The sequence below is a fragment of the Aotus nancymaae genome, unplaced genomic scaffold (genome assembly GCF_030222135.1).
Source record: "Aotus nancymaae isolate 86718 unplaced genomic scaffold, 86718_ANA_hifiasm-v0.15.2.pri h1tg000002l, whole genome shotgun sequence".
Classification (NCBI taxonomy): domain Eukaryota; kingdom Metazoa; phylum Chordata; class Mammalia; order Primates; family Aotidae; genus Aotus; species Aotus nancymaae.
In genome coordinates, this window is record NW_026988413.1 from 49796748 (window position 1) to 50268310 (window position 471563).

General features: G+C 39.5%; 3 protein-coding genes and 2 non-coding genes across 42 annotated transcripts; 4 read left to right on the plus strand and 1 right to left on the minus strand.

Moving 5' to 3' along the window:
• Window positions 1-5973: 5973 nt before the first annotated feature.
• NRCAM (neuronal cell adhesion molecule) lies at window positions 5974-327835 on the plus strand. 36 transcript variants are annotated; one of them, XR_010341943.1, is made up of 34 exons: window positions 34241-34341; window positions 66081-66238; window positions 155561-155638; window positions 224264-224475; window positions 226651-226668; window positions 229756-229861; window positions 231879-232075; window positions 233241-233363; window positions 252844-253014; window positions 253519-253575; window positions 255362-255473; window positions 265476-265660; window positions 267715-267846; window positions 277387-277530; window positions 279616-279727; window positions 281089-281255; window positions 281350-281497; window positions 283693-283817; window positions 284261-284290; window positions 285767-285868; window positions 290970-291167; window positions 291273-291343; window positions 292689-292914; window positions 293632-293747; window positions 295100-295304; window positions 297642-297764; window positions 299069-299254; window positions 300241-300276; window positions 307516-307641; window positions 308840-308992; window positions 314982-315113; window positions 315950-316028; window positions 319050-319111; window positions 325326-325362. XR_010341943.1 is itself a non-coding variant. In XM_064374428.1 (34 exons), exons 5-34 carry the CDS (start codon window positions 224370-224372, stop codon window positions 325561-325563), a joined length of 3924 nt encoding a protein of 1307 aa, XP_064230498.1. In that variant the 5' UTR covers window positions 34242-34341; window positions 66081-66238; window positions 71737-71860; window positions 155561-155638; window positions 224264-224369; the 3' UTR covers window positions 325564-327835. The 36 variants fall into 36 exon arrangements, 35 of the variants coding, with proteins under 35 accessions (XP_012311167.2, XP_012311197.2, XP_012311225.2 ...); XM_064374428.1 differs by lacking the exon at window positions 319050-319111 and adding an exon at window positions 71737-71860 and having other exon boundaries at window positions 34242-34341; window positions 325326-327835; XM_012455766.3 differs by lacking the exon at window positions 319050-319111 and adding an exon at window positions 221224-221356 and having other exon boundaries at window positions 34242-34341; window positions 325326-327835.
• Window positions 191650-191711, minus strand: LOC135274380 (U7 small nuclear RNA). The gene has a single exon (XR_010342223.1). It is a non-coding gene; the product is annotated as a U7 small nuclear RNA (small nuclear RNA).
• Window positions 327836-341486: 13651 nt separating the features above from the next.
• LAMB4 (laminin subunit beta 4) lies at window positions 341487-457962 on the plus strand. 3 transcript variants are annotated; one of them, XM_064364296.1, is made up of 35 exons: window positions 341487-341602; window positions 346037-346136; window positions 353768-353839; window positions 360373-360530; window positions 364505-364640; window positions 367266-367339; window positions 368986-369174; window positions 370221-370284; window positions 370777-370991; window positions 372157-372277; window positions 373569-373757; window positions 378580-378759; window positions 381580-381689; window positions 384413-384492; window positions 385037-385187; window positions 396748-396933; window positions 398481-398596; window positions 399413-399533; window positions 409379-409556; window positions 411114-411257; window positions 412789-413020; window positions 413463-413620; window positions 415667-415891; window positions 416648-416868; window positions 421458-421554; window positions 423759-424134; window positions 428070-428230; window positions 430721-430926; window positions 432445-432648; window positions 437063-437207; window positions 442838-443045; window positions 446242-446380; window positions 450469-450642; window positions 452573-452726; window positions 457274-457962. In XM_064364296.1, exons 3-35 carry the CDS (start codon window positions 353806-353808, stop codon window positions 457411-457413), a joined length of 5286 nt encoding a protein of 1761 aa, XP_064220366.1. In that variant the 5' UTR covers window positions 341487-341602; window positions 346037-346136; window positions 353768-353805; the 3' UTR covers window positions 457414-457962. The 3 variants fall into 3 exon arrangements, with proteins under 3 accessions (XP_064220366.1, XP_064220350.1, XP_064220369.1); XM_064364280.1 differs by lacking the exon at window positions 341487-341602 and adding an exon at window positions 347790-347791 and having other exon boundaries at window positions 346088-346130; XM_064364299.1 differs by lacking the exons at window positions 341487-341602; window positions 346037-346136 and having other exon boundaries at window positions 353701-353839.
• Window positions 457963-459607: 1645 nt separating this feature from the next.
• LOC135274279 (U6 spliceosomal RNA) lies at window positions 459608-459712 on the plus strand. The gene has a single exon (XR_010342121.1). It is a non-coding gene; the product is annotated as a U6 spliceosomal RNA (small nuclear RNA).
• Window positions 459713-460131: 419 nt separating this feature from the next.
• LOC110568787 (protein CEBPZOS) lies at window positions 460132-460347 on the plus strand. Its single transcript, XM_021673263.2, has one exon. It carries the CDS (start codon window positions 460132-460134, stop codon window positions 460345-460347), a length of 216 nt encoding a protein of 71 aa, XP_021528938.2.
• The last annotated feature ends 11216 nt before the right edge of the window (window positions 460348-471563 follow it).

Below are 471563 nucleotides of genomic sequence, written 5' to 3' on the forward strand. Positions count from 1 at the left end.
CACTGAACTTGTCTAGTCTTAAATCCATGTAGCAGAACCTTTGTACATTCTTGTAGACAGAAACTGTAGGAACAGATGGAGAAGTTGGCTACAGGAACATAGTTATTATCACTGAAAATGTTCCTCCTCTTTCCAATTTGGTTCCCCAAGCATGGGGGTGGGTTGAGCCAAGCAGAAGATCTTAGTGACTCATAAGCTCCCAGAGAAGAAATCCACATATAGCAGCCACTAAGGTCACGTTTTCCTCCTATTGCTTGAGCATTACATCTTTTCAATAGGTGTAGGGATGCTGTGTTGCTAAGCATCAGGCAAGGAATGGGCTTCAAATTTCTGGTTTCTGTTTGACACGTGCCCAAATGGCACCAGAGTGGCAAATAGAATTCTGTGGCAGTGTGGCAGATGGTGATGAGGAGCATGGGAGAGCAACTGGTGTTTTGCATCTGTGGAAACTTTCCATTGCTTACTGGTCAGCTGATGTATGAAGCTGCACATCCTAATACTTATATATTATAAATTCATAACCACATATCCTATTACCCATAGTGGGTAATAATCACCTACTGTTAGGCTGCAAGAGGTATGGGCCAGCTGAGACTGTGGCTGGCATCCAAGAGGGAAAAGGACCAGCTCTGGGTAGGGCACAGTGAATGGTTAACCCAGGCCTAGCTATAGGAGCTCAGTGTGACTCTGGGGTATGGAGCTAAGAGCTGCTGAGGTTAACTTTGGTCAAGTCATACCGATGTCTTATTTGTCCTACAATTGCTTCTTTATCCAGTGCCATATCTGCTTTCGAGTTCATTCATATAGCTGTGGCAAGATTCAGATGCTTTTGGGCTGATGGACTGAGAGTCTCAGTTTCTCACATGCTGTTGGCCATGGGATCTCCTCAGTTTCTTGCCATGAGAGCCTTTCCTTTCCATATGGCAGCTTACAACATGGCAGCGGTCTTCCCTCCAAGCAAGCAAGCAAAAGAGCAAGACAGCAAGACAGAAACCAGTGATTTGAAACCCAATATAAGAAGTGACATCCCACTACATTTGCCATGTTCTGATAGTTAGAATGGAGTCACTAGGTCTAGTATCAACGGGAGGAGATTACCCACAAGGAAGAATACCAAGAGGAGAATGTCACTGAGAACCAGTTTAGAAAGTCTCCCATTATAATAACTATGCTTTCTGACAATATTGGGGTATAATACCCTTTCAAATAGAAGGGCTTTAAAAATTACTGCATTTGCCACATGCCTACCAGAAATTTAATGCATGTTGCCCAGCCATAGCCTATTATATTAAGATAATGATTACACTTGTATAAGCTCATCTTCTAGCAAACCTGTTATACTACTGTAGGATCTTTTATTTTATTTTATTGTTATTATTTTTTAGTGCTCCAATCATTCTTACTAGAATTCAGCCAGCTTTTATCTATCTGAGTTTTACTAGAGGAGCCAAAAAAATACTCCTGGTTACCACCAGAATCATAAAATGACATAGCTGAAAAAGAATTTCTGTGCTCACTGAGCCCAACTCTTTCATTTTACAGCAAGGCAGCAGGCTCATTACTAACATTGCTGGGTCCATGTTGGGTTTTGCTGAATTCAACGTTAGGTTTTAGGACAGGACCAGTGGTACTGCCACCCCTGGAAACCCTGCAGCATGGATGTGGATTAAGAAAATTGAGATGGAAAATAAGGCAAGGTGTTAAAAAAAATGTGGAAGAGGAAAAGAGGGGAGGGAGAACTCAGAAAAAGAGACAGGACTGCAGAAGTAGCCGAAAAGAGAAAGGCTAAAACGTATTCACTGCAGGTACCACTGGGGGGCTCCATGACTTTCTAATGTAGCTGTTTTAACAGTGACATTCTGATGTGTCCATCAAAATAATGAAACTTTTGGAGTGTTGTCATTGATAGGCAGCATGGCACAATGATTGGTTAAGACTTAAATTTGGAGTCTTAATGTGGAGCTCAATCCTGTCTCTGCAGATAGCGGTGAGACTCTGCAAGTTACCTGACTTTTCTCGCCTTATTTTCTAAATGGGGGATGATAACAGTGCCTACTGAGTGGGATTTTTGTCAGAATAAATGAGTTAATAAATGAAAAGTGTTTACAACAGTCGGGCGGCCAGTTAGCTCAGTTGGTGAGCGCTTGGTGCTCAACTGCCAAAGGCCGCAGGCTTGAAAAGTGTTTACAACAGTACTAAGCACATGGAAAATTCTATTATGATCATATGATGAGGGCACAGACCTTGTTCCCAGTCCTCAGCTGAGTTTGAAGATGGAATGAGGCTTGGTAATAGGGAGAGGATAAGGCTTAGGGATGGGAACGGGATAGCAGCAGTTAGGGTAAGCAGGTGAGTTGGGCGTACCACCAGCTATGTGCAGCCAAATCAAACTGCTTCATGCATCACCAAACAAACCAAAGAGACTGCATTAGAAAGTCTATTTGCCCACGCTGCCATCCTTCTAATCGTAAAGCATTTTTCTATCCCCACCTCCATGCTCCCTTCATTTCAGCTCCTCTTGCTGCCTCAGTTTGTTCTTCCTGTTGTTCATTCCCTCAGGAGACGAATCCCCAGCAATGTAGGGCTACAGTGCAGTTGAAGTAATAAGCTGGAAATTAGAACTACATACTAATTTTATATTATTGCAATTATTATGTAGTATCAAAATTACTTATTTTTTCGTTTTTTTTGTTTGTTTGTTTTTTGAGATGGAGTCGAACTCTGTATCCCAGGCTGGAGTGCAGTGGTGCGATCCCGGCTCACTGCAACTTATGCCTCCTGGGTTCAAGTGATGATTCTCCTGCCTCAGCCTCCCCAATAACTAGGATTACAGGCATGCACCACCATACCCAGCTAATTTTTATATTTTTAGTGGAGACGGGTTTCACCATGTTGGCCAGGCTGGTTTCAAACTCTGACCTCAGGTGATCCGCCCTACTCAGCCTCCCAAAGTGCTGAGATTACAGGCATGAGCTACCATGCCCGGCCCCAAGTTATTTAATTTTATTTTTTGTTTTGTACTATCACTGTGGTTCCTATCATCTCCAGAACTTTTTCTTTTCTGTCTTTGTATTTTTATTCAAGCATGTATTTACATGACAGACATCTTTTTTTTTTTTTGAGTCGGAGTTTCCCTCTTGTTACCCAGGCTGGAGTGCAATGGCGCGATATCGGCTCACTGCAACTTCCGCCTCCTGGGTTCAGGCAATTCTCCTGCCTCAGCCTCCTGAGTAGCTGGGATTACAGGCATGCGCCACCATGCCCAGCTAATTTTTTGTATTTTTAGTAGAGACAGGGTTTCACCATGTTGACCAAGATGGTCTCGATCTCTTGACCTCGTGATCCACCCGCCTCAGCCTCCCAAAGTGCTGGGATTACAGGCGTGAGCCACCGCGCCCGGCTATATGACAGACATCTTATCAATTACTGTTTAAACTAGAATTTGCTGAGCACCTATTATGTCCTAGATACTGTCCAGTGCTTTCTTAAAATAACTGTATGTATTAAGTATTGTTATTCTATCTGTAAAGATAAGGGAAACTATACCTAGAGAAATCATCACTTGCATGAAAAAAATGAGATTCTACTTATGTCCTTATTCTTTCAGCAACCCCCAATACCCTAAGTAGTCTCCCAGGCATCAGGACTAACGTGGACTTCACTAGGACCAAATATCGTCTGCTTCATCCTGGCTTCATGGACCACGACTAGAGCCTGAAGAGAAAGAATAATTCTAAGCAGAAGTTCAAGGAGTTGTTTAAGGAGGATCTTTATGAGATTGCAACACAGGCAGACACAAGCAATGCTACTTCAGTGCCCAAGGGACAAATTACTACCCAGAACCCAGGCAAGAACTGAAGAGAGTAGGTTGTCATTTTCCCACTTCACAGGTTTGCCCTGTGGGATTCATTGGAAATAATGTGGACCAGAAATCAATATTTCACGGTGGCCGGGGTGAAAGGGCAACCTTGGAAAACCAGAGTAGAAGGTAGAAGGACATGAGAAGCACAGGCAGGACGACCCCAGGATTGTCACAATTACTGCAGTGGGGAAGGAACGGAGGGGCCCCAAGTCCTTTATACAGGGGAAAATGATGGAGTAGTGAGAGTTGATTATGGTTATCTGTGGCTTCATTTGTATTAACGAGAAATATGGTTACACAAAAATAAATAAGACAAATTGTCCCCAAAGTGGTGAAATTTTGTGGAGTCAGACAGGTAAACAGATCATTAAAAGGTGACCAGCACTACTATAATAAAACAGGGACTCAGAAAAGAATTTACAGAGGAGGTAACAACCTAGTAAGGCTGTGAAGGATGAACGAGTTTGCCAAATGAAAAAGAGATGGACGAATATGCTAGCTAGGAGGAATCTCACATGCAGAGGCTTAGAGTTACGGAATATGGAGAGATAAGTTAGGAGCAGATTGTAACGAGGCACACCAGGAGATCTGGAATTTACTTTGTAGGCAATAGGGAACCAGCCCACCAGCCCAGATTTTCAAGTAGGGGGATCATGGAATCTTTTTTTAGGGGGAAGGTATTTTAGAGGAAAATTTGGACAATTAGTTGAGAGGTTCAAGGTACCCACCTGAATGGCAGTTGGGGAAGAACCAGAGTCAGAAGAGCCACTGAAGGGACTGAGGAAACAACGTGTGCAATAACCCAGCAGCCAGAGATAATAGTACTGGTTCAGGAACTGAGGGAGGCTCTGTGAGGCCAGAGCACATTTGGCTGGAGAAGGAGGAGGAGAGGATGGCAGTAGAAGGAGAAGGAAAAGAAGGCTGGTCACTTGCATTTGGATGCTGTGAGCTGAGGGGGCAAGGTCAAATTGAAGTTAGAGCATGGGGGTTGTCAGGACCTTGAAGTATGAACCTGTTTCTTTTTCATTCCTGAATCTTGCCCTAGCACCTTGGAGGCTGGGGGTGGAGGAGGTGGTGGGGTGGGGTGGGGTGGGGTAGTGAGGAGCTCAGAAAATGCTTTCCTGAATTAAAGAACTGAAGGAAGCAAGGCTCCGCTCAGCCCACCAAGAGCTGGAGCCTGCTGTAAATGGTCAAGTCGGATGATACCCAGCAGACAAGTAATTTGGTGTGCAGACCGGAGTAGATTATGGAGGACCTTACGGGTCACGCTAAGGATCTTGGACACCATCCAGGATAGAGTGGAGAGTGGGCTCCAGAGCCTGAACAATATAGCATGTAGTGGGTTTGCTCAAACACTACACAGTTAGAAAATCTTAATTCTCGATTTACATTGCCAAAAAAAAAAAAAAAAACTCCATCACATTACCACATCTGGAAATAAGCAAATCCTAACTAACCCTGTTCGCTGGGACCCGAAGATCTAATTTCTACCTTGGATAGATAGCATCTGCCTTATGCTGAAGGCTCTTTTTCTGGGGGATGTTTGAAAAGAACGGTTGCAAAAACAAAACAGAATAAAAAAACCAAAAAAACACCCAATCTCAATCACCCCGACTGATGAATTTCGAAGAAAGTGAATGCTTTTTAAAAAAGAAAAAAACTAGAAGACCACGGACCTCCCAGAGAAACCTAAACCCATGAGAGTGGCGTTTTAAAACTACCCATTTTCTAGAACATCTTTTGTAGCTAAATCCCAACCACCCTAGTCCCGGAACGCTCCCGGCCTCCGTCCCCGCACCCCCGCCCCCACCGCCACACGCGCTGGCAGGCTGAGGGAGGTTGACGGCGGCGCGGCCGCTCAGGTGAGGGGCCACCCAGTCCCTCGGGACGCCGGCGGCCGGAGCCCATTCACTGCCTTCTCAGCAGCAGGACGGGAGGGGGTTGGCAGGGAGGGGAAGAGGCGGGGGAGGGGGACGGGAGGACGCGAAGGAGAGCCGGGAGGGGCAGGAGCACCGCGCGGGGAGGGGCGCTGAGAGAGCGGAGAGGGCGAGAGCGGAGAGGGCGGGAGCGGAGAGGGCGGGAGCGGCGGGGGCGCGCGCCGGCGCGGGGCCAGCCTCGCTTTGCCAGGGTCGCTGGCGGACGCGCGCCGCAGTCCGAGCCTCAGACGCGCGGGCGCGGGGGACAGCGCAGGGGCCGCCTGGCTGGAGGAGCCAGAGGGGACAGCTTCGTCGAGAACCGGGGACCTCGGCGGTCCAGGGTCCTGGGCAGTCGCGCCAGAGCAGAGCGGTGGGCGCGGTGCGAGAACGTGAGTAGCTCCCAGCGCGTCTGGCGGCGACACTGGGTCCTGCTAGGGGGTGACGGCCGGAGCGGAGGAGGACGCGCGAGGCTGCTGCGTTGTCACTGGGACACCGGCGCGGGGTTCAGCCGAGCGCTCACCCGGCTGGCAGCGCTGCGGGAGGGGCGAAGCGGATCTCCAACTCCATTCTCCCCTGCAGGCCCCCGACACTGCCGCGGGCGCCTAGAGGGAGCAGAGGGACCGGCGCTCGGGTGAGGGCACAGCTGAAATCCAGCAGCGCCGGGACCCACCACCCCCTCCGGTCTGTGGCCAACTTCTGCTCCGCGCCCGCACCCCACGCTTTCCGGGAAGCCCTGCCCGGAGCTTTTGCTCGTGGGCAGTTGGGCATTGAAAGCCTGAGGGCCCGGCACGGCGGCTTCCCGGGTATGGACACGGAGGCGCGGGGCGCGCCACATGCCGGCGGGGCGAGGAGCGCGGGGGCCGGGCCGGGAGCGCACGGGCGTCTGCCTGTTCCGGCCCCCGCGGACACATCTGGGCGTGGGCTTTGTTCGGAAGCGGCTACACCTGCGCGGACCACCGAGTTCAGGGGGCGAGGCCGACTTCGCTTCTCTACTCTCGCTGCCTGGAGAGGGCTCCGGGAATCGAGGCGAAACGGGAGAGACACGGAGGACAGAGGGGTGGGGGCGCTTGCGGGGGCTTTGTCGGCTTTACAGGTGCTGGTCCCGGGCGTCCCCTTGCCCCGCCCTGCCTCCGAGGGCTGGGACTTGTCGGGGCTGGCGCGCTGGGCTCGGGCTGCCTGGAAAGATCGCCTTCTCTACCCAGGCTCTTTGCGGTGGGATCTGGCATCCGCTCCGCCCGGGATGCAGTGTTGAGCCAGGAGTGATTACTCGCCCTGGAGCATCCATCTCGCAGCGAGCGCCATCTGCGCCGTGCGCCGCCCCCGGCCCCTCCACGCTGCGCGGGTGGGCGCCGCCGCATCCTGGTCCCCGGCGGTTGGCCAGCTCAGCCACTCCCGGCCCGCATCTGCCAGAGTGCGGAGGGGGACGGGGTGTCGCGTTAGGGTGAGCCAGGGAGTCGTCATGCTCCCAGAGCTGTGTCCTCAGGGCAGCAAGCGCTGCCGGAGGGCTCCCCGATCTCGGGGGCTGGCGAACAGGCCGCTGCCTTCCCCACGATCTCTTCCCCTCCTGCCCGGCTCCCGGCCCGCAGCCACCTCTTCGTCCCCTGTACGCTGGAGGGCGGCCCCTGCGCCGCCGACACCGAGGGAGGGCACTGAGCGTTGGCGTTTCTTTCGCACCCCGCCTCTCTCCTGCCCTTTTCTTCGCACCAGGGGCTCCAGCCCTTGGCTACCGCCGGCGCAGAACTGTCCTGAGAGGGAAGCGTTCTTTTCCTTTCGGCGTCCCAGATGGTTAACGCTCAGAAGTGCGGGTCTAAGAGATTCAGCCCTTCCTTGCCCCAGGCTTTTGCAAGGGGAGATGAAGCCAAGTGTAATGGGGCAGGGGGCATTGGTTCTGCACCAGGAGCTCCCCCTGGGGTGGTCCTGGAAAGGAACACAGTAACCGCTAAATACAAACCTAGGAGGCTGGGCTGCTTTATGGAACTGCATTATGCTAACCATGCCCTGCTGTTAAAATAATGTAATAATGGCAGTACTTGCAGAAGTACTGAAATGGAATTAGGCAGCTGATGCTTTCTACTTTAGTGGTAATGATAGCCAACCTGTTTTGAAAGCTTAGATTTACTGGGCGCTTCACATGTTACGTGTATCACCTCATTTAATTCTCACAACAACCGCATTTTAAAAATTAGGAAATTAAGGCTTAGAGAAGCCAAATAACTTTCCCAAAGCCACACAGCTAGGAAGTAGGGGAGTGGGATTGCTTTTGTCCTTGTGCTTTACAATCCAAGACTGAGAATGTGGACTTTTGGCGGCTTATCAATTTAGGGGAAACCTAAACCGCTGCGTGTTCAAAACCAGGGAGCTACATTACAAACTCATTTAATTCTGAGCTCTGCAGAACTCACAGTAGCAGGCATTATTGTAATTCAGAGAATTGTATTGTGGAATAGCCTTTTATTTCCATATAACTCCTTTACATATTCCTTTATTTCTGTTAACTTTTAAGTATGTGGCTGTTAACCCACAATCCAACCCATTATAGTCACTGGACTGTTCTTAGTAACCAAGGTCCTGCCCTCTGTGATTACATAGATGTTTCTGGCATATCATAAAGTTTAATAAAACTTTTGTTTTTAAAGAAAAGCTCCCCAGCCCCTATTGTTCTTTGTACACTGTTTTGACTACAAATGAGTTACTCTTCAAATTAGATGTTGAGTTTGAATAGGACCCTAGTATCCAATCTTAGGAAAACATTTCTATTCCCTAAATATATAGAAGCTTATGGGGGTGTTTATGAAGATACTTCATGTTAACTAGTAGAAAGGGAGAATTTGAACCAAAGTGAAATCAGCTATTTCTGAAATAGCTTTTAGAATTATAATTAACTGATCAATTGGAAAAATTGATTTATTTTGCATTCATAATCCTACTGACTCATAGTCTTATGTCAACCTTCTTTTTATCTTATTACAGGGAAGTTGCTAAACATTTCACATAATCCAGGAATTTTAGAGCTATTAGAGGACTCAAGCAACATTGTATCTAACTAATGAGTTTCAAAACAACTACAGTAGGGCTCAGATTTGTAATGCAGGGTAGTGATGAGGTCTTTGGACTAAAGGCCATTGCCCTTACACCACATCATTTTTGTTAATGCTACAGTGACAGTGAATGGAAATCAAAGCGTCTTTGGAAATGATACTTCCTGTGAGTCCAGTACAACAATGATGGCAATAATCACTAGGTATAAGTGCTTCAGAAGTGTGAGAGGGCCCTGAGAATGTATACACCTGGACTGTAGAAAAGTTCAAGAATCATTTCAAATAATGCTTTCATGCAGGTGTAATTTTTCTTGTGTAACAGTTTGAATATAAATAGATCTACAGATTTATATGGTGTATGTACAAGGAAGCTATTGAATGGAACTCCACAGGAAGCTTTTCTGGTAAAAAGATTTTGTTCATTCATTCATTCATTCCTTAATAAATATTTACTGAGAGCATGGCTTACTGCATTAGGCAGTGGGGATACAGCGGTGAGCAAAACAGAATTTCTGTTCTTCGAAAGATTAATTCTAATTGTGTCATCTAGCTACATACTCTACACACAGATTTTTTTTTCACATTTCACAAATGCACGGCTGATGAACTTGCACAAACTGAACACACTTTACTTAACTAGCACTCAGATCAAGAAACAGTATAATGAATGTCTGACAAAGCCCCCTTGTGGCCCCTCCCAGTCATTACTCACCCCAAAGGATAACCACTGAGGGACTGAGGCTTTTACCTTATAGTCTCACCATAAATCAGCAACTATTGGAATCTCATCTTCATTTTCAAAGAGCACCTACCATCTGAGAAGCTCAGTAACCCATAGCAAATGTAACTGGAATGTACAGCTTCTAACATGTTCTCTAGGAAGTTTTGTGCATTTGAATCAAAAGAATGCTTTAGGTCAGTCTTCAACTGTTGTGATGATTAGTGAAAGTGATTTGAAAATTATTGAAAATTACTAAATACATTTAGATGTTCTTCTCCCTTAAAATGTTATGCTTCCCTGCCTGAAGGAGCCCTTTCAGGAACCTTCCTGGCAGGTGAGAACAGAGTAGAGACCTGGATGCTAAGGGCAAAAATCCAGTGACTTATTTTATGTAAACATTTGACTGAGGCTGGGTGCGGTGTCTTATGCCTGGACTCCCGGCACTTTGGGAGGCCGAGGCGGGCAGATCACGAGGTCAAGAGACTGAGACCATCCTGGCCAACATGGTGAAACCCCATCTCTTCTAAAAATACAAAGATTACCTGGGCGTGGTGGTGCGTGCCTGTAGTCCCAGCTATTCGGGAGGCTGAGGCAGGAGAATTGCTTGAAGCCAGGAGGCAGAGGTTCCAGTAAGCTGAGATCGCACCACTGCACTCCAGCCTGGCGACGGTGTGACATTCTGTTTCAAAACAAAACAAAACAAAACACAAAACAAAAAAACCAACCAAACAAAAAAAAAACATTCATTTGACTGCCTTGGCAAATGAAAAGCTCCTTCTCTAAAACAGCCTCTATTGGCATCAAAGGCTGAAGTTTCTTCCCCCCACACACAGCATTAATAAGATACAATTGACATATAAAAGTTGTATACGTTTAATATGTACAACATGATATCCTGATATATGTATGCATTGTGAAATGATTATCACAATCAAACTAATAAACACATCTATCACCTCACACAGTTACATTTGTATATGTGTGGTGAGAACATCTCATCTCTCCTAACCCCTAGCAATCACCATTCTACTCTCTGCTTCTTCCGTTTGACTGAAGTTTCTAAGAATAGGAAGATGTACCAAAATGAACTATGAGTTTTATTTTTCCTCTTAAAATGCGAAGAAGAAGGCTACATGTGGAAGGAAATAGGGGAATGGCTCTGCCTTCAGCTTCAGCAACTATAAATCCTTCATTATCAGGTTGTCTTTAAATGGGGCAGCAAATGCAATATGTTTATTTAAAATATGTTTTTGTGAAGTTACTTTTTTACTGTGGTAAAATATATATGACATAAGATATGCCATTAAACTATTTCCAAGTGTATACTTCAGTGGCATTAAATACTTCACATTGTGTGCAGCCATCACCACTATACCTCTCCAGAATGCGTTCTGCCTTCCCAAATTAAAACTCTGTATCCATTAAACAGTAGTTCATAACCTCTCAGCCCCCAGCCCCTGGCAACCAACATCCTACTTCCAGTCTATGATTTGACTACCCTAAGTACCTCACATGAGTGGAATCATGCAGTATTTATTTGTCTTTCTGTAACTGGTTTATTTCACTTACCATAGTGCTTTCAAGGTTGATCCATGTGTCAGAATTTCCTTCTTTTGTAATGCTAAATAGTATTTCATTGTATGTTCATCCATTCATATGTCGTATACATTTGGGTTACTTTCACCATTTGGCCATTGCAAATGATGCTGCTATAAACATGGATGTACAAATATCTGTTGAGTCACTGCTTTCAATTTATTTGGTGTATACCCAGAAATGAGACTGCTAGATCATATGGTAGGTCTTTTTTTTTTTTGAGAAATTGTCATACTCTTTCCATAGTAACTGTATCATTTTACATTTCTGTCAACAATGCACAAGGTTTCTAATTTCTCCACATTTTCTCCAACACTTGTTATTTTCTGTTTTCTTGATAATAGCCATCCTAATGGGTGTGAAGTTCTTTTTTTTTTTTTTTAATTTTTGAGATGGCGTCTCATTCTGTTGCCCGGGCTGAAGTGCAATGGTCTGATCTCGGCTCACTGCAGCCTCCTCCGCCTCCTGGGTTCCAAGTGATTCACCTGCCTCAGCCTCCCGAGTAGCTGGGATTACAGGCATCCACCACCACACCCAACTAATTTTTGTATTTTTAGTAGACACAGGGTTTCACTGTCGAACTCCTGACGTCAGGTGATCCACACGCCTTGGCCTCCCAAAGTGCCGGGATTATAGGCATGAGCTCCATGCCCGGCCACTGTTACCTTTTAAACCTATAAATTAATATCTGTATATTCTGAACAAGTCATTCACAGCATTTCTAATTTATTGGTTTAATATTTATTAGTATGGAGGTGTATGGTTTTCAACAAGTATTAATTGATTATATACTTTGTGCAAAGCATGAAATAGATGTTGTGGAGCATATGTGTTGTAGTCCAAGTGTAGGGTAAGCCAGCATTGGTGGCATACATTAGTAGTAGTATTCTAAAATGTTGAATCAGAGTACCTATGTCTGTAAAGAACGTGTGTGAAATGATTTTGCTATGAAGGTAAGTTAAATAAATATGCTTTTTTTTACTGCCAAAAAATGGCATTATTATTTTAATCTAGAACAAGAGCAAATTTGCCCCATGTCTGAAAACAGAAAGAAATATTCTTATGCTGAATGTTTAGGGATATACTGGCATTGTAAATTACAGTTCCACATTGGATATTTCTCCCCTCCATTGAATCTTCAAAGATGACAGCATAAACCTTCACCACCCAATTATAATTGCTTAGCTGAGCTAATAAAAAAGATGCGGTGTCAACTTAATTGACCTATTTTGCTGGCCTACAAGATTGGAATTTCAAATTAGAAAAAGGTAATTTTTAACAGTCTGATGGAGAGTTTCCCTCAAGTGACTAAGAAGCTAGTGAAGTTAAAAAAAAAAATGCCAGTGGTAAAGGGAACAAATTTACAGCCACTAATGCTCCTGTACTGCACATACTGTCCGAATGGCATATTCAGTTTGAACACAAGAATGACGAATCTTACTTGTATTATGTGCTCCCTGATTGTCTTCCATATTGTCCTGGACTAAAACATTGTTTAATTCACATGAGAATGAAAATGACAGGTACTGTCAGGCAAAAATGATCCTTTTGAAATTTTTCTCATTAAATAATAGTGGGAGGAGCTGGAAACTATTTGAATATATATACACACACACATATATGTTTACATTTTATTATGTGCATAGTGTGTTTGTTCGAAACTCACTGTAACCAGAAAAAAAAAAATCTATTCCTAGGGCAATCTGAGGGAATCCTGTAGGAGGTCTTCCACTGGGTAATATGCAATGAATTTGATTTATCTTTCTCAAGTGGGCTGAGAGCATTCAAAAAATTCAGTATGAGTATTCAGCATGTAGTGATCTTTTCTCCAAATTTCAGCTTTAAAGCTAATTTCATGCCACTGTTAGATGTCGTTGGCATTTGAATGGCATGATTTACAGCATGCATTTTTGACGAACATTTATGGACTCATATTCAATACCACTGACAGATTCTCTCTCTGGGTAAAGGGGAAGTACTAATCTTCCATTAATTACGCCTCAAGGTAAGAATGGCCTGTCCAAAGAGTTTCGTCCTGGAGTTTTTGGTTCTTTGAGGAGGGATGGCTTGCGAGCGAGTCCGCTGCTGCCTTCCAAAACCTGGTGCGCCTTTTCAGTCCCTTACCTCAATAGAGAGCTGAAAGGACAAAAGTGAACAAAGGAGGCCTGTTTTGCCTGCCCCACTTGCTGGGCTGTTGTCTTGGCCCTTTTCAGTGAAGGGGGGGGGGAGCTGGGTCAAAGTTGAAGAACACTGAAAAGGAATTCAAGCTTCATGTCGAAATTTGAATTATAGCTCCAGTTTGAGTGCCGAGTAGATTAGTTCGAATTGAAATTTTTGAATCTGTGGAAGCTTAAGTGACAGATGGTGTTGGAACAACCCACACAGAGCTGGATGGCACACCCGAAATGTTGAGTGCCCAAGTGAGGCACTCAGTAAACATCTAGTTAACTGACAAAACTTTTAAAACTGTAGGAAGTGAGTGCAGTTTGCTGCTGTACGCCACATTAAGACGTTGGGCTGTGTGAATTAAGGAGAGGCCCCTGTGTCTGGCGCTCACTCACATGCACTTGTCCCTCCTAATTGCATTGCAAATATTCTTCTGACTGTTCTGCGGCTTTCCCCTCTTTTATCTAGTTGAATAAATACAGAAATGCCCAACCAGCTTCCCTTGTAAAATTGCATCACAGTGTTTTGGTGTTGTCCACAGATTGTTTTGATGTGTGACAAGATACATCTGTCCTAAATATTGTCTAACCAGTGTTTTTTTTTCCCAGATAAGTATATTTATTAAGTGTGATTTTGGCTTTCTGCTCCCAGTGGGAGTCCATCACTGTTATATTTGCTGTTGAAGTTTTTAATATGGCACATGGTTTTCCATTCATTTTGGTAGACAGCGTCTGATTCAAAATGTTTCAGTAGAAAACGTTTTCTAGTGTGTGCATCTCTAGAATAATAAAAGCAGCTACTAGGAGGTAGAGGGTACTAGAATGTATTATAATAAGTGAAATAAAAGAAGGCAATTTTGGATAATTTGAAAATCTTCCTTGTATTCTGTAAAACTACAATTGGAAATAGAAAAATTATACTATTTGAAAACTGAAAAATGGAAAGTTGAAACATTACCAAATTTTGCTTTGGCACCTTTGACCATTTAAATGACTCGATGACGTAGTCTTCTCTTCTGATGTTAGTAGCATGATGTCTAAAAGCCATTTTTTAAATGTATTTGAGTACATTCAAATGAATATTTCTAGTTTTAGGGAAATAACATTGACATGGCAATATTTGAACAGTAACACGGAAATTCAGAAATAATAAATACTATAATGTAACCAATACTTAATTTACTTAAGAATGATTATATTGACTTACATGTCATGTTGTGCTTCTTCAGAATCGTGATATATACCTTGTGTATATGTCATGAATTTTAAGACGAATTGCATTTTAATAGATATGATGAGGCTTTAAAAACTCCGTGGCTATGTATATGTTTCTAGTAACTGTTACTGTGATGCAAAATTATAGTGGAAGGTAAATAGATATCAAGGGTTCATTGCTGTCCTAAAACCATGAGGGGGTTCATTAAACAGCAGAGAGGGAGTGAGTTCATGACCAGACTCATTTGCTGGAACTGGGAATGAAGAGTGGAGGTAAAGGAATGTGAAGGATTCACATGGAGAGAAGACTCAGATGGATGAGGAGAATTATAACATCCCTGAGAAATGTCCTGTGGCAGAAGGAGCCAGAGAAATTTTCAGTGATAAAAAAGTGAAGAACAAAATGCTGTAAAGGTAATAACTTAAAATTTGAAAAAAGAGAAAGAGAAAAGAATAAAAGTTTTTATGGCTATTGCCTGGCTAATGGAGAATAGTCTCCACTTCGTAGCACTCAATATGAAATATTTTAGAGATAGTTTATTGTAGTACTTTGGGTCATTGAAGTAACGTGGCATTATAAAATAGAAATAACTCATAAATTACCCTACAAAAATAAAATATGATAATACATTTACATTTAAAATAAATGTAATGAGAAAAATTTACTAAGAATTGAAAGCTAAAGTTATTTCTGTGTAACATGCTTAAATTCCTAGCCAAGTCAGCTCTATTTTCCAGCTGTTTTGTTTCTTTCTTTATAGGTGGCCCCCTCTTGAGACAGTTAGCGTGTGAAAATATGAACTTGGCAAATCCATATGGGGTGACTGTTCACATCAAACAGGGTTCTTCACTTTGCATAAGAATTATATGATGAGTGAGCTGCATCAAAGTTCAATTAATGAACAGTTTTTCAGAAATATCTAAATAGATAGTCTGTTGAAAGAGCAAATAGATACCAAGTGAAACCTAAGCAAATAAGGCTAAATAAAAATTAGTAAAGAGGGAGACAGGTGGGTCTGGTGTGGTGGTTTACGCCTATAATCCCAGCACTTTGGGAGGCGTAGGTGGGCAGATTACTTGAGGTCAGGAATTTGAGACCCGCCTGGCCAACATGGTAAAACCCTGTCTGTACTAAAAAAATACAAAAATTAGCCGGGTGTGGTGGTGGGTGCCTGTAGTGCCAGTTACTTGGGAGGCTGAGGCAGGAGAATCGCCTGAACCCAGGAGGCGAAGGTTGCAATGAGCTGTGATCATGTACTTGCACTACAGCCTGGGCAATAGAGCGAGACTCCATCTCAAAAAAAAAAAAAGAGACATAGACAGGTGATAAATGCAGAGAAAGTATACAATTGTTTAAAAATATTTGATATTTTCTCTAAATAACATCAAGAGGCCGAGTCTGCATGATAAAGGAAAGCAGATAACTAAATAGTCATACAGGCATTTTGGGCCCTTGCTTATCTTAGCTTTCCTCATGTTTCCTAATTTCAGAAACCATCCTTGCTCTGTTCTGTGAGGAACCTGAGCCGCTCTTCACATTATGCATGGTGGGATGTATCTTAGAGCCCCCACATTTGATAAATGAGTGAGTGCAAGAATGAATGACTGAAAACATGAATGTTGCAAAATGTCAGAATGTCAGGTGGATCTTTGTTGGAGAAAATTGGGGAGTTTTGTTCTCAGCCCTCGTTTGAAGACATAGATAAAGTCTAGACCATGGGAAACCAAACATTTATAATTTCATGCCTGGACTCTGTCGATTGTAATTTGCTTGCTGGTTCTAAATTAGACACTTGAGCAAGCAGGTGAAATCATTCAATCCAGAAGGGTACTATTTTAAAAATTGCTACTGTGGAGTGCAAAATGACATCCTTGTGACCCAAAAGAGTTGCTCTATAATTTTCTACCTTTGCTAATGGCAGATGAATCCGGATTTGCGCATGGCTTTCCTTTCTCTTCACTGTCTGAAGCTGGTGCTTGTCATTTTCCTCTGGAGGTCTCTGGGTGGCTGCATGCTGACTGAGCTAAGCACTTTCTGAGATTGCTTTCTATCCTTTCAATTTGAAGAAATCAAAAGTGAGGCAAACAGGACTGAAATGAAAAGTGAAAAGACTGGCATGTGAAACAGATCAGAAGTTCCGATGACTAGTGAATGGGCTATAGGGGTTGGGTTCAGGGCAGTGGTGCCATATTAGAGACACCTAGAATAAAAAGTTGTGTAAAATCTTTGATTAGTTAAAATTTGAGAAGTACTAGGCTACTCCACATAGATTAAGAAACCTCAGTACGCTGCATGGTTTTGGAAAAGTTACTTAAGTACTTCTTTTCTTTAGTTAGAAAATAGAGATAAAACAAAAACTTTCTCATCATCACCCAACCCTACCTCCCAAGGGTATGTGACTGTAATAAATGATGCTAAAACGGAAGTGCTAAGAGAGAAAGATGCCATCAATCTATGTCATTAGGTAGAATGCACTTGTCACTTTTGGCACCAAAAACTTGCTCCTGGGATGTATATGTATCATATATTCTTAGCATATGTTTGTATCATATATTCTTTTTTTTTTTTTTTTTTTTTTTTTTTTTTTGAGACGGAATTTCACTCTTGTTACCCAGGCTGGAGTGCAATGGCGCGATCTCGGCTCACCGCAACCTCCGCCTCCTGGGTTCAGGCAATTCTCCTGCCTCAGCCTCCTGAGTAGCTGGGATTACAGGCACGCGCCACCATGCCCAGCTAATTTTTTGTATTTTTAGTAGAGACAGGGTTTCACCATGTTGACCAAGATGATCTCGATCTCTTGACCTCATGATCCACCCGCCTCGGCCTCCCAAAGTGCTGTGTATCATATATTCTTAACAATGTAGGTGGCTAGTTGATTTTGAAGAAATGAAGTGATCTTACACTGCAGCCTGGGAGATTGATAACCCATTTTTATTGATGCTGCAGGATAGGACTGTTCTCAGAACACAAATTATAATCTTACTCTCCAAAAAATGATAATATATATGTTAAATTCATGTTGAGTCAATGTGATAAAATGAGGGTCAGCGAACGTGTTGGCAGTGTTCCTTCTGAGAAGGAACTTTTTTTTTTTGGTTGTGGCCAATGTCCATAAATCTAATTTTATCTTATTTCAAGCCGTAGTTCCATTCATATTTTTCAAGAGGACAGTCAATAATTTTTGTGTGTGTCAGCCATGACTAACTAGCAACCCATAAACCAATAAAGCATGAAACCATTTTAATATATTAAATTTAGTTTACAAATGGCATGTACTTAGAAGTTTGAAATAAAGAGATACATGCAATGTGGCTTGTGAGCAGGTTTGTATATACAGTTGAGGTATTTTGCATTTATTCTGTTCCTCTGCACCTCAATGAAGAGATAGAGATTAGAAATTGCAATCATTGTTGACCTGGACTCTGTTGACATAGAATTTTAGAAATGGGATTGTGTAATGCTTTGAAATATGTCCCTTAAAATTCATATGTTGAAGTCCCAACCCCCAGTGCCTGAGAATGTGACCATATTTGCAAATAGTGTCTTTACAGTTAAAGTGAGAGAATTAGGTTGGGCCCCAATCCAATATGATTAGTGTCCTTATAAAAAGAGGCAATTTGGAGATAGGCAGAGTAGAAGAAGGCCTGTGAGATGAAGGCAGAGATCTACAAGTCAAAAAAGGCCAAAGGCTGCTAGCAAACCACCAGAAGTCAGGAGAGAGGCATGGTACAGATTCTCACAGCCCTTGGAAGGGACCAACCCTGCTGACACCTCGATCTTGGACTTCCTGCCTCTGGAACTGTGAAACAATAAACTTCTGTTGTGTATGCCTTCCAGTTTGTGGTACTTTGTTACAGCAGACCCAGCAAACTAATACAGAATGCAATAATAGTTACTCTGTTTCTAAACCTATTCCTTACCAAAAAGAGAGTGGGCAGGGGAGGGGGCGGAGAGGGGCGGAATACAGCTTTCCCACAGCTCTGTGTCATATATCTATGTATAGAGTCATCCCTCAGTATTCAAGGGAGATTGGTTCTCAAACTACCCCCTAACCCCCAGGATACCAAAATCTGAGGCTGCTCAAGTCTCTGATATAAAATGGTGTAGTATTTGCATATAACCTATGTACATCCTTCCATATACTTAAAATCATCTCTAGATTACAATGTAAATGCTACGTAAATAGTTGTTATACTATTTTGTTTTTAAATTTATATTATTTTAAATTGTTGCATTGTTATTTATTTATTTAATAATATTTTCCATCAGTGATTGGTTGAATCTGCAGATGCAGAACCCATGAATACAGGCCAACTGTATCGCTTTCTCTCTCTATCTATCTCTATCTCATCATCTATATCTATATCTGAATCTATACCTACACCTGTATCTATGTACCTATCTGCCTATCTACCTACCTACCTATCTATATCTATATACTTTGGGTGCCAAAGGAATATATATATAGTAATTGGCTATTGAGAAAGTTATTCCTTGAATTAAGGCACCGAGATGCTGGGAGTGGTGAAGAGGGTGTTAATTTTATTACTTGGACAAATGTTTAAAGTTGGTAGTTTAATTAGTTGATTACCTTTTTTTCAATTATAATCACCTCCAACTTTGCTGCCTCCACCAAGTATAAATTTTCATCACCTGGTAAATTAAGGGTACATAATTTGTTTAAGTCTCTACAGATGCCCTTGCTGTGTCTTGGTAATCAGAAGGTTTCTTTCAACATGAAAAATGTGACAGCATGAGTATGTACTCATGCTGATGAATGAGCTAGTACTTAGACAACTTCAGCCTGAATGCTGTTTCAGTGGGACAGGGTAAAAATGGCATTGTGGAGAATTTGGCAGCTAGCTATAATCAGGCAGCACCACCGTCTATGTGGAGAAACAATAGTCAAGAGCTTTGATTCAACTTGAATATTAATTTGAATATACTGTGAACTCTAAAACCATTTCAGCTGGTCCTTTATGATGTCTGCCTGCTTGGTGTGAATGTCTGTTCCTCATTCCCACCAGTGACAGCCTTGTCTGGTGAGCTCCTCCAGGGAAATGACTTTGCCTATTAATGTCATGTGTATGGCGTTTAATGAACTGTGACACATAAAAAAAGGGTGTAATTATTTTAAATAATACCAACGAGATTATTTGGTAGGAAGATTCTTGGGATGAACACTGAGAACTTTACAATTCTGTTTGTGGCATTCACTGATCTCATTTTAATATGTAGACCATTGGCCATTTTGGGGTTTCCTCCTGGTGAATATGTTCTTTCCGTGCTACAGACATACGTTTATTTATGATCCTGACAGGAGCAACTAATGAGAATCTACCAGCATCCATCAGGAAATAATCTTGAATTATGGCTATTTTTATTATGCATCTTCTCACAGCTTCTTTTTAACACAGGGAAGTGAGGTGAAAATTGATTGACATGTTTAAAGCGCTAGACTGGAGCAGAGAGTACAGGCAATAGTTTGTATCTGAACATCACTGTCTCAGTATGAGCTCCTTAGATCTTTTAAATATTTGCCTTGAAAGTCAATGTTGTAAGGACAATTTGAAAGATTTATGGATAACACTGTCATATTTGGTGATTGACCAAAGTCTCTTTGCAGATGTACTAACATAGGACCAGCAATACCAGTTCTGTGGTAAATCATCAGCTTTAGATACATTTTATTACTTTGAATGGTTAGTCTGTATTTTCTTACATCAAACTCACATTTTAGAATTTTACGTACTAGACCACCCCAGCTTATTTCCTGTTCTGGATAACAGAATACATCTTGGGAAACCAGTTACTGCCTGGAAAATGGAAGTAGGCTGTGTTGTGGCTACCTGCACCTGCTCTGGTCATTGTCTAAGCATAATTCTAGTCCACCCCACTCCCTCTTTAGTCTCTTCTGCATACTTAGGAGTGGGGCCAATCAGGAATATGCATGTGTTATACACCTGTGACCAAGAGATCTCCATCATGGAATTGCAGAGTATCAATTACTTGGAATGGATGACTCGTGGCAGCTGTTGTCTGTGACCCACCGGGCTCTCTGCCCTGCACTGACAGCTGCATATCACATCCTGTGATCACACCACCTCAGCCACCTCTATGACCAATTCATCAAAAAACGGGGGCTGAGCCTACTGATCCCAAGGTATTACTCTATGGGCAGCCTGCTCCCAAAGTATTATATATGAAATTGTCTCTCTGAATTTTAGGGAATGAGATCACAGTGATTTTTATAACTTATTACTATTAATAAATAACAGCAATCCCTGCCATTTATTGGTTGCTTAACTACATGGAGCACCTTAAATGAATGATCTAATTTAATCTTCACAAAAACCCTTTGTCTCAGAAGCTAGCAAATTGCTTCTATAAAGGGTGAGATAGTATAAATCTTTTAGGCATTGTAGGCCATTTGATCTCTCCAAAAATTCTCATAGACAATATGTAAATGAACAGGCATGGCCATGTAAAACTTTCTTTACAAAATTGACGGCAGGCCAGATTTGGCCCATGGTTAAAGTTTTCTGACCTCTGTTTTATGCTGTTACACTCATTATACATGAGGAAACTGAGGCTTAGGGAGTTTAAGTAACTGATTAAAATAACATAGCTGCTAAGTTGCAAAGCTAGGATTCTAACCCAAGGAATTTGACCCTTATCCTTCGGTCGTAATTCCTGCAAGTTACTGTGTCATCCTACTATGATAAATAACAAGGAAGTGGACTTTTAGCTTCTGCATGTTGAGAATTATAGTTATGACCCAAACTTCTCAGGAGAAGGTTGTATAGAGAACTGTGTCGGCTCGAGTCCTAAAGATGCTATTTAGGCAAGTGTAGATAGTCTCATGTAATCTACAGTGTATTCAAGTGATGTAATTGCATCCTCAACTGACTGAAAAAGCTTCTAAAGTTCTTTCAGCAATCTGATATTCTGGCTGTTTTAGTCAATAGGATTGCAAAAAGCAAATGACCCTAATTAAAAATACATAAATTATTAGTTTCAAAATTTTGTTTATACATTGGGGGTCCAAGTGTTATATAGTTAGATAACTTTTGTATATTCCCAAGGAAAATTTTATTTTCACAAAAACAAATTATGCAGAAGGGTTTCTCCCATATTTAACATAAACTTCTTGACTGAGAATTCTAAAGGTTTTTATTTTCCAGGATGGACACCTCCTTTTGTGTTTTAATTCCATGGTAACAGTTGAGTTTGGGCTTGAGAACAACAAATCTACAAGATAACCATCCAGTCGACGTTATTGGGCATCCCCTTAGGGAATTTGCAGTGCTTCATGGTGTCCAGATAGCACCTGAAGTAGAATTACAGAGCCCTGTTGTGTTTTTTTGTACATCAAGCTCTTTAAAAGCTGAAGGTTCGCAGAGTAGGCTGAAATTAGAATATACTTAGTTTTAGATAGCAGTTCAGCACACACGAAATATCATGAGCAGCCAGACTTGAAAGGCATTCCTGGGACACAATAAAGAACTCCAGAACTCATAGTTTCTGTCCTTTGGGTGAATGAAATTTTAGGAAGTGTGCAGCTGGCAAAATGGGGGCTTCATGTGACTAAACATTGTTGCTCATACTTTGTTTGAGGGAAGCTCAAAATGGAGCCAGTTTCTAGCAGAGAAACCAGAGAGTGGAAACTCTTGTCTAAAGGTAACTCTACTCTCTTTGGAAATCCGAAATCTTTGAATATAAGTGAGGCTCCATTCGTTACTAAGAAAACTGACAGAGAAGTAAAACCCTACTAGTGGAAAAGTTGACGGCTTTGCTCTTGTGTATGAAGTGGTTACTGTAAATTAATTGGTGTAACAAATTAGAAAGGGTATGGTTGATGAATGTAGACAACTTTTTTCTGTTGAATCAGTTCCTTCAGTCCTTGGCTAAATTTGTTTAATGAAAAAAAAATGTAACCCTAATTTTAAAATGGAATTATGGTACTATAAACAACATGTTGTAGTAAAATATATTTTACAACTTTATTAAGGTATAGTTTACATATCGTAAAATGACCCACAGTAAGTACAGATGCTTCTCTACTTCAATGGGATTACATCCCAACAAGCCTATTGTAAAGTTAAAAAAATCGTAAGTTGAACCATTGCAAGTCACAAATCTTCTGTATACAGTTAGAGTTTTAATACATTATAAATTGCGCAACTATGGTAAGCAGAATTCCACGATGACCCCTAAGATTCTTACCCCTGATGTGCATGCCCAAGTGTGATACCTTCTCCTTGAGTGTGAGTGGGACCTGTAACTATGATGGCATGTCACTTTCATATCTAGGTAACATATGGCAAAACTGAAGGGATTTTGCAGATATAATTAAAGTCTCATGTCAGTTGATTATGAGTTAATGAAAAGGGAGCTATCTTGGTTGAGCCTGAATTAATCAGGTGTAAAATCTTAAAAAGGGACTGTTATGAGACCTAAGATAAATATTGTACAAGAAACTAAGAAAAGAAAAAAAAAAAAAGGACTGTTAGAAAGAGACACTCTCCTGCTGGCTTTGAAGAGGCTAACAACCATGTTATGAATTGCTTATGAAGAAGGGCAGCTGCAGGCCTTCATGAGGAACTAAATTCTGCCAACAACCTAAGTAAGTGGGAAAGAGGACTCTGAGCTCCAGATGAGAAAGCAGCCTAGGTGACAGGTTGATTGCAGACTTAGGAGAACCATCTTGTCCTGCCTGGGCTTCTGACCTAGGAGAAGATTTGAGATAATGAATATGTATTGCTTTACGTCTCTAGATTTATTGTACTTTGTTATGCAGCAGTAGAAAACAAACACAGCAACGATCACTGCAATCCAACTTTGAAAATTTTTCTCACCACCCCCCCAACCCTGCCAAAAATTTTCTTGAGTCTATTTGCAGTTAAATTATGCTCTCACCACACGGAAACCACTGATCTATTTTTCTCCTCTACAAATTCGCCTTTTCTGGATATTTCCTGTTAATGGAATCATATACTATAGAATCTTTTGTGTCTGACTTCTTTTAGGTAACATCATGTTTTTGAGGCTTCTCCGTGTTGTAACATGTATCACTGGTGTTTCCTGGTATGTAGATACCACATTGAGTTTATGTATTCACTAGTGGATGGACATATGGACGGTTCCCAATTTGAGACTTAATAATGCTGCTATGAATATTAGCATGCAAGTCTTTATGTGTTCCTACGTTTTAACTTCTCTTTGGTAGATAGTTAGCAGTGGAATTGCTGGTCTGTATGGTATATTTATATTTAATGACTTAAGACACTGCCAAACTGTTTTTTAAAGTGGCTGTATCATTTTACTTTCCCAACCCGGAATGCATAAGGGTTCCAGTTTCCTGTCATCCTTGCCAACCTTTGGTATTGCCTGTCTTTTCTTTTTTTTTTTTTTTTTGAGACAGAGTCTTGTACTGTCACCCGGGCTGGAGTGCAGTGGCGCAATCTTGGCTCACTGCAACCTCCACCTCCCGGGTTCCTGAGATTCTCCTGCCTCAGCCTCTCAAGTAGCTGGGATTACAGGGACACATCACCACACCTGGCTAATATTTTGTATTTTTAGTAGAGATGGCGTTTCACTATATTGGCCAGACTGGTCTCGAACTTCTGACCTCGTGATCCTCCCGCCTCAGCCTCCCAAAGTTCTGGGATTACAGGTGTGAGCCACTATGCCTGGCTGTTTTTTGTTTTGAGACAGAGTCTCGCCCTGTCGCCCGAGTTGTAGTGCAGTGGCGCAATCTCGGCACACCGCAACCTCTGCCTCCTGGGTTCAAGCAATTCTACCTCAGCCTTCTAAGTAGCTGGGATTGCAGGCATGCACCACCATGCCTGGCTAATTTTGTATTTTTAATAGAGGTGGGATTTCACCATGTTGGTCAGGCTGGTCTTGAACTCCTGACCTCAGGTAATACACCCATCTCAGCCTCCCAAAGTGTTGGGATTACAGGTGCAAGCCACCACGCCCTACTTGCTTTTTTTAATATGGCCATGCTAGTGGCGGCGGAGTGGTATTTCATGGTAATTTTACTTGCACTTCCCTAATGACTAATAACGTGGAGCATGTTCTCAGAGCTTTTGGTATATCTTCTTCAGTGAAATGTCTAAATGTTTTGCCAGTTTTTAGAACAGGTTATTTATCTTCTGATTATCGAGTTTGTTTTGTAAAAATATATTCTAGATACAAGTTCCTTATCAAATACATGGTTTACAAATGTTTTCTTCTATTTTGTGGGTTTTACTCCTATTTTTTGGGTTTTTACTTTCTTGATATCCCTTTGAAGCAAAAAAGTTTTTCATTTTGTTAAGTCCAATGTAATTGTTTTTTCTTTTGTTGCTTGTGCTTTTGGTGTTATATCTAAGAATTTATCTCCTCACTCAAGTTCACAAAAGTTACTCACATGTTTTCTCCTAAGAGTTTTCCATATATACTTTAAGATCAACTTGTTAATTTCATGAAAAAAAAAAAAGCTTAGATTTTGATAGGAAGTGCATTAAACCAATAGATCAGTTTGGGAAGAATTGCCTTCTTAATATCAAATCTTCCAATTCATAACATTTAATGTCTATTTAGATTTTCTTAGTTTTCTCTTAGCAATGCTTTGAATTTTTGATGTACAAATCTTGTAATTTTTTGTTAAATTTACTTTAAAGTATTTTTTTGTGGTGCTATCATGATGGAATTATTTCCTTCATGTCATTTTAGATGATTTGTTAGTGATGTGTAGAAAGAAAATTGATCTTACATCCTATATCTTGCTATACTTGTTTATCGATTCTAGTAGTTTTTAAGAATGGACTACTCAGGATTTCCTACATTGTATCATCTCTGAATAAAGGCAGTTTTGTCTCTTTCTTCCAATTTCAATGCCATTGATTTTTATGTTCCTTTTTGTACTAACTAGAAGCTCCAATACAGTGTTGAATAGAAGTGGTAAGAGTGGACATCCTTACCTTGTTCCCCATCTTAGGGGGAAAACTTTCAGTCTTTCATATTAGGTATGTTAGCTCTAGATTTTTAATAGAAGTCCTTTATTTAATTGAGAAGTAAATTAAATAATTTACTTCTCTTCTAGCTTGTTGAGAATTTTTATCCTGAATGGGATTTTATTAAATACATTTTCTGTGTCTGTTAAAACTATAATGTGAACTCAAAAGGGATTATAATGTGTTTTTGTCATTTATTCTATTAATATAGTATATTGTATTGATTTTTTGATATTAAAACAAGCTTCTGCAATACATACAACTTGGTCAGATTGTACAGTCCTCTTTATGTGCTGCTGAATTCAGATTGTTAGTATTTTAGGATATTTGCTTCTGTGTTCCTTAGGGATAATGATATGTAGTTTTCTGGTCTTGTAATGCCCTGATCTGATTTTGTTACCAGAGTAAAACTGGCCTTATAGACTGTGTTGGGAAGTGTTTTCTCTTCTATTTTTTGAAAAAGTTGGTGGAAGAATAGAATTTACCAGTGGAGCCATCTGGGCCTGAATTTTTCTTTTGGGAATATTTTAAATTCTTAATTTTTTTTTTTTTTTAATTCTTAGAGGCCTATTTAGATTTTCCATGTGTTCTTGAGTTGGTTTCAGTAATTTTTTTTTCCTTGAACTATTTTTGAATGGTTACTCTAGTCATTACAATATGCATCTTACTGTATTCTACTTCAGAATAATACTAACTTCTAATAAAATATACAAGCTTCAGTACATCTCCTTTTCCTCCCCTACTCTTTTATTCTGTTATTGTCATTTATATTACATTTACATATGTATGAATACTCTATTTAGTGATCTAAGTATTGCTTTATAAAATCTTTGTTTACATGGAAATGTGTGTGTGTTTTTTGTTTGTTTGTTTTTTTGCTTTGTTTTGGAAGGATAGCTGTGAGATGTAGTCTTGATTGACAGATTTTTTTTCTTTCTTTCAGAAGTTTGATTATTTTATTATACTGCCTTCAGGCCTCCATTGTTTTTTGTTTTGTTTTTAAATTTTAAACTTTTTATTTTTGTGGCTACATAGTACATGTGTATATTTATGAGTTACATGAGGTGTTTTGATACAGGTATGCAATGTGTAATAATCCTGTCATGGAAAATGGAACATCTATGCCCTCAAGCATTTATCCTTTGTGTTACAGTCTAATTATACTCTTTTAGTTATTTTAAGATATACAATTAAATTATTATTGAATATATTCATTCTTCTGTGCTATCAAATAAGTCTTATTCGTTCTTTCTGACTTTTTTTTTGTACTCATTAACTATCTCCACCTCCCTGCTACCCATTCCCCCCAACTCCCACCCTTCCCAGCCTCTGATAACCATCCTTCTACTTTCTATGTCCATAAGTTCAATTGTTTTGACTTTTTAAATCCCACATATAGTTGAGAACATGTGATGTTTGTCTTTCTGTGCCTGGCTTATTTCACTTAACATAATTGCCTTCAGTTCCACCCATGTTGTTGCAAATGACAGGATCTCATCCTTTTTCATGGCTGAATAGTACTCCATTGTGTATAAGTACAACATTTTCTTTATCCATTCATCTGTTGGTGGACACTTAGTTTGCCTCCAAGTCTTGGCTATTGTGAATAGTGCTACAGTAAATGTGACGGTGCAGGTATCTCTTCAGTATACTGATTTCCTTTCTTTTGGGTATATACCCAGCAGTGGGATTGGTAGATCTTATAGTAGCTCTCTTTTTAGCTTTGTGAGGAACCTCCAAACTGTTCTACATAGCAGATGTGTTAATTTGCATTCCCACCAACAGTGTAAGTAAGGGTTGCCTCCATTGTTTTTGATAAGAGGTCATTAATTACTTGGATTGTTGTTTCACTATTGGTGGTGTCATTTTTTTCTTGCTGCTTTTTAAAAAGTATTTGTAGTGTTTTATTTTTTAAGCATTTTGATGTGAATAGTGAGCTGAATATACTATTTTTACTAAAATTTTGTTATAAAAACTTTTAAAAATCTTCAAAAGCCACGAATGTTCATTACAGCACTGTTTACAATAGTAAAGACCTGGAACCAACCCAAATGTCCATCGATGATAGACTGGACAGGGAAAATGTGGCACATATACACCATGGAATATTATGCAGCCATAAAAAACGATGAGTTCATGTCCTTTGTAGGGACATGGATGAACCTGGAAAACATAATTCTCAGCAAACTGACACAAGAACAGAAAATCAAACACCGCATGTTCTCACTCATAGGTGGGTGTTGAACAATGAGAACACATGGACACAGGGAGGGGAGCATCACACACTGGGGTCTGTTGGGGGGAAATAGGGGAGGGACAGCAGGGGGTGGGGAGTTAGGGAGAGATAGCATGGGGGGAAATGCCAGATATAGGTGATGGAGAGGAAGGCAGCAAATCACACTGCCATGTGTGTACCTATGCAACAATCTTGCATGTCCTTCACATGTACCCCAAAACCTAAAGTGCAATTAAAAAAAATCTGCAAAAGCAGAGAGAATAGAAAATCAGCTCCCCTGTATTCATTACCCTGTTTCAATAAATGGAAACTGATAAAGAATCTAGATTCCATTCCCAAGGAATTAACCAGCAACCCATTCCTGAAGGCATATAACTTTATCTGTAAATATTTTAGTATCTCTTAAAGGCCACAGCTCTTTGGAACATATACACATTATTATCATAAAATTAAAAATAAATTATTCCTATATTAGAATATCTAATCAATATTAAAACTCTCTCATTTATGTCAAGTTTATATGTTTCTTGGTTTTACATTACATCTCATTCAGAATCTTTATAAAACTTACACTTTATAACTGGTTGGTCTGCTTCTGAAGAATCTTTTAAATCTCTTTAAGCCATCTGTTCTGTGATTGAAGATTGGGAGAGAGGAAGGGTGGTATAAGTGTGTGAGTAAATTATTTCTTAAAGAAATGGGGTTGTTTGCCTTGCAGAATTTACTACAGTTTAGATTTTAAGTATTGCAATCCTATGATATCACATGACATTTTAGTCCAGCATCCATTTTTCCAGGGGATTTATGGATGAAACTGAAGGTTTTATTATGTTCATGTTCTGTTTTTTTTTTTTTTTTTTTAACGAGATGAATTTACAGGTGATATGGCCACCATCAGCAGGCATATGGTGTCTTGGTTGAATCTTTTTTTAAGATTTACTTCTTTATTTTTGTTTTGGCGTCTAGCTCTGTTATTCTGGTTGTAGAGCAGTGGTCTGATCTCGGCTCACTGCAACCTCTGCCTCCCCAGTTCAAGCAATTCTCTCTGCCTCAGCCTCCTAAGTAGCTGGGACTACAGGTGCACACCACCATGCCTGGCTAATTTTTGTATTTTTAGTAGAGACGGAGTTTCACCATGTTGACCTGGCTGGTCTCGAATTCCTGACCTCAGGTGATTCGCCCGCCTTGGCCTCCCAAAGTGTTGGGATTACAGGCATGAGCCACCACACCCAGCCTTAAGTTTTATTTTTAATTGACACATAATATCTTGCTGCTTTCAAGATTGACTATGCCTTTTATTTGAACAGTTTGACTTTGATGTGCCTAGATGCAGATCTCTGTGTTTATCTTACTAGAGTTTTAGTTTAAGTCTGCAGTACATGTGCAGGTTTATTTTAGAGGTAAACTCGTGTCACAGGGGTTTATAGTACAGATTACTTCATCCCTCAGGAGTTAAGCTCTAGCCTATAGTGTGATCTCTATGGATCTCAGAAGACTGACTGCTTGGCTCAAGAGTTCTGATTAAATAAAAACATAAAAAATAAATAGAAAAAAAGACCAACTGCTGCAAGTATTTATACCCATAAGCTAGTACAAGTATGTACACCCATAAGCTGTATAGTACCCATTAGTTATTTTTTCTTTTCCTCTTTCTCCTCTCAGCCCCCACTCTCAGCCCAGACCCAGTGTCTATTGTTCCTGACTAGAGTTTGTGGGACTTCTTAGATCTGTATATTAGTATGCTTCATCAAGTTTGGGAGATTTTCAGCTATTATTTGTCAAATATTTTTCGACTCCCTTTGCTCCCTGTCTCTTCTGCTTTTGGAAATACCATTGTACTTATTTGGTGTGCTTGATGTCCCATGGGTTTCTGAGACTCTGCTTGTTTTTCTTAATCCTTTTTCCTCTGTGTTTTTCAAATTAGGTAATTTCTGTTGATCTATTTTCTAGTTCACTAATTTCTTCTTCTGCCTTCTCAAATTTGCTATGAATGCCTGTAGTGAAATTTTCATTTCAGGTATTGATGTTTTCAACTCCAAAATTTCTCATTCTTTTTTTTTAAATTGAGATTCTCTATTAATTAGAAATTGGCATCATATTTTCCTTTAATTTTTAAACATGGTTTTCTTTAGTTTCTGATATAATAGCTGATTAGAAGTCTTTGCTAAGGCTGTTTAGGAGTGCTTAGGGACATTTTCTACTGATAGTTTTTTTTTTTTTTTCCCTACCATGGATGAGTCACACTTCCTTTTGCTTTACTTGTCTGATAATTTTTATTATTGTTATTATTGAATACTGACATGTAGTAACAACTGTGGTTTCTGCCTTTCTTTACCCTGAGAAATTTGTAGCTGTTATTATTGTTTGTTTAGTAACTTGTTTGTAGTAAATCTGTGGCATGTCTCCCCTGTAATGTGCAACTGCTGATGTCTCCACTCAGTTTTTTCTTTAATTAAAATAAAATAGCCTGGTTTTTTAAGGTTTGCTCCTGTGTCTGCATAGTTTAGTAGTCAGTCAATTTGACCTGAAGTTGGGTTCAAATACCTACAGCCAATAAGGCTTCCTTCCACTCTCTACTGATGGATTTGTGTGTGGTTGAAGAATGTGTTCAAACTTTATGCCATTTTCAAGTCTTCTCCCAGCTCTTACATTCAGTTGTTCTTGTGTTGTGTGTGTGTGTGTGTGTGTGTGTGTGTGTATGTACATTCCATTGGCCACGGGTACGTAGGTGACTTAGGCCCCTGAGGTCTCTTCTACACATTTGTATAGCCCTGGTCAACTCAGTATATATGAAGCACTTTTTCTAGCTTTCTGTATTTGGTTTACCTACTGGAACTCCCTGATAAATCTCTGATTGATCCACTCGTTTTTTGTTTGCCCCAAACAGGACAACAGTCTCAGGCTATCCAAACTGCTGGTGTTCCTATTTGCTTTCCAGTAAAAACTTTAACTGTGAATGCTCTAATCAAGTGAACCTCCTTTGGCAGGTGCAGTGGAGCTGCTGTTTTTCACAGTCTGTCCTTCCTGGTTAAGTGAATTACCTAATGACAGAGCCAGACAGAGATGGGTGTTGTAGGATGGGAGCAGATCCAGGCAAAATTACTGCCACAGACTCACTGTTCTGACCCTGAGTTCAATAGTTGTCATAAATAAATGCTGTCCAGATTTTTGAATGTCTTTGGTCAATTTTCAGAGCACTCAAATGGTTATTTTTTTGACAGTTTTGTCCAGTTGGATGATGGCTTTCTAGGGAGAGTATTTGTCAACTTCCTCACTCCATTATGGCAGAAATCCTCTTCATAACACTGTATGTCTATGAAGGCTCATTTTTCCGAATGGATGGGCCTAGGAATAAATTTGAGACGCATACGTGATGTCTTAGTCCATTTTGTGTTGCTACAAAGGAATACCCTAGGCTGGGTAATTTATAAAGTAAAGAGATTTATTTGGCTCACGGTTCTGCAGGCTGTACAAGAAGCATGTTGCTGGCATGTACTCATTTTCAGTATTGGGGGCCAATAATCCCCCAATTTGGGGATCACATTTCAACAGGAGGTTCATGTCTAATAAACTCTCAGGTGATGACAGTGCTGCTGGTCTCCCAACCCACACTTTGGGTAGCAATTTTCTAATCCTTGATCCAGGTACTAGAGACCCTGGGATTCCCTGTCTTAGAGCCAGAGCCAATATCCAAGACCTGAATGGGTCTCAGAAGACTGACTGATACACGTATGTACACACATAGGCTGGAGGGGTAGCTAGGAGGTAGCTGGGTTGTTGCGGTGGGGTGCAGTCTTGAGGTATTGGGAGTTGGGGGATATGGAAGACAATACTTGGAAAGCTTGGACCTTCAGGCTGGGATTCTACACACAGAAGCACAAGGCTCCTAATGGTGCAGGACTGAGATGGGTGGGAACAAAGAGAGCCTCCATTTGCACTCTTGCTCCAAGTATGATTAGGCCTGCTTATGGGTACTTCAGGAAACATTTGGTTGAAATCATTTTATCTTTGGGCTGAAACACAAAATGGACAGACTCCATTTCTCTCTCTCTCTCTTTTCTTTTCTTTTTATTTTCTTGACAGAGTCTCACTCTGTCTTCTTTTTCTTTTCTTGACAGAGTCTCACTCTGTCACCCAGGCTGGAGTGCAGTGGTGTGATCTCAGCTCACTGCAACTTCTGCCTCTCAGGTTCAAGCCATCCTCCTGCCTCAGCCTCCCTAGTAGCTGGGACTACAGATGTGTGCCACTATACTTTGCTGATTTTTATATTTTTTGGTAGAGGTGGGGTTTCACATATTAGCCAGTTTGGTCTCGAACTCCTGACCCCAAGTGATCTGCCCTCCTCGGTCTCCTGTAGTGCTGGGATCACAGATGTGAGCCATTGTGCCCAGCTGAGACCAGTTTTTCTGCTTCTTTTTATCCCCCCATGTCTGTATTTCAGTGTGAGAGAACACTTCAATTTCCCCTTCAGTGTGCATACTAAATACTCAAAGTATGTAAATAAATTTTCAACACTTCCATTTACTGGGTTTTTGATAACTTTGAGAATCCTCCATTGTTCCAGCTAGCCACTTACTTTTGGAGCAGAGATGTGCCTTACCACTTGCTTACTGTTTCGTAGAAATCCATAGTCTTGTTATACCAATGCTTTGATTAAGAACATGCTATTTGGCATAATTTACAGGCTTCTAATTTTGTCTCTGAAGATTCAGTGGAAATAGCCAGTAATTGCCATTAGTTGCATTTTAAGTAATCCATATTAAAGGATCAATGACATTAACCTTTTATTTATTCCTTATTCTCTTTTAAAGCTTGTAGAATAGTTGACATAATGCATAGGATAAAGATTTAGTGGTTGGGACGGTAAACATTCTGTAAGTACAACTCATGCAAAACAGTGATCCAAACAAATCCAACTTCTGACACAAGTGTCTATCCACTAAAATCCTGAATACCTTTTTAGCAGTACTTCCTCTTGCCTGTGTTCTTCCCTCTGCTGCTAACCTTTGGAACTTGCACCCATCTGATAACTTGAAAACTTTGACAGGTTGAGAAAAGAAGTGACAGGTACTTAAAACAGCTTGACTCACAAAAGCCAAGTTACCCTTGCCTCTACCTTTTGGCTTGGCTAGCATATTTGACCCTGAACAAATCTTTTAAGACTAACTTTTGGAAATACTGCCTTGTCCCATTTTGGGTTATGCTTTTAAAAATATATAGCATGTGTATTTTTGTTTATTTGTTTGAGACAGGGTCTCGCTCTGTTTCTCAGGCTGGAGTGCAGGGGGATGATCCTAGCTCACCGCAGCCTGGACCTCCCAAGATCCAGTGATTTTCCCACATCAGCCACCTAAGTAGCTGGGACTACAGGCGCATGTCACTGTGCTTGGCTAACTGTTGTACTTTTTGTAGAGACGAGGTCTTACCATGTTGCCTAGGCTGGTCTTGAACTTCTGAGCTCAAGTTATCCTCCCACCTGAGCCTCCCAGAGTGCTAGGAGCCACCACACCCAGCCAAAACTGTGACTTTGATGCCTTTGTTGTGCTCTGCTTTTTGATAGGAATTATGAGTCATGATCAAAACTAAAGACAGTACTCGATTGTTGAGGAGTTGCTGCAGGCTTTGCCACAGTGCCACGCAAGGCCTAGATTTCCCAAACACAAGATGTATGTAATGGCAGGGAGGGTGCTGATGTTGGCAGCATGATCAGACCCTGTGGCAGTGGAAGTAGCACAGACTAGTGGAAAGAGCATTGGACAAAGAGATAGGAGGAGGCTTTGGCTGGAGTTCAGTCTGCCATGAAATAACATGACCTTGGGCAAGTCAAGCTCTCTGAGCTCCATTTTCCCTGTTGACATAAACAATGCTGCCCTTTCTTCTCAGGACTATTATGGAGATAAAATGAGGTGATAAGTCAGAATGCCCTGAAAAAGTGAAAGATGGTGGCAAATATTAGTATTGTTGCTTTATTCATTCAGCAAACATACATATGACAAGCATAAATTATCCTAATGAATACACTAGGAGACACCTCAATGATCCATGCACCTGGGCCTACGGATTTTCAGTTCAAATGCCTTACGGATTTGCAGGTTCTACGGAACCTGCAAGTAGAACCTTGCAGTGCAGTACAGGTTGGGTGCTGGAGTTTCAGCAGCTATAAAATGCTATTAAAGAACAGAGGTAGCCATTGCTACCTCTTCCTAGGAAAGTTGTTAAAATAATCACAGAGGAAGTGGTTTTTGACCTGGCTGTTGAAAAATAATTAGAAGTTTGCCAGACTGAAAGGGGGTAAAAGGGCATCTTAGGCAGAGAGATCAGAATATTCAAAGGCAAAGAGGTATGTGTGTGTGCGTAACTAATTATTTTGGATGATTGAGAAATTGTCTGTATTCACTTGTGTTCTAGCCACTAGATATATTTAAAGAAGTATTTTGTATTTAATGTTTTCCAAACTGATTTCCTGCTCTTCTTCCCAGCCTGGACTTGCTTCAGCTCAGTTTCTGGCAATCCAGAAACGTGTTGTCTTCTCACAAGCGGAAAGGTCACTTGTGCAAAGCCCTGGCTCTCTACTCCTTGAGGCAGCAGGTTGGTCTACTTGCTTTTCCTCTTCATTAGAATGTTAAAATATGTATCGTGGAGGAAAAAAGAGGGCAAAAATGCCAAAATCTATATACTTTCATTAATATATTTAGGCACAATTGATAGAGGATATTTAATTTTTTTCACCATGCTAGCTGTGTTTTTTTATTTTTCTTTTTTCAGCCAAAAATATACTGAAAGGCCACTTTTTCTTTTTTCAACAGTGTGTAGAAAAACTATGAATGGCTTTTGTATGTATAATATAATGAATAGCATGGTGTTATGACTAATGTCATTGAAGATACTTCTAGATTTTTATATCCTTTCTATTTCTATGAAGTTCTAAAATGCTTCTCCTTTTGCTTTATCTTGTCCTTTCTCTGGTTTTAGTCATCCATCACAAAGCCCATTTGTCATTAATGACCCATGACCCCTTTTTATTATACATACTTTGGAAGGTCATGGATCTTAGCTGTGGCAAAGGAGACATTTCATTTTCCTAATTGGCAGGTTATGAGGCCACAGGGGAGCCTTGAAATTTGATTGATGATTAATCACTCAAAATAAGATACAGCAGTAAAATAGTTAAGGACAACGAATCAAGAGCAAGATTGAAATAACTGTATTTGGTAGGGTTTCTTGGATTTGCTCTTTACTTTAAAAAAAAAAAATCACTTTCATTTGCCAGCCAATAATTTCTAGACAAAGAATTGGCAAGATTTTTCTATTAATGGTCATCTCTTCTTTTGAGTAAAGGATTTCAAGGTTCTGATCTCTTTTCTGAAGTACTTATATGTAAGCAGAGAATATGGTAGAATTTAGCTATTTTTAGTGAAGTATGGTAGAATGATAAATAAATTTCTTTTTTTTAAAGGTAAAATTGGTGGTACTTGTAATTGGTAATCTTCATAAAAGTATCTCTCCAACCAGTAGAATTGTACTGAAGAACAAATCTATGTCTCAGGAAACTTAAAGTTGAAATCTTGGGTGGAACAATAATTAAATTCAATAAATATTTATGAAACACCTGTAATGTGCCAGGCACATTTGTAAAGTAACGTACAAGTTGCTTTCATATATATTTGTTCCTTACTAATCTCATTTGATCCCACTAGATTCTGACAACAGTCTTAGGCAGTTTGGTAGACAGTATTGTTCTAACTTCACACATGAGAAAGTAAACTAAAACCATGACTTGCCAAGGCCAGGTAGTGGCTAGTAAGAGGACAAGCCCAGAAGCGAATTCTTCTGTCTTTCTGCCCTGTGCTTTTCCCAGTATATTATACTATATTCTTTTTCCTGCCACTTAGAGTCTTCTGCTCAAGTGAGTGAGTCATACTAGAAGTTCTTAAATGTGGCCCCAAAACCAGCACCATCTGTATCATCTGGAAACTTGGTAGTCTCGCAAATTCTTAGGCCCTATCCCAGACTTACTGAATCAAAAACTCTGGAGGTGGCACCCAGCAATCTGCTTTAAGCAAGCCCTCCAGGTGATTCTGATCCAAGCTCAAGTTTGAGAACCACTAAACTCAAGAATACATGTTTTTGGTCAGTAAAAACATGGGTGAGGCAATTTATCTATTATTTATTCAATTACAGCTGCCTTGTCAGAGGCACAGGGAGTGTTCGCTTTCTAGGAACTCACGCAGTTGAGGAGTGAGGACTAGCACACCGGAAACAATTATATCTGCCTGTGTTGTTCATTCATTAAGCCTTAGGTTTGGGAGAAGAGACTATGCGTTCCACGGGTCTTTGGGGAAGGGAGTAATCCCTGGAGGTGGCAAGGGTTGAGAAGCCTTCGTGGAAGAAAAAGAAATGGAGATGGGCCTTCAGGTGCCCTAGGATTTGGAGTGAGGAACCTGGAGAGAGGGAATTCTAGAGGAAAGACCTGTTTGGGGAACAGTAAGGAATACTGGCTTGAGTGGAGCAGAGCTTTGGTGCCGGAATATGGAGAAGTGGATTGGATGAGTAAAGTGGATCAAATTGTGACAAACCTCCTTAGTCAAAAGTGGGTACCCCACTGCACAATGGAGAACAATGACAGACTTTGATTAAATAACTAAGATGATGAAAGCATTGTTCGGGGAATAGTAAACTGCCAGCTGTAAGCAGGATGCATGTATCATCTGAACATCTCACACAGTGTTTTGCACGTTGTTGCGGACGCACTTCATTCGATATTTATGACCTTTGAAGTCTGGTTTTATAGATATTTTTAAAACTGCAAATAATACCAAAGTATTTATTTCGGATTGTGACAAAAATTACATGTTTTGCTTGTTTAATAAGATATGCTTGTATGCCCTTTGTTCAGACCAAATGACAGGTGGTCTTAATCTGTTGATGGGGAAAAGAAGTCAGGGCCTCCTCTGATCAATGTAGCTGGCTTTTCACCCCCATCTTAGACCTTCTTGTTTTATAAGGGGATGGGCTTCAGCCTTATCCTGAATGAGGTTTCTGCTCAGAGAAAGAAAAATGGTGCAGGCTTCATCTGGTCAGAGTAAAATGGATTTCCCTATGGGTATCATGCATTTGAATGCTTTATGAATTACGAAGGCATTTGTTTAGCAAGTTATTTTGGACAATTAAAGGGGAAGTATCAAGTGCTCAGTCTGTTTAAGCCTTGTGCCTAGAGCACAGTAGTGAAGAAGGTATGTTTTATTGTCTCCACATAACATCTAGAGTTTTGGAGGAGAGGGGTGCATATACATTTATAAGAAACACTAATACGTGAAAGAGTTGTATAGTTGCAGCTCATAAATGAACATAAAATTAGACACATAAGCACATTCTCCTTCACGTCTAGTTCTTATGACAGAGATGTAGCTATTTTCTTAGTCACACAGACATAATCAGTCCTGCTTCAGGCATGCCTGGAGTCATTCACTGTACTCTTTTGAAAATCTGAATTCATTTTGTAAAATAATTAATGCTTTAGTGTCATCTTTTTGTGATACACATTTAAAAAATTCCTTTTTCATAAATGAGACAGCAGTTTAGGCAAGTTGCTCTAGACTTGAAAGAAAGCCAGAAGCAATAGTAACAGTAACAGAATGCAGAGCCCTCTTGAGGGGAAGTCTCTGAGGCTTTCCTTAGTAATTGGACTTCTGTCTGATGTGTGAACCATGTACTCTCCAGCCATTTCTGTTCACGATGCACCTAGGCAATGTACAGTGTCAACAGTTAATCTGTCATGATAATATTAACAACACATGACTTATCAATATCGTCTGCAGAGCCAGACAGGTCAATGTGATAGTTTTAGGTGTTTTGGTGGCTGCCATTTTGTAATTTACTTTATAACCTTGAATTTGGATCTATTAGGTGGATGAGAGTATGTTTAAAATATGTGTAAGAACTATAAAGGCAGGAACAATTATTTGAGGCAGCAAAGTTGTTGGGATATATTTTTGTATCTTGATAAACTTATAATAGATTGTGAGGAAAATGGACACACTATAATTTTGAACCTGAAAGCCCTCCCAAATCACCACAAATAAAACCCACTGATTTAAAACACTGCACATGTATCACCTCCTCTGGGGCCAGATTCCCACTTTGCAGAGTCATAGGAGATAAATCTTTGGGATTTATTATTGTGCAGAGTCTCAATCTCCATGTATATAGGGAGAAAATCATAAAAATGAATTTGGAAATGTCTATGAAACAAAAGTTGGGAAGATAAAACTTTCTCTTTTAATGTTTCCCTTTGAGTTACTCTCTTCCATTACCATCATATTTTCTTATAATCTTTCTAATATTCTAGCAATGTGATTCTTCTAGTGTCATAATCTTTAAAAAAAATCCGATGAAAGCTATGACATCTCAGCCCAGAAAATTGCTCATGTGCACATGCTTGCAAAAAGTTTCCATGAAATTGAGGGGTTGGGGGAAGACTTTACTGAACTCTAATGTCCTAAGGCATTAATTGAATGTAATGAATTAACTTCTTATCTATGCACTAGCTATGTACTATTCTTGAGAGGATTGAGAAAATAATCATGCAAATAATTTTCCCAGAGCTTAATTCTCTCAGAGGTAAGTGGAATCCTGCTTGAGAAAGGCTGCAGATGAATCGAAACTAATACACTAATGTAATTCATATTTCACATATACTGTCTTCACTGGACTTATAAAGCTATAGTCATATTGCTACTCAAAAATAACATACAGATTTTGGATTTAATAATTCTGCATGTTTTAAAGATGCATTCTTGCCCTGCTGATATTTTCATGATGGGATACATCATGTTCAATTTCAATGAAATGACTATTCACTCAGACACCTTTGAGAAGCATTGCACTCTAGGTATAGATAGGACTAACCTACATTCAGTTTAAAAAATCAGGAACAATAGTGTAAATGCCACTGACAAAAACTGTTAGGTCTGAAAATGACATGTTTTAACATATTGTTTAAAGGGCCCCTTTCTGCTTCTACACATCTTTGCTTTCTTGCCTGAGGGGCAACACATCAGGCAAGATGTGTTTATTCAGATGATTAGTTGATGCACTGTAATTGTGAGTTTGAGACACCAGTCATACCTCTCTCTGACCGACTTCCCCCTCTCCAGGCTTCCAGGAAGCCACTGCACAAGCAGTTTTTCCAACACCTCATCTTTCTTAGTAAACAGAATGGCTACCCTCTCAGTTATTTCACCAGGAAGACCACCTGAGGCTGAAGGGCCAGTTTCCAGCTCACTCCCTTCTCACCAGCTCTCTTCGATGCCCCACTTCTGGTAGGAAACCTGATATGCCCTAACTGATTGGTCAACACTGGGCTACACTGGGGCCCTAAGATTTCTGGCTGTGAAGGGATAATGTTTCTTTTCTTTCATGTGAGTGCATAATCCACCATAGGTGGGCTTAAAGAGGTGAGTGTGATTATCATCAGAACAACTGCCCTGGGGCACATTTGGAATATGTGCTTTCCTTTTGGAAGAGAGAGAGAAGCACATGGAGAAGAGGGGATGACAGTGGTATTAACAGATTTAGATGTGGGATTTGTCCCCATGTTCAGTGGGGCCAAACTTTTAAGATAACTTCCAGAAAAAGGATTTCAACTCTCTGATGTCAGCATATGTCAATTATGTGGCTTCCCTGTAGCTAAGTGTTTCTAGCCTGGGGAACAGGGGCCCTAGCCCTCACACAGCAAACAATAGCCCCTGAGTGTATCACCCAGGTTCTTGGTGATGACACTGAGTGGAAGAGAACAGGTCAGATTCTGTTTAGGAAGGCCATGAAGTGTAATATATTTTAGCACGATTGCCACCCAAAATAATGTTCAGAGCTTAAACTATTAATACAAATCTCTGTTACCTGGAATATGGACTCATGCAACAACTGAGGTGCCTCTTGGTTTTCTATTTTGGAACTTTCCTCATCAGTCAAACTGTTTCTGTTCCCACTGCTGAAGTTCTCTTTTAACACAAGCTCAAAGCAATAGTCACATTTGAAGTAACCTTTTATTTTTATCCCATCATTCACTCAAAATTTTCTCATTTTATATGTCTCTTCCTTTCCTCTTTGAATCAGATGATTTCCATCCCCACCCCCACTTTTGTTAAAAGATCCTTGCTGGAGGCTGTGTTCTTTCCTCAGTCCTCCCTTCCTACCCAATCCATCTGACTTTTTCTCCTTCACTTTCCCTTCTTTCTTACTTTTCAACTTCCTTATGCTTTCATTTACTTCCTTTCCTGACTCACTATCCTTTCTCCCCTCAGCTGCCTCTGATCTTTGTGTTAGGTATATATGTCATTATTTCATATATGCAGAAAAATAAAGAGGGACATAATGAACATCACCATCCTCTTTACTTAGGTGAAGATGCAGAAAGTCACCAATAGCTCTCAAATCCCATCCTCAACTATATCCTTCTCCCTTCTCTCCAGAGGTAATCATTGTCTTTAGCCCCATTTCATATTCTTCCTAGGTTCCCCTGGCAGGAGGCAGGATGCTTTCCCCTGCCCTCAGCCTGTGCAATGGCCTCTTCTCTTGGCTGCTGGAGGCTAAGATGGGTGTCTGAAATGAGAGGCCCATCCTACTGCAGCCAGGGAGGGTGGGAGTCAGAGCAGGTGGGAAAAGGTAATGCTTTCACGACAGAACATGGCTGAATCGCCTCTCATTGGAGAAGTCATGTTTTTATTCAGATGATCTTCTCTGGCTTCTTTTATATATTTAGATAAGAAATATTGCTACATGTGAGGCTGGGTTCTGGGGTGCTGGGGACGCTCAGCTCTCCTACTAGGATGTGTTCTTCCAGGCCTTTGGTCCCTCACTCACCCAAGAATGGGAGGGAGGACCCTGTTGGGCATGGTGTGTTTGTTTTAAATAAATATCAGACCCCAAAGAGTTTTTCAGAAAGTGATTTATTTAGGGAGAGAGAGAAAAAAAGGAGAAAGAAATAGAGAGCAGCTTCCACAAGGTTGTGGAAGGGGATCCATAAATGGAGTCTGTACCGATGCAAGAGAAGGGGACTTTTAACCTAAGAGTAATTCCTGCCCATTCAAGTTTTCTGTCCTATGAAAGGAGTTCCTTGAAACTTCCACTGGAGTGATTGACCTTTTATTTTTTTACCATGTGCGCAACAGTCAAAGACCTTTAAGCTCCTGGATGGAGACAAGACTGGAGGGATGGCGCTGGGAAGTTCTTGCCTTTGAAACTACGCCCCCTTGCAGACCCAGGAAAAGAAAACATTCCCTCACATGTTCAGTGAACTTTTATTTTTTTATTATTATTATTTTTTACTTTTCTTTATTATACTTTAAGTTCTGGGGTACATGTACAAAATGTGCAGGTTTGTTACATAGGTATACACGTGCCATGGTGGTTTGCTGCATCCATTGCCCATCGTCTACATTAGGCATTTCTCCTAATGCTATCCCTCCCCCAGCGCCCCCACCTCCAACAGGCCCCGGTGTCTGATGTTCTCCTCCTGTGTCCATGTGTTTTCATTGTTCAACACTCACTTATGAGTGAGAACATGCAGTGTTTGGTTTCCTGTTCTTGTGTCAGTTTGCTGAAAATGATGGTTTCCAGCTTCATCCGTGTCCCTGCAAAGGACAGGAACTCTTCCTTTTTTATGGCTGCGTAGTATTCCATGGTGTATATGTGCCACATTTTCTTTATACAGTGTATCATTGATGGGCATTTGGGTTGGCTCGAAGTCTTTGCTATTGGGAACAGTGCTGCAATAAACATATGTGTGCATGTGTCTTTATGATAAATGATTTAGAATACTTTGGGTATATACCCAGTAATGGGATTGCTGGGTCAAATGGTATTTCTAATTCTAGATCCTTGAGGAATTGCCACACTGTCTTCCACAATTGTTGAACTAATTTACACTCTCACCAACAGCATAAAAGCATCCCTATTTCTCTCCAGCATCTGTTGTCTCCTGATTTTTTAATGATCGCCATTCTAACTGGCATCAGATGGTATCTCAATGTGGTTTTAATTTGCATTTCTCAAATGACCAGTGATGATCAGCTTTTTTTTCCATATGTTTGTTGGATGCATAAATGTCTTCTTTTGAGAGGTGTCTGTTCATATCCTTTGCCCACTTTTTGTTGGGGTTGTTTTTTTCTTGTAAATTTGCTTAAGTTCTTTGTAGATTCTGGATATTAGCTCTTTGTCAGATGGGCAGATTGCAAAAATTTTTCCCATTCTGTTGGTGGCCGGTTCTCAGTGAACGTTTATTAAGCACCTTCTCAATGCCTGGCATTGTGCTTAGTAGGACTTTCTTATGCAAGTGTAGATTCACTTCAGTCCTCATCTTCCATTGACATTTTCTTTTGGATTGAGAAACTCTATTATACTGTAAAATGTATCTTTAGGTAAAGGATGACCTGTATCTTTCAATTTAAGTGTACTTGTTAAAGCTGGGTGATGTGTTTTATATTATACTCTCTGCTTCTCAGTTTGTTTGAAAGATTTCATATATGCAAAAGAGCTTGGGCCAAAGGTATACAGTGAGTATTTAATAAGTGACTAAGCTGGGTGACCTTAAGCAAGTTTTTTAGTTTCTCTGACAGGTGATTTTTTAATGTGTAAAAATAGGGGTAATAACAGTCCCGCTTCCCAAAGCAGTTTATAAAATAAGATAATGCATATAAACTGTTTACTGCTCTACCTGGCATATAGCACTAAGTAAATGTTAGCTACTATAACATAGCATTTTAAGCTTAGAAGATTAAGTCATGATGGAATTTATTTGAAACATTTATTGTAGAATGAAACATAGAGCTTAAAGGCCGTGTGACTGGTATTGCAGTTTAGAAAAGAGAGACAGAAGGGAGACAGATACTCTAAGAACTTGTGAAGTGGCTCTTGGAGGAGGTGTTATCTATAAAATGTATATTGCTATGGAGGAGGTTGGAATCCCCACTTCCCATAGACCTGTTTTGACTGTTTTGACTACTGTCCCACTGTATGTGGCATACCATAAACATATCTTCGTTTTAATGGAAAAGGTTGCTGTCATTCTGCCAGTCAGATCTTTTGCCTGCTGTTAGACAAACGAAATTAAATATATCATTAATCTCCACAGGGCAGGTCAGGAGTCTCTTTAGACTCCTAAAATCCTGAACAAGAACCACAGAGTTCTTAAACTGTTCAGTTTGGTCAGAAATGCAAGATGGTTGAAGAGCAAAATGATTTACTCTGTTAGTGGTTACTACCCAATTGATTTTTCTTAAGTCGTAGATTGAGTAGCTTCAGTTCCCTATCTGGAATACAGGGAAAACAATACCTGCCTCTTTTATTTAATAAACAAACAAACAAACAATTGATTTTTCTTAAGTTGTAGATTGAATAGCTTTAGTTCTCTATCTGGAATACAGGGAAAACAATAACTGCCTCTTTTATTTAATAAACAAACAAACAGAATTGACATCATTTTGTATTTTAACTTTGTATTTTTTCCTCAAGTAATCTTATTACTAAGATGACAATAGTAACAATTATTATAACAACTGCTTCATGAATGATGCTTTTCCTTCTACAAAATGCTTTCACATTCTTTATCTCAGTCCATCTTCAGTAGGTTTACAGGTTTGAATTACATTTCTCATTGGGGATGACTTAGTTTTGAAATGGTCTAAATTATTGGATAATTATAAATATTTGAATATATGATCATGAGACATGTAAACATTGATAAATGGCATGTAATATTGTAGGCAATACTTTAGCATGAATAGACAAAGATGGGTTTTTGCAAATTAATCCAAAATGTATAATATCTAGCTCACACTAATTTCCTAATGCTTTCAGCCTATTCCACTCCATCTAACATAAGATTATTATTCTTTTATATTGTTTTACACATATTTTATACACACACATACATACATACAGTCTTTTTTCTCTAAGCACTTACCACAATGTTGAACTCATAGTAGAGGCATAATTAATCCTTCTTAACTAGCTGTGTAGAGTTGCTTTTCTGTGTATGCTATTTTGGGGTATATGGGGGAGTGAAGTTATGTCTTTGCCTTCCAACAGTTGTGGTTTTCATTAACCTTTAGTTATCAGGCAGTCTTTATTTTTCTACCAACATGCTCTTACTATATTAAAGAGATATTTGTCATGAATAGTTTGTTCCCATTCTACACTTCCTTCCCTGACTGTTTTCTCTCTCACACACACAAGATTTTGAAAGATGCTTCCTTGAAGAGCTCCAAGACAGTGTCATGCAATGAAAAGGATGTAAAACTAAGGGCATGAGACATCTGGGTTATCCATGCATTAATTGGGTTTTTACTTTAGCCTTTGGGAGGTTCAGTAAAACTTTAGAAAGGAAGCCAATGCGGACCAAAGGAAACCAGTAGGAACCACAGATGCCTAAAAATGCCAAGTCACAATGTAAATTCATATAGAATAAGTATAAAATGAGTAGTTGGGCGGTGGGTACTCCTGGAGATGGGAGATGTTTTGTGAATGGGGAAATTGTTACCCTATCTTCCCATCTAGCTGAGAAACTCCCCCTCTTGTAAAGGACTCCAGGATTTCCTTAAAATTTGTGGCTAGAAACAATGTGGATAAGAATCTATTTGCCTATTTTTTTACTTTAAAGATCAGCAATTCATATATTGGTAAGACTTTTCCATTCATTCAGAACACTCAGACTGTTTCTTATTTTTAGCAAAGTATTGCTCACTGTTTGGGGATAGAGATCTTCTCAGAAGTTGAAATGCATAAAAGAGACACTCATCAGATATCAAGTGTCTGCAAAAATTTGTGTGTGTCTGGAAAGCAGAATCTCTGTAGTAATATCCACTAAAGTAGGTATTTTTGATGATTGATCAAAATATTCATAGAGGTCAGACAAAGATAAGACCAACATGTTTCAGTCCACTTCTGTTCTCTTTCCCAGATTCCTCAACTGGGTACAGATGTTCTGAAAGGATATCCTTTTGTAGATTCAAATACTTGAAAATTAAAAATAAACATACACACAAATGATGGAACTAAAATATTTGTAAGTACTTAAATTTGTAAATTCTTGGCTTGCTACTGAATAACTAGAAGATGACAGTTGCACATAAAATGGAAAACCAAGTGAAGTGTATTCAGTGGCCTCAGTTTCTCCTTTGTACATATACTCATTTCTCTTCTCTGAGGTGCACCTGGAGAGACTTAAGGCCTACTGGACACCCTCACCCTGACATCAAAACCTGTTCTCAAGAAAGAATCTAACTTTAATCCACTAGTGAAAATTTAAATTATTTACCTTCTCTGCTTTAAACTATATCTCTAGTTTTGATGTTTAAAGTTTTTATCTTGGATAAAGGAATTTTGGGTGTGGACATGAAAGTGGAGACATGTAACTTTCTTGAGGGAAAAGAAGTGTCTTTGAAATGAGAGCACCTAGGTGAGCACCCACTCTTGTATGTCTTAAGCATGCCTGTTTGTGAGTACCGTATAATATATACCTCAAAATACCCTGCCAAACTCATCAAGAAAAAGACTGAATGCAAACTGAGCTCAGATGGGAAGAGCAACATTTGATGAAATGTGTGGCTTTATTTTATGGTAGATTTTGGACATGAAAATGCAAAATCTGTAGCAAGCAGGTAAACAGGAAAGGAGTGAGGTAAATGAAAAGCAATATAAATCATATTTCTTCCCTGAGATTTAAGAAATATGTTAGGAGGAGGATGTACAGGAGAACAGAAGAAGCTAATTGGAGATTATCTGAAAATAAAGTGTCTGTAGTACCCTCTGGGGAAATTAACTGCCAGATGAGAAGCATATTGTAGGAATACAATACTAACGTTATCTTCTAAGAACAGTTATGGAGATGAGAGCAGTCCTTTTACTTAAAGAAAAGATGAAGCAATGAATCAGACATCGATGAAAGGAAATACATGCGATAAGCCCTAACCAGAGCAGACATACGGTGATTTTTCTTTTTTTCAGTGAAACTACTTAAGTATGCATATATCCTATTAGTACCTTTCAATGTCAGAAGGACTAGGGGATATTTTTGGAAGTTATGGGTAGAGAAGAGTCACTCCTGAAAAACTTGATTTTTCAAATTTTGAGCAGATTTTTTTCCCCCACAATATTTGCTTGGCATGTTGTTATCAGACTTGTGCCATCTAATAACAAATATTTTTACTCAAAAGCCTATACACTGATGGTCAAATAAAGTTTTATGCTGGAAAGATAAGCCAGAAAAAAAATCTACACAGTTATATTAAAATGTTGAAATTAAACAGTTTTAATCCATCATGTTAAGTATTGGCCTACATTATAACTTGAAATGAGGATGATGGTTTATTTTCTAAGTGCTTAAGTGCTCAATAATTGTTCACACGAGTGAATATATATATACTTAGTGATAGCAACTTTCAGTGCTTGTGTGTGTATGTGTGTAATATGTATACCAGATAAAAAAACATGACCCCTCCCAGCCAGTGTGTGGTCAGGCCAATGCTGCTTTCACAGGCAGGCTGTGGTGCTGACCACTTCAAGACAGAATATCATCGCTTGTCCCATCTATTATTATGCTCTTCAAGAAAACATTTGTCCAAAGATCCTAGCCGTGATTGGTGTCCCTGCAGATGCTCTTCTGCATGTTATTCTGTGATTGAGTTTGTCTTTCTTAAAATATGCTTTGATAGTGTGTGCTTCATGAAAGCACATAAATCTTTTGTTTTGTGAGAGAATTTCTAACAATTTCTGGAGAGAATCTCCAGAAATACAAGTCAGCAAGTCCTTTTCCACTTGCCTTGAACTGTGGGGAAGACCAAAGAAATACAGATCTGTGGTAGTCATGACTCAAAGACTTGTGTGACCACACCTCTCCTGGTCACCAGGAAATCACTGCTTGGTCTGCGTGTCACAGGTATAGCTTCGGTGGGCATGATGTAAGAGCAGAGGGGCTTCCAGGTGCCTTTATTCCTCTGCTTAAGTCACGGTGCATCCCATTGGCCCAGTGTTAGTGATAGCAACTTTCAGTGCTAAAAGGCTAAAAGGTTGCAGTTTGGTGTGTGAGGTTGAAAATTGTTGCCCACTTTGTGTACACATTGTTAATTCACGGCAGCTTAAGCGTTGCCATAGTATCAGAAAGATGGGCAATGAGTGACCATCTGTGAGTGGTGTTTAACCAGGTATTAACACCAGTGTCACTTCTATAACTTGCAAAACAAAAATAAAGAAACAGAAAGAGAGGGAGAGAGAGTAAAAAAGAAAGAAGAGCCATCTGCCTACTGTCCAGAGATTTAGAAGTTCAGTTCTGGATATCGAAATTAAAAAGAAAAAAATATAGGCTATTATGATAGGAACTCCCAGTCAAATTGCTAGAATATTTACCTTTGTTACCAGAAAATTATGTTTTCTCTTGCTATGGTTAGGATGTTTGTCTCCTCCAAAATTCATGTTGCAATTTATTGCCTTTGTAACATATTAAGAGGTGGGACTGTTGAGAAATGATGAGGCCATGAGGGCTCCACCCTCAGGTAGGATTGTTGCTATTATAAAAGGATGAGTTTGGCCCCCTTCCCTGTCTCTTTCTTGCTCTCTCTTGTCCTTTTGCCTTTTGCCATGGGATGATGCAACTAGAAGGTCGTCACCAGATGCCGTCACCTTGATACTGGACTTCTCAGTCTCCAAAATTGTGAGCCAATACATTTTTGTTGATTATAGATTACCCAGTCTCAGGTTTTCTGCTACAACATAGAACAAACTAAGACATCTTCATAGCAATTATAATAGGCTACTGTTTACTGTTAGCTTAAAGAATCCTTAGAAGCACCAGTATTATTTGATCAAATTCGGGGAAGTGTGTTGTGTTACAAAAGCAGAGAATGATGAGACATTCAATCACTTAACTCTTTTCTTCTGAGACAGAATCTTGCTCTGTCGCCCAGGCTGGAGTGCAGTGGCACGATCTCGGCTTACTGCAGCCTCCACTTCCCATGTTCAAATGATTCTCCGCCTCAGCCTCCTGAGTACCTGGGATTACAGACATGTGCCACCACATCCGGGTCATTTTTTTGTATTTTTAGTAAAGACGGGGTTTCACCATATTGGCCAGGCTGGTCTCTAACTCCTGACCTTGTGACCCACTGGCCTTCCCTCCAAAAGCACTGGGATTACAGGCATGAGCCACAGCACCCGCCATCACTTACCCTTTACGGGAAGATGGAAGACATTGAAATAAATGGTGAGTGACAACAGTAGCAACATCTGAAAAGTGATGTTCCCAAACTAGGAATTTCTCTGGAGAATATGTGTTTGTAATGTTGTCAGTTAATTGTTCAGGGAAATGAACAGCATGGAGCTGAAATGGGAGGGACCTGTGATAAAGGACAACCTCTTCCAATGTTTTGCAAGAGTAGGTGCTGTTTGATAGCAGGGCTAGTAAGATCCAGGAGAAACCTCCCTTAATTATGATTGGCAATAGTAATTAACAGCGTGTGTGAACTGCTCTGCAGTGACTGAAATTTCATCCGAGTTTCCTTTCATTTTTACTGGTTTCATTCTGCCTTGTTGGAGAAGGTTCCATGCCTTCAACTACCCAGACGTAAAATTCAAATCTTGAAAAACATACTATAAATACCCAAGATTTTCCTTGGGGGTATGAATCTGTCTAGTTAAGGGAGACTTTATTATTATCATTTGTCTCTTTCCCAAAGTAGTAGGCAGTTCGACATCAAATGAAATTAAAAATCCCTACATGATTGTCTCCTGGCCAGAACGTGTTGCCTGCTGCCATAGAAACAGCTCTCTGATCTCAGCAGTGATGACAAAGCATAGGTCTGACAAAGCAGGTTCCTTTTCCACATGCCTGTGGTTTCAGCTTTTCCTCTTTTTCCCCTGTGAGGCAATTCTGTCTAGCATTGTCAACCCTGTCAATTTTGCTGGAATGTCTCAAAACATCTGTAATATACTGATTAAAATAGACACTATGGTACTATAAAAGAAATGTGCCGTTTTTCTGCTGTCTCTAGCCTACTCCTGGAATTGCATCTGCAGTTTTATTTAAAGCAAATGCAGCATTCAAATCTCCTGTAGTTATTCTTGCTCCATGAAGATGAATATCTTAGTCATGCTGGTTTGGAGGGATGGCTCACATCAGCAGCTGGCACTGTTCTATCATGGAAGAGTCATTCTTCTGGACTGGAAGAAGCAAGTGAAATGTTTCTCAAATGTTTGCAGCATCTCTCAGAGGAAAAGGGAATTTCATGACAGAAATACAGCCAGAGAAGGCCACTGCGAAAAACACTGGAGGGTAAAAAGAACTACATAAGAGCAGCCATGTGAAAGCCACAGAGCCCTCTCATCTCCTTTTTGTTTATTTGTTTGTTTCTGTTTTTTGAGACAGAGTTGTGCTCTTGTTGCCCAGGCTGGAGTGTGATGGTGTGATCTTGGCTCACTACAAATTACATCTCCTGGGTTCAAGCAATTATCCTGCCTCAGCCTCCCAAGTAGCTGGGATTACAGGCGCCTGCCACCATGCCCAGCTAATTTTTTGTAGTTTTAGTAGAGAAGGGATTTTGCCATGTTGGCCAGGCTGGTTTTGAACTCCTGTCCTCAGGAGATCTACCCACCTTGGCCTCCAAAAGTGCTGGGATTACAGGCATGAGCCACCACACCCAGCCTTCCTTCTCCTTTTTATGAGTGGAAATTAGGATGTAGGGCAACCTCTTAATCAAGATGCATTTATTATCTCTTTTTATCATGCTTCTTTCCTGCCTTGCCCATTTCTCATTGCATCAGATCTAAGCCCCCTTTTGATGTTTTAGGAAGTCATTAAATAATGTTCCTGTCTCCCTCCCCAGTGTGCGCCATTTGAGAAAGACAAATGCAAAAACCAAATTGAAGGAGAAGTGCCAACTTAATTACAGTTCAGGCTGACTGGGGAAGTGATTAGATGTGCGGCCACAAGGGCTTCCTGGTAACCTCCTTCTCCAGTAGACATTGTCACCCTCAGGGTCCCACCACAGGCTGTTGCTCACACAGGCAGGCCTGCTGAGGAAAGGCACCCTCGTTGCCAGATGGCAGATACAAAAGAGAGAGCTGAAGGCTCAAGGCCAAGACAACCTAGTTTCTTCTTCCAGACTCCTCGTGCTCATGGCTCACAGGTGTGATGAAGGGCGTGGGAGAAGCTGGGAATATTATACTGCAACCTCCTAAGAAATGGAGTGTTTCTTCTTTTTCATCTCTTCTGTGGTAAGATGAGGAGTAGCAAATCCCTTCCCCTCAAAACCCCTCTGTCGTGCTTCCACAGCTCTCTGCTATGAACACTGGACTCGCCCTGCTGCTCCCCAGCAAGCCCCTCTGCTCAGAGAAGCCCATTGTCCTTCTGCCTCTCCCTGCGTCTGCTTACCACACCCACTGTTGTGGCTGTGCTGGCTTCTCCAAGGTGACTTTTCTCCAGGGAACACACTCCCTGAAGTCTTCCCCACTTCTTTGTCTGCCCAGCCTTTCTTTAAGCCTCTCTTCCCTAGCAGTCTGCTCTGGTGAGATCTGATGGTTTTTCTCTTCTCTGTGAATACTTTTTGTATTTATTCTGGGCCCTGTACACAGAGTAGTATCAAGTGATTCCCATTTGCTAAACCTCTGCACAATTTGCCCTCTGATTACATTCATTCATTCCTTTGTCTTTTTCGCTTATTGTTACACGGGGAGAGTCTGGCCTCCCCAGTTAGATTGTGAGGTTGTTGTGGACAGGATTCATTTCTTTTATGCCTCTTTTGTACTCTTTCTCAGGGCTAGTCTAATGTAGAGTGGAGAGTTTATGTAGATAATTGTCTTAGCCTCAGTTCCCTAGAAAACAGAATCTGAGCTCACTTGAGAAGGCTTTATGAGGAGATGGAATTCCAGGACAAAAATAGTGAGGGAATGAGGGACGCCAGACCAGTATAATATGTGACAGTGCTTTACTAAGCTGTCCAAAGCTTCTCAAGGAAACACAGCTAGTTGCCCCATGACACACACTGTCTTGCAGACAGGTCTTTGGAATCGCTGTACCTTGCAATAATCTTTCTCAAGACGGAATGGCAAGAAATTGATCTTTTAGCTCCTTCTTGTCTCCTGTCTCTTATTGGTCAAGGTTACCCCATTAGGTTTTAAGTTCCTGTTTTTAGGTTTTGTTACCATGACCATCTGGTCAGTCTCTGGGGAAGCCAGATCCTATATCCCACAGCAGGTTGCTTCGTTGGAATCTAGAAGAGGTTCAAGAAGCCAGAGACTCTGTCATAGCAGTTACACAGGATGAAGGTGCAGGGCTATAGCTCATGCTGCAGTGTGGACATGACAGAGGCTGAGTCGAGCCATCAGCTACAGAGATGGTAAGACAGCTGATGGTGCTGGGAGAGAAGATGATGGCTATGGCAGGGACTTTGCACTGAGCAAGCAGCCAGAGGAACAATGCAGACAGGGGCAGGCAAACCTGGGAAAGCAGAAAAATTGAACTCAATACAGCACCAAATAAATTAATATTGGCTGGATAACTAAATATAATAAATGCTTAATAAATATTTATTGATGTCTGTGGGTTAATTGTCCCCTATATTCCTGTCTTACTGGTATTAGTGGAGATACAAAGGGAAATCTAAAAGCCAGTTTAGACTAAATACATATGTGTTGAAGGATCAGAGTAAAGGAAGAATAAAAATGTATGAAATCAAGGTAATTAATCAAGGCTTCCTGGACAAGGTGGGTTTTGAGTTGTCTGAGTTATGTTTCAAAGGCTATAGTGATAAGAATTTATAAAAAGGAAAGGATTATTTGGAATGGGAGAAAATATTGGCAAACCATACATTTGATAAATGGTTAATATCCAAAATATATAAGGAACTGAAACAACTCAATAACAATAAAACAGCCCAAGTAAAAAAATGGGCAAAGCACCTGAATAGGCATTTTTCAGAAGAACACATAGAAATGGCCAATAGATACATGAAAAAGTGCTCAACGTATTAATCATCAGGGAAATGTAAATTAAAACCACAGTGAGATGTCACCTCACACCTTTTGGAATGACTATTACCATAAAGATTAAAGGTATGAAGTATTGGCAAGGATGTGGAGAAAAGAGAACACTTGTACACTGTTGTTGAGAATGTAAACTAGTACAGCTATTATGGAAAGTAGTTTTGTGGCTCCTCAGAAAATTAAAAATAGAACGACCATATAATCCAACAATCCAACTGGGCATATATCCAAAAGAAATGAAATCAGTATGTTGAGATATCTGAACTCCTGTGTTCATAGCAGCACTATTCACAATAGCCAAGATATGGAATCAACCTAAGTGTCCATCTATGGATGAATGGATAAAGAAAATGCAGTCTGTGTATGCAATGGAATACGATACAGCCATAAAAAGAATAAGATCCTGTCATTCACAACAATATGGATGAACTTGGAGGACATTATGTTTAGTGAAATAAGCCAGGCACAGATAGACAAATACCATATGATCTTACTTACATGTAGAATCTTTAAAAAGTTGATTTCATAGAAGTGGAGAGTAGAATGGTGGTTACCAGGGGCTGGGGTGGTGGGAAGGGAGTGGGTTGGGGGATATTGGTCAAAGGATACAAAACAAGTTAGGAGGAATAAGTTCAAGAGATCTATTAGAAAACATGATGACTATGATTATTAACAACATACTGTATTCTTGAAAAATGCTAAGAGAATGGGTTTTAAGCGTTCTTACCATAAAAATGATAAACATGTGAGGTAATACATATGTTTATTAGCTTGATTTAGCCATGCCACGATGCATATATATTTCAAAACATAATGTTGTACATTATAAATATATAAAGTTTTATATGTCAATAAAAATACATTAAAAACAATAAAAAGTACATATGAGGGGGAAAAAGAGGAAGGAGTTACTGCAAAGGTCTCACAGAATCTTAGAATCTGAGCAAAATGTCAGGCTTGGGTGTAACTTTCAGACATCTGTTGTGATAGTTTAGCTTCATCATTTTTTTTTTGATAACATTTAATAACAATCTAGAGAGTTGTTTATGCTTTGGCTTATACTCCTAATCTTTGGCAAGACTCAGTTGTTTCTTTTGCCTTTGAGATTATAAAAATGAAAATTGATGGTATGTAGTGTCGGCAGCAAGGCGGAGAAACAGTTTTCTTATGGATTTATGAATGTATAAATCATGATACCCTTTTTGGAGGCCAGTTGATTTTTTGTAATCAAAATTTAAAATGTAAATTTAAAATGTAAATGGAATCCCTCAAAAATTCCATTTTGAGGGATCTGTGTATACATAAACATATTTACAAGATTGTTCATTGTAGTTTTGTTTCCTTAAAGATAATGGGTCAACTTAAGTTTATCTGTCAACAATGGACTGTCAATGGAATGGTTACGAAACAGGTACAGCCATACTACGTGGCTGTTAAAAGATCTAGGCCCACATATACTGATATGGAACAATCTCAACACATGTTGTAACATTTAAAAAGTAAGTTGTAAAATAGCATATAATATCAACATCAACCCAGTTATAAAGAAACAACAAAAAGCAAAACTTCAAAAATCCCAACCTAATGATAGATACACTGAGTGATCTTTTCCTTTTTATTCTGTTGGCTTCTGCAAGTGTTTAAAATTGAGGGAAAAAAGCCCTCAAGGGTATCATCCTTTAAATTAGAGCCAATATTTATCTCCCAGAAAAGGTTAGAGGAAATTTTCATGTTAGTGCTTAAGAAAAAAAGAAAAGATAGTTGGAGAAAAAGCCACAGGTAGTTCTATATTAATAACATTTCACAGAACATTTGGGATGTGGAATTACTTTTATGAATTGAAGAAAAAATAAATGCCAACTGATTTAAAAAGGACTTTCACAGCCTGAAGTAGTGGAAAGTTGGAAAAAAGTATCAACAATTAGAATATAATCAATTCATTATAAAAGGAAAGTTTTTTAAAAAACAGAGTAATACTGAAAATGGAACAAAACTTTGTACTTGATTTTATGTGCAAATTAACAAGTTTTATGGGGATGATATGAAAGATGTTATAGAAACTATTTTATTTCAAGGATGACATAGAAAACAAGGGATTCTTCTTTGCTTGTTTTACCTTAAATACTTACCCAAAGTAAAACCAGTATAGAAAAAATCCGTTTCAGGGGTCTGAACCACCCAATGCTGGACCACTTCCTCCACTATCTCTGATAAGTGTTCAGGCATATAGACCGTCCTTGCATACTTGCTGTGGCAAAGGACTTGGTCCTCATGAGGTGACTTGTTCTGTCCTTGGACAGTTCTTCTTACAAAGTTCTTAGTACTCTATTGAAGTAAAATCTACCTTCAGGGAAGGTTTACCTCTAACACACATCAGATTGAGCTTTAAAAATTGATCAAGGCTTTGGATTGTCTTAGCTCTACAGGCTCTTTTTTGGTTCCATATGAAGTTTAAGGTGGCTTTTTCCAGTTCTGTGAAGAAGGTCAGTGGTAGCTTGATGGGGATAGCATTGAGTCTATAAATTACTTTGGACAGTATGGCCATTTTCACGATATTGATTCTTCACATGTATGCAAGAACTTAAAGTATAATAAAAAAATGTCTTTTAAGTTGATCAAGGCCCAGTCCCTATCCCAGACCAATTAAATCCCTGGGATTGGGGCCCAAGTATCAGAACTGTTTCTGAAAGTGCCCCAGGGAGTTTCATGTACAATGAGGACTGCCAACCCCTGTACTCCCAGAAACCCATCAAATTTACAGAGCACTCTCACATTTTGCCTTCATCTCTTCTCCAAGAAAATTATCCCCCAGTCTTTCTATGAAATGGCTTGTAATGTTTTAAAGGTTTGTGGGATAAGTATCAATTCATACTGCAACCACTATAACAAGGCTTTTCTCAATAAGAAATTGGGTGAAATACAGTCATAGTGACTAGAATTATAAGGAAACAGACTAACAATTAAGGGCTATTCAATATGGGCCTATATTTTTCTATCTGTACTTTAATAAGTTTTTTAACTTGAAAATTCAAGGTCTGCACAGTTGTGGCAGTTGTGCTAAAATACAACGAAGAATTTGGATTTGAGAGTCTCTTGAGTCAGGAACTATTTGCTGGATATGCCAATAGTTTTTAATAGCTCAGGGTTCTTCTTTTTGTAATGATTTAAAAACAAACCCAAGGCAGTGGCAGGAATAAGTCAAAGGTGAGACACATATTTGGCTTGATTTAGTGGGAAATCAGTCATTCAAATACAACCTTCTAAAAAGAAAGGTGTAATATGCAAAACGTAATTTTTGTTTAGAGTTTAGTAGTTAGAACTAGAAATTATGATGTAGATAGTGTTAGAATATAGGTATCCTCCAAAACTCTATGCATATTATTTTATCTAACAAGGTAAACATAACCTTTGTTCATAGTTTCTATGGGGTGTGAGGTTTTTTTGCCAGAGGAAATTTTGCTAAATTTTAATTTCTCACCACTGAAATAAGGATCTGTTACAAGTTACATACGTATAAGATGGTGTTGAAACCACTAGAACAATGCAGTGGGTGGGGGAACATCATGCTCCTCCTCCCCCCAAATGGGTTCTTGGACCCCTGAGCTGGGCATCAGGATGAAGAAGGAGGGAACTGTCCTCAGGCCTAGTGCCTGGAGACTGGGATGATGATGTGAGAGATGGCACCAGGGGTGAAGATGGAATTGAAGAGTGACCCAGGGAGAGATCTAAAGAGGCTCTGGAGAGAGGTCAACAGGGGATGTCAGAACAGATGGGGAAGTTTGGGAAGGAAGTGTCAGAAGCTTCACATTTTAGTATAAGTGTGGCTGTTGCAGGCTGTTCATAGGAGAAGGCAGTGCAATGCATTGAGCTGGTTATTGAAAGTTGCCAGATGGCCTTACTTTCTTTCCTATGCAGGATATGAAATATGTCATCTATTTCTATTTAGAAAAAAATATTCATTGTTGTTTTGTTTTAGCCGAGGCGGTGATAGTGGTTAGCAGTCTGGAAATCCTACTTTTTTACAATTTACATTTCTCTTTATACTCTGCACGCATTGATCCTAACCTTGAATTCCTGCCTGGCCTCCATCCTCTGACCAAAGCTAGTCTCACTCCACTGGGGCCGTGTGAGACTCCCCAACCACCTTCTCTTTCTAGGCAGGTGTTTTGCACCTTGCCTCACACAAGCATCCCTGAATATGTCACACCCCTCATTCCTCAGCCCACGTGCTCTATTCACCTAATTTCATTTTGCAGTGCCTTATGGAGGTAGGAGGAGACAAGGAATTGAGGATGGTGACAGTCCCAGTTCTCCTCCTACCCGCCCCACCTCCACAGTCATCCCAGTGAACTCAGGGAGGGCATTTCTTTCTGAATGGGGGTCAGCTCCATTTCTTTCCCTTCTAATCCCTTTCAGGGAGTGCTCAGCTTGGTGAGGAATGAAACCCAATGCTCCATGGCCCCTTTCCAGCTGGGTGCAGTTCCAAACTCCATTCAAAGCCAACACTAATTATGTTCAAGGTTTCTTATTAGTAACAGAGTAAAGACATATGTGAGCTAATATTGAATATTAATTTACCCTAATAAGAGGCCTTGGCTATTTTATTGTGGATATGAAGCTGTCATATCTGTATGTGAAGACACTGGCATAGAACCTCATATGTCAGGAGTGGGGGATGGTGCCCTCTGGCAGGAAGCTTCCAATTTTCCGGGACAGCTTTTCTCACATTCTTGCTAAAAAGCCTGTGCCCAGCTCAGCGGCTTGGGCAAATAGAGCAAAACCCCCTGGACTTGAATGGCACTCATAGAGAATCTGTGATCACCAAATAGGACCACAACAGGTTCATTTTTACATTTTCTGTGTTTAGTTTTTCCTAGACAAATCAATAGTTTATGGATTTCATCTAGTTTAAATTCATTTAAGAGAATGTTGGGCTCTTAAAAATGTCAATTCCATGTATACATATGATCTATGTGCTACCTAGCATAGTACCTAGTACGTAATAGGCTTTTAAAGGTTGGATTAATGAATTATTACAAATCATTAAAGGACGTTTCTAAATTTCTTTGATGGGTGGCAGGTTTTTTTGTTTTTGTTTTTGTTTTTAATAAAGAAAACAAATCTGTTATTATTTGTAGTTGAAAATGGTAAAATCACTTATTTAAAAATATTCCCTTATGAGTTTTATATCAATCACATCAATTTAAATTTGGAAAGATTCATTATATATTAGATCAGTAGTTCTTGGCCTCACATTAAAACCACCTGGGTGTCCTACCCAAAACCAATTAAATTGGAATCTCAATTGTGGGCTTTGGCCATCTGGAACTTTACTTTTTTAACAGCTTTATTGAGATATAATTAAATACAACAAACTGCACATATTTAAAATAGACAATTTGATAATTTGATAAATTTTAACATACACCTGTGAAACCGTCAACACAATCAAGATAGTAAACATATCACCTGTGGTTTTAAAACCTGCTCAGGTGATTCCTAAGCCCAGCAGAGCTGAGAACTACTGCAGTAGAACCTCAAAATCATGAGCTGGTTGAGCATATAACATACAGCTGTTCTTCCCTTCCAATCAGGCAGAATACTCACTGTCAAACTTAAGATCTACAGCAAATGGCGAGGGCAGGGCTGTGATGGGAAAAGGTGAGACCTACGTGGGCATTTGGGCTGGCTCTGCTGTGGGCAGGTACTTGGTCTGAAATCCTCTCATTCAGTTGGTCACAATCCCAGATGAGAAAAATGGAACTTCACAGTTGAATAATGCTCCACATATCAGATTCTGTATAACAATCTTACTGGTGGTTTTTCAGCCAGTGCTAGTAAAATAACGCACGTTTAAAAAATGATATAAAAAGTCAGCCAATTGGAATAATGTTAATATCCAATATTAGGGCAGTGATTAAATGGATATGATTTCTTTATATGGTGGAATATCATTCAGATACTAAAAATGATTTTATGGAATATTTAATAAGTTGGGGATATTGTGTCTGGTTAAGTACGAATAGCAGGTTGATAAACCAGTGTGTGCTGAATGATACCACTTATATTCTGAAAAAAGTGTATACAGACACACAAGAAAAATAAAAGACTTGGAAAACATACACCAGAGCATGAACAGCTGTTATTTCTGGTGGTAGGAGAAAATGTTTAAATTTCTTTAAAAAAATTTTTTTCTGTACTTTTTACATTTTGGAAAATGAAAATAGTTTTCTAATCAGAAAGAATAAATATTATTAAACATTAGCTTCAGATATTCCCCCACCTAAAAATGAAACCCTGTCTAAAATAATCCAGTAGAAATGAAAGAAGAATATAAAAATCATTAGCAGTCTAGCTTCATACCAGTATGCATTACCCAGTAGGCTCTCACTAAATGTTTCTTGAGCGATTTGAATAAATGACTGGAGCTAAGCAAAATAAACAAACCCCTGCTCAAGTTGGAACAATTTCAGTTGCTTTTCAGAGTCATCAAAGCAAATTGTTTTGTTTATTCTATTTAACTCAAGTTCGAGGTTGCATGGCATTTGTATTACTGTTGAAGTGTGCTGGCATTTCATTTCATTTTGACTGACTCCAACTGTTTTCCAGTAAGAAGACTGGGCAATATGCAAATAAGCAGGTTGCTGCGTATGGGCTGTTGTAATAGTTCTTGCCCATTTCAGAAAAGCTTCAGTCTGAGGAGTGTTCTCTCCAGCGTGGAAGGAGACATGAAATGAGGCTCTGTACCCCTTACCATGTTGACGTAGTTTAAAGTTTTATGTTATGCACAACGTGTGGCTGAAGTACAGCAGAAACTCCCTAATCCCTGTGTGTCCCTTATTCTTAACCCTCTACATGAGGCCTTGCCTCTGTTCACTCTTGCCAACTTGCAGCTTCACTGGCTCTCACTGTCTGTTCTTACTGCATCTTAGCCTACAGATGTGCTCAAATTTCCTCTGGCCTAAAATCACTTCTCATTCTGCTTTTCCCTAGAGTTATTCTATTTTTTCCCTTTCTTGACTGCCAGTGTCTTAATGAGGTTGTCATTATTTACTGCCTGATTCCAGCCAGAAGTACGTTCTGCTCTGGACCACCTAAGCCCTTTATCTGTCCTTCACAGTATTTACAGCAGTTATGTTCTTACCCCTGTGCTAGGCCAGGCATAGTCCTATCTTAGACATATTTCTCCCTCCACCTCTGAATTCCTGGGAACACAGCAGTGCCATGGGTTTATTAGACTTTAAAATGTCTCTTTTTAAATTTAAAAAAAAAATTTGTAGAGGCAAGTTCTCACTATGTTGCCCAGGCTGGTCTTGAACTCCTGGGCCCAAGCAATCCTCCCACCTCGGCCTTCCAGAGTGCTGGGATTGCAGGCGTGAGACACCACACCCGACCCAAGATACCTCTTAATTCAAAAATACAGAAAGGTTTGTAGAGGCTGCTGGCTTTTTCCTCAAACTCATTTCCACTAACTGTCCTGTGTTTTTTCCATGTATCAAACATATCTAAAGTTACTGCTTTTCTAACTTTAACTAAAATGTTATGTCATCTAGTGGCTTTCCTTCCTCTTTGCAAAGTTTTTATTTGGATGTTTGCTTGTTTAATTCTCTGAGCAGCAATGGAAGAGGCCGTGCCACAACAGGGTCAGAAAGCCCTGGGTTCAAATGCCATTTCTGACATAGACAAGCTCTCTGACTTTGGGGTCTGTCACTAGACTTCTCTGTGCCTTAATATGCCCACATATGAAATTGTTGTAATAACTTCCACCTTATGGGATTATTGTGAGGATTCAAAGAGGTGTCTGAAAGCCCTTAGTCCCAAGTATGGGCCACAAAAATTACTCACTGAATGCTGGAGCATTTCCTTTCTTCATGGCTCCTTCCTTTCTCATACCTGAAAACATGCTCAGAACAAGGAAGCTGCACTGAGGTGTGAATGCTCAGTAGCCAGTGAGTTTGTACAAGGCAAACTGGTATCCCAGCATATTGCTAAATCTCTATGCTTCATGAGCTTCCTGTGTATCCATTGTCAAATCACAAACCACAAATGTAAGGTCATGAATGCCAACAGTCTCTTCTCTCTGCTTCACTCAACCAGTGTGATCTGTCCAAAGAGCTTGAAATAACAGAAAATTTACATAGCAAGTATTAAAGCAGCAGATGGGATTCATATGCCTCAAGCTCTCTGTGCTGCTAAGTCACTCACACATCCATAGTTATCGCGGAGGGGACGGGGAAAATCACATTTCCTTCTTTTCTTGGAATTGCCATCTTTTTCTCATCTCTGATGCCAATGTCTTCTCACAAGATTTCCAAGAGAAGAAAAGTCTCACTGTTCTGGAAATGCCAGAAAACGTTCCAAAACTTGCTTAGTGTTCTTCCTAGCAACAAATCGAACAGCTTCCTCCACATCTATTCTGGGTGGCACGGCTCTCATTGTGTTTATCACTTTCTGCCCCCAACTAGCTGTACAACCTTGGGCCATTAGTCCTATTTCTGTGCCTCAGTTTTCTCATCTATTAGATGGGGATATTGAAATTGCCTACCTCATTAAGTTGTTGTGAGGATCAAATATATGCCAACCAGTTACAACAGTATTCAGAATGGAGTAAGCACTCAACATATTGCTGTGTAGTTATTTCACCTGCGTAAGTAATGGATGAACCTATGGGTCAGCGGATGTGGACTAAGAATTACAAAATATCTGGAGTCTTGCCTTTGCCACTTACTAGCTACAATGAGCCATTGAGAAGTTCCTTACTGAAACTTATTTTTTAAATCTGTAAAATGCTAGAAAAACACTTTTTCTGTATGAAATGAGATTACCTCTATGAAAAATAAATGTCAAAATACCATTGAACATAAAATGGTATTATCTCCTATCTCTGTTCTTGAGCAGGAGCTGCCAAGTCTTAGAGTCTTTGCATTTCTTGAGGCACCTAGTGGGTCTGCAATGCCAGTTGTTGAAGGAAAAGTTTACCCTTTCAGCACAGCTGAGAAGAAGGAAGCAAGCCAAAAAGGCCTCTGAATGGTCATCAGAGAGCGTGTGAAATTCACACATTCACTCATGTGCTTTTTTAATAGGCTGGTGCATCAGGCCCTCCCTCTGAAGCACTTCAGTTTTACCTTACCCAGAGTCAGCCTGGGGAGGACCAGGCATATCCAATTAGAGGAGTGAGACTGGGTTAAATTGCTCTGGGCAGGCATACTGACCACCTGAGAAGTGACAGCTTGACCACCTGACTGTAACGGTAGAGACAGAAAAACTAAGAAAAGCAGCCACGAGAATTTAAAAAGCCCTTTGGTGTGAGACTTTTTACCATAAGGAGAGATCCTGTGAGGCTGACTGAGAACTAAATTAGACAAAGCAGTTGAGATCTTCTTCAGAGAACAATTTCACTTTGGCAAGGGGATACCGATGACCTAAAATGACAGATTCTGCTAATTTCCATGATTGCCTCAGGGAAGGTTGAAGCTAACTTGGCTCTGTTTTTGCAATATGTTTCTCAAACATAACTTCTTGGTCGACTGCACAGGTAATTACTCCAGCTACAAAGTTCAAGTTGCCAATTATCTCAACTATGGCCTCATTTTCTCTAATGATGCTGAAACCTAATTCTTCTGGGTTTTGCAATCTGTAGCAAGTAAATGCTAAAACCTTTATCCAGCAAATGGATTGCTTGGTCATGTCACTTTATGTAGCTTATTATATTTTCAGGATAATTGTCAATCAACTTAGAGTATTGGTAATTACTAATTTTAAGTAATGACATACACTAAAATAAATTTATTTTTATTTACCGACAATTTGATTTTCACATTTTTGTACCACTATTTGCTCTTTAAAATTGTGTCCAATTTTGTATCGTTGTTGGTTTTTGAATTTTTTATCAGTGGCATGAATGTTATGCTGGACAATGTTCTTGTCTAACTCATGGATGATGGCATAACAAATATTTTGTAAGGACAGGATTGGAAAATCAAAAGTTTTTGGCAGGTTGGGATAATGGACCCAATCTAAGAAGGTGAAATATTGATGTCATGAAAATAAAGCCTTCACTTGTTACTAACAAAAAGACCTACAAAAAGATTAGGGAAATATTAACTATCAGTCCGAAATGTAGCTGTAAGAATGGCAGTAAATGGAGTGCTGTAATAAGAATTTGGGCACTTAGGACCATAGAAAACAGAGACTCAACTGTGTGCAGTGGCTCACGCCTGTAATCCCAGGACTTTGGGTGGCCAGGGCGGGTGGATCACATGAGGTCAGGAGTTCAAAACCAGCCTGACCAACATGGTGAAACCCATCTCTACTAAAAATGCAAAGTTATCCGGGCATGGTGGTGGGTACCTCTAATCCCAGCTACTTGGGATGCTGAGGCCGGAGAATTGCTCGAACCCGGGAACTGGAGGTTGCAGTGAGCCGAGATTGCGCCACTGCACTCCAGCCTGGGTGACAAGAGTGAAATTCTGTCAAGAAAGAAAGAAAGGAGGGGGTGAGGAGAGAGAGAAAGAGAGAGAAGAGGAGGGGAGGAGAGGAGAGGAGGAAGGAAGAAAAGAAAAGAAAAACAGAGATTCACTCAGGACACCCTCAGGAGGAGGGACTTACTGCACAGCTGCCCTGTTTGGATCTGTAAAGTAGAAAGTTAGGTTTGAGATGACCTCAAGGGACTCTCTCCTTTCTCGTGGTCTCTCGTATGGTCTTTCTGCTCTCTACATATTTAGTAGGTTCTCCTCTGACTCCTGACATCCAACTAAATCCCAGAGAGAGCTGGTTTGATCGACCTGTCTTACTATTATCTTTGTTCTAGCGTATCTCTGCACAAAGATGCCTCCTGAGTCATCCACCAGCCTCTGAGGTGCTCACCCCTGATCCAAGCAGCACATTTTTTTTTTTTTTTTGAAATGGAGTCTTGCTCTGTTGCTAGGCTGGAGTGTAGTGGTGCAATCTTGGCTCACTGCAACCTCCGCCTCCCAGGTTCAAGCGATTCTCCTTCCTCAGCCTCCCAATTAGCTGGGACTACAGGTGTGTGCCATCACGTCCAGCTAATTTTTGTATTTTTAGTAGAGATGGTGTTTCACCATGTTGACCAGGATGGTCTCAATCTCTTGACCTTGTGATCTGCCTGCCTAGGCCTCCCAAAGTGCTGGGATTACAGGTGTGAGCCACTGCACCTTGCCCCAAGCAGCACCTCTGGACAATAGCTTATCCTTGTTTTTCTGAACAGTGGGCTGTGGCTCGGGAAATTTACATTAGCATATGAACCTAGGTGTGGCTCCAAGGGCCAGAATTGTGAGCAATAAGCAAAAGCTACAGGAAGAGAGATCCAGTTCCATAGAGAAAAATGGAATGGGCTATAGGCAGATAGATGGTTGGATTTAGTGACCTTCCAGGCTCCTTCCATCTCCTAAAATTGTGTTTTTATTTTTATTACCACTCTTCTGTTTCTTCCTAGAGGTATCTAATGAGAACCATCTTTTCACATTATTATTAAAATGAGCCATGAAGATAATTCTGACACAGTATAATTAGGATATGCCTAAGGTATCAGAAACAGTAATGCCTTTGCATTAGCCTCTTAAATAAAATGTATTTCATATGCAACATATTTGTAAATTAGATTTTATTATAGTAAATAACAATGCTATACAAAGAAGGGAAATAATTTACATAATGTAAATGTAATGGGGCAGCAAACTGCAACATGAATACTTCTCTAGGAGGACTGAAGATGAATGTAAGAATGTTAGGTAAATTTTTTATACATGAATTATGAATGATGTTCCAGAGATTTCAGTTGGACATTGAAACTCAGATATCATGATGGACTGGGTCATGTAGGGCAGTTTTCAGTGATGACTCTTCTGATGGCTGCCTGAGCTGAAGTTCTCCAAAATAGTGTAATTAAATCTCAGCATCCAAACTCTACTAATTTGGAAGTGTGTGTGTAAGAAAATTCTCTCTCAAACAACAGAAATTTAGCTGTTTAGCCTGAGAAAATCTGAAAACACCATGGAGACTCCAGGAGACTTCTGTTTCCACTTTCCAATGTGAGAATGCATGAGACAAAAAAGACAAAGTAGATATCAGGGCAGAGAAGCCTTGCCTCCAGCCTGCAAGGGAACTGTATTTCTTGGAGGCAATGCATGGTCAGGAGAGAGAGTAGCTTTGTTAAAATTCTATAATTCGAGGTCCATCATTTTTGAGACAAGACTTATCTCTCCTGGCTTCAGTTTCCTCATGTATACATTGGCGTTGATAATAGTACCTAGATCAGAGAGTTCTCGTAAGGACGAAAGCACTTCTTGGCACAGTGTCTAGCTCATACAAGGTGCTCAATAGTTTAGCTACTAAGATTACTATTTTCTTTTCTGTTTTGTCATTTGTTTTTTTGAGACAAGGTCTTTCTCTGTTGCCCAGGCTAGAGTGCAGTGGCATGATCTTGGCTCATGGTAGCCTCAACCAGCTAATTTTTTTTCTTTCTGTATTTTTTTTTTTTTTTTTTTTTTAGAGAGACAGAGTTTCTTCATGCTGCCCAGACTAGTCTAGAACTCCTGGGATCAAATGATCCACCTGCCTCAGCCTCCTAAAGTGCTGGGATTACAGGTGTGAGCCACTGTGCCCGGCTAGTGTTCTTTTTTTTTGTTTTTTTGAGAGAGAATCTTGCTCTGTTGCCCAGGGAGTGCAGTGGTGCCATCTCAGCTTACTGCATTCTCTGCCTCCCAGGTTCAAGTGATTCTCCTGCCTCAGCCTCCCAAGTAGCTGGGATTACAGGCGTGTGCCACCACACCTGGCTAATTTTTTGTATTTTTAGTAGCTACGGGGTTTCCCCATGTTGGCCAGGCTGGTCTTGAACTCCTGACCTAAGGCGATCTGCCCACCTTGGCCTCCCAAAGTGTTGGGATTACAGGTGTGAGCCACTGGACCCAGCCTATTTTTCCTTAAACAGCAGAAACTCTGTGGTTATGCATCCCTGCCCAGAGGGCCATGACCCTCATCACTGCCTAGTCATCAGTGTGGCTCATGTCTTTGGATCATACCCAGCCCAGCCTGAAACAGAGCTGTGTCTGGCCCCAGCTCATGATCCATCTGGCTTTCTCCTCCCCAGAAGACCTGACCCTATCCTCATGCTGCTGCTTTGCTTGGACCTTGCATAAGTCACTATATCTCTTGACCCTGAGTTCTCGCCTTCTGAAAATGGGAACTAATTTATAGAGTTTTAAAGTTTTGGATGCTATCAATTTAAATTTTATCTATTTTAAAACAAATGAGTTGTCAGGTACCAGAAGTGTAGAGAAGACAATGTGAGAGCTAGAGGAGTCATCAAAGAATATCTTTCCTGACTTTTTTTTGCAAAATATTGACACTTGGGGGTCATTCCACATGAGATTCTGATTTAATTGGTCAGGGATTTATTTGGTCTGGATGTGGCCCAGCCATCGATACTTTTTAAAAGCTTATCCAGTTGAAAAGCACTTAGCAAGCCCAAGGTCATACTGAGTGGTAGAGGCAGGTCTAGAACTCAGGGTTTCTGCTATTCTTACTACAGACTGACCCCAAATTCTGGTTTTAAAAAAAGCTTTTTGAAGCATTCCTTTTGTGGTTTTACCCTTTCTCATAAAAGTGAGATATTTAATAAAATATTATTGAAGCATGCCGGTTAGTTGGCTTCTGTTTAATGAAGGTTTTATTCTGTTCCACCTTAACCTTAATGCTTTTTCTTTCTTACAGTGGTGTGTTCAGCAACCCCTTTATTCAGATGCCTTCTTTTCTTACCGCCTTCAAAGCCACCTCTAAAATGTAATTGCATTGCTGAGTTCCTCTGTAACATTGTCAACCTTGATCAAATACTTAGTTCTTCATTGTTTGTTCTCTTCAGTCTGTATTAGATTCTTCCCCGCCACGGCCTGCTGCTGATGTGATTGTAAAGCACGGTGTATTCCCATGAAGCGTTAGAGTAGAATCAGACCAAGTGCCTTTTTTTTCTTTTTGATTTGTGTGTGCAGTTGCTTCCTGCTATTTAGGGGTAATTCAGACTTCTGTCCTTCACTGCAATGTAATTGGAATTATGTTACCTTTTTTCATTACCTGTTCCCATTAAGGTGCTTAAAATTTTTTAGACATTGATGTAATTAAGTACAATCATACTTGGTTAAAATTAATCATGGAATTTGATATGTAATAAGTCTCCCTTGTCAATTTTTAGTACTAGAGTAGGATGAAATCTCAGCTTAATAGAATGAACTAACCCAAAACAATTTACATTGTCCTGTGGTTTTTGTTTTTTTTTCCAGGAATCTTTGTGACATTCTTCCTCAGCATTCGTTACCCTCTGTTTGCTGAAGACTTTGATAAAAGCTGGTCTTAGCTACTGGCATTCTCCTGAGAAAAGGATAGCTTCAGAAATCAGAAAAACATTTGGGAGGCGTCTAGCCCAGTGTACCTTCTGAAGGTGAGAGGAAATTAATTCTCTCTTTGTCTTTAGAAATCTGAATTAACTGGTTTGTCTTCTAAAATCTGCTTGGAAAATAGTGAAAAGAGGGAAACAGGTTATTGAAAAATTTTTATAAACAATTGAGAGTTTTTCTTTTTTGGGAAAACTTTTTAGTAATTATGGAAGAAACCAACTGGCTATTTTGACTGAACAAGAATTTATTTGAAGTTGGAACTCTGATCTTATGAAGATCTATCTGAACACACACACACATATCACACACACACCCCTTTTAAAAATCGATAATATTTATCTTTTTGGAGAAATTTCTTATGTCCAGATTGAGGGTCTCTATCAGCCTCAATATCTGCCTTACCCTACCTTCTTGGGTTGTTTTAAGGATCTAACAGTATAACTTATATGAAAACACTTTGTAAACCATGAGGTATTATTTGCATAAGAAAAAAAATTTCTACTATTCCTAAACCTTTATAATCCTCAAAAATACTCTCATACCTCCAATATGTTTTTCCCCCGTAGTTTCATTTATTTTCAGTTCAGTTCAGTAAACATTGCTAGGCTCTTAAGAAGCAAAGGTAGTAAGTCCTTGCCTTCAAGGAATATCTGCCAAATGCAAGAGACAGGCACATAAATAGATGTGTCCAACTTCTGTGTGATAAAAGTATATTGAGGGTGCATTAAGGAATGGAAAGGCATCTAATGCAGCCTGGGGCCAGAGGACTCTGTGTGTTAAAAGCAGGCTTCCTAGAGGAGGTGTCCCCTAAAATGGCTCTTGAAAGTGGAATAGGCATTAGGTAAAAAGCAGGGTGGGGTGGACAAGGGCATTGCAGATAGGAGCAGTGGGACAGGGGTGTGAAATCCATGTGGAGAAGTAGGAAGTTATGGCGTGTGTGTGAAAGAAGGGAGGGCAGGAAGCACTGAAGCACTGAGGAGTTTTCAGCTGGAAGGTCATTGGCATTTTATGTGTGTTACTCTGGAAGAAGTATAGAGAATGAACTAGAGCAATATTAAAGGAAGGAAATACGCATTTTGTATTTATATGGGGGAATGCTAAGAGGGCTAGAATTTGGCTAAAAGCAGCGTTAAATAGAGAGAGAGAGAGAGAGAGAAACTTAAAAGAGCTAGATTTGGTGAGTAGGCATGGGAAGTGAGAAAATGTCAGGACCTGGAATTCTTGGATTTCTGACGTGGGTGACTGAGAACATGATGATGCCAGAAGGGGAGTTTAGGAGAGAAGCAGATTTATTTTTGGGAAGGGGAAGACTTTGAAGTTTATAGGGGACATCTAGATAGAAATATCCATCAGACAACTGGAAGTCTAAGTGTGGAAGCAAGGGGAGCATTCAAAACTAGAAACATAAGCAATGGCTAAAATATTTTTTGAATCATAAATTTGATTTTGTACTTAAGCCTTCAATATTTTTTCGTTATTTACTTAAAACACAACTTACCACATTCTCAGTTTTCATTTTATTTTGACATCTGCTGTTTCATTTGTATCTGTAGTTTTTCTTCTTATTTTCTTGGCATAATAAATTATGAATTTTTTCCTAGAAACAAATATGGTGACCTTTCCAGTTTGATAAATGGAAATCCAAAGCAGTCTTTAACAAACAATGTAAACCCTAAAATTAAGGACAGTAACAAGCCAATGCTATTCTCCATTTTAATTCACAGTAGCTACAGCAATTGTTTAAGAAAGAAGTTTTGCTTTCTAAAATATCATTCTTTTTCAGTATTAATCATGATTTCTTGTCAAACTCTCACTTTCATTGCTCTGCTCAGTGTTTCAGCATTGCTTATGGGAGACTGAGAGGGTCTTTCTTGCATTCTTCAGTGGGGTGGTGTCAGGGCCCCTCCCTTTGGGTGTTCTCAGCATCCACCCAGGACATGGTTGAGGCCTTTTATAACAGAGCCTGCACTGTTTGAGAGCAAGTCCACCCAAGTTAGACTACTGAAATTCATTCTCACAGCTTTCTTTGAGGGAATGTCCGGAGTAAAAATTTCAAATTCAAATAATACTTACAATAGTACTATTTTGAGTGAATTTTGTTTGATTACTGTGATCTTAATTAGCTTACTGATTGTTTTCCTTAATACCTATTGGACAACTACAAAATGCTTCATTTTTACTCTCTATAGTTCACTGCCATCTTTCCAGGAACTTTAAAGATCCACAAATCTGTCACTTTTTCATACACAAGAAAAATAATTTGAGGCAAAATTAAGTAATTTACTTAACACTAACAGCTGGAACCAAAGTCCTGGTCTCCTGAATCTCACTCTGCCTTTTCCATCTCATCATTTTTTTTTCTCATTCTAAATACTTATTGAGCTGTGAAGTTATCTATGTGTCTTAAAATAGTGAATTGAATTAAGTAAATCAGTTCACACCGATGACATTTGCTTTGGTTAATCACTTTACGTTCAGCAATCGGATTCTCCTTTAATACTTAAGGCTCTGCTTAAGGCTTTATTATTTTTAAATTTTGTAGTTTTTAATTTTTAACATGGATTTTGTTTTTGGCAGCCTTTATTTCTCTAGACTGGTTTTACCAATGAAATGAAAGATCAGAACAGAATCAAACCACCTGTGTTTGAATTCTAGTTATTAAAGGTATCAGTGACTTTAAAACCAACACTTTTGAGCACAGAATCACAGAATATTCCCTTTCTTGTTAATTTTTAAATTTATACATAATGATTATACATATCTCATATACAAATTATTTATATTTAGGGGTGATATTTGATACATGCATACACTGTGTAATGAGTAAATCAGATTAATTAGATATATTCATCACCTGAAATATTTATCATTTCTTTGTGTTGGGAACATTAGAAACCTTTCTTCTAGCTATTTTGAAATATACAATAAATTGTGTTTGACTGCAGTCATTCTAAGCACAAGAGATTTCTTGATTTGGTCAATTACACTGCTGTGAATTTTATGTATAGAAGATGAATTTTTGGAAATGCTGAGTTGGTATAATTTAGAATGACGGCACATGCATGCAAGTTGTAGGTGGTCTTGAATACAATGAATTGTTCTCCGAAGTCCACAGAATGGTCAGTCTTTGCTGCAAAATCAGTGGGCTGTAAATTATCAGGGTGCATGTTCAAAATATGATTCATTCATCCCAAAAGCTGCCAGTAACAGAAGAAGTTTCTACTCATTTATGCACAGAGCACAAGGAATATTTCTTCCTGTTTCAGACTCTCTTTTTCCCTCTTTCTATTTTCTCTCTCTGTCTCTATGAATCTTTTTCTGTCTCACTCATATTCTCTGTGTGATATGATGTCTCCAAAACATGAGACCCTTGACAGTTTGTGGAACTGGCAGTGGAAATAGCATATTGTGGATGAGGGGTGAGTGCTGAGGGGAGACATTGGCATTTGCTAAATGTTTGCCCCCTGCATCGCTTGGCTACATTGGGCAGAAGAACAGTATGAGCAGGGATGAATAGATACAGAAACTATTGCAGACTGTGAACACAAGATGGTATGATGCCTATGAACAGGAGGTCAGCTCTCACCACTGTTACTTCGCTTGGTGGTGATCTTTTGAACTGTCTTACTATGGATGAAAGACAGAATGCAGCAGTATTGGGTGGCTGCTTTCTGCTTGGATTCCAAAGTGAGTGTTGTAAGTACCACTGTGCAAACAAAGCAATGCATGGAATTTATGTTAGTTTTGGAGTTGCAACTTCAAACTATTCAGAATTTGGAATAGCATTGAGCCTGTCTTCCTTGTACCCTGTGGTTAGAGCACAGCATTCTACAAGAGGAGGGTTGTATGGGAAAACTCCTCTTGGAAAGTGGAAGCCATGGGTGAGTTGCCGGGGTGACACTTTTGAATGGGCAGTATTCCAACAGGCTCACATCATATTTAACAGTAAAATGTGTTGCCGTATGCCCTTTTATAATGTGGGGTTTTAAAAAGAAAGAGGAAAGGAAATGCTGAGCCACTAACTTTGGGTACAAATTCAATCCCATCATAGCTGATAGACTTTACATCAGCAATTTGTGGGCCGTTTTGGTGGAGGACAATGAGAACAGATTTCTAATCAGATAATGTCCTGCTACATTTGAATTTTCACTCTCCACTGCCTTTTGTTGTCTGGGTACTTTTGAAATTATTCTTGATTCAGGTTTATTATTAACTTTTGAACCCCAGCGACTGCACTAATACCTTCCTATTCATGTTAAAATGAGAATGGTGACTAGAGAATTTGTTTTTGCCTTAGTTAATAGAATAGCATGACAGCATAATATGAATCAATGACTCTTCACATTTCCTCGTAATATAAGCTGGATTCGTTTTTCCCTTAGGGATCTATTTCAAATTCATGCCCTAATAAACCATTCTTGCCAGTTGTTGACTTTCTACCTTCTTAAAAGCATCTGCATAATGGATAAGTAGATAACAATAAATAATAAATAGTTTTGATCTTGAACTTTAAAAGCATGTTTATCATTCTCATTTTAAAATGGAAAAATAAAACAACTTCCTCTTCATGATCAATATAAAAGTATTTGTGCTGTTTGTTTTAGACAAGAACCATCCTGAGGCAATTATATCTTTTAATATATAAAACATAGGAGGAAAGATTGGGGACAAAAAAAAGATTGAAGATGCAGAACTACTAACAGGGTTCTGTTCACCCAATATAACATAAACATTCTTCATTTAGAGGACTTGTACATTATCGACAGAACCATTCAAAAATCACAATATCCACTTGGATAATAACTATCTGTTCCCAGTATTTCAAATTATTGTCTCTCCTTTGTTTCCTCTCCCTGCTGTCAGGGGTTTTGTGTTTTATTTAGTGTCATCATATTAGTATGTGTATATCACAGAGAATGTCAATGAGACAGAAAGACAGAGACAAAGAGAGACAGAAAGAGGCAAAGAGAGAGCGACTAAGAGAAGAAATATTCCTCTTGTCCTATGTGTAAACCAAAGTGGTATTTGAAGTTCTTTTCTCCCCTCAGTCTGATTTCTTTGACTTATTTGGCCTTAAAATGATATGATCTGTCACTTAAAATCCATAAACAGGTTCACAGGGCCACATCCTGAGTTGGGGATCAGAACACAGTCACTGTAGTAGAGCTGTGATGTGCCACTCAGAACCCCTGCTCTTTCCTGACTGAAGCACTCTTTCTCCAGCTTCTTGGAGTGTTGACAGCTGATGGCTTGCTTGGGTCCCTCCTTTTGGGGATTGTCCTCTGCTTTCAGCTAATCAGAGCTGCCTCACCCAAGATTCTACTGTTTGCCCCAGGCCCATGTGCCTTCAATGAGTGGTTGATTTGGGGACACAAAGGCTCTTCACTCAGTTCAGGACAATGTGTACGACCTGAAAGGTTGGTTGAGGCTTTTGTTGTGACAGCAGCACCATGGCCAACTTCTCCGACCCCCTTGTCCTGCTTTGCTTACTCCTTTTGGGGTTGTTTTCAGGAGCCCTCACTGGTAATATTCCTGCCTGCAGATCTTCATCCCAGAGCCTGGTTCCAGAGAAACCTGACCTGCAGCAATCACCATACGTGGGCCACACCATGCAGTGCATGTGTGTATGAGGATGGGATTATGCATCTTCATAGCACTGTGATAAGGTACTGGCTCTGGAATCACAATCGAGATCTGTGACAATCTAGCCTGGGTCCTTACTATAAAAAATTAGGATAAAAATACCTACCTTTTAGGGTTGTTGCCAGGATTTGACAGCAAAGTATTCAGTGCCTGGCACGTAGGAAACATTCATTACATCATAGCTATTATTATAATTACCAGTAATTACCTATAAGTAATCCACTGGTGTACCATAAATAGTACACCAGTTCTGACTTGGACAATAAAGAGTGCATTTTAATGTCATTTTTATTACAACATTTGCTTTAGTAGAATATAGAGGTTAATAAAAGATGCATCACTTGCAGTTTTAAATAATTCCATACTGTTAGTCCCCATTAATAAGGTATGTGGAGAAATTGGACAGAATTCCAAAGGGAAACTAAAATGATTAAAGAAATGAGGAGGGGCCAGACGCGGTGGCTCATGGCTGTAATCCCAGCACTTTGGGAGGCTGAGGTGGGCAGATCACGAGGTCAGGAGATCAAGACCATCCTGGCTAACATGGTGAAACCCTGTCTATACTAAAAAAAAAAAAAAGATTAGCCAGGCATGGTGACACGTGCCTGTAGTCCTAGCTACTTAGGAGGCTGAGGCAGGAGAATTGCTTGAACCCGGGAGGCAGAGGTTGCAGTGAGCCAAGATCATGCCACTGCACTCCAGCCTAAGTGGCAGAGTAAGACTTCCATCAAAAAAAAGAGGAGGAACTTCTTTGAGTAAAAGTAAAAAGAACTGAAATTGTTTGGGATTATTTAGGATAAGAAAATTGAGGCATAACTTACCATCTATCAAAAAAATGAAAATCCTTCTTGAGGAGGATATTGGACATTTTTTGCCCATGTTCAGAGAATTGAACAAGAGAAAGTGGACATACATTAAAGGAAGACAGATTTATACCAAGGGAACTCTTCTGCTTTCGACAATAAAATACTGGAAGAGGCTTATAAAATATAAACTTCTGAAAATCTTCAAAAAAAAGAAGAGAACATTCAGTCCTGAGTTACTGAGATGCTTGCCAGAGTATTTAAGAACTCTGAACTCTGTGATTTCAGAAATGATGCCTCCTGGAAATTCAAACATGTATTTTTTTTTTGCAAATGAAAGAAAATAATTACTATATCCACATTCATTTTCTCCATAATTTTTCATAGTATCTTTCTGTGCAAACACACCTTGTGTGCTTTTCTGAACATGTAACAGGTCTCCTTTTGTTGAATAGGTGTCTTTATGTATGTTTATAAATCTGCTGGTTACTATTATTATAGTTTTTAATCTTACTGTAGGCCATCTCTTTATTCTATATGAAAATAAATTAATGCCCGCTATTCTGGGCAACTTATTTGTGCCCAGTGTAATCTCTTTTTTGACTCAGGTCTTGTGATGAACTTGCTAAAATACTCACAAGTATTAGATCACTATGAAAGGCTTTGGAACAACAACAGGAAGTCTGCAACTTTGAAGAAGAAATTATTTTCCAATCAATTAATTGCTTTGAGATAAGATTAAAGAATGGATATGGGACTTGGTTTTTAGACTAAATGCTCTTTTAAGACCTCAGTTTTGGAAGATAAAAGGAAGTGCCTAAGAAGTTTTTAAATTACTAATAAGTGTATTAGATTTTGCATTTTCTCCTTGGCATGTATTGTCAAACAGTAATTGGCAGAGTTAGAAGGATGTAGATGAAGAGTACTGTAAGGTTTGTTCTTGCCGAATTTAAAAGGGAAGAAACTGAGGCCAGCACAAGAAGATCCAATGCAAAGGATTTATTCAGGCTCCCGGGTTAGGTTCTGTGGCCGGACAGGAGGGGCCGGAGAAGTCGCACAGACTCCTCTCAGACGTGGGGTTTTATAGGGAGTGGAGGCGTTTGATTGGTTGTGCCCAAGGTGAGTGGGGCCTTGATGGGACAAAATGGTAGGTGGGGAGTGGGGCCCGGATGGGACAAAGTGGTATTGGGTAGGTCCTGGCAGGACTTTTTTCCGGGCTCCCAGTCAGGGAAGGGGGTGTGTCCGAACTCCCGGCGAGGCGGTGGCGGGGGGGGGGGGGGGGGGGGGGGGGGCGGCGGTGTCTGAACTCCCGGCGAGTGGGGTGAGGTGTGTTCGTGCTCCTGGCAAGGCAACCGGCCTTACAAGTACTGGACTAGAAGCCAAAATGCCTGGCTCTGGAGCTGTCAGAGCCATCAATCTATTCTTCCTTCATAAAACACATCTGTATAGTTTTCCTTTGCATTTCTAGTTCCTGCATCCTTATATACTTACTACATTACAGTGACCTTCTTTCAAAAGAAACCAAGCAGGCCTGAGGGTTCCACTCCTGACAGCTCAGTGTAGGGGCCCCATCACACCCTGATCTAAAACAGCTCTGCTTACATGTTCTCTCTCTCAACATAGACAGACAGATGGATGTTTTATTTAAGATCTCACTTCATTATATGGGTCCACTGCTGTAAACATAATAAAGATATACTTACTTACTCTCATGCCTTTCATATTCTCCCCAATACATTCCATCCAAATACCCAATTTCATTCCTTCTGTTTCTGCCAAGTTAAAAATTCTTCAAATGGCCCTCCATCCCATGCAGAATAAAGTGTACAGTCCTTACCCTGTTATTCCAGGACTCCCTCCTTTCTAATTACTGAACTAGTCTACTGCATCAGTTGAGTTGGCCTCCATGTTCTAACATACAGGATTCTTTCTGGGTATTAAATATCCTTGACACTGTGTGCAGGACGACTAATTCATTGGAGACCCCACTGTGATTTTGCTCAGCATCAGCCTTGCCTTTCTTCTAAGCTACCTAAACCTTTCTCATTCAAGGACATCTCAAAACACACACTTTTCTTCCACAAAGCCTTCCTTGATTATTCTAGCCCACATTTTTGTGTCTTATCTCTGAAATTCTCTCATGTGGTTGGGTGTTTACACTGCTTTCTGTAACACCTACCTGGTTAACAGTGGTGTTATTACATTGTAGATGTATTGAGTGTTATGATCGCCTCCTGGAGTGCATCAGAGGGCAGTACAGCAGCAGTGATCTCTGCCCCTCTAAGGAAATACAAGGGTTTGAATCATCCCACTGTGTACATTTTCCATGTAATGTATGCTTTAAGGCAGGGAGGCAAATGTAAGATGGAAATAAATGTGGTCTGTTCCTCACAACGCCTTAAGTTGCAACACACTGGAGTACATAGCACTTGCTTAAGATCAGATGATACAGATTGTGAGCCTAGTTTTGCCTCTTACACTGGGTCCTTCAGAAAGTCATTTGTCCTTTATGATCTTCATGATGGTGATCATACTGCTATTCTTTGTTCTTCACACTTCATAAAGCACTTAGCATGTTGTTTAATTACAGCTTCACGATAACCCATGAGGTAACTAGGGCAAGCTAGTATCTGTCAAACATAAAAAATGGACTTAGGGGACAAGCTTCCAAATCCTAACGTGATGAACCAAGTAGGTGCTACAACTCAAATTTCTTTACATGTTACTAAAAGTGTGGTCTACAAGCCGGCAGTGTGAACATTACCCAGAGATGTTAGAAAAGCAAAGTTGTGGGTCTTACCTTAGACTTGCTGAATCAGAGCGTTTGTTTTACCAGGAGGCTTGAGATTCATATGTATTAATACTTCACAGTGAGAAAAGTGCTGTAATCCAAGGGCAGTCTAAGCACGGGACATAAAAACATGAAAAAGTTTTTTATTTTTACTCCTATCACTGCCTCCAAACCTCCTCCATCAAATCTCCTTTCTTTGAAGAGGACTCTAGCAGAACTGATGGATTTTTTAGTTACTTTCAGGTTTTTAAAAGTTCAAATACAAACTTCAAATTCATATGGATATAAGAGCTTTTCTTTCCCCCAACCCATCTTGTGCCCTTCAGCAATTCTTTTTTTTTTTTTTTTTTTTCCGCTGGTTCACCCCCAACCTGTTTTCTGTTTTTGGTTTGGTTTTTGTTTTTCTTTGGCTGGTTCTCTCCTTTTTATATTTTTTATTTTTTATTTTTTTTTAACTTTTATTTTAGATTTGGGGGCACATGTGAAGGTTTGTTACATAGGCAAACAAATGTCATGGGGGTTTGTTGTACATATTATTTCATCACCCGGGTATTAAGCCCAGTACCTTGTAGTTATTTTTTCTGCTTCTTCCTCCAACCCTCCCTCATCAAGTAGAGCCCCAGGGTCTATTGCTTCCTTCTTTGTGTTCATAAGTCCTTATCACTTAGCTCTCACTTACAAGAGCTGGAGGCTATTCAGGAACAGAACATCAAATACTGCATGTTCTCATCAACCTGTTCTTAAACCAAGTGCTCCACTTCAAAGCCCTGACTCTTACTGGTATGTTATCATGATGCTCATTTTTCAGAGTAGGACGTTCAGTTACCCATCTCAGACTCCTTTGAAATTCAGAAGAAAAAACCAAGCACAGCCCTCCAACATAAAACCATAAAGAAATTTCAGTTTTTATTTCTTAAACTTCCCCAGGTTCTTAGCTCAAGGAAGATGTATGATTGTCTTCAGCATAAACTGAAGTTAATGAAGTATGGGACTGTACTTCATTAAAAAGAAACATTTTAAAAGCTCTCGTTCTTAATTTTTATTCAAATTTCTCAGTCTTCTTTGGCTAGGAGGCCAAAAGTTAGATCTATTCACCGTGAGCCAAATGACTGCCCTTGGATGTTCAAGATGGAACTTGGTTGAAGTCTGCCGGGGTTGTGTTCATTAGCATTCCTAGGGGTTGTATATTACCAAGTCCTCGTCAAATATTATATCAAATTCCCTTATCCCTGAAATGGAAGTATCATTTTGGCTCTCCTGCTGCCTTCTCCGTATCTTATTTGTTTTCACTTTAATGTTACAAGAAAAGGCAGCTTTTGTCTTTGTTTCTGGTTGGCAATCTTCATGAATATTCATTAGCAGGTTCCCTTTCTAGCTACTACTTTGTAATTTGTTATTTTTATTTATTTATTTATTTTTTTTGAGACGGAGTTTCGCTCTTGATACCCAGGCTGGAGTGCAATGGCGCGATCTCGGCTCACCGCAACCTCCGCCTCCTGGGTTCAGGCAATTCTCCTGCCTCAGCCTCCTGAGTAGCTGGGATTACAGGCACGCGCCACCGTGCCCAGCTAATTTTTTGTATTAGTAGAGACGGGGTTTCACCATGTTGACCAGGATGGTCTCGATCTCTTGACCTCGTGATCCACCCGCCTCGGCCTCCCAAAGTGCTGGGATTACAGGCTTGAGCCACCGCGCCCGGCCTGTAATTTGTTATTTTTAAATGAAATCTGAAGTGAAAAATATCTACCAATTCCCACTTTAATATTTTGGATTCTTAGTCTTGATTTTGGAGGTCCTGAACCAGACAGGAGTGACTTTAGAAGGCCGTTTGCCTAGGCAACATCAAAGGGTGTGTGTGTGTGGCAGGGGAGGGGTGTGGCTCAGTGGCTGAATAGATGGGACTACAATGGAACACACTTCCAGAGCCTCTGCAGGATATTGTGATGGGCACTACGGCCACTGTCTCATTTTATCTTCACAACAGCATTGTGGGGCAAGTATAATTATATCCTTCTTACCAACTGAGAACCAAAGCTTAGGGAAAGTTAGTGATTTGCTCCAATTCACAAACTAGTCAGTAAAGGAAGGGGAGCAGGTGATGAGGGAGGTCATTGAAATGTGAGTGTTCCACAGTGCCTTTCTGTTGGTTGTCCTAGAAATTGATAGTGGGTAAGTTGGGAGTAATTACTTTGCAGAGTCAATATGGGGCTTTTTGGTATATTATGTTGTTAAGAAAAATGTTACTAAACTTGGGCTGCTCTGGGCGGAGCCTACTGTTCCTGCCCTTGCTTAATCTAGAGGCTCAGTGCTAGTACTTTGATGCCAGTGTATCTCTACAGATTGCCCTTTTAGTTTAGTGGGGTTTTTTTCTTTTTTAGAGATGGGGTCTTTTTCTATTGCCCAGGCTGAGTGCAGTGGTGCAATCATAGCTCACTGCAGCCTCCAACTCCTGGGCTTAAGCAATCCCTCTGTCTCAGCCAAGTAGCTGGGACTACAGGTGCATGCCACTGTACCTGGCTAATTAAAAAAAAAATTGTAGATATGGGGTCTCACTTTGTTGCTCAGGCTGGTCTCAAACTCCTGGCCTCAAGTGATCCTCCTGCCTTAGCCTCCCAAAGTGCTGGGATTAGAGGCATGAGCCACCGCGCCCAGCCTTGTTAGTGTTTCCTTTACTGGCTAATACTATCAAATTCTACCTTTACCTGTTTCTAAAGAGTTTTTTTCTACCTTCAGAAAAATCTCTGCTTCTCTGGAAAGCAGTATCTCCCTCCTCTGGAAAGCAAAACTGATGCAGATCTTCTGTGACTCTGTGGGTTTAGCACCCCACAATTTGAAGTTACCATGTACCCCTTCACAGCCTTAGATGCTATCCTGAATGTGAGCAGGAGGCTCACACTCCCATTTAAGGACTGTTTGTTTAAACTTGCTAGTCAGGCAACTAATTTCTGCACTGTGAAGTCTGTTCATTGATTGTTGCATAACATTCCCTCTGTGTCTCTCCTTATTTAATGGGGTGGCTACATAGACAGAGGAGCCCTGGGTACCTTTCTGCCTTAGACAGGATGAGATTGCCCTAAAGCCACATTAAAAAATGGTTAAGGCAGGCCAGGTGCAGTGGCTCACACCTGTAATCTCAGCACTTTCAGAGGCTGAGGCAGGCACATCACCTGAGGTCAGGAGTTTGAGACCAGCCTGGCCAACATGGTGAAACCTCATCTCTACTAAAAATACAAAAAAAAATTGGTCAGGCATGGTGGTGCATGCCTGTAATTCCAGCTACTTGGGAGCCTGAGGCAGGAGAATCGCTTGAACCTGGGAGGTCGAGGTTGCAGTGAGCCAAAATCGCACCATCGAAGTCCAGCCTGGGCAACAAGAGTGAAACTCTGTCTCAAAAAAAAAAAAAAAAAAAAAAAAAAAAAAAAAAATTGTCAAAGCCAATGTTATGACCAGTTCAAAGCAACTCTTTACTAGCCTTTAAAAATTTTTTGCTGAAATTTAAAACACAATTTGCCTTTGGATACACAGTGAAGGCCCTTTTTGGAACCAAGTAATGTTCAAAGTTGTCTTTTATCACCCAGGCAAAATGTAATTGGACTTTCTATGCCATTTACCATGTGATTTAGGATATGCAATTAAATTAAAAAGCTATGGGCAAGAGTATTTTAAAATAGTATTTTTTTCCCTTGAGTTTAAAAGTAATACATATTCACTGTAGACATTTGGGAAAACGAAAAAAAATTTGAAGAGAATAAAAGTAGCACAGGCAAATGATTATTAACCTTTTGATGTTATTTTTCATTACAATGACACATTTATAGCTATATATACATATATTTAATCTTTTTGCAAAATAGGTTTGATGGCATTAGTCCTTAGGGTATTAGTGCCAATCATTTTTCTCCTTTTCAGTTCTTTGTATTTTCTTTTATTTTTTAAAGATAGGGTCTCACTGTGTTGCCCAGGCTGGACTCAAACAGCTGAGCTCAAGTATACCTTCTGCCTTTGCCTCTTGAGAACTTGGGACTACATGCATGAGCCGCTGTGGCTGGCTTCTTTGTATCTATCAAATGGGATATTAAATACATAAAAAAGAGAGGGAGAGTAACCTAGTACGCAGGAGCATTTATTATTGAGATTGATGGCCTAGATTCTGGTCTTAGAATTACTGTTTGCTAGCCTGGAACTTTGGGCAAGTTGCTTAATCTTTCCGTGCTCAATTCCTCATATACAAAATTGGAATAAAATAGTATATCATTTATAGAGTTTGTTAGAAGTAAGTAGTAAAGAGTTATGATCATAACATAAATGTAAGGTTAAAAAGAATAAAAACAAGCACAAACAGACTCACTTCTTCATCCTGCCACTCTGTGAAGAAGGTCCCTTGCTTCTCTTTCACCTTCCACCATGATTGTAAGTTTCCTGAGGCCTTCCAAGCCATGCGGAACATATTTTTTGGCCTGAGGAAGTGTGTGCCTTATACCTACTGCTTATTCTTTGGAGATACGTCTTCTCCCATTTGAGTTATCACACACAGATGAGGAATTAAACTAGAAAGAGGGCATGGTGGCTCATGCTTATAATCTCAGCACTGCTGGGAAACCAAAGAGGGAGGATTGCTTGAAGGTGGGAGCTCAAGACTGGCCTGGGCAACAAGCTGAGACCCCCATCTCTGTAAAAAAAAATCTAAAAAATTAACCAGGAGTGGTGCATACCTGTAGTCCCAGCTATTCGGGAGGCTGAGGTGGGGGAATTGTTTGAGCTCTGGAGTTTGAGGCTGCAGTGAGCCATGATCATGCCGCTGCACTCCAGCCAGGATGATAGAGTGAGACCTTGTCTCTAGAAAATAAATAAATAAGCCAGGAAGAAAAAGTAGGAATGGCCTTCATCTTAAGCAGAAGAGATAGAAAAGACTGAAATAAATGAAACCTTTCAGCTGGATCCCAGCACTTTAGAAGGCCGAGGTGGGAGAATCACTTGAAGCCAGAAGTTTTGACAGCCTGGGCAAAAAATTGAGACCCTATTTTCACAGAAAAAAATTTTTTTTAAATAGCTAGGCATCGTGGCACACGCATGTATTTCTAGCTACTTGGGAGGCTGAGGCAAGAGGATCACTTGAGCTCAGGACTTCAAAGCTGAAGTGAGCTACTGTTGTGGTGCTGCCCTCCAGCCTGGGTTACAGAGCAAGATTTTGTCTCAAAAGAAAAAAAAAGCTAGTTTTCTTTTTCTGGTAATTGAGGGCTAGATTATTTGGATAACTGTCTTACTGAAAACAACTAAAAAAGCTAGATAATGAGGAATCGCCACACTGTCTTCCACAATGGTTGAACTAATTTACACTCCCACCAACAGTGTAAAAGTGTTCCTATTTCTCCACATCCTCTCCAGCATCTGTTGTCTCCAGATTTTTTAATGATCGCCATTCTAACTGACATGAGATGGTATCTGAATGTAGTTTTGATTTGCATTTCTCTAATGACCAGTGATGATGAGCATTTTTTCATATGTTTGTTGGCCTCATGTATGTCTTCTTTTGTAAAGTGTCTGTTCATATCCTTCGCCCACTTTTGAATGGGCTTGTTTGTTTTTTCCTTGTAAATCTGCTTTAGTTCGTGGTAAATTCTGGATATCAGCCATTTGTCAGATACGTAAACTGCAAAAATTTTTTCCCATTCTGTTGGTTGCTGATTCACTCTAATGACTGTTTCGTTTGCCGTGCAGAAGCTGTGGAGTTTGATTAGGTCCCATTTGTCTATTTTGGCTTTTGTTGTCAGTGCTTTTGGTGTTTTGGTCATGAAGTCCTTGCCTACTCCTATGTCCTGAATGGTTTTGCCTAGATTTTCTTCTAGGGTTTTTATGGTGTTAGGTCTTATGTCTAAGTCTTTAATCCATCTGGAGTTAATTTTAGTGTAAGGTGTCAGAAAGGGGTCCAGTTTCTGCTTTCTGCACATGGCTAGCCAGTTTTCCCAACACCACTTATTAAACAGGGAATCCTTTCCCCGTTGCTTGTTTTTGTCAGGTTTGTCAAAGATCGGATAGTTGTAGATATGTTGTGTTGCCTCTGAGGCCTCTGTTCTGTTCCATTGGTCTATATCTCTGTTTTGGTACCAGTACCATACTGTTTTGATTACTGTAGCCTTGTAGTATAGTTTGAAGTCCGGTAGTGTGATGCCTCCTGCTTTGTTCTTTTTGCTTAGAATTGACTTGGCTATGCAGGCTCTCTTTTGGTTCCGTATGAAGTTTAAGGTGGTTTTTTCGAGTTCTGTGAAGAAGGTCATTGGTAGCTTGATGGGGATAGTGTTGAATCTGTAAATTACTTTGGGGAGTATGGCCATTTTCACGATATTGATTCTTTTGCATAGTTTACAATAGCAAAGACCTGGAACCAACCTAAATGCCCATCGATGATAGACTGGACAGGGAAAATGTGGCACATATACACCATGGAATATTATGCAGCCATCAAAAACGATGAGTTCGTGTCCTTTGTAGGGACATGGATGAACCTGGAAATGATCATTCTCAGCAAACTGACACAAGAACAGAAAATCAAACACCACATGTTCTCACTCATAGGTGGGTGTTGAACAATGAGAACACATGGGCACAGGGAGGGGAGCACTACACACTGGGGTCTGTTGGGGGGAAATAGGGGAGGGGACAGCGGGGGGTGGGGAGTTGGGGAGAGCTATCATGGAGAGAAATGCCAGATATAGGTGAAGGGGAGGAAGGCAGCAAATCACACTGCCACGTGTGTGCCTATGCAGCAATCTTGCATATTCTTCACATGTACCCCAAAACCTAAAATACAATTAAAAAAAAAAGCTAGATAATATATTAAAATCAACATCTTAAAAGCATAAACGCCCTGACAAGACAGTAGGGAATTACTGGGCCAGAACTGAAGGGAAATATTTACTGGCGAGGTGAATAGAACAAAGAAACTTTTTCTCTGAGGGTTTCTGACAATCATCAATTTTTGAATTTTCATTTTGAATAATTCACAGAGCAAGTGTCATCATGATGGAAGGCAGAGACTGGAACTCCCACAAATATGAGATCTCAATAAGCTAGAGTCCTCAGTAAGCTAGGGCTCCAAAGTGCTACACCCTCAGGAAAAGGATGAACCGGATTTGGGGCAGTCCTCACATGGAATTACAACCCAAGTCTGATTCTCTGGGTTGTTCGCAGAACCTCAATCCTTGAACTGGGTTTAAGGCAATGCCTTAAACATTGTTGGTATCCCCAGGTACCTTACAGAGACAAACATATATCTTTGGAGAAAGATATGTGAAATTCTTCTTGCAAATAATTTTTAAATGCAGTGAGGAACCCATGGTTAAAGATGACCATGCATGGGCATGGTGGTGTGCATCTGTGGTGCTGGCTACTCAAGAGGCTCAGGCAGGAGGATCACCCGAGCCCAGAAAGTTGAGGCTGCAGTGAGCCATGACCATGTCACTGTACTCCAGCCTGGACAGCAGAGCAACATCCTGTCTCAATAAAAGATGACCAATCACACAAGGAAACTAGACCCCAAGAGCAAGAGCAAGAAGCAGTAGCTACATCAACAACAAAACCGGACTCTCAGAAAGTTCAGATGTTGGAATTAGCAGATACTGCAGATACTGACTGTAAAATAACTCTTAAGTGTGCTTACCTTTTTTAAATTAGTGAAAAATAAGCTTGATCAAAACTACAGAGAATAGGAAACCCAAAAAAGGGACATTTAAGACTTTAAAAAAAAACTAAATAAAACCTATAGAAATAGCAAAACAAGTGAGGTTTAAAACTCAATACTTCAGTAGTCACATGATGCAGCTAAAGGGCAAATAATGACCCGGAAATTAGGCCAAAATAATTTATCTATCATGCTGCACTAGGAGATAAAACAATAGAAAATAAAAAAGCGAAAGTGAGATATAGAGAAGATAGAAGATGTTCTAATACAGTCACTTCTCATTATTGACAAGGGTTATGTTCCATAAAGTCGCTGTGAATACTGGTTTAGTAAATACTGAACCATTGTTCCTAAGAGAAATAAAAAGTTCCTGTGAGCATCTCTTCACAATTTTTCATTAATTAATCAATATGTAATTTTACGTGTGTTTTTGTTTAAAGGCACCTCACTTAACACACCCATGACCAGGAGCACCATAACTCATGCCTGAATGAAGCTTATTTAACACACGGATTTTCACAGCCTTCTTGCACCAAGAAACACTAGACAGCACTTCAGCACAATGCTTGGGAGCCACTGTAAACAGAGAAATCACCAAGAAAAGGCACAAAAATGCAAAAACAAAATAAGAGCCCCAAATAGATAGCAAAAGGACGTTTGTTTACAGTATAAGAGCTGAAGCAAGAAGGCAGAGCATCACCTTGTTTAACCTCAGCTAGGAATATGTATATCAGGTGACTCAAATTTTTTGCCACTCTGAGCATGTCCATGAATGACCATGAAAATAAGATTAATTTGGAGGTTACAAATAGATTTTAGCAAGTAGGTGAAAATGCAAATATGCAGTCCACAAATAATGAGAATTGATTACACTTAGAGTTCCAGAGAGAAAAAGAGGAAAGAAAGATGGGGAAAAGGCAGCATTCAGGAAGATAATGACAGATTTTCTTAGAACGTATGAAGGACACCAATTGACAGATTAAAGAAACTCAAGGCAGAATAAATGAAAAGAAACTCACTTCTTGATGCATAACAGTGAAAGTACAGAAAGACAAAAGAGAAAATCTTAAAAGCAACCAGAAAAAAAGACAGAAAAATATCAAGTAACAGTAATAAGACTGACATCTAACTTCTCATCAGCACAGTGGAAGCCAGGAGAAAGTAAAATGTAGGCAAAAAAAAAATAACTGCCAAAAGTATTCACAACCCAGTGAAGGCCAGGGAAGGGTGAGGGTAAGATGGGCAAAAATAAAAATGAGTAAGGAAAAAAAAAAAACAGGGAAAAAAGCTTTCCAATAAATAAATAAATAAATAAAACCAAGCACAAACAACTTGGGAAATATGGATGATTATTTTGCTTCTGTTTCATTCCTTGATCACACCCCCTGCCTTCCTCTAATAGGTAAACTCCTTCTAAATTGTTACTTAACTTTAAATATTTTTAAGCCCCATATAATTAATTTCATACTGATTTTCACTTTGTTATGTTTGTGAGATTTACTCAATGTGATTGTTTCCAATGCCAACAGTATTCCAAATTATGCGTATATTATAGTTTTTTAATCCCTCTGGATTGTTTTTGAATTTTATGTGATTACAAGAGATACTACTGTAAACAATCTTATCTTTAGAGGTCTGTAGTTTTATCTTTTTTAATTTGTTTTTTTTTTTTCTGAGATGGAGTCTTTCTCTGTCACCCAGGCTGGAGGGTAGTGGCGCAATTTCAGCTTACTGCAACCTCCACCTTCTGGGTTCAAGTGATTCTCCTGCCTCAGCCTCCCAAGTAGCTGGGATTACAGGCACACACCACCATGCTCAGCTAAGTTTTGTACTTTTAGTAGAGATGGGGTTTAACCATGTTGGCCAGGATGGTCTCGATTTCCTGACCTTGTGATCTGCCCACCTTGGCCTTCTAAAGTGCTGGGATTACAGGCATGAGTCACCTCACCCGGCCTGTAGTTTTATCTTTATATGTCTACATGTATATTTCTTATTATACAACCTTGTTGATATATATTGTGGTTTCTGTATCTGTGAATTCAAGTCTTTCATCAATTATAGAAAAATTTCAGCCATTGCTTTTTTGAAAAGTATCTCTCCTCTATTTGAAACCCAAACTCGACTAATTTAGACCAGTACATTATATTTTTTATGACTTCTCTTTTATATTTTCCCTCTGCTTGTGCTGTAATATGGGTAACTTATTCAACTCAACTCTGCTTTCTAAAATAATACTATCTTTAGCTGTGTCTACTATGTTTATCTTATATATTGAGTTAAAATTTTATAAAGTAAAATGATTTCATTTTTCACTTTCAGAAGTTTCATTTATTATTTTACAAATCTGCCCGGTCACTTTTATGATATCTCATACTTTGTGATTTAAGAAAAAATAACTGTGATAAAATACACATTGGATAAAATGCACCATTTTAAAATCTGTTTAAGTTCACCCATCAGTTATGTCAAGTACATTCACATTGTCATGCAACCAATCTCCACAACTCTTCATTTGGCAGCGCTGAAATGCTAGACCCATTAAGCACATCCCCTCTCCTCCAGCTCCTGTCACCATTCCACTTTCTGCCTCTATAATTTTGACTACTCTAGGTACCTCACATGAGTGAAATCATGCAGTATTTGTCCTCTTGTGACTGACCTATTTCACTTAGCAAAGTCAAGGCTTATCCATGTTGTAGCATGCGCCAGAATTTACTTCCTTCTAAAGTCAAATAATATTTCATTGTACCTTCCTCTGTGTTTTTCACGACACTTCTTATTTTAACCATTTCAGAGATAGTAGTTTTACACTAATATATGATAATGATATTATCTGCGGCTCTTGGGCATCTTGATCCTTTGTTCTGATTTTCCTTTGTGGTGGCTAGTTCTTCTAGATGTTTGGAAATATAATTTATGTGGTTATAATAGATTGAACTTAATATTTGGGAATCCTGAGGCCTATCTTAAGGAGGATTTTATTTTGCTGTCAAGAGTCAGAGGCACTACCAGTCTGGAAACACATTAGCTTTTCGATCTTAATGTCAGGATTTCAGGTTCAGCTAGCTGTACTTCCAAAGCATCTTCAGGCTGTTAGTTGTATTTACGCCTAAGGAGAGTCTGGCTTTCCTGTTTGTTAAAGTATTTTTTTCCTTTCCTTTGCCCTTTTCCATTCTTTTCTATAATCCTCCTTTCATTTTCTATTCCTTCTTCCTACTTTATCCTTCCTTTTTTATCTTTTCTTCTCTTTATCCATCACACTGCTTTGTCTGGCTCTTTGAAATTTTCTCATTGCCTTTGGATTTATGAAATTTCACTGTAGTGTGTCTTGCAATTTGTTTATCAGGGGTGTGTGTGTGTGTGTGTGTGTGTGTGTGTGTGTGTGTGTGTTGAATCCTGCTTATTTGTTTTGCTTCCTGAGTCTGTGAATTTGTGTATTACATCTATTCTGAAAAATTCTTAGGCACTATTTCTTCATGTATCATTTCGTCCTCATCTTCCCAATTGTCTTGTTCTAGAAGTCGTATTATAAATGTTAGTCCTTTATTTGTATTGTTTATGCTTCTTAACCTTTTTAAATATATTTTTCTCTCTTTTTTGGTCTCTGTTGCACTCTGGTAGTTTCTTCGACTTTGGATTCTAGTCCTCTAATTCACTCCTTTTACACATGTCATATTAGCTTGTTTACTTGTCCAATACATTTTTTTTCATTTAAATCTTTTTTTTTCCAGGAAATTCTATTCGGTTCTTTTTCAAATCTGCTTCATTTTTCGTAGTCTCTTGCTCTTTATGTATTTAATTCCTTCTGTAATCTTTTAATAGTGCACTTAATTTTTTATTTAATTGTAATTTAAGTTCTGGGGTACATGTGCAGATCATTCAGGATTGTTGCATAGGTACATACATGGCAAGGTGGTTTGCTGCCTTTATCCCCCCCATCACCTATATCTGGTATTTCTCCCCTCATTGTCCCTCCCCACCCCTGCTGGCTCTCCTCTTGCCCCCCACTACTGACCGCAGTGTGTGATGCTCCCCTCCCTGTGTCCATGTGTTCTAATTGTTCAACTCCCACCTATGAATGGTGTTTGGTTTTCTGTTCTTGTGTCAGTTTGCTGAGAATGATGGTTTCCAGATTCATCCATGTCCCTATGAAGGACACGAACTCATCGTTTTTTATGGCTGTGGAGTATTCCATGGAATAGCACACTTAATTTATATTTTGAGTTTGGTATTTCAACATATGAAGTCTTGACAGGTCTGTGCAAGGTATTCTGCTGGCTCAGACTCATAATGTCTTACTTTTTCATGTAATTCAAATTTTTAAAAAATTGTGAAATTATATTTGTTGGGACTTTATCTGTATGAATTCTGTAAAGTCTGGTTTGAGGGTGCATATTGTTGTAGAAGATTTAAGTTTGTTTCTAAGGAAAACACAACTGCTATAAATTAATTTGTTGGCATTGGATTTTCTTTGCAAGGTTGGGGGTATGTTGTACAGAGAGTGTAACCTTTCTGGATTAGTGTTTTCACTTTACTGTTATCCTCTGATATTTCCCTTTTAGTTACTAATAGCTTAGCTATTCTTTTATAAGCATGTCTTTTATATTTTTCTAGAATATTTAGGTGATTAGTTGTATTTCAGAATACATAGTCTGTTACATTGCTGGGAGGGGAAATTCTGAGCATTTAAAGTGCTATCAATTCTCAGTGGTACTGGAAAAGTGTTACTGTAATGTTAGTGAGTAATGAGAGAGGATGGTGCTCTTGCTCTGGGTATTGAAGTGCATCAGTATTCTCATCCATCCAAGGTCCTTTCCAGCCTGTTGTATCTGTAGGAATGCCAGTAATGCCATAATAATATTGAGGAACTCCTCGGATTGCATTACTTTCTGAAATGTTGCCTCCATTTCTTAATTTGATCTCTTCCATTCTTAACTGGTATGATCTACTTTCAATAATTTCCCAAAGGAAATTTAACGTTCTTATTGAGGATATTTATAGCTAGGTTCGTTGACACTTGTCTCTAACATATTTTAATTATTCTTTTCATATGCTTTTCTATTCACAAGACTGCAAACCAGGTTCCCAAGTGTGAAAGTGCTACAGTTGTCTGGGATTCATTTTTGTCTGCTAAGTGACTTTTTTTGTTTTGTCTTGGCTATAAATTTCCTAATGCTCAAATTTTCTGATTTAAGAATACAATATACAGATATGTTTTCAGTCTGCATGTTCCATTTACTTTTGATTTTTTTTTTTTTTTTTTGGAGGCAGGGTCTCCCAGGCTGAGTTGCAGTAGTGTGATCATGGGTCACTGCAGCCTCAATCTCCCAGGCTCAATTGATCCTCCTGCCTCAGCCTCCTAAGTAGCTAGGACTACAGGTATACCACAACACCTGGCTAATTTTTGTATTTATTTGTAGAGATGGGGGTTTTGCCCTGTTGCCTAGGCTGGTCTTGAACTCCTGGGCTCAAGTAATCCACCTGCCTCAGCTTCCCAAAGTGCTGGCATTACAGGCATGAGCCACTGCACCTGGACCACTTTCTATTAATGTTATCCTATTCACTGTCTGTTTTCAATGTCATTGATCATGGTAGTAAACATTATTTGGAAAGAGTTGCTCATCAGTAGCTTTTATGTAACTATTGACTTTTGCTTGCATTTAAGGCAGATTACAGAAAGAAATTAGGATGGTGTTTTCCCCAGCTTCCCCATATTGACCTTGCCTAGCATTCATCTTTAACTAGGCCTTAGTTGGGAGAAAGATAGAAAAGGAAATTAGGAAAGGAGAATAAGGCAGGCATGCCTCAGTACGGTTTGCAGATGCTCATTGGTAGACTCAGGCTGCCAGGTTTTAAAGTTAAGTGAGAACAGGAACCTCTGCAATAACCCCTTACACTCACTCTTCTTGGGAGGGCAGCAAGTATCAGCCACACCTGCCCTGCACATAACCAAACCAGCTTAATTAACTTAAAGGAAAGGCAGTTTATTAGAAGGCCACTAGGAAAGCACAGAACTTACAAGATGACTGTGGGACCAGATTTGAACACGGTCAGAAACCAGGTTACTTCCAGAGAGCAGGGAGCAGGAACAACAGGTGTTTTCTTGCAGGAGGAACTAGCTGGTCAGGGTGATGGTGATGAATGGAGGAACCCCAGCCATTTCAGTCTCTTAGGCACTTTGCTCAGGATTTACATTCCAGGCAGGTATTTAATTGACCATGCTGGGAACACATGGCTGCCCTTTGGATGGAAGAAGTCAGAGAACTGGATTCAGGACCTCTCCAGATTAAATCCAAAGTTAAAGTAACTACCAGAAAGAAATTTGTGATATGTTTAGAAACCAGGCCTAAGTCTTAAGCAACCAAACACCAACAGATGTCCATCTCAGGTTAACTGTGGATCACTGGAGTTTGGGCAATGGCAATTTAATATCAAAATCAAACTAGTCCTCCATCATAGGACTGGCTGATACAGTCATATCAAAATGCCCCTGGGGTTTGTCACTAACTTAGATTCCTTCAGGTATGTTTTCTCTTCCTCTTATTTCTTTTGCCCTTTAGCTATTTCAGTTCACATTATTTCCTCTACAAGAGATTGGACAGATGACATTCTTTAGACTTCACATGTTTGTGCATATCAAATGCAATGAAAAAATTTGTTTGGAGGACAATGGGATAAAAATAGTGATATTCATGGGGTTAACTAATTTCCATATTCTTGCTTTGGCTGTATATAAGATTAAAGTAGGACCCAAGATACCTTATAATTTGCTTAGTTGTCTCCAAAAGATGTTTTCCAGCTGTTCCATTATTATCTCTCATGCCTTTTCTTTTTCTGTAGGAAGTGCTTATGTTAGAATAGAGAAAAGTGGTGACTTCATGAATATCTTCAAGACTATGATCCTTTTATTTCCAGGCTTTTCTTGAGTAGTCTTAAATTCTTAGAGCTCAAACAACAAGGAAATGTGCTAACATTGGCAGTGGACCTTTCACTTAGATCCATCACGTGGATGAATGTCGTGATTTCTAGAAGTGACAGATCCTTGAAGGACTGTAGAAGGCCTTGAAGGGCTTTAAAGATCAGTATTAATTATTTTGGGGGGAGAGAGTGGTGCTTTTGGTATAGAATTATTCATTGATTCATTCAGTATTCAAATACTGAGCACATTCTAAATGCTGTGCACTCTGTTCCATAATGGAGTTGTTGCCTTCAAGTAGCTCATGGACTGCAAGTAGGAAATAGGCACATATATAGCTATATGTTCTGCTAGCTAGGAGTTCCTCAGTCAGAATCAGAGGACTTGTTTTATCTCTACTGAAACTAATTAACCTTACTGAGACAGACAGTCTGGGCTGTGTGGCCAGCCTTCTAGCTTTCTGATGTTTTGTGTTCTCGATAATGTGTAATTCCTGACATCCATGCTACTCCGTGTACTGACTCTCAATGAATATTTTATATCTAAAGCTTCAGACTTTTCATTCTTGCTAATCAGTAAGGAACAAAACAAGAAGAAAGCATCTCTTGCCTACAAATACTGCTGAGCAAGAAAATTACTATTTTTACTCTCTTTGGAACCCATACTTTCTTTAAGCTCTCCTTAATTGACTATCATGAACCTACACATACCCATGCTATGTTCTGATTTCTGTTTCTATTATGGCACCTATCTCATCACATAGCATCTCTTTGCTTGTGGACTTACCTTGCATTTGGAGCAAGGGAAATGTTTCATCTATGTAACCACAGTATTTAGCAGAGCATTCTACTCATAGCTCAGTAAGTGTTTGTTGAACTGAAACCTCACTTCATATTTGAGTTCATCATCTTTCTACATATGCTGAATATCTTACTCTAATTTGAGAAAACTCAGAAATGAGCCTCATTAAGAGAGTACTCCATAATGAATTCAGGTGACCTGTTGTTCATTCTGGGAACAGGACATTAATTACGATATTCAGGTAGTGTCCTCCTCTTGCTCCAGGTATCACTACATTAAATCCTTAGGTGCTTTGCTTTGGATTTCATGAGATGATAATTTGGTCATTGAAATGATACACTATGCCAAGCTATTCGCACTACGTTCTGAATGTACAAACTAGATTTCATTCAGTTATCAGTTGCTCTTCATCAAGGGTTAATGATAACTTGTAGTGACTATGACTGAAGTCTCATTCAGGTTAGATTCTCCTCCATGTGTTCCACTGGAATGCTTTCTTCCAGCTTCAGAGCCCTAGTTACTAGTCATTAAACCTTCTTACTCTTATGTACTTTTCAGGAATAGCCTTTCAGTGCTAAGTATTGCGTTATGTCAGCAGGAGGCTTCCCTTTTCTCCAATATGATGGCCAAACACTGGCTCCCTGCTTTGCTTGCAGATGGCTCTATGAAGCAGTTCTGTCTCTCTGGTCTGGGTGTTTTGTTTTGTGGCTGTGTTTTTCTCTGCTGGCATCACTGTCCTTTTGCACTCTCTATTGATGGGAAGGACATTTAAAAACATTTTAAGAATTATTATCTTAAAATCTGAGCATAGCATGTATTCTCCACTTAGAGTAAGTGTGGTTGCCATGGCATTTCCCATGTAACATCATTAAACATTCCCTACCCCTTAGGAAGTTATCAATCACCTCAAGTCCAAATGCATGTTGCCTACCCACTTACACACCAGTGACAACCATTAGCCTTCATGCTATTATCTGGGGCAATACCTATGGATAAGGTGGATGTACACTCAGTGGCCCCTTTCCTGCCTAGTGCAGGATTTGCTAGTAGGGCACTAGTGTGCTGACAACCATAACTGAGTTTTGTTAGTTTCTACCTTATTGTCCCCTAAGCTTTAGTATTAACGCATTGTGGGGGGCGGGGGGCAGCTACTCATCACAGTAGATTTAGGTTTAAAATTGAAAGTAAGGTAGCTGTAGCTCCCCATACCCTCTGAAGTCCACAGCCCAGAGGAGATTCTTTTCATATCTATGTCCTTGTACCTTTTCTTGAAGCAGCCTTTTCACATTTTATACATATATATATATATGTATATGTATATATAATTATAGTAAGAACACCTAAGATTTTGCCCTCTTAACAAGTTTTTCAATGTATAATACAGTACTGTTGAATTTAGGGACAATGGTATACAACAGATCTCTAGAACTTCATCTTGCTTAATTAAAACTTCACGCCCAATGGTTAGTAACTTCCCATTTCCTTCTACTTCCACCCCCTGGCAACCACCATTCCACTCTTCAATTCTATGAATTTGACTATTTTAGATACCTCCTATAAGTGGAATCACGCAGTATTTATCTTTCTGTGACTAGCTTATTTCACTTAGCATAACATCCTCAAGGTTCATCCATGTAGTTCCATATTGCAGAATATCCTTTTTTAAAGGCTGTACAGTATTCCATGGTATGTACATATGTTTTCTTTATCCAATCATCTGTTGATGGGCATTTAGATCGTTTCTACATCTTGACTATTGTGATTAGTGCTGCAAGAAACATGGGAGTGCAGATATTGCTTCGAGATGTTGATTTCAATTATTCTGGACAAATACCCAGAAGAGGGAATGCTGGATCATATGGTAGTTCTATTTTTAATTTTTTGAGGAAACTCCTTACTGTTTTCATAGTGGCTTGAGCATTTTGCATATCCATGAAATGTGTAATGGTTCCAGTTTCTTCACATCCATGCCAACACTTGTCTTTTGTTTATTTTTGTAATGGCTATTCTAACAAGTATGAGGTGATATTTCATTGTAGTTTTGATTTGCATTTCTCTAATTACTAGTGATCTTGAGCACTTTTTTTTTTTTTTAAATGTATACCTATTGGCCATTTGTATGTCTTCTTTGAAGAAATGTCTGCTCAAGGCTGGGCACAGTAGCTCATGCCTATAATCTCAGCACTTTGGGAGGCTGATGTGGGCGGATGACAAGGTTAGGAGTTCAAGACCAACCTGGCCAACATAGTGACACCCCATCTCTCAAAAAAAAAAAATACAAAAATTAGCCGAGCGTAATGGTGGGCACCTGTAGTCTCAGCTACTTGGGAGGCTGAGGCAGGAGAATTGCTTGAACCCAGGAGGTGGAGGTTGCAGTGAGCTGAGATTCCGCCGCGGCACTCCAGCCTGGGAGACAGACTGAGACTCTGTCTCAAAAAAAAAGAAAAAAGAAAAAGAAAGAAAGAAATGTCTGCTTAAGTCCTTAGCCCATTTTAAAATCAGATATTTTTTTAAAAAAACTATTGAGTTATAGGAGTTCTTTATTTTGGATATTAACTCCTTATCGGGCATATGATTCGCAGAGTTTTTCTCCTATTCCACAGGTTGCCTTTCACTCTATTGATAATTTCTTTTGTTGTGCAGATGTTTTTTTGGTTTGATATAGTCTCACTTTTTTTTGTTTTGGTTGCATGTGCTTTGGTGTCACATTTATGAAATCATTGTCAAGACGAATGTCATGTAGCTTTTCCCCTATGTTTTTTTCTAGGTATGTTACAGTTTCAGGGCTTACCTTTAAGTCTTTAAGCTGTTTTGAGTGGGGTTTTGTGTGCATAAGATGTCAGAAACCAAGTTTATTCATTTGTGGATATCTAGATTTAGCAGCACCACTTGTTGAAGTTGAGATCCTTGTCCCATTGTGAATTCTTTGTACCTTTGTTGAAATCAGTTGAAATATGTGGATTTATTTCTGGGCTTCCTATTCTGTTCTGTTGGTCTATGTGTCTTTCTTTATGCCAGTACCATGCTGTCTTGCTTACTGTAGCTTTGTAATGTATTTTGAAATCAGGAAGTATAATACCTCCAGCTTTGTTCTTTCTCAAGGTTGATTTGGCTATTCATGGTCTTTTGTGGTTCTATGTGAATTATAGAATCATTTTTTCTATTTCTGTTAAAATGCCATTGACATTTTAATAAGAATTACATTGAATCTGTAGATCACTTTGGATAATATTAAAAAGTAAACATATTTTTACCGTACTATTATAGAAGCACTTTCTCTACACCATCTATATAGCTGTTATATTAATGAAACTTGGACTCCAGCTGAGTAATCATCTGGGATAAGGGGCAGCGTCTTAATCATCTGTATATCCACAGTGGCCATTCTAGTGCCTTACACCTAGAGATATTCAACACATCATTGTTAATAATTCAATTTGTAAAAATATGTTTCCTTATCCCAAACTTTTTAGAACACTTTTCTAGCATCAAGTTCTCTTCAACCTACGAAGAAAACATATCTTCTCCCTCAGTGCAGCCCTGAGACACTTGTGTACGTTAGCGTGCCCTCAGTGTGGTGAGAGAGTCAAAGACCTTTTGATCACTTCCACTTTATTCCCTCCCTGCTTACTGGATGTAGTGGCAGAGTAGAAGGCAGTGGGGGATGTTGCTGAGCAAGAACGAAAACAGCAAAGTGCCTGTTCCCATACTCCCCAAGAAATGTCCAAGAAAATAAAACTGTCACCCAACTTTTCCCTTTCTTCATGGCCCTCTTACTCTGTTACACAAAAGTGTTTTAATGACCAATAGGCTTAGCCTTTAATATCTGCTAGGTAAAACTAATTCTCATCTTAAAACTACTTATATTTGCTATGTTCTCAGAGTCCATGTAAAAAGAAAGAAATCTGAGTTATCCTTGGTTTAACTTTTGTTTTTCATCCAAAGAAACAAATTTTGTCTTATAGGAGGTAGCAGGTCATTTCTCTTATTCTATCTCATTGAAGTCTATTGTCTGCAACACATTTCTCAATGTTTTAAAGAGGAAATCCAATTCTGGTGGATAACGTCAGTACATTTAAAAAAAGTGAGCAAATTTTGGAGGCAGATGTAAGTAGAACCTGGTTGGAGAAATATTATTAATATGACTGCAAGTATATATGAATTCTGTAAGGTGTGAACAAGCAGTTATGAAAGATGCTATATTTTAAGCCTGGGAACGTGGGTGTGCTGCCATCTTGACTAGGCTTAAAATTAACCACAGTCTTGAAGCTTTAACTTGTATATATAATGTGGGAGATGTATTACAGAAATAGATATAGCAAATGTTTACCCAGTCTACTTTTGCTGCTACTTTGGAGCACATGAAAAAAGTTATTTATTATAATATGAAGGAAATTGGAGCCAATGAATTAAATATTTGGCTATCTGAAAAATGTTAAAATTTTATTAATGTTTACAGAAATAGCATGGTGATTGCTAATTTATTGTCCTAAAACGTTTTGACAAAATATTCTTCTTATATTTATTTAATCACTCTCCTTAAAATAATTTTTCTTAGCTACCCATGCTTATTATTTTTGGAAATGACCTTTTTACAGTGAGGCCAGTGTTTTGGTCATACATGAAAACATTCTCTGTTGCCTGACTCTCTGATTCTATTTCCAAGGGGTCTGAGAGAGTTGGCATAGAAAGTACAATGCAAAGAAAGCCCTCCAAGTGTACAAGAATGCACCCCAAGCCTAACTTGTCTAGAACAGCTTTAGCTTGGAACTTTCAAAAGCATTGGCTCACGGCTGGATTGTTCCCAAGATTATAATACTCTATTAAATTCCTTTCTAGTAATTATTCGCATCAGTTACATTATATCTCTGGGGCATTTTGAGATAACTTTATGATAGAAAAATAATGGTAAGTATAGAGAAATACAATTAAATTATTCATCAAGCGTAGAAAATAGGTCAGCAGTTTCACCAGAATGAATGATTCTATTTCTAAGTATTTTCAGACAGCTGGATTGACTCTTTTAACCTTGTTTGCTAAGAAATAATTTTTTAAAAAAGACTTAGTTTTCATTATCCTGAAATTCTCAAGTAAGATTTATTATTTTGTTTATTAGATAGTGTTTTCTCCAAGTGATGCTAAAGTTCACGTTTATACCCTCTTCAAAAATTTTATTTTCTGAGTACCTGAAGCATAATGTCTTCAAAGGGAAAATTTAGTATGAGTCTATATGTTAAAGCTAATCAGCAAACAGATACTTAATTGTAAGAAAATGGGTTAACTAATGTGGGAGAACTTAAAGATGGATAAGCCATTTTAGCAAACATTTAGGTAGGGCACAATAATGTTCTTGCTCTCAGAACTTCTTAGTGTACTAGGGGAAGGAACACCTGTCCTTAAATAAAACTGCCTGCAAGTCAGAAAACAAACCCTATAAATGTGATATGAGCAAATAACTAAAAAACTACTTGAGAACAAAATATATTTGAAGAGGATAAACACAATGAGCTAATAACATCTGATGGTTTCTCTTTAGGAATAGAATTTAATTAAATGAATTTAAAATTTTATTAAATGTTTTAAAGGAAAATACCTTCAAAGACTTTTCAGTGGCCTATACTTCATCAATTACTTTTTTTTGGTGCATCAAATTCATTTTAATGAAACAAGGTTGGTATTACTGGGAGTATGAAATTAAATTATTAATAATTTATATAATCTGATAAATGTAGAGTTGCTAATGTAAATAATTAAGAATTATATATTAGTATCATAAAATGTATGTGGGTAGATACATTGATGTTTTGTATTTATAATCCTGTAAATATAAAATTACTCAGATAATTGGAATTAATTGGAATAGGCTTGTAGTCTGAAAATTCTGAAACTTGCTAACATGAATTACATTATAATTAGATAAGTTAAAACTAAAATTGAATGCATCATCTGTATCACAATCTTCTGTTTTTATTGAAGAATCTTTAAGTTGGTTTTACAAAGAGAACATTATATGGAATACATTCAGTATTTTTAATATGGTTTATTTTCTTCTTGTTCCTTTTAAAATCTAGCCCAAGTCAGGTCTAAATTGTCCATTAAATCCCCCTTTGTTAGTGTCTTAATACAATTCGGTATTTGGTTTTACAGCATTTCCTGCACAGGTCATGTTCATTACACTGTTGAGAAGTTTATATAATTAGTTGCCCATGTAAGAATATACCCCTGAACAAAGCCACCTGTTTTATCAACATTAATGTGCCTTTCAGAGAGTGAGTCTTTCAGAAATATGTAGTTTCTCATGCTATTTGCTCTACTTCACACTTGTTTTTTTTTTCTGGTTTGAGGAATTTGTTCTACGGCATGTTTGTTAGATCAGCTGGCCCTTGTCACTACAATGAATACGAAGTCATGCAAACAGATGGAGAAATTTAATTTTCAAGTCAGGGAAGGATTCCATAGCAACATTTGAGTGAAATATATGTCTGGTCACATTTATTGGGCTGCTTTTGTTACAAACCAAACACACATGTAAGTGTTATCTTTAGAGGGACGTTTAAAATACATACTCTTCATCTATTCTCTTAAAATATTTCCTCTTTTTCAATGAAGAAGAGTTTTTACTGTATTTCAGAAGTGTGTATGTATGCATTTGTGTATATTTAACAAGTCAGATGGTTTCTGACAAGGTTTAATAAACTTCACTTGGTAAGTCAAAGCACATTAGGAAAATTTTCACCCATACTTCTGAGAGTGGAAATGAATCTTTTAGAAACTATGTTTCAGGGCTTAGATTATGTATTCAGCAGTAGTGAGGGGGGTGTGAAAGCATGATTCCACGTGGCCGAGGCTCCTGCAGGAAGAGCTAGTGCTAAATATACCACAGTGGGATCTAGGCAGAACATCAGAAACCTGGTGAGAATCAAGATAAAAATAACAATCATATTAGCCCCCTCTAACTGGAAGAGAGTCAACCTCAGAGCTCAAATAATGTGTGTTTTCATCCAGCTCTATATCATGATGGTAAAAAGGCATAATGGTGATACTGAGGCATTAAACGATCCCAAACTACTTCCCATGTGTTAGGGTGTGAGTCCTTTTTATGTAATTGTTCGACATTGATAGATAAGGCATGTGTGCTTTATATGTGCTTTATATGGTAACTTTTAGTAACAAAAATATTTGTTTTAACTGGATTTTCTGACTATTTTGGAGAAATTAGTATTTATATGGCACCTTGCATTTGTATAAGCACTTTTTCTTCTCAAAAAAAATTTCACTTACAATGTATGATTTTTCTTTCATATGATTCTCTGCTTGGTAAAGGTAAGACTCTCCTTTAGATACAGAAGGAAAAAAAGTTGGATTTACAGGTAAGAATGTTTTACAAAAATGTTAAATATGAAAAATTCCAGCAAATTATCAAAATCCAGCTTAACTCTGCTTACAAAATAGCTGCCCATAACTACTACAGAGTTCCAGTATAAATAATTCTATTACAGAGCAAACAATAAATTCATGAATAAAATATGTTAGTGATTACTTTAGGACCCTTAAAGGTAGAACCTCAGTTATTATGAATTAATCAGTCTTAAAAACTCAGATGTTTTACAAGATTCCACATAATAAATTAAATGCATTTTTCAAGCTTTAATCAGGTATACATTAAAAATGAAAATACTATGTATATATTTCATGTCTAATATGATTATTCAATTTTATATGTTAAAAGTATGAACCTAGAGTTTTAGCAGGATGATATTTCAAGGCAGTTGCTTTTTGAGTATAGTGGTCAAAATATCTGATTGAATCCAAGCAGGCCCCTTCTTTGTAGGTATCTCCAATATTATAGTCGGTGTGATTTAACATGCCCATAATTAGTTGAGAAAGCCACTTTCGCTTTCCCATTTTCTGTTCTAATAAAAGTAGCTCACTGCCACAGAATTGAGTAAATGCTATTTTAACATTTGGTATTTGGTATGTGACATCTCTCTTCAAAATCATTTTAGTAGTTTCTTCTCACTTATCCTTGGTACAGTTAATTGCTCTGGGGTACAAAAATAATATGGAAGATAACACACTTTAACCTAGAAAGGGAAAATCTTTAGCTTTTTGTCTCAGCTTTACTTAAGCATCTCCCAAGCTTAGTCCTAAGATAATAAATGATCATTATAATGAAATATGATGATAAAAATGATCATTATAATATAGTATGGTGTAGTCAAATGAGTTGGACTCAGACATATCTGGCATTGAATTCCAGCTGTACAACCTTGGACGATTAGCTTACGATTAGGTATTTGCACCAGTATTTGAGATTGTGGTGGATTTTCTTTTGGTTGACTTTTTGTAGGGCACTCACTGTGTGCCAGTTACTGTGATAAGTCTTTGCATACTTTTCTCTTTAATTTTCAGTAACAACTCCATGTCATAAAAGTTGTGATGTTCATTTTATAGGTGGGAAAAGCAAAACTTGGAGAATTAAGTAATTTGACCAATGAAGGAGAACTAATATTTAAATTCAGGTTATCTGACTGTTGAGCTAGTCTTTCATCTCTACCTTACGTTGGCAGACCTCTGTTTATGAAACATACATGTTCATATCTAACCTTTTTAAAATAAGCAGATATTCAGAAAATATCATTTCTCAAGATTTTTACATTCATGGTTCAATTGCAGGGTTACAAAATTTCTACATAAATGTCTTTAAAGATCTCTCTACCTATTCCTTTGTTAAACAGAGCATGGGACAAAATCATGAATCTGATATGTATTATGCGTATACTGGTCTTTTTGTGTTGCTGTAACAAAAAAACCCGAGACTAATAATTTATAAAGAACAGAAATTTATTTCTTACAGTTCTGGGGGTTGGGAAGTCTGAGAAAGGCATGGACAGAGTTAGTGTCTGGTGAAGGTTACTTTCTGCTTCCAAGATGGCATCTTGAACCCTGCGTCCTCACATGGCAGAAGAGATGGAAAGGAATAAGCCCACTCCTTCAAGCCCTTTTATGAGGTCCCCAGTCTCATCCATGAGAGCTCTGCCCTCATGATTAAATTACTCGTAAAGGCCTCCTCTCATATTTCTATCATATTGGTGCTAAAGTTTTAACATATGAATTTTGAGAGTTGCAGTCAGACCACAGCAATGCCTAAAACCTTTACATGTTACTTAAATATCCAATAATAAGAAGCACAGTTTGGGCCCAAAAAATCCCCACAAAGGCATATTTTTTACAAAATAAAATTAAGTCACCTCTGAATTGGAAAAGTCAAGTATTTAAATTTGAAGCAATTGTAAGCTTTTTAGCACCCTTTGTTCACAACCTCAGTATTCAGTTTTTTGTATCTGGAACCAAGAAGGACATGCTGTTTGTATGATTTAGCTGTATGGTTTTCATCCTGAATATGAATCTGTCTGAATACAAGAAGGAAGAATAAATTAATAATTAATATGTTGCAAACCTTTTTTATATTATTTTAGATTTTAAATGTTCTCACTGTAAAGAAATTATAAGCATGTGAGGTGCTGGAAATGTTGATTAGCCCTATCTTATCATTCTACAATATATACATGTATTGAAACATCACACTGTATCCTATAAATATTTACAACTATTACTTGTCAGTGAAAAATAAAATAAAAATTTTAAAGATAATTTTATGGAGTAAAGAGGACACTTTGATAAGAAATACAAGATTCGAGGGTTGAATAATAATGATTACAATACATTAAAATATAATGGTTTAGAGCTAGCTTTGGAATAAGTCAGCTTGGGTTTAAAACTGACTGTTTCACTTTTTTAGTCTTGAAAATGTAGATAATAACACCTAACTCTTGGCATAATAAATGCTAAATAAAATAATGTATGTTAAATGCTAAATTATCAGGTCAGTGTATGTAAGTCTCTTCAAAGATTATACTCCCCAACACCATGAGCTTCTACATACATAATTACTGCTTTTAGCTCATGGGGATACAGGAGTTGGCTGTCCTTGGCACTATATTATTTTCTAATAACAGCTATATTGAGATATAATTCACATGTGGTACATTTCACTTTTGAAAGTGCACAATTGAGTTATACAACCATCATCATTATCTGACCTCAAAACTCTTTCATCTTCCCCAAAGAAGCTATGTGCCCATGCGCAGTCACTCCTCATTCTCCCCTTCCTCAGCCCTCTGCAATCACTAAGCTATCTTATGTTTCTGTGGATTTGCCTCTTTTGGACATTTCGTATGAATGGAATGGCTTTTTTTAACTGGCTTTTTTTTTTTCTCTTAGCATAATGTTTTTAAGGTTCTTCCATGTTGTAACATGTGGTAGCCACATGTCCAGATAACATGTCATTGTATGGATCTATGGTTCTATACCGCTTTTTGTTTATTCATTGATCAGCAGCTGAATATTTGAGTTGATTTCACATTTTGGCTATGATAAATAATACTACTATGAACATGAATGGACAGGTTTTTGTGTGGATATATGTTTTCAGTTCTCTTGAGTCTATACATAGGAGTGGAATTGCTGGGTCATATAGTAACTCTATGTTTAACATTTTGAGGGGCTACCAAACTATTTTTCAAAGTGTCTGTACCATTTTACAATCCCACTAGCAATGTATGAGGGTTTCATTTTCTCCACATTCTCACCAACACTTGCTGTTGTCAGCTTTCCTATTATAGCTATCCTAATGGATGTGAAGTGGTATCTCATTGTGATTTTCATTTGCATTTTCTTAATGACTAATGATGTTGAGCATGTTTTCATGTTCTTGTTTCCATTTGTGTATCTTCTTTGAAGAAATGTCTATTCAAATCCTTTGCCCATCTTTTAAATTTTATTCCTTAGAACATCTAGAGATTTATAGAAAAATTACAAAGATAGTACAGAGATTTCCTGTAAATACTAAACTGTTTCGCCTATTATTAACTTCTTACATTTGGCTTGTATATTTGTTATAATTAATGAATCAATATGAATAAATTATTGTTAACTAAACTTTATGCTTATTCATATTTCCTTAGATTTTTACTAATTTTGTTGTTTTTCTTTTTTTTCTGTCCCAGGATCCTATTTAGGATACCATATTACATTTTAGTTGTTACACCTCCTTAGGATCCTCTTGGCTGTGACAGTTTTTCAGACTTTCCTTATTTTTGATGACCTTGACAGTTTTGAGGTGTATTGATCAGATATTTTTTGTAAGATATCCCTCTATTGTGATTTGCCAGATGTCTTTCTCATGATTAGACTAGGGCTACTATGGCCACAGAGGTAGAGTGCCATTTTCATCACATCATATCAAAAATATATACTATCAACATGACATCATTGTTGATGTTGGCCTTCATCACCTGGCTGAGGTAGTAATTACCAGGTTTCTGCACTTACAAGAGACTTTACCCAATCCTTCCATACTGTACTCTTTGGAAGGAAGTCATTATGAGCAATTCACACTTCAGGACTAGAAGAGGGTTGGGCTGGATGCAGTGGCTCACACCTATAATCCCAGGACTTAGGGAAACTGAAGCAGGCAAATGGTTTGAGACCAGCCTGGGCAAGATGGTCAAAAATTTGGCTTGGCATGATGTCACGTGCCTGTCATCCCAGCTACTTGGAGGCTGAGGTGGGAGGATCCCTTGAGCCTAGGAGGTAGAGGTTTCAATAAGCCAAAATCATACCATGGTCACATCACTGCATTCTAGCCTGGGGAATAGAGTGAGACCCTGTCTCAAAAAAAAAAAAAAAAAAAAAAAAAAAAGGAAATAGCAGGTTATGCTCTACCTCCTTGAGGGTAGATTATCTTCATAAATTATTTGAAATTCTTTTTTCACATCTCTCTTCATTTATTTAATCATTTATTTATATCAGTTTGCACCCATAGATATTTATTTTACACTTGGGATTATAATCCAATTTGACTTTATCTTATTTCTTAAATTTTTCTTGTTAGGCCACTGGGAGCTCTTTTAATTGGCTCCCACATCTCTGTGGCATACTCTCATCCTGACGTTTTGGAGTTTTGTTTATTAGTTTGTTTAGCAAGTTCTTAAGATGCTCCAGGCTCATCTTGCACATTTCCTGCCCCAGTCCTAGAATGAGTCATTTTTCCAAGGAACCCTGGTTTATTTTATTGATAGATGATGTTAGAAACCAAGATTTGGTTGCTAGGTGTGCTCATTGCTACTAGGTTTTTTTCAGCACACAGAAATAGGAAATACAGAAACGCATGATAACCTATGTAGATACACATACCTATAAATATTCCTGTATGTAACCATCTTTATCTATATTTGGCTAAAGATGAGTTTGTATCAAAGTTTCCAACTTAAATCTATTACCACAAGGATTCTTCTAGCCTCTTCCCCTTTCTTGTCTGTAAACTCCCATTCCAGCAGTGAGAAACTTGGCTCCTACCATCAGCCATCCAAGTGCTTAACTGTCCCATTTCAGTATATATGTATGGGAGTTTCTGAATTTTTAGCCCATATTTCTATACAGGATACAGCTTTGCCAACAAACTGTATGTTAAGATTCATCCTTGTCTTTTCAAGGCTTGATAGCTCATTTATTTTATCTCTGAATAATGTTCTATTATAGATGTACAACAATTTGGTTACCCATTCACCCATTCTTACCGTCTGAATGTTTATGTTCCTCAAAATTCATATGTTGAAATGTGAACCCTCAGTGTGATGGTATTAGGAGGTGGGGCCTTTGGGAGCTGATTAGGTCATGACACAGAGCCCTCATGATGGGATTAGTACTCTTATAAAAGAGACCCCAGAAAGATCCCTCACCCCTCTCTCCACTTGAGGTTACAGTGAAAGGACAACCCTCATCAGACACCAGATCTGCCAGGGCTTTGATCTGGGACTTTCCAACCTCCAGAACTGCGAGAAATATATTTCCATTGTTTATCAGCCACCCAGTTTGTGATATTTTGTTATAGCAGATTGGATGGACTAAGATGTAGGGTCCAGCCCTGCTGGGTCTAGAGGGTATTCTCTACAGGTGTGGAGACTAGAGACTGTAGAAATAAAGATGATACTTAATATACACTGAGATCAAGAGAAAAAGAGTTTGGGCCCAGGGTTCTACCACCAGTTCGTGGAGTTACTGGTAGTGGCCCCGAGTGGGTGAGTCTTCAAACAGGTCATGTGTTTAAGGTACAAGGGCCCAGTACTTCGCAACAGGTGTCAGCAAGATGTGTTAGCACTTTATGTTATACTTGCCAAGTAAGAGCAAAGGCTTCGAAAATTATGCTACTTCTTACTGTCTTCAAAAGAAGAACCAGGTGCAGAAGTAGGGAGTGAAAGCAGACACAGATTGCAACCAATATAGCACAGCACCACATAAAGACAATTAAGCCCCCTGGGTAGCTGCAGGATGGGCTGACTGATAGTTCTTCCACAAGAGCTTGGGGGAGTGGAGTGTTCTCGAACTCTCCCAAGGACAGGGAATGTTCCCTTCCAAGGTCTGCTGAGTAGTGAGTGCTTCCCCAAGTACTGGCGCTACCGCAGAGGTTTTAGATGCCCTCCAGCAACCCTTATGCAGGTGTGACAGAGGACTTGGTTTCAGCATTCAACAGGTTATCTCTGCATTCAGCCAGTCAATGTGGTTCAACAGGTATTAATGCTCTTGCCTCATGGCTACATCGGTCCCTGACCATGGCAACCTGAAGTTCCTAGATAATTACACATGAAGTACAAGAAGGCTCAAATCAAGGCTTAATATTCAATAAGACTAATATCTAATCACTCATGACACTTATTCCGAACTAGATTCTTCTTTCTATATTCTATTTATTAAACAGGAACTGGCTGAGGCTTCAGTCTCCTGCCTCAGCACTTATGAGACTTTCCACCCACACTAAAACATCTATTGAAAGACATCTAGTTTGCTTCCAGTTTGGGGCAATTATGAGTAAAGCTGGTATAAACATTTGTATGCAGGTTTTTATGTTGACATACATTTTCAACTCGATTGGATAAATACCTGGGAGAACAATTGCTGAATTACATGACTCTATTTGTTAGGACTCTACAGAGAAGTAAGGCCAATAGGAGCTATAAATATATATATGTATATAATATATATACATATGTACACATATGTAATACATACACATATATAATGGAAATACTTATGCATTTATACATACACATATATATACACACACACATATACATATATAATATATATACACATATAATAAAAAGGTTCAGCTGGCTCACCCAATTGTGGAGGCTGGCTCCCAGGATCTGTAGGATGAATTGGAAAGCTGGAGACCCAGGAGAGCTGATGATTTAGTTTCAGTCTGAGTCTAAAGGCTGGGAACCAGGAGAGCTGATGGTTTAATTTGGTTTGAAGGCTGACAAACTAGAGACCTAGGAAGTGCCAATGTTTCAGTTCAAGTCCAAAGGCAGGAAAATGTCAATGTCCCAATTCAAAAACTGTCAGGCAGGAAGAAGTCTAACTTGAGAGAGGGTCAGCCTCTTTGTTCAATTCAGGCCTTCAGTTGATTGATGAAGACTGCCATATTAGGGAGGGTGATCTGCTTTACTCAGTTGTACTGATTTAAATGTTAATCCCAAAACATCTGGAATAATGTTTGCCAAAATATCTGGGCACTCCGTGGCCCCATGGCCCAATCAAGCAGACATATAAAATTAACCATCACATATGGTAAGACTATGTTTAACTCTGTAAGGAACTGCCAAATCGTGTCATCTTTGCTAGCATTTGATATTATCAGTGTTTTGGATTTTAGCCATTCTAATAAATGTATGTTGCATCGTATTGTTTTAATTTTCAGTTATTTAAAAACAAATGATATTGAGCACCTTTTCATATGCTTATTTTCCATCTGTATATATTCTTTTATGTCTAGTCATATATTTTGCCCCATATATGATTTACAAATCTTTTCTCTCTTTCTCTGGGGCATCTTTTCACTCTCATGATGATGTCCTTTGAAGTGCCAAAGGTTTTACTTTTCAGGCAGCCCAATATGTCTGTTATTTTCTTTTGTCATTGTGCTTTTGATGTCATATGTAAGAGATGGTTTTCTAATCCATATTTTCTCCTAATAGTTTTATGTTTTTAGCTTTTACATTTAGGTCTGTGATCTGGTTTGAGTTAATTTTTGTATGTGGCTTGAGGTAGGGGTCCAACTTCATTCTTTTGCAATGCAGGTATCCACTTATCCCAGCACCATTTGTTGTAAAGACTGTTCTTTCTTCATTGAATTGTCCTGACACCCTTATCAACAATCAGTTGGCCATAAATGTAAGGGTTTATTTAGAGACTCTCAATTCTGTTTCATGGATTTACATGTCTGCTCATAGCAGTGTACACTGTCTTCTTTGCTGCAGCTTTGAAGTAAGTTTCCAAATCAGGAAGTATGAATTCTTCAACTTTGTTCTACTTTTTTAAACTTGTTTTGGCTATTCTGGGTCCCTTGTGTTTCATGTGAATTTTAGCCTTAGAAATATTTTAATATTTGAAATTTGTCTATTATTTCTGTTTTTCTCTTATACCCCTCAACCCCCAACCCCAGGTCATGTTCATTTGTATTTATTCCTGCCCCTTCATTTGAATGTACCTGCACCTCTTTTTCAGGGCCAATCAGCTAGCTGTTAATTAATCCTGCTGAAAGTATCAGCTGATTAAGCCTAGGCCTTGCAGAGATTTTAACTGGGGAGAGTAAGTTTATAGTGATCTTTTGTTTTTGCTCTTCTTACTTCCCCTTCTCTGTTTAATTGACTAGATTTGTAGCCCTCCACCTGCTCCACTATTATCTGAATCCAATCTCTTTGTAAATTTCTACAGCTAACCATTTCCCTGAAATATGCTGCTGGAATTACTTTTACATTTCCAAAAACTTCCATACATTAGAGCAGATTAATCATCCAAAGATTAGGTATGATGGTATTATTTTTCCTGCTTAAAACATTTGGAACATGGATGAAACTAAAAACCATGTTGAGCAAAAGCAGCTAGACACAAGAGCACATGTTATATGATAGCATTGTTATGATGTTCAAGAACAGGCAAAACTCATCTATAGGAATGAAATTGAGATCATTCGTTGCCACTGGAGAATGGGAGGCGAGCAGATTTGAATGAGACAGGAAGGAATTTTCTAGAGTGATAGACATGTTCTGTATCTTGATTGGAGCTATATAGTTATAGACATTTGTCACAGCTCATCAAACTGGACACTGAAGATCTGTGCACTTTTCTGTTTGGAATTATACCTCCATTTTTTAAAAGTCAAACCTAAAAAAAATCGTGGTTGCTAACCATTGCCTTCAGCTCAAAGTCCTTAACTTGTTCATTCGGGGTCTTTGAAAATCTGAGACCTAGATACCTTTCCAAGTTTCTCTTGTTATTTCACTTCTATACACTGTGTTCCAGAAAAATGAGGTTTTCTCTATTCTTCACACGTGTTCTATATTTTTCCACGTCTGTGTTTGCTTTCACTTTCCTTTATTAGGAATATCTTCCCATCTCCCATTGCCAGCCACCAGGTGTCAAAATGATCTTCCTTCAAGTTTCGTATTAGAGGTCACTCTCCTTCTCTTAAACACCTGTCCTGATATGATAGCATTTTGTGTTTCTTTTATGAGACTCTTGACTTGCCCCTAGTTTTATTGTAATTATATATGTTGCTATGTTTATAGTGTGCACAATATGCCAGGCACTGTTTATAAACATCTGATTCCCACTTCAGTTGCATTAAAGGCAAGACTTAGATCTGCTTCATTTCTGTCTCCCACATGACCTAGATAAGCATTGATTAAATAGATGGATGGATGAATGGATGAATATATTGATGAATTGAAAGGGGTGGGGCAATGGGGAGGGAATATTGGTGAAAGGCAGCCATCTCAATGTCTTTCAAAAACTCTAAAATATCCTACATTCTGTTTGTAAGGCCAGGATAAAAGGTGTAATAAGCTAGTCAAAATATGGTAGGAGGTGAGTACAACAAAGGTGATTGTCAGCCAGGTCCTGAGCTTATAAACATATCTATGCAAGTCTGAAAAGTGTGACAGCCCCCAGAATGATTTTTAAACAGTTTCACGCAATCTGTTAAGTAATTTCCCCTGCTACAGCCCTCTAACTGCTGGAAGTTTTGTGATGTCCTCATCTGGCAGTGCCTTCAGACTTTGGCCTCAGGCAGAATTCCCGACCAGACATCTGCCACATTCACATACCCAGAGGCAGTACTCAGTTGGTTTCACTAATAGGGTAAACAAACTACCCTTGACAGAAGGGAGTGACTTACAATATTCAGGGCATACACTGGGGCTGAGGCAGCAGAGCACCAGCAGTTATGCAGTTATTGTACATGAAAGCCTGGCTCAGGCTCCAGAGATGCAAGCTTACACGAGGAACCCTGTGCATTACCAGTCACGGGGATCTGTATGTGAATACTTTAGATATCACCTGACATTGCCAAAGCTTCTATATGAAACCTACCAATCTAACACCAACATCTCCCCACCTCTCTTTAAAACGAAAAAAAAATAGAGAGAGAGAGAGGAATACTGGGACAGTAGCAGGAAGATTTGGGTTTTTGTTTATGTTTTTGTTTTGAGACAAGGTCTTGCTCTGTCACCCAGGCTAGAGTGCAGTGGTGTAATCACAGCTCACTGCAGCCTGGACCTCTGTGACTCAAGCAGTCCTCCCACCTTGGCCTCTCGAGTAGCTGGGACTACAGGCATGCACTGTCATAATTATTTTTTTCATAGAAAGGGGTTTTTACCATGTTGCCCAGGTTGCTCTTGAACTCGTGGGCTCAAGTGATCCCCCCGCCTTTGCCTCCTATGGTACAGGAAATACAGATGTGAGCCACCAGCTGGCCAGCAGGAAGGTTTAAGCCCTTAAAAAAAAGTGTAGCTAAAGACCATTTGAGGGAAAAGGAAATATTTGTGGTTTTTAGCATTGGCTTATTAAGATTCCATTCACAAGATTCTTCCCTGAGATTTTACACTTTCAGGATAAGCCAGTACATAGGAATGGTAAGGCTTCCCCACCCTTCTCTACCACATGTAGTCTATCTAAGTGAGGTGGGAGGCCTCGATGGCCAAAAGAGTAATGTTTTAACTTTATTCTTTCCATTTCCAAGTAGACCACCTTAGCAGAAGGAGGAGAAAACCCAACTAGAGAAAACTTTTTGGTTAGAGTACTCAGGCCTAATTTAATCACCAAAGCAGGTGCATTTACTGAAAATAGGAAAGAGAAAACAATGAGCCTTCCCACCCTGCATCCCTATGACATGTCTGATATAAACAGAGATATCTAAGACCAGTAAAAGAAGAGTTTACTTTCATTAAAATGTTGGCCCCTCTTGGCCAGGCACAGTGGCTCATGCCTGTAATCCCAGCACTTTGGGAGGCCAAGACAGGTGGATCACCTGAAGTCAGGAGTTTGAGACCAGCCTGGCCAGTGTGGTGAAACCTCGTCTCTACTAAAAATGCAAAAATGAGCCAGGTGTGGTGGCAGGTGCCTGTAATCCCAGCTACTCAGGAGGCTGAGGCAGGGCAATCACTTGAACCCAGGAGGCAGAGGTTGCAGTGAACCAACATTGCACCATTGCACCCCAGCCTGGGCAACATTAGCAAGACTCCGTCTCAAAAAAAAAAAAAGTTTGCCCCAATTAACAAAAGAGTAGGTTTTAATCCTGTCCTGTTGTGAAATGATTTAGGAATGATGAAAATCTGAAAAGAGCTTTTAAAAAAAGGCAGTATCGATAAAGCTGGAAACTATCATTCTCAGCAAACTGACACAAGAACAGAAAACAAAACACCGAATATTCTCACTCATTAGTGGGTGTTGAACAATGAGAACACATGGACACAGGGAGGGGAACATCACACCAGGGTCTGTTGGAGGGTGGGAGGGCTAGAAGAGGGGGGATAGCAGGGGGTGGGGGTATAGAGGAGGGAAAGCATTAGGCGAAATACCTAATATAGATGATGGGGTGATAGATGTGATAGATGTAGCAAACCACCATGGCACATGAATACGTATGTAACAAACCTGCATGATCTGCACATGTACCCCAGAACTTAAAGTATAATAATAGTAATAGTAATAATAGTAATAATAAGACAATAAAACCAAAGCCCAGAAAGTACATACTTTATGCTTACAATGTTGTTTGCAAAGTAAAGCTCCCAATGGAGACTTTTGCCCTCTCCTTTTCCTGTATCATGTCTTAGTTCAGGCTACTATAACAGAACATCATAGACTGGAAGGCCAGGAAGTCCAAGATCAGGTGCCATCAGATTCTGTGTCTGGCGAGGGTCCCCTCCCTGGTTTGCAGATAGCAGCCTTTCAGTTGTATCCTCGCATGGCAGAGAATACAGAGAAAGGAAGCGCAATCCATTGCGTCTTTTCTTATAAGGGCACTGATTCCATCATGAAGGCGTCACTCTCATGACCTAAATACTTCCCAAAGGCCCCATCTTCAAACACCATCACATTGAGGATTAGGATTTTAACATATGAATTTTGGAGGTAACACAAAATATGATGCCTTCATTACAGTAGAGGGCTCTGTAGGAGCTCCAGGCTGTGCTAAAATTGTCTTCTGACTTGGGGACAGTCAGCCTCTATGGAGCGCTAATCCGTTGTATATGCTTTTTATAAACTAGCATAAGTCAAGCCATCCAGTTTCTCTTTGGTCTACATAGCTGTATTTTGGCAGGCTATAATAATTATTTTCTTAAAAAGCAGTCTTTTTATAGCTCCTTGTTAAACAAATTTTTAGGTTAGGCCACAGCCATGAACATCCTGCTATTGGGACATTTGTAAAAATGGTGTACAGAATCCCCACTTCTCTGTGGGGAATACATTCCAAGACCCCCAGTGGATAACTGAAACTGCAGATAGTACTGAACCCTATATATACTGTTTCATCCTATTCTTAAATACCTATGGTAAGGTTTAATTTATAAGTTAAGAACAGTCAGAGATTAGTAACAGTAATAAAATAGAACAATTATAACAATATACTGTAATAAAAATTATGTGCATGTGGTCTTTCTCTCTCTTAAAATAGCTTATTGTACTGTATTCACCCTTCCTGTGATGATGTGAGTTGATAAAATGCCTGTGTGATGTGATGAAGTGACATGAATGACATAGGCACCATGATGTAGCCATAGATTATCACTGACCTTTTGACCATACATCAGAAGGGGGATCATCTGCTTCGACTGATCTTGGGTCATGGAGTCATGATGATGGTTGGAAGTCAAGAACAGATCCTGTCAATGACTGATGGGCTGGTAGAGCCTACAGCACAGTACACTAGACAAAGGGACGACTCATTTCCCAGGTGGGATGGAGCAGGTCAGCACAGAGTTTCATCATGCTGCTCAGAATGACATGCATTTAAAACCTATGGATTATTTCTGGAACTGTCCATTTAATATTTTCAAACCATAGTTGAAGACATGGATAAGCAGGAGGCACTATTGTATATATCATTTTTCCTCTTTGCACTTGGGCTTCTAGCTGATATCTTTGCAAATCATACAGCTTCTTTCATCCCCTTGTACTTTGTATATTACTCAGATAATCTGTAAATGTGTTATTTAAAAAATGTAATTAATAATTATGTAGACAATAAATAAAAGTGCTTCACTTCTGTTGCCCACATCTTCTTTAAACTTATGCTTCTCACCAGGGATAATGAGTACTCTCAATTTTGCATCTGTTCTTGCAGACCTTTTCTTAATCTTTCCATCATATTTGCACAGAGATGCATGGTCCTTTTGCTCTTTAATATGTGTTTTAGAATCAATTTATCCAATTTCATGGAAAAATTACATGGGATTGTGTTTGGAACTGAACTGAATTTATAGATTAATTTGGAGATGACTGATATCTTTATGATATTAAGGCTTCACTTCCTGTCAATGAATAGAGCTCTCTAAAACCCTTCAATAAAGGTTTATAATCTTCTATACAATAGGTTTGCACATCTTTCATTTTATTTATTCCTAGATATTTTGTATGTTGTGTTATTTTATTTTACATTCATAACAGTTTGTTAGTGATAGATAGGAGTGAAATTGCTTTATTAATGTTGTTCTTATCCAACATAATTGCTAAATCTCTATGAATTCTGTCAGTATGTCTATAGATGCTCTTGAGTTTTCTTTGCAGCTAATCATAATGTCTGTGAATATTTCTGGTTTTGACTGACTTTTCATTTCATTATATTACCTTTAATTCCTTTTATTTTACCTGTCTTTAGCTGAGTAGAAGTGGTGATAATGGGCATCCTTGTCCTGTTCTTGATTCTAACATGTCACTCTAAACTGTGATGTTTACTATAAGTTTTTGATAAATTTCTTTTATTACGTAAGATAATGAGCAGTCAGCTTATCTCAAATGAATATTTAATGGATCAGCATGTAGTTGTTCCCTTTTAATTCTTTTGTATGGTGAACTGTTTTAGTTTATTTTCTTTCCTTTTTTTTTTTTTTTTTTTTTTTGAGACAGAGTCTTGCTGTGTTGCTCAGGCTGAAGTGCAGTGGCATTTTCTCGGCTCACTGCAACCTCCACCTTCCAGGTTAAAGCAAGTCTCATGCCTCAGCCTCCTGAGTAGCTGGGATTACAGGCGCCCACTACTATGCCCAGCTAATCTTTGTTAATTTTTTTTTTTTGAGACGGAGTTTCACTCTTGTTACCCAGGCTGGAGTGCAATGGCGTGATCTCTGCTCACCGCAACCTCCGCCTCCTGAGTTCAGGCAATTCTCCTGCCTCAGCCTCCTGAGTAGCTGGGATTACAGGCACGTGCTACCATGCCCAGCTAATTTTTTGTAATTTTTAAAAATGTTTAGTAGAGATGGGCTTTCACCATGTTGGCCAGGCTGGTCTTGAACTTGTGAACTCAGGTGATCCACCCACCTTGGCCTCCAAAAGTGCTGGGATTACAGGCATGTGCCACCGTGCCCGGTCTACTTTAGTATATTTTCTAATGTTAAACCATTTTATATATTTCTTGGAAATCCTATTTATACTTAAACCTGTATGCATTGCTGGATACTTCATTGTTGGATAATTCACATATAGTGGAATTGAGAGTTAGACTTAATGGCTGTCTAAAGTGACTGGTGGCTAGATGATTCTGTGATTTATTTTCAAGGATTCTCTGATTTATATAAGAAATTGAAAAGAACATATACATGATACTTTTTCCTCAGGAGAGAAAACTGAAACTTTAAAACATTATATGACCAGTTCAATATGACACATTGGAAATGGACTTATGTGGAGTGGTTGTCTTTACCACTTACTAGTGTGTGAACCCAGTGTTCCTCTGTGCAATAGAGATTATAATGGTCCCTATCTCATGTAGCTGCTGGACATCAAAAGCAACATTGCTTCTAAAGTGCTTTGCACAATGCCTAGCACATGGTTGAAAACTCATTCATGTATTCATTCATTCTTTCAACAAATAATTGTACACCTGCCATGTGTCCTAAGAACAGGGGACATAGCATAAAATAAGATACAAGAGGTCTTTGTTTTCATGAAGCCTTTATTCTAGATAATAAATCATACAGAAGAAAATGGAAGGCTAGGTGCAGTGGCTCATGCCTGTAATACATGCACTTTGGAAGGCTGAAGTGGGAAGATTGCTTGAACTCAGGAGTCCAAGACCACCTGGGAAACATAGTGAGAACCCGTTTCTACACAAGAAATTTAAAAGTTAGCTGGGTGTGGTGGCACATGCCTGTAGTTTGAGCTACTCAGGAGGCTAAAGTGGGAGGATCATAATCATACCACTGCACTCCAGCCTGGGTGACAGAGTGAGACCTTGTCTCAAAAAAAAAAAAATGTCACTTGTATAATTAAAAAAAAATACATGTGTGGAAAAATATCATGGCTTGGTCTAAGGTAGCATGCAGGCTTAGAGAGAAATGGATGAGTTTAGAATATATTTTGAGGCATAATCAAAGAGATTTACTGATGGATTAGATGTATGGGTGAGTGTTAGTGTTCTACACTCCAACACTATTTGTGGCTACTGTAGATAAATGGTTTGAGGAAAAGAGAACAATTCAGGACTCCTAGCTTTATGATTCAAACAACGAGGTCATGCTATTGACTGAAATCAGAATGTTTAGGGGAGGAACAGATTTTTTTTCCCCAAAAGGAAACAAAAGTTGATTTTCAGGAAAAATTAACCACCATTACTCTGTTGATATTTGGCAAGTAAAACATTGTCAGTAACAGTTTTACAAAATAAGTATAAAACCTTTCTGTATGTGGTTATTTTTTATATAAATTCCCAAGAATGTTATTTGAAAAAATATTTTTCCTCCATAGAAGCGTAAATGAATTAAAAAAAAAAAAACAACATATATCACAGGCAGAGCAAACTTTCCAACATCCAGGCACACCTGATACTCCATATTTACTTTCTTTAGTAGTTCTTCTGATATTGGCCAACCAAAGCTCACCTTTGAAGGAAAATCTTCTTTGACTTAAACACAGAACACTGTTCAGTAGCTCTTTGATTAGATTATGCATAAAATTTATATGTATGTCACTCACTGGAGATTAAGTAATTAAGATGCTCTTAATATTGCTGGGGAAACATTACAACTCTCATTATTTTAATGGACTTGTGGACTCCAGGGAGTTGCCAATAGGATGCATTATCTTGCCTTCCAAGTTAGCAAAATATACAATTTTCACTAGCAACCTAAATATGTAAGCTTTTGATGACCTGTATAGAAATAAGTCATCTCAAGTTAATTCTTAGAGGATAGAATATTCTTAAAATATGAATCATAATTTGTATAGTGGTGGTTTTGTTGTTAGTGCCACTCAGGCATTAAAGACTGTAGTCGGGGAGTGAGTGGTCTTTTAATCTCTGCTTTGAGAGGGATCCCCAAGGCCCTAAGGCACTCTCAGGGCAACAGCACAGATGTCTCTGCATTCTGTGAGATTGTCTGTTAGTAGCCTTACTGTGGATGACTAATGGGTCTGTACAAACGATGTAATTGCACTGCAGTGTTTGCACGGGAAATGCAAAAAGAAATATTTTCTTTTGTTAAACATATATTTCATCTTGTTTCAAAAATCTACATAGCTAGCTTAATAAAAAAACAGAAAAGTAGCCAGTGTGACCTACTCTACAATCCTGAATTGCAATTCCTGTTTCATCTTAATAAGTCTCTGGTTAATTATTTAAGCCTGTCATATTAGCAGTAAGTCCAGTATCTCCCTCCATGGGTTCAGCCCTCCTCCTCCTGAGTTGTCAAAAAGACAATGAAATAAATATGACATTTTAGGTTCTCTGATCCCAAAGTCTGTCTCAAATTTTATACTAAGTGAAGAGAGCCCTGATCCAATCAATCCAATAATGCTGTTGTTTCTTGCATCTACCAGTGTTGCCTCTTGGTCCTCCAGAGTTCAGTAATGAAGCTTGTCTATTCTGTAAGGGACCTCCATGATCCATTTCTCTGGGAAGTAAGTTCTGGCTATTGAAGGGAGGTGATATTATCCCCTTGTCTTAGACCATTTTGTGTTGCTATAATAGAATACCTGAGACTGGGTAATTTATAAAGAACAAAGATTTATATCTTACAGCTTTAGAGGATAGGAAGTCCAAGGTCAAGGGGCCTGCATCTGGTAAAGGCTTTCTTGCTGTGTTATCCCATGGCAGAAGGCAGAAGGGCAAGACAGAGGAAGGGGGCCAAACTCATCCCTTTATCAGGATCCCAGTCCCGAGTTAATATTACTAATCTATTCACCCAGTCACCTCTTTAAGGTCCCACCTGTCAACACTGTTGCATTGGGGATTAGGTTCCAACATATGAACTTTGGGGAACATTCAAATCATAGCACCCCTCAATTCCACATTTGATCAAATGTTTTTATAAAGCACCTATTCTGTGCTAGGCACTGTTCAGCATACCAGGGACATTCCTGAGAATTAAGAATGAAACAGACAAACTTCTGTATATAGCATATATGCTATTGGGGATCCCAGTCAACAAGTACCCAAATTTATGTAAGATCATGAAAAGAAAGATGCTACCAACTAAATTATGACAAGCTGTCTACTGGAAAGTGATTCAGATTTCAAAGATGCAATATCATTTAAAAAGATAGAAGGAAAGAAAGAAGAAAAGAAAAAGAAATAAGATAAGCTGCGTCATCCACAAAGCAAACTCTGAGATGAGCATTTGAGTGCAAGTAATTTTTTTTTTTTTTTTTTGTAGACAGCAACAGGGGAGTGGGCATGTGAGACAGAAAATAGAGAAAGCCAGTCAGGGTAAAAGAGTCACAGATACTTACAGAGAAGAAATTCGTTAGTGTGCCCAAAAGAATGAGTGCCAAGGGGATCCCAGAGGAACACTAATAATTTTTATCACCATGAGCATCTTAGGACTGTTGAACGGTGAGTTTAGATGATAATAAACACCAGAGTAAGGCTATGGAGGTGAGGTCAGTAAAGCCATTTCAGAGAGTATAGAGGAAAGTGAGTAAGGTAGCATTTGAGAAAGTGACATTTGAGCAGAAACCTGAGTGTTCAGAATTGAAGCATAGGTATTTAGAGGAAAGGTTCTCCAGTGGAAGGAATAGCTGGTGTAAAGGCCCTGAGACAGGAAAGAACTTGGTAGATTCAGGGAATTAAAGGAGCCATTTTGGGTGAAGCATGATCACTGATGAGAGAAATGATAGGGAATGCCTTTGGTCACATTGAAAAGAACCCAATCATGTGGAACTTCGTAGCCATGGCAAGGAATTTGGATTTTATTTTGGATATTATGAGATGCTGTTAGAGGGTTTTGAACAGTATGTATAATCTGTTTTTGTTTTTGTTTTTTTTAAGCATGTATTTCATTGCACTTTAGGTTCTGGGGTACATGTGAAGCACATGCAGGATCATTGCATAGGTACATATGTGGTGATGTGGTTTGCTGCCTCCATCCCCATCACCTATGTCTGGCATTTCTCCCCATGTTATCCTTCCCCAACTCCCTACCCTCCTCTGTCCCTCCCCTAGTCCCCCGCAACAGACCCCAGTGTGTGATGCTCCCCTCCTGGTGTCCATGTGTTTTCATTGTTCAACACATACATATGAGTGAGAACATACGGTGTTTGATTTTCTGTTATTGTGTCAGTTTACTGAGAACGATGGTTTCCAGGTTCATCCATGTCCCTACAAAGGACACAAACTAATCATTTTTTATGGCTGCATAGTATTCCATGGTGAAGATGTGCCACATTTTCCCTGTCCATTTTATCATTGATGGGCATTTTGGTTGGTTCCAGGTCTTTGCTATTGTAAACAGTGCTGCAATGAACATACGTGCGTGTGTCTTTATAATAGAACAATTTATAATCCTTTGGATATATACCCAGTAATGGGATTGCTGAGTCAAATGGAATTTCTATTTCTAGCTCCTTGAGGAATCGCCACACTGTCTTCTACAATGGTTGAACTAGTTTACACTCCAACCAACAGTGTAAAAATGTTCCTATTTCTCCACATCCTCTCCAGCATCTGTTGTCTCCAGATTTTTTAATGATTGCCATTCTAACTTGTGTGAGATGGTATCTCAATATGGTTTTGCTTTGCATTTCTCTAATGACCAGTGATGATGAGCATTTTTTCATATGTTTGTTGGCCTCATCTATGTCTTCTTTTGAAAAGTGTCTGTTCATATCCTTCGCCCACTTTTGAATGGGTTTTTTTTTTTCTTGTAAATGTGTTTTAGTTCTTTGTAGATTCTGGATATTAGCCCTTTGTCAGATGAGTAGATTGCAAAATTTTTTCCCATTCTGTTGGTTGCCAGTTCACTTTAATGATTGTTTCTTTGCTGTGCAGAAACTCTGAAGTTTAATTAGATCCCATTTGTCTATTTTGGCTTTTGTTGCCAATGCTTTTGGTGTTTTAGTCATGAAGTCCTTGCCTATGCCTATGTCCTGAATGGTTTTGCCTAAGTTTTCTTCTAAGGTTTTTATGGTGTTAGGTCTTATGTTTAAGTCTTTATTCCATCTGAAGTTAATTTTATTGTAAGATTCAGGAAGGGGTCCAGTTTCTGCTTTCTGCATATGGCTAGCCAGTTTTCCCAACACCATTTATTAAACAAGGAATACTTCCCATTGCTTGTTTTTGTGAAGTTTGTCAAAGATCAGATGGTTGCAGATGTGTGGCATTGCCTCTGAGGCCTCTGTTCTGTTCCATTGTTCTATATCTCTGTTTTGATACTAGTACTATGCTGTTTTGATTACTGTAGCCTTGTAGTATAGTTTGAAGTCAGGTAGCATGATGCCTCCATCTTTGTTCTTTTTGCTTAGGATTATGTTGGCTATGTGGGCTCTCTTTTGGTTCCATATGAAGTTTAAGGTGGTTTTTTCCAGTTCTGTGAAAAGGGTCATAGGTAGCTTGATGGGGATAGCATTGAATCTATAAATTATTTTGTGTGATATGGCCATTTTCACAATATTGATTCTTCCTAACTATGAGCATGGAATGTTTTTCCATCTGTTTGTGTCCTCTTTTATATCCTTAAGCAGTGGTTTGTAGTTCTCCTTGAAGCAGTCCTTTACTTCCTTTGTTAGTTGTGTTCCTAGGTATTTTATTCTCTTTGTAGCAATTGTGAATGGCAGTTCATTCTTGATTTGGCTTTCTTTAAGTCTGTTATTGGTGTATAAGAATGCTTGTGATTTCCACACATTGATTTTGTATCCTGAGACTTTGCTGAAGTTGCTTATCAGTTTCAGGAGATTTTGGGCTGAGACGATGGGGTCTTCTAAATATACAATCATGTCATCTGCAAATAGACACAATTTGACTTCTTCCTTTCCTAATTGAATACCCTTTATTTCTTTTTCTTGCCTGATTGCTCTGGCTAGAATTTCCAATACTATATGGAATAGGAATTGTGAGAGAGGGCATCCTTGTCTAGTGCCAGATTTCAAAGGGAATGCTTCCAGTTCTTGCCCATTCTGTATGATATTGGCTGTGGGTTTGTCATAAATAGCTTTTATTATTTTGAGATACGTTCTGTCGATGCCTAGTTTATTGAGAGTTTTTAGCATAAAGGGCTGTTGAATTTTGTCAAAGGCCTTCTCTGCATCTATTGAGATAATCATGTGGTTTTTGTCTTTAGTTCTGTTTATGTGGTGAATTACGTTTATAGACTTCCGTATGTTGAACCAGCTTTGCATCCCTGGAATGAAGCCTACTTGATCGTGATGGATAAGCTTTCTGATGTGCTGTTGCAGTTGGTTTGCCAGTATTTTATTGAAGATTTTTGCATCTATGTTCATCGTGGGTATAGGTCTGAAGTTTTCTTTTCTTGTTGAGTCTCTGCCAGATTTTGGTATTGGGGATGAAGTTGGTCTCATAAAATGATTTGGGAAGGATTCCCTCTTTTTGGATTGTTTGGAATAGTTTCAGAAGGAGTGGTTCCAGCTGCTCTTTGTATGTCTGGTAGAATTCGGCTGTCAACCCATCTGGACCTGGGCTTTTTATGGCTGGTATGCTATTAATTGCTGCCTCAACTTTGGCCTTTGTTATTGGTTTATTCAAGGTTTTGACTTCTTCCTTGGTTTAGGCTTGGGAGGGTGCAAGTGTCCATGAATTTATCCATTTCTTCCAGGTTTACTGGTTTATGTGCATAGAGGTGTTTGTAGTAATCTCTGATGGTAGTTTGTATTTCTGTGGAATTGGTGGTGATACCCCTTTATCATTTTTTTATTGCATCTATTTGATTCTTCTCTCTTTTCTTTTTTATTAATCTAGCTAGGAGTCTATTTTGTTGATTTTTTGAAAAAACCAGCTCCTGGATTTATTAATTTTTTGAAGGGTTTTTTGTGTCTCTATCTCCTTCAGTTCTGCTCTGATCTTAGTTATTTCTTGTCTTCTGCTTGCTTTTGAGTTTTTTTTGATCTTGCTCCTCTATCTCTTTCAATTTTGATGATAGGGTGTTGATTTTAGATCTGTACTTGCTTCTCATATGGGCATTTATTGCTATAAATTTTCCTCTAGACACTGCTTTAAACATGTCCCAGAGATTCTGGTACGTTGTGTCTTCATTCTCATTGGTTTCAAAGAACATCTTTATTTCTGCCTTCATTTCATTGTTTATACAGTCAACATTCAAGAGCCAATTGTTCAGGTTCCATGAAGTTGTGCAGTTCTGAGTTAGTTTCTTAATCCTGAGTACTAATTTGATTCCACTGTGGTCTGAGAGACTTTTTGTTATGATTACTATTCTTTTGCATTTGCTGAGGAGTGATTTACTTCCAATTATGTGGTCAATTTTAGAGTAGGTATGATGTGGTGCTGAGAAGAATGTATATTCTGTGGATTTTGGGTGAAAAGTTCTGTAAATGTCTATTAGGTTTGCTTGGCCCAGATCTGAGTTCAAGTCCTGGATATCCTTGTTAATTTTCTGTCTCATTGATCTGTCTAATATTGACAGTGGAGTGTTAAAGTCTCCTACTATTATTTTGCGGGAGTCTAAGTCTCTTTATAGGTCATTAAGAACTTGCTTTATGTACCTGGGTGCTCCTGTATTGGGTGAGTATATATTTAGGATCGTTAGCTCTTCTTGTTGCATTGATCCTTTTACCATTGTGTAATGCCCTTCTTTGTCCTTTTGATCTTTGTTGGTTTAAAGTCTATTTTATCAGAGACTAGGATTGCAACTCCTGCTTTTTTTGTGCTCTCTATTTGCTTGGTAAATGTTCCTCAGTCACTTTATTTTGAGCCTGTGTGTATCCTTGCATGTGAAATGGGTTTCCTGGATACAGCACACCGATGGGTTTTGACTTTTTATCCAATTTGCCAGTCTGTGTCTTTTGATTGGGGCATTTAGCCCATTTACATGTAAGGTTAATACTGTTATCTGTGAATGTGATCCTGCCATTTTGATGCTAGCTGGTTGTTTTGCCCGTTAGTTGACGCAGTTTCTTCATTGTGTCATTGCTTTTTACCATTTGGTATGTTTTTGGAGTAGCTGGTACTGCTTGTTCCTTTCTATGTTTAGTGCTTCTTTCAGGAGCTCTTGTAAAGCAGGCCTGGTGGTGGTGAAATCTCTGAGCAATTGCTTGTTCGTAAAGGATTTTATTTCTCCTTCACTTATGAAGCTTAGTTTGGCTGGATATGAAATTCTAGGTTGAAAGTTCTTTTCTTTAAGAATGTTGAATATTGGCCCCCACTCTCTTCTGGCCTGTAGGGTTTCTGCCGAGAGATCCGCTTTGAGTCTGATGGGCTTCCCTTTGTGGGTAACCCAACCTTTCTCTCTGGCTGCCTTTAGCATTTTTTCCTTCATTTCAACCCTGGTGAATCTGATGATTATGTGCCTTGAGGTTGCTCTTCTTGAGGAATATCTTTGCGGTGTTCTCTGTATTTCCTGGACTTGAATTTGGTCTGCCTTGCTAGATTGGGGAAGTTCTCCTGGATAATACCCTGAAGAGTGTTTTCCAGCTTGGATTCATTCTCTCCGTCACATTCAGGTACACCTATCAAATGTAGATTAGGTCTTTTCACATAATCCCATATTTCATGGAGGCTTTGTTCATTTCTTTTCACTCTCTTTTCTCTAATCTTGCCTTCTCATTTTATTTCATTGAGTTGCTCTTCAATCTCTGATATCCTTTCTTCTGCTTGCTCGATTCGGGTATTGAAACTTGTGTGTGCTTCATGAAGTTCTCGTCTTGTGTTTTTCCAGTCTATCAAGTCATTTATATTCTTCTCTAGGCTGTTTATTCTTGTTAGCATTTCATCAAACCTTTTTTTAAGGTTCTTAGTTTCTTTGCGTTGGGTTAGAACATGTTCTTTTAGCAAGTTTGTTGTTACCCACTTTCTGAAGCCTGTTCCTGTCAATTCATCAGACTCATTCTCTATCCAGCCTTGTTCCATTGCTGTTGAGGAATTGTGATCCCTAGGAGAGGCATTCTGGTTTTGGGTGTTTTCATCCTTTTTGTGCTGGTTTCTTCCCATCTTTGTGATTTATCTACCTGTGGTCTTTGTAGTTGGTGGCTTTTGGATGGGATCTCTGAGTGGCTGTCCTTTTTGTTGATGATGAAGTTATTTCTTTCCGTTTTTCAGTTCTCCTTCTGACAGGTCCCTCTGTTGTAGGACTGCTGGAGATCCACTCCAGATCCTGCTTGCTTGGGGATCACCTGCAGTGGCTGCAGAACAGTAAGGGTTCTTGCCAGTTTCTTCTTCTGTTATCTTTGTCCCAGAGGATACCTGCTAGATGTCAGCCTGAGCTCTCCTTTATGAAGTGTCTCTTTGGATATATGGAGGTCGGGGAGCTGCTTGAGGAGACAGTCTGTCCTTTATAGGAGCTCATGTGCTGAGCTGTGAGCTCCATTGTTCCATTCAGAGCTGCTGGGCAGGTACGTTTAAGTCTGCTGCAGTGTAACTCATAACTGCCTTTTTTTTCCCAGGTGCTTTCTCCTGGGAATGTGGGTTTTATTGATAAGTTCCTGATGTGCTGCTGCCTTTTTTCAGAGATGCCCTGCCCAACAAGGATGTAGCCTAGTAACAGTCTGCCAGCAGAGGTGTTGCTGAGCTGCTGTGGGCTGTGCCCAGCTGCTTTGTGAACTTCCTTGCAGTTTTGTTTATAGAGGTATAGGTAGAACTGCGTCAGTAATGGCGGTCTGCCTCTGTAATGGCAGACTGTCTCTGTAATGGCAGACTGCCTCGTAATGGCAGACTGCCTCAGAAGTGGTGGACTGCCTCGGTAATAGCAGATGCCATTCCGCTGAAAGAGCTGGGCTGTCCCAGGTCCAGCTGTACTTGCTGTGACTGTCTGAATCCAGAGCATTTCAGATTGCTTGTCTTTGTCGGGGTGGGACCCACCGAGCCAGATCACCTGGCTCTCTGTTTCAGCCCCCTTTTTTTCAGTTGAATGGGCGACTCTGTTTCCCAGGCATTCCAGGTGCCAGTTGAAATGGCCGCCCAGATTTGTGTGAGTTTTTGTGCGGAGACCTGCTGCACTGGCTGAAACAGCCATGCTGGAGGCACATGGTGCTTTTCCACCTGGGAATCTCCTGGTCTGTGGGCAGTAAGAGTTCGTTTGGAAATACAGTGATCACTTACCCTCTGCGTTCTCACTGGGAACTGCACTACAGAGCTGTTCATATTTGGCCATCTGGGATCCTATCCAATCTGTTTCTGTTTTAAATGATCGCTATGACCTCTCTATAGGGATAAGGGTGGAAACAGGGAGATGGGTCAGAGACTATCATGCTTTGGAGAAGGGAAATAGAAGTACCACAGTAAGAAATGTCATATGATGAGGGGGAGTGCTTCCTGTTTATGCAAAAGCGGTATGCAACCATTAATAATAAAAGATGAAATACACATAGTGAATAAGATCTGAAAATAGACTGGATCCTTGACTAAGAACAAGATTTAAGAGTTCATAACTAGACAAATTTAAAGAGCAGGAACAAGAATAGTGACTTCAATAAGTGATGTCAAAATTGCTGAGAGGCTCAGAGCAGTAATAAAAGTGCAAACAACCTAAAACTTGGCAAACCTGTGCTCTCTTTGGTCAGTTTCTAGATTGTAGAGTCACATTCAATTATTTATCAGCCCAATTGTGAAATCCCTGAAAAATAATATAGATTGTACTTAGGTTTTTGTACATAGAGATTTTACACAGCCCATCATATAGCAAAACTTCCCTAAATCCTATCTTGCCAATACATCCCTCCCATCTTGATAGTTCACACATTCCTTGGCTGCCCCTAAAGACTTTCCTTTCCAATTCTTTTTTTTTTTTTTTTTTTTTTTTGAGATACAGTCTTGCTTTGTCACCCAGGCGGCTAGAGTGCAGTGGTGTGATCTCAGCTTATTGTAACCTCTACCTCCTGGGTTCAAGTGATTTTCCTGCCTCAGCCTCCCCAGTAGCTGGGAATATAGGTGTGCACCACCATGCCCGGCTAATTTTTGTGTTTTTAATGGAGACAGGGTTTCACCATATTAGCCAGGCTAGTCTCGAACTCCTGACCACCAGTGATATGCCCACCTTGGCCTCCCAGTGTGCTGGGATTACAGGCGTGAGCCACTGCACTCAGCCCCAATTCTTACTTTCTGCAACTCTGCCTCAAAAATCAAGCCCAAGGAGCCTTTCCCCCTCATTTAATACCCCAGTAACTTTTTAAATGCTATTTTTTCCTTTGTTCCTCTCCCGCAGCACACTGTTCCCTAAAATACTTCTTTTATCTTGTCAGTCCTCTAAATAAGATCTTTCTGAAGCTCTTGTTCCCTGCCCAAGGATAACAGCCAATCTCCTTAGTTGCCAGATAAGGCTTATTTCTGACTCCTCCCTCACAACCCCCAACCTTAGCCTAACAGAACTTGTCAAGCTCTGAACATACCTTGTTGTTACCCACTCTGGGTCTTTGCCCTGGTTCTTCCCCTCCTCTGAAATTTTCCACTGTGCCTCCTACACATATATTCACTCCCTCACCTACACACACACACACACATGCATACACATCTCTACCCACAAGAAAAATCACATCTTAAATCTACCTTTTTCTCAAATTTCTTCCCTGCCAAGCAAAGGAGATACAGCACATCACAAAGTAGCACAGTTACTGGTATTGGGTAGACATTTATTCATTTATTGAGTGCCTACTTCTTATCTCCATATTTGGGGCACAAAGATGAATACAGAATGCTGTTCCTAGCCTCAAGGAGCTCCATCCAGTGGGAGAGATGAATGTATAAACATACCCTCCTAGAGCATGGTGAATGCGGTGATTGAGATATGCACAGAGTATGGGGGTAGGGAGGAGGTGGGTTTAGGCAGCGCAAATAAAGCAGGGCAGGGCTAAGGTGGAGGGGTTCAATTCACAGGCCAGGGGAACAGAGACTGAGCTCAACCAAAGACAGGTCTCAGGACCAAGGAGAGCGCTTTGTGTGGTCAGCCTAGAGGCATTCCTCACATTTTTTGGAAGCTGCTCAAAACTTTCTGCGAAGCTCTATCCTCATAAGCAAAAGATTCTCGCTTAAGAGAACCACTCATCAGGCATGTCTTAGATCCCCTTGAGTTAGGAAAATACTACTTCCACTCATGAATTTCAGGGTTTAAGGATTGAGTATTAGTTAAGGAATATATATATATATATATGTTCTTAGAAAGATGTTTTTGGGGATCAAATCCTCAGGGAATGGTTCTCATTCTGAATTTGAAATGGAATCCAGGACTTTATTTTATTGGGGTTTTCTTTCTCAGCTTTTGGGTGATTGCAGCCTAGGTAAATTCTGAGTAGCCTATACAGAGTTTATCTCCATAGCTTCTTTTACTTCTCGCCTGATAGCTATGATGTTATTTATGAGTGCCTTACTTCCTTGAAATGCATTGTAAATTTCTACAGTTGCACAGTCTAATAGAAATATAACATGAGCCACATATGTAATTTTAAATTTTCTAGTAGATATATTTTTAAACAGGAAGAAGAAATAGGTGAAATTAATTTTAATGTTTAATTATTGTTTAACCCAATAAATCTAAAGTGTTATCATTTAAACAAATGATGAATATTAAACAATGAAGTCACTCACATTCTGCTTTTTTCCTACTAAATCTTCAAAATCCAAATATTCGTGTACTCATGCAGTTTCAGTACAGACCAACCGCATTTCACGGGCTTAATTGCCACCTGTGGTTAGTGATTACTAGATTGGGCAGCATGCTCTAGATGTTAGAGAGCCTGTCTGTACCCCAGCTCCAGGTTTTCTCCCACTTAATCTTCCCAAAACTCATGCATATTGGCCAGAAAAATATCACTGTAAGAGGTGATATCAAACCCAGTACTTTTTGTCCTCTATTTACAATAGAATAGGAGGTAGAAGAAAAGAATGTTTAAGTCTCAAAATAAACCTGTGTATTTTTATTTTCTTAAATTCACCTAATGGAATTAACCAGCTATTTATCCATGTCGTGAGCAGAAATATGGAGTAATGTATAATGACAGAATAGTCTATATAGGTGTGTTTAATAATGAAGATGGCTAATACTGGATAATATGCTTCTTTCACATGCAAAAACATTTTAACATGTAAAAAAGCATACTGTGTTGGGAGGAAAAGGAGCCCTGGAAATGAGGAGACTCAGATAATTTTAGTCTTGCCAGTAGTTAAATTTAGATTCTTAAACAAGTAAATTAATCTGTCTAGCCCAAAGTTTCCTCATCCGTAAAATAAAGGATTGGATGTGATATCTCTGAATTCCTTCCACTGCTCCTAAATTGTGTTGACACTGCCCCTTAAGTAAATCCTACCATCATTGTCTCCTCTCCACCTCCACTGCCTGTCCTGAAGCCTGCATAATTTCTTACCTGAACTACCACAGCTAGTCTCCGTAGCAGCTTCTCAAATCTATCCCCGCCCAGCCATCAAAGAAACCTTTCTAAATGAAAATCGGATCATCTCATGCTTAATGCCCATCAGTGGCTTTCACAGCCCATAGCAGTTGTCATGGCCTGCTTTTATCTGCTCCCTGCCTTTGACTCTTGGGCTCTCCCGTATACATCCATTGTTCTAGGTCTGCTAGACTTGTGCAGTTTGCAGGGTATGACATAGTTTTTGGACTGCCTTAATTCACTCAGGCTGCTGTAACAAAGTACCATTGACTGGGTGAGTTAAGCAATAGAAACTTATTTCTCACAGTTTTGGAAGCTGGGGATCCAAGACCAAGGTGCTGGCCAGTGGGGTTCCTGGTGAGGGCCCTATTCCTGATTTGCAGATGGCCAGCTTGCTGTATCCTCAGATGGTGGAGAGACAGCTCATCTCTGTTATGTCTCTTCTTATACAGGTATTAATCCCATCATGAAGGCTCCACCCTCAAGACCTGGTTATGTCCCAAAGTCTGCACCTCTGAATACTATCACACTGAAGATTAGGGCTTCAGTATATGAATTTGGTGGGAGGACACAAACAGTTCATAGCAAGATTTTGAGAATATTTAGATCAATCTGAAGGTAGAAATTACTCTTATAAAAACTCAAACATGTCATCACTGTTTTGCAGCAGTATGCATGCCATTTTTGAACAGCTTTAATATTTAGATAGGTTTTCCTTATTTTCCAGACAAACCTCTTCCCATGGGATTTTGGGAACTTTGTGCCAGATTTGATATTTGTAATTACCTAGATGGTCATCTTACTGAATAATTGAGGAATGTTTCTGGGTTGAGTAACTTGCCAGCATTAAACAGTTCACTGAGATTCAAAGATGAACCTAGAACCCAGACTTTCTGTTCTCATTCCAGCCCTCTTTTATGTTCATATATAATATACACAGTGAAGCGATCAGTTTTCCTATTTGAATTCACTTCATCATTCTACTTTTTCTTTATAAAATATTGAATTTATCAGGGACTCACATTCTTCATCCCCTGTTCATCAGCTCCTGCTAATTTGTTTCATTAAAACTTCCATGGATTGAGTTGAATCCTATTCTCTAGATAGAGTCAGAAGCAAGCCTTCCTTCTTACTTCCTCCCTCCCCCTTGTCCTTGACTTCATGTAATGAAAGGAAGCAAGAATGATGCCCTAATTCCAAAATGTATTTTCGTTTGTAAGTAAGGTTAGGACATTATTGCCCAGAGTGGGCAATTATCTCTATATACTTTTTTTCTCAACTATGAAGTGCGAAATATAAGCTAAATAATTACTGTGGTTCCTCCCACTATAAAATTTCTATATACTCAGTAGCTCCTAAAATGTTACATTTCATGCAATAGTCATTTAATAAATACTTAGGGAATTGGTATTTAATGGGACAAAATGTCAGTATGGAGTATAAACAGTTCATTGAATTTTATTGTTAATTGCTCACTTTGGGAGAGTAGTATGTGCTATTACTTTTCATAGCAGCTAAAATGAATTATGGAAATATTAGATGTGTTAACTGAATTTTTGTTTTGTTTTGGTTTTTGGGTTGTTTTTTGACACAAAGTCTCACTTTGTTGCCCAGACTGGAGTGCAGTGGCACAGTCTTAGCTCACTGCAACCTCTGCCTCCCAGGTTCAAGTGATTCTTCTTTTTTTTTTTTTTTTTTGAGGCGGAGTTTCGCTCTTGTTACCCAGGCTGGCAACCTCCGCCTCCTGGGTTCAGGCAATTCTCCTGCCTCAGCCTCCTGAGTAGCTGGGATTACAGGCACGTGCCACCATGCCCAGCTAATTTTTTGTATCTTTAGTAGAGACGGGGTTTCACCATGTTGACCAGGATGGTCTCGATCTCTTGACCTCGTGATCCACCCGCCTCGGCCTCCCAAAGTGCTGGGATTACAGGCGTGAGCCACCGCGCCCGGCCTCAAGTGATTCTTCTACCTCACCTACCTGAGTACTGGGATTACAGGCATGAGTCTCCACATCTGGCTAATTTTTGTGTTTTTAGTAGGGATGGGGTTTAACCATGTTGGCCTCCCAAAGTGCTGGGATTATAGGCGTGAGCCACAGCACCCAGCTGTGTTAACCAGTTTTCCACTATAGTGCAACATATATATATATATATATATATATATTTACTATTATTTGCTCTTATCAATAACTTATTGGAAAAACTCTTCTTAAGAATTTTCTGTCTTATCTAGTTATCTTAATTTAAATTATCTTTTAATTCAAAAAAGAATCTGTTTAACTGTAGTTATTTACTTGTAATTATTTATTTGTCATTACTTAAGAGATGTGAAAGTTATTTTTTACCTAAAAATAATTTTTACATTCAGTTTTTTATGTGAATTTTACAATGTGTGTGGAAAATTTTTAAGGTATGTGAGGATGATGAGAGAACTTAGGTTTAGTAGGTCTCTATAGAATTATGTTGGGTTTCCTTACATAAAATATTTTAGAACATTTTTAAGTTCCTAGTGAAACCCAGAAGAATCTGGAAAACTATGTTCTTGGCTAGCACAATACTGAGGGTAGTGAAGGAAAATCAGGAGAACCTTTTAAACTTTTAACATACTCGTAATCAATATCTATGATTTAAAAAAATTCAACATATAATGTTGTTTGAAAGGCAACTAGGTTTAGCTCTTAATTCCTACAGATAATTTATAATCAGGTAATCTCTCTGGTTTTCGTTCTTTTAAAAAATTTCTGTGCTTTTTATTTTATTTTTGTGAACACTGCATCTATTCTTCTGGGTATGTACAAATGGATGCAAACATACCAAATAACAGAAGCTCCACCACAAAAAGCATCAAATTGGATTAGACAGCCTGGAAGGGGCTCTGGGCTGGTAGAAGAAGCTTAAGGTCCTGTCCTGGATTTGCCTGCCTCAGTTATGTAAATGAGTTGGATGGTATTAGACAACCTCTTAAATATGAGTAATTAACTATGGAAAATAAGGTCAGCAAAATCCTGAAATAGAAGAAAGGTTATTTGAATAAAGCAGGAGTCACGGACGACTAACAATTTATAAAGAACAGAATAAGTTGGGTCTCCAGGGTTGCATTTATGCGTAAGGTCATTTCAAATCAAATTAGGAGAGAGGCATTTTCAGAAGTAGTGTCTTGATGTAAAGATAGGTAATTGAAATATTCTTTTGTTTTTCATATTAATCCTCATCAACTGTAGTGCTTTCTATTGACTGTGAAAAATATAAATGGGGGGAAAGAATTAAGCAGCAGAGGGAAACAGTAGATAGTTTATCCTAGAGTGATGTTGAGTCATGGATCGGTCGTATGTGTGAGCCAGAATCTCTCCCAGGAATATAATGTGAGGTATGGGAGGACAGTGTGCAGTCAGTTTGCAGCAACAGTGAGATTTTTGTGGTTCAGCTGGAAGAAAATATATCTGAAAGCCAATAAAAATCATTTTTCACTTCAGTACCCTGGAATTAGCTCTAAGGACATATGTCTTTGGGGACTTCTGTGTGAGATTAGTGGGAAGGCATTTTCTGCATCTAAGGAATAGAAGAGAGATCAAAATAGTTGGATCTGAGATCTCCCAAGCATTCTCCAAATTACTCTCCTTTACTTGGCAGCCAGCCAGCCAGCCCCTTGTGTTTGCAGTGAAAAATGGTGGGGCGGGGAGAAAGAAGAAGCTGGTAGAACAGATTCACAGAACACGAACCAGCCAGGTGAGGAATTGGAAGGGAAGTTTCTACTCTCTTATCTTCTATTTATTTTTTATTTTATGAGGAAAAATATAGGGCATCTCTTAGGTGTTCTGTAAAGGAAAATACATGAATGGCAGAAGCATTTATTGCTTTAGTAAGCCTGTGATTATGACTTGCATGGTATGGTCAACGTCAGATTTAATACAAATTCTTATGTGACAGTATCTGTGGTTTGGAAGAGAGTACTCTAACACTAAGGGTACACTAACAAATTCCAGCTCCATAATTTTCTTGCTCTGTGACTTGAGGCAAGTTACTTCTCTGACCCTCAGTGTCCTCTTCTGTAAAATGGCAATAGTAGTTGGAAATATATCATAGTGTTATTATAAAGATTGTTAATTAATGGATGTAAATATGTCTAAAACAGTGATAGAAGTGTTTGATAAATGCTACCTTTTATTACATAACCCTGTCCTAATATAAACAGCAAAATCGTCAGAATTTCCTGTTTCCTAATTTGCCTATTTAGTTCTCATTTCTGATCTTATATAAAATATTAGATATATCAGAGTGTACCATTTTATTATTGCTTGACTACTGGATACTATTTTATTTCTATTTGTTAATAATCTGAAGAAATCAAGTGGGAAGGGTGATGTTTGGTAGCCTGTTCCCTCCTTAGTGTGTCTGAGTCTCTCACAGGCACATGCTATTGTGTGCGCCATGCCCCCATGTCGGGTTTCTCATTTCGGGCAGGACTGTGGTCTGGACATACTTGTCACCTCCCAGGCAGATAATGGACAACTAAGCCCAGTATTGGGCAGCTGTCTTTCCTGGGCAGGTCAGATTCCAGCCTTCCTCACCTTTACTCATCTTGTTCTTTCCATCCAGGATCATCACCCCTATTCTTTCCCGGAGATGGGCAAACATCTCTTTGTTTTTCTGTTTCTTCTATGGATACATTATTCCTTTAAAAAGCATGGCTTTGACAGTGGTGGGCTTAAGAAATGCCCACTAGAGTATACATTATATTTGGGGGGTATGGTTGTAAATAAAAGGAGTGAAGAAACTGTTTAAGCTTTTTAGGCATGAAGAAAAGAAGTGTGTGTGTGTGTGTGTGTGTGTGTGTGTGTGTTTAAAGACAGGGACACATTCTGAGAAACGTGTCATTAGGCAATTTTATAGTTGTGTGAATATCATAGAGTGTGTTTAAATAAACCTATATGGCATAGCCTACTCTATACCTAGGCTATATGGTATAGACTTTTGCTCCTAGGCTACAAACCTCTACAGCATATTACTGTACTGAATACTGTAGACAATTGTAACACAATGATAAATACTTGTATATCCAAACATAGCTAAACATTCATAGGAAAGGTACAGTAAAAATGCAGTGTCATCTTATGGGACTGCCATTGTATATGTGGTCCATCATTGATAGAAACGTCTTACGTGGTACACTACTGCATATGAAAAAGAAAGTATGCAGTTGCAATGAACTTGGAAAGAGAAGGGCAAATGGAAAGCCTTAGATAAAGGAGACACAGGTAAGCGAAATTGCTTCCAGTTTTATTTTTTCTACTCTGTTTCTACTCATAACACTATTTTTCTTTACTAATTAATTACATTTGTTTTGCATTTTATTTTTTAATTAATAATAAAGGAAGTAAAGGTAAGGTGGAGGGAATTTGTATGAAAATAGGATGATTGGAGGAAGTAACAACATTTTAAAATAAAGAATATATAAAATAGGCAGATTGAGATATAAGGTGACTATTGAAAGTTAACATTATTAAGAATTTACTAATAAATGAGATAATGCTTTTCATTCTAGTAACATTTTTTTCTTTGAGATATATTACTATGAGATATATTACTACTGTTATGGCCATTTACAAATGGATAAAATCAGTTTTGAAGATATATTTCTTTGAGATATATTTCTATGAGATTTATTACTAGTATTATGGCCATTTATAAATGGATAAAATTGGTTTTGAAGAGGCAAAACATCTAAGGTCACAAATTAGTAAGGGGACAGAGCTGGCATGTGAACCCAGGATTTCTAACCACTATAGGGTCAGATCCCCAGAACTCTTAACCATCATTCCCCCCTTTATGAATATATAGAAGAAATGAGCTAAGAAGGAAATATAAACATAATAATAACTGGGGAATAAAATAGTTGAGAAAAAGAAAAATAGTGACAGATGAATTGGTAGAAATGATAGAATGAATGAAAGACTATTAAAAGAAAGACAGGAGGCATAAAAAAGAAGTGGTAACATGGAGAGAAGGTCATATAGCCAAGAACTAATTATTCACACTCATCAGAATGTGAGGAGGTGAATTTAATGAATATGTTCCTTAAATTGTATGTAATTTTGTGTTAAAATTGTATGCAAGAAGGTATAGCTGTATATCACATCACACACTCACTGGTTGGCCTCACAGTTAATAGTTAACTAGTTTGTGCAAAGTGCAAGACTTGGCATTACAGTTACAGAAATACTTTATAGCTCAAGTTGGGAAGAAGAGAGAATTTCATTTTTTAAAGGCTAAACTATAAACAAGGTGGTAAATGTACAATAATAAGCACTAGGTGATAGGGTCTCAGAACAGAAGGGCAGCTCCCTGATGGCCATGTCCCTCAGCTAAATTGTCATGAGGCAAATGACTTGATCTTGGTGTTAAAGAAAGAGAGGAATCTGAACAGAGTGAGAGGAGTGAGGAACACATTCCAAGAACAGTGTCTGCAAACAGAGAAAACAGGTGGAATGGGCCTGGTGTGTTAAGGGTGGGTACATAGACCTGTTTAGCTGGAACAGCCTAAGACTATGGAAGATAAACTCAGAGTCTTAGGTAGGGGCTGGATTGTAAAGGATTTTGAATAATAGACCAAGGATTTTATTCTGTAGGCGATGAAAATCTAACACGTGATAATAGATGCCAGTTGGTGTTTGGGAAGGTTACCATGTTTTACATCTGTTGAACTGTTTGAAATATCTTAAGGTAATTTCCAGTTCTGCGGCATGTAAAGGCGATCACATGCACTTCTGGTTGTGCTATAAATAACAATGCAACCATTTAAAAAATGTGGAATGGCACATCCATAAACACGTTTCTACTTCTATTTTTTAAGGAAAGTCTTCAAAAAAATCTTGATGTTGTGATAAAAATTGTGGCACAGCATTTCAGTGGCATGTTGTATGTTAACTTGAAATTATTCTGAATATTATTAGCAACATGAAAAATATTTATGAAAGTGTTGACTTCAAAAATTAAAAATTTAAGATTGCAACTTCTTTGAAATTATGAGGACACACACACACACGAAGAGATACACACATTCAAACAAGAACTGTAAGGGAAGCCTGATAAAATAAAGATGTGGGTTTGTGAGGAATGTTATTATTTCCCATAGTGTTGTCTAAGATAAAGAAAGATGAGTGATGAATAGGATAAATTGTAGCAGAAGGAGTAAAGTGAGTTAAAAGAGTTGCATTGATCTTTTAGGAACTCTTAACCTGGGTTGTTGAACCTTCTATTGTATGAACAATAGGTGTTTAGGGGTTTCTGAATTTATTGAGTTATGGTTCCATATCTTTCAACAGATTCTAACCTAATGATCAGACAATTAAAAAATATATCAGACTGCCAGGTTTTTAATGTGTCCCCAAAACATCATTGTAACAACTGTAATAAAAGATAATTTGTTATTTTTTTTTCTAAGAACAGGTGGTAAACTTTACAGTTCAGAAAATATTTGAAAATATCTGATTAAAAAGATCTCTTCCAACTAGGGTGATTTTAGTGAGTTTTGTTAAAATAGAATTATGAAGCATTTTTCTATTTTAGTTCTACAAATGAATTGCTTCTGCATTATTCAAATATCGTGCTAGATGTCAGCTGTAAAGTTATTTTAAAAATAACTTATATGTAGTATATTCTTACATAGAGATATATTCTGGAGAGAATGATTCCAGAAAGGGTGTGTGTATGTGTGTTTAAATATATGATGAGAAAGAGGTAGGAAAAATTACCTCAGTACTTGAACACACTTCAGCAATGTGTGACTGTTTGGGAGATTATTACTATAGCAACAGAAACTTAGAGAAAATGGTAATAAGTCTTGTTTTACAAATAATGTTAGAAATGGAAATTATTTGTTCTGGGAACACTGGTTGTATTTCTGTTAAGTAATTGGATGTTACTGGAGCTGGGCAGTCCCAGGGAAGTAGTTAGGTTGAATCATATGAAATTGCTGATATTTGACTTTTTTTGACCTCCAAAACAGCAATTTCGTTTGATCCTTAATATGTTTTCTATTTCTTATAACCTTCTTTTTCTCTCTCCTTATTTCAATCTCTTGTTATATCCTTCCAAATTTCAGTTATGATTACATTATTTATTCTATTCTTTGAATTGTCTGATACATTTTCATGTATACCAAGGTAATTCTCACTAAGATGACTTTAGATGCAATGCTGCAATTAGACATATGTTTTGAATACGATTTGTGTTATATTGACACACCTCATGTCTACATTATCATGATACATATATTAGTAGCTATAAAGAAGCTCTATATAAAGTGTTGCAAATATATAGTACATGAGAAATTCTGGTTCGTTTCAGTTTTTTTTTTTAAAGGCATCCAACGTTTTGACTACTTTCATTCACAGGTATTCTTTTTTTAAGGAATCATTCTTAGTTAACACAAAACCACAGTTCTTTTGTAAAAGCAGTGGTTTGGAAAACCCGTGTATACTCTAAACAAGGTAGGACATGGTGGTAAGGAGATGGTGATTGAAAGAACAAGAAGGAGTGAGCTGAGAATTAATGAATGTGAGATGACTGTCTTCACAAAAAAAAGCAAATTTCAATCTTGGTGTTTTGATAGTGCCCAGATTCAGAAAGTAACTCAGTCTCTACTATGCTCTCGAAATATTGAAAAATGTACCAATTTGCATCAAAAACATTTGTTTCAGTCTTTCCCCTTAACTCAGCATTATGATGCCTTTCTAGAATTTTGGCATTTTGCCTATCAGTAAATTATGAAAAAGCAATAGGATGTCAGTCTGCTGTGCCATCAAATTATCTGTGGGGTTCCTGGGTCTCTGTACAGTATTTACAGAAACAGATGACTCCTGTGGCACTTTCCCCAAATGACATGACACTTAACTTCTCTCCACTATGCAGATCTGCAGTGTTGAGAAACATTCTTTAATGACTGTGAGCTTCTGGGTATAACATAGCATTTCAAGATAGAGGAAATAAATGTTTGGTTAATTCATTTTCCCCCCCTAGTTTATGGGCTACTTTAACAAAAACTTATCTCATGTTCAGCCAGCTAGCTGACATTCTTTTTACTTCCTGTAGAAGAATTTCAAAAGAAAAGCATCAGTCATTTCTGTGCTAGGGGAACTTATAAAGACATTGCAGAAAAAAAACTGGCAATGAATGTGGACTGGGACAATTATAACGGCCTGCTAAATAATGTCAAAAATAAGTATCATGAAGGTAAACTAGCTCAGAGTAGAACTCTTTCATTCTAGATGAAGTCCTGAAAGAATCATCTACTCATCTTTTCATTCATAGATGGTGTCTGTTTTATTTTTATTTATTTTAAAGAAATACATAGCATGTGCTATGTGCCAGGTACCGATATAAGTAATTTATGACTTTTAATTCATTTAATCCTCATAATAGCCTTCTGAAGAAGGTACTATATTATCCTGATTTTACAGATAAGGAAACTGAGGCACATGGGTGAATATACCACACATGCATTACGATGTTTAGAACTATAACATTTGCATAGAAAGTACTTTATTAAAAGCTGAACATTTCTGATTATATCTATTTTTTAAAATTTAGAGATGGGGTCTCACTCTGTTGCCCAGGATGGAGTACAGTGGTCCAGTCACAGTTCACTGCAGCCTTGACCTTTTGGGCTCAAGTGACCCTCCTACCTCAGCCTCCTGAGTAGCTGGTACTATTACAGGTGTGCACCATTACACCCAGCTAATTTTTTTTTTTTTTTTTTTTTTACGTAGAGCCAAAGTCTCACTGTGTTGCCCAGGCTGGTCTTGAACCACTGGGCTCAAGCAGTCTTTCTGGCTTGCCCTCCCAAGGTATTGGGATTACAGGTGTGAACTTCCATGCCCAGCCTATATCTACTTTAATCAAAAAAAAAAAAAAAAAAAAATATATATATATATATATATATATAGGTTTAAATGAAAAAAATATTTCTGTGAAAAAGCACATCTAATATGTTTTGTGTGCTTAAAATGGATACTAAGTTATATCATGTAGAAAATTAGTTACATTCCAGTAATAGATAGGTCTGGACAATCTGAGAGATTGAGGGAAGCAGAAAGCGGCGTGTACATTTTGGTGCCATGAGTCACCTCCCTGGGCCCCCAAAGTGGAACTACCTCTTTCAGAGTGTGTTAAACTGGATGACAAAAGATAATAACCTAATGAGCTTAAAAAGAGATACCTCAAATTCCTTTTTGGAAGACAGAGTTGGTTTTGTGGAAAGAGTAATCATTGTTAGGTCAAGATAAAGAATTAGTTCAAAGGACCTCCTTCTACATGGCAGTCCCAGGAGTCCTGTTTTGGTAGAATAGTATCCATTCTTGTCATAAGATGACAGATTCAGTGATAGATTATGAGGACCCTGTTAAACCCAGTACCTCTATTTACCAAAAATTGTTTTGAGTAGCCCAGTGAGTAACCACTGCCGCAAAGTAACAGGCACAGTGGGAGCCATAGCGGGACATGGGCCTGCAGAAGCATTGCGTGTTTAATGGGTCTGGGACCGTAGTGAAGCAGTGTGCTGAAATAATTCTGATTAGGCTCGGTCAGGCAAGCTGCATAATGAAGACTCGTCTCTCCTCCACTGAGCCCTTACTGTTCAGAGCACAATCACAGTTTAAAGCACCATTTTAAGTAGTCCTTCCACTGTTCTTTAAAATGCAACCTTCTTTCAGGTTGGTGTGTGAGCCTTTTTTATACCTGTGGGAATAGCTAACTGGGAAAAGAAAAGGTTATGTTAACATATTAATAGGAAAACATGGGCAAATTCTTCTTTCCAATGGAAATGCGTATTTAAATTTTATAAATGCACTTTAAAGAAATGATTGGAAAATACCAAAAGGGGTAATACTATAAATCATACTGTCTAGCCTGATTTCTGTTATCAGTAGTATGTGTTGTATCAGTGACTAGGCAGCTGATTATTTTCTGTTTCCTATCAGCTGGTACCACTAGTAACACATATACATAGCAGTAGATATATAATCAAGAGGAAATAAGTGTAAAGACTTCCCTCCCTACTTCTTTTATCTTTTGAAAGAATGAGAATAAATCAGAAAATGATTTCCATTTTTCAAGTTTTTATTAGCTAAATTGAAGCTCATTGGGACATATTAAGCAGAGAAATGGATGTGCAGAGATAGGAGCCAGTCGGGATTCTCTGATGTCTCTACTTGGTTGGGTTTCAGAGGTCATGTGATTACAGTCATTGTTGATCTCTCTGACAATATGCTTTGAAGGAGATTAGGTTACATGTTGATTGTGCTTTTGTGAAGAAGGGCTTTATTCTAAGCAGGTCTTTAAGAAATACTGAAAAGAGCTTCAAAGAAATATATTCACCCATTGTTCACACAACAGTCACTGTAATAAATGCAGAACAGATTTTCGCGTTTGTTCTTAGGAGGTGAATAAGTGTAATTGAAAATACAGTAAATGGACACTTTCAAAACTTGAATCATAGCTAGTGAATGACTTATAAACCTGCTTCTCTTGAAGTTTTTCCAGAGAACCTTAAAGCTTGAAAAGCAATCATTAGAAGTTTAAGTAAAATAAGTGGTTAAGGATTTGTGGCAGCTCCAACAATGAGGTCCTACTGGACATAATACATTTTAAAAATACCTTCTATTACTTTTTAAAGGTCTTATCATGAAATATAATCCTAATGTATTTAGCACTCTAATGAAAATACCAGCTCACTACTCATTATTTATCTGTGTACTTATGTGCCAATAGCATCTGGCTTAGAAGAAGAATAATAAGCAACATTTTAAAATTCTTACAGCTTGAACGGGTGAATACTCATGACAATGGGTACTAGAGAAGCCCAAGAGAGGAATGAAATTCAGAAATCAACAGATAGAGGGAAAAAAATGAAGAAAAATAGTTATATTTATTTTTACTGAGATCTTAAATTAACTGAATTAAATAGACTTTCTAGGCTACCATGAAAGAAAAGTCAGAAATGACAGTGTGAGTCATTGAACAGCAGGTTCTACCATCTATGTGATATAGGTTCTGAGGCTGAAATAAAGAAGCCAATCTCGGCAGTTATTGTGTCTTGTCAAAAGGAATAGAAACCCAGATAGGCATTCTAAAATGTTATTTTGAGTTAGTACAAGATTTAAAAAGAAAGAAGAAACTATGTAACACCCTTACAATTTTCCCCTCATAGGTGAAAATATGGCAGTTACTTTCTTGAAGCAAGATTACCAAATCATAACCTATTGTGTATTTTGCTAAATCATTTTGAGCAACCAAACAGATTTTTCTTGCTTCTAAATGGATACGAAGAAATGTTTAACCCCCATTGTATTGCCACAAAGCCAGGCTGATCACCCTGGGAGGCCTGGGAGGTCTGAGCAGCTTTGGATTGGCTGTCAGGAGCAGGACTTTAACATTTTACTGCACATGGGCCAGCCACAGCAGGGTTCAATTGCCAGTGCTTTTATCTGCAGAAATGTGCTGGGATGGGCACTTTGTTTAAAATTTCCCTTTGCTACTGGAAGGAAATGGAAAGCAGTAAGATAACTTCATTTGTAAGGTAATATCTGTGCTTGTTTATGTACTTTATGGAAAGTAATATTTGACAGTTCTGGGATCAGTTGATTTTTGTTCCTGCTCTCAGGTATCCTTTTAATGATTTGTTTAAAACTGAAGCCCAAATTAGAATTGTATTGTTATAATTGAATTGTAATGCTATAGGTGTATTCCACCTATAACAGCTTGTCTGAAGCTTGATATTCTCTGTTCATTGATTTGGTTTTATTTCATGTGCCATTGGTTAGTGGAGTTTGTTTCACATAGCTTGTTTAACACTTAAAAGAAGAACTTTGGCAGGGCATCTGACAGATATGGTCTGACTATTTTTAGTAGCAAAATGTGAACATTATGTAAAGAGAAATTAAGTGCTAGTATGTTTGTCATTAGGGTACATCTACAACCGTGTTAAGGTGTAATTTTAATGCTTTTGTCATTCTTTGTGTGGATATTTGCTTTTAATGGTCTCACAGACCATTTTCATAGTACCTTAAGGCAATTTTCTAGTAGGCCTTATTCTCCCTTGTTTTCTGTGTGCCTGATGTTTTTAACGATATTATAATGCTTTTTTGTGTGCAAAGTATAGCATAAACTTTACTCATGTGCCTTTTTTATTGAAAGCAGAACCTATTGTCATTCTCTCTGCACTATCTCGAGAGTTTTCCTTAGTTTTTTTGTATTGATTCTCCTGTATTCCAGAGAGTTCAGTGGTCAAGAGGATGAGAAAAGGTGGATTAAGGGCACATTTAAAAAAAAAAATCATAATTGGATGTGTTAGCTTTAGCTCTTGAAACATCTTCAAAGACCATCTGTAAGATTATATTCCATCCTTCTCAGTTCTTTGAACCTCATAAAATGAAACATGGTGTGGTTATACCTAGTGCAACCAAGCTAATATCTTGAAACCAAAGTTTTGCATCTTTAGAAACACCCCTTAAAATACTCGTTATCTGACAGCTGGACACGAAACTGTCTGTTTAATGTTTAAGTGCATTAAAGACACTCTGCTGTTTTCCTAGGGCAGATTTTCTATTTCTGTTCAGATTTTCCATGAGCAATAACAAAATCTGATGAAAGTCACCAGAAAAATAACTTACATTTGTATATAGTGCTTTATAGTTTGCACTATTCGGTTCAATCCTCTTAACCATCCTCTGCAAAGAGAGCAGGTCTTATTAGCCACATTTTAAAGACGAGATAAGTGATATTTAGAGAGACTAGCATGAGCAGCGTGCCTCAAGCTACCCGGCTAGAAATAGGCAGAGCTGAATTCCCACCCAGGCATTCGAACCAGTGTCCTTTCCAAAATGCTGTGTTGGCTCCATGTGCTGGATGTTTGCTTTAAAGATCAGACTGTTTGAACTAAGCCTCTTAATAGGAAGGCTCTGGCAACAGCTGGTGTTAGGTAGATTAAAAATAAAATCAAAGACTGGTTGGAAAGTAGAATAATCAAGAGAGTGAGGGAGAAGGGAGAAAGATACCAAAATAACCGAGTGTTGTTTAAAGAAGTGCAGGATAAGGGCAGCATGATACATGGGTTTTATGATTGCCTCTTTCCTTAAAAAGGGTTCCTATCCCTCAGGGCTGCTTTCCCTTGTTCCTGGTCTCTTTTGAGAAATTTGCTATGCATCATCACCACAGGCCACTGTGAATTATGAATAGGAATCTAGGGCATTTTCCCCAAACTTAATGTCTATATTTCATGTCCAGAAAATGAAGGATCAAATCTGTAAACCTTCCCTTTATAATATATATGGCCTAGGTCTCATGTTTATTTATACAGTATTGAGAATAATATTTATTTCTGCTATTGAGTTTCATTCACTTGCCATGTCTTCCTTCTTTTCATTCTAAATTGTCTTGCTCTTCAAATGACTATGCTTTTTAGTTTGATTCTGCTACTTTGTCAACCCAGTTCTCTGAATTTCCTGATTATACTCTGATTTTCATGGTTTCTTTCCATTTTTCTCAGGAAATCTTACTAGAGATACTGTATTGTGTAATACTTAGCCTTACCCTGAAGTTCAAGTGAAAACTGAAATGCTTTTTGAACCCTGGCCCCAGTTGAAATACTTACTGCCATGTCACTGATATAAATAAGGTTGTAAGAATACTCTCTTACTTGGTTCTTTCTTTAGTATTCAAAATGTCTTTATAACTGGGAAGTTCTTATTCAATTCAGTTGTCTTTGATAGCAATGTACCCCTCAAACCAGTTCTGTTCATCCTGTTATATATGATTTTTTGAAGCAAAAAATGAATTATATGTATCTTTTTATATTAACTTTGTATGTCTTATTGAATACAAAATATATGTAAGTTTAGATTTTTACACATACATTTGATTTTTTTTTTTTTTTTTTTTTTTTAATTGCATTTTAGGTTTTGGGGTACATGTGAAAAACATGCAAAGTTGTTGCATAGGTGCATTCATGGCAGTGTGATTTGCTGCCTCCCTCCCCCTCACCCATATCTGGCATTTCTCCCCATGCTATCCCTCCCCAACTCCCCACCCCCCCGCTGTCCCCCCTCCCCCCCAACAGACCCCTGTGTATAGTGCTCCCCTCCCTGTGTCCATGTGTTCTCCTTGTTCAACACCCTCCTATGAGTGAGAACATGTGGTGTTTGGTTTTGTGTTCTTGTGTCAGTTTGCTGAGAATGATGGTTTCCAGGTTCATCCATGTCCCTACAAAGGACGCGAACTCCTTATTTTTAATGGCTGCATAATATTCCATGGTGTATATGTGCCACATTTTTCCTGTCCAGTCTATCATCGATGGGCATTTGGGTTGGTTCCAGGTCTTTGCTATTGTAAACTGTGCTGCAATGAACATTCGTGTGCATGTGTCCTTATAGTAGAACGATTTATAATCCTTTGGATATATGCCCAGTAATGGGATTGCTGGGTCAAATGGAATTTCTATTTCTAGGTCCTTGAGGAATCGCCACACTGTTTTCCACAGTGGTTGAACTAATTTACACTCCCACCAACAGTGTAAAAGTGTTCCTATTTCTCCACATCCTCTCCAGCATTTGATTATTTTTAAATTAACATTTATTCATTTTTCTATTGAAGATTACAAAAAAATTTAATCAGATACTCAGCACTCAGATACATTATTCTGAGTGATGATAAAAATATTCTAAAGATTTAAAGATTGACTAGTACATAAAACTATAAAATTGTATGTAAATGTCTCCCCCTCAAATTATTTTCCCCAAGGTAAATACTCTTACTCATCTTTTGTATATCTTACCAGAGATACATTCTATGCATCTAGTTGCCAAAACTGATTTTTTCAAATATACAATTTCAAGTCACTATTATCTGATCACTTTGTGAAATTAATTCACTAATTCAACAAATATTTACTAATGCTCTGTGTTAGGCGTTGTTCCTAGGCACTGGGAATACAGCATGAACAAAACAGACAAAAATCCCTGCTTTCATGAATCCTCCATTCTGGCACATTAGATAAAAAAAAAAAAAATGAATCAATAAGACATGCAGTAGGTTAGGGAGTGGTTAAGTGTTAAGGAGAAAAATAAAGCAGAGAATGGAGGTAGGGCATCTGATGTAGGTTACCTTTTTTGACAAGGCAGCCAAAGAAGTCTCCAAAGGGCTGACATAAAATAAAAGCCCTGAAGATGAGGGGCAAGCAATGTAGATACTGGGAAGAATCGAAGCAACAGATTGGAACTCCAAGATCCAGGAAGAAAAAAAATCTTTTTTAAATGTCAAAAGGTAGGTTTTTTTAATGAGTTCCCAAGATGAAGGAAAGAGAGATAATTCATTCAGAGTAATAATCACTTAATAAGGATCATATGCCACTTCATTTATAGAATGATAGTTCTTATTCTTAATTATTCTGCAAATAAGGAAACCCAGATCAAGAGTGAGATTACTTTCACCTACCTAGAGAAGATACCATGGTAATCCAAGAACTTTCTGGTTACACATTTTTTGTCCTCCATTGGTTCTGAAGTTGCCAAACTTTTTTTTTCTAGATTAGTTGAAAAGACTAATGTGTTTTCTTTCTTTTCCCACAAGAGCCATTTCCAGAATCTTCCCTTTGAGTGTAGCCCTTGCCACCAGCTTTCTAGAGAACATGGAATTATGCTTGAATGAAGCCACCTCCTTTCTATTTGGTGAAGGGAGTGTCCATTCCTATTGTTTTTAAGTAATCAGGGCCTCAAGGTACATAGGTTTGCCTGGCACGTGGTGTCTGATTACACTGGACATAGCTAAAGCTGAAAAAAAAGAAAAAAAAAAGTACAGTATCAAATATTGCACAAACAGGAATTAAAAGTCAGTGAGCATTTCTTTGGCTACTGTGGAAATAAGAGCATATGGAAGCAGGTTGATAATTTGCTTCAAAAATGGTTTTGTGTACTGCTATTGGGACTTAATTAACTCAAAATACAAACAGATTTTGTAGACATTATTGAAAGTGGAAGCTGTTGAGCTCATCCCAGTCTTCTAAACCTCGTCCTGTTCCTCCTCACCACCCAGCCCCCAACTGGACAGGGAGGCTTCCACGTTGCCTTCATCCATTCTGTGATGCAGAGCCTGTTGAAGAAAAGCAGGTGTCTTTACTGAGAACTTCAACAGAATCTCGTCAAGTCATTTGTGGTTTTGAAGCCTAGTTTACTTGCTGATTTGACTACACCCAAATTTGGCATTGTAACACAGGGAGGGAAACATCACACACTGGAGCCTGTTGGGGGGTGGGAGTCTAGAGGAGGGATAGCAGGGGTTGGGGGAATAGGGGAGGGGTAGCATTAGGAGAGATACCTAAAGTAGATGACGGACAGGCTGATGGATGTGGCAAACCACCATGGCATGTGTATACCTCTGTGACAAACCTGCACACTCTGCACATGTACCCCAGTGCTTAAAGTATAATAATATTAATAATAAAACACATTAAAACATTATCCAATGTGAGGACAAGCATTATTATTGACAGAGAGGAATCAGGAAGGAAAGCCTTTAAAGGAAAAAAGTTTCCTTAGGGAATGAAGTAATTCGAGAAACCACAGTTAGATAGAGATGAAGGGTGTGTTTAATAATTGAAAGCATGAAACTCTACCCATGCACCCCACAGGATCATGCCACTAACCTCTGCTTTGGACTATTGTAAGAGCCTTTTATGTGATCTTCCTGTCTCAGTCTTCCTCCCCTTCAGCCTATTCTCAACACAGCCTGCTCCACCCTTCAAAACGGAAGTCAGGTCATGTCACTCCCCTGCTCAGGACTCCTCCAGGACTTCCCCTTTCACTCAGTGAAAGCCAGAGGTCTTGCCCTGGATCATGTGGTGCCCCATTCCATGTCTGACTTCATCTCCCACTGTTCTCCCACTTGTTGCTCATCTCAGCCACCTGGCCTCCTTGCCGTTCTAAGACAGGCAAAGAGATTCCTACCTTACGGGCTTTGGATTTGCCCAGAACTTTGACCCTACATGCAAAGCCCTTTCCCAGTGGCTCTCACACTCATGGCACTCAAGTCTCTACTCAAATTACAGCTTCCAACAAGGTTTCTTCCCTGACCATTGTACTTAAAATTGCAGCCCCTCTCCATCTTTGCACTCTGTTTTCTCACCATACTTGATTTTTTACAACCTAAAACACAGTATTTGTATACTTATTTTAATTACTATTTATCTTCATCCACTAGAATATAAACTATTGAGTACAGGGATTTCTGCCTGTATTATTTAATGCTATCTCCAGCACCTAAGACAGTGCCTGGTACATAGGACAGTGCCTGGTACATAATAGGTACTCAGAAACTATTTGCCAAATAAGGAATGGCTAGTGCAAATTTAAGTGGGAAAAAGAACTTGCTTTCTCTAAGAGTAATAAAAGTCTGGGCATTGCACAATAAAAATAAAATTCTTAAAATGAAAGAGATTTGGTGTACACACAGCTTATTACTTACAGGCATGTTTCCTGGGTGAGCTGGATACTTGATTCAAAAGGATAAGCCTTGGATACCTTCAATTTCATGCTTAAATGCAAGTGATGCTGGGGAATTGCAATGAAAATGATGAAAAAAAGTGGAAATTGAATGGTGGAAATAGAAATTGGTTGTTTTGCATCCAAAGTAACGATTTTCAAAGCAGAGGAATTGAATAACAAATACATTAACAAAAACAATGTCTCTGAAAATGCAAACTTCATTCACATTCTGATCAGTGCAGTTTTTCAAGCTCAGTGATCCAAGGTCAGAGGGCACTTGTATTAGCATAGACCTCGCTTTGTTAATTCACCTCTGACTAAAACCTCTGAATTCCAATGACAATAAAACCAAGCTCTCATAACACCGGTAACATTTATACAGCACTTAGGCAATTCCTAAATGAATTGTCCCCAGAGACCGTGAGAGATAGGTCAGGATTATTAACCCCATTTTGTACACAGAGAGGAAATAATTTGCTTAATGTCATCTGGTAAGCTATTTAATTCATAATTTGATTGCTTTATTTATAATAATGGCTTGTTTCATACAGGCCATGTTACATTAAAGATAGCCTCTTTAAATGGGCAGCTTTATATTTGAACTTAACTATAGTTAGCAATCTGCAACTGATAATATTCCAGATTTCTTTAAGATCAGTGTTTCATGATCTTAAAATGAGAGACCGATTTAGAGAATTGAGTGGTCAGAGACTCCCAAAGCCATTTTGATATTGAGCAACATTAGGCCACTCGCTTCAGATTTGACACTACTGAGATATCTATAATGGCAGGCTTAGGTGTGATTGGGAAGACTCCCAAACCATAATTTAAATCCTTTTAGAATTCCATTGCCTTTTTTATGCTCATAAAGTTCCATTTGGTTCAAAAAATCAGTGTAACAAACTGAAAATCAGTGTTTGCACAGACAACTAAGAACTAGAGACAAAGTCCTCATTAGGAGGTCCCAAGTCCCAACCAATAGAAAACGTGGGATAAACATCACTGAGGCTACATCAGAGTCGTATTTGGAACCCACTTAATTTTGTTTCTGCTGTGGTTCATTCCTTTTTCTTTCCAGAACAGTACTATGAAAAGACCTCAAATTCAGTTCAATGAGCTTGTCAAATATTCAGGAAGTTGTGAGGAAATATAAAAGTGAGGGGACTACTTGTAAGTTCATGCCTGTATCAAGGGAAGACTAGAAAACTAGAACATCTAAAAAGAATTTTGAACCAAAAATCACTTGCCAGCTTTGAAAAAAAAAAAAAAGGAAGAAATGTCTAGTCTTTATCCAACTGTTTGGAAGTTTCTCAAAACCTCGTCTCATTTCATCTTTATAATGAGATTTATTTACTGCCAACAGCAACAAAAAAAGATGCACAGCCAAATTATAATTTTAATTTTTTAAAAAAGTCTTTCTCTCCTTCCTTTTAAGGAAATGCATTTATTCTCCTTCACTGTTCCTGAATCTGATTTACGATATTTTTATGCCTGTCTTTACATCTGGTTTATTATTTTTAACACCTGCTAGGATATGAGCTACAGTTTTTATACCAATGGCCAATTTAATTGGGCATATAAAAATTTGTTTGAAAGAAGAATTTTGCACATGAAATTTTTAAAAGGTTTTGTATGCAGTTACGTTAAAATTGGTCAGACCAAAGTGTAAATGGATACAGCAATAAAATTACTAGGTCTTAAATCAAACCAGATTAAACTTTAAAGTTAAGATCTTTGTGAGCCTCAGTCTCAAAAACTGATGGTCGTAGAGGCCTCTTTGCAAGTAGGTCTTAGTTCCTAGGACGTATAAAAATAAGGGGACTTTGGTAGATGATATGGTTTGTATGTTTTGCCCGCCCTAAATCTCATGTTGAAGTGTGATCCCCAGTGTTGGAGGTAGGGCCTAATGGGAGATGTTTGGCTCATGGGGGTGGATCTGTCATAAATGGCTTGGTGCCTTCTTTTTGATAATGAATTACTGTAAGATCTGATTGTTTCAAAGCATCTGAGACCTACCCTAGTGTCTCTCACTCTCTTGCCAGGTGACACACTGGTTCCCCTTCTTGTGCCATGATTGTAAGCTTCCTGTACAGCCTGTAGAACCATGAGCCAAAAATAAATTTCTTTTCTTCATAAATTATCCAGTCTCAGGTATTCCTTTATAGCGACGGAAACAAACTAGGTTACACAGTAGGTTGTAATAAAATGTGGCTAAAGCATCCTTGGGAACATTTCTCTGGCTAAACACATTGCATTCTTAATGTAGTGCAAGCAGAAAAATGAGTTGACAGATTTTAATTGTATAAATGACAATTTGGTTAAAAGATGAATTATGCAAATTATATGAGCCAAACCTATACAACTTTTCTGAATTTGAATGATAGTCTAGAGTTGTACTGTGTTGTTTAGGGGTCACATTAGTTCACTGTGCAAGTGAAAGTTTGGTGTTTCCTGTCCTTGTTTTTATCCAGAATCTGAAATGCACAGCAATGTCTGTCATCTACTTATCAAGTATTTACATCTTTGTAAATGAACATAGTGAGCAACCTGATTGTATGCAAAGCATAGAATTATTCTTACTGCCTTATATATTTTCTCTTAGCACACAGTATTATGCTGGTCTGAATTATTTGTCCGACTCAACAGTATATATTACATTGATCATCATACTTTAAGGGAAGAAATGTTGTATAGGTGTTCGATTCTTTGTTCCAGTTCTTAGATATTAATCAAATTTGTACAACAATTAGTTGTTTCTCTTGTCATTTTATGTGTCAATGAGACATACCTAAGTAATCATATTTTATGAAGTTTAATATAATTTATTTAATCAAATAGTTTCACTGTTTTGTTTTTAAAATATTTCCTTTTTTCCTTTTTTTTGAGACAGAGTCTAGCTTTATCACCCAGGCTGTAGTGCAGTGACGTGATTTTGGCTCACTGCCACCTCTGCCTCCTAGTTCAAGTGATTCTTGTGCCTCAGACTCCCAATTAACTGTGATTATAGGTACCTGCCAGCACACCTGACTAATTTTTATATTTTTAGTAGAGACAGCGTTTTACCATGTTGTCCAGGCTGGTCTCAAATTCCTGACCTCAGGTGATCCACCCTGCTTGGCCTCCCAAAGTGCTGGGATTACAGGTGTGAGCCACCATGCCTGGCCTAAAATATTCACTTTTAAACAGTATTAATCAAGTGTGGGCAACTTAATTTACTAGGCTTGCAAACATCAAATTCAGATTCATTAGTAGATTATATAATAGGACCTTAAGATACCTTTTTTTTTTTTTTGGGACAGAGTCCAGCTCTATCCCCCAGGCTACAGTAAAGTAGCTCACTGCTGCCTCAACCTCCTCCTAGGCTCACGGAGTCCTTGCCTCAGCTTCTCAACTAGCTGGGACCAGAGGTGCATGCCACCATGCCCAGATAATTTATTTTTATTTTTCACAGAGACAGGGTCTTCCTGTATTGCCCAGGCTGATCTTGAACTCCTGGGCTCAGGCCATCCTCCTGCCTTAGCCTCCCATAGCGCTCAGATTACAAGCATGAGTCACTGTTCCTGGCCCAAGAGACTATGTTTGATCAACACCAAATAATTAAAAATTGGGGTGCTGTTAATAATTTTTTTATCTTATCATTAATCTTTGGTATATGAAACACTATCAAAAAGTGTTTTTTATAACTGTATAGGAATACACTTGTAGTTCCTCCCTTCATTTTCAGTTGGTAGTTTTTAAATTGTTAGAGCAGCAAAATAAGTATTATTTTTGATCAAATCATTCCTTTTCTACCCTCAGCCTTCTTAAAATACATCAATGGCTTCCCATTGCCCTCAGGATAAAGGCTGAAAGAACTATAGGGCTCCGAGTGGCCAGGCCTCTCCCTGCTTTGCCAACCTTATCAGACCTGTCTCTCTTGTCCCCTGGTTTGCCCCTTCTCTTTTTGGGCCCAATTAAATTGTACATTGGCATCAAAACTATCGCACATCATTCCTTCCCCAACCCTGTAAGACCTCAGCTCGGTCATCATTTCCTTAGAAAAGTCTGACTTTGACAAAGCCAGTTTCCATCACCACACATTCTAGGAGCACCACACACCCCTGCCTTAACAACTTTTCAAAATTGGTATTTTTAGATCCATTTCTGTGATTATTCATTCAATATCTATCTTCTGCCATTGACCATAAGCTTCATGAGGCCAAGAAGAGTCTGGTTTTCTAAGGCTTTCACTTCTTTTTCAACTTTGTATTTCTGATGCTCAGCATAGAACTTGGCAAATGATAGGTGGTTAATAAATGTATAGTATAATGAAGTAATAAATAAATGCTCTATGAGGGCAGGGATTTCTTCTATTCTGTTCATTACTGAATCCTTAGTGCCCAGAACAGTGCCTGAGCCATAGCAGTTGGTCACTAAATATTTGTTGAATAAATGAGTGCTTTCCTAACTTCTCAAGGACACAGAAAGTATTAATGGAGGAGTTTAGGGTGTAAGTTGAATTGTTTTCCTACAGATATCCTATCTATTAACTTACAGAGTTGGAAGGAAGTTTATAGCCGTTTTCCTTTTTTATTGTGGTAAAATATACCTAACACAAAATTTGAGATTTTGACAATTTTTAAGTGTATAGGTCAGTAGCATTAGGTACATTCATGTTGTTGTGTGACCATTACCATATCCATCTTAGAGAATTTTTCATCATCCCAGATTGAACCTCAATACCAATTAAACAGTGAATCTTCATGTAGTTGTAGACTTATAGAACATTTTTTTATTTGCCTTAGAATCTTTCTTCACACTTTATATAGAAGTCTGATTTGTAAAATACGTAAACATGAACTGCTTTTGCTTCCTAAATAGGGTTGTGTGCCTCGACTTCGTTTGTTTCATTCTATATCTTGGTAGGTGGCAACATCATCTGGAGGCTGTTCCAGGACTAGGATGCCTGGGGCAGACTGGAATTCCCAGGGCCACACCAAAGTACATCTGCTCACCCATGAGTGAAACCTTATTTTCTGTATTGAGAACCAGGGGTCATCTTTGTTTCCTCTTTCTCATCACCACCTTCTCTACACACACATGCACACACACACACACACACTCACAGTCACTCTCCCAAGACTCAGCTGCTCGAGGATTGGAATCATGAGTTACTTATCTATATTCCAAGTGCTCTTTTGTGTTTGTTGACAGTGTGTTTTCCACCCTGTGGATGAGAAACATTCCTGATGTTACTTTGAGAAAGGGAATTTGACAACCTCACAAAGTTGCATATTTCGTTGTTTAACCATCATAATCTCAGAGACATTATTTCACCATGTTGACTATTGTGTGGCCTGGGACCACATGCATCAGAGACCCCTGAGGCTGCCTATTAGAAAAGTCAATTTCCAGGTCCTTGCTAAATTTGCAGACTCAGATTCTCTCAAAAACTCTATTTTCAATCTTCCCCATTCCCTCCCTCCTTCCCTCCTTCTCTCTCCCTTCGTCTTTTCCTTCCTTCTTCCTTTCTTCCTTTCTCTTTCCTTCCTCCCTTCCTTCCTCCCCTCCTTCCCTCCCTCTTCTCTTTCTTTCTTTTTTCTTTCTTTCTTTCTTTTTCTTTCTTTCGCCTTCTTTCCTCCTTCCTTTCTTTCTTTTTTTCTTTTCTCTTTCTCTCTCCCTCCATCCCCCTCTTCCTTCCTTCCTTCCTTCCTTCCTTTCCCCTCCCCTCCCCTCCCCTCCCCTCCCCTCCCCTCAAGCTGGAGTGCAGTGTCACCATCTCGGCTCACTGCAACCTGGGTTCCAGTGATTCTCCTGCCTCAGCCTCCCTAGGAGCTGGGACTGCAGGTGCCTCCACACCCAACTAGTTTTTGTATTTTTAGTAGAGACAGGCTTTCACCGTGTTGCCATGCTGATCTCAAACTCCTGACCTCAAGTGATGCACCTGTCTCAGCCTCCCAAAGTGCTGAGATTACAGGCAGTCATGAACCACCGCACCTGGCCTCAGTCTTCCCCATTTTCTTAGATATGCTGTTACTTTTTAGCCATCACACAGGACCTTCTGTATTTGTTTTATATTCAGTGAACTAGAAAAATAGTTTCTCACTATCTGCCATATAAAATTTTTAGAACCTTCATATATTCATTGACAGTTTAACTAGACTCCTTTAAGCTTTTTCTTCCCTAGGTGAAGTCAACACTGTTACTTTAACTGTTTCTATTAAGGACTTATTTAAAACCCTTTAATCAGTTTTGCTCTACTGCTCTGAATACACTCATATTTAAAATTAAATCTTCCTCTTAGATTATAGACATAGAAAAACAACCAGTGAGGATAAAATTTCATTTAAGATTTCTGTTATGTTCACAATATACTGACTCTGTTAGATGGGGAAGAGCTAGCTGTTCTAACAAACCCCCAAACTGGAAATGTCACACAATTAGAGTTCCCTCTCAGCTCATGTAACAGTTCACTGTCAGTGATATAGACCATGAATGTGGAGGGAAGGCTCTCTACTCTTGACCCAAGCTGACAAAGGCCATGCCTTGCAACTTCTCAGGTTACACTGGCATTGACATACAGCCAGAAATGGAGAGATAGGAGGGGTAGGAAAGACACATTTTCTTCTTAAACATCTGAACAAAGAAGTGACACACATTAGCTCTCTTACACATTACAGTCATACCTAGACACAAGGCGAGCTGGAAATGTAGACCCTGGACAGGAGCTTCTTCCCCACTGCCACCTTATGTGACAGAAGGGGGCATCACTTTTTGTCAGACAGCTAGCCATTACTGAACACTGAACTTCTAGGTTTCTATTTATACTTTCATGAAACCGTGAGGTATACCAAGCACTAAAGTCTCAGTCTGTTTTGTGCAACAGAGTAGTATAGACTAGGTAATTCATAAAGAAAATAAATGCATTTGGCTCATGGTTTGGAGGCAGAGAAGTCCAAGGTCAAGGACCTGCATCTGGTGAGGGCCTTCTTGCTACATCATCCCATGGCAGAAGGCAGAGAGATGAGAGAGGGCAAGAGAGAGTGTACATGAAAGCAAGAGGAGGAGGAAAACAGAACTCACTTTTATAACAAATCCACTCTTGTAATAACAAACCTACTCCCACAATATTGACGTGAATCCATGCATGAGGGGAAAGCTCTCATATGAATTTTTTTTTTTTTTTTTCTGAGACAGAGTCTTGCTTTGTCGCCAGGCACCAGGCTGGAGTGCAGTGGCATGATCTTGGCTCACTGCAACCTCTGCCTCCCAGGTTCAAGCAATTCTCCTGCTTCAGCCTCCTGAGTAGCTGGGACTACAGGCGCATGCCACCACGCCCAGCTAATTTTTGTATTTTTAGTAGAGACAGGGTTTCAGCATGTTGACCAGGATGGTTTCAATCTCTTGACCTCGTGATCCACGGCCTCCCAAAGTGCTGGGATTACAGGTGTGAGCCACCACACCCGGCCCTCATATGAATTTTGTAAAGCACATTCAAACCATAGCAACTATGTGCCATGGAAGACTACAATCATGTATATGACAACATGGTTTCCAGCACACTGACAGTAAGGTGGTGTATATCCAACATGCCCTCTATCAGTGTAATTTCCTTACTATTTGATGTTTGCATCAGTCTACAAGATGGCAAATCATAGTGTCACTTGAGACAGTCAGATGCTTCTGTGAGTGATCAGTCTACAGTCTTCAAGGACCAATGTGTTAATTTCTCTGAAAGGTAAAGCATGGTCCACAAGCTGCTTGCTAGAATGGATCCCTTCTTGCTCCTCCCTGACTTCTACAAGGTGTATAACATGGGGTCAGTCTGAAATCCCAACAGGTGTAGTCTTGCAGGAGGAGGCTGAACTTGGTGCTAAATGTGGAGCCAGAAGCCAGGGCTGTGTGTTCCCAGGAGCCCAGCCAGCTAGGTTGCGGTCAAGAGAAGGCCCTCTGGGTGCCATCTGGCGGAGCTATAGTTGGAGAACCTGCTTTATCTCAGACCATGCTCTCTGCTTTTTGGAATGTATTTTGTTTCATAGGCTGCTGTAATGGGAGAACTGGGTTTCAAGATGATTTTGGCTTCCGGCCATGTCAAGCTGAATTAACTGTTGGATGACAGGCATATCCTAGAGAAACCAAAGATAAATGCCAGTTTTAACAAGGTGGTTTTTTAAATTCTTTTCTCTGCAGTTAAGTATGAATGGAATCCAAATTCAGTCCAAGGATCTTATCAAAGGCAGGAAATTAAGAAAAAAAAAGAGTTTGGGATTAGTATGATTTTACTACTAGGCAAATTCCTGTTAAGACCAAAGGTTAAATATAAATTTATAAATTACTGTCATTTTATAGTGATTAAAGTCAAAAAGGTTTTGCATGTTGCACAAATACATACTTGTGCAGATATATAAATATATTCTTGCATATAAAGTTTTCAGAATTGATGTTCTGAAAACTATTTCTCAGCTGTATTTATTTTGAAGAGTGTAAACAGGAAATAATTGTTATAATTGAAAACAATTGACTGGAGGTGGGGTCAAAAAGGCTTGATATTTTAATGTAATCCAACCTTTACTGTATTATTAAGGAGGCCAGTTTTGAGAAATCTGCCTCACAAGAACCAAAGAGTAGACATTTCTAACATCCTTACAGTTGTACCAGAAAGTATAAGCCAAATGAGATTTTGCAAGTTTTTGCTTACTGATACGTTTTACCTAATACTGCTTGTAGTAGCAGATTTTCAGTTGTATTCAATGTTATGGTTTCTCATTTTAAAACCAAACAACCCTCTCTCTGCCAAAAAAGTCCTGCAAAAAATGTATCCTAATCCATAGCAATTTACTTTGGAGCAGTTAAGAAGTTTATTATTTTATTTTTCTGTGAGTGGCTAAGGCAAGTGTTCACTTTTCAGAATTACTGACTTTTTAATGTTATATGCTATTGAATGACTATTATTGTAATTGGTTTGTTATGTGTACTGTGGCCTTTGGGTTTCTTACACTTTTCACATAGATGTTATTTGTCTTTTCTGAAGGCTACTTTAAAAATACATCAAATCTTATCTTGACCTTTTGACTTAGGACTGGTCTTATTTAATAGGATAAGTTGATTGCATTTTGGTTAAAAAATTAAATTGTTAGTTGGTTATTGGAAAAATAGTCCCTAGCAATGATGTATTACCCTATTCTCTTGACCTAAATGGGTTTTGGGATGATGAAAGCCCATTGACACATTTGTCAAAACAAGAATAATGAAGGTAACAAAAAGTCATTTCCTGGAAATGTTCGGCATAATTGCTGACATGGTAATACGATTAATACAGTCTTTTGGTGGTCTTTGCAAAGGCTTCAGGGTTTAAATCACCACAAAGAAGTTAAAAATGTAGCAATGCCCTATCAATAATACACATAAGCAAGGATGAAATAGTTTTTCCACATGATGCCATGGAACCATGTTGTGCAAAATTACGTATATGTGCTTTTTAGAGCATTTTGCCCTGAATTGGATTATGCTCAAAACTATTAAAACTTAGGAATCCATCAGCATGTGGACTGAGATTCCTCATGGTAGGAAGCGGGAAATATTTATCTTTTTTTTTTTTTTCTTGTTTAGATTTATCCAGTGAATTGACAGATACATATTAAGTGCTCAATATAAGTTTGCTGAATTGAGTTGTTATTGTAGTTATCTCTTCCAATTCTTATAGATGCTGTCCTACACAACTCTAGGGTTTTTTTTTTTTAAACTGAAAACTGAATATTATTATAAAGCTGGTTCCAATTCCAAGGAAAAAACACAAACCTCCACAATATTAATATTTTGTCCATATAAAATGTCATTGCTTCACAGGCAATGAAAATCTATTAAGGGTGGTTTTATATGTAATTAACAATGGTGTTTTTTTTTTTTTTTTTTTGCAACTTAATGCAGGAAATATTTTATAATGCATAAATAAGCAAAAACAGCTGAGATTATTAAGCATCTTTTTATTTTATTAACTGAATAATTTTGCAATTCATAGTTGTCCTAATATTTGAGTACAGTCCAGAGTTCCTGAATTGACACTTGTTTCTCTTCTCTGAAGAGTTTGTCAGGGGTTGATAGTATGACTTCTGTTTCCAGAAATCCAAAGTTCAAAAAGACACAAATCCTCCCTTATAAACCTTGGGTGTCACTGAATTGGTTGTTTAAAAAAAATGAAACTTAATGTGCTCAGCTGTGATTGTTCTACTCCCATCCCTCCTCTCTTTCTCTGGCTGATTCTCAGCTGGAGTATTTGCAAAGGAAGCACTGAGGCTGACTGGAGGCGAGTTGGAGATTGCAGAGATTGGGAGCTGTCCACCGCTGAGCCTTTGTCTCAGCCCAGGTGGAACTTGCCCCTCAGATCTTGGCTGTTCCTAGCTTCTCTTTATGACCCTCATTGAAAACTTGGGGCCTTTCAAACATAACCTAAAAAATTCCTATGCTACCAAATAAAAAATCTAAATAATAGTAAGCCCATAGCAAAGAAGTATTTTATCCACACTGTATAGATACAGTACAAAAACCACTTTCTTCCTGTAAACTGTAAAGAGGAATCAGACATGACTCTCGAGACTGGAATCCATTTAATGGGATGTCCACCAGAGTTCTGGTCACTTCTCTGCTGTCATTTCTGATCGAAGCCAGCAGAGATATGTTTTGGCAAATCGAGTCATAATTTGTCTTCCTTGCAGGGCTCTCTCTTTAATTGTGTTTCCCATCAGGGAGTCAGTGGGAGTTAATGTATTGACAGTCTGCTGTGATTGATGACAATCAATGTCTTGTTAACATTTCCCCCATGCTTTAACCCACAGAGCAATGCTAAGAAGACCTTTGGTTTGAAGAATTAAAAGGAAGAACAACTTCTTCAGATAAGAAGAGCTTCTTCAAAGGTAAGAGTTTGTCTTCTTAAAATATTTGAATTCATAGTCAAAGATGAAAATTGTAATATTAAATAATGTGATTGTGTAATATTATTGCCATATTTAATACTTTGCAAAACAGAGAGTATAATAAAAGACAGAGAGTAGAAACATAGATGCAAAAACATTAATCATACCAGTGTCAAAGAAGATAGATCAAATAAATAGGGAAGAAAACCAGCCCTCATGTCTTTTCATAGTAATAAGATTTTTGTTTTACTAAATTAGGAATCATAAAGCCCAGAAAATAGAGAGTGGAGGAAAAACACTCCTAGTGAAAATGTTTCTAAAGGAACTAAATATTAAAAATTAGAGGAAATCATTTACAAGAAAATAATTTTCTTTTTGATTCAGTTATATATCAAAAGTCTCCTGAGAGTTATACCATCCATTAATGATTTTTCTTGTCTCACAGTGGAGTCCAAAGAATAAAAATATCTCTTTTGAAAGTTTAAATGTGCTTTCTGCTTTGTATATTCCTTCCCCATTTCTTATTTCCTACTTTGCTGTCCACCCTATTCCTATTTAGCCATTCAGCTTTATCAGCTCTAGAAGGGACCCTGTTAGGTCTGTGGTGCCTTGTGAAAGGCCATCTATTGTAGTAGAAAACTTGATGAAAAATAATCTTACTTGAAGATCTGGAATACAGTTCAGAGAACTGTATCTCAACCAATAATAGCTTTTGTAAGGAATTATGAGAGCACGATTGTTCAGACATTTATTTCTTTACCTTGTTGATTTCATTTAACAAATAAACTCATGGATTTTAGTTAAGGAAAAAAGATTGTATACAAGATTTTGAGATAGTAAAACCCTTTGAGCCTGTTGTCCCTCGTTCTTGAGAATTTTTAGGTTGATCCATAGAGATATCCTTTTGTAATTGAGAGGAAATGATTCATGCCTCAGCTGAATTTGCTTCCATTGTGTTGTATTGAAACTGACTTCATATGACTAGTTCTTACAGTGTTTCAAAACACCATCAGAAATTCCCAAATTAGTAGCTTGGAAACTAAAAATGTGGCTTTGTAAATCAAATAGCACAAATTTTGTTTGGCTTGAACAGTCCCTGGAAAGTGAAAATTATAGTAAAGACTAGCAAAATCGGTGTTAGGTAATTATGACCAATACCAAAACAGCCTTAATTTTGTACAAGTGGCTCTTTTAAGAGAAAGAGCCAGTTGTTTGATTGCTCCCTTTGTTTGATGCAAAATGACCTGTTTTATAAAGTTTTTATATACTCCTCTCCTCTACAAGTGTCCTTATTTCATAAAGAACACCTGCAAGGTAAAGCAATGTGATAGTAAGTACTATCCATCTGACAGGGACATATACCCAATTACAGTTGTTAGAAACTAGGAGTTACTAGTAGTGGTGTTAAGTATGGTGGCTTACCAATGCAATACTAGTATCAGCAGTAAGGTATGGCAAATTCTTCCATAGGTAATATATCGAGTGATATCTATGTGGTAATAAGACACTGAGGGTGGGAGTTTGTTTGTAAAACTGGTGTTTTCTGGTGAGCAGGGAAAACAGTGGTCACCGTGAAGAAGTCCATATTGCCCTTTTAAGGTGGCAACGTTGGACTCAACAGCAGGTGCTTTCCCTCTTCCTAGCCCACTGTCAGGTAGTTCTAAGGGAGTTTTTTCTGGCTGGATCCACTATTTTCTCTTTCTTTCATTATGTGAAGGGTATTTGATTGAAAATCCCTGTCTTGTAGAACAACAAGTGAAAAGGCTCGATTCTTCTTTTCTCAATACACACTTCTTGTTGATCTTTCTGGCTAGCCTTTTGTTAATTGGCTAAGAGAGCTTTTAGTTGTCGGGTTCTGTGAGAGCCACTAAAATGCCTCATTTTATGGTTTTGTGAATGGTTTCATCTTGTCAAAACTAAATACTGAGAGTCTTCCCAATTTGTCTCCCTGAACTCACAATGACTGGCTGAAACTTTCCGAAATTCTAAAGCACACTTATACTCAGAATGTCCCAAGGCTATTCAAGTATTTGGCCTCTGAGATTAGAATAGCTAAGTTTTTTTTTCATAGCTACTTAGAGTTTTCAGTAGTTTTTCCCACATTCACTGGTGTGCTGTGGTATTCAACAAAATATGTGCAGCCACAATTGTGGACTGTGGTTTGCAAACTCTCAGGCCCATCCCACATCCTTCTCTTTGGGAAGTGCCTTCTATCTGCCCTTATCCAGTGTCACACATAAAAACTGCTCACATTTCCCATTAACCCTAATGTGTACATTCCCCCGCTGGGACATCTGACTTCTACCTGGGTTGAAAACCTTGAGCTAAAATAAAATGCAAGGCTGCTAGTGGTGGCATTTTGATAATCAACCAGAGTGAGGAGAAAGGATGCCTCTGAAATCACGTCATAAAATGAGTTTTCTGCTGGCCACATTTGTGTAAGTTTGGTCCTGGTAATAACCATGAGGAGTCTGAGGAAGGAGTATGCCCAGGTGGCACTGTAAAGCGTGTTCCCATTTGGCAAGCTGTGTGTGAAGAATAACCTGACAGGGCATTGGAGTTACCTGCTGACTGTTCTGGCTGATGACTTGAAAGTTGTTCTTTCCCTTGGACTTTACAATGCTGAGTTGTTAAAGTTATGTGTATATCTTAGGAGAAGGGTAGTTATATTCTGAATAGACAATAGTAAAACTGGTAAGAGTAAAAAGACTTTTATAATTCAGTTGATTTGTAAACGTAAACCTGTATTTTATTACAAAGTCCTGATAATTACACAATTTTAGTGCTATTTATTTATTTATATTTCTTTCTTTCTTGAGATAGAGTCTCACTTGTCACCCAGGTTGGAGTGCAGTGGCACGATCTTGGCTCACTGTAACCTCCGCCTCCTGGATTCAAGTGATTCTCCTGCCTCAGCCTCCTGAGTAGCTAGAATTACAGGTGCATCCCACCATGCCTGGCTATTTTTTGTATTTTTGATAGAGACAGGGTTTTGCCATGTTGGCCAGGCTGATCTTGAGCTTCTGGCCTCAAGTGGTCTGCCCACCTTGGACTCCCAAAATGCTGGGATTACAGGCATGAGCCATGCCTGGCCAATTTTTAATACAATGTAACAATAAAGGCACGCATCAAAATTTTGTCCTACAGGATCATTTTAAAGCTGAGAAGTTTTATCTCGTTACTTGATACCAGTCAAATCAAGAAGACACACAGCACCCTTAGAAAGAATACTTGCCCTGTGAAACTAAAGATAAAAATCTCATGAATAAAGCAGTTACCCTGGGAAGCCTAGAACTTACAAAAGCCAAGACAGGGATCTAACTCCAAGTAAACTCTTTATTGTTTTATACCAGTAAAGTTTGATTCGATATGTAGTTATCTGGAAAACTAGAACAATCTTTTCTTATACATATTAATTCCTCTCTCTTCACTGTGACGTAGCATGAAGGCAAGACACAGATTTCAACTAAATGGCATCTCTTGAAACGTTAGCATGTTTGGACAGTCTCTCTATTGTGATTGTGATGAACTTTTTCACAGAATGACTACTCACCACTGAAATGCAGCATTCCTGGAAGCTGAATGACAGTGCAGTGAAGAACATTCTGTTCTTTCAACCCAGGCGACTGCCCAGCTTTCCATTTCCATGTGGAGTCTGAGCAATGCCCTGTGTACTGGGGTCAGATAGAAGCATATTAAGTCCTATGTACAACATTCCTGTAGGGAGGGTGAATTATACATTTCCCGGTGTTTATCTCTGAGTCTTATTGGTATCCATGATTGAGATGCCTTTATTGATTAGGCATCTCATTTCTGCCCTTTGCATACTGTTCTCGTTATTCTTATGGGACACAGCCATTTTCCTCTGGACACCTCACCTTATCCTCCTTCTCACCATTCCCACCACTTTGGGCTGCTCAGTTTGATAGCTGTTTCTGAAGGCTCAGAAAGAGCACTTGAAATGTTTTTGAAAAAAGGCATCAGCATTTTCTCTTGGAAGATAGTTGGGTAAGGATAATGCAATGGTGAGACAGTGATGAAAACAGTGGCATTATGTTTTTGTGACAGTAATAATTGGTGCTACTAGTCAATAGAAGGAATCCTGCAACTTCTATGTGTTCCTCCCTCTCCTCCCACTGGAATCTACTGGGGAGAAATATCTGGTTTGAAATTGGAAAGAAGAAAACTGCCTGAGTTACTCCAGCACAGGAAATGTAGAGCACTTAGCATTTATACACCAAAGGGCTAATGGGGTGAGCTTGGCAAATAGCTTCTTGCATATAGTTACTGGATCTGATTTGTTTTCCTTGCTGTACTTTTGACTTGTAGTTCTTAACTGTTTTCTAGGATTATTAGAATCAAAGCTTGTGATGAGATGAAGCTAGATTCATGAGCCATAGACTTAATTTTGAGGTTCACTGAAATGACCAGAACAGTACCACCAAAAGGCAGGGGGCACTGCCTGTGGCTCTTGTTCCCAGCAAGTACAACCTCTATTAAAATAATTCTCCCCCTGAGAGGAAGCTTATTCTGAATGATAGTTATAAATGGCCTTCCTTATTCATTCAGAGTTAGAATCTTTATATTCAGCATTCTTATCACCAAAATCATCATTTATTAAACTTCAGTTCTGTACCATAACATACTGGGTGAGATATTCTGAGTATGAACGATTGGAAGTGAGACACAGCAGGAATACTGGAAGGCCTCATGTGTTGAGGTCCACATGGTATTCTGTACAAAGGTAGACATGTGTGCCTAGGTTCTGCGGGTATTTCATCATGTCTCTTGCTTCCAGCATCTGGACATTTCATCCCTGGCTGCTTTTGGAGGGAGTTGAATCCTGACAGGAGGGTTATCTAGGGAACTACCCAGGAGGAAAATGAAACCCAGTGTGGAGCAGGAGGCCAGGACCAGGCCCCTGCTGGTAATGCAGTATGTTGCTGTCACAACTGACTGCATACACAAATAGATGCTTGGATTTTTTTTTTTTTTTTTTTTTGCTTTGCTTTGTTTTCTTTTATTTTGCCTTTCATGACAGCATTCATTTTGTAAGGCAAAGAAAAAAACCTCTTGGATGGATTCAAGTTTTCATATCTGCAGACGGCATTTCTACAGCTATTGTCAAACTTAGCTGGTCTGTAAAGAGTCTTTGTTTCTGATTGACTGTTGCAGAAAGCAAGTTCATAAACTACCACGAATAACAGGAGAGAATGATTTCTATTGAAAGAGTAGAGTAGGATATGGTGCATGGAGCCAGTCGTGAAAAGGGTTTTGTTTCTTGCAGCATGGTGGAAATTCGCATTCAGATTGCTACTCTGTGTTCTTTAGCATGCTACAGTGAAACAATGGGCATGCCAGCCGTTGTAGCAGTGTTGATTAATGCATTCCTTGAATGTGTTGATTAATGTGTTCCTGGGATGCCTCCTTAAGCCGCCACTGCACCTGAGGTGTGTCGGATATGCCTTCTCCCTGGCTGCTGCTTCGCTCACATGAGCCCTTTTGCACGTGGGTCTTTTGTGTGAATATTTCACACCAGTGCCTTTATGAATAAAACTACAGATCCAGCAGACTTTCTACAGACATATCATCCTCTGATGAAAGTGTCTACATTATAATCTAGTTGGGACTCTATACACTATGATATTCATAGGAGGAATGCCCTTCTAATAAACACAAGTGGCATGGCTTAGTGGCATCTCATTGTCCTCTGCATAATCCCACCCAGGAATTCATTTTTGTTCTTCTCAAAAGTTTTGTAAAGAAATCAAGCTGAAATACTTATGGAGCGCAGCTTGCCCTTGAATAAGATGGGAAGAGCTGTGTAAATGGATTGCCCATTAGACACTTGGAGCACTTGGAGGCTCGGTTGGAAACCCACTCCTTTCAGGCCAGCCAGGGTAATTCTGTTTCCACTCTGCTTCATTCCAGGTTGTGACTTCTCCTGCTGTATTCTGAATTCTCATTAAACGACATGTTTTTTCATAGCATGTTTTCAGAAGGACATGCCTTGATGTGGTTCTACCTAACTAATGATTTGAAAAAGATGAGTGGGAGGTTTTTCGTTTAGTATGTTTTACTTGTAATTTGAGACATAAGAATTCAACTACTACTTTAAAAACTTTCTGACCTTTTATTTCTCAGCAAGAAGACAAAAAGGATTATAAAGCCATGTTCTAAAATGATATGAGAGGATCCAGGCATAGAAGAAATGGCCCAGTGCTGCTGGGGTGATGGCATTGCCTGCTGTGCCTTGAGGCTCACACTATAGTATTTTAACAGAGGAAACCATCCATGCTAGTCAGAAAAATCACATTTAACATTGGGCAAAGCAAACAAATTCATCTTCAATAAAAGGGAATTTTTATATAATAAAAAATTATTGTATGAAGCTGTTATATAAAGAAGTGGTAAAGTCTACAATATTTTTTTGCTGTTAAATCTTGGCATGAAATTAATGGTGAAGGATGGCATTCTGATATTTCTAAGAATAAGACGTCAAGTTGGATTCTTTATTCTTTTAACACATATCAGTGGCAAGACTATTCAAAGATCTGCTTCGAGATTCACAGAATATATAACTTATGTTATTCAAGTAATAATAATTAACCCCAAAATTTACTATTATTTTTAAATGGTTATTTATCTCTGTCTCACAGATAGTATTTGTGGAAAATGGAAAATATCGAATTATTTCTGTGGTATTTGCATACATAAATTTCTCTTTTGGAACTGGAGGTACACAGAATATGTTTAAATTATTTTAATACATGTTTGATTTGGAAGCTTATATTGGAAGCATTATAATGTTATTTGAATTGTATTAGTCTTCAGATAACTTTTAATTATATGATATACTTAAAAACAAAATGCACCAGAAAAGTATCTAAGAGGGAGTGTATAATTAGACGTGCATTTTCTTGGTTTGCCTTGAATTCTGCAAGAATTCAATGGGTAAACAAAGAGAAGCAGTGAGCACGATTAATCTGGTTTTCTGCAAAGCTTTTGATACTGTACTGAATAAAGCTGCTGATAGAAGCTGTTAAGTCTCGTGAAGGAAAGGCCATAGGAGGAACAGGTTATGAAAGGAGAGAATGGAAGGCAGAGGACAGTCCCATGTGGAGAAGCACAGGGGAAATGGCTTCTGCACTTTTCTGTTTATTTACTTTTGTCAAAAAGCACAGAGAAGATGCTGTAATGTAGTTTCTTAGATGGCTTTGTTCCTTGGGGCAAAAAACTGAGAAGCAACTTGACAAATATGACTAGACAAAAATAGCATATTTAAATGATTCAAATGACCTGGGAAATATATCTATGTTCCAAGTGTCCTGCAAAATATTTCTTTATTATGTAACATTTCCCTCTTATTGAGAATCCAACTATAGATATTCTTTAATGTAAAAACAGTCTTCAAATTGATTTGATTTACAAAATAATAAGTTACTTGACTGGGATATGGTTGGCTTTTTTGTTTTTTGTTTTTTGAGATGGAGTCTCACTCTGTTGCCAGGCTGGGAGTACAGTGGCACGATCTCGGTTCTCTGAAACCTCTGTCTCCTGGATTCAGGCGATTCCCCTGCCTCAGCCTCCTGACTCAGCCTCCTGACTAGCTTGGACTACAGGCGTGTGCCACCATGCCTGGCTATTTTTAATTTTATTTTAATAGAGGCGGGGTTTCACCATGCTGGCCAGGATGGTCTCAAACTCCTGACTTTGTGATCCACCTACCTCAGCCTCCCGAAGTACTGGGATTATAGGCATGAGCCACTGCGTCCGGCCTGACTGGGATATGTTTTTAAAGGTATTTGAAAAGCTTGCTTGCCATAGAGGAGTAGGAAAAATAAATATATTCTACCCAAACCAGAAGTCATCCCTAAGGAAAACATACCCTAATTTTCCCCTGGGTTTTCTCTTGTGCTACTGATGGTTGTTGATAACCCAGAACAGGTTTATGGTAGATTGATAGACATTTTTGTTTTCCTGAAAAAAAGACTTTAGATGTTAGCATTTTTCTTCTGTAGATTAATCTCCAAGTTCAGCAAGGAGGTAGATTTCAAATACGTACATTATAATAGATTTCTTGATTCTGTCCAAATTATTTTCTTTCTTGTAATGTAACTACCTTGATCCAGTAAGTAAGCCAATATTTAGGGCATAGAAAGACCTTTGTTAGAAAGAGTACACAATTGCAAGCCTTTCTTATCTAAAACAGATTTCCCTCAGTTATGACTCAAATGTGGTTCCTCATAAGAAGCATGTTCAGCTGGGCGTGGCGGCTCATGCCTGTAATCCCAGCTACTCGGGAGGCTAAGGCAGGAGAATTGCTTGAAACTGAGAAGCAGAGGATGCAGTGAGACAAGATTGCACCACTGCACTCCAGCCTGGGCGACAGAATGAGACTCCGTCTCAAAAAAATAGAAAAAACCATTTTCAGTCACCATTGAATGACTGGTGGGAACATTGTTTATACTTGAACCTAGAACCTCAAACTTTTTATTGATAATAAATCAGAGTTTATTCTGAAGTCATTTGGGTCTCATTGATACAAATAAAATACTAATTTATGGAACCTACATGGAATGCCTGTCTGGTGGCCATCTTCATTAATAATCATTATCTATAGCTTCTTATAAATAGGGAACTGTGAGAGGTGCTAAAAATACAAAAAGAGCCAAATACAGGTCTTGCTCTTCGGGGACTCACGCTCATTCCATTGTGTATGTATAAATTGACTCTTCATATACACACATATGTACATCAAAAAAGCATTGAGTAGCACTGATGGTTAAATATGTTGCAGAGGCTAAAAGTGTTCTAGGAGTTCAAAAGAGTGGTGACCACCAGGCAGTGGGAGACTAACCAAGGTTTATGACTGGTTTGGACTTTAACTGATCATTAAGGAAGAATGATTCTAAAAGTAGTTTAGAAAAATTTAAAAGAGTAGAAATTACAGTGGGGAAAATCACAACGTCTTGAGCAGGGAGGGAGATAAGCATGGTATCTGCATGGTAAAAGAGGAAATAAGTAAACCAGTTTAAAGCAGCAAGTAGACCTAAGGAATGATTGAAGTAATTTTGAAGAGGTGTTTGTTTCTTCCCCTCTTTCTTCATGAATGAATAATCATTTATACATTCATTCATAAGTGAGCTACTGTGCTTCAGACATTTCTAAAGAGTAGCAAGTAAGCTATACATGAAGTATATACAGCACAATAATTGTAATATGGTGTAATTAGTATAAAAATATGAATATAATATATACAAATATACATGTATATGTACACAATACATATACATGAAAGATAATAAGTTACTTGACTGGGATATGGTGTTTTGTTTTGTTTTTTTTGAGACAGTGTCTCGCTCTGTCGTCAGGCCGGGAGTCAGTGGTGCGATCTTGGCTCTCTGCAACTTCCGCCTCCTGAGTTCAAGCGATTCCCCTGCCTCAGCCTCCTGAATAGCTAGGACTACAGGCGTGTGCCACCGTGCCCAGCTAATTTTTCATTAATATGTTATATATTATATATATATAATGTATGTTATATGTTACGTACATATTATATATGTATATCTTACATGTATATGTATTAAGTACATGTAAAGGTATAATAGTAATATAAAGATAAATGTAGCAACTCTGCATGGTGGCATCAGGAAAATCCTTGAGAAAGAACATGAAACATGGGTGGATATCCCCCAGACAGACATGGAGAAGGATATTCCAGGCTCTGGGAGAGCAGAGGTCAAGTAGATCCTACATGAAGCCACGTAGTAGATATACTCCAAGTGCCTTGGTATATGATTGAAGGTGGAGAAGTTGGAGGTGCTGTGAAGATAGGTTGCAGGGATCATCTACGGCAAGGAATTTGGGATAGATTGTGGGATTCCACTTAAGGATTTTGAGTACAGGAGTCATGTAATCAGATCTGATTTCCGAACAGACAGCCCAGCAGCTATATGTAGCATAGATTGGAGTACTGGTGAAATCAGAAGCTGGAAACCAGTAGGAGGCTAGAGATAAGAAGCAGTAGAGCCTGGGCCACTGTCCTAGCAGACGAGCTGAAGAGAAGGAGACAGTTCATAGTATATTTGCCAATTGAGAGTGAAGAATAAGGAAGAGCAAGGCCTGATCGCTCCCAATAGAGACAGGACAGATAGATGGGGTGATACTGACTAGAACAGAAAATGTAGCAGAACAGCTAGCCACGGTGGCTCATGCCTGTAATCCCAGCACTTTGGGAGGCTGAGGCAGTCGCATCACTTGAGGTCAGGAGCTCGAGGCCATGCTGGCCAACATGGTGAAACCCATCTCTACTAAAAATACAAAAATTACCTGGGCGTAGTGGTGCGTATTTGTAATCCCAGCTACTTGGGAGGCTGAGGCGTGAGACTTGCTTGAATCCAGGAGGTGGAGGTTATAGAGAAGGCACCACTGCACTCCAGCCTGGGCTACAGAGTGATGCTTTGTCTCAAAAAAATAAAAAATAAAATGCAGCAGAAGGGCTGCTTTTGAGAGGAAGACAGAGAGGACCTTGATGAATCTGTTGTTTAAAATATGTCTAATTGTGAATATAATATACTGAGTTTAAATTATATTCAGTTATGAACTCATTAAGTTCTTGAGTGAGAAGTGATATATGCCCAACATTGTTTTGAGAAGCTTAATTTGGCATCCATATTTTAGGAAAATTTGGTGAAAGAACATAGAAGATAAGAAAAGCAGATAGGAAATTATTGCTTTGCTTGATATATTTGTATTGCATTCCTAAAACTAGAGGCGAGGCTGTGGGAAAGGTAGGCAGAGATGCTGGGAGCAAGCAAGTTGCCTCTTCAGGAGGACAGTAGCTCCTTGCCTTCTGTCATTTTGTTTAAATTTACCCAGAACTTTTGTCCCATTATTCTGTGAATACAATCCTAGTTGAGACATATTTGTTCTCAGTTGGACATCTTAATTGGAACTCAGAAAACAGGGTTGGCAAGTGGTGCTAACTGGTCATCTCAGTTTGTTCTGAGATTTAGTGTACTTTTTTGAAGAAGGGGAGTGGTTTCTCGGAGACCCCATGCAAGTTGAATTAATGCCATCAGTCATCTCCAAGAGAACTAGCTGTAGAAACCAAAAGGTCAAAAGCTCATATTAACTGAGGGACCTAGAATGTACACAATTCAAACTGAAATGATTTTCTCAAAGAAGGATCTGAATGAAGAAAATTTTACCACGGGCAAAAATGAAGGAAAACAGTACATAGCACTCCCAAGGGTCACTGGAAACATTTCTTGAAGCAATAACGTGGAACAATATGTCATTATTACTAAGCAGACAAATTTGAGTCAAATATATGGGGAAAGAGCTGCATTGTTTTGTTGTTGATATTATTGTGGGTTTTTTTTTTTTTGGTACTTTGGTCACTATTTAGAAAGGGTGATCAGTTAGAAATAGGCCAAATGTTTGAGGTGGTATTTCTGTGAAACATTTTCATCTTAATAATTATTTCATGTTGATTATGAGGAAAGGCATTTAACCTTAGAGCATATACAAACCTGAATAGCAAGTCTCAGAAATAGTGTTCTAAAGTGATGCATTGGACTCAGAGGGAATTCGTATGTACTTAATCACAAATTTGCCATAATTAATACACCAAATCATACTTTTAAATGACCAAATAATTTATATTCATAAATTTTTCATTTTTCATTTTGAGCCCCTAGATATTTTTAATCAAAACCCATATCACTATCCATTCATCTTCCAGTGAAACAAGTGGAAAAGAGCCATATTTTTTTCAAAAATAGGAAAATTGTCTCATTTCCCTTCTATGTCTCATGTCCATAGGATAAGCAAAAGAAAAAAAAATCTGAAATACTTTACTTGGCACTTTAAAAATTTATCCCAAAGGCTGGGCACAGTAGCTCACGCCTGTAATCCCAGCACTTTGGGAGGCTGAGGTGGGTGGATCACAAGGTCAGAAGTTTAAGACCAGCCTGGCCAAGATGGTGAAACCCAGTCTCTACTACACATACAAAAATTAGCTGGGCATGGTGGCAGGCACCTGTAATCCCAGCTCCTCAGGAGGTAGAGCTTATAGTGAGCCAAGATTGCACCACTACACTCCAGCCTGGGCAACAGAGTGAGACTCCATCTCAAAAAAAAAAAAAAATTATCCCAGAAACATGAGATGGGATGGTTGGAAGTCATGCAGTTGGTGTCACAGGGGCACCCTGCCTGTTTTCTTCTGTAGCTTATACCAGTCACACTTTGTTGCTGCTAATGACTTCCCAGGTGTCTGGTACCAATTCTTCTTTAGTTGCTGTTGCCTAGAAATAATTAGTGATCTGTGTAGATCATGGAAACCATTTTCTGGAAAACCATTTAATACTTGTTTTAATTTCTGTAAATGTTGTCTATGGGAAAAAAAAAACACCTTGTAGTTTCTTTTCCATACTTTGGTTGCCATTGTTCTGAATCTGGCTGGCATATAACACACTTTGGCATCTGTAATGAAATTACATTTATTATCTGTCCTTAACCATTTTCCTGGCAAAAGGATTGGGAAATCTTTGTTCAGATGTGCAGTAACACTATTTTAAAATTGTTCAAATTAGATAGAATTCTTTGCAGATTATGTTAGAGAGTTCATTATAATTTCAATTCATCTTATCAAAATTATTATTTCTTTTTTGGTGTTATATAAGTGGTGCCTTATATACGTCTTCCTTATAATGGAGTGTTTTACTTTTATTTACACAATATAAAGAATGTTGTGTAGTTTGCTGTTTTATTTTTTTAAAGAACTATTATTATTATTATTATTTTGAGACGAAGATTCGCTCTTGTTGCCCAGGCTGGAGTGCAATGGCGCCATCTCGGCTCACCACAACCTCCGGCCCCTGGGTCCAAGTGATTCTCCTACCTCAGCCTCTCCAGTAGCTGGGATTACAGGCATGTGCCACCACACCTGGCTAATTTTTCTACTTTTAGTAGAGACAGGGTTTCTCCATGTTAGTCAGGCTGGTCTCGAACTCCCGATCTTAGGTGATCTCCCCCCCTCGGCCTCCCAAAGTGTTGGGATTACAGGCATGAGCTACTGCACCCAGCTTACAGAATTATTTTTAACAAAAATTTGATTCAACGAAATGTAATTCTACTTCCTGAATAAAATGTAAAGCAAAACATATTTTTTTCCTTAAAAATAGCTTTCTGTTATTGAGTTGATAGTATTATATTTGAATCAAAAATTTAAATTTAAAAACAATCTTTTCTAAGATTGAGTTTCTCTTAACTCATAAAATATCTTAGTGCCCCAAAATCAGCACCATAATTTCAATGTAACAGTAAACTAGGCAAAAAAAGGAGTATTTCAGGTTGGAAAGCAAGATCTGATACAAATTTTGCCCATGCCTTTATTATTAACTTACATTTCCTCCTAGCCTGTGTGCCTCAACAGGATAGACATGTAACATTTTTCTTTGGAAATTTGACTTATTCTTTTCAGTGGTGTCCCTATTACCACAACATGGAGGCAAAATGTTTTCTGGAAGGATCTCTACTTACACAGGGATGCATTTCTCTTTTGCTTGTCTGTTTGTTGGCATATGCATGACATAATGACCTTCTCAGAAAATAGATGTTTATTATAAAAATAGCATCTGGTATCCTCTAACATTTTGTTGCATAAAGATAAATTAGTTTACTTTTATATAATATATTTTAATTTCTTCCCAATGATGATGGCCCTTCTTCAATATTTAATAAGGTAAAATTAGCATAGTATTATGATAACAATCGAGAATAATCATAATATGCCCTAAGCAGTATTTTTTCAATATCAGGGTTTTTTTCTCTCTTCTCCTTCTCTTTTGTTAAAAAAAAATGTCAACAGAAGTTTGGGGAAGCCGGGCGCAGTGGCTCAAGCCTGTAATCCCAGCACTTTGGGAGACCGAGGCGGGTGGATCACGAGGTCAAGAGATCGAGACCATCCTGGTCACCATGGTGAAACTCCGTCTCTACTAATACAAAAAATTAGCTGGGCATGGTGGCGCGTGCCTGTAATCCCAGCTACTCAGGAGGCTGAGGCAGGAGAATTGCCTGAACCCAGGAGGCGGAGGTTGCGGTGAGCCGAGATCGTGCCATTGCACTCCAGCCTGGGTAACAAGAGCGAAACTCCGTCTCAAAAAAAAAAAAAAAAAAGAAGTTTGGGGAAGGATTAAATTCGTATGTAGGCAGTAATATCTTACTAGTGGGATTAGATATTCCTAGTGATACCTGTTCTGAAAACCATGTGTTCTACTGTAATAATGGTAGTCACCATTTACTGAGGCTTACCATGTGCTAGACATGTCCTAAGTACTTCACATGTTTTATCTCATCCTCCCAGTAACTTGTGATTATCCTCATTTTATAGATGGAGAAATCGAGGTACAGTGTTAATTATATCGCTCAGGGACACAGAGCTCGTGAACGGTAGAGCAGGGCCTCAAACCAAGGCAGTCTAATTCCAGGGTGCATGTACTTTACCACCACATTGCTGCCTGGACACAAAATGTGCCCACCAGAATGCTTAATTATTTCAAAAGAGCAGCATTTAGCCTTGAGACTTCTGGTCAATGTGCTGTATACACATGACAAATAAGGTCTCACATAGAAGTCGAAGTTATTACCCTGCTGCCTGTTCACATCGAATAATAAATCTGAAGGCTGTCAGGGTTGTTCCACTGCACGTGTGGCTGTAAATGTCTATGTCATGTTTGTGTACATTGTGGGGAATAAATAGGTGCTATAGAAAGAGAAAAAAAAATCTAGAACAAACAAGATAATATGGTTAGGAATGCTTGCCTGCTATTACATTGGGTATTCTTCCTATCTCCTATGTGACTGATTCTATCTGAAAAAAATTTCTAGGAATTTAGTGTCATTGTGATTTGCTCACAGGTCTGACCTTTGTCCACAGTAATAGAAATAGTGGTAATGAAAGCTCACTTTTTATACCTTATCCCCACCCCATGCCAACTCTTTTTCCTAAAGCTCTCACCCAGAAACTTGAGCCCTGTTTTATTCACACAGGATTTCGATGGCAGCTCGCTAACTACTGCTTCACAGGAGAAATTTACTGATAGCTGCTTTAATGTGACCTTTTATACCTTTCCTTGGCCCCTTCACATCCTAACCCAGTGTTTGTGGGTTTTTTTTTTAACTTCTTTTTTTCTTTTTTTTGAGATGGAGTCTCGCTCTGTGGCCCAGGCTAGAGTGCAGTGGCATGATCTTGGCTCAATGCAACCTCTGCCTCCTGAGTTCAAGTGATTCTCCTGCATCAGCCTCCCAAGTAGCTGTGATTACAGACATGCACAACCAGGCCCAGCTAATTTTTTTATTTTTAGTAGAGACAGGGTTTCACTATGTTGGCCAGGCTAGTCTTGAACTCCTGACCTCAGGTGATCCAACCGCCTCAGCCTCCCAGTGTGCTGGGATTACAGGCATGAGCCACCACACCCGGCCCCGTGTTTGTGTTTTAATAAAAGAATCTGGAAGATAAATAGCCTTCAAGAGAGCCAAAGGAAGGAAAATTTAAATCCTACCATTAGATTCAAGCAGTAGAATTCCATGTGGTGGGTTTGGGGTGTTTGTTTTGTTTTGGATAGAAGAGTCCTGTCCTGTGAGCCCCTTACATCGTCACACAGTAAGACTATCTCCTCATATATCCCCTACCCGCTTAATATTATAATTTCAGTGATGCCTTCTAGACAATGATCATGATAAATGTGTGTTTGTTTCTTTAAATATGATTATTAGTAATAAAGCACAGCTCTGCAACATGGATTTTATTTAAATGTGTATTTAGTTTTATTAATGATTTCCAGATTATAAAGTGTTTTATTCTGGGTGTTTTACTGTTTCTTTGTCTTAATTAAGCTTTTACAAAGCCAGAGTCCTCTCCTGACTCTGCTCCAGGTAGACTGGCCTCCTTCACACCCCATGAGCAAGTCAGGACATTCCTACCACAGGGTCTTTCACTGAGGCTCCCTCTGTCTGGAGCACTCTTCCTGTATATGTCCCCGTAGCTTGCTGCTGCTTCTTTAGGTCTTTGCTCAGATATCATTTTCTGGTGAGTTATTTCCTGAACCTGTGGCAAGAAAGTATATTATGCATGTGCATATACACACATATATGTGTGTGTGCACACACACATGCACACTGACATGTTGGAACCCCTGTACCCTCTTCTTTGTTTTGTTTTTTCTCTGTAATACCCACCTAACAAACTAGATAATTTGCAGTTTATTTTGTTGTTTCCCTCTCCTTAGAGTGTAAGATTTGTTAGGACAGAAACTTTGGTCTACTGTGTTCGTTAATGTATCCCGGCACCAAGAACACTGCCTGACATGTAATACATACTTAATTTGCTCAATGAACAAATGGATAAATGAATGATGACTTATGAAACATTAAAGTTTCAGCCCTTTGTCAGATAATCTTGTTAGCTAAATAAATGCTGCCTTAGTTTTCTGTGACACCCTGACTTCTAAAGGTTTAGAAATAGCATTTTTTGGAACTCAGCTTACTCACAAATTCTGCTAGCAGGAGGAAAGAGTATTGTGGCTTTCCATTGTTAAAATGCAGAGGTGGAGTTGGAAAACAATCAAAAGAAATGTTCCTCTCATTTTTTGGAGCAAATGAACAAATCTAGCGTTTGTTTTTGAGAGAATAAATGCTCTTCAAAAAGAACAGAAACTGTTCCCAAAATCTTTGAAGTATGTCACTGATCCTTTAACCAGTAGTTGGAGAAGCGAGTATCCTAGTGACAAACACAGGCTTTGTGGGGTTGAAAGCTGATCATAAGTTTACAAAGACTCATTGGACCTTTGGCTTGTGACTAATGCCTGGCACTGACACAGAGGAGGCTCTTAACCCGCACAACCACATATATTTTAAGTAAAAATGCTTGTTCTCAAAGAAATTAATTTTTTTGCCTAGTGCCCTCTTTTGAGTTAAAAGAATGCATTACTCAGATGTAAATAACATTAGTAATTCTGCCAAAGTCACATTATTTTCTGTAATGGTATAGGGAAACAGATTATTTGGGGAAAGAGATTGTCATTATTTGTTTCTTAGAGATTTTTCTTTTAATAATTTATTTAATTTGCTAGTTGTAAAAGCACAGGAGATCATATTAATAAATTAGACCTTCCATTTACAGGGCCTGTGTTTTGTGGTGCTAACATTAAAGCCAGTGTGTTTCTTATTAATACAATAAAAATATCTGTTCTCAAGACCTGATCCAGACCGTGCATTCATATTATGATTTCAGGATTTGAAGACCCCCTACAGTCCTCCTCCCTCCAAAAAACTATCCTGACCTGCTGACTAATGCCTGAACTTTTCCTGCTAGGCTTGGTTTCCCTAATTCAATTCTATATTTATTGAGTTGCTACTGCTTCAGTCACATATCAGACATGGGATTAGCACTCTGAGTCACCTGTATATTCTTCCATGTGCCAGGGACTTTCTGTTTTGATCCCTGCTGAAATGAAACCTCTGAGGTCTCATCCATGTGTAATACTTCAGTGGCTCTACTTCATTTCTTTCCAGGCAAAGATACTAGGCTATTGAATAGCTGAAGAGTGGGAGAAAGGCTAGTACCTGTGTAAGAAAATGTGCACGATTGGAACAGACCACAGAGAAGCTTTCCCAGCTTTACCATTACAGAGGCCCCACTCTGTCCACTAGTTGTAGAGATAAGGGAGACCATTGCTTGAGCACCTGTGGTTCTCTGAGTAGTTGGCATGCTTTCTCCATCCTTCTTAAGACTGTGAAGTGTGTGAAAGTATCTGCCAGATACTTCAGGCAGAAGTGTCTGACTTCCATCTATAACCGAGTGAAACAAAGAATAACCTTTGCTTCTTCCAGACGCCCTCTGGGAACTCTGTGCTAGCTCAAGTGCACTCCTTCAGCAAGTGCAGTGAAGCCCTTTTCAAACGCAGTCATGTGCAGCACCCCCATATACAAAGCAGAGGGAAGTGGGGTTGCTCCAGAGCCTCTGTTCCTCACCACTCCTCTGTGATCTGCAGAGGCTCTGGCCCATGGTGTTGTGCCCTGGCTAAGGACACTGAACACAGAGGTACTTTGGTGGTTGTCACAAATGCTGTTCTCCATTCATGAAGATGGATTGTTAGCATTGTTTTTACATCTACGGACTCAAAAGTTAAACAACTTAATCAGACAACATGAGTCCTGGCTTTGCCAATAACAAGGAACATGAGTGCTATGAGGTGAATGTTTGTGTCCCCCCAAAATTCATACGTTGAAGCCTAATCCCCGATGTGATGGCATTAGGAGGTATTGCCTTTGAAAGTTGATTAAGTCATGAGGTTAAGCCCGATTGGATGGGATTAGTGCCTTTAGGAAGAGGCCCCAGGGAGCTGTCTTGCCCTATTCTACTGTGGGTGGACATAGCAAGAAATTATCTATGAACAAAAAGCAGGTCCTCATCAGACATGGAATCTGCCAGCACCTTGCCCTTGGATTTCCCAGCCTCCAGAATTGTAAGAAGTAAATTTCTGTTACTTTACCCTGTTTATGATCCTTTGTTATATATAACAGCCTGCATAGACTAAGAGAATAGAGAAGTAACTTAACTGCCATTGACCCTGCTTTACTCACCTGTAGAACATTTGGTTTTATAGAGGTGTAAAAAGTACCTAGTACAGAGCGAGCCCTCTGTAAAGAGTAGTTGTCATTTTAAACTTAAACAAAACTCAATCCCAAATGATTTAGAATTCTTCCATTTTAGGGGAAAAAATGTAAAATCAATAGATTTAATGAGGGCTGCAAAAATACTTGACAGTCTCTTAATCATTTAATCACTTTTTCACCCACTCTTAACCCCTGTTGTAATTAGTAGTTCTGTATCAAATCATATATGTCATTGCTGTGCCCCTTTTTCCTATAGACAAAAGGTTTTTCATGTGTGGTGATGCAAATGTGGACTTTAGTGATACTAATGTAGTAATGAGCCAGAAGTTAATGAACAGGAAACTGAACAAGAATGAGGCAGACAACTTGGCACCAGAGATGGCTGCAGGGCAGGAAGTATAAACTAAGCATGTCCAAAAAAGGGGAAGTGATTCGGAAGACCATAAGGGTGAGCTGGACGAGGGGCTGCTTCTGGACTACTGAGAACTGACTAGACTGCGTGCCAAAAGCAAAACATAAATGCAAGTCCCTCTCCTCACACCACACAAATAGTTTGTGATGAAGTGCCCATTTTCCTTCCCATTGCACAAGTAGTCTGGGCGCAATTTACATAAGCCTTTGAATATGTCTATTTTGTCTTGTTTATTCTTGGTTCAAATGCATTCATTCTATCACCTAGATAGATTACACACTCCTTCAAGGCAGGGACAATGTCATTTGCTTTATATCCCTTTTTATATCCTTGACTTGCATCTGTGTGCAAGGCAACATTCAGCAGGGAAATGGAAGCCACTTTTGGAATTTTGAACAAGGAAATACATTGGAAAAGCTGGAACTGCAACAGGGAGAAAGAGGGGTGTTGGAGGAACATAAAGGAAGGAGAGGTGATCCCTAGATCTGAGGCAGCTAGCCCTTCTGGCCTGGAGCCCATGAGCTTGTTCCTGCAGGTCCAAATGGTTTGGAGACATTTGTATTTGATTCTGAGTTCACTCAAGAGCTGCTGTCTCAAAAAGGAAAAAAAAACAACACACACACACACACAGTAAAGAAAGTCCTGGCCTTTCCTGGAATCCAGAATCATATCAACCTTACTGCTCCTATAGCAATTGCCATCAACTGCCTCATTTTAAGATTCAAAACCAAGCATCTTTTGTCTTTATCCTGCTTTCTTATTGCTCACCAGTGCCTCAAATTAGCAGAACCCAATGGAAAGATGACTAGTAAAAGAGTATGAGAAATTTAGGGTGCAAACTCTTGGCTCCAGTAGTATAAGGTATAGGGACAGGTGTGGGCTAAAAGACAACAGGTAAATTAATCAGCAAATGGGTAATAGTGGAAAGAGCTCTAAGTTTAAAATTAGAAGACCTGAAATCAAGCCCATATGTGATCTTGTACACAAGTTGCATAATCTCTCTCAGACTCAAATTTCTCATTTGTAAAAAGACAATAATAATAATAATAATATCTCACAGAGCTTTGGAGAAGACTAAATGGTATAATACTTATGAAAACCTTATGGAAATGATAAAAATGTCTGTGAATTTTAGTTATTTGACATAGTCCTATTGGCAGTTATGAAATTTACTGCTTAGGAGACAATCATAAGGGTTTTTAAATAATCTACAAAAGATTTCTGCCAGTATCACAATGGACTGTCTGCACTTACACTTCCTTTATGACATGGGAAAATATGACTAAATTAGGAGAGACGTGAGATTAGTGTTGCTTGTCAATTTAGCAGATTTAGAAGTGTTTTTTAGCAACTCTCTTCCGATGGGTCATATCCAAAGATAAGCAGCTGAGCCCTCTTAGCAGCAGGAAGGAAGGGCAGCTAGCCTTGGGTTACACAAATGAACTTATTAAGGCGATTTATAAAGCCATCTAGTTAATCAGAAAGGAGGGGAGTGAAAAGATCCTTTCTTAGCCAAGCCATGATCGCCCGCTGGACAATTAGAAGCACAGTTTTCATTATACTGGTGTAGTCCTCAGTTGGGGTCAAGCCTATGAGCTAGGATACAGCTGGTGGGTGGATGCAGTAAGGCTGTTAATTAATCACAAGGGGGTGGAAACCAAAGACGAGGCATTCACACCGTTTGATTTTACGTGGTCCCCGTTCCGCTGCATTGACCCCCGTTTTCTAGGTTGACCTCTGTTAGCTTTCTATGAGTTCCATGTTAGGTCCTCATTTACAAGTTACCAGTGGAGTAACTTGTAAATGGATTTTAGCAAACCATTGATTTGGGCCCTCATTAGATAAAGATTGGATTTAAAGTCTTTTAAATATTTTACAGTAAAATGTTAGCTCAACAGTGTAGGAGATTTGCTGGATTTAGCTATACATTTGTGCTTTTAACACTTCAGCTGTTTTATGCCAGTTAAAGTAACAACAGCTAATTTTTTCTAATGTTTTCTCTGTGTCAGCCACAGTTCTAAGCATTTTCCACTGATTCACTTAAATTTCATAATAACCCTATGAGGTAGGAGCCGTGATCTCCATTTTTACAGATGAGGAAATTGACCTTAAGTAACTTGTGTAAGGTCAGTTAGTTAAGTGAGGAACTGGACTCTGAACCAAGGTCAGACTGGTTTCAGTGGTATATTCTTGACCACTAGGAAGCATTGCCTCTCAAAAATGGAAACTGCTGTCTCTACTTGTTTGACGATTGTTCATTTAACTATATATGATGTATTTAACAACGCAAACTTTTGTGGATAAAACATACTTCTGAATTCGCAAGAAAGTCTCTAACACTTCAGTTGCATCAGTGTTTTGTGATTGTTCTGATTTTGATATTGTTTCAGTTTTCTAACATTGGGAATTAAAATATCTAAACCATTTTTTCACAAGTAAGGAAATGCATTACATAAAAGACCCAGAATAAGCATCTAGTGCCAACAGAAACTTGGACATATTATTTTACTGATTAGGAAACAGTCCCAAAGGGACCAGAGCTGCTTAGTAGCCGTGCAAGGTCTAAACAGCATCTGGCCTTCGATGTATTTCTTACACCTGGAGTCCTGGAGCCACACTGCACTTTTAAATTATTCTCTACCATTTTAAAAAACGGTTGATTTCATATAAAAATTTGAATTTCTGGCTAAAAGAAAAATGAGGTGATCTGCAAAACTGGGTGTGTATTTCATTGACCACAATCAGCTAAAGCTGGGTAGCAGCACCCTGCACTGTTTAAGGGGGGCCCAGTGCCCCTTCCTCCACTGCACAGCTGTATTCTTTAGCTTTAACTGTTTGGCCCCCTTAGGCATTTGAGTTTGAGACCACTAATTGGGAACAAAGACTTTCTGATTTCTGTCTTGTTGTCTTTGTGTAACACCACAGTGTTCTTTCAAAAAATTATGGCCATTTAGATTTCAGATTCTTTTTAAAAATGTTTTAGTTTAAGATTATAGTCCGGTTGTAACTCCTCTTCTAGAGTAATAAAATTGTGTCTCTTCCTCAATACTCTATTTTCTCTTCTCTGTCTCTCTCTCTCTTTTCCTCTACTATTCAAATTTAGAGAATTTGTGGTAACATATTAGTTTCAGGCAAGGTCAAAAGAAACATTGATCACTGTCTTCATTTAGATGCACTAAGTGTGTACATGCTTAACAAATATACTTACAAACCAGTGATAACTATCGCTAGCCAGTCCTATGACTCATGCTTAGTTGTCAAGAAAGACACATTTGAGAAAGAACAAACTATTTAAAATCAACTTGTCTTTTTCTATGTTGTCACGCCAATCATTACATTGCATTAATCTCTGGTTTTCTAATTATATATTATCAGGCGTATGTCCGCTAAGCATTTGCTTGTTCTCTGGCTATTTTTAATTCAAAAATAAATTGCATAATGAAACTAATTCTATTTCACATTGAGATAATGCATTTTTAATTACTCAGAAGGGAGTCAAGTTAAGTAGTATTTACCCAAAGTAAATGCAGGAGATAACAAAATATTTCCATGGCATTTTAATTCAGAACAGTCATGCTATATAAATTAATTTGGCTTTGGATTGGGGTATATGGAGGAAGGAGTTGCCCAAAAATGCAGCCCTTTTCTTTTGATCTTGTGTATTTTATCTGCTAACAATTGAGTGACTAAATTCTGGACTCGCTGGTTTCGAATTGGAAATGTGACTAATCCCAAGCGGTTTTGTTCATGCTCATGTACAGATTGCTCTCTGAAAGTGCCCAGATGTGAGCACTGTAACTCCAGCTTTGTAATGCTGTTTATCTGGCAGCAGAAACTCTATTTGCAGTAGTTAACTATCTTTTTTACATTTGCCATGGTCCAGCAGTGTTGCAGAGCTTTGTGGCTTCAGTAGCGAGTTGATGACAATCAGCAGATTCTAAAGCCTTTTCAGAACTCTCAAAGAATAGATAATTATAGTATACAATGCTGAAATGACAAAGGAAATAATGGATAGTCAAATGTTCGTGCTAAAAAAACGATTACAGTTCATTTTCTTTGATTATCTTTTTCAAGTTTTGACTTTAATTCTTTATTGTTTAAGTTCTGTAAAATGGCATTCAGAAAAACATTACCATGAAATCTATCAGAATGTTTTGACAGTTGTGATCACAAAGAGTAGAAATGCTTACTTTGTACTGTACTGTTGACCCGGCTCTGTCCTTCTCTGAGAGTTGCTGGTTCAACTTTTTAAGGATCTAAATGATTCCTTTTTAAATGTTTGAGGAAAATGGTTTTTAGTTTTTGTGTCAGATAGGACTGGGTTCCCATCTGAATGAGTTAAAGCAAGTATAGTAGTAGTATGTTTGCTTAGGACAAATAAGTCTGGTGGTCAGCGATGGAAAAATATGAGACCCAACAGATCATTTTAAGTGCACATAATCCTTTTGCTTTCTGCTTTTCCCTCCTTAGTTTATATTCCTAGTGCTTATTCTTTCAGTTTGACTACTGGTAATGCCCCCAACGTATGCAAGAAGTTTAGAAAGCGCAAAAGGATGCATGTCTCATGATTCTATTATTTTTCTAACTGACAAATTTATTGGATTTAGCTAACATTGAATGTTGACCTTTGTTGGCTTTGAGATGGAGCCTTTGAAATTTGATGAGATTAATGTATAAGCTTAGTTATTATTTAACCTACCAAGTTTATATTTAGTAACATCATAGGCTTGCTCCAAAAGTGGGGAATAAATCTCTTTCTCTTCATGGGCTTCTTTTTTGAATAGAAGGAGCCTCGTGGTACCATTTTTGTTAGATTACAGTTGTTCTGAAACTTTAGTGTGCATCAGAATCACCTGAAGGATTTATTGCAATACAGATTCTAGTCCCCAGCCCCAAAGCTTCTATTCAGTGGGTTTGGGGTAAGTCCAAAGAATTTGCCTTTTTAGCAAGTTTCCAGTTGATGCTGATGCTGGGGGTCTGGAGACCTCATGTTCAGAGCCCAGTGGGTTAGAAGAATTTTCTATTACAAGTCAAGATTCCTGCTAGTGAGGAATCTAGATAAGGCTCTAAATAAAGCCTGAATTTTTGTGACTTAGGCATTGATGACATTTAATTCAACAACCATTTCTTGAGTGCCTACTATGTACCCAGCACTGATGACACTACTAGTTTTGAAAAGAGAAACAAAGATGAATCAAAGACTCTGCCCCTAAAAAGCTTACAAACAGATGTTGGTCAAAGTTTACAAAATTTCAATTAGATGGTAGGAGTAAGTTCAAGAGCTCTGTTGTACAAGATGGTGACTATAATTAATAACAATATAGTTTTCTTGAAAAATACCAAGAGAATAGACTTTAAGTATTTTTACCACACAGTGACAGCTGTGTGAGATAATACATGTTAATTTGCTAGATTTAGCCATTCCACAATGAATATATATTTCAAAACATATTGTACATGATAAATACACACAATTTTATGTCAGTTAAAAAAAAGGCCTACAGACATACTTCAAGTACCTAAATGACGACACTGAAAGGGCAGAGAATTTATTTGTTTTCTATTTATACTGTTGGTAGTGTATAAAGGATTTTTAATGGAATACCAAATTTCTTTGATAATACTGTTTCAACTCCTCCAACGGTTATTTTGCATTTCTATTTGAAGCAGACAGTTGTATCCTATGATCACTCCAAGTCCTAGGTAACTTTTGTTTCAGGGACATTTCAGTCCCATTTACTTCATGTGCTATTCTAATCAGGCTGTTCTTCAAATCCCCTACCCCACCCCTCAGAAAAATAAAAATATAGAAAAGCCATTGCAAGTAATAAAAGAGACCCAAGGTCTAAATCATAACCATTGGCCAAAGAAATGAATAATATCTCCTTTAGAGATGGAAAATTATACCTGCTTAAAAAATAAAATCACAAGCAAATTCAGCAGTGATGGTCTATATGGGTAGTTACCTGTTTTGTTTTTGGTGGGAAAAACACTTTCCCTACTGTTACTGGAAAGACTAATGGAGAACTCTCCCTGGCTTCTGCTAATTGTTAATGTATTCTAGGAAGCATTTAAGGAGTGGAAATAGAAATGGGACAGGTTTTTATGTAATTTAAACTGTCTACCAACCTGAGAAAGGATTTGTGTCTCCAATAAAATATGCTGTTAAATAAAGATAGGGGGATGCAGTAATGTGGGAATTGATGAGAAGCGAGCTAAAAATAAGTTTCTTATTAAATCTAAATTAATTAGCATATAAAGATGCATGTACATTAGTTTATTTACAGTTCACAAAATACTACACTGATGTACATTTTCCATATACCTTTGTGTAGCCATTGTCAATATATGCAGTTGTTTAAAATTTTTTATTTTTATGGATTTAGGGGTACAAGTGCAGTTGTGTTACATGGGTATATTGCATAGTGGTAAAGTCTGGGCTTTTAATGTTACCCATCACCCCAGTAGTGAACATTGTACCCAATAGGTAATTTGTCATCCCTCACCCCGCTTCCTCTCTCCCACCTCTTGGAGGCTTCAGTATCTGTTATTCCACTTTGTATATTCCTGTGTATCCATTTTTCAGCTCCTACTTGAAAGTAAGAAGAGGCAGTGTTTGACTTTCTATTTTCTGAGTCATTTCACTAAGAATAATGGCCTCTAATCAAAAAATTATGTAGTAGTTCAATCCATTCTACTGCAAAAGGCATGATTTTATTCTTCTTTTTTATGGCTGAGTAGTATTCCATGGTATGTGTATATGTATGTGTGCATGTATATACACTACATTATTTTATTTTATTTTTTTGAGATGGAGTCTCACTCTGTTGCCCAGGCTGGAGTGCAGTGGCGCAGTCTGGGCTCACTGAACCTCCGCTTCCCAGGTTGAAGCAATTCTCCTGCCTCAGTCTTCTGAGTAGCTGGGATTACAGATGCGCACCACCACACCTGGTTATTATTATTATTATTATTATTTGTATTTTTAGTAGAGATGGAGTTTCACCATGTTGGCCAGGCTGGTCTCTAACTCCTAACCTCAGGTGATCCACCCACCTCGGCCTCCAACAGTGCTGGGATTACAGGCATGAGCCACTGTGCCTGGCCTACACTACATTTTTTTTAATCTAATACTTTGATGGACACATAGGTCCTCTTTCTTCTTTTCCTTCTACTCTTCCTTTTTATTTTTGTTTTGTTTATTCCAGTGAGTATTGTTCTACATAAAGGAATCATCTTACTGAATCTCTATCATCATTTTCATTTATTGAGAATGAATTTGATTTCTGAAATGATCATTCACAACCAATACCATGCTAGTGGATAAGACTTATAAATATTGCTCTAAACAGTGTATTGTAAACTGCTGCTGGCCACACCTGTCCCTCTGCCTGCTTTGAGCCATAAAATGTTGTTTATGTTTTTAAATGGTTGAAAAAGAAAAAAAATAATACTTCATGTTATAAAAATTACATGAAATTCAAACTTCTGTGACCATAAATAACGTTTTACTGGAACACAGCCGTATGCATTTGTTTAATCCTATGACTGTCTTCATGTGGTAATGATAAAGTAGTTTCAATAGAAACTGTAGGGCTTACAAAGCCTACCATAAGCCATACAATTAGTTTCAATAGAAACTGTAGGGCTTACAAAGCCTACCATAAGCCATACAGGGTGTTGTGTGACCCTTTCCAGAAACTGTTTGCTGACTACTGTTCTGAAGGCATGAAACATATGTACATTTTAATTTAGTTTTGAAGCTACCTCTGAAAAAGGAGTTTTGTGGTAAAAGCTGTAGTACAGGGGTAAAATGCATATTGAGCTTCCTAAATTGTTTATGTGGACAAGAGCTTTCAAAGAGATAGATGATAGAGTTTCTGATATAATTGTGTACACACAGAGACAAAAATCCATCCCTCTGCTCTTCTCATCATGCCATTAACTCCTGACAAACTATAGTGAATGATAACTTTGTCCAAAGGGGTTTTGTTACTAGCTTCCCAGTGCTTTTAGACAATTCTGTCTCTGAAGCAATCAAGACACTAGTCTGGAGAGACTGGTCCAGTAAGGTTTCACTGAAACAAGCCCCGTGAACAGTTTGGACCTGATCCTTCCCCTTCCCCTGGTTAGTCCGTTATCCTTGGGAAATCCATTGTCTCCTCCGAGCAAACTGGGAATTCTATTGTTTCTCTTTAGGACTAAGACTGACCAGATCAAATATCCATTTTGAAAACTATTATAAAGCTTTTTTTCAAAACTGATTGAAACCGATCACATATTCCCTGATAGTACCCCCAATAGAGCCAGTACCTGTTTTTGTGAATAAATGCATATTGTTCTTCAATTAAATACAAACAGCTATTCCTGTGAGTATAGTATTTTGCCCTAAAGGAATGGAACTGAATAAATAAGAAAGGGTGGAAGGTCTTCTTTTGTTCTTGCAGGCATGTGAAGACATGGCACAATCTGGTATTTGGTGACTGAGGCTGAGAGAGGAGCAGAGGAATAAAGCCATTGGGTGGGCTTAAAGCTCAGATGGTTGAGCTAGAGAAGCCAGTGGATTTAATAAGTTAAAGAACACTGTCCGTCAATTGCATTGGTGCTCCTGACTTTTTGTGATAGCATCTAATTCCTCTCCTTTCTCAAAGTCTCACCCATCTGTTGTTCCTGTTGCTGCTTCAGTCATTCAAGGAGTAGATGAATGAGCCCTTCTGCCCACAACTCTGATTAGTCATTCATTTGCTGGAGTGCTAATTATGTGCCAGGAGCTGTGCTAAGTGTATGCAGCATAAATCAGAACAAGAAGTGTGTCCTGCCCTTCCCAGTGAGGTGCTTACAGGCTCCCAGTGGAGACAGACTTGTAAACTAGTGTAGTGAAGTAGAGTGGGCTTCTAATGTATATCTGTGTGAGTTAAAATCATTTCCTGGGGACAGACAAGTAAACTAGCAGTTGCATTTCAGTATAAGCGATGAGTTGGGCACAGAGGAAGAACATCTGTCTCAGAGGAGGGTATCTCAAAAAGCTTCCAGGGAGAGGATAGAGACTTGAAGAATGAGAAGGGGAGGGATGTGAGCCAGGAAGGAGAAACAATAGGAAAGCCTATAAACCTGACAATAAATGGCATCCTCTAGGTACCATAGGGGTGGGTTGGGATAGCTAGAACTACAGGTGCAGGTGGGAGGGTATCACAGAGAAGTGAGCAAGTGTCAAATCACAAGTGACCTTATGTGCTAAGTAGGAAGTCTGAACATTAATTTGAGAACCGCAGGGACCTGAGCAGAGGAGTCATGTGATTAGGATTTTGTAAAGATGCTCTGGAAGCCATGTGGAGAATGGACTGGAGGGTATTGACCCTGGAGGCAAAAAACCTTGTTAGAGCTATTAGGGTATCCAAGTGTGGCCTGCACCACCTAAATAAAGAAAGTAAAAGTTGGAGGGTGAGAAGAGAGACTCACATGAACTGGATGACTTCTTAAGGTGGTGAGGGAGAAGGAGAGAGAAGAACGTGGATTACATAGGTTTTAGCTTGGAGTCTGAGCACCTGAGAGTAGCTCAAGCACCAGATGTTTATAGTAGGAACAACAAAGACAAGGTAGAATAGAATTTTCAGACAAGAGACGTTTAAGAAATGTGATAGAATTTGGAAATGAGGGTCTGGGCATGGCGGCTCTTGCCTGTAATCCCAGTACTTTGGGAGGCCAAGGCAGGTGGATCACCTGAGGTTAGGACTTTGAGACCAGCCTGGCCAACATAGTGAAACCCCATCTCTACTAACAATCGAAAATAGTAGCCAGGCATGGTGATGTGTGCCTGTAATCCTGGCTACTCGGGAGGCTGAGGCTGAGGCAGGAGAATCACTTGAACCCAGGAGGCAGAGGTTGCAGTGAGCCGAGATCACACCACTGCACTCCAGCTTGGGCCACAGAGCCAGACTCCATCTCAAAAAAAAAAAAAGAATTTGGAAATGAGGGACGTATATGGGATGAATGGAGTAAGAGGAGTATAAGGGGGCCTAGAAGAGGGACTTTGGAGAGCTAAAACATGAAGGAGGATTGTGGAACTGAAGAGAGAGGAACACCGAAAGGAAGGCAGCAAGGGGTCCACAGTGCCACACAGTGCAGAAAAGCCAAGTGAGACCACAGTAGATAATGTCATTCTCTGCTCCAGGAGCCTCAAACTTAGTCATTCAGGACCCTCCTGGAAGTGATCCAGCCTTTTCCAAACCTATCTCCTTTTACTCTTGGCATCTGTGGAATTGAGCTATTCTGTTTCCCATGTGTGCCCCTCATTCGCATCTCCTTTTCCTTTTCCTTTCCTGGAACAAGTGCTTCAAAGTCCATGTTAGATGCCATCACCTTCAATTGTGACTAATCTGGCATTCATCTCTCCCTTTCCTTGACAATCATAGCAATTTTTCTGTACATCTCTGTGACACAAATCACTTTCTACCTCATATTGTGATCACTCATGTAATTGTACTCTTTCTGCTTAGAAGCAAAAAGCACACAAATCATATTTGCAGAATGCTTTGAAATTCAACTATTAGGTCATACTAAAGACATGTATGTCTTTCACTAACAATCTAAAGAATTCTAAAACCAACTTCCCACCACCAAAATTTAGCTCTTAGAAATTTAATGATTTGTGATATGAAATCAGTATAGCTGACTTTCTCACAACATTCTTACATTGTTTGCTCATTTTCATAGACAATTTTAACTTTGATTACAAAGGCTCAGTACACTTAGAGAGTAGGGAACAGAGAAAGATTTTTAAACACTCGTTTTTGAAGTAGGCTGCACATTAGAATCATCTGGGGAGTTTTAGAAACCCTGGTGCCCAGGTCCCATCCCCCAGAACTTCTGATTAATTGATAGGGCCTGTGGCCTAGGCTTTTGGAGTCCTCAGATCTCCCCAGGTGGCTCTAGTGTGCAGTAGAGTTTGAGTACTGTTTTTCAAGCTCTCTTGTGTTCAAAGGTCACATCTTTTATTAGTGATGACTAATTGTTTCTACATTGAAATGTGTATGTGGTTATAAAGTAGAAAATTTGTTTTTAACTGTAGTATATTCTTTCTTTTTCTCTTTTTCTCCTTGTGCCCCCAATTCATGAGTGAACAATCCCCAGTGGATGACTGACAGAGCTCTTATCTCTGCCAGGAGAGAAATACCAATTTCTTTTATAAATGGGTTGCTTTGTCCAGTTGTCAGCAAACAACAAAACCTTGAATATATAAAACTGTCTAGTTTGATAGAAATACATTTGATTTTCAGGTACATTAGCATTGTTCAAAGTACCAAAAAACCCATATTAACTTTATTCTTAGCAAGTCCCAGGTAAGCAAAAATTTCTTTAAAAAAATTAGGCAGATGAGTGCTACTTTCCCAGTGCTATACATTTTTGGTAAACACGACTCTAGAAAAAAGAAAAGTATGTAAACATTTCTTTCTTTAAAGATAAATGAAAGAGAAAGAGATAAGCACTGAGGTATCCATCAGCTCATCCCAGACATTAGTAAAGTGCTCCAACTTGTATTTTACAGGAGAAATCTTAACCGTGGATTCCTGCTTACCTTCTCTGTTGGAAATCTTAATTTTGTTCCTTTTATTCGCAATGGTACAATGTCTTTTGTTCTTTATACTGTACTTTGTTATACTACTAAGTTTGTATACTCTTTATAGAAATGGATACATCCAAAAGTACTAAATAAATGATCATACATGGCTGCTTGTAATTTAAGCTGTTTCCATATTTATGTAACTGTTATGTCAAACAGGACTCACAGCGGGCAATGACATAGCAACTTTAATTTTTCCCATGGTTGCCCCTACACTTCCGCTCTGTGGGGCACTTCTGCTCCTGGGAGAAATCTCAAGACACTTAATTCACCCAATTGTGTTTAATCAAAAGTCTTCCAAACACTTGAATTCCTGAAACACTCCTAGTTTGGTTATTATTACATCCAATTTATTCATCAAAACTTCTGTGTTCACAGCCAAGGCTTTGCCCCTTCCCCAGCTCAGGCCGCCTGGCGTGGGCAGAGAAGCCCCAAGCTTGGCAGCCGTCTCATGCTGATAGCTCTGAGTTCCATGGAGACCCTCTATTCCCCACACTCCACACCCCACCTCCCAACTGCCACTGGGGCTCTACCCTGCATTTCTGGTGGGTCTAAATGTATAACCCCTCCCTTAGCCCCTGGGCAGCCAGCTAGACCCCTCTGCCGTCCTTTCAAATTTTTGCCAAGATCCAATTCACATATTTCCTATGCCATGAAAACTTTTTGATTCATCATCTCAAGACAGCTTCCTTTTATCTGAACTCCCATAGCACATCATGCCTTTCCTGTACCATTTATCCCCCGTTCCTTGTATTTCAGTAATTTATGGCACAGCCTCCTGTGTTATCTTCCCTCCTATACTCAGAACTTTTTGATAACACTCATCATACATTTTTTATTGCCCACAGTGTTGGGGTGAAAAAAGAATATATTAAAATAAAAGTAAAGACATTTATAAAATGTGTAGTTAGGTTATTATCATATTTAAAGTTACTGTGATATATGTAAACAAGTATATAACTGAAGACAAGAAATTACTCAGAAATTGCTCCTTGCATCAGGTTAAGAGGAAAAAGTAGATTTATACTTTTGTAATTTTGTATATATTTAAAAATGCAAAATGCAGTAATTCAAAAGCAATTTATCTAAAATAATTGAAGTTGTTATATGAAGTAATTACCATATTTATTGTGTTATGCTAAAAAGCAGGCAGCAGATTATTTCCTTTACAATAGGAACCCATATCTAAAAACTGTTGGGACTTCAGAACAGGTTTTTCATCATTTAATTTTTAAATATATTGAATACCTTCTGGTCTTTTTAGAGCTTTTAGCATAATAAGCCATTGCCTCCCTGTCTACCTTCTGTGTCTTCATGCAGAAAATAATTCATTATTTTTTTTACTTGATATTAATGAGCATACAGACCCAGACTAAAACTCAGCTTATTAAATATTTAAGAAATCATATTAAGGTGGCATTTGTGTCTTCTTCATAACAGCTGCACTGTGTTGCCAGATCCTTTATTTCATTATGTAAAACACAATGGCATTGTTATTTCCCTCAGTCCAGTTATAAGTAGGCAAGAGTCAGACTGTTTTCAGTAGCACCAAAGAAACTAAATGTGAGAGTTCTGGGTTAACCTCATCATGATTTTTGAGACAGTTCAATGAAAAACATTAACTTCAGCTATATTTAGGGTTTCAACTTTCATTGTTGTCCAGTGGGAGGTCTCTGTTCCAACTCTTAGTATTCTGTGAGTTCATTCTTTTCAAAGGTATTTGTAGCACAGTTGAATAGCATGGGCTGACTGCTAGATATGCTTAGGGTGGTAGTTCTTGGGCATCTCACTAATTCTTTACTCATCAAAACTGCCTTGGCAGTCCTCCTTGGCAGAGAGGGAGTAAGAGAGGCTTTTACCTCACAGATGAAACTCTGGCCTCTTCCTGTTTGTTGCAGATTGAGGTTTGTTCTGGTGAAAGGAGCCAGAATTGGTAGAGCTTCTAAACTCACTTGCCCACTGGAAAGAATAATTTTACTTTGAGCTACCAAACAAAATAACCGTGAACCTACTGATGTTGAGATCAGGTCAGCTCTTAACCTACAGTATTCTGTTGGTGTGTTTTCATTCTGGGCTTTCATTGTATTCACTATTAAATGGTTTGGATACAGAAATTACCTGGAGAGACCTAAGACTTGTTTTTGATGGCAAATGTTGGACCAGGCTGCTGAAGCTGAGTGTGCAGCTGAACCTGTGGGACACCAATGTCCATTATACGTTGATGCTCAGGCTCTACTTTAAAGCACACTGCCCATATTTATATAGTTGTTAAATTGCAAATAATATTCTCCTTTTTTAAGAAGCATAAAGATGGTGTTGCAGACTGGGTATGGTGGCTCACGCCTGTAATCTCAGCACTTTAGGAGGCTGAGATGGGAGGATCACTTGCTAAGGAGTTTGAAACTGGCTTGGGTAACATAGAAACTTATACTATATATATATATATATGTAAAATTGGCTGGGTGTGATGGCACATGGCTGTAGTGCCAGCTACCTGGGAGGCTGAGGCAAGAGGATTCTCTGAGCCCAGGGGTCAGGTCGGTGGGGAGGGCAAGGGGATATGGGGGAAGATGGGAGGTTGAGGCTGTAGTGAGCTATTATTGCACCACTGCACTTCAGCCTGGGTGACTGAGCGAGATCCTGTCTCAAAAACAAAACAAAACAAGAGACGGTGTTGCAGAAGTCACACTGTGGGTGAAGGAAGTTTGGAATCTCCCCAATTCCCAAACTTCCAGACAGAAAATATATATTTTTCTATATTTATGTATATATTTTGTACTGTAAGAATATGAGTGTTTAAAGGCAGATGAAACAAACTACAGAAATTATGAAACACAAAACAGGATTCTGTTAGATTTGTGGTAAAAATATCAAATATTTTCATAAATAGGAAATAAAAACAAAGGAAATAAAATTGATAAAACTATTATTAATCTCAGGGAAAAATCTGCCACTATCACATTCAAGTAATCAGTGTCTTTCCAACAATTTTAGTCATGCTATTCTTATACCTAGAAATGCACTCAGATTAACACCAAATAACTCATTTCTTACCATACAGTCTTTTTTAAAATTTTTTATTTATTTATTTTTAGATGGAGTATCGCTCTGTTGCCAGGCTGGAGTGCAGTGGCATGATCTCAGATCACTGCAACTTCCATCTCCTGGGTTCAAGCGATTCTCCTGCTTCAGCCTCCCGAGTAGCTGAGACTACAGGTGCATGTCACCATGCCCAGCTATTTTTTTGTATTTTTAGTAGAGATGAGATTTCACTGTGTTGACCAGGATGGTCTCGATTTCCTGACCTTGTGATCCACCTACTTCAGCAAAAGTACTGGGATTACAGGCATCAGCCACTGTGTCCAGCCACCATACAGTCTTTATCTGGGTATGTATTTCTCTATCGTCTGGTAAAATGCAAAGAATGCCTTCTAAGCCAACAACCTTCTTTCAGTGATTTGGCCTTTTACTTTCTATATGGGCCTTGGCAAGACACTGTCACTCTTTAAGCCTCGGCTTCTTTATCTGTAAAATGAGAGTCCAAGTTCATTATTCCTTTTCTGGAATCTTAGGACCAGAAGAGTTTTAGAATTCAGGATTATTTTTAGTATTTTGATTTCAGAAAGATAATATGATATATAAATACATATAATCAAAATGATATATAATATAATACATATATCTTTCTAAAATCAAAATTACCTTTCTAAAATCAAAATTCTAAAAATAGGGTTCTGTGTATATAAATATGTAAAAATATGTGCAAATACATATAAATGTTGTATAACAACCCCAGTAGGGTCTAGAACAGTACCCTATAATCAAACATATTAGTAACTCTTCAGTAAAACATGCAAACATTTACACTTAGTGGGATGAAGAAAGAATGTCAACTGGTCAGGTTTGTTACCAAAACTTGCATTTTTCAGAGCTTTTAGATGAGTGATGGTGAACCTGCCCTAACCCCAACTTTAGGAGTGTGTGTGTTCAGCAAAGAGTAGTTACTCCCGTCACTTTTACTTAAATTCATGGCAGATAATGTAGATCTCCTCTTTTATACAAATTGGAATGTGAATGAAGAAACTCTGCTCAATATACAACTGATTCCTACTGGATTTTATAGAAGACCGTGTGCTACTTTAAAAACAGTGGTTAAATTCACTCTTCAAGAAAATAGTATTCACAGGAGGGCATAAATGCCTCCTTGAATAATTTTAGATCTAGATATGTGACTCTGTTCTGAGATGATTGATAAGATCAGAATTATAGATTTAGAATAGGAAATGAGATTTCCATTACATACAGTTAAAATTAGTACCAAGACATTTTTAGCTTTTTCCCTTTTGCTCATAAGTCTTACTTGAGGGGATAAAATCAATCACTTCATTTGTTCAGCTAGTGTGGCTGAACTCTCTGAAGTGATTTATGTTTATGCTAAATTTTGCTTGCTAGTTTTTGCTCCATGTGACCTCAGCCCAACAGTTTTCAGCATGTGTTATGCCAGAATCAGAGTGAATTGTCTCCCAAGAAGTTTCACCAGTAATAAAGTACCAGAGTTTGTAAATTACTTAATCAGAAAGTAAATGGGTAAAAGCTTCAGGTTACCCTATGGTAATCTCACTGTCACTTTGTTAGGTTGTTTTTCTATTTGAGATGGAGTCTTGCTCTTGTCGCCCAGGCTGGAGTGCAGTGGCACCCAGGCTGGAGTGCAATGGCACAATCTTGGTTCACTGCAACCTCCACCTCCCAGGTTCAAGCAGTTCTCCTGCCTCAGCCTCCCAAGTAGCTGGGATCACAGGTACACGCCACCATGCCCGGCTAATTTTGTATTTTTAGTAGAGACAGGGTTTCACCATGTTGGCCAAGCTGGTCTCAAACTCCTGACCTCAGGTGATCCGCCCGTGTCAGCCTCCCAAAGTGCTGGGATTACAGGCGTGAGCCACCGCACCTGGCCACTTTGTTAGGTTCTAATATATCTTCCTAAATGGAAGAGAAAGGGTGGGCACAGTGCTGGAGTGTGTTTTGAATGAATGTCACGCATCGTGTCCTAGCAGAAGACTATTTTTTCCTTTAGAGAGCCTCATTTCTAGCATGTTTGCTTTAATGAAAGTATGGAGATATAAATCTCTAAGTATATGTTTTATGTTACATTTGGAAACAGTAATTTTTAGAAGTCCATTTCTTGCTGACAGCTGTTTGATCTTTTTTGTGATAAAATATACATAACATAAAATTTATCATTTTAACCATTTTTAAGTATAGTTCTCATTTTTATTTATTTTTAATTTTTCTTCATGTGGGGATTTTCTAATGAAAAGCAGAAAACCTGCTAGACAAATTCTAGAAGAGCGAGAACACTGAAGTGTATATTTCTGTAGCATTAAGTATATTCACATTGTGCCAGCATCACCACCATCTCTCTACAGAACTTTTCCTCTTCCCCAGCTGAAACTCTAGACCCATTTATAGTCACTCCAAACTCTCCATTCTTTCTCCCAGCCCCTGGCAAGCACCATTCTACTTTCTGTGTCTAGCATTTGACTATTCTAGGTAACTCATATCAATGGAATCATACAATACTTGTCCTTCTGTGACTGGCTTATTTCACTTGGCATAATGTCCTCAATGTAAGAATTTTCTTCCTTTTTAAGGCTGAGTAATTTTCCATTGTATGTGGAAAACATAAACCACAGTTTGCTTATCCATTCATCCTTTGATGGACACTTGGATTGTTTCTACCTTGTGGCTCTTGTGAATAATGCCATTGCTATGGACACAAGGGTAGACCATTTCCTGATCTTGAATTAGTATAGTTATCATTTGTGTGCTCAGAGGTGCTCATCTTAAAAAAAAAAATAAGTGTTAATATGTAAACCTGGCTATTTAAAATCTCAACAGAAGAAATTCAGCATAAATAGCCCTTTTAAATTTCAGATTTAACCATGAAACCCTCTGCCTATCTGTGAATTATTAAGGGAATTAATAATTATTAAGCCTCCACATGAAGGGAGCCTTGAAAGAGGGGTGCTTGGTCTTTTCCCTTGCTGAGGGACCATGCAAAGGCATTACCAGGTAGTTTTCTTATGGCACACGCTAAAGCCCTGTTCAAACTCAGAATCTAGGAAGTACCAGAAACAGTAATTTGTTTTCCTATTTAATTATTTTTGGGTCTCAAACTATTGCATTTATCATGTTGCCTTTTCCAATTAGATGGCCCTTTGAGTAACCACCAAATAACTGCTTATAAAACAGGAATAAGAATGATTTATGAAATAGGGAAAATCGTTATTTTCCAAGCTCATGATAGGTTGTGAAGATAATGGAAGCTATATCTGCTGAAGCATTTTGAACTGTAATGACCACAAAGGAAATAACCAATGTTTCTTTCCAATGTAAAATCAGATAAACCTGTAAGTACAGTATGGTTCCTGTCTAAGGAAACCTTGCTAAGATTTCCAGCACTTCCAAAACCTTTTATGTGACTAGAAAATTTCATTTACTCCTTGCTACTCCTAAAAGTGATAAAGGCTGGTCCCGTAGCTACAGGATGAAATAGTGTCTGTATCACATTTTTAGTTTTGATAGAAATTCTAACTTGCTTTGTACACAATTTCTTTTATGATTTGGGCATATAGGCATTTGATTATTTACCTTACTGATTAATGGAGTTTATTATTCAAGCATGTAACTAATTACAGTTTTATCTAGCTTTATATTCATTACCTTTTCAGTGTGTTTCTCCTATTGGATTGAATTGTGTCATATGCGAGTATGCAGCCTGTAGGGGCATGTCCCTACCCTCTTTTTTTTTAAATTGTACTTTAGATTCTGGGTTACATGAACAGATCATGCGAGATTGTTGCATAGGTACATTCATGGCAAGGTGGTTTGTTGCCACCATTTCCCCATCACCTATACCTGACATTTCCCCCCATGTTATCCCTCCCCTATCCTCCCCCTATCCTTCCCATAGCCCCCCCACAATGGACCCCAGTGTGTGATGCTCCTCTCTTTGTGTCCAAGTGTTCTCATTGTTCAACACCTGCCTATGAGTGAGAACATGTGGTGTATGATTTTCTGTTCTTGTATCAGTTTGCTGAGAATTATGGTTTCCAGGTTCATCCCTGTCCCTATAAAGGACACAAACTCAGTTTTTTTGTGGCTGCATAGTATTCCATGGTGTGTATGTGCCACATTTTCTTTGTCCAGTCTATCATTGATGGGCATTTAGGTTGGTTCCAAGTCTTTGCTATTGTAAACAGTGCTGCGATGAGCCTGTGTGTGCATGTGTCTTTATAATAGAATGATTTATAGTCCTTTGGGTATATACCCAGTAATGGGATTGCTGGGTCAAATGGAATTTCTATTTCTAGATCCTTGAGGAATCGCCACACTGTCTTCCACAATGGTTGAACTAGTTTACACTCCCACCAACAGTGTAAAAGTGATCCTATTTCTCCACATCCTCTCTAGCACCTGTCTCCAGATTTTTTAATGATTGCCATTCTAACTGGCATGAGATGGTATCTCAATGTGGTTTTGATTTGCTTTTCTCTAATGACTAGTGATGATGAGCATTTATTCATGTTTGTTGGCCAAATATATGTCTTCTTTTGTAAAGTGTCTGTTCATATCCTTCGCCCGCTTTTGAATGGGTTTGTTTGTTTTTTTCTTGTAAATCTGTTTTAGTTCTTTGTAGATTCAGGATATTAGCCCTTTGTCAGATGGGTAGATTGCAAAAATTCTTTCCCATTCTGTTGGTTGCCGGTTTACTCTAATTGTTTCTTTTGCTGTGCAGAAGCTCTGAAATTTAATTAGATCCCATTTGTCTATTTTGGCTTTTGTTGCCATTGCTTTTGGTGTTTTAATCATGAAGTCCTTGCCTATGTCTATGTCCTGAATGGTTTTGCCTAGGTTTTCTTCTTAGGTTTTTATGGTGTTAGGTCTTATATTTAAGTCCTTAATGCATCTGGAGTTAATTTTAGTGTAAGGTGTCAGGAAGGGTCCAGTTTCTGCTTTCTGTACATTGCTAGCCAATTTTCCCAACACTATTTATTAAACAGGGGATTCTTTCCCCATTGCTTGTTCGTGTCACGTTTGTCAAAGATCAGATGGTTGTAGATGTGTGGTGTTGCTTCAGAGGCCTCTGTTCTGTTCCATTGGTCTATTTCTCTGTTTTGATACCAGTACCATGCTGTTTTGATTACTGTAGACTTGTAGTATAGCTTGAAGTCCTGCAGCGTGATGCTGCCAGCTTTGTTCTTTTTGCTTAGGATTGCCTTGGCTATGCAGACTCTTTTTTGGTTCCATATGAAGTTTAAAGTGGTTTTTTCCAGTTCTGTGAAGAAGGTCATTTGTAGTTTGATGGGGATAGCATTAAATCTGTAAATTACTTTGGACAGTATGGCCATTTTCTCACAATATTGATTTTTCCTAACCATGAGCATGGAATGTTTTTCCATCTGTTTGTGTCTTTCCTTATTTCCTTGAGCAGTGGTTTATAGTTCTCCTTGAAGAGGTCCTTTACCTCCCTTGTTAGTTGTATTCCTAGGTATTTTATTCTTGTAGCAGTTGTGAATGGGAGTTCACTCTTGATTTGGCTCTCTATTTGTTATTGGTGTATAGGAATGCTTGTGATTTTTGCACATTGATTTTGTATCCTGAGACTTTGCTGAAGTTGCTTATCATCTTAAGGAGATTTTGGGCTGAGATGATGGGGTCTTCTAAATGTACAATCATGTCATCTGCAAATAGAAACAATTTGACTTCTTCCTTTCCTAATTGAATACCCTTTATTTCTTCTTCTTGCCTGATTGCTCTGGCTAGAATTTCCGATACTATATGGAATAGGAATGGTAAGAGAGGGCATCCTTTTCTAGTGCCAGATTTCAAAGGGAATGATTCCAGTTTTTGCCCATTCAGTATGGTATTGGCAGTAGGTTTGTCATAAATAGCTTTCATTATTTTGTGATAGGTTCCGTTGATACCTATTGAGAGTTTTTAGCATAAAGCACTGTTGAATTTTGTCAAATGCCTTCTCTGCATCTGTTGAGATAATCATGTGGTTTTTGTCTTTGGTTCTATTTATGTGGTGGATTACGTTTATGGACTTGTGTATGTTGAACCAGCCTTGCATCCCCAGGGTGAAGCCTACTTGATCATGATGGATAAGCTTTTTGATGTGCTGTTGCAATTGGTTTGCCAGTATTTTATTGAAGATTTTTGCATCTATGTTCATCATGGATATTGGCCTGAAGTTTTCTTTTCTTGTTGAGTCTCTGCCAGGTTTTGGTATCAGGATGATGTTGGTCTTATAAAATGAGTTGGGGAGGAGTCCCTCTTTTTGGATCGTTTGGAATAGTTTCAGAATAATTGGTACCAGCTCCTCTTTGTACGTCTGGTAGAATTCAGCTGTGAACTCGTCTGGACCTGGACTGTTTTTGATTGGTAGGCTACTAATTGCTGCCTCAACTTCAGCCCTTGTTAGTGGTCTATTCAGGGTTTCAACTTCTTCCTGGTTTAGTTTTGGTAGGGTACAAGTGTCCATGAATTTATCCATTTCTTCCAGATTTACTGATTTACGTGCATAGAGTTGTTTGTAGTAATCTCTGATGGTAGTTTGTATTTCTATGAGATCGGTGGTGATATCCCCTTTATGGTTTTTTATTGCATCTATTTGATTCTTCTCTCTTTTCTTTTTTATTAATCTGGCTATCAGTCTGTCTGTTTTGTTCATCTTTTCAAAAAAACAGCTCCTGGATTTACTGATTTTTTGAAGGGTTTTTTGTGTGTCTGTCTCCTTCAGTTCTGCTCTGATCTTAGTTATTTCTTGTCTTCTGCTAGCTTTTGAGATTTTTTGATCTTGCTCCTCTAGCTGTTTCAATTTTGATGATTGGGTGTCAATTTTAGATCTTTCCTCGTTTGTGATGTGGGCATTTATTACTATAAATTTCCCTCTAGAAATTGCTTTAAATGTGTCCCTGAGATTCTGGTATGTTGTGTCTTTGTTCTCATTGGTTTCAAAAAACATCTTTATTTCTGCCTTTATTTCATTGTTTATCCAGTCAACATTCAGGAGCCGGTTGTTCAATTTCCATGAAGTTGTGTGGTTTTGAGTTAGTTTCTTAATCCTCAGATCTAATTTGGTTGCACTGTGGTCTGAGAGACTGTTTGTTATGATTTCCATTTTTTTGCATTTGCTGAGGAGTGATTTACTTCCAATTATGTGGTCAATTTTAGAGTAAGTGCAGTGTGGTGCTGAGAAGAATATATATTCTGTGGCTGTGGGGTGTAGAGTTCTGTAAATATCTATTAGGTCCACTTGTTCCAGTTCTGTGTTCAAGTCCTGTAGATCCTTGTTGATTTTCTGTCTTGTTGATCTGTCTAATGTTGACAGTGGAGTGTTAAAGTCTCCCACTATTATTGTGCAGGAGTCTAAGTCTCTTTGTAGGTCATTAAGAACTTACTTTATATATCTGAGTGCTCCTGTATTGGGTGAGTAACCAGGAGATGATGGGGAATTGTTGTCACTGTCACCCACATCTTTTAGGCACTTTCAGACACATGGAATAATTTGTGGGTTGTGTTTCTCTTGCACAGAGGCTGTGCCAGCCATCTCTGCACAGTTGAGGTGTTCGTTATGTGCTTCCAAGGCAAGAATAGTCTTTAGATTCTGACCCCCACTTACTCATTTACTGATGAATGTCTGGTGTTGCCCTTTCATAGGACTGCACACGACTGAGCAGACCCAGCCATGGACAGGATCCCCAATCTTGTAGCATCTACTGCTTCTTTTCCTGTCTGTAGAGAAATTCACAGCTTTCTGTTAGCATCTATTTCTAGTGTGACTTTAAGTTTTGTTTGTGGTGATTCTACAAAATCGAATACACTTCCTTTTTATTCATGTAAAAGCACTTTTTTGAAGAGAATACAATCTTTATCTCTTATGGCAAGAATGTTGTATTTACACTTTACAAATGCAGAGTAAACAGAAAACATTTCTCTTTAAAAGTGAAGAAATGTGTAAATGAATTTTACTTATTCAAGATATTAATGTAGAAATGGCTAAACATAAGCTTCAGTGTTTAAAAACCCTGTTGTGCACTCATTTATTCCATAAGACAAGGCAGCTGTGTGAGATAGCAGGGATTTAATTATCTGTATAGTTTTCTAGTTAAACAGCTAATATTTCTGTTAAAGTAGATTCTATGTATGAATATAATAACTGCCCTAGGGAAAATAATGTTATACCACGGAAGAACTGAGCCTTATCTGAAAATGAATAAATGGGATTCTTGTCCTATTTTACCCTCAAGCTTTTAATTAACAATTTGTAGAAAGCGGGTCACTTGACTGGAATTAGTATTCTCTTTTGAGGAGTCCTTTTTATATTCTGTCTGGGATTATATGTAAATGTATCTTTCCTTTCTAAAGAACCTGAACCTGATAAAATTTAAATGCAGTGTTCCAATTCAAATAAAGCATAAGGAATAAAACCATTTCCCTTTAAAAAATGTGTGAAATTTTAAGTGGGCTTTTTTGGGGTTTTCGTTTTTTCCTAAGTTACTTTTTAAAGTGGAATACCTTTATATGAACACATGTAATCAAACATTATTACTTATATTTACATTCTCTTTGGAAACCATGGAATTCTCAGGGCCCATAGCCAAGAGCCCAGGAACCCTGACTGAAAGCTTGTGGTTGCCTATTGAAGTAGCAATTCCTATTTTATTTTTTTATTTATTTTTTATTTTTTTTTAATTGCATTTTAGGTTTTGGGGTACATGTGAAGAACATGCAAGATTGTTGCATAGGTGCATACGTGGCAGTGTGATTTGCTGCCTTCCTCCCCTTCACCTATATTTGGCATTCCTCCCCGTGCTATCTCTCCCCCAACTCCCCACCCACCACTGTCCCTCCCCTATTTCCCCCCAACAGACCCCAGTGTATAGTGCTTCCCTCCCTCTGTCCATGTGTTCTCATTGTTCAACACCCATCTATGAGTGAGAACATGCGATGTTTGATTTTCTGTTCTTCTGTCAGTTTGCTGAGAATGATGGTTTCCAGGTTCATCCATGTCCCTGCAAAGGACGAGAACTCATCATTTTTGATGGCTGCATAGTATTCCATGGTGTATATGTGCCACATTTTCCCTGTCCAGTCTATCATCGATGGGCATTTGGGTTGGTTCCAGGTCTTTGCTATTGTAAACTGTGCTGCAATAAACATTCGTGTGTGTGTGTCCTTATAGTAGAACACTTTATAATCTTTTGGCTATATACCCAGCAATTGCTATTTTACATAGCCACAGCATGCCTTTTTGCCACAGCTGGCAACAACAAAATCAAAGGATTCTTGGGAGAAAATTCTCTGTAGTCCTGTCACACATTTTGCAAGCAGAGGCACTGGTTGCCCTTTGTTACAGACCTGATTTTTAAAATAACATCTGTGTAATAAATAGCCTTAGGTAACAGAAAGCATTTCCTTCTAGAGCATGGAGGGATGCTTACTGCTTATTATAAAAGATTCTGGTTCCCTGAGCTTAGAGTTTTCTCTCATTTAATGTAGTGTGCTATATGTGGGGGTGTCATGCAGCCCTCTTTATAATACTCTGCTGGAATAACTGGAGTTTTAGGAACCAGTTTAAGAAATTACTGATACTCTGGCTACTTCTATTGCTATATGGAATAAAGTCTTTGTCTTTGACCCAGTAGTTTTCCATCCTCTGCTCTATAAAACTGTAATAGGCTAACTTGTTAGCTTGTAAGTGGGATAAAATCTTAGACTCTTTATACTCATTAACAGGAACATCCTTTAAAAGACACATAAAGATGATAGCCCTTTCTTTTTCCTTTGTCCGCAATCCTATGTGAATGTGGTGGGCTTAGGGATAACATAGCCTGAAGTGTGGCGTATGGATCACATGGCGGGAGACCCATTCATCTGTGGCCTGCATCAGATGGCAGGAGACTCAGTTCTAAATATAGAAGCTGGTGTGAATCATAGGGAATGATTGATATTTCTCAGAAGGTAAGAGGTTGTCTCTTTATGACAGTTTTGGTTATCTAGAGACAGAGAAGATACTGGATCTGATTTGAACTCTATCTCTTTGGGCTCAGATTCCCCACCAAAAAAAACATCATTTAAATTTACCTAGAAAACACACACCTGTAGTAACCTGTGTGCAGTGTCTGATTACCTTTGGAGACAGAGCAGATGACCATAAGCCTCATCTGGGTATGAATAGCTCAGTTTAGCCATCATACCCAGGCTTTACCAGCCCAGGACTCTAAAACCTACATTGTTCTAATTGGTATGATAGCAACATTTCCTCATATCTGCCTTCCTACTATGGATACAACTTTAGGAAATGGTCCTGCTGGACCAGACAGAAATTTGACTCAAAATGGTTGAGGCCATGCCAGCCTGAATAGAAGAGCCAGCACACGGCTTCTGTGTTGTTATCTCACTGCTTTGAGAAGCATAAAGCCTCATCGAAAACAACGATGTCTGGGAAAGCTTACAAAGAACGAGTGGAATGGCACTTTTCATATGTGAGAAAATATTCGAAAACACATACAATACATTAATACTATGAAAAAAAATTATGAAAAACGATGAAAATTAGTTCATATGTAGGGGGTAGGAATATTTCAAATGATTTAAACAGTTCAGAGCTGTTCAAACTGCTGAATATTTCTAGCACTTTCATGACCACTGGCTTTCTCATTCACCAGTTTTCTTCTTCAACTTTCATTTAGCTGAATATCAATGGTGTATTTTATTATAAAAGGTATGACAAATAAGAAAGACATGATTAAAAGAGAACTTCTCTCATCAGGGTACAAATGTGCTAGTTAATTCTTAAAGACACTCTGTGCAGTTTTTTATGAATTCTGGAAGCATTTGTGAAACTTTATATTAACAAGCCATTATATGTTAGTAATACCTAACTCAGAGAACTCTTGTAAAGATCAAGTAAGATAATGTTTGCAAATTTCTTGGCACAGACAGCCTGGCACACAGTAAGTGCTTAATATGTGTTGACTATTTTAATAGGGAGGAAGCAGTTAAAACATGAGTGTTCTGCAATTTGGGAGTTTCCAGAAGGAAGCCAGATTTTCCTGTGTAATTTGGAAAGTATAAGATAGAGGTCAGGTGTGAAACTGGTTCCTAGGAGGTGATGAGAAACGCATGGAGGACTCTACCCAGTTAAACTGGGTCAGATCAGGATAGACCCCAACAAAGCTGTGCTGTGAAATTATCTATGTCTCACGGAGAAACATTGGGATCCATCTACAGGATGAACCACCATCACCATGAAATCAAGGGTGAAGATACCAGTATAGCCTTCCCCCAGGGGCAAGGATATTCCATTAGTCTGTATCCCAAAGCTCCAGGGTTTGTGCAGGATCCAGGAGAACTGCAAAGCACCAGTGACCTACAAATGATAAAGGGAGGGACAGCTGGGAATGTGCCCTGGGTATTGTCACACAGCTTTACTTTCTAAATGTGGCTCTGTCTCCTGAAGCCCTGTATGAGCCCAGGCTGCTGTGCACTTAGCTCTGAACATCTTTCAGAAGGTGGAGCTCTGAGCTGTTGGAGGTTCCACAGGTGCAACCATTGCCCTGGGAGCACTTGATGGACCTCCACATCCAGATGTCTCAGCTCCTCTTACACAAATGTAAGGACAACATCCATTTCCTATCCAGTTGGAGACCCCTGTTATTCATATACTGTTGGAGGGAAGAAGAGGTGTTGAGATTGTTGTGTTTTCCTTATACCTTAAAAAGAGAATAACTTTTTCTTTCTCTCAAAACACATGGAATTAGAAACCTAGACACTCAATGAGGTCAATGAATAGGACAGGATACAGGCTCTGATTTCTGGTTAGCAGAGGACAACCCAGGGAAAGAGAGTTATTATGTGTTTGTTACAGAAACAGAGAAATTGTCTTTGTTTTTAGTCTTAACTACCAAGTGGCCCACAAGAAGCAATGTATTGCCATTAGGAGACTAATAAAGATAAGTATTGTATAAATGATTGATGTGAGTTAAGATAAATGTTATATCAATAGGTATGAAGCATGAAGATGTTTCTGAAATTCCAGTTTGTTGGACCATTTTTAGAGTGATCATTTTAAGGAAAGTTAGAAGAATAGTCTGTGTTGTCGGTGAGATTCAGTGACCTTAAGGCCCTTGCGATTTCCCCATAGTCCCAGTTGTGCAGTATCTTTTTTAATTAAGCCAAAAACACATGTAACTCAGCTTGTAAAGAATATAAGCATAATTAGAAATAAAGTAATGCAGCATTAAATGTCTTCCTATATAAATGAAAAGAGGGCTTTACACACGAAGTAGAAAAGAAGATGCAGGCCAGGCGCGGAGGCTCTTGCCTGTAGTCCCAGTGCTTTGGGAGGCCAAAGCAGGCAGATCATTTGAGGTCAGGAGTGCAAGACCAGCGTGGCCCACATGGTGAAACACCATCTCTGCTAAAACTACAAAAATTAGCTGGATGTGGTGGCTCCAAGTAGCCTGTAATCCCAGCTACTTGGGAGGCTGAGGCAGGAGAATTACTTGAACTTGGGAGACAGAGGTTGCAGTGAGCCAAGATCGCACCATTGCACTCCAGCCAGAGTGAGACTCTGTCTCAAAAAAAAGGAAACAAAGATGCTAAGCCATACTATATTTTCATATTCATAGTATTAAACATAGTAGTAATATTATGGTGTGTTTTAAAAACAGCAGGCAATGCAATATGGAAAGACTGAATCCAGGAAGACTTGAGTGTATAAGAGGGCAAATGAAGTTCAAGAACCCTTCAGATTGCTGGATTGGTATGAGGCCTGGCCCAGGTCACTTTCAGCTGTCTAACATGCGTTCCTTGCTGGTGGCACCCACCCAACACAAAAATGAGCTTTCTGATTAAGTCATCCCATAAGTCTGTGAGCCAAGCTCTGTGGAGTGGGTCAGATGAATGACTTCTAGTTTCCTAAGTGGTTTCCATGTGACAGTTGTGCTCGTGGTAGGGGTAAGGACTTCAGAGAAGCACCCCATGATTTGAGGCAATTATACAGCCTGGCTCACGTCTGGGCCACACCAGCACCTGCCAGATGGCGCTGGCAGGAAGCAGGCAGACCCTGTTTCAGCACCGCCTGATGCGGAAGCTTAGAGTTGGGGTAATACACTGCAATTGGCTCTTATGGCCCTTTGCACCTGTTAATGAAGAGACCAGACTATTTGTGTCATTCATACACAGAGGATTTCTTTCTTTCTAATCTTTGGAATTAGTGTTATTCTCATCCCACACTTGGAGATAAAGAACATCAGTTCTCATTTCTGCACAAAAAGAAAAAACAATAGGCAAAGAAAGCAATGAAATTCTTTTCTCTGAAGGTGTTTCATGAATGCAGTGAAATAAAGCAGACAGATAAGATAATGTAATTTGGTTATTCCTCCTGGAGTCTAGAGCCTGAGATGAAATTGGGGTTTGCTGCCGCAGGGCAGCCACATGGTTCCTTTGGGGGCCGTAGAGATGAGACACTCACTCTCACCAAGCACCTTGGAAAATGAGGGTTGTGTCAGTGGTCTCCATGGGTTTATGGCGTTCACCTTCCTTCCTATGCGTTCTCCAAAGTCAAGCTGGTAGCCAAGCTTGAAGAGACAGTAAAGATGTCTGGAAATGCTTCTCCATGTGGTAGCTTCTGCACTTCTGCCTAGAATGAATGAATTTTCACCAAGGGAGTCTGTAGTTATGCTTCCAATGAGGCAAAGGATAATAAAAAGATAAGCCAAGAGGCTTCCTGGTGAAAGTACATGACCCAGTGGAGGAAGAAAAGGGGAAAATCTAACCAACAAAGCAGAAGACTTTTCACACTGAGAGTCAAAATGAGCCAGGGAAAGCAGCTCAGCACCTTGTTTTCCCAAGGAGATGGAAGAGGACCAAATGCAGAGACCTAAGAAAAAATGACCCCGGAAAAGAGTGAAACTGCCCATCTATACATCATGCCTTGTGTAAAGTGTGTCCTATAGATCTTCAGGGAATGCATGTGGAAGAAAAAGGATGCTCAAGACTTTTAGTAATAAGAACTTATCTGCTGCTTCCATGCTATTGAAAGATCATGGACTTTGAATCCATAGGACTGGGTTCAGATTCCAGTTTGAATTATTGCTGTGTGGTCTTGGATGAGTTATCTGACCTCTCTAAATCTGTGTCCTCCTTGTATAAAGGAGACAAGTAAGAGAACCAAAACAAGGGTAGGCACAAAAGTTCTCAGGGGATGTCTGTTTCTCTCCTGTTTCCTATTTTAGCATTGGGAAAAAGAGACATGTCACACACGCGCACACACACACACACACACACACACACACACACCCCACATCACTGTAGTTGAGGAGTCCTTCTATAGGGGAGGTGGTGGGTGCATCAAGGGACCAATTATGGGTGATGCACTCTTGCAGCATGAATTTAGGGTATGAGATTTTGCAAACCCAATCTAAGACTGACAATCACTTCTTAGCCTAGAGTCCCCCAAAAGCTGAGCTAGAGACTACTTATGCACAAGCCTTGGTCTCTGGTTCAGCTTTTGGGGGCTTGAGCAAAAGTAGCTTGTTTGGAAATATGATCTTTGGGAGCTGAAATGCAGGATGGGGGAGTGGAAGAGAGTGAGGTGGGGGAGCCAACACAAGGCTGCATGGTCGTATTGGCTGTTTGATCCCAGTGGACTGGTGAAAGAGTTTATGAAGTGTTTCAGAACTGTCTGCCAGGGGATGAAATGGAATACTTTTAACCACAGACTCCAGATCTTCATTTTCTAGAGTGGCCTTCACAACACTCACTCCACTGCATTCTGGATATTGCTTGAGTGCAGAGTGGATTCCTAGGACTATTAACCAAAGATTAGAGATGCCTAGGGCAGGAAGCAAGAGATCCCTATGAGGGTCAAGGTGAAGCCACTGTCCAAGAGCATCTGTGCCAAGCTGCTCAAAGCCTCCAGGAAAACATGTCTCTAAAGCTGTGAATGAAATAAGAGGAGCGATCAAGAGGATTTTGAGGGGTCCAATACAACTCTAATGGGGATGCCCTGTCTTTCTACCTGTAAAGAAGGTGCTAAAACAAAGAATTCCTTGGAGTGTCTTTGGCTTTTCAAGTCTGTGAGTCATGGAGATAAAACCAAAATTTGCTAAAAATCTGTTGATTAATAAAATGTAAATAGATAAAGCAATAAGATTTGCTCATTTTATTTTCCAAAAGATACCTGTCAGCTGTAGACAATGTCTGGAGCGAAATAGAGCTATACTGTCTACTTACAGGACAACAGACCCAACTTAGGCAGTGGTGATATATGCTGAAAACCAAGAGAGCAGTGCTTGGGCTTGAGGCAAATCTAGTGGAAAGTCGAGTTTATTGATCCTTAGGATCACAGCCTTCACCTGGGTCTTAAGTGGGTTTTATAAAGATTTAGGAAATCTTATTAAAGAAGAAACTTTGGAAGGGATGCTGGGGTAGTTTTAGAAGAAAGGAGAAGACATAGGGAGTATTTCCAAGTCAGCCTGGACCCAGACAAAATTATAAAGTGGATTAAGTTTGTTTTCAGCCCTTTTCTGTCCACCAGTTCTCCTAATGTCCCCATATTCATTCCCCTCCATCACTGTCCTCGTTTAGGAACCTAGTACCAATAACCATACTGGACTGCTCAGATGCCTCTGTGCAATCAACCAGTTGATTTTTATTGATGCTTCCTGCGTACCTAGAACCTTGCCAGGAATTGAATATGACAGCACCACCCCACATCATAAATCTTCCCCAAATGGCCTATCCTCCAGTCTCAAGTCCTGCCTATGATGACTAGGTAATTTAAAAGGTTAATTTATATACATTGTGCCAGACACCTGTTTATGCACCACTCCAGAGCCTCGGCCTCCCCATCTCTTGTTCCAGCTCTGTGTGGGCCCCAGCCAATTTCACACCAGTACCCTTCTCATCTCCCACCCAAGGCTCCCATGTTGACATCACTGCAGACCCCACTGGTGCCCATGCTCTAGAATGCACAACCCAGAGGTGCAAGGGGGTGAATCTTAGACCAAGCACATCCTGGGAATAAGTTCTTCTCTTTCCCTACTCCATCTCAGGGCTGGTTCTGAGCTGCCATTTATCCACCTTCTTGGAAGTGTGGTCTGGGGATTGAGCAGTCAGTCACACCCGGCAGCTCAGTACTCCTCCATATCGGCTCTCCCTCCTTTCCAGCATCTCTCCCCTTGTACCTCATTCCTCCCTAAGATTATAGTCCCTGATAAAATAACAACCGATTCATTTTTTTCAAGAAATATTCATTAGGTATTTACTGTGGGCCAGGCACTGACTCTGGCACTGTGAGTACAGAGATGAACTTTTATGTTCAATCACTTATCTAATATTAGATGTTTTCTCAGAAGCCATATTGTTTAATGCCCTTTCTTGGACATCAAGAAATCCTGGCCACATGGTGGAGAGCTTGGCTTGCCTGAATGGGTTAAGGGTTAGAAATGGGTTGAAAAATGGAATAGGAAGCAAAAGTAGACAAAACCACTCAGGACCAGATTCTGAAAGCAAAGGTATCAGGCACTCTTTCCTCACGGGTCTGGGCTTCCAGACAATTAAAAGGTTTATTTTTCAAAAAGCTTTTTTAAAAATTCAAATTTTATGTTATTTTAAGTTCCTGGGTACATGTGCAGGATGTGCAGGTTTGTTATGTAGGTAAATGTGTGCCATGGTGGTTTGCTGCCCCTATCAATCTGTCACCTTAATATTAAGCCCCGCATGCAGTAGCTATTTATCCTGATGCTCTCCCTCCCTCCACCCCGCCAACAGACCCCAGTGTGTGCTATTCCCCTTCCCTGTGTCCATGTGTTCTCATTGTTCAGCTCCCATTTATAAGTGAGAACGTGTGGTGTTTGGTTTTCTGTTCCTGTATTAGTTGCTGAGAATATTGGCTTCTAGTTCCATTCAGGTTCCTGAAAAGGACATGACTTCATTCCTTTTTATGGCTGCATAGTATTACCTTGTATATATGTACCACATTTTCTTTATCTGATTTATCACTGATGGGCATTTGGGTTGATTCCATGTCCTTACTATTGTGAATAGTGCTGCAATGAACATACACATGCATGTGTCTTTATAATAGAATTATTTCTTTTCCTTCAGGTATATACCCAATAATGGGATGCTGGGTCAAATGGTATTTCTGGTTCTAGGTCTTCCACAATGGTTGAACTAATTTACATTTCCATCAATAGTGTCAAAGTGTTTCTATTTCTCCACAGCCTGGCCAGCATCTGTTGTTACTTGACTTTTATTTTTAGAAAGGCTTTTTAACCAATCATTCAACAGTTCATTTAGCAAATTCATACGGATTTAAGTGGCACTTCAAAAGGCTTACAATTTATTGAGTAAAAGAATCAACACTCAATATAGGAAGTGATAAGTATGCTTATAAACGTATGCATGAGATCTTTAGGAGAGGATTAACAAAGACATTTTCCTCTAGAGAAACTCTGTCCAATAGAACTTTCTGTGATGATGAAAATGTTCTGTTCTGTATTGTCCCAACACAGTAGCCACTAGACACCCCTATGTGGCTGTTGGGCACTCAAATTGTGGACAGTGTGACTGAGGAACTGGATTTGTAATTTTTGTTAATCTTAATTTGAATGTGAGTAGCCACATTTGACTAGTGGCTGCTGTTTTTGACACCGCAGTTCTAACGGTTGACATTTTAGTGGAGTGTCCAGGAATGAATAGGCATTATCCAGGCCACAAGGAGGATGGGAAAGCAAGTAGAAAGTAGAGAAAGCAGACTGGGTAGAGAGAACAGCAGTGAAGGTAAACATCAGAGTGCTTGTTTGCTAGGCTTGCGACAGTAAGCAACAAGAGAGAAGGCTAGAAATGTACGCAGAGGCTGTGTCATGATAGGCCTTGTGATTTTAATAGTCACCATTTACTAAGGATCCCCTAAGCTCCTGCCAGATTGCTATGCTCATCACATATTTATCTCAATAGCCCCGGGGCGGGGGGTAGGTAAATTAGCCCCACAAGTAAGGAAACTAAGGCACACAGAGTTTTTTGAACATAACCAATGCAACACAGCTTCTAAGTGGCAGCACCAGGATTTTAACTAGGCTCTGACTCAACAACCTATCCTCTTTTTACTTTATCACTTTCTCCCATGTGGTTCTGTCACATAGGAAATTTGGGCTTCATGTTTTTATAGGCAAAACTGTTCTGAATTGGGGTATTTCCCTAGACAAGAACTTATGGTGTAAAAACAAGGGGGGAAAAGGAGTTGAGAGGGCTGGTCAGAAAAATGAAGGATGGCCCATGGGACCTAAGCTGGAAAGAGAAGGAAGTGAAGAGTAGAATTTTTGGAGAGCAGGAATAATGTAAAGCTGAAGGACCAGGGGCAGGAGGAATACGAGGAGAAAGCACCACACACAAGGCTGTTGTGGTTGGAGGGAGTTATTGCCATTTTAGCGGGCTTTCAGCCAAAGGACATCCCAGAGCGTGTTTCAGCCCTGAAGCTGAGGGTGTTAATTGCTGAAGGAAATCGGCAGAATTCCCCTCACAGCACACAGACAACCACCTCCTCTAACAGGCGGAGACCCAGACTCCTTCTCTGTGTGAGGAAATGGACTTCTCAGAAACGGGGACTGAGCTTGATATGTTTTCTTTTTTAAATCTCTACTTGTGGGGGCTTATTTTTGCTTAGGAAGATAGAAATCAGTTGCATTGACTTAGAAAAGTGTTCATAATCCTCAGCACACCAGGCGAAGTGTGGCACGTGAAGAAGAGAAGGGTGTGAACGCTCTCATCTGAGACGCTTGGTGAAACTGATCCTCTCTGCCTGACTTATGTTTAATAGCTCACATGCCTTCGATGAGCTGGAAGTGAATGTGAAGTTAAAAGCAATTTTGATTTGAAATCAAGGTTATGTAGAAGTGAGTCTTAATAGATCATAAAAATCATTTCAAGAAATACTGAAAATTGTAATAAACTCTGATTAAGGAAATTGATTTGCAGATGGTGAGAGAAACAATTTTATCATGAAAATGACAAATGTAGCTTATTTTCATTGACATTATTTATTTTCATTAGAATAGGCTGCTGTCTATACTTCTCTTAAAACTACTCTTTCAATAATACGTTTAGATTCATATGCTAATATGTCTTCCATTTCTCTCAGTATTGCTTAATAGTCTATGTTTAGAAATAGGTATATTGAATTTATACTGGGACTAGAATATTACATTTGAAAGCACTTACTGGCGCAAAGGCTATGAGTGTATCTTCTGAAAGGTGTCTGGATTTGGAAAGCACAGGATATTCCAGTTAACTTTCTTATTTATAGTTTTATTGAAGTATAGTTTATATACCACAAAATCTACCCATCTTAAGTGTAGTTTGGTAAGTTTTAATGCATTTTTAACAGTTGTGCAAACTTCACCACAATCTAGCTATAGAACACAGCTGTTGACTGACAAAATTCTCTCCTACCTGTTTATAGTCAGTCTCATCTTCTACCCCAGGCCCAGCAGCCGCTAATCTGTTCTCTAATTCTACAGTTTTGCCTCCCTCCCCTCCCCTCCCCTCTTTTTTTTTTTTTTTTTTATTTGAAGTCTTGCTTTGTCACCCAGGTTGGAGTGCAGTGGCCTGATCTCAGCTACTGCAACCTCCACCTCCTGGGTTCAAGTGATTCTCGTGCCTCACCCACCAGAGTAACTGGATTACAGGTGTGCACCATGCCCAGCTGTAGTTTTAGTAGAAACTGGGTTTTGCCATGTTGGAGAGGCTAGTCTCAAACTCCTAATCTCAAGTGTTCCACCTACCTTGGACTCCCAAAGTGCTGAGATTACAGGCATGAACCACTGCGCCTGGCCTACAGTTCTGCGTTTCTAAAAATTTCAAGTAAGTAGAATCATAGATAGTCTTTTGTGTCTGGCTCCTTTTACTCAGCATAGTTTTGAGGTTTCATCCATGCCGCATATTGTTGCATATATTAGTAGTTCACTCTTCGTTATTGCTGAATACTTTTCCATTATATGAATATACTACCTTTTGCTTATTCTTTCACCAGTTCATGGGCATTGGGTTTATTTCCAATTTTTCATTAAATGCTGCTGTGTACATTTGCATTAGAGTCTTTGTGTGGTTATATGTTTTCATTGCTCTTAGGAAAAGGTGTGGACTTGCCAGATTGTATGGTAAGTGACTATTTAACTTTTAAGAAATTGCCAGGTTGGGCATGGTGGCTCTTGCTTTTAATCCAAGCACTTGGGAGGTCCAGGTGGGTAGATTACTTAAACTTAGGAATTCGAGACCAGTCTGGGTAATATAGTGAAACCTGGTCTCTCTAAGTAATAAAAGTATTAGCTGGGTCTGGTGGAGCACATGCCTGTGGTCCCAGCTACTTGGGAGGAGGTGGGAGGATGGCTGAGCCCAGGAGGTGGAGGTTGCAGTTAGCTGAGATCATGCTGTTGCACTCCAGCCTGGGAGACAAAGCTAGCCCCCGTCCCCCAAAAAAAAAAGCCGAATTTTTTTGTGTGTGGCTATATGTTTTTATGTTTCCATAGAAATATGTGAAGGTTCCAGTTTCTCCACAGCCTCACCAACACTGGATATCATCAGTCTTTATGAATGTAGCCATTCAAGTGGGTATGTGGTGGTAGTATCACATTGTGATTTTAATTTCCTTAATGATAAATAATATTGAGTATCTTTTCATGTGCTTGTTAAATATTTGTATATCTTCTTGGAGAGATCTCTAAGAAAATGTTTGCGCATCTTTTTGTTGAGTTGTTTTGTCTTAGTTTTGTGTTGTAAGAGTTTTTCTACATGTTGTAGATACAAGTCCTTTATTGGATACATGATTTGTAAAAAAGTCTGTGGCTTGTCTTTGCATTTTCTTATTGGTGTCTTTTGAAGAGCAGATGTATTTAATTTTGATGATGTTAAGTTTATCAGTTTTTTTCTTTTGGTGTCTTAGCTAAGAAATGTACCTAACCAAGGTCACAGAGATATTCTCTTATATTTTATGCCAAGGATGGACGAACTATTGACTTTTATTCTTTAGAACAATGACTAACAATTGCCTGGATGCCAGAGCCAGGGATTTGGCTGTCTCTGGTAGCTTTGTGGTTTCGTGGTTGGGGTAGTGATAGGAGCAGGAGGCTGAGTATATTGTTGTCATTGTAAATAATTGTAACTTGGCCCCAGCAGCCTTCTGTCATCCCTGCCACTGAGCACAGTACTCAGAAAAACTCCTTCCTGCTTATTTGCCATCAGTCCCCTCTCTGACCACTCCCAGCCTTAGGCATTCATCGATCTGTACATAATTGATTTTTAGGTGATTGAGTTAAATTTAATTGAATCATCTAAAATTCCCTGCACATTTCACTCTGTGCATGAGAAGATGGCACCCTTGATAGTCCGTTTAAAAGAAAAGTTATTTAACTCACTTATCCAGCTTAGCACTTTGAAACTCATCTGATATTAGAATAAAGACAAAACTCAGTAACAGCATTTATGTCCCCTTACAACGGGCACCAACTTTACATTTCTGCCTCATCACCCTCACCAAGTATCCTTTGTTCCCCTCTGGGTACTTGCCAGAAACACACCATACCCTTGGACTTTATTCACAGCTTACCTCTTCTCTTCCTGGAGTATTATTGTTACTCTTCCTGGGCAAGGTAGAGCTCACGTTTCACCTCCCAGAGTCTTTGCTCTTCCCTCGTTAGCACAAGCAGATGCATCTTACTCTGCTCCCACAGGGCCCAGATCCAGCTCCTGGTGGAGCACTTACCACATTGTTTTGCATTAATTATATTCTCATACAGCTCACTGCCCTCTCCCAAGCCCAGCTTTGAGCACTTCGGGGGTGTGAATTACGTTGAATTCGTATTTGAATCCCCCTTAGCATCTAAAACCTAATGGTTTTCCAATACATGTTTTTAATAAAATGTTTGAAACCAGTCCTGCAAAGAACTCTAAGTGCTCTTAGACACTGAGATAAAGCTGCAGCTTTAAAGCTTCTAAGTAAAAGTGACAACTCTTCCCTGTAAGTTGTGTCATTTTATAAATGACCTGGTCTGCAAGTCCACTCAGACATTGCTGCCTCTGCACAGTAGCCTGCACTTTCTTCTCAATTTTGTAGGCTTGCCATCGACTTAAAATTTTCAGCATCCAATGTAGAGATTATTATCACTTGCTTCCCCATCTTGGGCAAAATTTTCTTAGAATTGTATAGAGAACAACTCATCTCCATCCAAACCTTTGCTCACAGTTGAAACCAAAGTACATCTTTCAAATATGACCATTTTCCTGCTTCTTGCTTGTTAGCTTGTCTGATGGCTTAGTCCAATTTACAAAATCTGTACAGACAGCTAGGTGTCTTCACTTAGTTAAATGTACAGAGAAAACACTGGGATTTATCTGTCTCCTGTTCTTATAACCAACTTTGATAAAAATTGGAAGTTAAAACCAAACTCCTGCTGAGTATTAACAGATCTTCTAGAGCTATTTCTGGAAGGGTATTTTTTAACTTTTATTTTAGGTTTGGGGGTACCTGTGAATAGAAGGGTATTTAGATATTCCAAAAAAATAAAAACTTTTCTCTGCAAGGCTTGTGAGAGGAGTTGGAGATAAACAATTAGTGTTTTATACTCTAGCAAGGGCCTACAATATTCTTTTTTAAAATTCTTGAGGGAGACAGAAACCTAAATTTGGAAATCCTTCCTCAGACAGACTAACTGGACATTTTAAGAAGCTGCCCAGTGAGGAGTATCCAACTTTGGCAGGCAAGAATCCACCCAACTTTTCCTGCTTAATTCTCAGCCAGCTGACCATGCACGAGTAGGACCTTTAACCATTTCTTCTGCCCATTCCTGAATGACAGCCACACCCAACACCTGATAAAAATTACATGCAGTTGTTCTTTCCAGCTCTAAGGATGCCTGCAAGTTCTATCTTCCACGTTCTTGGTCTCAAATCTTGTTCTTAGTGGTCTCCTTGGTGCTCTTTCTGCTGCCACCTCCCTGAATTTCATTCTTTACCCAATCCCTTCATTTCTTAACTCTATTGGATGCTCTGCCAGCCTTTTTTTTTGGGGGGGGGGTTTTTTTTTTTTTTTGGAAACAGTCTCTCACTGTCACCCAGGCCGGCGTGTAGTGATGCCATCATAGCTCACTTCTGCCAGGCTTTTGAATCATCTTCTCCCCAAAATGCTGTCTCTCATGTTACCCAACTTGGCCCCACTGGACACAGGTGCAGTGACTGATGCCACTCAGAAACCACTGCTCAGCCTTAGCTGAGAGCCCCGAGCCCACTCCTCTTTGAGAGGAGACTGGGCACAGACTTGTGTGGCCTGCCCACCTCATTCTTCCCTTGGTTAAGACAGCACCATGTGGCTGGTACTCACTTCCCCATTCCTGCTTGTGCCTAGACCCAACAACCAGCAGCCTCAAAGGATCTAATATGTAGCTGTCTTCCAATTTCTGGTCTTGGTTTTCCCTCTGTGCGGGCATCTCAGTGGCCATCACTGTTGGTGACTGGTTTATTTGACTTCCCTTCTATTATAGCAGATTTGGCTCTCATAATTCAGTGTTAAGTGTAGGTAGGCAGACCTTAGAGGCCTTCAAAGCGTAAGCCCTTCCAAGGGATTTTCTAGTAAAGTTGTCTTGAAGTCTATGATTCGTTTAATATGTTTAAAGAATTTATTTTTGTCAGTATTTTTAGCCCAGTTTATTGGTGAATGTCCACAATTTCTGAATGAATAAAAAATGATAAGAATCACCACAACGTAACTTGGAAATGTATTACTTCCAAATCATTTCTTCTTTTCTTGCTTTTTCTTTGTCCTCCTTACCTCACTTTTTTCTTACTTCCCATATTTCTTTCCGGAGGGCACAAATATTTATCTTTAGAAAATAAATGCTCAGTTTACCTACACAAGGTTGTCCATGAAAATTAAACTGAAAAGACATACAGAGGCAGTAATTCTAGGTTATCGTTCTCATCAACCAACTTTGATAAAAACCAGAGGCTTTTCTGTTCTGAGTCCCTAGGAGGTTAGATATTTTGGCCAAAAACACATTCCTAAACTCTTTCAGTTTTTCATTTTTCAAAAACTTAAAAAAAAATTTAATTTTAATTTTTGTGAGTACATAGTAAGTGTTTTATGTGCTTTTTAGCCTCATATTTATGGGATATATGAGATGTTTTGATATAGAGGCATGCAATGCATAATAAGCATATCATGTAAATGGGTTATCCCTTCCTTCAAGCATTTATCCTTTGTGTTACAGACAATCCAGTTATACCCTTCTAGTTATTTTAAGAGGTACAATTAAATTGTTGACTATAGTCACCCTGTTGTGCTATCAAATACTAGGTCTTGTTCTTTCTAATTTTTTTGTACCGGTAACCATCCCCACTTTTACCCCAGCCACCCTCCCAGTACCCTTCCCAGTCTCGGGTGACCATTCTTCTGCTCTCTAGCTCCATGAGTTCAGTTGTTTTGATTTTTAGATCCCACAAATAAGTGAGAACATATGATGTTTGTCTTTCTGTGCCTGTCTTATTTTATTGTTATAAATGACAGGATCTCTTTTTTTTTTTTTTTTTTTTTTTTTGAGACAGGATCTGGCTCTGTCATCCAGACTGGAGTGCAGTGCAATATTGACTAACTGCAACCTCTGCCTCCCAGGCTCAAGCCATCTTCCCACCTCAGCCTCCTGAGTAGCTGGGACTATAGGCTCTTGCTATCATTCCCAGCTCATCATTTTTTGTATTCGTGTGTGTGTGTGGAGACAGAGTTTTGTGTTGTTACCCGGGCTGATCTTGAACTCCTGAGTGCAAGCAATCTTCCTGCCTCGGCCTTCCAAAGTGCTGGGATTAGAGGCATGAGCCATTGAGCCTGTCCTCACTCTTTTTATGACTAAATAGTATTCCATTATATGTAAGTAGTACATTTTCTTTATCCATTTATGTGTTGATGGACACTTATACATGGCTTCCAAATTTTGACTATTGTGAATAGTGCTGCAACAAACATGGGAGTGAAGATATCTCTTTAATATACTGATTTCTCTTCTTTTAGATATATACCGAGCAATGGGATTGCTGGGTTGTATGATCGCTTTATTTCTACCTTAACTACTCTTTGAATTCACATTTCTTTTGAATCATCACATTGGAATATATTCTTTCTATGGAGTCCATTAGAGTGGTGGTGAAAAGAGAGTGTGATGTTATAGAAAAAGTTGTTCCTGAGAAGTCACAGACAGCAGAATTTAGCACAGGGAGCAGAATATTCCAAAGCTCTTAAATTGTTGGGTTGATTAAATCTCACAGTACAGGGAACATTGTTTCTAACATTCATGGTTTTGTGTACTTACCTTTCACAGAGGACATGGTCTTCTGAGGAGTTAATATTTAACTTCCAGGAAGCTGAGTTATATTCTAAATGCTCAGGAGACGGATGTTCTTTGGAGTAAACCTGATAAATTTTCTTGCAAACAAATGGCCACTCGTTGATTTATTTATTTTTTATAAAGGCAGATATTCACATAGCCTGTATAAAGGAAATTAAATGCACCAGGAGTTAAATATTTCATGCATCACTCTGCTGTTTTGCTGGTAAGTCCTTTGTAATACAACTTGCATATCAGTAAGTGACTGAGATTTGTTCTTTATGTGAAACAGCCTCAGGCTGGAATGAAGAATTTTCGGCTATTTGGTTTGTGATAACGTACCTTCCCCTGCACTGATAGCAAGTGGAAAATACAATTCTTCATGTCATGTCCATCTCTATTTCTCATTTTCATGGTTCCGTTATGATTATGGAGAGCCTGGATACCTTGGCAAATATATTTTGAAATGTGACTGGGAAGATTATAGTAATCTGTGACATGTTGGGAGTGATGCCCTTTGGATTTGGTAAATCTGGGCATTTTGCCTCCAACCCACATGCCCAGGCCCTTCTTTGGGGGAAGCCCAAGTTATCAAAAAGAATGGTTCATAGATGCAGCTGGGAGGACGACAGAAGAGGTAGCTTCAACCAGCTATCACCCACACAACCTGTCAGCATCATCCTGCTGCCTGACAAATCACCAAGATGAAAAAATAAGATGGCCATCCTCTGGGATGTCACTTCTGAAACTCTTTCCAGAAAAGACACTTCAGATTGATTGTAAATAGGGCATGCTCCCCATGGCAGAAATACTAGTGCTTACTAAATATTCCACATGCACCCCAGCATTTCCCAGACTCTCTGCTGATTGGAGTCATTGACTACTTCTGGTCAATGTGTTGTGAGCAAAAGATGTGTGCAGCATTTCTGGTTGGAGGAAGGTAAGAGCAGGAGAGCATGGGGACTTTGAAAGACATTTGTTGAGATGGCAGCATCACACAATGGTGGCACCTCTGTCAGCCTGGAGCAGAGGTGCCTGCACACCCACACTGGACAATAGCATGGGCGAAGTATCAACCATATTATGTTAAGCACTGAGACTTCCAGGTTAATTTCTTACTGGAGTGTAGGTTAATTCTCTCTCCTGCTCGCTCTTCCCCTGCACTACCACCCTTCACACTCATTAGGAAAGGAGTAGAGATTGAGATTTTGACCTGTGCACTGCATCCCTACCCTGAGTGGTTCGTACCATTCAATAAGCGTATCAGGTTTATCTTTGAAATGTGACATGATAGTCATTTCAAAATGCTATTTTTTTTACTATTAAATGGCTACCATTTTGCCATGCATTGTTTTCTTGACACGTGGATAAGGTATAGCATGTTTAGAATATTAATATCCTGAAGGGCCTTTTTTTGCTTAAGTTTTTAATAAACTGTTTCTGATCCTTACATCTTCTCAGTGCTATTTGTAGAAATCTCAGTTTACAGGAAGATAAATAGAGCTAGTGCTTGTTTCAGTGACTCTACAAATGTTTCTGAATATGTTGCTCTGAAGACCCATATTCAGAACTAAATTTTCATTTCTCAGACCTCACTTTTAGAGCAGTTTCCTACTTTCCATTTTTGGTATTAAAGAGAACTTTGTTTCTATTTTGTAATCTGAAGGGAATCAGCTGAGAAGTGGACCTTGTGAGGAAGGAAGAGGCCTGTCTCTATGGTTTGGCCTTCCCCTCTCTCCTCCCTGCTTTCTCCAGATGACCTGTCTTGTGGGAGAGTGAGAAGAATAGAAGCTGGGGCCGTGATCAGCCAGAGTTCTAGTATAATTCACGGAGATGGGAAAGTAGGAGGGGTAGACTAACAATGTTGAACTCTCTCATCCTGTTCTCTGCCTTAATCTTTGCTATTCTGCTTTAGAAATAAATTAGTATAGTGCCTAAGACAATAAATTAGACATAATTTACAATTATGCTAAAATAATAATATTTTGGCATAAACAAATTTATGCTAAAATAATAGTGTTAACCACCTTTTATTTATTCTGACTATAAGTTTTGTGTGAGAAATATAAGTTAAGTGTGTGCCCTTGGCTGCACCAACATATTTATAGAGAAGAATCTAGAAAAACTGAAAATGTTAGATTAGTTTTGAAAAAAGTCTACATCACCACACTGTTTACTAATTTAGAATTCCTGTGGTTCTAGCTATGACTTTGTAAGGAGACCTGCATGTTTGGATCATCAATCCTCCTAAATGTGCGTGTTAGTATGTTTCTGGTTGCAAGAAACAGCCAATCTCAGTTTATCTTAACTCATTGCAGATATCTGTGGTATATAACAAACCATTCCCAAATTTTATGACTTAAAGCAACAACAGTTTATTATTTCTCATAATCCTGAGGGTTGACAGGATGGTTCTTCTGTTGCATGTAGTTTAACAAGTCACTGGCTCAGCTGTTTTAGCTGGGAGCCCAGCTGGGGCCAGAGAGTCCAGGATGGTCTCTCATCTCCCAGGGTGTCTTTCCACTGGCTTCTCATTATCAGTAGTATGGCTCATACTTCCCAGAGGGAACATTACAAGAGGATAAGCTGCAGTATGCAAATGGTCATTACATCTCTGTTCACATAATGCTTGCTAAACATCCCACTGGCCAAAGCACGTGACATGGCCAAGCCTATTGTGTGAGGAGACTATGCAAGGGCATGGATACTGGGAGGGGTGCTTCCTGGGGCCACCAGTGCAACAGACCACCTACCATATTAATGAAAGTTTGTTGTAGAATACACAAGACAGGAAGATGTCTCAACCTCAGTCACAAGTTTGGCAAACTTCTTAGAGAATTGGAACGTTCTTCGTGGTACCAAGAGATTTAGAGGCCTGGTGATTGCAATGCAAGAGTAGTAGGTGCTTGTTATCACTGATCCAGTGTTCTGCTGATGTCATGACCACTCAGTTCTTCTCTGTCTCTGTTTCTGTTGATCCTTTGCTGCCCACTGGCCTTTTTCTGCACTTGACGCCTCATATCTTTTGCTTACTCATGATTGCTCCTACTGCATTGCCTTGATTTGACCTTTGGCTTTTGTTTCTGCTCCAAACTGCTGACTCACTCTCTCTCTCTGTCTCACATTCACCCTCTCTATAAGAAAGGAATTTGTTGCCACTTAGTTGGTCACTCTTCAGTCCCTTTCAAGCAGCCAAGTCAACTCACAGGCTATACACGGCTCCCTGCCTTTGTTCAGACGGAGGCTGAACACCCACCCTGATTCTTTTTGCCTTGGTCAGAGTGATGAGGTCAATGCAGAAGAAAGACTGTGAGTGTGGCAGCCATTCAGAGTGCAGCAGTCCCCTCCCGACTCTGCTTAGTGAATTCTGATTGGATTGGAAGGTGGGTTGAAGAAGGAAATTCCCTTTCCTTTGCAAAGAACTAGTTCCTTCCTCTCTTTACCCAGCTGTCTTTCCTTTCCCAATCAGCTTTCTTATCCCTGAAGCCACTCCTGACAACTGTCATCAGGTAGCTGCCTGGACAAGCCTTGGAAGTGTGGAACAGGTGCCATCCGTGATTAGGGTTGCTATTTGTCTCATACACGTGAGCTTTTCATTAACCATGCTTCATCCATTGTCTTAAATCTCTTAGTTATATCATTGTCTCATATTGTTCTATTTTCTTTTTTCTTATTGCTGTGCTAAGTGAAAGAGATGTGAAAATCCTGTATTCAGATGATCATGTGTGTTGCAAATAACTCGATTTCATTGAAAGACCTTGGTAATTTTGGTGATCTAACGTCAGTGTCCCAAAAGCTTTTTAATAATTTTCTAAATCTAAAATGTCCTTAAACTATTGCTTAACATATTTGTATGTTTCTTTATGCCTGAACTCTCTCTAGAAGGATTCACAAAACTTGGTAATAATGCTGGCTTCCTAAGGGAGAAAGGGGGTTGCTGGTTGCTTGCTTTGCACTCTGTGGTCTTTTGTACTTCATGAATATTGTACCATGTGCACACACTGACTACTTTTAAAGTACATCTTGTCTACATTGTCTAAAATTGTTCTTCCTTTACTAGGCCAGGGCCCACGTGTAGTAGAAGTCCATGGGGTACTATTCACATGGAATCTGGTGTGAAGAATCTCCTAAAGTTGTGCCATGGGCAACACTGTGAAGATCTTCCATAGATATTCAGAAACCGTTAGAGGTTTTCTTTTTTTAACATCAGTAACTAAACTTGGTAATTCTGTTTGCTTATTGACTAATTACAAATTAAGAGGATATAGGAGGGAGGGAAATGCTAGCGATCTCTTGGGGTGTGGCAGTGTGAGGTGGCTAAAAGCTCCAGAACATTCCAGAAATGGAGCTCTAGATCAGGTACTTCACATATCATGTGTGTCCTTAAGCAAGTGACACCATCCTACACCTTGGATTCCTTATCAGTCAATTGAGAAATGTAATAGAAGTTACCTTCTGGGATTGCTGGGAAGGCAAGTTAATGCCTGGAGGAGACTCATCGCCATGTCTGGGACACGGAAAAGGCTCAGTGAATGGTGGCCAGTTGGATTTTTTCCTTGTCTGGTAAATGGCTAGAAATACTTGTTTTTCTGTTTTCTGGTGTTTTTATGAATATCACATAAGATAATTAGTTATAGTGCCCTAAGGTGTAGAAATTTTGAGCTATTATCAAGATGTTGTTCCATCATCTGTTATTTGGGTACAAACCACCTGTTCATTGTTCACCATTCCTTAGGGACTACTATTCCAGGTTCTAGTTCCTAAATTCTTGGTAGAGGCTCTACTATGGAAGATTCCTTTAAACAAGCAAGAAATTAGAAACATGGTCCTTAAAACTTCACACAGTTTGTCTTGTTTGATCATTATCATCTCTATAGTTGTGTTATCCCAGACTACTTTTTTCTGAGGTTCATTCATGATTGTGTAGTTGTGTAGATGTAACCGTGACTCTGTTGATGTGTTCATTATTAGTCATCATTGTCCATTTCTTTCTAACCTTTCCTCCACAGTCTCAGTCTCAAAATCTGTGATTGAAAAGCACAGCATGGGCTAGGGGTGTGCATCCATGTGCTTCTTCCCTATGGAAAATATTTAAAATATAAAAAGTGACCATCCCCAAGTTGACTGCTGAAAAATGCCTTTCACAGTCAACATGATGTCATACCCACTTAATTACCCAGTCACTGACGTGAGTCACTGATGAGGCATCAGAGCAATAATTAGTGTGTCAAAGGGCATCTAGTCACATAAGCATATTTGTTTATCTGCTTGGAGAGTACAGATCATGTTATGTGTTCAACCAGCGTAGAACCCACCCATTTCGGGATGCTGAAAAGCCCAAATAGAGCAGAATGAAATGGCAAGTAATGCATGGCCTTCGAATTCTGGTAGAGAGCTGATTTTTTAAATTAAAATAATTTCATCCTTCATTTGAGAGAAAAAGAAAGGTTTCATTTTCTTTCTAAAGACAAGACTTCTTAAGTAAGCAACAGGAGAACTGTTTCAGGTTTGATGTGAATCCTTCGTCAAAACTATAGGGTTTTCTTTTGAAATGCATAGTAAGTAATGCAGGGGAATATTTGCTCTGTGATTTAATATGAATTTGAGGCAAAAGAAATAAGGGAAACCTTGAATTGCATTTATTTTCTAATGATGAAAAGTTTGCCAAGGAAGGGATTCCCCCCCTTCTGTTTCACAGATTCTATAGGTGACATATGAAAAGTTGCTCTGAATGGAGTTATATGAAATGAGCTAAGAAAAGGCTTTGCTGTTTATCATTACTCTCAGTCCTTTTAGCAGTATATGTGATTTTAAATATCAAGGTGATCTATTTTTCAGAAGATGAACCTACTGTTTGTCTCATTCATGCTTTAAAATGTCTATGGCAAATATTTTTTGCACATTGTAAGCTATATTGCACTAACATACTCCTTAGCCGTGATTAAAAATCATGCTGCTATTTCAAATTTTTTGCACATTGTAAGCTATATTGCACTAACATACTCCTTAGCCGTGATTAAAAATCATGCTGCTATTTCAAATTGGGATTTTATTCATTGTAGTATAATTACATTAACAATTTAGTTTTAGTTCATGATTCTCATTTAATGAAGAATGACCATCATTTTCCAAGGTAAAGTACAAGACAGATGGGCTCCTACTGAGTCAAGGCATTGACGTCAATACCGAGAGTGCAAAGTGATGGTTTTTCTTTGTGCAGTGCGCAGAGTACATTACTCTCACTGAGAGAAAGCTCAATCTTCTGTAGCTCTATTTGATTTTCAGTTTGATTGAGTGCTGGGGACTTAATGCTGTTCTTAGGCATTTGGACTTTCACCCATAAGGGCATACGTCACAGGAGTGGGTGATTTTCCATGGGCAGGAGCCGGAGGATGGGCTGGATCATTGCTTTGTCCTCCTCTAACAGAACCTACCCTAGAGAAGATTTGTGGCTAATGGTGCAGTTTAACTTAAAACTTCTGAGGCGAGCTCTCATCTTCAGTTATCATAGTTCATGACCTCCCAGCAGTATGAGGATTTATTTACTCGTGTCTCTTTAAGTAAGTGCTTTCGATTTTTCTTAAAAATGTAATTTTTAAAAATAAAACACTGTGATTTGATGTGTAATAGTTTGCTCCATGTATACTCTGAAAAAGCATAGAGGTTGATTGATACTTTCTTTTATATGAATTTGTCTAAGGATTTTCTCTATATTGGAGGGTGAATAGTTAATGCATCCAGGCAAAATACATGAAGAACTTACAATGGAAATTGTATGTAGCTGTTTAAGATCTTACAGGTGTTACAATTTATTAGTACATCTATTGGGAAGTATATTAGTTCTCCAGCTCCTGTCCGGAGAACTTGGCACTTAGGTTCAATAATCTCCATTAGCGTGACACAGAAATCAGACAAATAAACTGTTTTCCTCTTCAGAGTTTGGCTCTTTTGTTTATCTCAATTTGTATAATATGTAAGATCCACGTGTTTTAGTGCCATTTGTGACATTTATTTTTACCTTCCCTAAAGCTTATGTGAATTCAAAATTAGGGTTTCAACCAAAAACTCATGAGAGACCTAATTAAATTTGACTAAATGATCTAGATGTGCTTTGCACATGCAGAAAGATAGTCTGATTTCTGATTTGTATTTGTTCAGAGATGGTTGAGTGAGCCTTTATACCTGTGTCTCAATGCTTAATGGACATGAATGTTTGGATATTATAATATGGAAAGACATTTCCTGGCTTTTAAAGGAAGGCATATAGTATGGATGTTTTATTCACAAAATAATATTTATGTAAGGATAATGTTTCTGTTTAACTCTTTTTTTTTTTTTTTTTTTTTTTTTTTTGAGACAGGGTCTTGCTCTGTCACTCAGGCTGGAGTACAGTGGTGTGATCTCACTAACTTCAGCCCCAACCTCCTGCGTTCAAGCAATTCTGCCACCTTAGACTCCCAAGTAGCTGGGATTACACACACCCGCCACCACACCCAGTTAATTATTGCATTTTTAGTAGAGACAGGATTTCACCATGTTGGCCAGGGTGATCTCAAACTCCTGACCTCAGGTGATCCACCCACCTCAGCCTCCCAAAGTGCTGGGATTACAGGCATGAGCCACCACGCCTGGCCTAGCATATTCTTTTTAAATTTGTTTTGCAAGAAGTGTGCTACTACAATTTTAATCATCAGATCAGAACTTGATTGCTAGCAAAATATGTCATTAGGATTATTTCATTTTCCTGTTGACATTTAAGCTCTATTCCCCACACAGACATGATCTTACAATGAATTTGATCATATTAACAAGAGATTGGTTTTTAAATCAAGTGGTATAAATATAAATACAGCCTTGGGTAGATGATCGCCAGACAATCCAAATGCGACCTCAGCTTCAAAGATTGTAAAGTCTCCTTTTTTTCCCCCTTTCCTCCTTTCATTTCTTGTTTTTTTTCCTCCAAATATTTCTTTACTACCTACCATGTGCCAGGCGCTGCAGTGGGCTATGAGGATGCAGTGGGGGATAGGACAGATGTCGTCCCTGCCCTGAGGAGACGTGCAGTTTATTGGGAAAGATGGACATTATAAAAATATAAAATTAGACAAATAAAAATTACATAAATAATTCAGTACTTAAACTTGTGGGAGCTACACCAATTTGTAATATTAACAACCCTCCCACCATCTTGAGAGAGCCATTGGTCGTCCCACCTCTCTTCATTAATGAGAGGACATGATTGAACCTATCACTTCAGGTAGGAGTTTGCTGTGGGATAGATCTCAGTGTTCTATGAATGTGTTTGTGCTCATGCTCTCCAGTATGCAGTGGACACTTCCAATATACAAGGCATGCTATATTAGGTGATGGGAGAGGGCTACAAAGATGAGAGAGACAAAATCCTTGCCTGGAGGAGTAGAGAGCATGTATACTTTATGTGTACACTCACAGCCTATTTATTAATATCTATCTATCTATGTATGTGATGTCTAAAACAAGGAATTTCAGGGATTCAGGGGTGTTGGTGAAATAACTTCTAGTTCTGGTGATCAGCTCATGTTTCCTGGAGGTGACCTTTTTACTGATCTTTAATGGACTTTGATAAGAAAATATGGTGGATAAAGGCATTCCAGGCAAATGAAATAGAATAAACAAAGACAAGCAGCCGGGAAAATTTGTGGCATATCGAAGGACTGACACAAGAAAGAAAAACAGAAATGAATCATCAAACCAAAACAATAATTTATATGGAAATAAAAGGAAGTTAGGTTTGTAGGAGAAATTAAGCCCAGACCACTGAGGTTTTTAAGTACTTGTTTGAAGATACATTGGACTTTATTTGAGAGATCACATATGGCTACTCCCATTATTTAACCAAAGAAGCCTAGTAGAAAAAATTAATTAGCACTGTGAAGGAGGGTGACTACAGTGAGGAAGGCCCGAACTCAGAGCCCAGCCAGGTTCATTGCTGTGATCTAGGTGGGAGATGGGGAAGACCTGAATGGTCAGTGTTCATCTCATAAGTCAGTGTTTTGGCTTTGAAGCAAATTTACAACAATTCCCCGAACTTTCCCAGAGATAATCTGTAGAATGGAGAAGCCATTAGGCCTCCCCTCTAAAGTCACAAGGTGATTGCTTTCTAACCAGCTTAAAAAGCCAAGTTTTCCTGATCTATTGGGAAAGACATGATAGCCTCTGAACGCTCGAAATACAAATACCATTTAAAATGGAAAAGTCATAAGGATGGCAGACAGATTTTGCTTCACATCACTAGTATCTCTGAACTGATTTTAGATGATTTATGAATAGATGATTATTCCAGTCTTGAGAGTTAAATATTTAAAAGTTAACTTTCTTTTAGAGTTCATGTATAATACAGGGCTGGTTCTCTGTGCTGCAGACTTCCACTCTTCATTTCCTTCTTTTTAATACATTATAATTATTATTCCTACTCTATCCTTTTTCAGTTTCCTGCATGAAAATTACTTAAACGTTGCACACAACGTTTCACAAAGTCTTTTGTGAAAGAAGAAAAGGAAATTCAGTTTGTGGGTCTCAGCAGGAGTTAAGCTAATGCAGCTTAAAATAATGCCGAAAAAGAAGCGCTTATCTGCGGGCAGAGTGCCCCTGATTCTCTTCCTGTGCCAGATGATTAGTGCACTGGAAGTACCTCTTGATCGTAAGTATTAACATTTTAAAGCTGTTAGGCCCGGGAGTCAAAGCCTCCCAGCATTTACCATCACTCTGAACTGCGTGAATAGAGAAGGTGTCTGTGTGATACTGAAAAGCTAATCAAAATTAATTTGGCTTTTACCTTCAGCACCTGGTGTTTTTAAAGAGTCACACTGTAGAAGTAGCCATTGAAATGGTCAGACTCACGATTCCCTCCCTCTGGGTGTCCTTCTTCCCGCTCAGGTACCTTTTGTCTGCCCTGCTGAGGATGGCCTGAGAAGGATTGAGTTGTGCTAGCTGCCTGATCATCCCAACAGGTGGCTCTTTAGAGAAGCAGTCCCGCAAAAAAACTATATAAGCCACTTTAAAATGATCATGGAGACCTTCCCACTCATCCCCTCATCACTTTACCCTTGCCTGTCCTATGCTGAGGATGTTTTGCAAAGATGAGGGGAGGCTCCTTCTGTCAACTCCATGCCCCTCAGAATCCCTAAACAACCCCATAATTCATTTCTCTTGATTTAGACAAGGCATGTCTCACTTTCCAATTCTGAATCTTAAATACGAGTCTAAAACTAGGAAAAGTATCTTATCTAGAGCCTAGCAAATAGTTTTGGTTTAAACACTGTGGCCAAATGCCAATACAACTGCTGAGAATACAAGTAATTTGCAAAAACACTAACATGGAGCAAACAACAGCTACTGTATTAGCCCACTACTTTCCTAGTAGTGAAATATACACTGTGATCTCCTGCTGTAGGTGGCCTGTCTGTGAAAAATAAAGATAATGCTAGGTTCCACCTCATCACTTTCACTGCAATGGAAAGCAGAATTTCAAATCTGGACACTTACTGTACTTCGGAATCGATTTCTCCTTTATCCCTCATCTGCATGACCTCTTTGAAGCCATTAGCTTTCTGAATAGAACATCTGTTTGGCAAGCTTTCCAAGGTGCAAAAAAAGCACTTTCCTGTGGGGCTATTCACTTATTGGGATGTCATTTTTATTTATTTATTTATTATTATTTTGGCCATAGAGGTTGCAAATGCCATGGGAAGACATTAAGAAGAGATGTGGTTTGTCCCACACTTTGTCTACTTTTGGCTGTGCTTCTATAAAGTACAATAAAATGCAATGTTTCTCTTAGTTTTTTTTTTTAATGCATCCAATGACCTTAATTTCAATTTTCAAAAACAATATACAACTGCTTAAGCCCATTGGAGTGGAAATGCCTAAGTAAGCATTTGCCCTGCCAGACACACGAGAGAGAAAGAAAAGCACTTGAGAGAAATGATTTTGCACTCTCTTATATTAAATATATTCCCCCTTAATCTCACTGTTCAGTCTATCAATCAGAGGGAAACAGTCACCTACAGCTAACTCAATTATCACTGCTAATGGAGAAGAGGCATAACCATGATGAAAAGAAAGTCACGGATAACCCAGGTGTTCCTATATTAACCTTTGCAAGGAGTAACGACAGGCAGCACTGTGGAATGATTTGAATTGCATGCTAATGTAATTTCTTCCCTGCCCCTATTTCTTACATTGTTTCTCTACTACATGAACACCTCCTTGATATAGGCACCAGTAACCCCTGGGTGATTGAGAAATTCTGAAGCAGAAATCTGCTAAGTCTAAAAAGTTCAATTAATGACTTTGGAGATTAACCATAGAAATATAAAAACCTAAAATTAGTGTTGGACCTGGCTTGCATGGAGCATTGTCATTGTAGCAATGTCCCATTGTTAGGTATGATTACCATATGCACAGTGATGTCTGGGATAATATGACCAGACACTACGCAGTATGTGACAACTCAAATTAATTGTAGATTTCAGCTATTTTTCAAATTGAACATAATTACTTGTCCAGCACAACATGTATAGAATGGAATTCACCATTCCTATTCCTGGAAGAACCCATTGTTGCCTACAGCATTGCTTTTTGTTCTTCCATATGTTTATGTGGGAAAGCCACTGCAAGATTAAAGGAAATCATTAATGCAGATTTCTTCCTCTTGCAGTTTCACAACTTCAGCCTTCACTATATGGGTTTTCTTAGATCAAATCAAAAGACAAGATGCCCGTTTATCTTCAGAGTTCTAACGTTCCTATTATTAACATCTGATTTTCTTTAATCCTCTTTGCCCACTTACCTGCTGATATTGATGGGGAAAAAGCAAAACTTCTTGAAGACTGTAAGTGTCTTTCTATAATTACTAGGCAGTGTGAAAATTTGACCATGTCTTTGTTTTATGAATTAATACTTTGATTTAAATACACAATTTCATGTTTTGTGAGCTTTGTCTTTCTACGTATGTGTATTTACTGTAGCTAAGCATTGTATTGAAATACCAAGAAGCATATATAATGTTATTATCTGCATGAATTCTGAAAACTTGGGTATTACTCTTTCTTTTACCAGTATGCTGCTCTACTAACTTTCAAGCTTTATTCACATCTGATGTAACTCAATGAGAAAATTCTCAAAATTTAGAGAGAATGATGATCTGTTGTAAAGGCTAATAAATACTTTCTGGAACAAAGATAGGTCTTTGGTGTGTTTTAGAAGGTGGGCGCAGGCAAAAGCTTTACAGAAGACAGCAGCTATATGCCCTCTTACACTTCTTTAGCCTTCACAACTGTGTAGACTAGTATTTCTAGGTGCTATCAGCAGACTGGCCCAGTGAATTTGAATATTATCTTGAAGTGGGCAAAAGATAAGCAGCTCCCACTCAAATGGTTTTTGAGTAGCTTGCTCTAAGCAAAACTCTCCACTGCCTTTGACGGTTAGGTGGCATTTATCACCTCGTTTAAAAATAGTCAATTTTCAAGCATTTGATAATTTCCTTTGATATCAGATTAACTGGGAAAATTATGTAAAATCACTTTTCTTTTCACTATTGCAAAGCATTTGTTAATTGCCAGGTGACCTATGCACTGTTTAAGGAGGTACATCCAGACAGTAAACTCCTGGTAGATAGGAGTGGCATCTAAGCCAGCTCAGCTGCAGACCTGTGAATAGAAGTTCTGCCTTTGAAGCCACCAAATTTGTACCTGTGTCACTCCCAGAAAAGCACAAGGAATTGAACCAAGTCGCTCCTAAGAATTCACTCCCCCACTGCCTATGGCCACTATTCCTTGGATGTAGAATTCCAGACTTCCTTCCATTATCCCAAACTCTATATTCCTAGAGGCTGAAGAATCATTTGAAGGTGAATCTGGTCTGAATAAAAATAATTATAATACTTTCAAGATAGCTGATGTTATTGAACCATTATAGCACTGGTATATACTAAGAATTTTATAGAAATTATTTTCTTAATCCTGCCAGCTACCCTAGGTAGTAGATACTACTTTTAAACTTTATTTTCCCTCTCAGGAAACTAGGGCTTACAGAAGTTAAGAAATTTGCTCAAAGGCTCAAAGCTTTAAGAAACCAACAGACTAGTGCTTAATAATGAGACCACACTGCTAGTCAGCGTTGGAAACTGACGAGGCTAGAAAAATGAGGGTTCCATATGCATGACAGAGGTGGGAAGGGCAGCTGGAAAAACAACGAGGGGGATGGGATATTCCAAAAGGAAGGGAAGCTGACACTGCCCAGTACCCTGCATGTAGCAATGCACAATAAATGATGACGGTAATGAGGCTAGCTTTTGATTTGTAGTTTAGCTGTTATTTGGATATTTAGTAAGACATGTCTGGTGGATGGCAATAAGACTAGAAGACAAGACAAGAGGACAGCACTGAGTTTGCAGATTTATAAGACTTAGGATGTGGATGTGATACATTTAGCTATAGCAACAATTAATCATAAGAGAGACAAGAACAGTGGACAGTTACTGAGCTTTGAGAAATGTTTGGTTGGCAAGTGGAAAAGGTTTCACAAAGGAAGGAGATTATGGACAGAGAGGAAAGGGAAGATCCGGAAGATGAAAAACTTAAATGAAGCAGAATGTCAAATGCTCCAGGAAAGGAAAGTACAGTGAGAATCCAAGAGAGGGCCTTGGGGGAAGTTCCAGGATGCAGAGGAAAGCAGGCTGTAGTATGGCCACTGCATTGCACAGCTCCAGGGGTGCCAAGCATGTTGCCGTCTGCCCCAGGACTTTTTAGCCTCAGCACTATGGACATTTGACACCAGATAAAGTCTTTGTTGTGAGGAATTGTTCTGTACGTTGTTAGATGTTTAGCAACATCCCTGGCCTCTATCTACAAGATGCTGCTATCACCACCACCCCAGTTGAGAACATTGAAATGGCCTCCAGATATGGCCAAATGTCCCTGGAAGGGCAGAGACAAACTGCCCCAGATTGAAAACCACTGGTCAGTGTAAACAGCTCTCCATGGAGTTGTGCAAGCGGTGACTTCCTACCCGGAGCTAGTTGAGAGAGTTTAGGTCCTCTCTGCATTGTGCCTTCCTAGTCAAGCCATTTTGCTGCCCTGAGTAAGAAAAGAAGAGGTTGTAATAAATTATTCTTTAGTCTCTTCCTGTCATAACACTAATTCTGATCTCACAAGAAGAAGGACATGGTGATCTTAGAATGCCCTGAAGAGCATTGGTGATCCAGATACAGCTTTCTTCAGACTAGATTGTTCTGGGTCAGAACAGTTTCCTCATATGATTTGATAATAAAAGATCAGATAACACTTTGAAGAGTGAAATGGAAACACTGTCTGCCAGGACAGAGAACTTTCTCAATTCCACTTATCTTCTAAGCAAGACTCTTTTATCTTTGTTCCTAATTCACTTACCTCCTGGCTCTGATAAGAGATGTCACATCTCTAATTTAACAGTCTTTTTAATATTAACTTCTCAAATGGAAATGTTCCCAACATATATTGATTTATATGGGCACACAATGAACTAAATCTGTTACTCTTTCCTAAGAAAGATGCAAATTTACCTCATAACTTAAATTTCCTTGAAAACCATCATTTGAACCAAAGGAATCAGAAGAATTTCTCATTGTTACATCAGAAAAAAAACTGTCTTAATATTAGGCTTGTATTGATAATTATTTTCCCAAACTTTTAGCGTGGGAAAATGGACTTTGCAAGTGCACATAGTTACCAAAAGAAAGTTATGCCTTGACTTCGCAGTTTTAGCAGACCTTTAGCAGAAAAATCTACTGAGGTATGTGCTGCTACACTAGAAATTACTAAAAATATTTGAAGCATATTTAGTCTAAGGTAAGTGATTTTGATACAGAAAAAAGTTGTCTACTATTACGATTTTAAATGACTTATTTTTTACATGTGTGGTTTTTTTTTCTACAATTAAGTGGTACAACCTCCAACCATCACCCAACAGTCTCCAAAAGATTACATTATTGACCCTCGGGAGAATATTGTAATCCAGTGTGAGGCCAAAGGGAAACCTCCCCCAAGGTAAGTGTGCGTTCTGCTTTGTTATAGTACTGAGAATAAATCAGGAAATTTCTCTGAATAGAGAAATAAGTTTGGGAATTTCCGTCGAACAAGGCAGGTTATGTAGAGCACTTCCTTTTTTAGTGGGCTATTTCTCACCTTGACTCACTACACTGCCCTTCGGTTCATCTATCCCAGCCCATTTCAGCCCTTCAAAGATATTGAAGGGTTGTGTATCCCTAAAGTCTTACCTGTAGGTTTATTGTCTCTCTGCATTATTAGAGCCCAATTTTTTTTCTTTAAAAACCCAGATTATTGCATTTCCATGCCCATACCTTTCTGCAAAATCCTCGTAAATCATGGGGAGTTATGGAAAGAGTCTTCTGATTCTGGTTTTGATACTAATGGCCATAAGGCACAGGCAAATCCCTTTTCTCTGGGCTTTAATTTCCTCATCTATGAAGAGGTTGAATTTGATGACTTCCAAGATCTCTGCTGTCTCTATAACAGTTTATAAGATAGTCTTAAATGGTTTTCCAAACTTGGCAGAGTTCAGTCCTGAGGATTCATGCCATGTGGATCTTGCATAGCATTTTAGATCACTGCATAGCATTTTACAGTTGGGAGAGAGGTAACCCAGTCCAACCAATACATTGCGTAGATGGGAAACTGATGCCTGCTAATGCAAAGTAACTTATTCAAGGCACCATCTGTAACTTTTCCAGTCATATATGCGAGTTTTGGAGAGTTGAATTATTATTATTAAAATGTAATATGGATTTTAAGTAATAAAGAAGTGAAAGTTTCTGGTTATTTCCAAGTTTGTCTGTTGCAGGCCTTGTTAAACTATCACAAACTGGCCCCCAAGAAAAAATGAACTGATACTGAATATGTACTATGTCAAAACTTCCAGCAAAGGTTTGCCTCAAAATAATATATTCAGCTATATTATCGGAAAGCCCCTCTCACAGAAGGCCTGATGTGGTATCCTTTGATGGGGTTTCTTTTCAGTTTCACAATTAATGCCTTCTGTAACTGACTATAAAGCAGGCTTTCTCCTATTTGGCACTATTGATTTATGGAGTGGGATAATATTTTGTTTGAGGGGTGGAAATGTCCTGTGCATTGTGGGATATTTAGCAGCATCCCTGACCTCTGCCCACAAGGTACCAGTAGCATCCACACCACCACGTCCTGCCCTGATTGTGACAATGACTGCTATAAACATAAGCAGTGAGAAGGGAAATCCAAGTGGGCCTGGAACACACTGTGACTTTTAGAGATTCGTGCCTTTGTATGAGCATGGCCATCATTGATTTGTGACTAATTGTAAAATATTTAATTACATGAGCACCATGGCTTTTATATAACTCAATCTTTTATAAAAATAAAATGGAAAAAGAGGAATCTCGGTTGACAGTTGGGCATACCTCCCAAGAGATTCACAAAATCATCTCTAGAATTAAAAATTCTCAAAATGTGTTTTATGTAGAGTTACTATTTTTAATAAGCAACATTTAAAACACTCTGGAACTTATATCTCTTAGCCTCCTCCTGACCTAAACTTCACAATTTAATAACTTGAAATTTGTCTGATGAATTTTCAACACATATAAATAGTACTTGTGGAGATCTTGTCACATTTCAGCCCTGAGCAAATTTTTATAGACAGGTTATCAACTCTGTGAACAATGGAGTTTACGGTAAAAATGCTAATAAAGCTCTAAGAGAGTGTACCTGAGAGACCTGCTCCCTCTATTTTCTGAGAAAAATGACAGGCAATTTGTGTGCATGATTTCTTTATTGAGTCAGATTTGGGCTAGTTCTAACGAAGACAGGTTCCTTAAAATGTATACCCTGCCCTTTGTTCCAGGTCATGAGTCAATGAAATATTTTAGATATGGGGACTTACTGCTCTTTTACTGAATATTAAAATCTAGTAATTATTTCTAGAAACCCATAAAACTACTAGGAATTCATTAAAGTAATCCTGTTTTTCTGGACCATTAATACACTTAACCCTTTGTGTGTTGGGCAGCTTTTCCTGGACCCGTAATGGGACTCATTTTGACATCGATAAAGACCCTTTAGTCACCATGAAGCCTGGCACAGGAACTCTCATAATTAATATCATGAGTGAAGGGAAAGCCGAGACCTATGAAGGAGTCTATCAGTGTACAGCAAGGAACGAACGCGGAGCTGCCATTTCTAATAACATTGTCGTCCGCCCATCCCGTAAGTGGAAACCATCATGACCCTTTTTAAAGTATTGCTCCAAACCTCAGCCTCTGTGACATCATCCAGATACTATTCAAGAAAGCAGTGGAATTGCTTCCAATATTCTGACTTTGTTTTGCATGAAAATTATTGCTCCTTTCTACCTTACCCTAACAAGCTTCTCAGCCTAATGCTTTACCAACCTAGTGTCTGTTTTATACAAGTCCTGTGTAAGACATCAGGCTTAAAAAAAAAAATGTTTCTTCCCTCAGTTCATCTAATTATTTATTTCTTATGTATTCCCTATAAAAGTGTAATTCCTGCAGTCAAATGGAAATAAATGCAGTATGATATGGTGATCAAGGTCTAAATGCTATTTTTAAAAATATTTTTGTTTCAAATTTTTACTGAAAATGGGGTGTCTTCACTACCTCAATATTATTATGGCTCTTTTTGCAATGGTTAGTACCAAAATCCTCTCAAAAACTTTAAGAGCATGTATTTAATCACATTTTCAGTTCTGCTCATTTCTTTAAAAAATCTGTATTACATGTGTAATACATGTTCATTGTAGAAAAACTAATTATAAATAAAAAAGAAATTTAAAAACCTGTTCATGAAAATCCTTCCATTCAAGAAAATAACTACTGCTCAAATATTCTTTCCATTTTTTCCTAGGCAGACATGTATGTATGTGTTTAAAACCAGCTCATTTTCTGGAATACTATCTTACAACTTTTTCTGACTTATTGGTATATCATGTATATTGCCATAGCCATCTTATAAATAAGTATATCCATATGATACTCTGTGGTAGTCAAAGGAGCAGATGTGTAATTCTTTATTTAACAAATCTTTTGACATTTAAGTGTTTTCCATTCTTTTGTGAAGAACATGCTTGTGTCAAAACTGCTTGTCTTCCTGACAGTGTATTTAGTACAAATTCTCAGCTGTGAATCACTGACAGAATGTATGCTATCAGTGGCAATGCATGAGAATTGTCATTTTTAAAATTTTTACTTTTTTCTTTTAACATTGTTTTTAAATTTATTTTCTCATTAATTTAGTATACATAAATTACAAATTGTTTCTCCAAAAGTTCAGTTTGCCTTTATCTGTAGTGCTTTCTTTTTGTACTTTTCAATGCAGAAATAACAGAAGTTTTTTTATATTTATTTAATAGGATCACCATTGTGGACCAAAGAAAAACTTGAACCAATCACACTTCAAAATGGTCAATCTTTAGTACTTCCCTGCAGACCCCCAATTGGATTACCACCACCTATAATATTTTGGATGGATAACTGTAAGTTTTGATAATACGAACTTTCTTTCTTTAAGTCTTAGGATTGTTTACTGTCATAATACATTATTACCTTTTGTGATTCGTAAAATGTTTCAGAGATGCTCAGGAAAATAGCTGCTCTTCAAAATAAATAACGTGTCATCTCATTCACTCAATTTTATTGAACATTTACTATGTGCCTCGCTTATATTCCTTGCAGTGGCAGTGGAGGGGAGTAGGGAAGGAGGCAGATGATAAATGCAATAAGTACATTTAGAAAACCAATGTTCATTGGCAATAAGTTATATTAAAAAAATAAAGCAGAGTTTTGAGCAGAGACCTAAGGAGATGAGAGAGAGCAAGCCATGCCACTAAATATCTGAGTAGAAGGAGAACACTGGTGCCAGCCCCTAAGGAAGGAGCATTCCTGGTGTGTGTAAAAATAAAAGCGAGGAGGCCAAAGTGTCCAGACTGAAGGGACTGAGAGTGAGGGTGATGGACAAGGTGAAAAAGATCACAGGGACTCAATGGGAAGGGCTTTGGCTTTAGCTTGAATGAAGCGGGGAAATGTTGAAGGAATGACTTTATCTGAAATAAAATAAGTAGTAACAGTATCTCTTCAGTTGATGTGTAGAGAACATAGTGGACAAAAGAGAGAGTAGAGATTGTTGGGGCCGCTGCTATAATCTAGCTAAAATTTGTTGGTGACTTGGACTTGAGTGGTAGCAGTAGAATGGGTAAGAAATGCTAAGATTCTGGGTATATTTTGAGGGTCAGGCCTCTGGGATTTACTGCGGCGGGGGTGGGAGCATGAGACAGAGGAATCAAGATAACTACCTTTGGAGATTGAACAACTCCAAAATGATAAAATGGAATTGCCATTTCCAGAGACCCATCACAGGAAGGAAATCAAGCTGTTGGGGATGTGTTATACTTCTGTTTGGGGTGTGTGTGTGTGTGTGTGTTTGTGTTTAATGTATGTTTCTTGTTTTTTGTTTTTTTTTCAAATATATTTTATTGCACTTTAGGTTCTGGGGTACATGTGCAGAACATGCAGGATTGTTGCATAGGTACATACATGGCAATGTGGTTTGCTGCCTCCATCCCTGTCACCTATATCTGGTGTATCTCCCCATGTTATCCCTCCCCAACTCCCTACCCCTCACTGTCCCTCCCCTAGTCCCTTCCAACAGACCCCAGTGTGTGATGCTTCCCTCCCTGTGTCCATGTGTTCTCATTGTTCAACACCTGCCTATGAGTGAGAATATGCAGTGTTCGATTTTCTGTTCTTGTGTCAGTTTGCTGAGAATGACAGTTTCCAGATTCATCCATATCCCTACAAAGGACACAAACTCATCATTTTTTATGGCTGCATAGTATTACATGGTGTATATGTGCCATGTTTTCCTTATCCAGTCTATCATCGATGGGCATTTGGGTTGGTTCCAGGTCTTTGCCATTGTAAACAGTGCTGCAATGAACATACGTGTGCATGTGTCTTTATAATAGAACGATTTATAATCCTTTGGATATATACCCAGTAATGGGATTCCTGAGTCAAATAGAATTTCTATTTCTAGGTCCTTGAGGAATTGCCACACGTCTTCCACAATGGTTGAACTAATTTACACTCCCACCAACAGTGTAAAAGTGTTCCTATTTCTCCACATCCTCTCCAGCATCTGTTGTCTCCAGATTTTTTAATGATCGCTGTTCTAACTGGCATGAGATGGTATCTCAATGTGGTTTTGGTTTGCATTTCACTAATGACCAGTGGTGATGAGCATTTTTTCATGTTTGTTGACTTCATATATGTCTTCTTTTGTAAAGTGTCTGTTCATATCCTTTGCCCACTTTTCAATGGGTTTGTTTTCTTCTTGTAAATCTGTTTTAGTTCTTTGTAGATTCTGGATATTAGCCCTCTGTCAGATGGGTAGATTGCAAAAATTTTTTCCCATCCTGTTGGTTGCCAGTTCACTCTAATGATTGTTTCTTTTCCTGCGCAGAAGCTCTGGAGTTTAATTAGATCCCATTTGTCTATTTTGGCTTTTCTTGCCAATGCTTTTGGTGTTTTAGTCATGAAGTCCTTGCCTATGCCTATATCTTGAATGATTTTGCCTAGATTTTCTTCCAGGGTTGTTATGGTGTTAGGTCTTATGTTTAAATCTTTAATCTGTCTGGAGTTAATTTTAGTGTAATGTGTTAGGAAGGAGTCCAGTTTCTGCTTTCTGCACATGGCTAGCCAGTTATCCCAACACCACTTATTAAACAGGGACTCCTTTCCCCATTGCTTGTTTTTGTGAGGTCTGTCACAGATCGTATAGTTGTAGATGTGTGGCGTTGCCTCCGAGGCCTCTGTTCTGTTCCATTGCTCTGTATCTCTGTTTGGGTATCAGTACCATGCTGTTTTGATTACTGTAGCCTTGTAGTATAGTTTGAAGTCAGGTAGCTTGATACCTCCAGCTTTGTTCTTTTTGCTTAGGATTATGTTGGCTATTCGGACCCTCTTTTGGTTCCATATGAAGTTTAAAGTGGGTTTTTCCAGTTCTCCAAAGAGGGTCATAGGTAGCTTGATGGGGATAGTGTTGAATCTATAAACTATTTTGGGCAGTATGGCCATTTTCACAATATTGATTCTTCCTAACCATGAGCATGGTATGTTTTTCCATCTGTTTATGCTCTCTCTTATTTCCTTGAGCAGTGATTTGTAGTTCTCCTTGAAGAGGTCCTTTATATCCTTTGTTAGTTGTATTCCTAGGTATTTTATTCTCTTTGTAGCAATTGTGAATGGCAGTTCATTCTTGATTTGGCTCTCTTTAAGTCTGTTGTTGCTGTATAGAAATGCTTGTGATTTCTGCACATTGATCTTGTATCCAGAGACTTTGCTGAAGTTGCTTATCAGTTTCAGGAGAGTTTGGCCTGAGACAATGGGGTCTTCTAAATATACAATCATGTCGTCTGCAAATAGAGACAATTTGACTTCCTCCTTTCCTAATTGAATACCCTTTATTTCTTTTTCTTGCCCGATTGCTCTGGCTAGAACTTCCAGTACTATATTGAATAGGAGTGGTGAGAGAGGGCATCCTTGTCTAGTGCCAGATTTCAAAGGGAATGCTTCCAGTTTTTGCCCATTCAGTATGATATTGGCTGTGACTTTGTCACAAATTGCCTTTATTATTTTGAGATACCGTCCATCGATACCGAGTTTATTCAGAGTTTTTAGCATAAAGAGCTGTTGAATTTTGTGAAAGACCTTCTCTGAATCTGTTGAGATAATCATGTGGTTTTTGTCTCTGGTTCTGTTCATGTGTTGAATTAACGTTTATAGACTTGCGTATGTTGAACCAGCCTTGCATCCCCAGGATGAAGCCTACTTGATTATGGTGGATAAGCTTTTTGATGTGCTGTCTCAATCAGTTTGCCAGGATTTTATTGAAGATTTTTGCATCTATGTTCATCATGGATATTGGCCTGAAGTTTTCTTTTCTTGTTGAGTCTCTGCCGGGATTTGGTATCAGGATGATGTTGGTCTCATAAAATGAGTTGGGGAGGATTCCCTCTTTTTGGATTGTTTGGAATAGTATCAGAAGGAGTGGTACCAGCTCCTCTTTGTATGTCTGGTAGAATTTGGCTATGAACCTGTCTGGACCTGGGCTTTTTTTGGTTGGTAGGCTATTAATTGCTGCCTGAACTTCAGCCCTTGTTATTGGTCTATTCAGGGTTTTGACTTCTTCCTGGTTTAGGCTTGGGAGGGTGCAAGTCTCCGTGAATTTATCCATTTCTTCCAGGTTTACTGGTTTATGTGCATAGAGTCGTTTGTAGTAATCTCTGATGGTAGTTTGTATTTCTGTGGAATTGGTGGTAATATCCCCTTTATGGTTTTTTATTGCATCTATTTGATTCTTCTCTCTTTTCTTTTTTATTAATCTGGCTAGCAGTCTGTCGATTTTGTTTATCTTTTCAAAAAACCAGCTCCTGGATTTATTGATTTTTTGAAGGGTTTTTTTGTGTCATGATCTCCTTCAGTTCTGCTCTGATCTTAGTTATTTCTGTCTTCTGCTAGCTTTTGAGTTTTTTTGCTCTTGCTCCTCTAGCTCTTTCCATTTTGATGATAGGGTGTTGATTTTAGATCTTTCCTTACTTCTCATGTGGGCATTTATTGCTGTAAATTTTCCCCTAGACACTACTTTAAATGTGTCCCAGAGATTCTGGTATGTTGTATCTTTGTTCTTCTTGGTTTCAAAGAACATCTTTATTTCTGCCTTCATTTCATTGTTTATTCAGTCAACATTCAATAGCCAGTTGTTCAGCTTCCATGAAGTTATGTGGTTCTGAGTTAGTTTCTTTTTATTTATTTATTTATTTTTTTATTGCATTTTTGGTTTTGGGGTACATGTGAAGAACATGCAAGATTGTTGCATAGGTGCATACGTGGCAGTGTGATTTGCTGCCTTCCTCCCCTTCACCTATATGTGGCATTTCTCCCCATGCTATCTCTCTCCAACTCCCCACCCCCGCCGCTGTCCCTCCCCTATTTCCCCCCAACAGACCCCAGTCTATAGTGCTCCCCTCCCTGTGTCCATGTGTTCTCGTTGTTCAACACCCATCTATGAGTGAGAACATGCGGTGTTTGATTTTGTGTTCTTGTGTCAGTTTGCTGAGAATGATGGTTTCCAGGTTCATCCGTGTCCCTACAAAGGACGCGAACTCGTCGTTTTTGATGGCTGCATAATATTCCATGGTGTATATGTGCCACATTTTCCCTGTCCAGTCTATCATTGATGGGCATTTGGGTTGGTTCCAGGTCTTTGCTATTGTAAACAGTGCTGCAATGAACATTTGTGTGCATGTGTCCTTATAGTAGAACGATTTATAATCCTTTGGATATATACCCAGTAATGGGATTGCTGGGTCAAATGGAATTTCTATTTCTAGGTCCTTGAGGAATTGCCACACTGTCTTCCACAATGATTGAACTAATTTACACTCCCACCAACAGTGTAAAAGTGTTCCTATTTCTCCACATCCTCTCCAGCATCTGTTGTCTCCAGATTTTTTAATGATCGCTGTTCTAACTGGCATGAGATGGTATCTCAATGTGGTTTTGATTTGCATTTCTCTAATGACCAGTGATGATGAGCATTTTTTCATATGTTTGTTGGCCTCATGTATGTCTTCTTTTGTAAAGTATCTGTTCATATCCTTCGCCCACTTTTGAATGGGCTTGTTTGTTTTTTTTCTTGTAAATCTGTTTTAGTTCATTGTAAATTCTGGATATCGTCCCTTTGTCAGATGGATAAACTGCAAAAATTTTTTCCCATTCTGTTGGTTGCCGATTCACTCTAATGACTGTTTCTTTTGCCGTGCAGAAGCTGTGGAGTTTGATTAGGTCCCATTTGTCTATTTTGGCTTTTGTTGCCAATGCTTTTGGTGTTTGGTCATGAAGTCCTTGCCTACGCCTATGTCCTGAATGGTTTTGCCTAGGCTTTCTTCTAGGGTTTTTATGGTGTTAGGTCTTATGTTTAAGTCTTTAATCCATCTGGAGTCAATTTTAGTGTAAGGTGTCAGGAAGGTGTCCAGTTTCTGCTTTCTGCATATGGCTAGTCAGTTTTCCCAACACCACTTATTAAACAGGGAATCCTTTCCCCATTGCTTGTTTTTGTCAGGTTTGTCAAAGATCGGATGGTTGTAGATATGTTGTGTTGCCTCCGAGGCCTCTGTTCTGTTCCATTGGTCTATTTCTCTGTTTTGGTACCAGTACCATGCTGTTTTGATTACTGTAGCCTTGTAGTATAGTTTGAAGTCTGGTAGTGTGATGCCTCCTGCTTTGTTCTTTTTGCTTAGAATTGACTTGGCTATGCGAGCTCTCTTTTGGTTCCATATGAAGTTTAAGGTGGTTTTTTCGAGTTCTGTGAAGAAGGTCATTGGTAGCTTAATGGGGATAGCATTGAATCTGTAAATTACTTTGGGCAGTATGGCCATTTTCACGATATTGATTCTTTTGCACAGTTTACAATAGAAAGGCCTGGAACCAACCTAAATGCCCATCAATGATCAATTCTCTTCGTCATCAATTCTCTTTGTCACATTCAGGTACACCTATCAAACATAGATTAGGTTTTTTCGCATAGTCCCATATTTCTTATTGACTTTGTTCATTCCTTTTTACCCTGTTTTCTCTAATCTTACGTTTTTGTTTTATTTCATTGAGTTGATCTTCGACCTCTGATATCCTTTCTTCTGCTTGGTCAATTCGGCTGTTGAAACTTGTGCATGCTTCGTGAAGTTCTCATGTTGTGTTTTTCATCTCTATCAATTCACTTATATTCCTCTCTAAGTTGTCCATTCTCATTAGCATTTCATCAAATCTTTTTTCAGGGTTCTTAGTTTCTTTGCATTGCGTTAGAACATGTTCTTTTAGCTCATGAAAGTTTCTTATTACCCACTTTCTGAAGGCTGATTGTGTCATTTCATCACACTCATTCTCCTTCCAGCCTTGTTCCCTTGCTGGTGAGGTGTTGTGATCCCTTGTAAGAGGAGAGGTGTTCTGGTTTCGGGTGTTTTCATTCTTTTTGCACTGGTTTCTTCCCATCTTGGTGGATTTATCCACCTGTCGACTTTGTAGTTGTTGACTTTCTGATTGGGTCTCTGAGTGGACGTCCTGTTTGTTGATGATGAAGTTATTTCTGTTTCTTAGTTTTCCTTTTAACTGTCTGGACTGTCTGCTGTAGGACTGCTGAGGTCCACTCCAGGCCCTGCTTGCCTGGGGATCACTTGCAGCAGCTGCCAAACAGTAAAGGTTGCTACCAGTTTCTTCTTCTGCTTTGTCCCAGAAGGATACCTGCCAAATATCAGTCTGAGCTCTCCTTTATGAGGTGACTCTTTGGATATATGGGGGTCAGGGAGCTGCTTGAGAAAACAGACTGTCCTTTATAGTAGCTCAAGTGCTGAGCTGTGAGCTCCGTTGTTCATTCAGAGCTGCTGGGCTGGTAAGTTTAAGTCTGCAGCAGCAGAACTCATAAACCCCTTTTTTCCCCCAGGTGTTCTGTCCCAGGGAGTTAGAAATTTATGAGTTTCCGCTGTGCTGCTGCCTTTTTTTTTTTCTTCAGGGCTGCCCTGCCCACAAGGAGGCAGCCTAGTCACTCTCAGCCTGCAGAGGCTTCGCTGAGCTGCTGTGGGCTCCGCCCAGCTGCCATGTGAGCTTCCCTGCAGTCCTGTTTATATGGGTGTAGTTAGAACTGCCTCAGCAATGGTGGCCTGCCTCTGTAGTGACGGACTCTCTCTGTAATGGCAGGTTGCCTCGGCAACGGCAGGCTGCCTTAGAAATGGCGGACTGCCTCCGTAGTGGTGGAGTGCCTTGGTAATGGTGGACACCCCTCCCCCACAGAGCTGGACCATCCCGGGTTCAGCTGTGCTTGCTGTGAAACTCTCAACCCAGAGCATTACCAATTGCTGTGTTTTTGTTTTTGTTTTTGTTTTTGTTTTTGTTTTTGTGGGGGTGGGACCAGCCGGGCCTGATCACCTGGCTCCCTGCCTCAGAGCCTTTTGTTTTTTAGTTGAACATTTGGCTCTCTCCCAGGTGTCTTGGTCGCCTGTTGAATAGGCGCTGGGATCTGTGTGATTTCCCGTGCGGCGACCCACTGCGCCGGCTGAAACCGCGGCTCTGAGACTCGTGGCACTTTTTTGCCCGGGAATCTCCTGGCCTGGCTCCCTGTTTCAGCTCCCCTTGCTGGCTAAGTGGGGACACGGTCCCGTTTACTCTGCACTGGGAACTGCTGCACCGGGTCACAGGCAAAACAGCCGCACTGGCCAAAACAGCCGCCCTGGCAACCCATGGGGCTCCTCCACCTGGGAATCTCCTGGTCTGTGGGCAATAAAAATCTGTCTGGAAATGCGACATCCACTCACCCTCTGCGCTTTCACTCAGAGCTGCAATCCTGAGCTGCTCCTATCCAGCCATCTTGGATCTTCCCCGAGTTAGTTTCTTAAACCTGATTTCTAATTTGATTGCACTGTGGTCTGAGAGACTGGTCATTATGATTTCCATTCTTTTGCATTTGCTGAGGAGTGATTTACTTCTAATTATTTGGTCAATTTTAGAGTAGGTGCAATGCAGTGCTGAGAAGAATGTATATTCTGTGGATTTCGGGTGGAGAGTTCTGTAGATGTCTATGAGGTTCGCTTGGTCCAGATCTGAGTTCAAGTCCTGGATATCCTTGTTAGTTTTCTGTCTCATCGATCTGTCTAATAGTGACAGTCAAGTGTTAAAGTCTCCCACTTTTTTGTGGGAGTCTAAGTCTCTTTGTAGGTCATTAAGAACTTGCTTTATGTATCTGGGTGCTCCTGTATTAGGTGCATATATATTTAGGATCATTAGCTCGTCTTGTTGCATTGATCCTTTTACCATTATGTAATGCCCTTCTTTGTCTCTTTTGGTCTTTGTTAGTTTAAAGTCTATTTTATCAGAGACTAGGACTGCACTCCTGCTTTTTTTTTTTTTTTTTTTTTTTGCTCTCCATATGCTTGGTAAATCTTCCACCATCCCTTTATTTTGAGCCTATGTGTGTTCTTGCATGTGAGATGGGTTTCCTGGATACAGCACACTGATGGGTTTTGACTTTTTGTCCAATTTGCCAGTGTGTCTTTTGATTGAGGCATTTAGCCCATTTACATTTAAGGTTAATATTGTTACGTGTGAATTTGATCCTCCCATTTTGATGCTGGTTGGTTGTTTTGTCCATTAGTTGACACAGTTTCTTCATTGTGTTGATGCTCTTTACCATTTGGTACATTTTTGGAATGGCTGGTACTGGTTGTTCTTTTCCCTGTTTAGTGCTTCTTTCAGGAGCTCTTGTAAGGCAGGCCTGGTGGTGATGAAATCTCTAAGCAATTGCTTGTTCATAAAGGATTTTATTTCTCCTTCACTTATGAAGCTTAGTTTGGCTGGATATGAAATTCTAGATTGAAAGTTCTTTTCTTTAAGGATGTTGAATATTGGTCCCCACTCTCTTCTGGCTTGCACGGTTTCTGCCAAGAGAGACGCCATGAGTCTGATGGGCTTCCCTTTGTGGGTAACCCAGACTTTCTCTCTGGCTGCCCTTAGCATTTGTTCCTTCATTTCAACCCTGGTGAATCTGATGATTATGTGCCTTGGGGTTGCTCTTCTTGAGGAATATCTTTGTGGTGTTCTCTGTATTTCCTGGACTTGAATATTGGCCTGCCTTACTAAGTTGGGGAAGTTCTTCTGGATAATATCCTGAAGAGTGTTTTCCAGCTTGGATTCATTCTCTCCGTCACATTCAGGTACACCTATCAAACGTAGATTAGGTCTTTTCACATAATCCCATATTTCTTGGAGGTTTTGTTGATTTCTTTACACTCTTTTTTCTCTAATATTGCCTTCTCATTTTATTTCATTGAATCTTCAGTCTCTGATATCCTTTCTTCTGCTTGGTCGATTTGGATATTAAACTTGTGTATGCTTCGCGAAGTTCTCGTGTTGTGTTTTTCAGCTCCATCAATTCATTTATATTCTACTCTAGGCTGTTTATTCTCGTTAGCATTGAGTCTAACCTTTTTTCAGCGTCCTTAATTTCTTTGCATTGGGTTAGAATATGTTCTTTTAGCTCAGAGAAGTTTGTTATTACCCACCTTCTGAAGCCTGTTTCTGTCAATTCATCAGACTCATTCTCCATCCAGCCTCGTTTCCTTGCTGGTATGGAGTCGTGATCCCTTGGAGGAGGACAGGCATTCTGGTTTTTGGTGTTTTCATCCTTTTTGTGCTGGTTTCTTCCCATCTTTGTGGGTTTATCTACCTGTGGTGTTTGTAGTTGGTGACTTTCGGATGGGGTCTCTGAATGGATGTCCTTTTTGTTGATGTTGAAGTTATTTCTTTCTGTTTTTTAATTTTCCTTCTAACAGGCCCGTCTGCTGTAGGACTGCAGGGGGTCCACTCCAGACCCTGCTTACCTGGGGATCACCTGCAGTGGCTGCAGAATAGTAAAGGTTGCTGCCAGTTTCTTCTATTATCTTTGTCCCAGAAGGATACCCACCAGATGTCAGCCTGAGCTCTCCTTTATGAGGTGTCTCTTTGGATATACAGGGGTCAGGGAGCTGCTTGAGGAGACAATCTGTCCCTTATAGGGGCTCAAGTGCTGAGCTATGAGCTCCATTGTTCCATTCAGAGCTGCTGGGCAGGTACATTTAAGTCTGCTACAGCGTAAGTCATAACCACCTTTTTTCCCCAGGTGCTCTGTCCTGGGAAGGTGGGCTTTATTTGTAAGTTCCTAACATGCTGCTGCCTTTTATCAGAGATGCCCTGCCCAGCAAAGAGGTAGCCTAGTCACAGTCTGCCAGCAGCGGTGTTCCTAGTCACAGTCTGCCAGCAAAGCCATGGGGCTCTGCCCAGCTGCTGTGTGAACTTCCTTGAAGTTTTGTTTATAGAGGTATAGTTAGAACTGCCTCAGTAATGGCGAACTGTGTCTGTAATGGCGGGCTACCTTGGTAATGGCGGATTGCCTCAGTAATGGTGGACTACCTCGGTAATGGTGGACTACCTCAGTAATGGCAGACTGCCTTGGTAGTGGTGGACTGCCTCAGTAATGGCAGATGTACTTCCCCCCACAGATCTGGACCAGCCTGGTCCAGCTGTGCTTGGTGTGAAAGTCTCCATCCAGAGCATTTCAGATTGCTGGTCTTTGTCGGGGTGGGACCTACTGAGCCAGATCACCTGGCTGTCTGTTTCAGCCCCCTTTTTTCAGTTGAATGGGTGACTCTGTCTCCTAGGTGTTCCAGATGCCAGTTGAAACAGCCATCTAGATTTGTGTGAGTTTTTGTGTGGAGACCTGCTGCACCAGCTGAAACAGCTGTGGTAGAGATTCATGGCGCTTTTCAGCCTGGGAATCTCCTGGTCTGTAGGCAGTAAAAACTCGTTTGGAAATGCGGTGATCACTCACCCTCTGCATTTTCACTGGGAACTGCACCCCAGAGCTGTTCCTGTTTGGCTATTTTGAATCTCCTGTTTGTTTTTTTAATCCCCAACAATAGCTAATAGTTATTGGGCCTTTACAAAGTGTCAGGCCCTTTACTAAGGACTTAACATGGGTTATCCCATTAATTTTCACAACCTGATGAGGCATGTCTAATTATTTTTTCCACTCTCTAGATGAGGAAACTGAGGCAAAGAGAATGAAGGCATTCATTAGGCAGTTTCAAACTTATCTACCCCTGGTTCTGTCCTCAAGGGAATGTTTGTTGCTCTACCTCTTCCACCCTCCAAAACTTCCTGTGCTAATAGGTCAGCATGTTACCTTAGAGGGAGCACATGGTTCTGCTTGGAGACTGAGAAACCAGAGTTTGGGATGTGAGAGGTGTAAGGCCGGTTGCCTCACCGGAAGCTCGGACGCACACCACCCCCCTTTTTTTTCCGAGAGGTCGGACACGTCCACCCCTTTGCACAGCCTAGCCTTCCCTTAAAAACCCCGCCAAGATGCAAACGAAGTCTTGTAACTCTAGCCAATAGCAATCAAGTCTTGCATGCAAATGAAGTCTTGTAACTCTAGCCAATAGCAGTCAAGTCTTGTATGCAAACGAAGTCTTGTAACTCTAGCCAATAGCAGTCGAGTCCTGTATGCAAACAAAGGCTTGTAACCCTACCCAATAGCAGTCCTGTCTTACCCACACCCTGCTCTCCCACAACCAATCAAACGCCTCCACTCCCTATAAAACCCCACATCTGAGAGGAGGCTGTGTGACTTCTCCGGCCCCTCCTGTTGGACCACAGAACCTCGCCCGGGAGCCTGAATAAATTCGCATTGGATCTTCTCATGCTGGCCTCAGTTTCTTCCTTTTAAAACTCTGTGAGAACTTAACAAACCTTACAAGAGGCCTGTAAGATATTTCATGGTGAGGTGCCAACTAGAGTCAGAGATACCTGAGTCAGAAGGAAGATTCTGGGCTATGATCAGCAGTGTTTGAATCATTAGTGCATAAGTGCTCCCCAGAGGCCTGGACTAGATGAGAGGATCTGGGGAGCAGGAGAGCAGAGCCTGGGAGACTGAGACCAGGAGCCCCCCAGAGGTGAAGAACTCATGGAGAAACCAGCAAAGCAGAGGAAAAGAGGCAATCACTGAAGGAAGAAAAGAATGAAGATAGTGGTGTCCCAGGGACAAGGTGAAGAATGTGTGTCAGAAAGACAGAATAACCCAGCAGGGTGGCTCATGCTGTAATCCCAGCTAATCGAGAGGCTGAGATGTGAGGATTGCTTCAGCTCAGGAGTTCAAGGCTGCAGTGAGCTACAGTCACATCACTGCAGTTCAGCCCCAGCAGCAGAGTGAGACACTATCTCTAAAAAAATAATGGTAATAATTTTAGAAAATATTTTTGAAAGACACGGTAGTCAGTTGTTTCAAATGCTGCTGATAGATCAGATAATATGAGAACTAAAAAATGACTGCTGAATTTGACAACTTGGAGGTTCCTGGTAATCCTGCTAAGAGTCTTTTAGGTGGAATGGTGGGAATGAGTTAAAAGAATCTGTAGGAAATACATTCTATTTTCAGTGACCTGATTGCCTCTGCACTCACAAGACATATATGTTACTAAAGAGAAAATTTGGCTGTAACATTTAACGTGCATTTTATATTTTTATTTTTTATTTTATTTTACTGGGATGCATTTTTGACTCCTTGCATGAAAGCAGTCAGAGAAAGTAAAGTAATGCAAAGAAATAAAAAACAAATATATAACTAAATGAATCTTTTACAGATTTTCCAAAAATAAGTAGTAAGGCAAATATAAAAAGTGATTTATGGTTTTAAGAGTAACACTCTCCAAATGCCACTGCCAAAATAAGTCTCAATATTTGGTCCTTGGTTCTTATTCAGAAATAATTACCTTTTTACTTAATAAAGAGACATATCACATGTAAAGTCTCAGAGTTATCTGCATACATCACTAATTTTTTCCCCATGTTATACAGCTAGTTATAGCACCCACATACATTTTAGGCTGTTGGTGAAGCATCTGACCTTTCAAATGGAATTGCACCTGCAATATGAGGAAAAAAATTAGATCCATATAGCATATTTCTTACAAGATGACATTAAGTTATTCCTATCTGCATACATTTTTTTCCAAATGTAATGCAAAATGCCACCACCCTCATGAAGTCCCATTGCCTAACATTTGGTCTGCCAACACCCTTCAGTTTATTATTTTATTACCACAGCAGGAAAAACAGGACAATAAAGGTTTTTTTGTCTTTAACTCTTTGTTAAACAAAATGTACTTAATTCTTCTGAGTCTTTTTTTTTTTTATGAGAGAAAGAAGGAAAGAGAAAGAAAAAGGGGGAGAGAGAACAGGATTCTTGCCCTATTGCCCGGGCTGGAATGCAATCTAAAAATATGTATTAAAAACCTCTTTTATGCCGATAATTGTGCTTAACAACGGAGACAGGAAGGAATAAGGGAAGAAAATAACGAACAAACAGCCAACCAAGATTTCTTTTTCTTTTTCTTTCTTTTTTTTTTTTTTTGAGACGGAGTTTTGCTCGTTACCCAGGTTGGAGTGCAATGGCACGATCTTGGCTCACCACAACCTCTGCCTCCTGGGTTCAGGCAATTCTCTTGCCTCAGCCTCCTGAGTAGCTGGGATTACAGGCACACGCCACCATGCCCAGCTAATTTTTCGTATTTTTAGTAGAGACGGGGTTTCACCATATTGACCAGGATGGTCTCGATCTCTTGACCTCGTGATCCACCCGCCTCGGCCTCCCAAAGTGCTGGGATTACAGGCGTGAGCCACTGCGCCCAGCCAATATTTCATTTAAGTCTGTGAAATGCTATGCAAATGCTGAATTTACTTCCAATTATGGAATTGGAAGTAAATATGGAAGTAATGTGATTTACTTCCAATTATGTAGTCACTTTCAAAATAGGTGTAATATGATACTGAGAAAAATGTATGTTCTGTGGACCTGGGGTGGAGAATTCGATAAATACTCACTAAGTTTACTTATTCCAGGTCTAAGTTCAAATCATAGATGTCCCTATTAATTTTGTATGTCGTCGATCCGTCAAATATTAACAATGTGGTGTCAAAATCTCCCACTATTATTGTGCGGGAATCCAGGTCTCTTTATAAGTCATTAAGAACTTGTCTTATGTATCTGGGTGCTCCTGTATTGGGTGCATATATATTTATAATCATTAACTCCTGTTGTTGCACTGATCCTTTTACCATTATGTAATGTCCGTCTTTGTTTCTTTTAGTCTTTGTTACTATTAAAGTCTATTTTGTGAGAGACGAAAGTTACAACGCCTGTTGTTTTTTTTTTTTTGCTCTCCATTTATTTGGTGAATCTTCCTCCATCCCTTTTTTTTTGAGTCTTTGTATGTCGTTGCTTGTGAAATAGATCTGGATACAGTGTACCGATGGGTTTTGACTTTTTATTCAATTTACCTGTCTGTGTCTTTGATTGGGGCATCTAATCCATTTAAATTTAGAATTAATATTAATATTTGTGAGTTCAATATTGTCATTTGATGCTAGCTGGCTATTTTACCCATTAGTTGATGTAGATTCTTCATTATAGAGATACTCTTTACATTTTGGTAAGTTTTTGGGATGACTGATACTGGTTGTTCCTTTCTGTTTGTAGTGCTTCTTTCAGAAGCTCTTGTAAAGCAGGCCTGGTGGTGATGAAATCTCTGAGTGCTTGCTTGTTCGTGAAAAATTTTATTTTTCCTTCACTTATGAAGTTTAGTTTGGTGGGATATGAGATTCTGGGTTGAAAATTGTTTTCTTTGAGGATATTGAATATTGACCCCCACTCTCTTCTAGTTTGTAGGGTTTCTGGTGAGAGGTCTACTGTGAGTCTGATAGGCTTCCCTTTATAAGTAACGTGACCTTTCTCTCTAGCTGCCCTTAGAATTTTCTCCTTTATTTCAACCCAAGTGAATCTAGCAATTATGTGTCTTGGAGTTGCTCTACTTGAGAAATATCTTTTAGGGTTCTCTGGCTTAGCTGGAGTTGAGTATTGTCCCGCCTTACTAGATTAGGAAAGTTTTCCTGAATAATATCCTGAAGAATATTTTCCAACTTGGATTCATTCTCTTCATGACATTCAGGTATACCTATCAATCATAAATTAGGTCTTTTCACATAGTCCCATATTTCTTGGATGCTTTGCTCATTCCTTTTTACTCTTTCTTCTCTAATCTTGTCTTCTCGTTTCATTTCATTAAGTTGGTCTTCGACCTCTGATATCCTTTCTTCTGCTTGATCAATTCAACTGTTAAAACCTGTGCATACTTCGTGAAGTTCTCGTTTTGTGTTCTTCAGTTCCATCAATTCACTTATATTCCTCTATAAGTTGTCTATTCTCGTTAGGATTTCGTCAAACCTTTTTTCAAGGTTCTTAGTATCTTTACATTGGGCTAGAACACGTTCTTTTAGCTCACTAAAGTTCCTCATTATCCACATTCTGAAGCCTAAATCTGTTAATGGAATGCGCTTGTTCTCCATCAGGCCTTGTTCTCTTGTTGATGAGGAACTGTGATCCCCTGTAGAAGGAGGAGCATTCTGATCTTGGGTATTCTGAGCCTTTTTACGCTGGTTTCTTCCCATCATTGTGAGTTCATCCACCTGTCGTCTTTTTAATTGACTACTTTCAAATTAGGTCTCTGAGTGGACATCCAACTTGTTGCTTCCCAGCGCCGAAATATGAGCAACCCACTCTGCCAGCCAAAACAGCGGCATTAAGATTCGTGGGGGAAAGGATTCCCTGTTCAATAAGTGGTGTTGGGAAAACTGGCTAGCCATATGCAGAAAGCAGAACTCGACCCCTTCCTGACACCTTACACTAAAATTGACTCCAGATGGATTAAAGACTTAAACATAAGACCTAACACCATAAAATCACTAGAAGGAAACCTAGGCAAAACCATTCAGGACATAGGCGTAGGCAAGGACTTCATGACCAAAACACCAAAAGCATTGGCAACAAAAGCCAAAATAGACAAATGGGACCTAATCAAACTCCACAGCTTCTGCACGGCAAAAGAAACAGTCATTAGAGTGAATCGGCAACCAACAGAATGGGAAAAAATTTTTGCAGCCTACCCATCTGACAAAGGGCTGATATCCAGAATTTACAACGAGCTAAAAAAGATTTACAAGAAAAAAACAAACAAGCCCATTCAAAAGTGGGCGAAGGATATGAACAGATACTTTACAAAAGAAGACATACATGAGGCCAACAAGCATATGAAAAAATGCTCATCATCACTGGCCATTAGAGAAATGCAAATCAAAACTACATTGAGATACCATCTCACACCAGTTAGAATGGCGATCATTAAAAAATCTGGAGACAACAGATGCTGGAGAGGATGTGGAGAAATAGGAACACTTTTACACTGTTGGTGGGAGTGTAAATTAGTTCAACCATTGTGGAAAACAGTGTGACGATTCCTCAAGGACCTAGAAATAGAAATTCCATTTGACCCAGCAATCCCATTACTGGGCATATATCCAGAGGATTATAAATCGTTCTACTATAAGGACACATGCACACAAATGTTCATAGCAGCACAGTTTACAATAGCAAAGACCTGGAACCAACCCAAATGCCCATCGATGATAGACTGGACAGGAAAAACGTGGCACATATACACCATGGAATATTATGCAGCCATTAAAAACGAGGAGTTCGCGTCCTTTGTAGGGACAGGGATGAACCTGGAAACCATCATTCTCAGCAAACTGACACAAGAACACAAAATCAAACACCACATGTTCTCACTTATAGGCGGGTGTTGAACAAGGAGAACACATGGACACAGGGAGGGGAGCACTATACACGGGGGTATGTTGTAGGGGAGTGGGGGGACAGCGGGGGGGTGGGGAGTTGGGGAGGGATAGCATGGGGAGAAATGCCAGATATGGGTGAAGGGGAGGAAGGCAGCAAATCACACTGCCACGTATGCACCTATGCAACAACCTTGCATGTTTTTCACATGTACCCCAAAACCTAAAATGCAATAAAAAAAAAAAAAAGAAAGAAAAAAAAAAAAAAAGTTCGTGGTGCTTTTCTGCCTGGGAATCTCCAGTCTGGCTTCCCTCTTGAGTCCCTTCTTCAATCAGTTGAATGGGTGACTCTGCCTTCCCAGAGCTCCAAACATTGACCAAAAGGGGACCCGGTCCTGTCTACTCTGCACCAAGAACTGCCGTGCTGGGGTGCCGGCAAAACTGCCACACTGGCCGCAGGAGTCGCCCTGGTGACCCCTGGGGCTCCTCCACTGGGAATCTTCCAGTCCATGGGTAACAAAAATTTGTCTAAAAGTGTGGTGTCCTCTCGTTCTGTGCACTTTCTCTGGGAGCTACAATCCTGAGCTGCTAGTGATCAGCCATCTTGGATCTCTCCCCTTTGTTTTTGTTTTTGCTTTTGACACAGAGTCTCACCCTATCACCTAGGCTGGAGTGCAGTGGTGCAATCTTAGCTCACTGCAACCTCCACCTCCCAGGTTCAGGTGATTCTCCTGCCTCAGCCTTCTGAGTAACTGGGATTACAGGTGCCCACCATCATGCTTGGCCAAGTTTTACATTTTTAATAGAGATGGAGTTTAACCATGTTGGCCAGACAGGTGTTGAACTCCTAATCTCAGGTGATCCGCCCACCTAGGCCTCCCAAAGTGCTGGGAGGATCACCTGAGATCAGGATCACAGACATATCATCCCCACAGGACCCAGCTCTCCGAGTATTTTGTTTCTGAACATTGTATGTAGATGCAACTCACATTAACATTTTTACAGCCTCTGCACCCGGCTTGAGTTATTGTTAAAACACTCCATTTCCTGGGAATTAATGGCTTAAAACCATAAATTTGCAACTGCCAACCAAACCCCCATCTTGACCAGTAATTTGGTTCATGATGAACTGGTGTTCTTTCTTTCAAGCTCTGCCTCCACATTTCCCTGACTTCTTCTGCCTAAGGGAGCTCCAGACTTTTAACCATAATTTTGCATTTTGTGAAATGTTAGGCCAAGCACCTGCTATAGGTGCTTGACTCACACTGGAAAAACCCTGCCAGGAGACATAGCACCTGCCTGAGACCACTGGGAGGTGTGACTTTTTTCAGTTCTGTCACCTCAGAGCTGAAGAAGTCTCACAGATAAAGCTCTGTAGACTAAGTCAGGAGCTTCAGGATGCCTATTAGCTGGCTAAGTGTGAACTCACACACAGATCAGTTGTTCCACCTCCCTGCATCCTTAATCCACTTAGAAAATCTTCCCTCCAAATAAGTTCTGATACTCTGTTGCACAGTAGGATGACTGTGGCTAACAGTAATGCATTGTATATTTTAAATAGCTAGAAGAGAGGATTTTGAATGTTCTCACAACAAAGAAATGGTAACTGTCTAAGGTGATGGATATGCTAATTACCATGATTTGATCATTACCAATGTACATGTGTATTGAAATGTCACATTGTACCCCACAAGTATGTATAGTTTTTTGTGTGTCCATAAAAAGAAAAAGAAAATCCTCTTGCCTAAGGCAAGATAGTTCCTTAACTGGACCTGAGGGGAAATATTAATAAATTACTATGCTTGACACTGGAAAGTCAGAGTGTTGATGGTTACTCACTTAATCCTTCAATGCACATTTAAAGGAACCCCGTGAAGGGCCAGGCACTGTTCTAGTGGAAAAAGCAGATGAAAGTGTCCGCTGTCCTGGAGCTTAAATTCTAATGCAGGAAACTGGCAATAAGTCATATGTATGATGAGTAAATATATAGCATGCCAGAAGGTGATAAGTAATTCAGAAAAGAAGAGTAGAGGAGGTGGAGGAACTGGGCTTGGGAGGCTTTGGAGGGGCAGGTTGCAGCATTGGATAAGTAGTGTCACGTCACACCCAATTATTGTCAGCTGCCCATTTGCTGCCTGATTCTTCAACTGAATGATGACCTCAGACAGGGCTGGGACTCTGGCATGCCCAGTGTCTTGCACAGGACCCAGCTCACCATTAGATGCTCTCCAGGTATTTAGTTTCTGAACTTTGTGTGTAGATGCAATCCACGTTAACATTTTTAGAAGCTTCCTTAATCATTTTCTAAGATGTGTGTGTGTGTGTGTGTGTGTGTGTGTGTGTGTGTGTGTGTTTAACAGTTAGGGATTCACTTAGATATTAGGAAAATCACACAAACTTTTTGGAAAATGTATTTTGTTTACATTTGCTTAATCAAACACTTCACTGTATAACTCTAATCTCACCTCTGCCCCCACCCCAGAGAAGGTAGGGTCAGGGAGGTAGAGTTAGAGTTTTAGTGTGTTGTGTATTTTTTTTACAGTTATTTGCTTTTACCCAAAGAGCTGTATAGAGAAAAAAAAATATTCAAATGAAGTTCACAGACCTATTAGTAGATACATTTATCTTGCTAATTTGGAGGTTAGCCACTTTATGATGGAATAATCTGGATATCTCTCTGCCTTTCTCCAGCCTTTCAAAGACTTCCACAAAGTGAGAGAGTTTCTCAAGGTCTGAATGGGGACCTTTATTTTTCCAATGTCCTCCCAGAGGATACCCGTGAAGACTATATCTGTTATGCCAGATTTAATCATACTCAAACCATACAGCAGAAGCAACCTATTTCTGTGAAGGTGATTTCTGGTAAGAGTTCAGCTTCCCGAATCTCTCCTTTAATGGCATTTACAAATATGTGTAAAATATAGAAACTATTATATACTACTGACTTTGAAGTAAACAGGTTCATTATCAGGAAACCACCCATGAATGCTCACTAAAGTGGCATATGTGTTACAAAGATTGTGCATACCCTAAATACTGGATTTTACATTTCTTGCTTTTATTGTCATGACTGGTTCCATGATAACCTTCTGAACCACCTGGTCTTCTGAGCATTTGTGTGGGCTTTATGCTCCACAGTGCCTCTTATTGGCAGTCCTGCAGCTTAAGTTAAATGTCCGCATATTCCTGGTTGGGGGTGGCTGAGTAAATTAAACAGTTAGTCATGTACAATGTAAAGCACTGTTTTTACTTGATAGGGACAGCATTCGGTCAGCATAGCTGCATACATTTGCTTTTATTGCCCAATACTTTTTGACCCTTCTCTGCTACTTTTGTGCCCTCTTCATAATATTCTGTTTATTTCAGTGGATGAATTGAATGACACTATAGCTGCTAATTTGAGTGACACTGAGTTTTATGGTGGTGAGTTATGGTGATTGTAACTGATATTCTCTCCTTCATTGTAGAATTTAGTTCACTAACTTCACCTCCATGGCTATTTAACCTTGTTTCTTTATGAAATTTCTAGTTACATGTTTAATACCACTAGTATAAATGTATGTTTCTTAAGAAATTTAGCTCTAAACTTTGAAGCATGACGCTAGAGCATTTTCCATGATGTGTGTATAATAATGAAACCTGTTCTAACTGTTTTCGTGTAAAGAACCATTTCACTGATTTGGAAAAAATCTTTCACGTATGTTCAGAATTATGTTTTCCACATTTTGTTCTGTTCATAACTTTTCTTGTGAACTAAGTAAGAGTCAGCAGGGTGCATTAACTTGCTAGAATATTGACTCATCAAAGCTTTTAGCAACTAACATTAAGTGGATTTTGTAGTAAATCATTACATTTCTCATCTGTTTTCATGTGACATTATCAATATAATTAGCAATACCATTTCTCTTAGTTTTGTTTAAAAGCAAGTCAGACCAAGTCACTGTCTTCAATGGAAGTAATCTTTTTAAAAGTAGAGCATTTAACTTCATTATTTTAGATAGAAATGAATTTGATTTCCTTATGGGAAATGTTCTCATGTAGAGTCTATGAATGAAAATAATGGGTTTTGGATATAGGGTCCTCTTAGTTATCCATAAGGCAGAATTTCTGCTGTTTTTTTTACCCTTGAGATTTGAGTAAAAGACATTAAGGTCTCATCAGTGACCAAGATAGACACTCCACAATTGTTACTTTATTTTATTTGAATATACTCCTGAAAAATATGGGCCCAAAGACCATTCCCAAAGTGATTTTAGAGGAGTAAGCTTACCCCCACAATCTCTAAATTCTTAGGAAAACTAATTTCTCTTAAGTAAAACCTCTTCTGGCATTGGATTTTTTTCTTAGAAATAAGAATAATTCATATCATATTACTTTTTCATTCCGTTTTTATAAGCATCAAGTAGATAATGCATTAAAGAGCTGAAAACCTTCAAAGGCTAGAAAAACCTTACGATGATGTAATTTCTGCTTCAAGTTTTCCTAAGAAGCCTTCAGAAGATAAGGCTACGTTTTGGAAAGGCTGCCATAAAAAAGAAGATGGCCTGTATAACTATCCCTAAGATCTTTGTCTTGGACCCTCTTTTTCATTGAGGAAAATGATTTCCATTTATTTAATGCCAACATTATTCTTAATTTGTGGCATAATATTTGCAAGACCTCTGTCAGTAACTCTCTACTTTTTGTTTTCCATAAACGTTGCAGTTTGGGGATCTTAGTATGATTAATCAGTGGTATTGGCTATAATGTTGTCCCCACTGTAAACCAGAATACCCCTTCTATAAGCATATCTTTATAAAATCCTGACATTTTCCAGAAGATAGTTAATTTTTGCTTTGACCTAAGCACTAATCCAAAGGGAAATATAGTTTGATAACATGATTTTCCTCTCCATGTCAACATTTTGAAAATTTTATAACCCACAGAAAATTTGTTAAAACCTAACCCAAATTAAAGAAATACACAAAAGAAAAACAGTCCTTATTATTAGTGCTTATGCAACCAAAATTGTTTCTGTTCCTGGGTAACTGAGTGAGTGATGACTACTTATAAGGCAGAGAGTATGTATGTGTAGCTTATCAAATTTCACAATTAATATTAAATAGCTTAAAAAGGGATTAGAATTTTAGACAGCTTTTTTGATAATGAACTGTGTTTATAGAAATGCATATTTATAAGTTGTAATGCATATTGATTTTCTTGTTTGCAGCTAAATCAAATAGAGAGAGGCCACCAACATTTTTAACTCCAGAAGGCAATGCAAGTAACAAAGAGGAATTAAGAGGAAATGTGCTTTTACTGGAGTGCATTGCAGAAGGACTGTGAGTTAACACTTTCTGTCCTGAAGTACATTTCTTATAAAAATATAGTAGGTTGATAGAGAGGTGTTAATATCATAGGAGGAGTCATTGTCTTCTACTAATTCTACTAAGCATCAATAAAAATTTAGTAATTATTTCCAAAGTAGACCATATGAATCTTACATTATTGTTAAAATATTGTGTTAATGTAATAGTAATCATATTGAAATAAGTATCAGTAATCACTTCATGATTGATGAAATATTATGTCTCATATTATTGTTAAAATATTTTGTTAATGTAGTGTTCATCTTGAAATAAGTATCAGTAATAGCTTTATGACTGCTATGATTATAATTAGAGTATATTATTTTGCTAGTTTGTAACCAACCACCTCAAATTTAGTGGCTTAAAAATAATAGCTGTTTAACCCAAATACCCATCAATGATAGACTGGATAAAGAAAACATGGCACATATACACCATGAGATACTATGCATCCATAAAAAAGCATGAGTTTATGTTCTTTGCAGGGGCATGGATGAAGCTGGAAACCATCATTTCTCAGCAAACTAACACAGGAACAGAAAACCAAACACCGCATGTTCTCACTCATAAGTGGGTGTTGAACAATGAGAACATATGGATACAAGGAGGAGAATATCACACACTGCGGACTGTCAGAGAGTTGGGGGCTAGGGGAGGGATAGCATTAGGAGAAATACGTAATATAGATGACGGGTTGATGGGTGCAGCAAACTACCATGGCATGTGTATACATATGTAACAAACCTGCACGTTCTGCACATGTATCCCAGAACTTAAAGTGTAATGAAAAATAATAATAATAGCTATTTATTACTGATTACTTGTCGAGAGATCTACAGAGCAGTTGTCCTCTAACCAGCTAGGTTCAGCTAATTTCAGTTAAGCATGCTCATGCATCTGCTAGGTGGCTCAGCAGTGGGTTCACTACTCTTGGGGTCTGCTGGTTGTTAGCTGGGGCCACGGAGTTGATGGCTATAAGTTGCTCACATCCCTCTTACAGTCTCATCCTGGCCTCCTAACAACAGACAATATGCACAGGGCCTGTCTCTTAAATCCTAGCCTCAGAACTAGCATGCTGTCCCTTCAACTACTTCCTATTGGCAGGTCACAAGACCAATTGTAGATTCTTTGAAATAACTTATCTGTGCACACTTCAAAATTAAAGGCACCCCAGAACTGACGTGCCTTTGACAGGAGTTGCAGGGAGGCCTCACCCAAATACAAAAGTGACTATGATGTTAGCTCTGTGTTACAAGGAATTTCTGTTAAGTCCCTGTCTTCTGCCTGACACAGAGCAGGTAGCCTCAGTACAGGCACATCTGCTGAAATCCTGGAATGGAGTCTCAGAAACGTGCTGCTCTCACACATGATCCCTGCTGTCCTTGACGGGCAACGCATTGGTCTCACATTCCTTCCTGAATCCAGGAAAACTTGACTTCAGGAGGCACGTGGAGGCCTCTACTGGTCAAGGCAGGAAATCACACTATGCATTACCCCGCTCCTCAGGCAACGGAAAGCTAGCAAAACCTTCTTTTAAAGGTATATTAAAAACCCGTCACTTCTACTAGAATTAAGAAGAAAAAGTCCTTCCAATTTTAATAATTATCATGTAAGAAGGTGGCATAATCTGCCAATCTCCAACCTTCGAGAGCTGAAGTTACCTAATCTCACAATTTAAAGACTTCTTTTCCCACAAATGACATATTTCATGAAAAACTAAAACATGGTTGGTATTTTAGAAATTTCACAATACTCCCAGAAGAATTTTTAAAACTTTGGAATGTCATAAAACCAAGATTGAGACTCTATCACTTACAAACTAGCCATCAGACTTATAGAATCAAAATATTTCTAAGTCCTGACAATGGCTCAGTATGGTAGTTAGCCTCCAAAACAATGCATGGCTTTTTCATAATTTTAAACTATGAAATTATGTTTCTGTCTCCATCTCTTTCTTACCTTCTTATCATCTGAGATGCAGATTAGTCTATCAGGAAATGTCAAAATGTTATCAGATTCTACATGTATATAGTTTTTAAAAATCTACTTAATTTTTATATTTATAGCAGTTTTAATTCTAGAAGCTATTTCATCAGATATATATACTCATTTTTTTTCACTCAACCAAACAAGGCAAACCAATTTTATAATCAATTTTTTCTTGAACCATAATTTATTATTTCTCATGGTTCCATGTGATGACTGGGCTAAGCTGTTCTTTTTTAAATTATTTTTTATTTTCCATAGGTTATTGGGGTATAGGTGGTGTTTGGTTGCATGAGTAAGTTCTTTAGTCGTGCTTTGTAAGATTTTGGTGCACCCATCACCCAAGCAGTATACACTGCACCCTATTTGTAGTCTTTTATCCCTCACCACCCCATCCTTCTCCCCAAGTCCCCAAAGTCCATTGTGTCATTCTTATGCCTTTGTGTACTCACAGCTTAGCTCCCACATTTCAGTAAAAACATATGGTGTTTGGTTTTCCATTCCTGAGTTACTTCACTTAGAATAATAGTCTCCGTTCTCATCCAGATCACTGCAAATGCCATTAATTCATTCCTTTTTATGACTGAGTAGTATTCCATTGTACACAGTTTCTTTATCTACTCATTGATTGATGGGCATTTGGGTTGGTTCCACAATTTGCAGTTGAAAACTGTGCTGCTGTAAACATGCATGTGCAAGTATCTTTTTTGTATAATGACTTCTTTTCCACTGGGTAAATACCCAGTAGTGGGATTGCTGGATCAAATGGCAGTTCTACTTTTGGTTCTTTAAGGAATCTCCACACTGTTTTCCCTAGTGGCTGTGCTAGTTTACATTCCCACAGTGTAGAAGTGGTCCCTGACACTGCATCCACATGAACATCTACTGTTTTTGTATTTTTTGGTTATGGCCATTCTTGCAGGAGTAAGGCAGTATTGCATTGTGGTTTTGATTTGCACTTGCCTGATTATCAGTGATGTTGAGCATTTTTTCATATGTTTGTTGGACATTTGCATATCTTCTTTTGAGAACTATCTATTCATGTTCTTAGCCTACTTTTTTATGAGATTGTTTTTTTCTTACTGATTTGTTTGAGTTTGTTGTAGATTCTGGATATTAGTCCTTTGTCAGATATATAGATTGTGAAGATTTTCTCCCACTCTGTGTGTTGTCTGTTTATTCTGCTGACTGTTCTTTCTGCTGTGCAAAAGCTCTTTAGTTAAATTAAGTTCCAGCTATTTATCTTTGTTTTTATAGCATTTGCTTTTGGGTCCTTGGTCATGAATTCCTTGCCTAAGCCAATGTCTAGAAGGGTTTTCCCAATGTTATCTTCTGGAATTTTTATAGTTTTAGGTCTTAGATTTAAGTCCTTAATCTCACTTGAGTTGATTTTTATATAAGGTGAGAGATGAGGATCCAGTTTCATTCTCCTACATGTGGCTAGCCAATTATCCTAGAACCAATTGTTGAAAAGGGTGTCCTTTCCCCACCTTATGTTTTTGTTTGCCCTGTCGAAGATCAGTTGGCTGTAAGTATTTAGGTTTATTTCTGGGTTCTCTATTCTGTTCCACTGGTCTATGTGCTTATGTTTATACCAGTACCATGCTGTTTTTGTGACTGTAGCCTTATAGTATAGTTTGAAACCAGGTAGTGTGATGCCTCCAGATTTGTTCTTCTTGCTTAGTCTTGCTTTGGCTATGTGGGCTTTTCTTTGGTTCCATATGAATTTCAGAAGTTTTTTTCTAATTCTGTAAAGAATGATGGTTGTATTTTGATGGGGATTGCATTGAATTTGTAGATTGTTTTTGACAGTATGATCATTTTCACAATATTGATTATACTTGTCCATGAGCATGGGATGTGTTTCCATTTGTTTGTGTCGTCTCTGATTTCTTTCAGCTGTGGTTTATAGTTTTCCTTGGAGAGGTCTTTCACCTCCTTGGTTAGGTATATTCCTAAGTATTTTTTTCTTTTGGCAGCTATGGTAAAGGTGGTTCAGTTCTTGATTTGACTCTCCACTTGGTCACTGTTGGTGTATAGAAGAGTTACTGATTTGTGTACGTTAATCTTGTATCTGGAAACTTTGCTGAATGCTTTTATCAGTTCTAGGGGCTTTCTAGAGGAGTCTCGAGAGTTTTCAAGGTAAATGATCATATCATCAGCAAACAGTGACAGTTTGACTTCCTCTTTACTGATTTGGATTCTTTCTCTTGTCTGATTGCTCCGACTAGGACTTCCAGTACTGTGCTGAAGAGGAGTGGTGAGAGTGGACATTCTTGTCTTGTTCCAGTTCTCAAAGGAAATGCTTTCAGCTTTTCCCCATTCAGTATTATGTTAACTGTGGGTTTGTCATAGATGGCTTTTATTACATTGAGATATGTCCCTTATATGCCGATTTTGCTGAGAGTTTTAATCATACAGGGATGCTGGATTTTGTCGAATGCTTTTTCTACATCTATTGAGATGATAATGTGATTTTGTTTTTAATTCTGTTTATGTGGTGTATTACATTTATTGACTTGCATATGTTAACCATCCCTGCATCCCTAGTATGCAACTCACTTGATCATGGTGGATTATCTTTTTGCTATGTTGTTGGATTTGGTTAGCTAGCATTTTGTTAAGGATGTTAGCATTTATATTCATGAGGCATATCAGTCTGTAGTTTTCTTTTTTGGTTGTATTCTTTCCTGGTTTTGGCATTAGGGTGATGCTGGCTTCATAAATTGAATTAGGGAGAGTTCCCTTTTTCTCTATCTTGTGGAAAAGTCTCGAAAGAAGTTGGTAGAATTCTGCTGTGACTCAGTCTTGTCTGGACTTTTTTTGGTTGGTAATTTTTTAATTACTGTTTCAATCTTGCTGCTTATTATTGGTCTGTTCAAGGTATCTAGTTCTTCCTGATTTAAAGGGTTGTATTTTTCCAGGAATTTATTCATCATGTCTAGGTTTTCTAGTTTGTGTGTGTAAAGATGTTCTTAGCAGCCTTGAATGATCTTTTGTATTTCAGTGGTGTCAGTTGTAATATCTCCCGTTTCATTTCTTAATGAGGTTATTTGGATTTTCTGTCTTCTTTCTTGGTTAATCTTGCTAATGATCTATCAATCTTATTTATCTTTTCAAAGAACCGGCTTTTTGTTTCATTTATCTTTTGTATTTTCTGTTGGTTTGTTTCAATTTCATTTAGTTCTGCTCCAGTCTTAGCTCATTTCTTCTGCTGGGTTTGGGTTTGGTTTGTTCTTGTTTCTCTAGTTCCTTAAGGTTTACCCTACAATGTCAGTTTGTGCTCTTTCAGTCTTTTTGATGTTGACGAGTAGGGTTATGAACTTTCCTCTTAGCACTGCCTTTGCTGTATCCCAGAGGTTTTGATAGCTTGTGTCACTATTGTCATTCAGTTCAAAGAATTTTTTAATTTCCATCTTGATTGCGTTTTTGACCCAACAATCATTCCGGAGCAGGTTATTTAATTTCCATGTTTTTGCATGGCTTTGAAGGTGCCTTTTGGAGTTGATTTCCAGTTTTATTCCACTGTGGTCTGAGAGAGTGCTTGATATAATTTCAATTTCCTTAAATTTATTGAGGATCATTTTGTGGCCTATCATATGGTCCATCTTCAAGAAAGTTTCATGTGCTGTTAAATAGAATGTGTATTTTGCAGTCGTTGACTGAAATGGTCTGTATAGATCTGTTAAGTCCATTTGTTCCAAGGTATAGTTTAAATCCATTGTTTCTTCGTTGACTTTCTGTTTTGATGACCTACCTGTCTAGTGCTGTCAGTGGAGTGTTGAAGTCCACCCTATTATTGTGCTGCTGTCTATCTAATTTCTTAGGTCTATTAGTAATTGTTTTATAAATTTAGGAGCTCCAGTGTTAGGTGCATGTATGTTTAGGATTGTGATATTTTCCTGTTGGACAAGGCCTTTTACCTTTATATAATGTCCCTCTTTGTCTCTTTTCACTGCTGTTGCTTTAAAATTTGTTTTGTCTGACACAAGAATAGCTATCTCTGCTCACTTTTGGTGTCCATTTGCATGAAATTCCTTTTTCCATTCCTTTACTTTGTGTTTATGTGAGTCCTTATGTGTTAGTTCAGTCTCCTGAAGGCCACAGAGACTTGGTGGTGAGTTCTTATCCATTCTGCAGTTCTGTATCTTTTAAGTGGAACACTTAGGCTGTTTATGTTCAATGTTAGTATTGAGATATGTGGTACCCTTGTATTCATTGTACTATTTGTTGCCTGTGTACCTTGGTCTTTTCATTTTTTGTTTTTACTTTTTTTTTTTTTTGAAATGGAGTCTCGCACTGTTGCCCAAGCTGTAGTGCAGTGGTGCAATCTCAGCTCACTGCAATCTCTGCCTCCTGGGTTCAAGCAATTCTCCTACCTCAGCCTCCCAAGTAGCTGGGACTACAGGTGTGTGCTACCATACCCAGCTAATTTTTTGTAGTTTTAGTAGAGACGGGATTTCATCATGTTGGCCAGGATGGTCTTGATCTCCTGACCTCGTGATCTACCCGCCTCGGCCTCCCAAAGTGCTGGGATTGCAGGCGTGAGCCAGCACACCCTACCTGTTTTTGCTTTTTAAGTTATGTATTTGTTTTATAGGTCCCGTGTAATGTATGCTTTAAAGAGGTTCTGTTTTGATGTGTTTCCAGGATTTGTTTCAAGATTTAGCTGCTTTTAGCAGTTCCTGTAGTGGTGGTTTGGCAGTGGTGAATTCTCTCAGCATTTGTCTGAAAAAGACTGTGTCTTTCCTTCCTATCTGATGCTTAGTTTCCCTGGATACAAAATTCTTGACTGATAATTGTTTTGTTTGAGGAGGCTGAAGATGGGGCCCCAATCCCTTCTAACTTGTAGGGTTTCTGCTGAAAAATCTGCTGTTAATCTGATATGTTTTCCTTTATAGGTTACCTCATGCCTTTGTCTCACAGCTCTTAAGATTTTTTCCTTCATCTTAAATTTGGGTAACCTGACGACAGTGTGCCTAGCTGAAGATCGTTTTGTGATGAATTTCCCAAGTGTTCTTTGTGCTTCCTGTATTTGAATATCTAGATCTCAAGAGAAGTTTTCCTCAATTATTCCCCCAAATACATTTTCCAAACTTTTAGATGTCTCTTCTTCTTCAGTACACTGATTATTCTTAGGTTTGTTCATTTAACGTAATACCAGACTTCTTAGAGGCTTTGTTCATCTTTTCTTATTCTTTTCTCTTTATCTTTGTTGGATTGGGTTAATTCAAAGACCTTGTCTTCAAGCTCTTAATTTCTTTTTTCTACTTGTTCAATTCTATTGCTGAGACTTTCCACTGAATTTTGCATTTCTGTCAGTGTGTCCAATGTTTCCTGAAGTTTTGATTGTTTTTTCTTTATGGTATATTTCCTTGACTGTTTCTCGCTTTGCTTCTTGTATTGTTTTTTGGATTTCCTTACATTGGGCTTCACCTTTCTCTGGTGCCTCTCTGATTAGCTTAATAACTAACTTCCTGAATTCTTTTTCAGGTAAATCAGGGATTTCTTGGTTTGGACCTATGGCTGGTGAGCTAGTGTGATTCTTTAGGAGGTGTTAAAGCGCCTTGTTTTGTCATATTACCAGAGCTGGTTTTCTGGTTCCTTCTCATTTGGGTAGGCTCTGTCAGAGGGAAGGTCTAGGACTGAAGGCTGTTGTTCAGATTCTTTTGTCCCATGGTGTGTTCCCTTGACGTAATACTCTCCCACTTTTCCTATAGATGTGACTTCCTGTGAGCCAACCTGCAGTGATTGTTATATCCCTTCTGGGTCTAGTCACCCAGCAAGTCTACCGGGCTCTGGGCTGGTACTGGGATTTGTTTGCATGGGGTCCTGTAATGTGAACCATGGGTCACTCCACCATGGGTACCAGCACATGTTCTGGTGGAGGTGGCAGGGGGTTGAAATGGACTCTGTGAGGGCTCTTAGCTTTGGTGGTTTAATGTTCTATTTTTGTGCTGGTTGGCCTCCTGCTGTGAGGTAGTGCTTTCCAGAGAGCATCAGTTGTGGTACTATGAAGAGGAACTGGTAGTGGGTGGGGCTCTAGAACTCCCAAGATTATATGCCCTTTGTCTTCAGCTAGCAGGGCAGGTAGGGAAGGCCCATCAGTTGGGGACAGGGCTAGGCGTATCTGAGCTCAGACTCTTCTTGGGTGGGTCTTGCTGCAGCTGCTGTCAGGGATGGAGTGAGGTTTCCAGGTCAATGGAGTTGTGTACATAGGAGGATTATGGCTGCCTCTGCTGAGTCATGGAGGTTGTTGGGGAAACAAGGGAAATCCAGAGGTCACAAGCCTTACCCAGCTCCCATGCAAACCAAAAGACCAGTCTCACTCCCACAGTGCGTCTCCTAACAGCCCCAAGTTTGTTTCCAGGCAGTGGGTGAGCAGGGCTTGAGAACTTGCCCCAGGCTACCTGCCTCCAAGCTGTGAAAGAAAAGGGCTTGGTTCTTCCCCACCTGTGGAGTCTACGTGCCAGATTCGTGCCATCCCTTGAGTTCTGTCCAGGAAGCTTCCAGCACAGTTGAAATTGTTACAAAGTTCAGCTGGAGACTTACTTCCCCCTGTGGCATTTTTCCCTATGCCTCTGGCTGCCCTCCTGATGAATCCCTGTGGTGGCAGGCAGGAATGGGCTGCTTGAGGACGCAGCAAGCTCCCAGGGCCTTTCTTGCTGCTTCCTCTACCCCTGTATTTCGCTCAGCTTTCTAAATTGACTCAGCTCCAGGTAAGGTCAGAAACTTCTCCTGCAAACTAGACCTTCAGTTTCCCACTTCAGCAGTTTGGGCACTCACAGTATTTGGGATGTCTCCTGGGTCCTGCAGGAGCCGTCTGATTTCTTCAGGGTTTGTGAGTCCTCTCAGCAGGTTTGTTCTTGCAGTCATTCTGGAGCTAAAATTCTTGATGTGAGCCTCCACGTGCTGCTCTGTCCATCCAATTCAGAGCTGTAATCTAGTTTTGCCTCCCATCTGCCATGATGATCCCTTCTGGGCTGAGCCGCTCTTATTCAGAGTCACTTACATTGCTATTGACAAAAACTTTTATCTTCCTGAGGCTCTGGGGACCATAGTTTCTTCATCATCTTCCCAACACACAACTCAATGCTTGGTGTATAGTTCAATGCTTAGGAAATTTTTGTGTTGAATGGATTTTTATTTTACCTTCATGAAAACTTTCTAAAGTCATTAGTTCAAGTCAAGCATTATTATCCCTATTAAGGCAACTAAGGAAAATAAAGGCTCAAAAAGATCAGAAATCTAGAAATACAATTCAGGGTTGGAATTGTAAAGACCTTCTAACTTTAAGCCTGTATTCTGACTTTTCATCTGTCTCCATATTTCATGATGATAAAAAACAAAATTGGGTGACAAATGATATGAGTGATACCTAAATTTGATCTATTCTAATCAATTAGTATAATAATATTTTTAAATGTCGCTAATAATGAAACTAAGGAAAGAATGCTGTTTCCCTAAGCACTTAGTTCACATCATCAGACAGACTGCTGTAAAATAGAAAAGCTCTTCCATTTGATATGGAAATGAATGCAAAGGTTTATGGTCATAGATATGTTTATGAGTTTTTCTATGTACATTTTTAATTCTAGCTGAGGAAAAATTATAATTCAGTATCATTAAATAATAGTAATTATTTTGATTAACATAGTAGCTTCATGTAAACATTTCTGAGAGTTCCTTATTAGTCAGAACGTGGAAGAAAATAATTAGGCCCCATCAGTAAAGCAGCTCATGCTGGCATTCACGCTGCATCATTGACAGCAAAGTTTATGGTGTGCTGTAAGTTAGTACAGTACTGATTATGTGAAAATGTAAAACGGTGAGCATTATTTATAAAAGTGTGGTGCTAATTAAAATATCTATATATTTCTTGTGATTTTTATATAAAGATTTGTTACAAACTTGCATGAAAATTCACCCTCAAAAGTAGTCATAGGTGGATTTCTTTTTTATAACATCATTATTTATTTATCCTATCAGGCCTACCCCACTTATTTACTGGGCAAAAGAAGATGGAATTTTACCCACCAACAGGACATCTTATAAGAACTTTAAGAAAACCTTGCAGATCACTCATGTTTCAGAAGCAGACTCTGGAAATTACCAATGTATAGCAAAGAATGCATTAGGAGCCATCCACCATACCATTTCTGTTAGAGTTAAAGGTATATTGTTTAAAATGTATCTTCTTGCCTTCATGAGAGACCCTGGAACTTTAATGTGCTTTCGATTATATTTTTTAATAATGATAAATGTAAATTTATGTCAACATTCATGGTACCTTGACTCTCTTCTCATTGCTATTTGTAGTTCATCTAAATCAGGTTAAAAATTTACTGTTCAAATCTTCCTCACAGAAGAATCCCAGTTAATAAACATAGGAAGAATGAGGGAAATAGAAGAGTCAACATTAGAATCCCACAGTAATAACTGCAGTGGGCAAGATCAAGCAATGAATGCTAAAATTAGTGGGTGAAACATTAAGGAGAAATAGGATATTTGCATAGCTTCAAAGTGTTTCTCTCCTCTAGAAATTAATTACTGGGAAGTTTTTTTTTTTTTTTTTTTTTTGAGACAAAGTCTTGCTCTGTCACCAGGCTGGAGTACAGTGGTGCGATCTCGGCTCACTGCGACCTCTGCTTCCCGGTTCAAATGATTCCCCTGCCACAGCCTCCCGAGTAGCTGGGACTGCAGGCATGCACCACTATGCCTGGCTAATTTTTTGTATTTTTTAGTAGAGACGGGGTTTCACCATTTTGGCCAGGATGGTCTTTATGTCCAGACCTTGTGATCCACCCGCCTCAGCCTCCCAGAGTGCTGGGAATACAGGTGTGAACCTGGCCTGGGGAAGTTTTAACATGTCCACAAATTCTTTATTACTCCTTTCTCTAGAAGATGGAGCTTACTTCCCCTCTTCTTGAGTGGGTGCTGGACATTAATGAACAGCATATGGAATCCAGGGAAATATTTTGGAGCAGAAAAACCTGGCAGACACTGTCTAAACCAAGTGATGAATGTTAACATCAATAATAATGTCAGATTGATATCATATATTCCATCATGTGGTACAATTAGAAGGGTTCATTGCCTTTGGGATATTTTCAAAAGCCCAAAACCTCAGGGTAATCATGAGAAAACATCAGACAAGCCTAAGCTGTAAGGCAGTCTTCGAAATAACTGACCAGTACTCTTCAAAAGTGTCAAAGCCACAAAAGACAAGGAAAGACCAAGAAATTGTCAGATTGGAGACTATGACAAGTAGATGTAAAAGATGTTACAAGTAAATGTGGTATCTAGGATAGGATCCTGGGACAGAAACAAGACATTAATGCAAAAACTGGGGAAATCCTAACAGAATGTATCGTTTAGTTAAATACCAGTGTTAACTTTTCATTAGGTAACTGGAGAATGGTGATGTAAGATGTTAACGTGAGAGGAAGCTGTGTGAAGGATGTATGGAAACGCTATAATACCTTTGCAACTTTTCAAAAATGATGTTTTTATGTTGCTTCCTAATTATATAATTATATATATCCTACAGGACTCAGAATTAATTTAATTTAATTTATTTATTTTTAAGATGGAGTTTCACTCTGTTGCTCAGGCTGGAGTGCAGCGGCACAATCTTGGCTCATGCAACCTCCGCCTCCTGGGTTCAAGCAGTTCTCCTGCCTCAGCCTCCCAAGTAGCTGGGATTACAGGCGCCCGCTACCAAACCTGGCTAATATTTTTGTATTTTTAATAGAGACAGGGTTTCACCATGTTGGCCAGGCTGGTTTTGAACTCCTGACCTCAAGTGATCCAGCCACCTTGGCCTCCCAAAGTGCCGAGATTACAGGCATGAGTCACCGTGCCTGGCTCTGAATTTAAATTTGTTTCTTAGCCCTACCTGTACCTGTAATTTGCTCTGTATGCTTAGATAAATCTGTCATCTCTTTGATGTCTGATTGATTTTAATGTAAAATGAGAAAATGATATTTGTATCAAACAGGTCTAGAAATAATACATATATGTCAATGAGTCTCTTTAAACATTCTTTTGAAAATCTTAACTGTTCTTTGAAGCATCGTTTATAAATCTATTCACTCAAAAAAAAAAAACTGAAACTAATCAGTTTGGTGTGAAGTACTATCTTATATTATTAGAATAGTCAATATGTTCTTTTGCTAAAATGCTTATTTGATTCAGATTTTTGGTCTTTTTACTTCCTCCTATAAAGCGGCTCCATACTGGATCATGGCCCCTCAAAATCTTGTGCTGTCCCCAGGAGAGGATGGGACCTTGATCTGCAGAGCTAATGGCAACCCCAAACCCAGAATTAGCTGGTTAACAAATGGAGTCCCAATAGAAAGTAAGTTGCGTTGATTGGTTCTGGTTGCAGTATATTTTCTGAGCATATATACATCCCAACAGTGAACAAATGGTGATAAAAAATAATTCAGGTTAAGGAAGGAAGCCACGTGTGTGTTAAACAGAGGCACCAAATTACCTTTAGAGTTTTACTACCATTAGATATTCATTATGAATGTGAGTAGTTTATGTTGTTAACATAATGGTATGTGTTAACTAGGACTTGGCAATATTTCCTCTGTTTTTTACATGGATATTGTGAAGAAAAACAGGATCAGAAATAAATATCACTGAAAAGTTTAGATGATCTTTGTGCAAAACATCAGGTGATTTGTGGAAATGTCATAGGCACTGGAGGAGTTAGGTGGGGAGACTCGGTATAGAGCCAGTCGATACGTCAAGCCTAGGAAACCTAGCTGTCTTTAATTTAAAGAGTTTTCAGTCGTAAGTATAACCCAGGTGTTCCCACATTCTCCAGTCTCCCAAGTTCACTGTCCCATTTGATACCCAAAGAAGAACACATCCTTTGACCCTGATCAGATCCAGGATGCTTTACCTCTGAGTAGTGTTCCCTCCCTTAGAGCTGCTGGTGTCATCCTTGAGTAGCACCTGGGCAGCCTGGTTGTACCTGTCACCCCATTCAGCAGCCTCCGTGCTCTGCCGCTCTGCTTTCTCTTCATTAGCCAGTTTCTCCAAGCTGCCACTATGCTGCCCAACACGTGGCTTCAGGCCGTCCCATTAATCTACTAAATCATAGCAAAGGGGCTAGCTTTACAAAACTTGGCTAAAGGCTTAGGGAGAGTCGAGGGAATCATAACAAAGAAAAAACTTTAAATGGATATTGCACCTCACTGCTCCTGAATTCCTAAGCCATGGCCATGAACAGAGTGGTCCCACTGGACTCTCTCTTCTTTCACCCCACACACTGCCAGCTACTGCCAAGAGGAGCATCTTAACATTTTCCCCTTCTTGGATTTCAGACCTCCTCTTAGAAACTGAGATAGAGAAAGTTAAACCCAGCCTTAGGTTCATCCTCCCAGTCAATAACATGATTACCTGCAAGCTATTCTTTACTCACAAAGAAGACAGCCCTCAAGCTTATGATACAGGGCAGATTGGCTTTGACTGCCTCCAAGTCAGAATCCAGTATTGATTCTACATTTACATAAGCAAAAGGTCTGCTGAATTGACTTTCCTGAAGTAACACACACACTTCCCCTAAGTTGGTTCCAAAAAACTGCTGGTAGATTTAAAGTGGCACAAGTTCCTGTTTCTCACTATCAAGGTCTGACAACTGCAGGGTGACTGAGTCATTGCAGCCTGCCCGATGTTTTTATTGGAAGAGTGTTTATTGGACGTTCACTTGTGTCTCATAGCACAGTAGCTGTCAGATACTTTGAAACAGGCAGCCTGTGTTCACTGTAAAAGGAAGTGTATTCCTGGGAGAAAACAGATGCTAGAGGCCAGCAAATGGGGTTTGGGTATTTCCACTTCCAATTTTAACCAGAATCAGGATCAGGAGAAATGGCAGAAAATGCTTTGTGGTTGTGTTTTAGGAAGCTGTTGCTACTCTCAGGGGAGTATGAGTAAAAACAGAGGAAAAAGTAGAAGAAAGCCCAGAAGTAAAGAAATTTTATGGTGGCCCAGGTGCAGTGGCTCACACCTGTAATCCCAGCATTTCAGCGGCTAAGTCCGGCAGATTACTTGAGTACAGGAGTTAGAGACCAGCCTGGGCAACATGGCAAAATCCTGTTTCCACAAAACAAAAAATTAGCTGGTACAATGTATGATTTTCTCAGGAATGCATACACAATGGCTATACATGATGATACATGCTCGATACTTTTATACCATGTTTTGCAGCTCAGAGTTTTTGTGTCCATTTATGGAAAGTTAAAAGTGCCCCTGAGAGCTAGACTCAGTGAAACTGACAATGGAAGGGACCATCCATCTAGCCCTTCAGCAGGGAAAACGGGGGAGCCAGGGGATAAAGCTTGGCAGCCAGAGCGCAGTCCTATGCAAGGAAAATTGAGATGCGGGTGGATGACATAAGCAAGGGGGGATTCATTAATAAGGCTGATTTTTCATCTTGATTTGCTCAGCTTGTTGTCCTTCTAAACCAGCTGTCTTAGTCCATTCCTGCTGCTATAACAAAATGCCTTAGACTGGGTAATTTATAAACAAGAGAAATTTATTGCTCACAGTTCTGGAGGCTGGAAAGTCCAAGAACAAAGCACTAGCAGATTTGGTGTCTGGTGATGGGCTGTTCCTCACAGATGCTGCCATGCGTCCTTACGTGGTAGAGGGGGGCATATGGGCTCCCTCAAGACCTTTAGAATAGCACCAGTCCCATTCGTGAGGGGGAAACTCATTTCCTAATCACCTCCCAAAGACCCCACCTCTTAACCTTGGAGTTAAGTTTCAACATGAATTTTGGAGGGACACAAATATTCGGACCATAGTACCAGAGTATGCAGTGCCTCTGAGGGAACCTTGCAAGTCCAGTCATCTTAAAGGCCTTGAAAATATACTCATGGCCAGGTGCGGTGGCTCACGTCTGTAATCCCAGCACTTTGGGAGGCCAAGGCAGGCAGAGTTTGAGACCAGCCTGACTAACATAGTGAAACCCCATCTCTACTAAAAATACAAAAATTAGCTGGGTGTGGTGGCGTGCACCTGTAATCCCACCTACTCAGGAGTCTGAGGTAGGAGAATCACTTGAACCCAGGAGGTGAAGGCTGTGGTAAGCCGAGATCATGCCACTGCACTCCAGCCTGGGCGACAGAGTGAGAGAGAAAGAAAGAAAGAAAGAGAGAGCGAGAGGGAGGGAGGGAAAGGAAAAGAAGAGAGAGAAGAAGAAGGAAGAGGGAAGGGAGAGAGGAAGGAAGGAAGGAGAAAGAAAATACACTCATAATATGATAATACTCCCCTTTTAAGTCACATTTTTGTGGGGAGGAAAAGGCCTGCTTTGGGGGTAGAGAGCAGTAATACCAGGGAGACAAGTTAGGTCGTCTTGCAACCTTAAGTTGTCTGATTAGGTAGAGAAGAAAGAGTTAGGACTAAATATCTCAAATCAGATCAGCTCATTTCTTCCATCCCAAAAGTCTTCTTTAAGCCCCATGAGATAGAAGAAAGGAGGCTGAGCCGGCATGGCTGGAATTCCACAGCTCCTTAGATACAATGTCACTCAACCTCTAGTGTGCCTCAGAGCTGTCACTGTGGTCGACATGCAGGGACAGGAATACCACATGGTGCGGCAGCAAAGCAGGGAGCCTGGCACCACCAGGCTGCTCCATGGTGCTGGGAGCAGGTGCTGCATGTTTATACCAAGGTGGTGGGAAGCTTCCCTGGAAGGGGTCTTTCTAGACATCTCGTGGCCAAGCTGAAAGTGGATTACTATTTGGACATCTCATAACTAAAAGGCAGTGAGCCAGCAGGGCCCCTGCCCAGCTTTCTGCTCTATGACACTGCAAAGGTACGGCTGTTCCCTGCCTCACCCTTCTGCAGCTGACCCATCTGCAGCTTCTGCTAAGCGGCCTCTTGGATGGATGCTAAGTCTTAAGCAGCTATGTACAATGTGAACCCTGCATGCTCCCACCGTGTGTTGATCTCCCCTGATCCAAAATAATGAGAAAATGAGGGGGGTGCAGAAACTATCCAAAAAATTGATAGATGTTTAAGGAGCCTTGTGCTGCCATCCCTTTCATCCCCTGCTTGGTACTTGCTCTGTGAATTTAGAGGCCCCTAAAGGGAATTGCCTTTGAGGGTTGGGGACTATCCTGGAAAGGGGGCATCAGTGCTTGTTTCCCATCTGCAGTTTTCTGACTTGTCCACCCCACAGATACATCTAGCAGCACTGGGACACAGGGAAAGGTTGGCAGGGAGATGCCAAGAGGTGAGGCTAGGAACTGAGTGCACAGTCTGCTACAGTGTGTAACAGTGCTGAATTAGCACATTGAGGACTCCTCGCCTTCATCATAGCATAGGCCCCAGAAGTTAGCTGGGAGCAAGAGCTGGCTTGCTGACCATACTTTCTACCCAAGGAACTATAGACATTGCAGGTGGACCAGCTGCTGAGGGTTAGGAGCAAGAAACAGCTGTGCCTCTGAAGTTATGTCCTGCAGGGGCTGTGCAGTGTCCCTTCCAGGTGCCTGAAGTTTGTCTCCTGTGCCACACAGTAGAGACACAGTCAGGGGACCATACTGCCAGATACACAGCCACCCCACTCCTGACTTGTGGGCAAACACCTAAGGACACTGACTGCCTCCTCCCGCCTCTGCAGGCTCTGGCTGCCAAGTGCACACAAATACTGTAAAAGGAGAAGCCGATTTAGGGAGGGGAGTGGTAAGATGGGTTCTGTTAGCAAAATGTGATGTTATTGATCTGGGACTGTGCATTTCAGACCTGAAAGCTACTGTTTTAGAAGACTGGAAAAATTAACTCCAAAAGTATCTGGGCTTTTATCTCAGTGTCTTCTAAAGCTTTGCCCTTCCCCACTCTCCAGGACTGGCCAGATTACTTAAAGCTTTCTTGAAGCACAAATCACAGGCTCTATTAAATAAATGTGGAATTTTCCCAAAACCACCTAAAATAGTTTTAAAACAATCTACAGAAGTCAGGAAAAAGAACACAGCTGAAGAGAACTTGTACCGAAAGAGAACTTTGATTTTATTGTGTGATAGGAGGGTGTGAAAATAGAACCCAGGACCAGAAAGAAAATGAACTTGCTATTGGCAGGATGGGGCCAAGCATTTCCCTGCTGTCCCCCAGGAGGTTGCCTTTCAGGACTTCACAGTCACTCTTGGGTGGGTGTCTTTGAGTTCCTTTTTCCTCCTCTTGGTCTTCCCCATTGGAGAACCTGTGCCATCCGGGTGGTGATGCCCAAGGCCATGGCCACTGTGACTCCTATCTGTACAGGAGAGTCTAACATTTGCAGATCCTTCGCAGTTTCCAACATGCATTGTATTGGGTCTTTCAGACTCTTCTGCATGAAACATGTATAAGATCACACCATTATTGTATTAAAAGGCCCCTGTCCTCTCAGGGATGAGGAGGGAAAAGAACTAAGAGAATGAGAGTGGGCAGAAGACCTTCTCCTGGCACAATGACATGTTTTGCTTACAATGAAAGATGTTGAAAGCCAGCAACATAAGATAAGCACCAGTAGAATGGAGGACTAGCTGAGGATATTCCTGGGATTTCATCAAGACATCCTCCCTTCTTCCTTTTCACAAAACTAAGGGGCTCAGTGGCATCCCCTTGTAGGACTGGAATAAGAAAATGAAGAGGAAAATTTAACTCTTCACCTGGAAATTTGTTCTACATTATGCCCAAATGTTCACATTCCAGGAAATGTTTACAAAGTCTCCTGAGAAAACCTGAGCAGTAACCTCATTTAAACAACCCAGTGCGTGCTCCCATTTGCAGTTCCTCTTCTCCAAAATGCGTAAAATACCATCTGATTAATCTGTTTCACAAAGTTCTTTTTAAAATAAAATTATGCAGTAAATGTAAAAAATTTTAAAGATTGATTGTACTCTGTTCATGTAAGGTGGCATTATTATTATTATTTTCACTATCTAAATATTGAACATTTATAGTTTTACCCACCAATGTCAGGATAGCTGGTTTAAAAGAAAGTATTTTTTGAAGGCCGTCACCCCAGTTCTGGACCTTACCTTTGGGGCTCCAAGTTATTTGTGGTGATTCTGTGCTTTTAAATTCCTTTCTCCAGTGTTCATTGACAGCAAATGAAGTTGCTTATTCCCAGAATTAATGATTATTCCGCTGGATAATTCGGATTTGCATGCTAGAGAGTTACTCTACCCGCTAGCCAGCGCATCCAGAGGCTTCAAATGTCTCTACATTAGTTATTTCACACTGTGTCCAGCTACCAACCAAGTCTCCATATGTCACCGTGACAGTTCCTGGGGTTGTTTTCATTTTTTAAACAAGTACTTAAGGAAAATGTAGCCCAAACTCCCATGGAGAGAGGCCTGCTTACTCATTATTCTTACCTAAAGGGTTTATTTTGTTCCTAAATACCTTGCCAAAAATAAATATTTAAAGACTGCTCTATTTAACATATATAAGGCAAATACAGTCAGATGCCTTTCAGGTAAAAAACATCTTCCCAAAGAGTTGCTAACAAATAAAACTGCAACTGAGAGCTACAGAAAAGCTTTCTGACATGATTTGTTTGTGACTGATGAGTCTCCACTTGGGGAAAATTGTCCTGCGGACATTGTTGAGCTTTGTCTTCCGTGTTCATGGTCATGTAACATTATTATTATTATTGTGGTAAAAACACATAACATAAAATTTACCATCCTAACCATTTTAAGTTCACAGTTCAGTCGTGTTAAATATATTCACATTCTTGGGCAACAGATCTTTGGAACTAGAACCCTTTATTCATTAAACGTCACATGTTGATGTAACTTTTAAAATCTCAATATACCTAAGGAATTTGAAGAACACTTCTTAATATAGTCTGCCACCCATCCAGAAAGATTCAGCCCAGAGCTCTGCCTGGGCCTCATCACAGTCTACAGTACACAGCCACTCCACTCCACTGCCTGGAATATCCACAGAGATGCGGTCAGGGTGGGCATGTGGTGGGCACTGAGAGTGCCCTGAAGAGTCCCAGCACTGAGAGCCCAAGTGCTGGGTCCAGAAGTGCTAAGAATCTTTTTTTTTTTTTTTTTTTTAGTGACCTTAAACATTCAGTTTGTTTCTCCACTTTATTTTTGTATTATTTTTTATTTCCATAGATTTTTGGGGAACAGGTGACATTTGGTTACATGAATAAGTTCTGAGATTTTGGTGCACCCATCACCCGAGCAGTGTATATGCTGTACCCAATTTATAGTCTTTTATCCCTTGCTGCCCCCCACACTTTTCTTTGAGTCCCCAGAGTTCAGTATCTCATTCTTACACCTTTGCGTCCTCATAGCTTAGCTCCCACTTATGAGTGGGAACATATAATATTTGTTTTTCCATTCCTGAGTTACATCACTTAGAATACTGATCTCCAATTCCATCTAGGTTGCTGTGAATGCCATTATTTTATTATATATATATATATATATATATATGATGAAATTTTATATATATATGATGAAAATATATATATATATCTGACAAATTCTTTATCCACTCATTGATTGATGGGCATTTGGGCTGGTTCCATATTTTTGCAGTTGCAAATTGTGCTGCTATAAACATGCATGTGCAAGTATCTTTTTTGTATAACGACCAGAAGTTCTAAGAATCACTGACAGAGAACAAGTCTCCAGAAATGCTGCTTTGTGTTCCAGAACCCCTTGTTGAGGCAGTGGGTGAGCATCACTGAGATTGTGTGAGTCAGAAACGCCCCAGTGATACAAGACTTGGGATCTGGGACCCAAGGGCCGCCCTAAGGTACACTGCGTTTTCAGGGTTCATGACTGCCTGCCACAGGTGCAGTTCACTTTCTAGGCCAGTGTGACATATCTATCCTCTGCTGTCTTTTATCAATGAATCTGTATACCCTGTTGGAGGAATTATGATTTGTATTTGTCTTCAGTTTGGAAGAACATGTTCCATAAGGCAATTTTGAAATTATTAGAGTCATAAACAGGAGATGTAAGCTAAGAAGCCAATTCAAAGTATCTCGACACCCCCACATCACTGGTTGAACAACCTGGAGTATCTAAGATGATTTCATAAATGAGTTACTGATGGTGAGCGGAGTGTTGAACAACTACTTCTTTTTACATTCCTACTTGGAAATGAAGACATTAATCAGTCCATGAGGAGTAACTCATAAGTTGGAGTTTTAATAATCCTTGGATGCTAAAAACTTGTTTTGAACTTAAACGTATGGTGAATTTTTAAAATATTCTAGTCTAAAACATCTAAAAGACTTTTAGACTATAAATGTGATTCAGTATGTGGTAGACAGAATAATCCCCCTGCCACGATATTTACATCCCAATCCCTGGAACCCATGAATATGTCCCCTTACGTGGCAAAAGGGAATTTGCACATGTGATTAAGGTTAAGGGCCTTGAGGTGGGGAGGTTATCCTAGACTGTCTAATTTGGGCCCAATTTAATTATATGAGCCCCCAAAAGAAGTGTACTTTTTCTGGCTCTGGTTGGAAAGAAAAGTGACTATGGAAGAACGATCAGAGAGATGCAATATCGACAGCTTTGAAAAAGGAGGAAGAGGATCATAGGCCACGGAATGTGGACAGCCTCCAGACGTTGGAAAAGGCAAGGACGTGGATTCTCCCCTAGAACCTTCAGAAAGCTACACAGCCCTGCGCATGCATTGGTTTTAGCTCAGTGCGACTCATGTCAGACTTCTAACCTACAGAACTCTATGATAGTAAATTTGTGTTGTTTTAAGCCACTACATGTGTGGTAATTTGTTACAGCAACTGTGGAAAACTATTGCAGAATGAGGGCGCAAAATGCTTTGAGTATATATCATAAAACAAGGATGTGCTGTGGTTTAGTTGATTTTTGTTACAATGGGTTAATAAAACACAGATGAAACAAATTTATTTTAAAAGTGATAAGTCTAAGTGCAGTGATAAGTATGTCTTACACGCATATTTTTTTCCTGTCATCAAAGAAAAAGAAATAGTGTTTAGAAAGAACATAAATGCTTCTTAATTGGTTCAAGTTGCAGGAGCAGTTTAAGAGAAAAGGTGCTGTTATTTAGTTTTGATTCTGATCATTGTGTTGAGACAGAGACTAAATCCCTCTTAGTGTACTTCTAAAGCAATATAAGCTCAGAGCCTGAAGTGTATCATTCACAGAAAGGAATTCATCTCTAATCTCACAGAAATTCCAAATTGCTGGGCATACCTGGGACTAAATCCTTACATATTATGTTACCCAGCCAGTTCTATTCCACTTCAGTAAGGATCAAATCCTGGTACTAACATTTAAGTACTTGAGAGATTTAGCTGAAAACATTGTCTTCAAGAAGAATGTACACAATTTATTTCTACTTTAGCTTCAAGAATATCCAAAGCAGAAAAATAAATATTTTCACATTTGATTATTAGCCCCGTATTTATGTGTTTATGTATTTGTTGATTTATTTATGTCAAGAAGAGGCTTCAAAAAGGAACAGATTTGAACCAGCTGGAGTGTTTCTTTATTTTTTACTAGCTTTTGCTATTTCCTCTTGATCATTAACTATTTTTTCTCATAAATAACCAAAATCTCTTGAAGAAGGAATGTTTTCCTGAATTTGTAATGCAATTTTCACCTAAACTTACGGGAGTTTTTTTCTGCATCTCTCAAAATAGTGCTTAGTGTTACAGAATCAGCCTACTTCAGACTATATGAATATTGAGCACATACCCTTGCCAATATATTAAATTCTGAGAAGAAAAATTTTACGGTTTCTGCCTAAATTCTGGTCTTATTCTTACTGCATATACTTAGATCCGCCTTTATTTATGTCCTACTGACTTTACAAGCTTAATATACATCTTTTAAGCAAACAGGAATAAATACTTTCTATTTTTACATCCAAACAGTTGCCCCTGATGACCCCAGCAGAAAAATTGATGGCGATACCATTATTTTTTCAAATGTTCAAGAAAGATCAAGTGCAGTATATCAGTGCAATGCCTCTAACGAATATGGATATTTACTGGCAAACGCATTTGTAAATGTGCTGGGTAAGCTCTCCTTTTATTAAAGACATGGCAAATTAAATTAATGACTGTTGTTATTTTCTGCTCAGTCAGCAAAAATACATTGTGCATCTACTATGTGCATTGTACAGTACTTGGAATTATAAGAGATGGATCAGATAAACCTTGCCCTAGAGAATATTGCAGTTTTAATGTCCTTTAATAACACAGTTTTTATACTGGCAAATTCTTCATTCTAGAACTAGTCAAATAGGCTGTTCGACTTACAGATGGTTAGACTAAGTGTCAACCCCTCAAAAGGAAAATAGCATTTGTCTGCTATTAGTAACTGAATATTATTGCTCTTCCATCGCAAGAAACTGACAAGTTAAATAACAATTTAATGATTCTGATTTTTAAAAACTAAACCATTAATCATAAAACTTGGCCTTCATCCAAGTCACAGATGTACATTTATTTGTAAAAATATATTTTAAAAAGTCTGATATACTGAAACATATTCTCAAATAATTGGTTTATGTGAATGTTGTATTTCCTATATTGGACAACACTACCAAAATACCACATTTGTTAAAAATTTTTGTGAGAATTGTTTTCATGGTGCCAGAAAATTGTACTTCAACCCTTTGAAATTAATATACTTCCTTTTCAAGCAAAATTACCATCAGAAAGCCAACCAGTACTTGGTATTTTTCTTTCATGCTTGACGTGAAGGTCACTGATCCATTGAAGAGCTAAGCAGTGAAGATATTGTTGGATGTTGAGAAAGCACGTTTGGCTGCTGGTTCCTTTTTCATCTCTACTTTTATGAGTTCAACAACATTTTTAGATTTTACATATAAGGGAGATCATGCCATGTTTGTCTTTCTGTATCTGGCCTGTTTCATTTAACATAATGTCCTACAGGTTCATTCATGTTGTCAAGACATGAATGACATGAAGGAAATGACAGAATTTTCTTCTTTTTTAAGGCTGGATAGTATTCCATTGTGTGTATCTACCACAGTTTCTTTATTCCATTCATTCATTGATGGGCACTTAGGTTGATTCCACATCTTGACTATTGTGAATAATACTGCAATGAATGAAAGGGTTCAAATATCTTGACATACTGATTTTATTTCCTTTTGATATATACCCAGTAATGGGATTGTTGGATCATATGGTAGTTTCATTTTTAATGTTTTGAGTATAAACAGTATACACAATCTTTATAATATTTTCCATAATGGCTATGCTAACTTATATTCCCTCCCACAGTATTAAATGTTCCCTTTTCTCCACATACTTGCCAACACTTAGATCTCCTCTTTTTGATAGTAGCCATTCTAATAGGTGTGACATAATATCTCATTGTGGTTTTAATTTACATTTATCTGACGATTGGTGATGCTGGGCATTTTCCCATAATACCTGTCAGCTGTTTGTATATCTTCTTTTGATAAATGTCTAGTCCAGACCTTTACCCATTTTTTGTCAGATTATTCATTTTCTTAATATTGAATTATTTGAGTTCTTTATATATTTTGGTATTAACCCCTTACCAGTAGATGGTTTGCAAATGTTTTCTCCCCTTCTATAGAGGCTGTCTCTTCACTCTGTTGACTATCTCTCTGACTGCAAGCTTTTTAGTTTGGTGTAATCCCATTTGTCTATTTTTGTTTCTGTTGCTGTAGTTCCATTTTTTTAGTCATCATGCTCACCACTCTGGTTTTTTCTGCCAGCTTATGTGTTCCCCCACCATTCCCATCCACTAGGGTTATGATGAGTCAGTCATTCAACAAAAATATACTTGACTGTTATTTTTGTGCCAGACACTGTGCTGGGGATAAAACAATTAAAAGTCTCATTCCAAGACTGCAGTGGACTCACAGTAAATCAACAACTAAAATAATGCCTGAGCAAGAAGTAGGGCAGGAGGTAGAGAGAGAAAAAATGTATTTTTCTGCCTTGAGTGACTGGCAGTATTACGCCTGATACAAAACGTAAGGAGAGAGATTGGTTGTGCTTTACCATAAACTTTAATGACTTTGAAACAAAATACAATAAATACACTGTAGTCCTAAAATGTATTGTAATAGTTACTTTACCTTTTAAAAATATTTACAGCTGAGCCACCACGAATCCTCACACCTGCAAACACTCTCTACCAGGTCATTGCAAACAGACCTGCTTTACTAGACTGTGCCTTCTTTGGGTCTCCTCTCCCAACCATTGAGTGGTAAGTAGCAGCTCTGTGTGTTTTTCATTACTTAAAGTGTTTGCTAAAGCCTTCATATTCTAAATATGTTGGGTTTTATTTTTTAAAAAAAAACAAGCACAGAAAAGCAGTGCACAATTCATTACACTGTTAATTTTTTTTTTTTTCTCTTGAGACAGAGTCTCACTTCATTACCCAGGCTGGAGTGCGGTGGCGCAATCACAGCTCACTGCAGCCTCCGCCTCCTGGGTTCAAGTGATTCTTCTGACTCAGCCTCTAGAGTGTCTGGGATTGCAGGCACTCACCACCGTGCCCAGCTAATTTTTGTATTTTTCATAGAGACGTGGTTTCACCGTGTTGGCTAGGCTGATCTCCAACTTGTAACCTCAGGTGATCCACCCACCTTGGCCTCCCAAAGTGCTGAGATTATAGGTGTGAGCCACAGTGCCTGGCCTACACTGTTAATTATTAAATTCATTCATTCACTGTTAATTATTAAATTCATTCAAATATTTATTAACTACTGGCTCTGTGTTAAATAGTTTCACGTGTACAATCTGTTTAGCAGAGCACTCTGTCAAGCACAGATCTACATGTAAATGATTTTTTTCCAATTTAAGGCTGCTGTATTTTATAGTGTTATGGACATCCCCTGGGATTTTGTGAGTAGTGGCAGGACGGATTAGTTAGGGGATATTCCTTGATAATAAAATATCATGTGGGGTAGTGGAGGGTTCTGTAAGCTCCAAAGCAGAATTTGTTATTACCATTGTTTCTTTTTAGTACTTCTTGCACCGGATCTTCCTGACTTGGATCCAGCCAAGCTCTCCCATGTTCTTTTACTCCCCACTTAAGATCATCCCCTTTTATATGCCACCTGAGGTTTAAGTCCTCTAGCTCCTCCTAGCTTTACTTTAGCTGAAAGAGACAAGGCAGAGGATGGATATGCAATGACTTAGAAAGAATGAATGAACGAAAACTGGAACATTCTTTACTGATCATCTGTCAGGTCCCAGATGCTGTGCTAAGCTCCAGCTACTGAGGTCAGAATAAAGGCAGGGTTAAGATTAAAGGAAAATCTCCCCAGGCCCCCACCTCCACCCCAGAGAAGAAAAATGGATGCTTATGCAGATGATTTTCCTAGTGAAGGTAACAGATTCACACTTAGTTTGCTTCATCCGTTTCACTTCTCCTATCTGACATACATGCCTTTTTTTCCTCCCCTGAATATTTTCCCATTTTTGCTTTCAAAAGTACAATCCTTATAGCCTTACAACTTTAACATACATCATGGTTGTGTTGACCTTGAACATGACATTTTAAGTCTGACTTCAAAATATGCTGTGTTTTTATTCTCATCCTGATAATTTCTGTAATGAAAGGTTTAAAGGAGCTAAAGGAAGTGCTCTTCATGAAGATATTTATGTTTTACATGAAAATGGAACTTTGGAAATTCCTGTGGCCCAAAAGGACAGTACGGGAACTTACACGTGTGTTGCAAGGAATAAATTAGGGATGGCAAAGAATGACGTCCACTTAGAAATCAAAGGTAAGGCAGAGGTAATGTGTTTTTTTAAGTTTTAAATGACTTTGAACAGATTTTCCAGCTTTGCCAAATGGATAACGATAACTTTACATTTCAGATCCTACATGGATTATTAAACAGCCCGAATATGCAGTTGTGCAAAGAGGGGGCATGGTGTCGTTTGAATGCAAAGTGAAACATGATCACACCTTAGTCCTCACTGTCCTGTGGCTGAAGGACAATGAGGAACTGCCCAATGATGAAAGGTATTTGAAGACGATTTCTTTACTTTCTCTTCATTCTTTCTTTAAGCTATTATTGAACTAAAGGTCTATTATGTAGTCAGTTATGGTGATGTTTTTAGTTTCTGAAGTCTGCTGTCTCCAAAACAGAGAGGGATGCATTTTCTCCCTACTGTAAAGTATATGTACCTAAGAAGGTACCAGGTGATTGAAATAGGACCCCGAGAATGTTTGTCTATCTTTGCATGCTAGTCTCTTGTGTAATTCGGGATGGGAAAAAACCCTCAGGCCTTGGACAACATCCATTGTTTTATACCTTGAACAGCAAAATCTCAACAGATGTTTTCATTACCATTCTACAAATAAGTAGAAATATGACCTCTTTAATCACCAAAGACTGCTCAAATCCTTGTCAGTATTTTAAAAGACACTCGTTTTTATTTGGATAAGGAGTTTTTCTTTTGATTTTACATAAAGCCAGTGGAAGGGGAAGGAAAAACAAAAACAGGTAAAGCTTTAAAGAGCCCAAGCATGCTGCAGATTTAGTTAAGAATGGAATAAAGGTCATGGGATTTTCCAGATGAGACCCTCGATTTGATGTAGCAGTACAGACTGGAGTGTGTGAATTTTAGCAAAGTGGCTGTAGGCCTCGCTGTCTATTAGAAGGAATGCTGTATTCTGGTCGAAATCATTTCTGTGGTTCACCTGCAGCTGACCTGAAGTTGTGGTGCCTAAAGCTTGCCCTATTACTTGTTAATGGCCCCAGAAGAATTCTATGGCCTTCTCTTTTATGTGCCTAGAGTCTCCATCTAGTTTTATGCTTGAACTAGTCAATTTTATTTGTTGAGTTGATAAAGATGAAAAGGATAACCAGGTGTGGTGGTCTCATACCTGTGGTCCCAGCTACCTGGGAGGCTGAGGTGGGAGAATTACCTGAGCCCAGAAGGCTGAGATTGCAGTGAGCTGTGACTGCACCACTGCACTCCAGCCTGGGTGACAGAGTGAGACCTTGTCTTTAAAAAAAAAAAGAAAAAAAAAGGATGAAAAAGAAACATAAAGGAATGACCATCAGGTTAAGTTGGCTGAAACTTTTACTTGGAAATTAACTGAGAAGACATTTTATGATTTATGCAGCTTCATTAAAATAATACCTGAATCCTCTATACATTAATTTTTTGATCTACTGAGCAATTTTTCATGCTCACAAGTAACCTCTAGAAAACTCTCAGTAGAGATTGTTCATCTAAATCTTCCTGTTTCTAGTGATAAAGCAAATTATTATCTTTGCATTTAATTTCTCCTGTAAGAGTTTATACATGTAAGAAAATGACATGAAATTTCTGCAGTAAATAATAAAGTATTTAAAATATATAGTTTGATAGAAATTGAACTGAAGGAGTGGTTTTCCAGTGTTTCATGGCAGCAAAAGCCTTAGTAAAGCCCTTTAGTAAGGATAATGCTGGAACTAGCCTTTACTTCATTCCCCTGGGAACTTAAGGAAGTTTCTACCACTCCCTCTAGAGCAGCGGTCCCCAGCCTTTTTGGTACCAGGGACTGGTTTCATGGAAGACAATTTTTCCACAGACGGGGTGGGGGCACAGTGGTTTCAGAATGATTCAAGTGCATTACATTTATTGTGTACTTTATTTCTATTATTATTACATTGTAATATGCATATACATGTATAAATTATTACATGTAATATGCACAGTGACAGATCCTCAGGCATTAGATGATCATAAGGAGTGCACAATCTCAATCCCTCACTTGCACAGTTCACAATAGGGTTCACCTTCCTGTGAGAATCCAATGCTGCTGCTTTTGTGACAGGAGGTGGAGCTCAGCTTCACTTGCCCATTCCCCTGGGGACTTAAGGAAAACACCTACCATACCCTCTAGAGCAGCAGTCCCCTCTGCAGCCCAGTTCCTAACAGGACAGTACCAGTCCGTGGCCCAGGGTTTGGGGACCTGTGCTCTGGAGGGCTGGTTGAAAAATACTATACCAGAGGACTTATCCCTTCTAACCCGAGATTCTAGTTCATTCTCACTGCTTTCCAACTTTAATCATTCTTAAAGTGATAAGTGTTTTGCTCTAATTTTTGAAAATTTGTACCATCTTTCTCTTTTATCAAATGTATAGTTTCTTTCCTGCCAGTGAAGCAATTATAGGGTGTGGCTGAATGTCCATTTTTGCTGCTCTGAATGCATTCTGTCCACAGGTTCACTGTTGACAAGGATCATCTGGTGGTAGCTGATGTCCGTGACGATGACAGTGGGACCTACACGTGTGTGGCCAACACCACTCTGGACAGCGTCTCCGCCAGCGCTGTGCTTAGCGTTGTTGGTAAGAAAGAGAACAAAAATAGCACAACCAGCTTCGCTGCATTTGGCTGAAAAGGAAAAATAAGATAAAAATTGTAAATACCAAATGTCTGCTTGTTAATATGCATGGGTGAGTTCATACCCATGTTTTTCTTCTTTGAAAGATGCCTTGAAGGCAACAATTTAAGTATAAATATACTACGTAGCAGCACTGGGTGAAATGGTAGATATGCACATTAGTAACATTTTTGTAATAAAATTAAGAGAAATAATCTATTTGTATCTAAAATTGAAGTTTTTTTCCCTCAATTGTTACTGCATGTTTGACAATGCTGTGTCTCACGGCTAAGCATAGGGCTTAGTTTTATAATCTTGAATAATGTACAGTCTTTGTCATCTTGTGCTATCTTGTATCTTTCCATTACTAATTTTGATTAAAATCCTTTATATTAATGTCCTTTCTAGCTCCTACTCCAACTCCAGTTCCCGTTTACGGTAAACTAATATGAATCTTCTTTCTCTGTTTTCTGTCAAACAATTTCACATCTGCAGAAAATATTGATAACTTTCTTTCCTATGTCACATAATTGTGTCTCTTAAGGAAAGATGCTCTGTCAGTTGTTATGTGATGTCACCCATTTACTGACAATGAATCATTTCTTCATCATAACCCTAGATTTTTCACCAAGTTCATGGCCAGTTGTTTCAAATAGTTCATGTGCTATCATAAAATCACTTCGTTTGATGAAAGTCCCTCTTTGATGCAATTTCCTTGTCAAGTAGCATAGTGCTTTTTCAAAAGCCATCATCCACATTTTACAGAATGAAAAGGCTATTTCTAATATTCTACAAATTAAGTTTTCGCCTCAACTTGTTAAAAATTGTTTTGGAAAAATAAATCTTGTTTTGGGATTCCATTTTCAAGAAATGTATATAGGAGAAAAATTGATGTTTAGAACAACATTTAGCTTTTATATCAGAGAAAACTGACTCACCATGTGTTGACAAAAGACAAATCACTTAAGAAAGACCAAAAAGAGGGGCACATTCATGTTGTGTGGCTTTTTAGTATCTGGAAAATAAGTCAGAAATCATTTCCAGAAATCTTTTTATTTAGAGAACCTTCATCTTTATTCAGCACATCAGTACAAAAACCAATTTTTTGACATAATCTCAGCTGATTTTGCACAATAATATTGTATTTAGTTATCCAATATAAAACCTGTGCTTTGTAGACTTTTACTGCTTTATCACTGATAAGAAAAAAGGCGCATATATTTATGTGGTCTCTGGTCCTCTGAGTGCCAGACTTATTCCTAAGAGCAAGGTCAAAGGTCTGGGGGGAACGGCACTGTTAGAAGAGGCAGACACGCTTCCAGGACTCTTTTGTCCCAACATGTGTCTGTCTATACACGGCTGTCCTCTGGGAGTAAACACACTTACGCATGCTGAGGGCTACCCCCATAGCATCTATTTCAGAATTCTTTCGCAAATATAATTATTTTTTCAGAGCCCCCAAATCTGTTATTTAGCATGTTTCAGAAAGAACATTTGAATTTTCTTTAAGCAGTACCTTTTATTTGCCTATATTTGTTTTTCAGCAGTGGCTATTCTGTTTCCCATGTATTAGAAATTAAGCTTATTATTTTTCATGTTTGTGCCCCTTCATGTCTATGAGAAGACACACTGAGAGTGCTGATGAACCACATGTGTCTGCTTCACTGGATTTGGTTACAAATGTTTTCATTTCCTTTGATAAACAAGTGAGCAGAACTCATTGATGGGTTATCTTGGGTGTGCTCCTGTGTTCTCAGCAACCTCAGCTGTTCGCATTTCCTTTCAGTCGCATGCTCATTGACTATCAACTGTTATGTGTCTTTAAGATGTCCCCTCTGTGAATAGTATCATGAGTAAAGGAGAACCTCTTAAAGATGGATAGGTGACCATGACGTGTGTATGTTTGGTCTACAGATGTTCCAAATCCTCCCTTTGACTTAGAACTGACAGATCAACTTGACAAAAGTGTTCAGCTGTCATGGACCCCAGGCGACGACAACAATAGCCCTATTACAAGTATGTGGTATTATTTGCTCTATTACCGATCAACTAAATGACCATGTTTGAAGCACTTTGTAACAGTCAACTGAATTTCCTCACAAAGATATTTACTGGGATTCTCTGCTTCATCACTGATAGAACAAAAATATTTATTTATGTCCTTCCTCTCTTCAGAGCTGAAGTTATTCCTGGTTACACCTTCTAGAATAGGACACCACTTAATTGCTGAAGATGATTAATCAAATACAATGCTATTTTTGTTTAAGATCAATCAAAATCACTTTAAATACCTACCACAGTAGGAAGGTGCACCTTTAAGTTAGTCGTTTATTTTGCCCATTTCTTCTGGGAGAAAAGGTTAGAAGGAGCGAGTGCTGAATGGCCCTGTCTTCATATTAGGAAATTGAGGCTTGTTGAGTAAAGTAATTTTCAACCCACGGTTGGTAACAGAACTGGGCGTAGATAATAGGTTCTACCTTAACTTCCAACCTAGATCTCTTTTTTTCCATTAGTCCCTGCTACAAAGTTGCCCATTCAACAATGTGAGCGTCTCACCTTGGTGACGTAAGCCGAGGGCCTAGGGAATAAGATAATGAAGTATAGTGTCATAAGGATACTAGAAGAGCGTAATAAAATTAGACTGTAGGTAAGCTTAGAAGTTTAAATGTAAAGCCAAAGATATACTTAAGAGGTAGACACAATCAGGTCACATGCCTGAAATACATGATTACCTTCAAGCACATACTACAGGAAGACTGAATTCCTTTCTGATGACGACCTAAGATGATTCTGAAATCGTAGGTGTGTTGATTTATTGTACTTCCTGGTAAAGTAGAATATTTCCACTAAAATTTAACCAAAACATTCCCTCTGTCTTGTGTTGTTTAATGGTGCTTTTTTCTCTACTGAGTTTTCGGTGTCCTTGATCAGAACACACAGTCATCCAGCCCAGTCTTCTAGCTCATTGGGTGCATTAGCCAGAGTTAGCTGGTTAGTTGGCTTGGATACTCTTTTTCCCTATATTAAAATAATACCATTAGATTTTGAGGCACTTCTACTCTTTCATTCATTTACTCATTCATTCAACAGATATTTTTGAGTGCCTACTATGTGCCAGACGTTGTTCTAAAACAAAATAGCCAAAAATCTCTGTCGTTATGGAGCTTATATTTTAGATGAGGCCATACATAAGATAAAATTAATAATATGTTATTAAGTATAATGTCATTATATCTGCATGTAAACATTATATATATATATGCACACACACACAGAAGACTCATATCTACTTTCAAGAGAGAACCTGCTGTAAAGTGTGTTAACTGACAGCCTCCATCTGCTTCTCCTTCTGTAAGCCTCCACTGCAGGGTTCACGTGAGGCCACACTCCTTGGGGTGCTCCAGTTGCTGGGCACAGCAGAGGTCCCAGAGGTCACACATGCCTAATGCAAAACTCTTCTCATGGGCAGACTGTACTCTGGCCTCCTGGTTGACCTGGCTGAGTCTATCCCAGAGCTATACTGTACTGTAGTCTGAGGTTTTTCCTACTCACTCCTCTTTCCCTCCTCCTCTTTCTGTTACAGATGTCAGACCAGCATTGTGGTCTGAAGGAACTTTCCCCCTTCAGGCTTCCCTGCTTCCTTTCCCTTTTTTCTTCCATGGGCATTTTCCCAAGTAGGCCTCTCCATTTCTAATTCTGTCTTAGTGTTTGTTTCCTAGAGGACTCAAACTTATATATATCTATTAATACTTATGGCTGTGTGTGTATATGTGTTTAGGACATGCAAAAAACAAATCAGCAGAAAGAGATGGGGAGCTAGGGGTGTAATTGTGAATAGTATGAACAGGAAAGGACACACTAAGAAAAGAACATTTGAATATGTCAATCAAGATGGAAGGGAGGTCAGTGAGCATACTATGCGGTTGTCTAGGGGAAGAACTTTCCAGCAAGAGCAAAGGAAAAGAGCAAAGGCCCTAAGACAGGGACATGTCTGCGAGGAGGCCAGTGAGGCTGCAGTGAAATGAACAAGGGAAAGTAAAGGAGGACAGAAGGTCAAAGGTGTGAAGAGTTAGGCGGTGGGTGTCTGGGGTAGGAATTGTGCAAGGGCCTGTAGGTCACTGTGAGGATGGGGAAGCCCTTGGAGAGTTTTAACAGAGGAGGGGTGAATGAATAACTCTGGCTTGTCTATTAAAAATAGTCTATAGAAGAACAGGAAGAGAAGCAGAGAGACTGGGAAAGACCATGGTTCCCAGACTGTGCACTGAAATGCCCAGTGGTACCTCAGCGAATTCACAGGGTGCCTCCCTTGGGATACTTTTAAAGCTTTACCTTTAAATTTTGATATTAAAAAACACAGTGATATTTGTCAGACATCACATGAAATTAGCTTGAGGCAGATGACAGGTTCAACTATATATCTCATGTCATTTTGTGATAATGTTATATCTCTGCAAAGCATTTGCTGTGATAAAAAGCAAGTGCCACATGGAAATCACTGGGGAACAGGAAATGTGGAAGGTGGTGTCCAATCTGTTTACAAGTTTGAGAAGTTGTATAAGAGGAGCTTTAAATTGTTAAGATATAAACAGTTTTAAAATTGTTTAAAATTTAAGTTGTTTATATTTATTTAAGGTATAACATACAGCATATCAAGTTGTATGAACCTAGCTACTTAATACATGAAAACATTAGGTCATTCTTTTGGCCTAAGGGAGCCATGAAAAATAAATTATGGAGACACTAAGTACATCATGAACCGAGAAAGTTTGGGAACTACTGAGTTAGGAAGTTATGTGATCATTCTCATAAGAGAGGAGGGTGGCCTGGAATAGGCTGAGAAATGGACAGATTCGGGATATACTTTAATGGTACACAGGCCATTGTACTACCGAAAGTGTGGAAGACGTGGGGAAACAAGGATTCCAGGTTTTGACCAGGGTTGTCACTGTCAACTGGAGAGGAAGATTGGGATTAGTTTTGGTCCTATCCAGTCTGAGATGCTGTCATGGACAACCAAGTGGAATTGTCGAGCAGACAGTTGGACGTTCTGAGTCTGCAGTTCAGGGAAGAGGTCCGGACTACAGATATAAATGTGAAAGTTATCCATTTATAGGACTGGAGATCACCTAAAGATGAATGTGGATTGAAAGGGGAACTCCAAGGACTTAGTTTTGAACCACTGCAACACATGTAATATTTTTAGTTCCCACTGCAACACATACAATATTTTTAGTTTATCTTTGTGTTTGTAGTTCATTCATGGCTCCTAGCACATAGTAGGCAATCAATGAATATCCAAATACCTATTATTTTACAAGGGCAAAATGTGTACAGACCACAGAATTTTAGTAGATGCAGAGGGTGTGCACTGAAAAGTATGTCTTCCTCCCATTCCTGACTCCCAGGTCTTCTGGCCACACCAGTGTTAGTGCATATTCTCTGAGAGGTAGTGCATGTACATGCAAGTGAATATGTCTTTGTTATAGTAATTTTTTAAAATTTACGCAAGCATAGTACGCAGCACACATGATTCTATACCCTGCTTAGTTTCACTTAACAAAACATTTTAGAAATCTTTCATTTCAGCACAAATGGAACAGCCCTATTCATTTTTTTTTCTCTTTTTTTGAGACAGGGTCTCACCCTGTTGCCCAGACTGGAGTGCAGTGGCTTGATCATGGTTCACTGCAGCCTCGACTTCCTGGGCTCAGGTGATCCTCCCTCCTCAGCCTCCCTAATACCTGGGACTATAGGTGCACACTACCACACCCAGCTAATTTTTTGAAAAGAAGGGGTTTTACTAGGTTGCCCAGCCTGGTATCAGACTCCTGGACTCCACCCGCCTGGGTCTCCCAAAGTCCTGAGATTACAGGTGTGAGCCCCCGCACCTGGCCAACAGTCATTTTTAACAGCTGCAGAGTATTCCATTGTGTGGACATAATATAATTTGTTTAGTCAGTGTCCTATTGATGGATGTTTAGGTTGTTTCAATTGCAAATAATACTGCAATGTAGATTCTTTCTCATGTGTGTTTGAGCCATTTGTGTGAGCACATTTATTCAAAATAAATTACTAGAACTAAAATTTCTCAAAGAGTATGTGCCTTAAATATTGACATATTTTCTAAGTTGTCTTATACAGAAGTTGTTCCAACTTATACCCTTCCTACAAAGTCAGAATGATTGCTTCTTTGTGTCATAGTCAACAAAGTGTGCTAAACCTTTGATATTGCCAACATGCTGAGTGGAAAATGGCATCTCATATTTAATTTAATTTCTCCTCTTATGAAAAAATGTGATTATCTTTCCATATATTTAAACTTTTTAGGTATATATGGATTAATTCTAAACAGTTTTAAGTAGCTAAACTCAGCATGCTGGAGAAAGAATACCAGATTAGGTAAAATCTAAAATTGTTTAGAATTAATCTATATATCCCTAAAATGTTTAAATATATGAAAAGATGGTCAATTTTTTTTCATAATAGGAGAAATTAAATTAAATACAGTGAGATGCCATTTTCCACTAAAGTGTTACCAGGTATGCTTAAGTGTTGAGGATAATGATAGAACTCTGAAATCAAACTATTTTAATGGCATTTTTCTTGAAAGTAAAATAATTCATGTTTGGTTGCTCATGTTGGAGCTATCTAAAATAGGTTTTGAATTATGAATAAATGTATGTTAATTTTCCAAATCCAGAAAACACAGATGTGCTTTCCCCACTAAAGAAGTTAACTGCTGGGAATAGCTTGGTGCATATCTTCTAGGTGGTTCTTTTTTTTGAGATAGAGTCTTACTCTGTTGCCCAGGCTGGGGTGCAGTGGTGCGATCTCTGCTCACTGCAGCCTCTGCCTCCTGGGTTCAAGCAATTCTTCTGCCTTAGCCTCCTGAGTAGCTGGGACTACAGGTGTGCACCACTACACCTGGCTAATGGTTAATGGAAAATGGTTAATAGCTTGTGCTTTAGTATTTCAATGATCACTTTCTGTAGGTCTAGGAATTGAATTTGCTGTTCCTATAAGTTGAATTTGCCGTGCCCTAGTTATCACTAGCAGCTACCCCTGGGGTAACTGAATTCACTTTCTTGGGTTTGGTGTGTGTGTGTGTCATGGCCAGAATTCATCATTGAATATGAAGATGCGATGCATGAACCAGGGCTGTGGCACCACCAAACCGAAGTTTCTGGAACACAGACCACAGCCCAGCTGAAGCTGTCTCCTTATGTGAACTACTCCTTCCGCGTGACAGCCGTGAACAGCATCGGGCAGAGCTTGCCCAGTGAGGCATCTGAGCAGTATTTGACAAAGGCCTCAGGTAAAGCAGGAAAGCTGGACTTCTGGGGTACAAAATGAAATTAAAAAGTTTTCCACTCTTTGCAAAAGAGCAAAGCTTAAGCATATGTGGCTGCTTAACTTCTAGAACCAGATAAAAACCCCACGGCTGTGGAAGGACTGGGATCAGAGCCTGATAATTTGGTGATTACATGGAAGGTGAGCTATGATGCCTTTAAATTTATTTGCTATTTTTTAGAGTGAAAAATTGTTTGAAAATAATGTCTACATTAAAATCCCATTTCACCCATTTCTGGGGGAAAAATATGTGTGTGTGTGTGTGTGTGTGTGTGTGTGTATACATATATATATATATGTATGTATGTTTATTAAGAGGTAGTATTGTGTAGTTGTTAAAAGCTTGAGCTCTGGAGCCAGAATGATTGGGTATAAATCCCAGCTCTGCCACTAACTCTGTGACCTTAGGACAGTTGTTTAACATCTCTGTCAGGTATCTGTATGTTGGAAATGGTAATAGAACCGATTTCATAGTATTAAAGGGGCTAATATATATAAAGCACCTAGAACAGTGCCTAGCATATACCATATGCTCAAAAAAATGCTAGCTAGTTTTATCTTAAAGAACCACCTGAGGCCAGGTGCAGTGGCTCACACCTATAATCCCAGCACTTTGGGAGGCCAAGGTGGGCGGATCACAAGGTCAGGAGTTCAGAACCAGCCTGACCAACATGGTAAAACCCTGTCTCTACTAAAAATATGAAAATTAGCCAGGTGTAGTGTCACGCCCCTGTAATCCCAGCTACTCTGGAGGCTGAGGCAGGAGAATAGCTTGAACCCGGGAACTGAAGGTTGCAGTGAGTGAGCTGAGATTGTGCCACTGTACTTTAGCCTGTGTGACAGAGCCAGACTCTGTTTCAAAAAAAAGCCACTGAAAGACAATCACCAAGCTATTCCCAGCAGTCAACTTCTTTAGTGAGGAAACTTATATGTGTTTTGTAATTTGGAAAATTAGCATATATTTACTCATAATTCAAAACCTATTTTAGATAGATCCATACATGCATACTTATATGTATACATATATGTACATACTTATATTCATACAAACATGTAGGAACAACAGAATGGCAGGGTAGCCTTTTTTTTTAATAAAGAGGTAAACAGTCCATAGGTTTCCATCTGAAAGTAAAATGGATAATGATGTACTGTTGCACAAACAGGAATATATAAAGGATTTCATGTGACTAAAATGTCTTAAGAATCACCTACCCTTGACTGTAGAGCCAGAGTTCGAAAGGCTTATATGGTATTTATTGCTTCAAGATAGTAATCTACAACCTTTGAAATGTTGATCCCAAACAAGCTTTGAATCTCATTGCAAATGCACAATTGATAAAAGGTCCCTGGAGAAAATGGTTAATAGCTTGTGTTTTAGTATTTCAGTGATCACTTTCTTAGATCCGGGAATTGAATTTGCTGTTCCTGTAAAAGACTGTGCAGTCAATCTGTGTTATAAGCTCTGGTTATTTGGCTTTTCTTATAGCCCTTGAATGGTTTCGAATCTAATGGGCCAGGCCTTCAGTATAAAGTTAGCTGGCGCCAGAAAGATGGTGATGATGAATGGACATCTGTGGTTGTGGCAAATGTATCCAAATATATTGTCTCAGGCACGCCAACCTTTGTTCCATACCTGATCAAAGTTCAGGCCCTGAATGACGTGGGGTTTGCCCCCGAGCCAGCTGTAGTCATGGGACATTCTGGAGAAGACCGTAAGTGATGCCGTTTCCTTTCTACTTTTCCCAGCAAAACAGACTTAACTAAGGTGCAAGCCAAGGCCATTTCCAGAGGTGCTCAGTTTGCAAGGGAGGGAGGTCGCGATTAGTCTGCATGACTTCTCTGAGTTTAAACAGCCTGCTGTGTAAGAAAGAGACGTTCACAGCATTCACGGTGATTGCAGTATAGTTGTCCCTTGGTATCCACAGGGAATTGGTTACAGAACGCTCCCCCTCAGATACCCAAATCTGCAAATACTCAAGTCCCACAGATGTCCCTATGGAACCCGCCTATACGAAAAGTCAGCCCTCCATATCCATGGGGTTTGCACCTGGGAATACTGTGTTTTCCATCTTCTTTGGCTGTAGATGCAGAACCTGCAGATGTAGAGGGCTGACTGTATTTGTGGGGGAAAAAAATCCATGTGTAAGTGGACCTATGCAGTTCAAACCCATGTTGTTCAAGGGTTAATTGTACTTTTAAAAAAATCTTGTTTTCCTACTCAGGATGCTGAGGTGGGAAGATCCTTTGAACCAAGGAATTTAAGTCTAGCCTGGGCAACATAGCAAAACCCCATCTTTTTAAAAATCTCTCACAAAGTCATTTACCCCAAAATCTGTATTCAAGCCTTAATAATCCATGGAATAGTGATATTTATGGTTGAAATTCAAAATAACATTGATACTTCTACCACTTCCCTGTCCTTTTCCTAGTTCCAATGGTGGCTCCCGGGAATGTGCGGGTGAATGTGGTGAACAGTACCTTAGCCGAAGTGCACTGGGACCCAGTACCTCTGAAAAGCATCCGAGGACACCTACAAGGCTATCGGGCAAGTGGAGGGGGACCTTTCATGGCTTTCTTTAGTAAGCGCAGCAGTAAATGCCACTTGTCATGCACACCACATGAGGAAGGACATACTTGTTTCATTGCTTTATGAACTTGTGGACTGGAGAGTTCATTTGGCTTATTGCCTCAGGCAGGGCCATGGCCAGAGTTGACTTGAAATCTCACTGAATCCAAAATAAGAAAAAAAAGTTTTCTCCATTTTTCCCACTGATGATCTAACATTCTGCCAAGTAAGTATGTATACAAAATGGAGGAACTAATTTTTTAAAGACCTAGACTATTACTAACTGTAGCTAGCTTTAAGGCAATATGGACCACATGGGTTGAACATACAAAATTATCCTGATAATAATGTAGGCATTTTTTAAATAATTCAGAATATACTTTAAGATCATATGTTCTCATCGAGGTCATCCTTATAAATATCCATTATCTTTGTTCTTGAGAAGCACTGATTCGTAGAGATTTTTAACTGATAGGCAGCCAAGCATACACAGTCATTACTTTGATTTGTTAAGCCTGACCCCTAGAGGTCACTTTTTGTACTACATCACATTCAACTTTTTTTTTTCCCTCCCCTAGTATTGCCAGATTTCATATAAATATTGACTTCTCTTGAAAATGCCTTTAAATTCCTAAGAATTTAAGAGGACTTAATACACAATTCTGGATTTGTGACTAAAATTAATCAGTACTTTTTTATCCATCTCTTCAAAACCTGTGCCTGCAATTGAATACCAAAAAAAAAAAAAGTATTTTAAACTAGTTTGATTCAGTGGAAAAATTCTAGACTTTCAGTGGAGGATCCCCTGTAGCTTTTGATATCTCTGTGGCTATGAAAGTCACTTAATAGCCACATGCTCATCTGCACCATATGAGTAACAGTAATAAAAGCCCCACTGTAAAGTTTAGGATTAAACTAAATGATTGATTGTACATGAATGTGTATTAATTCTGGAAAAGTATGTAAACATTGGGCAGTGATTTTTATTTTTAGAATATTTTATACAAGTAAAAGACTTAAATCCTCTTGTCCTCCATTTGTCTCATGTTCTAGAGAAAACCATATGGGTCTCATGCTGCTTCATTTTGCTTAGACTCCCACGACAAAATAGCGTAGCCCAGCTTTGCCATGTGGCTGTAATTTAATTTCCCTCGTCATCTATGGGCTTCTATTCCTCTTGCCTCAGAATCAATATCCATCAGTTTTGCTAGTAAATTCTTCTAAAATGTACCAAGGGAATTTTCTGGAAAAACAACAATTTCAATTTGGTGAGCATAAGGAATCTTGTTTGCTCCTTTGTGCATTCCTGACTTTCATTCTTGCCATTTCAGATTTACTACTGGAAGACACAGAATTCACCTAAAAGAAACAGACGTCACATTGAGAAAAAGATCCTCACCTTCCAAGGCAGCAAGACGCATGGCATGTTGCCGGGGCTGGAGCCCTTTAGCCACTACACACTGAATGTCCGAGTGGTCAATGGGAAGGGGGAGGGCCCAGCCAGCCCTGACAGAGTCTTTAATACTCCAGAAGGAGGTATGGAATGGACGCATCTCTAAGATCCCAGGAACATATGGCATGGCCTGAGAGGTTTGGCCTGACAGAAGGGCTACTGATCAAAATATATTCTGGAAGCCAAATGTGATTGAAATTTCCATCGATGAGTACAGCATACACAAAGCTGCCAGAATGTCAGATCATATGTGGCCTAAGTGTACGTAGAAGGCTTCGGAACCCAAAATGCTGCTCTGAAACACCTTCTCCCTTGACTTAAAATTTTTCTCCACACACACTGTCTGAAACCTTGCTACTCTGACATTTATTTGGATCATTAACTTTCTGACCTGAAAGAGGTTCTTTAACTTCTCTGAGTGTCAGTAGCCTCATCTGAAAAGCACGAGAACCAAATTAGATAACCTAACAAAAACGCCTTGAAAGGAAACTGTTTCTATAAGTTATAGTTTACTTCTATAGCTTCTTTCTTAGTGCACTTTTATAATTTATTAGAAAGTGGAACTGAGTTAGAAGGTTGCAGGTCTTGACCAAGTGGATTGGGAAGAGAAGGGAAAAGTCATTGCAGATATGGGCAACTGCAAGGGAGGGAATGAGGGAGGATCACATATATATTAGTCCTGGAGTTGAGGGAGAAGGAATTTGGACACAGGGATGAGGGAGGCTTGTGGATGAGGGAGAGAGGGGGCCAGGTAGTAAAAATGATGAGGATTTGAAAAGGCACTAAAATGGGCTTTACCTATTTTAAATTTTGCAACAATGCTGCTGTGACAGTGGCTAGATAGCTTCTGTAGATTGCTTAGCTCTTTCTGATAGAAGAAGGTCACAGAAGATGCACCCCACCCTGGCTCCTGGTTGAAAGATTCATGATGTGGGCAGCTGTGAATCTGAGAACCACCCTGTGTCCCAGCTCCCGTCCCATTATAAGTTTTTGTCCTCAATCTCACTGTCCCTTAGAGTCAGGGCTCTTCCTACTCAAGGCTTTCACAAGTAAGGCCTCACAATGTTTCTTTAGATGGTTCAGGGAAAAGTGTCGTAGAGGAGATGATCAGAGTGTTGAAGGATAAAGAAGAGAGGGAGAAGTATGTCTGAAGACACAGAGGTGGGAAATAGCCTGGCTCCTTCAGAAAAGTTGTGTGGCCAGAACTGGTGAGAAAAGGGACGAAGGTCAGCTAGGGAAGGCTCATATCATGGATGATCTTGGGTGCTGTTGACCAACCTGCAGGCCGCAGGCTGTTAACCTGGGGACTGTAGCCCCTTAGGGAGTCAATGAATGGGCTCAACAAGCTCCATGAAACTCCTAAAATTGTATGCAAGATATGTGTATATTTTTCCAGAGAGTGTTTATGGCTATCATCAGATTCTCAAAAGGGTCTGTGACTTACTGGGTTGGGGAAGCTTAGAAGCCTGGAACTATGTGCCAGGCATGGTTTTAGGTCAGACAAAGACATCTGAGGGCCTAAAGCAGGGAGGTGGCAAAGAAGATGGGGAGAAGACATGGACATGGTTTAATGAAGCGAGTGGAGTGGACAGGATTTAGCATCTGAGGAGATGTTGGAAATGAGGCAGATGGGAGAGTCCAGGTTGACTCTCTGGGTTTTGGCTAGAGTGACAACAGGGAGAGTGTCCCATTAGTTAGTTTCCAGGAACAGTGGTAGGGGAGGTAACCATTGTGAAAGAGAGCTGCCCCCAGCCATTACACTCATGAGGAAGTGAATAAAAGACGACCAGACATGCTTCCTCTGGTGATTTGCCAGCCTCTGCCACAGATAACCTGACACTCCTCAGCCCTTCCCCAGGGCCAGGGGTGAGCCAGGATTGGGCTTTTGTCCACTGGCCACCAGATCCTCGGCAGCTGTCAGCTCTCAGGATAACAACGTCTCTGCACCTGGGCACGCTGGCCCAAAGCCCATCAGGCAGGAAATTGTGACTGTTTGGAGACACCTGGTTTGCTGGAGAAAACAGTCCTTAATGGTCCAGAACACAGCTGCTTCCACTCACAGATCCGGTTAGAATAGTTTTACTTGGTAGCTAGTTTGCTTCTATTTATACACCAGTCATGCATCAAATAAGTATTGCCTCCTTTTAAAAGATTAGGTTTGAGTCCATCTGAAGGCAAAGTCATTGCGTGTTTTGAGAGGATGCTTTTAATGAATATAAATGTAAATGACAAGAGAGAAGGAGGAAGAGAATAACTAAATGAGTACCTGTCACAGGTTTGTACTCATGTATTTTCAGCTGAATCAGGAATGAGTTACTGAAACCCAAAGTTTTGAACTGTGTGAGCATGGTGACATATTATTTTAATACATGTTGAAACATTCAGAAACCTTTGTGTTGACTCTAAGTTCTCATTGTAAGTCCCCAGTGCTCCCTCGTCTTTGAAGATTGTGAATCCAACACTGGACTCTCTCACTTTGGAATGGGATCCACCGAGTCACCCAAATGGCATTTTGACAGAGTACACCTTAAAGTATCAGCCAAGTAAGCTGTTGGGAGGAGGAGAAAGGAAATGTGTCTGTTTTTTTCCATTTTATTTAATATTTTAATTGACAAATAATTGTACCTCTTCATGGGGTAACTAGTAATATTTTGATACATATAGTGATCAGACCAGGGGAATTCGCATATTCATCATCTCAAATATTTATCATTTCTTTGTGTTGGAAACACTTTATATCCTCCTTGTAGCTGTGTATGGAACACTAGAACTTAGTCTTTATATCTAGCCATCATTTTGTATCCTTTAACCAATCTCTTCCTATCTTGCCTTCCCCTTGTCCTTCCTGGCCTTTGGGATCCTCTGTTCTATTTTTTACTTCTGTGACATGAACTTTCTTGCTTCCACCTATGAATTAAAACATGTGTTTAACTTTTTGTTAGAAATACAGTTTTAGGCCAGGCACAGTGGCTTATGCCTGTAATCCCAGCACTTTGGGAGGCCAAGGTGGGTGGATTACCTGAGGTCAGGAGTTTGAGATCAGCCTGACCAACATGGAGAAACCCCGTCTCTACTAAAAATACAAAATTAGCTGAGCGCGGTGGCATGTGCCTGTAATCCCAGCTACTCAGGTGGCTGAGGCACGAGAATTGCTTGAACCTGGGAGGCAGAGGTTGCGGTGACCTGAGATCGTGCCATTGTGCTCCAGCCTGGGAAACAAGAGCGAAACTCATCTCAGAAAAAAGAAATACAGTTTTAAAAATACTTAACTGTTATCAGAAAATACAAGCTAGTTTTTCTTTATATCTGTAGGATATATACATGTACCTTCAAGTGTTGTTCCAAAAAGAACTTCAGATCTTACTTTTTAAAGAAAAACTTGTATTTTATTAAATATTAAGTGATCTGTAGAATAATACAGACCTTTCGGGGTGGGGTTTAGGTGAGTGCTGTCATTAAATTAGATATGCATTTTCTGTAAATAGAAAATAGTTCCTTTGGCACAGGCTTCTGAAGAAAAATGTTTGGGGTTATTTAACAATATGACTCCACCTGTGAGAATACAGGGGAAAAGGTTCTATTGTGATTCAGCCACAAAATTCTTCTAGTTTATTAGCCAATAAAGAACATATTCCCCCTTGTGATATGATGTGATGATATGATATGATATAACATAGTATAGAAACTGTTCAAAGGTTATCACTTAGTTATGCTGGGCAAAGAGTGAATAGTATTATAAAAGTCAATATAAGCCTGGTTTAACATTTTTAGTTGGTACATTTATTTATAATAGTGTTCCTACAGCAATTAATGGAGAATGCACTTGTTCTTTTTTTCTTATTGACAGTTAACAGCACACATGAATTAGGCCCTCTGGTAGATTTGAAAATTCCTGCCAATAAGACGCGGTGGACTTTAAAAAATTTAAATTTCAGCACTCGATATAAGTTTTATTTCTATGCACAAACATCAGCAGGATCAGGAAGTCAGATTACAGAGGAAGCAGTAACAACTGTGGATGAAGGTAAGATGGGTATGTATAAAATCCATATAATTATCAGCATCATGAAATAAAAAGCTTTAAGTTCATGCTTTTTCCTTCCTGCTATGGAGTATCTATCTTACCCAATTAACACAAACACTTATTTGTAATTTCTCATTCTGATACATAATCAGCTATTTGGCTCATATTGGACTAACTTTGATATTTTTCAACTCTGAAACTTTTTTAAACTTATACTAAAATCTTAGGGTGGGTGTGAATAAGCATAATATTTGCTATGCTTGAATTTGAAGTTCAAGGCAATGTGTTTCCTATTTACAACTTTACATATCATATATATACATGCACATACATATGTACACATACATATAATACATATGTGCATACACAGACATACACAAATATATGTAATTCTAGTTCTGGTCCTGATTTACTAGAAATAATTTTCTATTTCACATATCGATTCAGGTTTTCTAGCAAAGAAATCAAAACAGTTAAATAGTGCATTTATTTTGTGTTTGAGCAAAAGGTTTTATATTTTAGTATGTACAAAGAAAGCAAAATAACCCATCACAGTATTTAGAAAAAGAAATTAACACTTCATACTTTAGAAAGTTATTCTGAAATCTTTAGATTTGATGAAAATTATCAAAAATATTGTAAAAGATTTTCTGGTTTTGCATGTCTCTAAATTGTAGAGTTGCTTAAGGATTATTCATTTGACTATCTTTGATAGCCTAAGAAATCGACAATTTCTATCCCAAAATTGGCTTGAAATATCCCAAGCCTTCTTACATAAACAAGTATGAATAATGCACCTTAAGTAATGTGTGGATTTGAATACTGAGTAAGTTTGGGGACACCAACATATCTTTGTCCCCTATACCTGGTGTGGTACATTTCATTCTTCTTGCATGCTTTAGCATTTTAATATGTGTTTTTATATCGCTATACATGCTCATGGGTGTGTTACATCTAACTATATAGTGTCCTATTTCTGTTTCCCTTCATTAAAGCTGGTATTCTTCCACCTGATGTAGGTGCAGGCAAAGGTAAAATAATTCATCTGCATGACTTTATACATGTGTGAAATTTGCAATGTGAAACATGGGGAAGTGCAGCATGGGTAAAACAGAAAATAAAATATGCTTTGAACCACCAAAAGAAGAGAATATCTCATCCAATCTTGGCTTTGAAATTAATTTCTAGTCCTTTCTTTATGAGTAGAAAGCCACGTATTGAATTCTCCCAAAATTTTTTCTTGAAACTTATCCCTGGTACAAATCCTAACCTTAGCATTTAATACTATGATTTTGGCTGGATCAGACAGGACCAAAACTGTGGATTTGTCACAGATCCTCTATGTGGCCATACCACATTTTTAGGAGTTCAGAAATGTTAGCCCTGTGATGAAAGCAGCCTGTTAGAAATTAGATCAACCAAGCTTCCTGTTCTATTCTGATTTAGCTGCTCTCTTTGTAGATACAGGGTACACTCAGCTTCCACTGCACAAAACCATCCATTTGGAATTGCAGCGTAGCAATGCCCTCCAACTGGTTTGGGACTAAGTCTCCCCAAGCTTAGGGTTCCCTACAAGTGAGTCTTCCAGGTGCTCTTCTTAAATGTGTTATCCCATCCTGTCTTCACACAGCTGCCTAAGTCTCTTCCTCCTGAGTAATACCAACAATCCACAATGGATTGCTTTTGTTCTCCTTTATTTCTAACAGCTCTCTGGGTCAAAAAGATTTGTTGGGAGAATGGTACTTGAATAAGTTGTAATATGTCTTCCATCTGTGGCAATGCCAAAGATGCCCCAGTCTTTGACCCCTGGCTGCTGGTTGACCAGTCAGCTTTTTAGAGAGCAGTGGAGCACCTGCCACTGGGCACTGTTTTCACATGGTGTGCCCATGGTCAGGGGTTTTCCTGGGCTTTCACAGATCAGGTGAGTACAAACAGGAATGAAGAAAAGGAAGACCAAGAGAAAAAAGTGCTTTGCCCTGTATTATTCAGATCTTGTGAGCTTAGACTTGATAGATTTATTCTATCTGCTTAGAAATTTGCTTATATTCAGAGTCTTGGTAAATTACAAAATACTGATCAGATAGATTTTGGAGTTATTGAATAAGAACTATGGCCATTTTCAGTAATCTTAAGAGTGTTACATTTGTGTTTTTAGACTTGAAAGGATGAAGTAAAAATTCAAAATTTCTATAATATCATAGAAAAATGTAAGCTGGCCAGGCACAGTGGCTCACACCTGTAATCCCAGTACTTTGGGAGGCCAAGGCAGACAGATCAAAAGGTCAGGAGTTCGAGACCAGCCTGGTCAACATGGTGAAACTCTGTCTCAACTAAACATACAAAAAATTAGCTGGGCATGGTAGCACATGCCTGTAATCCCAGCTAATTGAGAGACTGAGGCAGGAGAATCACTTGAACCAGGGAGGTGGAGGTTGCACTGAGCTGAGATTTTGCCACTGTACTCCAGTCTTCCAGTCTGGGTAACAGAGCGAGACCCTGACGCAAAAAAAAAAAAAAAAGAAAAAAGAAAGATGTAAGCTATTTATTTGTATACTTCCTTCCTGTGATAATTAGATATTAATTAAAATCGTTAGTTGGTTTACAATAATATACTGCTTCATAACTTCAATTGGAGCATTTCACTGAAAGCCTGGCATTTTTCCTATGCAGTGGACATGTCATTATGGCTATGCCTAGAGTTGATAGTAGAGAAACTGCCTCAGTTAGACTGTCTGTGAAGCAAGTCTGAATTTTCAATGGACTTGTCATGTTAGAAGTAGATATCTACTCCACTGAAAAAGAAATCGCCCCTCTGTTTTTAATAAATTAAAACTAAAGGAAATCCTTATTTAAAGAGTTTTGGTTTTACCATTTTATGTTACTAATTTGAATTGTGAGTTACTTATGAATAAAGAGACAAGCAAAAATGGAGTATTTGAAAGTTCATTAAGCCCCCAGTATTAAAATCTGACAGATCTCAGATAAGAAAAGGAATAATATTTAAATAAGCAGGAAAAAAGCTAAATCTGACCTTAATTTTAATAGTATAGCAGTAGTTAAGTATGGCTTACATAAGATGATATTTTACCATGGTGAGACTTTAAACCTTTCAAGTATAATTTGTGATCCTGGGTTTTCCTTCCTTAAAAATATTTATTTTATCAATCTGAAAATGAATTCTATCCTATTCTCTATTTTCCGTCTCTATGTGGAGTTTAGTTTCTCTGTGACAGGAGAAAAATTAAAGTTCTCCAGGATCCTTCCAAATTTTAATTTTTAAATGTATCTTTTAAATTTTTATTTAAATCAGGAGAAAAGGAATAAATAAGAGATGAATAAAAAGAAAACATGTGATATCCTTAGCTGTAGAAGCGTCAACATGGCCAGGCATGGTGGCTCATGCCTGTAATCCCAACACTTTGGGAGACCGAGGTAGGCAGATCACCTGAAGTCAGGAGTTCAAGAATAGCCTGGCCAACATCCTGAAACCCTATCTCTACTAAAAATACAGTAATTAGCCGGGCATGGTGGCGGGCGCCTGTAATCCCAATTGCTCAGGAGACTGAGGCAGGAGAATCACTTGAACTCGGGAGGCGGAGGTTGCAGTGAGCCAAGATCGCACCATTGCACTACAGCCTGGGCGACAAAAGGGAAACTCTGTCTCAAAAAAAAAAAAGAATCATCAACATCTAATATGACTTTATTATGAATTATGATTTCATGAAAAGTGGCTTTAATTTGTTTCTGGTCAAAGAGGGGAAAAGAAATGCATCTGAATTTAATTTTTAAATTTTCTTACAGATTTTAAGAGATGTTAATGAAACCTAAGTTTTTAAATATATAATTACAAAATGATTATAAACCTGAAAAAACTCAGGATAATTCAATTAACTATTTGATGCCATACTAACCCTTCTTCTTAGGATTCTCCTTAATATAATTAAGTAATCAAGATCTTTGAGTCATTTATTTTTATCCTTTTCCTTGTTGGGTTAAAGCTCTCATTATTTGTGTAGGAATTATAGTTGATGGGCATATTTGTTCAATTTCTATGTCTCTTTAAATGAGGCTGAGTGTGGTGGCTCATGCCTGTAATCCCAGCATTTTGGGAGGCCGAGGCAGGCAGATCACTTGAGGTCAGGAGTTCAAGACCAGCCTGGCTAACGTGGCAAAACCTTGTCTCTACTAAAAATACCAAAATTAGCCGGGCATGGTGGCGTACACCTGTAGTCCTAGCTACTCGGGAGGCAGAGGCAGGAGAATTGTTTGAACCCAGGTTGTGGAGGCTGCAGTGAGCCGAAATTATGCCACTGCACCCCAGCCTGGGTGACAGAACAAGACTCTATCTCATAAATAAATAAATAAATGATTTCAGGGTCTGGAATTCTAGGAAGTAGTGCTGTGAAGGCATGTATAGAAATGAACCAAAAATGTGCAAACTCAAAAAGATTTGAGTTATGTTGGTATTGCTGATGATCCGCAGTGCCTTATTCATTGCATTTAATCTAGCACTCTGGAGACCAAACATCAAAATAGCATTATAGAGTGACTAGTTGGAATACAGAAACAGGGAGAAACTAACTGGCAAGGCAGGAATCTGCATTCTTGGGCTAATTTGCAGCCTACTGTGGTCAATGAGTTAGGAATTAGCAGAGAAGAGCATTGAGGATCAGCTAGTGGTGAATCCCTTCTGTGATCTGACTCTTACTATATTATTTTGCCAGAATAAAGAATCAGTAAATAAAAAAATAAAATTCCTATTTTGGCCTAAGTGAAAACAAAACAAGATATCCCTCGAAGCATAGAGGATTCAGTCAGTTCAACAGTGAATGTCTCTTTGGCACATAAAATGCACCTGCCTTTGTTTAAGAAGCTGTGTGTAAAGACATTCTTGACCTAACTTGCAGCCTACTATGGTCAAATCCTGCCCTTGACATGCTTAAAATCTGGCAGGTAAGACCAACACATATAAAGAGTAATAAATGGATCCTAAACTAGAAGTTGGAGCACAATATCATCTAAACATAGAGGCATGAACCATTTATTTTGCCAAGCAGGATCAGGAAAAGCTTCACAAAGAAAATAATATTGAACTGGGCCTTGAAGCCCAGTTTTTGTTTTGTTCAGTTTTTGGCAGATGAATCAGGGAGTTGTAGTGTGTAAAGTCTTGGTAGGGGCTATAAGCAAAGGCATGGGATTTGAAAACACACCAGATGTGTGGGTTATACCAAGCAGTCCACTTAGGCTGAAATGTAGAGAGTGTGTGGAAAAGAGAAGGCCCTGAGATGACACTGGATTGCTGGATAGAGCCAGATGGTAACAGCTCTGAATAGCCATGAATGCCTTGCTAAGGAATTTACCTATAGGCAGAGTTTTAAACAGAGAGGTGGCTAGATTAGAGGTGTAGTTTCAGTAGCTAAAATGTAGGTTAACTACACTAGTGGTATCTACAGAGGAAGACCTACAGTTGGGAGAGGCACACCAGAAGCAGCCCATTGGGAAAGCCCAGAAAGAGGTGACACTAGAGCTCCCTTGGATGGGTACAACATAGGAACTTTGTGAGTGAGAAAGTGGATGAGTGGGGATTAAAGGAAGGAGAGTTAAAATTCTCTGTGATAAAATTGGCCAAACAGCATAGCTTAGGAAATTGTGGTATCTTTTCTGGGTACCCTTAAGAATAAGCTAAATGCAGATTTCCAGTGTATCATACTTTATTATTAACTGTAATTAATAATATGATGCTGTACATTAGATCTCTAGAACTTGTTCATCTTATAACTGAAAGTTTGTACCCTTTGACCAACATCTCCCCATTTCCCCATCCCACACCCCACCCCTAGCCCCTGGCAACCACTATTCTACACTCTGTTTCTCTAACTTTTTTAGATTCCACATATGAACCCCAAAAATCTGAGACAGGTTTCAGTTAATTTAGAAAGTTTGTTTTGCCAAGATTGAGGACACGTGCCTGTGACGTAGCCAGTGACATTTTAGACACATAGAAGATGTGTGCCCAAGGTGCCCAGAGCACAGTTTGGTTTCATACACGTTAGGGAGATAGGAGACATCAATCAACATATGTAAGATGAACATTGGTTTGGTCTGGAAAGGTGGGGCAACTGGAAGCAGGGAGTTTCCAGGTCATAGGTAGGTGAGAGACAAACGGTTGCCTTCTTTTTGAGTTTCTGATTGGCCTCTCCAAAGGAGGCAATCAGATATGCATTTATCTCAGTGAGCAGAGGGATGACTTTGAAAAGAATGGGAGGCAGGTTTGTCCTAAGCAGTTCCCAGCTTGACTTTTCCCTTTAGCTTAGTGATTTTGGGGCCCAAAGATTTATTTTCCTTTCACACACATTTAAGTGAGATCACGCAATATTTGTCTTTCTGTGTCTGGATTATTTTACTTAGCATAGTGTCCTCTGGGCTCATCTATGTTGTTGCAAATGGCAGGATTTCCTTCTCTTTAAAGTCTGAATAATATCCCATTGTGTATATATATGGTAATTTCTTTATCCATTCATCTGTCAATGGATATTTAGGTTGTTTTCATATCTTGACTACTGTGAATAATCCTGCAATGAACACAGGAGAGTAGATACCTCGTAGAGATACTGATTTCATTTCAATAAGACTGGAAACAAGATAATAATAAAAACAGTTTGGAGAAGAAACTCTGAGAAGGGAGCACCCATAGAAACTAAAGTAAAAAATATTAAGCTAAATGCTCTTCTGTTAGAAGTATTTTGCTCTTCTGTTAGTAAATGCTCTGTTAGAAGTATTACAGTTCTGCCTTGAACATCTTCCATAATTACTCCAAGATTAAATTCCTCAGTTTCAGTATTCCAAAATCTTTTAAGAAAATTGATGTTCTTCCATAATGATTGCCATCGATGTTTTACACACATATGCATATTTAGTGTCACTGATTGATCATATTCCTATTATTTTTTCCTGTAAGAAGAAAATCTCAGAAAACTAAAATTAATTAGGTCCACAGAAGGACTCTGCATAATTCAGTAATCAGTTTTGCCCTCTGCTGTTTCCCCATGCTTAGCACAAACAGATACAAAATTTGTATGTGTCGTTGAATTATATTTCAGAAGTCAAGAGCATTATTTAACCGCTTTAATATCTTTCTTTTCTCAATTCTAAGATATGTAATTTTATTACATTTATTTGAACAAAGGTCTTGAGCATCTGAATTTTATAAACATACCTTAGAATAAAATTTTAATGTCTTTGTAAACCCATTGATGCTGTCTGATTTACTATCCTAGTCAATTTTATGTGGATAATAAATTGATCTTATTTTTTAACTACCCAAGTTAACACATCTGTAAATATTTCATTTTAGTTTAAGCTATTGAGGTAGGACTGACAGAATTGCCAGCCTTAGGTATTCAAATAACATTTTTTAATGACTTTAGATGTTGTCTTTACCCAGTAGCAAGCATATAGCATCATCTGGTCTCCATAATTTGGATTTTTAAGAAGCTATTTAGGTTACACTATGATATTCCAGAAAATGCTTTGTAACAAACAGTTAACAGGTAAGATTGTCTTGCTCTCTGGGATATGTAACATGAAATAGTTTTTACTTCTTTTATTTATTTTTTCTTAACTTCCGATAGAACATATCTGGCAATTCCTTTTGCAGCTTCCCTTCCAACATCATTCTCTAAAGCAGGGTTCTTTACCTGGGGTCCCTGAGTTCCCCAGAGTTTGATACTCAAAGAAGTCTGCTTTTTAAAACAGATCAAAAGCCGCTGTTCAAAGGGGCATTCTCTGTCACACCAACACAGATTTTTCAAAGACCTGCATGGAGATGACACATAGAATTGAAAAGTAGCCACATAGTATTGGGTTTTACCTTGGCGTCTCTGATAGTCCATGATGACTTCTGTCCCTGGGATTGTTCAGCAATCCCCCTATCCATCACACATTAGTAAATGAAGACAGCGACATTTCCCAGGACTGTATCTAATGGACAACAGTTTACTTTGTTCAGAACCCATATAATAGAACTCATAAATTTTAACATTATGCATCATTATTTCTGATTATTAATTTATTTCTTAATGCTGTCATTAAGAAACAAAAAATCCTTCTGTGTAATGAAAGTGAAGCATGAGTGAATCCTAAGTTTTAACAGTAAATTCTTATTTAATTCTATTTGCACAATTTCGGAGTATTTAAACTTATTTTATATTTGCGTGTATGGTGCTGCAATATGATTGTTTGTCTGTTTTATTTTTCTATTGTATATTTAGTTCAAGCAGTAAATCCCAGGATCAGCAATCTTACTGCCGCAGCTGCTGAGACCTATGCCAATATCAGTTGGGAATATGAGGGACCAGAGCATGTCAACTTTTATGTTGAATATGGTATAGCAGGCAGTAAGAAACAATTTCATTACCCGATTTTTAATTTGGGGGATGCATTTTAAAAGATTAAGAACTTTCTTAAGAATTTACTATGGATCATCTTGAAAAATAATTTGATCCAATTAGATGAATGATTTATCTTAAAAAATTATAGTGAACCATCAGCATACCACGTATTTTATGTATAACCAGGAATCACTTTTTATGTTATTAATAACAGAGGGCATATGTCCCATTACGTATGTTATTTTCATATCATAGTACTTAAAACTGGCTGTATGCCCACAACACATAAACAAGAGTAATAAGGAATAATTATATTTGCAAGTACTAGTAGGAAAGAAGAACAGGTTTGCTTCAAATCGGACTTTGAAGTAGCAGAAATCAAACTGAATTGGAAGTATTCATTTTGCCCTAACTAGCCAAACAGAATTTTACAAAAAACTGCAGAAAATTAATACTTTGGGAGAGCATTCAGTATGTTTTAATGTTTGATATATTCTCAAGTCACGCACTCTTCTTAGATCTGGTCACATCTGCTAGGAAATGGGGCAGCTTTTACTTTCAGCGGTTAATGAAAACCCAATGCCCCCGTCCTAAATGCAGTGTGCTCTACATAGAATAAATGAGGTAGCCAATAAATGTTTGTGATAAAATGTTGAACAGAGTCCAGCTTTCTGTTTAAGCCTTTATCATGCAAATAAATATTTTTAGAAATAATGATCCCTTTAGAAAAACCAATACTTGGGAAAGGTTGAATTGATGAATTGGATACATTGGAAGGCATTTAAATTTACGGAAAGATTCATCTTGTGAATCTTAAAAAATAATTCTTCCCATAGTTCACTTAAGCTATTTAATGTGTAACAGTTCTTTTGATAAACATCTTTAGAGAAACTCAACAGTTTCATAAGGCAAGGTGCAGATAAAGAACCTTCCTTTGTGTTAAAGAGGATAATTAATACAATGGGAATATATGAAATTAATAAGCAATCTAGATATCCAATCTATTTTTCTTTGAGGATATTTTCCTATAGGTCATTTTAATTGATTTATTGGACATGACTACATTTATAATAATCTAAAATGGTAAACCTAAGCATCCTACATTTTGTCTTGAGCTTATAAAGAATTTTTCTTTCTTGAAGCGTTAAGTGACTTCTGGTCCGTTAAAATATTCAAATTTGTTGTTTTTGCAAAATTTCCATAGGCAAAGAAGAATGGAGAAAAGAAATTGTAAATGGTTCTCGGAGCTTCTTTGGGTTAAAGGGTCTAATGCCAGGAACAGCATACAAAGTTCGAGTTGGTGCAGTGGGGGACTCTGGTTTTGTGAGTTCAGAGGCTGTGTTTGAGACGGGCCCAGGTGAGGCGCACACCACACCTGTTCAGGCTCCCGCTCAGAGGTGGAGGCCGCCAGGTGCTCCAGCTGGAGGTGGGAGCTGGTGGAGCTGTGTTATGGGTAGGGCATGAATGTCTTTCTATGGGGCCCTGTTGGGTTGGGAGTTTTGGTTTTTGTCTTTGGTTCTTTATATCAAATGAATTACGGAATTTAGCAAATCATCTTCTAGCCACATTATTACCAAGAAACATCACAAAAATAGACTTAAATATGATTTTAATTTATATTATTTAAAGAATTCAATTGTTAATCTCACATGTATAAACTTTCCCTCAGAGTTAAACTGAAATTTTTAAAATGCTTTTGAAGATGAAACAACTTATAAGAAAGTCACAATTCTGGCCGGGTATGGTGGCTCACGCCTGTAATCCCAGTACTTAGGGAGGCCAAGGCAGGCGGATCACCTCAGGACAGGAGTTCAAGACCAGCCTGGCCAACATGGTGAAACCCCCGTCTCTACTAAAAAATACAAAAATTAGCCGGGTGTGGTGGTGGGCACCTGTAATCCTAGCTACACAGGAGGCTGAGGCAGGAGAATCACTTGAACCCAGGAGGCAAAGGTTGTGGTGAGCCGAGATTGCACGATTGCACTCCAGCCTGGGCAGCAGAGTAAGACTCTGTCTCAAAAAAGAAAAAAAAAGTCACAATTCTTTGTTTCAAAATGGCCTACAACCCAGCAGAACCCTGCAGTCTGCTTAGACAACTGATACAGATATTATTACATTTGTGTGAAACGAGAACTTGTACAATTCATATGCTACATTTTTTATCACAGCAAATTTTACTGCCTGTATGTATTTACTTAAGTGAATATTATCAAAATACACAAGTAAAAAATAAAGTTTCCAGAATAAAGAAAAATGTTCACGTGAAATGCGAGAACATTCGTATTTGCTCACTAGATGGAGAACAATCCCTGCTACTTACATTTAAACAAGGGTTGTTTGTGGTACATGTTCACTCTGTGGTTCATACCACCATGTTATTTTCAGTCACTCCATGCATTCTTAAAGAAATGTGCATATCCTGTATAATACATTACACAATGTATTTTTGTGGCTTTCATTAATGAAGCATTATGATTTTTAAAGTCAGTTTTTACAATTTAGAAAAACATACGATCATTAAGTGGTTTTAAAAAAGAAACCAACAATAATGTATTAAACTACATTTTAAAGATATTCATTTGCTAAAATCATAATGTTTTAAGAAAACAACACATTTTCTGTTATTCCGTTCTTTGTGTTTCATATCCATTTATGTACATAGTACTAGGAAACCAGTGTGTTAAACTTAGAAGGGGACTATCTAATCAATTCATAGCTAGTTTACAAGGTTCTGGTTTGTTGTTATTGATAACTTTTATTTTCAAAATACTAAAAGCTCAAGTAGATATTCTCTTCATATACAGCTGGAAGGCTACTAATAGTAATGGGACTAACATTTAGTCAGCTCTCCTATACAGCAGGCTTTCTCATAAGTGAAAGTTGTAAGTTCTCATAAGTCTCAATAAGTGTTTTTCTCATTCAGTCCTTACAACAATCCTGTGACGTAGGCACCATTATTACTCCATTTACCTCTCAAGTCAGAGAGGTGGAGTACCTTCCAGGTTGCTCAGTAGGAATGTGATATAGCTGGGATTAGAAGCTTGTCCTTCTATCTGCAGAAGAAAGGTCCTTGCTATACCCATTGTACAAGGTCACAAACGTTCACAGGCCAAGGAAAGGGCAGGCTGTCTCAGAAAGAGCAGCTTCAGTCAACACTTGGTAAATCCAGTCAGTGATTCTGGATCCCCGGGGGCTGCACATGGTTACTGGTTCTGGACTATTTATGAAGAATCTACTACGTTGAAAGTGACCTGTTAAAATTGTTAGAAATGTTTAGGAAAGGAAAAATGATTTAAGCCGAAGTTAGATTCACCCTTAAAATCAAGTGGTAGCATTTTTTGTCCTTTTACAGGACAAAAGGCAACCCCTTTAGAAAATTATTTTTCACTCAGCAGTGTAATGCCTACAATTCCAGCAGCAACTGCTAGATAGTTCGAGGCGGGGAATTGTGATAGGTGGGCCTTCTTGTGTGCCAGTGATGGAGAGACAGGACAAGGTCCCAACAAGTTCTTGTCACTTTTTATATCTAAATGTATTAAAAAGAACAAATATTGATTAAACTCATGACCTTAGTTAACACATCACCTGTAAGAGCAAATGCTGCCAGCATACTAGAATGCCTCAGTTTACCATTATGCTGCATCCTTTTCCCATTTCACAATGCTCTGTACTTTGGGGCTGCTGAGTTAACTCTGGTGTGAAAGCCCTGCCTTCCACTGCTCCTGCCCCTACTCTCTTCCTGCTGGGTTCCGTGGTGTAAGGATGTCAGTATTTGGCATGAAAGCATATCATTGGCTACTTTTTGAACTCTGCATTCATGAGCTGCTTCTCTCTTTCTCTGAGTTCTTCTGATTTTATGACCTTAGACTCAACTTTCATCTACAGTTGTTTCATGAATCTTCCTACCATTATACCATCTCTCCCTTTTAGAGTCTAGATTTTTAAGGTATATTTCTTTTTTTTTTTTCCTATGGCACAAACTGAACAACAAACAAGATAGGTAGTGTCCCGATGCTGTGCTTCTTCCCCGTACTACTGGTCTGACCTTTCATTACCACCACCCCACCTGGTATGACCTCTCATTAGCCCCACTCCCCACCCCCATTTGACCTCTCATTAATGCCACCCCATCTGGTATGACCAGGTATGACCTCTCATTAACGCCATCCACCTCCTCTCCTTCCTCTTTTACCTCTGTCCCTCAATTACCCAGTCTCTCTTGCCATCACAAAGGATTTAAAACATTTGTTTTCACTGGACACAACAGTTTTTTTGTCAATTGTCTCCAAATGTTGGTTAAGGTCACAGTTTGCTCTTCCTAAACATTTCTAAGCATTTGAACAGGACATTTTCATCCATAGTGCATTCTTCATAAATGGTATAGAACAAATAACCATTTCCCTCACCCTGCCTCTTCCACATTGATTCTGCGGTTCTGAGGACTCAAGAGTGTTTTCCTCAGAGACCTCCTACCACAGAGCAGGGATTATCCATGACAGCAAGAAACGCCAGAGCAGAAGACTGTTGTAAAGCCGACTTCCAGAAAACAAAGCAAATCTCATTCTTCTGCCTTATTTTCTATTTTCATGTTCTTTATATGGGTTTAATTTATCATTTTGTGGATTACTCAAATAATACATGAATATAATTTTATTGTTAAAAAAATTCAGATAATGAAGATTCTCTTTTACTCTACTACCCAGCCCTACCCAGCCCTTCTATGGGTGATACCCAGCCATTGAAACTGATTCTAGAAGGAAAAGCCCCATAGGTTTAATTATCTCTCTCTCTCTCTCTCTCTGTGTGTGTGTGTGTGTGTGTGTGTGTATGTTATGCATGATGGTGGTTATGGCTTGGATTTGTATGTCCCAGATGATTTTAGATTGTCCCGAGAAAGCTTGAAGCCTCTTTTAATCATTCTGCAATTTAAATCTTTTCCTTTATTGATGGAAAGTCGATAGAAATTGTTATTTACATTTACACAATTTCTGTTTTATGTCAATTTCTGGTGCACTTGTGTGTGTCTGAATGTGACTGTGTGTGTGTACACATGTACCTATTACCATATTGTGCCTGCCTATTTTAAATAATAGGGCAGTGAAATATTCAATACTTTTTTTCTTTAGACATAGAGGCAGAAATTCAAAGTCAGTTTGGGTGTTTGTTTACCATCCGTCAAACATCCATCCATGTTTCATGGTTGCATAGCAACAAGCTGCCAGTCAGTTTTGGCAGTCACCATCTTTGTAGAGCAATATCTGCACTGGTACCTGAGTATCTTATTTTTTCCCTTTTTAGTTGCATTTAATTAGATGAAAAATGTAAATGCTGAATCTTTTTATGACAAGGCTGTAAATCAGCACACTAAAAACAAGAACTCTAACTTTAGTCAAATGCTTAAGAGACTTAATGCCATTTGGTATTTGGTTCAGTTTTGGAGAAAAAGCACAGAAAAACCAGGCATTAATTGAAAGAAACATATTGCCAAAGAGGATGTAATGATGGAGTTTTAATACCTTTTTGCCTGTCTCAGAATAGGAAGTTTCTATGGCATTTTATTCTTTATCTTAAGACTTGTGCAGCTTTGATGTCTGGATTGTTCTTAGGAATGCATGACAGCAGTATAATATAATGGCCAGTAGCATATTCTCTGGAGTCGGTCAGACACAGGTTGTTCCAACTCTTGGGCAAGTTCTTTATCTTCCTTGGGCATGGATTTATTCCTGATGCCTACCTCAGAGAATTGTTGTAAAGATTAAATGAGCTATACCTTCAGCACAGTGCCTAGCCTATGGTAAGGGTCCACAAATGTTAGCTGTCAGTGTTATTACCATTGTCTTCATCTTCATCATCACGACTATGGTATGTGTATGGAAAGGGGAAACTACCTAACCTGGGGCTTTACTTGTGTGTGGCTTTGATACAGCTCAAAACTTCTCTAACTAATGAGGCACAAGGGCCTATTGGGAAAAGGCTACCAGCTTTTGACTTGTTTTTCAAATAATGTATTTTTGCTTCTCATTCTATTTATTCTACATATGTCCATATTTTTTTTTACCTTCCTCTTCACACTTGATTTTTAGCATTTCCTTTTTTCTCCCTAAATTTCATATGGAGAAAAAAAGGCAATGAGATGCTATTTTTGCAACAGTAGCAGAACCTGGGATATGCGTAGTCATGCTTATTTCTGCATCCAGAGATCACACACACCTAACTCAACCATGTAAAATATATTCAGAAGAAATTCAGCCAAATTAAAAGCATGATATAAACCTGCTTATGGAGTCAAAAGAAGAAAATGTTTTATATTGATTATGGTCAAAAGAGAGAAAATAAAGGTCTTCTTAAAAAAGAATTTATACCAGTTAATTTAAGCAAATCCGCATGGGCATGTCTGAATAGCCATTGATGCTGCACTTTTTCCCATAAAATTGATACTTTAAAATAATACCCAAAATGCTAGTTATTCTGTGGTTTTCTTAGAAGTTTTGCATATTATGACTGATGGAATAAGGGGCATCACATTTATTTACTCAAACAGAATAGATGCAAACTGAAAGGATATGTATACACATAAGTGAGTACTTTCTTTTCAAACTGGTCACTTAGGCAAATAATGACTTCACTGACAGAGAGATACTCCAGTCTTTTGAATGAATCCTTAGCCATAACAAATATTGTTTCTTTGAGGGTGAATTTGGTTTTTCAGAAATTTCCACTCAGAACCAACTCTTGTGAATGAGATGAATAACAAATCTAAGTAATATTTTGGGTGCCAATTGAGATGTTATATAAAACAATACAGTTGTTTTCCTGATCTGGAAAGGTTTCTTGTATGGACCATTTTCTTTTTTAACAGATTTTTTTTAAATATTGAAAATGGCAACAGCCTTGTAATGACAGTTTAACCTCTAAAAGCAGTGCCTTCGAAGAGAAAATACTCAATTAGATGTATACATTCTGTTCTGTTTAAAACTCAGTTTTATATTTTTCTCAATGTACTTAATGTAAAATGTATCCTGTAAATAGTGAATACTTTAATCAGTTTAGGAATATGTTTTTATTGAGAATATTTAGTGAGAATAACTGAACACAATGTTCACCAGAGTTTGTTAGCATTTAATATTATTATTCAGCTTTTTCTATTTGAATTTTTTAATGAATGAAGATTTTTCAAAGTTAAGTATTTATATAATTCCCAATTAATAATTGGCAGATCCTACTTTGGGGCCACATGTAAAATACATGAAAGCTCACGTAATGTGACAATTTTTACTCTAAGAGACTGCAGCAGTTCCCATCTCCCCTTAACCTATTGCCACCAACACCATCGATTTGTTTTCCAGCGATGGCAAGCCGGCAGGTGGATATTGCAACTCAGGGCTGGTTCATTGGTCTAATGTGTGCTGTCGCTCTCCTTATCTTAATTTTGCTGATTGTTTGCTTCATCAGAAGAAACAAGGGTGGTAAATATCCAGGTAAGAAAGAAACATTAAAATTGCTTTGTAATGCTACGTAATAATCCATTAAACTAAAAAGAAATCATGGGGGTAATCATGTAGATTGTAATATCATGTCTTCCCAGAGCCATGAGTTTGGACTTTCTCTTCAAATGACTTTTGATCCCATTTTATATAATGGCAGTTTAACATTGTCAACGATCATAAGGCATTTGGAGGAGTAAATCAATCTGTTCTCTGAAAACATTTAGTGAGTCTACTCTTAGCCTGCACATAAGTTATGGATGCCTAAGTAACACCTAAAACCATATGTCAAGAGGAGAGTTGGGGGGAAGGTGCGTAGAGAGTTTTTCAGAGGAAGTAATACATGAACTAAGTCTTGATAGTCTTGATATTGTGATGTGTAACATTGCTTTCCCTATAAGGTTAATGGTTTACTCAATTTAGTGGGTCCATTAAATTTATATTTTCTTTACCTGACCATTTTCCCTTCAGTGACAAGAAAAAAAAATCTGTGAAAGAATAGACTTACAAAAACAATTTGCAACCATTAATATAGCTACTAAATAGATAGGTAAAGTAGGGGAAAATCTTAGAAACTTAAATATTATTTCTTTATCAAGTGAGAGACTAGTCAACTTTATGTATTAACAAATGTAGTACATTCTATTGGGCTGTCTCAAAAATAACTAAAACACCAGAATATATACATGGCCATTATATATGATTTTACAACATCTACTTGTGTATAGAATTATTTTTCACTGCTGTATATATCTCAAAGAATACGCTCATGGACTTTGAATAAGAAAAAACAAGATCAATAGATAATAATATCTTTTTGAAATTTTTAGTTAAAGAAAAGGAAGATGCCCATGCTGACCCTGAAATCCAGCCTATGAAGGAAGACGATGGGACGTTTGGAGAATACAGGTGAGCCCCTGCTTCTCTGCTCTTTATCTTCCCTGCCCACACCAACACAGTCCCAAGAATGGAACTTGGCCAGGACATGCTCTGCCTGGCATCTCATATTTTCCTCAAATATAAGTTTAGGGATACTTCCATGTCTCAGTGTTTACATGTCCCTCATGGTCAAACATTTTCATTTTTCATTAAAAAATTAATTTTGATTTTAGTCATGATTTTGGAGATGGAATGTCTCCCACTTTGCCACATTTTCCATAGGCCCATGCTGTACTGATCAATCTAGCAAAGCCAGTGTGATACTATGAGCATTAAAACAACAGAGAAGACCCTCCAAAGCCTGCATCGTAAAGAAAACTGTACTTGTCATTTTCTAAACACACTGTAATAAAACCAGTGCGAACAGACTTTCTCATCTAGAATTTGAAGCTAGTTTTCCTAAACAATACCTATACCCTTGCCCATTAATCATGAAATGGTGACTAGATTGTTTTAGAAGCTGTTAATTATTAAGAAATATCATAGCCCTCTAGGCAATGTGTTACTCACAGAACTTTGATAATACGTTCTGGCTTGACTCCATCATTAAGGGAAAATGTTAATATAACCTATGTTCTAAATATTTTTTAAAAAATTTCTTTAAACAAAGATATATCTTTTCAATTGAAAGAAAAGATTATTTTAGATTTGTTTAAAAACAGAAACAAAATATGTATTTATTAGAATAAAATGTGGGGATTCTGTTATTTTGAAAGTATGCCTTTTAAAAATACCTTTTGTACCTTGTTTTTTTCTTTTTAGAAGCCTCTTGCTTATATAAAATCTCTTATATTATGCATTAAGCCCATTTTGAGACATTGTTTGCAAGATGAAGAGGCTTGTAGGTGAAATAAAATACTTCACTATTGTGATTACAAGGCAACATTTGTAGAGAAGATATTTATATTAAGTTTTACTTGTCTCTAGAGCTCATTTTTGGTTTTTCCATGTCACTATCATGTCGGTATCATAGAATATCATACTTTCACGTGACACAATGCTAAGGATGAAAAATAGAGAACTGATTGAGAAAAAGACATATATTTCCAATAAAATTGTTTTCATATAAATTTCCATGCAGATACCTGTGTTTTTCCTTTATTATCTCAGCCCCTAAGTTTTTATATTTTGATCTCTTAAAGAGAGATAACTATGGTTTCAAAAAGTCCTCAGAATTTCTGTATCTCATGGTACAGAAAAATGCCTAGCGAGGGTTGTCTTGATGTCAGAAGTTGGTTATGGAGCTGAAAGTGTATAAAAACCTCATGCAGCATCCACACTCATTCACCCAAGAGGTTTTTGTAGCACATTAGAGCAGCCTACAGAAGCCCATAGCCTAGGGCATCTGGATGAGTAGAGCTTTGCTGAAATAATTCACCCTTATACATGTTTCTCCTGTAAAGCAGGTAAGCTGACAATTACTAAATAACTTCTTATTTTTAGAGTTCTTGTGCCTATAATTCTCTACAGGATATGCAAATCACTCCTTTATTTATTGTGATGAAGCAAAATCTTTAACACGGGCTGAAAAAAACATGTATTTTGCATGAATTGGAAATAAACCATTGTCCTTCATACATTCTCCATGGTGATGGGTTCCTATTCTACATTATCATGCGTCAATGAATCTGGCAATGTACTGCTCACCACGTGGGGCTCAAACACCAACTTGCTATTATAGCGATGTGAAACCATGATCTGAGGTCATGTGACTTTCCCAGAAAACCGCTGCCTACTCCATTAAAACTTGATTAAAATCAAGGTCGATATTTGGGTGATGGTATACTAGAAGCCCAAATGCCACCACTACACAATGTATCCACATAACAAACTTGCACATGAACCCCCATGGAACTATAAGAAAAAAATGGAGGTTGAGTTTTATGAACTAGCTTGGAATTAAAAGATTGTTAGTTTTACTTTCAACTCAGCCATTGCCTGTGATTCATAGTTCTATGATTTGTATTTTCTTCTACAAGCCATCTACTAACAACTTTAATATAATTTTCTGTCTGGAGCAGTACATAGCAAGTATTTGGTTACTGGCCTCATAATCACTGTGTTTACATCTATTTGGTCATATTTCTTTGTCTTAGTGTTAATTTATATGTACTGTTTTGGTGAAGTGTTTTCAAATAGCTGTCTTTAGCTTAGGCCTTAGTTTCTCAGGAAAGAAAGACTTTTTGTTTGGGCTTATTGAGTGCAAACCCAATTGACAGGAAGACAGAAACACTTGTACACTTGTCATACATGTAATGATGTAAATTTGGGAGGTGCCAAGGGAAATAAGGTTCTGATGGGTGTCTTCAACTCGAAACATAACTCAATCATGTAATTTTTTAAATGAAACTAAAAGTTCATAAGGATAATCCCACAAGCAAAATCACTTCCCCAAAATTCCAACCAGTTTTTTTACTTTGATTTACAAAGATAGGGCTTTGTCCTTTGATTTCCTGACACTACCTCAGAATGTTTTCCCTTTGGTTTATTTTTTATTTAAAGAAATCCAAAAATGTTTATTATCATAGAGGCTGTGATTAATGAAAACAGTTCCAACTGTTTATTAACAGAATCTTTTATTTTTAATAATACATTTAAGTGTCATTCACTTCCTGAAATCACCAGGGTCCTGTCTCTACTTTGCACCTTCTATAAGTTTTGAGCTCTGTATTAGTTATTGATTCTTACTGTCTTTCATTCCAAAATCAAATTATTATGTCGCTCAGACATACCCAAAATTAGGACTATTGCCTAAGTAAATTAATTCCCATTTCTGATTTGCTGATTCTCTAGACTGAGGATGAAACCTTTTCTACACGGCTGGCTCTGAGCCAGATGATATTTTATAGTGCAAAGAGGGATAGAACCTCACTGGTGGCCAAATGTGATTATATGCTATAACCCTGTGCCCTTACTCTGACACCCACCCCCAAGCAGTTACCCTCTGGTGGAAGCCTGCAGCTTTCTTTGTTTGTTTCTTTAATTATACAGACAGTAGGATCTGCATCCTTACTAGCATATAGAAAAATCAGAGAAACAATGCAACCAACAGTGTAAGTATTTTTTTATTCTTTAGATCCATTTTCCTTAAGACCAGAATAAACCTAGGTCATAAACCATATGCCCATGTTACTTGAACTCATAACTTACTACATAATAGGTGGCTCTTGCCACATGAATCTTATCGTTCGTGTGAACATGGGCTTGTGGCAAGCATGCTAACCCATGCTTATAAGGCTTGAATGATACCAAGATGTGGCACATTTGTTATATACATTAGAGTTATTTTGCTCACAAAACATGAACTGGTTTGTGAGCAGAATAATAATGGACTTTCAGGGAGTGGGTAGGAAAGGGTATTTGGGTCATGAATGTCACTAGAGGCGCGATGTGGTTTGGCCATGGGAGGGTGGTAACAACAGGAAAATCAGACAAAATTATCAGAGATTTACTTGCTGTTGTCAAATTTTACTCAGTAGGATTTAATGGATGTGCACACTTCTGAACAAATTGCTGTTGAAAAAGAATTTGAACTCCCTAAAAATTTATTCTTAGGGTAAGAGAAAGGAAAGGATATATTCCAGTGCTTTGTCTGCCATCATGAAACTAAGAGGGAATGAAATTTATGTTCAAATTTCTCTTAAATTTCTAAAATGCCCACTGTCTCATCTATTATTTTACAGTGAACTCATTCTGCCAGTATTTATTGAGTGCCTACTGTATGCCAGGCTTTGGGAATATTCAAACCAATAGGATTTGGTTCCACACTGGGTGTTTATAGCCTAGTGATGGGTGCAGGGAAGTAAAAAAACAATGACCAGAGTGTGAAAAGTGTTATGGAAGAGATATAACTAAGGTACGAAGAGAACAGGAGCAGGAAGCTGAAGCCAGGTGGGCAGCATAGAAGGAGGGTGGCACAGGGAGTCTTCCCAGGGGAAGTCATGCAGTGTTAGCATTGTGATAGGAACATTTCTTTCCACTGCACAATGATCTTGATTCATGAATGTAAGTATCAAGAATATACTGGATATTATACCAATACTTATATACTGGATATGTTGTAGCTATATATATATCTTATTTTGAAATCCATTCAACCTTTGATATCCAGGACTAATAATTGATATCTGATACACACCATCCTTAAACATTCTCATTAAAATGTGAATGAATGTTTACTTGTTTTGTAAAGCTTTGACTACTACACTGCTAAATATGAGAGAGAGAGAGAGAGAAAGAGAGAGAGAGTCCTATATATCTATATGACTTTTAAATCATCTTCTGTGACTTCTTGATTCATCTCATTTGGGAAACTCCCCTTTCATATTTAAACTTGACATGGCAATTTCACTGAATACAATGTCAAAAGCAGAATATTATTTACTATTTCATTTTAAAATTCATCTTGGAGTTGAAAAAGGCAAGCCGTGTGTCACACAGAGTCGTAACCACTTAACACATCTGGAAAGTTCTGTGTGTGTTACACAAGGTATTTCTTAGAAAAAACATCTCTCTGAAGTAGGGGCTTGGAGTAGAGAGAAGAGGTTGATGGAGATGGACACTTAAACTTCAACTGAACACAAACCATGTGCCAGCACTGTGCCTATGACTTACATAATTTTTTCTCATTTAACCAGATTCTAATTATTACAGTAAGATATTATATCACAACACTTAATAAAGACTGGACTTAAAAAGATCTCGCTGCCTTTGAATGGCTTTTTCTGGAAAGACTGTTAGAGGAGAGAGCATCCCAGTTTCTTCTCTTCTTTCAAGCACAGCCTGTGTTGCTGTTGATTCTCTCCTCTGCCACAACCGTTAAGCTGGAATGAATGGATGCTTCGGGGGAGCCCTTCTTCGCTGGTCATTAACCATAACTGATATGATTTTGTATGTAAAAACCCAAATGAATCAAAAAGCAAATATTATAATAAGAGTTTAGTAATGTTGCTTGACACAAAATTAACATAAAAGTCTATTATATTTCTAGGTACCAACCAGCAAGCAATTGGAAAATAAGATTTTAAAAATTATTCTTGTTACGGTAGCATAAAAATATGATGTAGGAATAAAGCCAACAAAAAGATCTTCCACCAGTTTCAAGACCCTGTATTCCATTCCACTGGTCAATCTGTCTATCTCTGCACCAAAACTATATTGTCTTAATGATACAGGTTTTAATAAGTCTAGATACGTGCTAGGTTCAGTTCTCTAACTTTACTTGTCTTCTTCAAGAGCCTTTTAAATATTCTTAGCCCTTTTCTTTTATTTGTACATCTTAGAATCAGCCTGCCAAGATCCACATAAAAACCTGCTGAGCTTTTACGAGAAATAAATTACAGCTAAAGGGCAATATGGGGAAGGTTAACATATTTACTGTATTTGAGTCTCCCATCCATGGATGTGGAATGTTCCTCCATTCATTCAGATCTTTAATAACTCTGAATAAAACTTTTATTTTCTTTGGAAGTCTTACACATATGTTTGTTGGATTTGTCTTTATATGCTTCATATTTATGGTATTAGAAATAGAATAATATTTTAAATTTTATTTCCTAATTGTTTGCAAGAGCATAAGTAAAATTGACTCTTATGCTAATCTTGTATTGAGCAACATTACTAAACTCTCTTTTTATTCTGACATTTACCTATAGATTCTTCTGGCTTTTCTACTACACAGTCTTATCAGTTATGAATAATGATAGCTTCCTTTCATCTATTTCTTTTTCTTATCAAATTGCTTAGGACTTTTAATGCGGTTTTGATTAGAAGTGGTGACAGCAGCCATCATTATTACTATTTCTGATTTTAAACAAAGTTTTCAATGTTCACCATTAAGGATGATGTTTACTTTAGGTTTCTTATAGCCACCCTTAATCAGGTTAATGAAGGATTCTATTCCTTCATGTTAAAAATAAATATGTTCCTAATGTTAGGAATAAAAATACATTCTATTCCTAATGTTTTTATCATGAATAGGTGTTGAATTTTTTCACATACCTCTTTCTAAATTTGTTGAGATTATCATAGATATTTTTATTTTCTTCTGCTAAAATGATGAATTATATGAATTGATGTTTTAATGCTAAAATAAACCTGCATTCCTGGAATAAACCCAACCTGGATATAAATATTATCTTTTTAGTAGATTGCTAAATTTGATTGGTCATAGTTTGGGGTTTTTTCTTATATGTTCATGAATGAGATTAGCCTGTAATTTTACTTTGTTAAAGTGTTCTTGTTGGTTTTAGATATCAGTGTTATACTAGCCTCATAAAATGATTAAAGGAGTAGTTCTCATGATATATTTAAACCTTAATATGCCCAAAACTGAACCATTGATTTTCCCCTCTTAACATGCTTCACTCCATAGTAACAGTACTTCCAAGCTTCCTGTTGCTCAAACCAAAAATCCTGGCGCCGTCTTTTTCTCTGTTATTCCATATCTGATCCATCAGAAAATCCTGTTGGGTCTACCTTCAAAATATGTTCATAATCTAAGCATTTTATACTATCTCCAGTGTTCCACTCTGGTCCAAATCACAGTCATCTTACTCCTGGATTGTTGTAATATTCTCCCCTGACTCTCTAGAGCAGAGGTTGGCCAACTAAATATTTTAGACTTCACAGGCCACATAGTCTCTGCGGCAACTCTGCAATTCCGCTATTGTAGTGCAAAAGCAGCCATAGACATTATGTAATAAATGGGCGTGGCCTAATTTTTCTACAGTTTACTAACCCCAGCCCTCTAAGGTAGGCTATTCTCGACACTGATAACATAGTAGTACTTTTAAATGTAAGTCAGAGCATGTCACTTATTCTTTGAAAACCCTCCCAGGGCTTCCTATCTCAGAGATGAAGGCAGCATTGTTACAATGTCCCACAGGCCCTGGTGTAGCCCTGCCACCCGCTTACCTTAACTCCTACTTCTCTCTCTGTCTCTCTCTCTGTCTCTCTCTCTCTCTGTCTCTCTGTCTCTCTGTCTCGCTCTCTCTCTCTCTCTCTCTCTCTCTCTCTCTCTCTCTCTCTCTGTCTGTCTCGATTCAGCCACACCAAGCTCCTTAGTGTTCCTGGAACATGCCAGGCTTGCCCTCACCTCAAGGCATTTATACTGCTTGTTACTCCTGCAGGAACTGCTCTCCCTCCAGCTATCCACCCTGCTAAATCCACTCTTTTAAGGTTGTTGATCAAAAATCACTGCTTGATGAGGCCTTCCTGGACATCCCATTTAAATGCCAGCTTTTCATCCCTTCTCCAACACCTTCTGTCATCTTTACTCAGCTCTCTACTTTGCATGGTGCTAATCATCTCCTGACATAAAATATACATAATTTGTATTATGTTGATTGTTAATTGTATTTTCCTCCCTAAAAATAAGGTCAGGGTTTTAGTCTATTTTGTTTGCTGCTATATTCCCAGTGCCTAGAACAGTCTGTCTTAGAGTAGGCACTCAATAAGCACTTATTGGATGAGGGGATGGGTGGATAGATGGCTAGACCAAAGAAATGCCACAGATGGCAACTTCCAGTAGTGTATTCCTTGGGATGCTAGTTGTACAAAGCAGAATACGACTAACCATTGGAATCCAGGTGACTCAATTCTGCCTATTACTGAACTCTTCAGCCGAATTAACAGTCATACCAGAACAGGAGCTATATTTCACAGGAAGTATTTAATAATTAAACCCCAGAGATGCTGTGTAAGCTATTTTCATAACAGATTAGGCACTCAATGCTTTGTCCTCTGAAATTCCCCCAAACACAGCCCACCCCAGGATGATACCTTTCCAGTTGTTTATTAGCAGTGGTGATATTATAGCTAATTCAGTTTGCAGTAAGTAATCGTGTATTACTGAAACAGGTTGTTTTCAATGGCATACGCCACTGTTATATTATGCTAGCATTTTTTTCTCAGTCTCGAGATTTTCTTCTTGGAGAAAAATTGAAATCCCTAGTAAAAGTTATTGTCAAAAGAGCCAGTATACTTATAGATCTTGAAATATTTGTATCTTGGCTAGAAAAAAAAAAGTCACTGTCTGAAACAGAGGGAGCAGTCAAGACTTAGCACAAATTGCTGGATTAAATACCGCAGCCAATGATACCTTTTGTATATTAAGGCTTTTCCATTTTTACTAATACTGTATATATTTCCTATTTTGTCTTGCATTTTCGTTTTTTGAAAGAAAACAAAATGTTGGATCCTGTCATTGACTTTTTCTATTTTTTCCCCCAAATGTTACCTATTAACGAATAGGTCAATGTGCACAATTAGTTATTTGACCATATGGGTGAACAGTCTAAAACATAATGATTACTCTTTGACTTCAGAAATTGTGCTTAGGGGTTCAACAGAGAAATAAGGAAAAAAGAATAATAATGGAATCTTATAAAGTCATATTAAGGTACACTCCTCAGATTCCTATCCAACATGGTCAGGCTGCATAACACACATGGGAAAGGGAGCTGGGGGGTTAACATGAGCATAGGAAGGGTTTGCTATTACATGTTTGGAATCATTCACATTCTTTAGAATATATTGGCATGCCATTCATAGTACAAATATAGTGCTTTTAAGTTAAAGTGTGTCTCTTTCCAGATTAATAAATATTTACTCATTAACTAAAATTCTTACCAAAAAAATACTGCGTACTATCAGTATAAGGATTTTGCTTTTCTTCTTAGGCTATTTTCATTTGTTTCTTCTGCATCCTTTTAATGGGATTTGTAGGTCTCTTGAAAGGTAAGGTTGAAGTTTACCAGTCTGGCCTGCATTGATAACAAAATTATTTGAAATGCAGGATTTTGCTTCTCCTTCTGTCTCAGAAAAAAAAAAAATCCATATTTCACACTTAACCAAAATCATGCTCCATTCACATCCAAGGAATCAGAGATAGTTTGCAGTTTAACATACTAACTTCTTTATTTGCCATAAGTTTTTGCCTTTTTGAATTCAAAATAGTGATGATTTTTCTACTTTTCTCAATTCTTTCTTATTTAATGCTTGTGATTATTTCTGGATTGCTTTCAACTCAGGAATCAGAATTGTCATTGAAATTAACATGCACATTTGGGAGCCATCCACTCTACTGAGGACTTCATGATTCAACCATTTCTGCTCCTGATTTCCATTCCAACTCACCCTCGTCATTGGAGTCAAGAGAAGCCCAGGACTCCAAACGCTTTCTCATAATTTGCATGCATGATCTTTAAAAACAGAAAACGTTACCTAAATGCCAATCTTGACAAAAATGTTTTCTCTTTCTTCCAGTGACGCAGAAGACCACAAGCCTTTGAAAAAAGGAAGTCGAACTCCTTCAGACAGGACTGTGAAAAAAGAAGACAGTGATGACAGCCTAGTTGACTATGGAGAAGGGGTGAACGGCCAGTTCAATGAGGATGGCTCCTTTATTGGACAATACAGTGGTAAGAAAGAGAAAGAACCGGCTGAAGGAAACGAAAGCTCAGAGGCACCTTCTCCTGTCAACGCCATGAATTCCTTTGTTTAATTTTTAAGCTCTTTGCCAATATTCCGTTTCTCTAGAATGTTTATCCTAAGCACTTGTTCGTCAGCCCTCTCATACTATGAACATATGGGTAGAGAGTGTATTTTCTGCTGTATGTTAATATTATGAGAATAGTTAGAGCAAAAACATAACTCAGTCAAATGATATGTTAATGTGAACTGGAATGCAAAGTGCATACTTTTTCATTCAAAATGGGTATTCTTGATTTCCTCAGAACTGAGAAAAAATAATGCAACATCACCAACAGATCCTGTTATTTCCTCTTCAGGATATAGTTCAATATGATGCATGAAAAATGCTCCACATTTAAAGGACATACCCGTGTGTGTTATGAAAACATGGTTTGATACTTTGTTTATACTATCCTCAGCTGAACCCCTAAATATGAATTCCGTTTTCATTGTCAAGAGTGTTACTGTAGTATTCTCTAGGACTTCAATGTCTTTGTGGACATTGTTGTGAAATTGGTGACTCTATGTCTAGCTGTCGTTAGTCTTTTTGGGAGACTGTTAGGTACAGTATGTACAGTATATACTTGCTAAATGAGTTCATTATGACAGTCGCATTGCTGATGCTTACTGAGAACTATTACCTGCTCTTGGCTCCTGTTACTCCGTAGGCTTCTTAATCGTCCAGGCATTACAGCAGCACAGTGTTCTACTTTGTACATCATTTCTATGTTCCGTTGTTTTTAGGCATAAACAATGTGTATTGCAATGCATTTCGGCATTTGTGCCATACTGAAAGAATCAAAAACAAGTCATTCAAATTAAATTTCAAACATTACTCCAGAGAACACAGGGCAAGACACATATAGTGCCTTCAGACATTAAGCATTCCATAACATACTGCATTCTGTATTAGCTACTCCAGGCCATTCTGAGTCCTAGATTACTGTCATTGTCTAAAAGTAACTTTAAAAAAGCAGAGTTCATGAAAACTGTAATGCTGGGAAAAGAAGGAAACATGAAAATAAAAATAATGAGACAGTTTATTTGAAATAGCATTTCCTCAGAAGCATAAAAAGAAAAGCTTTGTCACCAACTGAAGCACGTGATGATTTTGTGGTCCTTTATGGCTTCTGCTACATTCAGTAAGAAAGATGTCTACATGCTAGAAAATTAATTTTAAAAATTAAGTTATTCCAACACCAAAAGCATACAATAGCATGCCAACAGTAATATATTATTCTCCAAGACTTTACCTATGTGAGTTCAAAACTCTGCAGCATTAAGCAATGTGTATGCAAATTGCTACAGACATATTTCAGAATCTAAGAAATCTGACAAGTGCTTAAAAGGCCAATGGTCCAAGGGATTACATCTGCAGTTTAAAAAGTAAATGTATCTTCTATCATATTCATAAACAATATCTATCAAATGGGTTGCCTCCAAATATGAAAATCTATAACAACCTATGGTTGAAGGAATGCTCAGTTTCATTTGCCAATAAATTGGTTTCTCATAACTTGCATCAAGTTTAATTTTAAGTAAAGCTTTTTATATGTAGATATTTTGTTGAATTTGTAAATACACTTAAAGTGTAGATGCTATCTGCTTATAGGTGTTACATACAAATAAATCTGCAATGATTATGTTGTACTGTATAAGAAGTAAGCTAATTAATGCAGTGAATGGGATTGGAAAGCATCTACTTAAATACCTGTTGGGTTCCCCTCTCTCCCTGCCTTTTTTGCTGTGAAACTGAAATAGTGAACTTTTCTACATATCGACAGCAGATTTCTAGATGAAATCGTCAGAGCTTTTGCCTATGGGGCATAGTAGGCCTAGTCACCGGGCGTCTTTGATATATGTAGGTAAAGCATAGTTTAAAGAAGTGATCCCAGGTAAAGATGGCCCTAAATACTTTCATGTCTCTATATTCACTTTTCACAGTTCAACTTGTCTACTGAAAATACAGAAAGACAAAACAGGTTTGCCTTGGCATCAGAGAGCACAAAGATTAAAAGTTACTTTAAATTTGCCAATATTTTGGGAAAACAATAAAAATACAGTTTTTCCTCTTCCAGACTGGTAGACACTAAATTCATCTGTGCATGAAAGGGTCACTTCTGCAATAGTGCAACAGATTTTGTATTAAAAATTAAATGTGGTTTTAAAAGTTCCTCTCTCTTTTGTAATTTATCATGTTCCCAGTGGAGTGTGAATGTCCAAGTAATGGTGTATGTACGGTACAGGCAAATGTGACTGGATTTCCCTCAAAAAAAATAACTATTAAACAGTCTTGATCTCTTTGTGATTTTTAACTTTTTCAAACATATATTGTCTAAGGTTTTAAAATGGTGAACATTTTGATTTTTACTTTCAGAAGGCTGTTCTATGCAGAGAAAATTAAATATAAAACAGACCTAATAAAATAGGACGTAACAAAAACATTTGAATGAAAAACAGGACTAGATATTCCCAGCCTTTTGAGAAAGGTTCAAGAAATCAGGCGCCGCCTCCTTTCCCAAAGCCTGGTTCCTGGTGCCTGCGACTTGGATTTCTTAACTCTCCCGTCTGAAGAGACAATTTGGACACTACAGGTATTGGATGTATGTCATCCTCTCCATCCTTCTCTGCACCCTCATTCTTTTAATCTTCTCAAACTCGTTGGGCTCTGCAAACAGCCAAGGCCCCGCATGTTCTCGTGTTCCACCACCTGCCCGTTATTCTCCAGCCCCCTGGTCCCAGCCTCACACCTAGGAGACCTCCTGCTGGTTCAGAGCTGCCCTCCTCCATGGTGATTAGGATCACATGTTATATAAGTGAACTGTAAAGTGCTATATAGAACTTGGTGTTTCCACCCGGAGGGCAGGCATGTCTGTCACTCACTTCAGAACAACACATCAGGGCCTCTCCTCCCCTCTACAACGTGCGCCAAATTCACAGTCCATAGCTTTGTTCACATCAGGGCCTCTCCTCCCCTCTACAACGTGCGCCAAATTCACAGTCCATAGCTTTGTTCACATCAGGGCCTCTCCTCCCCTCTACAACGTGCGCCAAATTCACAGTCCATAGCTTTGTTCACATCATGAGTCCTGGGGATTTTTTTAGCAAAAGCATGGCTGAAGAAATGCAATCTTGACCCCAGAAAGCATCGGTCCATTGATGGTGTGAACCTTCTTGTTCAGATGGCTTACAACAGGCATGGCTTACCTCTAATGGCTGATTTTGTTTCCTTTGTTTCGTTTTGAGACAGAGTCTCACTCTGTCACCCAGGCTGGAATGCAGAGGCACTCACTGCAGCCTTTGCCTTCCAGGTTGGTTCAAGCGATTCTCGTGCCTCAGCCTTCCAAGTATCTGGGATTACAGGCATACACTACCACACGCAACTAATTTTTGTATTTTTAGTAGAGACGGGGGTTTTGCCATATTGGCCATGCTGTTCTCGAACTCCTGACCTTGAGTGATCCACCTGCCTTGGCCTCCCAAAATTCTGGGATTACAGGCATGAGCCACTGTGCCAGGACCTAATCGTTGATTTTGGAAAAGGCTTGTGGAGGCAAGGGAAAAGAATAGGAAGAATTCTCACCCAAATTAAGCATATCCCTCCTGCTCAGGAGATTTTCCTACAGATTACCACCAGAGGGCTCCCCTGCTCTATTCAGTGGAAGAGAAACCTGCTTGGAGGAAAAAGCAGCCTCTGGACACAGTGCAAACTAGTTTTATAATCAGCTTGTGATCTGATCATGCAAAAATAATTGTCTGCTGCAACAGGGGGAAATGGGATTTGCAGCTTTCTCTGACGAGTCCACAGCTTCCAGAGAGCAAGCACGTGTCCCTGTGAGCCTTGTTAATCTTCCTCTTAATGCTTGTGGCTGGGGAGGTTCTGTAAGGGCAGAGGAAAGAGGAGTGTGCCTCCTAGGTCCTACTAAGCCTCTCTATCACTGCTGCAAGTCGGTAGGGATGAGGAGAGGCACATCCTTAAATCGGCATCTCCCTCTTCTCTAGAATGTGTTATTTTATCTGCCAATGGCTTGATGTTTTGTGATGGTATAGCAACCCCCCAAAAAAGCACAGTTTAAGCATAGACACCTCTTATTTTTCACTAAAAAAAAAAGGAGAGAATACTACTAGAGTATCTATACTAAATAAATAAATAGTTCCTAGGTGGAGGTGGAAAATTCACTGCACCAGAAAGAGATGGGGATTTGTCACGGCAACATAACCCCAATTACTTCAGAATCCTCAAAACCTGTGAAATTAACCTGTGCTCGAAACTGTGCTTGCTTACAGAGAGGAAGGCCGGATGCCAGTAACCACGAACCAGCTCAGCAGTGCTGCCCTGACCTGAATTCTTGCTTCATTACCATGCTAAAACCGCCGCCTAGAGGGCAGAAATGTACCTTGTTAGGCACAAAAAGTGCTGAGTACAAAAGACAAGGCTGTGCACACTCCAGTGCATCCTGGAAGAACCCATCTTTTTTAGGACTCCTGCCCCAGTGTTCACCTTCCTGCCCTAAGAGCCTTTCACATCCCCCTTTACTTGCTGTCCTGCCATCCTGCCCTCTAGAATATGCTTTGAGGACGAGCTTCCCTTCTGCATTTCTTTATTAACAAAGTTTCTGCTCTGCTTTACTAAGCTTGGTTTTGTTCTATTGGCAAAAGCGGCACCAGGCATGAAAATAACCCATTAGACTCAACCAACCTCTCTGGAGGGTGGGTAGCAGATTCACATTCCAGCTCTGCCATCAGCTAGCTGTGTGATGGTGTATAAATGAACTGCCTAATCTCCCACCTCGCCTAGGCTCTGCTTTTTCAACTACAAAATGACAGATAGCAGATGTTTTCTAAGGTACCTTTCTGCTTAGATCTTATGGTTCTTAATAACCCACACACACAAAAAAAATCTGAGTACCTTCTAATGCCAGGTATTTTGCTAATTGGGGAAGATACAAGATGAGCAAAACCAGATGTGGTTCCTGTTCTTGTGGAGGTTGGAGGCTGGTGTGAGCAGACAGCTCACTTAGGTGATTGTCAAATAATCACCTAAGTCAATGTGCAATTCCAAACTGAGGTAAGAGCTATAGAGGGAAGGCATGCCATTCCAAGAGAGCAAATGATGGCAGAACCCAGCCTGGTCAAGGTGGTCAGGAAGGCGTCCCTGAAGAAGCGTGAGCTGAGAGCTGGGACAAGTTGGAACCGAGGAGGAGGCGGCAGGACTGAGCTGCTGCACAGAAAGGCCAGTGTGCCTGGAGCGGATGCAGGGCCAGACCATGCCTGGGCTTGAGGACAAGCTTTCCTATTTATTCAAGGAGCAGCAGCAACTGGGAAGTCATTGCAAGGAGCTTAAGTCAAGGGCTGTATGATCCAATTTGTGTTTGTTGAAGGTGGGGGGTTATGAGATTTTGTGTGGGGAAGGGACTGGAAGGTAGTCAGGGAGGAAGCTAAGAGGCCTTTGGGAAGCTGAGCAGTAGTTTAGACAAGAGATGATAGAGAGTGGATCTGGTCCTAGCTCTGGAGGTGGAGAGAAGTGAGTGAATTCTAAGGATATTTAAGCAAAACTGATGGGAACAGTGGATTGGATGTGGGCAGTTGATGGAAAGAGAGGTTATCAAGGATGGTGTTTAGATTTCCGACTTGCCTAACCAGACATGAGGTTCACTCAGGTGGGAATGTCAGGAAAGAATTCGATTTGGGGGCACATTATAAATTCAGATTAATAAATGAGGAGTTTGAAAACTTGAGACATCCAAGTGGAAGTAACTAGTAGGAATTGGATATTTGAGCTTACAGCTCCAGAGAAACTTCTAAGATGATGAGGAACAATTGAAGCCATGAGACATGGATGAGATTGCCTAGGGAGAGAGTATAGACAAGAAGGCTGAGGACAACACCTTACTCAGAAGCTTCCAAATACAATGGACAGGAAGAGAAACACAGACCTCTCAAGGAGACCAGCAAACAGGAGCCTGAAGTCAGGAAGAAATAGACAATGTGTTGTCCTGGAAGCTAGTGAAAGAGACCGTTTCAAGACCAGAGAATGGTTTACAGTGTCACATTATACTGAAAAATCAAGCAAAATGAAGACTGAAAACTATGTCTTGGATTTGAAAACATGAAGGTCATCTGAGCCCTTAGAAAAGTAACCACCTGGAGTGTGGTTCAGACTGGAATGAGCTGAAGCGTGAGTAGGTGAGGAAATGGAGACAAGTTCTGCCATTACTCACATGGGGAACCCATCAGTGCCTAGGTACAGTTCCTTGACAGCTCTCCCTCCACAACTGTGTAGTCTACACATCTCACCCTGCCCACAGCCTCTCCACCGCCCCTCTGATTTCCATCGACCCTTCAGCTTACCCCTTTTCTCCATCCCTACTCCCGAATGTATAGTCCATACGTGAATCACTCCTGCTTTATATTCAAGTCCTTTGGTCTTCTGTCTTTTCTAAATACCTGCAGAGAAATTATGTGACTCAGGAGCAAATCTACTGCGTGCTTTCTCCTGCCTGCCCCTAGGGGCTGAGAGAGAGCGTGAGAAGATCAGTGTCACTACAGTTTCATAAGTATCTTCAAATGGTTCAACTCTCAACACTGCCTAGTGGACCTGCTATTTTTCTCTCACACTCAACAATGACTATGTCAAATCTTCTTCACTCTCCTCAAGGATTCAGCCCTGCCCCCTCACCCTACTTACCCTCAAAAATCACTTTCTTTCTTTCTTTTTTTTTTTTTTTTTTTGTGAGACATTTTCTCACTCTGTTGCCCAGGCTGGAGTGCAGTGGCATGATCTCAGATCTCAGTTCGCTGCAATTTCTCCCTCCTGGGTTCTAGTGATTCTCCTGCCTTATTCTCCTGAGTAACTGGGACTACAAGCATGTGCCACCACACCTGGCTAATTTTTGTATTTTTAGTAGAGATGGGGTTTCCCCATGTTGGCCTGACTGGTCTTGAACTCCTGACCCCAAGTGATCCACCCGCCTAGGCCTCCCAAAGTGCTTGGATTACAGGCATGAGCCACACCACTCACCCTCACAAATCACTTTCTACAAAATGACCTTACATCATAATTCACCGAAAAGGGGGTTGGGAAGCATAGATGGGAATTCCCTCATCTTTCTGCTGGCAAACCAAGATGTTTGCCTCAATATTTTCTCATTCTCTACCTCTACCTCCTGTTAAGTCCATTGGTCAATTCTAGAAGTCTATTTCCTAAATATATGTTGAGCACACTGCATTCTTCCTCTCCGGTCTCCCACCTGTATGCCTGCTTCTCCTGCCCTCCTGTAAGCCGTACTTCACACCACACAACAGGGTTGGCAGTCTTTTCTTTAAAAAACCATAAAAAATGTTTGCCTCAATATTTTCTCATTCTCTATCTCTACCTCCTGTTGAGACAGAAGAGCCATCCTTCCTCCTAATGAGGGCCAGTCTCTCTACCTGAGCTGGCATCTCTCCCCTTTTTTGTGGGTTCTTACCCATCAGTTATTTCTTCTCCTGTTTAACTGGAGTGTCTATTGACATTCATGCGGTTCAAGTCTCTCCCATCTAAAACAAATGGACCATTGAAACCTTTGATTCCCCACCCCGTTTATCCGCTTCAGTTACCATCCTCTCTCCTCCACTTCATGGTTGAAATAATACTGGAAAATGTATATGAAGATAGTCACAAAAGCTACTGTTTGCCAGACAGTACATCCTTTGTTCCTTCTGTAGCCACAAAACTTCTCCAGTCTCACTCAGCATGTCCTATAGACACTGTCTGTCTTCAGCTGTAACTATTTAGCTCATTATCTTGGTGAATGACTTGACAAACTTTTTTTTTTACATAAGAGCTTCTCAGCCTGCACACTGAAATCAACTGGGGAGTTTTAAAACCCTAATACCTGCCCAGCCACCCTCGCAGCATCTTTACTGTAATTGTTTGAGATGTGGCTTGGACATCACGACTTGCTAAGCTCCCTAGAGGCTTCTAATGTGCAGCCAAGATTGAAACCAGTGTAAAGAAACAACTTGTTCCCGCCCTATTGTGTGAAAGTTTTTAATGAACAGTATTTTGAATACGTTTCTTCCCACAGCCCATGTTTGATCTCAAATCCTCTCATATTCCTCTCGGTAAAAACATATCTAGAGTAAATAGGCCCCTCACACATTGCTGGTAGGAATATAACCGTTTGATGACTTCTTAAAATGTTAAATGTAGGTTTACCATGTGACCTAGCAAGCAATTCCACTCCTAGGTATATGACTGAGAAAAATGAAAGCACATGTCCACACATAGGTTTGTACAGGAATGTTCAGAGGAGCATTAATCAGAATTGCTCAAAAAAAACCAAACGCCCATCAAGAGATGAATGGATAAACAAAATGTAGCCTATCCTCACAATTAAATGGCATATCTGTACAAATAAATAGAATACTATTCAGCAATTTTTTGAAAAGCACTAACACATGCCAAAATGTGAAGGACCATCAAAAACATTATGCTAAGCTAAAGACACACAAAATCCATGTACCGCATGATTCCATTTGCTTGAAATGTTCAGAAAATGCAAAGTTCTAAAGACAGCGGAGATTAGCGATTGTCTGGAACTGGGAATGGGAACAAGGATTAACTGTAAATTGGCATGGAGACATCTTACTGGAGTGATGGAGATGCTCTAAAACTGGATTGTGTTGATAACCGCACAGGCTGTAAATTTACTAAAAACCATTACATTTTATGTATGACAGAAATTTATAATGACAGAAAGCAGATCAGTCATTGCCAGGGGCTGGAGGAGGAGAGGGATTTACTACAAAAAGGCAGAGGGAACGTTTAGAGATGACGGAAGTGATCTATATCTTGATTATGGTGGTGGTTGCAGGGGTTATTCATTTGTTAGGGCTCTTAAACATATATACTTAAAATGGGTGTGCTGTATTGTATGTAAGAAAAGCTCAATAAGGTTGATTCTGAGAGGGAAAACATAGAAACTGGGCATAAATGACTCCTTTCCTTCTTGGTTCTCTCTTTGGTCGGCTTGCCAGCAGAGCAGGATCATTGGAAGGAGCAGGAGCATTCAGCTCTGCCCTGTCCCCCTGTGGCAAATGCAAAGGGTCAGGACCCAGGCCTGCCTTCTAGAGCAAGGTCTGTGGGAAGCCATCTCTCTCCCACCCACGCAGTAGTGGAGTTGACAACTGTCTGTCAGGCATCTGAGGCACACAGCCAGACCAAACCAAATGGGTAGCCCCAAACTCTAGAAGTGCGGGAAACCTAATTATGGCTGCCCATCAAATCCAGTCTCCCGGCCCATTTTAGAAGCTATCACTTAGAAGTAATATTTGATCTCCATCTGTCAGATTTCTACATTTCTCTTCTGAAACTGCCTCCAAACTCAGAGGCCTCTAAACTCTGACACCCTTGGCTGGAGCTATGTCTATTCCATCTCTTCATCAGCAGGGATGATGAGAAGCAGAGAAAGCTGGTCCAGCACAGGGAGACAGTCCTCCCTAAGTTATGTCTCTGCTCACTGACCTGTGACAAGGCCACCTTGAGGCTTTTCTGAAGCCCTAGCTGTTTGGTGCCACCCGCTTGGCATCGTGTGCCATCCTGTTCCTCTTTGTTATTTTTCCCTCCTGAGTTTTTACTACCTGTCTTACTCCTTCCTGGTACCTCTCTCATTTTTGCTCTCCAGGTCTTAAACAGCATTCTGTATTCTAGCTTTCAAGGGGCAAGGGCATTCTCTGAGGTCCCTTTTATGAGGAGACCAATACCAATTCATGAGGGCTCATGACCTAATCATCTCCCAAAGGCCCTACCTCCCAATACCATCACACTGGGGGTTAGGATTTAATATATGAATTTGGAAGAACATAAATATTCAGTCTATAGCAGTGCCCAGTCTCAATAAATGGCACCACTTTGGCTCAAGGCAAAACACCCAGGGGTCATCCTTTAAGCTCTCCCACCCTACCCCCCAAACTAGTCCATTGGTCAATTCCGGAAGTCTAGTTCCTAAATATATGTTGCACACACCACATTCTTCATCTCCAGTCTCCCAGCTGTATGCCTTCTTCTCTTGCCCTTCTGTAAGCCGTACTTCACACAACACAACAGGGTCGGCAGTCTTTTTCTTTAAAAAAAACCAGATAGGCTGGGCACAATAGCTCACATCTTTAATCCTCAGGCCGAGGCAGGCAGATTGCTTGAGCCCAGGAGTTTCAGACCAGGCTGGGCAACAAAAGGAGACCTCCATCTCTACAAAAAAATTAAAAATTAGCCAGGTGTGATGGCTGAAACCTGTGGTCCCAGCTACTTTGCAGGATCACTTGAGCCGAGGAGATCAAGGCTGCAGTGATCGCTATTCATGTCACAGCACTCCAGCCTAGGTGACAGAGTGAGACCCTGACTCAAATAACAATAATAATAATAAATTAGATAGTAAATAACTTAGGCTTTGCAGGCCATTCGTTCTGTGTTGCAACTGCTAGCTCTGCCATCGTACAGCAAAAGCAGCCCTGGATAGTACGTAAATGAATGGGTGTAACTATGACTAGCCGGATTCACACGTGGGCCATAGTTTGCTAATCTCTGCAATAGAGAGATTATGTAACTTTCTGCCTAAGATACTTCAAAGACCTCCTACTCCACTTAGAAGAAAATCCAAATTTCTGACCAGGGACCCTTGCTCCCTTCCTCCTTCCCACTCTGCTGTAGCCACGCTGGCTCCCTTTCTTTCCTTCACACAAAAACTGTGGCCTTTCCCACCCAGAGGCTTTGCATTTGCTGTTCCATCTACCTGGAGATTCCTCCTCCAGGTCTCTGCATGGTTCACTCCTCATTCTCCAGGCTGCAGTAGAATAAGGCCTCCCTTCACATCCTGTCTACAAAGAGCCCCTCCCTCTGTTACTCTCTATCACAAACACGTCGTGCTTTCTTTTCCTTATGGCAGTTATCATGATCTGATATTTGCTTTTGTATTTATTTATTCACTCATTGTGTGTCTGCATTCCAGACACGCTCTAGGAAGGCAGGGGCCTGACTTGTGTCCACTATCGTCTCCCTCCTTCCTAGAATCAAATCCCTAAAACTTGTGTATTTTCTTCTTCATTTGAGGATACTTGCTGAGTGCCTCATATGTACTGGACACTCTCTAGGCTCACAGTTGATAATCAATAAATATTGCTGGAGTGAATTAAGGAGAGAATACAACCATTCCCAGATACTTTTTATATTAAATAAGTCTCACTGGGGTATGCGTGCAACGTTTTTCTGCAAACTTCAGCATTTTTAAAGCAATTTCTTCGACAACAAACTTTCCCAGACCACCAAGGCAAATGAGATGCCTTTCCCTTATTACCTGCTTTTGTCACCCCTGTTCGTGGTTTCCCCTTCAAACCTCTTCTTTTCTATTTTCTCTGGCAAAAACAAAACAAAACAAAAACAAACAAACAAAAACCACAAAAAAAGAAACAATGTTCTCAGTCCCTTAAAAAGAAAAGACATAGTTTTATATAATACCGTTGGGTACTATGAATAAAAATACAGGCATGTAGCAGCTTTGCCCAAAAACACTGTGGCCAAATGCTTTTTCAGAGTAAGGCATTGCTTCATTGAGTGGAGATACAGAGATACCAGAATAAGCAATGAAAATAAATGCAGAAGCAACTGGCATCTTGACTCATTCAGTGAACAACTGATTAAGGAGGAGAAACAGGGAAGGCATGATGTGTGGAGAGACCACATTGTCTTTGGAGGGGAGGGGACTCTAAAAAGGGCCATTCTGGTAACTGAGGTAGCATGGGAAGCCAGTTTCATCGGCAGTGAACCAGGGGAACTCTCACTGGGCAGATGTGTCACGGGACCTGCGAGAAGACCCCACTCATCTTTAGTAGGGAAAGAAGCATTCTTCTAAATCTTAATGCAATTTAAAATGCCCAAGGTAAAATGTAAAATGAAAGAAAGTCCCAAGTGTAAACATGACCTTGAAATCTGTATGAAGTGGATATTTGTGTCGCCCTCCACCCCAAATTCATATGTTGAAGCCCCCAACTCCCAGTGTGACTGTGTTTGCAGATGGGGCCTTTATGGAGGTAACTAAGGCTAAATGTAATTATGAGAGTGAGGTCCTGCTCTGATGGGAGTAGTGTCTTTATAAGAGACAACACAGAGCTTCTTCTCTCCCTCTCTCTCTCTCTGTCTCTCTCTCTCTCTGTCTCTCTCTCTCTGTCTCTGTCTCTGTGTCTCTCTGTCTCTGCCATGTGAGGACAGAGAGAAGGTTCTCAGCTGCAAACCAAAAAGGGTGCCCTCACCAGGATCTGAGTTGGCTGGCACCCTGCTCTGGGATATGTAGCCTCCAGAACTGTAAGACAATAAACTTCTGCTGTAGAAGCCGCCCAGTCTGTGTATTGTTATGACAGTCCAAGCAGACTAAGACATAATCTTTTGCAAATTATTTTACATTCTTTCACATCCTGTCACCCAAAAACAAACAATCCTTGTGTTTTCCTACTTTATATGTATTTCCAGCATTTCATCCTCCTCATTTAGCAAGGAATTTCTGGATTAAAATGAGGAGAAAAAAGAAGATAATGCAACTTCACTGCCCATTAAATGCCAAGTATTATACAAGGCCATGTGTATATCATTCCCATCTAATATTCTCACCAATCCTGTGAGGTGGCTTCACTTTTCTTTCCAAAGATTACACAGCTGTAGAAAAGATCTAGTCTGTGAACTCAAGGGTGTCTGACTCCAAAATACAAGCTCTCTCTCTCTTTAAATTATTTCTCCTTAAATCTAAACTAAGTAAAAGTCTGATATCCAAAATGAGAGGAGAGTAGGCCTATAAGTCTGTCCAGTTGTGAAAAACCAATATTTAAAAATGAAAAATTAGATATTGTTTTTAAAGGCCAGGAGCCCCTTGGTCCAAAAGTTATGGAAAGGAAAGGCATGGCTGTCTCTGAATATGCAGGTTTGGAGCTGACTACATAGGTTTGGACCCACTTTTGTAGAAGAGCCGAGATTCACATCTTTCTCTTTTTAGATTTTAGCATATAGAGCATGGCATGAGGGCAGCCAGCTTTCAAGAATCATCCAAGCTCTGATGGTTGTGAGGCTGCTGGATGCTTCAGAAGGCAGAGCCAAGGTTTCCTTGACTTTTCCTCTTCATATGAGTTGCTTCATAAAGTCCCCTCAACCTTGTTGGGACTGGTTAGAGGTTGTCAGGGTTGTGTCATGATAATTATTTTCCATAGAGATGGGAAGGACACAATAAGAATATGAAAGTCATGCCTAACTGCTTAACCAGCTGTAATTGGGAGAGCTTGCTCATGGGTAGACAATGGCTTGGGATCTGAGCTCTCTACTCTGCTCAGGCAAGCTCAGTCTTACTTCCATCGCATGTAGCCAAGGAAGAAGAGAGGGCCAATCTAGAGGGCCAGATTTACCCCTCTGCATCTAGTTAGTCCAAAAAAAAAAAGTGAATCCTTCCATCAAGCAATTTTATACATCTTTGGGCCCATAGCTCATGTCCTGGATTTCAAGAGAGCTGGAAGAATAAAAACTGATCTCTGCCCTTCAGGCACCTTCCCTTCAGAGTGTTTGCAGAACTAGGTAAATTTATGCCCAACAATTAGAGAGCTAGGACCAAGCCCTGTGGTGGTGTATAGACTGTAATTACAAAGACAGATGCCACTGTGGGCTGAAGTCGAGGGATACTAGACGAGGACTCTGGAAAATGAATGGAATTTGGAAAGGAAATAGTTGGAAAGAGGGTATAGCAGAGAGAATAATGCCCCCCACCAAGATGCGCATAGCCTAATTAATCCCTGGAGCCTGTGACTATATGACATGGCAATAATGACTTTGCAAATGTGATTAAGAATATAGAGACAGGGAGATCCTGGATAATCCTAGAGGGCACAATAAAGTCACAGCAGTCCCTGTAAGAGAAAGGCAGAAGGATTCACCCTAGTAACAAGAGACATGACAGTGGAAGCAAGAGGTTTCAGTGATACCAGGAAGGATCCACAGAAGTTTCTGGAAGCTGAAAAAGGCAAGAGAATGGATTCTCCTCTCAGAGCCTCCAGAAGGCACTGGACCTGCCCACCCTTGATTTAGCTTAATGAGACTGATTCCAAAATTCTGACCTTCTTAACTTCTTCTTAACTGTAAGGTAAGAAATTTGTGTTGTTTTCAGCCACCAAGTTTGTGGCAATGTTGTTACAGCAGCAAGAGGGAACTAATACAAGGGAAACATTCAGTTTGGAAAGGGAAAAAGTTCAACAAAGTCAAATGGCAATGGCTTCTAAGTGATAACAAACCCACAATCCCAGTATTGGGGTTAGGAAGAAGAAAGATGGAAATGTGACGCTATGCTGTGTTAGCTGGCAAGGTACTTCCATAAGAAAATACTACAAACTGAGTGGTTTAAACAATAGAATTTTGCTGGGCATGGTGGCTCACGCCTGTAATCCCAGCACTTTGGGAGGCTGAGGCAGGCAGATCCAGAGTTCAAGACCCGCATGACCAATGTGGCAAATCCCTATCTCTACTAAAAATACAAAAAAAAAAAAAAAAAAATTATCCAGGCATAGTGGCACGTGCCTGTGGTCCCAGCTACTCAGGAGGCTGAGGCCGCCACTCAGTTGAATCCGGGTGGCAGAGGTTGCAGCGAGTTAAGATCGTGCCACTGCACTCCAGTCTGGGCAACAGAGCAAGACTCCCACTCAATTTTTTTAAAAAATAGAATTTTATCTTCTCACAGTTCTGGAGGCTAGAAATCCAAGATCAAGGTGCCAGCAGGGCCATGCTTCCTCTGAAGGTGCTGGGAAAGGAGCTGTTCCAGGCCTCTCTCCTAGCTTCTGGTTCCTTGGCTTGTGGCAGCAGAACTCCAGTCTTCACGTGGTATTTTCCTTATGTGCATATCTCTGTATTTCCAAATTCCCCTTTTTGTATGTGAAAGGGGACACCAGTCATATTGGATTAGGGGCCCACCCTACTTTAGTGTGACCTCATCTTAACTTCAATTACATCTGCTATGACCCCATTCTTTTTTTTTTAGACAGGGTATTACTCTGTTGCCAGGCTGGAGTGCAGTGGCACAATCTTAGCTCACTGCAACCTCTGACTCCCTGGTTCAAGCAATTCTCCTGCCTCAGCCTTCTGAGTAGCTGGGACTACAGGTACATGCCACCACGCCCAGCTAATTTTTGTGTTTTAGTAGGGATGGGGTTTCACCATGTTGGCCAGGATGGTCTCCATCTCTTGACCTCATGATCCACCTGCCTCAACTTCCCAAAGTGCTGGGATTGACCTCATTCTTAAATAAGTTCACATTCTGAGGTACTAGGAATTAGGACTTCCTTATATGAATTCAGGGGGAGAGATACAGTGCACAATTCAACCCATCACACATGGGAAATGGCAATGTGATCTTATGAATGCCAATGCCTCCTGTAACTTCTGTAATATACCAGATGTGGGAGGGCTGCAACGCGAACAGAAGGAAGGTCACTGCCTTCGAGGAACTGACCTTTGTGCTTAGGCCTATGGTAGGCAGAGGAGGTATAAGACACCACATGCTTTCAGGTCTGAGACCAGAGGATTCCCAGGTCATCCAAGTGATGACAAATCCTGTAGCAGGACAAGGCGGGGAAACACACCTGAAGACTGACATTCAGAAAAGCACTGATGCCAGTTGGGGGAGCACTTGTAATCGTACATCGTACGATGCTTAGTTCTGTAAGAGTGCTTAGAGTTTTCCAAAAATCTTGTTCCTAACCATATTTTCATTCTCTCGGCTATTTTAATCACCTAAATCCTGTATTTATTACTGAACGTGACATGACCCCTTGACTTTCCTCACCAATGATGCCTCTGGAAGTGAAAATTTGGAGCAGCACAAAGAGCTGCCTGCGAAAGCAGAACCGGACTCCGGAGCAGTGTTTGGGTCAAACACATGGAGTGATACAGGAAGCCACAAGAGTGAGGTGAAAGTTTCTTGAAGAGACAAAAAGGGCAAAGCAGAAAAACCACAGAATGAATGGAGATGGAAAGACAAGCAGAAGGGACGTTGAAACCCATTGATAAGTAGGTAAGTGGAAAACAGTGAGAAAGCTACTCCCAGAGGCTTTCTCCCTGCCCAAGCCAGACACTGGTTAGAACTGGGCAGTCTCCTTATGATGTTTGAAACCTGTGCTCTCATCCAGGCACACTCCGCCTTCTCAGAGCACAGCGACTCTTGCCAAGCCCCAGCAAGCTGGTCTTCACTGCCTCTACTCCCACTGCTTCCTTGCTGTATCATTTCATTTCTGGGGATTGAGATAAATATCGATTTCTGTCATTTTATCTTAAAAATAAGGTTGATAACTAGCCAGTTGTTAAATATCTGTTCAGAATACCACGGTATGCAAATGCCCTCATTATCCAGTACAGGAGAAGCAGCATTCATTCAACAAATTTTGAGTGCAAATTAGGTGCCATTCACTGTCTTAGGCACTGGGGATGGAAGGGTGAATAAGACACAACCCATGTCCTCAAGGGCTTTACAGGCCAGGTATGGAGGTATAAGGAGAAAGGCAGCGACACAGCAGGAATGGCAACTGCTGGAGCCGACATACACACAGGGCATTCTATGCATCAGGAAGGGGAATCCCAGCCCAGAATGGAGGGATAGGGAAAATTCCCCGGAGGTGATGCTGAGACTCTTAGCAGTGTTAACTAGATCATTGCTTAACCAGCTTTTTCTGTAAAGGATCAACTAGTAGATGTTTTTGGCTTTGTAGGTGGTGTGGTCTCTCACAACTACCCAACTCTGCCACTGTAGGATAAACAAGGCAGCTGTGGACAATATGTAGAAAATCCACTGGACCTTTCTAACTAATCTTTATTTGTGAATGCAAAAAATGTGTATTTCATATCATTGTTACATGCCACAAAATACTAATTTTAAAAGTTTTCTTACTATTAAAAAATGTAAAAGCCATTCTTAGTTTGCAGGTCCTATAAAAGTAGGCAGTGGCCAGCCAGGGCCTGTGGGTTGTAGAGTGCTGACCCTTGATGTGGATTAAGTGGGAAAACATTACTGCAGGAGGAACCGCATACGACACCCAGGCACACGCAGGAATGCCAAGCAGATGGTAAAGGTTAATATTTCTTAAAGGCAAAATCATGGCTCTTATACAAACATAAAGCAAACATATACCCTTGCTGGGTCTCACACTCTAAGACTGGGTTAATTTTTGCATAGAAATGGCACAGCTTGGGCCAGGCACAGTGGCTTACGCCTGTAATGCCAGCACTTTGGGAGGGCAAGGCAGGTGGATTACCTGAGGTCAGGAGTTCGAGACCAACCTGACTAACATAGTGAAACCCCGCCTCTACTAAAAATACAAAAATTAGCCAGCATGGTGGCGCATGCCTGTAACCCCAGCTACTTGGGAGGCTGAGGCAGGAGAATCACTTGAACCCAGGAGGCAGAGGTTGTGGTGAGCCAAGATCGCATTGCACTCCAGCCTGGACACCCAGAATGAAACTCCATCTCAAAAAAAAAAAAAAAAAAGGAAAGAAATGACACAGCTTTTACATATTTATCAACAACTTTAAAATGTGGTACATTTTAGCACTTTCCTAGAAATACTGAAATGCAGTTTTAGATTCCTATAGGGATTATAAGAACAATCAATGCACCTGAGTCCCCTCCTCTCCTAAAGGCCCTGCGAGCTCCATCCACCTCAGTCTCTGTAATTAGAGAACGCCAAGGCAGGTTCTGAGGTGAAAGATGCCAGGATCACCTCAGGCCCAGGCTGGATGGGTCTTCCTGTTACGGGAAGAACTGGGAGAGTTGGTTATAAGCCAAATGGTAAGTCCACTGAGGTTCTCTCCAGGTGCCCATGAGCTCTCTGTCTGGGGTCGCTCTGAGGTAATACAAAGGGGGCGGACGTGGGTCTGTCAGGGAGGGTTTTGCCACTGCCCCTGCCTGAGGGCGTCGTAGGCAGCCCACACCCTCCTGTCCTTTCAGAGCTTCGGCAGCTGCCTTAAGCACTAGAATCTTCGCTTCATTCAGGTTCACCGAATCTAATTAAAGGCTGATTAGCTGTTTCAGGTCTGTGACTGAGTCATCCTCCACGCTTCCTGTCAGGACTCGCAAGTCTCTCTGTGCCCAGTGAAGACTCCTTAGCCCTCATGGAATCCTGACTGTGGCAAGTCTCTTTAGGAGCAGCCTCCTCAGCGCTGCCGTTAGGTGGGCCACCGCGGGGGAAAGACGGGCCAGGCCACAGCCCGAGACGGCCCACCAAGCAGTTCTGGTGGAGACAGGCGGCCCAAGGAATGTCTTCCCAGGCCGCCTTCTGAGGAAATACCTTGTCCTAAGGAAGAGAGGAAATAGTCACCGCTCTCACGCTTCGGTTCAACTGAAGGCATTAATATGTATACTTACAACAAGTGAATTCTGATAGGTCAGTTATATTTAACAGAATCTATTGGTTTTTAAGGTTCTGTGAATAAAGAAATAGAGCCAGGATCCCACACTGCTGAGTGTGGGTACTTGGTCCTGCTCTTCAGCCCATCCTTCTCTGTTTCTTAGAACAAGCCAGAACCAGAGAATGAGGAGGAGGGATTGGGAAAGATAGTTACCAAAAAACTGTAAGCTTTCAAGTGATTTTTACTTTATTTTTCCTTTGAATTTTTATATTGTCTGATTTGGGGGTAAATGAGCATACATTTTCAGGAAAAGCAATAAAGCTATTTTTCTTTTGGAAAAAAAGATATCAAGACTTTAAGAAGAGCTACATCAAGAGACTTTCTGATTAACTGATCTTTAAGTTGCATAGGAAAATTATTATTTTTTTTCTTTTTCTGTTTTTTTTTTTTAAAGAGGAGCTCACAGGTCAAGGAAAATTATTTTTCTTGAAAACATCTCCTGTCTAACAGCTTCCAGCTCTAAACCTAATCCTAAGAGGTAAATAGTTAAGTCATTCTGAGATGAAAGCAGATATCCCAAGACAGGGCATCAGTTTACAGGAAAACAGCCTAAGATAACATATTCATGATTATTTAAAGGGAAATTTTTGAAATTTGAACCACATAACTTTGATTCTCATAATAAAACTGAAGATACATATATTGGGGGAAAACCCTCAAGGTAGAATCAAATCACTCAAGAATGCAACAGGCTTTTAAAATTTACATATCTCAGAAGGCAAAAAAGACAATATGAAATTCCAATGTTTGAAATAAGTTTAAAATATATATAAATATTTAACGCCTAGAGTTTATGCTTTCCACTATAATTTTAGAGTCTAAAGGGAAAATAGTATTGATCTTATAAAACAGATCACGAACCCATCAATTGAACAAACTGAAAAGCCCCTTAATTTCACTCAAATTCTTTGCTGAAGTATTTATATAAAAACCAAATACTGCTCTTTGGTCTCCTGCCACCTGGTACTTTGTGGAAGCTGTTGGCTTGTAAAAATAAATAAAACAAGTTAGTTTAGCAAATACTGACTACAAGCTACTTCTATATTTCATCCTAAAATGGAAAAGACATGTTCCTGCGGTCTTGGAGTTTGCTTTCTGGTACATCAGAAGTGAGCAGATGAACCTGACCTACAGGGAACAAAATTAAAAACAACAGTGGCATCGATTGAAAACACAGCAGTAAATTAAAACACAAATAACAGGTAAGAACCATTGCAAAATACCCTTGAAAAAGCTTAAAGGCCAGTAAGAGTGGTATTTGGTGAATGTTGAATCTATTTCTGATTTGTAAATGTTGTGAAAAATGAGCATTTCATTTTGGCTCAGTTCACAATCATTCTCCCATGAGGGTATGTTCCATGAGCTTCTAGAAATCCTAAATGTTTTTTCAAGTAACCAATAAACTACCATTGAAATTGCACAGATTTGAAATGGAGATATTAATATACTGACAGGTGAACAAAATTTAAGACTGCTGTAAGTTCATTTCTATCCTATAAACCTTCCTCGTAGGAGAATGAAATTTCAAACCACATTCCCAAACTACTTAAACCTGCTGTTCCCACAATGGTTAGTTGTACTTGCCGAATCACAGGGTAAACAGAAATCTGCGAGCCATTTAAGATTATCTTGAGCGAGTTAGGACTGGTCAGAGCCTTGAGAAACCAGCTGAAGCTATTCCACCTGGTCCCCGTGGAGGTAGATTGCGGTGGGGTCAGGGGTTTCGTGTTTCTAAGAAACAGTCCCGTCTATTTCTGCACATTTTATAGCTGGTAAGTCTCAACCTGTCTGAAAATGACCACTAAAACCTGAACCAGAAAAAAATAAATAAAACAGGGAACAAAATATCTGTGCATTATCCCTGGCAATTAAAACTGGTTTTGGAGAAAACAAGAAAAATATTCGCTGTAAAATTGAGCTCTATTTCCCTGTGTGTGTGTGTGTGTGTGTGTGTGTGTGTGTGTGTGAAAACTTAAGGTAAATTACTTCAAAAATCACATTTTTGACAGGTGTTAGAATACCTCTAATCTTTTTTTCCTACCTTTAGGTGCCTCGGGGAGAACGTTTTCTGCATAAACTGGCTCTAACTTCTAGGTGTGTCTTCACATGCCCCATTTGCTGCCTGTGCCTCTTCACAAAGAGTGGAGGTAAGTCTTTCCTGCTCTCTTACTGGCAAATTGGCATTTTTATGGATTAAATGAAAGTATCAGAATTTGGGGGGTAAATGGAGTTGGCATAAAGTAAGAGATGGAGTATAAAAACGCATAGATTACTATTATTTTTACAGAATGATAATCCAATGACACTTATACATAAGGTTATTGTAACAAAACACTACCCAATGGGAAAACTGATGTTAGTGTGTTGTGAGATAAAGCCAACAACTTGAGCCTTACTGTACCTTGAAGGAAGCTTTAAATTATGTAGTGTTGAAATGCACCATTTTATTAGTTGTGTTTTCAGCGAACGTTTGTTTTTGTTATGATCATAAAACTTACGACAGTTTATAAAATGTTTAAATGCATTATGACTTTCAAAATATTTTGTTACTATTCTGGATACGTGTAAATATTGTTTTAAGAAAAGCATGTCTGCTATAACTAAATGAAAAGTAAACTTGGCCGGGTATGGTGGCTCATGCCTGTAGTCGCAGCACTCTGGGAGGCCGAGGCAGGCAGATTGCTTGAGCTCAGGAGTTCCAGACCAGCCTAAGCAACATGGCAAAACCCCATCTCTACAAAAATTTTCCAGCCATGGTGGCACATGCCTGTAATCCCAGCTACTCAGGAGGCTGAGGTGGGAGGACTGCTTAAGCATAGGAGGCTGAGGTTGCAGTGAACCAAGATTGCACCACTGACAGTATTCCAGCCTTGGCAACACAGCGAGAATCTGTCTCTAAAAAAAAAAAAAAAAGTAAACTTTACAGTTCTGTATTCTGCATTCCTTACTATGATGAAATGCAGGCAAAATGGTTGAAATATCTAATGAGTCCTGACATAACATTTTTTCTATGATATAACATGGAAAAAAAATTAGACAAGGGGAAGTTAAATATCAGATTTCTGAGAACTGTCACTTTAAATGCATAAAATTATTTGTGTGCCAGAAAAAGTCTTAAGGACTAATATAAATGTATTTATAATTATCTTCTGTGTTATAAAGTACTGTACAGTTTGCAGAAGAAAGGCGCTGTAGTAGAAACAGGAGTGGAATCCATATCTTTCCTGCAGAGAGGCTCTTATTAAACACAATCCACCTGTGGGTCTAGGAGCTGGGCAACTGGGCACCACATACCCCTTTTCTTTTCATCTGTCTCATCCAAATTGTTTTGACAAAAAAGAGTGAACTCTTTGACAAGATGTTGGACAGGATGCAGCCTTCAAGTGAGAACGGATGATATGTGAGTGGTCGGTAAATTAAATCAATTAGCAATGCCAGAAAGTTGTCAGTCTAATGGATTTCACTGTTGATTGCAACACGTAACACATTTGAAGCCCAGTGTCATCTAGCAGCATTCATTAAATAGTTACTAAAGTGCATCCAGTGCCTTTGGAAATATATTTATATACATCTCATCCAAAGAAGGGATAATATTTTATTAGTCTCAATGACTTTTACATATATTACTAAAACTCACTGATAAATTTAACAAGAAAAAAGTGCCATGTAGCCCCTGAGAGGCTTCACAATATCAGCCTTGGTAAACCAACCAGGAAAGCAGTGCCCATTAAACTTACAGTTTGATGAAGGAAGGTATGGATGGGGTTACCACATTTTCTGAAATTGTGCTATATGTGCAGCTGTGGGTTTTATAATGACTGGGTAGGTGATTTCAGATAACAGAACTTCTAGAAGTTGCCAGATTCATTATAATACTTATCTAGTTTGGAACTTAGCTCACCTAAAATAAGAAATGGAAAATGGGGAGGAAGACTAGAGGTGAGCGATTTTGGGAAATAAAGGCTGAGATAATCAGGACGGTGGTCAAGGGCACTGAAGCCACTTAGAAAGTGTCTCAAGCTCAGCGCTATTGATATTTTAGGATGATTCATTCTTTGTTGTGGGGACCAGGACTGTCCCGTGCATTGTAGAATATTTAGCAGCATGCCTGGCCTCTCACACTCAATGCCAGTAGCATCTGTTGTGCCAGAATCCTGTTGACTTCAGTAGGGACAGCACCATGTTTGAGAAGCCGAAGAAGGGACCTGGAGCCAGTGAACAAGACAGAGGGTTTATTGAGGGAATTCACATACAGGGCAGACCAGTGTCTGTATGTAAGGCTGGACTGGAGAGCCACTCCCGCTTGTAAAATAACATGCAGTTCATATAGCATTTTCACTGAGCACCCTCCCTCTAACAACCTCCACCTGGCAACCTTCATTTAAACCAAAACAAAGGGCCTCAACCCCCTGGATGGCCTGTGTCCCATGGAATGGGCCAGGGGTTCAGATGTTCCTGAGAGATAAGGAATGAATCTTCAGGTTGGCTATTCCCGGATTCCTTAGCTTGGAACTCCAAACACATTCCTTTTAGACCACAGGTCATTCTCAGGGTCTGCTTAAGTTATTGCTGTCAGGTGTGTCTGCCTTGCAGCATCTTCCTCTCTTATTATGACAGCCAAAAGTGTCTGCACACATTACCAGATGTCCTGTACTCACCCCAACACCACAGACCTCATGGACCATGCAGGCAGGAATGCACCCACTGCAGAGCACGTTCTCATTAAATGTTAGCTGTCATCCCTAGTAGTAGCAGCAACTCCAATCTTTATAGTGCAAACACTTGGGAGTTGCTTAGGACTGTGGTTCTCAAATTTGAGCATTCATCAGACTCACCTGGAGGGCACATAGCAGCATGCTGAGCCCCATCCCAGAGTCTATGAATCAGTAGGTCCCTGGCTAGGCCCTGATCATTGGCATTTCCATGTGATGTTGGTGCTGCTCATCTGGTAGGGTGACCAACCATGTAGCTTTGCCTGGGACTGAGGGAGATTCCAGAACCTGGGGATTTGCAATAAGAAAATCAGAAAAGTCCCAGGCAAACCAGGATGAATTGGTAACCTTATTAAGTCCATGGACCACATTTGGAGAACCACGGTGTAAGGAGATAAGAGCAAATGAGCTTGATGAGAGTTTAGATTTGAAGGGTGAGAAAAGGAGGAATCAAAGGTATCCCTCAAGTTTCTAGTCTGAGACAGTTGATCCATGGTTATGCCGTGGGTCTCAAATTTTGCTGCCCATTGGAATCACCTGAAATCCTCAAAAATACTGATGCCAGGACCTTATCCCAGATATTGTGGCTTAACTGGTATGGAGTGTGACCCAGGAAGCAGGATTAAAAAAAAAAAAAAAAAAAAACAAACCCGGTGATTTAAATGTGCAGTAGTTTGGAAACACTGAGTTATGCCCTGCTCTTAGAAGGGAATCCAGGAGCAGAGCCAGTGTGAGGGACAAATTAATGAGTTTGAGGTGTTTGCAAGCCATCAGTGGTTCTCAACACTGGCTACATCTCAGAATTCCCTAGGGAGCATCTTACACACAGAGACACCTGGGTCCCACCCCCGAGATCCTGACTTAATTAGCCCCAGTTGGGCCTGAGCATTCATTGGTGGTTTAAAATCTCTCAGGTACATACAATGGCATATTATTCAGCCTTAAAAGGGAAAGAAATTCTGACACATTCTACAACATGGATGAACCTTTAGGACATTATCCTAAGTGAAATAGGCCAGTCACGAAAAAGACAAATATTGTATGAGTCTACATATATTACATACTTAGATGATTCTACATATATTACGTACTTAGAGTAGTCAAATCCATACAGACAGAAAGTAGAATGGAAGCTGCCAGGGGATTCAGGGAGACAGGAAGACTTCTTGTTTCATGGATACAGAGTTTCAGTTTTGCAAGATGAAAAATGTTCTGGAGCTTGGTTACACACAACGTAAATGTAATTAACACTAAAGAACTGTACAGGTAAAAATGATTAAGATGGTCAATTTTCTGTTAGGTGTATTTCTGCCACAATGAAAACTAAATATTTCAAAAAGGAAGTCATTAAAAATATCTTCTCAAATGTTTGTCAGTTGCATCCAGGGCTGTGGCTTGCAGATCTCATGGAATTATTGGCAAGCTGTGTGATTCTATCAGTTATCTCTTCACAAAGCAACTGTCATAATCCTTAACCAGTTATCAGTGAGGGAATGGTATCTCTTCTAGTTCAATTTAGGATCTGCTTCTGACTCCTCCTCCTGCTCCTTTGGGGCAGGTCATTTTTTTTTTTTTTTTTTTTTTTGAGACAGAGTTTCTCTCTTGTTACCCAGGCTGGAGTGCAATGGTGCGATCTCGGCTCACCACAACCTCCGCCTCCTGGGTTCAGGCAATTCTCTGGGGCAGGTCATTTTTAAACCTGGCTGATATATACTGGGAAGTCTATTTCTTGTACCATGCCCTTTGTTGTTCCTTGAAGAGAATTCCCATATGGACTGAGGAAATTTTCAGCAATTCATTTTTATCATAGAAATGTGGTGAACTGTGATACTAAGGAAGATTTGTTCCCCGAATGCTCTGCAAAAGGCATTCCACTTGTTCTTTACTCCTGCACTCAGCATTATAGTTCCACTCCCTTTCTTTATTTCTTTTTTTTTTTTTGAGACAGAGTTTCACTCTTGTTGCCCAGGCTGGAGTGCAATGGCACGATATCAGCTCATCGCAACTTCTGTCTTCCAAGTTCAAGCAATTCTCCTGCCTCAGCCTCCTGAGTAGCTGAGATTACAGGCATGCACCACCATGCCCGGCTAATTTTGTATTTTTAGTAGAGATGGAGTTTCACCATGTTGCCCAGGCTGGTCTGGAACTCCTGACCTCAGGTGATCCGCCTGCCTCGGCCTCCCAAAGTGTTGGAATTACAGGAGTGAGCCACTGCGCCCAGCCCACCTCCTTTCTTTCTAAATCTGAGTCCAGTGAATTCTGCACTCTGCTTCCCTCCCACCTGTCCAGTGTGGGAAGAGATTAGCCCATGATTTGTAGCTGGAAACAATCTTTTGCTTTGGACTCTGCGCTGTGAACGGGTTCTCCAATGGAAAGAAGTAGGAATGCTATAATATTTCCTATGTAGCACTTCACCCCAGCAACTCAGAGCCTAGATTATTATAAGCCCTGAATCGTAGGCTATCCACCGAGATCATCATCTCACTGAATTTAGTTTCTTTGGTTATAGAGAACCATATTTTCAAACTTTGCTAATACTGCCCTTTCTTATTAAATAAATGACCATATTGCCAATCATTCTGCATTTCCAGACAGAATGAAGCACATGGGCAGGAGTTCTAAATCCAGGACAGCATCAGGATTAGAGATTTCGTTTATCAAAAGTGTAGCTGGGTGGCTGACCAGAAGCCAAGCTCCTGGCTTGCCTGTGAGAAAAAAGCAATAATAAAGTACCACCTAGAAAAAGTGCCTATAGGTTCAGATTGCCTATACAGAATGCACTTTCCTACAGCTGCAACCTGGATTCTCCTATAGGTCTTCACAATTTTTAATAAGGCCATTAGCCCAAGATTGCAGATTTTTCTAACGGGTAGAGCTCATTCTGATGGAGATACTGTGGGAGGATTTTCTCAGTGAGTCATTTGCTGGTATTGGACTGCCAAAGTGAACCCTAGGCTTCATAAAGAGCCTGAATCACAGAATGGAATATTTGCCTAAAATCAGGCATTGCAAAACACCCCAAAAAGAATTCATAGGGGCTGAGCATGGTGGCTCATGCCTGTATCCCAGCACTTTGGGAAGCCGAGGCAGGCAGATCACCTGAGGTCAGGAGTTCCAGACCCGCCTGACCAACATGGAGAAACCCTGTCTCTACTAAAAATACATAATTAGCTAGGTGTGGTGGCTCTTGACTATAATCCCAGCTACTCAGGAGGCTGAGGCAGGAGAATTGCTTGAACCTGGGAGGCAGAGGTTGTGGTGAGCCAAGATTGCGACATTGCACTCTAGCCTGGGCAACACGAGCAAAACTCCATCTCAAAAAAAAAAAGACTTCATAGGGTGGCTGACATTTGGGCTTAGGAGGCTGGCATTCAAGGCAAAGGAAACAGCTTGAGAAGAAGGTTCAGAAAACAAAGTGGAGTGCTAAGGTTGGAGAGCAGGGAGTGTGAGCATGGTGGGATTGGGGATATGGGAGTAGGAGGATAAACAAGGGATTCACCAGGAAAAGCCTTGAAGGATAGAATGTGAAAAATAGTCTCACTTGAAAATATATGGAATAAATTTTTATACTTCCTACTATTTAAATAAAATTATAATGAGGCTTTTTTTTGTGTTTTAAACTGACAAATATTTAAAAATAATACTCCATGTTGGTAAGGGCTCACGTTAGCAGTTCTTGCAGGCTGTTGTAAGAGTGTAAACTGGGACAAACTTTCTGCATGGTAGTTTGACAGTGACCTCAAAAGCTTTATACACCCATATATATGTAGTATATATATTTGTATATATGCATGTGTATGTGCATGCATATCATCTTTGTATATACATATGGTTATATACACACGGACACATACACTCTTTGGCCCGTTATGTCTACTATTTACTATATCGTAGTGAATAATTAAGGTTATAAGAAAGCATTTAGCAGAAATATTTACAATAGGAAAATATTATAAACTAAGTACACATCAACCAATAGAGAATTCGTTTAATAAATTCTAGTTTCTACATTCAGAGTAATACTATGCAGTAATTAAAAATGCTGGTGTCCATCTTGGACAACACAGTGAGAGTCCATCTGTACAAAAAATAAAAATTAGCTGGGTATGCTGGCACATGCCTATAGTCTTAGCTTCTGGGGAGACTGAGGCAGGAGGATCGGCTTGAGCCCAAGAGGCCAAGGCTGCAGTGGACCACCATTGTGCCACTGCACTCCAGCCTGGGCAACAGAATGAGAAATTGTCTCAAAAAAAGAAAAAAAAATGTAAAGTTTACCATCTTTTCTCCTGACCCACTGAGGTGCATATGTACGCCACTCCAGATCAGAACTCTCTTCAGTGGTAAGTTGGGGATGGAGGGAGGCCTCTCCGTCATGGGCCATGGCCAAATCTACAAATAAAACCACAAATTTGTTTTATAGGAGACACAAGGTGATTTCAATCTTGATAAAATATCACCAATTACAAATGCATTTGTTAGTACAGAAAGATGTCTGGAATGTGTTAATTGAAATAAGCAAACAATGTGATATTATTTTTGAAAATTATTCATACAAGGAAAAAATATGAAGAAAAGGCCCTTGAGAGAGGGGTCTCCCTCCATCCCCAGTGTCTTGCTCTGTTGCCCACGCTGGAGTACAATGGCGTAATCATGGCCCACTGGGGGTGGTAATATAGGTGATATTTTTCTTTATTTTGCCTGTCTGAATATTCTACTTTTTCTATAATGAGTATGAATTAACTGTGTGATTTTTAGAAGAAAAAGTTTCTAAATAAGAATGGGCAAAAAGCAAGTTAAAATTAAAATATGCAAAGGAAATTATATTTCCTCTTATTTCCCACAAGCCATTGAATTCTGTGATTTTAAAAACTGGCAAACGTGAAGAGCAAACAACTACTTGTTAAAATGTTTATGCACTCTTATTTTTTGAGGAACTGGACAGGGTGGATATTTGGTATCTCAGGAGCGTAAGAACCATTCGATGATGATATTGAGCACTTTTACATAATATGATGATGGCAATTATTTCTTCTATCAGTGATTGACTTTCACCTTTTTTTTTTTAGCCCAGCAGAATTGAACTTATTCATTTCCTCACAAAAGAATGCAATTTCAACTGACCCTATTTTTGCACCTTGGTGAGTATTCATTGTCAAAATCTATTTTCTGCTTGTATTGTCCTAAAATTTGTAGTAGAAATCATTTTTAAATATATTTACTTCTTTCTTCTATAGCGCTAACTGCTTGTGTAGCTTTTCTGTTGTGTAATTGTGTCAAGCAACTGAAAAATTCCACTCCAACATGTTTAGTATCCACATACAGCTGCTTCTATCACTTTTTAATGGAATGTTATCATCTGCAGATAAGTAAGTAAAGTAAAATATTAAGGAACAGAGAAAAGTTTCAGAGTCTTAATTTACAAATACAGTGGATGTAATTTTCTTTTAAATAGCTATGCTTTCAATGTAACACTTGTCTCAGAAATGAAGTCTTACAAAGAAGTTACAGGCAAAATTCCCTCTTCTAAGTAAGCAGCAGCTCTAAGCTAAAAGGCTAAATTCTCCATGCTTCTGCTGTCTTTAATAAGCTGAGAATGATTTGCATTAATCATAGAGATGTTTCCAACTCTTTGATCTGACTTTTCTACATCGAAAACAGACCTGCTTTTGGTTACCGAGCACTAACTAGATTGCTTAGAATCTTCACTTCAAAGATTTATGCTGAATTTCTTCATGACAGCACACTTTCAGAATCTCACCTTTATTTTTTCTTTGTAATTTTCCAACCCTGAGGTAATTTCCCAGTTAGATTTGCTGATAATGGTCGGGATGGCAAGCACTCAGTTGTTCTCTATTGAAAATCCCCTGCCTTGGAGAGGTGAGCCTCAGGCCAGTGGGAGCAGAAATTTGTGATTCATCTGGAACCCTCAGTTCATCCTCCACATCCCAGGACTGTGAGGCTTAGATATGGTCTCTGTCAGAAAAATAGTTATTTTAGCCTGCATCTGCCTTACATGGTCTCTTTGAAACTAAACCTATATCCAAAATCAGAAGGGACCCCTGAGGATCACTCCACCTTCTCCCCAGCCTTTATATAGAATAGCTTATTGACATCTTGCAAAAGTTCAAAAGTGCTCCACAGTTGCTGAGAGAGCCCTCCTCAATTAGGGGACCCCTCTCTCTAGAGAAGGAATCTTCTAAACTAAATTAGCTTGGGCAGAAAAGGCCTCATTGCAATCAGTCGTACATTTCCGTATCTAAGCTTGCCCTGACCTAAACCAAACCTCCAGAGTTGCCTATAGTCAAACTCCCAAACAGCTTAGCCACATATCATCAGCTCGGGCATTTTCCCATTGATAGTTTGAACATAGACATTTATATAAATACTGCAGCACATTTAAACAGTTTTGCCTTCTGACTGAGCAATATAAGGAGAAATAGTCATAAAAAGTGCACAGCCCCACAGGTTTTGGGAACCTCACGCAAAGTGCAAAACTTATCTACATGCATTCTTAGTATTTTTCTCACCCATTATAATCTGCATGAGCATATAAACATGTGTGCTTACATCCTCTGAAGCTCTGATGTAAACTCTAAAGTATGAGAAAGCATCTCATGTGTTTGAGAAAATTATGACATTATGCAGAAATACTAGATAAATTATATAGTAATAGTAATTTCTAGAAAACAATCCTTTACAGAAAATTTACCATATATTTTCTTTAAATGACCAAATCTCCTAAATTCATTTTGAATTGCATTCTGTTTTCAGGTTGTGTCATTTTTGAGGAACGTGTTGATTGTCAAAAGATATAAACATTTTTATTCTCTGAATTAATTCCAACCCGTTGCTAATGTGATCTGGCATTTGGAAACTTCAGTCCGGGAAGGATATTGCTCAGGCTATGTTCAGGCATGAAACTTTAACTATTTACATTTCTAGTCACTTTTTGCCAAATATTTTAGACAAGAAGTTTATATTCGCATGTATAATACTACAGGAATAATAGTTCAATTTCCCTAAGTCCTGGAATATATTTTTTGAAAAAAAAATTCTGATCAAAATAAGTTTGACCAAGTCAGGTTATAAAAACATGTTAAATCTCTAAGGCAACAATTCCAAGTAAATATGATTCAGGATTGAACTTGTCTAAAAGAATAAATCCCTGGAAGGGAAATCTTAGTTTATTCACATGTAACATCAACGGAAATGTTATACTTGACCTTGTCTTTAAAAATCTTTGGTCTATTGGAGTCCAAACTTCTGAATAGCTATTTATCCTAGATGTCAATTCCAGAAAATAAAAATAAACATGAATGTGGATTGCTGGGTAAATTAAAGTCTGCATTAACCATTTATTATACCACAAAAAAGCAAGTGTCTGATGGAGCTAGCTTTCTTCACATAGCTATCTCAGAGAAAGGGAAAGAAATATTGTACCTTTGCTTTAGAATAATAATCTTTGCAATGAGGTCGAGAATAGAAAATTTTCTGTTCAAAGTGTCATTTAGTGACTTGTTTGGGTGGAGACATTATCATATTCTTAGCTGTAGAACTTATGATCTATGTATGTTTCATGCCTGATAATCACAAAATGAGCAGATTAATAGAATAGTTCATATGAATAACGTGTACATAAGAGAAAGAACATGTTTTTTTCAATAACCATGTAGGCTATTTTGGAGGTCAAATTGAAGGAAAGAAACCCATTAAATGTAAAACAAGTTCATGAAAAGATTATTTTATTATATTTTTTAAATGGAGAAAACTGAGAAGAAACCAAGCTCATTTCACTGTATCATAATTATTTTTTATTATAGGCCCAGCCCTCTCACTCCTGTCTACTCAAATAAGACTTGGCAAAAATTTTCGTGTCTCAAGAATAAAGTGTGTAAGAGCAGCTAGAACATGGCATGTGTGTGTTTTTAGAGTCTGTGAGTTGCTTGGTTTACCATCCAGAGGCTGATGAAGTTGGGGATTGTTTGCCTCTTTTACTTTTTATTTTGAAATAATTGTAAGGTCACACACAGTTGTTAAGAAACAACCCTTCACTCAATTTCTCTCAGTCATGCATTCTATGTAACTACAGCACAGTATCACAACCAGGAAATCAACACTGATGTCATTCACAGGCCTTATTCAGATTTCACCAGTTATACATGTATTCGTTTATGTGTATATTTGACTCTATGTCATTTCATCACCAAGATCAGAACAGTTCCACCACCTCAAGGATTCCTAGTACTACTCTTTTATAGCCACATCCACCTCCCTCCCTCCCTGCCTTCCTAACCCTTGACAACCACTAATCTGTTCTCTATCTCTATAATTTTGTCATTTAATACTGTGATACAAATAGAATTATGCAGTATATAACCTTTTCTTCACTCCGTGCAATTCCTTTGAGATACATCCAAGTTGTAACTTATATCAGTGGTTCACTACTTTTTTTTGCTAGGTTCCATGGTACAGATGTACCTACCACATTTGATTTAACCCTTCACCCAATGAAGGACATTGGGTTGTTTCCAGTTTTTGATCATTACAGATAAAGATGCTGTGGACATTTGTATATAGTTTTTGTGTGAACGTAAGTTGTAATTTCTCTGGGATAAATACTCAAGAGTTCCCTTGCTGAGTTGCATGATTAGCACCTGCTTAGTTTTGTAAGAAACTACCATACTCTTCCCGGGAGTGCCTGTACCATTCTTCATTCCCACCAGCAATGTATGCCGGATCTTCACATTGTTTCTAGCATCTCCTGTTATCACTATTTTTATCTTTGCTATTCTGATCGGTGTGTAGTGATATCTCATTGTGATTTGATTTGCATTTCCCCAGTGGCTAATGATGTTGAACCTCCTTTCATGTGTTTATTTGCCATCTGTGTATCTTCTTCAGTAAAATGTTCCATTCATGTTGTTTGCCATTTGCTCATTTGATCATTTTTTTTTAATGTTGGGTTTTGAAAGCTCTTATTAAATTCTGAGTATAAGAGCTTTGTTGGATATGTGATTTGCAAGTATTTTGACAAGGTCCAATTTTCTAAATTCCCCTTGTATGGATCATGTTTTTGTTGACAATTCTAAAAATTATTCACCCAGCCCTAAATGCAAGATTTCCTCCTATGTTTTATATGTTTAATAACTCTATAGTTTCACATTTTACATTTAAGTCTATGCTCAATTTTAATTAATATTAATATAAGATGTGAGGTTTTACTTACAGTTCATTTTTTCTTTTTGTTTCTTTCTTTCTTTTTTTGCCTGTGGATCCAATTGCCCCAGCACCATTTATTAACAAGGCTATTCTTCCTCCATTGAGTTGCATTTACACCTCAGAAATCAGTTGGACGTATTTGTGTTGGTCTATTTCTGGCTTCTCCATTCTGTTCCATTGATCTATGTGTCTGTTCTTCTGCCAGTATCGCAGTCTCTTCTATATTGCAGCATAGTAAGCCTTCATATTGGGAAGAGCTATTCTTTCACCTTTAATTTTCTTTTTCAAAATGTTTTGGCCATTCTAGGTTCTCTGCCCTTCCATCTAGAGGCCATTTTACATCTACAAAATTATCACTATCATTTTGAATTGCAATAAAGAGAAAACTAGTGCTTAGATTTGGCCTCCAGAATCAAGCAGGATTCTCATGCTTTAATTGAATTAACAATAAAACTACACTGTCCGTTTCATATATAGTTTTTTTAAAAAAAGAAATAAAACTATTTCTATAAATATCAGAGGCATGTGAACCAGAACAACTCCATCTGGGTAAAATGAGGCTGAAACCTACTGGGCTGCATTCCCAGATGGTTAAGGCATTCTAAGTCAAAGGATGAAATTGCAGGTCCGCACAAGATATGGGTCATAAAGACCCTGCTGATAAAATGGGTTGCAGTAAAGAAGCCAGCCAAAATCCATCAAAACCAAGATGGCTACTACAGTGACCTCTGGTCGTCCTCACTGCTACACTCCCATCAGCGCCATGACAGTTTACAAATGTCATGGCAACATCAGGAACTTACCCTATATGGTCTAAAAGGGGGAGGCATGAATAAACCACTCTTGTTTAGAGTACCATCAAGAAATAACTGTAAAAATGGACAGCCGGCAGCCCTCGGGGCTGCTCTGTTTATGGAGTAGCCATTCTCTTCTTCCTTTACTTTCCTAATAAACTTGCTTTCACTCTACTGTATGGACTCACCCTGATTCTTCCTTGCACGAGGTCCAAGAACCCTCACTTGAGGTCTGGATTGGGACCCCTTTCCTGTAACATAAGTAGCTACCCACAAAATACTACAGTAAAGTTTCATTATATATATGTTTAACTTTGTGTGTGTTAACTTTAGATCTTAACCCCCAGTAAGATTCCACTTTGTTTTATTCAGTCTTCCCAACAATTAACAAATCCATTAATAAATTATTGCTTATCAAAGTGTAATAGATAACATGATGGAACAAACCCTGCAGGGAAGAAATATTTCAGATGACCCTACTCACCCCTCGTGCCCATACAGATATTTAACAGCTATCTTAACTCAGAATGATTGGAATGCTTGCTCATTTGCACATAGTGCTTCCTTTGTTTCCTTCTTTATCTAACTTGATGGTTCTCAAATGTTATGTTAGGATTTGTCTACACAAAACCATGTATACTGTACTATATAGGTAATTTATGAAATTTTCTGGAGTATACGGATTTATAACTTAATTCCTGAGATTTAACTTTAAATTCAATCTCTAAGTAAGACATGTTGACCTCCCCACTTCCAAAATGATGGGATTGTTTTTGGTTTTGCTTATGAGATAGGGTCTTGCTCTGTCGCCCAGGCTGGAGTGCAATGGCACAATTATAGCTCACTACAGGCTTAAATTCCTGGGCTCAAGCGATCCTCCTGCCTCAGCCTCCTGAGTAGCTGGGACTACAAGCATGCACCACCACACCTGGCTAATTTCTTTTGATTTTTTGTGAAGATGGAGTCTCACTATGTTGAGGAGGCTAGTCTTGAACTCCTGATTTCCAGCAGTCCTCCCACCTCAGTCTCCCAAGCACCGAGATTTACAGGCATGAGCCAGTTTGCCCTGGCAAAATTCAGAGGGTTTCTAATACTGGAAGACACTTAAAGGAAATTGAGTTTAGCATTTCCCAAGTGTTTTTCTCGTATTGCACAAAATGTTAACCTGATTTGAATGAACAGTGCTTTTCATGGTGAAATAAATTTGGGAAATGCTAAACTAAACAACTCTAAAGAGGTTTGATTTGTTCGTTTTATTTTTTTCATGGAAGCATTTCTCAGACTTTCATATGTGGATGTCCATGGTAATATCTAGGAGAGCGATACAGAATGCAGTATCTTTCAAAGGTACTGTTTTCGGCATCTCTTTTTGATGGAGAATCCTGCTGATATGGAATTCAGTTCAACACATTTTAGTATTTATCTTTAATCCAAATCTGTATTTTGAAAAAACTGAGACTCCAAGAGTTACTATACCTCATGCCACCTAGCAAGCAAAGTAGGGACCATTTATCATTTATTAATAAACTTAAAATTCTGATACATCTTTGGTCAGTGCTAAATAAATAATATAACTTACCAGTTTAACCAGTTGTTTCTGCGGGCCCTGTGCTATTCTTAGACTGCCTTCTGTGTAAGCTGTTTCCGTTGTGTTCAAGGGTGGCTCAGTTACTTGGAAGCTCAAGATGACTGCAACAGGGGTGCCTGTCATCCCACCACTGGCGATCTCCTGGTGGGCCGCAACACACAGCTTACGGCTTCTTCTACCTGTGGGCTGAGCAGAGCCCAGAAATACTGCATTCTCAGTTACCTGGAGGTAGGTTGGCGCCTTGTTTATTTGATGGGTCATTATTTAATCAAGGGCGTAGATTTGTTCAGGTACATCTGGGGCTACTCAGACATTAACGAAGAAGACAACATTTCTTCCTAAATAATGGAGACACTGGTGCAGTTGTCCCTCAGTATCCAAGGGAGATTGGTGCCAGGACCCTTCCCCTCAACACCGAAATCTGCGTATGCTCAAGTCCCTGCTCCGAAATGGCATAGTATTGACATGTATCCTCCCCTGTACTTTAAATAATTTCTAGATTACTTGTAATACCTAATATAATATAAATGTTATATAAATAATTGTTACACTACATCTTAAAATTTGTGTTATTTTTATTGTTTTATTGTTATTTTTATTTTTTATTTCATTAGGGGCAGGGGTCTCACCCTATTGCCCAGGCTGGAGTGTACCTCAGCCTCTGAAGTAGCTAAAAATACAGGCATGTACCACCACACCTGGCTAATTTTAATTTTGTTTTTTTAGAGACAGAGTCTCACTGTGTTGCCCAGGCTGGTCTCGAACTCCTGGCCTCAAGCAATCTTCCCACCTCAGCCTCCTAAGTTGTTGGGATTATAGGCAAAGCCACCAGGCCTAGCCTGTTATTGTTTTATTGTTATTTTTCTCCAAATATTTTAAATCCTTGGTTGGTTGAATCCACAAATATGGAACCCACAGGTAAAGAAGGCCAACTCTCATGTAATTCAAAGTCTAGGAAACCTTGACTAATCAAAATAAGGAAGATCTGCTTAATTTCCATTTCTTGTTACCCTCAGAATGAAACGTGAAGTCTTTTTGGTTCAGTCTTTGTAGGGAATTTCTACAAATTTACTGGTATACTTGGCTACCTTAGTCGCTCCCATAGAACAAACATATTTGACTCATTTAATGAAGATTAAGGATCACCAGGGTCTGCTGCCATTGTGCTGAACACGAGTCCTCATTGCTCTGCCTTAGCTAGAGATAGAGGAGGTGAAGAACTGAGTTGATAGTACAGCAACATCATAATACCACTTGGAAGTTGTACTGTCTAAAAATCATAAATTCCCAATGTGGACATATTTTTGTGCCTTTTCCCCTTAAAGATCAGTTTTATAAAAGGATCAGTAGCTTTTCAGGTGTCTTTTCCTCTCCATGTACTGGCAACAGAACAAGCATCCAAGGTCATCTGAGTATCGTCCCTACCGAAAACCCTGAGGTAATCACGTCCACCGCTTAAATGAGAGGATGTGCAGGAAGGAAGTTGGACATAAGCCTAATGTTAGTGGTCCAGGCTTTTCCATGTATTGTTCACTTAAAGCAACTTGTTTAAGTCTCTGGGAAATGCTTTGTATTCAAATTGGTTTCTAGTAAAAGGTGATTATTATAAATAAGTGGAGACAATACTTGGGTGCGTAGCACTGTTCTAAGTTTGGGAAGTACTTGTGTAAGAAAGCAAATTATCTTCATGTGCAAGGAAATTACATGGTGGAAGTTCTGCTCAACTCTCGGCAGGTGACTACTAAGTCCAGGTGCTCTGGACAAAGAAGTGGTTCTCAACTCTTTATTTATTTTCGAGATAGAGTGTCACTCTGTCGCCCAGGCTGGCATGAGTAGCACGTTCACAGCTCACTGCAGCCCCAACCTCCCAGGCAGGTGATCTTCTCACCTCCGCCTCCACCTACTGGTGGAGTAGGCAAGCACCACCATGCCCTGCTAATTTTTTGTATTTTAGTAAAGAATGGGGTTTCACCATGTTGGCCAGGATGGTCTTGTTCCTGACCTTGTGATCTACACACCTCAGTCTCCCAAAGTGCTGGGATTACAGGCATGAGCCACCTCACCCTGCCAGAAATTGGTATTCTTACATCTCAAAGTTATACCACCAAAAATTGAAGTAACTCCAACTGTGGAGGCTTCTTTTGTCTAGAGAATGACAGAAATCTTAGAAAGCTTAGAGCTAGAAAAAAATCTCAAATTATTTCAGGCTGACAAAGTGTATTATAGAAGGGGCTATGACCACTAGTCTAGACAAACATTCCTGCAACGTGGAGGATAATTTTTTTCCCCATCTGTTATCTAAGAAAGAGCTACCAACCAAAACATTTTGTTCAGAAGCTTCCAGTCAACACTGTCCTATCAAGCTATCCAAGATGGAACTCACATTTGGTGGCCACAATGAAGCATCCTCTGAAGCCAACCTCATCAAAGATTATACCTCTAAAATGTTAATCAAAAAATGGCCCACAGCCCTGAAATTAAACATTTTCTTGAGTAATTTCCATAGTATTATTGGAAATTATTTGAATTTTTATCACTTTTGATAAAATCACCAAGTTTCTACTGGTCACTAGGATGAGCCTACCCCTATGCAAAATTTATTTAGCATTAATTTTGCCTTAATTTTCAAAGGGCATTTTGGCTTTCTTGAACAATAAGGCCTATAGTGACCAATGGTGCTAAAATACACTCATTATATGAATCTCTTGAAGGGCTGATTTGTTTTGACAGACTATAGCTGAAATAATCCTTAAAATCATCCTGCATTTATTCAATAAATTTTATTGAACATCTACTATGTACCACACACTATTCTAGGTAATGGGGATACAGCAATAAACAAAACCAAGTCCTTGTCTCATTTGGTTGTGATTCCCATTATGGAGAAAGACAATAAACCAACAACTGTATAATATAGTCTCAAGTAGTGATAAGGGCTTAGGAAATATAGAAAGTAGGACAAAAGATAGAGAGTGGTAGAGGGCCATGGGGGTGAAAAGATGGTGGCATTTTAGATAGGGTAGTCGGGGAAAGGCTCTTTGAAGTGAAGGCATTTAAACAGAGGCCTGAAAGAAGGGAAGGAGCCAGGAGATAAGAATAGCTGGGAGGAAGAACAGCTTGAGCTCTTCTGACTCTAAGTGCTTAAAAAATAGCAAGAAGCAAGTGTAGCCAGAGTCAAGTGAGTGAAAAGCCAGGTGGACATAAAAGCAAAGAGGTGGCCATGGCCAAATCATACTGGGCTTTGTGAGCCATAATTAAGACATACGAGCAATGTGCACTGAGTAACACCAGCTGAGCACCTATGCTGTTGTAGGCAATTTCCTGCACAGAAGCTTATAATGATCAGCCCCCACTTCCTGGAAGCTTTGCACAATTGCTCCTTCAGAGTCCCATGAGTATTAGCCAGGAATAACTGCAGGCCGCTGACAGGCCTTTGGAAATCTTTGTAGAGCCCCTTAGGAGTTTCAAGTATGGCTATAAGTAGATGCATTAAATTAAGCAAGCTCAAAGGCCAGTCTTTGCTGTTGTAACCTTCAAAAATCTATCCTAAGCAGGCTGGGCGTGGTGGCTCACACCTATAATCCCACCGCTTTGGGAGGCCCAGGCAGGCAGATCACCTGAAGCCAAGAGTTCAAGACCAGCCTTGCAAACAGGGTGAAACACTGTTTCTACTAAAAATACAAAAAAATAGCCGGGTGTGGTGGTGCGTGCCTGTAATCCTAGCTCCTTGGGAGACTGAGGCACAAGAATCTCTTGAACCCAGGAGACTGCAACACTGCACTCCAGCCTCAGTGACAGAGTGAGATTGTCAAAAAAAAAAAAATACATCCTGAGCGAAACTAGTTCTGATTCGCTAAGATCTTTTAAGAGGACTATTTCCAGTTTTTTATTTCTTCATGTTAGTTGTGTATAGTTTAAAATAACTTCCAGATCCTTTGCCTCTTATATGACAGAAAATTAGTTTTACATAAATTTGCATTTTAAGTCCAAATGTATAAATTTATAAAATTTTAGGTAATAGTATAGTTTGTTATTGTACTTAGGCACCTATTGATGGAAATTTTGATGTCTTGTTATTTCCTCTGCTTTTTATTTTTAGCCAGTTTGGAAGACAAATATAGTAAGTACAGCTTGCCTTTAATTTAGACTAACAATAAGTAATTCCAGTTTTTATTTTTAATTTTAATGATGGTGTATTCCAGGGGGAACAAAAATGCTTCATGTGTGACTCTAGATTTCCATATGATCCGTACGCCCAACCCAACAGCCACACCATTGAGAATGTCATTGTAAGTTTTGAAGCAGACAGAGAAAAGAAATGGTGGCAATCTGAAAACGGTATGATTTAAGTTCCTTTCCAGTTGTTTATTTCTTCAATATTTTAATATGACATTCTCTTCCTTGTATGGTTTTAATAATGTCACAGTAAAGTATTATATTGGAATGGAACAGTATCCTTCAAGAATGTAGAGCCCCATAGAATAATAATTTTTTTTTCATTTTAACAAGAATACTTTCTTTTACAGGAAAATTAAAGTGTACTTTAAGCACGTAACTCAGAATTTTTCACTCTTTCCATGTGGGGGAAGAAAATATCTCTGCATCCTTTTGTTCTTTGTAAAAAAAAAAAAAAGAGAGAGAAAGTTTATGAAGTGTTGGTAAATTAAGCCTAATACAAAACACACTGATGTAAACCGAATGAATAATGCCGGTAGAAGTCTGAGAGTTAGCGCCAAGTGTTTTTTCCTTCAACACATGAAGGGAAAGAGAAAAAGAACATTTTGCTTCTTACTGTAAGCCAAAGTAAAATCTCTGAATTGAAAGGAGAGCTGGCTACAGACTGAAGTTCTTTCTTTCCTGGATGTATGCCCTTCTCTCTTTGTGAATAGTTGTGATATTGAGCCTATGTTGGTGCTGACCCTCTGGATTCCTAGATGCTCGCTATAAAAGTGGACCTGATCAGGGATCTTCATATCCCACCCCTGGCCATGGGCCTCATGTGCGCAAATGTACGTCCATCCAGGCTGGCCTTGTCTAATGCAGGCTTGCCTACTCTTGATGATCCCTCTTTAACACTAGTCTAGAACTCTTCAGTTTTCCTTAGCCCCACAAAATGATTTCATTCACTACATTGCTATGTGTTGCACTTTGGACCTTTGGACTATAATTCCTCTATTCTCTACAGACTCCTGTAGAGAATAGATAATATGTATTTCCTTTAGGAGATTTTAGACCATTAGAAGGGAGTGTGGGAATAATCATAATATATAAGATAGTTTCAGGCAAGTATAATATGAGGCTATTTTATTTATGTCATCCACTTGACAATTGATTGACTGGTGTCTACTAAATGCCATTTCATTTTGGATCCTAGTTATTGATGTCAAGTTGGAATCTCCTTAATGAATGTGAGGCGTTTTTTTCCCCATAGCCACCTGTCCTCCTGATGAATGGTGCCATTTTTGCTTAATGGCTATTTTGACCCACATCTAACATTTGTTCCACATCTCCTCACAAAGGCAATGTCTCTCTGTCCAAGGCAATGACATAGAGCAAGGATTTTGAACCAAGAACTTTAGAGAGAGGGACAGATATCCTTTCTAGAAAGGGTTAGGACCTTTGACACACAGCCTGCAATGTGGCTGCCACTTAGCAGCAAACACGTCCCTGAGCTTTTCACCCTAGAACTCTAGACTGACTCCTGATTCACTGCAGTCCAGCCACTGTCGTCTGAAACCACACTGTCCAGTGTGAGCACTTGAAATGTGTCTAATCTAAATTGAGATGGGCTGGAAGTATAAAAGCATCCCAGACTTCTTTCTAAGACATAGTTTTGGGAGAAAATGTATAATAAAGAATCACTAATTATGTGGCAGTGTGTGGTGGCTCACACCTGTAATCCTAGCACTTTGGGAGGCCAAGGCGGGCAGATCACTTGAGCTCAGGAGTTTGAGACCAACCTGGCCAACATGGCAAAGCCCTGTCTCTACTAAAAATACAAAAAGTAGCCGGGCATGTTGGAGCAAGCCTGTAGTCCCAGCTACCTGGGAGACTAAGGCAGAAGAATCCCTTGAACCTGGGAGGCAGAGGCTGCAGTGAGCCAAGATCCTGCCACTGCACTCCAGCCTGGGGGACAGAGTGAGACTCTGTCTTTAAAAAAATCACTAATTTTTACAATATTGATTATATGTTGAAATAACTTTTAAATATGTGGATTTAAGTATATTATTACAAATAAATTTATCTGTCTCTTTTCACTATTTTAATGTGGCTGCTAAAAAATTTAAAATTACATACATGACTCACATTCTATTTCTGTTGGACAGTGCTGTTCTAGAGAGATCTGGGCTGCTTTTGTGTCCAGTTTAGGGCTGATACCCCACGTCTGTGCTGGAGATGGATCACAACTAGCTCAGTGCAAAGCCCTGACCAGGATACCTCTGCCACCTCATCAGCCACAGAGAAGCCCACAGGTCCCTACTCCAAGGGGAACATTCCAAGCTGTGTTGTATGCCAGGTGACAATGAAATTCTGGTTCAAATGACTGTTAGCAGCTCTTGGAAGAAACAGGTGCATTGATTTTTACTATCCTCTGGCTAGCTAGCTCATGTTTATGTGTAGTGAAGATTTCAGCACAGGGAAATGAACCCTCACTTTCTCTCTTTCCATCTAGGGCAAATGTCCCGAAACTCTCTTGGTCATATGTAATGCTGCCACATAGTGGCCATGTGTGTTGGCACTAAAACACGGATGTGGGCACAGTCAGCGTGAAACCTATCCTGCTTTCCAGACCTCCTGGGCTTGGAGTGGCATGAGACACCACTCCAACAGACTGGGAAGAGTGACCACCAGCCTTGTGGCATCAAAGGGATTTTATTACAGATCAGCCACAGTGGGGAATTAACATGATAAGCAAGAGTCTCTCAAAATCACTGATTTTCTTCTTTCTGGATTTTTCTTTAGGTCTTGATCATGTCAGCATCAGACTGGACTTAGAGGCATTATTTCGGTTCAGCCACCTTATCCTGACCTTTAAGGTAAGATGAATAGGCCTGCTGCCCCTCTTTTATCTATTCCCCAAATGCTCAGTGTTTATCTGGAATTTTACTTCCTTGCTTCCTTGCGGTGAACAAAAACAGAATAAGTTCGGACTTGAGCTTTGCCAACTGAGCTTTGACTCTTACATGAAGAAAAAAAATCAATGACCATGACTATATGATTAAAAAAAAAAATAGAAGGCACAGAGGAAAGGAAAACTCCCAGAACTGAGGTAATGAGAACCACAAGAACTATAAAGATAATTTTTAGGAGAGAAGGGCAGGATTTGGAAATTATTTAGGTAAATATGGAAAGGTTGTGATCAAGAGCAAAAGAAAAATTAAAGAGTCTTAACTAAGATTAGTCAGATGCCAGAGAAAATCAATGTGCTATAGTGCTTCTTTAATCATTCAGGAAAATTCTAATTTTGATGTCAGATTTTATGCTAGTTCAGGTAAGAAAAAATGAATATGAAATTTAAAAAGTGAAACACCAGTCTTTGTCTCCAAAGAACCACATGTAGTCATGGATACAAACATATATATATAATAGAAAATTATAATACAGGCCAGGTGCAGTGGCTCATGCCGTAATCGCAGAACTTTGGGAGGCCAAGGCAGGTGGATCACCTGAGGTCAGGAGTTCAGGACTAGCCTGACCAACATGGAGAAACCCCTTCTCTACTAAAAATACAAAATTAGCTGGGCATGGTGGCACGTGCCTGTAATCCCAACTACTTGGGAGGCTGAGGCAGAAGAATTGCTTGAACCCGGGAAGCGAAGTTTGCAGTGAGCTGAGATCATGTCACTACACTCCAGCCTGGGTCATAGAGTGAGACTCAGTCTTAAAAAGAAAAAGAAAAAGGAAACAGAAAATTTTAACACAAAGTGGTAAGTACTGAATTAGTGGTATGATTGATTTAAAATGCTGGGGAATTTAAGAGGCTAAATCTGCTCTGGGGAACCAAGATAAATTTCATGGATAGGGTTTGAAGGATGTATAAGAGTTTGCCAGAGGAAAAGCATAGTTAGCAAAGAGAATCACAACAAATTGCTGTAAAATATTAACTATGTTAGCTTTTCCATTTATATGCCATGTTTCTTCAATTAATAATTCACACAGCCATAAACATTTCCACAATGTAATTAGATTATGAGGACAAAGTGTGTACTCATAAATACTAAAAAGAGACCATGGTGTGTGTATTGTGTAGTAGATTTTAAAAGATAGACCTGGCCAAGCGCAGTGACTCACACCTATAATCCCAGCATTTTGGGAGGCCGAGGTGGGCATTTGAGCCCAGGAGATAGAGAACAGTCTGGGCAACATGGCAAAACTCTGGCTCTACAAAAAACTTCTCTGGGCATGATGGCATGTGCCTGTAGTCTCAGCTACTCAGGAGGCTGAGGTGAGAAAATCACCTAGGCCTGGGAAGTTGAGGCTGCAGTGAGCCGAGATCATGCCACTGCACTCCAGCCTGGGTGACAGAGTGAGATCCTTTCTCAAAAACAAAGCAAACAGAAAAAAAAAAAAAAAAAAGAGAGAACGTTATAAAAATAGAATTAGAAAATATAAATATTCAATCTGAAGTTGGTAATAAAATCTGCCTTCATGAAACATGTCCACTTTTACTCATTTTTCCTAGACTTTTCGGCCGGCTGCAATGTTAGTTGAACGTTCCACAGACTATGGACACACCTGGAAAGTGTTCAAATATTTTGCAAAAGACTGTGCCACCTCCTTTCCTAATATTGCATCTGGCCAGGCCCAGGGAGTGGGAGACATCGTTTGTGACTCCAAATATTCGGATATTGAACCCTCAACTGGTGGAGAGGTAGCATTTCCTTCCTTGTATTTATTTTACATAAATTAAACTTTTAAAATGTGTAATTAACTTACATGAAAAAAATGTAGATAATGTTTCCTGCAATGTAAGTTGGGCTGTTGCTGTTTAAAAAATGAAAGTGTCTAAATTGAAATGAGTCCCAAATAATAAATACTAAATACGTTTTTTAGATGCAATCCTGCACAAGAGTGCTCAGCTGAAGGTGAGCATGGGATAAAACTTAAACGGGACACCATGGCCCCAAGCACCCTGAAGAAGAAACACCCATTTCTAACCCTTGCAAAGCCATGTAAGCTAGCAGCAGCCTGGCATTAGCTATCTCGTCCCCGTGCTCTGTAAATCACCACCCCAGGGGAATCTGCCAGGAATATCCCTCTGAGCAAAGCTGGTGCCTGGCAGAAAGTTGGAGTGAATGGGATTGAACAGGTATAATTTTATCTGGTAGAGCAGAAAGAAATAGTGGGAGAAGACTGCTCCAGAATTCCCCACTAGACACAAATTGATCATGGTTTGCCAACTATCCATCACTCCATCCCAACCCAGCATAAGTGCTCTCTTTGCCATTTCTGCCTGTATGAACCACTTGTACATAAAGAGCCAGAAATGACTGAAGAATACCTTTAATTTATTTTTGCTCTTGGTACTTCTGTTCATATGGTAACCCAAATGATAATCTGTATTCTATGCCAGCTGGGAAGCAATGGTTCAGCCTTCTTGTAAGATCAGGGTCTCTTCTGTAAGAGTGCATTTGATGGCCAGGTGTGATGGCTCACATCTATAATTCCAGCACTTTAGGAGGCCAAGGCAGGAGGATCACTTGAGACTGGGAGTTCGAGACCAGCCTGGGCAACATAGGGAGACCCGCACCTCTACAAAAAAACTTCAAAAATTAGCCGGGTGTGGTGATGCATGTCTGTGGTCTCAGATACTTGAGAGGCTGAAGTGGTAAGATTGAGCCTGGGAGGTTAAAGAGTGTATTTGACAGTTATATTTTCAGGTAATATACTATAAATTTATCTACATTTGTTTTACAGGTTGTTTTAAAGGTTTTGGATCCCGGTTTTGAAATTGAAAACCCTTACAGCCCCTACATTCAAGGTATGAATTCCTTTATATTTTTCCTATCAGCTTTTTAAAAATTTCACATTTGGCATATTCCTTGTAAGTACTCTTCTGATTTTTTTTCGATTTTCTTGAGACAGTGTCTTGTTCTGTTACCCAGGCTAGAGTGTAGTGGCACAATCTCAGCTCTCTGCAACCTCCACCTCCTGGGTTCAAGCAACTCTCATGCCTCAGCCTCCTGAGTAGCTGGGATTATAGGCATGCGCCACCACGCCTGGCTAATTTTTCTATTTTATGTAGAGATGGGGTCTCACCATGTTGCCCAGTCTGGTCTTGAACTCTTGAGCTCAAGGAATCCTCCTGCCTTGGCCTCCCAAAGTGCTGGGATTACAGGCATGAGCCGCCACACCAGGCCTGTAATCGCTTTTCTATGGTATATTAAGGGTATATCAGTATATCAGTCAAGGAGAGTGCCTTGAACTGATGCACCTCAAATTCATTTTGATTCATTATTTTCATTTCTAATAGACCTTGTGACACTGACAAACCTGAGGATAAACTTTACCAAGCTCCACACCCTTGGGGATACTTTGCTTGGAAGGAGACAAAATGATTCCCTTAATAAATACTACTATGCTCTGTACGAGATGGTTGTTCGGGGAAGCTGCTTTTGCAATGGCCATGCTAGCGAATGTGGCCCTATGCAGAAGGTGCGGGGAGATGTTTTCAGCCCTCCTGGAATGGTGAGTTATTAATCCCAAAGAACAGTGGGCTGTCCTACCTGCCTTTCACTGTCCTGGTGCTGAATGTAGGTGAGACACTCCACATGGAGATCAGCAAATCTAAGTGCCAGTTTTATGCTCAGGTGGGTACCATTGAACCTACCCTGATAGCCCACCTAGGGCCCTCCAGTTCCTCCACCCAGAGGCGCTTGTGGATTCTGCTGCCAGTGGACATCACTGAACTAGTGAGCAGAATTTATACTTTAGGATTTCAAGAGGCTTCATCTTGCCCTCTTTTCATTTGTTTTGTAGAGCATGGAGATGAGATGGGGAGGGATCATAGCGGGTTGGTGCAAAAGTGCTGTTTTTGCCACTTTTAATTGCAAAAACAGCAATTACTGTTGCACCCACCTAATAATTTCACATTCATTCTCTCACAAAACTCTGCTGAAGGACTTTTGTGTGCAAGACCCTGTAGTCAATACTAAGACGTTTCAGCAATATCCGATATTGTAATCCAAGCAGCATTCTTACACTGGGAATGACTGTGATCTCTCTCATCTGGGGGGACTCACCTTAAAAGACACTGTAGACACGTTGTAGTTTTATGCAGAGCCTCAGGAAGTGTGTCTACTAAATAAATGTAAACTGTTTATTAGGCATAATCATACAAGGCTTCATGTTGAGCTAGTGCGCCTTCCCATTCAGCTGCCTCTGTTTCACTGGAAATAGGGCTTCTCTCTCTACATGTGGGCCATTTCGAGCATTTGGGGAAAATCCAGGAGAATCATATGCCTTTCTTCAGCTTTGTTCCCTTTTCTAACTCCCTCTTTTCTCTTATGCTCCTAAACCACCCCACATACACGCTCCCCCCAATTCCCCACAAGCCCCCCAGCCATCCTGTCCCTTTTTTATTGAGGGCCACAAGGTGCTGTCCTGAAACTAGAACCCAGAAAAGCTAAAAAAAGATTGTATTTTATAAGTTCACTGAACTTTTAAAGTTTTGTAAAGTTTAAAGCTAGTTCAGAAAATAATGGAAGACAGTCAAGGTTGGTACTGTAATTAACATATGGGAAACTAAGAATCAGAGAGGTACCATTACTTGGTATTTCATTTTCCATTTAAAGAACCCCAACATCCCCAAGGAGAAGCCCTCCTTTAACGCTGTATTTGTTGCACAATGCAGGTTCACGGTCAGTGTGTCTGTCAGCACAATACAGATGGTCCGAACTGTGAGAGATGCAAGGACTTCTTCCAGGACGCTCCTTGGAGGCCAGCTGCAGGCCTCCAGGACAACGCTTGCAGATGTGGGTGAAACTCAGTTCTCTGCATAGACTAAGTGTGCTCTGGGTTTCCTTATTTTAAGGAACACTTGGTTCACTTCTCTGGGCCTGCAGGCACCAAAGTGGTGAAGCTGTCCTTCCAGCTCCTATAGTGCGGTACTCTGATGTTCCCAATTATCTCACACAGAAAAATCACCAATGTCTCCAACCCTCACACGATGAATTAAGTTTAATTTTAAAAATGAGACAGTAAGCATGTTTCATGGCACCGTTCCAGTGGAGCAACGGGGCCATGGAATGGCACTATCAGCAGGGACAATGCAACTCCGAGAATTTGGTGAACACTAGATTTGGTTCAGAGATCTGTACTGTCATCCTGAATAGTCATACCTTCCATGAACATGACCTTAAACCCATCTGTAGGATAATAGGAGAAATGAGGTCCAGGATTGAGTTTGACAGGCTATTGTATTGTTTTAAATAAAATATTCAGGCTAGTAAGATGCTGGTTTTGTTTTGGACAACATGTTTGCTGCCTCTGAATTTTAATGAATTTTCAAACAAATTTGTTATTCAATTTCTTTTCCCAGACTAAGGAAAGAAGAATATGAGGAAATGAAATGTCTCTAGAAGAGCTCTGGAAAAAAAAAAAACAAACAAAAGCCCCATTCGTGAGAGTCACAGTATACAAGACCCAGGAAAATGCAGCCTGACCTTAGTCTGTTTACAGAAAAAGAACCAAAAAGACAAACAGTGTAGACATGACCGTGAAGACAAATTCCTCCAAACAGCCTGCCTTTCTTTCCAGGCCTTTGGCCGAGCCTCAGATGAGATAAAACGGAACGCAGCCCTTGCAGGGCTCTGCCCATGTGGAAGGAGAGGCCCGGCCGGCTGAGCTCTGCCATCTTTTCTCAGAATCTCAGAGCATGCAGAACATTTAATGTAAAAATTTCAATTGCACGAAGTATAAGTCAGTAAAAGTATCTTTTAATGAACACCACAAATATTGCACTCTGTGGCTTTAGATCACTGAAATGATTTACTTCTGTTCACTTGATTTTTAAAAACTACCTATTTAACGTGTGGGGAACACATTTTATAGAAACGGTAGGAGCAGAATCCGAGTGCTGGAAGGCCTCCTCTGAAGGCCCAAAATGTGTGATTTTGGGCCTTCGTTCACTTCATGCGTCTATACAAAGGACACGAAGTGGCAGGAGGACCCAGAGCACGAGCGGGTGCGCCGACCAGTGCAGGGGCGCAGGCTGTGCCACCCGAGGCCTTGGCCCACCTCTCAGTCCGTCTCTTCTCCCCTCAGCATGCAGCTGTAACGGCCACTCCAGCCGCTGCCACTTTGACAGGACTGCGTACCTGGCAAGCGGCGGCCTCAGCGGGGGCGTGTGTGAGGACTGCCAGCACAACACCGAGGGGCAGCACTGCGACCACTGCAGGCCCCTCTTCTACAGGGACCCCCTCAAGGCCATCTCGGATCCCTACGCGTGCATTCGTGAGTCCCGGGCTCTGCCTGAATCCTACCCACTGTCTGAGCAAAGTCCAGCTCACTGCGCCCCCTCTGCTTAACGGCCTCTCCAAACTACCCTATTCTGGGGGAGGGGAGGATTGCAAAAATACCTCAGCTTTAAAGAGCTCGTCTTTCTGCAAACAAGTCGATCCAAATAATCTGCTTCTGTCCTGGTAGTTGAGGAAATTATGCAGGATTCCACCAGGAGGGGCAGACACCTTGCGCATCACGGAAGCCTGTTGGGGAGGAACCAAAGGGGTGAAATTGGCTAAAACATTCGACTGGGCCAAGCGCGGTGGCTCAAGCCTGTAATCCCAGCACTTTGGGAGGCCGAGGCGGGTGGATCACAAGGTCAAGAGATCGAGACCATCCTGGTCAACATGGTGAAACCCCATCTCTACTAAAAAGACAAAAAATTAGCTGGGCATAGTGGCGCGTGCCTGTAATCCCAGCTACTCAGGAGGCTGGGGCAGGAGAATTGCCTGAACCCAGAAGGCAGAGGTTGCGGTGAGCCGAGATTGCGCCATTGCACTCCAGCCTGGGTAACAAGAGCGAAACTCCATCTCAAAAAAAAAAAAAAAAAATTCTACTGGCTGTAGACAATTCAATTTTGCTGTTAAGATTCGTAAGCTAACATGTTACTTAACTTACACTTTTTAAAACCCTTTAAAAATATTTTCTCTGGAATCTCAACTTCTTAAATATTTCAAACATGTACAAAATAATAGAGAATAATATAATGAACACCCTTATACCCCAGCATCAGCTTTCTCTAAAACAGTCTTAACCTATTGCCCTTGGGACTTTCTTTAATAAAACACGACAGGCACTATTGATGTCTCAGGTGCACAACTGTCCCATTTGTCTACCCTCCTTGCTAGGAGTAAATTTCATATATTTGACATTACCATGTTTGTTTTTCAAACTTTCACATGTGTTTTTATTTACGAACAATATATATTGACATGTTTTCAAAGTTTAGATAGATGATGTCATTTTCTATGTATCTTTCAGCAAGTTGGGTATTTCATTCAACATTATATTTTTGAGATTTTTCCATATTGTGTAGCCTTATTTCTTCCACTTTAATTTCTTAAAGAATTAACAAAACTTATTCATTTTCTTTGGATGCTGCAGTAAACATTCTTGTGTATGTGGCCTCATACATATATGCAAACACTGTCCCTAGGAGGCATACCTAGCAGTGGAATTTCTGGGTCATGGAGTATGGACTTCCTCGAATTGATTTAATAATACTGCATTGTCCCCTAAGTGAGTATGCCAATGGCCACTGACACCTGTAGTAAATGGGAGTTCCCGTGGCTCTGTATCCTTGCTAACACTTGGTTTTGTCAAACTTCAATTTTTGCCATCTTGATTTTATCACACTTTAATTTTTGCTGATCAAGTGGTATCTCATCATTGTTTTAATTTGCATTTTCCTGCAGGTCTGATACTAGAGTGAGGCAAGGAAAGCACCTAAGTTCCAACATGTAAGGAAGAACTCACCATCGGGGGGTGGAAGTGCAGGGCTGACACTTGCGGCTTGCACAAACCTGAGGCTGGTGCCTCCTTAAACGTTGCACCCCAGCCACCTTGCCTGCTCACTCTCATCCCAACACTGCTGTGCATTTTTGCCTACATAAATACTCCAACCTGATTTCAAATACCCAGTGTCAGTAACTGTGTCTGAAAGCTTACTCTACTTGAAAACTAACAAGTTAGACTGTTACTATTTCATGGATACTAGCAGAAGACACGAAACTCTTGGGCCAAAGACAAAAGACTTTATAACTCATGGCATAGCAAGCAACAAGTTCCTTGTATTGGCCTGAATTTTCATGTCCCCAAGTCCCATGGGTGGGACACAAAGGATACTATGTGAATAGTGTACATCTAGTGAGTTTATGATACAGCCAAAGAACACTGAGCTTGAAGAATTCATTGCTTTATAGCAAGTGGAAGTAAGCGTAAGCCTATTTTTATCTGGGAGAAGATGCCATTCCATCCCTCAAGGTTGTTTGTTGCAAGCACAACCCTGAGAAATGTCCTGGGTAAAGAGCCAGTGGGGCCTTGCACAGTTGGCACACTTAGCAAGAACATTCATGATACCAGCAGCCATGGAGGATTGCCTCTCCCAGTACTCAGGGATCCTGCTTCTTAGGCTATATCCATATATTGTTAAAGTGGGGGCAGGGAAGCTGCTATAAACTCTAACTTCAACCTTTATATAATCATAATACATAAAATGAAGTCTTATACAGTGTATTTCAGTGGCTACCTGAATATATTCAATGTCCTAGATTTCAAACTTTAAGTGGTCACAATATAGAAAAAGCATCAATGAAATGTTTTAGCTCAGATTACTCAGTAGGCACCTGACTATAAAATTTACCTTATGCGACCTGTTCAACGTTGTTATAAAGGACTACATTCTCAGAAAATATATTTCTTTAGAGCAATTTCCTAAGTATCCTACAGTTTTTACCACAGTCTGTAATCATGCACACACATAACTTTTATTGTTTTAAAAGCTATGTATTTATAAAAGAAGATTAAATTGCTCTGTTGGGTAGAATCAAGGAAATATAGTGATTGAAACATAATCTAGGAATCTGGAAAGAGATTTAGAAATAACCAAATATTTTGAGCATATCAATCAAAGTGTTGTTCCTTAAGAACCACTGAGTATTAACTTGATAGTGCTTTTGAAAGAAACCAGGGAAAGAAAACTAGTACTCCTGGTATGAAACTAAGAAGCCATTCTTTATAAAGAAGGAATTTTTCTATAAAAGGTAGATGAAAAGCTTGTAACAAACTACTATCATGAGACACCCCAGTTTACCTAAACAAATGTTTGTGTGTATATATACAAATGATGTGTATTTGAAGATTGATTAGCATTCTCATATAAATTTTCTCTAAGTTGTCCTTGTTTGAACCTAAATATTTATATAAACAGATTCCAGGCATAAGAGTTGACTAATTTTAAGTTTTCTACAATTAAGATGCCATTAAATTTGATAAAGAAAAACCAAGATTTGGTAGACTCAACTAGTAACAATAAAAGTTTGCTAGAATTATGATACCAAGATGTTTAATTAGACTTCTAAAGGTCGTGACATAAGGTTATTTCAAAGAACATTTACTATCCATTCTCCCACATCCCTTTCCCAAAGGATGCTTTTGTGTATAATTAAATTATCTGGAACTCAATACTGATTCTTTGGAGGGTCTCCCAAAGAAACTAGCTTTTTCCTTTTGGCCACTTTTAAGATGAATCCAGTTTGTTCCTTTCTTTCTAGAAGCAACTGGCTTTAATTAGAAGAAAATTGTCATTTTTCCAAACTAAACAGAACTCAAAGCTATTTTTTCATAGTAAGATTTTATCACCAGTCACAAAACAATAACAAATGATTGAAATTTGAAAGATTGTGTCAGCAAACACCAGTTGCTTCAATAATGTTAAACAACTGGTTTGACTGAATTGTTTCCACTAAACTCACTAACCTAAATGGTGATTATATAGGCGTAATTTTAGACTTGATAGTTTTGTTTTTAGTAATCTGAAGAAAGCATGTATAAATGGGAACATGACTGCTCCTTAAAATCATGATATTCATATTTTTTATTCGTATTGCACTCCTTAAAAGTGGAATTCCTTGGAAACACAGAACCACAAAGGTACGAGAGAACTTGGTGGTCATCTAGTCCCCAACAGCACACTTTTCATCCATACCAAAGCCCTAAGTGACAGCACATCTACCTGGACACCTCCAGTGATGAGGGGTTCACTGCAGTATTGGGCAGCCCTAAGTATTAGAGAGTTCTTCCTTCTACTCAGTCAAATGCTACCTTTTGTGACTTCTACTCTCTAGTCCTGGGTCTACCCTCTGGAATTATTCAAACGGTCAGCATTCTTTTTCATAGGACATCCCTTCCTTGAGTTGTTCAAATGTCTACAACAACAACAAAAAAAGGTTGCTACCTTTGTGGCTCCTTTGCTACAAGTGACTTTTTATCTTATTTTCCAGAATCTCTTCAATTAATCTCTTGCCCTGTCAGCAGATATCCCCCCAAAAAACCAAGGATATGAGTACTTTTCACTATTTCCTCCCTTTCCTTCTTTTTTTTTTTTAAGCCAGTCAAATTTAGCAGTGGGGGATTGTATACCAACTTTAGTGACACTAATGTTAATAAGTTCTGATAACCCACTACCATCACACCAGCCTCTCCCTTTCCTTCTTACAGGTGTTCCTTCCAGGAAAAAGAAAATAAAGTGTCACTTTTCCTTGTGACGTATTTTTCTGTGATAGAGAAGGAGAGACTTTTTAACCAGGTTTCAGAGATTTTGATCTTATTCTCACCTTTAGAGTCTTTCTTTTTTTAAATCTATTTTTTAGATGAAATTCACATAACGTAAAATATTAACCATTTTTAAATGAACAACAGTTCACCTGCACAGTGTTGTGCAGCCATCACATCTACCTAATTCCAAAACGTTCTCATCATCCCCAGCAGAATCAATCTATTCTTAATTTTTACAGTAGCAGTCTTCCTCTGGTCCTCTGACTTTCAAATCATTTAAAAGTCTTTTACAAATATATGTATGAATTTATTCAATGTTTTCCAGTGCTAGAGATCTGGGAGACATTTCTGAATAGCTCTTGCTGAGTGGTCTAATTATTTAAACATGTAATTATTTAAACAAAGCAAGATAGTTCTAGCATGGGTAAAATTCTGTGATTATATTTCAGGCTTCTCACAATTTGCAATTAACTAAAACAATGAATGTCTGTGTCCCCAGCTTGTGAATGTGACCCTGATGGGACCATATCTGGTGGCATTTGTGTGAGCCACTCTGATCCTGCCTTAGGGTCTGTGGCCGGCCAGTGCCTGTGTAAGGAGAACGTGAAAGGAGCCAAATGTGACCAGTGTAAGCCCAACCACTACGGACTGAGCGCCACTGACCACCTGGGCTGCCAGCGTAAGTCCATGGTTGCCGGGGGGAGGCCATCAATCCCTATGTGTGTGGTTTTTTTTTTTTTTTTTAATGTATGTGTATGTATGTATGTGTGTTTTGAGATGGAGTCTCGCTCTGTCACCCAGGCTGGAGTGCAGTGGCACAATCTCGGCTCACTGCAACCTCCACCTCCCAGGTTCAAGCCATTCTCCTGCCTCAGTCTCCTGAGTAGCTGGGATTACAGGGGTCCACCACCACACCCAGCTAATTTTTGTATTTTTGGTAGAGACAGGGTTTCACCATGTTGGCCAGGCTGGTTTCAAACTCCTGACTTCAAGTGATCCGCCCATCTCAGCCCCTATGTGTTTTAAAGCTTAGGGCTGTCTCTGTCTGCCCTAGAAATTGGTGATCGTGAATACCTAAGAGTCCTGCCAACCTCTGGGTTTTAAAAAGTAACATAATGGTCTTCGTAAATTCTAAGAGGTTAGTAGAGAACTTTTCTCTGTGGTTTGCTGGGTTTATCATAAAGGACCAGCAGAGGGCATTCATTTTCCCCAGTGGAACAAACACAGGGAAATGCCAATAAATGTAACACCAAGTTGCAAAATCTTGGTTTTTGGTTTCTACTAGACCTCTACGTAAGAATCCATTAAATTACGCAATGCATCTCTGCAAGATTGATGTCATCTTAGGCAATTTTCAAGTGGTGGTTTGTTTTTATTTTTTAAATTATGTTCCACTTTCTCCTCACACCCCTTCTAATATTGGTCTGTATGTTCTCTGATAAAAGAAAAAAATTAAGGGAAGGCGGGGAGGGGAAAAGGAAAAAAGACTAAGCCATTTTCTGAGGCCAAATGGGCAGACCCTCAACTGCAGGATCACAGAAATTCAGAGCTGCTCAGGGCCTCCATAGAGCTACAGATTCCTCAGGAAACCTGGGTAAATAATTTCCATTTGCTTGCAGCCTCATGCTCCATATTTTTGCCCATATAAGGAACTGTGGATTATTTGCATATTTAGAGAACACTGGGCAGGATCTTTCTGTAATAAAAATGCCCTTCTTGGGTTTGATGGCAAAATTAAATGTCATGATGATGAATTATATAGTCAAACCAATTTCCCATCAGACCTTTCAGCATTCCACATGTTTCCCTAACTCTCTGACTAAACCGATGTCCTCCAAGAACAGACTGAACATTATTTTGGTGTGTGTGGGTCTATAACAACTTTAATTTTTTTTTCTTTTTTTTTTTGAAAGAGAGTCTTGTTCTGTCATCAAGGCTGGAGTACAGTGGCACAGTCATAGCTCCCTGCAGTCTTAAACTCCTGGACTCAAGCAACTTTCCCACCTCAGCTTCCAAGTAGCTAAGACTATAAGCGTGTGCCACCACAGCCATCCATTTTTTTTCTTAAGAGATGGAATCTCACTATGTTGCTTAGGGTGGTCCTGAACTCCTGATCCCAAGCGATCCTTCCACCCCAACTTCCCAAAGTTCTGGGATTCTAGACATAAGCCACTGTGCCCAGTTCATAACAGCTTTATTGAATATAATTTACATACCATACAATTCATCCTGTAAACAATTCAATAATTTTTAGTATATTGGAAGTTGTGTAATCATCACCACAGTTTTATAACATCATACCCCAACAAAAGAAATCCCACCTCTGGGTATATACCCAAAAGAAGTGAAAGCGGAGCTTTGAAGGGATATTTGTATTTCCAAGTTCATAGCAACACTAGCCAAAAGGTGGAAGTAATGCAAGTATCCATTGCTGAGTGAGTGGATAAGCAAAATGTGGTATTTACATATAAGGGAATATTATTCTTCCTTAAAAATGAAGAAAATTCTGATACATCCTTCAACATGGATGATCCTTAAGGACATCATGCAAAGTAAAAGAAGGCAGTCACAAAATGACAGACTATATAATTCCACTTATATGAAGTACCCAGAGTAATCAAAATCAGATAGAAAGCAGAAAGGTGGTTGCTGGTTGCTAGGGCTTAGAGGGGAGAAGGAGTGGGGAGTTATTTTATAAAGGGCATAGAGTTTCAGTTTTGCAGGATGAAAAGTGTTCTGGAGCTCGTTTATGCAACAAGGTTAATGTACTTAACACAACTGAACTTCTGCTTAAAATGGTTAAGATGGTACCGTTAGTAATGTTTTCAGGTTTTACCCATACTACAGATTGTATTGGTCTTTATTTCTTATTGCTGAATAATATGCTATTATACAGATATACCACTTTTATTTATCCATTCATTAGTCGATGGGCATTTGGGTTATTTCCATGAATATTGATATTTGCTGCAAGCGTGTTCCTTTCTCTGGTAGTATGACATCTTAGCCTCTGCAACATATGCAGGACTCAGAAATGTCTAAGGGTAGAGGAGAAGAAGGAGGGGGGAATTAAGAGAAAAAGTCACAACATACTAAGAGAGAAAAGAGAATGTGGGATTCCAGATACATCTGCCAAAGAAGGAGCCGTCAGTACTAACCACAATACCCAGAAACTCCTGCATCTGAGTCACCCAGCCTGGTCAGCTTCACTCAGAATTACTGTGCCAGTACTGCAGCATGTACAACTTGCTGCACCTACTTGCCTCCTCCTAATTGCCATCCAGTAAAACTACATAGGGCTCTGGAAGTGTCTGACACAGGATTTCCTCTGTGAGGTTACATGCAGTGCGGTAATCATGCAGCCAGGCACACAGTAAACCTGGCAGAGCAGGCTTCTGTGTTCTTGCGGTTATGCTTTTCGCTTTGTGTGAGCTATTAAGGACACTCACAAGAGTGGAGGAATTAAGAATGAGAATAATGGCATATGCTGTGCTTTCAGCCTGCAACTGTAACCCCCTTGGGAGTCTGCCACTCTCGACCTGTGATGTGGATACAGGCCAATGCTTGTGCCTGTCATATGTCACCGGAGCACACTGCGAAGAATGCATCGTATGTATTTGCCTGTAGTTTCCCTTTTATATAGTGATGCAGATTTCTATTGCCATTGCCTAGCTGAGACTTGGTCTTGCTAATCTCTTTCCTTGTCCTATTGTATTTTAATACTCCAGTGATATGGGTATTTCTGCCACAGAAATCAGCAAACACTATCAGCCTCCCCTCACCCCTGCAGAGAGCTAGCTGCCTGTTAAACATTTACCAGCACACCCCTGGATTGGACTAAACCAACCCAGGCACAGATGTTACTATGTTTATCCACTGTTACCCTGAAAATGCCAAGCAGTAGAATAGAAGAACATTAATCTGCCCATGTTTTGGGCCACCAGATCATGGGGCCTTGCTTCTGTCTCTTGCACACAATCCCCTTATCCCTACCACTCCCTGCCTAATAATATTTTGGATAAGGTCTTATATAAAAAGAAAAAAAACTTAGGTTTAATGTATTTTAGATTCCTGTGGGAAATAAACTCTTGGATTTTTCACAGGCTCTGCTAAACATACAAATATGTATGATCTAAAATTAGTAAAAATAAAACATATTCACTCCATAAGAAATGCATCATGCAGTGGGGGAGTTCAAACTCAACTCTTTTCTTTGTTCTCCAATCTTGGCAGCTCACCATGACATTTCAGAAAGAAAAACACAAAAACTTAACCTAATAAAAGAACAGTGACCTTGATGTGTCTGAAGAAACCTAGCTGATGAATAAGAAACATATGCCTATGAGGACAAGGTTTTGTGCTCATATTTTAAGCCATTTTATTGAAAACAGGATGGGGCAGAGGGGGTGGGGAAAAGAAACAAGGAACTAGGAAGAGAGGGTTCTGTAAGACAAATCAGAAAATCTGAAAATTGTACATTAAAGAGAAAGGTCAGCCATGCCAGTCTCCATCACCATAAGTTTGTAACACAAAAAAAGGAGCACAGTTGGTTACAGGATCAACAAATCCTGAAAATATGTGATCAACCAAATTATATAAATCCAGACAATGCTTAGGCTCCGGCTGACTTTTTTCACTGGCTGGTTGACTGCTACATGTGCAGTACAGACACACTTTTGCTTGCAGGGCAAGCAAGCAAAATAACTGAACAGGGACCAGCCGTGGGGGAGCTGTCCATCGTGGCTGAGCCCATGCACCCAGCAGCTTCTCCATATCCACATCTGTCAGATGGCGCCCTGGCTCTGCCCTGAGGTGGCCAGCATGGCAGCATTCCCTGTCCTACAGGGAGTTTTCACAACCACATCCTGTGGGAAGCAGCTCCTGCCACATTATTTTTTTTTCTTAAACTGAAATTTCAGTTTGGGGAAAAATATCAAGTCCTTTTTTGCATTGTGTCCAAAGACATCAATGTTTAATATCTAAAAGACATCTTCAGTAAAATCATGCATGAAATTGTACCAGGATAACAAAAAATATGGTTGCTTCACAAGACCATTTCCAGCAAGAATTTCATACCTACTGAAACCTAAGTTTTATCCAATTGTTCAATTGTGATTTGTGGGGGAATTTTTTTGAGCATTTTATACTAAATATTATAACACTTAGAAAATAGTTATTTCCATCTCACCAGCTGTTTATTTTGAACAAAGGTCAAGATGTTGCAATGATGAAAAAGTTTGGAACAGAGTTGACTCTCTCACATGGATTCACATTATTATGCCAAAACAACTGATGTATAAACAAATGCCTATACGAAAGTGTGATATTCATGTAATATCTCAAAGTTAGCTTGAATGATTTCTCTACCGCAAACATTTCAATATTGTATGGGTAAAATATCCAGGGATTGTTGTGGTAAGGGACCCTAACAGTTTTATTAAAAGCAGTTACATGGCCGGGCATGGTGGCTAATGCCTGTAATCCCAGCACTTTGGTAGGCCAAGGTGGATGGATCACGAGATCAGGAGTTCAAGACCAGCCTGGATAACATGGTGAAACCTCATTTCTACTAAAAATACAAAAATTAGCTGGGTGTGGTGGCGGGTGCCTGTAATCCCAGCTGCTCAGGAGGCTGAGGCAGGATAATTGCTTCAACCTGGGAGGCAGAGGTTGCAGTGAGCCGAGATTGCACCACTGCACTAGAAAGACTCCATCTGTGGGGGAGTAGGGGTGCAGGGGAAGCAGTTACACGCAGGTTGGTAGAAAAACTTCTCTTCCCACAGGACTTAAATAACCCAGCTTGAGCATAAACTGGTGATATTAGAGGAATTGGATGGCTCCCATTGCTTTTCCACTTGACATAATACATGGACAACCTTCCTGTCCCCTTACTTCATTTTTTTATTTTTATTTTTATTTTTTTGAGATGCTGCCTCACTCTGTCACCCAGGCTGGAGTGCAGTGGCATGATCTTGGCTCACTGCAGCTTCCGCCTCCCAGGTTCAAGTGATTCTCCTGCCTCGGCCTCCCAGGTAGAGGCTGGTCTCAAACTCCTGGCCTCAAGTGATCCACTCGCCTCAGCCTCCCAAAGTGCTGGGATTACAGGTGTGAGCCACCGAGCGCAGCCCTGTCCCCTACTTCAAATCCTGCAGACGGGAGATGTGTTGGTGGAGATCATTAGCCAAGTGCATAGGTCAGAAAGGCTCCTCTGGGATGGTGCAGGCTGTTTGGCTATTTGATGTGTGGCAATGGCATTGTAGTGATTTCAATGTTGCACTTCAGAACAACAATATCTTCATAGCTGGAATCAGCTGAAACTTTTTTCTCTGTAGGTTGGATACTGGGGCCTGGGAAATCATCTCCATGGGTGCTCTCCCTGTGACTGTGATATTGGAGGTGCTTATTCTAACACGTAAGTCAGTCAAATGAGTAAGTTGTATAGCAGTATTCCTTATTTAAACATAAAAGCATATTTTTTTCTGATATGCTCATAGTCATAGGTGAAAAATTTTATTCCATGACAAGCAATGATCTTGAGACATTAACCACGACCCACTGATTTCTTTCACTTCAAATATTTCCAAGGGTGAGGTAAACAATCCTTCTGCAGGGTATCCCACAAGCTAGTGGGATGGGTGCCTGAATATGTGTGACCTGCTTAAAGCACCAGCTTTTTGCCATCCTGTAAAGAGAGGTCCTAATGCCACTCTTTTGCCAGATTTTAGAGCAGAACCAGGAAAGAAAAAAAATGTCCACCTGGGCTCCATGGCTCTAGATTCACCATTCAAGACCAGTTGTGTTAAACCAATGGCCTTTCTACATCTGGCCACAGGACTATTGATTGACTGATTCTAAGTATTGGTCCAAACTCAGGGAGCACTAGCCCAGCACCCCTACACCTTCATTTTACACTCACCGACTTTATATTTTTTCGTGATGAATTGCTTTTTCCTCAGGTGCTCACCCAGGGATGGGCAGTGTGAATGCCGTCCGCACGTCACCGGCCGCAGCTGCTCTGAACCAGCCCCTGGCTACTTCTTTCCTCCTTTGAATTTCTATCTCTATGAGGCGGAGGAAGCCACACCACTCCAAGGACTGGCACCTTCGGTTCGTATTTCATTTACTGTCCCTATAGACTGCGTTGGGATGATGCGTCGGTAAACAGCACATACCTGAGATCCTGGTTAAGATACCTAGAAAAAAAATGCTTTTGCCCAAAGATGCAGATCAGAGTTTATATAACCTGCAACTGCAGATTATATAAACTCTTGAGAGCAAAGTCTCTGTTTAATTCATCTTTGTATCCCAGTTCTAGCACAGGGTCTGGCACATAAACGTGAATGGATCAAATTATGATGAAAATTATCAAATTTTGCTCTTTCAAGGTACCCATCAGATAAAATGTGTTTATTGAGCATCTATTTCTCTATCTCCCCGTGATATTATAAACTATAAAAGTGTGAGGGGGATGTGTATAGCATTCATCATTGTTGCATAGTGCCCCACACAGTGCCCGACACACCGTAGGATCTTTATCAATATCTTCTAATGAATGAGTGACAAAGTATACAAGGTTCTCAAGAGTATGACTCTAGGTAGGAATATGACAAAGGAAAGGTAATTCAAAGTGACAGTCTTTAAGGAGAGAGAGCAAGTGAAAGTTGATCCCAAAGACAGAATTTGGATAGATAAAACAAGGGGAACTAATTCTAGGTTCCAGTAACCAAGGCATTCCTGGAATCTCTTCCTTATCTGTAAGGACAAAGAGGGAGGGATGAGAAGGCTCCTTAGGAGGCTTGGAATTTGCTCTTTTACTGACTAGAATCAAGGCAAGAGCATGAGACTTTCCTTGTCCCTACTTAGATGTAACAACCGTGGTAGGTGGAATCCAAATGAAACAATCCTACGTCTGGGTTCTTCTTCGTGGTCTTGAATATTGCATATTTATGATGGTGACTGACTGAAAAAAAAATTGGAAAGAAGTACAGTATTTCTATTTAGGCCATAACTAGGTCCCACTTTCTAGATAAGAAAATAGAGCAAACGTAATTATCTAAAATGAATGAATGCAGCACTTTCAACACAGCACATACTGAACAAATGTTTATCCTATTACCAATAAATAGAATAATATCTGGTATGCCAATACAGCTCTGAGCCAGGGGTTGTGAGTAAAACGTCTGAAACAATGCTGATTTCATTTGTGAAGTGGTGGGGTGGTGGGGGGTTTATATCATGCATGATATGAACCTTTGCTACTCCCTCCATGGCTTAAGAAAAAAATATCCAGGACATGGGATAGGTTTAAAGGGCAAGTAAAATTTTCTTAAAAGGATAGAAAGTAATACCTATGATAAAAGAAAAAGCATTCAAGGTGGAACTGACATTAAGAGTTTAAAGGGCAATAATGTGAATAATTTTCTTTCCCTGCTGAGGGTATGATTTTTAATTGTAGTAGAAAAGATTTAAGTTGGGTACCATTTAATTCTTTGCACATTTGTTAACAAATTTTTATAGTATGCTTGCTATGCTGTCACTGTTGCTGTATTATTAATATTATTATTCCATTTTTTAATGCACTGTGCTTTGCACTTTACATACATTATCTCATTTAACTCTCCAAGCTACCTATTATTCCTAATTCCCACATGAGAAAAAAACATTAGCGAGGTTAAGTAATTCATTCAAAGTTATACACCTAGTAGATGGTGGGGTTTGGGAGAAACTGAATTGAAACCCAAGTGCATCTGGTTTCAAAACTCTTACTCTTGGCCTGGTGCAGTATCTCACATCTGTAACTCTAGCACTTTGGGAGGCCAAGACCAGAGGATCACTTGAGTCCAGGAGTTCAAGACCAGCCTGGACAACATAGTGAGATCCCATCTCTACAAAAACAATGATAAGAAATATGGTGGCACATGCCTGTAATCCCAGCTACTCAGGAGGCTGAGGTGGAAGGATAGTTTGGGCCTGGGAGGTTGAGGCTGCAGTGAGCTGTGGTCGCACCACCGCACTCCACCCTGGGCAACAGAGCAAGACCATGTCTCAGAAAACCAAACACAACTCTTACTCTTAACCCCTTAAAATGTGGTACAACATGCACACAAAGCTGAGCTCCAGGCTAAGGACATATAGATAAAGATTAGTTAGGGTCCCTGGCCCCAGGAGTTTTTACTACAGCTAACATGTTTCCATAGACTGCTTAGGATGGGGCAGTGACAAATGATAAGGAGAATCAGTAAGTGTGTTAGGATTTCTGAGCCATGAGTCAGCCTTTATGAGAAGATAGTCTAGCCAGGGCAAGTAATAAATAACAGTTCAGAGGAGAACCAAGGCAGGTATAGTCACAGGTACAGGAGGGAGTATAAATAGAGAAGAACTATTGTAAAATAAAATTATAGGTTCCGGCTAAGGAGGCTAAACTTTATTTTTTGGGCAATGAGAACTCATTGAAGCCTTCTGTCATGCTGGGCCCCTATTGACTTCAGTAGATATGGCACCATGTTCAAGAGGCCAAAGAAGACACCCAGAGCCAGCAAATGAGACATACGGTTTATTGAGGGAACTTACATACAGGGGTCCAATGGCAGCAGGCTAGACAGGAGGACTGCTATAAAAAACATGTAGTTTCTATAGCATTTTCACTTAGCACCCTCCCCCCAGCAACCTCTTCCATGCAACCTTCATTTAATCCAAAACAAAAGGTCTCAAACCCCTGTATGGCCTGTGTTCCACAGGATGGGCCAGAGGTTCAGATGTTCCTCAGAGATAAGGAATGAATCTTCAGGTTGGCTACTCCCAGATTCCTTAGCTGGGAACTCTAAACACACATTCGTTTTAGACCATAGGGTCATTCTCTGGGTATGCTTAAGTGATTGCTGTCAGATGTGTTCACCATACACCTTCTTTGCAAGGGAATGATGTGACGGGGGCTGTCCTCAGTGTTCTTACAAACTTGATCTAACAGAAATGAAGCCCATTTCTGGACAGACTGCACTAGTCCAGACAGGAACAAATAAGGACCTAGGTTAAGAGATAACAGAGGGAAGAGAAAGGTTGGAGGTGAAAATATGCATGAAGGCAAACCCAACCGCATCTTATGAAGAATTGTTTCTATATTCTAATTGGAGAACTCAGAAGAATTACAATTAGCTTTTTCCATGGCTCATCAAAAAGTTATATATATGTGCTTGTAACTCAAAATGTGATCTGCAGACCAGTAATATTCCATTATCTGGGAGCTCATTAGAAGCTTATACCTACCCTAGACTACTGAGTCATGTCTGCTTTTTAATATGATGCCCCAGGCGACTCCCGTGCAGTTTGGGAAGCACTGGTTTATTTTCTTACAGAAGTGACTTGTACAGAAAACCTGCTTTAAAGTCACAATAGGCTAATATTGTTTGAATTTAGTATAGTATAGAATTTAATATAGCATAGAAGAGATTAAACATTAATTCTTTAATACATTTTTCTGTATAAAATTAGTAAAATAGTTTGTAACATTGTGTTATAAGATGAACACAGTTGGTGAAGAGGGAAAGAAAGAGCAAATAGATACAATCCCAGTGTGGCCTGTCTAAAGGGATCTCATCACAGAGGCCCAGGAGCTTGTCAGAAAATATGGCTGAGTCTGAATCATGAATGCTGGAATCAGTGGGGCTCCTGACGCTGGCTACGGCTGACCTCAGGGCTTCCAGCTCATGATGAAAAATCAGGACACCTGTGAAAATTCTTTATTATTATTTTATTACTTTCCTTTTTTCCCGAGACAGACTCTTGCTGTGTCACCCAGGCTGGAGTGCAGTGGCATGATCTCGGCTCACTGCAACTTCTGCCTCCCAGGTTCAAGCAATTCTCCCTGCCTCAGCCTCCCAAGTAGCTGGGATTACAGGCGCCTGCTACCACACCTGGATAATTTTTGTATTTTTTAGTAGAGATAGGGTTTTGCCAGGTTGGCCAAGCTGCTCTTGAAATCCTGACCTCAGGTGATCCACCGACCTCAGCCTTCCAGAGTGCTGGGATTACAGGCGTGAGCCACCGTGCCCAGCCATCACCTGTGAAATTAAAAGTCTTGCCTGTAAAACCAACAATGAAACATCAAACAGGTGAACACCGATATCTAGGGTGCAGGGAAAGTTGGGAAACATGGAACAATTGGAGATTTAACTGGGTTAGCAGCTGAATGGCTAAAGAGATGACATGAATGAGAAACCCATAAAAACCAAGTTTTTAAGGCAACTGGAGTTGCACACATGTGAGTTTCCTCTTTTAGTTCAGCCAGTGGAATTTGACTATTCTGATATAACCTCTCACGAAAACTTATAAGACAAAAATCTACAAACTGGAAGAACGAAGAACAACTGGGCTGAAGAATGTCAAAAGTTATAATAGCTAATCATTTTTAAAATTTCTATTCCATGCCTATTATTGATTTTCTTCAACTTTCTTCTTGAAACCTAACCTTAAAACCTAGTATTTATACTTTTATTTAACACCACAAAGCTAGTATATAATTAAATACTTTTCCACTTTAGGCTTTCACTAATACAGCATCCTTTAAAAAGAAAATCCAACATGTGGTCTTAGGACTACCAAAATTTTTCCATTTTCACAGAAAACCAAAAAAATTATAAACTGTATCTGCATTACTTTTTCTGACATAATCAAATAAGAATCATGACTACCTGTTAAATGTTGGAACAATCTGAACCTCATGGTCCATGGTATAATTAATACTTCTGAGGGGCACTTAAACTGTCATTTATTTTTAAGATTTTAAGCCGGGCATGGTGGCTCATGCCTGTAATCCCAGCACTTTGGGAGGCTGAAGCAGGCAGATCACCTGAGGTCAGGAGTTCGAGACCAGCCTGGCCAACCATGGTGAAACCCCATCTCTGCTAAAAATACAAAAATTAGTTGGATGTGGTGGCACATACCTGTAGTCCCGGCTACTTTGGAGACTGAGACACAAGAATCACTTGAACCTGGGAGGCGGAGATTACAGTGAGCTGAGATTGCGCCATTGCACTCCAGCCTGGGCAACAGAGTAAGACTCTGTCTCAAAAAAAAATTTAAAAATTTAAAAATTTAAAAAAAGGATTTTAGCAACAGCTTTGCCTGAATGTGATATGTATTTCCAGCAACAAGGAAGTGATTTCATAATTGACAAAGGAAATATAATACTAAAGAGGGCGTTTATTCAAAATCCAGATTCCACATCTGGGAATCTGAGGTCGTCCAAGAAACCTGCATGTCTGCCATGTGCCCCAAGGTGATTCTGATATAGATGGTTCATGACAGCACTTTGAGAAACCCTGCTTTAAGCATCCACTATGTACTCTTCTCTTTCTTGAAATGACTACCTCTGTGTTATTGATTGGGAAAACTCCTCATCCCTTAAAACCCAACTCAGATTTCTTTTTCTCTGACGTTTCCTACCCTGACATCTGGACATAATTGTTTCCATCTCTGAGTTTCCAAAGAGCATAATTTTTCAAACTGCAGGCCATGCCAGTTAATAAGTAGGCCATGGAATCAGTTTAGTGGGTCAGTTTAGTACAACAGAAGAATGCAAAAGTCATATTTTTGTGAAATTTTTTTCAATTTTATATCAATGTATGTGTACAGTGTCACTGTCTTAGGTTAGGACAACTGAAATTCAGGTGCATGTGTTTTATTGAGAGAACGCATGTCAGGAAAATCCTATAATGGAGTGAGGGAAGTAGGCTAGGAAATGAGAAAGGGGGAGGCAGGTATGGGTCGAGGGTAAAGTGTAGCTTTGGGTCTCATCCCCCAGGGAAGCTCTGAAGCATAAATTGCATCACAGAGCTGTCCCCCACTGAGGCACAGGGCTGGCCTGTTGTGTTCCTGCATCAGTCAGTCATTGGTGGTGAACTGCCGAGGTAGATGTGGGTAACATTCCAGGTGAGGTGACTTCACAAGCCAAGGGCAAGGTCCAAGAGAGGAGGGCAGTCGGCAGCCATAGCAACAACAGTCCTAGGAGCTGGCAGCTGCATGCGCTGGCCCAGGAAAGGGGATCTGGCAGCAGAACAACAGTACCTACAACACTTAAAACACCTATTCACTGCATGCTCAGACCCACCTGCAGGGCCCAGCACAAAATACAAATGCAGAGCCCGTGTTCTAAAATCAGAAGAAAAAAAAGGCCATTGAAAGTACTAAAATATCAAGCTTTATACTTTCTTTCATAGTCTTTCTCTGTTTTTCAGAGCATCTTTTTACTTGCTCTTCCATGTTATTCTATGTAAAGATACATTAAAATGCAAAATGATTAGCATGAATTGTACCATTCATCTTTGTAGAGTGCAGTGCCAATTTTAACTGTAAACATAAGAGCATTTCAACTCACACATGGAATCGCTGAAATTACAAAATTTGTATTCATAGCCACATTGTCAATTTGTAGTCGTATATACATATGTATTTCATTCTTACCAGAACTGTGAGAACACTGCACAAAACTAAGTCAGCTTTCATTTCACCTCCTGCTATGTGTTAGACCAACAGTGTACCTTCAGCATACTGATGAGTAAGGAAGGACAGAAAGGAAATGAAACTGTGGGTTGTCCTGTCTTTCTCTTTCCTTCTAGTCATCCTTTTCAGTAGAAGTAGTTGGCTAATGCAGGGAAGTCAAATGAATAAGAAAATATATGGGGCCTGGTATGGTGGCGCACATTTGTGATCCCAGCACTTTGGGAGGCTGAGATGGGAGGATTACTTGAGCCCAGGAGTTTAAGACCAGCCTGGATTTAAGACCCCATCTCTGCAAAAAAAATTAAAAATTAGCTGGGTGTGATGATGTGTGCTGGTGGTCCCAACTACTCAGGAGGCTGAGGTGGGAGGATCACTTGAGCCCAGGAGGTCAGGGCTGCAGAGAGCCATGATTGTGCCACTGCACACCAGCCTGGGTGACAGAATGAGACCCTGTCTCAAAATAATAATAATTATTATTATAATAGGATTCTTTGGTTGTTTATGTTTCCTCAAATGCCTTTCTTTCTGCTTTCAAAACAAGTCTGGTTCTAACAGAAAGCTTGCCTTCTTGGAGCTATCGGCAGGCACTCTTGCTAACTCAATCACATTAGTAACGCAGTTACCTTGCACTCACTTTGAGTCTCACTGAACTCTCAGGCATAGTAGGTCCACCAGAATTCTGTGTTCATCAGCCGTGATGTGCACTATCTGCAAATGGGGCAACAAGGAAGCAGACACACATGATGTGCATATCTCTTCTGCTCATGTGCATCCTCCACTGTCCCAAGAGACTTACAGAGCACGTTCAAAGAAATAAAATTATTAACTACATCAAGATGGTGACAGCAAAGCATCAAATCAAGCATAGGGGCTTTCTTGGGGGACAGGTGGTCCTAGGCAACCATGAAACTGGCCCTGCCCATTTGCTTCTTAATTAAGTTCACTCCATGCAGGCACAGCTTCTCCAGGATTCTGATTGGTCATAATTCCTGAGGAAATTTACAAAATGTCACTAGTGAGACAAACTACAACCTCTAGCTGCAGTCGGTCCCAAGGCTATAACTGATACCATCTCCCTCCCTCCTCTCTACACATTTTAGATTCCCGTCATCCTCAACTGGCACTTCTGGGTGAGATGACTCACACCCTCATCCCTCAGGGGCTGGAGCCCCTGCATGGCATACCTTATCAGACCACACGTATGGGAGCACCAAAGGTGCCCAAGTGGATCACCTCAGTGCCATACATCCTCCTGATGTCCCCATTATATAGCCACGGCTCTACTAGTTATGGTAATTTCTTCTCATGACTACTGGTCTGCTGGTATGAAGAGCCCAAGACCATGCAGCAGCCATAGCTGTAAGATTAGCAGAAGGAACTCTTTGTCTCCCTCCAAAAATCAAGACCTCTAGATCCACAGAGCCTAAAGTTACAGTGACAAGAAGCCCAGATTCCCATGGTTACTGGGAGTGATAGAGGCCATGGGTAATCCTAATTTATTCTCCCAAGCCCATGTATTCTACCTGTTAGGGACACAGCATCCCACAAATGCCTTGATTTAAGGAGTACATAACATCCCAAAGAACACTGGCCCATCTCCTGGGGTTTCATTTCCAAGTCTGTGAAGCTAATGCTTCAGCTGCATCTTTAAGGGGCCCCATTCCACTGCCATCTCAGGTCAGCATCTTCTGGTAGTATGGTTTGTGTAGGGCCGGTGACTCCCAAAATCACATGAGCACTGGTGAACTTCTTTTGCTGGAAAATGGATCTATTGTGCAGGGGAGACGTTATGTTTTCCCACCTTGGCGAATCACGGCCCTCAGGAAAAGTGCTGGCCAAGACCATAGAACAGCTGGTTCTTACTGTGGGAAACCATGTAGTATCACCTTGGGCCAAGGCACACACTTCACTAGCCTTGATGTAGTGGATTAATGAATATTTCATAGGATATATGGATGGTCCATGTCCTTTGGGTGTATATTGTGACAGAGACCAGGATAACTAAAATAGCCTTGGAGTAAGACTGTGAATACACACTCTTGCCCTTTCCGAGTGTTCTCCTCAGCACTCTCAGACTACAGAAGGAACCCACTTGCCCTTGCTGCAAAATAGAGCCCCACCATTCCACGCCACCACATTTGCAGACAGTGTAGAAACATCTGCTGATATTCCTTTTTCCTTACACATATGGAAGAGAAAACATTTTTGCATATCAATATCTGCATAACGTGTTCCAGAGGCTGTATTAATCTGCTCTAGTAAAGACACTCCATCCAACTCAACAGCTGCACATGGGACTATAACTTGGTTAAATTTGTGGTGACTTTCATCTGCCAGTGATCCCTCCAATGACTGCAGAAACAAGTTTGGTGCCTTAAATGGGGATATGATGGGAACCACCACTCATTCATCCTTTAAGGCTTGAGAGTGGCACTCTGAGGATGCCCCTGATTTGCAGTAGTGTTTTTGTGTACTGTCTTGGCTTTGGGCTGGGGTAGGGGGCTCATTTTACAGGATTTTACCAGCTTTTTCTATGACAAGAGCTCTTACCCCACAGGTCGAAGAACCAGGGCCAACTGCAAAGCAGGTTCATTTCATTATATATTCAAGAACTGAAGAAAATTATCTTCCTGTAAATACAGGTGGTTCTGTAAATACAGTGAACGCACTATGAAAGGCACCTGGCTAGCAGTCTATTTATTACCTGACCCACATATGCCCCTATTCTAACAAGGAGACCATGGTGGCATTTTGGATACCTGGTTATCAGCATAAGCTCAGATCCCGTATCCACTAATACTGAAAGATTATGGGTTTATCCCCTTCCCCAATAGACAGTTATGTTTTCGTAAGTAATTTACCTAGGCTACTAATTCAGCCTCTTCTCTGAAGTTCTGCAACTCTTATAATTCAATCCTTGTGAATAATCAGCTCTTCTTGCTCTCTAGTTTAAGGAGCTGAGAGTCTCTTTAAACACATCCGCAAGGAGGTTCTCTGATTCTCACACTTTGCTTTACATTGATGATTGATTGTCCTGACCCTGTCATTTTCTCTCATCAAAGACATTCAACAACAGCTACCCATTTTCACAGTTCTTACTGGAACATCAAAGGATACAGATGCCTCCCGTATCTTTCAATGCCAGAAATACTTCTCAAGTCAGTGCCTGCCATTCCTTGCCTTTATTCTGTCCCATTTCTCCATAGGTGACATTTTTAGCAATTGTATCAGTACTTCATGTCAGGATCATCAGTACATGTCACCCACCAGGGTCCTCATTGCCAGAAAAACAGTAAATTATCCACCTCCAGAATTCCATCTTAGGATCTACTTTCAGATAAACTGTCTGGCATTACCTATCTCAAGTCAGGTGCCCTAGGAGAGCCTAAGATGGGATTCAGCTGCATGTGAAAATCACATGAATTAAGGAAATGTTCTTCAGGAATACTCTTAAGAGAGTGAAGGAGAAAAGAGAGAAAAGGAAAGAGCAAAGTAAGATGTGGTCTCAGGTAAAACAATCCTTGAATTGATCCTCAGAGGAGCTCAGGGGCATACACTGCAAGCAAAGTTGTCCTGGCTCTTGAGACAACCTGACCAGCCTTGTATCAGTCAGTCATTGACTGTGAGCTCCCAGAGGTTGTGTTGGGGGGTTATCGAGGGAGGTATGAAAGAGCAGTTCTCCAGAGCAAGGGTCAACTGTCAGCTGTCAGCAGCCACACACACAGCAACTGGGGAATGGGTGCACCAAACAGCTAAAGGAGATCTGGGAGGTGTACCTACAGTGTCTACTGCAATCGCAAGGATACACACACACACACACACACGCATATTTTTGAGACAGAGTCTTGGTGTGTCACCCAGGCTGGAGTACAGTGAGCCTCTCAGGTTCAAGAGATTCTCATGCCTCAGCCTTCTGAGTAGCTGGGACTACAAGTGTGCACCACCACACCAGGCTAATTTTTGTAATTTTAGTAGAGATGGGGTTTCACCATGTTGGCCAGGCTGGTCTCTAACTCTTGACCTTGTGATCCACTTGCCTCAGCCTCCAAAAGTGCTGGGATTACAGGTGTGACCCACCACACCTGGCCTTACAAGGGGATTTTTTTAAATGTTTGAAAAATGTTGCATATAGATGACTTTATATATATCTCTGTCTGTTAAAACACAATCGGATACTATAGTTTCTTATTTACATTTCTGTCTCAAATGCAAGACTCTAAACCCCTCTGTGGCAGGGGATCTGTCCTATTTATTTTGCATTCTTAATTCAGGAGCTGGCACGTAATGGTTACTAAGCATTTATCAAATGGCAGGCAGTTTGAGGTAGATCACAGAGCAACCAGAACTCCAGGCTAAGTAAGTTGGGCGTTATTCTGTTGGCAGTTAGAAAGAGTTTGAAATGCTTGGTTGGCAGCAGGATGTGGTATGTATTGGACCAGAGAGAGCAAAGAAAGCAGCGCCAAGAGACTATTGCAGCAACACAGGCAAAAGTAACAAGAGGAGGAATTTGAGCAGAGGCTGTGAGTGTGGAGAGGCCAATGCAAAAGTAATTAAAGAGGTATTATCTACAGGGTTCAGATGGCCTCAGGCTGACATCCAGTATACAGACTGTCGGGGATTCTAATTAATCATGTTTGAGCTTTATACTTATATGCTCTTAAGCAGATAGAAGAGAAGCATTTCTCATTTTGCATGGAAGAAATATCTAGAAAATATTTTCTAGGTATTTCTTCCATGCAAAATGAGAAATATCCATATGGGTTTTCTCATTGTCATGTCCAATTAGGCAAAATCCGTAAAGTAGGCATGGAAATAGCCTCCATATTTTGGGCAGAACTCCAAAGTCATATCCAAGAAAACCCAAACTCATCAATGTGGAATTTGCTCAGTTCATTAGCCCAAAGGGTACTTAAAAATTAAAGTGGCTTCCCAGGACTGCTTTCAAATCAATCATTCTATATAATAATATATGTTCCAAAGCTGCAGTATCAGCACATTATTCTCATCTGGATTCTGGACTGTATCCTGCTTAGAATAACTTATCTGTGACTCATATGAATCATATACACACCAGGAAATACAGGGGTGGTGCAGTGGGGGGACTGGTCTTCTTGAACTTTGTCAGGCTTTGACTGTAGGCAAAGCTATTTACATTCCTCTCCCATTTTAGGGCTCAGGAACTTTTGGCCAGAGTCCTGCTGTTCACATTGTTTTAGGAGAGACAGTTCCTGGGAACCCTGTTACGTGGACTGGACCTGGATTTGCCAGGGTTCTCCCTGGCGCTGGCTTGAGATTTGCTGTCAACAACATTCCGTTTCCCATGGACTTCACCATTGCCGTTTCCTACAGAACCCAGGTATCCTTTAACTCTCCAACTTCTTCGGTGGTGAAAAGCTGACAGAAATACATTCTTGAACTGTTTCCATTTCAGCCTTGCTAGAATAGGCTCATCATCAAAGGATCTGCAAAAAGTGAACATCTGGGGGGCATTAGAAACCCAAGGGTTTCCTAAAGATATTGACGCAGCACAGTGAGCCATATGGATGCATGTGGTATCCCATGGAGACAAGCCACAGTTGAAGTTATATATTTAAGGTGCCAGGTTTAAGGAAGTGGTGACTGTTTGTATAAGAAAAATAAACAACTAAAATAGCACAAATCCTGCCCTCCTGGGACTTTCCTTCTAAAAATTTAATAAACCAACACATGTGCGGAGATTCAGACTCACAGGGGATGCAGCAAACGCATTTGTTTGCATCTGGCTCTTACCCTGAAACAAGAGAAAGGCCAAAAGCAAACTGCCCCTCTTGTTTCCCACCATGAGACCCCCTGCCTCCTGCCTTTTAAGAAATGTCTAAAACAGAATAAAAGCCAAATAGTTGATTTACACCAGTATTTCCTAACCTTCCTTTGGATCTAAAATCCACTGAACATCCCCTTTGAAACATGTTTTATATGGCTGGAGGGGGTGTGGTCTTAGAAGCTCCCAAGCCCAACTAGGGACCACATTCTGGAGGCTCTCACCGTGCATCACTTGCCCAGAGCAGCTGATCCATTTTGCAATGCGTAATAGGACGTGATTCTCTATTTCTCACTTACAAGTGAAAGCCAAGAAACTTCAATGAACTTTGGCTCTGTGCATATGATAAGAAAGCCATTAAAAAATATATATAGATAGATTAATTTATCTATAGAGAGAATATAGCCCTGACACCTTAAAAAAGCTTTTCTAAACTGTACGACTTCTAGAATATAGCTAGTTTGCATATCTCTCCAACGTATAGATTCCTTTTGTAAAGGATTCCAAATTATTGTTCCGTGATCCAGAGCCATGATGAATGAGTCAACTCCCTGGGAAATAGGGGTTGAGGATTAGGCTTGCCAGGAGAGTTAAGGTTTTTCCAGGCCCATGAGCCATGAGAAACAATGTTTTTTCTGCCTGGATCACAATTCAGGCATCAGAGAGTTGGGTCTGGGAGTGAACCTCTAAGATTCTTTCAACTCCACAACCCCCTTTTTTTTTTTTTTTTTTGAGACTCGGTTTCTCTCTTGTTGCCCAGGCTGAGGTGCAATGGCATAATCTTGGCTCACCAAAACCTCTGCCTCCCAGGTTCAAGCAATTCTCCTGCCTCAGCCTCCTGAGCAGCTGGGATTACAGGCATGCACCACCACACCCAGCTAATTTTGTATTTTTAGTAGAGACGGGCTTTCTCCTTGTTGGTCAGGCTGGTCTCGAATTTCCAACCTCAGGTGATCCTCAGCCTCCCAAACCAAAACTCTTTTCCAAGTGGCCTATGGGTTGCAAATTCAAGTCCATGCACTCTCCTTTAGCTATGTGTGTGTGCGTGCAAAACATTTTCCTGCATCCTCACAGTGACATGCCTTAATGTCATACCTGTCTAGTCTGCAGCTGACTGGACTGTCCAGATCGTTGTGAACCCCCCTGGAGGGAGTGAGCTCTGCACACCCAAGACTCCACATTCAGAGCCTCCGTCTTTTGCCTTACCAGCGGCTACCAGGTATGTTTCAGGCCTGTCCTCAAACACTAAAGGCTTCTTAGAATTTTCTTCATATATCAATAATTTGTATCTGGGAACTAAGCGGGAAAAGAGGAGGACTGAAGGAAACTATAACATATATTAAGCACTTACTGTGTGCTGCACTAGGCTTTACATTTAATATCACTTTCAGTCTTCATAACAACTCAGTACGGCAGGTTTTGTCTTCATCAGATGAAGAAGAAATTGAGAAGGAGAAGACTTAAATGATTTACTGAAAACTCATTGCTAGTATGTAGCAGAACCAGGATTCTAGCCAGGATATCCTCACTCTAAATCTTGAATGTTCTTTTCCAGTCCCCAGGTGGCTCTGAAATGTAAGAAAGCAAAATGCAACAAGAAAAAGAGTAAAACAATCAGCTTGATTACTCAATAGATGAGATTCTTTGAGGTAAAAGGATACTAATTTTGAGGCCACTGATTTTGATTCATCAGAAACTAGTGGCAAAATAATTTTTTTGAGATCCTGTTGACGTTAGCATGAGAGATGGGATGAGGACCTCTGTCCTATCCTTTCCCCAGAGTTGTCATGACAACCCACGGCCAATAGTTTCTCAGATTTTGCTGCTTGGCACAATCATATGGAGGAATCACAGAGGATCTGAGCGTGACTTTACTGTCCAGCCAGCCCACCTGTGCTGATCTAGACCTACAGTGGCCGCAGCCCCACGGAGGAGGTGACTGCCCAGTACAAGTGCAAGGCTACGAAATACTATGGCCATTTAGCTAATACAATTGTATGTGGTCTGAATTTTTGCTTTATCTTTCTTAACACAGAATCATGCTGCTTCCCACACCCATCTGTTTAGAACCAGATGTACAATATTCCATAGATGTCTATTTTTCTCCGCCTTTGAAAGGAGTGTCCCACGCTCATTCACACATCCTGGTGGACTCTGTAAGTATCACAGAGCTTTGTGGGTGCCTCCTTTGCTACTAAGCGCCTTTATAACTCTACTTTTAGATTCTTTAGTGAAATATGTCTTAAAAATGTATATGTATTTGCTCAATTATTAAAGCCACCTAATAGCAATTACAAATCTTATATAACAGTATGTCACAGCAGTGGTTTGGAGTGTTTTACCTATTATGTAATCACAGAAACCCTGTGTGGTAGGTACTTTCATGGTTTTACAGATGATGGAACAGAGGCACAGCGTCACAGAGCTAGTGAGTGGGGAGTCAAGAATCAGAGCCGCCCTGCCTGCTTCTGCACACCTGTCCTGAGCCATGACAGCACACAGGCAGTGGAGGAAATGGGGGGAAGAAATCTAACCACAGCCATTATTTTCTAAGTTCCCATTTTATACATCCTACACTTTTGTACCATGGAAATCAGAGTGCTTATACAGTGTGTAGACCAATTTCTTTCACCTCACTCTTCATCATAAGCATTTTCTTTTCCTTCTCTTTTTTTTTTTTTTTTTTTTTTTAATGCAATGGCATGATCTTGGCTCATCGCAACCTCCGCCTCCCGGGTTGAAGCGATCCTCCTGCCTCAGCCTCCTGAGTAGCTGGGATTATAGGCATATGCCACCACACCCAGCTAATTTTGCATTTTTAGTAGAGATGGGGTTTCTTTATGTTGGCCAGGCTGGTCTCGAACTCCTGGCCTCAAGCAGTCCACCCACCTCAGCCTCCCAAAGTTCTGGGATTACAGGTGTGAGCCACCATGCCCAGCCAAGCATTTTCTTATGGTATGTGTGCAGTCTTCTTATCTTTATAGACCATGCGTAATATTTCCTGAGTGATTTCTTCCAGCATTTTTCCCCGACAGGGGGGCTATTGGCATTCCTTCCAAACTTCTTACTCTGCACAGCCCTTCAGACCCAGACTTGTCCCTGGGGATAGTTGGGCATTGAGTAGATTTATTTAAGTTACTTATCTATTGTCCCAATTCCTGGTCATATAAGTTGCTTCTACTTTTCACTACTATGCATGTTTGATACATGTTTGATACATATGTATATTTGATGCATTTGAAATATACACATATTTGATACATATTAAATATACTATGTATACTTGATACATATTTTAAAAAATATTTTAAAAGATTTTCCTACTTTACCTAAGGTGTTATAGCTCTTGAAATATGTGTCAAAATATTTTCTGGAACATATTCCCCAATTAATTTTTTTTTAATTTCTTTTTTTTTTTTTTGAGACAGAGTCTTCTCTGTCACCCAGACTGGAGTACAGTGGCACAATTTCAGCTCACTGCAACCTCCACCTCCCTAATGCCAGCAATTCTCCTGCCTCAGCCTCCTGAGTAGCTGAGATTATAGGCACACGCTACCGTCTGGCTAATTTCTGTATTTTTAGTAGAGATGGGGTTTCACCATGTTGACCAAGCTGGTCTCAAACTCCTGACCTCAGGTGATCTGCCCACCTTGGCCTCCCAAAGTGCTGGCGTTACAGGCATGAGCCACTGCGCTCAGCCTCCCCAGTTCTTAAGATCATTAGTAATGTATGAAAATACCAGTTTTTCATCCCACCTCCAACAGAATTATATAGAATGATGTGGGATTTTTAAAAAGTAATTTCATGGATGAAAATAAAATTGCTTTGTTAAAATTCCATTTCTGCATATTTGTGAGAATCTTCTAATATCATGACTTAATTGGCAAACTACAGCCCAACAAAATTTTACTGGACTACAGCCAGTCGCATTTGTTTATATATTATGTATGGCTGCTTTCAAGCTAAAAGGCAGAGTTGAGTAGTTGCACAGAGACTTTACGGCCACATTTCATCTGGCAACCATAATCAAAGGTGTTCTAAATCCTGCACCTAGAGGGATCTGGAAGAGTTGCGGTGAGAAGATCTACGTGGTAGATTCTACCATATTGTAGTAGAAATGAAGTAGAAAGTAGAAACAAACTCTTTACTGGGAATTTTAAACTGTCATGATTTTCCTAACCATATACTCCATTTCTCCACTGAGGAGCTTTTTCTTTTTTCTTTTTTTGAGATAGAGTGTCACTGTGTCACCCAGGCTGGAGTTCAGGGACACAATCTCAGCTCACTGCAACCTCCGCCCCCCAGGTTCAAGCAATTCTCCTGCCTCAGCCTCCCCAGTAGCTGGGACTACAGGTACGTGCCCCATGCCTGGCTAATTTTTTGTATTTTTTAGTAAAGACGAGGTTTCACCATGTTGGCTAGGATGGTCTCTATCTCCTGACCTCATGATCCACCCACTTCGGCCTCCCAAAGTCCTGGGATTGTAGGCGTGAGCCACTGCCCCTGGCCCAGGAGCTTTAAATAGAACTGTACTCATTAACCAATATATGAGTTACAAAAGGAAGGAAATCAAATCCGATAGGTTTAATTTTGGGGAAAAATGCCGAAAAAAAATGGGAACTCAAGCAAATTGAACAGAATAGAAGAAACTAATGACATCCTAGATCACTAAGGGATATCACTGTTATTATAATAATCAGAAAACTCACATTTATAAAAGCCAACATACTCTTCACTTTAAATCTATATCCTAAATATTTCTAAACTTTGTAAATTCCAAAGATTATCACTTGATGCTGTACTAAAGGCAGTCTTCCAAATTATCCATTCATCACCCATTCATTGAGTCTATATGGGCCTGGTACCATGCTGGTCCTGGAGTGTAAAATATGGTTCCCGCCCTCAAATAATTCTCAGCCTGATAGAGAAGAAAGACATGTACAAATCATTACAATGATGTTTGATAGATGCAATAAGTAAATAATTTGAAATTAATTTTAAAATATTATATTTGGGCTGGGCACGGTGGCTCATACCTGTAATCCCAACACTTTAGGAAGCTGAGGCAAGCAAATCACTTGAGGCCAAGAATTCAAGACCAGCCTGGGCAGCATGGTGAAAGCCCATCTCTACTGAAAGTACAAAAATTAGCCAGGTTTGGTGGCACATGCCTGTGGTCCCAGCTACTTGGGAGGCTGAGATAGGAGAATCACTTGTACCTGGGAGGCGGAGGTTGCAGTGAGCTGAAATTGCAGCTGGGCAATAGTGCAGCAAGACTTGGTCTCAAAAAAATAATATTGTGTTTGATCAGTTTTCAATCGATTATTCTCTTACATATAGCTATGGGAAAACCTGAAGTATGAATAAAAGTTAAGAGAGTAACCCATAGTTGGTAACTGTCAGAAAGCTCAGAAGAAGTCCAGACCTCTGTTTTAGGTCAGATTCCCTAAAGCAGAAGCTGAGACAGGGACTCAGTTGGATGTGATTTATTGAGGGTGTGTTCCTGAGAGGAGGGGAGTGAGGAAAATAGGGGAAAACAGGGGAAGGAACCAAGCAAGGATGTGGTCTCCACTAAAGTGTGGCCTCAGGCTGATCCTACCTGGAGCTCTGGAGCCTGGATTGCACCACACAGTTGAACCTCCTTGGAGCCAAAGGGGTGCCTTATATGTGCCCAGCTACAGGTTCATCACCACCACCACCCACCCCACCATGAGTGCATAAACCCCTGGACCAGGTGGCTGAGTGTAGTTTTCTGAAGAAGGGAACAGCTGTGAGTGTTAAGGAGCCAGTGCCATAGCCACTAGAGGATGAATACACCAGCCTGCCAAGGCAGACCCAGGCCAGGCACCTACAGTGTGCACTGTGGTCCCTGACCCAAAATGTCCAGAAGGAGAAAGTCCTTGCACATTTCATTGTTACAGACTAACATGATTCATGCCACACTGCCAATTTTGCTGCTCTGGGAAAATAAGATACTTGACTGCTTGGGACGCTGACCTTTCAAAGTTTATTCTTTTCTGCAGCCAGATTAACATTTGCATCTAAGACCAGGGGACATTACCAAGAAGACCAAAGAAAACCTTCATTTAACCACAGTGCTCCTTCTGCACAAATGCATTTTGTTTGGAAAGCACTGTGAGATCACTGAAATTTGTTTTCAGTTACCTAGATTATATGGTATGTGCATGTATAAAACTGTGTTTAGAGTAAAAAGGATATTAGGCATTCTAGAATATAAAACTGCCATTCTTTTTAAACCATGGAATAGAATACACTTGGTAAACATCAAGTCCTTAGAAGTTTCTAGGAGAAAAGTGAGTCATGGCATTACAAAATCCTGTAGCTGACAGGGACTCTTGTCATCTGGTCCATCTGCTTAGTTCCCAGAATGGTCAACTCAATGGCTCAGACCAAGAGCTGTAAATAATCTCTGGTTGGCTGCCCTCATTCCGAAGCCCATCTGGCTTTCTTCTTCATCTCTCCCCGCTTGGTTTGTGTTTGGAGAGTGCAAAGTCATTTTCATATCAACTTAAAGATACAGTGGTAGACCTATAGATATTCCTTATTAAACAAATTTTTATGAAGCACCTACTATCAGTTAGACACTGTGATAGGCATAGGTGTAAACAAGACATACGCTATCCCTGCCACCCCAGTTCTTATTCTCTTAAGGGGAGACACAGACAACCAGGCAATGAAAGCCTGGGGTTAGAGGTCCTGGAAGCTGTGGCAGGGCGCGAACCCAAAAAGCTCAGTGTGACTCTCGCAGTGGTTCTCAGCATCATCTGACCCAACCCCATGCCCCCTCCTTCTTTTAAACATTTTTTTTTAAATTTAATTTTATTTTTTATTGCATTTTAGGTTTTGGGGTACATGTGAAAAACATGCAAGGTTGTTGCATAGGTGCATACGTGGCAGTATGATTTGCTGCCTCCCTCCCCTTCACCTATATCTGGCATTTCTCCCCATGCTATCCCTCCCCAACTCCCCACTCCCCCCACTATCCCCCCTCCCCCCAACAGACCCCCGTGTATAGTGCTCCCCTCCCTGCATCCACGTGTTCTCCTTGTTCAACACCCACCTATGAGTGAGAACATGTGGTGTTTGATTTTGTGTTCTTGTGTCAGTTTGCTGAGAATGATGTTTTCCAGGTTCATCCATGTCCCTACGAAGGATGTGAACTCCTCGTTTTTAATGACTGCATAATATTCCATGGTGTATATGTGCCACATTTTTCCTGTCCAGTCTATCATCGATGGGCATTTGGGCTGGTTCCAGGTCTTTGCTATTGTAAACTGTGCTGCAATGAATATTCGTGTGCATGTGTCCTTATAGTAGAACGATTTATAATCCTTTGGATATATGCCCAGTAATGGGATTGCTGGGTCAAATGGAATTTCTATTTCTAGGTCCTTGAGGAATCGCCACACTGTTTTCCACAGTGGTTGAACTAATTTACATTCCCACCAACAGTGTAAAAGTGTTCCTATTTCTCCACATCCTCTCCAGCATCTGTTTTCTCCAGATTTTTTAATGATCGCCATTCTAACTGGCGTGAGATGGTATCTCAATGTAGTTTTGATTTGCATTTCTCTAATGACCAGTGATGATGAGCATTTTTTCATATGTTTGCTGGCCTCATGTATGTCTTCTTTTGTAAAGTATCTGTTCATATCCTTCACCCATTTTTAAATGGGCTTGTTTGTTTTTTTCTTGTAAATCTTTTTTAGTTCATTGTAAATTCTGGATATCAGCCCTTTGTCAGACGGGTAGGCTGCAAAAATTTTTTCCCATTCTGTTGGTTACCGATTCACTCTATTGACTGTTTCTTTTGCCGTGCAAAAGCTGTGGAGTTTGATTAGGTCCCATTTGTCTATTTTGGCTTTTGTTGCCAATGCTTTTGGTGTTTTGGTCATAAAGTCCTTGCCTACACCTATGTCCTGAATGGTTTTGCCTAGGTTTCCTTCCAGTGTTTTTATGGTGTTACATCTTATGTTTAAGTCTTTAATCCATCTGGAGTCAATTTTAGTGTAAGGTGTCAGGAAGGGGTCCAGTTTCTGCTTTCTGCATATGGCTAGCCAGTTTTCCCAACACCACTTATTGAACAGGGAATCCTTTCCCCATTGCTTGTTTTTTTCAGGTTTGTCAAAGATCAGGTGGTTATAGATATGTTGTGTCGCCTCCGATGCCTCTGTTCTGTTCCATTGGTCTATATCTCTGTTTTGGTACCAGTACCATGCTGTTTTGATTACTGTAGCCTTGTAGTAGAGTTTGATGTCTGGTAGTGTGATGCCTCCCGCTTTGTTCTTTTTGCTTAGAATTGACTTGGCTATGCGGGCTCTCTTTTGGTTCCATATGAAGTTTAAGGTGGTTTTTTCCAGTTCTGTGAGGAAGGTCATTGGTAGCTTGATGGGGATAGCATTGAATCTGTAAATTACTTTGGGCAGTATGGCCATTTTCACGATATTAATTCTTCCTAACCATGAACATGGAATGTTTCTCCATCTGTTTGTATCCTCTCTTATTTCATTGAGCAGTGATTTGTAGTTTTCCTTGAAGAGGTCCTTTACATTCCTTGTTAGTTGTATTCCTAGGTATTTTATTCTCTTTGTAGCAATTGTGAATGGCAGTTCGTTCTTGATTTGGCTCTCTTTAAGTCTGTTATTGGTGTATAGGAATGCTTGTGATTTTTGCACATTGATTTTGTATCCTGAGACTTTGCTGAAGTTGCTTATCAGTTTCAGAAGATTTTGGGCTGAGGTGATAGGGTCTTCTAGATATACAATCATGTCGTCTGCAAATAGAGACAATTTGACTTCCTCCTTTTCTAATCGAATACCCTTTATTTCTTTTTCTTGCCTGATTGCTCTGGCTAGAACTTCCAGTACTATATTGAATAGGAGTGGTGAGAGAGGGCATCCTTGTCTAGTGCCAGATTTCAAAGGGAATGCTTCCAGTTTTTGCCCATTCAGTATGATATTGGCTGTCGGTTTGTCATAAATAGCTTTTATTATTTTGAGATACGTTCCATCAATACCTAGTTTATTGAGAGTTTTTAGCATAAAGGGCTGTTGAATTTTATCGAAGGCCTTCTCTGCATTAATTGAGATAATCATGTGGTTTTTGTTTTTGGTTCTGTTTATGTGGTGAATTACATTTATAGACTTGCGTATATTGAACCAGCCTTGCATCCCTGGGATGAATCCTACTTGATCATGGTGGATAAGCTTTTTGATGTGTTGTTGTAATCGGCTTGCCAGTATTTTATTGAAGATTTTTGCATCTATGTTCATCATGGATATTGTCCTGTAGTTTTCTTTTCTTGTTGAGTCTCTGCCGGGTTTTGGTATTAAACCTTTAAACATATTTTTATTGCAAATATTTTCTAATATTCCTTACCATCCTGAAATGAAATTTATAGGCACCATAGCCTACTGCACAGATAACTTCCAAATAACATCAATGTAATATGCTAATATTAATACAAAGGAAAAGTGAAAGGAAAGTAATAGTTAAATCAATCATCAGACTTCAGTATGTATCAGCACAAGCATGAATAACCAGAAGATGCAATGAAGTGGGAAGATGCTCACGTAGGTAGAATCACTGCAGGTGAGATAGCCACGAAAGTAGGTATGTAGTAAACATGTTTACCTGTTTAAGAAAACATTGAGTTAGGCTCTCAGCTCAAACTATAAACAGGGTTTTCTCCTTCATGAATATCCAATGGAACTTGTAAAAGCTATAGGGGCCTTTTTGTGAGAATGTTCCACATTTCTGACCACCACCTGCTAAATGCCTGTAGTAAGTATCACTCTATTGCTATGACAACTAAAACCACCTCCACGAATTTCCAAAATGCTCCCTAGAGGGGTGGTACCTCCCATACTGGGGATCACTGGGTTGAAAGGATAAGCGAGAGGAGCATAGCAGAATGAAAAAAAAAATTTTCATATTTTTATCCTGAGGCAATGGGAAGCCTCTACAAAGTTTTAAGGAGATTATCTGGACAAACTGCATTTAAAAGGATCACTCTGACTTTAGTGTAGAAAATTGATTGGGTGTGGCAAGAGTGGAGGCTGAGCCATCTGTTGGGCTGCCACTATAATCATCCAGGTGGCATGAATTAGGGAAGTGGCAGGGGAACAGAGAGCCATAAATGCATCCTAGACACATCTAAGAGGAAGACTTGGCCAGGCTTGTGATTTGATGTGTGGGGGACATGGGTTAGGCAAGAGTGTTGATAGCAAAGAGGCAGGTGTCAGAGATGACCTTCTTCAGTTTTCTCCACTGAGCAACTTGGCAGGCAGTGGCATTGCTTACCAAGAATAGGCACAGAAAGATAAGTGGGGTTCAGACCTGTTTGCTTTGCAGTGCCTGTGGGGCACCTAAGGCATTAGATATCAGTGAAGATCTGGAGCCCATGATTGGCAGGTGTGCAGGAGATGCAAATTCAGATGCTGGCACCCATTCAGATGGTGGCCCAGTGCGGCCAGGATCATCTAGGAAGTAGGTGTAGAGTTAGGAGAGGGCTGATGAGAGAACCCTGAGGAACTCTAACATTTAGGGGTAAGTTAGGGGAGAAGTACGGCATTGGCTTGAAGGGTGAATAGGAGATGAGGCAGCGGTGATGGCAAAGAAATGACTTTTTTAAGAAATTTGGCTGTGAAGGAGTCAAAGGGCAGAGACAAAGACAGTGGCAAGAGGAATATGTGAGATTGAGAAGGTGATTTTACAGATGGGAGAGACTTGAGCACATTTAAATGTGAGTTGAGAGGAAGAGAGCAAAGAAAGCAAGCGTCATTTGCAGAAGAGTTTTGTGAGGTTAGAGGAGTTAGCAGCAGGACACCTTTTTCCACTGTAATACCTCTTCCTTTGTGAGCACTCAATGTCCCAGATGGGTGGTAAGACTTGAGAGCCTGGAATTTGAGAGGCAGGTAGTAGGAAGCTCCAGGCCTTTTGCTGGGGTCTATTTCCTCTTTCTAGCAAGGAGGTAATGACATATCCTCAGAGTGCAGCAGAAAGAGGAGATGCTGGTAAATACAGTTGAGTTTTGAACAACTTGGGGGTTGGGGTATCAATGCCCCATGCAGTCAGAAGCCTACATATGATTTTTTACTCCCCAAGAACTTAACTACTAATCATCCACTGTTGACTGAAAGCCGTAACAATAACATACAGCCAATTAATATATATTTTGTATACGTATTACATACTGTATCCTACAATATAGTAAGCTGGAGAAAAGAATATATTATTAAGAGAATCACATAAGGAAGAGAAAATATGTTTATAATGTTTACATTTATTAAGTGGAAGTGGATCATCACAAAGGTCTTCATCCTCTTCATCTTCACGCTGAGTAGGCTGAGGAGGAGGAGGAGAAGGAAAAGGAGGGCTTGGCCTTGCTGTCTTGGAGTAATAGAGGCGGAAGAAAATCCACATAGAAGGGACCTGTGCAGTTCAAACCTGTGTTGTTCAAGGGCCAGCCCTGGTCATCTGGGGTTGTGATGCCACCAGCTGGGTGTGTCAAAGGACAATTAGGGAAAAACTGAAGAGGGTTCAAGTAAAGGGCTATGGAAACTGGTTTCAGGATGGATACAGCAAAAAGAAGACTAGAAGAGGCATCTGTGCACAGGTTTAGTCTCCGGACTTCACCTGCTGATTTAAAACCCTTTCGGTGCTGCTTTTAACACCAGTTGTTCAAAATGACCACCTTAATGTTATTACTCTTTCAAATCTAAGACAATCGTATCAGCAAATAAACAATATGATGACAGTGAAAAGAAAAGGCTTATTTTCTTTGCCACAAGTCAAGAAATATAAATATTTAAAGATTTCTTAAATAAATTGAAAATCTTAAAAGTCTTCAGTGCTAACCAATTTAAAGGATTGAGTTAAGTCTCCTTTGCACCATTATTTTCATAGATCTATTTTTTTATATAACTAGAATCTTAAACAGCAGATAGTTTGAACGTATCTTATCTCATTCTTTCAAAAGCTTGGCCTTATTCCCCAAATCAATTCATTGGAGAATTTCTGCAGCAAGAAGGACTTAGATGAGTATCAGCTGCACAACTGTGTTGAAATTGCCTCAGCAAGGGGACCTCAAGTGCTCCCGGGTGCCTGTGAAAGGCTGATCATCAGCATGTCCGCCAAGCTGCACAATGGGGCTGTGGGTGAGTATCTGCTAAATGAGCTCCACTGAAGCACTGACATCCATACAAATGCTTTTTGGAATGTGAGCCAATCAATTTATGTTAGCCTCCACTCCAAACAACAACCAAAATACCCATCTCCCAGTGATTAGATACACAGAGCGGTCTGCTGATGTGTTGGAATCACAATGCACAGCACAGTAAGTGTGTAAGAGAGGAACTTTGCAGCAGCATGGAAAGGCTAGATGGCTGGAACAATGGTCCTGAAATATGCATTTGTAATTCTAGGGCTGGGAGGAACGCCAGACATCTTCTTTCATCCCAAAATATTCATTTTATAAATGAGAGTATTGGGGCTCAAAATCTGTATGTAACTTGCCCATTTCATTTAGCTATGGAAGGGTTTCTCTCCCTCAGCACTACTGAAATTTCGAGCTGGATAATTCTGTGCTGCGGGGGCCTGCCCTGTGCACTGTCAGGTGTTCAGCAGCAGCCCTACACATCTCATACCGGTACCACCCTCCTCTCATTTTGACATCCAAAAATGTCTCCAAACTTTGTCAAATGTCAGTTGGGGGACAAAATCATCCTTCCGTTAAGAAGTGTAGCTATAGAGAGATAGCTACAATGAGAGGTGAGGCTTCCTGAGTGTTAGGCAAATGCTTTTTCCATCAGGACAGAGCTGTGAGTTCAAGGTACCCACCGTCTCATGAAATATATGGAGGAGGAGAAATAATAAACTAGTAAGGGCTGGGTGGGGGGCACGCGCATGGTGGCTCATGTCTGTAATCCCAGCACTTTGGGAGGCTGAGGAAGGCAGATTGCTTGAGGTCAAGAGTTCAAGATAAGCCTGGACAAAATGGTGAAATTCCATCTCTACTAATAAATACAAAAATTAGCCGAGTGTGATGGTGCATGCCTGTAATCCCAGCTACTCAGGAGGCTGAGGCATGAAAATCACCTGAACCCAGGAGGTGGAGGTTACAGTGAGCCAAGATTGTGCCACTGCACTCCAGCCTAGGCCATAGAGTGAGACTCAGTCTCAAACAAACAAACAAACTAGTAAGGAGTATGGTGGCAGATACCTGTAGCCCTAGCTACTCAGGAGGCTGAGGCAGGAGGATTGCTTAAGCCCAGGAATTCAAGGCTGCAGTGAGCTATGATCACACCACTCCAGTGTGAGTAACAGAGTGAGACCTTATCTCTAAAAAATAAAGTAGTAGATACAATTCGGCACCAATGTAGAATATCAGGAATTGAAGTATTAATGATGCCACTAGATTAATTACATTAGACTAATTATTCAAAACCAATTTTAAGTCTGTTATTAACTTGTTAAATAATATTTATTGAGCATCCAATGTACCGCATTGTTCTAAGTACTTCACAGACCTTATTTCCTGTTATCCATACAACAATCCCACTAGGTAGATCCTATATCATCCCTATTTAACAGATGAGGGAGTGGAGTGTTTAAGAGGTCTTAAATGAGGAAGGGGTGAACTACAGCTACTAACAAGGTGAGGTGCCTCTCTGCCTCTTCATTTATCTCTACCTCCCGTCCTTTGTTCCTTGCAGCCTGCAAGTGTCACCCCCAGGGCTCAGTTGGACCCAGCTGTAGCAGACTTGGAGGCCAGTGCCAGTGTAAACCTCTCGTGGTTGGGCGCTGCTGTGACAGGTGCTCAACTGGAAGCTATGGTCTGGGGCATCGTGGCTGTCACCGTACGTAGCAAAACAGACAAGGGGAAACACTTGCTCACAGTCTTGACATTTTGACAGCAGGCGGAGTCATGGGGGAGTTTTTACGGGGAGGAGATTTGAAACTTGACTACATTATTCAGACTATCTGTATAGATAAAATATACTGAACTTTTTTTTTTTTTGCTACACTTCATTCATCCATTCATCAATGGGCCCTGACTGCAGGCAGAGCTGCATTAGAAACCGAGAGTAATAAACAAGATATAGTCCATGCCTCTGCAAGTTTGCAGTCCGTATCAAATGGATGGTAGTCCAGGTAAAATGTGAACCACCACGGAGGGAGCTGGCAAAGCCAGCTTGAGGATCTAGCTCAGAAGCCCAGTGGCTGGAAAGGCTAAAACAATGATAAGTTTGGGGAATCAAGAAAGGGACAATGCTGTCACCATGGGCAAGACTTCTCCTACTGAGGATATCACCCTTTCTCATGCTAGGTTGCAAACAGGCTTATAACTCATTTTATAAGTCACCCATTGATAAGGGTTTAGATGGGGCTTCATCCACAGCTGATAATTCAGCTCTCATGGCTGTGATGCTCAGGTATATAGTTCTCTCTTCACCGTGTAAATCATTAATGAAAATACTGTCTCTTCACATTCCTACCTTAGGAACCATGAAAACCTACAGGTAGGTTAATTTCCTTTCCAAGTAGGGAAATATATCTTTTCAGTCATAATTGAGAGAGAGGGTTCCCCTTCCTGGGCATTGCTTGGGCATGGCCACCCACCCAACCTATCATTGCTTTCTTTTCTTTTCTTTTTTTTTTTTTTTAAAGCTACAAAATGCCTCAGATTCACGAAGGAGTCTAGACAAAGGAACAAACATTTCTTCCATGTGCCACCCTATCAGATAAACTGGCATCACATTTTCACACAGGGAAGACTGGCTCAAGGGATTCAACAATTTATCAGAAGAGGATTGGGCCTCTTCCATCTTACCTAGGAAAAAGAAAACTCTGATCATGTTAAGCTGAGTTCTTACATGGTTTATAATCTAGAGGTTATATCAATACTATACTATTATTATAGTTTAGTATTTATATATCTATATTAATACTATAATATAGTGTCATATTTATATATCTATATAAATACTATACTATTATTAAAGTGTGGTATTTATATATCTATATTAATACTATACTATTATTGTAGTGTGGTATTTATATATCTATATTAATGATATAATATTAATACACCTAAGATATATGGAAGTTTAAGTCGCTAAAAACATGCTACTTGTTTGGTTTCTCTGTATAAACAACAAATGTTCATGAGACTCAATTGTTCGCAACGTGCTGTTTATCAAGTGAGTCAGTGAGTTGTTATTTAACTAACATTTACCTGGAACTCATTATATGCTCTGCCCTAAGCACGTTACAGACTTACTTGATTCACCAGGACTGGGACAGGAAGTGCGACACCAGAACTGTAACTCTTTCACCCACACACACCACACGTCCCTGCCCCAGCATATTTCTCTTTGCTTTATCCAGCATGTCACTGCCATCCTCAAGGATCAAAGGATACTGTATGTCACCAAGTAACAGGACAGTGCTCCTGCCGCAGCGAGGTGACTGGCCGCTGCTGTGATCGCTGCCTGGCAGGCTACTTTGGATTTCCCAGCTGCCGCCCTTGCCCTTGTAATGGGTTTGCTGAACTTTGTGATCCACAGACAGGGTCATGCTTCAATTGTAGAGGCTTTACAACTGGCAGAAACTGTGAAAGGTACGGAATTCATGTGCACTTTTAATTTTTAGGTCTTCTACATTTTGTTCCAATCTCCTACTGGAGGTCCGTTGAGTAGACTCAATAATATTTAAGTGTGAGAGGACTGTTATGGGTGGGAAAGATCATTGTTTCCTCATCCTTCAGAATCATCATATGAGCCAGAAAATGGTGGATTAAATCAACGACACACATTTGCCTGGCATGTTACTCTCTATGTTCTCAAATATGACATGTAAATTGAGTGCTATTACATAGAGTTTAATTGACTATACCTTGAGACTTTTGATATAAAACCAAAAGTCATTTTATAGAGCAAATGAACATCTTTCAAAATATTCAGTTTTCATAATTGCACTCTTTTAAAGCATAGCGAATCCTCATTGGCTAACGTGTGATCTTTTCCTGGGAACATTTTGGTAAAAGAAAACTGTCTTGACAGGTGTATTGATGGTTACTATGGAAATCCTTCTTCAGGACAGCCCTGTCGTCCTTGCCTTTGTCCAGATGATCCCTCAAGCAATCAGTATTTTGCCCATTCCTGTTATCAGAATCTGTGGAGCTCAGATGTAATCTGCAATTGTCTTCAAGGCTATACAGGTATGCAGTATAGTGCTGGATACAATTTTTCCTCTCTATCTCACACTGCAATCTGTAAAATGATCATATGTTCACAATTTATTTGTCTTGGACAAATGTGTGGTGCAGAAATGGTAAGAAGATACAATGTAATAAATTGCTGCTTTATTGAACAAAGAATGAACAATTGACAAACCAATGACAATTAAAACTCACTGGCCACTGAGCTATAATTGTTTGCAAATAATGTTCTAGAAAACTAATTGACCAAATAAAGACCAAATCAAATAATTTATTTAAAATAAAATTATCACATATTAAGTAAGATATAAATGTGATAAAGTAGCATATATATTAGATATAACAACAAATTAAAAACTAAAAAATGGAATTAGTCAAATGCTTTCTTTAATTTCAAATAATTCAATTTGATATTTCACAGACATAACTAATATTTTCAGATATCTTGAAGCAATATTTGGGCATTGTACAGACATTGCATAAGTCTTAAAACATGTATCCCTTGCTCAATTAAAATTTTTATTTATTTGTTTATTTGAGACAGAGTCTTGCTCTGTTGTCCAGGCTAGAGTGCAATGACACAATCTTAAATTCACTGCAACCTTCGCCTCTGGGGTTCAAGCGATTCTTCTGCCTCAGCCTCCTGAGTAGCTGGGATTATAGGTGTGCACTATCATGTACAGCTAATTTTTGTATTTTTAGTAAAGATAGGGTTTTGCCATGTTGGCCAGGCTGGCCTCAACTCCTGACCTCAGGTGATCTGCCCGCGTTGGCCCAAAGTGCTGGGATTACAAGAGCGAGAGCCACCGTACCTGGCCTAAAAATTTTATTTTAAAGACTTTAAGAGGGCTAGGCACAGTGGCTTACACTTGTAATACCAGTACTTTGGGAGGCTGGGAAGTGCGTGAGGGAAGATTGCTTGAGGCCAGGAGTTCAAGACCAGCCTGGGCTGCATAGCAAGACCTTGTCTCCACAAAGAAATTTTTAAAATTAGCTAGGCATGATGGATTGCATCTGTAGTCCTAGGTACTAGGGAGGCTGAGGCAAGAGGATTGCTTGAGCCCAGGAGTTCAAGGCTACAGTGAGCTCTGATTATGTCACTACACTTCAGCCTGGGGCCTGGGCAACAGAACAAGACCCTATCTTTAAATTTAAAAAAAGAAAAAGAGGTATTTAAACATCAGTGTGAATGTTCAATGCAAACAAGAAGATAACTTATGAAGTCTATTTGATTTAATGATATGTAGAACATTTGGCAATATTAATGATAATTACCATCATGATAATAAATTATATCCCTGATTTTCCCCTCATTTGTTACATCTAAGGTTAACAGTTAAATTCTTACCTCTTCGCTTGCAGCCTCTTTTTCATGCACAGTTTGGTGTGTTAGTCAGTTTTTAAGAACTGAGACCATGTTTGAGCTGAATGAACCAAAACGTGGAGAGTGGAGCCACAGTTTGGGCACCTAAAAAGCTGCAGTCATCTCCTGGTTGCAAGGGTACACAGTGTTGGAGAGAAAGGTGGCTCCTCCAGCCTGCTTAACAGAAACAGCCTCAGGGCTCATATGTCATGAAAACTGCTCTTGCTTATCTTCACGTCTAGAAGTGACAGCTGTTGCTGTTTGGGACTTTCCCTTTAGGCCTGCTTTATTTTCACCTTAGTTCACCTCTAGGATCAACTGAGAGTGGGTTGCCCCAGGAGAACAGGGGCTGAGATTAGCCTTGGGTCCTGGGGCACACTAGTGTGATGCTGATTATATAAGGATCTAAAAATCCTGTGCTCACAACTCCATGGTATTTAAAGAAAGCCTGGAATCCATTCTCCACCAAACACTTTTAAGCACTGAATAATAATTTTATTCACTAAATGAATAATAATGAAAATGAAGGTTTTGTTTCACTTAGAACACTTTTCCTTATTCACCCCAAATGTGTGACTTCTCATTCCTAGAGGAACCCAGTAATTTTCTATTTACAACATCGATCTTCTCCTCTCTCCAAACACTGACACCTCACCCCATTCCCTTTTCTCCCTTTCTTTCAGGTACTCAGTGTGGAGAATGCTCTACTGGTTTCTATGGAAATCCAAGAATTTCGGGAGTGCCTTGCCGGCCATGTGCCTGTAACAACAACATAGATGTAACTGATCCAGAGTCCTGCAGCCGGGTAACAGGGGAATGCCTTCAATGTCTGCACAACACTCAGGGCACAAACTGCCAGCTCTGCAAATCAGGTTACTATGGATCAGCCCTCAATCAGACCTGCAGAAGTAAGTCTGCCAAACTCCCCATGGGAAAAATGTCAGCTGAGTGACAGCTCATAAGTGTGTTGTCAGCTCTCCCATGCTCATTTCAGTTAGGCCAGTCCCAGCAGGCAAAAGCAGCACCCACTAGGCGACAAGGCTGTTGTACTGAACTCAGCAACAGAAATTAGTGCAGTACAACCAGTGGTATTCTCAGATGCAGCCACAATGTTGTCACTGGTATTACTTTGCCTTTTGTGTCTGTTGCCTTTAATACCTGTCCTAGTGGATTCAAAGCATTGTTTCTCAGAGTTCAGTCTGCAGTTCACCTGTGTCAGGGCAATTGAGAGGTAAGGTGTATTAGCATGCAAATTCCTAGGCTGTGCTTCAGACCGAATGAGTCAGAGTCTCCGGGAGTGAGGCCCAGGAATCTGCATTGTAACAAACTTATCAAGTGACTGTAATGTATAAGTAAACCATTGTTTTCAAGTCATTTAAATAAAGGAAACTTTGGTGAGTGGCATGAGGGAAAAATAAGACTTTTAGTCATCCTAACTGTGAGCTCTTGGTGCAAGTTCAATCACATGCACTTGCCATTTGGGGAGATCAGAAACCACTGAATGGGTTCAACCTACATAGATTCTTTGGTAAATTCTTTACTATTATAAGGTATTTGTTCTTTGAGCCCTTGGAGAAACGATACATTCAGGTCTAAAAAGTATGGTTTGCTAAATGCCACATTTATCATTGAATTTACCTCTGATGATGATTTTATCATCCCAGGATGCTCCTGCCATGCTTCTGGTGTGAGTCCCGCAGAGTGTCCCCCTGGTGGGGGAGCTTGCCTCTGTGACCCTGTCACTGGTGCGTGCCCTTGTCTGCCGAATGTCACAGGTCTGGCCTGTGACCGTTGTGCTGATGGATACTGGAATCTGGTCCCTGGCAGAGGATGTCAGTCATGTGACTGTGATCTTAGGACCTCTCAAAGTAGCCACTGTGACCAGGCAAGATACTTTAAAACTTACTAGTGCACTCAAATGTGTAAAGAAAGTTTCCCTTATGTACTGTTGTTAATTAGTGCATTTAAACAGGATTGGCCTTACAGGGAATGGAGTCAGCATCTATCAAGGAATGAAAACCAAAAAAACAGAATGAGCATCTCAGAGTTCAGCTTCGCCTCCTTCCGTTTTCTCTAGGGCCTTTCTGTGACTGAGGAAGTCAGAATCCATATACAGTGAAACACAGACATCAACCTCACCTTTCATTATTTCATACATGTAATCATAGGGAAGACCTAAAAAATAGATAGTTAATCAGAAGAGATTATTAATCAGAATGAAAATAAACAGATAACTTCAAAATCCAAAATTCCATTTTAAAAACTGAGCTGTCGTTTCCCATAGCTCACCAATTGGCTTTACATATGGGTAAAATAAGTTTTCTTGACTTCTAGACTGGCATCAATCATGCCTTAAGAATGTAGGCATGTGTACCAGGAGCAAATCTTAAATGTTTCCTATACAGTTAATACTACATCGATAGACGCACATGTGATTTTTTGGTCAATACAACAGTGAGCACGAAATTTTTAATAATGATAACTTGTGGAAAACTGTTTGTTAGTATCATGCTGCTTTTTTTGATGGTTTTGGTTTTTATCTTTTGGCTTAATCTACTCTTTGAAACAATTTTCACATTAATAGAGTTTGGGAGGAAAAGGGTAAACAATGACAAGAAGTATTAGAAAAAGCCAAATTCACAATATAGGGATCAGGATTTAATTGGAACGAAAATGCTAATTTAAGAAACTGGAGTCTTTCCAATTAGTAAGCATAGCTCACCTCCAATTTCAGCTCCACTGCTCAACCATTATTCAAAGGTCAAATCTTTTGAAGGTAATTCTTACATGGAGAATGTGTTTTTCCTTCTCTTCTTTTTCTTTCTCTCCAGTCCTCATCCACCAACCCACATAAACACCTTACCTTTTTTTAAATAAGCTTTTTATTTTAGAACTTGTGTTTGTGAAGTTGTAAAGATAGAACTGAGAAAATAAACCCCCTACCCAGTTTCTTCTATTATTAACACCTTATATTAGTTTAATAACATTTGTCACTATTAATGAACCAATATTTATATATTACTGCTAACTAAACTCTTTAATTTAGTCAGATTTCCTTAATCTTTACCTAATGCCCTTTTTCTGTTCTGGGAATCCATTCAGAACACATTTAGTCATCTTATTTCCTTAGGCTCCTCTTGGCTGTGATAGTTTCTCAAGTCTTCCTTATTTTGTAGAATGTCCCTGAAATCAAATTTATCTGATATTCTTCTCATGATTAGACTGGGTTTATAGGTTCTGAAAAGACAGGGAGGTCAAGTGCCACTCTCATCACATCATATCAAGGGTACATATTATTAACACGACTTCTCACTGTTAATGTGAGTCTTGGTCACCTGGCTGAAGCAGTGTTAGTCAGGTTGTTATATCATCAAGTTACTCTTTTTCCTCCTTTTTCCATTGGACTTTATGAAAGGAAGTCACTGTGTATAACCTACTTGAAGAGTAGGGAGCTATGTTCTTCCTCCTCAAGGACAAAGTGCCTCCATGAATCACTGGAATTCTTCTGCACTGGAGATTTGTCTGTTGTCTAACATTTATTCATGCAACCATTTATTTATATCAGCATGGACTCATGGATATTTATATTTTTGGGGATAATCCAACTCTATTTTGTGGTTCAAATTGTTCCAGCTTTGGTCACTGGAAGCTCTTTCAGTGGCTCCTGTGTCCATTTAACATAGGTCAATACTGTATAGTTTTTTGTTTGTTTGTTTGTTTGAGACAGAGTCTCACCCTGTCACCAGGCTGGAGTGCAGTGGCACAATCTCAGCTCACTGCAACCTCCGCCTCCCGGGTTGAAGCAATTCTCCTGCCTCAACCTCCTGAGTAGCTGAGATTACAGGTGCGTGCCACCACACCCAGCTAATGTTTTGTATTTTATTAGAGACGGGTTTCACCATGTTGGCCAGGCTGACATAGAACTCCTGACCTCATGATTCACCCCCCTCAGCCTCCCAGAGTGCTGGGATTACAGGCATAAGCCACTGCGCCCAGCCTACTGTAGAGTTTTTAAAAGTATTTCTTACTTCCTGGCACTGCAAAATGTTCCAGACTTATCTTATGTATTCTCTGCCCTAGTCCTAGAATCAGCTATTTCTCTAAGGAGCGCTGGTTCCTTTACTAGAGAATGGTGTTAGAAACCAAGATCTGGACCCTGGATGGCCATGCCTGTTTTATAAGCTCCCCCTACTCCCCACACCTGCAGCCACAAACATGGAATAGTGTGGTAGATCTCCACATAACCGCCTGGCTTCCCAATTCTTGAAGAACTCCGAATGCTCATGACAACACTATGTGGCAAGTTTCTTAGACCTTTTGGGAGGCATATTTGTAGCAGCATTCGACAAAGACCACACTTCTGAGGTAGCCTATGAAGCTGAAAGTTAGATGGTATTGGTTTAACCAGGAAGCCCCTCATGACAAGGATACTTTGGGTTATTTGGTCCATAGGGGATCCCTTGGGGGAACATTGCTTTCTGCGATCAGAAAACATGTTCATTGGAGTACAGGGAAGACATGTGAACATTTAGATTCCTAGCTGTTTAAACAATTACTGATAGATGTCTCTATGTTACTCAAGAGGTGGTTCCCGGTACATTCCCACAGAGAGATCCAAATATGCCATCCAATATTTTTATCAACACTTAGATGGAGCTGGAGAAACATGCTTCTCAAATTTGCAGATATTACAAAGCTGTAAGCTTATGTGATAAAAACAGAGCAAGATATCCCAGTAGTCTGTCATGCAGGATGGAAACAAGGAGACGAAGTGTTAACAGGGTAAAAGTAAAGTTTTGCAATTGGGTTTGAAAAATCCCTTGCATAAATACAGGGTGGGAGTAATAACTTGGCACCAGCTCCTATGAGAAACATTTGAGGGTTTTCATTGCATGCAGGCTTCCAGTGTGCCAGCAGCATGGCAGGGCTGCCAAAGAAGTGATGCCTGGACAGGCTGGACTGGGGGGTGCTGTGCCCAGGTTCAGGGCAGTTACCATCCCATTGTCTGCTCTACTGGCCCAATGGTGCCAGGAGCATTGTTGTCATTTCTGAGCACCATATTTTAAACATTATGTTGACAGACTAGTACGTGCCCAAAGGGAGACAACCAAGATAATGGATAGAACTACGCTCATCTGTGATGAAGGCTAGAGAGAATCAGGAGTGATCGACCTGAAAGAAAGAAGCCTAGGCAGGTTGGGATGGCCATCTCTAGTGGGGAGAAGGACTTTAGTAAGGGGAAAGAGGCAATTGCAAAATGTTTTGCGCAATTTTGTAAGACAGGACACAGAACAATGGGAACAAGTTAAAAGGAGGCAGATTCTACTTCAGTATAAGAAAGCACTGCCCAACAATCAGGGCAATCAGCAACACGACAGGCCTTGGGGCAACAAGTATCCTATAACTCCCTATATTTGAGCAAAAGCTGGCAGGAACTCCAAAGATGGATTGAAATCTGGCAGATACAGGCTGGGCGTGGTGGCCCACAACTATAATCCCAGCACTTTGGGAGGCTGAGGCAGGTGAGTCACTTGAGATCAGGAGTTCAAGACCAGCCTGGCCAACACGGTGAAACCTCGTCTGTACTAAAAATACAAAAATTTGCTGGGTGTGGTGGTGGGCGCCTGTAATCCCAGCTACTCAGGAGGTTGAGGTAGGTGTAATTGCTTGAATCTGGGAGCCAGAGTTACGCTGAGCCAAGATAGTACCACTGCCCTCCAGCCTGGGCAACAGAGCGAGACTCCATCTCAAAAAAAGACAAAAGAGAAGAAACATGGCAGATCCAGTCACTCTATGAATCCAGCTAGTTATTCAGGGAAACTTATGGAGTTGTTTAAACAGCAAATTTAGGACTATAACAATAGTGATTTGCTTTTGTATTTTCTCTTATTAATTTTCCAACCTCCTCAGTTTTCAGAAAAGCTGGTCAAGAGTTCAGTTGAGAGGGTAAAGGAAAGTTCAGCCCTCTCCGAAAGTAACTCTCATTAAATCATTAAGCCTGAAATACAAAAAAAGATGTTTTTTTGTGCACAACGCAAATCCAGTTGGTAGAAACTACATCATACATTCCATAATGAAAACATTACTTGCCACATTAATTGATGAATGTTAGACCAGGTCTTTGGCCTCGTTCACTTATGGGGGAACTCCCATAACAGTTGAGGAAAAGAATGTGGCCCATTTCCCATCATGTGTTTTGTTTTCATTTATATCTGTGTATATTTCCCAGTTTGGGACCACCTGTTCCTGAACAGCTGGAAGCAGGCGATATATTCAAGAACTTTAAGCCAAAGTACATTAACTCCTGATCCTTGGTATTGTTGGGGGTGGCTGCTGGCCATGGGAACCATCCTTCCTCCGCCTTTACACAGCTGTATGTTCTAAATCACCGGAGGGGAAAGTGTTTCCTATTAAAATTCATGTTTTTTTAGACCATAAAGCTTGTCAGTTCCTCACCCATGACTGTTCTCACAGCTTACAGGCCAGTGTCTGTGTAAATTAGGCTACCGTGGGAAACGTTGCAGTGAGTGCCAGGAAGATTATTATGGTGATCCACCTGGGCAATGCATTCGTAAGTATTGGAAATTCTAAAAACCCGTCAGTACAATCAGCCTGGGCCTACCGTGGACATGCTATGAACCAACTGCATTTTAAATTTCTTTTTTTGAATGTTGCTTTTAAATAAGGTGGACTTAGAAAGTTCACAAAGTTTAATTCTGCATTTTGAAAATAATCTTCCTGTAGCCCTACAAAAAGATTATTTTCCTCCTATGTTAACAGTTTTGCCTATATTAAAATTTGTAGCCTGTATTAAAATTCCTCCAACTCATCACAAATGAAATAGCTTCCAAAAGAAGTCAATCCAAAGAAATGTCAGATATCATCATGGGCTTACCACCATGGTCAGCCATACATCGCCACACGTGGCAACTCTTTCCTCCTCTCCATTCCTCTATAAATGTGCCCTTGTGGCTAAAAAATATTGCTCATTCCCTTACCCCATTCAAATACACATTCTGAATGATTTTCTCTGGGACCCAGTTATTCAATTTTCTAAGTGGAATTGCTGCGTTAAAACCAGGAGTGAGGCCCAGCGTGGTGGCTCACACCAGTAATCCCAGAACTTTGGGTGGCTGATGCGGGTGGATAAGGAGGTCAGGAGCTCAAGACCAGCCTGGCCAACATAGTGAAACCCCATCTCTACTAAGAAATACAAAAAAATTAGCTGGGCATGGTGGTGTGTGCCTGTAGTCCCAGCTACCCAGGAGGCTGAGGCAGGAGAATCACTTGAACTGGGGAGGCGGAGGTTGCAGTGAGCCGAGATCATGCCACTGCACTCCAGCCTGGTCAACAGAGTGAGACTTCATCTCAAAAAACAAAACAAAACAAAACAAACAAACAAACAAAAACTCAGGGTGAAATTTTGGCTCTTGGAAAATCTGTCTTAGAGTGCTTCTTTCTCTGTGTCCCTCTACTATTTTGATAATCTTATTTCATAAAAATGCTTTCATCTTTTATAAAGAAGCAGTAGAGAAAACTGCAAATAATCAAGTTAGACCACAGACTACACTAAAGCTCTTGGGGAAGAGCAGCTAATGAGGGAGAATGGCCTCCAGCTGGTGAAGTGACATGACACCGCCCCCAGCAAGGGGTGCCTGCTAAGCCTCTGGGCCAAGGCCTATGTGCTGGACAGATGGTATCTAGCTGAAGAGCCTAGTGTTTTTATTTGTAATTGGCATCATTTTTACCAAACTGACAAATTTATTTTTTTCTTTCTTTCTTTCTTTTTTATTTATTTTTTTTGATACAGGGTCTCACTCTGTTGCCTGGGCTGGAGTACAGTGGCATGATCACAGCTCACTACAGCTTTGACCTCCCTGGGCTCAGGTGATCCTCCCCGCTCATCCCCCAGAATAGCTAGGAGGGCATACATGTGCATGCCACCACACCTGGCTAATTTTGGTATTTTTTGTAGAGATAGAGTTTCACCATGTTGCTCATGCTGGTCTGGAACTCTTGGGCTCAAGCAATCCACCCACCTTAGCCTCCCAAAGTGCTGGAATTACAGGCATAAGCCACCCTGCCCAGCCTCAAATGCATTTTTAAATTACTTGTTCCTTGTAGTTAGTCCAAAAACATAGGCTAGTGATTCCCTAACCTTTTGGAAATTGCAGTAAGCTCAACAGATCTCCCCATCCTCTGTCTTCAGGCTTGGTCAGAAACCTGCTTAAATAAAGTACCGTATGAGGTCAGTTATTTTTTAAAATTAAGACAAAATGAATTTAATTTCTCCTCCTTTTTGGAAAATGCAATTGTTTTCCTTATGTAATAGAAGACAGCATTGTCAGCACGCCCAAGCTGGGCTTTATTTACTCAGAAGAAGTGCGACCTTGGGACTTCTTAGAGAGGCTATAACAAACCTGAATCACCCTCGGTGACTGTAGCAGCAGAGTTACTACCATGTGTCCATCATTAAATCACACTTCTTACTCAAATAGATGAAGATCCCATGTGTAGACACTTGCACTCACACAATAAAAACATCTAATATTTGCCAAATCGAGATAGTAAACTGATTTGTTAGTGGAATATAGAGAGCTGTGCTGTCTTGTAATGGCTATCACACAGATCTCTGCAATTATATTGACTTTAAATGTTCATCTTAAAAGTGTGAGTTGGGAAGATTCTCAGGAGAGAGGAAAAGACCTGATTCTTGAGATAGGCATCAGCAAAAGACCCAGTGACATTCTCTGCTCCTTCTCTTTTACTTTTTAGCATGTGATTGCAACAGGGCAGGTACCCAGAAGCCCATCTGTGATCCAGACACAGGCATGTGCCGCTGCCGGGAGGGTGTCAGCGGCCAGAGATGTGATCGCTGCGCCCAGGGTCACAGCCAGGAATTCCCTACTTGTCTTCGATGTCACTTGTGCTTTGATCAATGGGACCACACCATTTCTTCCCTCTCCAAAGCGGTGCAAGGGTTAATTAGACTGGCTACTAACGTGGAAGATAAAAGAGAGACCCTGCCTGTCTGTGAGGCAGACTTCAAAGGCCTCAGAGAGATTGTGTCTGAAATAGAAAGGATTTTGAAACATCCTGTTTTCCCATCTGAGAAATTCTTAGACGTCAAGGATTATCATGACTCTGTTAGGTAAGATTTGCATTCAAGTAACAGCCAAACTCCTGCTTTACCTTAACTCTCGCCAAGCTTTAACATCCTCAGCCTTCAATTTAGAAATGTACCTATGTTGACTATAGGGAACTGATAGTTGTTCAGTTAATAACCAGGCTGGGCTGGGCACAGTGGCTCATGGCTATAATCCCAGTACTTTGGGAGGCCAAGGCAGGCAGATAACTTGAGGTCAGGAGTTCTACACCAGCCTGGCCAACATGGGGAAACCCTGTCTCTACTAATAATACAAAAATTGGCCAGGTGTGGTGGTGCATGCCTGTAATCCCAGCTACTCAGGAGGCTGAGGCAGGAGAATCGCTTGAACCTGGGAGGCCAAGGTTGCAGTGAGCCATGATTGCGCCACTGCACTCCAGCCTGGGTGACAAGAGCAAAACTCTGTCTCAAAAAAAAAAAAAGCTGGACATGGTGGCTCACACCTGTAATCTCAGCACTTTGGGAGGCCAAGGCGGTGGATCATCTGAGGTTGGGAGTTCGAGACCAGCCTGACCAACATGGAGAAACCCCGTCTCTGCTAAAAATACAAAAAATTAGCCAGGTGTGGTGGTGCATGCCTATAATCCCAGCTACATGAGAGGCTGAGGTAGGAGAATTGCTTGAACCTGGGAGGCAGAGGTTGCAGTGAGCCAAGATCACACCATTGCACTCCAGCCTGGGCAACAAGAGCAAAACTCCATCTCAAAACAAAACACCCCAGTTGGTAATCATGTTTGTCTACTTTTTTCTTACACAGTTAGGATTATATGCTACTTTTCCAGATCCCATTGATTATAACAAAAAGACAGTCTTGATGGGGAAGCCCAAACTCAGCAAAGCTGAAAGATATGAAATTGGAAATATGGTAGTTTCAAAAATATATATTTTTTTCAATGATACATGTAGGGAAAATTTACCAAATCTTTCCAAGTTCTTCAGTTGTTTAGAAGCCTATACATTAATATGAAATCTTATACCAAGTATGGTAGTTTCCCAAAAATGCAAGCTCATTTTTATTACATATTACTGAATCTTTTTTTAAATTTATCAACCATTTGTTGAGATTACGTTGATAGTTTTGGGCCACCGCTCAGCAAACTACAGCCCAAGGGTGGAATCTGACACAGCCTCTTTCTGTAAATAAAGTTTTGTTGGGGCGCAGCCACGCCCATTTATTTACACCTCCTCTGTGGCTGCTGTCTCTACAATGGCAGAGTTGAGTAGTTATGACAGAGATGCTATGATTCCTAGGGCAAAGTTTGCCAGCCTGTTGGGGCAAAACCAGGATGAACATAGTTTCTACCCCCATAGAAGTACACAGTCTACTAAGAAACCCCAAAAATGTGCTTACCTAGCAAAATCTCCTTCCTCCCCAAGAAAAGTTCCTAGATTAAGTAATAGTTAAAGCTGCAGAGGTTTATGTCATATATAACATGAGTATAAATATAACATCACTCATTATCTATAGGGAAATACGGTAATTGCTTAAAAGTTGCACAAGGAAGAAAGTACCACCCACCTAGGTAGTTCAGGGAAAGGACCACCGCATCATAAATGCAGCAACAGGGCCCAGGGAAGCCACATGGCCAGGGCCAAGCTGGCAGGTGACAACAAGCACATCTATACCTCTCTCAAGACTTCTGGGTTGGGCATAGTGGCTCACACCTCTAATTCCAGCACTTTGGGAGGCTGAGGTGGTAGAATTACTTGAGGCCAGGAGTTCAAGACCAGCCTGGGCTACATAGCAAGAAGATCACATAAGCCCAGGAGTTCAAGGCCGCAGAGAACTATGATTGTGTCACTGCACTCCAGTTTGGGTGACAGAATGAGACTCTGTCTCTAAAAACAAAAACAAAAGCAAAAAAACTACTTCTGCACTGCAGGATCTAGACCCCTGTGTTAACAGATCTCCTCAATTTTCAAGAGATGTCAGACAGCCATATTCTTACTGAAATATCCCCACTTCAAAATGTAAACAGCTAATCCAATAGCACTTGTAAGAAACCCTACTGTATAGCCCAAAGAAGACAAGTCTGAGAAAGAGCTTTGGCCCATGGACGACTGGCATGTGGTTAGACACCATTAGGAAAATGTCAAAGTAGCACAAAGAGAGCAGAATGAGCCAATCCACAGTGGATATTCTGGACAAAGAGACTACAAGAACCAGAGAGAGCGAGAAAGAGGAGTCCACCAGGCCTGGAGGTAGGAGAAAGCAGTGGCTACGGAACCTCTTCAGCCAGCAGTCCAGAGGCCTGTTCCCTCCTGGTCCACCTGCCAAACTCCTACTTCTCCTTTTTTTTTGACAGAATCTTACTCTGTCACCCAGGCTGGAGTGCAATCTTGGCTCACTGCAACCTCCACCTCCTGGGTTCAAGTGATTCTCCCTGCCTCAGCTTCCTGAGTAGCTGGCATTACTGGCACCCGTCACCATGCCCAGCTAATTTTTGTATTTTCAGTAGAGATGGGGTTTCGCCACGTTGGCCAGGCTGGCCTCGAACTCCTGACCTCAAGTGATTCGTCCACCTCGGCCTCCCAAAGCGCTGGGATTACAGACGTGAGCCATCGCGCCGGGACCAAACTCCTACTTCTCTTTAACAGTCACACAAATATCACCTCCTCCCTGAAGCCTTTCCTGACTTCCTCACAGAGAGGCTGTGTTTCCTTCTCCATCGTCTCCCCTCTGCGTGCTCCTTTGCTATTGCCTCGCTGGGGGATGCCCTGGGCAGGGTCAGCCCTCTCCCGTGCTAGTCTTCTTCAGGCCTGGTGTAGTTCCATAAAAAATGTTGCTGGATAAACTACAAGTGGACGGGGAACAGGAGGACAAAGGACCCCAGGTGTTATGAGCATATATTCAGAAGTCAAACCACCTCGTTTAAATCCGCTTACTAGATGTGTGGCTTTGGGCAAGCTACTCAATTCCTCCAAGCTTCAATTTCTTTATCACAAAAGAAAGAGATAAAGCCTGGATTTCATAGGATCCTTGTGAGAATCACTCAAGACATGTCACTTAGCATAGTGCCTGGCACATGTAAGTGCTTATGGAGTCCCAATTAGAGTAATCGTCATTATTTTTATTATTATTAGCCTGAAGAATTGCAGTTGTGACAATTGGAACCTAAAGGAAGAATCTATAGATTAGAGGGGAGAGTTACAGCAGAAAACGGTAGGAAGCATCGCAGTTGTGCCAAGATAAATTAGTCCCATAAATTCATTTTATAACTTCCCTCAACTGTACCTTTCGAGATTTGCACACGTTTCCCCATCTTGAGGAATGTGTTCATTACTCCCTCGAAGCAAGTGTAGGTGCTAAACCCAGCAAATTGAAGCATGACAAAGGTGTAACCCATCAAAGAAGAAGGTGCTGGGAAAAAAACCCAGGGGAACACTCTCCAACAAGAAAACCTTCCCGTCACTAATGGAAAATAAGAATTAGGACCCTGTACAGAAGTAGCACTGAAAAGAACCTTGCTGAATGCAGATTGATTCTAAATGAAGGACTGATTTTACCCCAGGCTGAGAAAAGAGTTCTGTTTTATCATATGTTGAAAGCCAAATGTAGATGAGCTCCCTTAGATTGATTTAACTGAAGCATGTCTGAATGCATGTTTTGGAAACCCAAAATGAAGACAGAGCTTAAGCATTCAAAATGGAATGATTTGAAAGCCTTTATTCTACTAGACCTTGTATGCTGTCCATATTTTAAACGAATGTTGGATAGTCCAGCAAGGTGAATTCAGATGAAAGAGATGAGACACAGATACAATTATAAACCAACAAATGAAAAACTTGATGAAAAAATTCTTGATTAGGTATTCTAATCAAGAATACCTAACAATTAGGGCAATTTTTGTGGCATTTTTTCACCAATATATCAAATGTAATACAAGCTTAACTACATCCATCCTCACTTTCTCTGATAGAAAACAAATCATGCAGCTAAATGAACAATTGAAGGCCGTGTATGAATTTCAAGATCTGAAAGATACAATAAAAAGAGCAAAGAATGAAGCAGACCTCTTACTTGAAGACCTTCAGGAAGAAATTGATTTGCAATCCAGTGTCCTTAATGCAAGCATTGTGGGTAAGGGAAAAAATGCATTTTTGACTGTCTGTACAAAGTTTGATGAGATCCATAGTGCATTCCATTAGAGGGTCATCCTGTGCTTACCAGTCACAGTGCCTGAGCACTTTAGAACATGCAAACATGCTCCTTAAAGGTATTATTTGTTCATGGATATTTCAACTTTTAAACATCGCAGAGCCTGGATAGTATTCACTCAAAATAACAAGTGAACAATGTCTGATATTAAACAAATGCTAATACCCAAAGTAATCTAGTGCCAAACCCATGTGAGGGGTCTTGAGTAGTCAGCAACAGAAATTCTAATATGGTCACAAGCGAATGAGAGAGATGTTTATATGCCTTCCTTGGTATAAGCCACTCCATTTTCAGTAACCATAAATGCAAAGGAATGTGAGGCAAAAAGGAATTCAACACAACATTTCTCATAAGAGCTTTGTAGGGGTGGGAGTCATGCAACATATATAGGCCCTTAACTCATATCGCATAGTTCTTAAAACTGAATGCGATCCATGCCTACGCCAAAATAATTTGCAGGAGAAATGGAACTCTAAAGCAAACCTTTGATGAGCTTATCTCCTATTCAAGATGACACCCCTGTTATATTTGGAAATGGACAACCTGTTACTACTGAGAGAAGCATCACTGAGTTTATTCACACCTAAGCCATCCAATTGAGAGGTAAATGGAAAATACAAATGAACCCATGTCAAGAAAAAACTTTGACTGCTTTTCCTTGGTCTATGTATATACTCCTACACTTGATCTGATTGTGACCTAGAAGAGAAAAAATAGGCAGAATTTTCCTAAAGAATGCCTAAATTTAGTGAAATAAATTCTAGCAAAGATGTATTGATGATGTTCAATAAATGCCATGTAATAAGGAAGGAATCTACTCTGATTCCTAATCTAGAAGACGGTTCCCACTGAAAGAACCCAAAATCCTTCAGAGGTTACCCCAAGCCAGGTAGAATGAAGTGAAACTGCCCCCATGCTAATCCTCTCAAGTTTGCAGTCCAACAGCAGTTTCTGGGCTTTTTTTCCAATGCCTGACATTGTGCAGATCATTACAGCAAGTTCCTACCTTTGAGTTATTTCAGTCTAATGGGGGATGAGGGACAAGAATACAAACCACCCCAAACAGCATTAAGACTGTTAGAGCATCTTCAAGCTGCTTCAAAAACAGAGTAGCATGGAATTCTTCCTGGGTTCATTAGAAAAGACTTCAGGGAATAGATGACAATTGAATCATCTCTATGGGGTAGAGATAAATCTGCCATAAAAATGAAAGGAGAAACTAATTCTGAGCAATAGGAACTTTTTTTTCATGAGAAGTGAAAAGCATGATATATTAAGAGCATGGCCTTATAAGAACCAGAAAAATTTAAAGATAAGGTATGGTTGTCTCCTGCCTGGATTATGGTTCTATAGGCAGTAAAGGTCAGGACTGTGGGCCTCTGGTTCCTAAAATATGGAGTTATAGCTTAAAGCCCTAATATACTATAAATTACATTAAAATATACCATATATATGATATTACTTTCACAAATTTGTATTAATAATGCAAACATAGAAAATATAGAGAAGTGCATAAGAACACAGGCTGTAGAGTCAAACACCCTGGGTTCACACCCTGGCTTCATCTCTTACTATCAACGAGAACTTAGGCAAATAACTTTCCTCAACAGAGCCTCAGTTTCCTTATTTGTAAAATGAAGATGATCATACTAAAGTGCATTTCACACTTGATGGGAAGTATAGTACAGGCACCTGCAAAGCACCCAACTAGCTGTTTGTTAGCTATTGTTATCAGCCTCAATGTCAGGTTCAGGGAACTGCAGCATCAGGGTGAATCCTGCCCACAGCCTCTCTTTGTACATACTGCTTCAGCAGAACACAACCTCACCCCTTTATTTACATACGGCCTGTAGCTGCTTTCAGTCTACAATGGCAGAGGTGAGTAGTTGTAACAGAAATGCTATGGCCAGCAAAACCTAAAATGTTAATTATTTGGCCTTTGAAGAAAAAGTTTGTCAATTCCTGCTCTATAGAGTTAAGTAAGTTCAGTTGGTTTATCATATTTGACTGTATGTAGGTATTCATACCTACATATTTGTGGAAAATATTTACAGAATATATTCATACTTTCTCAATTCTCTCAAATTATTATCACCAATTTACAGAGGAAGAAACAAAATATAAGAGATGAACTGATTTGCTCAAGGGTATGTCCAGGCAGTAAAGGGTGAAGCCAGGACTCACACCACACCTGTGGACTTAAATTTCAATGCTCTGTATCTATCTATCCATATTTATTACACTATAGCTAATCTTTTCCCCCATCAAATGCAAATTCAAGGAAGAAGATGTTGAAATTTTATAGTGATAACTGAAACCAAGATAGTAGCCAAATTATAGAATGATTATCTTAATAACTGATGTATAATTTCATGTTTTCACAAAATTTACCTTCAATTTGCATTGACGTAGACTCCTCAGAAAACATCAAGAAATATTATCACATATCATCATCTGCTGAAAAGAAAATTAATGAAACTAGTTCCACCATTAATGCCTCTACAAATACCAGGAATGACTTACTTACCATCTTAGATACACTAACCTCAAAAGGAAACTTGTCACTGGAAAAATTAAAGCAGATTAAGATACCAGATATCCAAATATTGAATGAAAAGGTAAATATTCATGACGGTAAGGTCAAAACATTTGTGGTTTTTACTTGGCGTCTGGACCTCTTCAATGATATTTCCCTAGCTTACATTTTAAATTTTTTATTATATGTTATAACTATATAAACATATGTATATATGAAACATACATGTTTTATTATATAGTATAAAAAGCCATATTTTTATTTTTATTTAACTCCAGAATTGATCAAAGAGTAAAGATTGTGGCTTGATTTGGTTATTTGATAATATTTACTATTTTTGGTAAATATATCTAAATGTTCAGTACAGGCCTCTGAATATTTTCTCCTCTTGCTTCGTTATAAGAAAAAGGATAATTATCTTAAAAGAATAAAAAGTGGGCCAGATGCAGTGGTTCACGCCTGTAATCCCAGCACTTTGGGAGGCCAAGACCAGCCTGGCCAATATGGTGAAACCTCGTCTCTATTAAATGTGCCAAAAAAATTAGCCAGGTATAGTGGCAGGCACCTGTAATCCCAACTACTCAGGAGGCTGAGGCAGAGAATTGCTTCAACCCGGGAGGCGGAGGTTGCAGTGAACCGAGATCACAGCACTGTACTCCAGCCTGGGTGACAGAATGAGACTCTGTCTCAAAATAAATAAATAAATAAAAAGAAAAGAATAAAAAGTTTCGGCTGGATGTGGTCGCTCATACCTGTAATTCCAGCACTTTGGGAGGCTGAGGTAGGTGGATTACTTGAGGCCAGGAGTTCGAGACCAGTCTGGCCAATATGGTGAAACCCGTCTCTACAAAAAACACAAAAATTAGCTGGGCCTGGTGGCGCAGACCTGTAATCCCAGCTGCTTGGGAGGTTGAGGCAGGAGAATCACTTGAACCTGGGAGGTTCAGGTTGCAGTGAGCAGAGATGGAGCCACTGCACTCCAGTCTGGGTGAGAGAAGGAGACTCCATCTCAATAAATTAAGTAATTAATTTAAAAGTGTAACTAACATATAATTCCTAAAAGTTCAAGTATTTTCTCAAAAAATTAGAAATACAAAATGACAGATTGGGGCACGATACTGATAAGTAATTTAGATGTTTTGTTACCTAGGAGATGTTTAATGGGTCATCCCAATGTACCAAGGATGAACAACTATTTAAGAAAACATATGAATAAAGCAGTGTCTCAACTCAATGATCCTGGATGGCATTAGAAAGAACTCTGATGGCCAGGCGTAGCGGCTCATGCCTGTAATCTCAGCACCTTGGGAGGCCAAGGTGGGTGGATCACCTGAGGTCAGGAGTTTGAGAGCAGCCTGACCAAAATGGTGAAACCCCATCTCTACTAAAAATACAAAAAATTGGCCAGGCGTGATGGTGGGCACCTATAATCCCAGCTACTTGGGAAGCTGAGGCAGGAGTCTCGAGGCAGGTGTTGCAGTGAGCTGAGGTCATGCCATTGCACTCCAGCCTGGGCAACAAGAATGACATTTTGTCTCTAAAAATAAAAAAAAGCTCTGACAACAAGTTGCTATTTAACGTAAATCATTTCTCTTGCAAGGTGTGCGGAGATCCAGGAAATGTGCCATGTGTGCTCTTGCCCTGTGGCGGTGCTCTCTGCACTGGCCGGGAGGGGCACAGGCAGTGTGAGGGTCCTGGCTGTCATGGCTCCCTGAAAATCTCTACGAATGCCCTCCAAAAAGCCCAGGAAGCAAAATCCATGATTCATAATTTGGACAAACAGGTTTATGGGCTGAAGAATCAGGTAAATATCTTTTCTTGCATTATTTGTAAAGTTATAGCAATAAAGAAGCAGACTGTTTTAAAATTTATAAAACTGCCATATAACTTCCAATTGAGAAGATAGATTCTAGATATTTGGTGATATTCTAGATATTCCTTATGCCTGAAAACATAGGATAAAATTATATATTGTAGGGTCCAGCCCTACAGGGTTCTGTGAGCCACTCCTGGCTGGTGCAAAGATGAGAAATTGTAGAAATAAAAGGCGACTGGGGGCAGGGTAGATAGGGCATGGCAGTGATAGGGTCAAGTACATCACGTGTCATTCAGGTAGGGGCTTAGGAATTTCTGGCACCCAAAGTGAGGTAAGGAACATAATGCATCAGCTTGATAAGTATTTTTCCATACTTATCAAGAAAGAACTAAAACATTAAGATTTATACTACTATTACTGATTATCTTTTCTAAGACAAAAGGAACCAGGTGCAGAGGTAGAACGTAAGAGTAGACATGGAACATGACCACTGGAGCACAGCATCACATAGAGATAGTTAAGCCCCCGGATGTCTGTGGGCCTACCTGACAGCCGCCAGGCCTTACCACAAGAGCTTGGAGAAGCGGAGTTTTCTCCAGACTTCCCCAGGCAGGAGATGTCTCCTTCCCTACCTGGCTAAACAGCGGGAGCTTTCACAGCGCTGGCGCTGCCGCACAGCTGAGGCACCCTCCAGCAGCCCTCATGTGGGCGTGACAGAGGGTTTAGAGCATCTTGCCTTAGTGTCATTCATTTCACAATGTCACCCCAGGTTCACACTTCTGACCTGAGAGACATTAGTAAAAGGATTAAGATCACCTATGAATAACTAAGATCGCATATGAATAACTAATAAGTACTACGGTTATATTTCTAGTGACTTTCTTCTTCATTATTTATATGAAAATAGGCTGAGGCCTTTTGCTTCTACCTTGGTGCTTATGGGCTCTCCCCCCTACAATAGATAATGGATATAAATGTATCTTTAGAAATAGAGGTGAATATTGATCTATTTCCTATTATATTTATGTATACAGTTGACCCTTGAACAACATGGAGGTTGGGGCACCAAGCCCCCACTCCACAATTGAAAATTCATATATAACTTTTGACTCCTCCAAAACTTAACTGCTAATAACTCACTGTTGACTGGAAGCCTTACCCATAACTTAAATAGTAAATTAACATATATTTATGTATGTATTACATAAAGTAAGCTAAAGATGAGAATATTATCAGAAAAATCACAAGGAAGAGAAAATACACTTACTAGTCATTGAGAGGAAATAGGTGATCATAAAGGTCTTCATCTTCATCTTTACATTGAGTAGGCCAAGGAGGAGGAAAAAGAGAGATTGGTCTTGCTGTCTCAGAGGTGGCAGAGGCAGAGGAGGTGGAAGGGGAGGCAGAAGAGGCAGGCATACTCAGTGTAAGTTTTGTTGAAAAAAATTTCTATATAAGTGGGTGTGTGCAGTTCCAACCTGTGTCATTCAGAGGTCAATTGTGTGTGTAAAGAGAGAGAAAGAATTCAAGATATATTATCATAGGTCATAGACTCCTGTGGACATGTTTGTTTACAGCAAAAACTACATAGAAATGACAAGACTCGAAGTTTTAAAAATTTGAAAACAGGCCAGGAGTAGTGGGTCTCGCCTATAATTCTAGCACTTTGGGAGGCCAAGGCAGGAGGATCCCTTGAGCCCAGGGGTTCAAGACCTGCCTGGGAAACAGAGATAGGTGACCCTATCTCTATTTTATAAAATAATAATAGTAATAATAATAAAAGAAAAATATAAATAGTTAAACTCAATCTCTCAAAGCAAAGAATAATTTTTTATAAATTCATAAATATGTAAGGGTATATTTGAAATTCTACTAATTATATAAATTGTAATGTTAGAATTTAATGTTAGAAAATAGCTTAATAGGAATTAAACTGTGCCTTGGACTCCTTCCCCTGTTGATAGACTGATAAAGTTGTTTTAACATTTAAATTCCTTATAATTAAATCTATAATAATTTGAAATGATTTCATTTACTTTTCTGGTCATATTTATCAATGAGCATCATTTTAAATTACCTGGTTTACTTTAGCCTTTTTGTTTAAGAATGCATTTTATTCTCTGGTTTGAAAACAAGATAGTGGTGTGCTCCCCAATCTGTTTCTTTTTTGACAATACACATAGAGCCTCTGACAAGGAAGAAAAAGCTTTTAAAAGAGCTGAATTTTTTACCACTATATGTTGAATATTATGCCAGTAAGCATTCTTGTTTGCAAGCAAAAAAAGCCCACTCCTGAACAAAAAGGAAATATATGTAAGGACATCTGGGTCTCAAACTCCAGTAAAGGATAGAGGGTCAAGCTTGGGAATGGGATGAGAACCACAGCCAGGATACATGCAAACACACACACAAACACACAGACACACACACACCCTATATCCTTGAGCAAGCATCTGATTAGCCAATCTGGAACACATCCCTACATAAATATTGAAACTTTACTTACATAGTCACAATTCTGTATTGCCACATCCTTTTCCATTTACATGTGGTTCTTCATTGCTTTAACAAATATCCATTGAGCATCTACTATGTGTCAGGCATCCATCTACAAGCTGAGAATACAGCAGCAAACAGCAACGTAAATCCTGGTCTTGTGTCCCAGTGCTTAAAACATTCCTTAATTGTTTAATGTAATTTTAAACTATTATGTTGCTCCTTCTTAAAAAAAATAGAAATCTCACCCTCATTTAAAGGAGTCCTGATTGCCACTTGATTATATTATTAAGTCAACAGTATGTTAAGCTATCAGTGCTAAAAGATTATCCTTGAAATCCATATTAGCAGAATCTAGTTTAATCAGCACAAAAATGGAGAACTGGAAAATGATGAGAGGGGACGTCATGTTGATAAAATGTTGTGCTATTTTCCTCTTGATTAGAAGGAGGAACAGTGCCAGAAGAGATTGTGAGAGAATTCTCAGTAGTCAATTGTGACAGAAGATGGATTGCAGAGGGATGTTTCAAGAGTGAAGTAATTTCATGATCTCTTTCTGAACATGATATCAACTAATCTATGCTGAGATTTCCTCTGTATCACTTGGTGCTTTGCTGCCTAGTGTATTTTATTTCTGGAATTCTCATGTTACTGCAATCCATTCTTACTGCTATCCATTTTAAAGCTAAGAAAGTTCTAGAGAATTAAGTATCAACTCTGAAAAAAAAAAGATACACATTGTTAATCAGGTAAATGCTATTTTGTTTTATCATATGCAAATGACTGTAATTTAAATCCTTTTCCTAAAAATCTGTATGGCTCAAATTAAGCAGGCTCCTTTTGTGGGGAAATAAAGGGATTTTTTTTTTTTTAAGACAAGAATTTCACTTTGTCTGGCCCAGGTTGGAGTGCAATGGCACGATCTTGGCTCACTGTAACCTCTGCCTCCTGGATTCAAGCGATTCTCCTACCTTAGCCTCCTGAGTAGCTGGGATTATGGGCATGCACCACCATGCCTGGCTAATTTTGGTATTTTTAGTAGAGACAGGGTTTCACCATGTTGTCCAGGCTGGTCTCGAACTCCTGACCTCAAGCAACCTGTCTGCCTTGGCCTACCAAAGTGCTGGGGACTACAGGCATGAGCCACCGTGCCTGGTGGATTTTTTTTCATCCTAATTATATTTGATCTTAATTAGCCCTACTTCTGTCATAATTAATTTATTCAATAAAGCTCAGCTTGTTGGCAGTATTGTCCTATTGCTTCTGGGTTTTATCTCTCTCTCTAATTTGTTGGAATCCCAAGAAAAAGTCCATGACCTTTCTCAGATCACACAATTAAGAATTTGCACTTCTAGTTTGCTAGCCTATTATTTCCATCATTCCTCTACCAAGAGTACAAAGTGTCTAGAATTTATCTTTGTAGCCCACTCTCAGTTCAAGCTCATTTATTAAGAGGAGGAATGCTTTTTGTTAGTTTTCAAGGAAAGTAGGTTACCTGAATTTGAGGAATGTTTAGAAGAGTAACATTTTAACTTACATAAAAGAAAATGCTCTCAACCTATTAAACATGACGACCACTGCAGGTGAGTAGTCCTATGTAATTTCTGTGAAAGTTGTTGAAGCCCCATTAAAACAAAATTTATATTTTAGACTTATATTAGAAAAATTCATTAGTGCTTGGCTAATAATGTTCTAAAAGATAAATTAGTGACATCAAGAAAACTTGATAATGAGAAGAGATAATAATCACCTTGTAAAAGATTCCTTGCAAATGAATCTATGGTTTATCTAGACTTCTATTTAGTCTAGATAGTTGACAGTTTTATTTGGTCCAGCTAAGTAATTAAACATCAAAGAACATGCCTAATTGTTGAGTATTTTCTTCATTGTGTTTTTCTCATTCCAGATCAAAAATATAAGTAAACTGGCAGAAGTCTCCAAAAACAATGCCTTACAGCTAAGGGAAAAACTGGGAAATATAAAAAACCAAAGTGACTCTGAAGAAGAAAAAATAAGTCTCTTCATCAAAAAAGTGAAAAACTTTTTGATAGGTAATTTTTAAAACTATATTAGTACTAGTTCTTGTTTTTTTCTCCTTTTTAATGTATACTCAAACATCATAGCCAGTTCCAAATTATATTAATTGGAAATGACAAGCCTAAATCAGAAAAATGATACTCCCTTTGGTTTTTAATTCCTTAATGAGAATAATCTCAAAATACCAACTCTGTGCCAAAAAATTATGGCTTTCTATAAAAGATAAATGTAGTAACAAATGCTAGAATTTAGTTAAAATTCCAAACACATGAAGTTTGTGTTTAAAGTTATTTTATGTGGTTTTTCAGATTCCCTAACATCAGGATTCAGTCATTTTCTTTGCTGACAGAAATGATAAAATATCAAGATATGCTGAATTTTAGTTAGATATCAAATATCATAGTGAGTTGGCATCTAAAAAAATTTATTATTAGCTATTATTGACTATTTTCTAGTCTTCTTTTGTTGGTTCTCTGTGACTGACCAAAAGTAACTATTTGATTTATTATACATTATGCCTTACTTTGGGAAAGGCTCATTTTAAACTCCAGAGAATTAGTAAAGATTTAAAAAATCAAGGACTGAAGCTGGAAAGTAACCTGAAACCTCACTCTTCGCGTGCGCGCACACACACACACACACGCGCGCACACACACACACAGATATGTATGATTTATCTTAAATGGTTTTCTTTTTCATAATCATTTTCCAAATTCAATAATTTAACATTTTACACATGAATTGGCAGTTGGAGCATCCATTACAATCTCTTCAGTCACTTCATTATTCTGCTTAATATGTGTGAGAGACCCCTGTGGCCAAGATTTTGTTTTGTTTTGTTTTGTTTTCCTATCTCAATGTTTCTAGAAATTGTATTGGCAGCTTCTAGCCGTTATTGTCAAGATAAACAAAAATTAGGTGGAAATTACCTTTGACAGAAATAATCAGAAAAATGAATGGGGTAGAATCAGTCTACTGGACATTTTGTTTGTTCAAAAGCAAACTTTCAACGAGTAAGCTGGATGAATCAGTATTGACTGGACCCAGATCTAGGATTAGGCTGGGCTGAGAAGGCACCAAAATCAAAATTGCTAAACTAACTGCATGAACTGGTGGAACAGGGCCTACATGACCTCCTTTCTACCTAGTTTGCTGGGTTATTGAGCTGTCCTCTTATTCTTACTCTTCATTGTTACCAAATAAACTTCTAATAACTGTTTTACTTTAGTTAACTTGAAGAATTGAAAGAATTGTATGTCCAGATTATTATAACTAAAGGCATAGAGAACTATTAGTACAACTAGGCATAGAGAAAAATCCTTTTTCATACAAGAAATTTCTTACTGTTCAGTGTCTCAAGAGCCCTACTGACCAGGAGGCTTCATGCCTTGCAGTGCCCTCCACCCACACCCTGCTTCTCCTCTGCCCAGCTATAAAGCCCCAATAAAATTATCATTACATTAGATGATGCCCATACTATTCAGCTCTTCTTTGAGTAATATTTTTATTGAAATATGAATGCCTTAACAAAGGGATGTATCACTTCTCCTGAAACTTCCATATATAAAAATTTTAATCTGTAATCTCATAATAAATACCAATAACTATCTGATGAATGAATAAGTGGTTGAAGTAAATTCACTTATCATTAGAACTTTTTTTTAAACTTTTAAGTTCAGGGGTACATGTGCAGGTATGTAAACTTGAGTCACAGGGGTTTGTTGTACAGATTATTTCATCACCCAGGTATTAAGCTTAGTACCCATTAGTTATTTCCTCTGATCCTCTCCTTCCTCTCACCCTCCACCTTCTAAAAGGCCCCGGTGTGTGTTGTTCCCCTCTATGTGCCTGTGTGTTCTCATCATTTACCTCCCACTTATAAGTGAGAACAGGCAATATTTGGTTTTCTGCTCCTGTGGTAGTTAGCTAAGGATAATGACCTTCAGCTCTATCCATGTTCTAGCAAAGGACATGATCTCATTCTTTTTTATGGGTACATAGCATCCATGGTGTATATCTACCACATTTTCTTTATCCATTTATCATTAATGGGCATTTAGATTGATACCATGTCTTTGCTATTGTGAATAGTGCTGCAGTGAGCATACATGTGAATGTGTCTTTATGACAGAATGATGTCTAATCCTTTGGGTGTATACACTGTAATGAGATTGCTGGGTCAAATTGTAATTCGTTTTTTAGGTTTTTGAGGAATCGCCACACTGTTTTCCACAATGGTTGAACTAATTTACACTCCCAACAACAGTGTATAAGTGTTTCTTTCTCTCCGTAATCTCACCAGCACCTGTTATTTTTTGACTTTTTAATAATCACCATTCAGACTGGTGTGGGATGGTGTCTCATTGTGGTTTTGATTTGCATTTCTCTAATGATCAGTGATGTTGAGATTTTTTTCATATACTTGTTGGCCCCATGCATGTCTTCTTTTGAAAAGTATGTGTTTATGTCCTTTGCCCACTTTTTAAGGTTTTTTTTTTTCTTGTGAATTTGTTTAAGTTCCTTATAGATGCTGGTTATTAGACCTTTGTCAGATGCAGTTTGCAAACATTTTCTCCCATTCTGTAGGTTGTGCTTCCTCTGTTGATAGTTTCTTTTGCTATGCAGAAGCTCTTTAATCAGATTCCATTTCTCAATTTTTGCTTTTGTTGAAATCACTTTTGGTGTCTTTATCATGAAATCTGTGCCCATACCTATGTCCTGAATAATATTGCCTAGGTTGTCTTCCAAAGTTTTTATAGTTTTGGGTTTTACATTTAAGTCTTTAATCCATCTTGAGTTAATTTTTGTATAAGATGTAAAGAGGGGGTCCAGTTTCAGTTTTCTGCATATGCCTAGCCAGTTATCCCAGCACCATTTATTGAATAGGAAGTCTTTTCCCCTTTTCTTGGTTTTGTTGACTTTGTTGAAGACCAGATAGTTCTAGGTGTGTGGCCTTATTTCTGGGCTGTCTATTCAGTTCCATTGGTCTATGTAGTATCTGTTTTTGTACCAGCACCAAGCTGTTTTGGTTACAGTAGCCCTGTATTATAGTTTGAAGTCAGATAGCATGATGCGTCTAGCTGTGTTCATTTTGCTTAGGATATTCTTGGCTAGTTGGGCTCTTTTTTGGTTCCATGTGAACTTTAACGTAGCTTTTTCAAGTTCTGTGAAGAGTGTCATTGATGGTTTAATAACGTTGAATCTGTACATTGTTTTGGGCAATATAGCCACTTTTATGATACTGATTCTTCTTATCTATGAGCATGGAATCTTTTTCCATTTGTTTGAGTCATCTCTGTATTCTTTGAGCAGTGTTTTGTAGTTCTCCTTGTAGAGATCTTTCACCTCCCTAGTTAGCTATATTCTTAGGTATTTTTACTCTTTTTGTGGTAATTGTGGATGAGATTGTGTTCGTGGTTTGGCTCTTGGCTTGACTGTTGTTGATGTATAGGAATGCTAGTGATTTTTGTACACTGATTTTGTATCCTGAGACTTTACTGAAGTTATCAGCTTAAGGAGCTTTCGGGCCAAAACTATGGGGTTTTCTAGATATAGGATCATACCGTCTGCAAACAGGGACAGTTTGACTTCCTCTCTTCCTATTTAGGTGTGCTTTATTCTTTCTCTTGCCTGATTGCTCTGGCCAGGACTTCCAATACTATGTTGAACAGGAATGGTGAGAGAGGACATCTTTGTCTTGTGCTGGTTTTCACGGAGAATGCTTCCAGCTTTTGCACATTCAGTATGATACACTAGAACTTTTTTAATTAACAAGTTACTGTTTCTGGCTGGGTGCAGTGGCTCACACCTGTAATCCCAGCACTTTGGGAGGCCAAGGTGAGCAGATCACCTGAGGTCAGGAGTTCGAGACCAACCCGGCCAATGTGGCAAAACCCTGTCTCTACTAAAAATACAAAAATCAGCTGGACGTGGTGGTGTGCACCTGTGATCCCAGCTACTCAGGAAGCTGAGGCAGAAGAGCCGCTTGAACTCAGGAGGCAAAGGTGCAGAGCTGAGATCGTGCCACTGCACTCCAGATTGGGCAACAGAGCGACACTCCATCTCAAAAAAAAAAAAAAGTACTGTTTCTTTAAAGAGCCAACTCCCTGAATCTATTTAAAATGTGGTTTTACTTTACTCACAAAAAAAGTTCTTGTCATATTGCTTCAAAAATAACACAGAAAGGAAAATATTTCATTTATATTAAGAAAAATAGCTAAAGCAAAATGACTACAAGCAGACTTTATACTCGTGTCATATCACTCAAATGCCGAAAATCTTTTTTGGCTCCCACTGTTCTCTAAACAAAGTCTAAGTTCCTTAGCCTCAACACAAGGCTTGTGCCATCTGCTTCCAGCCCTGCTAAGCACACTACTCTCCTGCCAATAGTGATCCAGGCACTGTTTCTTGTACTACTCCGAGCTTCAGCTCCTGTGATTCTCTCTGTTTAGAATGACTCTTACCCCTCCCCACGCCCCACGGTCTCCACAAGTTTAATCTGCTGTCTTCCCAGGGCCAGTTTCAATGCACCTGAAGTCCTTCCTGGAGTATTTTCTCCTTCCCCTGAACCCCACAGCATTTTGCCTTATATTGATCACTTCTGTTCCTATGTGATCAATATTTGTATATAATGACATATAGATCTTCACCTGACAGCAAGCCCCCTGAGGATAAGATCCATGTCTAGTTCATCTCTAGCTTCCCTATGGGAAGTATAGGTGTTTAGTAAGTCGCTAGAGAGTGACAAATGGCTGTTGCTCTAACACAGGGGTGTCCAATCTTTTGGCTTCCCTGCGCCACACTGGAAGAAGAATTGTCTCGAGCTGCACATAAAATATACTAACACTAACAATAGCTGATGAGCTAAAAATAAAAATAAAATCACAAAAAATCTCATAATGTTTTAAGAAAGCTTACGAATATGTGTTGGGCCACATTCAAAGCCGTCCTGGGTCATCACATGTGGCCCCCGGGCTGTGGGTCAGACAAGCTTGCTCTAATAGTTCATCTTCTACTTTTGTTCTCAATAGAGGCCAAATTTACTTTTCTGGAAAGTACAGCATGGATGTATTTAAAACTATATTTGTAACATGCTATTAACATGTTACTTTACTTTGTGTTGTCTCACTCCAATCCCAGAATAGGCCTTTGAGTTGCAGCATCAGGTATAGTTACCCAATTATATAGATGAGCAAGAATTGTGAGCCTTTTTAATGTCATGGAGGACCAGAATCCAGTTTTGCTGACTTCAAATCCTGTGCTTCCTTACTGTCTCATTCATTGTGCTTAAATTTTCATGACAGGTATCTAAACATTTTCATTGCTTTTGAATCTGTACTTATAATAAATCATTCTTAGGACGTTTTGTAGAATACACAGTGTTCCAAGTCTTTAGTATTTTGTTTTTCCAGCAAGCATTTGTTCAGCAAGTATTCAGTGCTCAGTGAGCAATATTTCATCCAGACAGAAGGGACAGCTGAGGATGAAGAAGAGTCTGTGGGACACCTACAATCTAAGCCCTGTATTCTAGAGACTCATAATCAAATGCAAGTGCATTTGGCTGAGACATCATTGTGGTTATACTTTTAAGATACAGTGTTTGTTAAGGAGACGTGATTACCTAAAACCCTCCTTCTTATTTAAGAGGAAAATGTGCCTCCAGGAGACATAGAGAAGGTTGCAAACAGTGTGCTTGACATTCACCTACCAATTCCATCCCCGAATCTAACTGATGAACTTGACAAAATACGGAAACTTATGCAGCTCTGTGAGGATTACAGGACAGATGAAAACAGGCTAAATAAAGAAGCAGATGGAGCCCGGAAGCTTTTAGTCAAGGCCAAAGCAGCGGAGTAAGTACTGTATTAATATTCTTATCTTGCTCTAACAGACCATCTGCTGAAAGGACATCTGAAAAATATTTGCCTAGGGAGCTATAGTATTCAAATGAAATTACCTTCTGATAGTTCAGTGTCCAAATTGAGAGCTGAGCTCTCTGTGGAGGTTCCCCGGGAAGCTGGGTGACTGGGCGGCAGGGTTCAGGGATGCTTTCTTCCTGTTTTCTTAGACTCAAAATGCCTTTCCAGTGGCTGTTACCTTTTTATACCAATAAATGTTAAATACTCATTATATGCCAATATTTTAACAGGTGGTTGGAATATTGGTATAGTTTTTCCCTTATTTATCTATGTTTGGTATTTTCTAAGTTTACTACACTAAGCAGTACTTTGAAATCAAAAATTTTTTTTAAGTCTGATATTGGCCAGGCGCAGTGGCTCACGCCTGTAATTCCAGCACTTTGGTAGACCGAGGCAGAAGATCATGAGGTCAGGAGATCCAGACCATCCTGGCCAACTTGCTGAAACCCCGTCTGTATTTTTAATAAGTCTGATATTTCACTCCCTCAGTACGTTCTCAGTAAACAGACATTAGTTTGGTGCTAAAGTAATTGCGGGTTTTGCCATTGAAAGTAAACGGCACTACTTTCAATGGCAAAAAACTGCAATTACTTTTGCACCACCCCAATATCATGATGGCAAACAGAAAAAATGAACCCCTAGAGCTCCAAGAGTACTGAAAGACTAAAATGATATCTATGGTATACAGAGTTAACTAACTCTTACCTTTATCTTGTTGACTTAGCCAAGCCAAAAAGAAAATCCGTGTTGAAGGGCCAAGTGCAGTGGCTCACACATGTAATCCCAGCACTTTGGGAGGCCAAGGTGGGCAGATCATAAGGTCAGGAGTTTGAGACCAGCCTGACCAACATGGTGAAACCCCGTTTCTACTAAAAATACAAAAATTAGCTGGGTCCAGTGGCCTGCGCCTGTAATCCCAGCTACTAAGGAGGCTAAGGCAGGAGAATCGTTTGAACCCAAGAGGCAGAGGATGCAGTGAGCCGAGATCATGTCATTGCACTCCAGCTTGGGCAACAGAGTGAGGCTTTGTCTCAAGAAAAAAAAGAAAAGCCATGTTGACGATTTTATGTGTATGGGTGGTGTGGGTCAGGGTTACAGGATCAGTTAGGTGGTGGTAAAATCATCAGCACCCACCATCACTGAGATCTGAGCCATTGTCACTGTCTCGTCATCCATGTATACAAACCAAGTACACCAGATTTATCCAAAAGTCCAACCCCTTCCAGGTTTAATATTTGAAACCAGGAAGATTAAGTAACTGCACAGCAATTACTTAAAGATTAAGTAATCACACAGAAATTAAAAATGATGCTGATTGGCTAGGCACAGTGGCTCACGCCTATAATCCCAGCACTTTGGGAGGCCAAGGCAGGTGGATTACTTAAGGCCAGGAGTTCCAGACCAGTCTAGCCAACATGGCGAAACCCCATCCCTACTAAAAATACAAAAATTAGCTGGTGTGGTGGTGTGCACCTATAATCCCAGCTACTCAGGAGGTTGAAGCAGAGAATTGCTTGAACCTGGGAGGCAGAGGCAGCAGTGAACTGATATGGCGCCACTGCATTCTGGCCTGGACGACAGAGTGAGACTCCATCTCAAAAAAAAAATTATGTTGATGAAAGATGTTTAATAGCAGGCATAGATTCTTACAGTGCAATGGTAATGCTTTCAAAAAGTAGGTAAAGCCAAACTGGACAGGAAATTGGAAAAAAAAAAGCAGGTATCAATTTATACATGAAAGAGGATTTGAAAATAAAAGATTTTGCTACAATATACTTATATTTTAAAAGATGGCAAAATTACTGGTAATTTTTTTCTTTTTTTGGTATAGATTGTTTTTCTAAAATTGCTATAATAAGCAGTACATTGAATTTTCTTTTTTTTTTTTTTTTTTTTTTTTTGAGACAAGGTCTTGCTCTGCATCCAGGTTGGAGTACAGTGGCATGATCTCAGCTCACTGCAACCTCCACCTCCTGGGTTAAAGCTATTCTCATGCCTCAGTCTTCTAAGTAGCTGGGATTACAGGCGTGCACCACCATATCCAGCTAATTTTTTTGTAATTTTAGTAGAGGTGGGGTTTCACTATATTGGCCAGGCTGGTCTCAAATTCCTGCAATTCACCTGCCTCAACCTCCCAAAGCGCTGGGATTATAAAAGTGAGCCACCACACCTGGCCTGCAGTAGTAAATTGAAAATCTAAAGGAAAAAAGAATACAGTAAAAAGATAATGGTAGCAGGGAATTTTTTAAAAATGGACACTGGTGCCCTGGGAATGTTAGAGAAATGAAATGCTGGTGGCAGTGGGATGGTTAGGAGGGAAGGCTCCTAAAGTTTAGAAAGGGAAAGAGCGATTGCCACTGGGCAGAAAGGATGGGCTGGGTGGTAAAGGGAATATTTTGCAATTTAGTGAACTCTGCTGTGGGCACACACATTTCTAACAATGCTTCTGCAAAGTTCTGTCTATATTCACTCCCTCAGTATATTCTTCTCAAGGTGGTTTTGAGCCCATAGATCTAAGTATTTGGTGGTTGTTGACTTGAGGTGAGTTCCTTTCTGCAGAATAGACTATATCACTTGGAATGCTTGTGATTTTAACCTCTGACTGGGCTTCTGAGTGGCTGGAATGTCAGTGAGGCTTAACCAACTCTGAATAAACAAGCCTAAAAATGCAGGGCCTGTAGTCTATCTTTGCTCTCTGTGGGGCCTCCTTGACCCTCCCAACCCCCACTCCAACAGAGATTTAGAAAATGTAGCTTACATTTGAGACATCAGAGAAACTGCAATTCACTGGGGATAGTTTTTATGTGCAAAGATGGATAGTTATATCCCCCTAAAACTCTCTGCTTATGACAAATAAAAACAAAAACAAAAACCAAGACCTGTATCCTTAATTTCCATATTTAACAAAATCTGTATCTACTGGGTTTGAACATATATGTGTGTAGGGTTTTTAAACTGTCATTTAAATGTAACTATTTCTCAAAATGTAGACTTCAGCACTTTCTCTTGCTTAAAAGTAAATTTACTTAATTCAGTAAAGTATTTGCTTGAGTCAGATGAACTCTCTCAAGGTGAAATAAATGAATCATTTTATTTTTATCTAATCTGATATGTTAATATCTTACCTTAGGAAAGCAGCAAATGTTCTATTAAATCTTGACAAAACATTGAACCAGTTGCAACAAGCTCGAATCACTCAAGGACGGGCAGACTCTACCATCACACAGCTGACTGCTAATATAACAAAAATAAAAAAGAATGTGCTGCAGGTATTTGTCTTCTTTGAAACTAACCTGAAATAGGTTTTGAGGGTAGCAACAGCACAGTAGCTTTTACGTATGCCAACGCTATGCTGGCTTTACGAGTCTAATGGGATTATCATGAGGATAAAATAAGATTTGGGTAGTATTATGCATGTATTTAACGTTCTACAGAGCACTTCTCAGCATCATTGTATTAACTGTGACCAATTCTGGAGTGGCACCAAGCCAGGTACTAACACCAGCTTGTGAATGAGGAAACTAAGACTCAGGAAGGTTAGGTGATCGCCTAAGGCCACACAGCTAATTAGTGGTAGATATGAGGCCAGAGCATCTCCCTTCTGATATCAGGGAAAGGAATAGATGTTTTAAAATCTCACAAACCAGGCTGGACATGGTGGTTCACACCTGCAATCCCAGCACTTTGGGAGGCTGAGGTGGGTGGATCTTGAGGTCAGGAGATGGAGACCATCCTGGCTAACATGGTGAAACCCCGTCTCTACTAAAAATACAAAAAATTAGTCGAGTGTTGTGACACACGCCTATAGTCCCAGCTACTTGGGATACTGAGGCAGGAGAATCGCTTGAACCCAGGAGGTGGAGTTGCAGTGAGCCAAGATTGTGCCATTGCACTCCAGCCTGGGAGACAGAGCAAGACTCCATCTCCAACAACAAAAAAATGCTCACAAACCAAAGGAATGAGAGTTAGCTGTGGTAAGGTTCTTATAATTAAATGTGCATGAAATCTCATCAGAGCATCCTAAAACTGAAAAAATATCTCATCCAAAAGAATATGCTTCATCTGGCCAGGTGTGGTTGCTCACACCTGTAATCCCAGCACTTTGGGAGGCTGAGGTGGGCAGATCACCTGAGTCAGTAGTTTGAGACCAGCCTGGCCAACATTGTGAAACCCTGTATCTATAAAAAGTACAGAAATTAGCCAGGCATGGTGGTGGGTGCCTGTAATTCCAGTTAGTTGGGAGGTTAAGGCAGGAGAATCACTTGAACCCAGGAGGCGGAGGCGAAGGTTATAGTGAGCCAAGATAGCGCCATTGCACCCCAGCCTGGGTAACAAGAGCGAAACTCCATCTCAGTGAAACTCCATCTCAAAAAAAAAAAAGCAGAAAGCAACAGAACAGGAAGTAATACACCAGGAAATAAAGGATTGGATAGGAAAAGGTTGCACATATAGGGCAGCAAAAAGGAAGGCCCCAGGTTTTCCCCTCCTAGGCATATACTTAAAACAGGAGATGGCAAAACATGGCTACATGCTGTATTGTCTATAGCTGCTTTTGCATTACTATGACAGAGAGTTAAATATTTTGGATAGAGACTTTATAGGCCACAAAGTATAAAGTATTTACTCTCTGGCCCTTTGCAGAAAAAGTTTACACGTTGCTGCTCTAGGCAAACCCCCACATATGCCCAAGGCTAAAGGAAGGGACTTCCATTTCTAAAAATATGGTGAACCAATACTCTAAGGAACCCTCATAGTCAAAAAAAAAAAAACCACATAAAAATATTAGATTGGATATTTAGATTTTTTTTAACGCATACCTGAATTAGTAAGAAACTTTTGATAGTCTTAGAGGCCAAAAATAAGAGAAAAGCATGAATCCAGAGGTAATCAAGCACTAATTTGACAGCAGGCAGCAGGAATCTGCCAATCCCTAGAGCATTCAAGCTTTGGGTTTTAATGGTCACTATGCGTATAAGACATAAAGCAAAGGCCACACAAGGAGGCAACAAGACTCTTGCATAGAACTGGGACCCCAAAAGGCAAAATCCTTAGTAAAATGTTAAAATCTCTCTTACACACGCAGACACACACAGAGCAAGTAGAGAAACTTGCCCCTGGGTTCAGGAGGAATATCTCCACAAAGATTTGCTAAGCATAAGCTGGCTCTCACACAATTTTGGGGCTAGAATTTTACTACCGAGGTGGCTCCCCAAACCCTGGTGTCATTTGAGGTAGCCCTGAGCTGGTAGTGCTCCCAGATGCCTGGACGAAGCAAACAAAAACCCCCTCCAAAGGAATAACCTTAAAACCTAGCCATCAAGAATTTCCCCCAAACAGTTTGTAAAGAAACAAATGACCTTTATTTATTTTATTTTTTGTTTTTTGTTTTTGAGATGAAGTCTCACTCTATCGCCCAGCCTGGAATGTAGTGGTGTGATCTCGGCTCACTGCAACCTTCACCTCCTGGGTTCAAGACTTCTCCTGCCTCAGCCTCCTGAGTAGCTGGGACTACAGGGGCATAGCACCAAGCCCAGCTAATTTTTGTAATTTTAGTAGAGATGGAGTTTCACCATGTTGGCCAGGCTGGTCTCAAACACCTGACCTCAAGTGATCTACCTGCCTCGGCCTCCCAAGTGCTGAGATTACAAGTGTGAGCCACCGCACCTGGCCACAAATTGCCTTTAAACAAGAGTCATCAGAAATAATGAACAACAAAATCAGGACACAAGAGACAGAGGATATTACCATTATTGGATACAAAATACAAAACAAGACTGTTTACTATGTTTAAGAAAATCTATGAAAGTATGACCAACAAACAAGAGACAAGGGCTAACAAATAGCTAGCTATATTTGAAAAATATTTAAATAGGACTTCTAGCTATGATCAATATAGTCACTGAAATAAGAAACAAGCATAAAATATGTTTGTAACGGGGAAAAAATTAGAAGACTTGCACCAACTGGAGAACAGAAAAATACATTGTTATGTGTTAATGCTTTAAACTGGTAAAAATGAATGAACTAGAGCTATGTAGATTAGCTAAAATAACCTGCACAAGCAGAATTTTTATAAGTTTTAATTTTAGAAAATCAACTTGCAGAAATATACAATATATTTGTATAAGGTGAAAAAAATCAAATACTATATATTGTTAGGAATACTGCATAAGTTGTAGAAAAAACCTACAGAAATACATGTAATGACAAAAATTAGATTCAAGATAGTGGATGTCTTTGAGGGGAGAGAGAGAAGACATAATGGGAAGTGGCACGCTGAGGGCCTTAGCTCATTGTTAATGTTTTATTCTTAAACTAACTGGTGAGTACATGGGTGTTTGTTTTCTTTTTTTCTTTTCTTTTTTCTTTCTTTCTTTTTCTTTCTTTTTCTTTTTTTTTTTTTTTCTTTTTTTTTGAGGCAGTGTCTCGCTCTGTTGCCCACTGCAACTTCTACCTCCTGGGTTCCAGGGATTCTCCTGCCTCAGCCTCTCGAGTAGCTGGGACTGCAGGGACATGCCACTATGCCCAGCTAATTTTTTGTATTTTTAATAGAGATAGTGTTTCACCATGTTAGCCAGGATGGTCTCAATCTCCTAACCTAATGATCTGCCCACCTGGCTTCTCAAAATGCTGGAATTACAGGTGTGAGTCACTGCACCCAGCCTATTTTTTCTTTTTTTTCTCTCTTCTCTTTCTTTTATTTGTTGTTGAGATAAGGTATCTCTCTGTCACCCAGGCTGGAGTGCAGTGGTGCAATCATAGCTTACTGCAGCCTTAACCTCGTGGGCTCAAGCAATCCTCCTGCCTCAGCCTCCCACGTGCTGGGACTACAGGCATACACCACCACGCTAGGCTAACGTTGTATTTTTCAGACCCTTTTGTATGTCTGAATTGTTTTATTATAACATTTTTTTTTTTTTTTTTAGATGGAGTCTCGCTCTGTAAACAGGCTGGTGGGCAGTGGCACAATCTCGGCCTACTGCAACCTATACCTCCCAGGTTCAAGTGATTCTCCTGCCTCAGTCTCCCGAGTAGCTGGGACAACAGGCGTGCACCACCACACCCAGCTAATTTTTGGATTTTAGTAGAGACGGGTTTCACCATGTTGGCGAAGATGGTCTCCATCTCTTGACCTCATGATCCACCTGCCTTAGCCTCCTAAAGTGTTGGGATTACAGGTGTGAGCCACCATGCCCAGCCAGTTTTATTATAACATTTTAAATAAATGCAACAGAAAAAGTGAACTATTTTCTTTTCCTTTACACCCAGCATATTTTTCAAGGGGTTAATATATCATTTATCTTGTTGTTTGTTTCATAAAGAGAACTTCCCTTTCTGGTCTTTAAATCAACAACAGGCTGAAAATCAAACCAGGAAAATGAAGAATGAGCTGGAGTTAGCAAAGCAGCAATCAGGGCTGGAGGATGGACTTTCCCTGCTGCAGACCAAGTTGCAAAGGCATCAAGACCACGCTGTCAATGCGAAAGTTCAGGCTGAATCTGCCCAACACCAGGCTGGGAGTCTTGAAAAGGTCATTAGTTTTGCTACTGCCACAAAGAGCAGGAAAACAGTGCTTCTTTGAAAGTTAATCCTTTAACCCCAGATTTTTGTGCCATTTCTCAGTGTTTCCTTTAGTGCTGGTCCATGACTCAATGGTGTATCTTCGACGGGATCCTAATGCACAAAGGATCTTCTATCTGTAGAAGGCAGAAGTCCCTGGCCAAATCCTTTGGAGATTTGGAGTGTTTCTTACCCCAACTCTGGTTTTTGTTTTTTTTTTGTTTTGTTTTGTTTTTTGAGACAGAGTTTTGCTCTTGTTGCCCAGGATGGAGTGCAATGGCACGATCTCAGCTCACCACAACCTCCACTTCCCGGGTTCAAGCAATTCTCCTGCCTCACCCTCCTGAGTAGCTGAGATTAAAGGCATGCACCACTATACCTGGCTAATTTTGTATTTTTAGTATAAATGGGGTTTCTCCATGTTGGTCAGACTGATCTCAATCTCCTAACCTCAGGTAATCTACCCTTCTCGATCTTCCAAAGTATTGGGATTACAGGTATGAGCAACTGAGTCCAGCTTCTCCTCCATCTCTCTATCCTATTACTCTTAGTGGTATCCTGGTCAAACAGTCGATAAATCAAATTTGCCCTGAACTTCCAAACTTTCACAATTTATGTTGTTTGCCTGTATTGTATTTTCTCTCTATTCTCATTCAGTCACACAACATATAAAGAAAACAATAAGTGAAAGTCATCTGCGAAAGAGAATAGATCGAGTTACAAAAAATCAGAATGAGTTAATTAAACAGTTGTGGAAAGTGGCCCATTAATTTAGGTTGCTGAAAGAACCTATCAACTCATTTTCCTAGCAAGAAATCTTTGGTTGGTTGCATTAATATAGTTGCCTAACCAAAAGAAAAATGTTAGTGTTTTTACAATTGATCTCTTCTCCTGCTTTTAAGTCCTAATTTGCTGGGTAAATTTTCCACTGACAGGAATTGGGAACGTTTTCTATGGAACAGAGATTAAGAAAGGTACTTTCTACTCACCCTGTTCCCACTTCCATTTCATTTCTGGCTCTGGCCTTTATTCATCGACTTAAGCTTCTAGGTTGTCAACACACAAGCTAACACAAAGATTTCCATTCTCTTTCCAAGGGAGCTCTCCATACTAACACTTCTCCTTCCCCTCCTGCCTCCCTTCTGACCTCATTTCTCTCTCACCTTTTTGCCAACCAAATAACATAACCTTGCTGTTTCTAAATCTTCATCACTCACTCTGTCTTTCATTGTACATGTACAACTGATCAACCAAACTGAACCAAAGATTTGTCAAGGATGGGACTGGGTCATTTCTGTCTTCTGTATCTCATCTCAACGTAGTGCAGGGCAAACAGTTGGTGCCTCAGAAATAGTTGCAATAACTGCTGGACGTGGTGGTTCATGCCTGTAATCTCAGCACTTTGGGAGGCCGAGACAGGCAGATCATGAGGTCAAGAGATCGAGACTATCCTAGCTTACATGATGAAACCCCATCTCTACGAAAAATACAAAAAATTAGGTGAGCGTGATGGCATGCACCTGTAATCCTAGCTACTTGGGAGGCTGAGGCAGGAGAATCACTTGAAACTGGGAGGCTGAGATTGCAATGAGCAGAGATCACGCCACTGCACTCCAGCCTGGTGACAGAGCAAGACTCTGTCTCAAAAAAAAAAAAAAAATGCAGTAACAATTGGTATTTTGAAAAAATAAGATTTATTTTTAATTGAAGCTGAGTTTTTTTCAACATGAAAAAAGAAACATGCAAACAAAACTGCTGGAAATATCAGAGTGACTCAAGCGTATTGACTGGAGTAAGGTTTCCTCTGTATTCCTTCCATGAATGGTATTAGGAGAATCATCATGCATATATGAACATGCTTTATACGTATTTTCTCATGATGGGATTGTTGCTTGTTACAGGAGTTTGTTGAGCTGAAAAAACAATATGCTGTTCTTCAACGTAAGACAAGCACTCCAGGACTAACAAAGGAAACATTAGGAAAAGTTAAACAGCTAAAAGATGCTGCAGAAAAACTGGCTGGAGATACAGAGGACAAGATAAGAAGAATAACAGGTATCTGTTCTTTTTTCCATCCTGCCAATGTGATACCATCATGGTACTCTACCTTCCTGGTAGAATTTATACCAATGTCAGTTTACAGTTTTATCACATGGATCCACTGAGGAGAGATGAGTAGAAATTGGTCTTGTGTTTTGGGGACTGTGGAGTAACAAGCCACTTGCATGGATTTGCCTAGAAAGGTCAGTGAGCATCTGCCTTGCATTAGTCAAAACAAACTGAGATTTCCTTTGGTCACCTTGAAATGCCCTTTTTTGGCTGAGCACCATGGCTCACGCCTGTAATCCCAGCACTTTGGGAGGCCAAGGCAGGTGGATCACCTGAGGTCAAGAGTTTGAGACCAGCCTGGCCAACATGGAGAACCTCTGTCTCTACTAAAAATACAAAAATTAGCTGGGCATTGTGGCAGGCACCTGTGGTCCAAGCTACTTGGGAGACTGAGGCAAGAGAATTGCTTGAACCTAGGAGGCAGAGGTTGCAATGAGCTGAGATCATGCCACTGCACTCCAGCCTGGGTGACAGAGCGAGATTCCATCTCAAAAAAAAAAAAGAGAGAGAGAGAGAGAGAGAAATGCCCTTTTTTCCTAACTCTCTTGTCATTGGGGGTGAGATGTCTGAAAACATTTTGCTTGTCACTCTAGAAGGTACTACTAGCATGCAGTGGGTGGAAGCCAGGGATGTTGCTACACATCTCGCAATGCATGAGACTGCCTAAATAAACAACTATCCTGCCCAAAGTGTCAATAGTGCTGAGATTGAGAAACCCTGTTCTAACCTATGTTGTTTATTTTTCCTCTCATGAAAATAACTCTCCAAAAGAGTCAATATGATCTAGATAGACTCTAGGGCACTAGGTCATCTAGCATGTATCTTTGGATAGCAACCCAGAAAGAATCATATTCTGGACAAGGATTTTGATTAAAATGGACATTCTTATGCACACAAAGTGTTGTAAACATAGAATACAGGCTGGGTGTGGTGGCTCACGCCTGTAATTACAACACTTTGGGAGACTGAGGCAGTGGGACTGCTTGATGCCAGGAGTTTGAGACCAGCCTGGCCAACATGGCAAAACTCCATCTCTAAAAATGCAAAAATTAGCCAGGTTGGTGGCACATGCCAGTAATCCCAGCTACTGAGGCAGGAGAATCACTTGAACCCAGGAGTGGGAGGTTGCAGTGAGCCAAAATCATGCCACTGCAATCCAGCCTGGGCAACAGAAAGAGACTCTGTCTCAAAAACAAAACAAAAAACATAGAATATGTACAATCAGAAAGCTAATCAGAATCTTTTTTTTTTTTTTTACACAATTGATATTCATGATTTTTGGGGGCAATCATCATGTCCTTAACTATCTGTAAACCATCAAGAAATAACAGATGATGAGTGTATAGTTTTACCATTGGTTGTATTTATTATCTTCCAAAACTTTAAAACTAGGAGCGTAAGTAACTCTCAAAATATTAGAGTAACCAAAACTCCTCACTTATAAATGGGGTTTTTTGTTTTTATTATCAAACGAGTCTTTGGCCTTACAACCACTTATGTCATCACTATGACATGAGAAAACTGAAAATGGAAGATTAGTACAGACCAAAGTCAGGACAAATACATACCAAACTGCTAACATTAGTTATCTCTAGGGAGGCAGGGGAGTGAAAAAGAAACCACTGCTTCTTGCACTTATATAATTGTTTTAAAAGCAGCAGGCTTATGGGTAATTTTTTTTTTCATTTTTATGTATTTTCTTTAAAATTTTTAAAAGAAAATACTACAAAAGATTCAGAAAAACAGATTTTTTTAACCTTACATTCCATAGACAATACCACAAAAGTCAGTTTCTAATATCCTAGAACTTGGTCCTTACTACAGGAGCAAAAACATGGGGAGAATATTTCTGTCCTGTGTTTTTATGTCAGAGTCCAAATTGTTTCCACTAATCCCCATTGACTACAACTTTTGTAGTTCTTGAAATTAGATTGGAAGAGAAGTTTAGGTCAGAGGACTTCTCAGAGAGGTCTAAAATAAAGCATTCTGCAGTCCTTTCCCTTTTCCCTTTGAGGTTGTTTTCAGAACTCAGCAAGATAGAAAAATGAGACATTGATTGGGCTGTCTTCCCCATGCTGCCACTTGAGAAGGGGTGGAACCACAAGGCTGTGCCTGTTCCCCTCTGTTAGGAAGAGAAGCCCCTGGATCCCAGTATGAAGCCCTTGGCAGCAACAGCGTTGTGAGAGTGGGGAATGGACTCCAGCCTGCAGCCAGGGTCCCTCCACAGAACTTGGTGTCACTCGGGGTACCAGCAGGAAACAGAAAGCATACTTGGGCATAGTTTTGGATTAAGTATTTAGAAGTGGAGTTGTCTCTGTTATTTATTCACTGCATAATAAACTACCCCAGAATGTAATGGCTTAAAATAATCACCATTTCTTACTTTTCTGTGGGTTGCCTGGATGGGTCTTCAGCAGGTGTCACTTGGGTTTCTCAAGCAGCTGCATGTGGCTGGTGGCCTGCTAGGGACCAGGTGTAGCTGAGATGCTGGCACTCTGGCTACATGGTCTGTTATGCCAGGCTGCTTTACAGCATGGTTGTTTCAAGGCACCACAAGAGTGACAAGAGAGGATGAAAGTTTCTTGAGGTCTTGCAACATCAGTTCTTCCGCTTTGTATTGGTTAAAACAACTTACAAATGCAGCCCAGGTTTGGGGACATGGGGATAGGAACAGGGTAAGTAGATTCTACTTGTTGATGGGAAGAACTACAAAGAATGCACAAGAATGAAGGGAACCCACTGAGGGTGTGGAGGTACTCGGTGATCAACAGCAGTGAGAAGCCACTAGCCTCCCTACACCTGAAGGGGCCACGGAAGCAGGAATGTTACCAGAGCCCTTTGAGCACCAGAGTGTTAGGAAAGAGGCCACCCCACCGGAGCCTGGCACTGAGGGATGGAAGAACTGCCCACACCTCCGTGCTGAACTGGGATGGAGACTGCTCACCCTCCCATCCTCTGACCACTTGTCAGCACTGTCCATTGGCCATATGTGAATGAAAGCCAGAGGTCAAAGGAGCCAAGTGATGTCATCCAGGAAGGCTAGCTTTCCAGAACACAGACGAGGATGGTGAATGGGTCTGGTGTAACCAGCTCAATCATAGTCACTTCCCTGGTAGAAACAGAGGCCTTTATTTTTCCTTTAGTCCAAATATGCTTTCAATGTTGAATCCCCTTTTCAATCCCAAATGACCTATACTTGAAAGTTTCTAGTCACAGAACACTCACCACCTTCCACAGCAGCTCTTTCATCTTTGAGCAGCCATGACTCCTAGAGAGTTTTTTATATTCAGACGAAATTCTTCCTTCATGGAGCTTCACCTGCCAGTTTCCATTTTATTTCCTCAGGATGACAGAGAACACATTTACTCTGCTTTCCTAGATTGGCCCATCACATACTTGGAAACAGCCATGGCACATATGCTGAATCTGCCTTCCTCATGTGAAACATCGCCAGTTAATTCAGTGTTTGTTTACTGGACAATTTCAAGTATCTTCAGCAATCTGATTCTTTTTTATAAACACATCTTAGTTTGACAATTATCGTATCCAGGTGTGATCTGACCAACTGAAGTGAGACATTTACCTTCCCGCTTCTAGAAGTTTTGCAGAAACTCTGTCAGAGTTTCTTTACAAAATGCTGCCTCACATTGTTAACTGTAGCTCTCTATGCCTCTTCTATCCCCTAATAAGGGCTATTTGTTAAGGTTTACAAGAATTTCAAGACATTTGTTGAATGAAGAATAAATGGATGGATGGATGGATGGATGGATAGATAGATCAGTGGATGGATCAATGGATAATGAATCAATGGATGGTCGATGGATCAATAGATTGATGGATGGATAGGAGTGAAGCCAAGAAAGGCATCACTTAGCTGTTACTGTTCAGGGACTTCAGTATCAGCAGGGAAGAAGAATGAACACATGAAAAGTCAGTCTTTTTTCTGAAAGACTGGAAAACACTAAAGTAAACAACATATTTAAAAATGAAGCTATTAGCTAGGCATGGTGGTGGGCACCTGTAGTCCCACCTACTCGAGAGGCTGAGGCAAGAGAATCGCTGGAACCTGGGAGGCGGAGGTTACCGTGAGCCGAGATCACGCCACTGCACTCCAGCCTGGGAGACAGACTGAGACTCTATCTAAAAAAAAAAAAAAAAAACTAAAAAGAACAAACCTTTGGAAATATACCACTTCAGCAAATCCCATCAAGGATGTTATCTGTCTTTCATTTCTAATGAATTCTAGCCAACTACAGCCCTCATTGATAAATGCCTTTGGATATAAAAGTTTTTAGACAAAATGTCAGTTTGCTGTAATTTATGTGAAAGCCTTGAGAAGCCTGATGTAAATAGATGTTTTATCCATTGAATCAAAACAGAAAATGAAATATATCTTTGAGAGACACACAAATCCCTGTATTTGGTATAATGTGGATATCCAGGAGGAATCTGTCAAATGGAAATATATCCGTTCTTTCATTTTCTTCTTTCAGATTTAGAAAGGAAAATCCAAGATTTGAATCTAAGTAGACAAGCAAAATCTGATCAACTGAGAATATTGGAAGATCAAGTTGTTGCCATTAAAAACGAAATTGTTGAACAAGAAAAAAAATACGCCACGTGCTATAGCTAGGCAGCGTTAAAGTGCAAAAGCTTGTGCCTTTGTTTCTGGTTCCTGGTGCCCAAGCCCATAGAGCTCTGTTGAACTTGTGAAATACTGACAGTCTTCTACCTTCTTCCCTATACCCTGTCCTTATTATGTATCTGCTCAGTGTGGCTGGAGGTTGAAATGCCACCAGGAAAACGCCACTTCATAATAGAAAGGGGAAAGTAATGAGATGGACTCTGGTTTCAGAAACCTTTCCTCTTGCCTTCCTTTTCCTTTCCTAACTTAAAAATAACAGGTTCCAGATAACAAGTAGAAATTTAAATAAGTACTCTACTTACTGATAATCATTTCAGTCAAATAAACCTAAACATTAAATAAATGTCTCCAATACTAAGATGGAATACATATGGATGGCATGTACTAGATTGTCTTATACTTTATGTTGATTTGGATTTACTTTTATTTGTAAAATTATTCTTTTCTGAATAAACTGCATACAATTCAAAATGTAACTTGCCTTTATACTCACTTTCCTACACACTCATTCTCTCAACCAGGGGATTCTGTTTTCCCCAAATGGCACTGGAACGATATTCAAAAAGATAAATATTGAGCTACTTCTCCTCATCATTTATCAGTGGACATTTTTGCTGTAAAATGTGTTATTTTTAAAAGACTAGCAATCATGTTCTTATTGTTTAGTATAAAAGATCAGATTGTCTCATTTCAAAATGAGTCTGATTTCTTGCTTTTTTTGCATGTATGATTTATAATAGAGAAAATTGCTTCTGTTTGTGAAAGCTATCCTTCAGAAAGATTATTTTAAGGGAGTTTAGCTTCACATTTTTGAATAAAAAATAATATATATCAACATTGATATATGAAAAATGAAGATCTGCTGGAGCATTTCTATTAAGGACTGACTCATAAAAAATGGATTTGAGGCTGGGCATGGTAGCTCACACCTGTAATCCCAGCACTTTGGGAGGCTGAGGCAGGCAGATCACCTAAGGTCGAGAGTTTGAGACCAGCCTGACCAACATGGAGAAACCCCATCTCTACTAAAAATACAAAATTAGCCAGGTGTGATAGCACATGCCTGTAATCCCAACTACTCAGGAGGCTGAGGTAGGAGAATGGCTTGAATCCAGGAGGCGGAGGTTGTAGTGAGCTGAGATCTGCACTCCTGCCTGGGCAACACGAGCAAAACTTGGTCTCAAAAAAAAAAAAAAAGGATCTAAAGCCAGGCATGGTGGCTCATGCCTATAATCCCAGCACTTTGGGATGCCAAGGAAGGCGAATCATCTGCAGTCAGGAGTTCGAGAGCAGCCTGGCCAACCTGGTGAAACCTTGTCTCTACTAAAAATACAAAAAATTAGCCAGGCATGCTGGTACACGCCTGTAATCCCAGCTACTCGGAGGCTGAGGCAGAAGAATAGCTTAAATCCAGGAAGAAAAGGTTGCAGTGAGCCGAGATCAGGCCACTGCATTCTAGCCTGGGTAACAGAGCAAGACTCTGTCTCAAATGAATGAATGAATGAATGATTTAAAAATTCAACAAAAAGGCTTTAGAAGTATACATAAATATAAAAATTCTTAACTTGTAGGCTGTTAAAGAAAATTGCAGAATCAATTTCCCTGGAGATCCTGAAGAATAGAAAGAAACTTTTCTAAAAGAAGGACCACCCCAGAAAGTGCTCTTGAAGTATATAATTACAATGGTCCACATATCCAGCATTGAGACTTTTGCAAACCTCCACCAATTAATGGTGCATAAAATAACCCAGAGTCTAAAAATATAGCTGTCACCAAGTCTACATTCTTTTCTCCATCGTGGAGGGTGGAACACACTCCAGCTTTCCCATCAGGATACTGACTTTCAACTTAGTACAAACAATAGACAATTTTACAAGCATGGTTTCTTTGTTTGCAATAGCAACATTCAATTGTTCTTCCTTTTCAGTGATCAGAGACTATACAAGTAACAGGCCAGCGGGTGTGGGAATGGTTAAAGAGAAAATAGTTTCTATTTGCTGACTGGGAGAACTAGCCATTGAGTTCTAAAGAAGCAGAAAAATCCCCAGCTGCTAAAAAAGCACACTTATCTAGGGAATCAAGTGAAAAGGCAAGATAAACTCATCACCTAAGGAGGTCCCTGGGCATTGCAGCTTGATGATGGTAGGAAGTATGTGATATACCCTGCAAATTCTGCAGTTATGTGCTCACTTCCGCAGCACATATACTAAAATTGGAACGATACAGAGAAGATTAGCATGGCCCCTGTGCAAGGATGATGCAAATTCGTGAAGCGTTCCATTTAAAAAAAAAAAAAATTTTTTTTTAATTAAAATTTTTAAAAAAGATTGCAGTTATATATGGTTGTGCTTTCTAAATGTTAGCGTTTTAAATAATAAGCTTTAATTATCAAAAAATATACATATGTGAAAAACCTCATTCCTCAGTAATGTCAGATAAATCATTCTAACTTCTATTACTTGCTGTATCAGTTGTTCAAGATGTGACCAATGCAAGATTCAGTGAAACAGTATCTCTTTACATTGTAAAGTATTAACAATTTGTCGGTGTGTATCAAGATCTATCATAAAACTCAGTAATTCCACTGTGGAACCTGTGTGTTAAGAAAATAGTCTCAAAGATGGAGGAAAAAGCTTTGTGGCTAATTCACTGAAACACACCTTATATTAAAAATGCAAAGGCACTCCCCCTTACAAGTGTCTCAGGATGGCCCGTACTCTGGAACCGCTAGCAAAGAATATCTTTAAAGGAATTTTGGTAGTCGCACTTGTAGGCATTTTTGGAGCATATTTTTGGTTTAACAAGATGCACACAAGCCAAGATTTCAGGCAAACAATGAGCAAGAAATTTCCCTTCATCTTGGAAGTTTATTACAAATCCACTGAGCAGTCTGGAATGTATGGAATCAGAGAGCTAGATTAAAAAAACATGGTTGGACAGCAAAAATGAGATATATGGCTACTGACCGAAATTTCCCAGAAGGGAAATAACATAGTATCAAGCAAGAGTAGAATTATCAAGATGACATGTATGAGTTTTGAAATATTTAAGACAAAATATAAAATTTAATTCAGCAGTCTTATTCCTTGGATTGTAAAGAAATTGAAAGTATGTTTATTATGCTATAAATGAAGTTCTGTTTATAACACTGAAAATAGAGTTTCTCCTTTAAAAGAAAATGCAAAAAAGCTAAGTAACTAACAATAAACTAATTAAGCATTAAGATTTCACCAGTCTGAGTTCTTGGATGCAAACACTGAAAACCAGCAGTAGCTTATTAAGCAGAAAAGGAATGTATTCAAAGGATATCTGACAGTATACAAAAAGAAATGGCTGGAGAAAATGTAACTAAGGACAACTATGCATCTGGCAGTATTCCCAAGACCACACCTCAGTACACTCAGGTTAAGAGGCCAATGCTGACCTCCCTGGACACTCTCCACCATCCCAGTGACTTGCAACTGTCTCTGCATCTTGAGTGACTCTCTCACTACTCAGCATCCCTGGGAGAAGGGATGGGCCGGGCCTCTTCATATGCCCTGGGTGCCATATTGAATAAGTAGAGAGAATATCTGCTTCTTTTGACTTTGGTAGTAGAAGGGGAATTTTTCCTCCACCTGTCTTTGGAATCCTCCAAGAGAGGAAGGATTTTGATGCCAGGCATCAAAAAATTATAAATTTCTATTACCTTTAATCAATATTAATGAAGTCCATCTCTTTGACTTCCAAATATCATAATACATTTTTTCATCCCATTTTCCCTTCTAAAGCAAAAATAAATGCTTCCATCAAACAAAATGTAGCACTCAGCCAAGTGAAAGCACACCCACATTTTCTTCAACAGAAACCAACCCACAGGCTCATCACTTACCGAGTGCATCCAGCTGAAACCTTGGCCTCTAGCTGAGGTCCACTTCTGCACTTCAGCTAACAATTCTATCTGGAAATACTACAACTTATAATCAAAATTGTAAAGTTAACCACCAACAAACACCAAATATAGACTACTGAGGGAAGAGAGGGAGATAAAAAGGAAATAAATATATTTGATAATGAAAAATATAAATACACACAAATCATAGCATATTGAGAAACACAGACTGAGGACATAGACTTTGTAACTACTCAGGAGGATATTGCTGGGATTTAAGACCTGCGTTCTTTACTGCTCCTTCCATGGTCCCTCTGATCCCAGTCACATCCCTCCCTGTTGACACTGCAAACCAGCAGCTCTGTTTTTCTTTAACAGTCAGGATCAATTACACCAGCCAAAATTATACACCCCCTTTTTTGAATGTTTATCCTTTAGTGAAGAGCTTGAAATATCTGGGTATTGGTACATATTCTAATTCAATGGTATACCATTATATCATTGAGTAAAAAGGTACTTCTGGCTGGGTGTGGTGGCTCACCCCTGTAACCCCAGTACTTTAGGAGGCTGAGGCGGGCAGATCACCAGGTCAGGAGTTTGAGACCAGTCTGGCCAACATGGTGAAACCCCATCTCTACTAAAGATACCAAAAAAGTTAGCTGGGCATGGTGGTACATGCTTGTAATGCCAGCTACTCAGGAGGCTGAGGCAGGAGAAGCGCTTGAACCCGGGAGGCAGAGGTTGCAGCGAGCCGAGATCGTGCCATTGCACTCCAGCCTGGGCGACAGGGCGAGACTCTGTCTCAAAGAAAAACAAAACACACACTTCATTAGAGACCAGAGACCAAAGTCACAGGTACAAGAAGGAACCTTTTGCTTGTGAGTCTTTCAGATATCATTGTGATCAGTGTCATGTATTTCCACTCTTGGTTTCAGATCTGTGTGTTCTGCCTACAGGAGGCTGCATCGGCTTTCATTGTGGAAGGCACAGTTCTGCCTCCCACCTAAGAGGATTTAATGTGAGGAGCCAAAATAAATAAATAAAAAGGATTAAATAAAGGATGCAAAGAGCCTATAGTCAACTGATAATATGATTAGAAGATGCATTTTAATTTCTCATATGAAATATTTATATGCAACAACATGCATACATTTTTTTTTTTTTTTGAGATGGAGTCTTCCTCTGTCACCAAGGCTGGAGTGCAGTGGCACGATCTCGGCTCACTGGAACCTCTGCCTCCTGGGTTCAAGCAATTCTCCTGCCTCAGCCTCCCGAGTAGCTGGGCATGTACCACCACACTCAGCTAATTTTGTATTTTTAGTAAAGTGGGGGTTTCACCATGTTGGCCAGGCTGGCCTTGAACTCCTGATCTCATCATCTACCTGCCTCGGCCTCCCAAAGTGCTGGGATTACAGGTGTGGGCTACTGCACCCAGCCCATGCATACTTTTTTATTTTATTTTATTTTTCTTTTGAGACAGGCTCTCACTCCATCACCCAGACTGGAGTGCAATAGCATGATCATGGCTCACTGCAGACTGGACCTCCCAGTCTTAAACAATTCTCTCATCTCAGCCCTTTAAGCAGCTGGGACTATAGGTGTGTGATTTTTTTCTCTATTTCTCTTATAATTGTTCTAATCATTTTCTTAATTCGAGTTGCCTGAAAACCACATCTCCCCAACACGAGGAGATCTGATAAGTTGTGTGAGGGACCAGCACAGAGGAGTCTAGATGGAATCTGTGTATCTCAAAGTAGGGGATGAATGAGGGGGAGGAGTCAGAGAGCCCAAGTTTAAACCCCAGAGGCCAAGTAGAAGTATTTGGAACCTTGCTGGTCACATCAGAAAATCAATATGAAGGCCGGGCCAGGTGGCTCACGCCTGTAATCCCAGCCCTTTGGGAGGCTGAGGCGGGCGGATCATGAGGTCAAGAGATTGGGACCATCCTAGCCAACATAATTTCACCATGTGGATCCAAGGAAGGCTGAGGCAGGAGAATCCCTTAAACCTGGGAGGCGGAGGTTGCAGTGAGCTGAGATTGCACCACTGCACTTCAGCCTGGGCAACAGAGCAATACTCTGTCTCAAAAAAAAAAAAAAGAAAAGAAAAAAATCAATATGAAGATCAGAAAACAAGTCACCATGAGGTAGCTGGTGGTCCATTAAAGGAAACTGTCCTGTCTCTTCTCCCAGATGAGAAACCAATCCCAGATGAAGGGCAGCTCAGACCCAACAGGTGAAAACAATTAGGCAGAAGCACTGAGGTTGTGCAGTGAAGGGAAGGAAAGCTAAAACAGACCCTGGCAAAAACACGTGAGCCTCGTGAGGCTGAAGTTGGAAATTGCTGTCCGATATCCATTTGGTAATAGGACTTTTCCATGTTTTAACCAGGCACACAGCTGCCTAGTGAGAGAGACTGTATTGCAACCTCCCTTGCAGTTTGATGGGACCATGTGACTAAATTCTGGCCAACAGGAGTGTCAATGTTGTGTGTGACTTCCAGGGCACAATCCTAAAAGGAAGTTGTTTGTCCTTTGTGGTAAAGGCAGAATTATGGTCCCCAAAAGACGCCCACATCCAAATCTCCAGAACCTGTGAATATGTTTTATGAAATGGCAAAGGAAAAGTTGACAGAATTAAGGTCTTAATCAACGGACCTCGAGACAGGGAGAGGCTGCTGAGTTTTCCAGGTGGGCCCAGTGTAATCACAGGGTTCTTAAAAGTGGAAGAGAAGGCAGGAGAGAGTCGGAGAGACAGCGGCACCGGAGGACTCGTCCTGATGTTGCTGGCTTTGAGCAGGGACGAAGGGGCCGAGAGCTGAGGAAGGTAAGTTGACCCTAGAAGCTGGAAAAAGCAAGGAAAGAGATTCTTTCTTAGAGCCCCCTGGAAAGAATACAACTATGCCAACACCTTGATATTAACTCTGAATTGGACTTTTAACCTAAAGAACGATGAGAGAAATTTATGTCATTTAAAGTCACTATGTTTGTGGATATTTGTTACAGCAACAAGAAGAAACAAAATCACCCTCCGTTTGTTTTCCCCCACTTCAGTTGGGTGGGAATACGGTGAGCCAGCAATCCCCATCCAGATGAAGGCAATACTGTGAAACAAGGTGGAAGAAACTTAGGTCCCTGGTTGATTGTACCAGTAAGGGTCCTAGCAGGAAACAGGGACACACCGGGGCAGTTCAATAAGGGGACTATTTCCAAAGATACAGGCAGGGTGGATGAAAGCCAGAAAGGCTTTTCATAGCATCCCAGAGCCAGCACCAGACAGGGGACATCTCCACCCTCGGTTTGAGGGAAAAAGTGAGAGGGTGAACTGAACATTGAAGACAGACTGTGTAGGAGGGCCTCTTTTTTGTTTGTTTTTGTTTTTTGAGACGGAGTCTTGGAGTCTTACTCTGTCGCCGGGCTGGAGTTCAGTGACACGATCTCATGTCAACCACAACCTCCGCCTCCTGGATTCAAGTGATTCTCCTGCCACAGCCACCTGAAGAGCTGGGACTATAGGCATGAGCCACCATGTCCGGCTAACTTTTTGTGTTTTTAGTAGAGAGAGACAGCATTTCACCAGGTTAGCCAGGATGGTCTCCATCTCCTGACCTCGTGGTCCGCCCGCCTCAACCTCCCGAAGTGCTGGGATTACAGGCATGAGCCACTGCACCCAGCCAGGAGGGCCTCTTAACAGGAGCTGTGATCTTCGAACAGAGGATGCAACCAGCCATGACAACCCTGCAGAGGACATTGGGGCATGGACACCCTAATGTCCTTTCCTTCCTGTTCAGTCTCTTACTCGTGGCTCCCATTGGCTAAACCAAGGGCCTGGGGTGATGTTCCCATGTAGATCAGCCTCCATAGGCACAGAGAAGGGGGCACATAGATGTGGAGAGGTGCAATACCCTTGTGGATTAAAACTGCATGTGTCTGACTCCTTTGGACTAATAACCAGCTTAAACTTGCACGTAAAGAAAAGCACGCCTCTCCTTAGGTGCCTATGACTTTGGCCTCTGTTACAGCAGCTGAACCAGCGTCCTCATTAGTATTTTTGTGGGTACGCCAACTCCTAGACAAACTGCTAAAACTGTCATTTATGCTCTGCTGCATGGGGACAGTGGACCAAGGATCAGGTGATAAATGAGAAGAGCATGGTTTGTCCCCTGCATGACCTTAGGCGATTCACAACCTGCCTGAATTTCATGTCCTCGTTTCCTTCAGCTGTAAAATGCTAATAAATATACCTGGTCTCCCTCCTAGGGTTACAGAGTTAATTCCCAAGAAAGAGCTTTGAGAAGAGTGGGATATTACAGGAATCCTTCAAGACACCACTATGATTACACTGTGTAAGTTACACCTGCATTTTTCTAAACCATCGCGCGAATGGTCCTGTCTACTTTCAAATGGTTCTCTCTCCCAAACCTAACCTTTTCCTAAAGCTCTAGGGCTCCTTCTCTAGCCTCACTCAAAGCCTTTTCCCTGAAGTTCTCCCTTGTGCTGTCACTTGGCTCATAGACCTTATCTAACCAGATAGCAAGTTTTATGAGGACTCACATTTGCACTTTAGAGAATGTAGCAGTGTGGAGCACTCTAAATAAATACTTGTTTACTTTACATTTTATTTCCATAAATTGACTCCAAATTGGCACAAGTCAGGCAGTCCTTAGGCCATCACTGGATTAAAATGTTTTCAACTGTAATATGAAACCAGTTTGCCATATGGCTCAGCCGCTCTGAAAATGTAATTGAGAACAATTTAAATCTTTACCTCAATATTTAGAGAGAAAATGTCACATGGGAATGGAATAATGCATAAGACAAAAATCCTTTTCCCATCTCTCCCAAACTCAATAACTAACACACCCAATAGTCGCTATTATAAATCCTCACATGCCTTTTGAAGCTCTTCCCCACTTAGGCCTGGCGCGGTGGCTCACGCCTGTAATCCCAGCACTTTGGGAGCTGAGGCGGGCAGACCACCTGAGGTCAGGAGTTCGAGACCAGCCTGGCCAACAGGACAAAGCCCAGTCTCTGCTAAAAATACAAAAATTAGCCGGGCATGTGGTGCACCTATAATCCCAGCTACTCAGGAGGCTGAGGCATGAGAATCACTTGAACCTGGGAGGCAGAGGTTGCAGTGAGCTGAGATCGAGCCACTGCACTCCAGCCTGGGTGACAGACTCCATCTCAAAAATAAAAGGGGGGTGCCGGGCATGGTGACTCAAGCCTGTAATCCCAGCACTTTGGGAGGCTGAGGCAGGCAGATCACTTGAGGTCAAGAGTTCAAGACCATCCTGACCAAATGTAGTAAAACCCATCTCTACTAAAAATACAAAAACTAGGCAGGTATGGTGGCACACGCCTGTAATCTCAGCTACTCAGGAGGCTGAGGCAGGAGAATCTCTTGAACCCAGGAGGCAGAGATTGCAGTGAGCTGAGATCACACCACCACACTCCAGCCTAGGCAACAAGAGCGAAACTCCATCTCAAAAAATAAAAAACACTTGTTTTCAGTTGCTTTATGCTTCTAACCAACGTTCTTTCCCAGCCCTGATTCTGGTGCATTAGAGCAATGAAGAATTTGAGAGCTCTGGTGACCGCAGGTCTCTCAGGCCTTCTTCATTATAAGCTTTAAGGCTTCTGGCAGCAGAGCTATCTTCTTACAGTTTACCAGAAGACAGTCCTCTGTCTTGTTCTTTCACCTTTTCTGCCCTCCACCCTCTGTTTCTTCTCTCCCCTTGGAAGAGAGCAAGACAAAAAGCAATTTCTTTTTTCCTCTTGCAACATAAAACAGCCTAGGTAGGATTTCTCTTAACACCTGCTCATCCATCAGCACCTAGCTTTTCTCTTCTGAAGAACTTGAACCTACATATAATCTTCGTCTTTACTCATTACATGTTAAAAGTGGCCACTCTGGAAGGTTTCGCCCTCCCTAACAACCTGCCTCTGATTCAACCTGCCAGCTGAACAAGCTTTCAGTGACACAAAGCAAGCTTGCCACAACACGTATTACACACATTGAATCAGAACGTACAGAGTTTTTGAGCAGAGATACAGTGTTTTCTTCATATTCCCATAAATTCTGTGACTCTAAAGTGAAGTGTCTAAGATTCGTAGCAGTATCTGACATAGTTCCACACACAACCATGGTTCGCTTTGATGGCGAACACCAAAACTAGGAGGCAGGAGGTTGGGGGTTGGCTGCATTTTATCTCACATTCACTAGGTGGCAACAGATTAAGCGTGCTGTATTTCAGAGTTGTCTCCAGTCATCCCAACATGTCACCAAGAACTAACATCTAATCCTTAGTACTGCTATTTCCTTACAGTGAAGACTTTGAAATATTTAGTCTATAAAACATTCATAGTGAAAAAAAAAACCTTAAAATCTAGTAACTGAAGATACTACCTCTGATGTAGAAAGATATAAAATGACTGTCAGAGGCTGGGCATGATGGCTCACGCCTGTAATCTCAGCACTTTGGGAGGCCGAGGCGGGTGGATCACGAGGTCAAGAGATCAAGACCATCCTGGCCAACATGGTGAAACCCCATCTCTACTAAAAATACAAAAATTTAGCTTGGTGTGGTGGCAGGCACCTGTAATCCCAGCTACTTGGGAAGCTGAGGCAGGAGAATCCCTTGAACCCAGGAGGTGAATGTTGCAGTGAGCTGAGACCACACCACTGCATTCCAGCCTGGTGATACAGCGAGACTCAGTCTCAAACAAAACAAAACAAACAAACAAAATGGCCGTCAGAAAACTACTAGATACAACTGGGTTAATTTTTAGAGACATTGGATGCAGGTATCAACTTTCACATATGATTTTCTCACTCATGTTGCCTCCCATTCAGGAAAGAGGTTTAAAAAATTCCAGAATAGGCCAGGCTCGGTGGGTCATGCCTGTAATCCTAGCACTTTGGGAGGCCAAGGCGGGTAGATCACAAGATCAAGAGATTGAGACCATCCTGGTCAACATGGTGAAACCCCATCTCTACTAATACAAAAAATTAACTGGGCATGGTGGTGCATGCCTGTAATCCCAGCTACTCAGGAGGCTGAGGCAGGAGAATTGCCTGAACCCAGGAGGCGGAGGTTGCAGTGAGCCGAGATCGCACCATTGCACTCCAGCCTGGGTAACAAGAACGAAACTCCGTCTCAAAAAAATAAAAAAAAACAAAAAAACAAAAATTAGACAGGTGTGATGGCATACACCTGTAATCCCAGCTACTTGGGAGGCTGAGGCACAAGATCACCTGAACCCAGGAGATAGAGGTTGCAGTGGGCTGAGATAGTGGCACTGCACTCCAGCCTGGGCAACACAGCAAGACTCTGTCTTAAAAAGAAAAAAAAAAGAAATTCCCTGGTCCTATCCCCTCATTTTCTGAAGAATACTAAGGCTAACTTAGCCAGGGCCACCCAGCTAGTTGGTAGAAATGGCAAGGCAGGTGTGATGGGAAAGTGTACTCATTTTGTTGCACTTTCTTCCAAGACACCTTGCTCTTATAACTGGTCTTAGGCTCTATTAAATGGACCATCAAATATAGTGAATCATTTTCTTAATATGAATAACTGATTTCTTTATGTAAATGACCTAAGTTATAAGTCAAAATTTGAGGCATGTGAAACATTTCACAAGAAGTAATTCTGCTTGAAAGAAAACAAAGGACAAAGCTAGGCCGGGTGCGGTGGCTCACGTCTGTAATCCCAGCACTTTGGGAGGCTGAGGTGGGCAGATCGTGAGGTCAGGAGTTCAAGACCAGCCTGACCAACATGGTGAAAACCCATCTCTACTAAAAATACAAAAATTAGCTGTGCGTGGTGGCATGTGCCTGTAATCCCAGCTACTCATGAGGCTGAGGCAAGAGAATTGCTTGAACCAGGGAGGCAGAGGTTGCAGTGAGCCAAGATTGCACCCTTGCACTCCAGCCTGGGCGACAAGAGTAAGACTCAGTCTCAGAAACAAAGAAAAGGACAAAGCTAACCAAATAGAAATACTTTATCTTTGAAATGTTATTGAATAAAAATATATAATTTTGGGGGAGTAGTACATCTTTTGAGATTAGCCAATTAAGGATATAGCTATTAAACACATTCAATAGGATTGTTTTAAGCGTCTTCAAAACTTCCCATGCTGTTTTTAAAAATAGGACTACATGTAGAAATAACAAATAGGCTAAATTGTAGGTGTTAAGCTTGATGTTATCAAATGTATTTAGTCAACAAAATTTATTTGATTATATAGGAAAACAAAAATAAACTATTAATTACTTGGTTGGAAACGCTAGTTTTATATGATATACAACTAATGTCTAGGACTTTGTAATAACCTAAACAAATCCAGATTACTATATCTGTTAAAGTGAATATCCAATTTAAGTCAAATTTTTCTCTTGAATCTTAGTTTACTGAACCAATTAAAGGTGTTGCCTTACTGCGAACTTTCTAGAAAGGATTAGAAATGAAAGTTAAATAGAGCCTGAAAATTTAACAACCAAACCACTGTTTGAGAATTCCTAAGATTCGTACCATGGGAAGAAGCTCAAAGCTTGGGAAAGCTGTATAAACATTCCATATCTAAAGACAAACACTGGGATCTTTATGACATTCAGGTTTAGCTTTGTGTTAGACACAGTGCATTGTGACTCATCTAGAGAAGACAAAACTTGAATGGAAGAGATCAAGTATTCAGGATTAAAAGAACAACCACTTTTACTTGGAAACAAGGAAGCTAACATTTTACAGATCAATGTAAAGAAGCCAACCTATTTAGATATGACTGATAGGATGTCTTAAATGAGAATTTTTCCTTTTAAAAATCTCAGTTCTAGGCCGGGCGCAGTGGTTCACATCTGTAATCCTGACACTTTGAAAGGCCAAGACTAGTGGACTGCTTGAGTTCAAGACCAGCCTGGCCAACAAGGCGAAACCATGTCTCTACAAAAATGCAAAGATTAGCCAGGCATAGTGGCTCACACCAGTGGTCCCAACTACTCCGGAGGTTGAGGTAAGAGGATCAGTTCAGCCTGGAAGGCAGAGGTTGTAGTGAGCTGAGATCACCCCACTGAACTTCAGGCTTAGTGACAGAGCAAGACTCTGTCTCAAAAAAAAAAAAAAAGATCCCAGTTCTTGTCTTCAGTCCTTCAGACTGCCATCTGTTTTATACAGCAAATATATAGAAATGTCTATACTAAACTTTCTCTTTAAACTGAATTTTCTTTTAACCCACTTTGGGGAACTGAATAATACATAGACAATTTTAAAGATTTAAACATTTGCATAAACATTTATCTGTAAGGGAAAAAAAAAAACCAACTCTCTCAACTCTTAACACAGCTAAACATATTTTGATTAGAACATATGAGCCAAGGAAGTGGCTAACAAAAATTAATCATGGCTACCGTAACACTGCATCCAAACCCAAACAGACCATAACACTTCCTACTCAACTCACACGAACTCCAGTTTCCAGAAAGCACATATATTTTATAGAATATCAGCAAGCTTGATTTATTTTTCACAGTTTTTGCTGGCCAGAAGATAGAGACTTTTTTCTTGGGGATGTGAACATTACCCAGCATAAAAGATCACTACTGAAAATACATTCACAGGAAACTATCTTAATTTTTTTAATTTTACACAGACCTTGGCTGCCTATAACTTTGGAATATTTTATTAGAACAAGGGCTATACATGTTCATTATAGAGAAAAATTATAAAAGAAGAAACAGCTATTTAATATTTTGAGCTATATAAATAATTACTGGGTGGTCCTTTTTTTTGTTGTTGTTGTTGAGACGGAGTTTCGCTCTTGTTACCCAGGCTGGAGTGCAATGGCGTGATCTCGGCTCACCGCAACCTCCGCTTCCTGGGTTCAGGCAATTCTCCTGCCTCAGCCTCCTGAGTAGCTGGGATTACAGGCATGCGCCACCATGCCCAGCTAATTTTTTGTATTTTTAGTAGAGACGGGGTTTCACCATGTTGACCAGGATGGTCTTGATCTCTTGATCTCGTGATCCACCTGCCTCAGCCTCCCAAAGTGCTGGGATTACAGGCATGAGCCACCGCGCCCAGCCCTGGGTGGCCCTTTTTAATTCCTCAAAAATTATGTACATATGATATACATACATTTTTGTCATTGGAGCCCACTCCCCCTGTACTCCCCGCCTCCGCAACCACACACACCCATTTATATCATAGAACTAGGTACCATCTTTGTAGGCACCTGTTTGACACTCTGTTGCGTGGGTCCAGCATGATTATTTTA

Coding starts and splice junctions, on each gene's coding strand:
- LAMB4 (XM_064364296.1), top strand. CDS start 353,806: ATGCAATTTCAACTGACCCTATTTTTGCACCTTG. Junction 353,840..360,372: donor GACCCTATTTTTGCACCTTG/GTGAGTATTCAT, acceptor GTTGTGTTCAAG/GGTGGCTCAGTTACTTGGAA. Junction 411,258..412,788: donor GGGGCATCGTGGCTGTCACC/GTACGTAGCAAA, acceptor TGCTTTATCCAG/CATGTCACTGCCATCCTCAA.
- NRCAM (XM_012455744.3), top strand. CDS start 224,370: ATGCAGCTTAAAATAATGCCGAAAAAGAAGCGCTTATCTGCGGGCAGA. Junction 253,576..255,361: donor TGACACTGAGTTTTATGGTG/GTGAGTTATGGT, acceptor TCTTGTTTGCAG/CTAAATCAAATAGAGAGAGG. Junction 293,748..295,099: donor GACACCTACAAGGCTATCGG/GCAAGTGGAGGG, acceptor TTGCCATTTCAG/ATTTACTACTGGAAGACACA.
- LOC110568787 (XM_021673263.2), top strand. CDS start 460,132: ATGGCCCGTACTCTGGAACCGCTAGCAAAGAATATCTTTAAAGGAATT.